The sequence below is a fragment of the Rutidosis leptorrhynchoides genome, chromosome 5 (genome assembly GCF_046630445.1).
Source record: "Rutidosis leptorrhynchoides isolate AG116_Rl617_1_P2 chromosome 5, CSIRO_AGI_Rlap_v1, whole genome shotgun sequence".
Taxonomy (NCBI): Eukaryota; Viridiplantae; Streptophyta; class Magnoliopsida; order Asterales; family Asteraceae; genus Rutidosis; species Rutidosis leptorrhynchoides.
The window spans coordinates 155,858,677-156,435,392 of record NC_092337.1 but is presented as its reverse complement, the minus strand read 5'-3'; the positions used below and the strand labels follow the sequence as shown (position 1 = coordinate 156,435,392).

The following is a 576,716-nucleotide window of genomic DNA, read 5'->3' as shown; positions in this document are numbered from 1 at the left end:
AAGAAAAAGCTTTTATAAATGAGTTCATATTATGCTACGAAATACTATTAACTACTCTTAATATTCTGTATGATTAACTTGTTCCATTTGACTATTTTGAAGGAAATGGCACCGACTACTCGACACACCGTGAATATGAATGAAGAGGAATTTAGTACTTTTCTAGCTTCAAACATAGCCGCAGTACAGGCTGCGCTACATACCAACAATAACCTTGGATCTAGCAGTACAGGAAATCGTGTAGGATGCACCTACAAAGAATTCACTGCCTGCAAACCTTTGGAATTTGATGGAACCGAAGGACCGATCGGATTGAAACGGTGGACCGAGAAGGTCGAATCGGTGTTTGCCATAAGTAAGTGTACTAAAGAGGACAAAGTGAAGTACGCTACGCATACCTTCACAGGTTCTGCGTTAACATGGTGGAATACCTATCTAGAGCAAGTGGGACAAGATGATGCGTATGCACTACCGTGGTCAGCATTCAAGCACTTGATGAATGAGAAGTACCGTCCCAGAACCGAGGTCAATAAGCTCAAGACAGAACTTAGAGGGTTACGAACCCAAGGATTTGATATTACCACGTACGAAAGATGATTCACAGAATTGTGCCTATTGTGTCCGGGAGCATTCGAAGATGAGGAAGAGAAGATCGACGCGTTTGTGAAAGGATTACCGGAGAGAATCCAAGAATATATAAGTTCACACGAGCCCACCTCCATACAACAGGCATGTAGAATGGCTCACAAACTAGTGAACCAGATTGAAGAAAGAATTAAAGAACAGACTGCTGAAGAGGCCAATGTGAAGCAAGTCAAAAGAAAGTGGGAGGAAAACGGTGATAAGAATCACCAATACAACAACAACAGCAATTACAATAATAATCGCAACAATTATCCCAACAATCACAACATCAATTGCAACTACAACAAACGGCCCAACAACAACAACAACAACAACAACAACAACAGCAACTACAACAATTATCCCAACAACAATAACAACCGCAACAACAACAACAATCAGAAGCAGCTATGCCAAAGGTGTGAAAAGTATCACTCGGGGTTCTGCACCAAATTTTGCAACAAGTGTAAAAAAAATGGTCATAGCGCGGCGAAGTGTGAGGTCTACGGACCAGGGGTTAACAGAACGAAAGGAACAAATGGTGTCGGAACGAATAATGGCGGAGCAAGTAGTGTCGGAGCAAGTTATACCAATGTAGTTTGTTATAAATGTGGAAAACCGGGCCACATTATTAGAAATTGCCCGAACCAGGAGAACACGAATGGACAAGGCCGCGGAAGAGTTTTCAATATTAATGCGGCAGAGGTACAGGAAGACCCGGAGCTTGTTACGAGTACGTTTCTTATTGACAATAAATCTGCTTACGTTTTATTTGATTCGGGTGCGGATAGAAGCTATATGAGTAGAGATTTTTGGGCTAAATTAAGTTGTCCATTGACGCCGTTGGATAGTAAATTTTTACTCGAATTAGCAAACGGTAAATTAATTTCAGCAGATAATATATGCCGGAATCGAGAAATTAAACTGGGTAGTGAAATATTTAAGATTGATTTGATACCAGTAGAGTTAGGGAGTTTTGATGTAATAGTTGGCATGGACTGGCTGAAGAAGGTGAAAGCAGAGATCGTATGTTATAAAAATGCAATTCGCATTGTGCGAGAAGAAGGAGAACCCTTAATGGTGTACGGAGAAAAGGGCAACATGAAGCTACATCTTATTAGTAATTTGAAGGCACAAAAACTAATAAGGAAAGGTTGCTATGCTATTCTAGCACACGTCGAGAAAGTACAAACTGAAGAAAAGAGCATCAATGATGTTTCCGTCGCAAAAGAATTTCCCGATGTATTTTCGAAAGAATTACCGGGACTACCTCCACATCGATCTGTTGAATTTCAAATAGATCTTGTACCAGGAGCTGCACCAATAGCTCGTGCTCCTTATAGACTCGCACCCAGCGAGATGAAAGAACTGCAAAGCCAACTGCAAGAACTATTAGAACGTGGTTTCATTCGACCAAGCACATCACCATGGGGAGCTCCTGTTTTGTTTGTCAAGAAGAAGGATGGTACATTTAGGTTGTGTATTGACTACAGAGAGTTGAACAAACTTACCATCAAAAACCGTTATCCACTGCCGAGAATTGACGACTTATTTGATCAACTACAAGGCTCGTCGGTTTATTCGAAGATCAATATACATTCTGGATATCATCAAATGCGAGTAAAGGAGGATGATATTCCAAAAACTGCTTTTAGGACGCGTTATGGTCATTACGAGTTTATGGTTATGCCGTTTGGATTGACTAATGCACCAGCTGTGTTCATGGACCTTATGAACCGAGTGTGTGGGCCATATCTTGACAAGTTTGTCATTGTTTTCATCGATGACATACTTATTTACTCAAAGAATGATCAAGAGCACGAAGAACATTTGAGAAAAGTGCTAGAAGTATTGAGGAAAGAAAAACTGTACGCTAAGTTTTCAAAGTGTGCATTTTAGTTGGAAGAAGTTCAATTCCTCGGTCACATAGTGAACAAAGAAGGTATCCAGGTGGACCCAGCAAAGATCGAAACCGTTGAAAAGTGGGAAACCCCAAAAACTCCGAAGCATATACGTCAATTTTTAGGATTGGCTGGTTACTACAGAAGATTCATCCAAGATTTCTCCAAAATGGCAAAACCCTTGACTGCATTAACGCATAAAGGGAAGAAATTTGAATGGAAGGATGAACAAGAGAAGGCGTTTCAATTATTGAAGAAAAAGCTAACTACGGCACCTATATTGTCATTGCCTTAAGGGAATGATGATTTTGTGATTTATTGTGACGCATCAAAGCAAGGTCTCGGTTGTGTATTAATGCAACGGACGAAGGTGATTGCTTATGCGTCTAGACAATTGAAGATTCACGAGCAAAATTATACGACGTATGATTTAGAATTAGGCGCGGTTGTTTTTGCATTAAAGACTTGGAGGCACTACTTATATGGGGTCAAAAGTTTTATATATACCGACCACAAAAGTCTTCAACACATATTTAATCGGAAACAACTGAATATGAGGCAGCGTAGGTGGATTGAATTTTTGAATGATTACGACTTTGAGATTCGTTACCACCCGGGGAAGGCAAATGTGGTAGCCGACGCCTTGAGCAGAAAGGACAGAGAACCCATTCGAGTAAAATCTATGAATATAATGATTCACACTAACCTTACTACTCAAATAAAGGAGGCGCAACAAGGAGTTTTAAAAGAGGGAAATTTAAAGGATGAAATACCCAAAGGATCGGAGAAGCATCTTAATATTCGGGAAGATGGAACCCGGTATAGGGCTGAAAGAATTTGGGTACCAAAATTTGGAGATATGAGAGAAATGGTACTTAGAGAAGCTCATAAAACCAGATACTCAATACATCCTGGAACGGGGAAGATGTACAAGGAGCTTAAGAAATATTTTTGGTGGCCAGGTATGAAAGACAATATTGCTAAATATGCAGGAGAATATTTGACGTGTTCTAAGGTCAAAGCTGAACATCAGAAACCATCAGGTCTACTACAACAACCTGAAATCCCGGAATGGAAATGGGAAAACATTACCATGGATTTCATTACTAAATTGCCAAGGACTGCAAGTGGTTATGATACTATTTGGGTAATAGTTGATCGTCTCACCAAGTCAGCGCACTTCCTGCCAATAAGAGAAGATGACAAGATGGAGAAGTTAGCACGACTGTATTTGAAGGAAGTCGTCTCCAGACATGGAATACCAATCTCTATTATCTCTGATAGGGATGGCAGATTTATTTCAAGATTCTGGCAGACATTACAGCAAGCATTGGGAACTTGTCTAGACATGAGTACTGCCTATCATCCACAAACTGATGGGCAGAGCGAAAGGACGATACAAACGCTTGAAGACATGCTATGAGCTTGTGTTATTGATTTCGGAAACAGTTGGGATCGACATCTACCGTTAGCAGAATTTTCCTACAACAACAGCTACCATTCAAGCATTGAGATGGCGCCGTTTGAAGCACTTTATGGTAGAAAGTGCAGGTCTCCGATTTGTTGGAGTGAAGTGGGGGATAGACAGATTATGGGTCCGGAGATAATACAAGAAACTACCGAGAAAATCATCCAAATTCAACAAAGATTGAAAAACGCCCAGAGTCGACAAAAGAGCTACGCGGACAGTAAAAGAAAAGATATAGAGTTTGAAATTGGAGAAATGGTCATGCTTAAGGTTTCACCTTGGAAAGGCGTTGTTCAATTTGGTAAACGGGGGAAACTAAATCCAAGGTACATTGGACCATTCAAGATTATAGATCGTGTCGGACCAGTAGCTTACCAACTGGAGCTACCTCAACAACTCGCGGCTGTACATAACACTTTCCACGTCTCAAATTTGAAGAAATGTTTTGCTAAAAAAGATCTCACTATTCCATTGGACGAAATCCAAATCAATGAAAAACTTCAATTCATTGAAGAACCCGTCGAAATAATGGATCGTGAGGTTAAGAGACTTAAACAAAACAAGATACCGATTGTTAAGGTTTGATGGAATGCTCGTAGAGGACCCGAGTTTACCTGGGAGCATGAAGATTAGATGAAGAAGAAATACCCGCATTTATTTCCAGAAGATACGTCAACACCTCCAACTGCTTAAAATTTCGGGACGAAATTTATTTAACGGGTAGGTACTGTAGTGACCCGAACTTTTCCATGTTTATATATATATTAAATGAAATTGTTATTTACATGATTAAGTGTTTCTAACATGTTAAGCAATCAAACTTGTTAAGACTTGATTAATTGAAATAGGTTTCATATAGACAATTGACCACCCAAGTTGACCGGTGATTCACGAACGTTAAAACTTGTAAAAACTATACGATGACATATATATGGTTATATATATAGTTAATATGATTTTATTATAAGTATGTATCTCATTAGGTATTTTAACAATGAGTTATATACATAAAAATGAGACTATTAATTTAAGAAACTCGAAAACGATATATATAACGATTATCGTTATAACAACGTCTTACTAGGTACATATGAATCATATTAAGATATTGATACACTTGGTTAATTATGTTAAATGATAAGTAAATATATTATTAAGTGTATTAACAATGAAATATATATGTAAAAATAAGACTACTAACTTAATGATTTCGAAACGAGACATATATGTAACGATTATCGTTGTAACGACATTTAACTGTATATATATCATACTAAGATATATTATATATCATAATATCTTGACAATATAACAATTTAACATCTCATTTGTTATAATAAATAATGGGTTAACAACATTCAACAAGATCGTTAACCTAAAGGTTTCAAAACAACATTTACATGTAACGACTAACGATGACTTAACGACTCAGTTAAAATGTATATACATGTAGTGTTTTATTATGTATTCATACACTTTTGAAAGACTTCAAGACACTTATCAAAATACTTCTACTTAACAAAAATGCTTACAATTACATCCTCGTTCAGTTTCATCAACAATTCTACTCGTATGCACCCGTATTCGTACTCGTACAATACACAACTTTTAGATGTATGTACTATTGGTATATACACCCCAATAATCAGCTCTTAGCAGCCCATGTGAATCACCTAACACATGTGGGAACCATCATTTGACAACTAGCATAAAATATCTCATAAAATTACAAAAATATGAGTAATCATTCATGACTTATTTACATGAAAACAAAATTACATATCCTATATATCTAATCCATACACCAACGACTAAAAATACCTACAAACACTTTCATTCTTCAATTTTCTTCATCTAATTGATCTCTCTCAAGTTCTATCTTCAAGTTCTAAGTGTTCTTCATAAATTCCAAAAGTTCTAGTTTCATAAAATCAAGAATACTTCCAAGATTGCAAGTTTACTTCCAAGTTTTCTAAATCCATTCCAAGTAATCATCCAAGATCAAGAAACCTTTGTTACTTACAGTAGGTTATCTTTCTAATACAAGGTAATAATCATATTCAAAATTTAATTCAATTTCTATAACTATAACAATCTTATTTCGAGTGGAAATCTTACTTGAAATTGTTTTCGTGTCATGATTCTGCTTCAAGAACTTTCAAGCCATCCAAGGATCCTTTGAAGCTAGATCTATTTTTCTCATTTCCAGTAGGTTTATCCAAGGAACTTGATGTAGTAATGATGTTCATAACATCATTCTATTCATACATATAAAGCTATCTTATTCGAAGGTTTAAACTTGTAATCACTAGAACATAGTTTAGTTAATTCTAAACTTGTTCGCAAATAAAAGTTAATCCTTATAACTTGACTTTTAAAATCAACTAAACACATGTTCTATATCTATATTATATGCTAACTTAATGATTTAAAACCTGGAAACACGAAAAACATCGTAAAACCGGATTTACGCCGTCGTAGTAACACCGCGGGCTGTTTTGGGTTAGTTAATTAAAAACTATGATAAACTTTCATTTAAAAGTTGTTATTCTGGGAAAATGATTTTTATTATGAACATGAAACTATATCCAAAAATTATGGTTAAACTCAAAGTGAAAGTATGTTTTCTAAAATGGTCATCTAGACGTCGTTCTTTCGACTGAAATGACTACCTTTACAAAAATGACTTGTAACTTATTTTTCCGACTATAAACCTATACTTTTTATATTTAGATTCATAAAATAGATTTCAATATAAAACCATAGCAATTTGATTCACTCAAAACGGATTTAAAATGAAGAAGTTATGGGTAAAACAAGATTGGATAATTTTTCTCATTTTAGCTACGTGAAAATTGGTAACAAATCTATTCCAACCATAACTTAATCAACTTGTATTGTATATTATGTAATCTTGAGATACCATAGACACGTATACAATGTTTCGACCTATCATGTCGACACATCTATATATATTTCGGAACAACCATAGACACTCTATATGTGAATGTTGGAGTTAGCTATACAGGGTTGAGGTTGATTCCAAAATATATATAGTTTGAGTTGTGATCAATACTGAGATACGTATACACTGGGTCGTGGATTGATTCAAGATAATATTTATCGATTTATTTCTGTACATCTAACTGTGGACAACTAGTTGTAGGTTACTAACGAGGACAGCTGACTTAATAAACTTAAAACATCAAAATATATTAAAAGTATTGTAAATATATTTTGAACATACTTTGATATATATGTATATATTGTTATAGGTTCGTGAATCAAACAGTGGCCAAGTCTTACTTCTCGACGAAGTAAAAATCTGTGAAAGTGAGTTATAGTCCCACTTTTAAAATCTAATATTTTTGGGATGAGAATACATGCAGGTTTTATAAATGATTTACAAAATAGACACAAGTACGTGAAACTACATTCTATGGTTGAATTATCGAAATCGAATATGCTCCTTTTTATTAAGTCTGGTAATCTAAGAATTAGGGAACAGACACCCTAATTGACGCGAATCCTAAAGATAGATCTATTGGGCCTAACAAACCCCATCCAAAGTACCGGATGCTTTAGTACTTCGAAATTTATATCATATCCGAAGGGTGTCCCGGAATGATGGGGATATTCTTATATATGCATCTTGTTAATGTCGGTTACCAAGTGTTCACCATATGAATGATTTTTATCTCTATGTATGGGATGGGTATTGAAATATGAAATCGTGTGGTCTATTGTTACGATTTGATATATATAGGTTAAACCTATAACTCACCAACATTTTTGTTGACGTTTAAAGCATGTTTATTCTCAGGTGAATACTAAGAGCTTCCGCTGTTGCATACTAAAATAAGGACAAGATTTGGAGTCCATGTTTGTATGATATTGTGTAAAAACTGCATTCAAGAAACTGATTTCGATGTAACATATTTGTATTGTAAACCATTATGTAATGGTCGTGTGTAAACAGGATATTTTTGATTATCATTATTTGATAATCTACGTAAAGCTTTTTAAACCTTTATTTATGAAATAAAGGTTATGGTTTGTTTTAAAAATGAATGCAGTCTTTGAAAAACGTCTCATATAGAGGTCAAAACCTCGCAACGAAATCAATTAATATGGAACATTTTTAATCAATAAGAACAGGACATTTCACAATCCATTCCATATGAGCTATTTAAAAATGTTGACAGTAACAAATCAGCAAAGGCTATTTGGGATGAGATTAGGGAACAGCCGGAAGGGTATGATATGTCCAATATCTCAAAGATGAACAAAGTCCTAGCCTTGTATGAGGACTTCAAACAGGAAAATGGATGAGTTAATGAATGACACCTATAAAAGATACATAAGTGTATCAATGAACTCAAGAAATGTGGCCTCAACAAGAGTAGTGCGGAGGTCAACATAAAGTTCCTGAAGAAACTCAACTCTGATTGGTCTTCTCATACTACAACAATTCATTCAACAAAGAAGATTGACAAGTTGAACATACATGAGCTTGTGGGCATTCTAATGTACTATCAATCTGAAGTTTCCAAAGTTGCTAGTGAAAGGAAGGAAGATTTGCCTACTGATACACTTACATTGATTGCAAAGAAAAAGAAGGGATATTCCAATAATTAGAAGTAGAAGTACAAGGGTAAATCATCAAGCAACAAGAATCGGAATGTGTCAACTTCTTCCTACTACAAAAAGACTGTTGAAGGGTCTAAGTCAAAGCTGGTAGCTGCTGAAACAAAGAAAGAGTAATCTCTTTGCTTCGATTATGGGAAAGCTGGTCACTCCGCTAAGGAATGCATGTTTCCAAAGAAGATGGACTCCGAGTACTACAAATAAAAGATGCTACTTGCTAAGTTTATGGAGAATGGAGGGGAGTTGAAAACATCTTAAGATACTTGGTTTGCTTAGATGGATAATGAAGATTCTGAGGAAGAACATGCAAATGTTTGTAGAGTTACCAAGCTGATCAAAGCTAAGGAGGATGCAAAGTGCTCCGACTCACCTTCATCATCATGAAGAGGTATCTACTAACTCTAACTCTCATGAACCTTCTGTTGAATACATTAAGATGCAAAATAAACTAATGAAGAATTTAGTCTTAATGTCCAAAGAAGTAAAAGGTTTAAAAAATGAAAACAGTGTTTTAAAAGAAAAACTGAAAGTTAAAAAGACTAAACCTTTATCACATTCTGAATCTTATCAACTCAAAATTCTACTAGGTAACAAAAAAACTGAGTTAGAAGAGTTGAAAAAAGCAATGTTGCCATTACGTATTGAAAGAATAGATTTCAAGATGACATCAGAGGTTCTTAGGGAAAAAGTAGAAAACCTGGAAAAAGAACTTTAAACGGTTAAAGTTGAACATGAACCCACCATCACCCAACTTAATAGACAAATAGGTTTATTGGAGAAGCAACATACTTCCAAACGAAAGGAGGTTGCTTTATTCAACAAAGATGTGATTGAAATTAAAACTCAATTTTCTAAGTATGAAGAAAAGTTGTATAGAACAAAAAATCAGTCAAAGCTATAATTAAGTTCAATATTTCAAAACAAACCATCTTCGTGAATAGACCTAAAAATATTAATTCAGAAAAGTGGGGGGTTGGGTATTAGGATCCCGAGACTCTGAAATCAATGAAATCTGCTTCTTGTTTATATGATGGTAGATATATCCAAGTTGGCTTTCTAAAATGATTTTTATTTCCATCTGAAGCTAAAATAGATGAAATGGTTGCAAAACGTACTTCTCATAAGTTTGCACAAATTGATTTATTTACGAGAAAATTAACGAACTAATTGAAATGGAAGCCAACATACAAAATGATAACTACGTACCACAACGTAGATTGCTTTACTTGCCTACGCTTATGCTTGAAAAGTAAATTGTGATCCTAGAACATGAGTTATTTGATAAACCTTCTTCTAGTATTCGCATTCATTAAGTGTATGAACAACTTGCTATGAATGCTAAATCTTCCAACTTGCTTTAATTAATATCCCAACTCAAAAAGGGTCACATAGGTGAAGATCTAGCACATGAACTTAATGACCTTAGTTCTAAGTTTTTAGGTAAGTGATATTGCTCAAATCATATACATTTATCATCACAATATAGGTCTCGTTTTTAGTGGTTTTGTGCTAGTTTGAAGACTTTTTGATGGTTAATTATGCGATGAGTACATTCGTTTCAAGAAGTGCTTCGTGAAGAATTTTGAACGTTTCAAGTGATTTTATGTGCCTAATCATCATTATGGTCATTTCACAAACATTGTGTTGTAGCTCACGTGGTAGTGGCATGCCTCTCTTAGCGAGAGGTTAGAAGTTCGACTACCGTGGGGTGTAACATTGCACACAATGTTGCCCCTTTACCCTTGAATTCCACCCAAAGGTGCCTTTCACACATCATGTTGCGGGGGCAGTGGGGGAGGGATGGGGGAAGGGGGTTTACCGCCTATAGCCTCGGATTAGGCTAGGTTTCCTTCTGAGCAGCAGTTGGGGGTGGTTATGTGTGACGACCCAAAAATTTCCGACCAAATTTAAATTTTATCTTTATATTATTCCGACACGATAAGCAAAGTTTGTTAACTTGAATCTCAAGGATTTTAAACTGTGTTCATACATTCATTTAACCTCGACCAAATTTCGAAGATTCACGAAACATTATATAAATGAATATGATTATATATATGTATATATGCTATAACTTGAGAATATTAACAAAGTATTAAACGTATAATACTTTACATGAACATATTTGCTTTAATATACGGAATTAGAAGATAATGTCAAATGATTATGTTATCTGTTACATTATGATATTATTATAAGTCTGTGTGGTGAGGTCCACGTTGATTTGAGAAGTATTTTCCTTTTAACAGTATTCGGAATATTTTGTAAAAATGATTTATAAGTAAGAACAAAAGTGTCATTAACGAAAGTTAGTCAAGAGTTAGTGAAGATTCCCGTTTGATTTTCAAAAACGTGCTTTACATTGATTGCCTCGTGTTCCTTAATAAATTAATTAATTAGTTTTCATATTTGATATAATAAATTCTATTATTTAAACGAGTTAAAATATATAAAACGGACGTTGAAATATAATTAGTTTTGAAAAACTAAATATTATATTATCAAATAAATATTTTAAAAGATATATATATATATTTTACAAAGTGATTAAATATAATATTTTGATAATATTATTAAATATATTTTAATAAATAACGAGACGTTGATTTATAGAAGCAAATGATCATAACACTCTAATGTTCAAGTTACACTTCAAGTGATTTAGTTTAATGATGATTAAGTTTAATTATTGATAAAGGTACACGTCGCGTAACGTAAAATGAAAATTATTTAAGCGTATGATGTAACGTTCTAAAAATCAGAACCAGGACGTAAGTCGAGTGACAACGTACGAGTCATCAGAACTAATGTTACAAGTCGACTAAGCTCGTAAATATAATATAATATATATATATATAATTATATATATTAAATATATTATATATAAAATTAAATAAACTGTTGGCAAAATAAGTTAAAACGTTTGAGTGTTGGACAGGGTGTCCATGTAATCGCATGGGATTTACCCTTCACATCCATGCGATCGCATGGCAAGGGAATGATGGTCAGGTTTTATAAAAGGCTCGACCGAATTCAGTTATGCACACACAAACACATCCTCTCATATCTAATCTATATATATATATATTCATATTATTATTATTATTATTATTATTATTATTATTATTATTATTATTATTATTATTATTATTATTATTATTATTATTATTATTATTATTATTATTATTATTATTATTATTATCAAGATTAATATTATTATAGTTAGGAGTATTATTATTATTAGTATTATACATAAAATACTACGACGAGGTTATGTCCAAATAATTCCAAAACGATTTTATGAGCGGGATAGAGCTAAGGAAATTATGGGTTATAGCTATAGAGGTTATGGGTATGGTTCAGGGGTATAGCTCGTGAGGTCAATCTAGTGTTTATCATCTCCGTTGCGTCTACGTACTTTCCTGCAATATTGAATCTCAATATTGATACGTGAGCACTCAAATCTTATCTTTTATATATCGATAGTGTATCCCTGATTAGTGCTCGAGTATATATGATTATGCATGCTTTTATGCTTATTATTGTCGTTAAATACTTTATGATAGATCATGAATTAAATACATATGCTATTGAGATAAGGTATATGATATGCATGTCATTGGAAAGCTGGGGAAAAATTAATAACTTTTCATTTAGAAAGTTATAGTCAATTGAATTATCTATAATTTTAAAGTATTATTGGTAAAATGCTTATCGTTATCGTTATCGTTATCGTATCGTTATCGTTATCATCGTTATTATCGTTATTATTATTATTATTATCTAATAATCAATATTATTATTATTATTATTATTATTATTATTATTATTATTATTATTATTATTATTATTATTATTATTAAAATAATTAATATTTTTATCAAAACTATCATTTTATTATTTTTATCGTCATTATTATTATTATTAAAAGTATCATTAATATTAAAACCATCATTTTTATTAAAATTATCATTTTTAATTAGAAATATCACTGTTATTATAAAATATCATTAACATTTTAGTATTATTATTATTATTATTATTTAAAATTATCATAATGAATAGAATTATTATTTTTATATAAAATATTATTATTACAATTAATATTAAAAAGTATTGTTATTATTAAGATTATCATGATTAGAATTATCATTTTATTATAATCATTAGTAAAAATAAATATTATTATTTTTATTAGTAGAATAATAATAATAATTATTATTATTACAAAATAAATACAACTTTTACTTATTATTGTTATTATCAATAATATTTTATCAAATAAATATGTGATACAAAGATATTTTACCACATATAATATAATTACATTAATAATAATACATACCACTATATTTTTATGATAATAAGTGAACTTTCTAAATTTATTTACCTAAAATATATAAAAGTATATTTTTATTATATATAGATTTTAATATAAATTTTTATTTATTAATAAATGATTTATATTATTTACTCTAATAGAATCTGTTAAATATATTTAAATATATAAAACGACTATGTTTTAAACATGTATAGATTATGTAAGTTATTTTGGGTCAAGATGATTTCTGTGACTTTTGCATATCGATCTCGAGCATTAGGATTGTGATACACTACGACTTGACCTAAATTGTTAAATAAATATTGTTCAAACATATATATATATATATATATATATATATATATATATATATATATATATATATATATATATATATATATATATATATATATATATATACACTTAATATAGGTTCGTGAATCCGAGGCCAATCTTGCAATTGTTTAATGCCATCATATGCATAATTACTATGAAATACAGTATTGTGAGTTCATTTGATTCCCTTTTACTCTTTACATTTTTGAGACTGAGAATACATGCGCTGTTTTTATAACTGTTGTATTAAATGCTTTTGAGATATATTTTTGAACTGAGAATACATGAACTGCTTTTATAAATGTTTGACGAAATAGACACAAGTATTCAAAATTACATTCTATGATAGAATTATTTGGATTCAGAGGTTCGATTACTATAAAGATTGTATTATCGACCTTCGGTGAGAAATTTTTGCATTGCACGATGCATTAACTACCGAAATGGTTCGATTTAGTAGCTACTATCGGTGAGAAATTTTTGCATTGCACGATGCATTAGCTACCATTTTAGCTACCCTCGGTGAGAAATTTTTGCATTGCACGATGCATTAGCTACCGTTGATGAAATTATGTAGCATTAGCTGTAGTGACCCGAACTTTTCCATGTTTATATATATTAATTGAGATTGATATTTACATGATTAAATGTTTCCAACATGTTAAGCAATCAAACTTGTTAAGACTTGATTAATTGAAATATGTTTCATATAGACAATTGACCACCCAAGTAGACCGGTGATTCACGAACATTAAAACTTGTAAAAACTATATGATGACATATATATGGATATATATATAGTTAACATGATACTATGATAAGTAAACATATCATTAAGTATATTAACAATGAACTACATATGTAAAAACAAGACTACTAACTTAATGATTTTTAAACGAGACATATATGTAACGATTATCGTTGTAAAGACATTTAATGTATATATATCATATTAAGAGATATTCATACATGATAATATCATGATAATATAATAATTTAAAATCTCATTTGATATTATAAACATTGGGTTAACAACATTTAACAAGATCGTTAACCTAAAGGTTTCAAAACAACACTTACATGTAACGACTAACGATGACTTAACTACTCAGTTAAAATGTATATACATGTAGTGTTTTAATATGTATTTATACACTTTTGAAAGAATTCAATACACTTATCAAAATACTTCTACTTAACAAAAATGCTTACAATTACATCCTCGTTCAGTTTCATCAACAATTCTACTCGTATGCACCCGTATTAGTACTCGTACAATACACAGCTTTTAGATGTATGTACTATTGGTATATTGTAATGACCCGCATTTTTTTTATCGTTCTATACTTATAAGATTAATATTTACATAAATTAAACCTTACCAACATGATAAGCAATCCAAATTGTTGAGATTTATGTTTTTGAAAAGAGTTTTACACAACGTTTGACCGTCTAGTTTGACCGATGATATCACGAACTATATAACATATGATAATTATACGTTTGTGTATATATATGTATATATACATATTTAACATGATCTAAGAATGTTTTAATACCTCATTTTGTATTAATAACAATAAGTTACAAGTATATTTTGAAACTACTAACCTAAGTTTTCAAAACGATAACCATACGTAACGTTATTTGACATAAATACTTATGACCTATAATGTTTATACATATATCGTATAAGTAATGTATTTAATAACTTTTAAGGACTTAAATACATAAAACAATATAAGTATATTCACAAAAGATAGCTATATTTGAATTCTCATTCCATTTTTCACAAGATTTCTATACGTATATCTAGAGTACATGTACTCGTATCAAACCTAACCTCTATACGTATTTACTATTGGTATATACACATCAAATCACCACCAACCAGCCCTTGTTCAATGCCTTATGTATAAGGTAACTACTTTTGTTATCTAGTATGACAATTTCACATGATTAAAAGATTTTTTCACAAAATTACAAACTTATACACCTTTTACACCACCATTTATACTCCATTCCATTTTCATTTTACTACACATTTCTTTAACCAAAAACACACTCTTAAGAAACTCCATAACCATTCAGCTAGTATCCATGAAGATCTAGCCATAAAAACATCACTTAAACACCATAAGAAAAACCTTACAAAAACACTTCAAGAATCCTTTCAAGAACACAAGTTTACTTCCAATCTTTCATCCAATTCCATCACTCTTTTGGTTCTAGGTTTTTACTCCTCTTTTACAGCAATCTTGTCCAAGTAACTTGAGGTAGTAACTTTTTTCATAACCTTATTCGATTCATATATATATAGCTATCTTATTTTATGGTATACAATTTTAACAACAAGAACATAGTTTGAATGATTTCAAACTTGTTTGCAAACTAAATAGATCCTTCTAACTTAACTTTTAAAATACTTCAATACCTGTAATATATCATAAATATATTCTAATTTAACAAGGTATAACTTGGTTTTTCAAAGAACACCTTAAAAAACTGTTTTTACGACATCGGAGTGCAACCGGGGGCTGTTTTGGGTTGGATAATTAAAAACTATTTTGAACTTTGAATTGGAGGCTTATTTTCTGGAAAATTGATATTTACTATGAATATGTTAACACATAAAAATTTCATGATTTAACTCAAAGTATAAGTATTTTTAGAAAAATAATCATTTAAGGTTGTTTACATGATGGAAAATGATCAACTTCATAAGTTTCACTAAAGTTTGACCTATGACCTGTGATTTCGAATACAAACTAAGGTATTTACAGTTCATAGTCTTAAAGAGGAACTCGATCCAAGGAAGTGGCAAGTTGAATCAACGAAAACGGAGTTGTAACGAAGAAACTATGACCAAAACGAGATCGGATATCTAAGACTAGTTTAGCTACGAAAATAATTGGAGAAAATTAAATAAATCACATCTTTTTAAAATAACATGATATTTTATATATATGTACTCATAATTTAATTTTATATGGTTCAGGATCACCCGTAAACAATACGAGAAGATTAATCATAAGATCCCATGATTGTACGCAACACGTCATTTGACAACACCGGTACTTTATGTACGCAACACGTCATTTGACAACACCGGTACCGTGGGTCAAGATTAATCTCGACCAATACATATACGATGGGGGTTTTTATTTATTTCATTGGGGGTTTATTAAACACCTAAAAATGAACCATTAAAATTGAATTACTAACATCGGACTGCTAACTACGGACTAAGGAATTATTAAAAGTATTAAAAGTATTATAAGTATATATATGTGACGTTTGTTTAAAAAGAAAAGGTATTGATATATTATATATGGATAGGTTCGTGATATCAATCGGAGACCAAGTCAAAATTACATATCTTCAAGACGAAAGTGAGTATATAGTACCACTTTTAAACTCTAAATATTTCGGGATGAGAATACATGTATTTTATGTTTTACGTTATGGACACAAGTAACTGAAAAATATATTCTACGTTGAGTTGTACCACTGGCATACTTCCCTGTAGCTTGGTAACTGTTATTTACAGCGGTATTGTAAACGCGAATCCTGTTGATAGATCTATCGGGCCTGACAACCCCAACCGGACTGGACGACCAGTATTCAACGGTTGCACAGTACTTCGTTTCGTGACTACACTTGGTACGGTGTAGTAAGATTTCATAATAAAGGGAATATGCGACATGATTAAATGTTAAGTATGGTTACCAAGTGCTCAATCACTTAGAATATTTTTATTAAAATATTTACATATGAAATCTTGTGGTCTATATTTATACCGCTGCCGGCATTAAACCTATATCTCACCAACTTTATGTTGACGTTTTAAACATGTCTATTCTCAGGTGATAACTAAAAGCTTCCGCTGCAACATGTTGAATTTAAGCAAGATCTTGAGTATGCATATTTGTGTCAAAAATAAAACTGCATATCCGAGGAATTGTAATGTAAAATATGCTAGAAATCGTATTGTTATCATCACATGTAAAGTTTGTAAGTCTAAGATTATTGCTAAACGATAATCATCTTTATATTGTCTAAAGCTTGTATTAACATAAGAGTTATGGTTTGTAATGTAAAATAAATGCAGTTGTTCTTTTTTAAAATGTCGCATATAGAGGTCAATACCTCGCAATGAAATCATACGTTATCTAACTCGTTCTTATGGTTAAGGACGGGTTATGTCATGTGGTATCAGAGCGGTGGTCTTAGCGAACCAGGTTTGCATTAGTGTGTCTAACTAATAAGTCGTTAGGATACATTAGTAAGTCTGGACTTTGACCGGGTCTGATTTAAAAACCATTGCTTATCATTGTTGGTTAAAATTTATATGTAAATATTATGTAGTACTAATGGGTTAGTTGTTGTGTGATAGATGTCGGGCTCAAAACTTGTTATCACATTCAGCGACTCCGAACCAGAATCTTCAGATGGTGTTCCAGTCATTAACCTATCCGATGACGAAAATAATATCTTTGGGGAAGACTCACAAATTCCGGATGAACCGACTATAGAGAACCCGGAAAGTGAACCTGAGGAGGAAAGTGAACCCGAGGAGGAAAGTGAACCCGAGGAAGAAATACAGGAAATTACAAAAGACAAGTTCGAACTAGGAAAGAAACGAAAGGCTAATGAATTAGAAAATTCAAATCCCGAGTTTAGTAAGGATGATGTGGCACCAACTCCACTAGACACTACCACCCCTATTCCCGCTATTCCTATTCGTTCTATCCCGGCATCCAGTTCTTCAGTCCCACAGCCAAAATATAGGCAGACAGCTAGGATAAGCGTTAGGCGATTCATTGAACCTAAACGTCTTAGAAAATAGACCAAACGATGCGCTGCCGTATTAAACCATGGGATCATATAATGTTTGGTATAATATTATTAGTGTGGTTTGCTTAATGTTCGATGTAAGATAAGCATATGTAAAATAGTGAAGTTTGAAATGCAATAATTTTCCATGGTTAAGTATTATTTAGATGGTAGTAATTGATTCTGTACTAAGCTATTAAGTATGGACATTAACGGGTAGGTACTACCCTAGATATAATTATAAAACGCTAATAAGAAGAAAAGGCTTTTATAATAATACCTGGTTCATATTATTAATAAGCTATAATGTACTGTAAATATACACTACATCTATAATATTCCATGTGAATAATTATTTTCTTTTCATTCTTATAGAAGAATATGGCGCGATTGAACCGAATGACGGAACAAGAAATCCAGGAACTCATCAATCAGCGAGTGAACGACAGAATGTTATGGGTCGAGGCTGCAAGAGGTGCTGCAGTTAACCCAAATCCTCGTGTGGGGTGCACTTACAAAACTTTTCAAGCTTGCAAGCCCTCATCATTCAGTGGAACAGAAGGACCGATCGGTTTAACCCGGTGGATAGAAAAGATGGAGACTATGTTTAAAATAAGTGGTTGTGTTGAAAAGGACATGACCAAGTATGCATCGTGCACTTTACAAGATAGTGCACTCACGTGGTGGAAAAATTATGTGAAGGCTGTAGGAGGAGATGTAGCTTATGATACTCCTTGGGAAGAATTCAAAACAATGTTAATCAACGAGTATTGTCCAAGGAACGAGGTTAGGAAGTTGGAAGATAAATTACGAAGCCTGAAGGTTGTTGGTACTGAAATCACCACCTACAATCAGTGATTCATGGAATTAGTTTTGCTATGTCCTGAATTGGTTCCAACCGAAGAACGGAAGATTGAAATGTACAAAGATGGTTTGCCCAAAAAGGTCAAGGCAAATGTTACAGCATCGAAACCTAAGACAATTCATGAAGCTATAACCATGGCAAACGAGCTAATGGATCAGGTCATCATGGATAAGAAAGTATCCAATACTGATGTGAAGGTATCAGGTAACAAAAGAAAGTGGAATGGAAATTATGATCGAGGTAATCAACAACAATCTTTTAAGAAACAAGAAATCACGCAAGGTGCGGGTAGTGGTTTAAGCTTTGGTTATAAAGGACAAAATCCTTTATGCAACCGATGCCACAAACATCACTCTGGTTACTGTAATGTGGTATGCAACAAATGTAATCGAAAGGGTCATCTTGCTGAAGATTGTAGGGCTCTCGTTACAAATACAAATGGTACCAAGACTCCTGCCACTAATGCAAATAGAACTGCTTTGGCTACTATTACTTGTTATGGATGTGGGAAACAGGGTCATTATAAGAGCCAGTGCCCGAATCCAGAGAAGAATATCGGACCTGCACGAGGGAGAGCATTTGTTATTAATACTAGAGAGGCGTGTGAAGACCCGGAGCTTGTTACGGGTACGTTTACCATTAATAACTTATCCGCATCTATTATATTTGATACTGGTGCTGATAGAAGTTACGTGTGTAGAGACTTTCACGCTAAATTGAATTGTTCATCATTACCTCTAGATGCTAAGTACATGATTGAGTTAGCTAATGGTAAACTAATTAAAGCCGATAAAATTTGCCGTGATTGTAAAATAAATTTAGCCGGAGAAACATTTAAGATTGATTTGATACCCGTAGAATTAGGAAGTTTTGATGTAATAGTCGGCATGGACTGGATGTCCAAAATAGGAGCTGAAGTTGTGTGCGCCAAGAAGGCAATTCGCATTCCTCGTAAGAATAAAACGCCAGTAATGATTTATGGAGAGAAGGGTAACTCAAAGCTAAAACTCATTAGTTATTTGAAAGCTCAAAAGTGCTTGAAGAAAGGGTGCTATGCTATCTTAGCACATGTTAATAAAGTCGAAAAGAAAGAAAAAGAGAAGTGCATCAATGACGTGCCTGTGGCAAGAGATTTTCCTGAAGTATTTCCGGAAGAGTTGCCGGGATTACCTCCATTTAGATCTGTAGAATTTCAAATAGATTTAGTACCAGGAGCTGCACCAGTGGCTCGTGCTCCATATAGACTTGCACCGTCCGAATTAAAAGAACTTCAAAGTCAGTTAAAAGAATTACTAGACCGTGGATTCATACGACCAAGTACTTCACCATGGGGAGCTCCGATTCTATTTGTTAAAAAGAAAGATGGATCTTTTAGGATGTGTATAGATTATCGTGAATTAAATAAGTTAACTATCAAAAATCGGTATCCACTACCGAGAATTGACGACTTATTTGATCAACTCCAAGGATCATGTGTGTACTCAAAAATTGACCTAAGGTCGGGCTATCATCAATTACGTGTCAAAGAAGAGGACATTCCGAAAACTGCTTTTCGGACACGTTATGGTCATTACGAATTTTTGGTCATGCCGTTTGGATTGACGAATGCGCCAGCTGTATTCATGGACCTCATGAATCGAGTTTGTAGTCCATATTTAGATAAGTTTGTTATCGTTTTCATTGATGATATTCTTATCTATTCCAAGAGTGAGCAAGAGCATGAGCAGCATTTAAGGTTGATATTAGAGTTGTTGAGAAAAGAACAGCTATATGCTAAATTTTCTAAATGTGCTTTCTGGTTGAAAGAAGTGCAATTTCTTGGCCACGTTGTTAGTAGCAAAGGAATTCAGGTTGATCCAGCAAAAATTGAAGCCATTGAAAAATGGGAGACTCCTAAGACACCAACACAGATACGCCAATTTTTGGGTTTAGCCGGTTATTATAGAAGGTTTATTCAAGATTTTTCCCGAATAGCTAAGCCGTTGACAGCGTTAACGTAAAAAGGGAAGAAATATGAATGGACTTCTGAGCAGGAGAGTGCATTTCAATTACTGAAAAAGAAGTTGACTACGGCGCCTATTTTATCGTTACCAGAAGGGAACGATGATTTTGAAATATATTGTGACGCTTCGCGACAAGGTTTTGGTTGCATTCTTATGCAACGGAAGAAAGTTATTGCATACGCATCCCGACAATTAAAGATTCACGAGCGGAATTATACGACGCATGATCTAGAACTAGGAGCAGTCGTGTTTGCATTGAAGATATGGAGACACTACTTATATGGGGTTAAATGCACTGTGTTTACTGATCATAAAAGCCTTCAACACATTTTTGATCAGAAACAATTGAACATGAGGCAACGTAGGTGGGTTGAACTGATAAACGACTATGATTGTGAAATTCGCTATCATCCCAGAAAAGCGAACGTGGTGGCCGATGCTCTAAGAAGAAAAGAACGAGAACCAATTCGAGTACGAGCGATGAACATAAAAATTCGCATGAATCTCAACTCACAAATCAAAGAAGTTCAACGAGAAGCACTTACTAAAGAAAATATAGGAAATGAAATAATGAAGAAGTATGAGAAGCAACTCGTTATGCGGGAAGATGGAATTCGATATTTTGAAAATCGTATTTGGGTACCGAAGTTGGGTGGATTAAGGAAGTTGATATTGAACGAGGCACATAAGACAAGATATTCGATACATCCTGGAGTTGGAAAGATGTACCAAGATCTTAAGACACATTATTGGTGGCCTAATTTAAAGACAGACGTTGCAACATATGTTGGGGAGTGTTTAACTTGTTCCAAAGTCAAAGCAGAACACCAGAAGCCGTCAGGGTTACTTCAACAACCAGAAATTCCAGAATGGAAATGGGACGGTATTACCATGGATTTCATCACGAAGTTACCAAAGACTGCCTGGGGATACGACACCATTTGGGTAATTGTTGATCGTCTTACCAAATCTGCACATTTCTTGCCTATAAAGGAAACAGATAGAATGGAGAAATTATTACGATTATATATAAAGGAAATAGTTTCAAGGCATGGAATACCTATTTCCATTATATCTGATCGTGATAGTAGATTTACCTCAAAGTTCTGGCAATCACTACAAGAGGCCCTAGGAACTCGTTTGGATATGAGCACCGCATATCATCCGCAAATCGACGGGCAGAGTGAAAGAACAATTCAGACTCTTGAAGACATGCTCAGGGCATGTGTGATCGATTTTGGAAACGGATGGGATAAGTATTTACCGTTAGCAGAATTCTCGTATAATAATAGTTATCATGCGAGCATTAAAGCTGCACCATTCGAAGCATTGTATGGAAGGAAGTGTAGATCTCCTATCTGTTGGAATGAAGTAGGAGATCGACAATTAACTGGTCCCGAGATCATACACGAAACGACTGAGAAGATAGTACAAATCAAGGAGAGATTGAAAACAGCACGTAGTCGCCAAAAGAGCTACGCCGATGTTCGAAGGAAACCATTAGAGTTTCAAATCGGTGACATGGTTATGTTAAAGGTGTCACCATGGAAAGGTGTAATACGTTTTGGAAAAAGGGGTAAACTAAACCCAAGATATGTAGGCCCGTTCAAGATTATCGAACGCATTGGACCGGTAGCTTATCGACTCGAGTTACCGCAACAACTCGCCGGAGTACATAATACCTTTCACGTCTCAAACCTTAAAAAGTGTCTTGCAAAGGAAGACCTCACCATTCCTCTTGAAGAAATCCATGTCGATGAGAAACTACAATTCATCGAAGAACCAATCAAAATCATGGACCGTGAAGTTAAACAGCTCAAGCAGAGCAACATACCGATCGTTAAGGTTCGTTGGAATGCTCGAAGAGGTCCTGAGTTTACTTGGGAACGAGAGGATCAGATGAAACAAAAGTATCCACACTTGTTTCTCGATGACGCAAAATAGGTACAATTTTAAAATTTCGGGACGAAATTTATTTAACGGGTAGGTACTGTAATGACCCGCATTTTTTTTTATCGTTCTATACTTATAAGATTAATATTTACATAAATTAAACCTTACCAACATGATAAGCAATCCAAATTGTTGAGATTTATGTTTTTGAAAAGAGTTTTACACAACGTTTGACCGTCTAGTTTGACCGATGATATCACGAACTATATAACATATGATAATTATACGTTTGTGTATATATATGTATATATACATATTTAACATGATCTAAGAATGTTTTAATACCTCATTTTGTATTAATAACAATAAGTTACAAGTATATTTTGAAACTACTAACCTAAGTTTTCAAAACGATAACCATACGTAACGTTATTTGACATAAATACTTATGACCTATAATGTTTATACATATATCGTATAAGTAATGTATTTAATCAATTTTAAGGACTTAAATACATAAAACAATATAAGTATATTCACAAAAGATAGCTATATTTGAATTCTCATTCCATTTTTCACAAGATTTCTATACGTATATCTAGAGTACATGTACTCGTATCATACCTAACCTCTATACGTATTTACTATTGGTATATACACATCAAATCACCACCAACCAGCCCTTGTTCAATGCCTTATGTATAAGGTAACTACTTTTGTTATCTAGTATGACAATTTCACATGATTAAAAGATTTTTTCACAAAATTACAAACTTATACACCTTTTACACCACCATTTATACTCCATTCCATTTTCATTTTACTACACATTTCTTTAACCAAAAACACACTCTTAAGAAACTCCATAACCATTCAGCTAGTATCCATGAAGATCTAGCCATAAAAACATCACTTAAACACCATAAGAAAAACCTTACAAAAACACTTCAAGAATCCTTTCAAGAACACAAGTTTACTTCCAATCTTTCATCCAATTCCATCACTCTTTTGGTTCTAGGTTTTTACTCCTCTTTTACAGCAATCTTGTCCAAGTAACTTGAGGTAGTAACTTTGTTCATAACCTTATTCGATTCATATACATATAGCTATCTTATTTTATGGTATACAATTTTAACAACAAGAACATAGTTTGAATGATTTCAAACTTGCTTGCAAACTAAATAGATCCTTCTAACTTAACTTTTAAAATACTTCAAGACCTGTAATATATCATAAATATATTCTAATTTAACAAGGTATAACTTGGTTTTTCAAAGAACACCTTAAAAACTGTTTTTACGACATCGGAGTGCAACCGGGGGCTGTTTTGGGTTGGATAATTAAAAACTATTTTGAACTTTGAATTGGAGGCTTATTTTCTGGAAAATTGATATCTACTATGAATATGTTAACACATAAAAATTTCATGATTTAACTCAAAGTATAAGTATTTTTAGAAAAATAATCATTTAAGGTTGTTTACATGATGGAAAATGATCAACTTCATAAGTTTTACTAAAGTTTGACCTATGACCTGTGATTTCGAATACAAACTAAGGTATTTACAGTTCATAGTCTTAAATAGGAACTCGATCCAAGGAAGTGGCAAGTTGAATCAACGAAAACGGAGTTGTAACGAAGAAACTATGACCAAAACGAGATCGGATATCTAAGACTAGTTTAGCTACGAAAATAATTGGAGAAAATTATATAAATCACATCTTTTTAAAATAACATGATATTTTATATATATGTACTCATAATTTAATTTTATATGGTTCAGGATCACCCGTAAACAATACGAGAAGATTAATCATAAGATCCCATGATTGTACGTAACACGTCATTTGACAACACCGGTACTTTATGTACGCAACACGTCATTTGACAACACCGGTACCGTGGGTCAAGATTAATCTCGACCAATACATATACGATGGGGGTTTTTATTTATTTCATTGGGGGTTTATTAAACACCTAAAAATGAACCATTAAAATTGAATTACTAACATCGGACTGCTAACTACGGACTAAGGAATTATTAAAAGTATTATAAGTATATATATGTGACGTTTGTTTAAAAAGAAAAGGTATTGATATATTATATATGGATAGGTTCGTGATATCAATCGGAGATCAAGTCAAAATTACATATCTTCAAGACGAAAGTGAGTATATAGTCCCACTTTTAAACTCTAAATATTTCGGGATGAGAATACATGTATTTTATGTTTTACGTTATGGACACAAGTAACTGAAAAATATATTCTATGTTGAGTTGTACCACTGGCATACTTCCCTGTAGCTTGGTAACTATTATTTACAGCGGTATTGTAAATGCGAATCCTGTTGATAGATCTATCGGGCCTGACAACCCTAACCGGACTGGACGACCAGTATTCAACGGTTGCACAGTACTTCGTTTCGTGACTACACTTGGTACGGTGTAGTAAGATTTCATAATAAAGGGAATATGCGACGTGATTAAATGTTAAGTATGGTTACCAAGTGCTCAACCACTTAGAATATTTTTATTAAAATATTTACATATGAAATCTTGTGGTCTATATTTATACCGCTGCCGGCATTAAACCTATATCTCACCAACTTTATGTTGACGTTTTAAACATGTCTATTCTCAGGTGATAACTAAAAGCTTCCGCTGCAACATGTTGAATTTAAGCAAGATCTTGAGTATGCATATTTGTGTCAAAAATAAAACTGCATATCCGAGGAATTGTAATGTAAAATATGCTAGAAATCGTATTGTTATCATCACATGTAAAGTTTGTAAGTCTAAGATTATTGCTAAACGATAATCATCTTTATATTGTCTAAAGCTTGTATTAACATAAGAGTTATGGTTTGTAATGTAAAATAAATGCAGTTGTTCTTTTTTAAAATGTCGCATATAGAGGTCAATACCTCGCAATGAAATCATACGTTATCTAACTCGTTCTTATGGTTAAGGACGGGTTATGACATATATACACTCCAATGATCAGCTCTTAGCAGCCCATGTGAGTCACCTAACACATGTGGGAACCATCATTTGGCAACTAGCATGAAATATCTCATAAAATTACAAAAATATGAGTAACCATTCATGACTTATTTACATGAAAACAAAATTACATATCCTTTATATCTAATCCATACACCAACGACCAAAAACACCTACAAACACTTTCATTCTTCAATTTTCTTCATCTAATTGATCTCTCTCAAGTTCTATCTTCAAGTTCTAAGTGTTCTTCATAAATTCTACAAGTTCTAGTTACATAAAATCAAGAATACTTTCAAGTTTGCTAGCTCACTTTCAATCTTGTAAGGTGATCATCCAACCTCAAGAAATCTTTGTTTCTTATAGTAGGTTATCATTCTAATACAATGTAATAATCATATACAAACTTTGGTTCAATTTTTATAACTATAACAATCTTATTTCAAGTGATGATCTTACTTGAACTTGTTTTCGTGTCATGATCCTGCTTCAAGAACTTCGAGCCATCCAAGGATCTGTTGAAGCTAGATCCATTTTTCCTTTTTCCAGTAGGTTTATCCAAGGAACTTAAGGTAGTAATGATGTTCATAACATCATTCGATTCATACATATAAAGCTATCTTATTCGAAGGTTTAAACTTGTAATCACTAGAACATAGTTTAGTTAATTCTAAACTTGTTCGCAAAAAAAAGTTAATCCTTTTAACTTGACTTTTAAAATCAACTAAACACATGTTCTATATCTATATGATATGCTAACTTAATGATTTAAAACCTGGAAACACGAAAAACACCGTAAAATCGGATTTACGCCGTCGTAGTAACACCGCGGGCTGTTTTGGGTTAGTTAATTAAAAACTATGATAAAATTTGATTTAAAAGTTGTTATTCTGAGAAAATTATTTTTATTATGAACATGAAACTATATCCAAAAATTATGGTTAAACTCAAAGTGGAAGTATGTTTTCTAAAATGGTCATCTAGACGTCGTTCTTTCGACTGAAATGACTACCTTTACAAAAATGACTTGTAACTTATTTTTCCGACTATAAACCTATACTTTTTCTATTTAGATTCATAAAATAGAGTTCAATATGAAACCATAGCAATTTGATTCACTCAAAACGGATTTAAAATGAAGAAGTTATGGGTAAAACAAGATTGGATAATTTTTCTCATTTTAGCTACGTGAAAATTGGTAACAAATCTATTCCAACCATAACTTAATCAACTTGTATTGTATATTATGTAATCTTGAGATACCATAGACACGTATACAATGTTTTGACCTATCATGTCGACACATCTATATATATTTCGGAACAACCATAGACACTCTATATGTGAATGTTGGAGTTAGCTATACAGGGTTGAGGTTGATTCCAAAATATATATAGTTTGAGTTGTGATCAATACTGAGATACGTATACACTGGGTCGTGGATTGATTCAAGATAATATTTATCGATTTATTTCTGTACATTTAACTGTGGACAACTAGTTGTAGGTTACTAACGAGGACAGCTAACTTAATAAACTTAAAACATCAAAATATATTAAAAGTGTTGTAAATATATTTTGAACATACTTTGATATATATGTATATATTGTTATAGGTTCGTGAATCAACCAGTAGCCAAGTCTTACTTCCCGACGAAGTAAAAATCTGTGAAAGTGAGTCATAGTCCCACTTTTAAAATCTAATATTTTTGGGATGAGAATACATGCAGGTTTTATAAATGATTTACAAAATAGACACAAGTACGTGAAACTACATTCTATGGTTGAATTATCGAAATCGAATATGCCCCTTTTTATTAAGTCTGGTAATCTAAGAATTAGGGAACAGACACCCTAATTGACGCGAATCCTAAAGATAGATCTATTGGGCCTAACAAACCCCATCCAAAGTACCGGATGCTTTAGTACTTCGAAATTTATATCATATCCGAAGGGTGTCCCGGAATGATGGGATATTCTTATATATGCATCTTGTTAATGTCGGTTACCAGGTGTTCACCATATGAATGATTTTTATCTCTATGTATGGGATGTGTATTGAAATATGAAATCTTGTGGTCTATTATTATGATTTGATATATATAGGTTAAACCTATAACTCACCAACATTTTTGTTGATGTTTTAAGCATGTTTATTCTCAGGTGATTCTTAAGAGCTTCTGCTGTCGCATACTTAAATAAGGACGAGATTTTGAGTCCATGCTTGTATGATATTGTGTAAAAACTGCATTCAAGAAACTTATTTTGTTGTAACATATTTGTATTGTAAACCATTATGTAATGGTCGTGTGTAAACAGGATATTTTAGATTATCATTATTTGATAATCTACGTAAAGCTTTTTAAACCTTTATTGATGAAATAAAGGTTATGGCTGTTTTAAAATGAATGCAGTCTTTGAAAAACGTCTCATATAGAGGTCAAAACCTCGTAACGAAATCAATTAATATGGAACGTTTTTAATCAATTAATATAGAATTGTAGTAGTTGAATTGTATATTAGCTACTAAGTATGAACTTAACGGGTAGGTACTACCCGAATTTAAACTTATAAAACGCTAATATGAAGAAAAAGCTTTTATAAATGAGTTCATATTATGCTACGAAATACTATTAACTACTCTTAATATTCTGTATGATTAACTTGTTCCATTTGATTATTTTGAAGGAAATGGCACCGACTACTCGACACACCGTGAATATGAATGAAGAGGAATTCCGTACTTTTCTAGCTTCAAACATAGCCGCAGTACAGGCTGCGCTACATACCAACAATAACCTTGGATCTAGCAATACATGAAATCGTGTAGGATGCACCTACAAAGAATTCACTGCCTGCAAACCTTTGGAATTTGATGGAACCGAAGGACCGATCGGATTGAAACGGTGGACCGAGAAGGTCGAATCGGTGTTTGCCATAAGTAAGTGTACTGAAGAGGACAAAGTGAAGTACGCTACGCATACTTTCACAGGTTCTGCGTTAACATGGTGGAATACCTATCTAGAGCAAGTGGGACAAGATGATGCGTACGCACTACCGTGGTTAGCATTCAAGCACTTGATGAACGAGAAGTACCGTCCTAGAACCGAGGTCAATAAGCTCAAGACAGAACTTAGAGGGTTACGAACCCAAGGATTTGATATTACCACGTACGAAAGACAATTCACAGAATTGTGCCTATTGTGTCCGGGAGCATTCGAAGATGAGGAAGAGAAGATCGACGCGTTTGTGAAAGGATTACCGGAAAGAATCCAAGAAGATATAAGTTCACACGAGCCCGCCTCCATACAACAGGCATGTAGAATGGCTCACAAACTAGTGAACCAGATTGAAGAAAGAATTAAAGAACAGACTGCTGAAGAGGCCAATGTGAAGCTAGTCAAAAGAAAGTGGGAGGAAAATGGTGATAAGAATCACCAATACAACAACAACAGCAATTACAATAATAATCGCAACAATTATCCCAACAATCGCAACATCAATCGCAACTACAACAAACGGCCCAACAACAACAACAACAACAGCAACTACAACAATCATCCCAACAACAATAATAACCGCAACAACAACAACAATCAGAAGCAGTTATGCCAAAGGTGTGAAAAGTATCACTCGGGGTTCTGCACCAAATTTTGCAACAAGTGTAAAAGAAATGGTCATAGCGCGGCGAAGTGTGAGGTCTATGGACCAGGGGTTAATAGAACGAAAGGAACAAATGGTGTCGGAACGAGTAATGGCGGAGCAAGTAGTGTCGGAGCAAGTTATGCCAATGTAGTTTGTTATAAATGTGGAAAACCGGGCCACATTATTAGAAATTGCCCGAACCAGGAGAACACGAATGGACAAGGCCGCGGAAGAGTTTTCAATATTAATGCGGCAGAGGCACAGGAAGACCCGGAGCTTGTTACGGGTACCTTTCTTATTGACAATAAATCTGCTTACGTTTTATTTGATTTGGGTGCGGATAGAAGCTATATGAGTAGAGATTTATGTGCTAAATTAAGTTGTCCATTGACGCCTTTGGATAGTAAATTTTTACTCGAATTAGCAAATGGTAAATTAATTTCAGCAGATAATATATGTCAGAATCGAGAAATTAAACTGGTTAGCGAAACATTTAAGATTGATTTGATACCAGTAGAGTTAGGGAGTTTTGATGTGATAATCGGTATGGACTGGTTGAAAGAAGTGAAAGCAGAGATCGTTTGTTACAAAAATGCAATTCACATTATACGAGAAAAAGAAAAACCCTTAATGGTGTACGGAGAAAAGGGCAACACGAAGCTACATCTTATTAGTAATTTGAAGGCACAAAAACTAATAAGAAAAGGTTGCTATGCTGTTCTAGCACACGTCGAGAAAGTACAAACTGAAGAAAAGAGCATCAATGATGTTCCCATTGCAAAAGAATTTCCCGATGTATTTTCGAAACCGGGATTACCCCCACATCGATCCGTTGAATTTCAAATAGATCTTGTACCAGGAGCTGCACCAATAGCTCGTGCTCCTTACAGAATCGCACCCAGCGAGATGAAAGAACTGCAAAGCCAATTACAAGAACTTTTAGAGCGTGGTTTCATTCGACCAAGCACATCACCGTGGGGAGCTCCTGTTTTGTTTGTCAAGAAGAAAGATGGTACATTCAGGTTGTGTATCGACTACCGAGAGTTGAACAAACTTACCATCAAGAACCGCTACCCACTACCGAGAATCGACGACTTATTTGATCAACTACAAGGCTCGTCTGTTTATTCAAAGATTGACTTACGTTCCGGGTATCATCAAATGCGGGTGAAAGAAGATGATATTCCAAAGACTGCTTTCAGAACACGTTACGGTCATTACGAGTTTATGGTCATGCCGTTTGGTTTAAATAATGCACCAGCTGTGTTCATGGACCTTATGAACCGAGTGTGTGGACCATACCTTGATAAGTTTGTCATTGTTTTCATTGATGACATACTTATTTACTCAAAGAATGACCAAGAACACGGTGAATATTTGAGAAAGGTGTTAGAAGTATTGAGGAAGGAAGAATTGTACGCTAAATTTTCAAAGTGTGCATTTTGGTTGGAAGAAGTTCAATTCCTCGGTCACATAGTGAACAAAAAAGGTATTAAGGTAGATCCGGCAAAGATAGAAACTGTTGAAAAGTGGGAAACCCCGAAAACTCCGAAACACATACGCCAGTTTTTAGGACTAGCTGGTTACTACAGAAGGTTCATCCAAGATTTCTCCAAAATAGCAAAACCCTTGACTGCATTAACGCATAAAGGGAAGAAATTTGAATGGAAGGATGAACACGAGAAGGCGTTTCAATTATTGAAGAAAAAGCTAACTACGGCACCTATATTGTCATTGCCTGAAGGGAATGATGATTTTGCGATTTATTGTGACGCATCAAAGCAAGGTCTCGGTTGTGTATTAATGCAACGGACGAAGGTGATTGCTTATGCATCTAGACAATTGAAGATTCACGAACAAAATTATACGACACATGATTTGGAATTAGGCGCGGTTGTTTTTGCATTAAAGACTTGGAGGCACTACTTATATGGGGTCAAAAGTATTATAAATACCGACCACAAAAGTCTTCAACACATATTTAATCAGAAACAACTGAATATGAGGCAGCGTAGGTGGATTGAATTATTGAATGATTACGACTTTGAGATTCGTTACCACCCGGGGAAGGCAAATGTGGTAGCCGATGCCTTGAGCAGGAAGGACAGAGAACCCATTCGAGTAAAATCTATGAATATAATGATTCATAATAACCTTACTACTCAAATAAAGGAGGCGCAACAAGGAGTTTAAAAAAAGGGAAATTTAAAGGATGAAATACCCAAAGGATCGGAGAAGCATCTTAATATTCGGGAAGACGGAACCCGGTATAGGGCTGAAAGGATTTGGGTACCAAAATTTGGAGATATGAGAGAAATGGTACTTAGAGAAGCTCATAAAACCAGATACTCAATACATCCTGGAACGGGGAAGATGTACAAGGATCTCAAGAAACATTTTTGGTGGCTGGGTATGAAAGCCGATGTTGCTAAATACGTAGGAGAATGTTTGACGTGTTCTAAGGTCAAAGCTGAGCATCAGAAACCATAAGGTCTACTTCAACAACCCGAAATCCCGGAATGGAAATGGGAAAACATTACCATGGATTTCATCACTAAATTGCCAAGGACTGCAAGTGGTTTTGATACTATTTGGGTAGTAGTTGATCGTCTCACCAAATCAGCACACTTCCTGCCAATAAGAGAAGATGACAAGATGGAGAAGTTAGCACGACTGTATTTGAAGGAATTCGTCTCCAGACATGGAATACCAATCTCTATTATCTCTGATAGGGATGGCAGATTTATTTCAAGATTCTGGCAGACATTACAGCAAGCATTAGGAACTCGTATAGACATGAGTACTGCCTATCATCCACAAACTGATGGGCAGAGCGAAAGGACGATACAAACGCTTGAAGACATGCTACGAGCATGTGTTATTGATTTCGAAAACAGTTGGGATCGACATCTACCGTTAGCAGAATTTTCCTACAACAACAGCTACCATTCAAGCATTGAGATGGCGCCGTTTAAAGCACTTTATGGTAGAAAGTGTAGGTCTCCGATTTGTTGGAGTGAAGTGGGGGATAGAGAGATTACGGGTCCGAAGATTATACAAGAAACTACCGAGAAGATCATCCAAATTCAACAACGGTTGAAAACCGCCCAAAGTCGACAAAAGAGCTACGCTGACATTAAAAGAAAAGATATAGAATTTGAAATTGGAGAGATGGTCATGCTTAAAGTTGCACCTTGGAAAGGCGTTGTTCGATTTGGTAAACGAGGGAAATTAAATCCAAGGTATATTGGACCATTCAAGATTATTGATCGTGTCGGACTAGTAGCTTACCGACTTGAGTTACCTCAACAACTCGCGGCTGTATATAACACTTTCCACGTCTCGAATTTGAAGAAATTTTTTGCTAAAGAAGATCTCACTATTCCGTTTGATGAAATCCAAATCAACGAAAAACTCCAATTCATCGAAGAACCCGTCGAAATAATGGATCGTGAGGTTAAAAGACTTAAGCAAAACAAGATACCAATTGTTAAGGTTCGATGGAATGCTCGTAGAGGACCCGAGTTCACCTGGGAGCGTGAAGATCAGATGAAGAAGAAATACCCGCATCTATTTCCAGAAGATTCGTCAACACCTTCAACAGCTTAAAATTTCGGGACAAAATTTATTTAACGGGTAGGTACTGTAGTGACCCGAACTTTTCCATGTTTATATATATTAATTGAGATTGATATTTACATGATTAAATGTTTCCAACATGTTAAGCAATCAAACTTGTTAAGACTTGATTAATTGAAATATGTTTCATATAGACAATTGACCACCCAAGTTGACCGGTGATTCACGAACGTTAAAACTTGTAAAAACTATATGATGACATATATATGGATACATATATAGTTAACATGATACTATGATAAGTAAACATATCATTAAGTATATTAACAATGAACTACATATGTAAAAACAAGACTACTAACTTAATGATTTTTAAACGAGACATATATGTAACGATTATCGTTGTAAAGACATTTAATATATATATATCATATTAAGAGATATTAATACATGATAATATCATGATAATATAATAATTTAAAATCTCATTTGATATTATAAACATTGGGTTAACAACATTTAACAAGATCGTTAACCTAAAGGTTTCAAAACAACACTTACATGTAACGACTAACGATGACTTAACTACTCAGTTAAAATGTATATACATGTAGTGTTTTAATATGTATTTATACACTTTTTAAAGACTTCAATACACTTATCAAAATACTTCTACTTAATAAAAATGCTTACAATTACATCCTCGTTCAGTTTCATCAACAATTCTACTCGTATGCACCCGTATTCGTACTCGTACAATACACAGCTTTTAGATGTATGTACTATTGGTATATACACTCCAATGATCAGCTCTTAGCAGCCCATGTGAGTAACCTAACACATGTGGGAACCATTATTTGGCAACTAGCATGAAATATCTCATAAAATTACAAAAATATGAGTAATCATTCATGACTTATTTACATGAAAACAAAATTACATATCCTTTATATCTAATCCATACACCAACGAACAAAAACAACTACAAACACTTTCATTCTTCAATTTTCTTCATCTAATTAATCTCTCTCAAGTTCTATCTTCAAGTTCTAAGTGTTCTTCATAAATTCTACAAGTTCTAGTTACATAAAATCAAGAATACTTTCAAGTTTGCTAGCTCACTTTCAATCTTATAAGGTGATCATCCAACCTCAAGAAATCTTTGTTTCTTACAGTAGGCTATCATTCTAATACAAGGTAATAATCATATTCAAACTTTGGTTCAATTTCTATAACTATAACAATCTTATTTCAAGTGATGATCTTACTTGAACTTGTTTTCGTGTCATGATTCTGCTTCAAGAACTTTGAGCCATCCAAGGATCCGTTGAAGCTAGATCCATTTTTCACTTTTCCAGTAGGTTTATCCAAGGAACTTAAGGTAGTAATGATGTTCATAACATCATTCGATTCATACATATAAAGCTATCTTATTCGAAGGTTTAAACTTGTAATCACTAGAACATAGTTTAGTTAATTCTAAACTTGTTCGCAAACAAAAGTTAATCCTTCTAACTTGACTTTTAAAATCAACTAAACACATGTTCTATATCTATATGATATGCTAACTTAATGATTTAAAACCTGGAAACACGAAAAACACCGTAAAACCGGATTTACGCCGTCGTAGTAACACGCGGGCTGTTTTGGGTTAGTTAATTAAAAATTATGATAAACTTTGATTTAAAAGTTTTTATTCTGAGAAAATTATTTTTATTATGAACATGAAACTATATCCAAAAATTATGGTTAAACTCAAAGTGGAAGTATGTTTTCTAAAGTGGTCATCTAGACGTCGTTCTTTCGACTGAAATGACTACCTTTACAAAAACGACTTGTAACTTATTTTTCCGACTATAAACCTATACTTTTTCTGTTTATATTCATAAAATAGAGTTCAATATGAAACCATAGCAATTTGATTCACTCAAAACGGATTTAAAATGAAGAAGTTATGGGTAAAACAAGATTGGATAATTTTTCTCATTTTAGCTTCGTGAAAATTGGTAACAAATCTATTCCAACCATAACTTAATCAACTTGTATTATATATTATGTAATCTTGAGATACCATAGACACGTATACAATGTTTCAACCTATCATGTCGACACATCTATATATATATTTCGGAACAACCATAGACACTCTATATGTGAATGTTGGAGTTAGCTATACAGGGTTGAGGTTGATTCCAAAATATATATAGTTTGAGTTGTGATCAATACTGAGATACGTATACACTGGGTCGTGGATTGATTCAAGATAATATTTATCGATTTATTTCTGTACATTTAACTGTGGACAACTAGTTGTAGTTTACTAACGAGGACAGCTGACTTAATAAACTTAAAACATCAAAATATATTAAAAGTGTTGTAAATATATTTTGAACATACTTTGATATATATGTATATATTGTTATAGGTTCGTGAATCAACCAGTGGCCAAGTCTTACTTCCCGACGAAGTAAAAATCTGTGAAAGTGAGTTATAGTCCCACTTTTAAAATCTAATATTTTTGGGATGAGAATACATGCAGGTTTTATAAATGATTTACAAAATAGACACAAGTACGTGAAACTACATTCTATGGTTGAATTATCGAAATCGAATATGCCCCTTTTTATTAAGTCTGGTAATCTAAGAATTAGGGAACAGACACCCTAATTGACGCGAATCCTAAAGATAGATCTATTAGGCCTAACAAACCCCATCCAAAGTACCGGATGCTTTAGTACTTCGAAATTTATATCATATCCGAAGGGTGTCCCGGAATGATGGGGATATTCTTATATATGCATCTTGTTAATGTCGGTTACCAGGTGTTCACCATATGAATGATTTTTATCTCTATGTATGGGATGTGTATTGAAATATGAAATCTTGTGGTCTATTATTATGATTTGATATATAAGGTTAAACCTATAACTCACCAACATTTTTGTTGACGTTTTAAGCATGTTTATTCTCAGGTGATTATTAAGAGCTTTCGCTGTCGCATACTTAAATAAGGACGAGATTTGGAGTCCATGCTTGTATGATATTGTGTAAAAACTGCATTCAAGAAACTTATTTTGTTGTAACATATTTGTATTGTAAACCATTATGTAATGGTCGTGTGTAAACAGGATATTTTAGATTATCATTATTTGATAATCTACGTAAAGTTTTTTAAACCTTTATTGATGAAATAAAGGTTATGGTTGTTTTAAAATGAATGCAGTCTTTGAAAAACGTCTCATATAGAGGTCAAAACCTCGCAACGAAATCAATTAATATGGAACATTTTTAATCAATAAGAACGGGACATTTCATTAGCTACCCTCGGTGATAGATTTTTGCATTGCACGATGCATTAGCTACCGTTGATGAAATTATGTAGCATTAGCTACCCTAGGTGAGAAATTTTTGCATTGTACGATGCATTAGCTACCGTTGATGAGATTGTTTAGTATTAGCTACCTTCGGTGAGAAATTTTTGCATTGCACGATGCATTAGCTACCGATTGTTTAGCATTAGTTACCCTCGGTAAGAAATTTTTGCATTGTACGATGCATTAGCTACCGTTGGTGAGATTCCGGTGTTCTTCATATGAATGATTTTTACAGCAGTGAGCAGACATGCACAGATTGTTTTTGAAATATGAGTATCTTGTGGTCTATTAAAACTATGGAAATGATTGTTGATGATAAACTAATGAACTCACCAACCTTTTGGTTGACACTTTAAAACATGTTTATTCTCAGGTATTAAGGAAATCTTCCTCTGTGCATTTTAAAGATTTTACTTGGAGTCATTCATGGTATATTTCAAAAAACATTGCATTCGAGTCGTTGAGTTCATCAAGATTGATAATAAGTCATTCATAGTTGGATATATTATGAGATAGTATGCATGCCTGTCAACTTTCGTTGTAATGAAAGCTTGTCTTTTTAAAACGAATGCAATGTTTGTAAAATGTATCATTTAGAGGTCAAATACGTCGCAATGTAATCATATGTTATTATATTCATCCTTATAGATTAGGACGGGTTGTCTCATGTGGTATCAGAGCAGTGGTCTTAGCGAACCAGGTCTTGCATTAGTGTGTCTATCTGATAGTTGTTAGGATGCATTAGTGAGTCTAGACTTCGACCGTTTCTGCATGTCAAAAAGTTTTGCTTATCATTCTTGTCGGAAATTACAAGCTTATCATTCTTAGTCTAGACACATCTTACTGCATTGATTGCATGAATAGTGTATAGACAAAATTCATATCTTAGCGTATCTGATAATTCATATCTTAGCGTATCTGTTACTATAAACTTTGCCTGACATATTCCGTAAATTCCTCCGTAATCTACGAAATCTTTTGCTCTATATATATATATATATATATATATATATATATATATATATATATATATATATATATATATAGATATAGATATTCTATGTAATTAGAATACCATCCGATAACCAGAAATCATTTCATATTGAAAAATCCTTTGTTCAATCGTACGAAATGGAATTCGCCACTAGTTCAAGTCCCTTGGATTCTGACATGGAGTTTCACTCGAGCTCCGAAAGCAGTGTGACCGGAATGGATCAACCAATTAGTCATCATTTATTCTTGATGAATTGGGGATGGGTTCGTAGTCTACTTAATGACTGGAGACAAGAAGAAGGCTATCCTTTCTATTCACCACATTGCCCTCTTGGTGAAGAATCTGAAGCACTTACCGGCGTACCTGTTCGAGACACCGTTTTCTCTCTCATTTCCAGAGTATCTCGGCATGATTATATACTATCTCACATTCTAGATCTTATTCACCCACTCGTTCGAACCACCAATCATTCCGGAGTAATAGAAGAAGTCGGCGAACTTCGCGCTCGGGTAGTGGCGTTGGAGAATACGGTGCAAAGGTTACAAGCACCAGCAGCACCACCGGCATCAACAGTATCACCATCATCAACGCCAACAGTACTATTACCACCACCAACCACAACCACGTTGTAAACCCCAACTTTACAATCTGTCTCATGAACACCAATGTCATACACTCCGTAGATACCAAGGAATACCAACAACAACAAACGATGAAGTATTGATTCATAACTTCATTGAAGAAATATTTTGCGCCGATTATGTAATCTCCAAAATCTTAGAGATTATTCTAATTCTGATTACAAATCAGATGAGTGAATAGAGACAGTAGAGTAGAAACCCTGACCGGAATGATGCACGATTTACAAGCTAGACTCGTTCTACCAGAAGCATCTACAACATCACAAGCTCCGTCAACTCTATAATCACTACAGATATCATCACAAATCAACAACAAGTATGTCATATCAACGAGTTATAAAGTAGTAACTCATTCCCACTGAAGGATTTATATGTGTGTGTATATATATATATATATATATATATATATATATATATATATATATATATATATATATATATATATATATATATATATATATAAGTTTTAAAACCACAATAAATCATTTCGTACTAAGCTATTACGCGTGAATTTTAATGAGTAAATACTCGGATAATTCATGTTACCAATATGCTATGATATACATCCTTCGTTAATAAGTTAACCATCATTAACTACAATCTCTGTTTCAATTCAATGAATTCCATTTCATAATAAATCAAGTGTATTATTCAAATATATGTTTGATTTTACAATTTCATCATCGATGTACTCGAAACTTTTCAGACAACATCATTAGTATCTTGCGAAGTTCACAAGAATTCCACGAAACACCAACATCATGCATCAACAAATAACGAAGTATTGATTCATAATTTCAATTACATTGAAGAAATACTCCGTAAAAGTTATGTAATTTCTAAAGTTTTAGGGATTATTCAACTCTAGTTCCAACCGTAAATCAAATGAGTTTAATTTAATATTAACTCATTAAATCTATGTTACATCTGAAGAAAATATACATTTATTTTCATAAAGACTGTAATAAAATTCTTGTGTACAAAATATTAACTTGTGAAACTTTTAACGGGTAGGTAATGAAATGTCCCGTTCTTATTGATTAAAAACGTTCCATATTAATTGATTTCGTTGCGAGGTTTTGACCTCTATATGAGACGTTTTTCAAAGACTGCATTCATTTTAAAACAAACCATAACCTTTATTTCATCAATAAAGGTTTAAAAAGCTTTACGTAGATTATCAAATAATGATAATCTAAAATATCCTGTTTACACACGACCATTACATAATGGTTTACAATACAAATATGTTACACAAAATAAGTTTCTTGAATGCAGTTTTTACACAATATCATATAAGCATGGACTCCAAATCTCGTCCTTATTTAAGTATGCGACAGCGGAAGCTCTTAATAATCACCTGAGAATAAACATGCTTAAAACGTCAACAAAAATGTTGGTGAGTTATAGGTTTAACCTATATATATCAAATCATAATAATAGACCACAAGATTTCATATTTCAATACACATCCCATACACAGAGATAAAAATCATTCATATGGTGAACACCTGGTAACCGACATTAACAAGATGCATATATAAGAATATCCCCATCATTCCGGGACACCCTTCGGATATGATATAAATTTCGAAGTACTAAAGCATCCGGTACTTTGGATGGGGCTTGTTGAGCCCGATAGATCTATCTTTAGGATTCGCGTCAATTAGGGTGTCTGTTCCCTAATTCTTAGATTACCGGACTTAATAAAAAGGGGCATATTCGATTTCGATAATTCAACCATAGAATGTAGTTTCACGTACTTGTGTCTATTTTGAAAATTATTTATAAAACCTGCATGTATTCTCATCCCAAAAATATTAGATTTTAAAAGTGGGACTATAACTCACTTTCACAGATTTTTACTTCGTCGGGAAGTAAGACTTGGCCACTGTTTGATTCACGAACCTATAACAATATATACATATATATCAAAGTATGTTCAAAATATATTTACAACACTTTTAATATATTTTGATGTTTTAAGTTTATTAAGTCAGCTGTCCACGTTAGTAACCTACAACTAGTTGTCCACAGTTAGATGTACAGAAATAAATTGATAAATATTATCTTGAATCAATCCACGACCCAGTGTATACGTATCTCAGTATTGATCACAACTCAAACTATATATATTTTGGAATCAACCTCAACCCTGTATAGCTAACTCCAACATTCACATATAGAGTGTCTATGATTGTTCCGAAATATATATAGATGTGTCGACATGATAGGTCGAAACATTGTATACGTGTCTATGGTATCACAAGATTACATAATATACAATACAAGTTGATTAAGTTATGGTTGGAATAGATTTGTTACCAATTTTCACGTAGCTAAAATGAGAAAAATTATCCAATCTTGTTTTACCCATAACTTCTTCATTTTAAATCCGTTTTGAGTAAATAAAATTGCTATGGTTTCATATTGAACTCTATTTTATGAATCTAAACAGAAAAAGTATAGGTTTATAGTCGGAAAAATAAGTTACAAGTCATTTTTGTAAAGGTAGTCATTTCAGTCGAAAGAACGACGTCTAGATGACCATTTTAGAAAACATACTTCCACTTTGATTTTAACCATAATTTTTGGATATAGTTTCATGTTCATAATAAAAATAATTTTCTCAGAATAACAACTTTTAAATCAAAGTTTATCATAGTTTTTAATTAACTAACCCAAAACAGCCCGCGGTGTTACTACGACGGCGTAAATCAGGTTTTACGGTGTTTTTCGTGTTTCCAGGTTTTAAATCATTAAGTTAGCATATCATATAGATATATAACATGTGTTTAGTTGATTTTAAAAGTCAAGTTAGAAGGATTAACTTTTGTTTGCGAACAAGTTTAGAATTAACTAAACTATGTTCTAGTGATTACAAGTTTAAACCTTCGAATAAGATAGCTTTATATGTATGAATCGAATGATGTTATGAACATCATTACTACCTTAAGTTCCTTGGATAAACCTACTGGAAAAGAGAAAAATGGATCTAGCTTCAATGGATCCTTGGATGGCTTGAAGTTCTTGAAGCAGAATCATGACACGAAAACAAGTTCTAGTTTGAATATGATTATTACCTTGTATTAGAATGATAACCTACTGTAAGAAACAAAGATTTCTTGAGGTTGGATGATCACCTTACAATATTGGAAGTGAGCTAGCAAACTTGAAAGTATTCTTGATTTTATGAAACAAGAACTTTTGGAATTTATGAAGAACACTTAGAACTTGAAGATAGAACTTGAGAGAGATCAATTAGATGAAGAAAATTGAAGAATGAAAGTGTTTGTAGGTGTTTTTGGTCGTTGGTGTATGGATTAGATATAAAGGATATGTAATTTTGTTTTCATGTAAATAAGTCATGAATGATTACTCATATTTTTGTAATTTTATGAGATATTTCATGCTAGTTGCCAAATGATGGTTCCCACATGTGTTAGGTGACTCACATGGGCTGCTAAGAGCTGATCATTGGAGTGTATATTCCAATAGTACATACATCTAAAAGCTGTGTATTGTACGAGTATGAATACGGGTGCATACGAGTAGAATTGTTGATGAAACTGAACGAGGATGTAATTGTAAGCATTTTTGTTAAGTATAAGTATTTTGATAAGTGTCTTGAAGTCTTTCAAAAGTGTATGAATACATATTAAAACACTACATGTATATACATTTTAACTGAGTTGTTAAGTCATCGTTAGTCGTTACATGTAAATGTTGTTTTGAAACCTTTAGGTTAACGATCTTGTTAAATGTTGTTAACCCAATGTTTATAATATCAAAAGAGATTTTAAATTATTATATTATCATGATATTATGATGTACGAATATCTCTTAATATGATATATATACATTAAATGTCGTTACAACGATAATCGTTACATATATGTCTCGTTTCAAAATCATTAAGTTAGTAGTCTTGTTTTTACATATGTAGTTCATTGTTAATATACTTAATGATATGTTTACTTATCATAATATCATGTTAACTATATATATAACCATATATATGTCATCATATAGTTTTTACAAGTTTTAACGTTCGTGAATCACCGGTCAACTTGGGTAGTCAATTGTCTATATGAAACCTATTTCAATTAATCAAGTCTTAACAAGTTTGATTGCTTAACATGTTGGAAACATTTAATCATGTAAATATCAATCTCAATTAATATATATAAACATGGAAAAGTTCGGGTCACTACAGTACCTACCCGTTAAATAAATTTCGTCCCGAAATTTTAAGCTGTTGAAGGTGTTGACGAATCTTCTGGAAATAGATGCGGGTATTTCTTCTTCATCTGATCTTCACGCTCCCAGGTGAACTCGGGTCCTCTACGAGCATTCCATTGAACCTTAACAATTGGTATCTTGTTTTGCTTAAGTCTTTTAACCTCACGATCCATTATTTCGACGGGTTCTTCGATGAATTGAAGTTTTTCGTTGATTTGGATTTCATCTAACGGAATAGTGAGATCTTCGTTAGCAAAACATTTCTTCAAATTCGAGACGTGGAAAGTGTTATGTACAGCCGCGAGTTGTTGAGGTAACTCAAGTCGGTAAGCTACTGGTCCGACACGATCAATAATCTTGAATGGTCCAATATACCTTGGATTTAATTTCCCTCGTTTACCAAATCGAACAACGCCTTTCCAAGGTGAAACTTTAAGCATGACCATCTCTCCAATTTCAAATTCTATCTCTTTTCTTTTAATGTCAGCGTAGCTCTTTTGTCGACTTTGGGCGGTTTTCAACCGTTGTTGAATTTGGATGATCTTCTCGGTAGTTTCTTGTATAATCTCCTGACCCGTAATCTGTCTATCCCCCACTTCACTCCAACAAATCGGAGACCTGCACTTTCTACCATAAAGTGCTTCAAACGGCGCCATCTCAATGCTTGAATGGTAGCTGTTGTTGTAGGAAAATTCTGCTAAAGGTAGATATCGATCCCAACTGTTTCCGAAATCAATAACACATGCTCGTAGCATGTCTTCAAGCGTTTGTATCGTCCTTTCGCTCTGCCCATCAGTTTGTGGATGATAGGTAGTACTCATGTCTAGACGAGTTCCTAATGCTTGCTGTAATGTCTGCCAGAATCTTGAAATGAATCTGCCATCCCTATCAGAGATAATAGAGATTGGTATTCCATGTCTGGAGACGACTTCCTTCAAATACAGTCGTGCTAACTTCTCCATCTTGTCATCTTCTCTTATTGGCAGGAAGTGTGCTGATTTGGTGAGACGATCAACTATTACCCAAATAGTATCAAAACCACTTGCAGTCCTTGGCAATTTAGTGATGAAATCCATGGTAATGTTTTCCCATTTCCATTCCGGGATTTCGGGTTGTTGAAGTAGACCTGATGGTTTCTGATTCTCAGCTTTGACCTTAGAACACGTCAAACATTCTCCTACGTATTTAGCAACATCGGCTTTCATACCCGGCCACCAAAAATGTTTCTTGAGATCCTTGTACATCTTCCCCGTTCCAGGATGTATTGAGTAGGGTTTTATGAGCTTCTCTAAGTACCATTTCTCTCATATCTCCAAATTTTGGTTCCCAAATCCTTTCAGCCCTATACTGGGTTCCGTCTTCCCGAATATTAAGATGCTTCTCCGATCATTTGGGTATTTCATCCTTTAAATTTCCCTCTTTTAAAACTCCTTGTTGCGCCTCCTTTATTTGAGTAGTAAGGTTATTATGAATCATTATATTCATAGATTTTACTCGAATAGGTTCTCTGTCCTTCCTGCTCAAGGCATCGGCTACCACATTTGCCTTCTCCGGGTGGTAACGAATCTCAAAGTCGTAATCATTCAAAAATTCAATCCACCTACGCTGCCTCATATTCAGTTGTTTCTGATTAAATATGTGTTGAAGACTTTTGTGGTCGGTATATATAATACTTTTGACCCCATATAAGTAGTGCCTCCAAGCCTTTAATGCAAAAACAACCGCGCCTAATTCCAAATCATGCGTCGTATAATTTTGTTTGTGAATCTCCAATTGTCTAGACGCATAAGCAATCACCTTCGTTCGTTGCATTAATACACAACCGAGACCTTGCTTTGATGCGTCACAATAAATCACAAAATCATCATTCCCTTCAGGCAATGACAATATAGGTGCCGTAGTTAGCTTTTTCTTCAATAACTGAAACGCTTTCTCTTGTTCATCATTCCATTCAAATTTCTTCCCTTTATGCGTTAATGCAGTCAAGGGTTTTGCTATTCTGGAAAAGTCTTGGATGAACCTTCTGTAGTAACCAGCTAGTCCTAAAAACTGGCGTATGTGTTTCGGAGTTTTTAGGGTTTCCCACTTTTCAACAGTTTCTATCTTTGCCGGATCCACCTTAATACCTTCTTTGTTCACTATGTGACCGAGGAATTGAACTTCTTCTAACCAAAATGCACACTTTGAAAACTTAGCGTACAATTCTTCCTTCCTCAATACTTCTAACACCTTTCTCAAATGTTCACCGTGTTCTTGGTCATTCTTTGAGTAAATAAGTATGTCATCAATGAAAACAATGACAAACTTGTCAAGGTATGGTCCACACACTCGGTTCATAAGGTCCATGAACACAACTGGTGCATTAGTTAAACCAAACGGCATGACCATAAACTCGTAATGACCGTAACATGTTCTGAAAGCAGTCTTTGGAATATCATCTTCTTTCACTCGCATTTGATGATACCCGGAACGTAAGTCAATCTTTGAATAAACAGACGAGCCTTGTAGTTGATCAAATAAGTCGTCGATTCTCGGTAGTGGATAGCGGTTCTTGATGGTAAGTTTGTTCAACTCTCGGTAGTCGATACACAACCTGAATGTACCATCTTTATTCTTGACAAACAAAACAGGAGCTCCCCACGGTGATGTGCTTGGTCGAATGAAACCACGCTCTAAAAGTTCTTGTAATTGGCTTTGCAGTTCTTTCATCTCGCTGGGTGCGAGTCTGTAAGGAGCACGAGCTATTGGTGCAGCTCCTGGTACAAGATCTATTTGAAATTCAACGGATCGATGTGGGGGTAATCCCGGTAATTCTTTCGGAAATACATCGGAAAATTCTTTTGCAATGGGAACATCATTGATGCTCTTTTCTTCAGTTTGTACTTTCTCGACGTGTGCTAGAACAGCATAGCAACCTTTTCTTATTAGTTTTTGTGCCTTCAAATTACTAATAAGATGTAGCTTCGTGTTGCCCTTTTCTCCGTACACCATTAAGGGTTTTCCTTTTTCTCGTATAATGCGAATTGCATTTTTGTAACAAACGATCTCTGCTTTCACTTCTTTCAACCAGTCCATACCGATTATCACATCAAAACTCCCTAACTCTACTGGTATCAAATCAATCTTAAATGTTTCGCTAACCAGTTTAATTTCTCGATTCCGACATATATTATCTGCTAAATTAATTTACCATTTGCTAATTCGAGTAAAAATTTACTATCCAAAGGCGTCAATGGACAACTTAATTTAGCACAAAAATCTCTACTCATATAGCTTCTATTCGCACCCGAATCAAATAAAACGTAAGCAGATTTATTGTCAATAAGAAACGTACCCGTAACAAGCTCCGGGTCTTCCTGTGCCTCTGCCGCATTAATATTGAAAACTCTTCCGCGGCCTTGTCCATTCGTGTTCTCCTGGTTCGGGCAATTTCTAATAATGTGGCACGGTTTTCCACATTTATAATAAACTACATTGGCATAACTTGCTCCGACACTACTTGCTCCGCCATTACTCGTTCCGACACCATTTGTTCCTTTCGTTCTATTAACCCCTGGTCCGTAAACCTCACACTTCGCCGCACTATGACCATTTCTTTTACACTTGTTTCAAAATTTGGTGCAGAACCCCGAGTGATACTTTTCACACCTTTGGCATAGCTGCTTCTGATTGTTGTTGTTGTTGCGGTTATTATTGTTGTTAGGATGATTGTTGTAGTTGTTGTTGTTGTTGTTGTTGTTGTTGTTGTTGGGCCATTTGTTGTAGTTGCGATTGATGTTGCGATTGTTGGGATAATTGTTGTAATTGCTGTTGTTGTTGTATTGGTGATTCTTATCACCGTTTTCCTCCCACTTTCTTTTGACTTGCTTCACATTGGCCTCTTCAGTAGTCTGTTCTTTAATTCTTTCTTCAATCTGGTTCACTAGTTTGTGAGCCATTCTACATGCTTGTTGTATGGAGACGGGCTCGTTTGAACTTATATCTTCTTGGATTCTTTCCGGTAATCCTTTCACAAACGCGTCGATCTTCTCTTCCTCATCTTCGAACGCTCCCGGACACAATAGGCATAATTCTGTGAATCGTCTTTCATACGTGGTAATATCAAATCCTTGGGTTCGTAACCCTCTAAGTTCTGTCTTGAGCTTATTGACCTCAGTTCTGGGACGGTACTTCTCGTTCATTAAGTGCTTGAATGCTGACCACGGTAGTGCGTAAGCATCATCTTGTCCCACTTGCTCTAGATAGGTATTCCACCATGTTAACGCAGAACCTGTGAAGGTATGCGTAGCGTACTTCACTTTGTCCTCTTCAGTACACTTACTTATGGCAAACACCAATTCGACCTTCTCGGTCCACCGTTTCAATCCGATCGGTCCTTCGGTTCCATCAAATTCCAAAGGTTTGCAGGTAGTGAATTCTTTGTAGGTGCATCCTACACGATTTCCTGTACTGCTAGATCCAAGGTTATTGTTGGTGTGTAGCGCAGCCTGTACTGTGGCTATGTTTGAAGCTAGAAAAGTACGGAATTCCTCTTCATTCATATTCACGGTATGTCGAGTAGTCGGTGCCATTTCCTTCAAAATAGTCAAATGGAACAAGTTAATCATACAGAATATTAAGAGTAGTTAATAGTATTTCGTAGCATAATATGAACTCATTTATAAAAGCTTTTTCTTCATATTAGCGTTTTATAAGTTTAAATTCGGGTAGTACCTACCCGTTAAGTTCATACTTAGTAGCTAATATACAATTCAACTACTACAATTCTATATGAAAAATTGATTATAATAATATTTCGCGTTCAAACTTTTACACAATATTTTACAAACTTACAATACCGCTTATTTTACATATAGCATGAAATATAGCACACAATAAATTTGATACAAGATGGTTGTGAAGATAATTCTAGCTAGTACACAAGTCATTCAGCAAAGGCAATAAAGACACGTAATTCATACGTCCAGAAACAAGTCATGCATTCTGGTTTTACTAGGATTACTTCCCATCCTTGGTCTTGTGGAACATAACCGTTATGGCCGTTGATAAGACAGCGTGTTGTAACGTCGTCAAAGGGACGAGGGTTACGTAATGTCCAACAGTCCCGTAACAATCTAAAAACCTCATTTCTTACCCCAATTACCGACTCCGTCACTTGTGGGAACGTTTTATTTAATAGTTGTAGCCCGATGTTCTTGTTCTCACTTTGGTGAGAAGCGAACATTACTAATCCGTAAGCATAACATGCTTCTTTATGTTGCATGTTAGCCGCTTTTTCTAAATCACGAAGTCCAATATTCGGATATATTGAGTCAAAATAATTTCTTAACCCATTGCGTAAAATAGCATTTGGGTTCCCCGCAATATATGCGTCAAAGTAAACACATCGTAACTTATGGATTTCCCAATGTGATATCCCCCATCTTTCGAACGAAAGCCTTTTATAAACCAAGGCATTCTTGGAACGTTCTTCGAATGTCTTACAAACTGATCTCGCCTTAAATAGTTGTGCCGAAGAATTCTGACCGACTCTAGACAAGATTTCATCAATCATGTCTCCGGGTAGGTCTCTTAAAATATTGGGTTGTCTACCCATTTTGTGTTTTTATACTGTAAAATAGACAAGAGTTAGATTCATAAAAAAAATACTTATTAATACAAGCAATTTTTACATATATCATAAAGCATAAGCACACTATATTACATATATTACACCATACGAATACAACTATCTTATTCCGACTCGCTCGTTTCTTTTTCTTCGGTTTTGGTTCGTTTTGCCAAGTTTCTAGGGATATATGATGTTCCCCTAATATGAGCCGTCGTTTTCCACATTGGTTTAGAAAAACCTGGTGGTTTAGAGGTTCCTGTGTCATTGTTACAACTTAAGGACTTCGGGGGTTGACGATACATATAAAGTTCATCGGGGTTGGAATTAGATTTCTCTATTTTTATGCCCTTTCCCTTATTATTTTCTTTTGCCTTTTTAAATTCAGTTGGGGTAATTTCTATAACATCATCGGAATTCTCGTCGGAATCCGATTCATCGGAGAATTGGTAATCCTCCCAATATTTTGCTTCCTTGGCGGAAACACCATTGACCATAATTAACCTTGGTCGGTTGGTTGAGGATTTTCTTTTACTTAACCGTTTTATTATTTCCCCCACCGGTTCTATTTCCTCATCCGGTTCCGATTCTTCTTCCGGTTCCGATTCTTCTTCCGGTTCCGATTCTTCTTCCGGTTCCTCTTCGGGAACTTGTGAATCAATCCATGAATCATTCCAATTTACATTTGTCTCTTCATTATTATTAGGTGAGTCAATGGGACTTGTTCTAGAGGTAGACATCTATCACATAATATCAAACGCGTTAAGAGATTAATATATCACATAATATTCACATGTTAAAAATATATAGTTTCCAACAAAATTTGTTAAGCAATCATTTTTCAAGTAAACACGGTCGAAGTCCAGACTCACTAATGCATCCTAACAAACTCGATAAGACACATTAATGTAAAATTCTGGTTCTCTAAGACCAACGCTCGGATACCAACTGAAATGTCCCGTTCTTATTGATTAAAAACGTTCCATATTAATTGATTTCGTTGCGAGGTTTTGACCTCTATATGAGACGTTTTTCAAAGACTGCATTCATTTTAAAACAAACCAAAACCTTTATTTCATCAATAAAGGTTTAAAAAGCTTTACGTAGATTATCAAATAATGATAATCTAAAATATCCTGTTTACACACGACCATTACATAATGGTTTACAATACAAATATGTTACACAAAATAAGTTTCTTGAATGTAGTTTTTACACAATATCATACAAGCATGGACTCCAAATCTCGTCCTTATTTAAGTATGCGACAGCGGAAGCTCTTAGTAATCACCTGAGAATAAACATGCTTAAAACGTCAACAAAAATGTTGGTGAGTTATAGGTTTAACCTATATATATCAAATCATAATAATAGACCACAAGATTTCATATTTCAATACACATCCCATACATAGAGATAAAAATCATTCATATGGTGAACACCTGGTAACCGACATTAACAAGATGCATATATAAGAATATCCCCATCATTCCGGGACACCCTTCGGATATGATATAAATTTTGAAGTACTAAAGCATCCGGTACTTTGGATGGGGCTTGTTAGGCCCGATAGATCTATCTTTAGGATTTGCGTCAATTAGGGTGTCTGTTCCCTAATTCTTAGATTACCAGACTTAATAAAAAGGGGCATATTCGATTTCGATAATTCAACCATAGAATGTAGTTTCACGTACTTGTGTCTATTTTGTAAATCATTTATAAAACCTGCATGTATTCTCATCCCAAAAATATTAGATTTTAAAAGTGGGACTATGACTCACTTTCACAGATTTTTACTTCGTCGGGAAGTAAGACTTGGCCACTGGTTGATTCACGAACCTATAACAATATATACATATATATCAAAGTATGTTCAAAATATATTTACAACACTTTTAATATATTTTGATGTTTTAAGTTTATTAAGTCAGCTGTCCTCGTTAGTAACCTACAACTAGTTGTCCACAGTTAGATATACAGAAATAAATTGATAAATATTATCTTGAATCAATCCACGACCCAGTGTATACGTATCTCAGTATTGATCACAACTCAAACTATATATATTTTGGAATCAACCTCAACCCTGTATAGCTAACTCCAACATTCACATATAGAGTGTCTATGGTTGTTCCGAAATATATATAGATGTGTCGACATGATAGGTCGAAACATTGTATACGTGTCTATGGTATCTCAAGATTACATAATATACAATACAAGTTGATTAAGTTATGGTTGGAATAGATTTGTTACCAATTTTCACGTAGCTAAAATGAGAAAAATTATCCAATCTTGTTTTACCCATAACTTCTTCATTTTAAATCCGTTTTGAGTAAATCAAATTGCTATGATTTCATATTGAACTCTATTTTATGAATCTAAACAGAAAAAGTATAGGTTTATAGTCAGAAAAATAAGTTACAAGTCGTTTTTGTAAAGGTAGTCATTTCAGTCGAAAGAACGACGTCTAGATGACCATTTTAGAAAACATACTTCCACTTTGAGTTTAACCATAATTTTTGGATATAGTTTCATGTTCATAATAAAAAGCATTTTCTCAGAATAACAACTTTTAAATCAAAGTTTATCATAGTTTTTAATTAACTAACCCAAAACAGCCCGCGGTGTTACTACGACGGCGTAAATCAGGTTTTACGGTGTTTTTCGTGTTTCCAGGTTTTAAATCATTAAGTTAGCATATCATATAGATATAGAACATGTGTTTAGTTGATTTTAAAAGTCAAGTTAGAAGGATTAACTTTTGTTTGCGAACAAGTTTAGAATTAACTAAACTATGTTCTAGTGATTACAAGTTTAAACCTTCGAATAAGATAGCTTTATATGTATGAATCGAATGATGTTATGAACATCATTACTACCTTAAGTTCCTTGGATAAACCTACTGGAAAAGAGAAAAATGGATCTATCTTCAATGGATCCTTGGATGGCTCGAAGTTCTTGAAGCAGAATCATGACACGAAAACAAGTTCAAGTAAGATCATCACTTGAAATAAGATTGTTATAGTTATAGAAATTGAACCAAAGTTTGAATATGATTATTACCTTGTATTAGAATGATAACCTACTGTAAGAAACAAAGATTTCTTGAGGTTGGATGATCACCTTACAATATTGGAAGTGAGCTAGGAAACTTGAAAGTATTCTTGATTTTATGAAACTAGAACTTTTGGAATTTATGAAGAACACTTAGAACTTGAAGATAGAACTTGAGAGCGATCAATTAGATGAAGAAAATTGAAGAATGAAAGTGTTTGTAGGTGTTTTTGGTCGTTGGTGTATGGATTAGATATAAAGGATATGTAATTTTGTTTTCATGTAAATAAGTCATGAATGATTACTCATATTTTTGTAATTTTATGAGATATTTCATGCTAGTTGCCAAATGATGGTTCCCACATGTGTTAGGTGACTCACATGGGCTGCTAAGAGCTGATCATTGGAGTGTATATTCCAATAGTACATACATCTAAAAGCTGTGTATTGTACGAGTACGAATACGGGTGCATACGAGTAGAATTATTATATTATCATGATATTATGATGTACGAATATCTCTTAATATGATATATATACATTAAATGTCGTTACAACGATAATCGTTACATATATGTCTCGTTTCAAAATCATTAAGTTAGTAGTCTTGTTTTTACATATGTAGTTCATTGTTAATATACTTAATGATATGTTTACTTATCATAATATCATGTTAACTATATATATAACCATATATATGTCATCATATAGTTTTTACAAGTTTTAACGTTCGTGAATCACCGGTCAACTTGGGTAGTCAATTGTCTATATGAAACCTATTTCAATTAATCAAGTCTTAACAAGTTTGATTGCTTAACATGTTGGAAACATTTAATCATGTAAATATCAATCTCAATTAATATATATAAACATGGAAAAGTTCGGGTCACTACAGGTAATACCCGAGAGATATATAAATTCACAATGTTACATTCTTAGATTCTGATTCAGCAAATCATCCACTATACTCCCTACTTTCACAACAATATACATTCTTTTATAGGAACCAAAACAACCGTTCTCATCCAAATTCGATTACATATTCTGATTTTGACAGATCAGAATCCAAGTCGAGATATAACCGATATTATCACTTTTAGATTCCTACATCTTTCAAATCACTTTAACTTCAAAATTGTGCCAGGACATTACTACTATTCAATAAACATATAAAACAATTTTTGTAATTCATTACAATCTAACATTCAAACCCTTCATGATTCTTGAAAACACCTCAATTAAGAAACAATCGAGATGATGATCCAACCACATGTTATCCACAATAATGCATCTGGAAAACTTCCGGAACCTAAGTAGAAGTTTAACACAAATTCGCGAGCCCTTAGCGTTGTTATTACCAAAAATAACTTTGCAATTCCTTTTCAAAGTAGCAAATTCTGTCACAGCTCCAGCAAGACAACTCCGATTTTTCATCCTGAGTAGCCTTATTATAATCTTGATATATACGATTACCCTTTTGTTACCAGAGAACCTTTTTATCAGCAGATGTACCAGCAACTTCGTTACCCTTTGGCGCAAGTCTCTCCGAAAAATCATTATGTATACTCATTGAAACCCCATCATCTACTCATCTGCATCCTGTAACAATAATTGCTATACCAACTATCGGAAATTATCAATCATCAATCTCGAATCTTGCAGCGTTTTCACTTCAACAGTTATATATATACACATATAACGTCTATCTCCTAAACTTACATTCTTCGAATGTGAAGTTTCTGAAAAACACCCTAAACTGCTATCTAGTTCTCCGAATTTTGGAAAAATACTAATGAAGCAGCAGAAACTGTAGACAACCGTAACAATCAAAAGTTTGATGATAAAGAATAGTGTGTTGGCAAAGCTCAGAAAAAGAGAAGGTTTGGAACTGGAAAACGGATTGAGCAAAATATGAAGGAGGCTGTGGATAAATTACAATGACTAGATCTGCCTTCAAAGAATCCAACTGATTCAGTGTCTGCTGAAGTCTTTAGCGAATATCTTACTTCTTACTTTAAAACTCTTGCGAACAATATTCTTCATCATCCTCCGATCTTAGATATTCTAAGATATCATCATATATTTCATTATAAATATCTTCAATATTTCTGAAGATATTTTCATAATTATTCTTATCTGAAATCATTTATCTTCTCGCGTTATCTGTATCACATCATAAAGAAAACTGTTTTAGTTTCTAAATTTTGAAACCTTTGAGTTTAAAATATGAAAGTTTTTGAAGTAGTATTGGGAACTGAAGCATGAATTAGTATAATATAATCACACTTGATCAATGTGATTATATTACAGTAAGTCATGCTGAGTTTCTAATGGAACGTGATGATTCACAGACCATAACGTCATCATGTGCTATGATACATAACTCTTTCATTCTATTTATCCTATAAAATATCAAGGAAATATTTTCTTGATGAGTCGGTCTTTTTCGAATATTCTGATAATTTGAAAAATCAAATCGTGCTACTACCTTTCCTTTATACCTTGTATATTATGATAATTCGAAACTCCATACCTACGAATTCTGGACCATTACTTGCGAAAAGAAAACAAAAGCATGAAGCTTCAAAATAGAAAGGAGGTATAAATCGCACCAAACAGAAAAGATCATTAACCGTAGATGTGAATGATTATGGAAAAACAAGAGCAGAGACTCCGAAAAATAAGGAAAGATATAAGGCCTGACGACAACACATAAATTACAAACCGTATATATCAATACTATGACGACCCGGAAATTTCCGACCAAATTTAAACTTAATCTTTATATTATATCGACACGATGAGCAAAGTCTGTAATGTTGAGTTTCAAAAGTTTAGAACTGTTTACATAGATTCAATTACCCTTTAACTGTTTCCGACGATTCACGAACATTTGTGTGTAAATAAAAAAAATGTAGAATAATAATAATTAAGTATTAGTAAAATGAATATATATATATATATATATAAGATATGAAACTATATAAGATTCTTATTAATAAATATTTATAAATAATAAATAAATATTAAATATTCAATAAATGTTAAATATTACACAATTGATAAATTGTAATATTAATATATTAAATGTAATTACAAGTTAGAATTAAATGTTATAGTAATATTATTATTATTTCCAATATTAATATAAAATTTGTTTTTTTATCAGTATAACATACAAATATGAAAATTGATATATATAATTTGTTAAAGTATTATTAATACTAATATTATTGATATCACTATTATATTATTATAATAAGTGGTAAAATTATGACTAAGATTATTATTATCATTATTATTATTTTTGTTATTACCATTATCATCATTAATATTGTAAATACTATATTAAAGATATTACAAATTATTATTTATATCATTAATAATATTATATTTAAGAGTATTATTAATATCTAATTGTATTACCAGTGTTTTTAGGATTATTATTAAATGTTATTATTATTATTATATAATTATAATTATTAATAGTATTATTAATATAAATATAAATATAATTATATATACTATTTATTAATAATAATATTATATAGAAAATCAAGGAAAAAAAAAAGAGCTTGATTCAGTTGAACGTACACATCAAACTGTATTGATTTTTGTATCCTGTCTCTAAGCTGATTCCCATTCGAATATAACCAATCAAATACAACCAAAATCAGTTAGGGGTTGTAATCTGCTTTATATATATATATATATATATATATATATATATATATATATATATATATATATATATATATATATATATATATATATATATATATATATATATATATATATATTTTCATCCATTGACATATTCTTCCTGCCAGTTTCTTGCTATAAAAATCAGTTAATACATGTTATAAGACGTAAACCATTCAAATGTTTCATCATCACTATCAATTATCTTTTGAGATTACTCCAATTCACTGAATTAATTTAAATTTTTTTTTTTTTTTTTTACAGCTCGTGTACCTCTGTTTCATATTCTTTTTATTAAAAACTCGAAATCGAATGAATTGTTAAAATCTAGAATTGTAGAGTTGTTATGAATCCCTTTTGAAAACTGTCTGTAAAATTTGAAAGCCCAATTCATCATGTCGAATTTCAATTTTTGAGTCAAAAGTTTTATTTTAAAAAGTCAAATAATCTGTTCTTGGTTAAATCAATTTGATGTTTTGGGTTAAATTGAAGATCCAGATAGTTTATGGGAACGAATTCAAACTTATTTCATTTAGAAATTATGACCAAAAACATTCAAGAACTGATTTGGATGTTTGAGTTTACTTACGGGGTGTTCATGCTATTGCAGCGTTTGTTTTCTATTTTTTTTTTCTGTTAGTTTAAAACACCACAAGCAGATGATTCCTTGTTCGTTTGAAAACTCTACGACTAAACCAATAATTCGTTGTTGTGATTGGAGTGAACACTGGTCGAATTGTAATTGAAGATGATGAATAAATTAGGAAACAGAAAGATATGTTATAAATAAATGATACGGGTATAAATCAGCAAAATTGAAACAGACGAGTGGTCTTGGGTGTTGCGGGTGAGCGAGAGGTCACGGGTTCAAGCCCGGCTCGGGGCATTTCTTTTTATGAAAGGATTTTGAGAGGTAGTTTTCTAACTATTATTATTATTATTATTATTATTATTATTATTATTATTATTATTATTATTATTATTATTATTATTATTATTATTATTATTATTATTATTATTATTATTATTATTATTATTATTATTATTCATTTATTATAATTATTACAAGTATTATAACTATTAGTATTATTATTATCAAGTATTATGAAGATCAATTATTATTAGAAATATCTATTAGTATTATAATTATCATTATTATTAATATTTAACACTTATTATTATTTTTATGATTATGTAAGTATAAGTATTGTTAATATTATTATTAATATTATCATAAGTATTATAAATATTACTAAAAATATAAACTGTACCAGTTTAGTATTATTATCCTTATTAGAAAAATTATCATTTTTATCAAAATTATTATTTTTACTATCATTATTATTATTTTTACTATCATTATTATTATTTTGACATTAATGTTATTATTTTAATATTATCAATATTATTATCATAATAACTATTATTATTATTATTGTAAAATAAAATAAATTTTTATTTATTATTAGTATCAATATTATTTTATCAAATAATTATTAGCTATATCAAATCATATTTATTACATATAACATAACTATATTAATACTTTTAAAATAAATATTAGTAAATATAATTAATTAGGTTATTAATGAAACACCTAATTAAAATAACAATTTAATCACTAACAATATATATATTTGTTCGACTACCATTATATGTGTTAATATATATATAAATGATATAGGTTCGTGAATCCGAGGCCAACCCTACACTTGTTAAATGATGTCATATGTATTTTACTACAAAATACAGTAGGTGAGTTTCATTTGCTCCCTTTTTAATTGCTTTTGCAATATATATTTTTGGGCTGAGAATACATGCGCTGCTTTTATAAATGTTTACAAAATAGACACAAGTACTTAAAAATACATTCTACGTTGAGTTGTACCACTGGCATATTTCCCTGTAGCTTGGTAACTACTATTTACATGGGTATTGTAAACGCGAATCCTGTTGATAGATCTATCGGGCCTGACAACCCCAACCGGACTGGACGACCAGTATTCAACGGTTGCACAGTACTTCGTTTTGTAGGCTACACTTGGTACAGGTGTAGTAAGATTTCATAATAAAGGGAATATGCGACGTTGATTAATAGTTAAGTATGGTTACCAAGTGCTCAACCACTTAGAATGCTTTACATACACGCGAGTGTATTATGTTTATAATTATGAAATCTTGTGGTCTATTAATATATTGAAATGATTGTTATGATAAACTTATGAACTCACCAACCCTTTTGGTTGACACTTTAAAGCATGTTTATTCTCAGGTACGAATTAAGTCTTCCGCTGTGCATTTGCTCAATTTAAGGACATTACTTGGAGTCGATCATCGCAATGGGACCAAATGTAGATGACTTCGTCCAGGTGGATAAGGTCGGGTCATCACAGGTGGTATCAGAGCGGTGGTCTTAGCGAACCAGGTCTTGCATTAGTGTGTCTAACTGATAGTTGTTAGGATGTGTTAGCGAGTCTGGACTTCGACCTTAGCTGCATATTATAAGTATTGTTTATCATTTTTAGTGGAAAATTACCTGCCTATCATTCCTAGGTCTAGACACGACTTCCTGCACTTATTTGATAGATAGTCTATAGATAAATTCATATCTTAGCGTATCTGTTACTGTAGACTTTATCTGACACGTTTCCTTAATTCTTTCCGCAATCTACGAGATCTTCCGTACTATACATAGATATTCTATGTAATTAGAATATCATCCGATATTCGAAATTCATTTCATACCAAAAACTCTTTATCTAACCGAGAAAAATGGAACTCACCACTAGTCCAAGCCTCTCGGATTCCGATATGGAGTCCCACTCCAGCTCCGAAAGCAGTGTTACCAGAATGAATCAACCAATCATCCATCCCCAATTCATCTGATGGGTTCGTAGTCGACTTAACCAATGGAGACGTGAAGAAGGTGATCCCTTCCATCCACTACATTTTCCTCTTGGCGACGAACCTGATGCACTTACCCGCGAACCTATTTGAAACACCATTTTCACCCTCATTTCTCGAATATCTCGCCATGATTATATACTATCTCAAATTCAGAACCTTATTCACTCGCTCGTCCCTACCGACAATCATCTTGGAATAATAGAAGAAGATAACGAACTTTGCGATCGAGAAATTAATTTGGAGAATATGGTGCAAAACATAACCGTTTCAGCAATATCACCGACACCAACAGTACCACCAGCATCGGCACCGGTACCACCAATAACACAAGCCTCAATATCACCATCTGTACTTCGAATATGATCTTCGTTCTACATATCGTTCTACATCGATTATCTTCGCTTTACGTATCGTTCTACCTCATTAATCTTCGTTCGACATGACGATTATGTAATTTTTAAAGTTTTAGAGATTATGTACTCTGATTCTAGCCGTAAAGCAAATGAGATTAATATCATATTAACTCATTAGATTCATGATTACATCTGAAGAAAATATATATGTAAGTATATTTTCATAAAGATTGTAATTAAAAATTCTTTTGTACATACTGTTAATGGTGAAAATATTTTAACGGGTAGATAATACCCGAGGAATATTTAAATTTCACATTAATAAGTTACACTGTATATTCTATCAAATCTGATTCAACAGTCATTTACTATCCAATTTACATCCACCGATGCACGTATCCGTTCACCACAGAATAACCATTTTCATTCAATTTCATATTTGGATTTTGACTTCTCAGAATCCAACAAGTGGCATAATGAAGAAAACATTTGACAAAATAAAATTTGTTAGAAACAAACAAATTAACTATGAGAAAACTTTGTTAAGAATTCACGCTAACTGTTCCAACTAACTGTTCCTAGCTAACAGATTACATTTTATTTATCGCAATTTATTTATCGCAATTTACATTCTCGCAATTTTATTTATCGTCATTTAATTTCTGTTATTTACTTTTACGCACTTTAAATAACGGGACACGTATACAAGGTTTCGACCTATCATATCGACCCATCTATATATATATTTCGGAACAATCATAGACACTCTATATGTGAATGTTGGAGTTGGCTATACAGGGTTGAGGTTGATTTCAAAATATATATATAGTTTGAGTTGTGATCAATATTGAGACCGGTACACGGGTCACGATACGTATTAATTAATTCGAATATTATATATTAAAGTATATATGAATATATTGGACTATTGGACAATTGGACTATTGAACTGCTAACTTTGGACAATTAAAATGAATTAAAATATTGATTATAATATATGAAACTAAACAATTCTTCAAGTTTGTCACTTGATTTCATCTTAAACCTCATTTATACCTCGACAATTACAATCCGCGTTCAAATCTTTCATGATTCTTGAAAACACCTCAATCGAGAAGAGGAACCAACTGCACTTCATCTACGGAAAAGAAGATCTATGAATATAGTTATGCACCTGAAAAACTCTTGGAACCTGAGTAAAGGTTTAACACGTATCTGCGCTAGCTCCTTTGGCGATGTTACTACCGAAAATCGCTTTGCAATCCCTTTCCAAAGTAGCCAATTTTGTCACAGCTCCAGCAAGTCAACTTCGACTTTCCGTTCAAAACAACCATATTATAATATATACGTGCTTATTTATTGTTACCAGAGAACATTTTATATTCCACCATACTACCATCAGCGTTTAATCATCTCAAAACGCAATTCTCCTGAAAACACTCCGATTTGATAACCAATGATCCAGATCCGTTAACTTTGAAAATGCTAACGAAGCAGCATGTAGTAAATGGTCTTAATGGCCAAAAGTGATGATAAAAGAATAGAGTGTTGGAAACGCTCGATAGAAAATTTGGTACTGAAAAACGGATTGAGCTAACCGTGAAGGAAACAAAGAACAAATACAAGGACCAAACCCTATATTCAAAGAATCCAGATAATTCTGGACCCGATGAAAACTTTAGAGAATATCTTGCTCTGAGGTCATGTTAAAATCTTACGAAAAATTTTTCTTCATCAACCTTCGAACTTAGAAAATTCTAAAAAAAAAAATCATCATAAATATCTTCGATATTTCTGAAGATATTTTCATAAATACTCTCGTCCGAAATTATCTACCTCTTCGTGTTTTCTGTATTTCATTATATTGGAAACTTCTGAAAAATCTAAGTATGAATCATGAATGAATTGTGGAGTAGTGTTGGGAATTGAAGCATGAGTTAGTATAATATAATGCGCTTGGCCAACGTGATTTTATTACAGTAAGTCGTGCTAAATTTATAATGTAACGTGATGATGATTCACAAACCTTATCCTCATCATGTGCCATGTTACACGACTCTTTCATTCTACCTAATTTCTAAGCATATCACAGAAATATTTTCTTGATATTTCTGTTCTTCCGTAATTCCAACAAATTGCTAATGAATCGTGCTATTTCATTTTCTTTCTGATTAGAAGATTTTCTTTAAATTCCTTGAATTCTGAAAATCAACCTTGACTATGTTAGAAGTTAAGACGAACCTCTAATCACTTCATTTCACACTTTTGTGATAGCTTCACTCGTACGCTTCACATATTCGAATCGTTTTATCTATATTACTCAATAATGATAAAACTCTATTTATCAACTCACATTCGTCATGAAAACATTTTTGTTGTTAGCCATGACTACCACACTCAAATTTCGGGACGAAATTTCTTTAACGGGTAGGTACTGTGACGACCCGGAAATTTCCGACCAAATTTAAACTTAATCTTTATATTATTTCGACACGATGAGCAAAGTCTGTAATGTTGAGTTTCAAAAGTTTAGAACTGTTTACATAGATTCAATTACCCTTTAACTGTTTCCGACGATTCACGAACATTTGTGTGTAAATAAAAAAAATGTAGAATAATAATAATTAAGTATTAGTAAAATGAATATATATATATATATATATATACATATATATATATATATATATATATATATATATATATATATATATATATATATATAAGATATGAAACTATATAAGATTCTTATTAATAAATATTTATAAATAATAAATAAATATTAAATATTCAATAAATGTTAAATATTACACAATTGATAAATTGTAATATTAATATATTAAATGTAATTACAAGTTAGAATTAAATGTTATAGTAATATTATTATTATTTCCAATATTAATATAAAATTTGTTTTTTTATCAGTATAACATACAAATATGAAAATTGATATATATAATTTGTTAAAGTATTATTAATACTAATATTATTGATATCACTATTATATTATTATAATAAGTGGTAAAATTATGACTAAGATTATTATTATCATTATTATTATTTTTGTTATTACCATTATCATCATTAATATTATAAATACTATATTAAAGATATTACAAATTATTATTTATATCATTAATAATATTATATTTAAGAGTATTATTAATATCTAATTGTATTACCAGTGTTTTTAGGATTATTATTAAATGTTATTATTATTATTATATAATTATAATTATTAATAGTATTATTAATATAAATATAAATATAATTATATATACTATTTATTAATAATAATATTATATAGAAAATCAAGGGAAAAAAAAAGAGCTTGATTCAGTTGAACGTACACATCAAACTGTATTGATTTTTGTATCCTGTCTCTAAGCTGATTCCCATTCGAATATAACCAATCAAATACAACCAAAATCAGTTAGGGGTTGTAATCTGCTTTATATATATATATATATATATATATATATATATATATATATATATATATATATATATATATATATATATATATATATATATATATATATATATATATATATATATATATATATATATATATATATATTTTCATCCATTGACATATTCTTCCTGCCAGTTTCTTGCTATAAAAATCAGTTAATACATGTTATAAGACGTAAACCATTTAAATGTTTCATCATCACTATCAATTATCTTTTGAGATTACTCCAATTCACTGAATTAATTTAAATTGTTTTTTTTTTACAGCTCGTGTACCTCTGTTTCATATTCTTTTTATTAAAAACTCGAAATCGAATGAATTGTTAAAATCTAGAATTGTAGAGTTGTTATGAATCCCTTTTGAAAACTGTCTGTAAAATTTGAAAGCCCGATTCATCATGTCGAATTTCAATTTTTGAGTCAAAAGTTTTATTTTAAAAAGTCAAATAATCTGTTCTTGGTTAAATTTGAAATCAATTTGATGTTTTGGGTTAAATTGAAGATCCAGATAGTTTATGGGAACGAATTCAAACTTATTTCATTTAGAAATTATGACCAAAAACGTTCAAGAACTGATTTGGATGTTTGAGTTTACTTACGGGGTGTTCATGCTATTGCAGCGTTTGTTTTCTATTTTTTTTTCTGTTAGTTTAAAACACCATAAGCAGATGATTCCTTGTTCGTTTGAAAACTCTACGACTAAACCAATAATTCGTTGTTGTGATTGGAGTGAACACTGGTCGAATTGTAATTGAAGATGATGAATAAATTAGGAAACAGAAAGATATGTTATAAATAAATGATACGGGTATAAATCAGCAAAATTGAAACAGACGAGTGGTCTTGGGTGTTGCGGGTGAGCGAGAGGTCACGGGTTCAAGCCCGGCTCGGGGCATTTCTTTTTATGAAAGGATTTTGAGAGGTAGTTTTCTAACTATTATTATTATTATTATTATTATTATTATTATTATTATTATTATTATTATTATTATTATTATTATTATTATTATTATTATTATTATTATTATTATTATTATTATTATTATTATTATTCATTTGTTATAATTATTACAAGTATTATAACTATTAGTATTATTATTATCAAGTATTATGAAGATAAATTATTATTAGAAATATCTATTAGTATTATAATTATCATTATTATTAATATTTAACGCTTATTATTATTTTTATGATTATGTAAGTATAAGTATTGTTAATATTATTATTAATATTATCATAAGTATTATAAATATTACTAAAAATATAAACTGTACCAGTTTAGTATTATTATCCTTATTAGAAAAATTATCATTTTTATCAAAATTATTATTTTTACTATCATTATTATTATTTTTACTATCATTATTATTATTTTGACATTAATGTTATTATTTTAATATTATCAATATTATTATCATAATAACTATTATTATTATTATTGTAAAATAAAATAAATTTTTATTTATTATTAGTATCAATATTATTTTATCAAATAATTATTAGCTATATCAAATCATATTTATTACATATAACATAACTATATTAATACTTTTAAAATAAATATTAGTAAATATAATTAATTAGGTTATTAATGAAACACCTAATTAAAATAACAATTTAATCACTAACAATATATATATTTGTTCGACTACCATTATATGTGTTAATATATATATAAATGATATAGGTTCGTGAATCCGAGGCCAACCCTACACTTGTTAAATGATGTCATATGTATTTTACTACAAAATACAGTAGGTGAGTTTCATTTGCTCCCTTTTTAATTGCTTTTGCAATATATATTTTTGGGCTGAGAATACATGCGCTGCTTTTATAAATGTTTACAAAATAGACACAAGTACTTAAAAATACATTCTACGTTGAGTTGTACCACTGGCATATTTCCCTGTAGCTTGGTAACTACTATTTACATGGGTATTGTAAACGCGAATCCTGTTGATAGATCTATCGGGCCTGACAACCCCAACCGGACTGGACGACCAGTATTCAACGGTTGCACAGTACTTCGTTTTGTAGGCTACACTTGGTACAGGTGTAGTAAGATTTCATAATAAAGGGAATATGCGACGTTGATTAATAGTTAAGTATGGTTACCAAGTGCTCAACCACTTAGAATGCTTTACATACACGCGAGTGTATTATGTTTATAATTATGAAATCTTGTGGTCTATTAATATATTGAAATGATTGTTATGATAAACTTATGAACTCACCAACCCTTTTGGTTGACACTTTAAAGCATGTTTATTCTCAGGTACGAATTAAGTCTTCCGCTGTGCATTTGCTCAATTTAAGGACATTACTTGGAGTCGATCATCGCAATGGGACCAAATGTAGATGACTTCGTCCAGGTGGATAAGGTCGGGTCATCACAAATACGTATTGCAACGTAAAGACACGGGAGAATTAAAAACACTATAACTCCAAGGTAATAGTAAAAGTAAATAAAATCCTCCGGTGGAAGATGAAAAAGAAGAATGACAGATATGAAAGTTAGGAGTATATCAAGAATCAGAACTGGATGAAGCATTTCCATAATCTTTTAGAACTATGAATTTAGAAAGAATAAAAGGTATGAAGCTATGAAAATAAGGAAATGAAGGAAGTGAATTTATAGTAAAGTGTCCGACAAAACAATCAAGACAGATCATTGCATTTAACCAAAGAGGATTCTAATTTCCTTAATTCCCGAAGAACTAAATCTTATTACAAAGATTTCCTCAAAAATCCCTTAAATTTCGGAAATCAACCGTGACTACGTCATCGGTTAAGACGAACCTCATTTATTCATTTCACTCTTTTGTGATAGCTTCACTCGTACTCTTCATATAAATGGATTGTTTTATCCATATTACTCTCTAGTGATAAAACTCAAATTTCTAGCTCGTATACTTATTATTATTATTATTATTATTATTATTTTTATTATTATTATTATTATTATTATTATTATTATTATTATTATTATTATTATTATTATTATTAAAATAATTAATATTTTTATCAAAACTATCATTTTATTATTTTTATCGTCATTATTATTATTAAAAGTATCATTAATATTAAAACCATCATTTTTATTAAAATTATCATTTTTAAATAGAAATATCACTGTTATTATAAAATATCATTATCATTTTAGTATTATTATTATTTAAAATTATCATATTGAATAGAATTATTATTTTTATATAAAATATTATTATTACAATTAATATTAAAAAGTATTGTTATTATTAAGATTATCATGATTAGAATATCATTTTATTATAATCATTAGTAAAAATAAATATTGTTATTTTTATTAGTGGAATAATAATAATTATTATTACAAAATAAATACAACTTTTACTTATTATTGTTATTATCAATAATATTTTATCAAATAAATATGTGATACAAAGATATTTTACCACATGTAATATAATTATATTAATAATACATACCACTATATTTTTATGATAATAAGTGAACTTTCTAAATTTATTTACCTAAAATATATAAAAGTATATTTTTATTATATATAGATTTTAATATAAATTTTTATTTATTAATAAATGATTTATATTATTTACTCTAATAAAATCTGTTAAATATATTTAAATATATAAAACGACTATGTTTTAAACATGTATAGATTTTGTAAGTTATTTTGGGTTAAGATGATTTCTGTGACTTTTGCATATCGATCTCGAGCATTAGGATTGTGATACACTACGACTTGACCTAAATTGTTAAACATATATTGATCAAACATATAAATATATATATATATACTTAATATAGGTTCGTGAATCCGAGGCCAACCTTGCAATTGTTCAATGCCATCATATGCATAATTACTATGAAATACAGTATTGTGAGTTCATTTGATTCCCTTTTACTCTTTACATTTTTGGACTGAGAATACATGCGCTGTTTTTATAACTGTTTTATTAAATGCTTTTGAGATATATTTTTGAACTGAGAATACATGAACTGCTTTTATAAATGTTTGACGAAATAGACACAAGTATTCAAAATTACATTCTATGATAGAATTATTTGGATTCAGAGGTTCGATTACTATAAAGATTGTATTATCGACCTTCGGTGAGAAATTTTTGCATTGCACGATGCATTAGCTACCGAAATGGTTCGATTTAGTAGCTACTATCGGTGAGAAATTTTTGCATTGTACGATGCATTAGCTACCGTTTTAGCGACCCTCGGTGAGAAATTTTTGCATTGCATGATGCGTTATCTACCGTTGATGAAATTATGTAGCATTAGCTACCCTCGGTGAGAAATTTTTGCATTGCACGATGCATTAGCTACCGTTGATGAAATTATGTAGCATTAGCTACCCTCGATGAGAAATTTTTGTATTGCGCGATGCATTAACTACCATTGATGAGATTGTTTAGTATTAGCTACCTTCGGTGAGAAATTTTTGCATTGCACGATGCATTAGCTACCGATTGTTTAGCATTAGTTACCCCCGGTGAGAAATTTTTGTATTGCACGATGCATTAGCTACCGTTGGTGAGATTCCGGTGTTCTTCATATGAATGATTTTTACAGCAGTGAGCAGACCTGCACAGATTTTTTTCGAAATATGAGTATCTTGTGGTCTATTAAAACTATGAAAATGATTGTTGATGATAAACTAATGAACTCACCAACCTTTTGGTTGACACTTTAAAGCATGTTTATTCTCTGGTATTAAGGAAATCTTCCGCTGTGCATTTTAAAGATTTTACTTGGAGTCATTCATGGCATATTTCAAAAGACGTTGCATTCGAGTCGTTGAGTTCATCAAGATTGATAATAAGTCATTCATAGTTGGATATATTATGAGATAGTGTGCATGCCTGTCAACTTTCGTTGTAATGAAAGCTTGTCTTTTTAAAACGAATGCAATGTTTGTAAAATGTATCATTTAGAGGTCAAATACCTTGCAATGTAATCATATGTTATTGTATTCGTCCTTATGGATTAGGACGGGTCGTCTAATTATGCAACTGCAGGGAGATGAACGCGTGTGTGGTTAAGTCCTCCTGAGTGATCCCGTACTGCTGTTCAAAAAAAGTTTATGGTCATTTCACATAAAGATGAAAAAGTGAGGTGGAGAGTTGGTGATTTATTCAATGTACGCGCCTCCACAGCTTTGAACATATCTCATTCATACGAATTTGAAATTAAGTGATTCAAAAGCTAGACAACCGAAATTCATAGGAATATAACTTTCGTTTGGATGGTTACTGAGTTTTTGAAAGAGTTGTTGCATAACTGAGCAAAAAGTTGACGAATTGTGGGGGAGAATTAAATTGGTGAGCTTTTATAGATTTACGATTAAAAAGCTAGTAATGTGATTTTGATTAAAAAGAAAAATAATAGTGGGCACTAGATAGCAAGGTTGTGGATTGGATCGCGAATGGGCTGCACTTATTGGTTCACGAAAATAAATTGGGTCAGAAGCTGAATTATGTTGTGACGTCAAGGAGTTATGAAAGTAAAATTTGGATAATTTTATACTACACATTGGCCCACTAATTAAAAAGAGGTTATATATCTTGATTGCCAAGATTTTGGAAGGGGGTGGCCGTGAGGTGTGATACGTCTAGAAGAGCTGACCCCATCTTGGAGATTTTTTTAAGTCTAAGGCCAGTTCTTATCGTAACTAACACTATTTATCCTTTTAACTGTCACATTAGCGTCACATCAACGCTCAAACCTTATAACTAACTCATAAAATCCTATAACTAAACACTGTCTATCATGGCTAAAACATATTCCTCTTAACTGCCATGTCATTATTTAATTTATTTTAATATTTATTTTAAATAACATAAAATTAATATGTTTATAAATATTAACTTGTACAACATGCATATTAACTTGTAAATCTAATGAAAGGGGAGTTTTAATTCAAAAAGTGATTTAGGGGGCTCATATATCTTATAATTCATTCGTTATATTCATGGTGAATGTGGATAATGAACATGCATAATGAATGTGTACCTATGGCAACCAACACATAATGAAGGATAATGAAGCCACGTAGTCCCGGTAACGAATTAAGATAGTACCATAGGGAGAGGTCTAATAGCCACAAAAACAAGACAATAGAATTAGTCACTATAGTTTAACTGTTGATGTTTTGCTCACGAGAAAGAAGTCAAGGGATAGTTTGTGTTTGTTTGTCCTTGGTCCACGTGTGACAAATAAGAAGAAGAAATTGACGTGTGTTTTTGTTAGGGTGCTCTCAATGGTGAAGTTCCTTTCATCCAAGGACTAGCTATCATATCAGTGTCACATCAGCGCTACATCAGTAGCACCACATCAGCACATCTTTCTCAGAACTAACTCACGACTAAACACTATCAACAATGACATACTTCCTCAAATAAATTGGAATCCACTATATTAATTAATTAATTAAATGTACAATTAAAGAAGCAAATGGTACCACACAATATAACATAGTCCTCCGTCCACGAATACGATTGAAATAGACATGGATAAGGACTAAAGGGTGGACTAAAGGCTGGAGTAGAGGCTGCTAATGGTGTCCTCGAGGAATAAGAGGAGGACGGCATGGAAGGCATAACCGTTGAGGCCACTCTTAGTCCACCTGTTGGTCACGAAAAGAAGTCAAAGGAAGGCAAACTATTTGATTTTAGGGTAATTGACTAAAATACACTTTTTTAAAAACTTTTGTCACAAATTACAATTTTTTTTAAAAAAATTGCCAATATATGTGACAACCCGGAAATTTTCAACCAAATTTAAACTTTATCTTTATATTATTCCGACACGATAAGCAAAGTTTGTTAAGTTAAATCTCAAGAATTTTAAATTGTGTTCATACATTCATTATAACCTCGACCAAATTTCGACGATTCACGAACCGTTATATATAAATAAATATGTATATATATGTATATATATATTATAACTTGTGAATATTAATAAATTATTAAACGTATACTACTTTACATGAACGTATTTGTTTCAATATGTTTATCGATGGAATTAAAAGATAATATCAAATGATTGATTTATCAGATACATTATGATATGATTACGGGTCTATGTTATGAGGTCCACTGTGATTTAAGAAGTCTATTTTTTTGACAACATTCGGAAAATGGTAAAGTGATTTATAAGTAAGAACGTGAAGTGTAAATAACTTAGATGTTGGATATCGACAAGTTAAGTAACTCGACATTTTTCATTAAGATGATTTCATACATTTATTTAACCTTTGAACTTTATCCCATGCTTCACCAACAAACTGTAATTTAAAAACTTGAAACCTATTATGAATATATATGATTCTACTTTTCTAAAACATTTTATGATATAACGATTTTCATTATTTTAACCTTTAAACAAAATGATTCTTAAAAATATATTTGGTTTTGGAAAACAAAATTATTATATTTATTTGATTTAGTTTCAAACGTACAAAAACGTTTTCAGTTTAAAAAGAACTTTATTATTAAAACGTATATAACTTTTATAAATATCTAGAACCACTTTTGACAACTCATTACTTAACCAGTATGATAAAGATAACGATATTTATATTTTATTTTATTAAATATATATAAAGATTTAAATTAATATTATATATATTTATACGCGTATTATACGTACATAGTTTTATACTTTTACTATACTTAAACTTTACCTTTACTTTATTTTTACTTTACTTTAACTTTAATAATTCACTTTAATAATTCATACTTTAATAATTCACTTTAATAATTCATACTTTAATAATTTACTTTAATAATTCATACTTTAATAATTCACTTTAATAATTCATACTTTAATAATTCACTTTAATAATTCATACTTTAATAATTCACTTTAATAATTCAAAAATCTATTATAAATAGAATTCAATAGGTTTCATTATTTCATAGAAACTTGAAAATATTTTTCTCTAAACTCTCTCAATCGATTTACATATATATATTTACTCCGTATTATTTCAAGATATTATTAGTATACATAAAATATTACGTCAGAGTGCTGTCCGAGTGATTTCGAAATTGTTTTTCGAGTGGGATTGGATTAAGGAAATTATGGGTTATAGCTATGGAGGTGATTGGGTATAGTTCATGGGTATGCTCGTGAGGTCAATATAGTGTTTATCATCTCCGTTGTGTCTACGTACCTTTCCTGCAATATTGAATCTCAATATTGATACGTGAGTACTCATAATTTAACTTTTACATACTAATAGTGTATCCCTGACTAGTGCTCGAGTATATAGGATTATGCATGTTTATACTTTTGATATTGCCTTTAGTTAGGTTATGTTGAATCCTGAATTAGTTATATATGCGACTGAGATAAGGTATAAGATATGCATGTCGTTGGAAAGCTAGCAAAAAAATTAAGAACTTTTCATTTAGATATCGAATGATTTCGATGAACGGATTTGAAGTTATAGTCCATCGAATTTTTGTATTATTATTAAAAATGATTATTATTATCATCGTTATTATCGTCGTTCTAGTTTTATCTTATTATTATTATTATTATTATCTTTATCAATAAAAGGATTTATCATTAAAAATTGTTATTTTTTTTTTATTATTACTATCGTTATTATCGTTAAATTTATAATTAGTTTTATTATTATTATCCAATTATTATTATTATTATTATTATTGGTATTATTATTATTATTATTATTATTATTATTATCATTATTAATATATATATCATTATTTAAAAATGGTTATCGTTATTGTTAATATTATTATTACTATATTATCATTAAGATAATTATTAGTATTATCGTTAATAATGTTATAGTAACTATCATTATTAATATTAGTGTAATTAAAACAAATATTTGTAACACCTAATTATTTTGATTACTATTATTATCATTATTACGAACACGATATAAAAGACGATTAAAAGCAATTAAACAAAACGATTAGGAAATAATGGGTAAGAGTATCATGATGAAATTAAAATATTATAAGATATTGATTTAGATAAAATTATCGTTCTTATTATTTTTATCATTACTATTATTATTAAAATTATCGTTAGTATTAAAACTATCATTTTAACAAAAATTATCATTTTAATAGAAATGTCATTGTTACTATAAAATATCATTATTATTATTATTATTTTAAATAGAATTATTATTTTAAAGATAATATTAAAAATTATCGTAAATATTAAAGTTATCATAATTAGAATTATCGTTTTATCATAATGTCATCTTAGTAATTATAAATATTGATATTTTTATAATAATAATTATTATTACAAAATAATACAACTTTTACTTACTATCATTATAGATATTATTTTATCAAATAAATATTTGATACAAACATATTTTACTACGTGTAATAACTTACTTTAATAATACCTATCATATTATCTTTATAATATTAAATGAACCCTATAAATTTTATTACTTAATATATATAAAAGTATATTTTATTATATAAATATAATATAAAATTTTATTTATTAATAAATAAATTATATTATTTACTCTAATAAATCTTTTAAAAATATTTAAAAATATAAAATGACGATATTTAAACTATATATTAATCATGTATATATTTTTGGAAATTATTTTGAGTCAAATTTACTTTTTTTGACTTTTGCATATTAGTCTCGAGCATTAGGATTGTGGTACACTATGACTTGACCTAATTTGTTAGACAAATATTGACCAACACATAAATATATATAATTAATTTAGGTTCGTGAATCCGAGGCCAACCTTGCACTTGTTCAATGAAGTTATATGTATTTTTACTACGAAATACAGTATGGTGAGTTTCATTTGCCTTTTTTACCCTTTATATTTTTGGGCTGAGAATACATGGGCAACTTTTATAAATGTTTTACGAAATTGACACAAGTAATTGAAACTACATTATATGGTTGAATTATCGAAATCGAATATGCCCCTTTTTATTAAGTCTGGTAATCTAAGAATTAGGGAACAGACACCCTAATTGACGAGAATCCTAAAGATAGATCTATTGGGCCTAACAAACCCCATCCAAAGTACCGGATGCTTTAGTACTTCGAAATTATATCATGTCCGAAGTAGGATCCCGGAATGATAGGGGATATTCTTATATGTATCTAGTTAATGTCGGTTACCAGGTGTTCACCATATGAATGATTATTTTTTGTCTTTATGCATGGGACGTATATTTATGAGAACTGGAAATGAAATTCTTGTGGTCTATTAAAATGATGGAAATAAATGATTATGATAAACTAATGAACTCACCAACCTTTTGGTTGACACTTTAAAGCATGTTTATTCTCAGGTGTTAAAGAAATCTTCCGCTGTGCATTTGCTCATTTTAAAGATATTACTTGGAGTCTTTCATAGCATATTTCGAAGAACGTTGCATTCGAGTCATTGAGTTCATCAAAGATTATTATTAAATCAATTTATAGTTGGATAGTGGATATTATGAAATGGTATGCATGCCTGTCAATTTTTGATGTAAAGAAAGATTGTCTTTTAAAAACGAATGCAATGTTTGTAAAATGTATCATATAGAGGTCAAATACCTCGCAATGTAATCAACTATTGTGAATCGTTTATAATGTATATGAACGGGTCCTTTCAGTTGGTATCAGAGCGGTGGTCTTAGCGAACCAGGTCTGCATTAGTGTGTCTAACTGATAAGTCGTTAGGATGCATTAGTGAGTCTGGACTTCGACCGTGTCTGCATGTCAAAAGTTTTGCTTATCATTTCTAGTCGGAAATCATCTGCTTATCATCCATAGGAAATTACCTGCTTATCATTATTAGTCTAGACACGTCTTGCTACATTAATTGCATGAGTAGTGTATAGACAAAATTCATATCTTAGCGTATCTGCTAAATCATATCTTATCGTATCTGTTACTTTAAACTTTCCCTGACATATCCCGCAAATTCCTTCGTAATCTATGAAATCTTTTGATCTCTATATATAGATATCCTATGTAAATAGAATACCACCCGATAGCCGAAAAATCATTTTATATCGAAAATCCTTTATCCAATCGTACGAAATGGAATTTGTCATCAGTTCAAGTCACTCGGATTCCGAAATGGAATCTCACTCAAGCTCCGAAAGCAGTGTGACCGGAATGGATCAACCAATCAGTCATCACCTATTCTGGATGAATTGGGGATGGGTTCGTAGCCTCCTCAATCATTGGAAACAAGAAGGCGATCCTTTCCATCCACCACATTGCCCTCTTGGCGAAGAACCTGAAGCACTTACCGGCGAACCTGTTCGAGACACCATTTTCTCTCTCATTTCCAGGGTATCTCGTCACGATTATATACTACATCAAATTCTAGATTTTATTTATCCGCTCGTTCCGACCGACAATCATCCTGGAATAATAGAAGAAGTCAACGAACTTCGCGCTCGGGTAGTGGCTTTGGAGAATATGGTGCAGAGATTACAAACACCAGCAGCAGCACCAGCAGCATAACCAGTACCACCATCATCAACAGCAACAGTACCATTACCACCTCCAACCACAACCGCGTTTGTAAACCTCAACTTCACAATCTGTCCCACTAGCATCAACGTCATACACACCATAGATACCAAGGAGTACCAACAACAATAACTGACGAAGTATTAATTCATAACTTCATTGGAGAAACATTCTGCAGCGATTATATAATCTCTAAAGTCTTAGAGATTATCTAATCTAGCCCTAACCATAAATCAGTTAAGCGAACCAAAATGATAGAAGGAAGAGTAGAAACCCTGACAAAAATGGTGTGTGATTAAAAAGTTAAACTTGTTTTACCAACAGCATCAACAGTACCGTCAACGTCACCAGCATCGTCAGTACAGTCAACATCAGAATCAACAACACCTATAATATCACAAACTCCGTCAGTTCAAGAATCACTGTGGACATCATTACGAATCAATAACGTGTATATTGTATCAACAAGTTATGAAGAATTAACTCATTCCCTCTGAAGAAATTATATATATATTTTATATATATATATATATTTTGAAATAAAAAATAAATCTTTCCGTGCTAAGCTATTGTGTGTGAATCTTAACTACTCGGTTAATTCATATTACAAATATGCAATAATGTACGTCCCTCGCCCGTGACTTAACCATCGTTAACTATAATCTCTGTCTCAATTCAACAAATTCCAATTCCTAATAAATCAAGTATATATTTGATTTTACACTTCATCATTGATGTAACCGAAACTTTTCAGATAACATCATTCCTACTTTGCGAAGTTCACGAGAATTTAACGAAAACCAACATCACATCTCAACAAATAACGAAGTATTGATTCATAATTTCAATATTATTGAAGAAATACTTATGTAACCTCTAAAGCCTTCAAGGAATTATCCAATTCTAGTTCCAACCGTAAATCGAATGAGTTTAATTTAGTATTAACTCATTAAAATCTATGTTACATCTGAGGAGAATATATACATATATATTTTCATAAAGACTGTAATAAAATTCTTATGTACACAGTATTAATTGTGAAAAAAATTTTAACGGGTAGGTAATACCCGAGAGATATATATAAATTCACAATTAATATGTTACATTCTTCGAATCAGATTAAGCAAATTATCAATTATACTTCCTACTTTCACAATAATATACATTCTTTCATAGAAATCAAAACAACCATACTCATTCAAACCCAATTACATATTCTGATTTTAAAATCTCAGAATTCAATTCGAGATATAACTGGTACCATCACTTTTAGATTCCTACATCTTTCAAAGCTATACTTTGACTTCTAAAGTGTGTTAGAACATCAAATGTATACAAACAATTACAATCTGTGTTCAAACCCTTCGAAAATCTCTGAAGACACTTCTAATAATGAACAATCGAGATGATGATCCAACCACATATTACCCACAGTTATGTACTTAAAAAGCTCTCGAAACTAAAGTCATAATTCAACACATATCTATGTCAGATCTTTTGGTATTTATTAGCAAAAATAACCTTGCAATTTCTTTGCAAAGTAGCAAATTATATCACAGCTCCAGCAAGACAACTTCGATTTTTTCATTCGAAATAGCCTTACCATAATTTTGATATATGTGATTACCCTTTTGTTACTGGAGAACCTTTCATATTCCACCACATTAGCAATAAACTTACCAACAACTTCACTAATCTTGGGCATTCCGAAGAATCTTTATATTTATTGAAACCTCATCATTTACTCATCTGCCTCTTGTAACGAGAATTGCCATACGAATCATTGGGAATTAGCAATCAGTATTTCGAAATCTCACAGCATGTTGACGCCAACAGTTATACATAACGTCTATTTCCAAGGCTTACATACTTCGAATGTGAAGTTTCTGAAAAACACTCTGAACCGCGAACTAGTTCTCGAAATGATGATGAAGCAACAAAAACTGTAAACGACCTTAGCAGTAAAAAGTTTGATGATAAAGATTAGTGTATTAACAAAGCTCAGAAATAGAGAAGTTTTGGAACTGGAAAATGGATTGAGCAAAGTATGAAGGAGGCTGTGGACAAATCACAAAGATTGAACCTGCCTTCAAAGAATCCAAATGATTCAGTGTCTGCTGAAGTCATTAACGAATACCTTGCTCCTCACACTAAACCCTTACAGACAATATTCTTCATCATCCTCTGATATTAGAAATTCTAAGATATCATCGTATCTTTCATTATAAATATCCTCCATATTTCTGAAGATATTTCCATAACTATTCTTATCTGGAATCATTTATCTCTTTGCGCTATCTGTATAACATCAAAAAGGAAACTGTTTAGTTCCTATACTCTGTAAACCTTTGAGTTTAAAATATGAATGTTTTTGAAGTAGTGTTGGAAACTGAAGCATGAATTAGTATAATATAATGACACTTGATCAACGTGATTATATTACAGTAATTCATGCTGAGTTTCTAAATGGAACGTGATGATTCACAGATCATAACATCATCATGTGCCATGTTATACGACTCTTGTATTCTATTTAACTTCTAAAATACCAAGAAAATATTTCTTGATGATTCGGCCTTTTCCAAGGTATTCTAGTAATTTGACAAGTCAAGATCGTGCCATCACAATTTCCTTCCTAGAACATTAACAATGTTCATTCCGAAATTCATATCTGTGAATTCTGGACCATTACAAGCGGTGCTTAATCGCAAGAAGAAGAAACGAAAGGATAAAACTCCGAAATAGAAATTGGGATATAAATTGCAGCAAATAAAAGAGAGCATTAACTGTGGATGACAATGATTATAGAAGATAGAAACAGAGACTTTGAAATATAAGGGAAGATATAAAGCCCAATGACAAACCAAAAATTATAAACCATATATATCGATGCATATAGCAATATAAAGACACGGAAGAACTAGAAACACTATAAACCCAAGAGTATAGTAGAAGTAAATAGATTCTTCCGGCGGTAGATGAAAAAGAAGAATGACCGATATGAAAGTTATAAGTATATCGAGAATCAGAACTGGATGGAGCATATTGATGAACACTTTAAAATATGAGTTGAGGGGAAAGAATAGAAGGTGATGAAACATGACTAGGAACTTAGAAATCAACAGATTTAACTCACACAATGACGGAATAAGTGAATCAAACCCTCTAGTAAATAGGTTAAGCTTTTTGGGATTAATTTAGTCATACCATAACTAAATCAAGTGTGATTAGATCAACACCTAGAGCTATTATTCACCACCTGGGTGATTTGGGTTGAGAGAGAATCGGAGGAGCTCACCAGATCTGAGTGTGTGTAACAAATGAGAGGCTTAACCTAAAATGAAGAACATAAGACTTTATATACCCCTGCTGTTGACTCACCCGTACGATTCATCCATCACACATACGAGTTGGCTTCATCAGCCGTACGGGTGATCACTCACTCGTGTCTTCTCATTTAGATTGTAATTGTGACTTTGCTCAGTATCAACATTGCGTATGAGCCTATCAGATGTACGAGTGAGGCTTCACTTGGACATAGTCAAACATCCAAATCTCGTTCCTGCAGTTGCTGTAACCATATACAAACACGGATAGAATAATAACGAACGATCATGGTGGCCTGTAAACTGTTGTACCTGCAATGGATGTGGGTAGATGTCTAGGGACTTGCATAAAATGCATCAACAGAAGGTGAGAGTTGTAAGAAAACGAAGGAGGTGAATTTATAAGAAAATCTCCGACAGAACAATTAAAATGGACGATCGCATTTAAAGCGGATCCTAATTCATTTTGTTACCGGAGAATCAAATCTTATTACAAAGATTTTCTTCAAATCCCTTGAAATCTGGAAATCAATCATATCTACGTCAAATGATAAGATGAATCTACACTTACTCATTTCACTCTTCTATGGTAGTTCATTCGTACTCTTCATATAAACGGATTGTTTATCCAAATTATTCGCTGATGATAAAACTCTAATTTTCAGCCTGTATGCATCATGAAAACATACTTATTATCATTCATGACCTTTCCACTCAAATTTCGGGACGAAATTTCTTTAACGGGTAGGTACTGTGACAACCCGAAAATTTCCAACCAAATTTAAACTTTATATTTATATTATTCCGACACGATAAGCAAAGTTTGTTAAGTTAAATCTCAAGAATTTTAAATTGTGTTCATACATTCATTATAACCTCGACCAAATTTTGACGATTCACGAACCGTTATATATAAATAAATATGTATATATATGTATATATATTATAACTTGTGAATATTAATAAATTATTAAACGTATACTACTTTACATGAACGTATTTGTTTCAATATGTTTATTGATGGAATTAAAAGATAATATCAAATGATTGATTTATCAGATACATTATGATATGATTACGGGTCTATGTTATGAGGTCCACTGTGATTTAAGAAGTCTATTTTTTTTGACAACATTCGGAAAATGGTAAAGTGATTTATAAGTAAGAACGTGAAGTGTAAATAACTTAGATGTTGGATATCGACAAGTTAAGTAACTCGACATTTTTCATTAAGATGATTTCATACATTTATTTAACCTTTGAACTTTATCCCATGCTTCACCAACAAACTGTAATTTAAAAACTAGAAACCTATTATGAATATATATGATTCTACTTTTCTAAAACATTTTATGATATAACGATTTTCATTATTTTAACCTTTAAACAAAATGATTCTTAAAAATATATTTGGTTTTGGAAAACAAAATTATTATATTTATTTGATTTAGTTTCAAACGTACAAAAACGTTTTCAGTTTAAAAAGAACTTTATTATTAAAACGTATATAACTTTTATAAATATCTAGAACCACTTTTGACAACTCATTACTTAACCAGTATGATAAAGATAACGATATTTATATTTTATTTTATTAAATATATATAAAGATTTAAATTAATATTATATATATTTATACGCGTATTATACGTACATAGTTTTATACTTTTACTATACTTAAACTTTACCTTTACTTTATTTTTACTTTACTTTAACTTTAATAATTCACTTTAATAATTTATACTTTAATAATTCACTTTAATAATTCATACTTTAATAATTCACTTTAATAATTCATACTTTAATAATTCACTTTAATAATTCATACTTTAATAATTCATACTTTAATAATTCACTTTAATAATTCAAAAATCTATTATAAATAGAATTCAATAGGTTTCATTATTTCATAGAAACTTGAAAATATTTTTCTCTAAACTCTCTCAATCGATTTACATATATATATTTACTCCGTATTATTTCAAGATATTATTAGTATACATAAAATATTACGTCAGAGTGCTGTCCGAGTGATTTCGAAATTGTTTTTCGAGTGGGATTGGATTAAGGAAATTATGGGTTATAGCTATGGAGGTGATTGGGTATGGTTCATGGGTATGCTCGTGAGGTCAATATAGTGTTTATCATCTCCGTTGTGTCTACGTACCTTTCCTGCAATATTGAATCTCAATATTGATACGTGAGTACTCATAATTTAACTTTTACATACTAATAGTGTATCCCTGACTAGTGCTCGAGTATATAGGATTATGCATGTTTATACTTTTGATATTGCCTTTAGTTAGGTTATGTTGAATCCTGAATTAGTTATATATGCGACTGAGATAAGGTATAAGATATGCATGTCGTTGGAAAGCTAGCAAAAAAATTAAGAACTTTTCATTTAGATATCGAATGATTTCGATGAACGGATTTGAAGTTATAGTCCATCGAATTTTTGTATTATTATTAAAAATGATTATTATTATCATCGTTATTATCATCGTTCTAGTTTTATCTTATTATTATTATTATCTTTATCAATAAAAGGATTTATCATTAAAAATTGTTATTTTTTTTTATTATTACTATCGTTATTATCGTTAAATTTATAATTAGTTTTATTATTATTATCCAATTATTATTATTATTATTATTATTGGTATTATTATTATTATTATTATCATTATCATTATTAATATATATATCATTATTTAAAAATGGTTATTGTTATTGTTAATATTATTATTACTATATTATCATTAAGATAATTATTAGTATTATCGTTAATAATGTTATAGTAACTATCATTATTAATATTAGTGTAATTAAAACAAATATTTGTAACACCTAATTATTTTGATTACTATTATTATCATTATTACGAACACGATATAAAAGACGATTAAAAGCAATTAAACAAAACGATTAGGAAATAATGGGTAAGAGTATCATGATGAAATTAAAATATTATAAGATATTGATTTAGATAAAATTATTGTTCTTATTATTTTTATCATTTCTATTATTATTAAAATTATCGTTAGTATTAAAACTATCATTTTAACAAAAATTATCATTTTAATAGAAATGTCATTGTTACTATAAAATATCATTATTATTATTATTATTTTAAATAGAATTATTATTTTAAAGATAATATTAAAAATTATCGTAAATATTAAAGTTATCATAATTAGAATTATCGTTTTATCATAATGTCATCTTAGTAATTATAAATATTGATATTTTTATAATAATAATTATTATTACAAAATAATACAACTTTTACTTACTATCATTATAGATATTATTTTATCAAATAAATATTTGATACAAATATATTTTACTACGTGTAATAACTTACTTTAATAATACCTATCATATTATCTTTATAATATTAAATGAACCCTATAAATTTTATTACTTAATATATATAAAAGTATATTTTATTATATAAATATAATATAAAATTTTATTTATTAATAAATAAATTATATTATTTACTCTAATAAATCTTTTAAAAATATTTAAAAATATAAAACGACGATATTTAAACTATATATTAATCATGTATATATTTTTGGAAATTATTTTGAGTCAAATTTACTTTTTTTGACTTTTGCATATTAGTCTCGAGCATTAGGATTGTGGTACACTATGACTTGACCTAATTTGTTAGACAAATATTGACCAACACATAAATATATATAATTAATTTAGGTTCGTGAATTCGAGGCCAACCTTGCACTTGTTCAATGAAGTTATATGTATTTTTACTACGAAATACAGTATGGTGAGTTTCATTTGCTTTTTTTACCCTTTATATTTTTGGGCTGAGAATACATGCGCAACTTTTATAAATGTTTTACGAAATTGACACAAGTAATTGAAACTACATTATATGGTTGAATTATCGAAATCGAATATGCCCCTTTTTATTAAGTCTGGTAATCTAAGAATTAGGGAACAGACACCCTAATTGACGCGAATCCTAAAGATAGATCTATTGGGCCTAACAAACCCCATCCAAAGTACCGGATGTTTTAGTACTTCGAAATTATATCATGTCCGAAGGAGGATCCCGGAATGATAGGGGATATTCTTATATGTATCTAGTTAATGTCGGTTACCAGGTGTTCACCATATGAATGATTATTTTTTGTCTCTATGCATGGGACGTATATTTATGAGAACTGGAAATGAAATTCTTGTGGTCTATTAAAATGATGGAAATAAATGATTATGATAAACTAATGAACTCACCAACCTTTTGGTTGACACTTTAAAGCATGTTTATTCTTAGGTGTTAAAGAAATCTTCCGCTGTGCATTTGCTCATTTTAAAGATATTACTTGGAGTCTTTCATAGCATATTTCGAAGAACGTTGCATTCGAGTCATTGAGTTCATCAAAGATTATTATTAAATCAATTTATAGTTGGATAGTGGATATTATGAAATGGTATGCATGCCTGTCAATTTTTGATGTAAAGAAAGATTGTCTTTTAAAAACGAATGCAATGTTTGTAAAATGTATCATATAGAGGTCAAATACCTCGCAATGCAATCAACTATTGTGAATCGTTTATAATGTATATGAACGGGTCCTTTCAATATACACCATTGAGTCGACCAACGTTTTGGTCGACCACTATATACCTTAGTCGACCACCTCATTTTTCGAGGTGGTCGACCAAGATTCATCGAGTTTCCGGTTGACCACCGTGTAAACATGGTCGACTACCTCTCATTTTTTCATGGTCGACTACCCCAACAAGAAAAAATGTGGGCGACCCAATACATGGTCGACTACCAAAAATTAGTCATAAAGATTTGTGGTGTTTTCAATCCTTATCATTTACGGAGTAATTCAATTTCAATTGGATGAAAATAATAATTGGGACACTATGTTTATGAAAGAATGTATCTGTAAAAAGTGTCACTAAAAACTGTTAATAGACTTGCACGGATTTTGCAGATTTCGGGATGCGTGAAACCTGAATCCAGGGAAGTGACCAACTCATTGGTCGCCCGCGTTTTTTTTTTTTTGCTTTGTGGTCGACCATGTGTAATTGAGGTGGTAGTCGACCATGTTTACATGGTAGTCGACCATGCTCTGAATGAAGTTTGGTTGACCACCTTCAAAAATGAGGTGGTCGACCAATTTAAAAGGGTAGTCGACCACAAAAATATTGTCTGCGTGTTTGCTTGATTATTCGAAAAGTACAAAAATATTGTTTTTACTTTATATCCATCTTGATTTGGTTAATCGTTAAATAACCACAAAAATACACCTTTTTATTTCCTTTCTTCTATTTGTTAGTAGTTTAATTACTTTTAGTTAAATAATTTTGAATCGCGTTAAACTGTCCTTGAAACGATCTTGGATTTTACCATAATCTATACTCTTACACGATCGGGTACACTACCCGTGATTGTGTATAATTCTAAACGTTAATTCTTGTTAATAAATATTAGGTACGATTTTACACATCAGTAAGTTAGACAATGTCGGACAAAAGTTAAAGACTTCTAGGTCAAAATCACTGGATTAAAAGGCTATTGAAATAAAGGCAGACCATAAGGTAGTGCCTAAGGTAGAACCTAGTGAAGAGCCTAAATCAAACTTCTCTCATGACAATGAAAGCTTAACTCAATTGGTTAACAGACTTGAGAGAAAACATAGACCTACAGGTTAAGTGCAAAACCCTTAAAAAATTGTTAGAAACCGTTGAAAAGATGCCCGAGCCGCTTAAAGTAGAATCTACTTATGCTTTTAAGGATGGTAAAATCTTAGTTGCTTGCAAAGATTTGTGCTTAAAATTAAGGATTTACAAAAGTATATAGATCTACTTGAGAAAGAGAATGTTAAAATGCATGATGATCTTAATGAATATAAAAATAAGGACTTAGGAAACACATGATATTGCGCCAATTATTCATATTTCTACACGCAATATTGGGTCCTAAAGTCTTAATTTTGAGTCAATTTTGAAGATAAAATGTTCGTTTTCAAGCAAGATTAGTGAAAATGGTTAAAGAGGTGAAAAGTGAAGTAATTTGATGGTTCTGACAAAGATTCCAGCCGAAAAGATCATTCAAGAGAAGAGTTCAAACATGTGAAGAAGACAAAATCTGAAATATGTTGTACCTGACACACTTCGCGGTCGCGATCTCTAACATCACGGTCACGAGTTTATTTGGTGCTCGCGAAATGTAATATGGTGACCGGGAGATTTAAACAGAAGTTTGTAAAAGTAAATTGCAATCTCGCGGCCAAGAGAAAAAGAAATTACAGTCGCGACTTTTTAAAGGACTCGCGGTCGCGATGTCCTACCTCGAGGTCATGAGGTCTTGTCGGTTGGGGAATTTTGTCTTCATCTACAAATAATTGTTTTTTATCCCCAAATTACGGTATCACTCATATTTTACGAATTTTAGCCTACATCTACATCTGTAGTTCTTACGAATTTCTCAACTTTTCTACCTTATTTTGAGAGGGTTTATGCTAAAACATCAAGTTTGGTTAGTTTTTCTTTTGAAATCACTTTAATTTCTTTGATTTTTATTCAATACAATGTTTATGTTTGTTTATTCTACATGTTTATTTGATTCTTGCATAACTATGAGTAACTATATTCATAGTGTCCACTTAGATGATTGAACTGAGGTGAATGATGACTATATTTATGTTTTATACAATTAATCTTACTGCCTAGATTTTGTTTAACTGACGAACGACCGTTATCTAGGTTAATTAACTAGTTAAAATTGCGGATATTATTAATTTTTTAACGAAAGTTAAATTAAGCGGTGATATTTACTAGGTTATTGAACGTGAATAACTTAGGACTTCAACTAATTGTATGCGGGAAACTAGTATAACTAGACGATTAGCGGTTAAACTGTGATCTACTGTGATAATTGTGGAATTGTGAAGGGAAACTAATGCAATTTAAGTTAAATTATTATCTTAGGTGATTATTTGATGACTTGAGTAGAAAACCAGGTTAACGATAGTTGAACTATGGAATGTAGTCAGTAAACTATGAAAGTCGACAGATAATTGTAGTGCCATCTTAATTATAATTGTTTAAACGGGTTTAATAACAAAACCTGATTCGAAGGAATTGACTCTAAGTGGATACATTTATCTCTATTGATTTAAGTTCAAATTTACTTTACGCATTTTATTATTTTAAATAAACCAAAAATCCCATATTCATAGGATAATTACTAGTTTAAAGTATCTGAATAACATGCTTTGTTTGAAACGAATTGGTCTAATACTTATTAAATTACTATACGAACTAGTTTTAGTTGCCTGAATTGTGTGATAATTGTTAGGTATTTTGCTAATTGTTTTATCGTATGAAAGTACATATCAACATAATTTCTAAATCTGAAACTGCATAGATAAGTCTGTTCTTGCTTCTTCGTGTACATATGCCAGTGACAAAGTTTGTGATTCCACCTTAACAATTGGTTCTCTTAAAATTAATGTAGGAAAATTACCTGTTAGTGTACCTTCACTTGTTAAGAAAATAATCACAAATCTGAAAAATCCATCTAGGTTATAGAAAACTAGTAAAGTTAATGTGTCAAAACCTAGGGAGTCTTTCATTAAAGGTGTGAATGGTGCTAAGAAAGTGTTTAAGATGCGTAAGAATGATAAACAAAGTAAATTGACTATAAAACGTACATACGATTATTGAAAGTCAAACTTGCATTATGAGGCTATCTTAGCTGAAATGTCACCTGATGAACAAAGGATTAAACGAGAAATTCATGAAAACATGTCAAAGAAGCAATCAACTTCTAGGAAATGGTCTAACAAAATGACAAAAACTTGGATTCCTAAGAAGAAGAGAACTTCAAAACCCAAACAACCAAAGTCTTCATCAAATACTAACGAGAGTGTTTTTCAATCTACTGGTCGTAAACATAATTTGAAAATGAAACACGTATGGGCACCTAAGTCGTGCTTAGTCCAAGCATCTGAGAGTCTTGCTAGCCGCACTAGAGAACCAAAATCTGTTAAAGTTTTTCATTTAAGTACCATGAATGTGAACTCTGTTTGGAATAAGTTGATTGCAACATGTAAGACAATAAATGGTTATGTACAAACTCGGTTTGCTTATGTTGACAATTCATGCAATGTAATGAATGTTGATTTGAATTTAAAACTGCATGCTACTTGGAAAGCTAATGTTCTCAATAATTTAGATTTTCGAGGTCAACTAACACTAAAGGACCCAAGATAATCTGGGTACCTAAGTGTTAGGAACTAATCCATTTGGAGGGTTTTGACATTTGTGTATGGTATATATTGACTCTGGAAGTTCATGACACATGACGGGTGATAAATCACTTCTTATCAATTATGTGGAACAGTTTCTTGATACTGTCACTTGTGGAAATGATGAGGTTGCATCGACTGTTGGCTACAGTGACTACGTGAAAAACGGAATTACAATAAAGTGTGTATCTTACGTGGAAGGACTGGGTTGCTGCTTGTTTAGTGTGAGTCAATTTTGTGATGGAGATCTCAAAGTCCTCTTTGAGCGTATTCAATGTGTTGTTCAATCAAAAGAGGGTGTTGATATTCTTTTTAGTAAAAATACTTCTACACTTTACACTCTTGATTTAGATGATGTAGTTACTACTGAATCGTCATCCTTAGTTTCTAAAGCTACTGTGATGGCCCGTCAAGTACCCTTAACGGCTCCGTCACTTGGTCCCACAGCTTGATCGAAACTCTATATGAATTTAATATACAACATTGCATTCTTTATTCAAAAATGATTTCCCATAAAGGAAACCTACCGAAATATGTAGTTTAGAAAAACCCAACATATATAAGTAAACAATGTTGACCCAAAACATGTCAACCAAAACCACCCACAATGTATCAAAACCAAAATAGAATGCAAAGTTTAATGTTTAACAAAAATCTGTCAAAATGCATTGATGTGTGTAGCGGAGGGGTACGTGATAGTACTATATTTTTAATACGGAATGCTACAAAATTTAACAAGTTTTAATTAAATATTTACAAAATGGATATACCTAAACCTTGCTACAACACTATAGGCAGTGTACCTAATCGTAGAGTAGTGTAGTTTTTAGTAAGTCCGGTTCGTTCCACAGGGAGCTGGTGATACTTACTATATTTTTAACTATATTTATATAAAATATATATAATTATATAAGTAGTAATATTATTATAAAAGGGGGGTTTTTACCGTTTAATGACCGGTTTGTCGATTTTAAGACTTTAGTCGCAGTTAAAACCTAATGTAAAATATAAAATAAATACAAGACTTAAATTAAAGCGTAAAGTAAATAACGATAATGAAATTGCGAATAATAAATGTGCGATAAAATAAAATTGCGATAATTAAAAAGTACGATAATTAAAAGTGCGATTAAATAACAATAAATAAAAGTGCGATAATTAGAAGTGCAATTAAATATAAAATAAAGGAAATTAAATATTAAATAAAAGAATTATGCTTATTTAAACTTCCGTAATCATGATGTTTGACGTGTTGATTTTAGTTTTATGCCCATGGGTTAATTGTCCTTTGTCCTGGATTATTTAATCTGTCCGTCTGGTTTTTGTCCATAACAGTCCATCAGTCATAAATATAAAGTGCGAGTGTCCTCGTCAAATTATTATTATACCCGAAGTTAAATATTCCAACTAATTGGGGATTCGAATTGTAACAAGGTTTTAATACTTTGTTTAATGAATACACCAGGTTATCGACTGCGTGTAAACCAAGGTTTTACTACTTTGTTAACAATTACACCAATTACCCTTGAATGTAATTTCACCCCTGTTTTAATTATTCTAGTGGCTATTAATCCATTCCCGTTTCCGGTTAAATGAACGATTATTCGTACATATAAATACCCCGCCCATCGTGTCCGATTGAGTGTATATGGTAATTTATAGGGACGCCCAATTGTAAATCTTTATATTAACATTAACAAACTTTCATTTAGTTAAACAAATATAAAGCCCATTAATAGCCCATAGTCTAATTTCCACAAGTGTCGTTCTTTTGTCCAAACCCCAATTAAGGTACAAAGCCCAATAACCCCGTCTTTAATATTTAGTCCAACATCATGATTACTTTGGCTCAAATAAGCATAATAATAACTTAAGTACGAGATATTAATTTAAAAAGAAGAACATAGCTTACATTGATTATTTATCGCGTAGTGTTACACGGACAGAGCTCCGACTTTAAAACCCGTAAAATAACCTTTACATAATCCGAACTAATCTAATATAAAACTACACTATACTATATATATTATATATATATATTTATTTATTACAGAGTATTATTATTATTATTATGTGTGTGGTGTCTTAAAAAAGAGTAGAAAACTGGCCTTTTATAGAACCTGAGCTGAATCTGATCCTCATGCGACTCGCATGGGAAATAGGCATAAATCCATGCGAGTCGCATGGCTATGCTGGACAGCTCACATACGTTTGTCACATAGCTTTGCCGACATAATATAAAATAAATATAAATATATAAATAATTAATATAATTATTTATATATTATATTTTATTCTTGTGCATAGTAGACTAGATATTTTTGGTCCGTTGCGTCGGGCGTTTCTTCTTGGCTCGGGTCCCGGTTCCGGATTTTCGGACGTCTTCGCGTATTATTTTATATCGTGTACTTTGCGTTCCGCAACTTGTACTCTTGTCATTTTTAGACGTCCTTCATAAATATTTTGAACCTTTTTGATTGAATCTTGTACATTTGAGCATTTTGGACCTTTTTGTCTTCAAATCTTCGTTTACGCCTTTTGTCTTCGCACTTATTAAATATAAACGAATATTACTTGAATATGGAACAATTACAACTAAAATCTTGTCTTTCTTGGGGGATAATGTTATGAAATATATGTTCCTTTTTAACCTTATCAATATCCCCACACTTGAGCGTTGCTTGTCCTCAAGCAATACAGTCTTGAAATAGGATAATACAAATCACTTCTTTATTCTTCACACTTTATACATCAGTGATTTTGATAGAGCGGTATAAACAATGATAGTAATGATAGAACCATGGTTAAAGGTGGGTGTGTCATCCACAGTTGCCTTGGGTTTAGGTCAACGACACTTACAATCAAATAGCCGATTTACTTTCGGTTTCCAAAGCAAAGTGCACATTTGAAAGGCGGTTTACAGTCCCACATGACTATAAAAATGTAGATCCTTTAGGAAATTGGATCTTTATGAAAACATTTGATCTTTTAAAAATTCAAGCTAGATTTTACCCTAGACAAGTTTTCTGATTTGACCCACCATCGGTGTTGCAAAATATATTTGTGGATCAATATTTTAGCTAAAAACATTTAGGTTCGTGTAATCCACTGCTATCCCGGTATCGGAAAGCACACATCCAGTTTACTTGTTCCGTATATTACCTTTCGGTAAACTACCGTCCGGTTGTAAAGGAAAGCGATGAACAAGAAACTGTTAAGGCAATGTCTAATGACATGCATTTGTTCATGGTCTAATTAACGTGTCGGATGCTAGAACTATCCTTGGTAGGAGCAATAGTAAAGATCATCCTTTGATTTTTTGGTCTGGCACAAGTTCCTGTCTTCGACCATGCTATGCAACCACCGTTCTTACGGTTGACACCCGATTTGGTTCAGGTGACCTAATGAATTCCAGGTGAATTCCTAGGATTTTACGTTCAATGGTAATGAACGCATTGAAAATGGGTTTTCAGAAAACAAATCGGTTTGTAATTTTTATCAAAATATTTTCTCGTTCAAGCTCGAGTTTAGATATCATCGAATTCCATGAGTTTGAATTCTCAATCTTTAAGGTCAATCTCAAGGATTGAGTAATATCAGGCTTAAAAGCTGATTTTTGATCTTTAAAGGAGATTATCCTTTCTGGGGATCTGATTCATTAGTCTTATCAAGCTAATTTTCACGGTGCCCCCCCATTGTACGAGATAAATCCTTCTCATGGTTAGGATAAATCTGACCACTTGGCGACCCTGTTTGATGCTGAGGTCCGTGGATTTCCAGCTGATTTTAGAGATGACTTTTCTAGATTTTTCGTCAACCTACAGCTGGTCTGGACGACAACTTCATGACCTAAATCAAGAAGCGCGTGTCTTTTTCGGAAGACTTTACTTCCTTTTAATGATGGAATTGATTCATCGTGTAGATCCATCTATTCTTTTTTTTTCATCGGGTAAAACAGTTAATTTAGTCCAAAACAAAAACACCTGCAATAACTTTACAGAAACATGTGATAGATAGTTTTTAATTGAATAACTTGGTACATTCTCCCCACACTTAGTTTCTTTCTTTGCCTTTTTATTCTCATTTATTCCATTTTAAATGAATTCAAGCGTTTTTGGTTGTTTCTCAATTTATGTCCTTTTCGAGGTAACGATAATTTCGGTATTATCACCTAGTTTTCATCGTTCATAAATATGTATAAACATGATTTTGACTTCATTTAGTTGAATTTTTTTTTTTTTTTTCAAATTTTCCCAAAATTTGGCAAATAAACCAAGTATAAACCCGAGAGAATTTATAACCCTTCCCCACACTTAAGATCATGCAATGCCCTCATTTGCATGAAATCAGACTATAATTATAAATTCATGAGGGTGATTAGTGTAGAAAAGTGATTAAGATTACCTATTTTGTACTTACAAAGCTCATCGAATGATAGATGGCGCGCCTCACCGTTCATTCCTTCTTGTTTTATCACACATGTTTTTCTTCAAAAATGGTTGCTTTTCTGAACTGTTTGCTAATTTTTGAAAATGCGTATTTTACCCTAAGTTATCATGCATGTTTATTAACGAGTTATGCACTAACCCGAACCCCTAATTTAACGTTAAGTGGGGTTAGACTTCCCTACACTTTAGCTGACGATATGTGAAGTCGGTGGAATAAGTTCCACGAATTAAAATAGTGAGCCAGTTATTTATATCTCGGGTGGTGTATAATATATCAATGGGTTTAAAGTTTAGACTCACCCGAACGTCACTACTTAATTCTTTTTTAAGTGTAGCTTTTAGTAAATGGATATGTCTCTTTTCTGTTTCTTGGTCAAATGGATCGATATACACCGACATACATTCTATAGGACGGACAATTCCTAATATTTTCTTCCTTTTATTCTCGGGATCAAAGTTTTCACCTCTATTACCCAATTGGGTGAAATCCGAAGTGTCATTATCTATTACAGCTCGTAGTTCATCTTGGGTAGATAACTCGTCTATTGAGAATATTGGGTTGGAAGGTTGTGGAATGGTGAATTTCGGTTTGGCCTCGGGGGTAAAATTTTCAACGTTATCGTTTTCCCAAGAGTACCAATTTGTCACCCTTACTTTATCTTTATTGGTTGATGGATTGATGCTTTCGTCAGTAGAGGCTAATGTGTCGATATATTGTGAAATTGGTAAGACTGAATAAAAAGTATCATCGGGATAGTTGGTGATTTCGGAGCTCTCGAATTCATCAAAATTCGATGATATGAGATTTTCTTGCACAATACTCCTCAGATCAACAGGTGTGTAGTCTGATAGAGTTTCAGCTTGCCGGTTTACAAACTCGCTCATTTGTTCATTTTGAGCATCGAGTTCTTCGAGTTTGATTTTCATATGATCTAAAGAATTTTCGGACACGTAATTTTCCTCGTCTTCTGGTTGTTGAGTTTCGATAAATTCTTGGGAATAATCCCAGTTTGAATTGCGTTCTTCGTAATCGCTCCATTCAGGTTCTGTGGGTACGTAATTTTCCATAGGAACATAATAGTAACATTCCCATGTTGAGTGATAATCTCCACAGATTTCACAACCAGTTATTGTTTCGTCGTTCGCGATCCAAGATTGACTGACCGAATTGTCATCAACACTCATTTGAGAGTATTGATTTAATTGATTTCGGAGTTCAAAAAGAGTTTCCAAGGCTTTGTTTTCAAATTTTTCCATTTTATTGCGATGGCCAAATTTTAGCTACAATGTGGTGCATTCACGAATTATCCTATTAGTTATAAAAAATAGAAAAACTTATCTAAGTTGTCCAATTAATAGACTTTTCTGATTTTTTGCCCACGTTTCGAATAGCCAAAAGATGCAGCAGGTAGCCAGGACCCTTTAAATCGGAAGCCCACAACTAGCCACTAACAAATCCAACTATTACTACGAACCAGAAAAATGTCAACGTCCATTAATTTAATCACTTAAATAATTTTTCTTTCCGTTTGAGAATTAGATAAGAAGTAGAGAAAATTTCTAAGTCCTAGAAAACTAAAGCGTCGAGAAATAAGAAAGAAATAGATTGCGCGTCGAAAAGTGTCGAAAAAAATAAAAAGGTAGAAAAATAGGCGTCGAAAAATAAAAATAAGAAAATAAAACGTCGTAACTTAAAAGTCTAAAAACTAAATCTAAAAAGTTGTGCCTAAAGGTATTAAGGCTTAGAAGCAATTCTATAGGAAATCCGCAATTACTTAAAGGCACTAAAATCTATTTAAAACTAAAGCGAAAAACGGCGTCGCAAAATTCTAAAGCACCTAAATCTTAGTCTAAGGAATAAGCACTTAACGGATTTTACGGCAATGCCTAAAAATTCTAGAAATATAAAAATAAACTACGGCAAAATCTATATTTAAAACTAAGTACGAATGACAAAATACAAATATTACGCTAAACGACTAAAAGATACAAAATATAAAAATATATAAAAAGTTGAGAAAAAGAATAATTTTTATAAAAAAAAAAAAATATTATTTTTATATTATTATTTATTAAACATATTAATTTATATATTAATAAAACTAATTAAAAGTAAAATACAAATTAATTAAGAATTAAAACTAATTAATATTAAATTAATAAACTAATTAGGGTTTATATTAATAATAATAAATAAAATACCGTATTTAATGCGAAAGTAGGGTTGTATGTGGCCCTGTCAGACCCCTCATGCGACTCGCATGGGGTTCAGGCTAAGGGTCATGCGAGTCGCATGACCTCCAGAGCCGGTTCAAATGAGGGGGGTCAAATGACAGGCTCAACCGTATTATTTATATTATATTTTCTGTTTTAAATATTAAATAAAATATATATATAATTTAAATAAAAACTTAATATTTTTATAAAACTAAAAATAGAAATATTTGATAATTTTATAAATAAAAATCTTAAAATTATATAAAAATATATTTTTTTTTCTTTTCGGTTTTAATTTTTTAAATTTTTATATTTTTAAATTTTTTAATTTTTAGGATTTTATATTGTTTTTCTAAAAATAATAAATATATATATACAAAAATGAAAAATAGATAGTTTCGCCGACTCCCCGGCAGCGGCGCCAAAAACTTGATGTGTGTAGCGGAGGGGTACGTGATAGTACTATATTTTTAATACGGAATGCTACAAAATTTAACAAGTTTTAATTAAATATTTACAAAATGGATATACCTAAACCTTGCTACAACACTATAGGCAGTGTACCTAATCGTAGAGTAGTGTAGTTTTTAGTAAGTCCGGTTCGTTCCACAGGGAGCTGGTGATACTTACTATATTTTTAACTATATTTATATAAAATATATATAATTATATAAGTAGTAATATTATTATAAAAGGGGGGTTTTTACCGTTTAATGACCGGTTTGTCGATTTTAAGACTTTAGTCGCAGTTAAAACCTAATGTAAAATATAAAATAAATACAAGACTTAAATTAAAGCGTAAAGTAAATAACGATAATGAAATTGCGAATAATAAATGTGCGATAAAATAAAATTGCGATAATTAAAAAGTACGATAATTAAAAGTGCGATTAAATAACAATAAATAAAAGTGCGATAATTAGAAGTGCAATTAAATATAAAATAAAGGAAATTAAATATTAAATAAAAGAATTATGCTTATTTAAACTTCCGTAATCATGATGTTTGACGTGTTGATTTTAGTTTTATGCCCATGGGTTAATTGTCCTTTGTCCTGGATTATTTAATCTGTCCGTCTGGTTTTTGTCCATAACAGTCCATCAGTCATAAATATAAAGTGCGAGTGTCCTCGTCAAATTATTATTATACCCGAAGTTAAATATTCCAACTAATTGGGGATTCGAATTGTAACAAGGTTTTAATACTTTGTTTAATGAATACACCAGGTTATCGACTGCGTGTAAACCAAGGTTTTACTACTTTGTTAACAATTACATCAATTACCCTTGAATGTAATTTCACCCCTGTTTTAATTATTCTAGTGGCTATTAATCCATTCCCGTGTCCGGTTAAATGAACGATTATTCGTACATATAAATACCCAGCCCATCGTGTCCGATTGAGTGTATATGGTAATTTATAGGGACGCCCAATTGTAAATCTTTATATTAACATTAACAAACTTTCATTTAGTTAAACAAATATAAAGCCCATTAATAGCCCATAGTCTAATTTCCACAAGTGTCATTCTTTTGTCCAAACCCCAATTAAGGTACAAAGCCCAATAACCCCGTCTTTAATATTTAGTCCAACATCATGATTACTTTGGCTCAAATAAGCATAATAATAACTTAAGTACGAGATATTAATTTAAAAAGAAGAACATAGCTTACATTGATTATTTATCGCGTAGTGTTACACGGACAGAGCTCCGACTTTAAAACCCGTAAAATAACCTTTACATAATCCGAACTAATCTAATATAAAACTACACTATACTATATATATTATATATATATTTATTTATTACAGAGTATTATTATTATTATGTGTGTGGTGTCTTAAAAAAGAGTAGAAAACTGGCCTTTTATAGAACCTGAGCTGAATCTGATCCTCATGCGACTCGCATGGGAAATAGGCATAAATCCATGCGAGTCGCATGGCTATGCTGGACAGCTCACATACGTTTGTCACATAGCTTTGCCGACATAATATAAAATAAATATAAATATATAAATAATTAATATAATTATTTATATATTATATTTTATTCTTGTGCATAGTAGACTAGATATTTTTGGTCCGTTGCGTCGGGCGTTTCTTCTTGGCTCGGGTCCCGGTTCCGGATTTTCGGACGTCTTCGCGTATTATTTTATATCGTGTACTTTGCGTTCCGCAACTTGTACTCTTGTCATTTTTAGACGTCCTTCATAAATATTTTGAACCTTTTTGATTGAATCTTGTACATTTGAGCATTTTGGACCTTTTTGTCTTCAAATCTTCGTTTACGCCTTTTGTCTTCGCACTTATTAAATATAAACGAATATTACTTGAATATGGAACAATTACAACTAAAATCTTGTCTTTCTTGGGGGATAATGTTATGAAATATATGTTCCTTTTTAACCTTATCATGCATGCAGACCCTCTGTCACAGCGGAAGCTAATTAATCAAGTACCTGAGAAAACATGCGAGTAAACTGTCAACAATAATGTTGAGTGAATTATAGGTTTTAAAATAATGAATAAACTTTAGACCACAAGATTTCAAATGTTAGAAAATATAAAACTATTATTCCATTAATCCATGAGTCATCTGGTAATCACTTAACCATTTCCATACCCTTACCAAACATAATATACACTGAACAGGTGTATCTTTAAAAAAATAACGAAGTACTAATACATTTCGATTATAAATTGCTAGCGCGACTAGCTTGAAATGGGGCTGTCAAGCCCGATAGATCTATCCATAGGATTTGCGTTCACCAGTAGAAACCAGTGATTACAGTTACCAGACTAGGAAATATTTTTGTTCAACTCATAATGAATAATTTAAATTTATTTCCACTTGTGTCTAAACGCAAAACAAAAATGCAGGTAATCTCATCCCAAAAATACTTTAAATAGTATGAAAAATGGGACTATAACTCACCTTAACGTAAACGAAGCAACAATCACAGAAAAGCGAATAGCAAATGGTAAAGTGATCAAGCATGACCACAACGCCGACCTATAAATAAGGCAGGTCGATATAAATAACTAACTTAGGTCAAGTCTTAGTATGATAGCTACAGTACTTGTTGCAAATAAGTATAGAACAACACTCAGTATGTTTCGGTATGATCATGACAACGTATAACACGTACTTTTTATTTTTAGAAAGTTTCTATTTTTAGCAGGTTTCCTTTTTTGTAAAGTTTCAATTTTTGGAAAGTTTCAATTTTTGGAAAGTTTCTATTTTTAGAAAGTTTCTATATTTAGAAAGTTTCTATTTTTGGAAAGTTTTTAACTTAGAAAAGTTTCCTTAATTAGAAAAGTCAACAAAAGTCAACTGAAAGTCAAAGTCAACCGAAAGTCAACTCAAAAGTCAACCTCGATCAAACTTAGTCAACATTAGATTTTAAAGTGTATATTATATTAATAATATAAGTTATAATGCTATTCAAAGTAATATATGTATAATCATGTCATATCATAAGTTTAATTAAATTAAATTGTATTATAAAGTTAACATAAGTTTAAATGATATAATTAATATAACATAAGTAATTAATTAATTAACTAAATATTAATCATAACATAAGTATTATTAATTAATAATAAATTTTTAATCATATCGTAAGTGTTATTAATTATAATGAATTATTAATCATATCATAAGTATTTAATTATAATTATTAAACCATAAGTATTTAATAATCAAATTATAATAAAATAATCACTAAGCCTTATAATAATTAAATAGATAAATAATCTTTATTATAAGTTTTAATATAATAATCTAATATCATAAGTTTAATACTTATCATAAGTATTTTACATTAATAATAAAAGTATTATTAATCATAATTTTAATTAAAAGTATAATTAAATCATAATGTAATTAATAAATGATATAATTAATATATATCATAAGTCTTAATTAAAAATAATTACTTTTATATCATAAGTAATTTAATAATAATGAAAATCATTATTTATAACATAAGTTTAAATTTTATAACCATAAGTTTAATTAAAAGTTCGCCGGGTCATAACTTAAGCCTCGGGTGTCGATTTTTGACGAATTTTATATATATCTTCGTCTAATCAATTAACCCTACACATTAGTGCACTCAAGAACACCCTAAGGTCAGTTCATGAGTCGTGAAAAATAGCCATGAACCAACTTAGAACATTAATCCGCTTTAAATCTTGTTTTAGCCATTCCGGGTGATCCGTGGCTCGGATTTCGATGACCCGAACATGAATGTTTATCCAATCATGAATCTTAACCCACTATTACACCCTAGAGACTCCAAAAATGGACACAAAGGCGGACCAAAACTGAACACACACGTTTTTACATTTTAATTCCATCAAAACCCTAAATCGGGCATAAACTTTTGATCCGAAACTCAAAACAACATGAATCCAAAGCCTAAAATTATTGTCTTGATCAGAGGAACTCATATATACACTTTATATGATCAAAAACACATGTTAAGTTTACTAATTTTAACCAACAAGCTGCTGTCCAAAATTAATCAAACAGAAAACATACATAAACGAGTATTTCTACGCATCCAATCATCAATACAACAATACACAAGTACTATGAAATGTCTCGTTCATATTGATTATAAACATTCCATATTAATTGATTTCGTCGTGAGGTTTTGACCTCTATATGAGACGTTTTTCAAAGTCCGCATTCATTTTTAAAACAACCATAACCTTTATTTTATCTATAAAGGTTTAAAAAGCATTACGTAGATTATCAAATAATGAAAATCTAAAATATACCATTTACACATGACCATTACATAATGGTTTACAATAAGAATATATTACATCAAAAATAAGTTTCTTGAATGCAGTTTTTACATAATATCATACAAGCATGGACTCCAAATCTTGTCCTTATTTTAGTATGCAACTGCGGAAGCTCTTAATAATCACCTGAGAATAAACATGCTTAAAACGTCAACAAAAATGTTGGTGAGTTATAGGTTTAACCTATATATTATCAAATCATAATAATAGACTACAAGATTTCATATTTCAATATACATCCCATACATAGAGATAAAAATCATTCATATGGTGAACACCTGGTAACCGACATTAACAAGATGCATATAAGAATATCCCCTATCATTCCGGGAAATCCTTCGGACATGATAAAAACGAATTCGAAGTACTAAAGCATCCGGTACTTTGGATGGGGTTCGTTAGGCCCATTAGATCTATCTTTAGGATTCGCATCAATTAGTAGATCGGTTTACTAATTCTTAGGTTACCAAGCAAAAGGGGCATATTCGGCTTCGATCATTCACCCATATAATGTAGTTTCATTTACTTGTGTCTATTTCATAAAACATTTATAAAACTGCATGTATTCTCATCCCAAAATAATAGATTTTAAAAGTGGGACTATAATTCACTTTCACAGATTTTTACTTCGTCGGGAGTAAGACTTGGCCACTGGTCGATCCACGAACCTATAACAAATATATACATATATATATCAAAGTATGTTCAAAATATATTTACAACATGTTTAATACATTTTGATGTTTTAAGTTTATTAAGTCAGCTGTCCTCGTTAGTAACCTACAACTAGTTGTCCATAGTTAGATGTACAGAAATAAATTGATATATATTATCTTGAATCAATCCACGACCCAGTGTATACACGTCTCAGGCTAGATCACAACTCAAAGTATATATATATTTTTGGAATCAACCTCAACCCTGTATAGCTAACTCAAACATTACTGCATATAGAATGTCTATGGTTGTTCCAAATAATATATATACATGGGTCGATATGATATGTCAAAACATTTGCATACGTGTCTATGGTATCCCAAGATTACATAATATATTAGAATACATTTATAATACAATATAAGTTAGCTAGGATATGATTTGTATAGAATTGTTACAATATTTCCCGTAGCTACAACAATCAAAAAAATATCCAATCTTGTTTTACCCATAACTGCTTCGTTTTAAATCCGTTTTGAGTGAATCAAATTGCTATGATTTCATATTGAACTCTATTTTATGAATCTAAATAGAAAAAGTATAGGTTTATATCTAGAAATATAAGTTACAAGTTATTTTTGTAAGAGGTAGTCATTTCAGTCGAAAGAACGACGTCTTGATGACCGTTTTGAAAAACATAATTCCACTTTGAGTTTAACCATGATTTTTGGATATAATTTCATGTTCATAAGAAAAATAATTTTCCCAGAAGAACAACTTTTAAATCAAAGTTTATCATAGTTTTTAATTATTAAACCCAAAACAGCCCGCGGTGTTACTACGACGGCGTATGTCCGGTTTTACGGTATTTTTCGTGTTTCCAGGTTTTAAATCATTAAGTTAGCATATCATATAGATATAGAACATGTGTTTAGTTGATTTTAAAAGTCAAGTTAGAAGGATTAACTTTTGTTTGCGAACAAGTTTAGAATTAACTAAACTATGTTCTAGTGATTTCAAGTTTAAACCTTCGAATAAGGTAGTTTTATATATATGAATCGAATGATGTTATGAACATCATTACTACCTCAGGTTTTGTGAATAAACCTACTGGAAATGATAAAAATAGATCTAGCTTCAAAGGATCATTGGATGGCTTGAAAGTTCTTGAAGCAGAATCATGACACGAAAACACGTTCAAGTAAGATTTCCACTCGAATTAAGATTGTTATAGTTATAGAAATTGAATCAAAGTTTGAATATGAGTATTACCTTGTATTAGAAAGATATCTTACTATAAATAAGAAAGATTTCTTGAGGTTGGATGATCACTTTACAAGATTGGAAGTAAGCTAGCAAACTTGGAAGTATTCTTGATTTTATGAAACTAGAACTTATAGAATTTATGAAGAACACTTAGAACTTGAAGATAGAACTTGAGAGAGATCAATTAGATGAATAAAATTGAAGAATGAAAGTGTTTGTAGGTGTTTTTGGTCGTTGGTATATGGATTAGATATAAAGGATGTGTAATTTTGTTTACATGTAAATAAGTCATGAATGATTACTAATATTTTTGTAATTTTATGAGATATTTCATGCCAGTGTTGTAAATCTCCCGAGATCTCCCCCAGATCTCCTCCGAGATCTTGTTTTTAGAAGGCAACCGAGAGGAGATGTTCATCTCCCGAGATTTCTCGGTCAACGGATTCAAACTTAGTCAAAGCCACGATTTCTCGGATTTTTTTGCTAATTTGTAAGATCTTCTTGCAAAATTCGTAATTTCTAAGATTTTATCGCTCATTTCTCGGATATTTTTGTAAAATCTCGTAAAAATGTATATAAATATACATATATTTATGTTTTTATGTATATTTTTATTAAAAAAACTATAAAGTCAACGTAAGTCTGTAGTGACCCGAACTTTTCCATGTTTATATATATTAATTGAGATTAATGTTTACATGATTAAATGTTTCCAACATGTTAAGAAATCAAACTTGTTAAGACTTGATTAATTGAAATAGGTTTCATATAGACAATTGACCACCCAAGTTGACCGGTGATTCACGAACGTTAAAACTTGTAAAAAAAACTATATGATGACATATATATGGTTATATATATAGTTAACATGATATTATGATAAGTAAACATATCATTAATTATATTAACAATGAACTACATATGTAAAAACAAGACTACTAACTTAATGATTTTGAAACGAGACATATATGTAACGTTTATCGTTGTAACGACATTTAATGTATATATATCATATTAAGAGATATTCGTACATCATAATATCATGATAATATAATAATTTAAAATCTCTTTTGATATTATAAACATTGGGTTAACAACATTTAACAAGATCGTTAACCTAAAGGTTTCAAAACAACACTTACATGTAACGACTAACGATGACTTAACGACTCAGTTAAAATGTATATACATGTAGTGTTTTAATATGTATTTATACACTTTTGAAAGACTTCAATACACTTATCAAAATACTTCTACTTAACAAAAATGCTTACAATTACATTCTCATTCAGTTTCATCAACAATTCTACTCGTATGCACCCGTATTCGTACTCGTACAATACACAGCTTTTAGATGTATGTACTATTGGTATATACACTCCAATGATCAGCTCTTAGCAGCCCATGTGAGTCACCTAACACATGTGGGAACCATCATTTGGCAACTAGCATGAAATATCTCATAAGATTACAAAAATATGAGTAATCATTCATGACTTATTTACATGAAAACAAAATTACATATCCTTTATATCTAATCCATACACCAACGACCAAAAACACCTACAAACACTTTCATTCATCAATTTTCTTCATCTAATTGAACTCTCTCAAGTTCTATCTTCAAGTTCTAAGTGTTCTTCATAAATTCCAAAAGTTCTAGTTTCATAAAATCAAGAATACTTTCAAGTTTGCTAGCTCACTTCCAATCTTGTAAGGTGATCATCCAACCTCAAGAAATCTTTGTTTCTTACAGTAGGTTATCATTCTAATACAAGGTAATAATCATATTCAAACTTTGGTTCAATTTCTATAACTATAACAATCTTATTTCAAGTGATGATCTTACTTGAACTTGTTTTCGTGTCATGATTTTGCTTCAAGAACTTTGAGCCATCCAAGGATCCATTGAAGCTAGATCCATTTTTCTCTTTTCCAGTAGGTTCATCCAAGGAACTTAAGGTAGTAATGATGTTCATAACATCATTCGATTCATACATATAAAGCTATCTTATTCGAAGGTTTAAACTTGTAATCACTAGAACATAGTTTAGTTAATTCTAAACTTGTTCGCAAACAAAAGTTAATCCTTCTAACTTGACTTTTAAAATCAACTAAACACATGTTCTATATCTATATGATATGCTAACTTAATGATTTAAAACCTGGAAACACGAAAAACACCGTAAAACCGGATTTACGCCGTCGTAGTAACACCGCGGGCTGTTTTGGGTTAGTTAATTAAAAACTATGATAAACTTTGATTTAAAAGTTGTTATTCTGAGAAAATGATTTTTATTATGAACATGAAACTATATCCAAAAATTATGGTTAAACTTAAAGTGGAAGTATGTTTTCTAAAATGGTCATCTAGACGTCGTTCTTTCGACTGAAATGACTACCTTTACAAAAACGACTTGTAACTTATTTTTCCGACTAGAAACCTATACTTTTTTTGTTTAGATTCATAAAATAGAGTTCAATATGAAACCATAGCAATTTGATTCACTCAAAACGGATTTAAAATGAAGAAGTTATGGGTAAAACAAGATTGGATAATTTTTCTCATTTTAGCTACGTGAAAATTGGTAACAAATCTATTCCAACCATAACTTAATCAACTTGTATTATATATTATGTAATCTTGAGATACCATAGACACGTATACAATGTTTCGACCTATCATGTCGACACATCTATATATATTTCGGAACAACCATAGACACTCTATATGTGAATGTTGGAGTTAGCTATACAGGGTTGAGGTTGATTCCAAAATATATATAGTTTGAGTTGTGATCAATACTGAGATACGTATACACTGGGTCGTGGATTGATTCAAGATAATATTTATCGATTTATTTCTGTACATCTAACTGTGGACAACTAGTTGTAGGTTACTAACGAGGACAGCTGACTTAATAAACTTAAAACATCAAAATATATTAAAAGTGTTGTAAATATATTTTGAACATACTTTGATATATATGTATATATTGTTATAGGTTCGTGAATCAACCAGTGGCCAAGTCTTACTTCCCGACGAAGTAAAAAAATCTGTGAAAGTGAGTTATAGTCCCACTTTTAAAATCTAATATTTTTGGGATGAGAATACATGCAGGTTTTATAAATGATTTACAAAATAGACACAAGTACGTGAAACTACATTCTATGGTTGAATTATCGAAATCGAATATGCCCCTTTTTATTAAGTCTGGTAATCTAAGAATTAGGGAACAGACACCCTAATTGACGCGAATCCTAAAGATAGATCTATTGGGCCTAACAAACCCCATCCAAAGTACCGGATGCTTTAGTACTTCGAAATTTATATCATATCCGAAGGGTGTCCCGGAATGATGGGGATATTCTTATATATGCATCTTGTTATTGTCGGTTACCAGGTGTTCACCATATGAATGATTTTTATCTCTATGTATGGGATGTGTATTGAAATATGAAATCTTGTGGTCTATTGTTACGATTTGATATATATAGGTTAAACCTATAACTCACCAACATTTTTGTTGACGTTTTAAGCATGTTTATTCTCAGGTGATTATTAAGAACTTCCGCTGTCGCATACTTAAATAAGGACAAGATTTGGAGTCCATGCTTGTATGATATTGTGTAAAAACTGCATTCAAGAAACTTATTTTGTTGTAACATATTTGTATTGTAAACCATTATGTAATGGTCGTGTGTAAACAGGATATTTTAGATTATCATTATTTGATAATCTACGTAAAGCTTTTTAAACCTTTATTGATGAAATAAAGGTTATGGTTTGTTTAAAAATGAATGCAGTCTTTGAAAAACGTCTCATATAGAGGTCAAAACCTCGCAACGAAATCAATTAATATGGAACGTTTTTAATCAATAAGAACGGGACATTTCAGTTGGTATCCGAGCGTTGGTCTTAGAGAACCAGAAAATTTGCATTAGTGTGTCTTATCGAGTTTGTTAGGATGCATTAGTGAGTCTGGACTTCGACCGTGTTTTCTTTAAAAATGATTGCTTAACATTTTTGTTGGAAACTATATATTTTTAACATATGAATATTATGTGATATATTAATCTCTTAACGTGTTTGATATTATGTGATAGATGTCTACCTCTAGAACAAGTCCCATTGACTCACCTAATAATAATGAAGAGTCAAATGTAAATTGGAATGATTTGTGGACTGATTCACAAGTTCCCGAAGAGGAACCGGAAGAAGAGTCGGAACCGGAAGAAGAATCGGAACCGGAAGAAGAATCGGAACCGGATGAAGAAATAGAACCGGTGGGGGAAATAATAAAACGGTTAAGTAAAAGAAAATCCTCAACCAACCGACCAAAGTTAATTATGGTCAATGGTGTTTCCGCCAAGGAAGCAAAATATTGGGAGGATTACCAATTCTCCGATGAATCGGATTCCGACGAGAATTCCGATGATGTTATAGAAATTACCCCAACTGAATTTAAAAAGGCAAAAGAAAATAATAAGGGAAAGGGCATAAAAATAGAGAAATCTAATTCCAACCCCGATGAACTTTATATGTATCGTCAACCCCCGAAGTCCTTAAGTTGTAACAATGACCCGGGAACCTCTAAACCACCAGGTTTTTCTAAACCAATGTGGACAACGACTGCTCGTATTAGGGGAACATCATATATCCCTAGAAACTTGGCAAAACGAACCAAAACCGAAGAAGAAGAAACGAGCGAGTCGGAATAAGATAGTTGTATTCGTGTGGTGTAATATATGGAATATAGTGTTCTTATGCTTTATGATATATGTAAAAATTGCTTGTATTAATAAGTATTTTTTTATGAATCTAACTCTTGTCTATTTTACAGTTTAAAAACACAAAATGGATAGACAACCCAATATTTTAAGAGACCTACCCGGAGACATGATTGATGAAATCTTGTCTAGAGTCGGCCAGAATTCTTCTGCACAACTATTTAAGGCGAGATCAGTTTGTAAGACATTCGAAGAACGTTCCAAGAATGTCTTGGTTTATAAGAGACTTTCGTTTGAAAGATGGGGGATATCACATTGGGAAACCCATAAGTTACGATGTGTTTACTTTGACGCATATATTGCGGGGAACCCAAATGCTATTTTACGCAACGGGTTAAGAAATTATTTTGACTCAATATATCCGAATATTGGACTTCGTGATTTAGAAAAAGCGGCTAACATGCAACATAAAGAAGCATGTTATGCTTACGGATTAGTAATGTTCGCTTCTCACCAAAGTGAGAACAAGAACATCGGGCTACAACTATTAAACAAAACGTTTCCACAAGTGACGGAGTCGGTAATTGGGGTAAGAAATGAGGTTTTTAGATTATTACGGGACTGTTGGACATTACGTAACCCTCGTCCCTTTGATGACGTTACAACACGCTGTCTTATCAACGGCCATAACGGTTATGTTGCACAAGACCAAGGATGGGAAGTAGTCCTAGTAAAACCAGAATGCATGACTTGTTTCTGGACGTATGAATTACGTGTCTTTATTGCCTTTGCTGAACGACTTGTGTACTAGCTAGAATTGTCTTCACAACTATTTTGTATCAAAGTTATTGTGTGCTATATTTCATGCTTTATGTAAAATAAGCGGTATTGTAAGTTTGTAAAATATTGTATAAAAGTTTGAACGCGAAATATTATTATAATCAGTTTTTCATATAGAATTGTAGTAGTTGAATTGTATATTAGCTACTAAGTATGAACTTAACGGGTAGGTACTACCCGAATTACAACTTATAAAACGCTAATATGAAGAAAAAGCTTTTATAAATGAGTTCATATTATGCTACGAAATACTATTAACTACTCTTAATATTCTGTATGATTAACTTGTTCCATTTAACTATTTTGAAGGAAATGGCACCGACTACTCGACACACCGTGAATATGAATGAAGAGGAATTCCGTACTTTTCTAGCTTCAAACATAGCCGCAGTACAGGCTGCGCTACATACCAACAATAACCTTGGATCTAGCAGTACAGGAAATCGTGTAGGATGCACGTACAAAGAATTCACTGCCTGCAAACCTTTGGAATTTGATGGAACCGAAGGACCGATCGGATTGAAACGGTGGACCGAGAAGGTTGAATCGGTGTTTGCCATAAGTAAGTGTACTGAAGAGGACAAAGTGAAGTACGCTACGCATACCTTCACAGGTTCTGCGTTAACATGGTGGAATACCTATCTAGAGCAAGTGGGACAAGATGATGCGTACGCACTACCGTGGTCAGCATTCAAGCACTTGATGAACGAGAAATACCGTCCCAGAACCGAGGTCAATAAGCTCAAGACAGAACTTAGAGGGTTACGAACCCAAGGATTTGATATTACCACGTACGAAAGACGATTCACAGAATTGTGCCTATTGTGTCCGGGAGCATTCGAAGATGAGGAAGAGAAGATCGACGCGTTTGTGAAAGGATTACCGGAAAGAATCCAAGAAGATATAAGTTCACACGAGCCCGCCTCCATACAACAGGCATGTAGAATGGCTCACAAACTAGTGAACCAGATTGAAGAAAGAATTAAAGAACAGACTGCTGAAGAGGCCAATGTGAAGCAAGTCAAAAGAAAGTGGGAGGAAAACGGTGATAAGAATCACCAATACAACAACAACAGCAATTACAACAATAATCGCAACAATTATCCCAACAATCGCAACATCAATCGCAACTACAACAAACGGCCCAACAACAACAACAACAACAACAACAACAGCAACTACAACAATCATCCCAACAACAATAATAACCGCAACAACAACAACAATCAGAAGCAACTATGCCAAAGGTGTGAAAAGAATCACTCAGGGTTCTGCACCAAATTTTGCAACAAGTGTAAAAGAAATGGTCATAGCGCGGCGAGGTGTGAGGTCTACGGACCAGGGGTTAATAGAACGAAAGGAACAAATGGTGTCGGAACGAGTAATGGCGGAGCAAGTAGTGTCGGAGCAAGTTATGCCAATGTAGTTTGTTATAAATGTGGAAAACCAGGCCACATTATTAGAAATTGCCCGAACCAGGAGAACACGAATGGACAAGGCCGTGGAAGAGTTTTCAATATTAATGCGGTAGAGGCACAGGAAGACCCGGAGCTTGTTACGGGTACGTTTCTTATTGACAATAAATCTGCTTACGTTTTATTTGATTCGGGTGTGGATAGAAGCTATATGAGTAGAGATTTTTGTGCTAAATTAAGTTGTCCATTGACGCCTTTGGATAGTAAATTTTTACTCGAATTAGCAAATGGTAAATTAATTTCAGCAGATAATATATGTCGGAATCGAGAAATTAAACTGGTTAGCGAAACATTTAAGATTGATTTGATACCAGTAGAGTTAGGGAGTTTTGATGTGATAATCGGTATGGACTGGTTGAAAGAAGTGAAAGCGGAGATCGTTTGTTACAAAAATGCAATTCGCATTATACGAGAAAAAGGAAAACCCTTAATGGTGTACGGAGAAAAGGGCAACACGAAGCTACATCTTATTAGTAATTTGAAGGCACAAAAACTAATAAGAAAAGGTTGCTATGCTGTTCTAGCACACGTCGAGAAAGTACAAACTGAAGAAAAGAGCATCAATGATGTTCCCATTGCAAAAGAATTTCCCTATGTATTTCCGAAAGAATTACCGGGATTACCCCCACATCGATCCGTTGAATTTCAAATAGATCTTGTACCAGGAGCTGCACCAATAGCTCGTGCTCCTTACAGACTCGCACCCAGCGAGATGAAAGAACTGCAAAGCCAATTACAAGAACTTTTAGAGCGTGGTTTCATTCGACCAAGCACATCACCGTGGGGAGCTCCTGTTTTGTTTGTCAAGAAGAAAGATGGTACATTCAGGTTGTGTATCGACTACCGAGAGTTGAACAAACTTACCATCAAGAACCGCTACCCACTACCGAGAATCGACGACTTATTTGATCAACTACAAGGCTCGTCTGTTTATTCAAAGATTGACTTACGTTCGGGGTATCATCAAATGCGGGTGAAAGAAGATGATATTCCAAAGACTGCTTTCAGAACACGTTACGGTCATTACGAGTTTATGGTCATGCCGTTTGGTTTAACTAATGCACCAGCTGTGTTCATGGACCTTATGAACCGAGTGTGTGGACCATACCTTGACAAGTTTGTCATTGTTTTCATTGATGACATACTTATTTACTCAAAGAATGACCAAGAACACGGTGAACATTTGAGAAAGGTGTTAGAAGTATTGAGGAAGGAAGAATTGTACGCTAAGTTTTCAAAGTGTGCATTTTGGTTGGAAGAAGTTCAATTCCTCGGTCACATAGTGAACAAAGAAGGTATTAAGGTGGATCCGGCAAAGATAGAAACTGTTGAAAAGTGGGAAACCCCGAAAACTCCGAAACACATACGCCAGTTTTTAGGACTAGCTGGTTACTACAGAAGGTTCATCCAAGACTTTTCCAGAATAGCAAAACCCTTGACTGCATTAACGCATAAAGGGAAGAAATTTGAATGGAATGATGAACAAGAGAAAGCGTTTCAGTTATTGAAGAAAAAGCTAACTACGGCACCTATATTGTCATTGCCTGAAGGGAATGATGATTTTGTGATTTATTGTGACGCATCAAAGCAAGGTCTCGGTTGTGTATTAATGCAACGAACGAAGGTGATTGCTTATGCGTCTAGACAATTGAAGATTCACGAACAAAATTATACGACGCATGATTTGGAATTAGGCGCGGTTGTTTTTGCATTAAAGACTTGGAGGCACTACTTATATGGGGTCAAAAGTATTATATATACCGACCACAAAAGTCTTCAACACATATTTAATCAGAAACAACTGAATATGAGGCAGCGTAGGTGGATTGAATTATTGAATGATTATGATTTTGAGATTCGTTACCACCCGGGGAAGGCAAATGTGGTAGCCGATGCCTTGAGCAGGAAGGATAGAGAACCCATTCGAGTAAAATCTATGAATATAATGATTCATAATAACATTACTACTCAAATAAAGGAGGCGCAACAAGGAGTTTTAAAAGAGGGAAATTTAAAGGATGAAATACCCAAAGGATCGGAGAAGCATCTTAATATTCGGGAAGACGGAACCCGGTATAGGGCTGAAAGGATTTGGGTACCAAAATTTGGAGATATGAGAGAAATGGTACTTAGAGAAGCTCATAAAACCAGGTACTCAATACATCCTGGAACGGGGAAGATGTACAAGGATCTCAAGAAACATTTTTGGTGGCCGGGTATGAAAGCCGATGTTGCTAAATACGTAGGAGAATGTTTGACGTGTTCTAAGGTCAAAGCTGAGCATCAGAAACCATCAGGTCTACTTCAACAACCCGAAATCCCGGAATGGAAATGGGAAAACATTACCATGGATTTCATCACTAAATTGCCAAGGACTGCAAGTGGTTTTGATACTATTTGGGTAATAGTTGATCGTCTCACCAAATCAGCACACTTCCTACCAATAAGAGAAGATGACAAGATGGAGAAGTTAGCACGACTGTATTTGAAGGAAGTCGTCTCCAGACATGGAATACCAATCTATATTATCTCTGATAGGGATGGCAGATTTATTTCAAGATTCTGGCAGACATTACAGCAAGCATTAGGAACTCGTCTAGACATGAGTACTGCCTATCATCCACAAACTGATGGGCAGAGCGAAAGTGTGATGACCCGGAAATTTCCGATCAAATTTAAACTTTAATCTTTATATGTATCTGACATGATAAGCAAATTCTGTAATGCTGAGTCTAGAAAGTTTTGAAACTGTATTCATTTAATCAAATACCCTTTGACCATGTCTAACGATTCACGAACAATCATGTGTAAATAAATATATATACATATACATGTGTGATTATTAAATTGAAATATATTAATGAAACATTGAACGGATTAGTTAATATGAATATAAGCTATGAGATCTATTTAATGAGGTTGGAAATGTTATCAAGGTATTGAATGAATAATACTTTATACGAACGTATTTGTTCGATGTAAATTTATCAACAGATTAAAAGATAATATCAAATGATTGAATTATCGGATACATTGAACTATGATTATGAGTCTCTGTTATGAGGTCCACTTTGAATTAGGAAACCCTTACTTTTTAACGGTATTCGGAATAAATGGTAAAGTGATTTACAAGTAAGAACAAAGTATCACTTATTGGGAGTTAGACAAAAGTTAGTGGAGAATCGAATTTCATAATACTCGATTTATCATATAGAAGGAATAATTGGGATAAGATTCGTTGAGTAGATAAACCCATTTGATATGTTATATTAAGATACATTATTTAGAAAGTTAAGGAAATTAAACTAAACTTTTACGCATAAAAGAATGAAATCAAATTAAGTTTTAAAGCATAAACGTTATAGAATTTTCGATTTTGTAAAGGATCTTAAATTATATAATTAGTTTTGAAAGGATAACTAGTATGTTATTAGATAAATATTTCAAAAATATGTATAAGATTATAAATTTTAATTTAAATTAGTCATAAAACGTTTTGATATTAAACTAATATTAATAAATAGGCTTTGATAAATAACAAGATTATGAATTATAAAAGTAAATGACCAAAACACTCAAAAGATTAAGTTACACTTTGAGTGAGTTAGTTTTTAATTAATTTAAGTCTAGTTCATAATAAAGGTACATGTCACAAAACGTTTAATTTAAAATAAAATATTTTGTTAAACAACGAGTCACTGATTTATAAAAGTAAATGACCACAACACTCAATTTTATAAATTACATTTTTTATAAGGTAATTTATTGTTGAGTAAGTCTAATTTTTGTAAAAGGTACACGTCACGTAACGTAAAAGGCTAGTTTTCTAAACGTACGAAAGTGCGCCCAAAAAAACTGAAAGTGGTACATGGGTCGCGAGACCACGACCGTGTCATTTTTGTAAAAATTATATTTTTACCATGAGCGTAAATATAATATAATATTTAATTAATTCTAAAGATTAAATATAATATATATTAATATTAATATATATATATATAAAACGTGTTATGTGTAAAGATAGAATGTCGGCAACGTTTTTTTTTTTCAATTTTTTTTTTTTTTTTTTTTTTTTTGCTAGTGCATATGAGCAAGTTGGGGGAGGCCACAATTTCTTTAAAAAGGCGAACGTACTCCATTCATGATTCAATTTTTTTTTTCTTTCTTCTCTGCATCTATCTACTTCTATATCTTACTCCGTATTATATATTTAATTTATATTATTTTCATTATTATTATTAAGATTAATATTAGTAGTAGCATTATTATTATTATGTATTATACATAAAGTACTACGACAAGGGATACGTGCGAGCTATTGTAACATGGGTTTTATGAGTGGGATAGGACTAAAGAAATTATGGGTTATAGCTATGGAGGTGATGGGTAATGTTCATGGGTATGCCCTTGAGGTCAAATTGGTAGTTATCATCTCCGTCGCGTCTACGTACCTTTCCTACAGCATTGAATCTCAATATTGATACGTGAGCACTCATAACTTAACTTTTATTTACTAATAGTGTATCCCTGACTAGTGCTCGAGAAAATAGAATTATGCATATTTGTATTTTTGATATTGCCCTTAGATAGGTTATGTTGAATCCTGAATTAGTTACACCTACGGTTGAGATAAGGTATAAGATATGCATGTCCTTGGAAAGCTAGCGAAAAATTAAAAACTTTTCATTTAGATATCGAATGGATTCGATGAACGGTTAGAAAGTTATGAATTAAACAATTAATTTCGTAATTAAAAATGCTGATAATAATTAGTGAACTAATTTTCTGGGTAATAAAAAGTGGTTATTTGGATTCTACTCGTCGAGTAGATGAATTTTCATATAAAGCACGTCTCGTTTCGTTGAACGGTTGTCAAGTTATGGATAAAAGAAGTTTTGTAAATTTTGATGAAACGTCGTTACGGAAACTGAAATTCTCGTTGATCTGCGTTGTTTCAGATTAAAACAAAATTATCACTGAATTCTTTGCTGTAAGATGTAACAAACGACTCTGGTCGTTTGTCAATTCGAGTCTCGACGATTTTTCTAAAAATCGTCAAAGTTGACTGTTTGGTCACATTTTAAAATTCTAAAAAGAGCTGAAACTTTTTTATTAAAAATGTCAGTTTTGTATCACGTGTCATGGTCGGCCTGATGTGTGTTTACTTTTGCCAAAAATCATGTTATATCTTTGTGGTAACGAGAATTTGAAGGCTTTGACCGTTTGTCAATCCGAGTTTCGAGGAATTTTCTAAAAATCTCCAAAGTAGGCTACTCGGTCACTTTTGTAAATTTATTAAAGCTGAAAAATTAACTTTGAAACGCCGAAACCGCGTTGGCAACTACGAATTGTCTAGGTTTAGTTTACTTCTGTAAAATGTATGCTTAATCTTTTTGGTAATGTATAACTTTTATCTTTGGCTGTTTATCAATCGGAGTTCCGATAATTTTTCTAAAAATCGCTGAAGCTGCCGTTTAGTCATGTTTGACCGAAAAATCATTTTGTTGTATAAGTTATTGTATTTTTGCATGCGACCTCGTTTTTACTTTAACCTTTGACTTTTGACCTTGAACTTTGACTTTTCCCGTTAACTTTTCAGTTAATTTTTTTGTGTTGACTTTCTCTAAATACTAAAATACTATTTTATGATTATGAAACCATTTGTGTTACGTTGTTTCACACGTCACCTTTTACTAGAATTTTAACTGAGCATGGGTAATATAACATGTTACTATACTGTTGAGTCAGACTCGAGCATTAGGATTGTGGTACACTATGATTTGGCCTAAATTGTTAGACAAATATTGACCGTCATATAAATATATATAATTAATATAGGTTCGTGAATCCGAGGCCAACCCTACACTTGTTCAATGATGTTATATGTATTTTTACTACAAAATACAGTATGGTGAGTTTCATTTGCCTTTTTACCCTTTATATTTTTGGGCTGAGAATACATGCGCAACTTTTATAAATGCTTTACGAAATAGACACAAGTGATCGAAACTACATTCTATGGTTGGATTATTAAACCGAATATGCCCCTTTTTATTAAGTCTGGTAATCTAAGAATTAGGGAACAGACACCCTAATTGACGCGAATCCTAAAGATAGATCTATCGGGCCCAACAAGCCCCATCCAAAGTACCGGATGTTTTAGTACTTCGAAATTTATATCATGTCCGAAGGAGGATCCCGGAATGATGGGGATATTCTTATATATGCATATTGTTAATGTCGGTTACCAGGTGTTCAATCCATATGAATGATATTTTTTGTCTCTATGCATGGGACGTATGTTTATGAGAAATGGAAATCTGAAATCTTGTGGTCTATTAAAATGATGGAAACGATTGTTTAAGTTAAACTAATGAACTCACCAACCTTTTGGTTGACACTTGAAAGCATGTTTATTCTCAGGTTTGAAAGAGATCTTCCGCTGTGCATTAGCTCATTTTAAAGATATTACTTGGAGTCATTCATGACATATTTCAAAAGACGTTGCATTCGAGTCGTTGAAGTTCATTAAAGATTATTATTAAGTAAATGACAGATTAGGTCATTTATAGTTTGGATATTATGAAATGGTATGCATACATGTCAACTTTCGATGTAATGAAAGATTGTCTTTTAAAAATGAATGCAATGTTTGTAAAATGTATCATTTAGAGGTCAAGTACCTCGCGATGTAATCATATGTTATTGTATTCGTCCCTATGGATTGGGTCGGGTCGTCTCATGTGGTATCAGAGCGGTGGTCTTAGCGAACCAGGTCTGCATTAGTGTGTCTAACTGATAAGTCGTTAGGATACATTAGTGAGTCTGGACTTCGACCGTGTCTGTATGTCAAAAGTTTTGCTTATCATTTTTAGTCGGAAATCATTTACTTAGCATCCTTAGGAAATTACCTACTTATCATCCTTAAGTCTAGACGCGTTTTCCTGCATTTATTACATAATAGTGTATAGACGAATTCGTGTCTTAGCATATCTATCACTGTGAACTTTGACTAACATCTTTCAAAGATTATCCGAAATCTATGGGATTTTGGTATTATATATACATATGTAAATTATGTATTGAGAAATACCAAATCTAAATTCTACAATCTATTTCATACCAAAATTCTTTCTCTGATCATACGAGATGGATCCCTCAACTAGTTCGAACTCCTCAGATTCCGACAGTTATGCCGATATGGAATTCAACTCAAGCTCCGAAAACAGTGTTACCGGAATGGATCAACCAATCAGCCATCATCTATTCTGGATGAAATGGGGATGGGTTCGTAGCCTCCTCAATTATTGGAGACAAGAAGAAGGTGATCCTTTCCATCCACCAAATTGCCCTATTGGCGATGAACCTGAAGCACTTACTGGCGAACCTGTTCGTGAAACCATTTTCTCTCTCATTTCCAGAGTATCTCGTCACGATTATATCCTACATCAAATCCTAGATTTTATTTATCCGCTCGTCCCAACCGACAATCATCCCGGTGTACTAGCAGAAGTTAACGAACTTCGCACACGCGTGACGGCTTTGGAGCTTATGGTGCAAGGATTACAAACACCATCAGTAGCACCAGCAGCATAATCAGTACCGCCAGTAACATCAACATCGCAAACCTCAATACTCTAGACATCAGCAGCATCACCGGCATCAACAATATCATCATCATTAACACCAACAGTACCATTACCACCATCAACAATCACATTCGCATCACACGCCTCAACATCATAATCTATACCTCGGATATCAACATCACAAGCATCATAGATACCAAGGAGTACCAACAACAACAAACGATGAAGTATTGATTCATAACTTCATCAGAGGAATATTCTACGGCGATTATGTAATCTCTAAAGTCTTAGAGATTATCTATTTCCACCCTAACCCTAAATCAGATGAGTGAACCAAAATGAGTCAAGGAAGAATCGAAACCCTAACAAGGATGGTGCGCGATTTACTTGTTATACAAGCATCACTAGCAATTACCGGAAGTATCATCAGCAGCAACAGTACCGTTAGCATCACCAATATAGTCAGTAACGTCAGCATCGTCAGAATCAGCAACACCTATGACATCACAAATCCCAGCGGTTCAAGAATCACTGTGGAAATCGTTACCAATCAACAACGAATATGTTGTATCAACGAGTTATATAGTATTAACTCATTCCTTCTGAAGAATTGTTATATATTTTATATATATGAATTCTGGAATTATAATAAATCTTTTTGTACTAAGCTATTAAGTATGAATTGAAAAAGAGTAGATACTACTCGTTTAAATTCATATTACTAATATCTTATGATGTACATCCTTCATTAACAACTTAATCATCGTTAACCACAATCTCTGTTTCAATCTAATGAACTCCGGTTCATAATAAATCAAGTGTATCATTCAATAACATGTTTGATTATACACTTTCATCTACGATATACCCGAAATTTACGGGAAAACAATATTCGTATCTTGCGAAATTAGCAAGAGTTCTATGAGCATCAGCATGATTCACTCAGAAAATACATATAAACATTGAAGCATTGATTACATTAGTGAAATACTTCGCAAAGATTATGTAATCTCTAATGTTTTAGAGAAAATTCATTTCTAATTCAATCCGAAAATCAAATGTGCTTAGTATTATATTAACTCACTGAATCTGTACTACATCTGAAGAAAATATACCCACATATATTTTCATAAAGATTGTAATGAGAATTCTTGTTCAAAATATTATTTGTGAAATTTTTTAACGGGTAGGTAATACCCGAGAGATATATAAAATCACAATTAATATGTTACATTCTTCAATTCTGATTCAATAATCATCAACTAAACCAATTTACATTCTTCTATAGAAATCAAAACAACCATACTCATTCGAATCTAATTACATATTCTGATTTTGGGAATTTCAGAATTCAACTCGAGATACAACCAAAATCATCACTCTTAGATCTTTACATTTTTCAAAGCTATACTTTGACTTCAAAACTATGATAGAACATCACTTTTAATCATAACACACAAGATGTATATGAAAAAATCATTTGGGATTTAGGACGATTTCATCATTTGGATATTGACTATGACAATCTGCAATTAAAACCCTTCGAAATTCTAGAAGACACTTCAAATAATAAACAATTGAGATAATGATCCAACCACACGTTACCCGAAGTTTTGTACCTGAAAAACTCTCGAAACCAAAATCATAATCTAACATGTACCTGCGTCAAATTCTTTATCATTTATTAGAAACAACATTTCGATTCCTTTTCAAAGTAGCCAATTTTGTCACAGCTCCAGCAAGTCAACTTCGATTTTTCAGTCGGACCAGTCTTATTATAACCCTGATAGATACGTTGCCCTTTCGTCATTATTACTGGAGAATCTTTCATATTCCACCCTATTACCACCAGCGTTTAATCATCTAAAACATGATTCTTCTGAACCCACCTCGGATTGCTAACCAAAGATTCGGATATTAGCATTAAATGCAGTGGAAACATAAAAATGGTAGATGGTTTAAACGGCCAAAAGTTTGATGAGAAAAGATAGTGAGTTGGTAAAGCTCAGAAAAAGAAAGGATTTGGTACTGAAAAACGGATTGAGCAAAGTATGAAGGAAGCTATGGACAAATCACAGAGACTGAATCTGCCTTCAAAGGATCCAAATAATTCAGTGCCTGCTGAACTCGTTAGCAAACACCTTACTTCTTATTCTAAACCTTCACAGACAGATATTCTTCACCATCATCATATCTTAAATATTATAAGATATCTTCGTATCTCCCATTATACATATTCTCCATATTTCTGGAGATATCTTCACCACTATCCTTATCTGAGATCATTTATCTCTCCGTAATATCTGCAACATAAAAGAAACTGTGTTAGTTTCTAAATTCTGAAAAATTCGAATACGAATGTTTTTGAAGTGGTGTGGGGAACTGATGCATGGGTTAGTATAATATAATGACACTTGATCAACGTCATTATATTAAAGTAATTCATGCTGAGTTTCTAATGGATGTGATGATTCACAGGACATACCGTCATCATGTACCATTTACACGACTCTTACATTCTATCTAATCTTTAAATATATCAAGAAAATATTTCTTGATGATTCGGTCTTTTTCAGGGTATTCTGGTAATTTAACAAATCAGGACTTACCATTACCCTTTCCTTCTTAGAACAATTACTATATTCCTTCTTAAATCCATACATATGAATTTCTGGACCATTACAAGAGCTATTTAATCGCAAGAAGAAGAAACGAAAGGACAAAGCTTTGAAATGGAAATGTGGGGTATAAACCGCAGCAAATAGAAGAGAGCATTAACTATGGATGATGATGATTATAGAAGACAGAAGCAGGGACATCGAAATATCAAGGAAGATATAAAAAAAAAAAAAAAAATCTAGCAACAACCCGAAAAATTACAAACCGTATATATCGATGCATATAGCAACGTAAAGACACGGGAGAACTAAAAACACTATAAACCCTAGGGTATAGTAAAAGTAAATAGATTCTTCTGGTGGCAGATTAAAAAGAAGAATGACGGATATGAACGTTAAGAGGATATCAATGATCAGGATGGGATGGAGCATATTAACGAATGTTTTAAATTATGAATTGGGGAAGAAAGAATAGAGGGTGTGAGTCGTAAGGAAATGGAGAAGGCGGATTTATAGGAAAATATCCGACAGAACAATCGAAGTAGATTATCGCGTTCAACCAAAGAAGATCTAAATCTCCTTAATTACCGAAGAATCAAATCTTATTATGAAGATTTCTTCTAAATTCCTTAAATTCCGGAAAGCAATCTTGAACACGCCGCCGGTTAAGTCAAACCTGCATTTATTCATTTTTCACTCTTTTGCGATAGCTTCACTTATACTCTTCGCATAATCAAATTGGGTTATCTATATTACTCAATGATGATAAAACTCTATGTATCAGTTTACATTCGCCATAATAACATTCTTACTGTTAGCCATGACGACCTCTATCAAATTTCGGGACGAAATTTCTTTTAACGGGTAGGTACTGTGATGACCCGGAAATTTCCGATCAAATTTAAACTTTAATCTTTATATGTATCTGACATGATAAGCAAATTCTGTAATGCTGAGTCTAGAAAGTTTTGAAACTGTATTCATTTAATCAAATACCCTTTGACCATGTCTAACGATTCACGAACAATCATGTGTAAATAAATATATATACATATACATGTGTGATTATTAAATTGAAATATATTAATGAAACATTGAACGGATTAGTTAATATGAATATAAGCTATGAGATCTATTTAATGAGGTTGGAAATGTTATCAAGGTATTGAATGAATAATACTTTATACGAACGTATTTGTTCGATGTAAATTTATCAACAGATTAAAAGATAATATCAAATGATTGAATTATCGGATACATTGAACTATGATTATGAGTCTCTGTTATGAGGTCCACTTTGAATTAGGAAACCCTTACTTTTTAACGGTATTCGGAATAAATGGTAAAGTGATTTACAAGTAAGAACAAAGTATCACTTATTGGGAGTTAGACAAAAGTTAGTGGAGAATCGAATTTCATAATACTCGATTTATCATATAGAAGGAATAATTGGGATAAGATTCGTTGAGTAGATAAACCCATTTGATATGTTATATTAAGATACATTATTTAGAAAGTTAAGGAAATTAAACTAAACTTTTACGCATAAAAGAATGAAATCAAATTAAGTTTTAAAGCATAAACGTTATAGAATTTTCGATTTTGTAAAGGATCTTAAATTATATAATTAGTTTTGAAAGGATAACTAGTATGTTATTAGATAAATATTTCAAAAATATGTATAAGATTATAAATTTTAATTTAAATTAGTCATAAAACGTTTTGATATTAAACTAATATTAATAAATAGGCTTTGATAAATAACAAGATTATGAATTATAAAAGTAAATGACCAAAACACTCAAAAGATTAAGTTACACTTTGAGTGAGTTAGTTTTTAATTAATTTAAGTCTAGTTCATAATAAAGGTACATGTCACAAAACGTTTAATTTAAAATAAAATATTTTGTTAAACAACGAGTCACTGATTTATAAAAGTAAATGACCACAACACTCAATTTTATAAATTACATTTTTTATAAGGTAATTTATTGTTGAGTAAGTCTAATTTTTGTAAAAGGTACACGTCACGTAACGTAAAAGGCTAGTTTTCTAAACGTACGAAAGTGCGCCCAAAAAAACTGAAAGTGGTACATGGGTCGCGAGACCACGACCGTGTCATTTTTGTAAAAATTATATTTTTACCATGAGCGTAAATATAATATAATATTTAATTAATTCTAAAGATTAAATATAATATATATTAATATTAATATATATATATATAAAACGTGTTATGTGTAAAGATAGAATGTCGGCAACGTTTTTCTTTTTCAATTTTTTTTTTTTTTTTTTTTTTTTTGCTAGTGCATATGAGCAAGTTGGGGGAGGCCACAATTTCTTTAAAAAGGCGAACGTACTCCATTCATGATTCAATTTTTTTTTTTCTTTCTTCTCTGCATCTATCTACTTCTATATCTTACTCCGTATTATATATTTAATTTATATTATTTTCATTATTATTATTAAGATTAATATTAGTAGTAGCATTATTATTATTATGTATTATACATAAAGTACTACGACAAGGGATACGTGCGAGCTATTGTAACATGGGTTTTATGAGTGGGATAGGACTAAAGAAATTATGGGTTATAGCTATGGAGGTGATGGGTAATGTTCATGGGTATGCCCTTGAGGTCAAATTGGTAGTTATCATCTCCGTCGCGTCTACGTACCTTTCCTACAGCATTGAATCTCAATATTGATACGTGAGCACTCATAACTTAACTTTTATTTACTAATAGTGTATCCCTGACTAGTGCTCGAGAAAATAGAATTATGCATATTTGTATTTTTGATATTGCCCTTAGATAGGTTATGTTGAATCCTGAATTAGTTACACCTACGGTTGAGATAAGGTATAAGATATGCATGTCCTTGGAAAGCTAGCGAAAAATTAAAAACTTTTCATTTAGATATCGAATGGATTCGATGAACGGTTAGAAAGTTATGAATTAAACAATTAATTTCGTAATTAAAAATGCTGATAATAATTAGTGAACTAATTTTCTGGGTAATAAAAAGTGGTTATTTGGATTCTACTCGTCGAGTAGATGAATTTTCATATAAAGCACGTCTCGTTTCGTTGAACGGTTGTCAAGTTATGGATAAAAGAAGTTTTGTAAATTTTGATGAAACGTCGTTACGGAAACTGAAATTCTCGTTGATCTGCGTTGTTTCAGATTAAAACAAAATTATCACTGAATTCTTTGCTGTAAGATGTAACAAACGACTCTGGTCGTTTGTCAATTCGAGTCTCGACGATTTTTCTAAAAATCGTCAAAGTTGACTGTTTGGTCACATTTTAAAATTCTAAAAAGAGCTGAAACTTTTTTATTAAAAATGTCAGTTTTGTATCACGTGTCATGGTCGGCCTGATGTGTGTTTACTTTTGCCAAAAATCATGTTATATCTTTGTGGTAACGAGAATTTGAAGGCTTTGACCGTTTGTCAATCCGAGTTTCGAGGAATTTTCTAAAAATCTCCAAAGTAGGCTACTCGGTCACTTTTGTAAATTTATTAAAGCTGAAAAATTAACTTTGAAACGCCGAAACCGCGTTGGCAACTACGAATTGTCTAGGTTTAGTTTACTTCTGTAAAATGTATGCTTAATCTTTTTGGTAATGTATAACTTTTATCTTTGGCTGTTTATCAATCGGAGTTCCGATAATTTTTCTAAAAATCGCTGAAGCTGCCGTTTAGTCATGTTTGACCGAAAAATCATTTTGTTGTATAAGTTATTGTATTTTTGCATGCGACCTCGTTTTTACTTTAACCTTTGACTTTTGACCTTGAACTTTGACTTTTCCCGTTAACTTTTCAGTTAATTTTTTTGTGTTGACTTTCTCTAAATACTAAAATACTATTTTATGATTATGAAACCATTTGTGTTACGTTGTTTCACACGTCACCTTTTACTAGAATTTTAACTGAGCATGGGTAATATAACATGTTACTATACTGTTGAGTCAGACTCGAGCATTAGGATTGTGGTACACTATGATTTGGCCTAAATTGTTAGACAAATATTGACCGTCATATAAATATATATAATTAATATAGGTTCGTGAATCCGAGGCCAACCCTACACTTGTTCAATGATGTTATATGTATTTTTACTACAAAATACAGTATGGTGAGTTTCATTTGCCTTTTTACCCTTTATATTTTTGGGCTGAGAATACATGCGCAACTTTTATAAATGCTTTACGAAATAGACACAAGTGATCGAAACTACATTCTATGGTTGGATTATTAAACCGAATATGCCCCTTTTTATTAAGTCTGGTAATCTAAGAATTAGGGAACAGACACCCTAATTGACGCGAATCCTAAAGATAGATCTATCGGGCCCAACAAGCCCCATCCAAAGTACCGGATGTTTTAGTACTTCGAAATTTATATCATGTCCGAAGGAGGATCCCGGAATGATGGGGATATTCTTATATATGCATATTGTTAATGTCGGTTACCAGGTGTTCAATCCATATGAATGATATTTTTTGTCTCTATGCATGGGACGTATGTTTATGAGAAATGGAAATCTGAAATCTTGTGGTCTATTAAAATGATGGAAACGATTGTTTAAGTTAAACTAATGAACTCACCAACCTTTTGGTTGACACTTGAAAGCATGTTTATTCTCAGGTTTGAAAGAGATCTTCCGCTGTGCATTAGCTCATTTTAAAGATATTACTTGGAGTCATTCATGACATATTTCAAAAGACGTTGCATTCGAGTCGTTGAAGTTCATTAAAGATTATTATTAAGTAAATGACAGATTAGGTCATTTATAGTTTGGATATTATGAAATGGTATGCATACATGTCAACTTTCGATGTAATGAAAGATTGTCTTTTAAAAATGAATGCAATGTTTGTAAAATGTATCATTTAGAGGTCAAGTACCTCGCGATGTAATCATATGTTATTGTATTCGTCCCTATGGATTGGGTCGGGTCGTCTCAGAAAGGACGATACAAACGCTTGAAGACATGCTACGAGCATGTGTTATTGATTTCGGAAACAGTTGGGATCGACATCTACCGTTAGCAGAATTTTCCTACAACAACAGCTACCATTCAAGCATTGAGATGGCGCCGTTTGAAGCACTTTATGGTAGAAAGTGCAGGTCTCCGATTTGTTGGAGTGAGGTGGGGGATAGACAGATTACGGGTCCGGAGATTATACAAGAAACTACCGAGAAGATCATCCAAATTCAACAACGGTTGAAAACCGCCCAAAGTCGACAAAAGAGCTACGCTGACATTAAAAGAAAAGATATAGAATTTGAAATTGGAGAGATGGTCATGCTTAAAGTTTCACCTTGGAAAGGCGTTGTTCGATTTGGTAAACGAGGGAAATTAAATCCAAGGTATATTGGACCATTCAAGATTATTGATCGTGTCGGACCAGTAGCTTACCGACTTGAGTTACCTCAACAACTCGCGGCTGTACATAACACTTTCCACGTCTCGAATTTGAAGAAATGTTTTGCTAAAGAAGATCTCACTATTCCGTTAGATGAAATCCAAATCAACGAAAAACTCCAATTCATCGAAGAACCCGTCGAAATAATGGATCGTGAGGTTAAAAGACTTAAGCAAAACAAGATACCAATTGTTAAGGTTCGATGGAATGCTCGTAGAGGACCCGAGTTCACCTGGAAGCGTGAAGATCAGATGAAGAAGAAATACCCGCATCTATTTCCAGAAGATTCGTCAACACCTTCAACAGCTTAAAATTTCGGGACGAAATTTATTTAACGGGTAGGTACTGTAGTGACCCGAACTTTTCCATGTTTATATATATTAATTGAGATTAATGTTTACATGATTAAATGTTTCCAACATGTTAAGCAATCAAACTTGTTAAGACTTGATTAATTGAAATAGGTTTCATATAGACAATTGACCACCCAAGTTGACCGGTGATTCACGAACGTTAAAACTTGTAAAAAAAAACTATATGATGACATATATATGGTTATATATATAGTTAACATGATATTATGATAAGTAAACATATCATTAATTATATTAACAATGAACTACATATGTAAAAACAAGACTACTAACTTAATGATTTTGAAACGAGACATATATGTAACGTTTATCGTTGTAACGACATTTAATGTATATATATCATATTAAGAGATATTCGTACATCATAATATCATGATAATATAATAATTTAAAATCTCTTTTGATATTATAAACATTGGGTTAACAACATTTAACAAGATCGTTAACCTAAAGGTTTCAAAACAACACTTACATGTAACGACTAACGATGACTTAACGACTCAGTTAAAATGTATATACATGTAGTGTTTTAATATGTATTTATACACTTTTGAAAGACTTCAATACACTTATCAAAATACTTCTACTTAACAAAAATGCTTACAATTACATTCTCGTTCAGTTTCATCAACAATTCTACTCGTATGCACCCGTATTCGTACTCGTACAATACACAGCTTTTAGATGTATGTACTATTGGTATATACACTCCAATGATCAGCTCTTAGCAGCCCATGTGAGTCACCTAACACATGTGGGAACCATCATTTGGCAACTAGCATGAAATATCTCATAAGATTACAAAAATATGAGTAATCATTCATGACTTATTTACATGAAAACAAAATTACATATCCTTTATATCTAATCCATACACCAACGACCAAAAACACCTACAAACACTTTCATTCATCAATTTTCTTCATCTAATTGAACTCTCTCAAGTTCTATCTTCAAGTTCTAAGTGTTCTTCATAAATTCCAAAAGTTCTAGTTTCATAAAATCAAGAATACTTTCAAGTTTGCTAGCTCACTTCCAATCTTGTAAGGTGATCATCCAACCTCAAGAAATCTTTGTTTCTTACAGTAGGTTATCATTCTAATACAAGGTAATAATCATATTCAAACTTTGGTTCAATTTCTATAACTATAACAATCTTATTTCAAGTGATGATCTTACTTGAACTTGTTTTCGTGTCATGATTTTGCTTCAAGAACTTTGAGCCATCCAAGGATCCATTGAAGCTAGATCCATTTTTCTCTTTTCCAGTAGGTTCATCCAAGGAACTTAAGGTAGTAATGATGTTCATAACATCATTCGATTCATACATATAAAGCTATCTTATTCGAAGGTTTAAACTTGTAATCACTAGAACATAGTTTAGTTAATTCTAAACTTGTTCGCAAACAAAAGTTAATCCTTCTAACTTGACTTTTAAAATCAACTAAACACATGTTCTATATCTATATGATATGCTAACTTAATGATTTAAAACCTGGAAACACGAAAAACACCGTAAAACCGGATTTACGCCGTCGTAGTAACACCGCGGGCTGTTTTGGGTTAGTTAATTAAAAACTATGATAAACTTTGATTTAAAAGTTGTTATTCTGAGAAAATGATTTTTATTATGAACATGAAACTATATCCAAAAATTATGGTTAAACTTAAAGTGGAAGTATGTTTTCTAAAATGGTCATCTAGACGTCGTTCTTTCGACTGAAATGACTACCTTTACAAAAACGACTTGTAACTTATTTTTCTGACTAGAAACCTATACTTTTTTTGTTTAGATTCATAAAATAGAGTTCAATATGAAACCATAGCAATTTGATTCACTCAAAACGGATTTAAAATGAAGAAGTTATGGGTAAAACAAGATTGGATAATTTTTCTCATTTTAGCTACGTGAAAATTGGTAACAAATCTATTCCAACCATAACTTAATCAACTTGTATTATATATTATGTAATCTTGAGATACCATAGACACGTATACAATGTTTCGACCTATCATGTCGACACATCTATATATATTTCGGAACAACCATAGACACTCTATATGTGAATGTTGGAGTTAGCTATACAGGGTTGAGGTTGATTCCAAAATATATATAGTTTGAGTTGTGATCAATACTGAGATACGTATACACTGGGTCGTGGATTGATTCAAGATAATATTTATCGATTTATTTCTGTACATCTAACTGTGGACAACTAGTTGTAGGTTACTAACGAGGACAGCTGACTTAATAAACTTAAAACATCAAAATATATTAAAAGTGTTGTAAATATATTTTGAACATACTTTGATATATATGTATATATTGTTATAGGTTCGTGAATCAACCAGTGGCCAAGTCTTACTTCCCGACGAAGTAAAAAAATCTGTGAAAGTGAGTTATAGTCCCACTTTTAAAATCTAATATTTTTGGGATGAGAATACATGCAGGTTTTATAAATGATTTACAAAATAGACACAAGTACGTGAAACTACATTCTATGGTTGAATTATCGAAATCGAATATGCCCCTTTTTATTAAGTCTGGTAATCTAAGAATTAGGGAACAGACACCCTAATTGACGCGAATCCTAAAGATAGATCTATTGGGCCTAACAAACCCCATCCAAAGTACCGGATGCTTTAGTACTTCGAAATTTATATCATATCCGAAGGGTGTCCCGGAATGATGGGGATATTCTTATATATGCATCTTGTTATTGTCGGTTACCAGGTGTTCACCATATGAATGATTTTTATCTCTATGTATGGGATGTGTATTGAAATATGAAATCTTGTGGTCTATTGTTACGATTTGATATATATAGGTTAAACCTATAACTCACCAACATTTTTGTTGACGTTTTAAGCATGTTTATTCTCAGGTGATTATTAAGAACTTCCGCTGTCGCATACTTAAATAAGGACAAGATTTGGAGTCCATGCTTGTATGATATTGTGTAAAAACTGCATTCAAGAAACTTATTTTGTTGTAACATATTTGTATTGTAAACCATTATGTAATGGTCATGTGTAAACAGGATATTTTAGATTATCATTATTTGATAATCTACGTAAAGCTTTTTAAACCTTTATTGATGAAATAAAGGTTATGGTTTGTTTAAAAATGAATGCAGTCTTTGAAAAACGTCTCATATAGAGGTCAAAACCTCGCAACGAAATCAATTAATATGGAACGTTTTTAATCAATAAGAACGGGACATTTCAAAGTCAACGTCCGAGATCTCCCCGAGATTATTCCGAGATGCCGAGATCTCCTTAAAAAGTTCAAACGAGATGTCTCCGAGATCTGAGTTCTCCAACCTTGTTTCATGCTAGTTGCCAAATGATGGTTCCCACATGTGTTAGGTGACTCACCTGGGCTGCTAAGAGCTGATCATTGGAGTGTATATACCAATAGTACATACATCTAAAAGCTGTGTATTGTACGAGTACGAATACGGGTGCATACGAGTAGAATTGTTGATGAAACTGAACGAGGATATAATTGTAAGCATTTTTGTTAAGTAGAAATATTTTGATAAGTGTCTTGAAGTCTTTCAAAAGTGTATGAATACATATTAAAACACTACATGTATATACATTTTAACTGAGTCGTTAAGTCATCGTTAGTCGTTACATGTAAATGTTGTTTTGAAACCTTTAGGTTAACGATCTTATTAAATATTGTTAACCCATTATTTATTATATCTAAAGAGATGTTAAATTATTACATTATCATGATATTATGATATATTAATATATATTAGTATGATATATATACAGTTAAATATTGTTACAACGATAATCGTTACATATATGTCTCGTTTCGAAATCATTAAGTTAGTAGTCTTGTTTTTACATATGTAGTTCATTGTTAATACACTTAATGACATGTTTACTTATCATTTATCATGATTAAACATAGTGTATCAATATCTTAATATGATTCATATGTATTTAGTAAGACATTGTTATAACGATAATCGTTATATATATCGTTTCGAGTTTCTTAATTCAATAAACTCAATTTTATGTATATATGTGATGACCCAGAAATTTCTGACCAAATTTAAACTTTATCTTTAAATGATTTAATGTTTTCGACACGATAAGCAAAGTCTATGAAGTTGAATCTTAAAATTTTAGAACTGTTTCATGTATTAAATTACATTTGACTGCTCTCGACGATTCATGAACAATTATATGTATGTATATATATATATATATATATATATATGTACAAGTAAAAATGACTTTCCTACCGTAAAACACTATTTGCTACAGTAAAATACTATTTGCTACAGTGAAATCGTATTTTGCTACAGTGCTACAGTGATTTGCTACAGTAACACTATTTGCTACATCAAAACACTATTTGCTACAGTAAAACCCTATTTGCTACAGTGAACACTATTTGATGTCGACGAACTAGCAAACAAAAACAGGATAAGACGGCCATGCGATCGTATGGCAAAAACACTGAATACTCATGCGATCGCATGAGGTACTGTAGCAGGCCACATACTATAAAAGCTCGATTCATTCCTCTGTATTATTTTTTTTATATTATTATTATTATTATTATTATTATTATTAAGATTAATATTATTATTATTAATCTTATTATAATATTATTATTAGTAGTATATATACCTAAAATACTACGACGAGGTTATGAGCGTGTCACCTTCAAAATGGGTTTTTGAGCGGGATAGAGCTAAGGAAATTATGGGTTATTGTCAAGGAGGTTATGGGTAATGTTCGAGGGTATATTTGTGAATCAAATCTAGTGTTTATCATCTCTGTTGCGTCTACGTACTTTTCTACAATATTGAATCTCAATATTGATACGTAAGCACTCATATTTTATCTTTTATACATTAATTGTGTATCCATGTCTAGTGCTCGAGTATATATATTTATGCATGCTTGTATGCTAAATTTTGTCATTAAACAGTTATGATGAATCACGAAGTAAATACATATATTACTGGTAAAAGGTATATGATATACATGTTTTTGGAAAGCTGGCGAAAAATCAATAACTTTTCATTTAGATATCGAATAATTTTGATGAACGAATTAAAAGATATGATCAACTGAATTATGATTAACGTTAATTGAAATTGCTTTTGAATCTACAATTAAGATTTAAATAACTTGTTTACGAGATTGATAAATTGGATTTTTGAATATTACCAACCGAGTAAATGAATCCTTATATAAGGTATGTCTCGTTTTGTTGAACTATTGTCAAAATTGACTTTTTGAAAAGACTTTGGATAACTTTTGTATGTCGATCTCGAGCATTAGGATTGTTATACACTGTGACCTGACCTAGCTTGATAGACATTTATTAACCAACATATGTTCTCTAGGTTGAGATCTACGGTTACTTGATATTCCGAGTTTCGGTCACGTTTTGGTGAACAACTTTATGTGCTGCTAAGGTGAGTTTCATTGATCCCTTTTTAATTGCTTTTGCAATATATATTTTTGGGCTGAGAATACATGCCCTTTATTTTAAATGCAATGGATACAAGTACATACTAAATTCTACACTGAGTTTGAACCGAAAATCCCTTAGCTTTGGTAACTGTTAACTGCCAGTTATAAGAACTGGCGGGCGCGAGTAGTAGTATATGGATCCATAGGGCTTGATATCCCCGTCCGAGCTAGAGCACTAGCCTTTTAACGGACGTATGCTATTTGAGAAGCGTACATGTTGGTTTGCGTGTACTATTAAGATGATTATACAAAGGGTACAAATTATATATACGTTAAGTTTAGTTACCAGGGTGCTCAATCTTGTAGAATATTTTGATAAACGTTTCTGGATGAAACAACTGAAATCTTGTGATCCACCTTTATACACAGATTATGCGAAACATTAAAACTATGAACTCACCAACCTTTGTGTTGACACTTGTTAGCATGTTTATTCTCAGGTTTTCTAGAAGTCTTCCGCTGTTGCTTATATGTTAGACAAGCTATGTGCATGGAGTCTTACATGACATACTTTTCAAGGAAACGTTGCATTCACCAAATTATCACCATGTATCTTATTTTGACTGCATTGTCAACGGAAGCACTATTGTAAACTATTATTTACGGTGATTGTCTATATGTAGAAATCATCAGATGTCGAAAACCTTTGATTTAAATATTCATTTATGGTGTGCCTTTTCAAAAGAATGCAATGTTTACAAAACGTATCATATAGAGGTCAAATACCTCGCAATGAAATCAATGAATGACGTATTGTCCATATGGATTTGGAGCGATCGTCACAGTTGGTATCAGAGCGTTGGTCCTAGTGAACCAGGTCTTGCATGAGTGTGTCTAACTGGTTATTGTTAGGATGCATTAGTGAGTCTGGACTATGACCGTATATGTTTTTACCAAGTTTTGCTTACCATTTATCGTCGAAAATTACTTGCTTATCATTCCTAAGTCTAGACACATCTTACTGCATTTACTGCATAGATAGTGTACTGACAAAATTCATATCTTAGCATATCTGTTACTGTAAACTTTTCCTGACATCTTCCGAAAATTTCTCCGTAATTTACGGGATTTTGGTATTATATATACATATGTAAATTATGTATTGAGGAGTACCAATCTAAATTCTATAATCTATCTTATATCAAAAATCAATTCCCTGATTATACAAGATGGATCACGTATCTAGTTCAAATTCCTTAAATTCCGACAGCTATTCCGATATGGATATTCACATGAACTACGAAGACAGTGTAACTGGAATGGATCAACCAATTAGCCATCATCTATTCTGGATGAATTGGGGATGGGTTCATAGCTTACTTAGTCATTGGAGACAAGAAGAAGGCGATCCCTTCCATCCACCACATTGCCCTCTTGGCGAAGAACCTGAAGCACTTACCGGTGAACCTGTTCGTAATACCATTTTCTCTCTCATTTCCAGAGTATCTAGTCATGATTATATACTATCTCACATTCTAAATCTTATTCGTCCGCTCGTCCGAACTACCGATCATCCCGGTATAATAGAAGAAGTCAACGAGCTTCGCGCTCGGGTAGTGGATTTGGAGAATATGGTTCGAAGGTTACAAACACCAGCAGCAGCACCAGCAGCATAACCAGTACCGCCATCATCAACAACAACAGTACCATTGCCACCACCAACGACCACATCCACATCCCACACCTCAATATCACATCTAAAAACTGTACTTCAGATATCAACATCATACGCACCGTAGATACCAAGGAGTGCCAACAATAATAAATGATGAAGTACTGATTCATTACTTCATCGAAGAAATATTCTACGGTGATTATGTAATCTCTAAAATCTTAGAGATTATTTATCCCAGTTCTAACCGTAAATCAGATAAATAGAAGGAAGAATAGAAACCCTGACAAGAATGATGCGTAAGGTACAAGCTAGACTTGTTTTACCAACATCATCAATAGTACCCTTAGTCTCACCAGCACAGTTAGTGCTGTCAACATCATTAGAATCATCAGCACCTCTAACATCACAAGTTCCGCCAGTTCAAGAAAGTACCGTGGATATTATTACAAGTCAACAACGCGTATATTTGTATCAACGAGTTATGAAATATTAACTCATTCCCTCTGAAGAATTTATATGTATATCTTATATATATATTTTAAAACCATCATAAATCTTTTCGTACTAAGCTATTAAGTATGAATTGAAAAAGGGTAAATACTACTCTGTTAAATTCATATTACTAATATGCTATGATGTACATCCTTCGTTAACAACTTAACCTTCGTTAACTACAATCTCTGTTTCAATCCAAAGAATTCCGTTTCATAATAAACCAAGTGTATTATTCAATAATATGGTTGATTTTACACTTTCATCTTCGATGCACTCGAAACTTTCTAGAAAACATCATTTGCACCTTGCGAAGTTTGCAAGAATTCCACGAATATCAACACCCTTCACCAAGGAATATCAATAAGAATAAATAATGAAGTATTGATTTCATTAGCGAAATACTCCGCAAAGATTATGTAATCTTTAATATTTTAGAGATTATTCATTTCTAATTCAAGCCGAAAATCAAATGAGCTTAATATGATATTAACTCATTAAATCTGTATTACATCTGAGGAAAATATACATACATATATTTTCATAAAAACGATAATAAAAATTCTTTTGTACAAAGTATTAATTGTGAAATCTTTAACGGGTAGGTAACACTCGGGAAATATATAAGTTCACAATTAATATGTTATATTGTACATTCTTCAACTTTGATTCAAAAATTATTAACTATGCTCACAGCGATATACAATCGTTTTCATACAAATTCAATTACATATTCTGATATTGACGGATCAGAATCCAAGTCATAACTCTGAACAGGTGAAATCATTCTTAGATCTCTACATCTTTCAAAGCTATACTTTGACTTCAAAACTGTGAAAGATCCTTTGGTATTGTTTTTACCAAAAATAACCTTGCAATTCCTTTTCAAAGTATCCAGTATTATCAACCATTCAACCAGTCAACGGCGACCTTTCAGACTTGTAATTTTGGCATATACGTTTTCATTACCGGGGAACCTTTCACGATCTACCACATTAGCAGTAAATTTACCAACAACTTCATTGATCTTTGACCTTCCGAAAAATCTTTATACTCATTGAAACTGTATCATGTACTCATCCACATCTTGTAACGGCAATTGCCATACCAACTATCGGGAATTAGCAATCAGTATCTTGAAATCTTGTAGCACGTCTACGCCAACAGTTATATGTGTACATATAACGTCTACCTCCTGGACTTACATACTTCGAATGTGAAGTTTCTAAAAAATACCCCAAACTACGAAACTAGTTCTCCGAATTTTGGAAAAATGTTGATGAAGCAGCAAAAACTGTAAACAACCTTAACAGTCAAAAGTTTGATGATAAAGAATAGTATGGTGGTAAAGCATAGAAAAAGAGAAGGTTTGGAATTGAAAAACGGATTGAGCAGACCATGAAGGAGGCTGTAGATAAATCACAAAGACTAAATCTACCTTCAAAGAATCCAAATGATTCAGAGTCTACTGAAATCATTAGCGAATACCTTGCTCCTTACTCTAAAACCTTTGCGGACAATATTCTTCATCATCATCTTATCTTAAATATTCTAAGATATCATCGTATCTCCCATTATAAATATCCTCCATATTTCTGAAGATATTTTTCGAAACCATTCTTATCTGAAATCATTACCTCTTCGCGCTATCTGTGTTACATCATAAAAGAAACTATTTTAGTTTCTAAAATCTGAAAATTAAAAAAAAAATGGATATTTTGAAGTAATGTCGGGAACTGAAGCATGAGTTAGTATAATATAATGACACTTGATCAACGTGATTATATTACAGTAAGTCATGTTGAGTTTCTAATGGAATGTGATAAAGGTTCACACCCTCATCATAAACCATGTTACATAACTCTTTCATTCTATATAATCTCTAAATATATCAAGAAAATATAGTTCTTGATGATTCGGTCTTTTCCGGATATTCTGGTAATTTGACAAGTCGGATTGTGCCATTACCGTTTCTTTCTTAGAACATTAATTATGTTTATTTTGAAATTCATACCTACGAATTCTGGACCATTATTCGCTTGACTTAAGGTCGGGAAGAGAAAACGAAAGCATGAAGCTCCGAAATATAATAGAGAACATAAAGCCCGATAATGTAGTGACCCGAACTTTTCCATGTTTATATATATATTAAATGAAATTGTTATTTACATGATTAAGTGTTTCCAACATGTTAAGCAATCAAACTTGTTAAGACTTAATTAATTGAAATAGGTTTCATATAGACAATTGACCACCCAAGTTGATCGGTGATTCACGAACGTTAAAACTTGTAAAAACTATACGATGACATATATATGGTTATATATATAGTTAACATGATTTTATTATAAGTATGTATCTCATTAGGTATTTTAACAATGAGTTATCTACATAAAAATGAGACTATTAATTTAAGAAACTCGAAAACAATATATATAACGATTATCGTTATAACAACGTCTTACTAGGTACATATGAATCATATTAAGATATTGATACACTTGGTTAATTATGTTAAATTATAAGTAAATATATTATTAAGTGTATTAACAATGAAATACATATGTAAAAATAAGACTACTAACTTAATGATTTCGAAACGAGACATATATGTAACGATTATCGTTGTAACGACATTTAACTGTATATATATCATACTAAGATATATTATATATCATAATATCATGACAATATAACAATTTAACATCTCATTTGTTATAATAAACAATGGGTTAACAACATTCAACAAGATCGTTAACCTAAAGGTTTCAAAACAACGTTTACATGTAACGACTAACGATGACTTAACGACTCAGTTAAAATGTATATACATGTAGTGTTTTAATATGTATTCATACACTTTTTAAAGACTTCAAGACACTTATCAAAATACTTCTACTTAACAAAAATACTTACAATTAAATCCTCGTTCAGTTTCATCAACAATTCTACTCGTATGCACCCGTATTCGTACTCGTACAATACACAGCTTTTAGATGTATGTACTCTTGGTATATACACTCCAATGATCAGCTCTTAACAGCCCATGTGAGTCACCTAACACATGTGGGAGCCATCATTTGGCAACTAGCATGAAATATCTCATAAAATTACAAAAATATGAGTAATCATTCATGACTTATTTACATGAAAACAAAATTACATATCCTTTATATCTAATCCATACACCAACGACCAAAAACACCTACAAACACTTTCATTCTTCAATTTTATTCATCTAATTGATCTCTCTCAAGTTCTATCTTCAAGTTCCAAGTGTTCTTCATAAATTCCAAAAGTTCTAGTTTCATAAAATCAAGAATACTTCCAAGATTACAAGTTTACTTCCAAGTTTTCTAAATCCATTCCAAATAATCATCCAAGATCAAGAAACCTTTGTTACTTACAGTAGGTTATCTTTCTAATACAATGTAATAATCATATTCAAACTTTAATTCAATTTCTATAACTATAAACAATCTTATTTCGAGTGGAAATCTTACTTGAAATTGTTTTCGTGTCATGATTCTGCTTCAAGAACTTTCAAGCCATCCAAGGATCCTTTGAAGCTAGATCTATTTTTCTCATTTCCAGTAGGTTTATCCAAGGAACTTGAGGTAGTAATGATGTTCATAACATCATTCGATTCATACATATAAAGCTATCTTATTCGAAGGTTTAAACTTGTAATCACTAGAACATAGTTTAGTTAATTCTAAACTTGTTCGCAAATAAAAGTTAATCCTTCTAACTTGACTTTTAAAATCAACTAAACACATGTTCTATATCTATATGATATGCTAACTTAATGATTTAAAACCTGGAAACACGAAAAACACCGTAAAACCGGATTTACGCCGTCGTAGTAACACCGCGGGCTGTTTTGGGTTAGTTAATTAAAAACTATGATAAACTTTGATTTAAAAGTTTTTATTTTGGGAAAATGATTTTTATTATGAACATGAAACTATATCCAAAAGTTATGGTTAAACTCAAAGTGGAAGTATGTTTTCTAAAATGGTCATCTAGACGTCGTTCTTTCGGCTGAAATGACTACCTTTACAAAAAAGACTTGTAACTTATTTTTCCGACTATAAACCTATACTTTTTCTGTTTAGATTCATAAAATAGAGTTCAATATGAAACCATAGCAATTTGATTCACTCAAAACGGATTTAAAATGAAGAAGTTATGGGTAAAACAAGATTGGATAATTTTTCTCATTTTAGCTACGTGAAAATTGGTAACAAATCTATTCCAACCATAACTTAATCAACTTGTATTGTATATTATGTAATCTTGAGATACCATAGACACGTATACAATGTTTCGACCTATCGTGTCGACACATCTATATATATTTCGAAACAACCATAGACACTCTATATGTGAATGTTGGAGTTAGCTATACAGGGTTGAGGTTGATTCCAAAATATATATAGTTTGAGTTGTGATCAATACTAAGATACGTATACACTGGGTCGTGGATTGATTCAAGATAATATTTATCGATTTATTTCTGTACATCTAACTGTGGACAACTAGTTGTAGGTTACTAACGAGGACAGCTGACTTAATAAACTTAAAACATCAAAATATATTAAAAGTGTTGTAAATATATTTTGAACATACTTTGATATATATGTATATATTGTTATAGGTTCGTGAATCAACTAGTGGCTAAGTCTTACTTCCCGACAAAGTAAAAATATGTGAAAGTGAGTTATAGTCCCACTTTTAAAATCTAATATTTTTGGGATGAGAATACATGCAGGTTTTATAAATGATTTACAAAATAGACACAAGTACGTGAAACTACATTCTATGGTTGAATTATCAAAATCGAATATGCCCCTTTTTATTAAGTCTGGTAATCTAAGAATTAGGGAACAGACACCCTAATTGACGCGAATCCTAAAGATAGATCTATTGGGCCTAACAAACCCCATCCAAAGTACCGGATGCTTTAGTACTTCGAAATTTATATCATATCCGAAGGGTGTCCCGGAATGATGGGGATATTCTTATATATACATCTTGTTAATGTCGGTTACCAGGTGTTCACCATATGAATGATTTTTATCTCTATGTATGGGATGTGTATTGAAATATGAAATCTTGTGGTCTATTGTTACGATTTGATATATATAGGTTAAACCTATAACTCACCAACATTTTTATTGACGTTTAAAGCATGTTTATTCTCAGGTGAATACTAAGAGCTTCCGCTGTTGCATACTAAAATAAGGACAAGATTTGGAGTCCATGTTTGTATGATATTGTGTAAAAACTGCATTCAAGAAACTGATTTCGATGTAACATATTTGTATTGTAAACCATTATGTAATGGTCGGGTGTAAACAGGATATTTTAGATTATCATTATTTGATAATCTACGTAAAGCTTTTTAAACCTTTATTTATGAAATAAAGGTTATGGTTTGTTTTAAAAATGAATGCAGTCTTTGAAAAACATCTCATATAGAGGTCAAAACCTCGCAACGAAATCAATTAATATGGAACGTTTTTAATCAATATGAACGGGATTTTTCAGTTGGTATCAGAGCGTTGGTCTTAGAGAACCAGAAAATTTGCATTAGTGTGTCTTATCGAGTTTGTTAGGATGCATTAGCGAGTCTGGACTTCGACCGTGTTTTCTTTAAAAATGATTGCTTAACATTTTTGTTGGAAACTATATATTATTAACATGTATATATTATGTGATATATTAATCTCTTAACATGTTTGATATTGTGTGATAGATGTCTACCTCTAGCACAAATCCCATTGACTCACCTAATAATAACGAAGAGTCGAATATATATTGGACTGATTCACAAGTTCCCGAAGAAGAACCGGAAGAAGAATCAGAACCGGAAGAAGAATCAGAACCGGAAGAGGAGGAACCGGAGGAGGAAATAGAACCGGTGGGGGAAATAATAAAACGGTTAAGTAAAAGAAAATCCTCAACTAACCGACCAAGGTTAATTATGGTCAATGGTGTTTCCGCCAAGGAAGCAAAATATTGGGAGGATTACCAATTCTCCGATGAATCGGATTCCGACGAGAATTCCGATGATGTTATAGAAATTACCCCAACTGAATTTAAAAAGGCAAAAGAAAATAATAAGGGAAAGGTCATAAAAATAGAGAAATCTAATTCCAACCCCGATGAACTTTATATGTATCGTCAACCCCCGAAGCCCTTAAGTTGTAACAATGACCCGGGAACCTCTAAACCACCAGGTTTTTCTAAACCGTTGTGGAAAACGACAGCTCGTATTAAGGGAACATCATATATCCCTAGAAACTTGGCAAAACGAACCAAAACCGAAGAAGAAGAAACGAGTGAGTCGGAATAAGATAGTTGTATTCGTGTGGTGTAATATATGTAATATAGTGTGCTTATGCTTTATGATATATGTAAAAATTGATTGTATTAATAAGTATTTTTTTTATGAATCTAACTCTTGTCTATTTTATAGTATAAAAACACAAAATGGATAGACAACCCAATATTTTAAGAGACCTACCCGGAGACATGATTGATGAAATCTTGTCTAGAGTCGGTCAGAATTCTTCGGCACAACTATTTATGGCGAAATCAGTTTGTAAGACATTCGAAGAACGTTCCAAAAATGTCTTGGTTTATAAGAGACTTTCATTTGAAAGATGGGGGATATCACATTGGTAAACCCATAAGTTACGATGTGTTTACTTTGACGCATAAATTGCGGGGAACCCAAATGCTATTTTACGCAACGGGTTAAGAAATTATTTTGACTCAATGTATCCGAATATAGGACTTCATGATTTAGAAAAAGCTGCTAACATGCAACATAAAGAAGCATGCTATGCTTACGGGTTAGTAATGTTCGCTTCTCACCAAAGTGAGAAAAAGAACATCGGGCTACAACTATTAAACAAAACGTTCCCACAAGTGACGGAGTCGGTAATTGGGGTAAGAAATGAGGTTTTTAGGTTATTACGAGACTGTTGGTCATTACGTAACCCTCGTCCCTTTGACGACGTTACAACACGCTGTCTTATCAACAGCCATAACGGTTATGTTCCACAAGACCAAGGATGGGAAGTAGTCCTAGTAAAACCAGAATGCATGACTTGTTTCTGGACGTATGAATTACGTGTCTTTATTGCCTTTGCTGAACGACTTGTGTACTAGCTAGAATTATCTTCACAACTATCTTGTATCAAAGTTATTGTGTGCTATATTTCATGCTTTATCTAAAATAAGCGGTATTGTAAGTTTGTAAAATATTGTATAAAAGTTTGAACGCGAAATATTATTATAGTCAGTTTTTCATATAGAATTGTAGTAGTTGAATTGTATATTAGCTACTAAGTATGAACTTAACGGGTAGGTACTACCCGAATTTAAACTTATAAAACGCTAATATGAAGAAAAAGCTTTTATAAATGAGTTCATATTATGCTACGAAATACTATTAACTACTCTTAATATTCTGTATGATTAACTTATTCCATTTGACTATTTTGAAGGAAATGGCACCGACTACTAGACACACCGTGAATATGAATGAAGAGGAATTCCGTACTTTTCTAGCTTCAAACATAGCCGCAGTACAGGCTGCGCTACATACCAACAATAACCTTGGATATAGCAGTACAGGAAATCGTGTAGGATGCACCTACAAAGAATTCACTGCCTGTAAACCTTTGGAATTTGATGGAACCGAAGGACCGATCGGATTGAAACGGTGGACCGAGAAGGTCGAATTGGTGTTTGCCATAAGTAAGTGTACTGAAGAGGACAAAGTGAAGTACGCTACGCATACCTTCACAGGTTCTGCGTTAACATGGTGGAATACCTATCTAGAGCAAGTGGGACAAGATGATGCGTACGCACTACCGTGGTCAGCATTCAAGCACTTGATGAACGAGAAGTACCGTCCCAGAACCGAGGTCAATAAGCTCAAGACAGAACTTAGAGGGTTACGAACCCAAGGATTTGATATTACCACGTACGAAAGACGATTCACAGAATTGTGCCTATTGTGTCCGGGAGCGTTCGAAGATGAAGAGGAGAAGATCGACGCGTTTGTGAAAGGATTACCGGAAAGAATCCAAGAAGATATAAGTTCACACGAGCCTACCTCCATACAACAGGCATGTAGAATGGCTCACAAACTAGTAAACCAGATTGAGGAAAGAATTAAAGAACAGACGGCTGAAGAGGCCAATGTGAAGCAAGTCAAAAGAAAGTGGGAGGAAAACGGTGATAAGAATCACCAATACAACAACAACATAAATTACAATAATAATCGCAACAATTATCCCAACAATCGCAACATCAATCGCAACTACAACAAACGACCCAACAACAACAACAACAACAACAACAACAGCAACTACAACAATCATCCCAACAACAATAACAACCGCAACAACAACAACAATCAGAAGCAGCTATGCCAAAGGTGTGAAAAGTATCACTCTGGGTTCTACACCAAATTTTGCAACAAGTGTAAAAGAAATGGTCATAGCGCGGAGAAGTGTGAGGTCTACGGACCAGGGGTTAACAGAACGAAAGGAACAAATGGTGTCGGAACGAGTAATGGCGGAGCAAGTAGTGTCGGAGCAAGTTATGCCAATGTAGTTTGTTATAAATGTGGAAAACTGGGCTACATTATTAGAAATTGCCCGAACCAGGAGAACACGAATGGACAAGGCCGCGGAAGAGTTTTGAATATTAATGCGGCAAAGGCACAGGAAGACCCGGAGCTTATTACGGGTACGTTTCTTATTGACAATAAATCTGCTTACGTTTTATTGGATTCGGGTACGGATAGAAGCTATATGAGTAGAGATTTTTGTGCTAAATTAAGTTGTCCATTGACGCCGTTAGATAGTAAATTTTTACTCGAATTAGTAAACGGTAAATTAATTTTAGCAGATAATATATGCCGGAATCGAGAAATTAAACTGGGTAGCGAAATATTTAAGATTGATTTGATACCAGTAGAGTTAGGGAGTTTTGATGTAATAGTTGGCATGGACTGGCTGAAGAAGGTGAAAGCAGAGATCGTATGTTATAAAAATGCAATTCGCATTGTACGAGAAGAAGGAGAACCCTTAATGGTGTACGGAGAAAAGGGCAACATGAAGCTACATCTTATTAGTAATTTGAAGGCACAAAAACTAATAAGAAAAGGTTGCTATGCTGTTCTAGCACACGTCGAGAAAGTACAAACTGAAGAAAAGAGCATCAATGATGTTCCCGTCGTAAAAGAATTTCCCGATGTATTTTCGAAAGAATTACCGGGACTACCTCCACATCGATCTGTTGAATTTCAAATAGATCTTGTACCAGGAGCTGCACCAATAGCTCGTGCTCCTTATAGACTCGCACCCAGTGAGATGAAAGAACTGCAAAGCCAACTGCAAGAACTATTAGAACGTGGTTTCATTCGACCAAGCACATCACCATGGGGAGCTCCTGTTTTGTTTGTCAAGAAGAAAGATGGTACATTCAGATTGTGTATCGAGTACCGAGAGTTGAACAAACTTACCATCAAGAACTGCTACCCACTATCGAGAATCGACGACTTATTTGATCAACTACAAGGCTCGTCTGTTTATTCGAAGATCGATTTACGTTCTGGATATCATCAAATGCTAGTAAAGGAGGATGATATTCCAAAAACTGCTTTTAGGACGCGTTATGGTCATTACGAGTTTATGGTTATGCCGTTTGGATTGACTAACGCACCAGCTGTGTTCATAGACCTTATGAACCGAGTGTGTGGGCCATATCTTGACAATTTTGTCATTGTTTTCATCGATGACATACTTATTTACTAAAAGAATGATCAAGAGCACGAAGAACATTTGAGAAAAGTGCTAGAAGTATTGAGGAAAGAAAAACTGTACGCTAAGTTTTCAAAGTGTGCATTTTGGTTGGAAGAAGTTCAATTCCTCGGTCACATAGTGAACAAAGAAGGTATCCAGGTAGACCCGGCAAAGATCGAAACCGTTGAAAAGTGGGAAACCCCAAAAACTCCGAAGCATATACGTCAATTTTTAGGATTGGCTGGTTACTACAGAAGATTCATCCAAGATTTCTCCAAAATAGCAAAATCCTTGACTGCATTAACGCATAAAGGGAAGAAATTTGAATGGAAGGATGAACAAGAGAAGGCGTTTCAATTATTAAAGAAAAAGCTAACTACGGCACCTATATTGTCATTGCCTGAAGGGAATGATGATTTTGTGATATATTGTGACGCATCAAAGCAAGGTCTCGGTTGTGTATTAATGCAACGAACGAAGGTGATTGCTTATGCGTCTAGACAATTGACGATTCACGAGCAAAATTATACGACGCATGATTTGGAATTAGGCGCGGTTGTTTTTGCATTAAAGACTTGGAGGCACTACTTATATGGGGTCAAAATGTAACAAACTCGTCCCACATCGGTGGGAGAGGAAAACAAAGCACTCCTTATAAGGGTGTCGATACCTCTTCTGGTATGACGTGTTTTGAGGGTGTTTACCCGAGAAACAAATCCGTGAGGTAGAAGTGCGATCCGGGGTTGTACTCGTGCGCGGGTAGCTCGTCGGTGATCGGCTTGTGTCCAAAGCAGAAAATATCATACTACGGGCTGATGGTGATGTTACTTATGGTATCAGAGCTGGGGCCCGCATCGATGTGCACTGCGGGGACGCAGTGTCCCGAAGGGGGGAGAGTTGTAACAGACTCGTCCCACATCGGTGGGAGAGGAAAACAAAGCACTCCTTATAAGGGTGTGGATACCTCTTCTGGTATGACGCGTTTTGAGGGTGTTTACCCAAGAAGCAAATCCGTGAGGTAGAAGTGCGATCCGGGGTTGTACTCGTGCGCGGGTAGCTCGTCGGTGATCGGCTTGTGTCCAAAGCGGACAATATCATACTACGGGCTGATGGTGATGTTACTCAAAAGTATTATATATACCGACCACAAAAGTCTTCAACACATATTTAATCAGAAACAACTGAATATGAGGCAGCGTAGGTGGATTGAATTGTTAAATGATTACGACTTTGAGATTCATTACCACCCGGGGAAGGCAAATGTGGTAGCCGACGCCTTGAGCAGAAAGGACAGAGAACCCATTCGAGTAAAATCTATGAATATAATGATTCACACTAACCTTACTACTCAAATAAAGGAGGCGCAACAAGGAGTTTTAAAAGAGGGAAATTTAAAGGATGAAATACCCAAAGGATCGGAGAAGCATCTTAATATTCGGGAAGACGGAACCCGGTATAGGGCTGAAAGAATTTGGGTACCAAAATTTGGAGATATGAGAGAAATGGTACTTAGAGAAGCTCATAAAACCAGATACTCAATACATCCTGGAACGGGGAAGATGTACAAGGATCTTAAGAAACATTTTTGGTGGCCAGGTATGAAAGCCGATATTGCTAAATATGTAGGAGAATGTTTGACGTGTTCTAAGGTCAAAGCTGAACATCAGAAACCATCAGGTCTACTACAACAACCTAAAATCCCGGAATGGAAATGGGAAAACATTATCATGGATTTCATTACTAAATTGCCAAGGACTGCAAGTGGTTATGATACTATTTTGGTAATAATTGATCGTCTCACCAAGTCAGCACACTTCCTGCCAATAAGAGAAGATGACAAGATGGAGAAGTTAGCATGACTGTATTTGAAGGAAGTCGTCTCCAGACATGGAATACCAATCTCTATTATCTCTGATAGGGATGGCAGATTTATTTCAAGATTCTGGCAGACATTACATCAAGCATTGGGAACTCGTCTAGACATGAGTACTGCCTATCATCCACAAACTGATGGGCAGAGCGAAAGGACGATACAAACGCTTGAAGACATGCTACGAGCTTGTGTTATTGATTTCGGAAATAGTTGAGATCGACATCTACCGTTAGCAGAATTTTCCTACAACAACAGCTACCATTCAAGCATTGAGATGGCGCCATTTGAAGCACTTTATAGTAGAAAGTGCAGGTCTCCGATTTGTTGGAGTGAAGTGGGGGATAGACAGATTACGGGTCCAGAGATAATACAAGAAACTACCGAGAAAATCATCCAAATTCAACAAAGATTGAAAACCGCCCAGAGTCGACAAAAGAGCTACGCGGACAGTAAAAGAAAAGATATAGAGTTTGAAATTGGAGAAATGGTCATGCTTAAGGTTTCACCTTGGAAAGGCGTTATTCGATTTGGTAAACGGGGGAAACTAAATCCAAGGTACATTGGACCATTCAAGATTATAGATCGTGTCGGACCAGTAGCTTACTGAAATGTCCCGTTCTTATTGATTAAAAACGTTCCATATTAATTGATTTCGTTGCGAGGTTTTGACCTCTATATGAGACGTTTTTCAAAGACTGCATTCATTTTAAAACAAACCATAACCTTTATTTCATCAATAAAGGTTTAAAAAGCTTTACGTAGATTATCAAATAATGATAATCTAAAATATCCTGTTTACACACGACCATTACATAATGGTTTACAATACAAATATGTTACAACAAAATAAGTTTCTTGAATGCAGTTTTTACACAATATCATACAAGCATGGACTCCAAATCTCGTCCTTATTTAAGTATGCGACAGCGGAAGCTCTTAATAATCACCTGAGAATAAACATGCTTAAAACGTCAACAAAATGTTGGTGAGTTATAGGTTTAACCTATATATATCAAATCATAATAATAGACCACAAGATTTCATATTTCAATACACATCCCATACATAGAGATAAAAATCATTCATATGGTGAACACCTGGTAACCGACATTAACAAGATGCATATATAAGAATATCCCCATCATTCCGGGACACCCTTCGGATATGATATAAATTTCGAAGTACTAAAGCATCCGGTACTTTGGATGGGGTTTGTTAGGCCCAATAGATCTATCTTTAGGATTCGCGTCAATTAGGGTGTCTGTTCCCTAATTCTTAGATTACCAGACTTAATAAAAAGGGGCATATTCGATTTCGATAATTCAACCATAGAATGTAGTTTCACGTACTTGTGTCTATTTTGTAAATCATTTATAAAACCTGCATGTATTCTCATCCCAAAAATATTAGATTTTAAAAGTGGGACTATAACTCACTTTCACAGATTTTTACTTCGTCGGGAAGTAAGACTTGGCCACTGGTTGATTCACGAACCTATAACAATATATACATGTATATCAAAGTATGTTCAAAATATATTTACAACACTTTTAATATATTTTGATGTTTTAAGTTTATTAAGTCAGCTGTCCTCGTTAGTAACCTACAACTAGTTGTCCACAGTTAGATGTACAGAAATAAATCGATAAATATTATCTTGAATCAATCAACGACCCAGTGTATACGTATCTCAGTATTGATCACAACTCAAACTATATATATTTTGGAATCAACCTCAACCCTGTATAGCTAACTCCAACATTCACATATAGAGTGTCTATGGTTGTTCCGAAATATATATAGATGTGTCGACATGATAGGTCGAAACATTGTATACGTGTCTATGGTATCTCAAGATTACATAATATACAATACAAGTTGATTAAGTTATGGTTGGAATAGATTTGTTACCAATTTTCACGTAGCTAAAATGAGAAAAATTATCCAATCTTGTTTTACCCATAACTTCTTCATTTTAAATCCGTTTTGAGTGAATCAAATTGCTATGGTTTCATATTGAACTCTATTTTATGAATCTAAACAGAAAAAGTATAGGTTTATAGTCGGAAAAATAAGTTACAAGTCGTTTTTGTAAAGGTAGTCATTTCAGTCGAAAGAACGACGTCTAGATGACCATTTTAGAAAACATACTTCCACTTTGAGTTTAACCATAATTTTTGGATATAGTTTCATGTTCATAATAAAAATCATTTTCTCAGAATAAAAACTTTTAAATCAAAGTTTATCATAGTTTTTAATTAACTAACCCAAAACAGCCCGCGGTGTTACTACGACGGCGTAAATCCGGTTTTACGGTGTTTTTCGTGTTTCCAGGTTTTAAATCATTAAGTTAGCATATCATATAGATATAGAACACGTGTTTAGTTGATTTTAAAAGTCAAGTTAGAAGGATTAACTTTTGTTTGCGAACAAGTTTAGAATTAACTAAACTATGTTCTAGTAATTACAAGTTTAAACCTTCGAATAAGATAGCTTTATATGTATGAATAGAATGATGTTATGAACATCATTACTACCTTAAGTTCCTTGGATAAACCTACTGGAAAAGAGAAAAATGGATCTAGCTTCAACGGATCCTTGGATGGCTCGAAGTTTTTGAAGCAGAATCATGACACGAAAACAAGTTCAAGTAAGATCATCACTTGAAATAAGATTGTTATAGTTATAGAAATTGAACTAAAGTTTGAATATGATTATTACCTTGTATTAGAATGATAACCTACTGTAAGAAACAAAGATTTCTTGAGGTTGGATGATCACCTTACAAGATTGGAAGTGAGCTAGCAAACTTGAAAGTATTCTTGATTTTATGTAACTAGAACTTGTAGAATATATGAAGAACACTTAGAACTTGAAGATAGAACTTGAGAGAGATCAATTAGATGAATAAAATTGAAGAATGAAAGTGTTTGTAGGTGTTTTTGGTCGTTGGTGTATGGATTAGATATAAAGGATATGTAATTTTGTTTTCATGTAAATAAGTCATGAATGATTACTCATATTTTTGTAATTTTATGAGATATTTCATGCTAATTGCCAAATGATGGTTCCCACATGTGTTAGGTGACTCACATGGGCTGCTAAGAGCTGATCATTAGAGTGTATATACCAATAGTACATACATCTAAAAGCTGTGTATTGTACGAGTACGAATACGGGTGCATACGAGTAGAATTGTTGATGAAACTGAACGAGGATGTAATTGTAAGCATTTTTGTTAAGTAGAAGTATTTTGATAAGTGTATTGAAGTCTTTCAAAAGTGTATAAATACATATTAAAACACTACATGTATATACATTTTAACTGAGTCGTTAAGTCATCGTTAGTCGTTACATGTAAGTGTTGTTTTGAAACCTTTAGGTTAACGATCTTGTTAAATGTTGTTAACCCAATGTTTATAATATCAAATGAGATTTTAAATTATTATATTATCATGATATTATCATGTATGAATATCTCTTAATATGATATATATACATTAAATGTCTTTACAACGATAATCGTTACATATATGTCTCGTTTAAAAATCATTAAGTTAGTAGTCTTGTTTTTACATATGTAGTTCATTGTTAATATACTTAATGATATGTTTACTTATCATAGTATCATGTTAACTATATATATATCCATATATATGTCATCATATAGTTTTTACAAGTTTTAACGTTCGTGAATCACCGGTCAACTTGGGTGGTCAATTGTCTATATGAAACATATTTCAATTAATCAAGTCTTAACAAGTTTGATTGCTTAACATGTTGGAAACATTTAATCATGTAAATATCAATCTCAATTAATATATAAACATGGAAAAGTTCGGGTCACTACAGTACCTACCCGTTAAATAAATTTCGTCCCGAAATTTTAAGCTGTTGAAGGTGTTGACGAATCTTTTGGAAATAGATGCGGGTATTTCTTCTTCATCTGATCTTCACGCTCCCAGGTGAACTCGGGTCCTCTACGAGCATTCCATCGAACCTTAACAATTGGTATCTTGTTTTGCTTAAGTCTTTTAACCTCACAATCCATTATTTCGACGGGTTCTTCGATGAATTGAAGTTTTTCGTTGATTTGGATTTCATCTAACGGAATAGTGAGATCTTCTTTAGCAAAACATTTCTTCAAATTCGAGACGTGGAAAGTGTTATGTACATCCGCGAGTTGTTGAGGTAACTCAAGTCGGTAAGCTACTGGTCCGACACGATCAATAATCTTGAATGGTCCAATATACCTTGGATTTAATTTCCCTCGTTTACCAAATCGAACAACGCCTTTCCAAGGTGCAACTTTAAGCATGACCATCTCTCCAATTTCAAATTCTATATCTTTTCTTTTAATGTCAGCGTAGCTCTTTTGTCGACTTTGGGCAGTTTTCAACCGTTGTTGAATTTGGATGATCTTCTCGGTAGTTTCTTGTATAATCTCCGGACCCGTAATCTGTCTATCCCCCACTTCACTCCAACAAATCGGAGACCTGCACTTTCTACCGTAAAGTGCTTCAAACGGTGCCATCTCAATGCTTGAATGGTAGCTGTTGTTGTAGGAAAATTCTGCTAACGGTAGATGTCGATCCCAACTGTTTCTGAAATCAATAACACATGCTCCTAGCATGTCTTCAAGCGTTTGTATCGTCCTTTTGCTCTGCCCATCAGTTTGTGGATGATAGGCAGTACTCATGTCTAGACGAGTTCCTAATGCTTGCTGTAATGTCTGCCAGAATCTTGAAATAAATCTGCCATCCCTATCAGAGATAATAGAGATTGGTATTCCATGTCTGGAGACGACTTCCTTCAAATACAGTCGTGCTAACTTCTCCATCTTGTCATCTTTTCTTATTGGCAGGAAGTATGCTGATTTGGTGAGACGATCAACTATTACCCAAATAGTATCAAAACCACTTGCAGTCCTTGGCAATTTAGTGATGAAATCCATGGTAATGTTTTCCCATTTCCATTCTGGGATTTCGGGTTGTTGAAGTAGACCTGATGGTTTCTGATGCTCAGCTTTGACCTTAGAACACGTCAAACATTCTCCTACGTATTTAGCAACATCGGCTTTCATACCCGGCCACCAAAAATGTTTCTTGAGATCCTTGTACATCTTCCCCGTTCCAGGATGTATTGAGTATCTGGTTTTATGAGCTTCTCTAAGTACCATTTCTCTCATATCTCCAAATTTTGGTACCCAAATCCTTTCAGCCCTATACCGGGTTCCGTCTTCCCGAATATTAAGATGCTTCTCCGATCCTTTGGGTATTTCATCCTTTAAATTTCCCTCTTTTAAAACTCCTTGTTGCGCCTCCTTTATTTGAGTAGTAAGGTTATTATGAATCATTATATTCATAGATTTTACTCGAATGGGTTCTCTGTCCTTCCTGCTCAAGGCATCGGCTACCACATTTGCCTTCCCCGGGTGGTAACGAATCTCAAAGTCGTAATCATTCAATAATTCAATCCACCTACGCTGCCTCATATTCAGTTGTTTCTGATTAAATATGTGTTGAAGACTTTTGTGGTCGGTATATATAATCCTTTTGACCCCATATAAGTAGTGCCTCCAAGTCTTTAATGCAAAAACAACCGCGCCTAATTCCAAATCATGCGTTGTATAATTTTGTTCGTGAATCTTCAATTGTCTAGACGCATAAGCAATCACCTTCGTTCGTTGCATTAATACACAACCGAGACATTGCTTTGATGCGTCACAATAAATCACAAAATCATCATTCCCTTCAGGCAATGACAATATAGGTGCCGTAGTTAGCTTTTTCTTCAATAACTGAAACGCTTTCTCTTGTTCATCATTCCATTCAAATTTCTTCCCTTTATGCGTTAATGCAGTCAAGGGTTTTGCTATTCTGGAAAAGTCTTGGATGAACCTTCTGTAGTAACCAGCTAGTCCTAAAAATTGGCGTATGTGTTTCGGAGTTTTCGGGGTTTCCCACTTTTCAACAGTTTCTATCTTTGCCGGATCCACCTTAATACCTTCTTTGTTTACTATGTGACCGAGGAATTGAACTTCTTCCAACCAAAATGCACACTTTGAAAACTTAGCGTACAATTCTTCCTTCCTCAATACTTCTAACACCTTTCTCAAATGTTCACCGTGTTCTTGGTCATTCTTTGAGTAAATAAGTATGTCATCAATGAAAACAACGACAAACTTGTCAAGGTATGGTCCACACACTCGGTTCATAAGGTCCATGAACACAGCTGGTGCATTAGTTAAACCAAACGGCATGACCATAAACTCGTAATGACCGTAACGTGTTCTGAAAGCAGTCTTTGGAATATCATCTTCTTTCACCCGCATTTGATGATACCCGGAACGTAAGTCAATCTTTGAATAAACAGACGAGCCTTGTAGTTGATCAAATAAGTCGTCGATTCTCGGTAGTGGGTAGCGGTTCTTGATGGTAAGTTTGTTCAACTCTCGGTAGTCGATACACAACCTGAATGTACCATCTTTCTTCTTGACAAACAAAACAGGAGCTCCCCACGGTGATGTGCTTGGTCGAATGAAACCACGCTCTAAAAGTTCTTGTAATTGGCTTTACAGTTCTTTCATCTCGCTGTGTGCGAGTCTGTAAGGAGCACGAGCTATTGGTGCAGCTCCTGGTACAAGATCTATTTGAAATTCAACGGATCGATGTGGGGGTAATCCCGGTAATTCTTTCGGAAATACATCGGGAAATTCTTTTGCAATGGGAACATCATTGATGCTCTTTTCTTCAGTTCGTACTTTCTCGACGTGTGCTAGAACAGCATAGCAACCTTTTCTTATTAGTTTTTGTGCCTTCAAATTACTAATAAGATGTAGCTTCGTGTTGCCCTTTTCTCCGTACACCATTAAGGGTTTTCCTTTTTCTTGTATAATGCGAATTGCATTTTTGTAACAAACGATCTCTGCTTTCACTTCTTTCAACCAGTCCATACCGATTATCACATCAAAACTCCCTAACTCTACTGGTATCAAATCAATCTTAAATGTTTCGCTAACCAGTTTAATTTCTCGATTCCGACATATATTATCTGCTGAAATTAATTTACCATTTGCTAATTCGAGTAAAAATTTACTATCCAAAGGCGTCAATGGACAACTTAATTTAGCACAAAAATCTCTACTCATATAGCTTCTATCCGCACCCGAATCAAATAAAACGTAAGCAGATTTATTGTCAATAAGAAACGTACCCGTAACAAGCTCTGGGTCTTCCTGTGCCTCTGCCGCATTAATATTGAAAACTCTTCCGCGGCCTTGTCCATTCGTGTTCTCCTGGTTCGGGCAATTTCTAATAATGTGGCCCGGTTTTCCACATTTATAACAAACTACATTGGCATAACTTGCTCCGACACTACTTGCTCCGCCATTACTCGTTCCGACACCATTTGTTCCTTTCGTTCTGTTAACCCCTGGTCCGTAGACATCACACTTCGCCGCGCTATGACCATTTCTTTTACACTTGTTGCAAAATTTGGTGCAGAACCCCGAGTGATACTTTTCACACCTTTGGCATAGCTGCTTCTGATTGTTGTTGTTATTGCGGTTATTATTGTTGTTAAGATGATTGTTGTGGTTGCTGTTGTTGTTGTTGTTGTTGTTGTTGTTGTTGTTGTTGTTGTTGTTGTTGTTGTTGTTGTTGTTGTTGTTGTTTTTGGGCCATTTGTTGTAGTTGCGATTAATGTTGCGATTGTTAGGATAGTTGTTGCGATTATTGTTATAATTGCTGTTGTTGTTGTATTGGTGATTCTTATCACCGTTTTCCTCCCACTTTCTTTTGACTTGCTTCACATTGGCCTCTTCAGCAGTCTGTTCTTTAATTCTTTCTTCAATCTGGTTCACTAGTTTGTGAGCCATTCTACATGCCTGTTGTATGGAGGCGGGCTCGTGTGAACTTATATCTTCTTGGATTCTTTCCGGTAATCCTTTCACAAACGCGTCGATCTTCTCTTCCTCATCTTCGAATGCTCCCGGACATAATAGGCACAATTCTGTGAATCGTCTTTCGTACGTGGTAATATCAAATCCTTGGGTTCGTAACCCTCTAAGTTCTATCTTGAGCTTATTGACCTCGGTTCTGGGACGGTACTTCTCGTTCATCAAGTGCTTGAATGCTGACCACGGTAGTGCGTACGCATCGTCTTGTCCCACTTGCTCTAGATAGGTATTCCACCATGTTAACGCAGAACCTGTGATGGTATGCGTAGCGTACTTCACTTTGTCCTCTTCAGTACACTTACTTATGGAAAACACCGATTCGACCTTCTCGGTCCACCGTTTCAATCCGATCGGTCCTTCGGTTCCATCAAATTCCAAAGGTTTGCAGGCAGTGAATGCTTTGTAGGTGCATCCTACACGATTTCCTGTACTGCTAGATCCAAGGTTATTGTTGGTATGTAGCGCAGCCTGTACTGCGGCTATGTTTGAAGCTAGAAAAGTACGGAATTCCTCTTCATTCATATTCACGGTGTGTCGAGTAGTCGGTGCCATTTCCTTCAAAATAGTCAAATGGAACAAGTTAATCATACAGAATATTAAGAGTAGTTAATAGTATTTCATAGCATAATATGAACTCATTTATAAAAGCTTTTTCTTCATATTAGCGTTTTATAAGTTTAAATTCGGGTAGTACCTACCCGTTAAGTTCATACTTAGTAGCTAATATACAATTCAACTACTACAATTCTATATGAAAAACTGATTATAATAATATTTCGCGTTCAAACTTTTACACAATATTTTACAAACTTACAATACCGCTTATTTTACATATAGCATGAAATATAGCACACAATAAATTTGATACAAGATGGTTGTGAAGATAATTCTAGCTAGTACACAAGTCGTTCAGCAAAAGCAATAAAGACACTTAATTCATACGTCCAGAAACAAGTCATGCATTCTGGTTTTACTAGGATTACTTCCCATCCTTGGTCTTGTGGAACATAACCGTTATGGCCGTTGATAAGACAGCGTGTTGTAACGTCGTCAAAGGGACGAGGGTTACGTAATGTCCAACAGTCCCGTAACAATCTAAAAACCTCATTTCTTACCCCAATTACCGACTCCGTCACTTGTGGGAACGTTTTGTTTAATAGTTGTAGCCCGATGTTCTTGTTCTCACTTTGGTGAGAAGCGAACATTACTAATCCGTAAGCATAACATGCTTCTTTATGTTGCATGTTAGTCGCTTTTTCTAAATCACGAAGTCCAATATTCGGATATATTGAGTCAAAATAATTTCTTAACCCATTGCGTAAAATAGCATTTGGGTTCCCCGCAATATATGCGTCAAAGTAAACACATCGTAACTTATGGATTTCCCAATGTGATATCCCCCATCTTTCGAACGAAAGCCTTTTATAAACCAAGGCATTCTTGGAACGTTCTTCGAATGTCTTACAAACTGATCTCGCCTTAAATAGTTGTGCCGAAGAATTCTGACCGACTCTAGACAAGATTTCATCAATCATGTCTCCGGGTAGGTCTCTTAAAATATTGGGTTGTCTATCCATTTTGTGTTTTTATACTGTAAAATAGACAAGAGTTAGATTCATAAAAAAAATACTTATTAATACAAGCAATTTTTACATATATCATAAAGCATAAGCACACTATATTACATATATTACACCACACGAATACAACTATCTTATTCCGACTCGCTTGTTTCTTCTTCTTCGGTTTTGGTTCGTTTTGCCAAGTTTCTAGGGATATATGATGTTCCCCTAATACGAGCCGTAATTTTCCACATTGGTTTAGAAAAACCTGGTGGTTTAGAGGTTCCCGGGTCATTGTTACAACTTAAGGACTTCGAGGGTTGACGATACATATAAAGTTCATCGGGGTTGGAATTAGATTTCTCTATTTTTATGCCCTTTCCCTTATTATTTTCTTTTGCCTTTTTAAATTCAGTTGGGGTAATTTCTATAACATCATCGGAATTCTCGTCGGAATCCGATTCATCGGAGAATTGGTAATCCTCCCAATATTTTGCTTCCTTGGCGGAAACACCATTGACCATAATTAACCTTGGTCGGTTGGTTGAGGATTTTATTTTACTTAACCGTTTTATTATTTCCCCCACCGGTTCTATTTCTTCACCCGGTTCTGATTCTTCTTCCGGTTCCGATTCTTCTTCCGGTTCCGACTCTTCTTCCGGTTCCTCTTCGGGAACTTGTGAATCAGTCCACGAATCATTCTAATTTACATTTAACTCTTCATTATTATTAGGTGAGTCAATGAGACTTGTTCTAGAGGTAGACATCTATCACATAATATCAAACGCGTTAAGAGATTAATATATCACATAATATTCACATGTTAAAAATATATAGTTTCCAACAAAATTTGTTAAGCAATCATTTTTCAAGTAAACACGGTCGAAGTCCAGACTCACTAATACATCCTAACAAACTCGATAAGACACACTAATGCAAAATTCTGGTTCTCTAAGACCAACGCTCGGATACCAACTGAAATGTCCCGTTCTTATTGATTAAAAACGTTCCATATTAATTGATTTCGTTGCTAGGTTTTGACCTCTATATGAGACGTTTTTCAAAGACTGCATTCATTTTAAAACAAACCATAACCTTTATTTCATCAATAAAGGTTTAAAAAGCTTTACGTAGATTATCAAATAATGATAATCTAAAATATCCTGTTTACACACGACCATTACATAATGGTTTACAATACAAATATGTTACAACAAAATAAGTTTCTTGAATGCAGTTTTTACACAATATCATACAAGCATGGACTCCAAATCTCGTCCTTATTTAAGTATGCGACAGCGGAAGCTCTTAATAATCACCTGAGAATAAACATGCTTAAAACGTCAACAAAATGTTGGTGAGTTATAGGTTTAACCTATATATATCAAATCATAATAATAGACCACAAGATTTCATATTTCAATACACATCCCATACATAGAGATAAAAATCATTCATATGGTGAACACCTGGTAACCGACATTAACAAGATGCATATATAAGAATATCCCCATCATTCCGGGACACCCTTCGGATATGATATAAATTTCGAAGTACTAAAGCATCCGGTACTTTGGATGGGGTTTGTTAGGCCCAATAGATCTATCTTTAGGATTCGCGTCAATTAGGGCGTCTGTTCCCTAATTCTTAGATTACCAGACTTAATAAAAAGGGGCATATTCGATTTTGATAATTCAACCATAGACTGTAGTTTCACGTACTTGTGTCTATTTTGTAAATCATTTATAAAACCTGCATGTATTCTCATCCCAAAAATATTAGATTTTAAAAGTGGGACTATAACTCACTTTCACAGATTTTTACTTCGTCGGGAAGTAAGACTTGGCCACTGGTTGATTCACGAACCTATAACAATATATACATGTATATCAAAGTATGTTCAAAATATATTTACAACACTTTTAATATATTTTGATGTTTTAAGTTTATTAAGTCAGCTGTCCTCGTTAGTAACCTACAACTAGTTGTCCACAGTTAGATGTACAGAAATAAATCGATAAATATTATCTTGAATCAATCCATGACCCAGTGTATACGTATCTCAGTATTGATCACAACTCAAACTATATATATTTTGGAATCAACCTCAACCCTGTATAGCTAACTCCAACATTCACATATAGAGTGTCTATGGTTGTTCCGAAATATATATAGATGTGTCGACATGATAGGTCGAAACATTGTATACGTGTCTATGGTATCTCAAGATTACATAATATACAATACAAGTTGATTAAGTTATGGTTGGAATAGATTTGTTACCAATTTTCACGTAGCTAAAATGAGAAAAATTATCCAATCTTGTTTTACCCATAACTTCTTCATTTTAAATCCGTTTTGAGTGAATCAAATTGCTATGGTTTCATATTGAACTCTATTTTATGAATCTAAACATAAAAGTATAGGTTTATAGTCGGAAAAATAAGTTACAAGTCGTTTTTGTAAAGGTAGTCATTTCAGTCGAAAGAACGACGTCTAGATGACCATTTTAGAAAACATACTTCCACTTTGAGTTTAACCATAATTTTTGGATATAGTTTCATGTTCATAATAAAAATCATTTTCTCAGAATAAAAACTTTTAAATCAAAGTTTATCATAGTTTTTAATTAACTAACCCAAAACAGCCCGCGGTGTTACTACGACGGCGTAAATCCGGTTTTACGGTGTTTTTCGTGTTTCCAGGTTTTAAATCATTAAGTTAGCATATCATATAGATATAGAACATGTGTTTAGTTGATTTTAAAAGTCAAGTTAGAAGGATTAACTTTTGTTTGCGAACAAGTTTAGAATTAACTAAACTATGTTCTAGTGATTACAAGTTTAAACCTTCGAATAAGATAGCTTTATATGTATGAATAGAATGATGTTATGAACATCATTACTACCTTAATTTCCTTGGATAAACCTACTGGAAAAGAGAAAAATGGATCTAGCTTCAACGGATCCTTGGATGGCTCGAAGTTCTTGAAGCAGAATCATGACACGAAAACTAGTTCAAGTAAGATCATCACTTGAAATAAGATTGTTATAGTTATAGAAATTTAACTAAAGTTTGAATATGATTATTACCTTGTATTAGAATGATAACCTACTGTAATAAACAAAGATTTCTTGAGGTTGGATGATCACCTTACAAGATTGGAAGTGAGCTAGCAAACTTGAAAGTATTCTTGATTTTATGTAACTAGAACTTGTAGAATATATGAAGAACACTTAGAACTTGAAGATAGAACTTGAGAGAGATCAATTAGATGAATAAAATTGAAGAATGAAAGTGTTTGTAGGTGTTTTTGGTCGTTGGTGTATGGATTAGATATAAAGGATATGTAATTTTGTTTTCATGTAAATAAGTCATGAATGATTACTCATATTTTTGTAATTTTATGAGATATTTCATGCTAGTTGCCAAATGATGGTTCCCACATGTGTTAGGTGACTCACATGGGCTGCTAAGAGCTGATCATTGGAGTGTATATACCAATAGTACATACATCTAAAAGCTGTGTATTGTACGAGTACGAATACGCGTGCATACGAGTAGAATTGTTGATGAAACTGAACGAGGATGTAATTGTAAGCATTTTTGTTAAGTAGAAGTATTTTGATAAGTGTATTGAAGTCTTTCAAAAGTGTATAAATACATATTAAAACACTACATGTATATACATTTTAACTGAGTCGTTAAGTAATCGTTAGTCGTTACATGTAAGTGTTGTTTTGAAACCTTTAGGTTAACGATCTTGTTAAATGTTGTTAACCCAATGTTTATAATATCAAATGAGATTTTAAATTATTATATTATCATGATATTATCATGTATGAATATCTCTTAATATGATATATATACATTAAATGTCTTTACAACGATAATCGTTACATATATGTCTCGTTTAAAAATCATTAAGTTAGTAGTCTTGTTTTTACATATGTAGTTCATTGTTAATATACTTAATGATATGTTTACTTATCATAGTATCATGTTAACTATATATATATCCATATATATGTCATCATATAGTTTTTACAAGTTTTAACGTTCGTGAATCACCGGTCAACTTGGGTGGTCAATTGTCTATATGAAACATATTTCAATTAATCAAGTCTTAACAAGTTTGATTGCTTAACATGTTGGAAACATTTAATCATGTAAATATCAATCTCAATTAATATATATAAACATGGAAAAGTTCGGGTCACTACACTTACCAACTGGAGATACCTCAACAACTCGCGGCTGTACATAACACTTTCCACGTCTTCAAATTTGAAGAAATGTTTTGCTAAAGAAGATCTCACTATTCCGTTGGACGAAATCCAAATCAATGAAAAACTTCAATTCATTGAAGAACCCGTCGAAATAATGGATCGTGAGGTTAAGAGACTTAAACAAAACAAGATACCGATTGTTAAGGTTCGATGGAATGTTCGTAGAGGACCCGAGTTCACCTGGGAGCGTGAAGATCAGATGAAGAAGAAATACCCGCATTTATTTCCAGAAGATACGTCAACACCTCCAACTGCTTAAAATTTCGGGACGAAATTTATTTAACGGGTAGGTACTGTAGTGACCCGAGCTTTTCCATGTTTATATATATATTAAATGAAATTATTATTTACATGATTAAGTGTTTCCAACATGTTAAGCAATCAAACTTGTTAAGACTTAATTAATTGAAATAGGTTTCATATAGACAATTGACCACCCAAGTTGATCGGTGATTCACGAACGTTAAAACTTGTAAAAACTATACGATGACATATATATGGTTATATATATAGTTAACATGACTTTGTTATAAGTATGTATCTCATTAGGTATTTTAACAATGAGTTATATACATAAAAATTAGACTATTAATTTAAGAAACTCGAAAACGATATATATAACGATTATCGTTATAACAACGTCTTACTAGGTACATATGAATCATATTAAGATATTGATACACTTGGTTAATTATGTTAAATGATAAGTAAATATATTATTAAGTGTATTAACAATGAAATACATATGTAAAAATAAGACTACTAACTTAATGATTTCGAAACGAGACATATATGTAACGATTATCGTTGTAACGACATTTAACTGTATATATATCATACTAAGATATATTATATATCATAATATCATGAAAATATAACAATTTAACATCTCATTTGTTATAATAAACAATGGGTTAACAACATTCAACAAGATCGTTAACCTAAAGGTTTCAAAACAACGTTTACATGAAACGACTAACGATGACTTAACGACTCAGTTAAAATGTATATACATGTAGTGTTTTAATATGTATTCATACACTTTTGAAAGACTTCAAGACACTTATCAAAATACTTCTACTTAACAAAAATGCTTACAATTACATCCTCGTTCAGTTTCATCAACAATTCTACTCGTATGCACCCGTATTCGTACTCGTACAATACACAGCTTTTAGATGTATGTACTATTGGTATATACACTCCAATTATTAGCTCTTAGCAGCCCATGTGAGTCACCTAACACATGTGGGAGCCATCATTTGGCAACTAGCATGAAATATCTCATAAAATTACAAAAATATGAGTAATCATTCATGACTTATTTACATGAAAACAAAATTACATATCCTTTATATCTAATCCATACACCAACGACCAAAAACACCTACAAATACTTTAATTCTTCAATTTTATTCATCTAATTGATCTCTCTTAAGTTCTATCTTCAAGTTCCAAGTGTTCTTCATAAATTCCAAAAGTTCTAGTTTCATAAAATCAAGAATACTTCCAAGATTGCAAGTTTACTTCCAAGTTTTCTAAATCCATTCCAAATAATCATCCAAGATCAAGAAACCTTTGTTACTTACAGTAGGTTATCTTTCTAATACAATGTAATAATCATATTCAAACTTTAATTCAATTTCTATAACTATAAACAATCTTATTTCGAGTGGAAATCTTACTTGAAATTGTTTTCGTGTCATGATTCTGCTTCAAGAACTTTCAAGCCATCCAAGGATCCTTTGAAGCTAGATCTATTTTTCTCATTTCCAGTAGGTTTATCCAAGGAACTTGAGGTAGTAATGATGTTCATAACATCATTTGATTCATACATATAAAGCTATCTTATTCGAAGGTTTAAACTTGTAATCACTAGAACATAGTTTAGTTAATTCTAAACTTGTTCGCAAATAAAAGTTAATCCTTATAACTTGACTTTTAAAATCAAATAAACACATGTTCTATATCTATATGATATGCTAAATTAATGATTTAAAACCTGGAAACACGAAAAACACCGTAAAACCGGATTTACGCCGTCGTAGTAACACCGCGGGCTGTTTTGGGTTAGTTAATTAAAAACTATGATAAACTTTGATTTAAAAGTTGTTATTTTGGGAAAATGATTTTTATTATGAACATGAAACTATATCCAAAAATTATGGTTAAACTCAAAGTGGAAGTATGTTTTCTAAAATGGTCATCTAGACGTCGTTCTTTCGACTGAAATGACTACCTTTACAAAAATGACTTGTAACTTATTTTTACGACTATAAACCTATACTTTTTCTGCTTAGATTCATAAAATAGAGTTCAATATGAAACCATAGCAATTTGATTCACTCAAAACGGATTTAAAATGAAGAAGTTATGGGTAAAACAAGATTGGATAATTTTTCTCATTTTAGCTACGTGAAAATTGGTAACAAATCTATTCCAACCATAACTTAATCAACTTATATTGTATATTATGTAACCTTGAGATACCATAGACACGTATACAATGTTTCAACCTATCGTGTCGACACATCTATATATATTTCGGAACAACCATAGACACTCTATATGTGAATGTTGGAGTTCGCTATACATGGTTGAGGTTGATTCCAAAATATTTATAGTTTGAGTTGTGATCAATACTGAGATACGTATACACTGGGTCGTGGATTGATTCAAGATAATATTTATCAATTTATTTCTGTACATCTAACTGTGGACAACTAGTTGTAGGTTACTAACGAGGACAGCTGACTTAATAAACTTAAAACATAAAAATATATTAAAAGTGTTGTAAATATATTTTGAACATACTTTGATATATATGTATATATTGTTATAGGTTCGTGAATCAATCAGTGGCTAAGTCTTACTTCCCGACGAAGTAAAAATCTGTGAAAGTGAGTTATAGTCCCACTTTTAAAATCTAATATTTTTGGGATGAGAATACATGCAGGTTTTATAAATGATTTACAAAATAGACACAAGTACGTGAAACTACATTCTATGGTTGAATTATCGAAATCGAATATGCCCCTTTTTATTAAGTCTGGTAATCTAAGAATTAGGGAACAGACACCCTAATTGACACGAATCCTAAAGATAGATCTATTGGGCCTAACAAACCTCATCCAAAGTACCGGATGCTTTAGTACTTCGAAATTTATATCATATCCGAAGGGGGTCCCGGAATGATGGGGATATTCTTATATATACATCTTGTTAATGTCGGTTACCAGGTGTTCACCATATGAATGATTTTTATCTCTATGTATGGGATGTGTATTGAAATATGAAATCTTGTGGTCTATTGTTACGATTTGATATATATAGGTTAAACCTATAACTCACCAACATTTTTGTTGACGTTTAAAGCATGTTTATTCTCAGGTGAATACTAAGAGCTTCCGCTGTTGCATACTAAAATAAGGACAAGATTTGGAGTCCATGTTTGTATGATATTGTGTAAAAACTGCATTCAAGAAACTGATTTTGATGTAACATATTTGTATTGTAAACCATTATGTAATGGTCGTGTGTAAACAGGATATTTTAGATTATCATTATTTGATAATCTACGTAAAGCTTTTTAAACCTTTATTTATGAAATAAAGGTTATGGTTTGTTTTAAAAATGAATGCAGTCTTTGAAAAATGTCTCATATAGAGGTTAAAACCTCGCAACGAAATCAATTAATATGTAACGTTTTTAATCAATAAGAACGGGACATTTCAGATAACAACCCCGAAATTACAAACCGTGTATATCAATGCGTATAGCAATATAAAGACATGAGAGAATGAAAAACACTATAACCCCAAGGTAATAGTAGAAGAAAATAACTTCCTCTGGTGGCAGATGAAAAAGAAGAATGAAGGATACGATAGCAAGGAAAATATCAAGAATCAGAACTGGATTAAGCATTTTCACAATCTATTGGGATGTATGAAATAAGAAAGAAGATTATAGGAGTGGTGAAAATAAATGAAACGGAAGAGGTCAATTTATAGCAATCGAGACAGATTACGCATTTAATCAAAGAAAATCCTAATTTCCGCAAATTCCGAAGAATCAAATCTTATTTAGATTATGAAGATTTTCTATTCCTTAAATTCCGGAAATCAATCGTAACTACGTCAAAAGCTAAGACGAATCTCTATTCTTTCATTTCACTCTTTTACGATAACTTCTCTCATACGCTTCGAGAAATCGGATTGTTTTATCCATATAATTCAACAGTGATAAAATTCTATTTATCAACTCATATTCGTCATGAAAACATTTCTATTGTTAGCCATGACGACCTCACTTAAATTTCGGGACGAAATTTCTTTAACGGGTAGGTACTGTGATGACCCGGAAATTTCTGACCAAATTTAAACTTTATCTTTAAATGATTTAATGTTTCCGACACGATAAGCAAAGTCTATGAAGTTGAATCTTAAAATTTTAGAACTGTTTCATGTATTAAATTACATTTGACTGCTCTCGACGATTCATGAATAATTATATGTATGTATATATATATATATATGTACAAGTAAAAATGACTTTCCTACCGTAAAACACTATTTGCTACAGTAAAACACTATTTACTACAGTGAAACCGTATTTTGCTACAGTGCTACAGTGAAACGACTTTGCTACAGTGATTTGCTACAGTAACACTATTTGCTACAGTAAAACACTATTTGCTACAGTAAAAGCTCGATTCATTCCTCTGTATTATTTTTTTTATATTATTATTATTATTATTATTATTATTAAGATTAATATTATTATTATTAATCTTATTATAATATTATTATTAGTAGTATATATACCTAAAATACTACAACGAGGTTATGAGCGTGTCACCTTCAAAATGGGTTTTTGAGCGGGATAGAGCTAAGGAAATTATGGGTTATTGTCAAGGAGATTATGGGTAATGTTCGAGGGTATATTTGTGAATTAAATCTAGTGTTTATCATCTCTGTTGCGTCTACGTACTTTTCTACAATATTGAATCTCAATATTGATACGTAAGCACTCATATTTTATCTTTTATACATTAATTGTGTATCCATGTCTAGTGCTCGAGTATATATATTTATGCATGCTTGTATGCTAAATTTTGTCGTTAAACAGTTATGATGAATCACGAAGTAAATACATATATTACTGGTAAAAGGTATATGATATACATGTTTTTGGAAAGCTGGCGAAAAATCAATAACTTTTCATTTAGATATCGAATAATTTCGATGAACGAATTAAAAGATATGATCAACTGAATTATGATTAACGTTAATTGAAATTGCTTTTGAATCTACAATTAAGATTTAAACAACTTGTTTATGAGATTGATAAATTGGATTTTTGAATATTACCAACCGAGTAAATGAATCCTTATATAAGGTATGTCTCGTTTTGTTGAACTATTGTCAAAATTGACTTTTTGAAACGACTTTGGATAACTTTTGTATGTCGATCTCGAGCATTAGGATTGTTATACACTGTGACCTGACCTAGCTTGATAGACATTTATTGACCAACATATGTTCTCTAGGTTGAGATCTACGGTTATTTGATATTCCGAGTTTCTATCACGTTTTGGTGAACAACTTTATGTGCTGCTAAGGTGAGTTTCATTGATCCCTTTTTAATTGCTTTTGCAATATATTTTTTTGGGCTGAGAATACATGCACTTTATTTTAAACGCAATGGATACAAGTACATACTAAATTCTACACTGAGTTTGAACCGAAAATCCCTTAGCTTTGGTAACTGTTAACTGCCAGTTATAAGAACTGGTGGGCGCGAGTAGTAGTATATGGATCCATAGGGCTTGATATCCCCGTCCGAGCTAGAGCACTAGCCTTTTAACAGACGTATGCTATTTGAGAAGCGTACACGTTGGTTTGAGTGTACTATTAAGATGATTATACAAAGGGTACAAATTATATATACGTTAAGTTTAGTTACCAGGGTGCTCAATCTTGTAGAATATTTTGATAAACGTTTCTGGATGAAACAACTGAAATCTTGTGATCCACCTTTATACACAGATTATGCGAAACATTAAAACTATGAACTCACCAACCTTTGTGTTGACACTTGTTAGCATGTTTATTCTCAGATTTTCTAGAAGTCTTCCGCTGTTGCTTATATGTTAGACAAGCTATGTGCATGGAGTCTTACATGACATACTTTTCAAGGAAACGTTGCATTCACCAAATTATCACCATGTATCTTATTTTGACTGCATTGTCAACGGAAGTACTATTGTAAACTATTATTTACGGTGATTGTCTATATGTAGAAATCATCAGATGTCGAAAACCTTTGATTTAAATATTCATTTATGGTGTGCCTTTTCAAAAGAATGCAATGTTTACAAAACGTATCATATAGAGGTCAAATACCTAGCAATGAAATCAATGAATGACGTATTGTCCATATGGATTTGGAGCGATCGTCACAATATAACTCATTGTTAAAATACCTAATGAGATACTTATCATAATATCATGTTAACTATATATATAATCATAAATATGTCATCATATAGTTTTTACAAGTTTTAACATTCGTGAATCACCGGTCAACTTGGGTGGTCAATTGTCTATATGAAACCTATTTCAATTAATCAAGTCTTAACAAGTTTGATTGCTTAATATGTTGGAAACACTTAATCATGTAAATAACAATTTCATTTAATATATATAAACATGGAAAAGTTCAGGTCACGACATACTAGACTATCATAATAACATCAAAAACAGTAAAAATGAATAAAAATGAAAAATCTAGGATTAGGGTTTATACCCTAATCAAGAAAAGAAAGATATAATCGTGTAGAGGATGAAGAGAGCAATCCGAATATGTGAACAATTGAATGATCCAAACACTTGATGATGAATAATTGAAGATTATGATGATGGTTGTGTGGTGCGGTCGAATGAGAGGAGAAAGGGAGAGGAGAGAAAAAACAAATTGTAGGTTAAAATGAATTAAGATGTGATTTTGTTCCACTAGTCACAAATTTTTCAAAAATGACACAAATCCCCCATCCTAGCGGATTTTGGACGATCCAAATGAAAGGGTGGGTCCCTCATGTCCCACTTTGACCCAATGAATAAAAGCTTGTGGCCCGAAAGCCCGAACGAAACCCGAAACGCGAAAACGTCGTTACGAGATTAAATCTTCGGAGGAATAACGCATACGCAAAAAATAAAATATAAAAACACTATATATAATCAAGTGATATAAAAATTTCATAATTAAAATAATTTGGATTTAAAAATCTCAAAAGTCTAACCGTTGGTTTGAAAACCGAAAAGATTCGCCGGATAGAAATCCACGACACGCAGAAATGTACAACTTTAAATACGAATACAAATATGCATATAACACATAATAAATAATATATGATTACTAAAATAATAATATAAGTCATAGAAATGACATGGCACAAATAACAATTAACTGACGTTAAATAATAAAAGGTAAAAGATAACGGAAAAAGTAGGGTCGTGACAGTACCTTCCCGTTACGGAAATTTCGTCTCGAAATTTAAGCAGGTGCATGGGTTGACTCATCATCTGGGAACAAATGCGGGTACTTCTACCTCATCTGATCTTCACGTTCCCAAGTGAACTCGGGTCCGCGTCTGGCATAACATCTAACTCGGACGATAGGAATCCTACTCTGCTTAAGTGTTTTAACCTCTGGATCCATAATCTTGACAGGTTCCTCAATAAAATGGAGTTGTTTATCAACGTGAAGTTCATCAAGAGGAATGGTTTCATCGGCCTCAGCCAAACACTTCTTCAAATTTGACACATGAAAGACGTAATGAACAGCGCTAAGTTCTTGTGGCAATTTCAAACGATAAGCCACGGGTCCAACTCTCTCAGTAATTTCAAACGGTCCAACAAACCGAGGATTCAACTTTCCTCTCTTACCAAATCGTACAACACCCTTCCAAGGCGATACCTTCAACATGACACGGTCATCGACCTGAAATTCTAAATCTTTTCTTTTAACGTCGGCGTAACTCTTTTGCCGACTCCTGGCGGTTTTCAATCTTTCCTTAATCTGTACAATCTTCTCGGTAGTCTCATGAATAATTTCTGGGCCTGTGAGTTGAGCATCACCAACCTCATTCCAAGATATAGGAGACCTACACTTTCTACCATACAGAGCCTCGAACGGTGCGGCTTTAATACTTGCATGATAACTGTTATTATAAGAAAATTCACCCAGTGGCAAGTACCTATCCCAACCATTACCAAAATCAATCACGCATGCCCGCAACATGTCTTCTAACGTTTGGATGGTCCTTTCACTCTGACCATCCGACTGTGGATGATAAACAGTGCTCATATCCAAGTTAGTTCCCAAAGCTTCCTGTAAGTACTGCCAAAACCTCGATGTGAATCGACTGTCTCGGTCTGAAATAATAGATACGGGAAAACCATGTCTCGATACAATCTCCTTCAAATACAAACGAGTAAGTTTTTTCATCGAATCTGTTTATTTAATCGGCAAGAAATGAGCTGACTTTGTCAGTCGATCAACAATCACCCAAATGGTATCATAACCACCTATAACTCTCGTCAACTTCGTAATAAAATCCATTGTAATACCTTCCCACTTCCATTCGGGAATCTCAGGTTGCACCAAAAGTCCGGACGGTTTTGGATGTTGAACATTAACCTTAGCACAGGTCAAACACTTAGCCACATAAGTAGCCACATCAGCTTTCAAGTTAGGCCACCAATAGAGCACCTTAAGATCATGATACATCTTTCCTGAACCAAGATGAATAGAGTACCTAGACTTATGAGCTTCATCGCAAATCACCAAATTTTGGAACCCAAAGACGTACCGCAAAATACCGAGTACCATCTGCTCATACCTTAAATTTCTTACACATGCCTCTGACCTTCTCGTTCACAAAATTCTTCTCCTACAAGGCTTCTTGTTGAGCCACAAGAATATGCCTTGCGAGGTTTGTTTGAATGGTCATATTCAAAACTCTAAACCTGCGAGGTTTAACTCTCTCTTTTCGGCTTAAAGCATCGGCCACAACATTGGCGTTTTCGGGATGATAAAGGAGTTCACAATCATAATCGTTCAACGTCTCAACCCATCTTCGCTATCTCATATTCAACTGTTTCTGATCAAGAATATGTTGAAGACTTTTGTTATCAGTGTACAGTGTACTTTTGACCCCATATCGATAGTGTCTCCAAATCTTAAGCGCAAACACAACAACTCCCAATTTTAAATCATGGGTTCTATAATTTTATTCATGGATTTTCAACTGACGTGACGCGTAAGTAATGACTTTCTTTCATTGCATCAAAATGCAACCAAAGCCTTGACGCGAAGCATCACAATAGACAACAAAATCGTCATTACCCTCAGGTAGGGATAATATCGGAGCAGAAGTTAACTTCTTCTTCTTCAGAGTTTGAAAAGCAACCTCTTGTTCATCCTTCCACTCATACTTCTTCCCCTTGTGTGTTAAAGCAGTCAGAGGTTTCGCTACTCGAGAGAAATCTTAGATGAATCTTCTACAATAGCCTGCCAAACCTAGAAACTGGCGAACCTGAGTAGGAGTCTTCAGAATTTCCCACTTCTCAATCACCTCGATCTTAGCAGGATCAACCTGAATTCCCTTTTTACTAACAATGTGTCTAAGGAATTGAACTTCTTTCAACCAAAATGCACACTTTGAAAACTTAGCATACAGTTATTCTTTTCTTAACAAATCGAGCACTAACTTCAAATGCTCTTCGTGCTCTTGATCACTCTTGGAATAGATAAGGATATTGTCGATGAAAATGATAACGAACTTGTCCAGATAAGGTCTACACACACGGTTCATGAGGTCCATGAATACAGCAGGTGCGTTAGTCAATCCGAACGGCATAATAAGAAATTCGTAGTGACCATAACGGGTACGGAAAGCGGTTTTCGGAACACCAGTTTCTTTAACCCGCAGTTGGTGATAACCGGAATGAAGATCGATCTTAGAATAAATGGACGAACCATGAAGCTGATCGGATAGATCATCGATTCTCGGAAGGGGGTAACGGTTCTTATCTGTAAGCTTGTTCAATTTGCGATAATCAATACACAACCGAAACGAACCATCTTTCTTTTTAACAAACAGAAAATGAGCTACCCAAGGGGACGAGCTGGGGTAAATGAAACTGTAAGTAACTAAGGGGGGGTGTGAATAGTTACTTAGTCGATTTTTAATAATTTTCTTTGGCGTTTTGTTGAACTTGAACTTGATATAGTGTGATTTAAAATGTTTGTTCTATAACAATGCTAGCAATACAAATATATATTAAATTGTAAATAAAAGATAAGGGAAGAGAGAACAAACACAACGATTTATAGTGGTTCGGGAAGATGTTAACTAATCTTCCTTAATCCACTCCTCAATTCTACGAATTGAGATTTTTCTTCACTATGATACTCCAAACTCGGTGGAGTGTCCGGATACAACACTAGTACTTCAATAAGCCGCACCTTATGAACTCTTACGTCCCTTTGAAGACTTCACAAACACCTATAGCTCATACCACAAGATCGTAATGAACTTATCCTAGTGAAAACACAACTATCCTCTAGATCCCATTAAGAAGATAGTTTACAAGTAAACTTACAACTTTAAGCTTACAAGTACTCTTGCTAGAATCACTCTAAAAGATTACAAATTAAGTAAAAGAATGATATCAGTAAGTATGAGAAAATATGAGTGCAAGAGGTGAGTCTTCAAATGCTTCAATGCTCGGCTTTTATAGGAAAGAGAAATCTGCCTGGAAGTCATATGGCTCACTGCACGGTCGATCGTGGTTCGACCGTATACCCCTGACATCTGATTCTTAAGGCTGTTTTTGTCCTTTGAAATTTGTCAATTTCCCTTGTTGAATAGCTGCAACTAGTGGCCAATTACTTCTGAAATTATCCTCATTACCCTTTATGTTTTAGACATAAGCTTGGAGGTTGACATGTCCTCTAAAGAAGAAGGTCTTCAATCTTTGACCATTTGTCATTGATTACCAAAAGAGGTAATTGCAAATTTTTGTCTCTTGACAAACCATTAACTTCCAAAATCTTCATCTACCTTTCTTAATCACTTGTCATTTAGCTTATGGGAGTTTCTTGCGCATTAGAACATTGTTACAACTTAAATGAACTAGTTTGAATCTAGTTTGTATATGATGATTCTTGTTACATCTTGAGCTAATTACATTTTCATACAAATAATGATACATAGAACTAATGGGAGAGCAACTCTTTAGTTGGGACTTTAATGACCATTATTAGTATGTTTAGATGATATTATGTATTGGGGTAAAGAGATATGACACTTGAGTGTTTTAGCCTAAATCAAGCTTAAAGTGTCATTAAGATGTCATTAGGTGTGATTAGTGAAAATTAACATCTTTTGGTTCAAAACTCTTTTTAGATCAAAGAGGGCAACTATTATAAGCATGTTAAAAAAGGTTTTGTAAATTATAGATGCCGGGAACTAGTCAAACTTTATTTGGTCAAGATTGGTAACAGAGAAAACTGCGGTCGGGCTGCGGTCGTTCGTGAGGTCAGTCGTGGGTTTGCAGTTTTAGAAAAGCTTGAACTCGTTGGTGCAGGACACACACGGTTGATGTCACGGTCGACCGTGGTGCAGCCGTGTAGCATTTTTCCCAAGATGATTTCTTAAGTATTGGTCTTTTGTTAGAGATAGTTTAGGCTCATGAACTAATGTCGTCCTAAATATGATTTAACTACTTAGTTCTTGTGTGTCATCATCAAAACAAAGTGATTAACTTTTGAATATTATGCTTTGAATCTTAACCAACATTCTCCCCCTTTTTGATGATGACAAATATATGAGTAAGTGTTAACTATGTAGGTCGACATAAGTGTTAACATCACTTACCATACACTTTCTCCCCCTTTTGTCCAAGCAAAAAGGTTAGTCTCACTTGGAACTAAGCGCGCCCTAGAGTAATGCTCCCCCTTAAATTGTACACACTTATCAATTGTTCTTGTTAATAAAATGGCTCCCCCTTGAACCAATAGTAGACATAAAAAGTAACAAACATGATAAGCATAGCAAGTGCATTACAATAATTAATTCATAACAAGTGTTAATCCTAGGACAAGTTTTGTTTCTACCCGCCCTTATAATTGTTCTTAACCATCATTAAGTTCTTTTAAGGATAAATTCCATTGGTGCTAAACGCATCTGAGATTGTCGAGCTTTCATTGTCGGATGAGAGAATGATCACTTGATGAGCCTCCCAATAAGTAATAGAAATTGTTGACACGGGTTGAGGGACATGAGAAGCGTTGATGGCATTAACGAATCGGAAAAGCCGATTAAGATGATTTGAATACGAAAGTGGACGAGTGACTAGTTCTCGAAGGTAACCCATTCTTTGAGTAGTGAGATAAGCAAGATTTATGGGTTCTTGAGTGAGAAGTGACCACATGACAACTACTTCGGTTCCGGAGATGTGAGTGGCGGTAGGTTCCCGACAATAGACATTGTTCCGAATGACATTAAGAATAAGTTGAAGATCATGGCGGATGTCGTCATCTTGAATACGAAGCCGTTGGTTGAGGTTTCGTTGTACTCCCGAAGTGGTGATGAGATCTAAGATGGTTTGCAACGGAAACGTAGGATTGAGTGATCTTAGATCGGTTGAAGGAGTATAGAAGGAACGCCCATTCGAAGGAATTGCCATAACGGTTCCGAATTGTTTAAGGGACTAAGTGTAAGGTGTATTAAAAAGTCAAAATGCCACTTGATCGGGGTTGGAAACATCAAGATTATCATAGAATCCCCTAATGAGAGTTGGATAAATGGTTTCATCAAGCTCAAGAAAAGAGAAACAATTGTTATGGATAAAAAGTTGAGTTAGCTCGGGAAACTCGGTATGATGAACAACACGCTCCTCATGAAGTGTTCTAGTCTCCATGTGCTGCCTATTGTTCTTGATACGTTGATTTCTCGTGTTGGTCATTTCCTAGAAAAACCACAAATTTAGCAAACTAATCAAGTTGTTAAGTTTGAAAATCTATATGCTAAACATGTATAGATTAGTCCTTGTCTAGACTCATTTTGAAAACTATGAATTTGAAATTAAATTGTACTATTTTTCTTTTGAAAATTTAGACAAGTTTCATCTTGAATTTTGCTCTATGTTTGTCAAAAGTAGATACTAGTCATGAGATTGACAAGTATCATAATGATTTGTTCAAACATATGTGTGTGTTCAAATATATGAGTTTTTTTATGCAAGAAATCACTATTATGACTCATTTGATAAAAAAACTTTTTACAACAATTTTACTCATATATTTAAGTAATTCATGCAAGAAATAAGTGTTCCTATGATTTTGGAAAGAATATAATCAATTTAGTAAAATTTGAAGTAAGTTTTAGGTGTTTACCTTGAATAGATTTGAAAGAGTATGAACCACTTTTTGAAGAATACTTGAAGGTAGGACAAAAGTAAAACCAGAAATTCAGTGGTTAGGGTTTAAGGAAGAGATGTGGTTGGTGGAAAAGTTGTTTGGATATTAAAGGAGTTGCATAAAAGACAAAGAAATTTGTCAGACATCAGGCGGCACTCATCACGGTCTACCGTGGTTCGACCGTGCGTGATCAGGATCAAATTTTACGGAGTATGTTCCATCATTCCCAACCCATTCCTAAGCAAGTTAAAGGTTTCATTTTTAAGGGGTTTAGTGAATATGTCAGCTATGTTTTTAGCAGATTCTACCTTATCTATCACAATATTACCGTTTTGGACATGGTCACGAAGGAAATGGTGCCTAATGTCTTTGTGTTTAGTCCTAGAGTGTAATATTTGATTTTTCGATTGGTCTATAGCACTTTATTATCACAACATATGGGTATTTCAGATGAGATGATACCGTAATTAAGGAAGGTTTGCTTCATCCATAACATTTGTGCGCACGCTCTTCCCATCGCTACATATTCGGCTTCGGTGGTAGACAATGCGACAGATGTTTGCTTCTTTGAGAACCATGACGTTAAGCAAAGCCCCACGAACGCGCAAACTCCACTTGTGCCTTTTCTATCAATCATTGATCCACCATGATCGGAATCTGCAAAGCACATAATATCAATCTCGGTAAACTTTGGATAACATAACCTAAGATGAATTGTTCCTTTTAAGTATCTAAAGATCCTTTTAACGGTCTCTACGTTCGACGTCTTTGGATTCTCTTGAAATGTTACACATAAGCACACGCTAAACACGATGTCGGGCTGACTTGCTGTTAAATAAAGAAGGGATCCAATCATTCCCCTATAATTAGTACTATCAAATGGTTCTCCTTCTCCTTCTAAAGTAAGTTTCACATTTGTTGCCATCGGAGTCGCCATTGGTTTCGAGTTCTCCATTCCGGATTTCTTGAGTATTTCATGAACGTATTTTTGTTGATTGATGAATGTTCCGTCTTCTACTTGCTTGATTTGTAGTCCAAGAAAGAACTTGAGTTCACCCATCATGCTCATTTCAAACTCATCATGCATTAACTTAGAAAACTCATTGCTAAGAGACTCGTTAGTAGATCCAAATACAATATCATCAACATATATTTGAATTATGACTAAATGCTTTTCATGCCTTTTGATAAAGAGTGTATTATCAATTTTTCCCATTTCAAACCCATTATTTATTAAGAATGTTCTAAGTCTTTCATACCATGCTCTAGGGGCTTGTTTAAGTCCATAGAGAGCCTTTTTAAGTTTATAAACATGATAAGGTTTTTCGAAATCTTCAAACCCCGGAGGTTGTGATGCACAAACTTCTTCATTTATTACACCATTTAAAAAGGCACTTTTAACATCCATTTGATAGAGTTTGAAATTATGAGCACATGCATATGCAAGAAGTATTCTTATTGACTCTAGCCTAGCGACGGGAGCAAATGTTTTATTGTAATCAATTCCCTCTTGTTGGATATATCCTTGTGCAACTAGTCTAGCTTTCTTTCTAACTACTTTGCCATCCTCATCTAGTTTATTTCTATATACCCATTTTATACCTATGATGTTGCTTTCACTTGGTAAAGGAACCAAATCCCATACATCACTTCTTTGAAATTGATTTAATTCCTCTTGCATAGCTTCTATCCAACTTTCATCTAATAGGGCTTCCTTAATATTTTTGGGTTCTATTTGTGAAATAAAAGCATAGTTGGCAATTAGGTTAAATACTTGTGAACTAGTGGTTCTAGTGTTGATGTCTCCTATGACTTGGACTATAGGATGATCTTTTATATGTTTAATATCTATTGAGGACGCTAAGTTATCCTTACTTGGTTTCAAATGAGATCCATTCTCATTTATGTCATTGAACTAGACTTGAGTTGGCATCATTTCTATAGCATCTTGTTCGATCACCTCATCATCCTCTAAAGGTTTAGTCTTAGGTGGTGGAGGAGTTTCATCAAAGGTGACATCTAGGGATTCTTCTATGACATTTGTATATTTATTTTGAACCCTATTTGCCTTACTTTCTAACGAATATCCTAAGAATACTCCTTCGTAAGCTTTAGGCTCAAACTTTGTAAGATATTCCTTTATGTTTAGGATAAAGCATTTGCACCAGAATACTCTAAGATGACTTACGGTTGGTTTTCTACCATTTAAAATTTCATAAGGTGTTTTATCCATTGATGGCATAGTTAAGACTCTATTTTGAATGTAGGTGGAGGTGGCAACGGCTTCACTCCAAAACTTTTGAGGTATTGATTGTTCATTTAACATAGTTCGACTCATTTCTTGAAGAGTTCGGTTTTTCCTTTCAACAACCCCATTGGATTGAGGTGTGCGAGGAGCCGAGAAGTTATGAGTAATACCATTTAAATTACAAAAGACTCCAAATCGATCATCATTATCAAATTCTCTACCATGATTCGTTCTTATTGTTACTATAGTACAACCAAGCAAGTTTTGTATCTTAGTAGCAAAAATTATAAATCTTTCGCATGCTTCATTTTTATTTTTTAGAAATAATGTCCATGTATATCTTGAAAAATCATCTACTATTACTGAAGTATAAAAATTTCCTCCATAACTTTGAACGGCCGATGGCTCAAATAAGTCCATGTGCAAAAGTTCTAAACTTCTTTTAGTAGAAATGAAATTCTTAGGTTTATGACTTGTATGAACTTGTTTTTCTACTTTGCATGCATCACAAAAATGGCTTTCATATTTTAATTTAGGCAAGTCTCTAACTATGTCTTTTGAGGATATGTTATGAATTAGTTTCATGTTAGCATGCCCTAATCTCCTATGCCACAATGTAGTAGTATTATGTATAGATGTGAGACAAATATCTACATGCTTAAAGTCGTCTAATTTGCATGTATAAAGACCTTTCTTCCTAATTCCATTTATGACACTTTAACCATCTTTTATTATGTGTGATGAATTTTTAGTAAATGTCATGTTATATCCTTTGTCACATATTCTTCCTACACTTAGCAAGTTAGAATTTAAGTTTTTAATGTGCAACACATTATCAAGTGTAATCTTTCGATTAGTAATGTTACCTTTACCGACGATTTTTCCTTTCACATCGCCACCAAAGATTACATCACCTCCATTATGCTCCGAATACTTTGTGAAGAATTCTTTGTTACCCGTCATGTGTGTTGTACATCCGCTATGAATTATCCATTCCTCATTTTGTACAACACCATTGAGACAAACCTATATTTGATTAATCAATAACTTTGATACCCAATGTTTGTTGGGTTCGGGATGATTAGCATTAAAGATTCCTACTCTAACCCATTTCTTAACAATTTTAATTTTCTTGTTCCTTTTAGTTTTGACTCTATTCTTAGAGTTTTGATTAATCATTTTTCTTGAAGAACTTTTTTCAAATGATTTGATTTCTCTTTCTCTTGTCTTAACTTGATTGGTTGTGAAGGCCTTTGGTTTTGTTGTTTCTACTACTTGAGGTCTAACAAACACTATGGGCTTATGTTTGGATGACTTTGTTTCAAGAGTATTTTCCTTGTATACTAGCCCTTGTTTGTCATTTGTTGATTTTTGAAACTTAAGATGTTTTCTAACACTTTACTACTTCCGTCATATTTTGAAAACTTAATTTTATTTTTAAGTAGTTTGTTAGTTTTGTTCAAGGCATAGTTTTCATGTTTTAAGTCATCACATGTAAGACATTCTTGTGAGTTAGATATTCTTTTTTTAAGTTGTAATATTTCTAACTTAAGCAAGTTATTTTATTCCTTTAGACTTATGTTTTTGTCACTTACTTACTACTCAAGGTACACAATTTAGCAAAGTTGTCAATACTAAACTCAAAGGAATTTTGAAGTACCTCATTGTCAGTTTGTCCGACTTGTGATCCTTTGTCATCATCACTTGGTGTGTCAATGGCTATGAGATTGAGACATGTTTCCTTTCCTTCTTCTTGAATGTCATTTTCTTCATCATCCCACGCACTTCCAAGAAAAGCCTTTTCATTCTTTCTTTTAGGACATTCACTTATTAAGTGATTTGGATCACCACACCCAAAACATTTTCGTAGAAACTTTTTCTTGGGATCGAATGGCGTCTTTCTTTGTTCCATCGGAGGGCGAACTTGGTTTCCCGGTCTTCGATAGAATTTCTTGAATGAGCGAACAATAAATGCGAGTTTCTCATCATCATTGAGAATATCATCATCGTCATCATCATTGTCATATTCATCATGAATCTTAGCCTTTAGAGCGATTGACTTGTTCTTTTCTCTCTTGTCCTTTTCTAACTCATCATCTTTATCTAGGATAACCTCATGTACTTTGAAATTTTCAATGAGTTCATCTAGAGTTAGCTTTTCCGTATTCTTTGATTCGTCAATTACCGTCACCTTTGGTCTCCATCTTGATGGTAGAGCCCTTAAGAACTTACGAACATATTGCTTATCCGTGTAAGTTGTACCTAGAGCTTTCAAACTTGAACAAATATTGTTAAATCTAGTGTAGGCACTATCTATTTTTTCATAATCTTCAATAGCAAATTGTTCATATTTAGTTATAAGCAATTCTACTTTATTTTCTATGACTTGTGGGTTTCCAAGATGAGTAACCATGATACTATCCCAAATTTTCTTAGCACTACCCATCATAAACACCCTCTTATATTCTTTCCTAGGCAATGCATTAAAAATGGTCATTTTAGCCTCATAGTTTTTGCCTACTTCTATTTTATGTTCCTTGGTCCATTCTTCTTCGGGTATATATATTTTAGTTTTCTTATCATCACTAAGCTTAAATGGAGCATGATCACCTTTAGTAATAATGTTCCAATAGTTTATATCTTTGGAACGGACATACGTTTCAAATCGATGCTTCCAATAGCAAAATCCTTCACTTTCAAGAAGTAGAGGTCTTTGCATGGAACATCCTTCACTATAGTTCAAGTTCTCAAATTTTTGTTCTATGATCTTAAACTCTAAGATTTGCAAAAATTAGTTTTAATTTCGAATTCTTAATTTTTGACAAAACGTTTAGAGCAACCGCTCTGATACCAATTGTAAGTAACTAGAGGGGGGGGGGTGAATAGTTACTTAGTCAATTTTTAAAAATTTTCTTTGGCGTTTTGTTGAACTTGATATAGTGTGATTTGAAATGTTTGTTCTCTAACAATGCTAGCATACAAATACATGTTAAATTGTAAATAAAAGATAAGGGAAGAGAGAACAAAACAACGATTTATAGTGGTTCGGGAAGATGTTAACTAATCCTCCTTAATCCACTCCTCAATTCTACGAATTGAGATTTTTCTTCACTATGATACTCCAAACTCGGTGGATTGTCCAGATACAACACTAATACTTCGATAAACCGCACCTTGTGAACTCTTACGTCCCTTTGAAGACTTCACAAACACCTATAGCTCTTACCACAAGATCCTAATGAACTTATCCTAGTGAAAACACAACTATCCTCTAGATCCCTTTAAGAAGATAGTTTACAAGTAAACTTACAACTTTAAGCTTACAAGTACTCTTGCTAGAATCACTCTAAAAGATTACAAATTAAGTATAAGAATGATATCAGTAAGTATGAGAAAATATGAGTGCAAGAGGTGAGTCTTTAAATGCTTCAAGGCTCGTGATAATGCTAAAAACGAACATATATTTTATAGCATTATCCCTCAAGAAAGACAAGCTTTTAGTTGCAATTGTTCTATTTACAAGTGATATTCGTTTAAATAATAAAAGGTGAAGACAAAAGACAGATTCGACGAATTGAAGACGCAAACGACCAAAAAGCTCAAAAGTACAAAATACAATCAAAGAGGTTCCAATTATTGATAAGAAACGTCTCAAAATTACAAGAGTACAAGATTCAAAACGCAAAGTACAAGATATTAAATTGTACGCAAGGACGTTCGAAAATCCGGAACCGGGACCAGAGTCAACTCTCAACGCTCGACGCAACGGACTAAAAATTACAAGTTAACTATGTATATAAATATAATATAATATATAATTAATTATATAAATTATATATATATTATATTTATATTAAAACCGTCGGCAGACTAGGATCCAAACTTGTGTGAGCTGGTTTTACGAACTCCGCGAGTTGCGGAGTTTGTAGTGCAAAAGTGTCGCGAGTTACGGAGCAGCCAAATTCGAAAATGCCTATAAAAGGCAACGCATTCTGAATGTTTTATATATCCATATATCAATCTCTCTATCTATATGTAAACGTATATATATATATATATATATATATATATATATATATATATATATATATATATATATATATATATATATATATATATATTATATTTTAATTTTAATTTTTAATTCTAATAATAAGGGTATGTTAGCGAATATTGTAAGGGTGTAAGTCGAAATTTTGTCCGTGTAACGCTACGCTATTTTTAATCATTGTAAGTTATGTTCAACCTTTTTACATTAATGTCTCGTAGCTAAATTATTATTATGCTTATTTAATACCGAAGTAATCATGATGTTGGGCTAAAAATATTAAAATTGGGTAATCGGGCTTTGTACCATAATTGGGGTTTGGATAAAAGAACGACACTTGTGAAAATTAGACTATGGGCTATTAATGGGTTTTATATTAACTAAACAATACCTTGTTAATTTAATATACAAACTTATAATTTGACATATTTATATATAACCACATACACTTGACTGGGTATGGTGGGCGGGATATCTATAAATACCAATAATTATTCATTTTACCGGACACGGACACGGAACTGGATTAATAGTTAATAGACTTGTTGAAACAGGGGTGAATTACATTCAAGGGTAATTAGTGTAATTGTTAATAAAGTAGTAAAACCTTGGTTTACACGCAGTCGATAACCTGGTGTATTCATTAAACAAAGTATTAAAACCTTGTTACAATTCGAATCCCTAATTAGTTGGAATATTTGACATAGGGAATAAGAATAATTTGACGAAGGCTTTCGCTCTTTATATTTATGACTGATGGACTATTATGGACAAATCCGTATGGACATATTAAATAATCCAGGACAAAGAACAATTAACCCATGGGAATAAACTAAAATCAACACGTCAAACATCATGATTACGGAAGTTTAAATAAGCATAATTCCTTTATTTTCATATTTAATTGCACTTCTAATTATCGCACTTTTATTTATTGTCTTTGTATTTAATTGCACTTTTAATTTTCGTACTCTTTAATTATCGTAATTTTATTTTATCGCACTTTTATTTATCGCAATTTCATTATCGTTATTTACTTTACGCTTTCAATTAAGTCTTTTATTTATTTAATATTTTACATTAGGTTTTAACTGCGACTAAAGTTTTAAAATCGACAAAACGGTCAATAAATGGTAAAAACCCCCCTTTTATAATAATAATATTACTTATATATATTTGTATTTTTATAAATTAAAACTAATATAGCGTTAAGCTTTGTTTAAAGATTTTTCTCTGTGGAACGAACCGGACTTACTAAAAACTACACTACTGTACGATTAGGTACACTGCCTATAAGTGTTGTAGCAAGGTTTAAGTATATCCATTCTATAAATAAATAAATATCTTGTGTAAAATTGTATCGTATTTAATAGTTTTTCCTAGTAAAATATAAGCTATTTCATATACACCTCGCATAACCTCAAGTATTTTTGGCACCGCTGCCGGGGAGTTTTAATCTAGCTTAAAAGCCGGAAGCGCAACGCTATATAAAAAAAAAGATTTTTATTTTTAGTTTACTTTTATAAAAATACGCTTTTGTAAAAATACGTTTTAAATATTCGAAAATATAAAAAGAAAAAAAAATTTATATATTTTTAAGAGTTTGTTAAATATTTAAGTTTTATAAAGTTTCTTTATTTTTATTTTATAAAAATATAAGTTTTATTTAAATATTTTGTTTTTATTTAAAACATAAAAAAATTAAAAACCAAACGAAAAAATATATATATATATAAATCTATTTTTAAGATTTTTATAAAATTATAAAGTATCTTATTTTTTTAAAAAATATAAGTTTTATTTAGTTTTTATAAATATTTTATATAAATATTTAAACAGAAAATAAAAAAAATATATTAAAAACGGAACCTGTCGAAGTAAAGCCTGGTACACGTTTGAATTTACAAACCCCGCGACTTGCGGAGTTTTCCAGCTAAGTTTCACGCGACTCGCGGAGGTCTCTCTGACAGGTCACACAGAACCCTAATCAGCATTAATTACGGAGTTTAATTATTTTATTTTTACTTTAACCCTAATTAGGTTATATATATTATATTATTTAGTTTAGTTTATTTATTATTTGTATTATTTAGTTTAATTAGTTTAATTAGTTTAATTAGTTTATAAAATTAATAGTTTTATAAAGTAAATAATATAAAAATAATATTTTTATAAAAATTGTAATTTTTCCAACTTTTAGTATATTTTTATATTTTGTCCCTTTTTAATTGTTTTAGCGTAATTTTTTGTATTTTTCGCTCGTATTTAGTTTTAAATATAGTTTTTTGCCATAGTTATTTTTACTTCTAGATTTTTAAGCTTTGCCGTAAAATCCCTTAAGTGCTTTCTCTTTAGACTAAGATTTAGGTGCTTTAGAATTTTGCGACGCCTTTTTAAGTTTTAGTACCTTTTTAAGATATTGCCATTTGGGATATAGTTTTACTTGTAAGCCTTAATATTTTTAGACGCAACTTTTAGTTTTTAGTTCCTTTTTAAGTTTCAACGCACTACTTTCTTATTTTTATTTTTCGACGCCTTTTACCTATGTATCAATTATCACTCCAATTAGTAATCTCAATTTGCAATTTTAATTTTAAGTTAGTGATAGTAATAAGGTTGGGTTAGTCGAGTGTTTTAAAGTTTAATAAGTCACTCTTTTTCTTTATTATTTTTCGACGCCTTTTATTTTTCAACCCTTTTCTTTTTCGACCTTTTTCGACGCGCTCTTTTTCTTTCTTATTTCTCGCCATTCTAGTTTTTAGGACATAGATTTTTTTTAAATTTCTTAAAATTACGAAAATTTATTTTAAGTGGTTAAATTGATAGACATCAAAATTTTCTGGTTCGTAGTAATAGTTGGATTTGTACGTGGACCGGGTTATTGAAGCCAAACAGTACTCAATTATATTGAGACCAAACGAATCCTGCCCCTCTGCTGCATCTTTTGGCTATTCGAAACGTGGACAAAATCAGAAAAGTCTATTAATTGGATAACTTATATAATTTTTCTTTCCTTTTAAAAACTAATAGGATATTCAGTGAATGCACCGAGCAAAACGTTCACCACCTTTTGTACGTTCACCACCTGTAACTCGATCAAGACATCTAGCAAATATTGCCGCCGTTAATTTTTCTTTAGAATCGTCATCCAGTCGACCAAGTACTCCAATTCAAATTTCCGATAATCCATTTTTTGAACCCGACCTCACAATTGAGAATCCGGAGAATATTCAGGGACGATTCATAGATCCTGAACCATTAATTTTTCCTCTAGAACCACCAATTATTCAAACAGAGATTGTTGAGGAACGAACCATTAAATCAGAATCCTCTAGTGATTCAAATTCAACAAATTCAATTATGGAGAATCTGGAACCTTTAAGTATGGAAGACCGAATGAGAGCTAAACGCACTGGCCAAGGTCATGCAATTACTCATCCAGACATTAATGCGCCAGATTATGAAATCAAAGGACAAATTCTACACATGGTGACTAATCAATGTGAATTTAGTGGTGCGCCGAAGGAAGATCTAAATGAACATCTTCGTACCTTTAATAGGATCTGCACACTATTTAAAATAAGAGAAGTGGAGGATGAACAGATATATCTCATGTTATTTCTCTGGACTTTAAAGGGAGAAGCCAAAGATTGGTTGGAATCGTTACCTGAAGGGGCGATCGATACATGGGACGTTTTAGTTGAAAAATTTCTTAAACAATTCTTTCCGGCATCTAAAGCCGTAAGACTTCAAGGAAAAATTGTTACGTTCACACAGAAGCCAAATGAAACTCTATATGAGGCGTGGACAAGATTTGGAAAGTTATTAAGAGGATGTCCGCAACATGGTTTAGACACCTGTCAAATAGTACAAATATTCTACCAAGGATGCGACATCACTACAAGGAAAGACATAGATATAGCAGCTGGTGGTTCTATTATGAAGAAAACAGAAACTGATGCTTACAAAATTATTGATAACACTGCTTCCCATTCACATGAGTGACACCAAGAAAAAGATATCGTTAGATCATCTAAAGCCGCTAGAGCCGATTCTAGCCATGACTTAGATTCCATTTCCGCAAAGATAGATGCCGTCGAGAGACGAATGGAAAAGATGACTAAGGATATACACTCAATACGAATTAGTTGTGAACAGTGTGGAGGACCACATTTGATAAAAGATTATCTCAGTATTGAACTAACAATGAAACAAAGAGAGAATATTTCATACATAAACCAAAGGCCTGGAAATAATTATAAGAATAATTATCAACCGCCAAGACCAATTTACAATCAAAACCAGAATTATAACCGAAATATTCCATACAACAACCAACAAGGTCCTAGTAATCAACAAGTATCCAACAATACTTACAATCAGCAAAGACCTAATTTTCAAAACAAACCACCACAAACCGATGATAAAAAGCCAAATTTAGAAGATATGATGACGAAGCTAGTTGAAACTCAAACGCAGTTTTTCACATCTCAGAAACAAACCAATGAACAAAATGCTCAAGCATTTAGAAATCAACAAGCTTCTATTCAAAATTTGAAACAAGAAGTAAGTAACCTAGCAAGGTTAATAGGTGAAAGAAAACTGGGAAGTTTACCTAGTGATACAAATGCTAACCCCCGGAATGAAATAGCTAAAGCCATTACCACAAGAAGTGGTACAACACTTAAACCACCTGAAATACCTGTAATTTCTGATGAAGCTATTCCTACTCCACAAGAACCACAACCTGCGCAAGATAAGGAAAAAGAACCGGTAGTTGAAAAGGTTAATGAAGATAACACAGTTAAGGCTAAACCTTATGTTAAACCATACCAACCACCACTTCCTTACCCGAGTAAAATGAAAAAAGAGAAACTTGAAGCCGAGCAATCCAAATTCTTGGATATGTTTAAACAGATAAATGTAAATCTTCCTTTCATTGATGTAATTTCAGGAATGCCTAAATATGCTAAATTTCTGAAAGATTTAATCATAAATAGAAAAAAAATGGAAGAACTCTCGGCCGTTACTATGAATGCTAATTGTTCAGCAGTGCTGTTGAATAAGATACCAGAAAAATTATCTGATCCAGGAAGTTTCACAATTCCATGTTTTCTGGGTAGTCTTAGTTCAATAGAAGCATTGGCAGACTTAGGTGCTAGTATAAATTTAATGCCGTATTCACTATACACTAAACTAGACCTTGGAGAATTGAAACCAACAAGAATAAGCATACAACTAGCCGGTGGATCAATAAAATATCCTAGAGGGATAATGGAGAACATGCTAGTTAAAGTTGGTACTTTAGTATTTCCAGTAGATTTTGTTGTTCTGGACATGGAAGAAGATTCTCAAGTTCCTCTCATATTAGGAAGACCATTCTTAAACACGGCTAAAGCAATGATAGACGTGTTCGGTAAGAAACTGACCCTAAGTATAGAGGACGAGAGTGTTACCTTTTCAGTTGATAGAGCTATGCAACAACCACAATCTGCAGATGATACATGTTATTATATTCAAACTATAGATTCACATGCAGAATTGTTAGAAGAATTTCCAGAATTACAAGGAACAGGAGAATGTTATTTAGGAGAAGGAACTGAACCAATTGATGAAACTGAAATGTTAGCTACACTAATAGCTAATGGATATGAACTAACAACAGAAGAAATTCAAATGCTAAAAGAAGAAGACATACATCGATACAAATCATCGATAGAAGAACCACCGATATTAGAGTTAAAGCCACTTCCAAACCATTTGGAATACGCTTATTTACATGGTGAATCTGAATTACCTGTAATAATATCGTCTTCTCTTACTGAAAATGAGAAATCACAACTCATTTCTGTGTTGAAAGCTTATAAACCAGCCATTGCATGGAAGATTCATGATATTAAAGGAATAAGTCCTTCGTATTGCACACATAAAATCCTTATGGAAGAAGGTCATAAAACGTATGTGCAACGCCAACGAAGACTAAATCCTAATATGCAAGATGTTGTTAAGAAAGAAATTATTAAACTGCTAGATGCAGGTTTAATTTATCCAATCTCTGATAGTCCATGAGTAAGCCCAGTTCAATGCGTGCCTAAGAAGGGTGGCATGACTGTTATTACAAATGAAAAAAATGAACTTATTTCTACTAGGACTGTAACAAGATGGCGTGTGTGTATTGATTATAGAAAATTAAATGACGCAACCAGAAAAGATTGTGACAACCCGAAAATTTCCAACTAAATTTAAACTTTAATCTTTATATGTTTCCGACACGATAAGCAATATTTGTTAAGTTAAATTGCAAGAATTTTAAACTATGTTCATACATTCATTCAACCTCGACCATGTTCCAACAATTCACGAACCATTAAACGAATATGATTATATATGTATATGTGTATATATATTATAACTTGAAACGTAAACAAAATATTAGATTAAATACTTTATATGATTGTATCTGTTTCAAAATATTTATCAATGGAATTAGAAGATAAGATCAAATGATTGAATTATCAGATATATTGAATTATGATTACAAGTCTCTGTTGAAAGGCCCACGTTGATTTGAGAAATCTTTTCGTTTTAACAATATTCGGAAAATGGTAAAGTGATTTATAAATAAGAACAAATTGTCAATCATTGAGAACTAGACAAAGGATAGTGGAAGATTGAATCTCATAAAGACTCGATTGATCTATTTAGTTTCAAACGTACAAAAACGTTTTCAGTTTAAAAAGAACTTTATTATTAAAACGTATATAACTTTTATAAATATCTAGAACCACTTTTGACAACTCATTACTTAACTAGTATGATAAACATAACGATATTTATATTTTATTTTATTAAATATATATAACGATTTAAATTAATATTATATATATTTATACGCGTATTATACGTACATAGTTTTATACTTTTACTATACTTAAACTTTACCTTTACTTTATTTTTACTTTACTTTAACTTTAATAATTCACTTTAATAATTCATACTTTAATAATTCACTTTAATAATTCATACTTTAATAATTCACTTTAATAATTCATACTTTAATAATTCACTTTAATAATTCATACTTTAATAATTCACTTTAATAATTCATACTTTAATAATTTACTTTAATAATTCAAAAATATATTATAAATAGAATTCAATAGGTTTCATTATTTCATAGAAACTTGAAAATATTTTTCTCTAAACTCTCTCAATCGATTTATATATATATATATATATATATATATATATATATATATATATATATATATATATATATATATATATATATATATATATATTTACTCCGTATTATTTCAAGATATTATTAGTATACATAAAATATTACGACGGAGTGCTGTCCGAGTGATTTCGAAATTGTTTTTCGAGTAGGATAGGATTAAGGAAATTATGGTTTATAGCTATGGAGGTGATTGAGTATGGTTCATGGGTATGCTCGTGAGGTCAATATAGTATTTATCATTTCCGTTAAGTCTACGTACCTTTCCTGCAATATTGAATCTCAATATTGATACGTGAGTACTCATAATTTAACTTTTACATACTAATAGTGTATCCCTGACTAGTGCTCGAGTATTTAGGATTATGCATGCTTGTACTTTTGATATTGCCCTTAGACAGGTTAGGTTGAATATTGAATTAGTTACACTTACAGTTGAGATAAGGTATAAGATATGCATGTCCTTGGAAAGCTAGCGAAAAATTAAGGACTTTTCCTTTAGATATCGAATGGTTTCGATGAATGGATTAGAAGTTATAATCAATTGAATTTTCGATATTTTTATTAAAAATGATTATTATTATCGTCGTTTTTATCGTCGTTCTAGTTTTATCTTATTATTATCATTATTATTATCTTTATCAATAAAAGGGATTTATCATTAAAAATTGTTATTTTTTTATTTTATTATTACTATCGTTATTATCGTTAAAGTTATAATTAGTATTATTATTTTTATTATCCAATTATTATTAGTATTATTATTATTATCATTATTAATATATATATCATTATTTAAAAATAGATATTGTCATTGTTATTATTATTATTACTATATTATCATTAAGATAATTATTAGTATTATCGTTAAAAATGTTATATTAACTATCATTATTAATATTAGTGTAATTAAAATAAATATTTGTAACACCTAATTATTTTGATTACTATTATTATCATTATTATGAACACGATATAAAAGACGATTAAAAGCTATTAAACGAAACGATTAGGAAATAATGAGTAAGAGTATCATGATGAAATTAAAATATTATAAGATATTGATTTAGATAAAATTATCGTTCTTATTATTTTTATCATTACTATTATTATTAAAAATATCGTTAGTATTAAAACTATCATTTTAACAAAAATTATCATTTTAATAGAAATGTCATTGTTACTATAAAATATCATTATTATTATTATTTTAAATAGAATTATTATTTTAAAGATAATATTAAAAATTATCGTAAATACTAAAGTTATCATAATTAGAATTATCGTTTTATCATAATGTCATCTTAGTAATTATAAATATTGATATTTTTATAATAATAATTATTATTACGAAATAATACAACTTTTACTTACTATCATTATAGATATTATTTTATCAAATAAATATGTGATACAAACATATTTTACTACGTGTAATAACGTACTTTAATAATACCTATCATATTATCTTTATGATATTAAATGAACCCTATAAATTTTATTACTTAATATATATAAAAGTATATTATATTATATAAATTTAATATAAAATTTTATTTATTAATAAATAAATTATATTATTTACTCTAATAAATCTTTTAAAAATATTTAAAAATATAAAACGACGATATTTAAACTATATATTAATCATGTATAGATTTTTGGAAATTATTTTGAGTCAAATTTACTTTTGTTGACTTTTGCATATTAGTCTCGAGCATTAGGATTGTGGTACACTATGACTTGGCCTAATTTGTTAGACAAATATTGACCAACACATAATTATATATAATTAATTTAGGTTCGTGAATCCGAGGCCAACCTTGCACTTGTTCAATGACGTTATATGTATTTTTACTACGAAATACAGTATGGTGAGTTTCATTTGCCTTTTTACCCTTTATATTTTTGGGACTGAGAATACATGCGCTTTTATAAATGTTTGATGAAATAGACACAAGTAATTGAAACTACATTCTATGGTTGAATTATCGAAATCGAATATGCCCCTTTTTATTAAAGTCTGGTAATCTAAGAATTAGGGAACATACACCCTAATTGACGCGAATCCTAAAGATAGATCTATTGGGCCTAACAAACCCCATCCAAAGTACCGGATGCTTTAGTACTTCGAAATTTATATCATGTCCGAAGGAGGATCCCGGAATGATAGGGGATATTCTTTTATGCATATTGTTAATGTCGGTTACCGGGTGTTCACCATATGAATGATTATTTTTGTCTCTATGCATGGGACGTATATTTATGAGAACTGGAAATGAAATTCTTGTGGTCTATTAAAATGATGGAAATAAATGATTATGATAAACTAATGAACTCACCAACCTTTTGGTTGACACTTTAAAGCATGTTTATTCTCAGGTGTTAAAGAAATCTTCCGCTGTGCATTTGCTCATTTTAAAGATATTACTTGGAGTCTTTCATAGCATATTTCGAAGAACGTTGCATTCGAGTCATTGAGTTCATCAAAGATTATTATTAAATCAATTTATAGTTGGATAGTGGATATTATGAAATGGTATGCATGCCTGTCAATTTTCGATGTAAAGAAAGATTGTCTTTTAAAAACGAATGCAATGTTTGTAAAATATATAATATAGAGGTCAAATACCTCGCAATGTAATCAACTATTGTGAATCGTTTATAATGTATATGAACGGGTCCTTTCAGTTGGTATCAGAGCGGTGGTCTTAGCGAACCAGGTCTGCATTAGTGTGTCTAACAGATAAGTCGATAGGATGCATTAGTGAGTCTGGACTTCGACCGTGTCTGCATGTCAATAGTTTTGCTTATCATTTTGTGTCAAAAATTAACTACTTATCATCCTCAGGAAATTACCTGCTTATCATTTTTAGTCTAAGACACGTCTTGCTGCATTGATTGCATGAATAGTGTATAGACAAAAATTCATATCTTAGCGTATCTGCTAAATCATATCTTATCGTATCTATTACTGTAAACGTTGCCTGATATATCCCGTAAATTCCTCCGTAATTTATGAAATCTTTTGTTCTATATATATGGATATTCTATGTAATTAGAATACCATCCGATAACCGAAAATCATTTCATATCAAAAAAAAAATCCTTATTCAATCGTACGAAATGGAATTCATCATTAATTCAAGTTCCTCGGATTTTGAAATGGAATCCCACTCCAGCTCCGAAAGCAGTGTGACCGGAATAGATCAACCAATCAGTCATCACCTATTCTGGATGAATTGGGGATGGGTTCGTAGCCTCCTCAATCATTGGAGACAAGAAGAAGGTGATCCCTTCCATCCACCAAATTGCCCTCTTGACGAAGAACCTGAAGCACTTACCGGCGAACCTGTCCAAAACACCATTTTCTCGCTCATTTCCAGAGTATCTCGTCACGATTATATATTACATCAAATTTTAGATTTTATTTATCCACTCGTCTGAACCGACAATCGCCCCGGTGTAATAGAAGAAGTCAACGAGCTTCGCGCTCGGGTAGTGGCTTTGGAGAATATGGTGAAGAGATTACAAACACCAGCAGCAGCATCAGCAACATAACCATTAACACCATCATCAACGCCAATAGTACCATTACCACCCCAACCACAACCACGTCGTAAACCTCAACTTTATACTCTGTCCCACGAGCACCAATGTCATACGCCCTGTAGATACCAAGGAATACCAACAACAATAACCGACGAAGTATTAATTGATAACTTCATTGGAGAAACATTCCGCGCAGATTATGTAATCTCTAAAGTCTTAGAGATTATATAATCTAGCCCTAACCATAAATCAGTTAAGCGAACCAAAATGATAGAAGGAAGAGTAGAAACCCTGACAAAAATGGTTTGTGATTAACAAGCTAAACTTGTTTTACCAACAGCATCAACAGTACCGTCAGCGTCAACAGCATCATCAGTACAGTCAACATCAGAATCAACAACACCTATAACATCACAAACTCCGTCAGCTCAAGAATCACTATGGACATCATTACGAATCAATAACCCGTATATTGTATCAACGAGTTATGAAGAATTAACTCATTCCCTTTGAAGAAATTATAGGTATATTTTATATATTTTGAAATAAAAATAAATCTTTCCGTGCTAAGCTATTGTGTGTGAATCTTAACTACTCGGTTAATTCATATTACAAATATGCAATAATGTACGTCCTTCAGCCGCAACTTAACCAGCGTTAACTACAATCTTTGTCGCAATTCAACAAATTCCAATTCATAATAAATCAAGTATATATTTGATTTTACACTTTCATCATCGATGTACCCGAAACTTTTCAGATAACATCATTCGTACTTTGCGAAATTCACAAGAATTCCACGAACCGAACATCATACATCAACAAATAACAAAGTATTGATTCATAATTTCAATGTCATTAAAGAAATACTGCGTAAAAGTTATGTACTTTTTAAAGCCTTTAGGGATTATTCAATTCTAGTTTCAACCGTAAATCAAATGAGTTTAATTTAACATTAACTCATTAAATCTATGTTACATCTGAAGAAAATATATATATATATATATATATTTTCATAAAGACTGTAATAAAATTCTTTTGTACAAAATATTAATTGTGAATTTTTTTTAACGGGTAGGTAATACCCGAGAGATATATAAATTCACAATTAATATGTTACATTCTTCGAATCTGATTCAGCAAATCATCCACTATACTCCCAACTTTCACAACAATATACATTCTTTTATAGAAATCAAAACAACCATACTCATTCAAAATTTAATTACATATTCTGATTTTGAAATCTCAAAATTCAACTTGAGATATGACTAAAATCATCACTCTTAGATCCTTACATCTTTCACAAGCTATATTTTGAATTCAAAACTGTGTTAGAACATCAAATGTATGTTAATGATTACAATCTGTGTTCAAACTCTTCGAAAATTTCTGAAGACACTTCGAATGATGAGCAATCGAGATGATGATCCAACCACATGTTACCCACAGTTATGTACCCGAAAAACTCTTGAAACCAAAGTAAAAGTTTAAACAACGTATCCGCGTCAGATTCTTTAGCATTTATTAGCAAAAATAACTTTGCGACTCCTATTCAAAGTAGCCAGTTTTGTCACAGCTCCAGCAAGTCAACTTCGACTTTTCAGTCAGACTAACCTTATTATAACCTTGAGATATACACCTTCGTTACCAGGGAACCTTTTACGTTCCACCACATTATTAGCAGATGTACCAACAACTTCATTACCCTTTGACTTTAGCCTCTCCAAAAAGTCATTATAATTATTCATTGAAACCCCATCATTTACTCATTCGCATCTTGTAATGAGAATTGCCATACGAATCATTGGGAATTAGCAATCAGTATTTTGAAATCTCGCAGGATGTCTACGCCGACAGTTATATGTGTATATATAACGTCTATCTTCTGGACTTAATTTGAATGTGAAGTTTCTGAAAAACACTCCGAACTACGAATTGGTTCTCCAAAAATGGAAAAAAAAAATGCTGATGAAGCAGCAAAAACTATAAACAACTTTAAACGGTAAAAGCTGGATGATAATGATGAAGTGTGTTGGCAAAGCGCAGAAAAAGAGAAGTTTTGGAACTGGAAAATGGATTGAGCAAAGTAGGAAGGAGGCTGTGGACAAATTACAAAGACTGAACCTGACTTCAAAGGATCCAAATGATTCAATACCTGCTGAAGTCATTAACGAATACCTTGCTCCTGACTCTAAACCCCTGCGGACAATATTCTTCATCATCCTATGATATTAGAAATTCTAAAATATCATCATATCTTTCATTATAAATATCCTCCATATTTCTGAAGATATTTTCTTAATTTTTCTTATTTGAAATCATTTACCTCTTCTCGCTATTTGTATTACATTATAAAAGAAACTATTTTAGTTTCAAAATTCTGAAACATTCAAGTTTAAAATAGGAATATTTTGAAGTAATGTTGGGAACTGAAGCATGAATTAGTATAATATAATGACACTTGATCAATGTGATTATATTACAGTAAGTCATGCTGAGTTTCTAAATGGAACGTGATGATTCACAGATCATAACATCATCATGTGCCATGTTATACGACTCTTGTATTCTATTTAACCTCTAAAATATCAAGAAAATATTTCTTGATGATTCGGCCTTTTCCAAGGTATTCTAGTAATTTGACAAGTCAAGATTGTGCCATCACAATTTCCTTCCTAGAACATATTCCGAAATTCATATCTGTGAATTCTGGACCATTACAAGCGGTGCTTAATCGCAAGAAGAAGAAACGAAAGGACAAAACTCCGAAATAGAAATTGGGGTATAAATTGTAGCAAATAAAAGAGAGCATTGACTGTGAATGATAATGATTATAGAAGACAGAAGCAGATACTTTGAAATATAAGGGAACATATAAATCCCAACGACAAACCAGAAATTATAAACCATATATATCGATGCATATAGCAATATAAAGACACGGGAGAACTAGAAACACTATAAACCCAAGAGTATAGTAGAAGTAAATAGATTCTTCCGGCGGTAGATGAAAAAGAAGAATGACCGATATGAAAGTTAGAAGTATATCGAGAATCAGAACTGGATGGAGCATATTGATGAATACTTTAAAATATGAGTTGAGGGGGAAAGAATAGAAGGTGATGAAACATGACTAGGAACTTAGAAATCAACAGATTTAACTCACACAATAGTGGAATAAGTGAATCAAACCCTCTAGTGAATAGGTTAAGTTTTTTTTGATTAATTTAGTCAAACCACAACTAAATCAAGTGTGATTAGATCAACACCTAGAGCTATTATTTACCACCTGGGTGATTTGGACTGAGAGAGAATCGGAGGAGCTCACTAGATCTGAGTGTGTATAACAAATGAGAGGCTTAACCTAAAATGAAGAACATAAGACTTTATATACCCCTGCTGTTGACTCACCTATACGATTCATTCATCACACGTACGAGTTGGCTTCATCAGTCGTACGGGTGATCACTCACTTGTGTCTTCTCATTTAGGTTGTAATTGTGACTTAGCTCAGCATCAACCGTGCGTATGAGCCTGTCAGCTGTACTAGTGAGGCTTCACTCGTACGTCTGACTAAGTCTAACATAGTTAAACATCTAAATCTCATTCCTGCAGTTCCTGTAACCACATACAAACACGGATAGGATAATAACGAGCAATCATGGTGGTCTGTAAACTGTTGTACCTACAATGGACGCGGGTAGATGTCTAGGAACTTGCATAAAATGCATCAACAGAAGGTGTGAGTTGTAAGGAAACGAAGGAGGTGAATTTATAAGAAAATCTCCGACAGAACAATTAAAATGGACGATCGCATTTAAAGCGGATCCTAATTCCCTTGATTACCGGAGAGTCAAATCTTATTAAGAAGATTTTCTTCAAATTCCTTGAAATCTGAGAATCAATCATATCTACGTCAAATGATAAGATGAATCTACACTTACTCATTTCACTCTTCTATGTTAGCTTCATTCGTACTCTTCATATAAATGGATTGTTTATCCAAATTATTCGCTGATGATAAAACTCTAATTTTCAGCCCGTATGCATCATGAAAACATACTTATTATCATTCACGACCTTTCCACTCAAATTTCGGGACGAAATTTCTTTAACGGGTAGGTACTGTGACAACCCGGAAATTTCCAACTAAATTTAAACTTTAATCTTTATATGTTTCCGACACGATAAGCAATATTTGTTAAGTTAAATTGCAAGAATTTTAAAATATGTTCATACATTCATTCAACCTCGACCATGTTCCAACAATTCACGAACCATTAAACGAATATGATTATATATGTATATGTGTATATATATTATAACTTGAAACGTAAACAAAATATTAGATTAAATACTTTATATGATTGTATCTGTTTCAAAATATTTATCAATAGAATTAGAAGATAAGATCAAATGATTGAATTATCAGATATATTGAATTATGATTACAAGTCTCTGTTGAAAGGCCCACGTTGATTTGAGAAATCTTTTCGTTTTAACAATATTCAGAAAATGGTAAAGTGATTTATAAATAAGAACAAATTGTCAATCATTGAGAACTAGACAAAGGATAGTGGAAGATTGAATCTCATAAAGACTCGATTGATCTATTTAGTTTCAAACGTACAAAAACGTTTTCAGTTTAAAAAGAACTTTATTATTAAAACGTATATAACTTTTATAAATATCTAGAACCACTTTTGACAACTCATTACTTAACTAGTATGATAAAGATAACGATATTTATATTTTATTTTATTAAATATATATAACGATTTAAATTAATATTATATATATTTATACGCGTATTATACGTACATAGTTTTATACTTTTACTATACTTAAACTTTACCTTTACTTTATTTTTACTTTACTTTAACTTTAATAATTCACTTTAATAATTCATACTTTAATAATTCACTTTAATAATTCATACTTTAATAATTCATACTTTAATAATTCATACTTTAATAATTCACTTTAATAATTCATACTTTAATAATTCACTTTAATAATTCAAAAATATATTATAAATAGAATTCAATAGGTTTTATTATTTAATAGAAACTTGAAAATATTTTTCTCTAAACTCTCTCAATCGATTTACATATATATATATATATATATATATATATATATATATATATATATATATATATATATATATATATATATATATATATATATATATATATATATATATATATATATATATTTACTCCGTATTATTTCAAGATATTATTAGTATACATAAAATATTACGACGGAGTGCTGTCCGAGTGATTTCGAAATTGTTTTTCGAGTAGGATATGATTAAGGAAATTATGGGTTATAGCTATGGAGGTGATTGAGTATGGTTCATGGGTATGCTCGTGAGGTCAATATAGTGTTTATCATTTCCGTTGCGTCTACGTACCTTTCCTGCAATATTGAATCTCAATATTGATACGTGAGTACTCATAATTTAACTTTTACATACTAATAGTGTATCCCTGACTAGTGCTCGAGTATTTAGGATTATGCATGCTTGTACTTTTGATATTGCCCTTAGACAGGTTAGGTTGAATATTGAATTAGTTACACTTACGGTTGAGATAAGTTATAAGATATGCATGTCCTTGGAAAGCTAGCGAAAAATTAAGGACTTTTCCTTTAGATATCGAATGGTTTCGATGAATGGATTAGAAGTTATAATCAATTGAATTTTCGATATTTTTATTAAAAATGATTATTATTATCGTCGTTTTTATCGTCGTTCTAGTTTTATCTTATTATTATCATTATTATTATCTTTATCAATAAAAGGGATTTATCATTAAAAATTGTTATTTTTTTATTTTATTATTACTATCGTTATTATCGTTAAAGTTATAATTAGTATTATTATTATTATTATTATCCAATTATTATTATTATTATTAGTTTTATTATTATTATTACTATTATCATTATTAATATATATATCATTATTTAAAAATAGATATTGTCATTGTTATTATTATTATTACTATATTATCATTAAGATAATTATTAGTATTATCATTAAAAATGTTATAGTAACTATCATTATTAATATTAGTGTAATTAAAACAAATATTTGTAACACCTAATTATTTTGATTACTATTATTATCATTATTATGAACACGATATAAAAGACGATTAAAAGCTATTAAACGAAACGATTAGGAAATAATGAGTAAGAGTATCATGATGAAATTAAAATATTATAAGATATTGATTTAGATAAAATTATCGTTCTTATTATTTTTATCATTACTATTATTATTAAAAATATCGTTAGTATTAAAACTATCATTTTAACAAAAATTATCATTTTAATAGAAATGTCATTGTTACTATAAAATATCATTATTATTATTATTTTAAATAGAATTATTATTTTAAAGATAATATTAAAAATTATCGTAAATACTAAAGTTATCATAATTAGAATTATCGTTTTATCATAATGTCATCTTAGTAATTATAAATATTGATATTTTTATAATAATAATTATTATTACAAAATAATACAACTTTTACTTACTATCATTATAGATATTATTTTATCAAATAAATATGTGATACAAACATATTTTACTATGTGTAATAACGTACTTTAATAATACCTATCATATTATCTTTATGATATTAAATGAACCTATAAATTTTATTACTTAATATATATAAAAGTATATTATATTATATAAATTTAATATAAAATTTTATTTATTAATAAATAAATTATATTATTTACTCTAATAAATCTTTTAAAAATATTTAAAAATATAAAATGACGATATTTAAACTATATATTAATCATGTATAGATTTTTGGAAATTATTTTGAGTCAAATTTACTTTTGTTGACTTTTGCATATTAGTCTCGAGCATTAGGATTGTGGTACACTATGACTTGGCCTAATTTGTTAGACAAATATTGACCAACACATAATTATATATAATTAATTTAGGTTCGTGAATCCGAGGCCAACCTTGCACTTGTTCAATGACGTTATATGTATTTTTACTATGAAATACAGTATGGTGAGTTTCATTTGCCTTTTTACCCTTTATATTTTTGGGACTGAGAATACATGCGCTTTTATAAATGTTTGACGAAATAGACACAAGTAATTGAAACTACATTCTATGGTTGAATTATCGAAATCGAATATGCCCCTTTTTATTAAAGTCTGGTAATCTAAGGATTAGGGAACAGACACCCTAATTGACGCGAATCCTAAAGATAGATCTATTGGGCCTAACAAGCCCCATCCAAAGTACCGGATGCTTTAGTACTTCGAAATTTATATCATGTCCGAAGGAGGATCCCGGAATGATAGGGGATATTCTTATATGCATATTGTTAATGTCGGTTACCGGGTGTTCACCATATGAATGATTATTTTTGTCTCTATGCATGGGACGTATATTTATGAGAACTGGAAATGAAATTCTTGTGGTCTATTAAAATGATGGAAATAAATGATTATGATAAACTAATGAACTCACCAACCTTTTGGTTGACACTTTAAAGCATGTTTATTCTCAGGTGTTAAAGAAATCTTCCGCTGTGCATTTGCTCATTTTAAAGATATTACTTGGAGTCTTTCATAGCATATTTCGAAGAACGTTGCATTCGAGTCATTGAGTTCATCAAAGATTATTATTAAATCAATTTATAGTTGGATAGTGGATATTATGAAATGGTATGCATGCCTGTCAATTTTCGATGTAAAGAAAGATTGTCTTTTAAAAACGAATGCAATGTTTGTAAAATATATAATATAGAGGTCAAATACCTCGCAATGTAATCAACTATTGTGAATCGTTTATAATGTATATGAATGGGTCCTTTCAAAGATCACTTTCCCTTACCTTTCATTGATCAAATGTTGGAAAGATTAGCCGAAAATAGTTACTATTGTTTTCTTGATGGATTTTCCGGATATTTTCAAATTCCAATAGCACCTGAGGACCAAGAGAAAAACACATTCACGTGCCCTTATGGTACTTTTGCTTACAAACGCATGCCATTTGGACTTTGTAATGCCCCTGAAACCTTTCAAAGGTGCATGATGGCAATTTTTCACGACATGATAGAAGAATGCATGGAAGTTTTCATGGATGACTTTTCAGTCTTCGGTGATACATTTGAATCATGTTTGGTTAATCTTGAACGAATGCTTATTAGATGCGAACAATCAAATCTAGTTCTTAATTGGGAGAAATGCCATTTCATGGTTAAAGAAGGCATCGTTCTTGGTCATAAAATTTCAAAGGAAGGAATTGAAGTGGATAGAGCTAAAGTAGATGTAATTCCTAAACTTCCACATCCCACCAATGTTAGAGGAGTTAGGAGTTTTCTAGGGCATGCCGGTTTTTACCGACGTTTCATTAAAGATTTTTCTAAAATTGCCACTCCTATGAATAAACTCCTAGAAAAGGATGCTCCATTCATCTTTTCAGAGGAATGTATCAAATCTTTTAATATTGTTAAAGAGAAACTCACTAATGCGCCGATCATGATAACACCAAATTGGAATTTACCGTTTGAACTAATGTGCGATGCAAGTGATTTTGCAATGGGAGCCGTTTTAGGACAAAGGATTGAAAAATGATTTCAACCTATTTATTACGCTAGTAAGACGTTACAAGGAGCACAAACAAACTACACACCTACTGAAAAAGAACTCCTTGCTATTGTCTTTGCTTTTGACAAATTTCGTTCATATCTCGTTCTAGCTAAAACGGTAGTCTATACCGACCATTCTGCTCTTAGATACCTATTTTTGAAACAAGATGCTAAACCAAGATTAATCCATTGGATCTTACTCTTACAAGAGTTTGATATTGAAATCCGAGATAAAAGAGGAGCAGAAAATCTCGCCGCTGATCATCTTTCTCGTCTTGAAAATCCCGAATTAGAAGTTCTAAATGAATCGGCCATACAAGACAACTTTTCTGATGAATATCTATTGAAGATAGATTATAATGAAATTCCATGGTTTGCAGACTATGCAAACCACTTAGTTTGTGGATTCCTTGAAAAAGGATTGCCATACCAAAAACGAAAGAAATTCTTTAGTGATATAAAACACTATTTCTGGGAAGATCCACATCTGTTTAAAAGTTGTCCAGATGGAATAATATGCCGATGTGTATTCGGAGATGAAGCCAATCAAATCTTAAACCATTGTCACACAGGACCAACAGGAGGGCATTATGGGCCTCAACTCACAGCAAGAAAAGTTTATGATGCTGGATTCTATTGGCCTACAATTTACAAAGACACACACCTTCTTTGCAAATCCTGTGAAGCTTGTCAAAGGGCCGGAAAAATAAGTCAACGTGATGAAATGCCACAAAATATCATTCAAGTATGTGAAGTATTTGACATTTGAGGTATTGACTTTATGGGTCCATTTTCAAAATCTCATAATAATCTCTACATTCTCGTTGTCATTGATTATGTATCTAAATGGGCGGAAGCACAAGCTCTCCCAACTAACGATGCACGAGTTGTAGTCAATTTTTTAAAACGTCTTTTTGCAAGGTTTGGAACACCGAAAGCTTTAATAAGTGATCGGGGTACTCATTTCTGTAATAATCAACTTGAGAAAGTTCTCAAAAGATATGGAGTAACTCATAAAATCTCCACCGCATATCATCCACAAACAAGTGGACAAGTTGAAAATACCAACCGAGCATTAAAACGTATTCTAGAGAAAATCGTAGGATCAAATCCGAAGGAATGGTCCATAAAATTGGAGGATGCACTCTGGGCTTTTAGAACAGCCTACAAAACTCCAATTGGAACCACACCTTTTAAACTCGTTTACGGAAAAGCATGTCATCTTCCAGTAGAAATTGAACACAAAGCATTTTGGGCTTTGAAGACATGTAATCTTGATTTACATGAAGCCGGACGTCTACGGTTAAGTCAATTAAATGAATTAGAAGAATTAAGACATGAAGCATATGAAAATTCCTTAATCTATAAGGAAAGAACGAAGAAATGGCATGATAAAAGAATCAAAAGTTCAAAAGAATTCAAAGAAGGAGACAGAGTTCTTCTTTTCAATTCACGATTCAAGCTATTTCCTGGAAAATTGAAATCAAGATGGTCTGGACCATTCATAGTCAAAAGTGTTTTCCCATACGGAATAGTAGAATTAATAAATTCAAATGGGATTGAATTTAAAGTTAATGGTCACAGAGTTAAACATTACATACATGGTCCGATGGAATTTGACAATGAAGTTAATCATAATTTCACCACCCAAGAAAACCTTCAAAATGAAAACATAAATATGTTATCAACAACATATGAAAAATCAAAATTGGAATATAGGGAGGAGTCAAATTTGAGTGATGAAGAAGAATTCTTATACAAACCTCCCATTCCAAGAAACGAAGAAAAATGTGAACAAGAAGTTCAAATAGAAGTGAAAGAACCAAGAAAAGAACACCCGAAAAAGGTTTACAAACCAACTCGACTTACTAAAGCAGGAGACCCAGGTGAATTTATCATTTATTGCTTGCTTAATGATGGTGCTGTATATAATGGACTCGCAGATTTAGGAGCAAGTGCAAATATTATGCCTCTTTCCTTATACAAAAGATTAGGCATGGGTAAATTAAAACCAACCAAAATAGGTGTTCAATCATTTGACCAAACCATTAAACACCCGGTTGGAATAGCAAATAATTTACTCGTTAACGTGGGAAGTTTGACCTTTGTTGCAAACTTCATAGTGATTAATATGGAGGAAAACCTTGATATTCCTCTAATTCTAGGTCGCCCATTTTTAGCAACCACCGAGGCATTCATTGATGTAAGTGAAGGTAGAATGACACTTAGGGATGGTGATACATCGATCATCTTTGTGAACCAAAAGTTTAGATCTCCACCAACCAAAACTGTTAGACCAATAAAAACGCATAAGTGTAGGGAAGATGAAGAAACACTTAATGATGATCCAATCACAAAGAATGCCGTTGATGATACGAAATTAGATGAACCCATTTTTAACAGTTCAACGAAGAAACTTTATAAACGGATTCACGATGCTAAGATTAAAGGAAACTTTAAGTTATGTAACCGATTAGTATCCAATTTATCGCCAAAAGAAAAGGCGATGTTAGTTGAATTTGTGAAAGTTACGGAGGAAATCAACAAATGGATTGAAGTAAAAGTCAAAGATATACAAATTGTTGATGATTCAATTGAAAATAATGTTAATCACAATTTCAACTAAGTGTAGGGAGGTTTATGTATTTCTGTTAGAGTTAGATTTTCTGTTTTCGTGTAGTTCTCGAAATTGGAACCTGAATGGTCTTTCCCTAGCAGACCCTAAAGAACTAGTCTTCTTCCCCCATTCTGAAATTTTTTTTTTTTAGGTTTTTACGAAATGAAGACTTCCTGTGAATTAAAGCATGGTCTAATGCTACACGCTTTGATCACTAAACGTAATAATGACACACTTCCAAGTGAAATAGTATCATTAATCAGAGGTAAATTGGACGGAGCAAGAAAAGAATCCAGATGCGAAGATAATAAGTTACAATTTGGTAAAGGAAAATCAAAATTCGCAGCGAAAAGAAGAGCACGACACCTTGAAAAATGTCACAAATGCAGAAAATGGTCACACGAAGGTAAATGTTCAAATAATCAAACCTATTCAAATACCGAATTTGTTACTTTATGCAGAGACGGACCGTTCATATGTTTAGAAGAAAAAACGTTAAATGCTCGAGGTTACGCCTATGTAGCCATGGAGAACCAATTAGTCCGACTATCTTATGAGTGGGCTAGAGCATATCACTAAGAAATATATATCACAGGTAAGTTTGTACAGTTTTTATTTTTATTTTTAACCTTTTGATAATAAACGCTAATTTGTTCGCTATAAAGTATTAAATTGGTATTCAATAAAATTAGGTCTTGCGACCGAAATTATTGATATCATTCAAAAATTTATTACATCACTGCGAAATTTACCGTTTATTCTTAAGGTATAAATAACTTTAATCAATCAACCCAAAATATTTCAAAAATTCGTCATGAGTTAAATTAGGTCATGGAACCGAAATTACTTTACCGAAAAGAGGGGCGCATATTTTTGATAATATTTGATTGATTAAAGTGGGATAAAAGACCAAAAAGATTTTTAATTTTATTTTTACCATGTTTTTAAAATTAATATTTAAAAATTAAATGAATATTGTGAACTTTGTAAAATCAATATATTTAAGTTTGTAAATATTTGAAAAAATTTAATATTTTTAATATAAGTTTGTATGTATAAAAACAAAAATATAATATAAGTTTGGAGAGATTTTTTTTTTTTTAAATTTTAAAATATGAATTTTTAATTTTATGCATTTTAAATTTAAGTTTGGTGTGAATTTAAAAACAAAAATTTACTTTATTTCGTAAGTTAAAAATATGATATTTAAAATTCGTCTTGAGTTGAAGACTAGGTCATTGAACCGAAATTGCTTTATCCGAGGGAGGGACGAGAACTTTTATTATCATTATTTTTAATCTTATTGAATTAAAGTATGCCAAAAACATTAAAAAACCCAAAAATCTTTGCTTTTAAAACCGCGCTTTAAATTGACAAATTTTAAAATTTTGTCGAGGGACGGACTAGGACATCGTTCCGAAATGACCTCGTCCTAAATAACAAGGGAAACAAAATTTTAAAATTAATTAATTAATTGTTTTATAAGTTAAGTTTTTTTTTATAAAAAAATAAAATAAAATAAACTCCGCGACTCGCGGAGTTTGAAAAGGAAAGTACCACGACTCGCGGAGTTTGTAAATTCCAGAAAAAATAAAACGTAAAAACAGATCAGTCCTCAACGCAACCACACCACAAAACTGCAAAAATACAGCGAAAAACACACACAAAAATCGAATTTTTTCACCATTTTTCATCAAATCTTTCACAAAATCATGTTGAGAAGGATGCTATCAAGGAATTACTCACGGAAAACGGTAAATTTCTACACCAAAACCCCCTTTAATCCGAAAATTTAGTGTTCTTGAGCAATTTTATACCCAATTCGATTTTGATGCTTTTTAGTGTAATTATACTTAAATTGTTTATGTATTATGCTTGTATAACCTAGATTGATGCTATTTAACATGATTAGAAGCCTTAAACTTCAAATTTTGAGTAATCTAGGGTTTGTGTTCTTGAGCAATTTGGGGCTTTTTGATATAAACAGGTTATGGCCGATTTTTGTCATGAATTATTGCTAAATTAAGTAGTGTAACATGTTTAGGTAGTTAAATGATCCAAACTTTGAGCCTAAACATGATTTTTAAGAATTAAAGTGGACTTTTTCAAGTCTAAAATTCATGAACTTGATTTTTGAGAGATAATGTCATTTGAAACTTGTTTAATTGCTAATAATGATTATTTTGACATGATATTTGAGTTGAATGCTTATGAACTTGGCAAACATTTTCGTATATGCTTATTTGAAAAAGTGTAGATTTGATAAAAATATGAAAATGAGCATAAGTTTGATATAAATTGAACATGTCATTGTAATTATTTTGATTAATGATTTTGCTCACACTAATGCATATTTGGATGCACAAAAATTGTGTTTGATGTGTTTTGAAGACTGAAAGGGGTGAATCTTCATCCCAAGCTTGCATTGCTCCTCCTGAGAATGCGGAACAACAGGATGTTGATAGCTATTACAAACAAGATATACCTCATCCAGTTATGACATTTTCAGATATGCACGTGGAAGATTTGCACCCGAACTTGAGATTAGACAGACGTTGGATAGATTATCCAAAATACCAAAGGAGCTTGCACACTCTTCATTCTAAAGATGTTGAAGTACCTAGGGTAATATAATGGGAACCGTTAGAAGCCGTAGGATTGGCCGAACGGATTAGAGAATTACTTACACAGAGGTATGGTAATTCTACTTTTAACGATTGGGTACGATTATTCAACATGCATAGACCTGTATATAAAGTATGGTGTGAAGAATTATTGTGTAGTATAGAAATAAATGATCGGGTAGCTAGTTTAACCGATCGAACTTTTATTAGATTTTTGTTAGGAGGTTCAATGCGCCACATGTCTCTACTAGACATGGCTCAGGTCTTACGTATATATACGCCTGAGGAGCTAGCATCTGCCAATTGTCGAGGGTTGGTATTAAATGGTAGGAAGATTGATGAAAATTTTGATACGCATGGTGTATGGAGTCAAATGACTAGCCATCACCGATTTAAAGGGGGAAATTACTCTTATTTGGATATAGATAGAGCTGAGTTAAGAGTAATTCATAGGTTTCTAGCGAACTCGATTACACAGCGAGGTAAAAATAAGGAAAAGGTAAATGAGCAAGATTTATTTTACCACATGTGTATTCGAGACCCACAAAGCGCTGTAAGTATACCTTATTGTGTGGGTTATTATTTATCGTCTATGATCAGGGGGATGAGACCGCACAGTATAATAGGAGGTAGTATATTTATTACATTAATTGCTGAGTATCTCGATGTGGATATAAGTTGTAACGACCCGGATTTTTCCGATCGTTTTATACTTATGAGATTAATATTTACATAAAATAAACCTTACCAACATGATAAGCAATCCAAACGGTTGAGACTTATGTTTTTGAAAAGAGTTTCACACAACGTTTGACCGTCCAATTTGACCGATGATATCACGAACTATATAACACACGATAATTATACGATTATGTATATGTACATATCTATACATATTTAACATGATTTAAGGATGGTTTAACATTTCATTGTGAACTAACAACAATGAGTTATAAGTATACTTTGAGACCACTAACTTAAGTTTTCAAAACGATAACTATATGTAACATTCTTTGACATATATACTTACAATATATAATGTGTTGGTGATTTATTTTGGCCCGGTTTGACCCAAAAATAAAAGCCCAGTTTTGAGCCTCTTTTACAGTTATAAACCCGTCCATATTTGAATTCTCGTTCCGATTCCTCAAAATTTCTACAAGTATATCTAGGGTATATGTAACCGTATCGTACCCAGCTTCTATACGTATTTACTATTGGTATATACCAACAATAAACTTCAATGATCAGCCACTAGACATGATATTACATGTGGGAACCAGCCATTTAACCTCATGTGTGACTTTTGTGCAAGAAAACAAACTAAATCTCCTATATATCCATCTCATAATCATGCTATTTTGCACACACACATACAATTTCATTTCCAATTTTCTTTCAAGTTAATTCACTCCCCAATCTCTCTTCATTTACCTACTCAAGAACGTATCAATATAGTCATCCGATTTCAAGGAGATTACTTCCAATCTTTCAATCCCACTCCACCACTCTTTTGATTCCAAGATTTTTCTTGCCTTTTCCAGTAGCTTTGTCCAAGTAACTTGAGGTAGTAACCTTATTCATAACCTTATTCGATTCATATTTATATAGCTATCTTATTTTGTGTTATAAAATTTTAACAACAAGAACATAGTTTGAGTGATTTCAAACTTGTTCGCAAACTAAATAGATCCTTCTAATTTGATTTTTAAAAACACTTCAAGAACTGTAATATATCATATTTTGACAAAATCGGATTAATCATATCTTGCCTAATTAACATAATATTTAATATATATTTACTTATGATTTGATTTTATATATTTCAGGACCACCCGTAAACAATACGGGAAGATTAATCATAAGACCTCATGATTGTACGCAACACGTCATTTGACAACACGGTACTTTATGTACGCAACACGTCATTTGACAACATGGTACCATGGGTCAAGATTAATTCTGATCAATACGAATACGATGGGGTCTTTATTTATTTTATTTAAGTAACTAATTGTGGACCACTAACATCGGACTGCTAACTACGGACTAAGAAAATATTAAAAGTATTAAAAGTATATATATATATATATATATATATATATATATATATATATATATATATATATATATATATATATGTAACGATTACTTGAAAAGAAAATATGTTGATATATTATATATATGGTTAGGTTCGTGATATCTATCGGAGACCAAGTCGAGTTAAATACCTTCAAGACAAAAGTGAGTATATAGTCCCACTTTTAAACTCTAAATATTTCGGGATGAGAATACATGCATTTTATGATTTACGTTATGGACACAAGTGATTAAAAATATATATTCTACGTTGAGTTGTACCACTGGCATACTTTCCTGTAACTTGGTAACTACTATTTACATGAGGTATTGTAAACACGAATCCTGTTGATAGATCTATCGGGCCTGACAACCCCAACCGGACTGGACGACCAGTATTCAACGGTTGCACAGTAATTCGTTTCGGTGACTACACTTGGTACGGTGTAGTAAGATTTCATAATAAAGGGAATATGCGACGTTGATTAAATGTTAAGTATGGTTATCAAGTGCTCAACAACTTAGAATATTTTTATTAAAACGTTTATATATGAAATCTTGTGGTCTATATTCATAACGCTGCCGGCATTAAACCTATATCTCACCAACTTTATGTTGACGTTTTAAGCATGTTTATTCTCAGGTGATAACTAAAAGCTTCCGCTGCAACATGTTGAATTTAAGCAAGATCTTGAGTATGCATATTTGTGTCAAAAATAAAACTGCATATCGGAGGATTTGTAATGTAAAATATGTTAGAGGTCGTATTGTTATTATCACATGTAAAGTTTGTAAGTCTAAGATTATCGCTAAACGATAATCATTATTAAGTTGTTTAAACCTTGTATTTGTAATAAAAGCTATGGTTTGTATTGTAAAAATGAATGCAGTTTTTGAAAAATGTCGCATATAGAGGTCAATACCTCGCGATGAAATCATATGTTATTGTATTCGTCCTTATGGTTAAGGTCGGGTTATGACATGTGGTATCAGAGCATTGGTCTTAGAGAACCATAGAATTTGCGTTAGTGTGTCTTATCGAGTTTGTTGCATTAGTGAGTCTGGACTTTGACCGTGTTTGATTTCGAAAACTATTGCTTATCCTTGTTGGTTAAAAATTAATATGTATATATTATGTGGTATTAACGTGCTAGTTGTTATGTGATAGATGTCTGGCTTAGAACTTATTATCACATTCAGCGACTCCGAACCAGACTCTTCAGATGGTGTTCCAGTCATTAATCTATCTGATGATGAAAACGACACCTTTGGGGAAGACTCACAAGTTCCGGATGAATCAATTGAAGAGGAACAGGAAAGTGATCCCGAGGAGGAAGAAATACAGGAAATTACGAAAGACAAGTTCGAAATAGGAAAGAAACGAAAGGCTACTGAAATGGAAAATCTAAATCCCGAGTCTAAAGAGGATGTTGTGGCACCAACTCCACCAGATACTTCCACACCTATTCCCGCTATTCCTATTAGTTCTATCCCGACATCCAGTTCTTCGGTTCCTCAGCCAAAACGCAGGGAGACAACCAGGATAACCTTTAAGCGATTTCTTTGAACACAAACGCTTTGGGTTAAATGATGCGCTGTTGTTTTAAACCATGGGATCATATAATGTTTTGTATAATATTACTAGTGTGGTTTGCTTAATGTTTGATGTAAGATAAGCATATGTAAAATAGTGAAGTGTGAAATGCAATAATTTTCCATGGTTAAGTATTATTTGGGTGGTAGTAATTGATTTTCGTACTAAGCTATTAAGTATGAACTTTAACGGGTAGGTACTACCCTAGATATAATTATAAAACGCTAATAAGAAGAAAAGGCTTTTATAATAATAACTGGTTCATATTATTAATAAGCTACGATGTACTGTAAATACATACTACATCTATAATATTCCATGTGAATAATTATTTTTTTTTCATTCTTGTTGAAGATTATGGCGCGATTGAACCGAATGACGGAACAAGAAATCCAGGAACTCATCAATCAGCGAGTGAACGACAGAATGTTATGGGTCGAGGCTGCAAGAGGTGCTGCAGTTAACCCAAATCCTCGTGTGGGGTGCACTTACAAAACTTTTCAAGGTTGCAAGCCCTCATCATTCAGTGGAACAGAAGGACCGGTTGGTTTAACCCGGTGGATCGAAAAGATTGAGTCTGTGTTTAAAATCAGTGGTTGTATTGAGAAGGACATGACCAAGTATGCATCGTGCACCCTACAAGATAGTGCACTCACGTGGTGGAAAAATTATGTGAAGGCCGTAGGAGGAGATGTAGCTAATGATACTCCTTGAGAAGAATTCAAAACAATGCTAATCAATGAATATTGTCCAAGGAACGAGGTTAGGAAGTTGGAAGCTGAATTACGAAGCTTGAAAGCTGTTGGTACTGAACTCACCACCTACAATCAGCGATTCATGGAATTAGCTTTGCTATGTCCCGAATTGGTACCAATCGAAGAACGGAAGATTGAACTGTACAAAGACGGTTTGCCTAAAAAGGTCAAGGCAAATGTTACAGCATCCAAACCCAAGACTATTCATGAAGCTATCACCATGGCGAACGAGTTGATGGACCAGATTATTATGGATAAGAACACCGATGTCAAGACATCGCGAAATAAAAGAAAGTGGGAAGGTAATCATCAACAATCCAACAAGAAACAAGAAACCACGCAAGGTACGGGTAGCGGTTCGAACTCAGGTTACAAGGGATGAAATCCTTTATGTAACAGATGCCACAAACATCACTCTGGTTATTGTAATGTGGTGTGCAACAATTGTAATCGAAAAGGTCATCTTGCTGAAGATTGTAGGGTTCCCACTACAAATACAAACGGTACCAAGACTCCTGCCACCAATGCAAATAGAACTGCCTTGGCCACTGTTACTTGTTATGGGTGTGGGAAACAGGGTCATTATAAGAGTCAGTGCCCGAATCCAGAGAAGAATAACGGATCTGCACGTGGAAGAACATTTGTTATTAATGCTAGAGAGGCGTATGAAGACCCGGAGCTTGTTACGGGTACGTTTACCATTAATAACTTATCCGCATCTATTATATGTGATACTGGTGCCGATAGAAGTTACGTGTGTAGAGACTTTCACGCTAAATTGAATTGTTCATCATTACCTCTAGATGCTAAGTACATGATTGAGTTAGCTAATGGTAAACTAATTAAAGCCGATAAAATTTGCCGTGATTGTAAAATAAATTTAGCCGGAGAAACATTTAAGATTGATTTGATACCCGTAGAATTAGGAAGTTTTGATGTAATAGTCGGCATGGACTGGATGTCCAAAATAGGAGCTGAAGTTGTGTGCGCCAAGAAGGCAATTCGCATTCCTCGTAAGGATAGAACGCCATTAATGATTTATGGAGAGAAGGGTAACTCAAAGCTAAAACTCATTAGTTGTTTGAAAGCTCAAAAGTGCTTGAAGAAAGGGTGCTATGCTATCCTAGCACATGTTAATAAAGTCGAAATGAAGGAAAAAGTGAAGAGCATCAACGACGTGCCTGTGGCAAGAGATTTTCCTGAAGTATTTTCGGAAGAGTTGCCGGGATTACCTCCATTTAGATCTGTAGAATTTCAAATAGATCTAGTACCAGGAGCTGCACCAGTGGCTCGTGCTCCATATAGACTTGCACCATCTGAGATGAAAGAGTTACAAAGCCAGTTACAAGAATTACTGGACCGTGGTTTCATTCGACCGAGCACTTCACCGTGGGGAGCTCCGATTTTATTCGTCAAGAAGAAAGATGGATCTTTCCGAATGTGTATAGATTATCATGAATTAAATAAGTTAACTATCAAGAATCGGTATCCACTACCGAGAATTGATGACTTATTTGATCAATTGCAAGGATCATGTGTGTACTCAAAAATCGACTTAAGATCGGGTTATCATCAATTACGTGTCAAAGAAGAAGATATTCCGAAAACTGCCTTTCGGACACGCTACGGTCATTATGAATTTTTGGTCATGCCGTTTGGGTTGACTAATGCGCCAGCTGTATTCATGGACCTCATGAATCGAGTTTGTAGTCCGTATTTAGATAAGTTTGTTATCGTTTTCATTGACGATATTCTTATCTATTCCAAGAGTGAGCAAGAGCATGAGCAGCATTTAAGGTTGGTATTAGAATTGTTAAGAAAAGAACAGTTATACGCCAAATTTTCTAAGTGTGCATTTTGGTTGAAAGAAGTGCAATTTCTTGGCCACGTTGTTAGTAGCAAAGGAATTCAGGTTGATCCAGCTAAAATTGAGGCCATTGAAAAATGGGAGACTCCTAAGACACCAATGTAGATACGCCAATTTTTGGGTTTAGCCGGTTATTATAGAAGGTTTATTCAAGATTTTTCCCGAATAGCTAAACCATTGACAGCGTTAACACAAAAAGGGAAGAAGTACGAATGGACCGTTGAGCAGGAGAGTGCATTTCAATTACTCAAGAAGAAGTTGACCACGGCACCTATTTTATCGTTACCTGAAGGGAACGATGATTTTGAGATATATTGTGACGCTTCGCGACAAGGTTTTGGTTGCGTCCTTATGCAACGAAAGAAAGTTATTGCATACGCATCTCTACAATTGAAGATTCACGAGCGGAATTATACGACGCATGATCTAGAATTGGGGGCAGTAGTGTTTGCATTGAAGATATGGAGACACTATTTATATGGAGTTAAATGCACTGTGTTTATTGATCATAAAAGCCTTCAACATATTTTCGATCAGAAACAGCTGAACATGAGGCAACGTAGGTGGGTCGAGCTGATAAACGACTATGATTGTGAGATTCGCTATCATCCCGGGAAAGCGAATGTAGTAGCCGACGCTCTAAGCAGAAAGGAACGGGAACCAATTCGAGTACGAGCAATGAACATAAAAATTCGCATGAATCTCAACTCACAAATCAAAGAGGCTCAACGAGAAGCTCTTACTAAAGAAAACATAGGAAATGAGATAATGAAGAAGTATGAGAAGCAACTCGTTATGTGGGAAGACAGAATTCGATATTTTGCAAACCGTATTTGGGTACCAAATTTGGGTGGATTAAGGAAGTTGATATTGAATGAGGCACATAAGGCAAGATACTCGATACATCCTGGAGTTGGAAAGATGTATCAAGATCTTAAGACGCATTATTGGTGGCCTAATTTAAAGACAGATGTTGCAACATATGTTGGGGAATGTTTAACTTGTTCCAAAGTCAAAGCAGAACATCAAATGCCGTCAGGGTTACTTCAACAACCAGAAATCCCAGAATGGAAATGGGATGGTATTACCATGGATTTCATCACAAAGTTACCTAAGACTGCCTGGGGTTATGACACCATTTGGGTAATAGTTGATCGTCTCACCAAATCTGCACATTTCTTGCCTATAAAGGAAACGGATAGAATGGAGAAACTATTACGATTATACATAAAGGAAATTGTTTCAATGCATGGAATACCTATTTCCATTATATCCAATCGTGATAGTAGATTTACATCAGAATTTTGGCAATCACTACAGGAGGCCCTGGGAACCCGTTTGGATATGAGCACCGCATACCATCCGCAAACTGACGGGCAGAGTGAAAGAACAATTCAGACTCTTGAAGACATGCTCAGGGCATGTGTGATCGATTTTGGAAATGGATGGGATAAATATCTACCATTAGCAGAATTCTCGTATAATAATAGTTATCATGCGAGCATTAAAGCTGCACCATTCGAAGCACTGTATGGAAGGAAGTGTAGATCCCCTATCTGTTGGAATGAAGTAGGAGATCGACAATTAACTGGTCCCGAGATCATCCATGAAACTACTGAGAAGATAGTGCAAATCAAGGAGAGATTGAAAACAGCCCGTAGTCGCCAAAAGAGCTACGCCGATGTCTGAAGGAAACCATTAGAGTTTCAGATCGGTGACATGGTTATGCTAAAGGTGTCACCTTGGAAAGGTGTAATACGTTTTGGAAAAAGGGGTAAACTGAACCCAAGGTATGTAGGCCCGTTCAAGATCATCGAACGCATCGGACCGTTAGCTTATCGACTCGAGTTACCACAACAACTCACCGGGGTACATAATTCATTTCACTTCTCAAACCTCAAGAAATGTCTTGCAAAGGAAGATCTCACCATTCCTCTTGAAGAAATCCAAGTCGATGAGAAACTACAATTCATAGAAGAACCAGTCGAAATCATGGACCGTGAAGTTAAACGGCTCAAGCAGAGCAACATACTAATCGTTAAGGTTCGTTGGAATGCTCGAAGGGGTCCCGAGTTTACTTGGGAATGAGAGGATCAGATGAAACAAAAGTATCCACATTTGTTTCCGGACAACGCAAAATAGGTACAACTTTAAAATTTCGGGACGAAATTTATTTAACGGGTAGGTACTGTAACGACCCGGATTTTTCCGATCGTTTTATACTTATGAGATTAATATTTACATAAAATAAACCTTACCAACATGATAAGCAATCCAAACTGTTGAGACTTATGTTTTTGAAAAGAGTTTCACACAACGTTTGACCGTCCAATTTGACCGATGATATCACGAACTATATAACACACGATAATTATACGATTATGTATATGTACATATCTATACATATTTAACATGATTTAAGGATGGTTTAACATTTCATTGTGAACTAACAACAATGAGTTATAAGTATACTTTGAGACCACTAACTTAAGTTTTCAAAACGATAACTATATGTAACATTCTTTGACATATATACTTACAATATATAATGTGTTGGTGATCTATGTCACCAATATGATTTAAGTGTAATGGGATTAATTTGTAACCAAAATAATCTTGATAAATATCGAACAAGTTTGGGGAAGTGTGGAGTGCATACTTGTTTGAACTTATCTTGATTATGACGGGGGTTCGGGGGCAGCGCCCCCGATAAGCGGGGTCCAAGGGGTGGCAACCCCTGGCGGGGTCTAAGGGGCAGAGCCCCTGGCTGGGGTCGAGCTGACCTGGTTTAACATTGCTTGGAAATTTTTTTTTGGGCTAACATTGCTTTATTAAAAATGTCTTAAAATTTTATTTTGGCCCGGTTTGACCCAAAAATAAAAGCCCAGTTTTGAGCCTCTTTTACAGTTATAAACCCGTCCATATTTGAATTCTAGTTCCGATTCCTCAAAATTTCTACAAGTATATCTAGGGTATATGTAACCGTATCGTACCCAGCTTCTATACGTATTTACTATTGGTATATACCAACAATAAACTTCAATGATCAGCCACTAGACATGATGTTACATGTGGGAACCAGCCATTTAACCTCATGTGTGACTTTTGTGCAAGAAAACAAACTAAATCTCCTATATATCCATCTCATAATCATGCTATTTTGCACACACACATACAATTTCATTTCCAATTTTCTTTCAAGTTAATTCACTCCCCAATCTCTCTTCATTTACCTACTCAAGAACGTATCAATATAGTCATCCGATTTCAAGGAGATTACTTCCAATCTTTCAATCCCACTCCACCACTCTTTTGATTCCAAGATTTTTCTTGCCTTTTCCAGTAGCTTTGTCCAAGTAACTTGAGGTAGTAACCTTATTCATAACCTTATTCGATTCATATTTATATAGCTATCTTATTTTGTGTTATAAAATTTTAACAACAAGAACATAGTTTGAGTGATTTCAAACTTGTTCGCAAACTAAATAGATCCTTCTAATTTGATTTTTAAAAACACTTCAAGACCTGTAATATATCATATTTTGACAAAATCGGATTAATCATATCTTGGCTAATTAACATAATATTTAATATATATTTACTTATGATTTGATTTTATATATTTCAGGACCACCCGTAAACAACACGGGAAGATTAATCATAAGACCTCATGATTGTACGCAACACGTCATTTGACAACACGGTACTTTATGTACGCAACACGTCATTTGACAACATGGTACCATGGGTCAAGATTAATTCTGATCAATACGAATACGATGGGGTCTTTATTTATTTTATTTAAGCAACTAATTGTGGACCACTAACATCGGACTGCTAACTACGGACTAAGAAAATATTAAAAGTATATATATATATATATATGTATATATATATATATATATGTATATATATATATATGTATATATATATATATATATATATATATATATATATATATATATATATATATATATATATATATATATATATATATATATGTAACGATTACTTGAAAAGAAAATATGTTGATATATTATATATATGGTTAGGTTCGTGATATCTATCGGAGACCAAGTCGAGTTAAATAATTTCAAGACAAAAGTGAGTATATAGTCCCACTTTTAAACTCTAAATATTCCGGGATGAGAATACATGCATTTTATGATTTACGTTATGGACACAAGTGATTAAAAATATATATTCTACGTTGAGTTGTACCACTGGCATACTTTCCTGTAACTTGGTAACTACTATTTACATGAGGTATTGTAAACGCGAATCCTGTTGATAGATCTATCGGGCCTGACAACCCCAACTGGACTGGACGACTAGTATTCAACGGTTGCACAGTACTTCATTTCGGTGACCACACTTGGTACGGTGTAGTAAGATTTCATAATAAAGGGAATATGCGACGTTGATTAAATGTTAAGTATGGTTATCAAGTGCTCAACAACTTAGAATATTTTTATTAAAACGTTTATATATGAAATCTTGTGGTCTATATTCATAACGCTGCCGGCATTAAACCTATATCTCACCAACTTTATGTTGACGTTTTAAGCATGTTTATTCTCAGGTGATAACTAAAAGTTTCCGCTGCAACATGTTGAATTTAAGCAAGATCTTGAGTATGCATATTTGTGTCAAAAATAAAACTGCATATCGGAGGATTTGTAATGTAAAATATGTTAGAGGTCGTATTGTTATTATCACATGTAAAGTTTGTAAGTCTAAGATTATCGCTAAACGATAATCATTATTAAGTTGTTTAAACCTTGTATTTGTAATAAAAGCTATGGTTTGTATTGTAAAAATGAATGCAGTTTTTGAAAAATGTCGCATATAGAGGCCAATACCTCGCGATGAAATCATATGTTATTGTATTCGTCCTTATGGTTAAGGTCGGGATATGATATAAATCAGGGGGGATTATTAATCGAAGAACCAGAACCCTGCGATACAATTGGTTTAAATGTATATCATGGTGTGAAGGTTTTGAAGAGGCGAAATAATGCCGCAATACAATATAATGGAAGACATCCACAGGTTGAGAGAAATTAACAGCCAGGTAATGTGGGAGGGGGAAATGAAATGATAGAAATGCAAAGGTTTATAGCTTCACAAGAGTATGAAAATGCTAGACATCGAGCATTTGAAGATTGGCAAGTTCATCAAAACCACATCATAGCTCATTGCCAACATATAGGTAGAAACTATATTCCTACTCCAAAGCCCGTATTTCCTCCCTGGTCTATAGAGATCCAACCACCGTATCCTACTTATAACCCAGCTGAAGCATTTTATAACACATACGGTTATGCATGGAACCCCTACTGGTATCAGTATCAACCCTAGTTTATTTAGTTTTATTTATTTTATTTTTGTAATGTTACTACATTTAACACTTATGTTGATATTGTAATAGTTTTTATAATTTTCTAACTTTTATTATTAGATTTTAATAATTTTTGAATGTGAGGTAATATACCAAACTTCAAAAATATGTATATATGTTTGCAGTTTATCTTATGTACACAACAGGGTAAAACAACGCATTTTCAAAGACTGGCATTAAGTTCAGCAAAAGTAACAAATGATGTGCACCATTTATCATTCAACACAAACAACAATATGTTTGGAAACTTTGGTAAAATTTAATCATTTTTCTACGCTAATCACCCTCAATAATTTAAATTGTTACTGATTTCTTACAAATGAGGGCATTGCAAGATCTTAAGTGTGGAAAGGGGTTAAATTCTTTCGGATTTTAAAATTTTTACTTTATACACTTGGTTACCATTAGAAATACTAGTAACGCAGTAGTTGTATTAGAATCTAGTGCTCTCTGATAACAAAGAACATCCCTAGTCTTATATACTGACTACCCAATTCTAGTAAAATTTTTCAAAATTTTCAATTAAATGAACTCAAAATCATGTTTATACATATTTATGAACGATAAAACTAGGTGTTAACACCGAAATTATTGTTACCTTGGAAAGGACATAAATTGAGAAACAAACCAAAATGTTAGAATTCATTTAAAATGGAATAGAGGACAATAAAAAGGAAAATAAAAGCCAAGTGTGGGAAAATTTACCAAGTTATTTTAAACATATGTCACATATTTCTGTAACAAATAATTAAAGATACTTTTGCTTTGGACTAAACTAAACAGTTTTACCCGATTTACTGTAAGAAAGATGGATCTACATGATGAATCAATTCCATCATTAAAAGGAAGTAAAGTCTTCCAAAAAAGAAACGCGCTTCTTGATTTAGGTCATGAGGTTGTCGTTCAGACCAGCTGTAGGTTGACAAAAAATCTAGAAAAGTCATCACTAAAATCAGCAGGAAATCCACGGACCTCAGCATCAAACAGGGTCACCAAGTGGTCAGACTTATCCTAACCATGAAAGGATCTGTCTCGTAAAATGGGGAGGACGCCGTGCAAATTAGCTTGATAAGACTAACGAATCAGATCTTCAGAAAGGATAATCTCCTTAAAGATCAAAAATCACCTTTTAAGACTGATATTACTCAATCCTAGAGATTGACCTTAAAGATTGAGAATTCAAACTCATGGAATTCGATGATATCTAAACTCGAGCTTGAACGAGAAAATATTTTGATGAAAAAAAAAAATTAAAACCGATTTGTTTTCTGAAAACCCATTTTCAATGCGTTCATTACCATTGAACATAAAATCCTAGGAATTCACCTGGAATTCATTAGGTCACCTGAACCAAATCGGGTGTCAACCGTAAGAACGGTGGTTGCATAGCATGGTCGAAGACAGGACCTTGTGCCAGACCAGAAAATTATAAGGGTGAGCTTTACTATTGCTCCTACCAAGGATAGTAATTGCGTCCGACACGTTATAGACCATAATTAAAAGCATGTCAGGGGACATTGCCTTAACAGTTGCTTGTTCAACGCTTTCCTTTACAACAGGACGGTAGTTTATCGAAAGGTAATATAAGAAGCAAGTATACTGGACGTGTTGCTTTCCCAATACAAGGTTAGCAAATGGGTGACACAAAACCACAAGTTTTGAGCTAAAAATTTCAAATCTGAAACCCACTAAACCCACAAAAACAATTTGCAAACACTGGTGAAGGGTTATTCCGGAAAACTTATCTAGGGTAAAAGCTAGATTTAATTTTCAAAAAGATCAAATGTTTTCATAAAGATCCAATTTCCTTAATGGATATAAATTTTTATAGTCATGTGGGACGGTAAACCACATCGTTACTACCATTGTTTATACCGTCGTATAGAAATCACTGATGTACAAAGTGTGAAGAATAAAGAAGTGATTCTAGTATTTCAAGACTATATTGCTTGAGGACAAGCAACGCTCAAGTGTGGGAATATTTGATAATGCTAAAAACGAACATATATTTCATAGCATTATCCCTCAAGAAAGACAAGCTTTTAGTTGCAATTGTTCTATTTACAAGTGATATTCGTTTAAATAATAAAAGGTGAAGACAAAAGACATATTCGACGAATTGAAGTCGCAAACGACCAAAAAGCTCAAAAGTACAAAATACAATCAAAGAGGTTCCAATTATTGATAAGAAACGTCTCAAAATTACAAGAGTACAAGATTCAAAATGCAAAGTACAAGATATTAAATTGTACGCAAGGACGTTCGAAAATCCGGAACCGGGACCAGAGTCAACTCTCAACGCTCGACGCAACGGACTAAAAATTACAAGTTAACTATGTATATAAATATAATATAATATATAATTAATTGTATAAATTATATATATATATATATTATATTTATATTAAAACCGTCGGCAGACTAGGATCCAAACTTGTGTGAGCTGGTTTTACGAACTCCGCGAGTTACGGAGTTTGTAGTGCAAAAGTGCCGCGAGTTGCGGAGCAGCCAAATTCAAAAATGCCTATAAAAGGCAACGCATTCTGAACGTTTTATATATCCATATATCAATCTCTCTATCTATATGTAAATTTATATATATATATATATATATATATATATATATATATATATATATATATATATATTTTGATTTTAATTTTAATTTTTAATTCTAATAATAAGGGTATGTTAGCGAATATTGTAAGGGTGTAAGTCGAAATTCTGTCCGTGTAACGCTACGCTATTTTTAATCATTGTAAGTTATGTTCAACCTTTTTACATTAATGTCTCGTAGATAAATTATTATTATGATTATTTAATACAGAAGTAATCATGATGTTGGGCTAAAAATATTAAAATTGGGTAATTGAGCTTTGTACCATAATTGGGGTTTGGATAAAAGAACGACACTTGTGGAAATTAGACTATGGGCTATTAATGGGTTTTATATTAACTAAACAATACCTTGTTAATTTAATATACAAACTTATAATTTGACGTATTTATATATAACCACATACGCTTGACTGGGTACGGTGGGCGGGATATCTATAAATACCAATAATTATTCATTTTACCGGACACGGAACTGGATTAATAGTTAATAGACTTGTTGAAATAGGGGTGAATTACATTCAAGGGTAATTGGTGTAATTGTTAACAAAGTAGTAAAACCTTGGTTTACACGCAGTCGATAACCTGGTGTATTCATTAAACAAAGTATTAAAACCTTGTTACAATTCGAATCCCTAATTAGTTGGAATATTTGACTTAGGGAATAAGAATAATTTGACGAAGGCTTTCGCTCTTTATATTTATGACTGATGGACTATTATGGACAAATCCGTATGGACATATTAAATAATCCAGGACAAAGAACAATTAACCCATGGGAATAAACTAAAATCAACACGTCAAACATCATGATTACGGAAGTTTAAATAAGCATAATTCCTTTATTTTCATATTTAATTGCACTTCTAATTATCGCACTTTTATTTATTGTCTTTGTATTTAATTGCACTTTTAATTTTCGTACTCTTTAATTATCGTAATTTTATTTTATCGCACTTTTATTTATCGCAATTTCATTATCGTTATTTACTTTACGCTTTAAATTAAGTTATTTATTTATTTAATATTTTACATTAGGTTTTAACTGCGACTAAAGTTTTAAAATCGACAAACCGGTCAATAAACGGTAAAAACCCCCCTTTTATAATAATAATATTACTTATATATATTTGTATTTTTATAAATTAAAACTAATATAGCGTTAAGCTTTGTTTAAAGATTTTTTCCTGTGGAACGAACCGGACTTACTAAAAACTACACTACTGTACGATTAGGTACACTGCCTATAAGTGTTGTAGCAAGGTTTAAGTATATCCATTCTATAAATAAATAAATATCTTGTGTAAAATTGTATCGTATTTAATAGTTTTTCCTAGTAAAATATAAGCTATTTCATATACACCTTGCATAACATCAGCTCGGCTTTTATAGGAAAGAGAAATCTGCCTGGAAGTCATACAGCTCACTGCACAATCGACCGTTAAAAGGATCCGTTCATATACATTATAAACGATTCACAATAGTTGATTACATCACGAGGTGTTTGACCTCTATATGATACATTTTACAAACATTGCATTCATTTTTAAAAGACAAACTTTCTTTACAACGAAAGTTGACGGCATGCACACCATTTCATAATACATCCAACTATAATTGGCTTAATAATAATCTTGATGAACTCAATGACTCGAATGCAACGTCTTTCAAAATATGCCATGAATGACTCCAAGTAATATCCTTAAAATGAGCTAATGCACAGCGGAAGATTTCTTTAATACCTGAGAATAAACATGCTTTAAAGTGTCAACCAAAAGGTTGGTGAGTTCATAGGTTTATCATAACAATCATTTCAATATATTAATAGACCACAAGATTTCCGTTTATAAATATATGTACACTCGCAAGTGTATAAAAGTATTCTATAAGTTGTAGGCACCCGGTAACAAGCCTTAACGTTCATGTTTTACCCTCTGAAGTACACCAGATCAGGTGTGTTTAAAATAACCTTGAAGTACTAAAGCATCCCATAGTCAGGATGGGGTTTGTCAGGCCTAATAGATATATCTTTAGGATTCGCGCCTACCGTACATAGACAAGTAGTTTAATGTTACCAAGCTAAGGGTATATTTCTGGTTTAAACCCACGTAGAATTAGTTTTAGTACTTGTGCATATTTCGTAAAACATTTATAAAAACAGCGCATGTATTCTCAGTCCCAAAAATATATATAAAAGGGAGCAAATGAAACTCACAATACTGTATTTCGTAGCAATTATGTATATGATGGCATTGAACAAGTACAGGGTTTGTCTCAGATTCACGAACGTATCAATATTGTGATTCAATATTGCAGGAAAGTACGTAGACGCAACGAAAATGATAAACGTTAGGTTGACCTCACGAGCAATACCCTCGATCAATACCCATAACCTCCATAGCTATAACCCATAATTTTCTTAGCTCTATCCCGTTTGAAAACTTATTTTGAAATCGTCTGAGTATAACTCCGTCGTAGTATTTTATGTATACTAATAATATCTTGAAATAATACAAAGAAAATATATATATGTAATTCGATTGAGAGAGTTTAGGGAAATATATTTTCAAGTTTCTATGAAATAATGAAACCTATTGAATTCTATTTATAATAGATTTTTGAATTATTAAAGTGAATTATTAAAGTATGAATTATTAAAGTGAATTATTAAAGTATGAATTATTAAAGTTAAAGTAAAATAAAAATAAAGTAAAGGTAAAGTTAAAGTATAGTAAAAGTATAAAAACTATGTATGTATAATACGCGTATAAATATATATAATATTAATTTAAATGGTTATATATATTTAATGAAATAAAATATAAATATCGTTATATTTATTATACTGGTTAAGTAATGAGTTGTCAAAAGTGATTCTAGATATTTATAAAAGTTATATACGTTTTATTAATAAAGTTCTTTTTAAACTGAAAACGTCTTTGTACGTTTGAAAATAGATTAATAGAATATTATGGAAACCAATTCTCCACTAACTTTTGTCTAACTTTCGTAAATGACACTTTTTGTTTTTATTTATAAATAGCTTTACAAATTATTCTGAATATCGTTAAGAGAAATAGATTTTCTCAAATCATAGTGGACCTCTCAACAGAGACTTGTAATCATAATTCAATGTTTCTGATAATTCAATCATTTAATATATATATTTTTTTAATTTCGTCGAAAATCATATTGAAACAAATACGTTTGTGTAAAGTATTATACGTTTAATACTTTATTAATATTCTCAAGTTATAATATATATATATATATATATATATATATATATATATATATACATATACATATCTATTTATATATAACGGTTCGTGAATCGTCGGAATTTGGTCGAGGTTATAATGAATGTATGAACACAGTTTAAAATTCTTGAGATTTAACTTAACAAACTTTGCTTATCGTGTTGGAATAATATAAAGATTAAAATTTAAATTTGGTCAAAAATTTCCGGGTCGTCACAGTACCTACCCGTTAAAGAAATTTCGTCCCCGAAATTTGATAGAGGTCGTCATGACTAACAATGAGAATGTTATTATAATGATTATAGAGTTTTATCATGTTCAAGAAGAATGGATAAAATAATTCAATTACTCGAAGCGTGTTAGTGAAGTTATAGTAAATGAATGAAATAAGATAATAGTGATTCGTCGTATCTTTTGACGTCATCACGATTGATCTCCGAAAAGAAAATCTTTGTAATCTATATTGGATTTGATTATTCGGCGATTAAGGAAATTATGATCCTCTTCGAATTAATGCGATAATCCATTTTGATTTCTCTGTCGGATATTTCACTATAAATCCACCTCATTTGTTTTCATACAACTCACACCTTCTCAACTCATATTTTAAAGTATTTGTCAATATGCTTCATCCAGTGCTGATTCTTAATATACTCCTCACTTTCATATCTGTCGCTCTTCTTTTTCATCTGCCTCCGGAAGAATCTATTACTTCTACTATACTCTTGGTTTTATAGTGTTTTTAGTTCTCCCTTGTCTTTATATTGCTATATGCATTGATATATACGGTTTGTGATTTCTGGGTTGTTGTTTTTATATCTTCCCTTATATTTCAAAGTCCTTGCTTCTTCTATAATCATTGTCATCCATAGTTAATGCTCTCTTCTATTTGCTATGATTTATACTCCCATTTCTAGTTCGGAGCTTTGTCCTTTCGTTTCTTCTTCTTTTGATTAAGCACCGCTTGTAATGATCCAGAATTGGCAGATATAAATTTCAGAATGAACATTGTTAATGTTCTAGGAAGAAAATTGTAATGGCACGATCTTGACTTGTCAAATTACCAGAATACCTCGGAAAAGGCCGAATCATCAAGAAATATTTTCTTGATATTTAGAGATCAAAGAGAATACAAGAGTCGTGTAACATAGCACATGATGACGTTATGATCTGTGAATCATCATGTTCCATTTAAAAACTCAGCATGAATTACTGTAATATAATCACGTTGATCAAGTGTCATTATATTATACTAACTCATGCTTCAGCTCCCAACACTTCTTCAAGAATATTCCTATTTTAAACTTGAATGTTTCAGAATTTAGAAACTAAAATAGTTTCTTTTATGATATAATATAGATAGCGCGAAGAGGTAAATGATTTCAGATAAGAATAATTATAAAAATATCTTCAGAAGTATGGATGATATTTATAATGAAAGATACGATGATATCTTAGAATGTCTAATATCAGAGGATGATGAAGGATATTGTCGGCAGGGGTTTAGAGTCAGGAGCAAGGTATTCGTTAATGACTTCAGCAAGTACTGAATCATTTGGATTCTTTGAAGGCAGGTTCAGCCTTTGTGATTTGTCCACAGCCTCCTTCATACTTTGCTCAATCCGTTTTCCAGTTCCAAAGCTTCTCTTTTTCTGAGCTTTGCCAATATACTATCCTTTATCATCCAACTTTTTACTGTTAAGGTCGTTTACAGTTTTTGCTGCTTCATCAGCATTTTTCAAAATTTCGAGAACTAGTTCGTAGTTTAGGGTGTTTTTCAGAAATTTCTCATTCAAAGAATGTAAGTCATGGAGGTAGACATTGTGTGTATATGTAATTGTTGATGTAGACATGCTGCGAGGTTTCAAAATACTGATTGCTGATTCTCAATAATTGGTATGGCAATTCTTGTTATAAGGTACGAATGAGTATATGATAGGGTTTCGATAATTATAATATTTTTTTTTTGGAAAGTCAAATATCAGTGAAGTTGTTGGTAAGTTTATTGCTAATGTGGTGAATATAAACGATTCCCCCGGTAACATTGGCGAAAGGGCAACGTATCTATGGAGGTTATAATAAGACTGTTTTGATTGAGAAGTCGAAGTTGACTTGCTGGAGCTGTGACAAAACTGTCTATTTTGAAACGGAATTGAAAAGTTATTTTAGCTAGTAAATGCCAAAGGGTCTAACACGGATACGTTTCGAACTATGACTTGGGTTTTGAGAGTTTTTCAGGTGTATAACTGTGGGTAACATGTGGTTGGATCATCATCTAGATTGTTCCTTAGTTGAAGTGTCTTCAGGAATTTCGTAGGGTTTGAGCACATATTGTAATCGTTAATACATATGATGTTCTAACACAGTTTTGAAGTCAAAGTATAGCTTTGAAAGATATAGGAATCTAAGAGTGATGATACTGGTTATATTTCGAATTGAATTATGCGATTTCAAAATTAGAATATGTAATTGAATTTGAATGAGTATGATTGTTTTGATTTATATGAAAGAATGGATATTGTTGTGAAAGTAGGGAGTATAGTTGATGATTGCTGAATCAGTTTCGAAAAATGTAATATATTAATTGTGAATTTATATATCTCTCGGATATTACCTACCCGTTAAAAAATTTTCACAATTAATATTTTGTACAAAAGAAGTTTATTACAGTCTTTGTGAAAATATATGTGTATATTTTCTTTAGATGTAATATAGATTTAATGAGTTAATATTAAATTAAACTCATTTGTTTTATGGTTGGAACTAGAATTGAGTAATCCCTAAAACTTTATAAATTGCATAAGTATTTCTTCAATAATATTGAAATTATGAATCATTACTTTGTTATTTGTTGGTTTTCGTGAAATTCTTGTGAACTTCGCAAGGTACGAATGATGTTATTTGAAAAGTTTCGAGTACATCGATGATGAAAGTGTAAAATCAAACATATATTCGAATAATACACTTGATTTATTATGAATTGGATTTTTATTGAATTGAGACAGAGATTGTAATTAACGATGGTTAAGTTGCGGACGAAGGACGTACATCATTGCATATTTGTAATATGAATTAACTGAGTAGTTAAGATTCACACATAATAGCTTAGTACGGGAAGATTTATTATGGTTTAAAAATTTATACATATAAAATATACATATAAATCTTTCGATTGGAAATGAGTTAATACTTCATAACTCGTTGATACAATATATTTGTTGTTGATTCGTAATGATGTCCACAATAAATCTTGAACTGACAGAGTTTGTGATGTTACAGGTGCTGTTGATTCTGACGATACTGACGGCACTGACTGTGTTGATGATGCTACGGTCCTGTTGATGCTGTTGGTAAAACAATTCTAGCTTGTAAATAGTACACCATTTTCAATCAAAGTTTCTACTCTACCATCTCCGTTCACTCATCCGATTTACGGTCAGAATTAAATAATCTCTAAGATTTTGGAGATTACATAACTGCCGTAGAGATATCTCTTCAATGAAGTTTATGAATTAATACTTCATCGTTTGTTGTTGTTGATATTCCTGGATATTTACAGGGCGTATGACGTTGATGTTTGAGATACAGATTTGATGTTGTGGTGTGAGATGTGGATGTTGTTGTTGGTGGTGGTGATGGTACTATTGGTGTTGCTGATGGTGGTACTGTTTATGCTGCTGGTACTGCTGCTGGTGTTTGTAACCTTTGCACCATATTCTCCAAAGCCACTACCCGAGCACGAAGCTCGTTGACTTCTTCTATTACACCGGGGTGATTGTCGGTTTGGACGAGTGGATAAATAAAATCTAGAATTTGGTGTAGTATGTAATCGTGACGAGATACTCTAGAAATAAGAGAGAAAATGGTGTTTCGGATAGGTTCGCCGGTAAGTGCTTCAGGTTCTTCGCCAAGAGGGCAATGTGGTGGATGGAAGGGATCACCTTCTTCTTGTCTCCAATGATTAAGGAGGCTACGAACCCATCCCCAATTCATCCAGAATAGATGATGACTAATTGGTTGATCCATTCCGGTCACACTGCTTTCGGAACTTGAGTGGGATTCCATTTCGGAATCCGAGGGACTTGAACTAATGACGAATACCATTTCGTACGATTGAATAAAGAATTTTTTGATATGAAATGATTTTCCGGCTATCGGGTGGTATTCTAATTATATAGAGCAAAAGGTTTCGTAGATTACGGAGGAATTTACGGAATATGTCAGGCAAAGTTTACAGTAACAGATACGCTAAGATATGAATTAGCAGATACGCTAAGATATGAATTTTGTCTATACACTATTCATGCAATCAATGCAATAAGATGTGTCTAGACTAAGAATGATAAGCAGGTAATTTTCGACAAAAATGATGAGCAAAACTTTTGACATGCAGACACGGTCGAAGTCCAGACTCACTAATGCATCCTAACGACTATCAGTTAGACTCACTAATGCAGACCTGGTTCGCTAAGACCACCGCTCTGATACCAACTGAAAGGATCCGTTCATATACATTATAAACGATTCACAATAGTTGATTACATCGCGAGGTATTTGACCTCTATATGATACATTTTACAAACATTGCATTCGTTTTTAAAAGACAAACTTTCTTTACAACGAAAGTTGACTGCATGCACACCATTTCATAATACATCCAACTATAATTGGCTTAATAATAATCTTGATGAACTCAATGACTCGAATGCAACGTCTTTCAAAATATGCCATGAATGACTCCAAGCAATATCCTTAAAATGAGCTAATGCACAGCGAAAGATTTCTTTAATACCTGAGAATAAACATGCTTTAAAGTGTCAACCAAAAGGTTGGTGAGTTCATAGGTTTATCATAACAATCATTTCAATATATTAATAGACCACAAGATTTCCGTTTATAAATATATGTACACTCGCAAGTGTATAAAAGTATTCTATAAGTTGTAGGTACCCGGTAACAAGCCTTAACGTTCATGTTTTACCCTCTGAAGTACACCAGATCAGGTGTGTTTAAAATAACCTCGAAGTACTAAAGCATCCCATAGTCAGGATGGGGTTTGTCAGGCCCAATAGATCTATCTTTAGGATTCACGCCTACCGTACATAGACAAGTAGTTTAATGTTACCAAGCTAAGGGTATATTTCTGGTTTAAACCCACGTAGAATTTGTTTTAGTACTTGTGCATATTTCGTAAAACATTTATAAAAACAGCGCATGTATTCTCAGTCCCAAAAATATATATAAAAGGGAGCAAATGAAACTCACAATACTGTATTTCGTAGCAATTGTGTATATGACGGCATTGAACAAGTGCAGGGTTTGTCTCAGATTCACGAACGTATCAATATTGTGATTCAATATTGCAGGAAAGTACGTAGACGCAACGAAAATGATAAACGTTAGGTTGACCTCACTAGCAATACCCTCGATCAATACCCATAACCTCCATGGCAATAACCCATAATTTACTTAGCTCTATCCCGTTTGAAAACTTATTTTGAAATCGTCTGAGTATAACTTCGTCGTAGTATTTTATGTATACTAATAATATCTTGAAATAATACAAAGAAAATATATATGTAATTCGATTGAGAGAGTTTAGAGAAATATATTTTCAAGTTTCTATGAAATAATGAAACCTATTGAATTCTATTTATAATAGATTTTTGAATTATTAAAGTGAATTATTAAAGTATGAATTATTAAAGTGAATTATTAAAGTATGAATTATTAAAGTTAAAGTAAAATAAAAGTAAAGTAAAGGTAAAGTTAAAGTATAGATATAAAAACTATGTATGTATAATACGCGTATAAATATATATAATATTAATTTAAATCGTTATATATATTTAATGAAATAAAATATAAATATCGTTATATTTATTATACTGGTTAAGTAATGAGTTGTCAAAAGTGATTCTAGATATTTATAAAAGTTATATACGTTTTAATAATAAAGTTCTTTTTAAACTGAAAACGTCTTTGTACGTTTGAAAATAGATTAATAGAATATTATGGAAACCAATTCTCCACTAACTTTTGTCTAACTTTCGTAAATGACACTTTTTGTTTTTATTTATAAATAGCTTTACAAATTATTCTGAATATCTTTAAGAGGAATAGATTTTCTCAAATCATAGTGGACCTCTCAACAGAGACTTGTAATCATAATTCAATGTTTCTGATAATTCAATAATTTAATATATTTTTTTTTTAATTTCGTCGAAAATCATATTGAAACAAATACGTTCGTGTAAAGTATTATACGTTTAATACTTTATTAATATTCTCAAGTTATAATATATATATATATATACATATACATATCTATTTATATATAACGGTTCGTGAATCGTCGGAATTTGGTCGAGGTTATAATGAATGTATGAACACAGTTTAAAATTCTTGAGATTTAACTTAACAAACTTTGCTTATCGTGTTGGAATAATATAAAGATTAAAGTTTAAATTTGGTCAAAAATTTCCGGGTCGTCACAACCGTGGTTCGACCGTGTACCCCTGACATCTGATTCTTAAGGCCGTTTTTGTCCTTTGAAATTTGTCAATTTCTCTTGTTGAATACCTGCAACTAGTGGCCAATTACTTCTGAAATTATTCTCATTACCCTTTATATTTTGGACATAAGCTTGGAGGTTGACATGTCCTCTAAAGAAGAAGGTCTTCAATCTTTGACCATTTGTCATTGATTACCAAAAGAGGTAATTGCAAATTTTTGTCTCTTGACAAACCATTTACTTCCAAAATCTTCATCTACCTTTCTTAATCACTCGTCATTTAGCTTATGAGAGTTTCTTGCCCTTTAGAACATTGTTACAACTTAAATGAACTAGTTTGAATCTAGTTTGTATATGATGATTCTTGTTACATCTTGAGCTAATTACATTTTCATACAAATAATGATACATAGAACTAATGGGAGAGCAACTCTTTATTTGGGACGTTAATGACCATTATTAGTATGTTTAGATGATACTATGTATTGGGGTAAAGAGATATGACACTTGAGTGTTTTAGCCTAAATCAAGCTTAAAGTGTCATTAAGATGTCATTAGGTGTGATTAGTGAAAATTAACATCTTTTGGTTCAAAACTCTTTTTAGATAAGGAGGGCAACTATTATAAGCATATTAAAAAAGGTTTTGTAAATTATAGATGCCGGGAACTAGTCAAACTTTATTTGGTCAAGATTGGTAACAGAGAAAACTTCGGTCGGGCTGCGGTCATCCGTAAGGTCAGCCGTGGGTTTGCAGTTTTAGAAAAGCTTGAACTCGTTGGTGCAGGACACACACGGTTGATGTCACGGTCGACCGTGGTGCAACCGTGTAGCATTTTTCCCAAGATGATTTCTTAAGTATTGGTCTTTTACTAGAGATAGTTTAGGCTCATGAACTCATGTCGTCCTACATATGATTTAACTACTTAGTTCTTGTGTGTCATCATCAAAACAAAGTGATTAACTTTTGAATATTATGCTTTGAATCTTAACCAACAGAAACCTTTGTCTAGTAACTCACGGAGTTGACTCGACATTCTTGAAGTTCAGAAGGAGCAAGTCTATAAGGAGCACGTTCTACAGTAGCAGCACCGGGTACTAGATCGATTTGAAATTCTACCACGCATTGCGGCAGAAGGCCAGGTAAATCTTCGAAAAACACCTCAGGAAAATCTCTAACAATATGAACATCACCAATGCCCTTCTCTTCTTTATTAGAATCTACAACATGGGCTAGAATAGCATGGCAGCCTCTGCGAAGATATTTATGAACTTTCAGACAGCTAATAAGATTTAACTGTCTGTATTTCATATCCCAAAAACCATCAGCGGCTCTCCAACCACACGAGTAATACGCACGGCTTTCTCATAGCACACGATTTCAGCACAATTCTCAGATAACCAATCTATACTAATAACAATGTCAAAACTTCCTAGTTCAATCGGTACCAAATCTACCTCAAAGTCTCTGCCAGCCTGTTTAATGTTACACTTATGGTACACGGTCTTAGTAGTAAGCACCTTACCATTAGCTATCTCTACAACATAAGTACTGTCTAAAGGAGTTAACGGAGTTTTGATTTTTGGACTAAATTTACTCGACACAAAACTTAAATCAGCCCCTGAATCAAATAGTACATAAACCAATAAATCATTGACCGAGAATGTACCAGTAACGAGTTTTGGATCTTTCTCGGCATCCCTGGCATTAATATTGAACGCCCTTTGATAGTGCTCCAAACGAACATATATTTAGTCGCAATATCATCCCAATATGTAAAGTTTTTAGTTGTAATTGTTCTATTTTTAAGTTGTAATCGTTTAAATAAATAAATGTGAAGACAAAGCACGAAGATTAAAGAATTGAAACTAAAACTGGAAAAGGGTCCCTAAAGCCATAGTGCACTCAAAAGCGTCCTAAAAAGTGAGTTAACAGACTTGCGCGGATTTTGAGAGTTAAGAAAAATAATTTTTTATGCAAATTACAATATGCACAAGAATATAATATAATATATATAAAATTATATAAAATTATATATATATTATATTAAATAAATATGTCGACAAGCTAGGAGCCAAAAGCATATGAGTTGGATCAGGAGGCCATGCGATCGCATGGCCTGGAGGCACAATTTCCATGCGATTGCATGGCAGCAATTTGCTGGTCAGGTGCTATAAAAAGGCAACGAATTGGACGAAATATACACATCTTTTTCCTTTCTTTCCTCTGATCAAATTATATATATTTATATTTATAAATTTAAGTTTAATTTAAGATTAATAATAATTGGGTTATTGTAAGAAATGTTTTAAGGTTTTGTAAGTCGAAATTCTGTCCGTGCAACGCTATGCAATTAATCACCACTGTAAGCTATGTTCTTCCTTTTTAAATTAATGTCTCGTAACTAAGTTAATATTATGCTTATTTGAGCCGAAGTAATCGTGATGTTGGACTAAATATTAAAATGGGGTTATTAGATTTTGTACCATAATTTGGGTTTGGACAAAAGACCGACACTTGTGAACATTAGACTATGGACTATTAATAGATGGGGGTATTGTCTAATTGAATGACAACTCATTGGAATCGGTCGAACCTATCTTCAATTTAGTTAATCTAATAATTATTAAATGATCATGCATGTCCTATTTAGTGACGTTTATACGACATCTTTTACAAATCATTTAATTTAATCAATTGGATTGGGTAATTTATTATTCATTATAGCCAAGTGAATAAATTAATGTACCATGGACTAATTATAACAGGGGTGGATTACATACAAGGGTCATTGGTGTAATTGTTAACAAAGTATTAAATCCTTGGATTATACGTAGTCGATAACCCGGTGTAATCATTAAACAAAGTATTAAAACCTTGTTACAGTTCGAATCCCTAATTAGTTGGAATATTTGACTTCGGGAATAAGGTTAATTTGACGAGCATTTTATAATTATGACTGATGAACTATTATGGACAAAAACCAGATAGGTTTCAAATAATCCAGGACAAAGGACAATTAACCCAGAGTAATAAATTAAAATCAAAACGTTAAACATCATGGTTACGGAAGTTTAAATAAGCATAATTGTTTTATTTTATATCTCATCGTACTTTTATTTACTGTCATTTTATTTACTGTCATTTTAATATTGTTATTTATTTTACGCATTTTAATTATTGTCATTTATCTTTATGCTTAAAATATAAAATCGACAAACCGGACATTAAACGGTAAACCCCCCTTTTATAATAATAATACTTATATATATATAGTTATATTTTGTACAATATAGTTGTTAAAAATATAGTACGTATTCACCAGCTCCATGTGGAACGAACCGAACTTACTAAAAACTACACTACTCTACGATTAGGTACACTGCCTATAAGTGTTGTAGCAAGGTTTAAGTATATCCCATCTATATAAATAAATAAAACTTGTGTAAATTGTATCGTATTTCATAGTAAAAATAATAGTATTTTGTACACCTCCGCTTGCACATCAAGTTTTTGGCGCCGCTGTCGGCGAGCCGAAAGCGAAACGCTATATAAAAAAAAAATTTAGTTTTTAAGATAATTTTGTAAAAATATCATATTTCTTATTTTGTAAAAATATTTTGTTAAAAATACAAAAATATAAAAACATAAAAAAAGTAAGTATATATATATATATATATATATATATATATATATATATATATATATATATATATATATATATATATATATATATTAAGTGTGTAAAAAGAAAATATATTTTAAAGTATAAAAGTATTTTTTCTTTAATTTTTATTATAAATATTACTTATATAAATTTAGTAAAGATTATAAAATAAAAAAAAATATACGATTGAACCTATCGATTTTTGGCCTGCACCCAATCTGAGCCTGCAGCCCATGCGATAGCATGGCCCAGACACATAACTCTCATGCGATCGCATGAGCCTATCTGACAGGAAACATAGTACATCAATTAATATGATTAGGGTTTTTAATTTATATTTATTAATTAAGATTAGGGTTAATTAATTTATTATATTAATTAGGGTTTAATTTAATATAATTAGTTTTTAGTTTTATTTATTTTGTATTTTTAAGTTTTAATTAGTTTTATTAATATATAAAATTAATACTTTTATAAAATAATAATATAAAAATAATATTTTGATAAAAATAATTAATTTTATTATTTTTTGTCTCTTTTTATAAATTGAATATTTTTATTAATTTAGTACGTAATTGTATATTTATCATTCGTAACTAGTTTTAAACTTAGTTTTTGCTGTAGTTTATTTTTATTTCTAGAATTCTAAGATTTGCCGTAAAATCCCTTAAGTTCTTTTTCTTTAGACTAAGATTTAGGTGCTTTAAAATTTTACGACGTCACTTATTGCTTTAATAATTTATAAATTTTAGTGCCTTTTAAGTAATTGCTGTTTTGGATATAGAATTCCTTTAAGTTTTAATTCTTTTAGACGCAACTTTTAATATTTAGTTTTTAGACTTTTAAGTTTCGACGCTGCATTTTATTATTTTTCGACGCTTATTTTTCGACCTTTTATTTTTCGACGGTTTTCGACGCACTCTTTTTCTTTCTTATTTCTCGACGCTTTAGTTTTTAGGACATAGAATTTTCTTTATTTTCTTTAAAACTTCAACGAAAAATTATTTTAAGCGGTTAAATTGATAGACATTCAAAATTTTCTGGTTCGTAGTAATAGTTGGATTTGTTAGTGGCGAGTTGTGGGCTTTCAATTTAAAGGGTCCTGGCTACCTGCTGCATCTATTGGCTATTCGAAACGTGGGCAAAATCAGAAAAGTCTATTATTTTGATAGCTTATATAATTTTTATCTTTATAACTAATAGGATATTCAGTGAATACACCGAGCAAAACGTTCACCACCTGTAACTCGATCAAGACATCTAGCCAACATTGTCGTCGTTGATTTTTCTTTAGAATCGTCATCTAGTCGACCAAGCACTCCAATTCAAATTTCTGATAATCCATTTTTTGAACTCGACCTCACAATTGAGAATCCGGAAGATATTCAGGGACAATTCAGAGATCCTGAACCACAAATCATTCCTCCTAAACCACAAATCACTCATCCAGAGATTGTCGAGGAAGAAACCGTTAAATCAGAATCTTCTAGTGATTCGGATTTTCAACAAATTCAAATATGGAAGTAACGGAACCTCTAAGTATTGAAGACCGAATGAGAGCCACACGCACTGGCCAAGGTCACGCCATTATTAAACAAGACATTAATGCGCCAGATTATGAAATCAAAGGACAAATCCTACACATGGTAACTAATCAATGCCAATATAGTGGTACGCCAAAAGAAGATCTAAACGAACATCTTCGAACCTTTAATAGGATCTGTACTCTATTCAAAATTAGAGAAGTGGAGGATGAACAGATATATCTCATGTTATTTCCCTAGACTTTAAAGGGAGAAGCCAAAGATTGGTTAGAATCGTTACCTGAAGGGGCGATTGATACATGAGATGTTTTAGTTGAAAAATTTCTTAAACAATTCTTTCCGGCATCTAAAGCTGTGAGACTTCAAGGAGAAATTGTTAGATTCACGCAAAAGCCAAATGAAACTCTATATGAGGCGTGGACAAGATTCGAAAAATTGTTGAGAGGATGTCGTCAACACGGTTTAGATATTTATCAAATAGTACAAATATTCTACCAAGGATGCGACTTTGCTACACGAAAAGACATCGACATAACAGCTGGTGGTTCCATTATGAAGAAAACCACAACTGAAGCTTACAAAATCATTGATAACACAGCCTCCCACTCGCATGAGTGGCACCAGGAAAAAGATATTTTTCATTCATCTAAAGTGGCTAGAGCCGATTCTAGCCATGACTTTGATTCCGTTTCCTCAAAAATAGATGCTTTCGAAAGACGAATGGAAAAGATGAATAAAGATATTCACGCAATATGAATCAGTTGTGAGCAATACGGTGGACCACACTTAACGAAAGATTGTAATGTTGAACAAACTATGGAACAACGTGAGAATATTTCCTACATGAACCAAAGGTCGGGAAATAAATATCAAAATAATTATCAACTGCAAAGGCCAAACTTCAATCGAAATCGAAACATTCTTTACAATCCAAATGGACCTAACAATAAGTCGTACAACCAACAAGGTCTGAATAACCAACCAATTCAAAACAACACTTTCAATCAACAAAGACCTGACTTATATAAACCACCACAACAAACTGAAGAGAAAAAGTCAAATCTAGAAGAAATGATGGCAAAGCTAATGGAATCTCAAACACAATTTATTACGTCTCAAACCCAAACAAATGAGAGGTTTGATCAGTCATTAAGAACTTAACAAGCTTCCATTTTGAATCTAGAAAAACACGTACGTACTCTTAATAGCTTGATGAGTAAGAGGGAACAAGGAAAGCTACCGAGTGATAATGAAGTAAATCCTCGGAATGAGAATGTTAATATGGTATCAACGAATTCTGAAAAACTAGCATCAGAAGATGGGAAGGTTTTCGATGTGAATAACAATGAAGAAGTTACGCCACCACCGCTACCCGAGTATGTAAAGCCAGTGGTGGCACCATACAGACCACCCATCCCGTTTCCAAGAAAAGGAGTTGAGTATGAGCAAGTAATAGGTAATAAAGTTTGTGATACCTCTGGAAAGAAGAAGAAGAAGAATAAGAAAGTGCAAGAAACAAAAACCATAGAAGTAAACCTGGTGAAGACAGTTCCACAAAAACCTCCACCCAGGGTGGGTGATCCGGGTGAATTTATTGTTCCTTGTCTACTTAGTGATTGTGTCATGTATGATGCACTAGCAGATTTAGGTGCGAGTGTGAGTGTTATGCCTCTTTCATTATATAAGAGATTAGGAGTAGGCGAGTTAAGTCCAACAGAGATGAGTGTCCGACTCTTTGATCAAACCATTAGGCACCCAGTTAGAATTGCTGACAACCTACCCGTTCAAGTGGGAAATTTAACCTTTCTAGTCGAATTCATTGTCATTGACATAGAAGAGGACTCAAACATTCCTCTAATTTTAGGTCGACCATTCTTAGCGTCCACCGGGGCATTATTTGATGTAAGAGAGGGTAGAATGACACTTAGTGATGGTGACAAATCGGTCACCTTTGTGAGTCGAAATTCTAAATCTCCACCAACCAAAACCGTTGAACCAACAAAAACGATTGGTAAGAATCACATATGTTTGTACAAGATTATTATAGGTACTTTTGTTTTGGACGATTTTAATCAGTTTTACCTAATTTACTGTAATATATTTGAAAGAAAGATGGATCTGCACGATGAATCAATGCCATCATTAAAAGGAAGTAAAGTCTTCTGAAAAAGACGCACGCTTCTTGATTTAGGTCAGGAAGTTGTCGTCCAGACCAGCTGTAGGTTGACGAAAAATCTAAAAAAGTCATCTCTAAAATCAGCAGGAAATCCACGGACCTCAGCATCAAACTGGGTCGCTAAGTGGTCAGACTTATCCTAACTATGAGAGGATCTGTCTCATAAAATGGGGAGGGCGCCGTGCAAATTAGCTTGATAAGACTAATGAATCAGACCCCCCAGAAAGGATAATCTCCTTAAAGATTAAAAATCAGCTTTTAAGACTGATATTACTCAATCCTTGAGATTGACTTTAAAGATTGAGAATTACAAACTCATGGAATTCGATGATATCTAAACTCGAGCTTGAACGAGAAAATATTTTGATCAAATTAAAACCATTTGTTTTCTGAAAACCTATTTTCAATGCGTTCATTACCATTGAACGTAAAATCCTAGGAATTCACCTTGAATTCATTAGGTCACCTGAACCAAATCGGGTATCAACCGTAAGAACGGTGGTTGCATAGCATGGTCGAAGACAGTACCTTGTGCCCTATCGAAAAATTATAGGGTGATCTTTACTATTGCTCCTACAAAGGATAGTAATTGCATCCGACACGTTTTAGACCATGAACATATGCATGTCATTAGATATTACCTTAACAGTTGCTTGTTCAACGCTTTCCTTTACAACCGGACGGTAGTTTACCGAAAGGTAATATACGAAGCAAGTATACTGGACGTGTTGCTTTCCTAATACAAGGTTAGCAAGTGGGTGACACAAAACCACAAGTTTTTGAGCTAAAATTTTAAATCTGAAACCCACAAAACCCACAAAAATATTTTGCAAACACCGGTGAAGGGTTATTCCGGAAAACTTATCTAGGGTAAAAGCTAGATTGAATTTTCAAAAGATCAAATGTTTTCATAAAGATCCAATTTCCTTAAAGGATCTAAATTTTCATAGTCATGTGGGACTGTAAACCACATCGTTACTATCATTGTTTATATCGCCGTATCAAAATCACTGATGTATAAAGTGTGAGAATAAAAAAGTGATTCGAGTGAAGTGTGATTTAATTTCAAGTTCTGTATTGCTTGAGGACAAGCAACGTTCAAGTGTGGGGATATTTGATAGTGCTCCAAACGAACATATATTTAGTCGCAATATTATCCCAATATGTAAAGTTTTTAGTTGTAATTGTTCTATTTTTAAGTTGTAATCGTTTAAATAAATAAATGTGAAGACAAAGCACGAAGATTAAAGAATTGAAGAAAAAGTGCCACTAAAACTGGAAAAGGGTCCCTAAAGCCATAGTGCACTCAAAAGCGTCCTAAAAAGTGAGTTAAAAGACTTGCGCGGATTTTGAGAGTTAAGGAAAATAATTTTTTATGCAAATTACAATTTGCAAAACATAAAGTACAAGATATTAAAGCGTACGAAAGGACGTTCAAAATCCGGAACCGAAACATGAACCGAGCATCAACGCGCGAGTCAACGGAGCTAAAATTACAAGTCGACTATGCACAAGAATATAATATAATATATATATATATATATAATTATATAAAATTATATATATATATTATATTAAATAAATATGTCGACAAGCTAGGAGCCAAAAGCATATGCGCTGGATCAGGAGGCCATGCGATCGCATGGCCTGGAGGCACAATTTCCAAGCGATCGCATGGCAGCAATTTACTGGTCAGGTGCTATAAAAAGGCAACGAATTGGACGAAATATACACATCTTTTTCCTTTCTTTCCTCTGATCAAATTATATATATTTATATTTATAAATTTAAGTTTAATTTAAGATTAATAATAATTGGGTTATTGTAAGAAATGTTTTAAGGTTTTGTAAGTCAAAATTCTGTCCGTGCAACGCTACACAATTAATCACCACTGTAAGCTATGTTCTTCCTTTTTAAATTAATGTCTCGTAACTAAGTTATTTTTATGCTTATTTGAGCTGAAGTAATCGTGATGTTGGACTAAATATTAAAATGGGGTTATTAGATTTTGTACCATAATTTGGGTTTGGACAAAAGACCGACACTTGTGAACATTAGACTATGGACTATTAATTGATGGGGGGTATTGTCTAATTGAATGACAACTCACTGGAATCTGTCGAACCTATCTTCAAATTAGTTAATCTAATAATTATTAAATGATTATGCATGTCCTATTTAGTGACGTTTATACGACATCTTTTACAAATCATTTAATTTAATCAATTGGATTGGGTAATTTATTATTCATTATGGCCAAGTGAATAAATTAATGTATCATGGACTAATTATAACAGGGGTGGATTACATACAAGGGTAATTGGTGTAATTGTTAACAAAGTATTAAAACCTTGGATTATACGCAGTCGATAACCTGGTGTAATCATTAAACAAAGTATTAAAACCTTGTTACAGTTCGAATCACTAATTAGTTGGAATATTTGACTTCGGGAATAAGGTTAATTTGACGAGCATTTTATAATTATGACTGATGAACTATTATGGACAAAAACCAGATAGGTTTCAAATAATCCAGGACAAAGGACAATTAACCCAGAGTAATAAATTAAAATCAAAACGTCAAACATCATGGTTACGGAAGTTTAAATAAGCATAATTGTTTTATTTTATATCTCATCGTACTTTTATTTACTGTCATTTTATTTACTGTCATTTTAATATTTTTATTTATTTTACGCATTTTAATTATTGTCATTTATCTTTACGCTTAAAATATAAAATCGATAAACCGGTCATTAAACGGTAAACCCCCTTTTATAATATATATATATATATATATATATATATATATATATATATATATATATATATATATATATATATATATATATATATATATATATATATATATATTTTGTACAATATAGTTGTTAAAAATATAGTACGTATTCATCAGCTCCCTGTGGAACGAACCGGACTTACTAAAAACTACACTACTCTACGATTAGGTACACTGCCTATAAGTATTGTAGCAAGGTTTATGTATATCCCATCTATATAAATAAATAAAACTTGTGTAAATTGTATCGTATTTCGTAGTAAAAATAATAGTATTTTGTACACCACCGCTCGCACATCACCCTTCCACGCGCATTCTCAGTAGTCTTCTTATTAGGGCACGTATCACGGAAATGCCCAGGCTTGCCACTCTCATAACAAACCTTCTGAGTACCGCCATTTTTCGACTTCCCATTACCATTACCACCATTATTACCACCACTTGCAGCAGGAGGAGCAGTATTCGGCATAACCACCTTGCAATCCTTAGCAATGTGTCCTTGTTTCGAACACCTATTACATGTAACCGAGCAATAACCATCATGAGCTTTATAACATCTTGGACAAACACGCTGATTACAATTATTCGAACCCAAGTATTTTGTTTCTTCTGTTTATTTTGATTCTGGTTGCGAGAGTTATCCCACTTCCTTTTTCCATCATCAACCTTTTTAACTACTTCATCACTAGCATCATACACAGTTTTCTTACCCCTTCTCAGTATCTTGTCATTCGGCTTATGCACCATTGAGATGGCAGCTTCAATAGTCTGGGGCTCACTAGACTCAACCCCAGTCTCAATCTGGTCGGACAATCCATCAATATACGCTTCAATCTTGAGGTCTTCCTCAGGATAAGCATTTGGGCACAACAACGTCAATTCAAAGAACCTTTGGTCATAGGCATCGATATCGGTGCCCTTCATCTTTAACTTCTTAAGTTCAGTCTCCAACTTTTTTGAGTTCATCTCTGGGACGATAACGGGTGATCATCCTCTCTTTGAAGGCGTTCCAAGTCAAACTATAAGTAGCATCATTACCCAAGCTGTTCACCAAATTATTCCACCAAGTTAATGCACTGTCCTTGAGAGTGCAGCTGGCGAAACGAACTTTGTCCTCATCACAGACTCTACTAACCTGAAAGATAGACTCTAATTTCTCCAACCAGCGGGTAAGTCCGATAGTCCCTTCTGTGCCACTAAATTCCTGTGGGTGACTAGCCATAAAAGTCTTGTGGGAGCATCCCACCTGATTGTTGACATTAGCATTAACGTTAGCAGCTATAGCAGCTGCTATCCCTTCAGAAATTAAACATTGCATGCGAGTTTCGTTGGACTCACGGGGCGGCATGATCTTCAAAACAGAATAACAATAATACCAGTGTTATAAAGGAATAGATCGGACACGAAAAGATTAACCATTACAATAATAGTGAAGGAACACTATGAGTAATACCATGATAGTTATGATAGTTATAGAAGTAGCCACCACATGCGTACATACTTATGATAAAATCATACATCATACATAGCATCTAACATACATGAACTATATTACACATATAATATAACATGCCAAGAGTCGCAACACCAAAATATAACCATGATAATGATAAATAAACAGATGATATATAAAGGAAATAACCATCAATAGCATAAATGAAAATATCCCATAACAAAATCCTCGGTAAAACTCCGTACATCACCAAAATGAATGTATAAAAGGACAATAAGTCTATGAAATAAGGAAATCACTCATGAAATATCACCTCACATCTGCTTGGAGCGGGTGTGATAAGCTGGTCCGGTATGAGAACCTCGAGAGTCTCATACTTTCTCAACTTACCCTTAACCGTCTCCAACTCCGTCTTGAGGCCACATATCTCACCCACTAAGGCCTCGAACCTAGCGTCCACCTCTCAGTTACGCTTCTGGATCCCAAACTCAATCTCATTCTTGAAGCTAATAAACCCATCCATAGAACCCTTAATCTCATCAAGCATCTCCACATGCGGTAAAATACGCATACAGTCACTTAGGGCATCAATACGTGTCTCCGACTGGAAGGCCCGAGTCATATTGGTAATAGTGGACATGTAGTAGTTAACTGGATTGTTCATGCGAGGCTGCTGACCACGACGACGAGCGGCAGACAGGGAAACAGGAGTAGGAACAGAATTATTACTTGAAGCCGACATCTGCAAATAGAAAACCACATACCACATACAATAGAGAAATAACATAAGCAACAACTTATAAATATTCCTCATCTGAATAGAAGTGCATAATAATGCGATATCAAGGAAGGTCGGGCTGTAGACTAGACTCTAATGCACCCTAAAGACCAAGGGTTGACCACATTATGACTGCCTAGTTCCCTAAAACCAAAGCTCTGATACCAACTGTGATGCCCATCAAGTACCCTTAACGGCTCTGTCACTTGGTCCCACAGCTTGATCGAAACTATATATGAATTTAATAAACAACATTGCTTTCTTTATTCAAAAATGATTTCCTATAAAGGAAACTGATGTTAAAGCTAAGGGGTATAAAATACTATTAAATTTTACAAGATAATACTATTAAAATACGATATAATTTTACACAAGATATTTATTTATTTACAAAATGGATATACCTAAACCTTGCGACAACACTATAGGCAGTGTACCTAATCGTAGAGTAGTATAGTTTTTAGTAAGTCCGGTTCGTTCCACTGGGAGACGGTTACACTATATTTTTATATAATTACATTTGTACAAAAATATATAAATATATATATATAATAATATATAAAAGAGGGTTTACCGTTTAATGACCGGTTTGTCGATTTTATATTTTAAGCGAAGCGTAAAGTAAATTTAATTAACAAAATAAAATAAATAACAAAAAATATAAATGACGAATAATTAAAGGTGCGATGAAATATAAAATAAAATAATTATGCTTATTTAAACTTCCGTAATCATGATGTTTGATGTGTTGATTTTAGTTTTATGCCCATGGGTTAATTGTCCTTTGTCCTGGATTATTTAATATGTCCGTCTGGTTTTTGTCCATAACAGTCCATCAGTCATAAATATAAAGTGCGAGTGTCCTCGTCAAATTATCCTTATACCCGAAGTCAAATATTCCAACTAATTAGGGACTTAAACTGTAACAAGGTTTTAATACTTTGTTTAATAATTACACCAGGTTATCGACTGCGTGTAACCCAAGGTTTTAATACTTTGTTATCAATTATGCCAAGTGTCTTTGTACATAATTTCACCCCTGTTTTAATAATTCTAGTGACTATTAATCCATTCCCGTGTCCGGTTAAATGAACTATTATTCGTACATATAAATTCTCCGCCCATCGTGTCCGATTGAGTGTATATGGTTATTTATAGGGACGTCCAATTGTAAATATTTATATTAAAATTAACAAACTATCATTTAGTTAAACAAATATAAAGTCCATTAATAGCCCATAGTCTAATTTCCACAAGTGTCGTTCTTTTGTCCAAACCCCAATTATGGTACAAAGCCCAATTACCCCGTCTTTAATATTTAGTCCAACATCATGATTACTTTGGCTCAAATAAGCATAATAATAACTTAAGTACGAGACATTAATTTAAAAAGGAGAACATAACTTACATTGAGTATTTATCGCGTAGTGTTACACGAACAGAATTTCGACTTCAAAAACCCGTAAAATAACCTTTACATAACCCGAACTAATCTAATATAAAACTACCCTATACTATATATATATATTATATATATATATATTTATTATATCTTACAGAGTATTATTATTATTGTGTATAAATATCGACAGAATGCTCGAGCTTTTATAGGCCATTTCTGAATTTTGTAGCTCCGCGAGTCGCGGCATTTTAAGCCTTCAAACTCCGTGAGTCGCGGAGTTTGATTTTCCAGCTCACATCATTTTGTATCTTTGCTTATCGACGTTATTAAATAATAATATAATATATATATAATTTTTAAGAATTATTTATATATTATATTTTATTTATGTGCATAGTTGACTTGTAATTTTTGCACCGTTGCGTCGCGCGTTGAGAGTTGACTCTTGTCCTGGTTCCGAATTTTCAAACGTCCTTGCATACTATTTTATATCGTGTACTTTGCGTTTTGTAACTTGTACTCTTGTAATTTTTAGACGTTTCTCATCATTAAATTGAACCACTTGGATTGTATCTTGTACATTTGAGCTTTTTGGACGTTTTTGTCTTCAAATCTTCGTTTTTGCCTGTTGTCTTCGCACTTATTTATTTAAACAAATATTACTTGAAAATAGAACAATTGCAACTGAAAACTTTACATATCGGAAGGATATTGCTACTAAATATATGTTCATTTGGAGCACTATCAAATATCCCCACACTTGAACGTTGTTTGTCCTCAAGCAATACATAACTTGAAATAATATAATACATCACACGAATCACTTCTTTATTCTTCACACTTTGTACATCAGTGATTTTGATATGGCGGTATGAACAATGGTAGTAACGATGTGGTTTACAGTCCCACATGACTATGAAAATTTAGATCCTTAAGGAAATTGGATTTTTATGAAAACATTTGATCTTTTGAAAATTTATTCTAGCTTTTACCCTAGATAAGTTTTTCGGAATAACCCTTCACCGGTGTTTGCAAAATGTTTTTGTGGGTTATGTGGGTTTCAGATTTGAAAATTTTGGCTCAAAACTTATGGTTTTGTGTCACCCACTTGCTAACCTTGTATTAGGAAAGCAACACGTCCAGTATACTTGCTCCGTATATTACCTTTCGGTAAACTACTGTCCGGTTGTAAAGGAAAGCGTCGAACAAGCAACTGTTAAGGCAATATCCCCTGACATGCTTTTAATTATGGTCTATAACGTGTCGGACGCAATTACTATCCTTTGTAGGAGCAATAGTAAAGCTCACCCATATAATTTTTCGGTCTGGCACAAGGTCCTGTCTTCGACCATGCTATGCAACCACCGTTCTTACGGTTGACACCCGATTTGGTTCAGGTGACCTAATGAATTCCAGGTGAATTCCTAGGATTTTACGTTCAATGGTAATGAACGTATTGAAAATAGGTTTTCAGAAAACAAATCGGTTTGTAATTTTGATCAAAATATTTTCTCGTTCAAGCTCGAATTTAGATATCATCGAATTCCATGAGTTTGTAATTCTCAATCTTTAAGGTCAATCTCAAGGATTGAGTAATATCAGGCTTAAAAGCTGATTTTTAATCTTTAAGGAGATTATCCTTTCTGGGGGTCTGATTCATTAGTCTTATCAAGCTAATTTGCATGGCGCCCTCCCCATTTTACGAGACAGATCCTCTCATGGTTAGGATAAGTCTGACCACTTGGCGTCCCTGTTTGATGCTGAGGTCCGTGGATTTCCTGCTGATTTCAGTGATGACTTTTCTAGATTTTTCGTCAACCTACAGCTTGTCTGGACGACAACTTCTTGACCTAAATCACGAAGCGCGTGTCTTTTTCGGAAGACTTTACTTCCTTTTAATGATAGAATTGATTCATCGTGTAGATCCATCTTTTCTTTCAAATATATTACAGTAAATCGGGTAAAACTGATTAAAATCATCCAAAACAAAAGTACCTGCAATAACTTTACAGAAACATGTGATAGATAGTTTTTAATTGAATAACTTGGTACATTCTCCCCACACTTAGTTTCTTTCTTTGCCTTTTTATTCTCCTTTATTCCATTTTAAATGAATTCAATCGTTTTCGGGTGTTTCTCAATTTATGTCCTTTCCGAGGTAACGATAATTCCAGTATTAACACCTAATTTTCATCGTTCATAAATATGTATAAACATGATTTTGAATTCATTTATTTAAAAATTTTTAAAATTTTCACAAAATTTGTGAATTCATTTATTTGAAATTTTTTAAAATTTTCACAAAATTTGGCAAATAAACTAAGTGCAAACCCGAGAGAATTTATAACCTTTCTCCACACTTGAGATCATGCAATGCCCTCATTTGCATGAAATCAGACTATAATTATAAATTCACGAGGGTGATAAGTGTAGAAAAGTGATTAAAAATACCCAGTTTGTAATTACAAAGCTCGTCGAATGATAGATGGCGCGCCTCATCGTTCATTCCTTCTTGTTTTATCACACATGTTTTTCTTCAAAAACAGTTGCTTTTCTGGACTGTTTGCTAATTTTTGAAAATGCGTCTTTTACCCCAATAGTGCATTTTTATTAACTAGTTATGCACTAACCCGAACCCCTAATTTAACGTTAAGTGGGGTTAGACTTCCCCACACTTAGCTGACGACATGTGAAGTCGGTAGAATAACTTTCATGAATTAGAATAGTGAGCCAGTTATTTACATCTCGGGTGGTGTATAATATATCAATGGGTTTAAAGTTTAGACTCTCCCGATCGTCACTACTTAATTCTTTTTTAAGTGTAGCTTTTAGTAAATGGATATGTCTCTTTTCTGGTTCTTGGTCAAATGGATCGATATACATCGACATACATATTATAGGGCGGACAATTCCTAACATTTCCTTCCGTTCATTCTCGGGATCAAAGGTTTCACCTCTATTACCCAATTGGGTGAAATTCGAGGTGTCATTATTTATTACAGCTCGTAGTTCATTTCCGGTGGATGACTCGTCTATTGAGAATATTGGGTTGGAAGGTTGTGGAATGGTGAATTTCGGGATCAAAGAAAATTCTTCTTCATTAATGGTACTTATTAATCTCACCGTTTTGGTCTCGGGGGTAAAATTTTCAACGTTATCGTTTTCCTAAGAGTACCAATTTGTCACCCTTACTTCTTCTTCATTCATTGATGGATCGATGATTTTGTCGGTAGAGGCTAATGTGTCGATATGTTGTGAAATTGGTAAAACTGAATAAAAAGTATCATCGGGATAGTTGGTGATTTCGGAGCTCTCGAATTCATCAAAATTCGATGATATAAATTTTCTTACACAATACTCCTCAGATCAACAGGTGTGTAATCTGATAGGGTTTCAGCTTGCCGATTTACAAACTCTCTCATTTATTCGTTTTGATCATCAAGTTCTTCGAGTTTGATTTTCATATAATCTAAAGAATTTTCAGGCACATAATTTTCCTCGTCTTCTGGTTGTTGAGTTTGGATATATTCTTGTGAATAATCCCAATTAGAATTGTATTCCTCATAATCGTTCCATTCAGGTTCCATGGGTGCATAATTTTCCATAGGAACGTAATAATAACATTCCCATGTTGAGTGATAATCTCCACATATTTCACAACCAGTTATTGTTTCGTCATTCGTGATCCAAGATTGACCGAATGAATTGTCATCAACACCTGTTTGAGAGTATTGATGAAATTGATTTCGGATGTCATAAAGAGTTTCTAAGATATTTTCGAGATTTTCCATAATGCGTTTATCACCAAATTTTAGCTACAATGTGGTGCATTTACTAATTATCCTATTAGTTATAAAAAAAATTATATAAGTTATCAAATTAATAGACTTTTCTGCTTTTGCCCACGTTTCGAATAGCCAATAGATGCAGCAGGGAGCCAGAACCCTTTAAATCGGAAGCTCACAACTCAGCCACTAACAAATCCAACTATTACTACGAAGCAGAAAATTTGGATGTCTATCAATTTAACCGCTTAAAATAATTTTACGTTGAAATTTTAAAGAAATTATAGAGAAGAAATAGAGAAAATTCTAAGTCCTAAAAACTAGATCGTCGAGAAATAAGAAAGAAAAAGAATACGGGTCGAAAAACGTCAAAAAATAAAAATAAGAAAGAAAAACGTCGAAACTTAAAAGTCTAAAAATTATATCTAAAAAGTTGCGCCTAAAGGTCTAAAGGTAAATGCAATTTTATTCAGAAAACGGTAATTATTTAAAGGCACTAAAATCTATTTAAAACTAAAGCGAAAAACGGCGTCGCAAAATTTCAAAGCGCCTAAATCTTAATCTAAAGGAAAAGTACTTAAGAAATTTTACGACAAAGCCTAAGAATCTATACATATAAAATAACTACGGAAAAACTAATTTTAAAACTAATTGCGAAAGAATAATATACAAAATATTACGATTACACTAAATAAAAGGATACAAATTATAAAAAGTGATAAAATTACTTATTTTTATAAAAAATATTATTTTTATATTTTTATTTTTATATTTTATAAAAGTATTAATTTTTTATATATTAAAACTAAATATAATTAATTATAACTAATTAATTTAAAAACTTAAACTAAATAATACTAATAATAAAGTAATTAGGGTTAAATAATAATAATAATTAATAATACCCCGTAATTAATGCTTTTTAGGGTTTCTTTGTGGCGTTACAGGGCGGCTCCGCGAGTCGCGATGTCCCGTTCCAGAAAATATCCGCGAGTCGCGGAGGTTGAAAAATGTTTTTTTTTAAATTTTATATTGTTTTTCTAAAAATATATATAAATATATTTATACAAAAATAAATTAAAAATATAGCGTTTCGCCGATTTCCCCGGCAGCGGCGCCAAAAATACTTGATGTTAAAGCTAAGGGGTATAAAATACTATTAAATTTTACAAGAAAATACTATTAAAATACGATACAATTTTACACAAGATATTTATTTATTTACAAAATGGATATACCTAAACCTTGCTACAACACTATAGGCAGTGTACCTAATCGTAGAGTAGTATAGTTTTTAGTAAGTCCGGTTCGTTCCACAGGGAGACGGTTACACTATATTTTTATATAATTACATTTGTACAAAAATATATAAATATAAATATATATATATATATATATATATATATATATATATATATATATATATATATATATATATATATATATATATATATATATATATATATATATATATATATATATATATATATATATATATAAAAGGGGGGTTTACCGTTTAATAACCGGTTTGTCGATTTTATATTTTAAGCGAAGCGTAAAGTAAATTTAATTAACAAAATAAAATAAATAACAAAAAATATAAATGACGAATAATTAAAGGTGCGATGAAATATAAAATAAAATAATTATGCTTATTTAAACTTCCGTAATCATGATGTTTGATGTGTTGATTTTAGTTTTATGCCCATGGGTTAATTGTCCTTTGTCCTGGATTATTTAATATGTCCGTCTGGTTTTGTCCATAACAGTCCATCAGTCATAAATATAAAGTGCGAGTGTCCTCGTCAAATTATCCTTATACCCGAAGTCAAATATTCCAACTAATTGGGGACTTAAACTGTAACAAGGTTTTAATACTTTATTTAATAATTACACCAGGTTATCGACTGCGTGTAACCCAAGGTTTTAATACTTTGTTATCAATTATGCCAAGTATCCTTGTACATAATTTCACCCCTGTTTTAATAATTCTAGTGACTATTAATCCATTCCCGTGTCCGGTTAAATGTACTATTATTCGTACATATAAATTCCCCGCCCATCGTGTCCGATCGAGTGTATATGGTTATTTATAGGGACGTCCAATTGTAAATCTTTATATTAAAATTAACAAACTATCATTTAGTTAAACAAATATAAAGCCCATTAATAGCCCATAGTCTAATTTCCACAAGTGTCGTTCTTTTGTCCAAACCCCAATTATGGTACAAAGCCCAATTTCCCCGCCTTTAATATTTAGTCCAACATCATGATTACTTTGGCTCAAATAAGCATAATAATAACTTAAGTACAAGACATTAATTTAAAAAGGAGAACATAACTTACATTGAGTATTTATCGCGTAGTGTTACACGGATAGAATTTCGACTTCAAAAACCCGTAAAATAACCTTTACATAACCCGAACTAATCTAATATAAAACTACCCTATACTATATATATATATATATATATATATATATATATATATATATATATATATATATATATATATATATATATATATATATATATATATATATATATATATATATATATATATATATATATATATATTTATTATATCTTACAGAGTATTATTATTATGTATAAATATCGACAGAATGCTCGAGCTTTTATAGGCCATTTCTGAATTTTACAGCTCCGCGAGTCGCGACATTTTAAGCCTTCAAACTCCGCGAGTCGCGGAGTTTGATTTTCCAGCTCACATCATTTTGGATCTTTGCTTGTCGACGTTATTAAATAATAATATAATATATATAATTTTTAAGAATTATTTATATATTATATTTTATTTATGTGCATAGTTGACTTGTAATTTTTGTAACGTTGCGTCGCGCGCTGAGAGTTGACTCATGTACTGGTTCCGAATTTTCGAACGTCCTTGCGTACTATTTTATATCGTGTACTTTGCGTTTTGTAACTTGTACTCTTGTAATTTTTAGACGTTTCTCATCATTAAACTGAACCACTTGGATTGTATCTTGTACATTTGAGCTTTTTGGACGTTTTTGTCTTCAAATCTTCGTTTTCGCCTTTTGTCTTCGCACTTATTTATTTAAATGAATATTACTTGAAAATAGAATAATTGCAACTGAAAACTTTACATATCGGAAGGATATTGCTACTAAATATATGTTCATTTGGAGCACTATCAGAAACCTACCAAAATATGTAGTTTAGAAAAACCCAACATATATAAGTAAACAATGTTGACCCAAAACATGTCAACCAAAACCACCCACAATGTATCAAAACCAAATTAGAATGCAAAGTTTAATGTTTAACAAAAATCTTCTAAAATGCATATAGACCCTCTGTCACAGCGGAAGCCAATTAATTAAGTAACTGAGAAAACATGCGAGTAAACTGTCAACAATAATGTTGAGTGAATTATAGGTTTTAAAATAACGAATAAACTTTAGACCACAAGATTTCAAATGTTAGAAAACATAAAACTATTATTCTATTAATCCATGAGTCATCTGGTAACCACTTAACCATTTCCATACCCTTACCAAACACAATATACACTGAACAGGTGTATCTTCAAAAAAATAACGAAGTACTAATACATTTCAATTATAAATTACTAGCGCGACTAGCTCGAAATGGGGCTATCAAGCCCGATAGATCTATCCATAGGATTCGCGTTCACCAGTAGAAACCAGTGATTACAGTTGCCAGACTAGGGAATATTTTTGTTCAACTCATAATGAATAATTTAAATTTATTTCCACTTGTGTTTAAATGTAAAACAAAAATGCATGTAATCTCATCTCAAAAATACTTTAAATAGTATGAAGAACGGGACTATAACTCACCTTAACATAAACGAAGCAACAATCACAGAAAAGCGAACAACAAATGGTAAAGTGATCAAGAATGACCACATCGCCGACCTATAAATAAAGCAGGTCGATATAAATAACTAACTTAGGTCAAGTCTTAGTATGATAGCAATAGTACTTGTTGCAAATAAGCATAGAACAATACTCAGTATGTTTCGGTATGATCCGGACATCGTATAACACGTACTTTCTATCTTTAGAAAGTTTCTATTTTTAGCAGGTTTCCATTTTTAGAAAGTTTCTATTTTTGAAAAGTTTCTATTTTTGAAAAGGTTCTATATTTAGAAAGTTTTTATTTTTGGAAAGTTTTTAACTTAGGGAAGTTTCCTTAATTAGAAAAGTCAACGAAAGTCAACTGAAAGTCAAAGTCAACTGAAAGTCAACTCAAAAGTCAACCTCGATCAAACTTAGTCAACATTAGATTTTAAAGTGTATATTATATTAATAATATAAGTTATAATGCTATTCAAAGTCATATATGCATAATCATGTCATATCATAAGTTTAATTAAATTAAATTGAATTATAAAGTTAACATAAATTTAAATGATATAATTAATATAACATAAGTATTTAATTAATTGAATAAATATTAATTATAATATAAGTATTATTAATTAATAATAAATTTTTAATCATATCACAAGTATTATTAATTAATAATGAAATATTAATCATATCATAAGTATTTAATTATAATTATTAAACCATAAGTATTTAATAATTAAATTATAATTAAATAATAACTAAGCCTTATAATAATTAAATAATTAATTAATCTTTATTATAAGTCTTAATATAATAATCTCATATCATAAGTTTAATACTTATCATAAGTATTTTTCATTTAAATAAAAGTAGTATTAATCATAAGTTTAATTAAAAGTATAATTAAATTATAATGTAATTAATAAATGATATAATTAATATATATCATAAGTCTTAATTAAAAATAATTACTTTTATATCATAAGTAATTTAATAATAATGAAAATCATAGTCGTCAATTCCAAATAATAGTCGTCAATTCCATTTGATAATCGTCAAATCCAAATTTAGGGTTAAGGTGGGTGTGCCAAAGGTAAGGGACTGGGTACCCCACCTTTATGCACCCCGGGCTCGGGATGACCGGCACTCATCAAGCTTTCTATTACAACTCTATGGTTTCTCTCATATTAGGGCGAAAGCATTGACGAAGGTTCTTAAAATTAGGGCCCCACATGGCTAAATAAGAGAGTCCGCCAATTCCAAATTTTAAGCACTAGGAAGACTTTAACTTCCTTAGAAAGGATCGAGCATGACTTGGAAGACTTTACTCCCAAGCTTGGAATATAACATAACTTGGAAGACTTTACTTCCCAGTTTGGAAGACATGACTTCCAAAATGAGAGATTGGGAGGACTTGACTTTCCCGGGAGTGTCAAATCTTGAAGCTTTTATTCACTCATCTACTTCCCACATAATAAGCTTTTATGCTTATGTTGAGAAAAGGTAGGAAGTAGCTACTACCTTTTCGTTAATTGAATGCACAAGTGTGCCATAGCTTTTAGCTATGGCGTGTGTTGTCTAGCAACACTAGAACGAAGCCATTGCTCCTAAAAAGGATAGCACTTTGTGAAGCTCGGTGGCTCCTCTTCCCATGGTACTTTACATCTTAAAATGATGCAAGTATGAAATGGTGTAGATTAGGAAGTCTCCTACACCAAGTAATGCGAAATTCGGGAGACTTGACTCCCTACAATGGATGGACTCGATTCATCCGGAAGTGTTAAAGCACGAAGCTTTAAACACTTGGTTTTGGTGCACATGCATGAAAGACTTTAACTTTCAAGCACAAGTTTGATTTTTTCTCAAGATTTTATCATTTTCGCACAAAATCATATGAAAAGTGAAAGACTTTACTTTCACTTTGTGAATTGCAAGTATGAAAAAAAAGGAAGACTTTACTTCCTTAAGTTTTGAAAAACAAGGAAAAGACTTTATTTTTCCCAAAAATTTTGAAAATTTTACAAGTTTTAACTATTTTAGTGAGTATGATATGAATTAATGTAATGGTTAAAAACTTGTTCCAAAAATTGTTTAACATTGCAAGCTTCAAACATTGTAGTGTATGTGATACGTTTAACTGCAAAAGTTTAAAATGGCCCGATATTTTAACTCTCCCCCTACATTTAGTTTGATGCAATGCCATCATTGCGTTAAAATGATAGAATAAGTGAAAATGAGGGGCATTTTGAAATAGAAAATATGAGAGAAAATAAAGTAAAAGCCGGTTAAGATTAAACGACCTTTGTTGTCACCATTCGAGAAACTTAATCACCAAAGAATGCAAGTCGATGAGCTTAATGCCTGAACTTAATGTTAGGATTGGATCAATCATCAAAAAGTGTGTCCTGCCACTAAGAACCACAACAAGCAAGAGAAATACAAACAACCACAAGAATTTCCACGCACGCCCATTGTCAACTTATTACAAACATAGAGATGATCATGTGTGAGAGTAGCAATATAAGTATACTACCTCACACCGAATCGATAATTCTAATTTTCACACACACAATTACCAAATTAAGTTAAGTTACATGCCAAATCAAAAGATAAATTGTTCACAAACCATAATGAAGATTGATTACCAAATACCCATTGAATGTCGGCTTGACATCTAGAAACGCCTCCAAATGCACTCATGATAACCCAAGCAATCCATGGGCATCTCCTTCGACTCATTGAAATTGACTTTTAAGAACTTCGCGATTCGAGTCACGTAATGACCATCAACACTTGGGAGCTCAGATTTTTCGCCGCTTGCATCAAATAGATTACTCGCGATAAGGTTGGGAAGATGAATGTGCTTTTTCTTGTGAATACTATGAATCAAACAAATATTTAACATCATCATTTTATCAACATCCTTCGTTCGATGGATGATCGATTGGGCGAAGAACCTTTGGATGCACCAAAGTAAGGGGCTTTTGAGCACAATAGGAACTTGATTATCAGGGGTTAGCTAGACATGGCTAATTTCACTCCACGCTTGCTTCAGATCAAACTTGTTTGGGTTGAAGGTTTCACATTTTGCTAAGTACATGAAGGTGGTATCAGGATGAGAATCTGTGTAGAGACCTAGACATGCCATGAATTGGCTCATGTTCATTTGCCTTTCCTCACCCCCTAGCCTGAATGTGAGGTAGTTGTAGAGCCATGGGGAGCCAACCTTGAAATTTACCCTCACAGTTGCTAAGAACTCACGGCTTAGCAACGGATAGACACTTTCTTTCATGTAAAGGAGGAACTCCCATGGGCGCATAACCTTATTACCCTCTTCAACCATGAACGTCTCCCTAATCTGATGACCTAACCCTACTAATTCAAATTCAGTCCAGTTGATGTACTTGGCCGGGTACTGAAATGTCCCGTTCTTATTGATTAAAAACGTTCCATATTAATTGATTTCGTTGCGAGGTTTTGACCTCTATATGAGACATTTTTCAAAGACTGCATTCATTTTTAAAACAAACCATAACCTTTATTTCATAGATAAAGGTTTTAAAAAAGCTTTACGTAGATTATCAAATAATGATAATCTAAAATATCCTGTTTACACACGACCATTACATAATGGTTTACAATACAAATATGTTACAACAAAATAAGTTTCTTGAATGCAGTTTTTACACAATATCATACAAGCATGGACTCCAAATCTCGTCCTTATTTAAGTATGCGACAGCGGAAGCTCTTAATAATCACCTGAGAATAAACATGCTTAAAACGTCAACAAAAATGTTGGTGAGTTATAGGTTTAACCTATATATATCAAATCATAATAATAGACCACAAGATTTTATATTTCAATACACATCCCATACATAGAGATAAAAATCATTCATATGGTGAACACCTGGTAACCGACATTAACAAGATGCATATATAAGAATATCCCCATCATTCCGGGACACCCTTCGGATATGATATAAATTTCGAAGTACTAAAGCATCCGGTACTTTGGATGGGGTTTGTTAGGCCCAATAGATCTATCTTTAGGATTCGCGTCAATTAGGGTGTCTGTTCCCTAATTCTTAGATTACCAGACTTAATAAAAAGGGGCATATTCGATTTCGATAATTCAACCATAGAATGTAGTTTCACGTACTTGTGTCTATTTTGTAAATCATTTATAAAACCTGCATGTATTCTCATCCCAAAAATATTAGATTTTAAAAGTGGGACTATAACTCACTTTCACAGATTTTTACTTCGTCGGGAAGTAAGACTTGGCCACTGGTTGATTCACGAACCTATAACAATATATACATATATATCAAAGTATGTTCAAAATATATTTACAACACTTTTAATATATTTTGATGTTTTAAGTTTATTAAGTCAGCTGTCCTCGTTAGTAACCTACAACTAGTTGTCCACAGTTAGATGTACAGAAATAAATCAATAAATATTATCTTGAATCAATCCACGACCCAGTGTATACGTATCTCAGTATTGATCACAACTCAAACTATATATATTTTGGAATCAACCTCAACCCTGTATAGCTAACTCCAACATTCACATATAGAGTGTCTATGGTTGTTCCGAAATATATATAGATGTGTCGACATGATAGGTCGAAACATTGTATACGTGTCTATGGTATCTCAAGATTACATAATATACAATACAAGTTGATTAAGTTTTGGTTGTAATAGATTTGTTACCAATTTTCACGTAGCTAAAATGAGAAAAATTATCCAATCTTGTTTTACCCATAACTTCTTCATTTTAAATCCGTTTTGAGTGAATCAAATTGATATGGTTTCATATTGAACTCTATTTTATGAATCTAAACAGAAAAAGTATAGGTTTATAGTCAGAAAAATAAGTTACAAGTCTTTTTTGTAAAGGTAGTCATTTCAGTCGAAAGAACGACGTCTAGATGCCATTTTAGAAAACATACTTCCACTTTGAGTTTAACCATAATTTTTGGATATAGTTTCATGTTCATAATAAAAATCATTTTCTCAGAATAACAACTTTTAAATCAAAGTTTATCATAGTTTTTAATTAACTAACCCAAAACAGCCCGCGGTGTTACTATGACGGCGTAAATCCGGTTTTATGGTGTTTTTCGTGTTTCCAGGTTTTAAATCATTAAGTTAGCATATCATATAGATATAGAACATGTGTTTAGTTGATTTTAAAAGTCAAGTTAGAAGGATTAACTTTTGTTTGCGAACAAGTTTAGAATTAACTAAACTATGTTCTAGTGATTACAAGTTTAAACCTTCGAATAAGATAGCTTTATATGTATGTATCGAATGATGTTATGAACATCATTACTACCTTAAGTTCCTTGGATAAACCTACTGGAAAAGAGAAAAATGGATCTAGCTTCAACGGATCCTTGGATGGCTCGAAGTTCTTGAAGCAGAATCATGACACGAAAACAAGTTCAAGTAAGATCATCACTTGAAATAAGATTGTTATAGTTATAGAAATTGAATCAAAGTTTGAATATGATTATTACCTTGTATTAGAATGATAACCTACTGTAAGAAACAAAGATTTCTTGAGGTTGGATGATCACCTTACAAGATTGGAAGTGAGCTAGCAAACTTGAAAGTATTCTTGATTTTATGAAACTAGAACTTTTGAAATTTATGAAGAACACTTAGAACTTGAAGATAGAACTTGAGAGAGATCAATTAGATGAAGAAAATTGAAGAATGAAAGTGTTTGTAGGTGTTTTTGGTCGTTGGTGTATGGATTAGATATAAAGGATATGTAATTTTGTTTTCATGTAAATAAGTCATGAATGATTACTCATATTTTTGTAATTTTATGAGATATTTCATGCTAGTTGCCAAATGATGGTTCCCACATGTGTTAGGTGACTCACATGGGCTGCTAAGAGCTGATCATTGGAGTGTATATACCAATAGTACATACATCTAAAAGCTATGTATTGTACGAGTACGAATACGGGTGCATACGAGTAGAATTGTTGATGAAACTGAACGAGGATGTAATTGTAAGCATTTTTGTTAAGTAGAAGTATTTTGATAAGTGTCTTGAAGTCTTTCAAAAGTGTATGAATACATATTAAAACACTACATGTATATACATTTTAACTGAGTCGTTAAGTCATCGTTAGTCGTTACATGTAAATGTTGTTTTGAAACCTTTAGGGTTAACGATCTTGTTGAATGTTGTTAACCCATTGTTTATTATAACAAATGAGATGTTAAATTATTATATTATCATGATATTATGATATATAATATATCTTAGTATGATGTATATACAGTTAAATGTCGTTACAACGATAATCGTTACATATATGTCTCGTTTCGAAATCATTAAGTTAGTAGCCTTATTTTTACATATGTATTTCATTGTTAATACACTTAATAATATATTTACTTATCATTTAACATAATTAACCAAGTGTATCAATATCTTAATATGATTCATATGTACCTAGTAAGACGTTGTTATAACGATAATCGTTATATATATCATTTTCGAGTTTCTTAAATTAATAGTCTCATTTTTATGTATATAACTCATTGTTAAAATACCTAATGAGATACATACTTATAATAAAAACATTTTAACTATATATATAACCATATATATGTCATCGTATAGTTTTTATAAGTTTTAACGTTCGTGAATCACCGGTCAACTTGGGTGGTCAATTGTCTATATGAAACATATTTCAATTAATCAAGTCTTAACAAGTTTGATTGCTTAACATGTTGGAAACATTTAATCATGTAAATATCAATCTCATTTAATATATAATAATGAAAAAGTTCGGGTCACTACAGTACCTACCCGTTAAATAAATTTCGTCCCGAAATTTTAAGCTGTTGAAGGTGTTGACGAATCTTCTGGAAATAGATGCGGGTATTTCTTCTTCATCTGATCTTCACGCTCCCAGGTGAACTCGGGTCCTCTACGAGCATTCCATCGAACCTTAACAATTGGTATCTTGTTTTGCTTAAGTCTTTTAACCTCACGATCCATTATTTCGACGGGTTCTTCGATGAATTGAAGTTTTTCGTTGATTTGGATTTCATCTAACGGAATAGTGAGATCTTCTTTAGCAAAACATTTCTTCAAATTCGAGACGTGGAAAGTGTTATGTACAGCCACGAGTTGTTGAGGTAACTCAAGTCGGTAAGCTACTGGTCCGACACGATCAATAATCTTGAATGGTCCAATATACCTTGGATTTAATTTCCCTCGTTTACCAAATCGAACAACGCCTTTCCAAGGTGCAACTTTAAGCATGACCATCTCTCCAATTTCAAATTCTATATCTTTTCTTTTAATGTCAGCGTAGCTCTTTTGTCGACTTTGGGCGGTTTTCAACCGTTGTTGAATTTGGATGATCTTTTCGGTAGTTTCTTGTATAATCTCCGGACCCGTAATCTGTCTATCCCCCACTTCACTCCAACAAATCGGAGACCTGCACTTTCTACCATAAAGTGCTTCAAACGGCGCCATCTCAATGCTTGAATGGTAGCTGTTGTTGTAGGAAAATTCTGCTAACGGTAGATGTCGATCCCAACTGTTTCCGAAATCAATAACACATGCTCGTAGCATGTCTTCAAGCGTTTGTATCGTCCTTTCGCTCTGCCCATCAGTTTGTGGATGATAGGCAGTACTCATGTCTAGACGAGTTCCTAATGCTTGCTGTAATGTCTGCCAGAATCTTGAAATAAATCTGCCATCCCTATCAGAGATAATAGAGATTGGTATTCCATGTCTGGAGATGACTTCCTTCAAATACAGTCGTGCTAACTTCTCCATCTTGTCATCTTCTCTTATTGGTAGGAAGTGTGCTGATTTGGTGAGACGATCAACTATTACCCAAATAGTATCAAAACCACTTGCAGTCCTTGGCAATTTAGTGATGAAATCCATTGTAATGTTTTCCCATTTCCATTCCGGGATTTCGGGTTGTTGAAGTAGACCTGATGGTTTCTGATGCTCAGCTTTGACCTTAGAACACGTCAAACATTCTCCTACGTACTTAGCAACATCGGCTTTCATACCCGGCCACCAAAAATGTTTCTTGAGATCCTTGTACATCTTCCCCGTTCCAGGATGTATTGAGTATCTGGTTTTATGAGCTTCTCTAAGTACCATTTCTCTCATATCTCTAAATTTTGGTACCCAAATCCTTTCAGCCCTATACCGGGTTCCGTCTTCCCGAATATTAAGATGCTTCTCCGATCCTTCGGGTATTTCATCCTTTAAATTTCCCTCTTTTAAAACTCCTTGTTGCGCCTCCTTTATTTGAGTAGTAAGGTTATTTTGAATCATTATATTCATAGATTTTACTCGAATGGGTTCTCTGTCCTTCCTGCTCAAGGCATCGGCTACCACATTTGCCTTCCCCGGGTGGTAACGAATCTCAAAGTCGTAATCATTCAACAATTCAATCCACCTACGCTGCCTCATATTCAGTTGTTTCTGATTAAATATGTGTTGAAGACTTTTGTGGTCAGTATATATAATACTTTTGACCCCATCTAAGTAGTGCCTCCAAGTCTTTAATGCAAAAACAACCGCGCCTAATTCCAAATCATGCGTCGTATAATTTTGCTCGTGAATCTTCAATTGTCTAGATGCATAAGCAATCACCTTCGTTCGTTGCATTAATACACAACCGAGACCTTGCTTTGATGCGTCACAATAAATCACAAAATCATCATTCCCTTCAGGCAATGACAATATAGGTGCCGTAGTTAGCTTTTTCTTCAATAACTGAAACGCTTTCTCTTGTTCATCCTTCCATTCAAATTTCTTCCCTTTATGCGTTAATGCAGTCAAGGGTTTTGCTATTCTGGAAAAGTCTTGGATGAACCTTCTATAGTAACCAGCTAGTCCTAAAAACTGGCGTATGTGTTTTGGAGTTTTCGGGGTTTCCCACTTTTCAACAGTTTCTATCTTTGCCGGATCCACCTTAATACCTTCTTTGTTCACTATGTGACCGAGGAATTGAACTTCTTCCAACCAAAATGCACACTTTGAAAACTTAGCGTACAATTCTTCCTTCCTCAATACTTCTAACACCTTTCTCAAATGTTCACTGTGTTCTTGGTCATTCTTTGAGTAAATAAGTATGTCATCAATGAAAACAATGACAAACCTGTCAAGGTATGGTCCACACACTCGGTTCATAAGGTCCATGAACACAGCTGGTGCATTAGTTAAACAAAACGGCATGACCATAAACTCGTAATGACCGTAACGTGTTCTGAAAGCAGTCTTTGGAATATCATCTTCTTTCACCCGCATTTGATGATACCCGGAACGTAAGTCAATCTTTGAATAAACAGACCAGCCTTGTAGTTGATCAAATAAGTCATCGATTCTCGGTAGTGGGTAGCGGTTCTTGATGGTAAGTTTGTTCAACTCTCGGTAGTCGATACACAACCTGAATGTACCATCTTTCTTCTTGACAAACAAAACAGGAGCTCCCCACGGTGATGTGCTTGGTCGAATGAAACCACGCTCTAAAAGTTCTTGTAATTGGCTTTGTAGTTCTTTCATCTCGCTGGGTGCGAGTCTGTAAGGAGCACGAGCTATTGGTGCAGCTCCTGGTACAAGATCTATTTGAAATTCAACGGATCGATGTGGGGGTAATCCCGGTAATTCTTTCAGAAATACATCGGGAAATTCTTTTGCAATGGGAACATCATTGATGCTCTTTTCTTCAGTTTGTACTTTCTCGACGTGTGCTAGAACAGCATAGCAACCTTTTCTTATTAGTTTCTGTGCCTTCAAATTACTAATAAGATGTAGCTTCGTGTTGCCCTTTTCTCCGTACACCATTAAGGGTTTTCCTTTTTCTCGTATAATGCGAATTGCATTTTTGTAACAAACGATCTCTGCTTTCACTTCTTTCAACCAGTCCATACCGATTATCACATCAAAAATACCTAACTCTACTGGTATCAAATCAATCTTAAATGTTTCGCTAACTAGTTTAATTTCTCGATTCCGACATATATTATCTGCTGAAATTAATTTACCATTTGCTAATTCGAGTAAAAATTTACTATCCAAAGGCGTCAATGGACAACTTAATTTAGCACAAAAATCTCTACTCATATAGCTTCTATCCGCACCCGAATCAAATAAAACGTAAGCAGATTTATTGTCAATAAGAAACGTACCCGTAACAAGCTCCGGGTCTTCCTGTGCCTCTGCCGCATTAATATTGAAAACTCTTCCGCGGCCTTGTCCATTCGTGTTCTCCTGGTTCGGGCAATTTCTAATAATGTGGCCCGGTTTTCCACATTTATAACAAACTACATTGGCATAACTTGCTCCGACACTACTTGCTCCGCCATTACTCGTTCCGACACCATTTGTTCCTTTCGTTCTGTTAACCCCTGGTCCGTAGACATCACACTTCGCCGCGCTATGACCATTTCTTTTACACTTGTTGCAAAATTTGGTGCAGAACCCCGAGTGATACTTTTCACACCTTTGGCATAGCTGCTTCTGATTGTTGTTGTTGTTGCGGTTATTATTGTTGTTGGGATGATTGTTGTAGCTGTTGTTGTTGTTGTTGTTGTTGGGCCGTTTGTTGTAGTTGCGATTGATGTTGCGATTGTTGGGATAATTGTTGCGATTATTGTTGTAATTACTGTTGTTGTTGTATTGGTGATTCTTATCACCGTTTTCCTCCCACTTTCTTTTGACTTGCTTCACATTGGCCTCTTCAGCAGTCTGTTCTTTAATTCTTTCTTCAATCTGGTTCACTAGTTTGTGAGCCATTCTACATGCCTGTTGTATGGAGGCGGGCTCGTGTGAACTTATATCTTCTTGGATTCTTTCCGGTAATCCTTTCACAAACGCGTCGATCTTCTCTTCCTCATCTTCGAATGCTCCCGAACACAATAGGCACAATTCTGTGAATCGTCTTTCGTACGTGGTAATATCAAATCCTTGGGTTCGTAACCCTCTAAGTTCTGTCTTGAGCTTATTGACCTCGGTTCTGGGACGGTACTTCTCGTTCATCAAGTGCTTGAATGCTGACCACGGTAGTGCGTACGCATCGTCTTGTCCCACTTGCTCTAGATAGGTATTCCACCATGTTAACACAGAACCTGTGAAGGTATGCGTAGCATACTTCACTTTGTCCTCTTCAGTACACTTACTTATGGCAAACACCGATTCAACCTTCTCGGTCCACTGTTTCAATCCGATCGGTCCTTCGGTACCATCAAATTCCAAAGGTTTGCAGGCAGTGAATTCTTTGTAGGTGCATCCTACACGATTTCCTGTACTGCTAGATCCAAGGTTATTGTTGGTATGTAGCGCAGCCTGTACTGCGGCTATGTTTGAAGCTAGAAAAGTACGGAATTCCTCTTCATTCATATTCACGGTGTGTCGAGTAGTCAGTGCCATTTCCTTCAAAATAGTTAAATGGAACAAGTTAATCATACAGAATATTAAGAGTAGTTAATAGTATTTCGTAGCATAATATGAACTCATTTATAAAAGCTTTTTCTTCATATTAGCGTTTTATAAGTTTAAAGAAGTACCTACCCTTTAAGTTCATACTTAGTAGCTAATATACAATTCAACTACTACAATTCTATATGAAAAACTGATTATAATAATATTTCGCGTTCAAACTTTTATACAATATTTTACAAACTTACAATACCGCTTATTTTACATAAAGCATGAAATATAGCACACAATAACTTTGATACAAGATAGTTGTGAAGATAATTCTAGCTAGTACACAAGTCGTTCAGCAAAGGCAATAAAGACACGTAATTCATACGTCCAGAAACAAGTCATGCATTCTGGTTTTACTAGGACTACTTCCCATCCTTGGTCTTGTGGAACATAACCGTTATGGCCGTTGATAAGACAACGTGTTGTAACGTCGTCAAAGGGACGAGGGTTACGTAATGTCCAACAGTCCCGTAACAATCTAAAAACCTCATTTCTTACCCCAATTACCGACTCCGTCACTTGTGGAAACGTTTTGTTTAATAGTTGTAGCCCGATGTTCTTGTTCTCACTTTGGTGAGAAGCGAACATTACTAATCCGTAAGCATAACATGCTTCTTTATGTTGCATGTTAGCCGCTTTTTCTAAATCACGAAGTCCAATATTCGGATATATTGAGTCAAAATAATTTCTTAACCCGTTGCGTAAAATAGCATTTGGGTTCCCCGCAATATATGCGTCAAAGTAAACACATCGTAACTTATGGGTTTCCCAATGTGATATCCCCCATCTTTCAAATGAAAGTCTCTTATAAACCAAGACATTCTTGGAACGTTCTTCGAATGTCTTACAAACTGATCTCGCCTTAAATAGTTGTGCCGAAGAATTCTGACCGACTTTAGACAAGATTTCATCAATCATGTCTCCGGGTAGGTCTCTTAAAATATTGGGTTGTCTATCCATTTTGTGTTTTTATACTGTAAAATAGACAAGAGTTAGATTCATAAAAAAAAATACTTATTAATACAAGCAATTTTTACATATATCATAAAGCATAAGCACACTATATTACATATATTACACCACACGAATACAACCATCTTATTCCGACTCGCTTGTTTCTTCTTCTTCGGTTTTGGTTCGTTTTGCCAAGTTTCTAGGGATATATGATGTTCCCCTAATACGAGCCGTCGTTATCCACATTGGTTTAGAAAAACCTGGTGGTTTAGAGGTTCCCGGGTCATTGTTACAACTTAAGGACTTCGGGGGTTGACGATACATATAAAGTTCATCGGGGTTGGAATTAGATTTCTCTATTTTTATGCCCTTTCCCTTATTATTTTCTTTTGCCTTTTTAAATTCAGTTGGGGTAATTTCTATAACATCATCGGAATTCTCGTCAGAATCCGATTCATCGGAGAATTGGTAATCCTCCCAATATTTTGCTTCCTTAGCGGAAACACCATTGACCATAATTAACCTTGGTCGGTTGGTTGAGGATTTTCTTTTACTTAACCGTTTTATTATTTCCCCCACCGGTTCTACTTCTTCATCAGGTTCTGATTCTTCTTCCGGTTCCGATTCTTCTTCCGGTTCCGACTCTTCTTCCGGTTCCTCTTCGGGAACTTGTGAATCAGTCCACGAATCATTCCAATTTACATTTGACTCTTCATTATTATTAGATGAGTCAATGGGACTTGTTCTAGAGGTAGACATCTATCACATAATATCAAACGCGTTAAGAGATTAATATATCACATAATATTCACATGTTAAAAATATATAGTTTCCAACAAAATTTGTTAAGCAATCATTTTTCAAGTAAATACGGTCGAAGTCCAGACTTACTAATGCATCCTAACAAACTCGATAAGACACACTAATGCAAAATTCTGGTTCTCTAAGACCAACGCTCGGATACCAACTGAAATGTCCCGTTCTTATTGATTAAAAACGTTCCATATTAATTGATTTCGTTGCGAGGTTTTGACCTCTATATGAGACATTTTTCAAAGACTGCATTCATTTTTAAAACAAACCATAACCTTTATTTCATAGATAAAGGTTTTAAAAAAGCTTTACGTAGATTATCAAATAATGATAATCTAAAATATCCTGTTTACACACGACCATTACATAATGGTTTACAATACAAATATGTTACAACAAAATAAGTTTCTTGAATGCAGTTTTTACACAATATCATACAAGCATGGACTCCAAATCTCGTCCTTATTTAAGTATGCGACAGCGGAAGCTCTTAATAATCACCTGAGAATAAACATGCTTAAAACGTCAACAAAAATGTTGGTGAGTTATAGGTTTAACCTATATATATCAAATCATAATAATAGACCACAAGATTTCATATTTCAATACACATCCCATACATAGAGATAAAAATCATTCATATGGTGAACACCTGGTAACCGACATTAACAAGATGCATATATAAGAATATCCCCATCATTCCGGGACACCCTTCGGATATGATATAAATTTTGAAGTACTAAAGCATCCGGTACTTTGGATGGGGTTTGTTAGGCCCAATAGATCTATCTTTAGGATTCGCGTCAATTAGGGTGTCTGTTCCCTAATTCTTAGATTACCAGACTTAATAAAAAGGGGCATATTCGATTTCGATAATTCAACCATAGAATGTAGTTTCACGTACTTGTGTCTATTTTGTAAATCATTTATAAAACCTGCATGTATTCTCATCCCAAAAATATTAGATTTTAAAAGTGGGACTATAACTCACTTTCACAGATTTTTACTTCGTCGGGAAGTAAGACTTGGCCACTGGTTGATTCACGAACCTATAACAATATATACATATATATCAAAGTATGTTCAAAATATATTTACAACACTTTTAATATATTTTGATGTTTTAAGTTTATTAAGTCAGCTGTCCTCGTTAGTAACCTACAACTAGTTGTCCACAGTTAGATGTACTGAAATAAATCGATAAATATTATCTTGAATCAATCCACGACCCAGTGTATACGTATCTCAGTATTGATCACAACTCAAACTATATATATTTTGGAATCAACCTCAACCCTGTATAGCTAACTCCAACATTCACATATAGAGTGTCTATGGTTGTTCCGAAATATATATAGATGTGTCGACATGATAGGTCGAAACATTGTATACGTGTCTATGGTATCTCAAGATTACATAATATACAATACAAGTTGATTAAGTTTTGGTTGTAATAGATTTGTTACCAATTTTCACGTAGCTAAAATGAGAAAAATTATCCAATCTTGTTTTACCCATAACTTCTTCATTTTAAATCCGTTTTGAGTGAATCAAATTGCTATGGTTTCATATTGAACTCTATTTAATGATTCTAAACAGAAAAAGTATAGGTTTATAGTCAGAAAAATAAGTTACAAGTCGTTTTTGTAAAGGTAGTCATTTCAGTCGAAAGAACGACGTCTAGATGACCATTTTAGAAAACATACTTCCACTTTGAGTTTAACCATAATTTTTGGATATAGTTTCATGTTCATAATAAAAATCATTTTCTCAGAATAACAACTTTTAAATCAAAGTTTATCATAGTTTTTAATTAACTAACCCAAAACAGCCCGCGGTGTTACTACGACGGCGTAAATCCGGTTTTACGGTGTTTTTCGTGTTTCCAGGTTTTAAATCATTAAGTTAGCATATCATATAGATATAGAACATGTTTTTAGTTGATTTTAAAAGTCAAGTTAGAAGGATTAACTTTTGTTTGCGAACAAGTTTAGAATTAACTAAACTATGTTCTAGTGATTACAAGTTTAAACCTTCGAATAAGATAGCTTTATATGTATGAATCGAATGATGTTATGAACATTATTACTACCTTAAGTTCCTTGGATAAACCTACTGGAAAAGAGAAAAATGGATCTAGCTTCAACGGATCCTTGGATGGCTCGAAGTTCTTGAAGCAGAATCATGACACGAAAACAAGTTCAAGTAAGATCATCACTTGAAATAAGATTGTTATAGTTATAGAAATTGAATCAAAGTTTGAATATGATTATTACCTTGTATTAGAATGATAACCTACTGTAAGAAACAAAGATTTCTTGAGGTTGGATGATCACCTTACAAGATTGGAAGTGAGCTAGCAAACTTGAAAGTATTCTTGATTTTATGAAACTAGAACTTTTGAAATTTATGAAGAACACTTAGAACTTGAAGATAGAACTTGAGAGAGATCAATTAGATGAATAAAATTGAAGAATGAAAGTGTTTGTAGGTGTTTTTGGTCGTTGGTGTATGGATTAGATATAAAGGATATGTAATTTTGTTTTCATGTAAATAAGTCATGAATGATTACTCATATTTTTGTAATTTTATGAGATATTTCATGCTAGTTGCCAAATGATGGTTCCCACATGTGTTAGGTGACTCACATGGGCTGCTAAGAGCTGATCATTGGAGTGTATATACCAATAGTACATACATCTAAAAGCTGTGTATTGTACGAGTACGAATACGGGTGCATACGAGTAGAATTGTTGATGAAACTGAACGAGGATGTAATTGTAAGCATTTTTGTTAAGTAGAAGTATTTTGATAAGTGTCTTGAAGTCTTTCAAAAGTGTATGAATACATATTAAAACACTACATGTATATACATTTTAACTGAGTCGTTAAGTCATCGTTAGTCGTTACATGTAAATGTTGTTTTGAAACCTTTAGGTTAACGATCTTGTTGAATGTTGTTAACCCATTGTTTATTATAACAAATGACATGTTAAATTATTATATTATCATGATATTATGATATATAATATATCTTAGTATGATGTATATACAGTTAAATGTCGTTACAACGATAATCGTTACATATATGTCTCGTTTCGAAATCATTAAGTTAGTAGCCTTATTTTTACATATGTATTTCATTGTTAATACACTTAATAATATATTTACTTATCATTTAACATAATTAACCAAGTGTATCAATATCTTAATATGATTCATATGTACCTAGTAAGACGTTGTTATAACGATAATCGTTATATATATCGTTTTCGAGTTTCTTAAATTAATAGTCTCATTTTTATGTATATAACTCATTGTTAAAATACCTAATGAGATACATACTTATAATAAAAACATGTTAACTATATATATAACCATATATATGTCATCGTATAGTTTTTATAAGTTTTAACGTTCGTGAATCACCGGTCAACTTGGGTGGTCAATTGTCTATATGAAACATATTTCAATTAATCAAGTCTTAACAAGTTTGATTGCTTAACATGTTGGAAACATTTAATCATGTAAATATCAATCTTAATTAATTTATATAAACATGGAAAAGTTCGGGTCACTACAGGTACACCGGTATATGAAGCCTATTAACCACTTGATCTTGAATTGTTTCATCGTTTAATAACACTTGCAACCATTCATGAGCATCGGTGGATCGTTCATATCCCATCCCTTTATCGCTTTCCTGAAACTGATTCATCAAACAATACACGCAAAAACGATTCGATGACATTAGCATCAATTAAATATATCACATTTAACCATTGATGGAATAATACATGCCCCCTACATTTAATTTCAGGACAAGGGCTTCACAACATGCAATCATGAACGATGTGACTAAATTGTAAAAAGTCAACTCTAGTCAAAATCAAAAGTCAAATTAAGCTTAAAACTAAGAGCATGCATTCTAGTATAACAATTAGTCATATCATCTCAAGTATAATCAATAACAAGTAAGGTTCAATTGCAATTACACCTCAATTGGTCAAACTTAGTAAAAGGTCAAAGGATCAAGAACCCTAAATTCAATTTAACCACAAACAAGCATGAAAGTTGGTTCCTTTTTGATCTAGACATAACATATAAGCATGGATTGACCAATTGTATCATTACATTCTCAATTAAACATCATCTTTGAAAACCCCCAAATTGGGAAGAACCCTAAAAATTCAAAGTGCACATTTTCAAAATCAAACATGTAAATCATGTTAGGAATCATGATAATAACAATGTTTCATCACCAATTTAGCATAATAATCATCAATTATTTAGAGATATAGAAATAAGAAGGAACAAGAATATATCAAGAATCATGTAATTAATTGAAGATAAGTGTTAATGAAGCATGAATCTTATTTTACTCAGGTTAGATGATGATAAGAATGCAAGAAATCTTCACAAAAGATGTTAATGTAGTGCTAGGGGTCAAAGTTGATGGGACTTAGCCGTAATTTGGAAGAATGAATGAAGTGGGTGGAGAAAATGAAGTGTTTCAGTCGTATTTAAATCTTGACTGCCCAGGTCCAGGAGCGCCGCTCTTGAAATAGGAGCGCCGTTCCTGAAGAGGTAAAAGCGCCACTCTTCAAATAAAAGCATCGCTCTTGAGAAAATAAAATCGTCGCTCTTCAATGAGAAAGCGTCGTTGTTACCCACTGTCCAATTTTGATCCAAAATCATAGGTTAAAGTGCCGCTCTTGTGGCAGGAGCGCCACTCTTGGAATCCAAAAGCGCCGCTTCTAGGTCAAAAGCGCTACTTTTATACCTGATGCAGTTTTTTGCAGTTTCAAAATCCATTTCAACTCATTCAAAAACTATTTTTGCAGTTTTTCCAATTTACACAAATGCATGAAATGCAACTACATGCAAATGCAACCTATTTAAACATAATATCATATAAATCTGTATGAAATGCAATCCTAAATGCACGAATATACACAAGTGTGATTGTTTTGATCACGGGTCTATCACTTGACCCGTTTTAGCACAAAGGTATCATTTTGGGTAGAGCTTGATGTCATCAAGCTCAATAGTATTGATGTCATCCCTATAAACCTTCAATCTATGACCGTTTACCTTAAAAGTGTTCCCGTTCCCATATAACTCCATGTAACCAGTAGGATAAGCCCTCTTAACAATGTATGGAGCCGTCCATCTAGACTTCAACTTACCGGGTGAGAACTTAAAGCGGGAGTTGAAAACTAAGACTTGCTTTTACATCTGATGGTTTTGATAAGTCTTTTATCACACTAATTTTAGCTTTGTCTATCTCGATTCCAGCTTTAGAAATTTTATGTCCCAAAACTACCCCTTCGCTAACCATGAAGTGGCATTTTTCTCAATTAAGAACCAAATTTGCACTTTCACAACGAGTTTTTATCTAGATTTTTAAGACAATGGTCGAATAAATCTTTGAATACCGAAAATTTATCCATGAATACCTCTATAGTATCCTCAACCATATCTGAGAAAATAGCAAGCATGCATCATTGAAATGTTCCCGGGCATTGCATAACCCAAAAGCATCCTTCATTACACAAATGCACCATAGGGGCATGTAAAGGTCGTCTTTTCTGGATCCTCGGGGTCTATTGCGATTTGAAAGTATCCCGAAAACCTATCAGGAAAGCAATAAAACTCTCTCCCGCTTAAACGTTCGATCATTTGATCGATGTAAGGGAGTGGGAAATGATCTTTTTGTGTGGCATCATTTAAACATCTATAGTCAATGCATACACGCCATCCCGTGATGGTTAGGGTCGGGACAAGCTCATTTTGGTCGTTCAAGATCACCGTGGTTACACCCTTTTTGGGTACCACTTGGACGGGACTCACCCATGGTGAGTCGAATATTGAATAAATAAGCCCCGTGTCCAATAGTTCGATCACTTCCTTTTTGACAACCTCCTTCATGTTTAGGTTAAGTCTTCGTTGTCGTTGGAAAACTGGCATATAGCTCTCTTCCATGAGAATTTTGTGTGTGCAATATGATGGATTGTTCCCCGGGATGTCTGTGGTCTTCCATGCTATGGCCTTATGGTGAGACTTAAGTAGTGAGACAAGTCGGGTCTTTTGGTCTTGGGTGAGTTTCGAAGAAATAATCATCAGAAGTTATGTTGGACGGTAGTCAACATAGGTGACTCACATTATGTTGAATATGGAATGCATGAAATACATGTGTGTTAGAATGGTATTTGGTTTCACATGGAGCTTTTACATGTGCAAGTATTAAAAGTCAAAAATGGATGGTAGCCATTTATATGTTTCTAGTTTACATGTACCTAACACACATGTATGCAAGGTTATAAATAGGTGTCCATGGAGAGATTTATAAGTATCCAGAGAAAGGGATCAAGTGATCCAAGGGAGGATCAAAGTATCACAAATGTAGTAAACATAGTTGATCGATAATATCAACGGAGTGTGTTTCTTTGTGAGTTCGAGAGTTTTATTCCTGTAAGGAGTGTAAAAGAGTGTACGGGAAACTTAGATTTTATACTAAAATCTAAGGGGCTTGGGTTTGGGTTTAACTCATAGTGTACTTTTTCTTGTACTGGGTTCTTTTATATTATAAGAATAATGGAGGCTCTTGGGGTGGACGTAGGCAGGGTTTGCCGAACCATGTTAAATCGTCGTATTATCAGTTACTTTATTTGCTTTCTATTATTTCTCGTAAGTTTGTCTCAAACAAATTATATCCTCGCTTCCGCTGGTGTGGGTGCATTAGACAAGTTGTTATAACAAGTTGGCTTTCTTCCTTAAGATAAGCATATTCAAGATATTCGGGGAGTTCTTTAAGCTCAAGAGTGGGAGGTTCCTCCCATGAAGACTTGATTCAAAATCTATCTTCATGGGGGATAGACTCAAATAACTCTTCCCGAATGGTCTCATTTTCACTTTCAATTTCATTAACATTAACATTCATTAATTAATTAAGATCGGCATCTAAATCTACAATTGCATTATCACAAGTTTGGTCTAACCCGTGGTATCAACCTTTAAAAGCTTTTCAAGTTCGTTATGCACATAAAGGTCAATGTGGTCAAAGGCATAGCACTCATCATCATCGGTGTTACTCGGTTGCTTCATAGCTTCCCGAATATTGATGGTCACATGCTCCTCACCAACTCCAATGTTGAGTTGATTGCGTTGCACTAAGATGATGGTGTCGGCGGTCACCAAAAATGGTCTTCCTAAAATGAGGGGGACTTGAAGGTCCTCCTCCATCTCCATGATAACAAAATCAACCGGGAACACCAAGGTGTCAATACTAACCAAGATGTCCTCGGCGATGCCAATAGCGGTATCAAATGAATGATTAGCCAATCTTCTCCTAATCCGTGTTGGTTAAAGAGGTCCAAGACCGAGTCTCTCGTAAAGTGAATGGGGCATTAGGTTAATGCTTGCACCCAAATCGGCAAGTGCATTTAACATTTCCGATTCACCGAACTTACAAGGAAAAATGAATTTTCCCGGATCTCCTAACTTCTTAGGAATCCTTGGCCTTGATGCAAGAATCTTGTTGCATTCCTCTTCAATAAAGAAAGAAGTTTCGGTATGATATTTACCCCTTTGAGATATTAGCTCCTTGATGAACCGACCGTAGTTTGGCATTCCTTTGAGCAGATCGGTTATCGTCAAGTTAACCGAGATGTTTTTCATCATTTCTTAAAACTTTTTGTATTGAGTCGCCAACTTGTCCTTTTCTAAAGCTTTTGGGTATGGCACCGGTCTCGTCGCCCTTGAAGTCTTATCACCCTTTTTCTTATCTAATTCATCATTACCCGTACCCTCCATTGAGTTGACCTTTTCTTTACCCTTCTCCTTACGAACCCTAGTTTCCTCTTCAATAAAACTTGGTAGTGGTTCATGGGTAATAAAGGGTTGTGGATGGGGATCTTCAATCCCTTTTGTGGTTAAACCGCTTCGAGTGGTTATGGCGTTGACATTTTTATTTCAGTTTGGGTAGTTAGGGTTTTGGTTGGTGCCTTCGATAGGAATCACTCTTGTGTGGTTGTTTTGTTGGTTTTGGTTGTGTTGTCGGCTATTGTTGTAATTGTTGATCGGGTTAACTTGAGTGTTTGAAGGTAAAGTTCCTTGTGGTCTTTCAGCAACTTGATTTGAATGTCTTCCAACGGCACTTTTAAGGTTTTGAAATGAGGCTTGTTGGTTTCGTATTTGTTGCTTCAAGAGCTTGTTCTCTTTCATTAGGAAAGCTTCGGTTGGTTCTACATTCTTGTTATAGTTTTGCATGATTTCTTCTAAACTCTTCGAAGGTTGGGATTGTTGAGTGTTTTACTGAGGTTGTTGATTGTAACCTTGGTTATTTTGTGGTTGACTATAACCTTGTGTTGGTCCTGATTAACAACAGGAGTATTGTAGGGGGGTGAATACAATTCCTTTTAAGTAACTAACCAATTAAACACAGTTTAGTATTCAAGCATGTAATTTAAATAGAGTCAAAGGTAATTTTTAAACTGTTATTCTTTATTGATTAAATCACAAAGAATTAAAACTATCCTTAGTAGAATGATAGTTGGTTGATACAGATTAACCTAAGTATAGCTATGAGGATAAACTTAAAGCTATTACACGTTTTGGACTCTAAATAACAAAACCCACACCACCCGTTGTTACAATAGTGGATGCGACAATTTATAGTAGTCCTATTGACCGTGTAATGATTCTATTGTCCACTGGTACATAGGATATCTGTACTTGTGGGGACAACTGCATCAGAGAGCGTGCTCTCTTCTTTCCTCTTTGGTAGCTATTTTTAGGAACACCCCAATTCGGTTTGGCACCACTATTTGTTTAAACAAATAGAATGTTGTGTTCCCTAGCATTGACAAAGTATAGCACATGTCTGCACATGCGTTAAACTTTTGCATTCCCTGCATGGTCTTGTAAGGTCACTTGTCAGCCGCCGAAAAGTGTCCTTTCCTGTTCAACTTTGTTTTTGACTTCTGTTGAATAGTACAATTGATGTAGACCACTCAGGAAACCACCATGCTTGTAATGGAGCATGGATGCCTTGTGTTGTATGCTGCTTACCAGGTTTACTGGTTCTTCTTATGCTGAGTCACTTGATATTCTTGAATTGCTGAGTACTCATCCTGTGCTGATTCGAAGAATATACTCTACCTTGTGCTGGTAGACTAGGCAGCATACTGAACACTTGACATAGCAATATTTGCTGTCTATACATAAACAAACTTGTGCTGGCTGTACATAACATTTTAGTGCAAATAAATTACGGTTTTGTCATAATTAAATCCTTAATTATTTTGGGGACTCAACAATCTTCCCCTATTTGATGATGACAAAACTTATGACATTTAGAGAAAACACTAAAGCCTGTACTTAGGGACCTAATGAAAAATAGGCAGTAAATTTGTCCCTTTTAAGTTTATTTTTGGGATATTTTGCTGAGTTATCTATATCTTATAACTTGATATGATTTTGAAGATAAACTCATTTCATTTTCATTACAATAGAGTATATATAGTAATTACAGAGCATCATAATGAACAATGAATTAACAAAAGATACAATTTGAGCACTAGAAGGCTATCTGTCTCTATCTTTATCTTTTTCTAGTTCATCACCAGATAGCTCTTCTTCTTTCATTTTTAAGGCAGCCCAGGCTTCAGGGAATAGGTAAGGCAGCTCAGCAGGGTTATAAACTGGAACATGAGGAGGTAGAATGATGGGATCTCTTCTGTGTGGGCCTTCACCAGTAGATTTCTTTCTTTTAGGCTTTTGAGATAGAACTTCTTCTACGTTTACTACTGGTGCATTCCCAAATTTTGTTGCTTTATTGAAGAGCTCTTGGAGTTCTGGCTTCAAAGTCTTTTTAATACCACTTTCAGCCTTACCAATGAAGTACTCCAATATCTCCATCCATTCACTAAATCCGAAGGTTCTCAATTCGGTGTAGTCTACACTTTCTTAAATGTTATCTTCCTTGCTGATAGTGAAAGCTCTTTTTGTGCCTCTGTGCACTTTGATGATCTTGCTGGGATTTAATCTCCTGGTCCGTACATTACCATACTTGCTCCTATATTAGTGATCAGATAGCTCTATTGTTCGTTCAGTTTCTACAGGAGCAGTAGCAGGTGCCTTTTCAGCAGCTTCCAGTTCATCAAGAGCTTTATCTTTTTCCTTAACAATAGCTTTGGCTAGCTTGAGGGACTCAGCCTCTTGCTTTCTATCAGCAGCCAATTTAGCTTCTACTTCCTGAAGCCTTACCCTTTCAGCATATTCAGCATTAGCATCCTCCCTTCTTTGCCTTTCAACTTCTAAGCCCAAAATATAATCATCGACAGTAATATTTAGGGACTTTGCTGTTTCACTCATTTTCCTTCCCTCATCAGTTCTAAGGGCATCACGATACTGCCTTAGATCCATACCCAGTTGTCGAGCCTCTTGAAATTGAGCTTTCTCTTTATCAGTATGAAGCCTTTGCCCACTGTTATTTAGATACACGCCAATTTAATGCCATAAGTGATATAGAATGGCTGATCAAGAGGATGATGCAGCAATCTAACTTGACGTATCCTTTCAGAAATAGTTGCTTGTCTTTGCTCAATCAATTTTGATACAATGATCTCCAGCCTGTAAGCCTCTCTTTCATCTAGATTCATCCTTCCTAGATCGGGCTCACCACGGGCAACTGAATCATCTTCCCAAGTTGTGTGTTTATCATGAGGTTTTGGGGAAGATGGAGGATACATGATTGATTCTGATATGCCTGAAGAACTCACTGAAAACTGATTAATACGATCATCCTGTGTTCTGTTAAAATAAGCAAGAGTCCGGGGAGACATAGGTGATTGAACAAATAAGTGATCTCCTCTACCCCAGACTGTGAAGTCAGCAGGATCAACAGTATCATCATCTTGTTTAGCACTGCCACAGTATCTTCATCAGCTGCCTCAAATAAGGGTCCTTTCCTTAGGGGCTGGTTGTCCCTAGGAGCAGATTTCACCCTTTGTTTGTCGATTGGCTTAGTTCAGCTGATGGTTCTTATGTTGATACTGGTTCTTGTGGAGGCAGATAGGGAACAATAGCAAGATGTTCCCCCTTAACATCATCATCATCATCAAGGTCTATTATTTCTGGTGGCTGTTGTTGTGTAGCTGGCTGAGCAGAAGATGCTGGTCGCGAAGAAGAGCTAGTTTCTAACATTGCATCTAGCCATTTCATGAACACGTCAGCTCTAACTCCTCCTGACCCAGTAGATTGCAGATAATCTTTCATTTCTTTAGGAGTCATTCGTTTAATCCTTTCTGCTCGCTCAGCATACAGCTTTGCCCTTTTCTTGTCATACTTAACCATGAACTTAGCATTTCTTTTACGAGCATCTCTTTTGTACTTTTTAATGCTGAGTAGTTCATCATTAATATCCAACTTTTTTGGGACCAGGCTTCTTCTATGTTCAATTCTGTGTTGTTTATGAGCAACATAAGCCTCCCATTTAGCATTAAAGGCATCATTTAAATCTTGTTGTCTCTTCTGATGTCTCTCCAGTTTTCTTTTCATTTTTCTTTCAATCGTCTGAGAGACAACAAAAGATTCAACAATAGCCAGCTCAGAAACATCACTGGGCTTACTGCCAGAACCAATATCATCCACTGATGTGGCAGACACACTGGGTTGAGATTCACCAACTGCCTGTACACCAGCTTTAGTATGAGCGTTGCTGGGCTTAGTGCCAGCACCTTGACCAGTACCAGTACCATCATTATCACCATCTCTCCTTTGCTGTTTAGGAGCCTTTTTATACTCATGCTCCCCCTCAGATTGTTTTCTCTTTTTGGACTTCTTTTTAGACTTCTTCTCCCCCTTTTTATCATCAGCAGGGGCAGAAGGGTGATCAGGGGAAACCTGTGCATCAAGGTCAATATCTGACTCAGGAACTGAATATGCAAAGTTGTTCCAGTCAGCATCAGTAGGAGAAAGATGGGCTCCAGGATCTACACCATTGAAATGTCCCGTTCATATCAATTATAAACATTTCATATTAATTGGTTTCGTTGCGAGATTTTGACCTCTATATGAGACGTTTTTCAAAGACTGCATTCATTTTTAAAACAAACCATGACCTTTATTTTATTGATAAAGGTTTAAAACATTACGAAGATTATCAAATAATGATAATCTAAAATATATAGCGTTTTCACTCGACCATTACATAATAGTTTACAATAATATTACACAATAACTTAAGTCTTCGAATGCAGTTTTTAAACAATATTATACAAACATGCTGACTCCAATTCTTGTCCTTAATTTAGCATGCAACAGCGGAAGCTCTTAATAATTACCTAAGAATAAACATGCTTAAAACGTCAACAAAATGCTGGTGAATTATAGGTTTAATCTCTCTCTCTATATATATGTATATATATATATGTATATATATATATATATATATATATATATATATATATATATATATATATATATATATATATATATATATGTATATATATATATATATATATATATATCAAATTGTAATAATAATAGACCACAAGATTTCATTTTATAAACAAAATCCTCAAGCAGAATCCTCTCGTCTACATTAAGGTAAAATCATTCATATGATGAACACCTGGTAACCGACATTAACAAGATGCATATAGAATATCCCCAAAACAGAATCTTCTCATCTGTATAACAGAATCCTCTCGTTTGTATAAAAATCGAACTACTAAAGCATCCAAACCTCGGATGGGGTTTGTTAGGCCCATAGATCTATCTTTAGGATTCACGTCAATTAGGGGTACTGTTCCCTAATTCTTAGGTTACCAAGCTAAAAGGGGCATATTCGATTTAGATAATTCAACCATAGAATGTAGTTTCGATTACTTGTGTCTATTTCATAAAACATTTATAAAACTGCATGTATTCTCATCCCAGAAATATCAGATTTTAAAAATGGGACTATAACTCACTTTCACAGATTTTTCCTTCGTTGGAAATAAGACTTGGCCACTGGTCGATTCACGAACCTATAACAAATGTGTACATATATATCAAAGTATGATTGAAATATATTCACAACATTTTTTTATTACGTTTTTATGATTTAAGTTTGCTAAGTTAGCAGTCCTCGTTTGTAACCTACAACTAGTTGTCCATAGTTAGATGTACAGAAATAAATCAATATATATTATCTTGAATCAATCCACGACCCAGTGTATACACGTCTCAGGATAGATCACAACTCAAAGTATATATATTTTTAGAATCAACCTCAACCCTGTATAGCGAACTCAAACATTACAGCATATAGAGTGTCTATGGTTGTTCCAAATAATATATATAGATGGGTCGATATGATATGTCAAAACATTGTATTCATGTCTATGGTATCCCAAGATTACATAATGTATGTTAGAATACATGTATAATACAATATAAGTTAGCTAGGATATGATTAGTGTAGATTTGTTGTAAACTTTTCGTAGCTACAACAAGTAAAATTTTCCAATTTTGTTTTACCCATAATTTCTTCGTTTTAAATCCGTTTTGAGTGATTCAAGTTTCTAAGGTTTCATAATGAAATGTAATTTATGAAACTAAATAGAAAAAGTATAAGTTTATATTCAAAAATACAGGTTACAAGTCCTTTACTAAAGAGGTAGTCATTTCCGTCGAAAGAACGACATCTTGATGACTATTTTGAAAAACATACTTCCACTTTGAGTTTAACCATGATTTTTGGATATAGTATCATGTTCATATGAAATATCATTTTTCCAGAAAACAAACTTCCAATTCAAAGATTAAGATAGTTTTTATTTTTCTAACCCAAAACAGCCCCCGGTTTCACTACGACGGCGTATGTCCGGTTTTACGGTGTTCATCGTGTTTTCAGGTTTTAAATCATTAAGTTAGCATATCATATAGATATAGAACATGTGTTTAGTTGATTTTAAAATTCAAGTTAGAGGGATTAACTTTATATGTTAACAAGTTTAGAATTAACTAAACTATGTTCTTGTGATTACAAGTTTAAATCTTCGAATAAGATAGTTTTATACGTATGAATCGAATGATTTTATGAACATAATTACTACCTTAATTTTTGTAGGTAAACCTACTGGAAATGAGAAATATAGATCTAGCTTCAAAGGATCCTTGGATGGCTTGAAAGTTCTTGAAGCAGAATCATGACACGAAAACAAGTTCAAGTAAGATTTCCACTCGAAATAAGATTGTTATAGTTATAGAAATTGAATCAAAGTTTGAATATGAGTATTACCTTAAATTAGAAAGATATCTTACTGTAAATAAGAAAGATTTCTTGAGATTAGATGATCACTTGAAATGGATTTGCAAGATTGGAAGTAAGCTAGTAAACTTGAAAGTGTTTTTGGTGTGTTCTTGAGTAGTTGTTTTGTAAGTTGATCTAGGTTAGCTAGATTGAGCTAGATTTTAATGAAGGTGATGAAGAACACTTAGAACATCAAGAGAGAACAAGAGAGAGATAAGTTTGATGCATGAAAGTTGAAAAATGAAAGTGTTATGGTTGGTGAAGAAAAACGTGATCCTACCCTTGAATATAAGGTTCCATTAGTTTGTATTTTTGTTAAATATTTCATGCTAGTTGCCAAATGATAGTTCCCACATGTTTAGGTGACTCATTAAGGCTGCTAAGAGCTGATCATTGAAGTGTATATACCAATAGTATATACGTCTAGAGGCTGGATATTGTACGAGTACGAATACGGATTGAATACTAGTAAATTGTGTTTACTGTAGCAAATAGTTTTTACTGTAGCAATAGTTTTGCTGCAGCAAATAGTTTTACTGTAGCAAATAGTATTTTACTGCAGCAAAGCGAAAATTACTGTAGCAAATAGTGTTTTACTGTAGCAAATAGTGTTTTACTATAGCAAATGGTGTTTTACTATAACAAATAATGTTTTAATTGTACATCTTTGATTTAATTATATTTCTTCTTATATATATATATATGTATATATATATATATATATATATATATATATATATATATACATAAAATAAAAACTTACATCATAAAAAAATAAAACGATTATATAATTATCACAAGTTATGACGTTCGTGAATCATCAGGCAAACTGGGTGGTCAATTGTCTACATGAAACTCATTTCAAATAATTAAGTCTTAACAAGTTTGATTGCTTAACATGTTGGAAACATTTAATCATGTAAATATCAATTTCATTTAATATATAATAATGAAAAAGTTCGGGTCACTACAGTACCTACCCGTTAAATAAATTTCGTCCCGAAATTTTAAGTTGTTGAAGGTGTTGACGCATCTTCTGGAAATAGGTGCGGGTATTTCAGCTTCATTTGATCTTCACGCTCCCAGGTGAACTCAGGTCCTCTATGAGTATTCCATCGAACCTTAACGATTGGTATTTTATTTTGCTTAAGTCTTTTAACCTCACGATCCATTATTTCGACGGGTTCTTCAATGAATTGTAGTTTTTCATTAATTGTAATCTCGTCTAGTAGAATGGTGAGATCTTCTTTAGCAAAGCATTTCTTCAAATTCAAGACGTGGAAGGTGTTATGTACACCCGCGAGTTGTTGAGGTAACTCAAGTTGGTAAGCTACTGGTCCGACACGATCAATAATCTTGAATGGTCCAATGTACCTCGGATTTAATTTCCCCCGTTTACCAAATCGAACAACGCCTTTACAAGGTGAAACCTTAAGCATGACCATGTCACCAATTTCAAATTCTATATCCTTTCTTTTACTGTCCGCGTAGCTCTTTTGTCGACTTTGAGCGGTTTTCAACCGTTGTTGAATTTGAATGATTTTCTCGGTAGTTTCTTGGATAATTTCTGGACCCGTAATTTATCTATCCCCCACTTCACTCCAACAAATTAGAGACCTGCACTTTCTGCTATAATGTGCCTCAAACGGTGCCATCTCAATACTCGAGTGGTAACTGTTGTTGTAGGAAAATTCTGCTAACGGTAGATGTCGATCCTAACTATTTCCAAAATCAATAACATATGCTCGTAGCATGTCTTTAAGAGTCTGTATCGTCCTTTCACTTTGCCCATCAGTTTGTGGATGATAGGCAGTACTCATGTCTAGACAAGTCCCCAATGCTTATTGTAACGTTTGCCAAAACCTTGAGACAAATCTGCCATCCCTATCAGAGATAATAGAGATTGGTATTCCATGTCTGGAGACAACTTCCTTCAAGTATAGTCGTGCTAACTTCTCCATTTTATCATCTTCTCTCATTGGCAGAAAGTGTGCTGACTTGGTGAGATGATCGATTATTACCCAAATAGTATCATAACCACTTGCAGTCCTTGACAATTTAGTAATGAAATCCATGGTAATGTTTTACCATTTCCATTCCGGGATTTCAGGTTGTTGAAGTAGACCTGATGGTTTCTGATGTTCAGCTTTGACCTTAGAACATGTTAAACATTCTCCTACGTATTTAGCAATATCGGCTTTCATACCCGGCCACCAAAAGTGTTTCTTGAGATCTTTGTACATCTTCCCCGCTCCAGGATGTATCGAATATCTGGTTTTATGTGCTTCCTTAAGTACCATTTCTCTCACATCTCCAAATTTTGGTACCCAAATTCTTTCAGCCCTATACCGGGTTCCGTCTTCCCGAATATTAAGATGTTTTTCCGATCCTTTGGGTATTTCATTCTTCAAATTTCCCTCTTTTAAAACTCCCTGTTGCGCCTCCTTTATTTGAGTAGTAAGGTTAGTACGAATAATTATATTCATAGCTTTTACCCGCATAGGTTCTCTGCCTTTTCTACTCAAAGCGTCGGCTACCACATTCGCCTTTCCCGGGTGGTAACGAATCTCAAAATCATAATCATTTAACAATTCAATCCACCTACGCTGCCTCATGTTTAGTTGTTTCTAATTAAATACATGTTGGAGACTTTTGTGATCGGTATATATAATACTTTTGACCCCATATAAGTAGTGCCTCCAAGTTTTTAATGCAAAAACAACCGCGCCTAATTCTAAATTATGCGTCGTATAATTCTATTCGTGAATCTTCAATTGTCTAGACGCATAAGCAATTACATTTTTTCATTGCATTAATACACAACCGAGGTCTTGCTTTGAAGCGTCACAATATATCACAAAATCATCATTCCCTTCAGGCAATGACAATATAGGTGCCGTAGTTAACTTTTTCTTCAACAATTGAAACGCTTTCTCCTGCTCATCCTTCCATTCAAATTTCTTCCCTTTATGTATTAATGCAGTCAAGGGTTTTGCTATTTTGGAAAAATCTTGGATGAATCTTCTGTAGTAACCAGCCAATCCTAAAAATTGATGTATATGCTTCGGAGTTTTCGGGGTTTTCCATTTTTCAATGGTTTCAATCTTTGCCGGATCCATCTGAATACCTTCTTTGTTCACTATGGAACCGAGGAATTGAACTTCTTCCAACCAAAATGCACACTTTGAAAACTTAGCGTACAGTTTTTCTTTCCTCAGCATCTCTAGCACTTTTCTCAAATGTTCTTCGTGCTCTTGATCATTCTTTGAGTAAATGAGTATGTCATCGATGAAAAAAATGACAAACTTGTCAAGGTATGGTCCACACACTCGGTTCATAAGGTCCATGAACACGGCTGGTGCGTTAGTTAAACCAAACGGCATTACCATAAACTCATAATGACCATAACGTGTTCTAAATGCAGTCTTTGGAATATCATCCTCCTTCACTCGCATTTGATGATACCCAGAACGTAAATCGATCTTCGAATAAACCGACGAACCTTGTAGTTGATCGAATAAATCGTCGATTCTTGATAGTGGATAACGGTTCTTGATGGTAACTTTGTTCAACTCTCAGTAGTCGATACACAATCTAAATGTACCATCTTTCTTCTTGACAAATAAAACAGGAGCTCTCCATGGTGATGTGCTTGGTCGAATGAAACCACGTACCAAAAGTTCTTGTAATTGGCTTTGTAATTCCTTCATTTCACTGGGTGCGAGTCTGTATGGAGCACGAGCTATTGGTGCAGCTCCGGGTACAAGATCTATTTGAAATTCAACGGATCGATGTGGAGGTAGTCCCGGTAATTCTTTCGGAAATACATCGGGAAATTCTTTTGCGACGGGAACATCACTGATGTTCTTTTCTTCGGTTTTGACTTCCTCGATGTGTGCTAAAATGACATAGCAACCTTTTCTTATTAGTTTTTGCGCCTTCAAGCTACTAATAAGATTTAAGTTCGCGTTGCTCTTTTTTCCGTACACCATTATGGGTTTTCCTTTTTCGCGTACAATGCGAATCGCGTTTTTGTAACATACAACCTCTGCTCTCTCCTTTTTCAACCAATCCATGCCAATTATCACCTCGAAACTCCCTAACTGTAACATCCCTTTTTTCCCGTACGTATTGAAAGGTACATACTTAATCATTTGTACGTTTATAACTCGTTAGCTTACGCGTAAATGTAAGAATATATGTATATATATATATATATATATATATATATATATATGTATGTATGTATGTATGTATGTATGTGCATACTTGATAATGTGTGCATAAGCAAGTAAATATGTGGGTTTTGATAGCGTTAAGTCTTGCGAGACTATAGTTGAAGGTTAGGTGAGAATAGGAAGCGGGTTTGAAATGTACAAAATTAATTAATGTTGAAATTTGTTTAAGATGGTCGAGCTACTCAGTTACAGCCTTAGGCCGCGCCGCGACAAAATGGTCCGCGCCGCGGCATAACAAGCAAACCAGGAACAGAATGAGGGTTAAGAAGGGTCGATTTTCATGTTGAATGTCGCGCCGCGACGAATTGGGCCGCGCCGCGGCAGTCCTGCTGGACAGAATCCGGACTTAGCTCATTTTAAGGGAATTTAAGCGGCAAATTGGTAATTTGACAAGTAAGTCTGATGGGAGCATTAAATCTCATCCACTTGTTCATTTAATTGAATTTCTTTTCCCTTTTCTTTCTATTTTCTCTCCCAAAACTTAAAACCTAATTGATTTAAACTTGAGATTTAAGAGTGAAGGATTGAGGGTTTATCTTTGGAGCAAGAATTAAAGTTGTTCCTCTTGTCTCTAGCTACCCGTTGATAGTCTCGGTAAGTTCTAACTCTAAGTTTTGAGTTTTAATTGGTTAATGGCTAGGGTTTTGGTTACTAGAGACTTGTATGACCCATTTGGGGTTAAAATGGGTGAACTTGGGTTATGTGGGTGAAAGGAAATCTTAAATAGCTATAACCTAGGGTTTGGCCTTATGATTTAAGATTTGTAAGTATTAATGGTGTTGTTAAGCTTTAAAACACTTGTTTAATGTTGAAAGAGTGTTAAAATGGGTCAAAAGGGGTAACGTTGACCTAGTTTGGGTGAAATGGGTATGAATTACCCTAAGTTGCGATTAATTAATGTTAGTAGACTTAAATCACTAGCTTTAGTGATTTAATATGAGTCTTGGCCATTTATGGGCGGTTTTGAGGTAGGTGAGCTATTTAATGCAAATGGGTCATTAAATGCTCAAGTGATATGTAGTGTGGTAAGTTCCACTAGTTATGTAATTAAATGTGTACTTATGTATTAGGTACGTTGCCTTGAAGTTTCGGAAGTGCATAATCATCACCGAAGTGTTAAGGTGAGTGGAATAATGATATGCGTGCATATATGATGTATTTATTTGTGTAGTTGAGTTTTGAAGTGTCGACGTGTTAAGACACCACTCCTCACGTGGCGAGTGAAGTGTCGATGTGTTAAGACACCACTCGGGAGTGAAGTATCAATGTGTTAAGATGCCACTCCGAGAGATGTAACGAGTGAAGTGTCGATGTGCTAAGACACCACTTGGGGTGAAGTGTCGAAGTGTTAAGGCACCACCCGGGGTGAAGTATCGACGTGTTAAGATGCCACCCGTGGGGTTAGTGTACAAAGTGTTAAGTGCACTAATGGTTGTTATGAACTCCGACGGTCTTTAAACACCATTCCCTCGTTCGTTTGGTTAACCATGGTTGTGTGTGTGTGGATTGTAGCATATTATATTGTTTAAACTATATGCTATTGTTATGCTAGCTCGTATGGTGGAAGGTTTAGTGTTATACTTGTGATGATATGATTACTTATAATGCTAGCATGTATGCGGTAAATGCGTAAGTGATTGCAAGTAAGTAGGTTGTATATGTAAACGTATAATTGTTGCACTCACTAAGCATTAGCTTACCCCTCTCGTTGTTTATCTTTTTAGATGCAGGTGTGGACAAGGGCAAGGGGGTTGTTGGGCACTAGGTGTCCCTTGATGATGTTATGTTGGAGCTTTTGGAAGTTGGCCTAGCGTTTTGGGTAGTGTAGTCCCAAACCATGCTCGATGTGTTGTTTGGTTTAAAACTATCATTTTTGTATTGGTCAAACTTGTATCACATTCGTTAATGGCCTTTGTGCCTTTTGTAAACACTAAACTTGTTGTATGTTTTAACGAAACGTGTGGAATGGTTTACATATTTAATTGGGGCGTAAATGTGTATTACTTAAAAAAAATTTATCGTATGGAATACGGGTTGGGTTGTTTCAAGTGGTATCAGAGCATGTCTAAGGGATTTTGGTGACTTGAGATAGGTGCCTAGACTTAGACTTTATTATGCATGCGCTTTTATGCGGGACTTGTAGGACTTTGGGTCTAATCGGGAATTGTTAGTGCTTTGGTTATGTGAAATAACCTCGTGCTAATTGATTTGTGTTGCGTTTAGCAATCATCAAGCGAGATGGACGTCGTACTAGCAAGTTAATGCGACGTGCTCGCATAACAATGATTAGCTACCATTGTTACGGGTGCAAATCGTGTCAAACAAGTAATGTACGACGATTGTTGAGTAAGATGGAGAAGTGTGGGGTATACGTATATGCATACGTGTTATGTCCTTTTGTTTCGTTCGTTGTTTAATCTTTTCCGTTTTATAAAATGAAGATGAGAAACGAACACGACACCGAAAATGGGGGCACTAGTGAGGACGCCGAGTTGACGGTCAAGATTGAGGCCATTCTTAAAAGTCAAAAGGCAGAGTACCTTGTGGATATTAAGAAGATGTTCCTAGACTCAATTGACGAACAATTGGTCAATGTAGTCAAAGAACAAGTTAAATCCGTCCTACATGAAGATAATGTGGGAAGACGTAACTTTCTCTGTAAGAACATTAAGGATGCTCAACCACCTACTTTTGAGGGCGAAAGAGACCCGTTAAAGAGTGCCCGGTGGATCTTCGATATGGAGGGGACCTTTCGAACTTGTGAATGCCCGATTGATAAAAATACAAGGTATGGTTGTAGCATGCTAAGAGGTGATGCGAAGCTATGGTGGGATGCAAAAATCCAAGTTTATGGTGAAGAACAATGCATGGATTTTACTTGGGATGAGTTCAAAACGGAGTTCTTTGAAGAGTACCGAACTTCGACTGATCTTACTAGGCTTAAGGATGAGTTACGTTCCTTAAGGCAAGGGTCGATGGATTTGAATACTCTTAAATACGTTTACTTGTCGAAAACTCAATTTTGCCTGGAGTATGTCGGGAATGATAAAATGTTGAAGGAAGACTTTTACCGAATCTTGAATGATAATTATCAAGAGAAGATAAGCGTGAATGTGGTGAAGTGTTTTGATGAGTTGTTTGATATGTCCAAAGGTTTCGAGTCGCTCATCTTGAGAAAGAGTGGCTTTACCTTCGGCAAAAAGAAGTTTGAAGCTACTAGTCATTCGAACCTTTCTAACAAGAAGCACAAGAAGGGCTCCGAGAGTGTTGGTAGTGTTAAGAAGGGTACTTCTGGTGATTTTACTTATGCTTGCTACAATTGTGGTCAAAAGGGGGTACATGGCTCGTGAATGCCCGAAACAATCAACCACAACCAAGCTCACTTGTTTTAATTGCGGTAAAGAAGGGCCTAAGAGGCCGGAGTGTCCCGACTTGCGGAGTGATCATGTTAAGAGGTTAGAGAAGGCGGCGGGCACGACTAAGGGGTGGAATTATTTGATGACCAATGATGAGGCCAGACATTCTAATGAAGTTGTCTCAGGTACTTTCATGGTTAACTCTAATCCGGCAAAGATATTATTTGATAGTGGTGCTAATTTGTCTTTTGTATCGCCTCGATTTGTGTCAAAGCTTAACAAACCGCTAGCTAAGTTAAGTCATCCGGTAGAAGTTGAAATAAAGGATGGTAAGACGGTGCTAGGGGTTGATGTGTGTAAAGATTGTAATGTTGTGTTTGGTACCGAAACGTTTAAAATCGATCTCATTCCGATGACTTTGGGTGAGTTTGATATTGTTGTTGGCATGGATTGGCTCGATCGTTATAGAGCCGATATTGCATGCCATGGTAAGTTCATTCATGTGAGAACCCCAAGTGGGGGAAAGTTGATTATTCATGGTGATAAACGAAGAAGACTCGTACCATTATGCACTAATGAACGGGCACGACGTTTTCTCAAGAGTGGTGGTGTATGTTATCTCTCTCATGTAGTTGATACTCGTAATGAGCCACCACCCATTCGTAAAATTCTGGTGGTTAATGAGTTTGAAGACGTTTTTCCGGATGAGTTACCGGGTGTTCCGGTGGAAAGACAAGTAGAATTTCGCATTGAGTTGGTTCCGGGAGCTACTCCCATTGCTAAAACTCCTTATCATTTAGCACCAACGGAAATGCAAGAGTTGTTAAATCAAACCCAAGAGTTGCTTGAGAAGGGTTTCATTCGACCGAGCTCCTCGCCATGGGGTGCTCCGGTTTTGTTTGTGAAAAAGAAAGATGGAAGTATGCGGATGTGCATCGATTATAGGGAGTTGAATAAAGTGACGATCAAGAATCGTTATCCATTGCCTCAGATTGACGATTTGTTTGACCAACTCCAAGGTGCAACGTATTTTTCTAAGATTGACTTACGGTCCGGTTATCATCAAGTACGGGTCCGTGAGGAAGACATAGAGAAAACGGCTTTTCGAACGCGTTATGGGCATTATGAGTTTGTAGTTATGCCTTTTGGTCTTACGAATGCACCGACGACATTCATGGATCTTATGAACCGAGTGCGCCAACCTATGTTGGACAAGTCGGTAATTGTGTTCATCGACGACGTACTTGTTTATTCTAAGAGTATGAAGGAACATGAGCACCATTTGCGTGAAGTGTTGAAGACATTGCGGAAGGAGAAGTTGTATGCAAAATTCTCCAAATGTGAATTTTGGCTAAGGGAAGTTCAATTCCTTGGCCATATTATGAATTGAGAAGGAATTCAAGTAGACCCAGGGAAGATAGAAACGGTGAAGAGTTGGGGACAACCGACTACGCCTACAGAAATCCGAAGCTTTCTTGGATTGGCCGGTTATTATCGTCGGTTCATCCAAGACTTTTCTAAGATTTCTTCTCCTTTGACTAAATTGACGAGGAAGAACGTAAGGTTCAATTGGGAGAACGAGCAAGAAATCGCTTTTCAATTGTTAAAAGAGAAATTGTGTCAAGCTCCGGTGTTAGTGTTGCCAGAAGGGGTAGAAGACATGACGGTTTATTGTGATGCTTCTTTAAATGGGCTTGGGTGTGTTTTGATGCAAAGAGGTAAAGTCATCGCTTACGCCTCTCGACAATTAAAGGAACACGAAAAGAGATACCCGACTCACGATCTTGAATTGGCGGCGGTGGTTCATGCGTTGAAAATTTGGCGCCACTACTTGTATGGTGTCAAGTGTACGATTTATTCGGACCATAAGAGTTTGAAACATCTCTTTACTCAACGAGATTTGAATTATCGTCAACGTAGATGTGGTAAAGGATTATGATTGTGAAATACTTTATCATCCGAGCAAGGCGAACGTGGTCGCGGATGCGTTGAGTCGAAAGAGTCAACATCCGGTGATACGAGTAGGATCGTTACGCATGATTATTACTAACGATTTCCTTGTAAAGCTTGGTGAGATTCAAATAGAAGCGTATATTCACAACAAGCATGAAGAGCGGATTGTGGGGCAAACGGAGTTCATTACTATGGGCTCGCGTGGTTTGTTGTCGTTTCAAGGAAGAGTGTGGGTACCTAAGATGGGTGGTAACCGATAAGTGCTACTAGATGAAGCACATAAGTCAAAGTATTCCATTCATCCGGGTGCAACAAAGATGTACTATGACTTGAAGAAAGATTATTGGTGGCCCGGTATGAAACGTGATGTGGTTAAGTATGATGAACAATGCGTCACGTGTTTGCAAGTTAAAGCCGAACACCAAAAGCCGTACGGTAAGTTACAACCCTTGGAAGTCCCGAAATGGAAATGGGATCACATTACCATGGACTTCATTACTAAGTTACCGAAGACGGCGAGAACCCAATATGATACGATTTGGGTGATAGTTGACCGATTGACGAAAAGTGCTTTTTTTCTTCCCATTCGGGAAACGATATCATCGGAGACTTTATCCAAGTTGTTTATCAAGGAGGTGATATCGAGACATGGGGTTCCTATATCTATTGTTTCGGATCGAGATACTCGTTTTACGTCCCGGTTTTGGAACAAGTTTCATGAAGATATGGGTACTCAATTGAAATTGAGCACGTCGTATCATCCTCAAACAGACGGTCAAACCGAGCGTACGAACCAAATGTTGGAGGATATGTTAAGGGTGTGTATGATTGATTTTGGTGGAAGTTGGGATGAGCACTTGCCATTGGTGGAATTCTCGTACAATAATAGTTACCACACTAGTATTGGAATGCCACCGTATGAGATGCTTTATGGGCGTAGGTGTCGAACTCCCATTTGTTGAGGAGAAGTGTGTGACGACCCGGGAATTTCCGACCAAATTTAAACTTAATCTCTATATGAATTCGACACGATAAGCAAAGTCTATTTAATTGAATCTCAAAATCTTTGAACTGTGTACATGGTTACATTTGACCTTTGACTAATCCCGACGATTCACGAACAATTGTGTATAACAAATATGTAAATATATATATAAATATAAATATGAGTATATATATAATATTTTGAATGAGTAGAATACCTTTTAATAAATTTAAATTTTACAAATGTAAGATAATGAACAGAATAATTAGGTTACCATTAACATAAATATATAAAATAAATATAATATTATTATGAACCTATATAAGATAAATATATATAAATGATTGTATTAACAATTATTATGTCGTAACATATATAAAACATATAAATGTTAAACATTCAATTGATGTATTCATATAATATAAGATATAATTATTAGATATTACAAAATTCATAAATTGTAATATTAAATGTAATTACAAGTATAATTATAGTTATTATGATATTGTTACATACATTATTAATATTAATATCAGTATTATTAATAATATTAAAATTATAATATTAAAATTTGATACATTCAATTTGTTATATTAATATTATTGTTATCATTGTTAATATCGTTATTATTATCTAGTATTATTATAATTATTAATATATTATTATTATTAATATTATTAGTAATATTAATATAATTAGTATTAATATCTATTAAAAATCATTATTTTAAGTATTGATATTTATATGAAGATACAACTTATTATTATTATCATTAATGTTATTATTATTACTAATAAATATTGTTAATTATATTATTATTAATATTATTACTATTATTATTTATATGTAACATTATTATTAATATATTAATATAATAATTATTAATATTAATTGTATATATTTATAAAATAAAGAAAATGGTACGATCTTGTGATCCATCTACTGTAAGCAATTTTTTTTTCTGTCTCCATTCAGTTACCAGTCGATCTCAATCTGTGTATACAAACAAAATCCAGTACACATCAGTGTCAAATGTTATTTTTTCCTTTAATTGTTTTTATCTGATTTAAAATAAAGAGGTCGACCTAAATTGCTATAGAACAACCAATTACACCATGATATTTTAGGCGAGTCATTCAATCTTTCTTTATCATTGTCAATTAAAATCATTACAGCTCCTATCTGCTTGAACTTAAACGAATTTTTTTTAATAGTCGAATACCCTGTTCATGGTTCAATTTTTGAAAAGCTCGATTTCAAAATCAAACACAAAATGTGATAATACAATTTTGTTAGAAATCCTTTGAGTGAACTATCTGCAAATTTCCAAATTCCAATTCTTCTTATTAAGTTCTAATTTCGTAGTCAAAGTTTTTAAATTAAAAAGTCAAACTTTGTTCATCAATCGAATTCGTGTTATCCGTTTTGATTCAAGTGAAATTAATGATTTGGAATATTTCTATGAATGTTTTCTGACCTATTTCGTGTTACAACTTTTATCTATAATGTTACCAGTTGCGAAATCAAATTTTTTTTTAAAAGGAAGCAGCGACGGGCAGAACTGTTCGTGGTTCTTTTTAAATTTTTTTTTTCAATCCAATTTAACTCAAATAAAAGTTTCTATGTTGGATATTAAATGCTAAAACTAATTAGTAAACTGATTTCTAGTTGGGATTAATCCTTGATTGAATTTTTACAAGTCTGAGGAAGAAGAAGATGATGATAAAATTAAATACGGGATATATTTATCTAAGGGGGTTCAATCTCAAAAAATCAAAATGGACTGGATGGTTAAAGGGCTGTGTCGGGTGCCCAGAGGTCTGGGGTTCGAACCATGCAAGAGCTGTTCATGTTGTGGAATTTATTTTTAATGTAGTCTTTATTTATTTACTTATTATTGTTAATCTTATTACTCATTAATATTAATTATTATTACTATTATTATTATTATTATTAATAGGATATGATTATTATTGTTATGATTATTATTGTCATTATTATTAATATTAGTATTATAATTATTATTGTTATTGATATTAATAACATAAGTAATAATTATCACTTATTAGTATTATGATTATTATTATTATCTTTTTGCTATTATGTAACATTGATAAATATTATTATTGTTATTTTAAGTATTATAATAGTTATTATTAGTATCATAATAAGTGTTATAACAATTATCCTTATTATTACTAAAAGTATTATTATTAATATTATTATTATTAATTTATCATTTTAGTACTACTATTATTATTACGATTATAATTAGGATCATTGTTATTGTTATTAAAATAATAATAATAATAATAATACAAGTTATTACTATTTTCACTAATAGTAGTGAAATATTTTTTTTTTTTTTGAAATTATTAGTATTATTAATATTACTATTAACATAAGTACCATTTTAACAATATCATTATTATTATCAAAACTATCTTATTAAACAAATAAATATTATGTGCATAAAATATACTTATTACATATATAATAATTATATTAATATTTTACAGAAATATATATATATATATATATATATACAAAACCTATTAATGTTATTTATGTAAATACTTATATATAACAAACTATTGAGTTTTAAATATAACACTAAACAATTATATATAAATATGGATACATTAATATAACTATATAAATATTAATCATTATGAATATATATATACAAATTAAACATACATAATATATAAATTAAAGATATAATAAACTTATACATATATTGTTCGATTATAACTATGTATATTAATAAATATACAAATGATATAGGTTCGTGAATCCGAGGCCAACCCTGCATTGTTCAGTTGGTCAATATAGTCATACGTATTTTTACTACAAAATACATTAGGTGAGTTTCATTTGCCTTTTTACCCTTTTTATTTTTGGGCTGAGAATACATGCGCAATTTTTATAACTGTTTTACGAAATAGACACAAGTAAATGAAACTACATTCTATAGCTAGATTATTAAACCCAATATGCCCCTTTTTAGTCTGGTAATCTAAGAATTAGGGAACAGACACCCTAATTGACGCGAATCCTAAAGATAGATCTATCGGGCCCAACAAGCCCCATCCAAAGTACCGGATGCTTTAGTACTTTGAAATTAATATCATGTCCGAAGGAGGATCCCGGAATGATGGGGATATTCTTATATGCATATTGTGAATGTCGGTTACCAGGTGTTCAGTCCATATGAATGATTATTTTTGTCTCTATGCATGGGACGTATGTTTATGAGAAATGGAAATATGAAATCTTGTGGTCTATTAAAATTATGAAATAATTATTTATGATAAACTAATGAACTATCCAACCTTTTGGTTGACACTTTAAAGCATGTCTATTCTCAGGTACGAAAGAAATCTTCCGCTGTGCATTTGCTCATTTTAGGGATATTATTTGGAGTCATTCATGACATATTTCAAAAGACGTTTCATTCGAGTCGTTGAGTTCACCAAGATTAATATTAAGTCAATTATAGTTAGATATATTATGAAATGGTATGCATGCCGTCAACTTTCGATGTAATGAAATATTGTCTTTTCAAAAACGAATGCAATGTTTGTAAAATGTATCATATAGAGGTCAAGTACCTCGCGATGTAATCAACTATTGTGAATCATTTATAATCGATACGGACTTTGTCCGGATGGATTAGGACGGGTCACTTCAGTTGGTATCAGAACGGTGGTCTTAGCGAATCAGGTCCGCATTAGTGTGTCTAACTGATAAGTCATTAGGATGCATTAGTGAGTCTGGACTTCGACCGTGTCTGTATGTCAAAAGTTTTGCTTATCATTTCGTGTCCAAAATTACCTGCTTATCATTCTTAGGGAATCACTTGTTTATCATTCTTAATCTAGACATATCTTACTGTCTGGATTGCATGAATAGTGTATAGACAAAATTCATATCTTAACGTATCTGCTACTTCATATCTTAGCGTATCTGCTACGGTAACTTTGCCTGACATTTTCTGTAGATTCCTCCGTAATTTATGGGATTTTAGTATTATATATGCATATGTAAATTATGTATTGCAGGGTACTAATCTACATCCTATAATCTATTTCTTATCGAAAATCCTTCATCGGATCATACGAGATGAATCCCTCAACCAGTTCGAGTCCCTCAGATTTCGATAGCTATTCCGATAGTTATTCCGACAGCTATTCTGACATGGATATTCACCTAAGCTCTGAAAGCGGTGTCATCAGAATGAATCCATTAATTAGCCATCTCCAATTCATCTGATGGGTTCATAGCCTCCTCAATCATTGGAGACAAGAAGAAGGTGATCCTTTCCATCCGACACATTGCCCTATTGGTGAAGAACCTGAAGCACTTACCGGTGAACTTGTTCTAAACACCATCTTTCTCTCATTTTCAGAGTATCTCGCCACGATTATATACTATACCAAATTCTAGATTATATTTATCCGCTAGTCCGAACCGAAAATCACCCCGGTGTAATAGAAGAAGTCAACGAGCTTCGCACTCGGGTAGTGGCTTTAGAGAATATGGTACGAAGGTTACAAACACCAGCAGCATAACTAGTACCACCACCAACGCCAACAGTACCATTACCACCACCAAAAATAACCGCATCGCAAACCTCAACTTCACAATCTGTCACGCGAACATCAACGTCATACGCACCATGGATACCAAGGAGTACCAACAAAAATGAACGATGAAGTATTAATTCATAACTTCATTGAAGAAATATTTCTAAAAGTTTTAGAGATTATTTATCTTAGCTCAAACCGAAAATTTAATAAGTTTAATATCATATTGACTCATTAAATCCATAATTACATCTGAAGAAAATATATATGTATGTATATTTTCATAAAGATTGTGATCAAAAATTCTTTCGTACAAATTATTAATGATGAAAATATTTTAACGGGTAGGTAATACCCGAGGAATATTTAGAATTCACATTAATAAGTTATACTGTACATTCTTCGAATCTGATTCAACAATCATTCACTATCTTACTTACAACCACCGATATACGTATCCATTCACCGCAGAATAACTATTTTTATTCAATTTCACATTCGAATTTTGACCTATCAGAATCCAACAAGTGGCATAATGAAGAAAACATATGACAAAATAAAATTTGTTAGAAACAGACTAATTAACTATGAGAAATTGTGTTAAGAATCCACGCTAACTGTTCCTAGCTAACTGATTACATTTTATTTATCACAGTTTATTTATCGCAATTTAATTATCGCAATTTAATTTATCGTCATTTAATTTCTGTTATTTATTTTACGCACTTTAAATATCGGGACACGTATACAAGGTTTGATATATCATATCGACGCATCTATATATATTATTTGGAATCACCATAGACACTCTATATGCAGTAATGATCGAGTTCTCTATACAGGGTTGAGGTTGATTCTCAAATAATATATATACTTTGAGTTGTGATCGAGTCTGAGACATATACACGGGTCACGATATTTATTAATTAATTCGAATATTATATATTAAACTATATATAAATTATTAGACTGTCAACTGTGGACTATCAAATGTGGACTGCTGACTTTGGACAATTAAAATGAATTAAAATATTGATTATAACATATGAAACTAAATAATTCTTCAAGTTGCCACTTGATTTCATCTTAAACCTCATTTGTATCTTGACAATTCCAGTCTGTGTTCAAACCTTTCATGATTCTTGAAAACACCTCAATCGAGAGGATGAACCAACCGTACTTCATCTACGAAAGAAAAGGTTAATGCATAAAGTTATGCACCTGAAAACACTCGGAACCTGAGTAAACGTTAAACACATATCTGTGTTAAATTTTTTGGCATTGTTATTACCAAAAATAACTTTGCAATTTCTTTCCAAAATTAGCCAATTTTGTCACAGCTCCAGCAAGTCAACTTCGACTTTTCGTTCGAAACAACCTTATTATAACCTTGATATATATGTGTGCTCTTTTATCGTTATCGGGGAACCTTTTATATTCCACCACATCACCAGCAGATGTACCAATAACCTCGTTGCTCCTTGGTTTAAATCTCTCCGACAAATCACTATATTTATCTATTGAAGTCTCATCATGTATTCATCTACATCTTGTAACGAGAACTAACATACCAATTACCGGGAATTAGCAATCAGTACTTTAAAAACTCACAGCATATCTACATCAACAGTTATATGTATAACATTCATCTCTTAGAATTATGATCTTTCATCTGAAATTCTGAAAAGCACTCAATCTACAAATCAATACTCTGAATGTTGAAAAAGCTGAATGAAGCAGCAGAAACTATAGGCAACCGTAAACGACTTTAGTCATCGGAAGTTTGATGATAAAGAATAATATGTTAGAAAAGCTCAGAAACGTTGGAACTGGAAAACGGATAGAGTTAACCATGAAGGAGACCAAGGACAAATACAAGGACCATACCCTATATTCAAAGAATCCAGATAATTCTGGATCCATTGAAATCTTTAGAGAATATCTTGCTCCGAAGTCATGTTAAAATCTTGCGGAAAATCTTTCTCCATCAACCATCGAACTTAGAAATTCCAAAATATCATCATCAATATCTTCGATATTTCTGAGGATATTTTCATAAATATTCTCGTCCGAATTTATATTCCTCTTCGTGCTTCCTGTGTATCATTATATTGGAAACATTCAAGAAAAAATTTAGTACCGAAAAGCAGATTATGCGAAACTATGAAGAAAGCCGTGGACAAATCACAAAGAATAAGTTTGACTTCAAAGAATCCAAATGATTCAATGTCTGCTAAAGTCTTTAGTGAATATCTTACTCCTTACTCTAAACCCTTGCGGACAATAGTTTCTATCATCCTCTGATCTTAGATATTCCAAGATATTATCGTATCTTTCATTATAAATATCCTCGATATTTCTGAATATATTTTCATGACTAATCTTATCTGAAATCATTAATCTCTTCGTGCTATCAGTATTACATCATATAGAAACTGTTAGTTTCTATATTCTGTAAACTTTCGAGCTTAAAATATGAATGTTATTGAAGTAATGTTGGAAACTGATGCATGAGTTAGTATAATATAATGACACTTGATCAACGTGATTATATTACAGTAAGTCATGCTGAGTTTCTAATGGGACGTGATGATTCACAGATCCTAACGTCATCACGTGCCATGTTACATAACTCTTTCATTATGCTTAACTTCTGAACATATCAAGAAAGTATTTTCTTGATAGTTCTATTCTCAGTGATTCTGGTAATTTGATAAATCAAATCGTGCTAATACATTAGTTCTTATTTAGAACACGATGTTTATTCGAAATTCCATACTTACGAATTCTGGACCGTTACTCACTTTACTAGAAGTTGGGAGGATAATAAAAAGACAAAGAGCTCCAAAATATAAGAGAAAATATAAAGCCCAACAACAACACCGAAATTACAAACCGTGGATATTAGTGTGTATAGCAATATAAAGACACGGGAGGATTATAAATACAATAATCCCTAAAGCATAGTAGAAATAAACGGATTCCTCCAGTGGAAGTTTGAAAAGGAGAATGATGGTTGCGATAATTAGGATAAGGACAAGGATCAGAACTGGATTAAGCAATTTCACGATCTTTTGAATTTGGGAATTTAGTATTGAAGTGGTGAAAATTAATGGAACGGAAAAGGTAAAATTTATAGTAAAAATATCAGACAGAGTAATCGAGGCAGATCACCATATTTAATTATAGAGATCTTAATTTTCCTTATTTGTCGAAGAAGCAAATCTTTTAGATTTCGAAGATTTTCTTTAATCCCTTGAATTCTGGAATTCAACCCTGACTCTGCCAAAAGTTAAGATGAATCTTTACTTCTCCTATTTCAATCTTTTGTGATAGCTTCACTCATACGCTTCAAATAATCGAGTCGTTTTGTCTATATTAATCAATAATGATAAAACTTTATTTATCAACTCCTATTCGTCATGAAAACATTTTTATTGTTAGCCATGACCACCTCACTCAAATTTCGGGACGAAATTTCTTTAACGGGTAGGTACTGTGACGACCCGGGAATTCTCGACCAAATTTAAACTTAATCTCTATATGAATTCGACACGATAAGCAAAGTCTGTTTAATTGAATCTCAAAATCTTTGAACTGTGTACATGGTTACATTTGACCTTTGACTAATCCCGACGATTCACGAATAATTGTGTATAACAAATATGTAAATATATATATAAATATAAATATGAGTATATATATATAATATTTTGAATTAGTAGAATACCTTTTAATAAATTTAAAATTTACAAATGTAAGATAATGAACAGAATAATTAAGTTACCATTAAAATAAATATATATAATATATATAATATTATTATGAACCTATATAAGATAAATATATATAAATGATTGTATTAATAATTATTATGTCGAAACATGTATAAAACATATAAATGTTAAACATTCAATTGATGTATTCATATAATATAAGATATAATTATTAGATATTACAAAATTCATAAATTGTAATATTAAATGTAATTACAAGTATAATTATAGTTATTATGATATTGTTACATACATTATTAATATTAATATCAGTATTATTAATAATATTAAAATAATAATATTAAAATTGGATACATTCAATTTGTTATATTAATAGTATTGTTATCATTGTTAATATCGTTATTATTATCTAGTATTATTATAATTATTAATATATTATTATTATTAATATTATTAGTAATATTAATATAGTTAGTATTAATATCTATTAAAAATCATTATTTTAAGTATTGATATTTATATGAAGATACAACTTATTATTATTATCATTAATGTAATTATTATTACTAATAAATATTGTTAATTATATTATTATTAATATTATTACTATTATTATTTATATGTAAAATTATTATTAATATATTAATATAATAATTATTAATATTAATTGTATATATTTATAAAATAAAGAAAATGGTACGATCTTGTGATCCATCTACTGTAAGCAATTTTTGTTTCTGTCTCCATTCAGTTACCAGTCGATCTCAATCTGTGTATACAAACAAAATCCAGTACAAATCAGTGTCAATTGTTATTTTTTCCATTAATTGTTTTTATCTAATTTAAAATAAAGAGGTCGACCTAAATTGCAATAGAACAACCAATTACACCATGATATTTTAGGAGAGTCATTCAATCTTTCTTTATCATTGTCAATTCAAATCATTACAGCTCCTATCTGCTTGAACTTAAAAGAATTTTTTTTATTAGTCGAATACCCTGTTCATGGTTCAATTTTTGAAAAGCTCGATTTCAAAATCAAACACAAAATGTGATAATACAATTTTGTTAGAAATCCTTTGAGTGAACTATCTGCAAATTTCCAATTTCCAATTCTTCTTATTAAGTTCTAATTTCGTAGTCAAAGTTTTCAAATTAAAAAGTCAAACTTTGTTCATCAATCGAATTCGTGTTATCTGTTTTGATTCAAGTGAAATTAATGATTTGGAATGTTTCTATGAATGTTTTCTGACCTATTTCGTGTTACAACTTTTATCTATAATGTTACCAGTTGCGAAATCAATTTTTTTTTTAAAAGGAAGCAGCGACGGGCAGAAGCTGTATGTGGTTCTTTTAATTTTTTTTTTTTCAATCCAATTTAACTCAAATAAAAGTTTCTATGTTGGATATTAAATGCTAAAACTAATTAGTAAACTGATTTCTAGTTGGGATTAATCCTTGATTGAATTTTTACAAGTCTGAGGAAGAAGAATATGATGATAAAATTAAATACGGGATATATTTATTTAAGGGGGTTCAATCTCAGAAAAATCAAAATGGACTGGATGGTTAAAGGACTGTGTCGGGTACCCAGAGGTCTGGGGTTCGAACCATGTAAGAGCTGTTCTTGTTGTGGAATTTATTTTTAAGGTAGTCTTTATTTATTTACTTATTATTGTTAATCTTATTACTCATTAATATTAATTATTATTACTATTATTATTATTATTATTATTATTATTAATAGGATATGATTATTATTGTTATGATTATTATTGTCATTATTATTAATATTAGTATTATAATTATTATTGTTATTGATATTAATAACATAAGTAATAATTATCACTTATTAGTATTATGATTATTATTATTATTATCTTTTTGCTATTATGTAACATTGATAATTATTATTATTGTTATTTTAAGTATTATAATAGTTATTATTAGTATCATAATAAGTGTTATAACAATTATCCTTATTATTACTAAAAGTATTATTAATATTATTATTATTAATTTATCATTTTAGTACTACTATTATTATTACGATTATGATTAGGATCATTGTTATTGTTATTAAAAATAATAATAATAATAATATAAGTTATTACTATTTTCACTAATAGTAGTGAAATATATATATATTTTTTGAAATTATTAGTATTATTAATAATACTGTTAACATAAGTACCATTTTAACAATATCATTATTATTATCAAAACTATCTTATTAAACAAATAAATATTATGTGCATAAAATATACTTATTACATATATAATAATTATATTAATATTTTACAGAAATATATATATATACAAAACCTATTAATGTTATTTATGTAAATACTTATATATAACAAACTATTGAGTTTTAAATATAACACTAAATAATTATATATAAATATGGATACATTAATATAACTATATAAATATTAATCATTATGAATATATATATACAAATTAAACATACATAATATATAAATTAAAGATATAATAAACTTATACATATATTGTTCGATTATAACTATGTATATTAATAAATATACAAATGATATAGGTTCGTGAATCTGAGGCCAACCATGCATTGTTCAGTTGTTCAATATAGTCATATGTATTTTTACTACAAAATACATTTGGTGAGTTTCATTTGCCTTTTTACCCTTTTTATTTTTGGGCTGAGAATACATGCGCAATTTTTATAACTGTTTTACGAAATAGACACAAGTAAATGAAACTACATTCTATGGCTGGATTATTAAATCGAATATGCCCCTTTTTAGTCTGGTAATCTAAGAATTAGGGAACAGACACCCTAATTGACGCGAATCCTAAAGATAGATCTATCAGGCCCAACAAGCCCCATCCAAAGTACCTGATGCTTTAGTACTTCGAAATTAATATCATGTCCGAAGGGGGATCCCGGAATGATGGGGATATTCTTATATGCATATTGTGAATGTCGGTTACCAGGTGTTCAATCAATATGAATGATTATTTTTGTCTCTATGCATGGGACGTATGTTTATGAGAAATGAAAATATGAAATCTTGTGATCTATTAAAATTATGAAATAATTATTTATGATAAACTAATGAACTCACCAACCTTTTGGTTGACACTTTAAAGCATGTCTATTCTCAGGTACGAAAGAAATCTTGCGCTGTGCATTTGCTCATTTTAGGGATATTATTTAGAGTCATTCATGACATATTTCAAAAGACGTTGCATTCGAGTCGTTGAGTTCATCAAGATTAATATTAAGTCAATTATAGTTAGATATATTATGAAATGATATGCATGCCGTCAACTTTCGATGTAATGAAATATTGTCTTTTCAAAAACGAATGCAATGTTTGTAAAATGTATCATATAGAGGTCAAGTACCTCGCGATGTAATCAACTATTGTGAATCGTTTATAATCGATACAGACTTTGTCCAGATGGATTAGGATGGATCACTTCAAAGTGGGTCAAAGAGAGATCGGGAGCTCCGATTTGGTTTTGGAGACGAATTGTAAGATTGAGATGATTCGGGCTCGACTTAAAGCGGCACAAGATCGAAAAAAGTCTTATGCCGATAAAGGTAGGAGAACAATTGAGTTTCAAGAAGGTGACATGGTGATGCTTAAGGTTTCTCCCTGGAAGGGTGTTATCCGGTTTCGGAAACGAGGAAAGTTAGCTCCTCGGTTTATTGGTCCTTTCAAGGTTTCGACACATGTTGGTGAGGTTGCTTATCGACTAGAGTTACCCGAAGAACTTGCGGGAATCCATAACACGTTTCATGTTTCCCATCTTCGTAAGTGTCTTGCGGATGACTCGACTAGGGTGCCTTTCAATGAGATTACGTTGAATAACAAGCTAGAGTATGCGGAAGAACCGGTTGCAATCCTTGATGAGAAGGTTAAGATGTTGCGAAACAAGGAAATTAGAACTTTCAAGGTGCAATGGCGACATCGAAAGGGTTCTGAGTTTACATGGGAATCTGAAGAGTTTGTCTTGGTCTATCTTCCGGCTTGTCATGCGGCTTGGATCGCGAGGACGCGCTCCGATTCAAGTGGGGGAGAGGTGTAACATCCCGTTTTTCCCGTACGTATTGAAAGGTACATACTTAATCATTTGTACATTTATAACTCGTTAGCTTACGCGTAAATGTATGAATATATGTATATATATATATATATATATATATATATATATATATATATATATATATATATATATATATATATATGTATGTATGTATGTATGTGTATACTTGATAATGTGTGCATAAGCAAGTCTATATGTGGGTTTTGATAGCGTTAAGTCTTGCGAGACTATAGTTGAAGGTTAGGTGAGAATAGGAAGCGGGTTTGAAATGTACAAAATTAATTAATGTTGAAATTTTTTTAAGATGGTCGAGCTGTTCAGTTACAGCCTTAGGCCGCGCCGCGACAAAATGGTCCGCGCCGCGGCATAACAAGCAAACCAGGAACAGAATGAGGGTTAAGAAGGGTCAATTTTCATGTTGAATGTCGCGCCGCGACGAATTGGGCCGCGCCGCGGCAGTCTTGCTGGACAGAATCCGTACTTAGGTCATTTTAAGGGAATTTAAGGGGCAAATTGGTAATTTAACGTGTAAGTCTGATGGGAGCATTAAATCTCATTCACTTGTTCATTTAATTGAATTTCTTTTCCCTTTTCTTTCTATTTTCTCTCCCAAAACTTAAAACCCAATTGAATTAAAGGTGAGATTTGAGAGTGAAGGATTGAGGGTTTATCTTTGGAGCAAGAATTAAAGTTGTTCCTCTTGTCTCTAGCTACCCGTTGATAGTCTCGGTAAGTTCTAACTCTAAGTTTTGAGTTTTAATTGGTTAATGGCTAGGGTTTTGGTTACTAGAGAGTTGTATAGCCCATTTGGGATTAAAATGGGTGAACTTGGGTTATGTGGGTGAAAGGAAATCTTAAATAGCTATAACCTAGGGTTTGGCCTTATGATTTAAGATTTGTAAGTATTAATTGTGTTGTTAAGCTTTAAAACACTTATTTAATGTTGAAAGAGTGTTAAAATGGGTCAAAAGGGGTAATGTTGACCTAGTTTGGGTGAAATGGGTATGAATTACCCTAAGTTGCGATTAATTAATGTTAGTAGACTTAAATCACTAGCTTTAGTGATTTAATATGAGTCTTGGCCATTTATGGGCGGTTTTGAGGTAGGTGAGCTATTTAATGCAAATGGGTCATTAAATGCTCAAGTGATATGTAGTGTGGTAAGTTCCACTAGTTGTGTAATTAAATGTGTACTTATGTATTATGTACGTTGCCTTGAAGTTTCGGAAGTGCATAATCATCACCGAAGTGTTAAGGTGAGTGGAATAATTATATGCGTGCATATATGATGTATTTATTTGTGTGGTTGAGTTGTGAAGTGTTGACGTGTTAAGACACCACTCCTCACGTGGCGAGTGAAGTGTCGATGTGTTAAGACACCACTCGGGAGTGAAGTATCGATGTGTTAAGATGCCACTCCGAGAGATGTAACGAGTGAAGTGTCGATGTGCTAAGAAACCACTCGGGGTGAAGTGTCGAAGTGTTAAGGCACCAACCGGGGTGAAGTATCGACGTGTTAAGATGCCACCCGTGGGGTTAGTGTACGAAGTGTTAAGTGCACTAATGGTTGTTATGAACTCCGACGGTCTTTAAACACCATTCCCTCGTTCGTTTAGTTAACCATGGTTGTGTGTGTGTGTGTGGATTGTAGCATATTATATTGTTTAAACTATATGCTATTGTTATGCTAGCTCGTATGGTGAAAGGTTTAGTGTTATACTTGTGATGGTATGATTACTTATAATGCTAGCATGTATGCGGTAAATGCGTAAGTGATTGCAAGTAAGTAGGTTGTATATGTAAACGTATAATTGTTGCACTCACTAAGCATTAGCTTACCCTCTCATTGTTTATCTTTTTAGATGAAGGTGTGGACAAGGGAAAGGGGGTTGTTGGGCACTAGGTGTCCCTTGATGATGTTATGTTGGAGCTTTTGGAAGTTGGCCTAGCGTTTTGGGTAGTTTAGTCCCAAACCATGCTCGATGTGTTGTTTGGTTTAAAACTATCATTTTTGTATTGGTCAAACTTGTATCACATTCGTTAATGGCCTTTGTGCCTTTTGTAAACACTAAACTTGTTGTATGTTTTAACGAAACGTGTGGAATGGTTTACATATTTAATTGGCGCGTAAATGTGTATTACTTAAAAAAAAATTTATCGTATGGAATACGGGTTGGGTTGTTTCACTAACTCTACTGGTATCAAATTAATCTTAAACATTTCGCCAACTAATTTAATTTCTCGGTTCTGACATATTTTATCCGCTATAATAAATTTACCGTTTGCTAATTCGAGTAAAAACTTATTATCCAAAGGCGTTAATGGACAATTCAGTTTAGCACAAAAATCTCTACTCATATAGCTTCTATCCGCACCCGAATCAAATAAAACATAAGCAAATTTTTCATCAATAAAAAACGTACCCGTAACAAGCTCCGAATCTTCCTGTGCTTCTGTCGCATTAATATTGAAGACTCTTCCGTGACCTTGCCCATTAGTATTCCCTTGGTTCGGGCAGTTAGTCCTGAAGTGGCCCGGTTTCCCACATCCATAACAAATAAAGGCGGCATTATTTGTTCCGACATTATTTGTTCCGACATTATTTGTTCCGACATTATTTGTTCTTTTAATTCTGTTGGTCATTGGTCCGTAGACTTCACACTTCATCGCACGATGACCATTTCTCTTACACTTGGTGCAAAATGTCGTGCAGAACCCATTCGGATGGTATCCTTCACACCTCTGGCATGGTTTCTGCCCCTTGTTGTTATTGCTGGGATTGTTGTTATTGTGGTTGTTATTGTTGTTGGAACAGTTGTTGTAATTGTTGTTGTTGAGATGGTTGTTGTTGCGTTTGTTTTTGCGAAAAATGGTGCGATTGTAGTTGTGATTGTTGGGCTGACTGTTGAAGCGATAGTTACTGTTGTTGTGTTGGTGACCCTTGTCACCGTTTTCTTCCCACTTCCTCTTGATTTGTTTCATTTCGGCCTCCTCGGCCGCCTGCTCGTTAATCCTCCCCTCGATCTGATTTATAAGTTTGTGAGCCATTCGACTTGCCTTTTGCATTGAGGTAGGCGAGCTCGCACTCACATCCTCCTGAATTCTCTCTGGTAACCCTTTTACAAACGCATCAATCTGATCTTCTTAATCTTCGAACACTCTTGGACACAATAAACACAATTCTGTGAATCATCGTTCGTATGTGATAATATCGAATCCTTATGCTCGTAATTCTCTAAGCTCTATCTTGAGCTTATTGACTTCGTTTCTGGGACGATACTTCTCATTCATCAAATGTTTGAATGCTGGCCACAGTAGTGCATAAGAAGAATCTTGTCCCACCTGTTCGAGATAGGTGTTCCACCATGTTAACGCAGTACCTGTGAAAGTATGCGTGGCGTACTTAACCCTGTCTTCTTCGGCACATTTGCTTATAGCAAACACAGATTTAACCTTCTCGGTCTATCGTTTCAGTCCGACTGGTCCTTCAGTTCCATCAAATTCTAGAGCTTTACAGGCAGTGAAAGCCTTGTAGGAGCATCCTACACGGTTTCTTGTGGAGTTAACTCCACTGCTAGACCTAGAGTTATTGTTGTTGTTTTGCATCGCAGCCTGAACTGCGGCTATGTTTGGGGCAAGGAATGCACGGAAATCTTTCTCGCTCATATTCAAATTCTGAAGAGTAGTCGGTGCCATTTCCTTCAAAAATAGCCAAAAGAATTGAGTTAATCATATAGAATTTTAAGTGTAGTCAATAGTATTTCATAGCATAATATGAACTTATTTATAAAAGCTTTTTCTTCATATTAGCGTTTTATAATTTTTAATTCGGGTAGTACCTACTCGTTAAGTTCATACTTAGTAGCTAACATACAATTCAACTACTACAATTCTATATGAAAAACTGATTATAATAATATTTCGCGTTCAAACTTTTATACAATATTTTACAAACTTACAATACCGCTATTATACATATTACATGAAATATAGCACACAATAACTTTGATACAAAATAGTTGTGACAACAATCCTAGTTAATACGCAAGTCGTTCAGCAAAGGCAATAAAAACAAGTAATTCATAAGTCCAGAAACAAGTCATGCATTCTGGTTTTACTAAGACTACTTCCCATCCTTGGTCTTGTGGAACATAACCGTTGTGGCCGTTGACAAGACAACATGTTGTAACGTTGTCAAAGGGACGAGGGTTTCGTAATGTCTAACAGCCCCATAATAATCTAAAAACCTTGTTTCTCACCCCAACTACTGAATCCGTCACTTGTGGGAAGGTTTTATTTAAAAGTTGTAATCCGATGTTCTTTTTCTCACTTTGGTGAGAAGCGAACATCACTAACCCGTAAGCATAACATGCTTCTTTATGTTGCATGTAAGAAGCTCTTTTTAACTCACGAAGTCCTACGTTGGGATATGTTGAGTCAAAATAGGTTCTTAACCCATAGCGTAAAATTGCATTTGGGTTCCCCGCATTTAACACTTTAAAGAAAACATGGCGTAACTTACGGTGTCCCCAATGTGATATACCCCATCTTTCAAATGAAAGCCTTTTATAAACTAAGGCATGCCTGAAACGTTCTTCAAATGTTCTACAAACTAATTTTGCCTTAATTAATTGTGCCGACGAATTCTGACCGACTTTAGACAAGATTTCATCAATCATGTCCCCGGGTAGGTCTTCTAAAATATTCGGTTGTCTATCCTTAATGTCCATTGTGTGTTTTTATACTGTAAAATAGACGAGGATTATATTCATAAAAGATAATTAACAAACAATACAAGTAATTTTTACATATAACATGAAAATACAAGCACACTACAATACATATATTACACAACATGATTACAACTCTCTATTCTGACTCATTCGTTTCTTCCTCTTCGGACTTGGTTCGTTTCGCTAATTTCCTAGGGATATATGATGTTCCTCTAATACGAGTCGTTGTTTTCACAAATGGTTTAGAAAAACCTGGTGGCTTAGAGGTTCTCGGGTTATTGTTACAACTTAAGAAATACGGGTGTTGACGATACATATAAAATTCATCGGGGTTGAAATCAGGTTTCTCTATTTTGATGCCCTTTCCCTTATTATTTTCTTTTACTTTTTCAAATTAGGTCGAGGTAATTTCCATAACATCATCGGAATCCTTATCAGAATCCGATTCATCAGAAAATTGGTAATTTTCCCAATATTTTGCTTCCTTGGCGGAAACACCATTGACCATTATTAACTTTGGTCTATTGATTGAGGATTTTCTTTTATTTATCTGTTTTTCTGTGGTTCCTAATATTTCCCCCTCCGGAATCTCTTCTTCCGGTTCCTCTTCTTCCGGTTCCTCCTCTTCCTGTTCCTCTTTGGAAATTTGTGAATCTTCCCAATATATATTCGACTCTTCATTATTATTAGGTGAGTCGATGGGATTTGTACTAGAGGTAGACATCTATCACACAATATTAAACACGTTAAGAGATTAATATATCACATAATATTTACATGTTAACAATATATAATTCCCAACAAAAAAAATGTTAAGCAATCGTTTTTCAAGTAACACGGTCGAAGTCCAGACTCACTAATGCATCCTAACGAACTCGATAAGACACACTAATGCAAATTTCTGGTTCTCTAAGACCAACGCTCGGATACCAACTGAAATGTCACGTTCATATCAATTATAAACGTTTCATATTAATTGGTTTCGTTGCGAGATTTTGACCTCTATATGAGACATTTTTCAAAGACTGCATTCGTTTTTAAAATAAACCATAACCTTTATTTTATCGATAAAGGTTTAAAACATTACGAAGATTATCAAATAATGATAATCTAAAATATATAGTGTTTTCACTCGACCATTACATAATGGTTTACAATAATATTACACAATAACTTAAGTCTTCGAATGCAGTTTTTAAACAATATTATACAAGCATGCTGACTCCAATTCTTGTCCTTAATTTAGCATACAACAGCGGAAGCTCTTAATAATCACCTGAGAATAAACATGCTTAAAACGTCAATAAAATGTTGGTGAGTTATAGGTTTAATCTCTCTCTCTCTCTCTCTCTCTCTCTCTCTATATATATATATATATATATATATATATATATATATCAAATTGTAATAATAATAGACCACAAGATTTCATTTTATAAACAAAATCCTCAAGCAGAATCCTCTCGTCAGCATTAAGGTAAAATCATCCATATGATGAACACCTGGTAACCGACATTAACAAGATGCATATAGAATATCCCCAAAACAGAATCCTCTCGTCTGTATAACAGAATCCTCTCGTCTGTATAAAAATCGAAGTACTAAAGCATCCGAACCTCGGATGGGGTTTGTTAGGCCCATAGATCTATCTTTAGGATTCGCGTCAATTAGGGGTACTGTTCCCTAATTCTTAGGTTACCAAGCTAAAAGGGGCATATTCGATTTAGATAATCCAACCATAGAATGTAGTTTCGATTACTTGTGTCTATTTCGTAAAACATTTATAAAACTGCATGTATTCTCATCCCAGAAATTTCAGATTTTAAAAATGGGACTATAACTCACTTTCACATATTTTTCCTTCGTTGGAAATAAGACTTGGCCACTGGTCAATTCACGAACCTATAACAATTGTGTACATATATATCAAAGTATGATTAAAATATATTCACAACATTTTTTATTACGTTTTTATGACTTAAGTTTGTTAAGTTAGCAGTCCTCGTTAGTAACCTACAACTAGTTGTCCACTGTTAGATGTACAGAAATAAATCAATATATATTATCTTGAATCAATCCACGACCCATTGTATACACGTCTCAGGCTAGATCATAACTCAAAGTATATATATTTTTGGAATCAACCTCAACCCTGTATAGCGAACTCGAACATTACAGCATATAGAGTGTCTATGGTTGTTCCAAATAATATTTATAGATGGGTTGATATGATATGTCAAAACATTGTATATGTGTCTATGGTATCCCAAGATTACTTAATATATGTTAGAATACATGTATAATATAATATAAGTTAGCTAGGATATGATTAGTGTAGATTTGTTGTAAAATTTTCGTAGCTACAACAAGTAAAATTTTCCAATTTTGTTTTACCCATAATTTCTTCGTATAAGTTTATAGTTAGAAATACAGGTTACAAGTCATTTACTAAAGAGGTAGTCATTTTCGTCGAAAGAACGACATCTTGATGACCATTTTGAAAAACATACTTCCACTTTGAGTTTAACCATGATTTTTGTATATAGTATCATGTTCATATGAAATATCATTTTTAGCGAAAACAAACTTCCAATTCAAAGATTAAGATAGTTTTTATTTTTCTAACCCAAAACAGCCCCGGTTTCACTACGACGGCGTATGTCCGGTTTTACGGTGTTCATCGTGTTTCCAGGTTTTAAATCATTAAGTTAGCATATCATATAGATATAGAACATGTGTTTAGTTGATTTTAAAAGTCAAGTTAGAGGGATTAACTTTATTTGCGAACAAGTTTAGAATTAACTAAACTATGTTCTAGTGATTACAAGTTTAAATCTTCGAATAAGATGGTTTTATATGTATGAATCGAATGATGTTATGAATATCATTACTACCTTAATTTTAGTAGGTAAACCTACTGGAAATGAGAAATATAGATCTAGCTTCAAAGGATCCTTGGATGGCTTGAAAGTTCTTGAAGCAGAATCATGACACGAAAACAAGTTCAAGTAAGATTTCCACTCGAAATAAGATTGTTATAATTATAGAAATTGAATCAAAGTTTGAACATGAGTATTACCTTGAATTAGAAAGATATCTTACTGTAAATAAGAAATATTTCTTGAGATTAGATGATCACTTGAAATGGATTTGCAAGATTGGAAGTAAGCTAGTAAACTTGAAAGTGTTTTTGGTGTGTTCTTGAGTAGTTGTTTTGTAAGTTGATCTAGGTTAGGATTTATGAGCTAGATTGAGCTAGATTTTAATGAAGGTGATGAAGAACACTTAGAACATCAAGAGAGAATAAGAGAGAGATAAGTTTGATGCATGAAATTTGAAAAATGAAAGTGTTATGGTTGGTGAAGAAAAACGTGATCCTACCCTTGAATATAAGGTTCCATTAGTTTGTATTTTTGTTAGATATTTCATGCTAGTTGCCAAATAATGGTTCCCACATGTTTAGGTGACTCATTAAGGCTGCTAAGAGTTGATCATTGAAGTGTATATATCAATAGTATATACGTCTAGAGGTTGGGTATTGTACGAGTACGAATACGGATTGAATACGAGTAAATTGTGTCTACTGTAGCAAATAGTATTTTACTGTAGTAAATAGTTTTTTACTGTAGCAAATAGTGATTTACTGTAGCAAATAGTGTTTTACTGTAGAAAATAGTGTTTTACTGTAGCAAATAGTATTTTACTGTAACAAATAATGTTTTACTTGTAAATCTTTGATTTAATTGTATTTCTTCGTATATATATATATATATATATATATATATATATATATATATATATATATATATATATATATATAAAATAAAAACTTACATCATAAAAAAATAAAATGATTATATAATTATCACAAGTTATGACGTTCGTGAATCATCAGGCAAACTGGGTGGTCAATTGTCTACATGAAACTCATTTCAAATAATCAAGTCTTAACAAGTTTGATTGCTTAACATGTTGGAAACATTTAATCATGTAAATATCAATTTCATTTAATATATAATCATGGAAAAGTTTGGGTCACTACAGTACCTACCCGTTAAATAAATTTCATCCCGAAATTTTAAGTTGTTGAAGGTGTTGACGCATCTTCTGGAAATAGGTGCGGGTATTTCAGCTTCATTTGATCTGCATGCTCCCAGGTGAACTCAGGTCCTCTACGAGTATTCCATCGAACCTTAACGATTGTTATTTTATTTTTCTTAAGTCTTTTAACCTCACGATCCATTATTTCAACGGGTTCTTCAATGAATTGTAGTTTTTCGTTAATTGTAATCTCGTCTAATGGAATGGTGAGATCTTCAAACGGTGCCATCTCAATACTCGAGTGGTAACTGTTGTTGTAGGAAAATTCTGCTAACGATAGATGTCGATCCCAACTGTTTCCAAATCAATAACACATGCTCGTAGCATGTCTTCAAGAGTCTGTATTATCCTTTCACTTTGCCCATCAGTTTGTGGATGATAGGCATTACTCATGTCTAGACAAGTCCCCAATGCTTGTTGTAACGTTTGCCAAAACCTTGAGACAAATCTGCCATCCCTATCAGAGATAATAGAGATTGGTATTCCATGTCTGGAGACAACTTCCTTCAAGTATAGTCGTGCTAACTTCTCTATTTTATCATCTTCTCTCATTGGCAGAAAGTGTGCTGACTTGGTGAGACGATCGACTATTACCCAAATAGTATCATAACCACTTGCAGTCCTTGGCAATTTAGTAATGAAATCCATGGTAATGTTTTCCCATTTCCATTCCGGGATTTCAGGTTGTTGAAGTAGACCTGATGGTTTCTGATGTTTAGCTTTGACCTTAGAACACGTCAAACATTCTCCTATGTATTTAACAATATCGGCTTTCATACCCGGCCACCAAAAGTGTTTCTTGAGATCTTTGTACATCTTCCCCGCTCCGGGATGTATCGAATATCTGGTTTTATGTGCTTCCTTAAGTACCATTTCTCTCACATCTCCAAATTTTGGTACCCAAATTCTTTCAGCCCTACTATTTTACGCAAAATAGTATTTTACTGTAGCAAAGCGAAAATTTACTATGCCTCAAACGGTGCCATCTCAATACTCTAGTGGTAACTGTTGTTGTAAGAAAATTCTGCTAACGGTAGATGTTGATCCCAACTGTTTCCAAAAACAATAACACATGCTCGTAGCATGTCTTCAAGAGTCTGTATTATCCTTTCACTTTGCCCATCAGTTTGTGGATGATAGGCAGTACTCATGTGTAGACAAGTCCCCAATGCTTGTTGTAACGTTTGCCAAAACCTTGAGAAAAATCTGTCATCCCTATCAGAGATAATAGAGATTGGTATTCCATGTCTGGAAAAGCGAAAATAGTATTTTACTGTGGCAAAGCAAAAATTTACTGTAGCAAATAGTGTTTTACTGTAGCAAATAGTATTTTACTGTAGCAAATAGTGTTTTACTTATACATCTTTGATTTAATTGTATTTCTTCTTTTATATATATATATATATATATATATATATATATATATATATATATATATATATATATATATATATATATATATATATATATATATATATATATATAAAATAAAAACTTACATCATAAAAAATTAAAATGATTATATAATTATCACAAGTTATGACGTTCGTGAATCATCAAGCAAACTGGGTGGTCAATTGTCTACATGAAACTCATTTCAAATAATCAAGTCTTAACAAGTTTGATTGCTTAACATGTTGGAAAAATTTAATCATGTAAATATCAATTTCATTTAATATATAATCATGGAGGTGGAAGGTCAGAATCTAACTCGTCACCATGATCACCATCATTTTTACCTTCACCCGAAGGTTTAGAACCAGTGGTATCCTTTTCAGAATCATTATCAGCATCATCAGTTAGATCCACTGGTTTGTCTTTGGAACCAGTCACATTATCATGAGTGACTGGTCTGTCCTTACCAGTACCTTTATCAGCATCACCATTAGATGAAGAAGATGATGAGGAAGAAGCTGATGAATCAAAAGGTACTGGCGAATCAGGGATATTCTGAATAACACATTTACCAGTAGCAGGATCTATGATGAACTTGAGAGGCCTCCATGTAACATGCCATGGAGAAGCAGCTGGAGTCATACCAAAGTAGTGATAGTATGGCTGCTCATTAACTTTTTGTAGCGTGGCCAACCTCTCATATACCTCTTCTCTTGCTGGTCGATCCAGCTGAGATAATAGCTCAGTCAGCTCCTCTTCTGGTAATTTGATGGCTGAGGCTATAGAACTTTGGGGATCAATAGTCAGCTGATCCACCAGCAAGGCAACTCTGGGAGTGATGGATGCTCCCCTATATATGAAGTTAGGTACAACTTCATCAGGATCTGGTACCTGGCACACATATGGTTTCTTCTCAGCAGAAGCAGTAGCCTGAGAAGAATCAGTGGTGGCAGTAGCAGAGGTACCAGCATCCATAGTGGGTTCCATAGAACCAGTGACATGTGTAGAATAGGCAGCATTTGCTGCGATAAGCTCATCAGTAAGCACCATGTCATCTTAGTCACCACCTGTGATAATATCCGCAATAGAAGCAGTTGAAGAAGTAACAGTGGTAGTGCCAGAAATATCAACATCAAGAACCTCCTTAACAATATTACCAATGACCTTTTCAAGTACAGGAGGAGGTTCCATTATCATCTCCTCAACCACTCTCTGTTTCAGTGGTTGAAGCAGCAATACCAGAGACAGTAGGAGGAGTAGCAGAAATATCAGCAGTGGCTAACTCCTCATTATCAGTAAAAAATAGTAGAACCAGCAACCACATTGTCTCCAGTAGAGCCAGCAGTAGTAAAAGCAACAGTACAAGAATCAGTACCACCAGTAGACACATTAGTAGCACCAACACCAGTAGCAGAAACGGAGAGCTCATCAGTAGAGATAATAACATCCTTTTCTTGCTCCCCCTCTACCTGTTCATCTACCCTGCTAAGAGCTGAAATAAAAGAACATTTTATGTTAACAACTGTAGAACCCAATAAATTTGACTCAACAATTTCCTCTGTTGTTGGTCTCTGGGGACAGACTGGTGATTTAGTCAGCCTTTCGATTGAGACAGAGTTAGGTGTCTGTAAGTACAGCTGTGACTCTGCTAACTCATTGGCAACACATATTGACCCAGATAGTGTAAGAGTTCTGGCTGGTAATGATGTAGGAGTGAGACTCTTAACATGATCCAAGTAACATTTAGGTTGTGTAGTGGCCTGAGCTGATTCAACACGATGAGGAATCAGCTCAAGACTGCTTTGGGGGTCAGTTATGTACTCTGCTGGTTGTACTGTCAGCAGAGGATATTGCATGATGCTCATTTTAGAAAAATGTGGAAGTGCCTGGTTAGAAGAGTATGGGTTGCTACTCTTCTTAACACTAGTTTTAAAACCTGTCAGCTTGGGAGCCAAGGTTATACCTTCAACTCCATTTCCATTTTTCAAGTCAGCAGTGAAAAGATTTTTAGATAAGTTTGAAATTTCTGCTATTTGGTCTAGAGACGCACTAAGTTCCATAGCAGCTTTCTTTTAAGAAGCAATATTTGAGACTGGGGCAATCCCTCCCGTGGTGTGCTTGGAGCCAGCTTTAGCTCATTTGGATTTGCCTGTTAAGAAGAAATAGTTAAGCAATGGATTCCAATACTAGAAGTGGGTAGTCAGTATATAAGACTAGGGCTGTTCTTTGTGATCAGAGAACACTAGATTCTAATACAACTACTGCTTTACCAGTATGTGAGACGGTGGCTGTACTAGTTGAGGTAGCTGGCTTCTTTCTTTTTACAGCTGGCTTTCACTGAGGTCTCTCCCCCTCAGCTGGTGCAACACCAGAGGCAGTCGTTTGGTTTACTCCACCAGGAGCAGCAAGATACTCGAGCATGCCTAGTGTTAAACCAGTATATGGAGCAGCAGGAGCATCTTTTGGCATTCCCCTTTGTTTTGGAGGCATGTCAAATGATTCATCAGTAATCTACTGGTAAGCTTCACCTATCTCATTTTCAAAAACAAGGTTGAAAAACCTTGGAAAGGGGATTAGATGTGTTCGTTTGGGTGCAAGCACCATTTCCCTTAGCCTCAAATAGATTTCACCAGCGTAATCAATATTACGGTTAAATAGCATGCCGTGACCAATCTTCAGCTCAAAATCTGAGCACTGATCAAAACTTCCAGACTTCTGGCTGATACACTGAGTCAGCACCCAAAGAAATAATACCATAGAAGTGACATATGCTTCCTTAATGGCTTATGAGCTACTGGTTGAGTGAACCGAATAATCTCCAGTACCTCCCTTTGAAACTCATCACTGGTAGGTGAAGGAATAAATGGTCCACCGGCAGGTGAAGGGCTCGCCGGATGGCATCAACGGTGATGGAGCGGGTTAGGGTTTCTGTAACCATGCCACGAATACATGAAATGTTCTGTGAAGTGGTGGAAGTGGTAGCAATATACCAAAATCTCGCCAAGCAGGCTGGATATAAATGTGAAGGTACACCTGTAATAGCTTTAGCCAGAGGTGATTGTCGTATATAATTGATCAACATTTCATATCCCATGTTGGCTTTGGATTTGGGAATGGACAGGGCATGACCAGCATTGCCTCTCGATAGGCGAATTAGTGCATGATCTGGTGCATTAGCAGCCCTGATCAGGTTGGGGTGAAGATTGAACAGTTGACCCTGTACAGCTTGTTCCTCGATGACCGGTGGAGGGTGTTGTTCTGGTTGTTGTGATTCCACCGGTTGTTGTTGCTGTTGTTGTTCCTCTGGCTGATTCTCAGCAGGTGATGATTGGTGTTGTTGTTCTGCCATTGATGAAATGTTGAAGATGAATGTATGAAATATTTGAAGATTTGGGATTTTTAGAGAGAAGAGTGTGTATTTGAAAGGTAAATCAAAGAGTTAATAACCGAAGGTTATAATGTGGAATTGATCGCCTTATTTAACCTTTCGGATTGGTGGAAAAAGTGTAGGAGAGAGAAAATGGCAACTGTCATCTGCAGGCGCGTGGGCAGATGTGATAGACTGGCACGTTTTTGAGGGGACACAGACTGTTGACATGACGTTTAATCGTCTTGAACACTCATACCTCCCATTAAGCATTAAATGAAGCAGTTTTCAATTCAATTTGAAGTTAAAAACCATAAGATAAATTTTGTATTAAATACAAAAATTCTTTGTGATATTTTATATGTAATGAACATAATTTTAAATCATTGGGAGTAAATGAGTTTCAGATTTAAGGCATCATTTAAGTGTTGTGAGCTATTTATTATCTCATTTTGAACAATGAATAACCATGATATAAAAGACCTTGTTGTGCTGACTGTTTGACATGTAGGCAGTAAGTGAAAATTGTAACTTACTGGTTTGTCCTACATATTGTAGAACCGGCACACCAACAAAGTTGTCTTTTATTTTAGAGTTCAAGCATACCCAGCTCAGAGATGAGATAGTTAAAACATTTCTCATCTAAGGGCTTTGTGAAGAGATCTACTAACTGCTGGTCTGTTGAAATAAAATGTAGCTCCACATCTCCTTTTTGAACATGATCCCTTATGAAATGATATCGAACGTCAATGTGCTTAGTTCTTGAATGCATCACAGGATTGTTGGTAATAGCAATAGCACTTGTGTTGTCACAGTAGATTGGAGTTTTTGTAACATGAACACCATAGTCCTTCAGCTGGCTTTGCATCCATAGTACTTGAGCAGTACAACTACCAGCAGAAATGTATTCTGCCTCAGCAGTAGATGTAGACACAGTATTTTGCTTTTTGCTCGTCCAGCTGACTAGCCTACCACCAGTAACTGGCAACCACCAGTAGTACTTTTCCTGTCTATTTTACACCATGTAAAGTCAGCATCTGAATACCCAATTAGCTCAAAATCCTAGTCTTTGGGAAACCAAAGACCACGTTTAGCAGTACCTTTCAGATACCTAAATATCCTATTTACTGCTAGCAAGTGTGACTCTTTAGGATCAGCTTGATATCTGGTACAGAGACATGTAGCAAACATAATATCTGGTCTGCTGGCTGTAAGATAAAGTAGGGATCCATTCATACCTCTATATTCAGTGATATTGACTGGTTCACCATTGAGATCAGCATCTATTTTAATAGATGCTGCCATTGGGGTCCCTATATCTTTTAAACAGGTCAGACCAAATTTCTTTAACATATCTTTGATATATTTATCTTGACTTATAAAAATTCCATCATCAAGTTGTTTAATTTGCAATCCTAAAAAGTATTGCAAATCTCTTTGTAAGCTCATTTCATATGTCTTTGACATAAGTTTTGAAAAATCTTGAAAATGTTTCTCATTTTTAGATCCATACATAATATCATCCACATATATCTGTACCAGCAAGAGATCACCATCTATCTCTTTTGAGAACAGAGTGGTATCAATTGTTCCAACTTTAAAACCCATACCAGTGAGATACACATGAAGTGTCTCATACCATGCTCTTGGTGCCTGTTTTAGGCCATATAGAGCTTTGTCTAACTTGTAGACATGGTCTGGATATTTACTGCTTACAAAACCAGGAGGCTGTTTGACATAGACTTCTTCTTGGAGCTTCCCATTTAGAAATGCAGACTTAACATCCATCTGGAATACCCTAAAGTTCATCTTAGCAGCATATGCCAAGAACAATCTAATAGCTTCCATCCTAGCCACTGGTGTATATGCCTCTCCATAATCCAATCCTTCTTCTTGTTTGAAACCCTGAGCTACCAATCTAGCTTTATTTCTGATCACAATACCATCTTCATCCATCTTGTTTTTGAAAACCCACTTGGTACCAATGATCTTTTTAGTTTCATCATCAAGTTTAGGTACCAATGTCCAAACCTTATTCCTATGAAACTGAGAGATCTCTTCTTGCATAGCTCCTGCCCAGCTTGGATTTTTGATTGCTTCATCATGACATGTAGGTTCAATGGTAGACACAAAGTTTACATGCATACAAACGTTGCTGGTTGCATGTCTTCTTATTTTAACACCACTTTCCAGATTACCAATAACTTGTTCAATTGGATGCTCCTTTGTCCATCTAGTGTTATGAACAGGTGAGCTTGTTGTGGAACACACAACATCTTGATCATCAGCTGGCTCAGAGGAATGAGCAGCAGTGGGAGACAGCTGTTCATTATGAGTGTAACCAGTACCAGCTTGAGTTCCTTCAGAAACAGTAGACCTATGCTTCAGTTGTAAAACTTCAGTAGAGCCAGTAGATCCACATGGTTTAGACATAGATGGACTAGAGTGTTCCATCTCATCATCAGAGAACCTAGCAACTTGGATTGGAGAGGGAAATACTGCTGGTTCTTCTTCATCATCAAGAGCTTGCTGAGTAGGCTCTTCAAACAATAACTCTTCATTTTCTTGACTAGTAGATGAAATAGGGGCAGTTTCATCAAATGTAACATTAATGGACTCTTCAAAACAACCCCTTATTTTATTGAAAACCTTATATGCCTTTGACATGTTGGAATATCCCAAGAATATACCTTCATCAGCCTTAGCATCAAACTTGCCTAGCTGATCCCTATTGTTTAGAATGAAAGAGGGAGTGCCAAATACATGAAGAAATGAAATTGAGGGTCTTCTGCCTTTGAGAACTTCATAAGCAGTTTTCTGATGTCTTTTCACAATTAAAGATCTATTCTGGGTAAAACAAGCAGTGTTCACAGCTTCTGCCCAATATGAATTTTTCAACCCAGACTCAGCCAACATAGATCTTGCTGCTTCAATGAGAGTTATGTTTCTTCTTTCTGCAACACCATTCTGTTGAGGTGTTCTCACAGCAGAAAAGTTCTGTGAAATACCTATGTCAGCACAAAATTCTTCTAATGTTACATTTCTGAATTCTGTACCATGATCACTTCTAAGCTGCTTCTCCAGTTGCCCATTCAGTAGTTCCATTCTTTTGATAAAATTGCTAATTTTATCATCAGCTTCACTCTTTTGCTTCAAAAAGAACACCCAAGTGTATCTGAAATATTCATCAACAATCACCAGTATATACTTCTTCCCACTACAGCTGGCTATATTAACAGGACTAAAAAGATCCATATGAAGAAGGTGAAATGGTTTCTCAACAGATGAAATCTGCTTTGATTTGAATGAGGCATGGTGATGCTTCCCTTTTTCACATCCAGGACATAATCTGTCCTTCACATAAGACATTGTGGGTAGCCCAGACACCAAACTTTTACTAGATAACTTATGAATATCTTTGAAGTTGAGATGTGAGAGTCTCTTGTACCATAACCACTTGAGGTTGTCTGCTTCCTTTGAATAAAAATAAGTATCAGTTGTTGTGACTGCCGTGTTCATGTCGATTTGATACATGTTCTCATGTCTTTTTGCTGTCAGCAGTGGCTTCCCTATCTTATAAAAAATAGTGCCGACTTTCCTTCTGAATTGGACTATCTTACTTTTGCTTGTCAGTTGGCTTATGATGAGTAAATTATGTTTAAGCCCAATGACATATGCTAAATTTAAAAATGTAACATTCCCATTTGTTAAAGTACCAAAACCCTTTGTGTAACCCAACGAATTATCTCCATATGATACAACTGGACCATCCTTTTCTTGATAGTCCATCAGCAGGGACTTACATCCGGTCGTATGTCTCGAACAACCACTATCGAGATACCAGATTTGCTTGTTTTGAATGCCCTGCACAGTAGCTAAGAGATTAGTTCTTTTTGGGAACCCATCCAAGGATGGGTTCTAGAAGGGTCATCTTTGATGGTCTCTTCCTGTCTGCTGGTTTGCTTGAAGAGGCAGCAGCAGATGGGGTTAGGGTTAGAGTACACCGGTTGGCTAAGTGAAACTAGCTGCCACACTTGTAGCATTTTCTCACATTTGGTATCGGTGACTGGTCATACACTGAGTAAATGGGTGCAGTAAGATCGGGTCTACTTTCAGATATGGTAGCTATGAGCTGGTCAAGCTTGACAGTCATTATCTCAGTGATAGATGACTCAGCACATGATTCCACAATTTAGTTCACTTTAGCTTTTCCCTTAAGGACAACTTTCTTTTTGGAACCAGTACCATAATCATGGTATACTGCTTTGCCTTTGTTGTTTGACGAGCTAGTGTGGGACGCTACTGACCCGTCAGCTGATGTCGGTCGATTCGTGTGAATCTTGATTGCTGCCTTTGACTTGCCAGTATTGCGTTTTGTTGGCTTGTCAGCAGCTACTGGTTGACCAGTACAATTTTCATCAGCTGACTCAGCATTGGTAAAATTTGAACATGAAGGAGAATCAATTGTTTTAGACTTTCTTTGGTTGTTTTCAGTGATTTTCCTTTAAATGTAGTAAATGCTTGAGGGATCAGTAGTTTCATCAATTGAAGTACTGGTTTCCTTGGCTTTTACTTCATCCTCCAAGATTTCTTTCATGGACAGTGGTGGGGTCTCTGTAGGTCTGACAAACTTATTTGTTAAGACCTTTTTACCCTTAACTATCTTGGCAAAAGTATTTGGCAAGACAGCTTCAGGATCAGTTTCGAGAATGGGGTCCATGTAAGTAACTTCTGCAATAGCAGCAGCAGCAACATAGTCACCAGCAAAGAATGCTTCAACTTGGGCAGGCACCTGCTCATTCACACATTTTGCTGGGCGTTGAGCAGATGTACACCAGGAAGCAACAATCTTTTTGAGATCATTTAGTTGGTTCTTGACTTCTGCTACCTCAACGTGAAGAGACTTTAAAGCAAAATTTTGTTTTTCAAGTTTTGAAATTTCATCATTCAAGATCTTAATTTCATCAGTTTTGCTTTTAAGTTTATCATTTAAAGATTTGTTATCAGTTTTCAAAACTTCTTCACGTTTACTGCCTCTACATAAATCAACTCTTAGGTAGCCAAACATTTCAGCTTTTTCATCATTAGTATAAGTTCAAAAATTATCAACCTTATACAGCATTTTTAGATTTCCATTGAGGTGAATCATTTTTCCGATCAGCTTCCCTCATATCAGCCACAAACGTACTACCATTATCATCCTCATTAGACTCCTCGACCTCCTTGGCCATCAAACACAGCTTTTTACTAGAAGCATAACCAGCATCATCATTATCAGTATCACTGTTAGAAGATGAAGAAGAGCTGGTTTCATCTCAATCATGATGCTCAGCAACTAGAACCTTTTATGGCTTCTTTCCCTTCTTATCAGCCTTTGCACTTTCCTTCATCTGAGCCTTCATAGCTTTGTACTTGTTCTTGTACTTATCAGATTTTGAGAAGGAGTTAGCATGTGATGTTGAAGGTTTCCTGGACATGCATTCAGCAGCAAAATGTTCAACCTTCCCACAATTGTAACACTCAGATTTAGGACCCTTGACTGATTTGATGATATACCTAGCACTTGGTTTCTTACTCCCTTTGTATGGCTTGCTGGTTCTATTACGATTGAACATTTTGAACTGCCTAGCCAGCAAAGCCATACCTTCAGCAAACCCTTCCACATCATCTTCATCATCACTGCTTTCTTTAGACCCAGTACCACTATCCACCTCATCTTCAGCTGACTCATCTTCTGCCATCAACTTGTGAACCAGTAAATCTTTTTGAGCTTTCTTTTTAGCAGCAACAATAAGAGCAGTATCATCAGTTTTTGAGGATTTTGAGGTGGTGGGGGCAGACTTAAAGTTTTCTTTTAAATTTAGTTCAAGTTTAGCTTCTGCCTTCTCATGGTTCCGAAGTGTACCATAAAGAGAGGACATGTTAAAGTTCTTTAAGATCTGGGTGGTTCTTAAGGGGTCAGTAACAGGTTTCCATTTAGTAGGCAGTGAGTCAATGAATTTGTTTACTTGTTCAAAATCAGTATATGTGATTTTCAAAGTAAGCAGCTCAGCAACTAAGGAGTTAAACCTAATGAAGGTTTGCTTAAGGGTATCATTCTTATAGGCAAAGAACATTTCATACTCTCTTTTCAAAGCAATAATCTTGTTGTGTCTAACCTCATCCATGCCTTCATAAGTAACATCTAGATAGTCTAACATAAGCTTAGCATTCAGTTTTCCCTTAATCAGTTTGAACAGGTGATTAGGTAAAGTTATAGCTAACAGAGTTCTGATTTTAGGGTCAAGTCCAACACGATTTTTGTCCTCAGCATCCCATTTGGCTGGAGTGAGAACAACCTCTCTGCCAGGAATGGCAGGAGTGTCAGCAATGGCTGGAATGCTATCAATAGTTTCAGTTGGGACAAATGGACCATTTATGGCAATACCAGGCATAAGTGGGTCAATAGACTCCAGCTGAAGCATGAACCTTGCCTTCCAAGTTTCATACTCATCTTCATCAAATTTAGGGCTGTCTATTGGATGAGCCATTTTCAAGCTAAGCTGTATTTGAGTATGCAGCCATGAGAGAATTCAGATCCAAGATATTAAATTATCAAGACTGAAGCTCTGATACCAGTTATTGGTCCCTTGATTAACAACAGGACTACTGTAGGGGGGGTGAATACAATTCCTTTTAAATAACTAACCAATTAAACACAGTTTAGTATTCCAGCATGTAATTTAAATAGAGTCAAAGGTAATTTTCCAACTGTTATTCTTTATTGATTAAATCACAAAGAATTATAACTATCTTTGGCAGAATGATAGTTGGTTGATACAGATTTACCTAAGTATAGCTATGAGGATAAACTTAAAGCTATTACATGGTTTGGACTCTAAATAACAAAACCCACACACCCATTATTACAATAGTGGATGCAATAATTTATAGTAGTCCTATTGATCGTGTAATGATTCTATTGTCTACTGGTACATAGGATGTCTATACTTGTGGGGACAACTGTATCAGAGAGCGTGCTCTCTTCTTTCCTCTTTGGTAGCTATTTGCAGGAACACTCCAATTCGATTTGGCACCACTATTTGTTTAAACAAATAGAATGTTGTGTTCCCTAGGCATTGACAAAGTATAGCACATGTCTGCACATGCGTTAAACTTCTGCATTCCCTATGTGGTCTTGTAAGGTCACTTGTCAACCGCCGACGCGTGTGCTTTCATGTTCAACTTTGTCTTTGACTTCTATTGAATAGTAAAATTGATGTAGACCACTCAGGAAACCACCATGCTTGTAATGGAGCATGGCTGTCTTGTGTTGTATGCTGATTACCAGGTTTATTGGTTCTTCTTATGCTGAGTCACTTGATATTCTTGAATTGCTGAGTACTCATCCTGTGCTGATTCGAAGAATACACTCTACCTTGTGCTGGTAGACTAGGCAGCATACTGAACACTTGACATAGCAATATTTGCTGTCTATACATAAACAAACTTGTGCTGGCTGCCCATAACATTTTAGTGCAAATAAATTACAGTTTTTTCATAATTAAATCCTTAATTATTTTGGGGACTCAACACCTTAGTTGTTTTGATAATTCGAATTGGCTTGGTTGTTATAAGGTTGATTGTTGTAAGGTTGTTGGTTTTGGTATTGAAAGTTGTTGTTTCGGTTTTGGTTATAGTTGTTGTTGTAACCTTGGTTTCGATTTTGGTTTGTGAATCCGGGTGGTGTATTGGTTTGGTTGTTGAATGACACTTGTTTTTTATTAAGATTGTAGTAGCCTTGTTTTGATGTTCCTCCCCGTTGATAGTTTTGATTACTCACGTAGTTCACATGAGCATCCGAATTCATGCGAATGTCATCTAGATCAACACGATTGCATTGAGTAATTTGAGGACAATTCTATATAAGATGTGGACCCTCGCATCATTGACAACCTACTTTCATTGCGATTATCGTTTGTTGAAGCTTTTTCAACTCTTTCCCATACGTTTGAAATTGATTGTTCAAGCTTGCAAGCGTCACTTGCCCATTATCACTCTCGATGTGTGCTACACTTTTCCTTATCAAATCTCGTGGTGAAGGTGCCCATTCATATGTGTAACCCAGATGTCTTCCAATAAGATTTCGGCCGCATTTGGTGATTTTAAAATACCCCACCGGATGAAGAATCAAGATATTGCTTCGTCAAAGCATTAATACCCCGGTAGAATGTGTTGATGTACTCCTTCTTCGTCAAACTGTTTGGTGGGCAAGCTCTTAGCATTTTCTTGAATCGTACCCACGCATCATACAAAGACTCATCACCATGTTGGGTGAACCCATTAATCTCCATTCGGAGTTGTTCTACTTTTGATGGTGGAAAGAAGTGATTAATAAACTCATTGGTTAAATCTTGAAAAGTTCTTATGGAATCGGATGGTAAGCTCCTTAATCAAACTTTCGCTTCTCCTTGAAGTGTAAAGGGAAATGCCCTTAACTTAAAAGCGTCATCGGTGACATCCTTGTTTTTGTAGATATTGCAAAGATCATTAAAGTGTTGGATGTGTTCGAACGGATTCTCATCTACCAATCGATGAAAGTACGTATCTTTGATCAACGTGAAAAAGTTACCCTCAATCTTCCAATTATCCGCTTCAATTGGTGGTTTTGTAATAGCCGGTGCTATCATCGTTGGTGCAACTAATCTAGCGTTCCACATCGACGTGTCGTTCAGATCATTCAATGACTCTTGATTAACCGGATTAATCAAATTACCCTCTACATTGAGAATCGGTAAACCGTTAGGATCCATGTCTTGTAAACAAAATGGCAAAGCTTCAAAATTTTTCCTTAATACCCTTTTTTCTCTAAGATTATAAACCCCATGCACGTGTTTTTCCGGAACGGAGAATGGATGTGTGAACTCTTGATCCTTGTGAGACCTTGTTTTCATACACCAAAGGTACCTATCCTTCAATCACAACACAAACACAAGCGGTTTTCCAAACAAAATAATATATAGAACACGAAAAGTAACTTTCGTAAGAGTAAACCCGTACGAAAGGATCGAACAATCAAAAGTGTAAACTAAATATCCAACTAAACTAACCGCTCCCCGGCAGCGGCTTCAAGAAAGTATGACATGCATGTGCAATGATACATCTTTAACCCTCTAAATTTATATATGATTCAAACACTACAAATAAGCACACACAACTAACGAGCACTTAGAACCCGGTTATTATAGCACTTCAATGTAAGTATTCTTATCAAGTTCGTCCCAAGAGAGCGGTGTAAGTCGAATATTTGAAACTATCAATTGTCCTAGGGTTTGTTTGATTGGGGGGTTTTGATTGATTTTGATTAACAACTAAAACTAGCACGATTAAACAAACTTAAACTTAACAAGTAAACTAGTAGCAAGAAACAAGTACAAAGTATTAAGACTTAAATCAAATTAACTAAGAAGTGTTCACATATCTAATCCTCTCTATGCTCGATTTGTGTAGTGACCCGAACTTTTTCATGTTTATATATATATTAAATGAAATTGATATTTACATGATTAAGTGTTTCCAACATGTTAAGCAATCAAACTTGTTAAGACTTGATTAATTGAAATAGGTTTCTTATAGACAATTGACCACCCAAGTTGACCGGTGATTCACGAACGTTAAAACTTGTAAAAACTATATGATGACATATATATGGATATATATATAGTTAACATGATATTATGATAAGTAAGTATCTCATTAGGTATTTTAACAATAAGTTTCATACACAAAAATGAGACTATTGAATTAAGAAACTTGAAAACGATATATATAATGATTATCGTTATAACAACGTTTTACTAATTACATATGAATCATTTTAATATATTGTTACACTATATATAAACATGTTAAATGATAAGTAAACATATCACTAAGTATATTAACAATGAACTACATATGTAAAGACAAGACTACTAACTTAAGGATTTCGAAACGAGACATATATGTAACGATTATCGTTGTAACGACATTTAAATGTATATATATCATTGGTGTGTGCTAGGTGGTGTACAAAATAGTTATATTTTTACTACAAAATACGATACAATTTTACACAAGTGATTTATTTATTTATAGAGTGGATATACCTAAACCTTGCTATAACACTTATAGGCAGTGTACCTAATCGTACAGTAGTGTAGTTTTTAGTAAGTCCGGTTCATCCACAGGGAACTCTAGCCAAGTTTAACGCTATATTTTTTTTAACTTATAATTGTAAAAATACAAAAATATACATAAGTAGTATTATTATTATAAAAGGGGGTTTTTACCGTTTAATGACCGGTTTGTCGATTTTAAAACTTTAGTCGCTGTTAAAACCTAATGTAAAATATTAAAAATAAATACAACTTAATTTAAAGCGTAAAGTAAATAATGATAATGGAATTGCGATAAATAAAATGACAATAAATAAAGTGCGATAATTAGAAAGTACGATAATTAAAAGTGCAATTAAATACAATGACAGTAAATAAAAGTACGATAATTAAAAGTGCAATTAAATATGAAATAAAGGAAATTAAATATGAAATAAAAGAATTATGCTTATTTAAACTTCCGTAATCATGATGTTTGACGTGTTGTTTTCAGTTTAGTACCATGGGTTAATTGTCCTTTGTCCTGGATTATTCGATATGTCCATACGGATTTGTCTATAATAGTCCATCAGTCATAATCATAAAGTGCGAGAGTCTTCGTCAAATTATTCTTATTCCTGAAGTCAAATATTCCAACTAATTGGGGATTCGAATTGTAACAAGGTCTTAATACTTTGTTTAATGAATACACCAGGTTATCGACTGCGTGTAGTCCAAGGTTTTACAACTATGTTAACAATTATACTAATTACCCTTGAATGTAATCCACCCCTGTTTCAACAAGTCTATTAACTATTAATCCAGTTCCGTGACCGGTAAAATGAACAATTATTGGTATTTATAGATATCCCGCCCACCGTACCCAGTTAAACGTATGTGGTTATATATAAATACGTCAAATTATAAGTCTATATATTAAATTAACGAGGTATCGTTTAGTTAATATAAAGCCCATTAATAGCCCATAGTCTAATTTTCACAAGTGTCATTTTTTTATCCAAACCCCAATTATGGTACAAAGCCCAATTACTGAAAGGACCCGTCCTAATCCATTCGGATGAAGTCCATATCGATTAAAAACGATTCACAACAGTTGATTTCATCTCGAGGTACTTGACCTCTATATGTTACATTTTACAAACATTGCATTCGTTTTTGAAAAGACAATCTTTCATTACATCGAAAGTTGACGGCATGCATACCATTTCATAATACATCTAACTATAATTGGTTTAATAATAATATTGATGAACTCAATGACTCGAATGCAACGTCTTTTGAAATATGCCATGAATGACTCCAAGTAATGTCTCTAATATGAGCTAATGCACAGCGGAAGATTTCTTTCATACCTGAGAATAAACATGTTTTCAAGTGTCAGCCAAAAGGTTGGTGAGTTCATTAGTTTAACATAAATAATCATTTCATAATTTTAATAGACCACAAGATTTCATATTTCCATTTCTCATAAACATACGTCCCATACATAGAGACAAAAATATCATTCATATGGATTGAACACCTGGTAATTGACATTCACAATATATATTAAGAATATCCCCATCATTCCGGGATCCTCCTTCAGACATGATATAAATTTCGAAGTACTAAAGCATCCGGTACTTTGGATGGGGCTTGTTGGGCCCGATAGATCTATCTTTAGAGTTCGCATCAATTAAGGTGTCTGTTCCCTAATTCTTAGATTACCAGACTATATAGGGGCATATTCGATTCGATCATTCAACCATACAATGTAGTTTCGATTACTTGTGTCTATTTAAGTAAAACAGTTATAAAAACAGCGCATGCATTCTCAGTCCCAAAAATGTAAAGAGTAAAAGGGATTCAAATGAACTCACCAAATGTATTTTGTAGTAAAAATACATATGACTAAATTGAACACTGCAGGGTTGGCCTCGGATTCACGAACCTATATCATTTGTATATTTATTAATATTCATATCGTAATCGAATGAGTTTGTATATATATATATATATATATATATATATATATATATATATATATATATATATATATATATATAATCTACTAATTATATCATTTTTATATTAATAATATATATACGTCTCATATATTCATTTTGTATATAAAAATATTAATTTTGTTATGTTATAAGTATTAAATATATATATATATATATATATATATATATATATATATATATATATATATATATATATATATATATATATATATATATATATATATATATATATATATATATCATTTGTTTATTAAGATAATTATTATAGTAATACTCAATTAATATATGTAATGATGAATATGATAATCATTTTAATACTAATAATGATAATATTCGTAACAATACTTAATACTTAATAATAACATTAATATTAACATAAATAATAATAGTGTTAGTAATTGTAATCCTGATTATAATAATAATAATAATAATAAATAATACTTGTGTAAATAATAATAATACTAGGTATAATACTTAATACTAATAACAATAACAATAATAATAACAATAACAATAACAATAACAATAACAATAACAATAACAATAACAATAACAATAACAATAACAATAACAATAACAATAACAATAACAATAACAATAACAATAATAATAATAATAATAATAATAATAATAATAATAATAATAATAATAATAATAATAATAATAATAATAATAATAATAATAATAATAATAATAGTAATAATAATAATAATAATAATAGTAATAATAATAATAATAATAGTAATAAAGTTATACCTTTGTGACATTAAAAAAAATTAAACTGCTCGAGACGGGACTCGAACCCGCGACCTCCTGCATAACATCCCATGGCTCAACCATCTGCTCTAGACCGTATATTCTGATTTAGGTGCAACCCAAAATTATATAACCCGTTTCCTGTTTCGTTTTCTTCTTCCTCTTTCACAGATTTGATCAGCTAAAGCCCAAATAATCATAATAGATCACGGCCCAAGTAATTGAATCAATTAAAGAACCCGTTCAACTAATCAATTGTCACGGCCCATCAAGGAGGAATCGAATTTAAATGCAAGTTTTCTTGTTTAATCAAAATATCAAATCTAACAACTCTTCCACTAACATTGGTCGGCCATATAATTTGCAAATGGTTCGTCTAATAGAAAATGATGTAATAATATTTTAAGTATTCATGTTAACAACTTTTAGAAAGTGCATGTAAATCACTCATTTCACCTTGTTATAAATCCTGACCGAAATTACTAAGTTAACAGCCGTAGCAATGATTTTCTTGAGGGTGTCCACAGCTCAGTTTTGACAGCAGATAACAGGGAGCAATTAAAAGTAATATTACAGCAGGTTGGGTCAGACAACAGTGAGGGTTCGGTTGGGTGGTGTCCGTAGGAATAACACGATGGCATCAGAAAATTAAAGTGGATTTGGTGAATGTGTTTGGGTGGTAGTGATGGCTGTTTCACGCCGAAGAGTGGAATTTTGGTGGTGGTTGAGCTTGATTAAAACAGAAGAATATTCTCGGTAATAAGCTTCGATGGTGGTTATCGTGGATTTAATCAGGAGAGAGATGATTTTCGTGGTGGTGTAAGGTGGTGGCTATGTTTTTGATCAACAAGGGTGAAATTGGTGGTCATGGGTGTAGGTTTGTGATGATGGATTATTGCTCATGGTGACCGATGGTTGATCCAAGATGGTGTGGGTTTGGGTGCTCGACAACAACAAAAAAATGAAAGGGTGGTGGGTTTGTGTGATGCAAATGGGTTTGATCAAAGAGGAAGAAAGAAAGAGATAAAACGATGTGGTTTATGGGTGATCATGTTTGGTTCGTTCGTGGATTCAAAACAGAAACAAAACAATAGTGACGGTTTTGTATGGCTGTATTGGTGATGATCAAAAGTGAGTTTCGATTGGTCTGTAAAAAAAATATAACCGCCTCTCTTGCATAACCCTAGTAGCGATGGTGATTTGGTTCCCTTTTTGTTTTGTATTTGAAACAGACATGGATCGAGTTGCATTTGGTGATGGTTTAAATTTCCGAATGAAACAAGAAATAGGGAAATAAACTGTTGGATAAAAGTGGTATGAAAAGTTTTAGAGTCGAAGGTGTAGATATAATGATTAATCCAGAAGCAAGGAATTGAAGAAAGAAAGATGAGTGATTCGCTTGGAGTGGGTGAGAACTTGGAGTTGCCCGTAATATCATGATGGGGTGACCGAGGGTAGTGGTTGTATGGTGATAGATGATGATGGTTTTGTGATAGTTCGATTTCGAGTTTTATAGCAATAATAGCAAGTAAACAAAAAGGTAGTCATAGTAGCAAAAGAATAACGGAATTGGTGATAAGTTTTTCTTGGTGAAGGTGAAAAAGAAAGATAGTAACCAAATGAATTTGATGGTTGTTTTATTATGTGAAGGATGGTGGTTTTAATGGAAGGTCATTGATGTTGGGTGTTCACAAAATTATTGGTCCAGTACACAAGAGAAATAATAAATTAATAAAAGGAGAAAAGGATTCCTAACAGATTTTGTAGTATTGAGAAAATGATGTATCAAGTTGCAGACAGGAAACAAGAATCTGTACTATGTGACAGAGATATAACCTACTCCCATTATATAACTGATTTTTATAATTTATATAACATAATTAGTATAAATAAATAAATAAATGTATTAATAATAATAATTCTAATAATATTAATGATTTTAATATATTACTTATTATAATACTTAGTTATAATAATATTATTATTAGTGATAATAATAAGACTTCATATATATATATATATATATATATATATTATATATATATATATATATATATATATATATATATATATATATATATATATATATAATTTCTTATCTGTAGATAATAATATTAATAATAATAATATCGAAATACAAATAATCATAATACAAATGATTTTGTTAGTAGTAACATTGATGATAATTGTTGTAATAATAATGTCTGCTAATAATATAATTAATAATTAAATTATAACAAGTTACATATATCCATTTTTAGAAAAAAATATTAATAATACAAATATTGATAATGATATTATAACAATTATATTTTTAAATTATAATTACGTATTATATGATAACATATGTTTGAATATTTAATATTTATTCAATTATATATCTTACCATACATTAATATTATTAGTAAAAATCATATATATATAGTTTCATCTACATATTCATTTTAAGAATACACAATTATTATTATTATTTTACATTTTTATTTCTAATTGATTAAAGCGTATTTTATTTATTTCAAATATACTATATACATTTATATTTAACCATATATATATATATATTTATATTTACATGATTATTTATACACAAATGTTCGTGAATCGTCGAGAGCAGTCGTAAGGGTAATTGATTACATGAATAAAATTCCAAAACTTTTTAAGACTCAACACTACAGACTTCACTTATCATGTCGGAATATAGAAAAATTAAGTTTAAATTTGGTCGGAAATTCCCGGGTCATCACAATTACCCCTTCTTAATATTTTAGCCCAACATCATGATTACTTCGATTTAAATAAGCTTAATAATAACTTAGCTACGAGACATTAATTTAAAAAGGTTGAACATAACTTACAATGATTAATAATAGCGTAGCGTTACACGGACAGGATTTCGACTTACACCCTTACAACATTCGCTAACATACCCTTATTATTAGAATTTAAAATTAAAATTAAAATTAATTATAATATATATATATATATATATATATATATATATATATATATATATATATATATATATATATATATATATATATATATATATATATATATATATATATATATATATATATATATATATATATATATATATATATTATACGTGTGAGAGATGAAAGGAAAAAGATATTGTTTAATGTTGCTCAAAAATGCGAAATTTATAGGCATGTGGCCTGGTACCTACTGCCATGCGATCGCATGGATTTCTCTCATCCAGGCCATGCGATCACATGGCCTGCTTTTCCAGGTCACATGTCTTTGTTTGCATTCTGCCGACGGTTTATATATATATATATATATATATATATATATATATATATATATATATATATATATATATATATATATATATATATATATATATATATATATATATATATATAAATAATTTTAAGAATTATTTAAATATTATATTATATTTATGTGCATAGTTGACTTGTAATTTTTAGTCGTTTGCGTCGAGCGTTGAGAGTTGACTTTGGTCCCGATTCCGGATTTTCGAACGTCCTTGCGTACAATTTAATATCGTGTATTTTGCGTTTTGCGACTTGTACTTTTGTAATTTTGAGACGTTTCTCACCAATAATTTGAACCACTTTGATTGTACTTTGTACTTTTGAGCTTTTTGGTCGTTTACGTCTTCAATTCGTCGAATCTGTCTTTTGTCTTCACCTTTTATTATTTAAACGAATATCACTTGTAAATAGAACAATTGCAACTAAAAACTTGTCTTTCTTGAGGGATAATGCTATGAAATATATGTTCGTTTTTAGCATTATCAAATATTCCCACACTTGAGCATTGCTTGTCCTCAAGTAATATAGTATTGCAATAAAAATACTAGAATCACTTCTTTATTCTTCACACTTTGTACATCAGTGATTTCTATACGGCGGTATGAACAATGATAGTAACGATGTGGTTTACAGTCCCACATGACTATAAAAATTTAGATCCTTAAGGAAATTAGATCTTTATGAAAACATTTGATCTTTTGAAAATCTAGTTTTTACCCTAGATAAGTTTTCCGGAATAACCCTTCACCGGTGTTTTGTAAATTGTTTTTGTGGGTTTAGTGGGTTTCATATTTGAAAATTTTAGCTCAAAACTTGCGGTTTTGTGTCATCCACTTGCTAACCTTGTATTGGGAAAGCAACACGTCCAGTATACTTGCTCCGTATATTACCTTTCGATAAACTACCGTCCTGTTGTAAAGGAAAGCGTTGAACAAGTAACTGTTAAGGCAATGTCCCATGACATGCTTTTATTTATGGTCTATAACGTATCGGATGCAATTACTATCCTTTGTAGGAGCAATAGTAAAGCTCACCCTATAGTTTTTCGGTCTGGCACAAGGTCCTGTCTTTGACCATGCTATGCAACCACCATTCTTACGGTTGACACCCGATTTGGTTCAGGTGACCTAATGAATTCCAGGTGAATTCCTAGGATTTTACATTCAATGGTAATGAACGCATTGAAAATGGGTTTTCAGAAAATAAATCGGTTTGTAATTTGATCAAAATATTTTCTCGTTCAAGCTCGAGTTTAGATATCATCGAATTCCATGAGTTTGTAATTCTCAATCTTTAAAGTCAATCTCAAGGATTGAGTAATATCAGTCTTAAAAGCTGATTTTTGATCTTTTAAGGAGATTATCCTTTCTGGGGGTCTGATTCATTAGTCTTATCAAGCTAATTTGCACGGCGCCCTCCCCATTTCACGAGACAGATCCTCTCATGGTTAGGATAAGTCTGACCACTTGGCGACCCTGTTTGATGCTGAGGTCCGTGGATTTCCAGCTGATTTTCGAGAAAACTTTTCAAGGTTTTTCGTAGACTCTACAACTGGTCTGGACGACAACTTCCTGACCTAAATCAAGAAGCGCGTTTCTTTTTCGGAAGACTTTACTTCCTTTTAATGATGGAATTGATTCATCGTGTAGATCCATCTTTTCTTTCAAATATATTATAATAAATCAGGTAAAACTGTTTAGTTTAGTCTAAAGCAAAAGTATCTTTAATTATTTGTTACAGAAATATGTGATATATTTTTTAAATAACTTGGTAAATTTTTTCCACACTTGGCTTTTATTTTCCTTTCTTTTGCTTTTTATTGTCCTCTATTCCATTTTAAATAAATTCTAACATTTTGGTTTGTTTCTCAATTTATGTCCTTTCCGAGGTAACAATAATTTCGGTGTTAACACCTAGTTTTATCGTTCATAAATATGTATAAACATGATTTTGAATTCATTTAATTGAAAATTTTGAAAATTTTTACTAGAATTGCGTAGTCAGTATATAGGACTAGGGCTATTCTTTATTATCAGAGAGCACTAGATTTTAATACAACTACTGCTTCACTAGTATTTTTTGTAGTGACCCGAACTTTTCCATGTTTATATATATTAATTGAGATTGATATTTACATGATTAAATGTTTCCAACATGTTAAGCAATCAAACTTGTTAAGACTTGATTAATTGAAATATGTTTCATATAGACAATTGACCACCCAAGTTGACCGGTGATTCACGAACGTTAAAACTTGTAAAAACTATATGATGACATATATATGGATATATATATAGTTAACATGATACTATGATAAGTAAACATATCATTAAGTATATTAACAATGAACTACATATGTAAAAACAAGACTACTAACTTAATGATTTTTAAACGAGACATATATGTAACGATTATCGTTGTAAAGACATTTAATGTATATATATCATATTAAGAGATATTCATACATGATAATATCATGATAATATAATAATTTAAAATCTCATTTGATATTATAAACATTGGGTTAACAACATTTAACAAGATCGTTAACCTAAAGGTTTCAAAACAACACTTACATGTAACGACTAACGATGACTTAACGACTCAGTTAAAATGTATATACATGTAGTGTTTTAATATGTATTTATACACTTTTTAAAAACTTCAATACACTTATCAAAATAGTTCTACTTAACAAAAATGCTTACAATTACATCCTCGTTCAGTTTCATCCACAATTCTACTCGTATGCACCCGTATTCGTACTCGTACAATACACAGCTTTTAGATGTATGTACTATTGGTATATACACTCTAATGATCAGCTCTTAGCAGCCCATGTGAGTCACCTAATACATGTGGGAACCATCATTTGGCAACTAGCATGAAATATCTCATAAAATTACAAAAATATGAGTAATCATTCATGACTTATTTACATGAAAACAAAATTACATATCCTTTATATCTAATCCATATACCAACGACCAAAAACACCTACAAACACTTTCATTCTTCAATTTTCTTCATCTAATTGATCTCTCTCAAGTTCTATCTTCAAGTTCTAAGTGTTCTTCATATATTCTACAAGTTCTAGTTACATAAAATCAAGAATACTTTCAAGTTTGCTAGCTCACTTCCAATCTTGTAAGGTGATCATCCAACCTCAAGAAATCTTTGTTTCTTACAATAGGTTATCATTCTAATACAAGGTAATAATCATATTCAAACTTTGGTTCAATTTCTATAACTATAACAATCTTATTTCAAGTGATGATCTTACTTGAACTTGTTTTCGTGTCATGATTCTGCTTCAAGAACTTCGAGCCATCCAAGGATCCGTTGAAGCTAGATCCATTTTTCTCTTTTCCAGTAGGTTTATCCAAGGAACTTAAGGTAGTAATGATGTTCATAACATCATTCGATTCATACATATAAAGCTATCTTATTCGAAGGTTTAAACTTGTAATCACTAGAACATAGTTTAGTTAATTCTAAACTTGTTCGCAAACAAAAGTTAATCCTTCTAACTTGACTTTTAAAATCAACTAAAAACATGTTCTATATCTATATGATATGCTAACTTAATGATTTAAAACCTGGAAACACGAAAAACACCGTAAAACCGGATTTACGCCGTCGTAGTAACACCGCGGGCTGTTTTGGGTTAGTTAATTAAAAACTATGATAAACTTTGATTTAAAAGTTGTTATTTTGAGAAAATGATTTTTATTATGAACATGAAACTATATCCAAAAATTATGGTTAAACTCAAAGTGGAAGTATGTTTTCTAAAATGGTCATCTAGACGTCGTTCTTTCGACTGAAATGAATACCTTTACAAAAACGACTTGTAACTTATTTTTCCGACTATAAACCTATACTTTTTCTGTTTAGATTCATAAAATAGAGTTCAATATGAAACCATAGCAATTTGATTCACTCAAAACGGATTTAAAATGAAGCAGTTATGGGTAAAACAAGATTGGATAATTTTTCTCATTTTAGCTACGTGAAAATTGGTAAAAAATCTATTCCAACCATAACTTAATCAACTTGTATTGTATATTATGTAATCTTGAGATACCATAGACACATATACAATGTTTCGACCTATCATGTCGACACATCTATATATATTTCGGAACAACCATAGACACTCTATATGTGAATGTTGGAGTTAGCTATACAGAGTTGAGGTTGATTCCAAAATATATATAGTTTGAGTTGTGATCAATACTGAGATACGTATACACTGGGTCGTGGATTGATTCAAGATAATATTTATCGATTTATTTCTGTACATCTAACTGTGGACAACTAGTTGTAGGTTACTAACAAGGACAGCTGACTTAATAAACTTAAAACATCAAAATATATTAAAAGTGTTGTAAATATATTTTGAACATACTTTGATATATATGTATATATTGTTATAGGTTCGTGAATCAACCAGTGGCCAAGTCTTACTTCCCGACGAAGTAAAAATCTGTGAAAGTGAGTTATAGTCCCACTTTTAAAATCTAATATTTTTGGGATGAGAATACATGCAGGTTTTATAAATGATTTACAAAATAGACACAAGTACATGAAACTACATTCTATGGTTGAATTATCGAAATCGAATATGCCCCTTTTTATTAAGTCTGGTAATCTAAGAATTAGGGAACACACACCCTAATTGACGCGAATCCTAAAGATAGATCTATTGGGCCTAACAAACCCCATCCAAAGTACCGGATGCTTTAGTACTTCGAAATTTATATCATATCCGAAGGGTGTCCCGGAATGATGGGGATATTCTTATATATGCATCTTGTTAATGTCGGTTACCAGGTGTTCACCATATGAATGATTTTTATCTCTATGTATGGGATGTGTATTGAAATATGAAATCTTGTGGTCTATTATTATGATTTGATATATATAGGTTAAACCTATAACTCACCAACATTTTTGTTGACGTTTTAAGCATGTTTATTCTCAGGTGATTATTAAGAGCTTCCGCGTTCGCATACTTAAATAAGGACGAGATTTGGAGTCCATGCTTGTATGATATTGTGTAAAAACTGCATTCAAGAAACTTATTTTGTTGTAACATATTTGTATTGTAAACCATTATGTAATGGTCGTGTGTAAACAGGATATTTTAGATTATCATTATTTGATAATCTACGTAAAGCTTTTTAAACCTTTATTGATGAAATAAAGGTTATGGTTTGTTTTAAAATGAATGCAGTCTTTGAAAAACGTCTCATATAGAGGTCAAAACCTCGTAACGAAATCAATTAATATGGAACGTTTTTAATCAATAAGAACGGGACATTTCAGTTGGTATCCGAGCGTTGGTCTTAGAGAACTAGAATTTTGCATTAGTGTGTCTTATCGAGTTTGTTAGGATGCATTAGTGAGTCTGGACTTCGACCGTGTTTAATTGAAAAATGATTGCTTAACAAATTTTGTTGGAAACTATATATTTTTAACATGTGAATATTATGTGATATATTAATCTCTTAACGCGTTTGATATTATGTGATAGATGTCTACCTCTAGAACAAGTCCCATTGACTCACCTAATAATAATGAAGAGTCAAATGTAAATTGGAATGATTCGTGGACTGATTCACAAGTTCCCGAAGAGGAACCAGAAGAAGAGTCGGAACCGGAAGAAGAATCGAAACCGGAAGAAGAATCGGAACCGGATGAAGAAATAGAACCGGTGGGGGAAATAATAAAACGATTAAGTAAAATAAAATCCTCAACCAACCGACCAAGGTTAATTATGGTCAATGGTGTTTCCGCCAAGGAAGCAAAATATTGGGAGGATTACCAATTCTCCGATGAATCGGATTCCGACGAGAATTTCGATGATGTTATAGAAATTACCCCAACTGAATTTAAAAAGGCAAAAGAAAATAATAAGGGAAAGGGCATAAAAATAGAGAAATCTAATTCCAACCCCGATGAACTTTATATGTATCGTCAACCCCCGAAGTCCTTAAGTTGTAACAATGACCCGGGAACCTCTAAACCACCAGGTTTTTCTAAACCAATGTGGAAAACGACGGCTCGTATTAGGGGAACATCATATATCACTAGAAACTTGGCAAAACGAACCAAAACCGAAGAAGAAGAAGAAACAAGCGAGTCGGAATAAGATAGTTGTATTCGTGTGGTGTAATATATGTAATATAGTGTGCTTATGCTTTATGATATATGTAAAAATTGCTTGTATTAATAAGTATTTTTTTATGAATCTAACTCTTGTCTATTTTACAGTATAAAAACACAAAATGGATAGACAACCCAATATTTTAAGAGACCTACCCGGAGACATGATTGATGAAATCTTGTCTAGAGTTGGTCAGAATTCTTCGGCACAACTATTTAAGGCGAGATCAGTTTGTAAGACATTCGAAGAACGTTCCAAGAATGCCTTGGTTTATAAAAGGCTTTCGTTCGAAAGATGGGGGATATCACATTGGGAAATCCATAAGTTACGATGTGTTTACTTTGACGCATATATTGCGGGGAACCCAAATGCTATTTTACGTAATGGGTTAAGAAATTATTTTGACTCAATATATCCGAATATTGGACTTCGTGATTTAGAAAAAGCGGCTAACATGCAACATAAAGAAGCATGTTATGCTTACGGATTAGTAATGTTCGCTTCTCACCAAAGTGAGAACAAGAACATCGGGCTACAACTATTAAACAAAACGTTCCCACAGGTGACGGAGTCGGTAATTGGGGTAAGAAATGAGGTTTTTAGATTGTTACAGGACTGTTGGACATTACGTAACCCTCGTCCCTTTGACGACGTTACAACACGCTGTCTTATCAACGACCATAACGGTTATGTTCCACAAGACCAAGGATGGGAAGTAATCCTAGTAAAACCAGAATGCATAACTTGTTTCTGGACGTATGAATTACGTGTCTTTATTGCCTTTGCTGAACGACTTGTGTACTAGCTAGAATTATCTTCACAACCATCTTGTATCAAATTTATTGTGTGCTATATTTCATGCTATATGTAAAATAAGCGGTATTGTAAGTTTGTAAAATATTGTGTAAAAGTTTGAACGCGAAATATTATTATAATCAGTTTTTCATATAGAATTGTAGTAGTTGAATTGTATATTAGCTACTAAGTATGAACTTAACGGGTAGGTACTACCCGAATTTAAACTTATAAAACGCTAACATGAAGAAAAAGCTTTTATAAATGAGTTCATATTATGCTACAAAATACTATTAACTACTCTTAATATTCTGTATGATTAACTTGTTCCATTTGACTATTTTGAAGGAAATGGCACCGACTACTCGACACACCGTGAATATGAATGAAGAGGAATTCCATACTTTTGTAGCTTCAAACATAGCTGCAGTACAGGCTGCGCTACATACCAACAATAACCTTGGATCTAGCAGTACAGGAAATCGTGTAGGATGCACCTACAAAGAATTCACTGCCTGCAAACCTTTGGAATTTGATGGAACCGAAGGACCGATCGGATTGAAACGGTAGACCGAGAAGGTTGAATCGGTGTTTACCATAAGTAAGTGTACTGAAGAGGACATAGTGAAGTACGCTACGCATACCTTCACAGGTTCTGCGTTAAAATGGTGGAATACCTATCTATAGCAAGTGGGACAAGACGATGCGTACGCACTACCGTGGTCAGCATTCAAGCACTTGATGAACGAGAAGTACCGTCCCAGAACCGAGGTCAATAAGCTCAAGACAGAACTTAGAGGGTTACGAACCCAAGGATTTGATATTACCACGTACAAAAGACGATTCACAGAATTGTGCCTATTGTGTCCGGGAGCATTCGAAGACGAGGAAGAGAAAATCGACGCGTTTGTGAAAGGATTACCGGAAAGAATCCAAGAAGATATAAGTTCACACGAGCCCGCCTCCATACAACAGGCATGTAGAATGGCTCACAAACTAGTGAACCAGATTAAAGAAAGAATTAAAGAACAGACTGCTGAAGAGGCCAATGTGAAGCAAGTCAAAAGAAAGTGGGAGGAAAACGGTGATAAGAATCACCAATACAACAACAACAGCAATTACAACAATAATCGCAACAATTATCCCAACAATCGCAACATCAATCGCAACTACAAAAAATGGCCCAACAACAACAACAACAACAACAACAACAACAATAACAACAACAACAGCAACTACAACAATCATCTCAACAACAATAATAACCGCAACAACAACAACAATCAGAAGCAGCTATGCCAAAGGTGTGAAAAGTATCACTCGGGGTTCTGCACCAAATTTTGCAACAATCGTAAAAGAAATGGTCATAGCGCGGTGAAGTGTGAGGTCTACGGACCAGGGGTTAATAGAACGAAAGGAATAAATGGTGTCGGAACGAGTAATGGCGGAGCAAGTAGTGTCGGAGCGAGTTATGCCAATGTAGTTTGTTATAAATATGGAAAACCGGGCCACATTATTAGAAATTGCCCGAACCAGGAGAACACGAATGGACAAGGCCGCGGAAGAGTTTTCAATATTAATGCGGCAGAGGCACAGGAAGACCCGGAGCTTGTTACGGGTACGTTTCTTATTGACAATAAATCTGCTTACGTTTTATTTGATTCGGGTGCGGATAGAAGCTATATGAGTAGAGATTTTTGTGCTAAATTAAGTTGTCCATTGTCGCCTTTGGATAGTAAATTTTTACTCGAATTAGCAAATGGTAAATTAATTTCAGCAGATAATATATGTCGGAATCGAGAAATTAAACTGGTTAGCGAAACATTTAAGATTGATTTGATACCAGTAGAGTTAGGGAGTTTTGATGTGATAATCGGTATGGACTGGTTGAAAGAAGTGAAAGCAGAGATCGTTTGTTACAAAAATGCAATTCGCATTATACGAGAAAAAGGAAAACCCTTAATGGTGTACGGAGAAAAGGGCAACACGAAGCTACATCTTATTAGTAATTTGAAGGCACAAAAACTAATAAGAAAAGGTTGCTATGCTGTTCTAGCACACATCGAGAAAGTAAAAACTGAAGAAAAGAGCATCAATGATGTTCCCATTGCAAAAGAATTTCCCGATGTATTTCCGAAAGAATTACCGGGATTACCCCCACATCGATCCGTTGAATTTCAAATAGATCTTGTACCAGGAGCTGCACCAATAGCTCGTGCTCCTTACAGACTCGCACCCAGCGAGATGAAAGAACTGCAAAGCCAATTACAAGAACTTTTAGAGCGTGGTTTCATTCGACCAAGCACATCACCGTGGGGAGCTCCTGTTTTGTTTGTCAAGAAGAAAGATGGTACATTCAGGTTGTGTATCGACTACCGAGAGTTGAACAAACTTACCATCAAGAACCGCTACCCACTACCAAGAATCGACGACTTATTTGATCAACTATAAGGCTCGTCTGTTTATTCAAGATTGACTTACGTTCCGGGTATCATCAAATGCGGGTGAAAGAAGATGATATTCCAAAGACTGCTTTCAGAACACGTTACGGTCATTACGAGTTTATGGTCATGCCGTTTGGTTTAACTAATGCACCAGCTGTGTTCATGGACCTTATGAACCGAGTGTGTCGACCATACCTTGAAAAGTTTGTCATTGTTTTCATTGATGACATACTTATTTACTCAAAGAATGACCAAGAACATGGTGAACATTTGAGAAAGGTGTTAGAAGTATTGAGGAAGGAAGAATTGTACGCTAAGTTTTCAAAGTGTGCATTTTGGTTGGAAGAAGTTCAATTCCTCGGTCACATAGTGAACAAAGAAGGTATTAAGGTGGATCCGGCAAAGATAGAAACTGTTGAAAAGTGGGAAACCCCGAAAACTCCGAAACACATACGCCAGTTTTTAGGACTAGCTGGTTACTACAGAAGGTTCATCCAAGACTTTTCCAGAATAGCAAAACCCTTGACTGCATTAACGCATAAAGGGAAGAAATTTGAATGGAATGATGAACAAGAGAAAGCATTTCAGTTATTGAAGAAAAAGCTAACTACGGCACCTATATTGTTATTGCCTGAAGGGAATGATGATTTTGTGATTTATTGTGACGCATCAAAGCAAGGCCTCGGTTGTGTATTAATGCAACGAACGAAGGTGATTGCTTATGCGTCTAGACAATTGAAGATTCACAAACAAAATTATACGACGCATGATTTGGAATTAGGCGCGGTTGTTTTTGCATTAAAGACTTAGAGGCACTACTTATATGGGGTCAAAAGTATTATATATACCGACCACAAAAGTCTTCAACACATATTTAATCAGAAACAACTGAATATGAGGCAGCGTAGGTGGATTGAATTATTGAATGATTACGACTTTGAGATTCGTTACCATCCGGGGAAGGCAAATGTGGTAGCCGATGCCTTGAGCAGGAAGGACAGAGAACCCATTCAAGTAAAATCTATGAATATAATGATTCATAATAACCTTACTACTCAAATAAAGGAGGCGCAACAAGGAGTTTTAAAAGAGGGAAATTTAAAGGATGAAATACCCAAAGGATCGGAGAAGCATCTTAATATTCGGGAAGACGGAACCCGGTATAAGGCTGAAAGGATTTGGGTACCAAAATTTGGAGTTATGAGAGAAATGGTACTTAGAGAAGCTCATAAAACCAGATACTCAATACATCCTGGAACGGGGAAGATGTACAAGGATCTCAAGAAACATTTTTGGTGGACGGGTATGAAAGCCGATGTTGCTAAATACGTAGGAGAATGTTTGACGTGTTCTAAGGTCAAAGCTGAGCATCATAAACCATCAGGTCTACTTCAACAACCCGAAATCCCGGAATGGAAATGGGAAAACATTACCATGGATTTCATCACTAAATTGCCAAGGACTGCAAGTGGTTTTGATACTATTTGGGTAATAGTTGATCGTCTCACCAAATCAGCACACTTCCTGCCAATAAGAGAAGATGACAAGATGGAGAAGTTAGCACGACTGTATTTGAAGGAAGTCATCTCCAGACATAGAATACCAATCTCTATTATCTCTTATAGGGATGGCAGATTTATTTCAAGAATCTGGCAGACATTACAGCAAGCATTAGGAACTCATCTAGACATGAGTACTGCCTATCATCCACAAACTGATGGGCAGAGCGAAAGGACGATACAAACGCTTGAAGACATGCTACGAGCATGTGTTATTGATTTCAGAAACAGTTGGGATCGACATCTACCGTTATCAGAATTTTCCTACAACAACAGCTACCATTCAAGCATTGAGATGGCGCCGTTTGAAGCACTTTATGGTAGAAAGTGCAGGTCTCCGATTTGTTGGAGTGAAGTGGGGGATAGACAGATTACGGGTCCGGAGATTATACAAGAAACTACCGAGAAGATCATCCAAATTCAACAACGGTTGAAAATCGCCCAAAGTCGACAAAAGAGCTACGCTGACATTAAAAGAAAAGATATAGAATTTGAAATTGGAGAGATGGTCATGCTTAAAGTTGCACTTTGGAAAGGTGTTGTTCGATTTGGTAAACAAGGAAAATTAAATCCAAGGTATATTGGACCATTCAAGATTATTGATCGTGTCGGACCAGTAGCTTACCGACTTGAGTTACCTCAACAACTTGCGACTGTACATAACACTTTCCACGTCTCGAATTTGAAGAAATGTTTTGCTAAATAAGATCTCACTATTCTGTTAGATGAAATCCAAATCAACGAAAAACTTCAATTCATCGAAGAACCCGTCGAAATAATGGATCGTGAGGTTAAAAGACTTAAGCAAAACAAGATACCAATTGTTAAGGTTCGATGGAATGCTCGTAGAGGACCCGAGTTCACCTGGGAGCGTGAAGATCAGATGAAGAAGAAATACCCGCATCTATTTCCAGAAGATTCGTCAACACCTTCAACAGTTTAAAATTTCAGGAAGAAATTTATTTAACGGGTAGGTACTGTAGTGACCCGAACTTTTCCATGTTTATATATATTAATTGAGATTGATATTTACATGATTAAATGTTTCCAACATGTTAAGCAATCAAACTTGTTAAGACTTGATTAATTGAAATATGTTTCATATAGACAATTGACCACCCAAGTTGACCGGTGATTCATGAACGTTAAAACTTGTAAAAACTATATGATGACATATATATGGATATATATATATATATATCTATATATATATATATATATATATATATATATATATATATATATATATATATATATATATATATATATATATAGTTAACATGATACTATGATAAGTAAACATATCATTAAGTATATTAACAATGAACTACATATGTAAAAACAAGACTACTAACTTAATGATTTTTAAACGAGACATATATGTAACGATTATCGTTGTAAAGACATTTAATGTATATATATCATATTAAGAGATATTCATACATGATAATATCATGATAATATAATAATTTAAAATCTCATTTGATATTATAAACATTGGGTTAACAACATTTAACAAGATCGTTAGCCTAAAGGTTTCAAAACAACACTTACATGTAACGACTAACGATGACTTAACGACTCAGTTAAAATGTATATACATGTAGTGTTTTAATATGTATTTATACACTTTTTAAAGACTTCAATACACTTATCAAAATACTTCTACTTAACAAAAATGCTTACAATTACATCCTCGTTCAGTTTCATCAACAATTCTACTCGTATGCACCCGTATTCGTACTCGTACAATACACAGCTTTTAGATGTATGTACTATTGGTATATACACTCCAATGATCAGCTCTTAGCAGCCCATGTGAGTCACCTAACACATGTGGGAACCATCATTTGGCAACTAGCATGAAATATCTCATAAAATTACAAAAATATGAGTAATCATTCATGACTTATTTACATGAAAATGAAATTACATATCCTTTATATCTAATCCATACACCAACGACCAAAAACACCTACAAACACTTTCATTCTTCAATTTTCTTCATCTAATTGATCTCTCTCAAGTTCTATCTTCAAGTTCTAAGTGTTCTTCATATATTCTACAAGTTCTAGTTACATAAAATCAAGAATACTTTCAAGTTTGCTAGCTCACTTCCAATCTTGTAAGGTGATCATCCAACCTCAAGAAATCTTTATTTCTTACAGTAGGTTATCATTCTAATACAAGGTAATAATCATATTCAAACTTTGATTCAATTTCTATAACTATAACAATCTTATTTCAAGTGATGATCTTACTTGAACTTGTTTTCGTGTCATGATTCTGCTTCAAGAACTTCGAGCCATCCAAGGATCCGTTGAAGCTAGATCCATTTTTCTCTTTTCCAGTAGGTTTATCCAAGGAACTTAAGGTAGTAATGATGTTCATAACATCATTCGATTCATACATATAAAGCTATCTTATTCGAAAGTTTAAACTTGTAATCACTAGAACATAGTTTAGTTAATTCTAAACTTGTTCGCAAACAAAAGTTAATCCTTCTAACTTGAAATTTTAAAATCAACTAAACACATGTTCTATATCTATATGATATGCTAACTTAATGATTTAAAACCTGGAAACACGAAAAACACAGTAAAACCGGATTTACGCCGTCGTAGTAACACCGCGGGCTGTTTTGGGTTAGTTAATTAAAAACTATGATAAACTTTTATTTAAAAGTTGTTATTCTGATAAAATGATTTTTATTATGAACATGAAACTATATCCAAAAATTATGGTTAAACTCAAAGTGGAAGTATGTTTTCTAAAATGGTCATCTAGACGTCGTTCTTTCGACTGAAATGACTACCTTTACAAAAACGACTTGTAACTTATTTTTCCGACTATAAACCTATACTTTTTCTGTTTAGATTCATAAAATAGAGTTCAATATGAAACCATAGCAATTTGATTCACTCAAAACGGATTTAAAATGAAGAAGTTATGGGTAAAACAAGATTGGATAATTTTTCTCATTTTAGCTACGTGAAAATTGGTAACAAATCTATTCCAACCATAACTTAATCAACTTGTATTGTATATTATGTAATCTTGAGATACCATAGACACGTATACAATGTTTCGACCTATCATGTCGACACATCTATATATATTTCGGAACAACCATAGACACTCTATATGTGAATGTTGGAGTTAGCTATACAGGGTTGAGGTTGATTCCAAACTATATATAGTTTAAGTTGTGATCAATACTGAGATACGTATACACTGGGTCGTGGATTGATTCAAGATAATATTTATCGATTTATTTCTGTACATCTAACTGTGGACAACTAGTTGTAGGTTACTAACAAGGACAGCTGACTTAATAAACTTAAAACATCAAAATATATTAAAAGTGTTGTAAATATATTTTGAACATACTTTGATATATATGTATATATTGTTATAGGTTCGTGAATCAACCAGTGGCCAAGTCTTACTTCCCGACGAAGTAAAAATCTGTGAAAGTGAGTTATAGTCCCACTTTTAAAATCTAATATTTTTGGGATGAGAATACATGCAGGTTTTATAAATGATTTACAAAATAGACACAAGTACGTGAAACTACATTCTATGGTTGAATTATCGAAATCGAATATGCCCCTTTTTATTAAGTCTGGTAATCTAAGAATTAGGGAACAGACACCCTAATTGACGCGAATCCTAAAGATAGATCTATTGGGCCTAACAAACCTCACCCAAAGTACCAGATGCTTTAGTACTTCAAAATTTATATCATATCCGAAGGGTGTCCCAGAATGATGCGGATATTCTTATATATGCATCTTGTTAATGTCGGTTACCAGGTGTTCACCATATGAATGATTTTTATCTCTATGTATGGGATGTGTATTGAAATATGAAATCTTGTGGTCTATTATTATGATTTGATATATATAGGTTAAACCTATAACTCACCAACATTTTTGTTGACGTTTTAAGCATGTTTATTCTCAGGTGATTATTAAGAGCTTCCGCTGTCGCATACTTAAATAAGGACGAGATTTGGAGTCCATGCTTGTATGATATTGTGTAAAAACTGCATTCAAGAAACTTATTTTGTTGTAACATATTTGTATTGTAAACCATTATGTAATGGTCGTGTGTAAACAGGATATTTTAGATTATCATTATTTGATAATCTACGTAAAGCTTTTTAAACCTTTATTGATGAAATAAAGGTTATGGTTTGTTTTAAAATGAATGCAGTCTTTGAAAAACGTCTCATATAGAGGTCAAAACCTCGCAACGAAATCAATTAATATGGAACGTTTTTAATCAATAAGAACGGGACATTTCATTTTTAATGGTAACCAAGTGTTTAAATTTAAAATTTTAAAAATCCGAAAGAATTTAACCCCTTCCCACACTTAAGATCTTGCAATGCCCTCATTTGCAAGAAATCAGTAACAATTTAAATTATTGAGGGTGATTAGCGTAGAAACTTGATTAAATTTTACCAAAGTTTCCAAACATATTGGCGTTTGTTTGCTGAATGATAAATGGTGCACATCATTTGTTCATTCCGTCTTGTTGTTACATCACATTTGTTTTTCGTTTTGTCATCAAAAGTACTAGCTTTTGCTGAACTTAATGACAGTCTTTGAAAATGCGTTGTTTTACCCTGTTGTGTATAATTGACAATATACATACATACAATATAAATATAAACATGCAAGGTAATTTGAAATGGGACTTAAAATCCCACTTTTAAATATGAAATATTAGTACAACATAATAAAAATATTAAACTTACATAAAAGTATCAAAATATAATGTGTTTAAACATAAATAAACAGAAATAATAAAAAGATAAAAATCATAAAAATCACCAATAGGAACTATATCAATCTGGATAGGGGTTCCAGTTCATGTCATCGTCCGGGTTCCATGGTTGGTGATAGGTGTACTGGTAGGCCTGGTTAGGTTCGTAGAGAGTAAATGGTGGTCTCATCTCGGGCTGGTGTGGAGGATAGTAAGCGGGTCGGGTTAGGACGTAGTGATCCTGAGGTAACAGCCGGCTCATAATCTGACGCTGATGATAGTCCCATCTATCATACTGTCATTGCCTGGAATGCTCGTAATCATTCCGGGCTTACCACTGCTCCATCCGACTAAATCTCTCCCCGTTTGTCATATCTACCTCATCTACACGCTGGTAGACATCAGTCATAGCCTCCCTAATGTCATCCGCTTCCTCCATTTCCTCATCTGATCCTCTCTCTACCTGTGAATGACGACCTTCATAGGGTACTGCCTGGTTTTGTCTGCTCTTTAATACCTTAGCACCCTGATAGACCTTCAATCCTAAAGGCTCAACCTGTTCCCTACATATCATAAGTGGACCCCCTTGATCCCTATCTACACCCAAATACTCTTCAATGAGAGTACAAAAATACCTCCTCCTATTATTCCCCCTTCCTGTATTCCTTCTACCATTTTAGACAAATAAAAACCAACACAGTAATGGATATTAACAAAGCCTCTTGGGTCTCGAATACACTTTAGGTAAAATAAATCATGTAAGGTCATTTTCTCCTTATTGTGACCTCTCTGTGTAATCGAGTTAGCCAAAAATCTATGAATTATACGAAGCTCGGCTTTGTTAATATGTAAGTAGGAGTGTTTTCCTCCTAGTGTAAAAACATTATAATCTGACATACGCCTCCAGACGGCGTTCGCGTCAAAATTCCTATCTACCCTTTCACCACGATAAATCAAATTCATACAATCGGGTAGTAGTAATTCACTAGGAGTATATATCTGTAATGCCCTGGCCATGTCCAGCATGGACATCTTGTACATCCTACGGCCAAGTATAAACATAAGAAAACTTCTATCATCTAATCTATCTACATCCGCATTTAACGAAATAGCACTCATAAGCTCAATAGACCATTCCTTATATACAGGTCTACGAATGGTGAATAAACGTTCCCAACCGTGAAAAGAAGAGCTGCCATACCTTTGGATCAAATGCTGTCTAACTGAGTTAGCAATTTGGACCCTTTCCAAAGGCTCCCAATCGATTACCCTTGGCACTTCTACATTTTTCGGTATCAGTTTGAATTTGTTACTTTGATATGTCGGGTAATCTCTCCATCTTCTATCGAATCTCAGATTAGGATGCAACGTGTGTTCAGGAATCGTTGGGTATTCTACTGGTGGATGCATCGGAAATACTATGAAGGCATCAACAAATTGTAGCGGATCATAATAAAGTACGTGTTGATCAGGTTATTGTTGTGGTTCCTGTTGTTTTTCCGGTTCAGGTTCATATTGCATTTCTGGTTCAGGTTCCGGTTGTGGTTGTCTAGATGATGATGCACTTCCAGTTTCAGTATTAGTAAATCTCAGCAAAACACATTAAACACAAAATTTATGCATCCAAATATGCATTAGTGTTAGCAAAAATAACAAATTGAAACAATTACAATAAAATGTTAAATCAAAATTAAACTTATACACATTTTCACAATTTTTTACAATTATACACTTTTTCAAATAAGCATATATGAAAATGTTTACAAAGTTCATAAGCATTTAACTCAAATAACATGTTAAAACAACCATTACTAGTAATTAAACAAGTTTCAAATGGCATTTACATCAATTTAATCAAGTTTATGAATATTAGACTTAAAAATTCCACTTTAATTCTCAAAAATCATGTTTAGGATCAAAGTTTGGATCATTTAGCTACATAAACATGTTACACTACTTAATTTAGCAATAATTCATGAAAAAAATCGGCCATAACCTGTTTATATCAAAAAGCCCCAAATTGCTCAAGAACACAACCCCTAGATTTCTAAAAAATTTGAAGTTTTTGACTTCAAATCATGTTAAATAGCAATAATCTAGGTTATACATGCATAAAATATTAACAATTTAACTCTAGTTACACTAGAAATTAACAAAATCAAATTAGGTAAATTATAGCTCAAGAACACTAAAAATCAAATTTAAAGAGGTTTAGGGATGTAATTGTTACCCTTCTTGAAAAACTTCTTATCAAATTCATTTTTAGAGCGGATTATAACGAGAAATTTGGTTGATTTTGGGTGAAAAATGGTGATTTTTGGTGATAATATGTGTATGTGTTCGTGAATATGTGTGTTGGAGAAGTGAGACAGAGAGCAGCTCGCTGCCCTTTTTGTTTCTGGCCTGATTTCCAGCCTCATGCGATCGCATGAGGTTACAGGGTAAATCTCATGTGATCGCATGAGGTCCCCTCTTTTTTTTAATTTTTTTTTTTTTAATAAAAACCTCATACTTAATAAAACATATAATTAATAAAAAAAAATTAAAATTTTGTTTCTTTTTAGGATGAGGGCGTTTCGGAACGATGTCCTAGTCCGTCCCTCACCAAAATTTTAAAATTTTGTCATTTTTAAGCGTGGTTTTAAAAGCAAAGATTTTTGGGTTTTTTTAATGTTTTTGGCATACTTTAATTCAATAAGGTTAAAAATAATGATAATAAAAGTTCTCGTCCCTCCCTTGGGTAGAGCAATTTCGGTTCAATGACCTAGTTTTCAACTCACGACGAATTTTAAAAATCATATTTTTATCTTAGTGAAATAAAGTAAATTTTTGTTTTTAAATTCACACCAAACTTAAATTTAAATTGCATAAAATTAAAAATTCATATTATTACAATTTTAAAAATTCACACCAAATTTATATTATATTTTTGTTTTTATACATACAAACTTATTTTAAAAAACATAAAATTTTCAAATATTTACAAACTTAAATATATTGATTTTAAAAGTTTACAATAATAATTTAATATTAATATATTAATTTTAAAAACAAAGTAAAATTTAAAATTTAAAATCTTTTTGGTCTTTTATCCCACTTTAATCAATCAAATATTATCAAAAATATACGCCCCTCTTTTCTGTAAAGTAATTTCGGCTATATTACCTAGTTTTACTCCCGACGAATTTTTGAAATATTTTGGGTTGATTGATTAAAGATATTTATACCTTAAGAATAAACGGTAAATTTCGCAGTGATGTAATAAATTTTTGTATGATATCAATAATTTCGGTCACAAAACCTAATTTTATTGAGTGTCAATTTAATACTTTATAGCGAACGATTTAGCATTTATTATCAAAAGGTTAAAAGCAATAAAACAAAAATAAAAACTGTACAAACTTACCTGTGAGATATAATTCTCAGTGACCTGCTTTATCATATGATAACCTCGAGCATTCAATGATTTTTCTTCGAAACATATGAACGGTCCTTCTCTACATAAAGTAACGAACTCGGTATTGGAATATGTCTGATTCGTCGAGCATTTTCCTTCGTGTGACCATTTTTTGCATTTGTGACATCTTTCAAGGTGTCATGCTCTTCTTTTTGCTGCGAATTTTGATTTTCCTTTACCAAAATGTAACTAATTATTTTCGTTCCTGGATTCTTTTCTTACTCCGTCCAATTTACCTCTGATTAATGATACCAATTCACTTGGAAGGGTGTCATTATTACGTTTAGTGATCAAAGCGTGTAGCATTAGACCATGGTTTAGTTCACAGGAAGTCTTCATCTCGTAAATCCTAAAAAAATAAAAATTCAGAATGGGGGGAGAAGACTAGTTCTTTAGGGTCTGCTAGGGAAAGACCATTCGGATTTCATTCTCGAGAACTACACGAAAACAGAATATCTAACTCTAACAGAAATACATATTACCCTAAAAAGATTCGAATCTCCCCACACTTAGTTAGATGTGGTGTTGAAATTATGATTAACTTCATTGTCAATTGGATCATCAACAACTTGTATATCTCTGACTTTTGCTTCAATCCATTTGTTGATTTCCTCTGTAACTTTCACAAATTCAACTAACATTGCCTTTTCTTTTGGCGATAAATTGGATACTAATCGGTTACATAACTTAAAGTTTCCCTTAATCTTATCATCGTGAATTCGTTTATAAAGTTTCTTCGTTGAACTGTTAAAAACAGGTTCATCTAATATCGTATCATCAACGGCGTTCTTTGTGATCGGATCATCATTAAGTGTTTCTTCATCTTCCCCACACTTATGCATTTTTATTGGTTTAACAGTTTTGGTTGGTGGAAATCTAAACTTTCGATTCACAAAGGTGATTGTTTTATCATCATCCCTAAGTGTCATTCTACCTTCTCTTACATCAATGAACGCCTCGGTGGTTGGTAAAAATGGGCGACCTAAAATTAGAGGAATATCAAGGTTTTCCTCCATATTAATCACTATGAAGTTTGCAACAAAGGTCAAACTTCCCACGTTAACAAGTAAATTATTTGCTATTCTAACCGGGTGTTTAATGGTTAGGTCAAATGATTGAACACCTATTTTGGTTGGTTTTAATTTACCCATACCTAATCTTTTGTATAAGGAAAGAGGCATAATATTTGCACTTGCTCCTAAATCTGCGAGTCCATTATATACAGCACCATCATTAAGCAAGCAAGAAATGATAAATTCACCCGGGTCTCCTACTTTAGTAAGTCGAGTTGGTTTGTAAATCTTTTTCGGTTGTTCTTTTCTTGGTTCTTTCACTTCTCTTTGAACTTCTTTTTCTTCATTTCTTGGAATAGGAGGTTTGTATAGAAATTCTTCTTCATCACTCCAATTTGAATCCTCCTCATTTTTCAATTTTGATTTTTCATATGTTGTTGATAACATATTTATGTTTTCATTTTGAAGGTTTTCTTGGGTGGTGAAATTATGATTGACTTCATTGTCAACTTCCATCAGACCATGTATGTAATGTTTAACTCTGTGACCATTAACTTTAAATTCAATCCCATTTGAATTTATTAACTCTATTGTTCCATATGGGAAAACTCTTTTGACTATGAATGGTCCAGACCATCTTGATTTCAATTTTCCAGGAAATAGCTTGAATCGCGAATTGAAAAGAAGAACTCTATCTCCTTCTTTAAATTCTTTTGAACTTCTGATTCTTTTATCATGCCATTTCTTTGTTCTTTCCTTATAGATTAACGAATTTTCATATGCTTCATGTCTTAATTCTTCTAATTCATTTATTTGACTTAATTGTAGACATCCAGCTTCATGTAAATCAAGATTACATGTCTTCAAAGCCCAAAATGCTTTGTGTTCAATTTCTACTGGAAGATGACATGCTTTTCCGTAAACGAGTCTAAAAGGTGTGGTTCCAATTGGAGTTTTGTAGGCTGTTATAAAAGCCCAGAGTGCATCCTCCAATTTTATGGACCATTCCTTCGGATTTGATCCTACGGTTTTCTCTAGAATATGTTTTAAAGCTCGGTTGGTATTTTCAACTTGTCCACTTGTCTGTGGATGATAAGCAGTGGAGATTTTATGAGTTACTCCATATTTTTTGAGAACTTTCTCAAGTTGATTGTTACAAAAATGAGTACCCCGATCACTTATTAAAGCTTTCGGTGTTCCGAACCTTGCAAAAAGACGTTTTAAAAAGATGACTACAACTCGTGCATCGTTAGTTGGGAGAGCTTGTGCTTCCGCCCATTTAGATACATAATCAATGGCAACGAGAATGTAAAGATTATTATGAGATTTTGGAAATGGACCCATAAAGTCAATACCCTAAATGTCAAATACTTCACATACTTGAATGACATTTTGTGGTATTTCATCACGTTGACTTATTTTTCCGGCCCTTTGACAAGCATCACAGGATTTGCAAAGAAGGTGTGTGTCTTTGAAAATTGTAGGCCAATAGAATCCAGCATCGTAAACTTTTCTTGCTGTGAGTTGAGGCCCATAATGCCCTCCTGTTGGTCCTGTGTGACAATGGTTTAATATTTGACTAGCTTCATCTCCGAATACACATCAGCATATTATTCCATCGGGACAACTTTTAAACAAATGTGGATCTTCCCAGAAATAGTGTTTTATATCACTAAAGAATTTCTTTCGTTTTTGGTACGACAATCCTTTTTCAAGGAATCCACATACTAAGTAGTTTGCATAGTCTGCAAACCATGGAATTTCATTATAATCTATCTTCAATAGATATTCATCAGGAATGTTGTCTTGTATGGCCGATTCATTTAGAACTTCTAATTCAGGATTTTCAAGGCGAGAAAGATGATCAGCTGCGAGATTTTCTGCTCCCTTTTTATCTCGGAATTCAATATCGAACTCTTGTAAGAGTAAGATCCAACGGATTAATCTTGGTTTGGCATCTTGTTTCAAAAATAGGTATCTAAGAGCAAAATGGTCGGTATAGACCACCGTTTTAGCTAGAACGAGATATGAACGAAATTTGTCAAAAGCAAAGACAAAAGCAAGGAGTTCTTTTCCAGAAGTTGTGTTATTCGTTTGTGCTCCTTGTAACGTCTTACTAGCATAATAAATAGGTTAAAATCGTTTTTCAATCCTTTGTCCTAATACGGCTCCCATTGCAAAATCACTTGCACCGCACATTAGTTCAAACGGTAGATTCCAATTTGGAGTTATCATGATTGGTGCATTAGTGAATTTCTCTTTAAGAATATTAAAAGATTTGATGCATTCATCTGAAAAGATGAATGGAGCATTCTTTTCTAGGAGTTTATTCATATTCTTTTCTAGGAGTTTATTCATAGGAGTGGCAATTTTAAAAAAATCTTTTATGAAACGTCGGTAAAAACCGGCATGCCCTAGAATACTCCTAACTCCTCTAACATTGGTGGGATATGGAAGTTTAGCAATTACATCTACTTTAGCTCTATCCACTTCAATTCCTTCCTTTGAAATTTTATGACCAAGAACGATGCCTTCTTTAACCATGAAATGGCATTTCTCCCAATTAAGAACTAGATTTGATTATTCGCATCTAATAAGCATTCGTTCAAGATTAACTAGGCATGATTCAAAAGTATCACCGAAGACTGAAAAGTCATCCATGAAAACTTCCATGCATTCTTCTATCATGTCGTGAAAAATCGCCATCATGCTCCTTTGAAAGGTTGCAGGAGCGTTGCAAAGTCCAAATGGTATGCGTTTGTAAGCAAAAGTACCATAAGGGCACTTGAACATGGTTTTCTCTTGGTTCTCGGGTGATATTAGAATTTGAAAATATCCGAAAAAACCATCCAGAAAACAATAGTAACTATTTTCGGCTAATCTTTCCAACATTTGATCAATGAAAGGTAAGGGAAAGTGATCTTTTCTGGTGGCGTCATTTAATTTTCTATAATCAATACAAACATGGAATAAGCTCATTTTTTTCATTTGTGATGACAGTCATGCCACCCTTCATAGGTACGCATTGAACTGGGCTTACCCATGGACTATCAGAGATTGGATAAATTAAACCTGCATCTAGCAGTTTAATAATTTCTTTCTTAACAACATCTTGCATATTAGGTGATAGTTAGAGCTAAGGGTATAAAATACTATAAAATTTTAGCAGGAAATACTATTAAATACGATACAATTTTACACAAGATATTTATTTATTTATTGAATGGATATACTTAAACCTTGCTACAACACTTATAGGAAGTGTACCTAATCGTACAGTAGTGTAGTTTTTAGTAAGTCTGGTTCGTTCCACAGGGAAAATCTTTAAACAAAGCTTAACGCTATATTAGTTTACTTTTATAAAAATACAAATATATATATAAGTAATATTATTATTATAAAGGGGGTTTTTACCGTTTAATGACCGGTTTGTCGATTTTAAAACTTTAGTCGCAGTTAAAACCAAATGTAAAATATTAAATAAATAAAAGACTTAATTTAAAACGTAAAGTAAATAACGATAATGAAATTGCGAATAATAAAAGTGCGATAAAATAAACTTGCGATAATTAAAAAGTACGATAATTAAAAGTGCAATTAAATACAATAACAATAAATAAAAGTGCTATAATTAGAAGTGCAATTAAATATAAAATAAAAGAAATTAAATATGAAATAAAAGAATTATGCTTATTTAAACTTCCGTAATCATGATGTTTGACGTGTTGATTTTAGTTTTATGCCCATGGGTTAATTGTCCTTTGTCCTGGATTATTTAATATGTCCATACGGATTTGTCCATAATAGTCCATCAGTCATAAATATAAAGAGCGAAAGCCTTCGTCAAATTATTCTTATTCCCGAAGTCAAATATTCCAACTAATTGGGGATTCGAATTGTAACAAGGTTTTAATACTTTGTTTAATGAATACACCAGGTTATCGACTGCGTGTAAACCAAGGTTTTACTACTTTGTTAACAATTACACCAATTATCCTTGAATGTAATTCACCCCTGTTTCAACAAGTCTATTAACTATTAATCCAGTTCCGTGTCCGGTAAAATGAATAATTATTGGTATTTATAGATTTCCCGCCCACCGTATCCAGTCAAGCGTATGTGGTTATATATAAATACGTCGAATTATAAGTTTGTATATTAAATTAACAAGGTATTGTTTAGTTAATATAAAACCCATTAATAGCCCATAGTCTAATTTCCACAAGTGTCGTTCTTTTATCCAAACCCCAATTATGGTACAAAGCCCAATTACCCAATTTTAGTAATTAGCCCAACATCATGATTACTTCAGATTAAATAAGCATAATAATAATTTAGCTACGAGACATTAATGTAAAAAGGTTGAACATAACTTACAATGATTAAAAATAGCGTAGCGTTACACGGACAGAATTTCGACTTACACCCTTACAATATTCGCTAACATACCCTTATTATTAGAATTATAATTAAAATTAAAATTAAAATATAAATATAAATATATTTACGTATACATATATAGAGAGAGATTTAATTATGGATTTTTTTTACGATCAGAATGCGCGAGCTTTATAGGAAGTTTCAATATTTGAGGCTCCGCTACTCGCGCCCTTTTTGCTCTTCAAACTCTGCGAGTCGCGGAGTTTGTAATTACAGCTCACTCCATTTTGGCTCTTTGTTTACCGACGGTTTATTATATAAATATAATATATATATATAATTTATATAATTAATTATATATTATATTATATTTATATACATAGTTAACTTGTAATTTTTAGTCCGTTGCGTCGAGCGTTGAGAGTTGACTCTGGTCCCGGTTCCGGATTTTCGAACGTCCTTGCGTACAATTTAATATCTTGTACTTTGCGTTTTGAATCTTGTACTCTTGTAATTTCGAGACGTTTCTTATCAATAATTGGAACCTCTTTGATTGTATTTTGTACTTTTGAGCTTTTTGGTCGTTTGCGTCTTCAATTCGTCGAATCTGTCTTTTGTCTTCACCTTTTAATATTTAAACGAATATCACTTGTAAATAGAACAATTGCAACTAAAAGCTTGTCTTTCTTGGGGAATAATGCTATGAAATATATGTTCGTTTTTAGCATTATCAAATATTCCCACACTTGAGCGTTGCTTGTCCTCAAGCAATATCGTCTTGAAATACTAGAATCACTTCTTTATTCTTCACACTTTGTACATCAGTGACTTCTATACGGCGGTATAAACAATGGTAGTAATGATATGGTTTACAGTCCCACATGACTATAAAAATTTAGATCCATTAAGGAAATTGGATCTTTATGAAAACATTTGATCTTTTGAAAATTAAATCTAGTTTTTACCCTAGATAAGTTTTCCGGAATAACCCTTTACCGGTGTTTGCAAATTATTTTTGTGGGTTTGGTGGGTTTCAGATTTGAAAATTTTAGCTCAAAACTTGCGGTTTTGTGTCACCCACTTGCTAACCTTGTATTAGGAAAGTAACACGTCCAGTTTACTTGTCCCGTATATTACCTTTCGGTAAACTACCGTCCGGTTGTAAAGGAAAGCGTTGAACAAGCAACTGTTAAGGCAATGTCCCCTGACATGCTTTTAATTATGGTCTATAACGTGTCGGATGCAATTACTATCCTTGGTAGGAGCAATAGTAAAGCTCACCCTTATAATTTTCCGGTCTGGCACAAGGTCCTGTCTTTAACCATGCTATGCAACCACCGTTCTTACGGTTGACACCCGATTTGGTTCAGGTGACCTAATGAATTCCAGGTGAATTCTTAGGATTTTACGTTCAATGGTAATGAACGCATTGAAAATGGGTTTTTAGAAAACAAATCGGTTTGTAATTTTGATCAAAATATTTTCTCGTTCAGGCTCGAGTTTAGATATCATTGAATTCCATGAGTTTGTAATTCTCAATCTTTAAGGTCAATCTCAAGGATTGAGTAATATCAGGCTTAAAAGCTGATTTTTGATCTTTTAAGGAGATTATCCTTTCTGGGGATCTGATTCATTAGTCTTATCCAGCTAATTTGCATGGTGCCCCCCATTGTACGAGATAAATCCTTCTCATGGTTAGGATAAATCTGACCACTTGGCGACCCTGTTTAATGCTAAGCTCCGTGGATTTCCTGCTGATTTTAGTGATGACTTTTCAAGGTTTTTCGTCAACCTACAGCTGGTCTGGATGACAACTTCCTGACCTAAATCAAGAAGCGCGTTTCTTTTTCAGAAGACTTTACTTCCTTTTAATGATGGAATTGATTCATTGTGTAGATCCATCTTTCTTACAGTAAATCAGGTAAAACTTTTTAGTTTAGTCCAAAGCAAAAGTATTTTCAGTTATTTGTACAAAAATATGTGACATATGTTTAAAATATCTTGGTAAATTTTCCCACACTTGGCTTTTATTTTTCTTTTTATTGTCCTCTATTCCATTTTAAATGAATTCTAATATTTTGGTTTGTTTCTCAATTTATGTCCTTTCCAAGGTAACAATAATTTCGGTGTTAACACCTAGTTTTATCGTTCATAAATATGTATAAACATGATTTTGAGTTCATTTAATTGAAAATTTTGAAAAATTTTACTAGAATTGGGTAGTCAGTATATAAGACTAGGGCTGTTCTTTATTATCAGAGAGCACTAGATTCTAATATAACTACTACTTTACTAGTATTTCTAATGGTAACCAAGTGTATAAAGTAAAAATTTTAAAATCCGAAAGAATTTAACCCCTTCTCACACTTAAGATCTTGCAATGCCCTCATTTGCAAGAAATCGGTAACAATTTAAATTATTGAGGGTGATTTGTGTGAAAATGATTAAATTTTATCAAAGTTTCCAAACATATTGGCGTTTGTTTGCTGAATGATAAATGGTGCATATCATTTGTTCATTCCGTCTTGTTGTTATTTCACATATATTTTGCATCTTGTCGTCAAAATTAGTTGCTTTTGCTGAACTTAATGCCAGTTTTTGAAAATGCGTTGTTTTACCCTGTTGTGCATATAAGATAAACTGCAAACATATATACATATTTTTAAAGTTTGGTATATTACCCCACATTCAAAAATTATTAAAATAAAATTTAGAAAATTATAAAACTATTACAAATCCAACATAAGTATTAAATGTATCAACATTACAAATAATAAAATAATAAAAAAAAACTAAGTAGACTAGGGATGATACTGATACCAGTAGGGGTTCCATGCATAACCATAGGTGCTATAGAATGCTTCGGCAGGGTTATACGTAGGATACGGCGGTTGCATCTCTATAGACCAGGGAGGGAATATGGGCGATGGAGTAGGAATATAGTTTCTACCTATATGTTGGCAATAAGCTATGATTTGGTTTTGATGAACTTGCCAATCTTCAAATGCTCTATGTCTAGCATTTTCATACTCTTGTGAAGCTATAAACCTTTGCATTTCTGCCATTTCATTTCCCCCTCCTACATTACCTTGCTGTTGGTTTCTCTCAACCTGTGGATGTCTACCATTATATCGTGCTGCGGCGTTATTTCGCCTCTTCAAAACTTTCGCACCATGGTATAAATTTAAACCTATTGTATCGTGGGGTTCTGGTTCTTCGATTAGTAATCCCCCCCGACTTATATCCACATCGAGATATTCAGCAATCAAAGTAATAAATATACCACCTCCTATTATGCTATGCGGTCTCATCTCCCTAACCATAGCTGATAGATAATAACCCACACAATAAGGTATACTTACAGCGCTTTGTGGGTCTCGAATACACATATGGTAAAACAAATCCTGTTCATTTACCTTTTCCTTATTCTTACCTCTTTGTGTAATCGAATTAGCTAAAAACCTATGAATTACTCTTAACTCTGCTCTATCTATATCCAAATAAGAGTAATTTCCCCCTTTAAATCGGTGATGGCTAGTCATTTGACTCCATACACCATGCGTATCAAAATTTTCGTCTATCTTCCTACCGTTCAATATCAACCCTCTACAATTGGCAGATGCTAACTCCTTAGGTGTATATATACGTAAAGCCTGAGCCATGTCTAGTAAAGACATGTGGCGCATCAAACCTCCTAACAAAAATCTAATAAAAGATCGATCGGTTAAACTAGCTACCCGATCATTTAATTCTATACTACATAACAATTCTTCACACCATACTTTATATACAGGTCTACGCATGTTGAATAACCGTACCCAATCGTTAAAAGTAGAATTACCATACCTCTGTGCAAGTAATTCCCTAATTGGCCCAGCCAATTCTACAGCTTCTAATGGTCCCCATTCTATGACCCTAGGTACCTCAACAGCTTTAGAATGAAGAGTATGCAAACCCCTTTGGTATTTTGGATAATCTATCCAAAGTCTGTCAAATCTCAGGTTCGGGTGCAAATCTTTCAAGTGCATATCAGAAAATGTCATGACTGGATGAGGTATATCTTGTTTGTAGTAGTTATCCACCTCCTGTTGTTCCACATTTTCAGCAGGAGCATTGCGAGCTTGGGATGAAGATTCACCCCTTTCAGTCTGCAAAACACATCAAACACAATTTTTGTGCATCCAAATATGCATTAGTGTCAGCAAAATCATCAATCAAAATAATTACAATGACATGATCAATTTATATCAAACTTAAGCTCATTTTCATATTTTCATCAAATCTACACTTTTTCAAATAAGCATATACGAAAATGTTCGCCAAGTTCATAAGCATTCAACTCAAATAACATGTCAAAATAATCATTACTAGCAATTAAACAAGTTTCAAATGGCATTATCTCTCAAAAATCAAGTTCATGAATTTTAGACTTGAAAAAGTCAACTTTAATTCTCAAAATCATGTTTAGGCTCAAAGTTTGGATCATTTAACTACCTAAACATGTTACACTACTTAATTTAGCAACAATTCATGACAAAAATCGGTCATAACCTGTTTATATCAAAAAGCCCCAAATTTGCTCAAGAACACAAACCCTAGATTACTCAAAATTCGAAGTTTAAGGCTTCTAATCATGTTAAATAGCATCAATCTAGGTTATACAAGCATAATACATAAACAATTTAAGCATAATTATACTAAAAAGCATCAAAATCAAATTGGGTATAAAATTGCTCAAGAACACTAATTTTCGGATTAAATGGTGTTTAGGTGTAGAAATTTACCGTTTTTCTTGAGTAATTCCTTGATGGCATCCTTCTCAACATGATTTTAGTAAAAGATTTGATGATTAACGGTCAAAAATTGTGAATTTGGGGGGATTTTTCGGGTTTTTTCGGGTTTATTTTCGCAGAATTTGTGGGTGTTGGGTTGGGGACTGATCAGTTCGTCCCTTATATTTTTTTATGTATTTTTGGAACTCCGCGAGTCGCGGTATTTTACCCTTCTTGAAGGTATTTCATATGCCCGAGAGACATATTAAACTAATGTGGCTAACATGTTATGATCCAAGTCGGGTCATACCCAATAACAATCCGTCAACATCTTTAAGTATCTGTTTTAATGATTGGATCTTTAAAATAAATACTCGACACTTAGACTTTAGAATTTGGTATTCTAAAGATGAAATGCAAGAAATAATTATTTGGATAATTATAAATGCGAGTTTAATTATTTGATTAAACTCATATGTGTGTTACATTTTATAATTGGTTTATAAAGTATAATTTTATAAAAGGGTTTATAAAATTATAAAAGATGCAAGTATCATGGAAATAATTACAAGTTTATAAAAGTTTAGCAAAAAAAAAATATGGGGCTAAAGGGGGGGAGTCCCAAGACACCCCATGCTTTGCTTTAACTTGTAATTAACTCCACCTAATTGTCATTACACCTTTTGCATCTTTTCACACACATCTCTCTAGCATTTTGAATTAGCAAAAATACTCTTCCTCCTCCCTTCCATTTTGGCCGAATTTTTGGAGCAAGAATAAGGGTTCTTTGATTGATTTTTGCTAGTAAACTTGTGTCTTAAATCCTAACCAACAAGAAGGGTGTTGATTCAAGGTTTGTGGGTATCAAAGGCTTGAGGTTTCAAGTGAGAAACTAGCATCTTCATCATCTTCATCTTCTTGCTTCAACCTCCATTTTGGAGAAGGTATAAACACCCTAACTAGCTCTATTTACATTTTAGTATATTATACAAGACTAGATCTTTTAATGGAATACATTTTAAAAGGGTTAAAATACACATGCAACACTTAAAATTGCTTCCGCTTGCTATACATATATACACGAATACATATACATACATAAATATGTTTTGTGACTTGTTTACATGTGGTATTCCATCAATGGTATCAGAGCCAAAGTCTTGTTAATATGCTTCTTGTTTTTGGCTTGTAAACTCATTTATTTTACAATCTACCAACATGCATGAAAGTAGAATGTAAAAATCATGAGTTTTGGTGGGTTGTTTAGTTTGGCCGAATTTTTGGATCCCAAAAGTGGGTTTGGGACTTCAAGTTTGGCCAAGATTTGATGTTATGTTGTTGTTCACAATCGAGCCTAGACCATGTGGTTGAATGTTTGAATGATTTGGTTATTATTCATGGTTGTAATGTTCATTCATTTGGTTTGTATAAATTTGTAATAATTTTGTATTTTGGTGTGTAATAAGTTGTAATTATTCTTGTAATTTCTTCATGTAATTTATTCTATTTGTTTGTAAAAGAGAGTAGGTTGTTATTTCTTTTTCTAGAAAAATTGTATTAGGATATAATTTTGTAAAAGAAAATGAAGATTCAAGATGAAGATTACAAGATGGAGCTTTGAAGATTACAAGATTAAGTGGGAGATTTTGTTTAAAATCTCTTGCTTTCTTTTGTTAACCCTTACCGGTGACATTTGTTTTTTGGCTAAACAAATGTCCACCAAAATGGCTCTTGAATGTGAACATTTTATTTTGCATGCTTGTATGATTATGTTTGTATGTTTGGATTGCTACAACAATATCACATGTTAACAACTTGCAAAATACATTATAAATGGTTATAATAAAACATAACAAAACGACACTAATAATTGGTTATTAGACCTAAATAATAATATGGTTTATTTAAAAGGTAATAAATTGGTTTATAACTAGTAATTGGTTTACTAAAAGGACATGAAAATAGGTTTTTCATAATATACTACACACCAAATGCATGTTGGTGTATAGCACTTTGTTTTCTAAAACTAGAATGTAGAAAACTTAAAATCCCTTTAATTATAACAAGGTAAACAAGTTAAACACCATCCTTTTGTATGAACACTTAGACATATTAGGAAACTCTTGATGGGATAAAGGTCACCTAACCATCATGAGCGAACTAATATGAATAAGGTACACTTCGCATACATGTGGGATAAAGGTCACCTAACCACTTGTATATTAAGTATACATGTTTACACAAGTAGGACGACTTGATTTGGGAATCATGAACTTAGGGTCACCGAAGCATGAGGAACAAATAGGCGTTGATGGGATTAATATGCCATGCAAAAGGATTGCATGATCCCATAAATTAGAAGTTGCAAAAGGATTGCAATTGTCATTATGACTACCTAGCTAAATCAAATAACGGGATAAAGGTCACCTAACCGAAATTTGATTTACCGTTGGATTCTAATATTTAATAAAACAAATTAAAAGGGATTGTTTATTAAATCTAAAATCGATACTTAAAATGAACTTTGTTGAATTTTGTAGATGGCCGCTAATAACAACAACAACATGCAAAACGTACCACTTAACATGAACAACCTATCGTTACGGTCTCTCCTCGAGAAAGACAAACTCAACCATACCAACTTTATGGATTGGTTCCGCAATCTTCGGATTGTCCTCAAACAAGAGGATAAAACGTATGTGCTTGAGGACCCCATTCCCGATCAACCGGATGAGAATGATGTGGAGGTAATGGCCTCTTACGATAAGTATTGCCACGACTCCCTTCAAGTCTCATGCCTAATGCTTGGGACTATGATTCCCGAACTCCAAAAGGATTTCGAGCATCATAGTGCATACGACATGATAATGCAATTGAAGGAGATGTTCCTTCAACAAGCACGTGTCGAGCGTTTCGAGACCGTTCGGGCGCTACATGCTTGTCGTATGGACGATACCCAATCGGTTTCATCTTATGTACTTAAGATGAAAAGCCTTATTGATCGTGCTAACCGTCTTAACCTAAACATATCTAATGAGTTAGCCATCGATCTTATCCTTAACTCCCTATCAAAAAGGTTTGATCAATTTGTAATTAATTACAATATGAATAGAATGGATAAGAGCATAGGTGAGCTTCACGGTATGCTTAGAACGGCGGAAACTAGCATGGGTAAAAGGGCTTTACCCGTGTTAGCAATCGATCAAGGTGGGTCCAAAGGTAACACCTCTAAGCTAAAGGTGGCTAAGAGAAAAGGACCCGCCTATCAAGGCAAATGGAAGGGGAAGATGGTTACCCCAACCATCAACAAGGCTAAGAAGCAAAAGGTAGCCGAGAAGGCAAACCCCAAAGAAGACCCATGTTTCGGTTGCGGTGAGATGGGTCACTGGAAGCGAAATTGCCCGGTCTATCTTAAGGAGTTGAAGGACAAGAGGGATGCGGGGCAAACCTCAGGTAATATATATATGGTATATATTGATCTTAATATTACTTCTTCTAATACATGGGTATTAGACACGGGATGTGGAACTCATATTTGCAATTCTTTGCAGGGGTTCAAAAGAAGTGATCATAAGGCGGGAACATCAAGTCTCTATATGGGCAATGGTGCAAAGGTGCATGTTAAAGCTCAAGGTGATTTTGTTTTGAAGCTTCCAAGCGGATTGGAACTTATTTTAGAAAATGTTTTGTATGCTCCGGATTTGTGTAGAAACATTATTTCTATTTCTCGCTTAAAACAATGTGGTTACATTGTTAATTTTATTGATGATGATATTCATGTTTCTAAAGATAATGTATTCTATTTCAAGGCTTCGCCTTCAAATGGAATTTATGAATTGGTTCATGATGACGCATCATCGAGCTCTATATACCATACTAGCACCAAGAAACTCAAAAGGGATTTGAGTGATTCCTATTTATGGCATTGTCGCCTTGGCCATATAAACAAGAGTCGAATGCATACACTTCAAAAGAATGGACTTTTGAAGTCAAATGAGATAGACTCATTCGATGTGTGCGAGTCTTGTTTACAAGGCAAGATGACTAAAGCACCTTTCAAAGGGACTTATGAGAGGGCTAAAGATTTATTGGGATTAATACATTCGGATGTATGTGGACCCTTTAAAACCATGACTAGGAATGGTGAAAGATACTTTGTTACTTTCATTGATGACTTTAGTCGTTTCGGATATGTCTACTTATTGAGACATAAGGATGAAACGTTTGAAGCATTCAAAGAATATCAAAACGAAGTACAAAATCAACTCAATAAGACAATTAAGGTACTACGTACTGATAGAGGAGGTAAATACCTAAGCGATGCCTTCCAAGATCATCTTAAGAGTTGTGGGATTATCTCACAACTTACTCCACCCGGAACACCCTAACTTAATGGAGTTTCCGAAAGGAGGAACCGAACCCTAATGGATATGGTTCGATCTATGATGGCAAGAAGCTCGTTGCCTCTATCATTTTGGGGTTATTGTCTAAGCTCCGCGGTTCGTATTTTAAATATGGCCCCAACCAAGAAAGTGGAACGAACTCCTCATGAGATGTGGTTTGGAAAACCTCCTTCTCTTTCATACTTGAAAGTATGGGGATGTGAAGCTTATCCTAAGCGATATGTAGCTAATAAGCTACATGCTCGATCCACAAAGTGTATCTTCATAGGATATCCCAAAGATGACATGGGGTATTACTTCTATGATCCATCCGAGCAAACGGTATTTGTTGCTCGGAAAGCGGAATTTCTTGAAACCAAGTTCCTTATGGAAGGTGATGGTGAAAGGAAGATAGATCTTGTAGAGGTACAAGATCAAGCTGATGATGCACAATTGGTTGGCACTAGTACTCAACATGAGGATGTTGAAAATGATCAAGTGGATGATCAAGGTACACAAGACGTTCGAAGATCTAGTAGGATTAGTAATCCTCCTGAGAGATATGGTTTTCTCGTGGATGGATGCTATACGGTTGATTTGGATGAACCGACAAACTACGAAGATGCTTTATCAAGGATTGATAAAGACAAATGGCAGGAAGCCATGAACGCCGAGATGCAATCCATGTATGAAAACCAAGTTTGGGAACTTGTTGTGCAACCTCCTAGCTCCAAGCTAGTTGATTGCAAATGGCTTTTCAAGAAGAAAACTGACATACATGGAAACTTGGATACATACAAAGCTAGACTTGTAGCAAAAGGTTTCACTCAAACTCAAGGGGTTGATTATGATGAAACTTTCTCGCCAGTGGCAATGCTAAAGTCTATTAGGATATTATTTGCCATTGCTGCTCACTATGACTATGAAATATGGCAAATGGATGTCAAAACCGCTTTCCTAAATGGATATCTTGAGGAAGATGTCTATATGGTACAGCCCGAAGGTTTTGTTGATCCGAAAAATCCTAAGAAGGTATGCAAGTTAAAGAAGTCAATCTACGGATTGAAACAAGCATCTAGAATGTGGAATCATCGTTTTAATGAAGAGGCAAAGAAATTTGGCTTCATTAAAAATGGTGATGAAGCTTGTGTATACAAGAAGGCTAGTGGGAGCTCCATAATGTTTCTTGTGCTATATGTGGATGATATATTATTATTTGGGAATGATATTACCACAATGCAAGAAGTCAAAACTTGGCTAAAGAGTTGCTTCTCCATTAAGGATCTTGGAGAAGCACAATACATATTGGGGATAGGGATCTATAGGAATAGATCCAAGAGATTGATAGGTTTAAGTCAAAGTACATACATTGATAAAATCTTGAAAAGGTTCAAGATGGAAAACTCTAAGAAAGGTTTGGTACCTATTCAAAGAGGAGCCGTTCTCAGTTCATCTCAGTGTCCTACCACGAAAGATGAACAAGAGAGAATGAAGAAAGTCCCATACGCATCTGCTATTGGGTCTATCATGTATGCAATGATATGTACTAGACCGGATGTGTCATGCGCTCTAAGCTTGACAAGTAGATACCAGAATAACCCAGGAAACAGTCATTGGATTGCTGTTAAAAGTATATTGAAATACCTTAGGAGGACTAAGGATATGTTTCTAATATATGGGTCTGGTGAGGAGGAACTCGCAGGAAAAGGTTACGTGGATGCGAGTTTCCAAACTGATCGAGATGACTCACGATCACAATCCGGTTATGTCTTCATGTTAAATGGTGGTGCAGTCTCTTGGAAGAGTTTGAAACAGGATGTTGTTGCGTTATCCACTACAGAGTCGGAGTACATTGCCGCCTCACTGGCAGCTCAGGAAGCTGCATGGATGAAGAAATTCATCGACGACTTAGGAGTGGTCCCTTCCATTCAGGACCCTCTTGAGATCTTTTGTGACAACGAGGGTGCGATTGCTCAAATCAAGGAACCTCGTGCTCATCAAAAGACTCGTCACATTGAGCGGAGATTCAACTACATCAGGGATGAGGTTGAAAAGGGAAATATATGTATTCACAAGGTTAACACAGATCATAATGTTGCGGATCCACTCACGAAGCTTTTACATGGGCCAAAACATGAGGGACATGTTTGTGCATTAGGGCTTCGATATTCTAGTGATTGGAAATGATCTATTTTATGTATTGTAACGGAACGAATTAGTTCAAACTCATTAATATAATTGTGGTATTAATTTAATTATGAGTCATGTTCCAATTTTGCATATTTTATCCATGAATAAACTATTATTCTGAATTCCGTAGTTGATCACATTTGTGGGAACAAGTGTGAGGTCTAGACTATTATGAACTTGGATTGGTTAGCATTCAAATGGTGAATGTGGGGCAAGGTTGCAACCAAGGTTCATAGATATTTGTGGGACACAAATATTGGAAGACCCGCTCTCAAGATTTACTATATGGAGCCTTTGTGGTTGATCACATGTAATCTTGAGTAAAGGAGAATATCATTATATCCTCTGACCTGAGACACATATTGGGTTCAGATATTCACCGAATATTGTGCCTTGACTCTTTCCTTCGCTATTCTGAAATATGGTAGTACATAAGGGAGGCTTCAGGTATGGTACGAAGTGTAGTGTCTAGGACGTATGTAGTCAAGATGCAATTTATCCCTCTTATTCGTTGAGAGTCAGATGTCTAAGGCCTGATAAAGTTAGATCTATAAGAGAGTGATCATTCTATGTCTCTTGGATTTGACATGACATCTAGGACAAAAGGATATATTGAAAGATTCACCTAATCATATTCGAGATGGGAACTCGAAAGGGATGATGTTATTGAATGGCACTAAGTCATAACATATTAGGGGTGATGGACGGTCGTTAGGTGGTATCCATCACTTGCATTAATTTCTTATGTTTCTCGTGCAAGTGGGAGATTGAAGGTATTTCATATGCCTGAGAGACATATTAAACTAATGTGGCTAACATGTTATGATCCAAGTCGGGTCATACCCAACAACAAACCGTCAACATCTTTAAGTATCTGTTTTAATGATTGGATCTTTAAAATAAATACTCGACACTTAGACTTTAGAATTTGGTATTCTAAAGATGAAATGCAAGAAATAATTATTTGGATAATTATAAATGCGAGTTTAATTATTTGATTAAACTCATATGTGTGTTACATTTTATAATTGGTTTATAAAGTATAATTTTATAAAAGGGTTTATAAAATTATAAAAGATGCAAGTATCATGGAAATAATTACAAGTTTATAAAAGTTTAGCAAAAAAAAAAAAATATGGGGCTAAAGGGGACGGTTTTGGGGAGTCCCAAGACACCCCATGCTTTGCTTTAACTTGGAATTAACTCCACCTAATTGTCATTACACCTTTTGCATCTTTTCACACACATCTCTCTAGCATTTTGAATTAGCAAAAATACTCTTCCTCCTCCCTTCCATTTTGGCCGAATTTTTGGAGCAAGAATAAGGGTTCTTTGATTGATTTTTGCTAGTAAACTTGTGTCTTAAATCCTAACCAACAAGAAGGGTGTTGATTCAAGGTTTGTGGGTATCAAAGGCTTGAGGTTTCAAGTGAGAAACTAGCATCTTCATCATCTTCATCTTCTTGCTTCAACCTCCATTTTGGAGAAGGTATAAACACCCTAACTAGCTCTATTTACATTTTAGTATATTATACAAGACTAGATCTTTTAATGGAATACATTTTAAAAGGGTTAAAATACACATGCAACACTTAAAATTGCTTCCGCTTGCTATACATATATACACGAATACATATACATACATAAATATGTTTTGTGACTTGTTTACATGTGGTATTCCATCACTTCAAACTTCGCGAGTCGCGGAGTTTGTATTTATTTTTTTTATATATCTTAACTAATTAAAACAATTAAGTAATTAATTTTAAAATTTTGTTTCCCTTGTTATTTAGGATGAGGTCGTTTCGGATCGATGTCCTAGTCCGTCTTTCGACAAAATTTTAAAATTTGTCTTTTTGTAGCGATTGTTTTAAAAGCTAAGATTTTTGTTTTTTTAATGTTTTTTGGCATACTTTAATTCAATAAGATTAAAAATAATGATAATAAAAGTTCTCGTCCCTCCCTCGGGTAAAGCAATTTCTGTTCAAATGACCTAGTCTTCAACTTACGACGAATTTTAAAAATTATATTTTTAACTTAATGAGATAAAGTAAATTTTTGTTTTTAAATTCACACCAACTTAAATTAAAAATACATAAAATTCAAAATTAATATTAAAAATTCACACTAAACTTAAAATTTGAAATGCATAAAATTAAAAATTCATATTTTAAAAATTAAAAATTCACACCAAACTTAATTTAAAAATTCATATTATAAATTCACACCAAACTTATATTAATTTTTCAAATATTTTCAATTTTAAATATATTAATTTTACAAAGTTTACAATATTAATTTAAGATTTATATATTAATTTTAAAAACATGGTAAAAATAAAATTAAAAAATCTTTTTGGCTTTTTATCCCACTTTAATCAATCAAATATTATCAAAAATATGCGCCCCTCTTTTCGGTAAAGTAATTTCGGTTCCAAGACCTAATTTAACTCATGACGAATTTTTGAAATATTTTGGGTTGATTGATTAAAGATATTTATACCTTAAGAATAAACGTTAAATTTCGCAGTGATGTAATAAATTTTTGTATGATATCAATAATTTCGGTCGCCAAACCTAATTTTATTCAATACCAATTTAATACTTTATAGCGAACAAATTAGCGTTTATTATCAAAAGGTTAAAAATAAAAATAAAAATAAAAACTGTACAGACTTACCTGTGAGATAGTATTCTTAGTTATATGATCTATCCCATTCATAAGATAGTCGGTTTAATTGGTTTTCCATAGCTACATAAGCGTAGCCTCGAGCATTCAGTGTTTTTTCTTCTAAACATATGAACGGTCCGTCTCTGCTTAAAGTAACATATTCGGTGTTTGAATAGGTTTGATTATTTTAACATTTACCTCCACGTGACCATTTTCCGCATTTGTGACATCTTTCTAGGTGTCGTGCTCTTCTTTTCGCTGCGGATTTTGATTTTCCTTTACCAAATTGTAACTTATTATCTTCGCATCTGGATTCTTTTCTTACTCCGTCCAATCTTTCTCTGATTACTGATACTATTTCACTCGAAAGTGTGTCATTATTACGTTTAGTGATCAAAGCGTGTAGCATTAGACCATGGTTTAGTTCACAGGCAGTCTTCATATCGTAAAAACCTAAAAAAATAAAAATTCAGAATAGGGGGAGAAGACTAGTTCTTTAGGGTCTGCTAGGGAAAGACCATTCGGGTTCCATTTTCGAGAACTACACGAAAACAGACAATCTAACTCTAATAGAAATACATATTATCCTTTAAAGACTTGATTCTCCCCACACTTAGTTAGCTGTGGTATCGAAATTGTGATTAACTTCATTGTCAACTTCCATCGGACCATGTATGTAATGTTTAACTCTGTGACCATTAACTTTAAATTCAATTCCATTTAAATTTATTAATTCTATCGTTCCGTATGGGAAAACTCTTTTGACTATGAATGGTCCAGACCATCTTGATTTCAATTTTCCAGGAAATAGCTTGAATCGTGAATTGAAAAGAAGAACTCTGTCTCCTTCTTTAAATTCTTTTAAACTTCTGATTCTTTTATCATGCCATTTCTTCGTTCTTTCTTTATAGATTAACGAATTTTCGTAGGCTTCGTGTCTTAATTCTTCTAATTCGTTTAGTTGACTTAATCGTAGACGTCCAGCTTCATGTAAATCAAGATTACATGTCTTCAAAGCCCAAAATGCTTTGTGTTCAATTTCTACTGGAAGATGACATGCTTTTCCATAAACAAGTCTAAAAGGTGTGGTTCTAATTGGAGTTTTGTAGGCTGTTCTAAAAGCCCAGAGTTCATCCTCCAATTTCATGGACCATTCCTTCGGATTTGATCCTACGGTTTTCTCTAGAATACGTTTTAAAGCTCGGTTGGTATTTTCAACTTGTCCACTTGTTTGTGGATGATATGCGGTGGAGATTTTATGAGTTACTCCATATCTTTTAAGAACTTTCTCTTTGATTATTACAGAAATGAGTACCCCGATCACTTATTAAAGCTTTCGGTGTTCCAAACCTTGCAAAAAGACGTTTTAAAAAGTTGACTACAACTCGTGCATCGTTAGTTGGGAGAGCTTGTGCTTCCGCCCATTTAGATACATAATCAATGGCTACGAGAATATTGAGATTATTATGAGATTTTGAAAATGGACCCATAAAGTCAATACCCCAAATGTCAAATACTTCACATACTTGGATGACATTTTGTGGCATTTCATCACGTTGACTTATTTTTCCGGCCCTTTGACAAGCATCACAGGATTTGCAAAGAAGGTGTGCGTCTTTGTAAATTGTAGGCCAATAGAATCCAGCTTCATAAATTTTTCTTGCTGTTAGTTGAGGCCCATATTGCCCTCCTGTTGGTCCTGTGTGACAATGGTTTAAAATTTTACTAGCTTCATCTCCGAATACACATCGGCGTATTATTTCATCTGGACAACTTTTAAACAGATGTGGATCTTCCCAAAAATAGTGTTTTATATCACTGAAGAATTTCTTTCGTTTTTGGTACGATAATCTTTTTTCAAGGAATCCACAAACTAAGTAGTTTGCATAGTCTGCAAACCATGGAATTTCATTATAATCTATCTTCAATAGATATTCATCAGGAAAGTTGTCTTGTATGGCCGATTCATTTAGAACTTCTAATTCGGGATTTTCAAGACGAGAAAGATGATCAGCGGCGAGATTTTCTGCTCCTCTTTTATCTCGGATTTCAATATCGAATTCTTGTAAGAGTAAGATCCAGCGGATTAATCGTGGTTTAGCATCTTGTTTCGAAAATAGGTATCTAAGAGCAGAATGGTCGGTATAGACCACCGTTTTAGCTAGAACGAGATATGATCGAAATTTGTCAAAAGCAAAGACAATAGCAAGGAGTTCTTTTTTCAGTAGTTGTATAGTTCGTTTGTGCTCCTTGTAACGTCTTACTAGCATAATATATAGGTTGAAATCGTTTTTCAATCCTTTGTCCTAAAACGGCTCCCATTGCAAAATCACTTGCATCGCACATTAATTCAAACGGTAGATTCCAATTTGGTGTTATCATGATTGGCGCATTAGTGAGTTTCTCTTTAAGAATATTAAAAGATTTGATACATTCATCTGAAAATATGAATGGAGCATCCTTTTCTAGGAGTTTATTCATAGGAGTGGCAATTTTAGAAAAATCTTTTATGAAACGTCGGTAAAAACCGGCATGCCCTAGAAAACTCCTAACTCCTCTAACATTGGTGGGATGTGGAAGTTTAGCAATTACATCTACTTTAGCTCTATCCACTTCAATTCCTTCTTTTGAAATTTTATTACCAAGAACGATGCCTTCTTTAACCATGAAATGGCATTTCTCCCAATTAAGTACTAGATTTGATTGTTCGCATCTAATAAGCATTCGTTCAAGATTAACTAGACATGATTCAAATGTATCACCGAAGACTGAAAAGTCATCCATGAAAACTTCCATGCATTCTTCTATCATGTCGTGAAAAATCGCCATCATACACCTTTGAAAGGTTGCAGGGGCGTTGCAAAGTCCAAATGGCATGCGTTTGTAAGCAAAAGTACCATAAGGGCACGTGAATGTGGTTTTTCTCTTGATCTTTGGGTGCTATTGGAATTTGAAAATATCCGGAAAATCCATCTAGAAAACAATAGTAACTATTTCCGGCTAATCTTTCCAACATTTGATCAATGAAAGGTATGGGAAAGTGATCTTTTCTGGTGGCGTCATTTAATTTTCTATAATCAATACATAAACGCCATCCTGTTACAGTCCTAGTAGGAATAAGCTCATTTTTCTCATTTGTAATGACAGTCATGCCACCCTTCTTAGGCACGTATTGAACTGGGCTTACCCATGGACTATCAGAAATTGGATAAATTAAACCTGCATCTAGCAGTTTAATAATCTCCTTCTTAACAACATCTTGCATATTAGGATTTAGTTTTCGTTGGCGTTGCACATACGTTTTATGACCTTCTTCCATAAGGATTTTATGTGTGCAATACGAAGGACTTATTCCTTTAATATCATGAATCTTCCATGCAATGGCTGGTTTATGAGCTTTCAACACAGAAATGAGTTGTGATTTCTCATTTTCAGTAAGAGAAGACGATATTATTACAGGTAATTCAGATTCACCATGTAAATAAGCGTATTCCAAATGGTTTGGAAGTGGCTTTAACTCTAATTTCGGAGGTTATTCTATCGATGATTTATATCGATATCTGTCTTCTTCTTTTAGCATTTGAATTTCTTCTGTTGTTGGTTTATATCCATTAGCTATAAGTGTAGCTAACATTTCAGATTCATTAATTGGTTCAGTTCCTTCTCCTAAAGAACATTCTCCTGTTCCTTGTAATTCTGGAAATTCTTCTAATAATTCTGCATGTGCATCTATAGTTTGAATATAATAACATGTATCATCTGCAGATTGTGGTTGTTGCATTGCTCTATCAACTGAAAAGGTAACACTCTCGTCCTCTATACTTAGGGTCAATTTCTTACCGAACACGTCTATCATTGCTTTAGCCGTGTTTAAGAATGGTCTTCCTAATATGAGAGGAACTTGAGAATCTTCTTCCATGTCCAGAACAACAAAATCTACTGGAAATACTAAAGTACCAACTTTAACTAGCATGTTTTCCATTATCCCTCTAGGATATTTTATTGATCGATCGGCTAGTTATATACTTATTCTGGTTGGTTTCAATTCTCCAAGGTCTAGTTTAGCGTATAGTGAATACGGCGTTAAATTTATACTAGCACCTAAGTCTGCTAATGCTTCTATTGAACTAAGACTGCCCAGAAAACATGGAATTGTGAAACTTCCTGGATCAGATAGTTTTTCTGGTATCTTATTCAACAGCACTGCTGAACAATTAGCATTCATAGTAACAGCCGAGAGTTCTTCCATTTTCTTTCTATTTGAGATTAGATCTTTCAAGAATTTAGCATATCTAGGCATTCCTGAAATCACATCAATGAAAGGAAGATTTACATTTATCTGTTTAAACATATCCAAGAATTTGGATTGCTCGGCTTCAAGTTTCTCTTTCTTCATTTTACTCGGGTAAGGAAGTGGTGGTTGGTATGGTTTAACATAAGGTTTAGCTTTAACTGTGTTATCTTTATTAACCTTTTCAACTACCGGTTCTTTTTCCTTATCTTGATCAGGTTGTGGTTCTTGTGGAGTAGGAATAGCTTCATCAGAAGTTACAGGTATTTCAGGTGGTTTAAGTGTTGTACCACTTCTTGTGGTAATGGCTTTAGCTGTTTCATTCCGGGGGTTAGCATTTGTATCACTAGGTAGACTTCCCAGTTTTCTTTCACCTATTAACCTTGCTAGGTTACTTACTTCTTGTTCCAAGTTTTGAATAGAACCTTGTTGATTTCTAAATGCTTGAGCATTTTGTTCATTAGTTTGTTTTTGAGATGTGAAAAACTGCGTTTGAGTTTCAACTAGCTTTGTCATCATATCTTCTAAATTCGGCTTTTTATCATCGGGTTGTGGTGGTTTGTTTTGAAAATTAGGTCTTTACTGATTGTAATTATTGTTGGATACTTGTTGATTTCTATGACCTTGTTGGTTGTTGTATGGAATATTTCGGTTAAAATTCTAGTTTTGATTGTAAATCGGTCTTGGCGGTTGATAATTATTCTGATAATTATTTCCAGGCCTTTGGTTTTTGTATGAAATATTCTCTCTTTGTTCCATTGTTAATTCAATACTGACACAATCTTTTGTCAAATGTGGTCCTCCACACTACTCACAACTAATTCGTATTGAGTGAATATCTTTAGTCATCTTTTCCATTCGTCTCTCCACAGCATCTATCTTTGCGGAAATGGAATCTAAGTCATGGCTAGAATCGGCTCTAGCTGCTTTAGATGATCTAACGATATCTTTTTCTTGGTGCCACTCATGTGAGTGGGAAGCAGTGTTATCAATAATTTTGTAAGCATCAGTTTCGGTTTTCTTCATAATGGAACCACCAGCTGCTATATCTATGTCTTTCCTTGTAGTGATGTCGCATCCTTGGTAGAATATTTGTACTATTTGACAGGTGTCTAAACCATGTTGCGGACATCCTCTTAATAACTTTCCAAATCTTGTCCACGCCTCATATAGAATTTCATTTGGTTTCTGTGTGAACGTAACAATTTCTCCTTGAAGTCTTATGACTTTAGATGCCGGAAAGAATTGTTTAAGAAATTTTTCAACTAAAACGTCCCATGTATCAATCGCCCCTTCAGGTAACGATTCCAACCAATCTTTGGATTCTCCCTTTAAAGTCCAGGGAAATAACATGAGATATATCTGTTCATCCTCTACTTCTCGGATTTTAAATAGTGTGCAGATCCTATTAAAGGTACGTAGATGTTCATTTGGATCTTCCTTCGGCGCACCACTAAATTGGCATTGATTAGTCACCATGTGTAGAATTTGTCCTTTGATTTCATAATCTGGCGCATTAATGTCTGGATGAGTAATTGCGTGACCTTGGCCAGTGCGTTTAGCTCTCATTCGGTCTTCCATACTTAATGGTTCTGTTACTTCCATAATTGAATTTGTTGAATCGGAATCACTAGAGGATTCTGATTTAATGGTTCTTTCCTTAACAATCTCTGTTTGAATGATTGGTGGTTCCGGAGGAAAGTTTAGTGGTTCAGGATCTACGAATCGTCCCTGAATATTCTCCGGATTCTCAATTGTGAGGTCGGGTTCAAAAAAAGGATTATCAACGGTGACAATATTAGTTAGATGTCTTGATCTAGTTACAGGTGGTGAACGTACAAAAGGTGATGAACGTCTTGCTCGGTGCATTCACTGAATATCCTATTAGTTTTAAAAAGGAAAGAAAAATTATAATAAGTTATCCAATTAATAGACTTTTCTGATTTTGCCCACGTTTCGAATAGCCAAAAGATGCAGCAGAGGGGCAGGATTCGTTTGGTCTCAATATAATTGAGGACTGTTTGGCTGCAATAACCCGGTCCACGTACAAATCCAACTATTACTACGAACCAGAAAATTTTGATGTCTATCAATTTAACCACTTAAAATAAATTTTTGTAATTTTAAGAAATTTAGATAAGAAGTAGAAAAAAAAATCTATGTCCTAAAAACTAGAATAGCGAGAAATAAGAAAGAAAAAGAGTGCGTCGGAAAAAGATCGAAAAATAAAAATAAGAAAGAAAAAGAGTGACTTATAGAACTTAAAAACACTAGACTAACCCAACCTTATTACTATCACTAACTTAAAATTATAATCGCAAATTGAGATTACTAATTGGAATGATAATTGATACATAGGTAAAAGGTGTCTAAAAATATTAAAGCGTACAAGAAAAACTATATCCCAAATGGCAATAACTTAAAAAGAAACTAAAACTTAAAAAGGCGTCGCAAAATTCTAAAGCACCTAAATCTTAGTCTAAAGAAAAAACACTTAAGGAATTTTACGGCAAAGTCTAAAAATCTAGAAGTAAAAATAACTATGGCAAAAACTAAGTCTAAAACTAAATATGAGCTAAAAATACAAATATTACGCTAAAACGATTAAAAAGGGACAAAAATATAAAAATATACAAAAAGTTGTAAAAAGTACAAATTTTATAAAAATATTATTTTTATATTAATTATTTATTAAAACTATTAATTTTACAATTTAATTAAACTAATTTAACTAAAATATAAATTAAATAAAAAGTAAAACTAATTATAATAATAATAAGTAATTAGGGTTAATAATAATAATAATTAATAATTACTCCGTATTTAATGCGAATTAGGGTTTCAGTCACGGGTGTCAGGGCTGCTCCGCGAGTTGCGGTGCCCGAAGCAGCAAACTCCGCGAGTCACGGGGTTCCAAAATTCAAATCAGGTACAGTTTAAAATTCGACGCGTTTTTTTTTATTTTATTTTATATTTTTTTATGTTTTCTGTTTTAAAATCTAAAATATTTATATAATAAAAACTTATATTTAAAAACTAAAATAAAAATAGAACTACTTTATAATTTTAAAAATATCTTAAAAATAGATTTATATATATATTAATTTTTTTTAAATAAAAATATTTAAATAAAACTTATATTTTTATAAAATAAAAATAAAGAAACTTTATAAAACTTAAATATTTGACAAAATCTTAAAAAAAATATATAAATTTTTGTTTTCTTTTTATATTTTCGAATAATAAAAACGTATTTTTACAAAAGTGAATTTTAATAAAAGTAAACTAAAAATAAAAATATTTTTTTTTATAATTATTAGCGTTGCGCTTCCGGCTTTTAAGTTAGATTGTCCCCGGCAGCGGCGCCAAAAATACTTGATAGTTAGAGCTAAGGGGTATAAAATACTATAAAATTTTAGCAGGAAATACTATTAAATACGATACAATTTTACACAAGATATTTATTTATTTATTGAATGGATATCTTTAAACCTTGCTACAACACTTATAGGCAGTGTACCTAATCGTACAGTAGTGTAGTTTTTAGTAAGTCCGGTTCGTTCCACAGGAAAAATCTTTAAACAAAGCTTAACGCTATATTAGTTTACTTTTAAAAAAATACAAATATATATATAACTAATATTATTATTATAAAGGGGGTTTTTACCGTTTAATGACCGGTTTGTCGATTTTAAAACTTTAGTCGCAGTTAAAACCAAATGTAAAATATTAAATAAATAAAAGACTTAATTTAAAACGTAAAGTAAATAACGATAATGAAATTGCGAATAATAAAAGTGCGATAAAATAAACTTGCGATAATTAAAAAGTACGATAATTAAAAGTGCAATTAAATACAATAACAATAAATAAAAGTGCTATAATTAGAAGTGCAATTAAATATAAAATAAAGGAAATTAAATATGAAATAAAAGAATTATGCTTATTTAAACTTCCGTAATCATGATGTTTGACGTGTTGATTTTAGTTTTATGCCCATGGGTTAATTGTCCTTTGTCCTGGATTATTTAATATGTCCATACGGATTTGTCCATAATAGTCCATCAGTCATAAATATAAAGAGCGAAAGCCTTCGTCAAATTATTCTTATTCCCGAAGTCAAATATTCCAACTAATTGGGGATTCGAATTGTAACAAGGTTTTAATACTTTGTTTAATGAATACACCAGGTTATCGACTGCGTGTAAACCAAGGTTTTACTACTTTGTTAACAATTACACCAATTACCCTTGAATGTAATTCACCCCTGTTTCAACAAGTCTATTAACTATTAATCCAGTTCCGTGTCAGGTAAAATGAATAATTATTGGTATTTATAGATATCCCGCCCACCGTACCCAGTCAAGCGTATGTGGTTATATATAAATACGTCGAATTATAAGTTTGTATAATAAATTAACAAGGTATTGTTTAGTTAATATAAAACCCATTAATAGCCCATAGTCTAATTTCCACAAGTGTCGTTCTTTTATCCAAACCCCAATTATGGTACAAAGCCCAATTACCCAATTTTAGTAATTAGCCCAACATCATGATTACTTCGGATTAAATAAGCATAATAATAATTTAGCTACGAGACATTAATGTAAAAAGGTTGAACATAACTTACAATGATTAAAAATAGCGTAGCGTTACACGGACATAATTTCGACTTACACCCTTACAACATTCGCTAACATACCCTTATTATTAGAATTATAATTAAAATTAAAATTAAAATATAAATATAAATATATTTACGTATACATATATAGAGAGAGATTTAATTATGGATTTTTTTTACGATCAGAATGCGCGAGCTTTATAGGCAGTTTCAATATTTGGGGCTCCGCGACTCGCGCCCTTTTTGCTCTTCAAACTCCGTGAGTCGCGGAGTTTGTAATTACAGCTCACTCCATTTTGGCTCTTTGTTTACCGACGGTTTATTATATAAATATAATATATATATAATTTATATAATTAATTATATATTATATTATATTTATATACATAGTTAAGTTGTAATTTTTAGTCCGTTGCGTCGAGCGTTGAGAGTTGACTCTGGTCCCGGTTCCGGATTTTCGAACGTCCCTGCGTACAATTTAATATCTTGTACTTTGCTTTTTGAATCTTGTACTCTTGTAATTTCGAGACGTTTCTTATCAATAATTGGAACCTCTTTGATTGTATTTTGTACTTTTGAGTTTTTTGGTTGTTTGCGTCTTCAATTCGTCGAATCTGTCTTTTGTCTTCACCTTTTAATATTTAAACGAATATCACTTGTAAATAGAACAATTGCAACTAAAAACTTGTCTTTCTTGGGGAATAATGCTATGAAATATATGTTCGTTTTTAGCATTATCATTAGGATTTAGTCTTCGTTGGCGTTGCACATACGTTTTATGACCTTCTTCCATAAGGATTTTATGTGTGCAATACGAAGGACTTATTCCTTTAATATCATGAATCTTCCATGCAATAGCTAGTTTATGAGCTTTTAGCACATAAATAAGTTGAGATTTTTCATTTTCAGTAAGAGAAGACGATATTATTACAGGTAATTCAGATTCACCATGTAAATAAGCATATTCCAAATGGTTTGGAAGTGGCTTTAATTCTAATGTCGGTGGTTCTTCTATCGATGATTTATATTGATATCTGTCTTCTTCTTTTAGCATTTGAATTTCTTCTGTTGTTGTTTCATATCCATTAGCCATAAGTGTAGCTAACATTTCAGCTTCTTCAATTGGTTCAGTTCCTTCTCCTAAAGAACATTCTCCTGTTCCTTGTAATTATGGAAATTCTTCAAACAATTCTGCATATGAATCTATAGTTTGAATATAATAACATGTATCATCTGCAGATTGCGGTTGTTGCATTGCTCTGTCAACAGAAAAGGTAACACTCTCGTCCTCTATACTTAGGGTCACTTTCTTACCAAACACGTCTATTATTGCTTTAGGCGTGTTTAAGAATGGTCTTCCTAATATGAGAGGAACTCGAGAATCTTCTTCCATATCCAGAATAACAAAATCTACTAGAAATACTAAAGTACCAACTTTAACTAGCATGTTTTCCATTATCCCTCTAGGACATTTTACTGATCGATCTGCTAGTTGTATGCTTATTCGTGTTGGTTTCAATTCTCCAAGGTCTAGTTTAGCGTATAGTGAATACGGCATTAAATTTATACTAGCACCTAAGTCTGCCAATGCTTCTATTGAACTAAGACTACCCAGAAAATATGGAATCGTGAAACTTCCTGGATCAGATAATTTTTCTGGTATCTTATTCAACAGCACTGCAGAACAATTTGCATTCATAGTAACAGCTGAGAGTTCTTCCATTTTCTTTCTCTTTGTGATTAGATCTTTCAAGAATTTAGCATATCTAGGCATCCCTGAAATTACATCAATGAAAGGAAGATTAACATTTATTTGTTTAAACATATCCAAAAATTTGGATTGCTCGGCTTCAAGTCTCTCTTTTCTTATTTTACTAGGGTAAGGAAGTGGTGGTTGATATGGTTTAACATAAGGTTTAGCCTTAACTCTGTTATCTTCATTAACCTTCTCAACTACCGGTTCTTTTTCCTTATCTTGCTCAGGCTGTGGTTCTTGTGGAGTAGGAATAGCTTCATCAGAAATTACAGGTATTTCAGGTGGTTTAAGTGTAATACCACTTCTCGTGGTAATGGCTTTAGCTGTTTCATTCCAGGAGTTAGCATTTGTATAACTAGGTAGACTTCCCGGTTTTCTTTCACCTATTAACCTTGCTAGGTTGCTTACTTCTTGTTCCAAATTTTGAATAGAAGCTTGTTGATTACTAAATGCTTGAGCATTTTGTTCATTAGTTTGTTTCTGAGATGTGAAAAATTGTGTTTGAGATTCAACTAGCTTCGACATCATGTCTTCTAAATTTGGCCTTTTATCATCGGTTTGTGGTGGTTTATTTTGAAAAATAGGTTTTTGCTGATTGTAAGTATTATTGGATACTTGTTGATTGCTAGGACCTTGTTGGTTGTTGTATGGAACATTTCGGTTATAATTCTGATTTTGATTGTAGATTGGTCTTGGCGGTTCATAATTTTTCTGATAATTATTAGGCCTTTGGTTTATGTATGAAACATTCTCTCTTTGTTCCATTGTTAGTTCAATACTGAGACAATCTTTTGTCAAATGTGGTCCTCCACACTGCTCACAGCTAATTCGTATTGAGTGGATATCTTTAGTCATCTTTTCCATTCGTCTCTCAACATCATCTATCTTTGCAGAAATGGAATCTAAGTCATGGCTAGAATCGGCTCTAGCTGCTTTAGATGATCTAACGATATCTTTTTCTTGGTGCCACTCATGTGAGTGGGAAGCAGTGTTATCAATTATTTTGTAAGCGTCAGTTGCGGTTTTCTTCATAATGGAACCACCAGCTGCTATATCGATGTCTTTTCTTGTAGTGATATCGCATCCTTGGTAGAATATTTGTACTATTTGAAAAGTGTCTAAACCATGTTGCGGACATCCTCTCAATAACTTTCCAAATCTGGTCCACGCTTCATATAAAGTTTCATTTGGCTTTTGTGTGAACGTAACAATTTCTCCTTGAAGTCTTACGGCTTTAGATGCCGGAAAGAATTGTTTAAGAAATTTTTCAACTAAAACATCCCATGTATCAATCGCTCCTTCAGGTAACGATTCTAACCAATCTTTGGCTTCTCCCTTTAAAGTCCAGGGAAATAACATGAGATATATCTGTTCATCCTCCACTTCTCTTATTTTAAATAGAGTACATATCCTATTAAAGGTACGAAGATGCTCATTTGGATCTTTCTTCGGCGCACCACTAAATTGGCATTGATTAGTTACCATGTGTAGGATTTGTCCTTTAATTTCATAATCTGGCGCATTTATGTCAGGTTGAGTAATGGCGTGACCTTGGCCAGTGCGTTTAGCTCTCACTCGGTCTTCCATACTTAGAGGTTCCAGATTCTCCATGATTGAATTTGTTGAATCTGAATCACTAGAGGATTCTGTTTTAATGGTAGGTTCCTCAATAATCTCTGTTTGAATGATTTGTGGTTCTGGAGAAAAGATTAGTGGTTCAGGATCTCTGAATTGTCCCTGAATATCCTCCGGATTCTCAATTGTGAGGTCGGGTTCAAAAAATGGATTATCGAAAATTTGAATTGGAGTACTTGGTTGACTGGATGACGATTCTAAAGAAAAATCAACGGCGACAATATTTGCTAGATGTCTTGATCTGGTTACAGGTGGTGAACGTACAAAAGGTGGTGAACGTTTTGCTCGGTGCATTCACTGAATATCCTATTAGTTATAAAAGATAAAAATTATTAAAGTTATCAAATTAATAGACTTTTCTGCTTTTGCCCACGTTTCGAATAGCCAATAGATGCAGCAGGGAGCCAGAACCCTTTAAATCGGAAGCTCACAACTCAGCCACTAACAAATCCAACTATTACTACGAAGCAAAAAATTTAGGATGTCTATCAATTTAACCACTTAAAATAATTTTTCGTTGAAATTTTAGATAAGAAATAGAAAATTCTATGTCCTAAAAACTAGAGTGGCGAAAAATAAGAAAGAAAAAGAGCGCGTCGAAAAACGTTGAAAAATAAAAGGTTGAAAAATAATAGGCGTCGAAAAATAAAAATAAGAAAGTAGCGCGTCGAAACTTAAAAAGGAACTAAAAACTAAGAATTAAAAGTTGCGTCTAAAAATATTAAAGCTTAAAAGAAATACTATATCCTAAATGGCAATAACTTAAAAAGGTACTAAAATATAAAAACGGCGTCGCAAAAATCTAAAGCACCTAAATCTTAGTCTAAAGAAAAAACACTTAAGGGATTTTACGGCAAAGCCTAAAAATCTAGAAATAAAAATAACTATGGCAAAAACTATAACTTAAAGCTAATTACGAGCGAAAAATACAAATATTACGCTAAAACGAATACAAAGTTACAAAATATAAAAATATACTTAATGTTGTAAAAAGTACAATTTTTATAAAAATATTATTTTTATATTATTTATTTTATAAAACTATTAATTTTATAATTTATTAAAACTAATTAAACTAAATAATACAAACTAATAATAAAACTAAAATTAAATAATTAAACACACTAACCCTAATTAGGGTTTTAATTAAATAATAATAATAATTATTACTCCGTAATTATTGCAGTAGGAAGTCAAATCTGGCGTGTCAGGGTTGGTCATGCGATCGCATGGTCTTTACGTTATAATTCCATGCGGTCGCATGGAGTAGGGTTTCGGGCCAGAACTGGGTTGCTATAGTACCGGGCCTCGTACTTATATATATATATATATATATATATATATATATATATATATATATATATATATATATATATATATATATATATATATATATATATATATTTTTCTGTTTATATAAAATATAAATATGACTAAAATAAAAATTTAATTTTAAAAACTAAAATAAAAATACTTTTTAACTTTATATATTTTTAACAACTCTTAAAAACAAATATATAGATTTTTTTTTATATTTTCTTTTTATATTTTTGAATTTTTAATATTTAAAAAGCATATTTTTTATACAAAGAACTTAATAAAAAATCTTTTTTATATATATAGCGTTTCGCTTCCGGCGTTGTAGTTTCCCCGGCAGCGGCGCCAAAAATACTTGGTGTGTGCGAGGTGGTGTACAAAATAGTTATATTTTTACTACAAAATACTATTAAATACGATACAATTTTACACAAGTGATTTATTTATTTATAGAGTGGATATTGTGATGACCCGGGAATTTCCGACCAAATTTAAACTTAATCTTTATATGTTGTCGACACGATAAGCAAAGCCTGTAATATTGAGTCTCGAAAATTTTAGAACTTTGTTCATATATTCAAATACCCTTTGACTACTCCCGACGATTCACGCATCTATAGAAGTAGATAGAAATGTACATAAAAATTAATCATTCATATAAATAATTATATATTATAAAGTAAATCTATAGATATATATAAAGTTTCTATACATAAGTATTATTATAAATATATTGTATAACTATAACATGCTGGAAAATTTATAAGATCTATTATGAAATAACATATAGTACTTAAGTAAATAAAGCATTATACACACACACACAAAAACACACACACACACACACACACACACACACACACACATATATATATATATATATATATATATATATATATATATATATATATATATATATATATATATATATATATATATATATATAGAATGATATAAATAATATGCAACCTCATATTATATAAAATGTATGAATGTTCAGTATTCAATACATGTTATAAACAAATTATCAAATACTGTAATATTAAATAAGGTGTGATATCAACATATACAAGGTAATTACAGATTAAAAAGTATAGTTGTATATTGAGAATATATTATTACTTTCATTACCATTATCAATCAATATTATATTAATATTAGAATCATTATTATTACTAATATAATAGATATGATATTTGATATGAGGAATATTCATTTGAGTCCATAAATTAAGTTGAGATTCAAGGGACCAATGAGAGCGCGACACGTGTCGCGAAAATCATATGTGATTGAAAAAAAATTCAAAAATTTTTTTTTGAAAAAAAAATTTTTAAATTTTTTTCGAAATTTAAAAAAAAAAATTTTTTTAATTTTTTTATTTTTTTTACAATCACATGTGATTTAACTGCACAATCACATGTGATTGAATTGTAGAATCACATGTGATTGGATTTGTCATGCATAATCACATGTGATTGGGTTTACAATCACATGTGATTGGGTTTACAATCACATGTGATTGACATGCATAATCACATATGATTTTTGAAAAAAAAAATTCGAAAAAAAAATTTTCGGAAACAAAAATTTGAAAAAAAAATTTAAAAAAAAAAAAATTTTCGAATTTTTTTTTTTCAATCACATGTGATTTTCGCGCCACATGTCGCGTTCTCATTGGTCCCTTTGTTTTCAAGCAAATTTATGGATGCAAGTGATTACAACTCTATTTGATATATATATAAATTGTTATATTATTAATATTAGTTGTAACTAGTATTATTATAATTAGTATTAATAAAATTAGCACTATTATTATTAATAACAAATTAAAGGATATAAATTTTAAAGTTACTAATACCAATGTATTTCAATCATTCATATTATTACTACTATTAGTGTTAGTGTTATTATTATTATTTCTGTTATTATTATTAATATTGTACTATAGTTATTTTTATGTTATTAATATTATTATCAGAATTTATAATATTAAAAGTATTAATATTATTAATATATATTTAATAAATATTAAGATTAATATTTATAAAAAGCAGATACAGAAAATTACGCATAAGGTGTATCAATTATCAGATTCATGTTTTTTCTTTGTCTGCTATCCTTTTTCTCTCCTGTTCTTCTCTATACACCCGTGTATAGCCAACCCTACAACAACGATCGATCATCTTTTCTATATGAATAAAATCAGCCAACTTGTCAATTTTTTATTAACAATCGCTACTCATCACTGCAACACAAATTATAATAGATATATATATATATATATATATATATATATATATATATATATATATATATATATATATATATATATATATATATATATATATATATATATAATTTTTTTCTTCTTACGGGTGTTTTGAAACCCAAACTGTAAGATCACGATTTCGAAATAAATTTAAAAATGTATAAATGCAGTTAGGTTAGGAATTTGATATTCAATCTTTCTTTAAAATCTCATCTTTCAATTCTTAGAAACGAAGATGAATTGTTGAGTCACAGTTCAAAAATCTAAAAGTCAAACGGGTGTTCTTCAAATCAATTCGAGTTTTCTGTTATAAATCAAGATCAATTGATGATCACAGTAGTTTCTAGGAATGATTTCAAATATAATTCGTTCTATAATCTTTGTTCAAAACGTTCTCTAATTCAAAGTTAATTTTTTTTTTCTTCTGAAAGTAACAGCGACGACAGGTAGCTGTATGTATATTTTTTATTTTTTTATTTTTGTTTTCTAAATAATAAAACAATTGATGTTAGTCACTTGTAATTATTTGATGTATCAAAATTGTTGTTGGATGATTTAACTTGATTTGGGTCGATCGATTTAGAGGTTGAAAGAGAAAAGAAAACAGAAATTTAAAATGGTTTAAATCAATAAGATTGGTTCATAAAATAGAAAAAGAGCAGCAGCTCAACTGGTTTGGGTGTTTGTCGGGTTAGCAAGTGGTCATGGGTTCAATTCTCGTTCGGGACATTCTTTTTAGAAAAGATCTTAAAAGGGTATATACACTTTCATCTTAATTTTATTAAAATTATTATTATTGTTATTATCATTGTTATTATTAGAAATTGTTATTATGTGTAATATGATAGTTATTAATATTATTATTACCATAAAAGTATTAGTTATCATATAGTGTTAGTATTACAATCAGAAATTGTTATTATGTGTAATATGATAGTTATTAATATTATTATTACCAATAAAAGTATTAGTTATCATATAGTGTTAGTATTACAATCATACTCACAAAATTGATTAATAATGTCATTATTATGATTAATAATTTATTATTTTAGTTTATTATGATTATATTTAGGATTATTATTATTATTATTATTGTTGTTGTTATAAGAATAAAACAAGTTATTATTAGTGTTATTATAAATTTTAATGAACATAAGTATTATTACTAACATTATAATTTTTATTATAAGAATGATTATCATTATTAGTATTATCATCATTAATATTAATATTAATATTACCACTAATATGATTATAAGTATCATCATGAATATTACTATTAGGTAACTGCTAAAATCATTATCATAACTATCATTAATAGTAAAATTAATACTTTTATAGTTATTATCATTAATATCATTATTAGTATTATCACTAATAAAAATATTAACATTATTGCCTTTACAAGAAAACTTAAGTATTATAATTATTATAATTTTACCATATTTAATATTATTTTAGTATTATTACTACTTTTCAAACAAATGATATATATAAATATATATATATATATATTTAATATACAACATAATAAAATTTATATTTTTATATACAAAATGAAAATATGAAGATATATACATATTATTAATATAAATATGACATAACTAATAAATTCATATATATATATATATATATATATATATATATATATATATATATATATATATATATATATATATATACACACAATTGTTCGATTGCATATATATGTATTAATATATATAAAAGTGATATAGGTTCGTGAATCCGAGGCCAACCCTGCATTGTTCAATATAGTCATATGTATTTTTACTACAAAATACATTCGGTGAGTTTCATTACTCCCTTTTTATATATATTTTTAGGACTGAGAATACATGCGCTGCTTTTATAAATGTTTTACGATATAGACACAAGTAATCGAAACTACATTCTATGGTTGAATTATAGAAGTCGAATATGCCCCTTTTTATTAAGTCTGGTAATCTAAGAATTAGTGAACATATACCTAATTGACGCGAGTCCTAAAGATAGATCTATCGGGCCCAACAAGCCCCATCTAAAGTACCGATAGCTTTAGTACTTCTAAATTTATATCATGTCCGAAGGAGGATCCCGGAATGATGGGGATATTCTTATATGCATATTGTGAATGTCGGTTACCAGGTGTTCAATCCATATGAATGATATTTTTGTCTCTATGCATGGGACGTTTATTTATGAGAACTGAAAATGAAAATCTCGTGGTCTATTAAAATGATGGAAATGATTATTTATGTTAAACTAATGAACTCACCAACCTTTTGGTTGACACTTGAAAGCATGTTTATTCTCAGGTACGAAAGAAATCTTCCGCTGTGCATTTGCTCATTTTCGAAATATTACTTGGAGTCATTCATGGCATAATTCAAAAGACATTGCATTCGAGTCGTCGAGTTCATCAAGATTATTACTAAGTCAATTATAGTTAGATATATTATGAAATAACTTTCAATGTAATGAAAGATTATCTTTTCAAAAACGAATGCAATGTTTGTAAAATGTATCATATAGAGGTCAAGTACCTCGCGATGTAATCAATTGTTGTGAATCGTTTATAATCGATATGGACTTCGTCCAGATGGATTAGGATGGGTCGCTTCAGTTGGTATCAGAGTGGTGGTCTTAGCGAACCAGGTCTGCATTAGTGTGTATAACTGATAAGTCGTTAGGATGCATTAGTGAGTCTAGATTTCGACCGTGTCTGCATGTCAAAAATTTTGCTTATCATTTTTGTCGGAAATCATCAGTTTATCATCCTTAGGAAATTACCTTCTTATCATTCTTAGTCTAGACACATCTTACTGCAATGATTACATGAATAGTGTATAGACAAAATTCATATCTTAGCATATCTACTAATCCATATCTTAGTGTATCTGTCATTGTAGACTTTATCTGACACGTTTCCTTAATTTTCTCCGTAATTAATGGGATCTTTGGAAGTATGTATAGATATTCTATATATAATTAGAATATCATTCGATATTCAAAAATCATTTCATATCAAAACCCTTTAACTGATCGTGAGAGATGGATCCTACACCTAGCTTGGATTCCATTAGTTCCGAAAGCGATTTCGAGATGTATATTGAAGCAGACCCCGCAGTCAATGAACCAGAAGTGCCTCAACCATTTAGTTATTTTTCTTTCTGGAGAAGATGGGGGTGGGTCTGAGACTTACTCACTCGATGGAGAAATGAAGAAGGCAATCCCTACCGCGAACCAAACTTACCTCCTAACATCGAAGAAAACGATGTACTCACCGGTGAACCTATGCGCAACACTGTATTCACCCTTCTTGCTAAAGTTTTCCACCTCGAAGGTCGCATTACTACAATCTCAGAAAATATTCAACCTCTACTTCCGAATACTAATCGAAGGGGAATATTAGAAGAAGTTAGAGAACTTCGAATTGATAATCAAGATCTATCGAATCAGATGAGTGGATGGATAGAAATGATAGAGGGTAGGATAGAAACCCTGACAAGAATGGTGCGTGATCTACAAGCTATACTTACTACACCAACATCATCACCAACCTCAGCACCAACAACACTTGTAGCACCAACAGCAACAGTACCACCATCAGCAGCACCAGCAGCATAACCAGTACCAACAAGAACAACATCATCACACGTCTCAACCTCGCAATCTATATCTCAAGCATAATCATCGTTCTACGAATCGTTCTACATAAACTATCTTCGTCCTTCATGGCGATTATGTAATCTCTAATGTTTTAGAGATTATGTACTCTAGTTCTAGCCGTAAATCTGATGACTTTAATATCACATTGACTCATTAAATCCATGATTGCATATGAAGAAAATATATATGTATATATGTTTTCATAAAGATTGTAATTAAAAATTCTTTCGTACAAAGTGTTAATTGTAAAAATATTTTAACGGGTAGGTAATACCCGAGGAATATTCAGATTTCACATTAATAAGTTGCAATGTACATTCTTCGAAGCTGATTCAACAGTCGTTTACTATCCTACTTACATCCACCGATATACAAATCCGTTCACCACCGGTTTGTCGATTTTAAAACTTTAGTCGCAGTTAAAACCTAATGTAAAATATTAAAAATAAATACAACTTAATTTAAAGCATAAAGTAAATAATAATAATGGAAATGCGATAAATAAAAATGCGATAAATAAAAATGCGATAAATAAAAATGCGATAAATAAAAAGCGCAATTAAATATGAAATAAAGGAAATTAAATATGAAATAAAGGAATTATGCTTATTTAAACTTCCGTAATCATGATGTTTGACGTGTTGTTTTCAGTTTAGTACCATGGGTTAATTGTCCTTTGTCCTGGATTATTCGATATGTCCATACGGATTTGTCCATAATAGTCCATCAGTCATAATCATAAAGTGCGAGAGTCTTCGTCAAATTATTCTTATTCCCGATGTCAAATATTCCAACTAATTGGGGATTCGAATTTTAACAAGGTCTTAATACTTTGTTTAATGAATACACCAGGTTATCGACTGCGTGTAGTCCAAGGTTTTACTACTTTGTTAACAATTACACCAGTTACCCTTGAATGTAATCCACCCCTGTTTCAACAAGTCTATTAACTATTAATCCAGTTCCGTGTCCGGTAAAATGAACAATTATTGGTATTTATAGATATCCCGCCCACCGTACCCAGTCAAGCGTATGTGGTTATATATAAATACGTCAAATTATAAGTCTATATATTAAATTAACAAGGTATCGTTTAGTTAATATAAAGCCCATTAATAGTCCAAAGTCTAATTTCCACAAGTGTCGTTCTTTTATCCAAACCCCAATTATGGTACAAAGCCCAATTACCCTGTCTTAATATTTTAGCCCAACATCATGATTACTTCGATTTAAATAAGCATAATAATAACTTAGCTACGAGACATTAATTTAAAAAGTTTGAACATAAGTTACAATGATTAATAATAGCGTAGCGTTACACGGACAGGATTTCGACTTACACCCTTACAACATTCGCTAACATACCCTTATTATTAGAATTTAAAATTAAAATTAAAATTAAAATTAAAATTAAAATTATAATATATATATATATATATATATATATATATATATATATATATATATATATATATATATATATATATATATATGTATACATGTGAGAGATGAAAGGAAAAAGATATTGTTTAATGTTGCTCAAAACTGCGAAATTTATAGGCATGTGGCCTGGTACCTACTGCCATGCGATCGCATGGATTTCTCTCATCCAGGCCATGCGATCGCATGGCCTGCTTTTCCAGGTCACATGTCTTTGTTTGCATTCTGCCTACGGTTTATATATATATATATATATATATATATATATATATATATATATATATATATATATATATATATATATATATATATATATATATATATATATATATATATATATATATATAAATATATATATATATATATAATATAAAAAATTTTAAGAATTATTTAAATATTATATTATATTTATGTGCATAGTTGACTTGTAATTTTTAGTCCGTTGCGTCGAGCGTTGAGAGTTGACTTTGGTCCCGGTTCCGGATTTTTGAACGTCCTTGCGTAAAATTTAATATCTTGTATTTTGCGTTTTGCGACTTGTACTCTTGTAATTTTGAGACGTTTCTCATCAATAATTTGAACCACTTTGATTGTACTTTGTACTTTTGAGCTTTTTGGTCGTTTGCGTCTTCAATTCATCGAATCTGTCTTTTGTCTTCACCTTTTATTATTTAAACGAATATCACTTGTAAATAGAACAATTGTAACTAAAAGCTTGTCTTTCTTGAGGGATAATGCTATGAAATATATGTTCGTTTTTAGCATTATCAATCATATTAAGATATATTAATTCATCATATTATTATGATAATATAATAATTTAACATATCATTAGATATAATAAACAATGGGTTAACAACATTTAACAAGATCGTTAACTTAAAGGTTTCAAAACAACTTTTACATGTAACGACTAACGATGACTTAACGACTCCGTTAAAATGTATATACATGTAGTATATTTAAATGTATTTATACACTTTTGAAATACTTCAAGACACTTATCAAAGTACTTCTACTTAACAAAAATGCTTACAATTACATCCTCATTCATTTTCATCAATAATTCTACTCGTATGCACCCGTATTCGTACTCGTATAATGCCTAGCTTCTAAATATATTTACTATTGGTATATACACTTCAATGATCAGATCTTAGCAGCCCATGTGAGTCACCTAACACATGCGGAAACCATCATTTGGAAACTAGCATGAAATATCTAACAAAACAACAAACTAATGGAGCCTATATTGACACCATAGTTCACGTGAAAGAACACACACATAAACACTTTCATTTTGCAACTTACATGCATCAAACTACTCTCTCTCTCTGGTGTTCTTCAATTGTTCTAAGTGTTCTTCATCATCTTCATCAAAATCTAGCTCAATCTAGTTCATAAATCCATACATAAACCAAGTTATAAAACAACTACTCAAGAACACACACACAACACTTCCAAGTTTGCTAGCTTACTTCCAATCTTGCAAATCCACTTTGAGTGATCATCCAATCTCAAGAAATCTTTCTTATTTACAGTAAGATATCTTTCTAATGCAAGGTAATACTCATGTTCAAACTTTAATTCAATTTCTACAACTTTAACAATCTTATTTCGAGTGGAAATCTTACTTGAACTTGTTTTCGTGTCATGATTCTACTTCAAGAACTTTCAAGCCATCCAAGGATCCTTTAAAGCTAGATCTATTTTTCTCATTTCCAGTAGGTTTATCCACAAAACCTGAGGTAGTAATGATGTTCATAACATCATTCGATTCATATATATGAAACTATCTTATTCGAAGTTTTAAACTTGTAATCACTAGAACATAGTTTAGTTAATTCTAAACTTGTTCGCAAACAAAAGTTAATCCTTCTAACTTGACTTTTAAAATCAACTAAACACATGTTCTATATCTATATGATATGCTAACTTAATGATTTAAAACCTGAAAACACGAAACACACCGTAAAACCGGATATACGCCATCGTAGTAACACCGCGGGCTGTTTTGGGTTAGTTAATTAAAAACTATGATAAACTTTGATTTAAAAGTTGTTCTTCTGAGAAAATGATTTTTCTTATGAACATGAAACTATATCCAAAAATCATGGTTAAACTCAAAGTGGAAGTATGTTTTCCAAAATGGTCATCTAGACGTCGTTCTTTCGACTGAAATGACTACCTTTACAAAAACGAATTGTAATCTGTATTTCTGACTATAAACTTATACTTTTTCTGTTTATATTCATAAACTTAAGTTCAATATGAAACCATATCAACTTGAATCACTCAAAACGGATTTAAAACGAAGAAGTTATGGGTAAAACAAGATTGGATAATTTTTCTTGTTGTAGCTACGTGAAAATTGGTAACAAATCTATATTAATCATATCCTAGCTAACTCATATTGTATTATACATATATTCTAATATATTATGTAATCTTGGGATACTATAGACACGAATACAATGGTTTGACATATCATATCGACCCATCTATATATATATATATTTCAGAACAACCATAGACACTCTATATGCAGTAATGTTGGAGTTAGCTATACAGGATTGAGGTTGATTCCAAAATATTATATATACTTTGAGTTGTGATCTAGCCTGAGGCTTGTATACACGAGGTCGTGGATTGATTCGAGATAATATATATTGCTTTATTTTCTGTACACCTAACTGTGGACAACTAGTTGTAGGTTAATAACGAGGACAGCTGACTTAATAAACTTAAAACACCAAAACATATTAAAAATGTTCTAAATATATTTTGAACATACTTTGATATATATGTACATATTTTTTATAGGTTCGTGAATCGACCAGTGGCCAAGTCTTACTTCCCGATGAAGTAAAATATGTGAAAGTGAGTTATAGTCCCACTTTTAAAATCTAATATTTTGGGATGAGAATACATGCAGTTTTATAAATGTTTTACAAAATAGACACAAGTAAATGAAACTACATTTTATGGCTGGATTATTAAACCTAATATGCCCCTTTTTAGTCTGGTAATCTAAGAATTTGGGAACAGACACCCTAATTGACACGAATCCTAAAGATAGACCTATTGGGCCCAACGAGCCCCATCCAAAGTACCAGATGCTTTAGTACTTCGAATTCATCATGTCCGAAGGGAGTCCCGGAATGATAGGGGATATTCTATATGCATCTTGTTAAGGTCAGTTACCAGGTGTTCACCATATGAATGATTTTTATCTCTATGTATGGGATGTTTATTAAAATATGAAATCTTGTGGTCTATTATTACGATTTGATAAATATATAGGCTAAACCTATAACTCACCAACATTTTTGTTGACGTTTAAAGCATGTTTATTCTCAGGTGATTATTAAGAGCTTCCGCTGTTGCATGCTAAAATATGGACAAGATTTGGTGTCAGCATGCTTATATAATATTGTTTAAAACTGTATTCGAGATTTACTTTGTTGTAACATATTAATATTGTAAACCAATATGTATTGGTAGTGTGTAAGTGTGATATTTTAGATTATTATTTCTGGATAATCTAGGTGGTGACTTTTGAATCTTGTCTATAAAATAAAGGTTATGGTTTATTTTAAAAACGAATGCAGTCTTTGAAAAACGTCTCATATAGAGGTCAAAACCTCGCAACGAAATCAATTAATACGGAACGTTTATAATCAATATGAACGGGATATTTCAGTTGGTATCTGAGCGTTGGTCTTAGAGAACCAGAATTTTTACATTAGTGTGTCTTACCGAGTTTGTTAGGATGCATTAGTGAGTCTGGACTTCGACCGTGTTTTTCTTCAAAAATGATTGCTTAACATTTTTTGTTGGAAACTATATATTATTAACATGTAAATATTATGTGATATATTAATCTCTTAACGTGTTTCATATTGTGTGATAGATGTCTACCTCTAGTACAAATCCCATCGACTCACCTAATAATAATGAAGAGTTGAATATACTTTAGGAAGATTCACAAATTCCCGAAGAGGAACCGGAAGAGGAGGAATCGGAAGAAGAGGAACCGGAAGAGGAGGAACCGGAAGAAGAATAGGTTCCGGAGGAAGAAATATTGATACCTACAGTAAATCAATTAAATAAAAGAAAATCCCCAACCAACGGACCAAAGTCAAAAATGGTCAATGGTGTTTCCGCCAAGGAAGTAAAATATTGGGAAGATTACCAATTTTCTGATTAATCGGATCCCGATGAGGATTACGATGATGTTATAAAAATTACCTCGACCTAATTTAATAAAGCAAAAGAAAATAATAAGGGAAAAGGTATAAAAATAGAGAAAGCTGATTCCAACCCCGATGAACTTTATATGTATCGGCAACGTCCGTATTTCCTAAAATGTAACAATAACCCAGGAACCTCTAAACCACCAGGTTTTTCTAAACCATTGTGGAAAACGACGGCTCGTATTAGAGGAACACCATATATCCCTAGAAAATTAGGAAAACGAACCAAGTCCGAAGAAGAAGAAACCAGTGATTCAGATTAGAGGGTTGTAATCATGTTGTGTATTATATGTATTGTAGTGTGCTTGTACTTTATGTTCTATGTAAAAATTGCTTGTATTGTTTGTTAATTATCTTTTACGAATCTAATCCTTGTCTAATTTACAGTATAAAAATAAAATGGACGTTAAGGGTGGACAACCGAATATTTTAGAAGACCTACCAGAGGATATGATTGAGGAAATCTTGTCTAGAGTCGGTCAGAATTCATCAGCACATTTAGTTATGGCGAAATTAATTTGTCAAACATTTGAAAGACTTTCCAGAAATACCTTAGTTTATAAAAGGCTTTCCTTTGATAGGTGGGGTATATCACATTGGGGAGACCATAAGTTACACCGTGTTTTCTTTAAAGCGTTAAATGCGGGGAACCAAAATGCAATTTTACGCTACGGGTTAAGAACCTATTTTGACTCAACATATCCCAACATAGGATTTCGTGAGTTAGAAAGAGCTTCTAACATGCAACATAAAGAAGCATGTTATACTTACAGATTAGTGATGTTTGCTTCTTACCAAAGTGAGAAAAAGAACATCGGGTTACAACTTTTAAATAAAACCTTTCCACAAGTGACGGATTCAGTAGTTGGGGTGAGAAACAAGGTTTTTAGATTATTACGGGGCTGTTGGACATTACGAAACCCTCGTCCTTTTGACGACATTACAACATACTGCCAAGTCAATGGTCATAACGGTTACTTTCCACAAGACCAAGGATGGGAAGTCGTCTTAGTAAAACCAGAATGCATGACTTGTTTCTGGACTTATGAATTACGTGTCTTTATTTCTTTTGCTGAACAACTTGCGTATTAACTAGAATTGCCTTTATAGCTGCCGAGTAGCAAAGTTATTATGTGCAATATTTCATCCTATATGTATAATAGCGGTATTGTAAGTTTGTAAAATATTGTATAAAATTTGAACGCGAAATTTTATTATAATCAGTTTTTTCATATAGAATTGTAGTAGTTAAATTGTATATTAGCTACTAAGTATGAACTTAACGGGTAGGTACTACCCGAATTAAAACTATAAAAAGCTAATATGAAGAAAAAGTTTTTATAAATGAGTTCATACTATGCTACGAAATACTATTGACTACTCTTAAAATTCTATATGATTAACTTAATTCTTTTGGGCTATTTTTGAAGGAAATGGCACCGACGACTCGTCAGAATTTGAACATGAGCAAGGAAGACTTCCGTGTTTTCCTTGCAGCAAACATAGCCGCAGTACAGGCTGTGATGCAAAATAACAATAACTCTGGATCTAGTAGTGGAACTAATTCCACAAGAAATTGTGTAGGATGCTCCTACAAAGAATTCACTGCCTGCAAACCTTTGGAATTTGATGGAACCGAAGGACCAATTGGATTGAAACGGTGGACCGAGAAGGTCGAATCGGTGTTTGCCATAAGTAAGTGTACTGAAGAAGACAAAGTTAAGTACGCTACGCATACCTTCACAGGTACTGCATTAACGTGGTGGAACACCTATCTTGAACATGTAGGACAAAATGCTGCTTATGCACTACCGTGGTCCGCATTCAAGCAATTGATGAACGAGCAGTACCGTCCTAGAAACGAAGTCAATAAGCTCAAGGTAGAACTTAGAGAGTTACGAACACAAGGATTCGACATTACCACATATGAACGACGATTCACAGAGTTGTGCCTATTGTGTCCGGGAGGGTTCGAAGATGAAGAAGAGAAGATCGACACGTTTGTAAAAGGGTTACCAGTAAGGACTCAAGAAGATGTGAGTTCACACGAGCCCGCTTCCATACAGAAGGAAAGTCGAATGGCTCATAAACTCATAAATCAGATTGAGGGGAGAATTAAAGAGCAGGCGGCCGAAGAAGCCAACACGAAACAACTCAAGAGGAAGTGGGAGGAAAATGGTGAAAAGAGTCACCAGTACAACAACAATAACAATTACAACCACAACCGCAACAACAATCACAACAATAACCGAAATCCTAACAATAACTACAACAAACGTCCCAACAACAATAACTACAATAACCGTTTCAACATCAATAACAATCCCAACAACAACCTCAATAACAACAAACAACAGAAACAACCATGATTTAGGTTGCAGAGTACCATCCGAATGCGTTTTGCATAACAGTTTGCACCAAGTGTAAGAGAAATGGTCATGGCGCGGCAAAAATGTGAGGTTTACGGACCAAAGAACAACAAAAATAAAGAAACAAATAAGGTCGAAACAAATAATGCCGACGTAGTTTGTTATAAATGTGGAAAACCGGGCCACATTATTAGAAATTACCCAAACCAAGGGAATACTAACGGGCAAGGCCGCGGAAGAGTTTTCAATATTAATGCGGCAGGAGCGCGGGAAGACCCGGAGCTTGTTACGGGTACGTTTCTTATTGACAATATATCTGCTTATGTTTTATTTGATTCAGGTGCGGATAGAAGCTATATGAGTAGAGATTTTTGTGCTAAATTAAGTTGTCCACTGACGCCTTTGGATAATAAATTTTTACTTGAATTAGCAAACGGTAAATTAATTACAGTAGATAATATATGTCAGAATCGAGAAATTAAGCTGGTTAGTGAAACATTTAAGATTGATTTGATACAAGTAGAGTTAGGAAGTTTTGATTTGATAATTGGCATGGACTGGTTGAAAAAGTTGAGAGCAGAGATCGTATGTTACAAAAATGCAATTCGCATTGTACGGGAAAAAGGAAAACCCTTAATGGTGTACGGAGAAAAGAATAACGCGAAATTAAATCTTATTAGTAGTATGAAGGCGCAAAAACTAATAAGAAAAGGTTGTTACGTCATTCTAGCACACATCGAGGAAGTTAAACATGAAGAAAACAACATCAGTTATGTTTCCGTCGCAAAAGAATTTCCCGATGTATTTCTGAAAGAATTACCGGGATTACCCCCACATCGATCCATGGAATTTCAAATAGACCTTGTACCAGGAGCTGCACCAATAGCTCGTGCTCCATACAGACTCGAACCCAATGAAATGAAAGAATTACAAAGTCAGTTACAGGAACTCTTTAGAGCGTGGTTTTATTCAACCACGCAAAACGCCATGGGGAGCTCCTATTTTGTTTGTCAAGAATAAGGATGGTACATTTAGGTTGTGTATCGACTACCGAGATTTGAACAAACTTACCATCAAGAACCGCTACCCACTACTGAGAATCAACGACTTATTTGATCAACTACAAGGCTCATCGGTTTATTCGAAGATTGATTTACGTTATGGGTATCATCAAATGCGGGTGAAGGAGGATGATATTCCAAAGACTTCTTTTAGGACGCGTTACGGTCATTACGAGTTTATGGTTATGCCGTTTGGGTTGACTAACGCACCAGCTGTGTTCATGGACCTCATAAACCGAGTGTGTGGACCATACCTTAACAAGTTTGTCATTGTTTTCATCGATGACATACTTATTTACTCAAAGAATGAAAAGGAGCATGAAGAACATTTAAGAAAAGTGCTAGAGTTGTTAAGGAGAGAAAAACTGTACGCTAAGTTTTCAAAGTGTGCATTTTGGTTGGAAGAAGTTCAATTCCTCGGTCACATAGTGAACAAAAAGGTATTTAGGTGGATCCAGCAAAGATTGAAACCGTTGAAAAGTGAGAAACCCTAAAAACTCCGAAGCATATACGCCAATTTTTAGGATTAGCTGGTTACTACAGAAGGTTCATCCAAGATTTTTCCAAAATAGCAAAACGTTTGACTGCATTAACGCATAAAGTTAACTACGGAACCTATATTGTCATTGCCTGAAGGGAATGATGATTTTGTGATATATTGTGATGCCTCAAAGCAAGGCCTCGGTTGTGTATTAATGCAACGAACGAAGGTAATTGCTTATGCGTCCAGACAATTAAAGATTCACGAGCAAAATTATACGACTCACGATTTGGAATTGGGCGATGTTGTTTTTGCATTAAAGACTTGGAGGCACTACTTATATGGGGTCAAAAGTATTATATATACCGACCACAAAAGTCTTCAACACATATTTAATCAGAAACAACTGAACATGAGGCAGCGCAGGTGGATTGAATTGTTGAATGATTACAACTTTGAGATTCGTTACCACCCGGGGAAGGCAAATGTGGTAGCCAACGCCTTGAGCAGAAAAGACAGAGAACCCATTCGAGTAAAAGCTATGAATATAATGATTCACAATAACCTTACTACTCAAATAAAGGAGGCGCAACAAGGAGTTTTAAAAGAAGGAAATTTAAAGGATGAAATACCCAAAGGATCGGAGAAGCATCTTAATATTCGGGAAGACGGAACCCGGTATAGGGCTGAAAGAATTTGGGTACCAAAATTTGGAGATATGAGAGAAATGGTACTTAGAGATGGCAAGGAGATACTCAATACATCCTGGAACGGGGAAGATGTACAAGGATCTCAAGAAACATTTTTGGTGACCGGGTATGAAATCCGATGTTGCTAAATATGTAGGAGAATGTTTGACGTGTTCTAAGGTCAAAGCTGAGCATTAGAAACCATCAGGTCTACTTCAACAACCCGAAATCCTGGAATGGAAATGGGAAAACATTACCATGGATTTCATCCCTAAATTGCCAAGGACTGCAAGTGGTTTTGATACTATTTGGGTAATAGTTGATCGTCTCACCAAATTAGCACACTTCCTGCCAATAAGAGAAGATGACAAGATGGAGAAGTTAGCACGACTGTATTTGAAGGAAGTCGTCTCCAGACATGGAATACCAATCTCTTTTATCTCTGATAGGGATGGCAGATTTATTTCAAGATTCTGGCAGACATTACAGCAAGCATTAGGAACTCGTCTAGACATGAGTACTGCCTATCATCCACAAACTGATGGGCGTAGCGAAAGGACGATACAAACGCTTGAAGACATGCTACGAGCATGTGTTATTGATTTCGGAAACAGTTGGGATCGACATCTACCGTTAGCAGAATTTTCCTACAACAACAGCTACCATTCAAGCATTGAGATGGCACCGTTTGAAGCACTTTATGGTAGAAAGTGCAGGTCTCCGATTTTTTGGAGTAAAGTGGGGGATAGACAAATTACGGGTCCGGAGATAATACAAGAAACTACCGAGAAGATCATCCAAATTCAACAACGGTTGAAAACCGCCCAAAGTCGACAAAAGAGCTACGCTGACATTAAAAGAAAAGATATAGAATTTGAAATTAGAGAGATGGTCATGCTTAAAGTTGCACCTTGGAAAGGCTTTGTTCGATTTGGTAAACGAGGGAAATTAAATCCAAGGTATATTGGACCATTTAAGATTATTGATCGTGTCGGACCAGTAGCTTACCGACTTAAGTTACCTCAACAACTCGCGGCTGTACATAACACTTTCCACGTCTTGAATTTGAAGAAATGTTTTGCTAAAGAAGTTCTCACTATTTCGTTAGACGAAATCCAAATCAACGAAAAACTTTAATTCATCGAAGAACCCGTCGAAATAATGGATCGTGAGGTTAAAAGACTTAAGCAAAATAGGATACCAATTGTTAAGGTTCGATGGAATGCTCGTAGAGGACCCGAGTTCACCTGGGAATGAGAAGATCAGATGAAGAAGAAATACCCGCACTTATTTCCAGAAGATACGTCAACACCTCCAACTGCTTAAAATTTCGGGACGAAATTTATTTAACGGGTAGGTACTTTAGTGACCCGAACTTTTTTATGTTTATATGTATTAAATGAAATTGATATTTACACGGTTAAGTGTTTCCAACATGTTAAGCAATCAAACTTGTTAAGACTTGATTAATTGAAATAGGTTTCATATAGACAATTGACCACCCAAGTTGACCGGTGATTCACGAACGTTAAAACTTGTAAAAACTATATGATGACATATATATGATATATATAGTTAACATGATATTATGATAAGTAAGTATCTCATTAGGTATTTTAACAATGAGTTTTATACACAAAAATGAGACTATTGAATTAAGAAACTTGAAAACGATATATATAACGATTATCGTTATAACAACGTTTTACTAATTTCATATGAATCATTTTAAGATATTGTTACACTATATATAAACATGTTAAATGATAAGTAAACATATCATTAATTATATTAACAATGAACTACATATGTAAAGACAAGACTACTAACTTAAGGATTTCGAAACTAGACATATATGTAACGATTATCGTTGTAACGACATTTAAATGTATATATATCATATTAAGATATATTAATTCATCATATTATTATGATAATATAATAATTTAACATATCATTAGATATAATAAACAATGGGTTAACAACATTTAACAAGATCGTTAACTTAAAGGTTTCAAAACAACTTTTACATGTAACGACTAACGATGACTTAACGACTCCGTTAAAATGTATATACATGTAGTATATTTAAATGTATTTATACACTTTTGAAAGACTTCAAGACACTTATCAAAGTAATTCTACTTAACAAAAATGCTTACAATTACATCCTCATTCATTTTCATCAACAATTCTACTCGTATGCACCCGTATTCGTACTCGTACAATACCTAGCTTCTAAATGTATTTACTATTCGTATATACACTTCAATGATCAGATCTTAGTAGCCCATGTGAGTCACCTAACACATATGGGAACCATCATTTGGTAACTAGCATGAAATATCTAACAAAACAACAAACTAATGGAGCCTATATGGACACCATAGTTCACGTGAAAGAACACACACATAAACACTTTCATTTTGCAACTTACATGCATCAAACTACTCTCTCTCCAGTGTTCTTCAATTATTCTAAGTGTTCTTCATCATCTTCATCAAAATCTAGCTCAATCTAGTTCATAAATCCATACAAAAACCAAGTTATAAAACAACTACTCAAGAACACACCAACAACACTTCCAAGTTTTCTAGCTTACTTCCAATCTTGCAAATCCACTTTGAGTGATCATCCAATCTCAAGAAATCTTTCTTATTTATAGTAAGATATCTTTCTAATGCAAGGTAATACTCATATTCAAAATTTGATTCAATTTCTATAACTTTAACAATCTTATTTCGAGTGAAAATCTTACTTGAACTTGTTTTCGTGTCATGATTCTACTTCAAGAACTTTCAAGACATCCAAGGATCCTTTGAAGCTAGATCTATTTTTCTCATTTCCAGTAGGTTTATCCACAAAACCTTAGGTAGTAATGATGTTCATAACATCATTCGATTCATATATATGAAACTATCTTATTCGAAGGTTTAAACTTGTAATCACTAGAACATAGTTTAGTTAATTCTAAACTTGTTTGCAAATAAAAGTTAATCCTTCTAACTTGACTTTTAAAATCAACTAAACACATGTTCTATACCTATATGATATGCTAACTTAATGATTTAAAATCTGAAAACACGAAAAACACCGTAAAACCGGATATACGCCGTCGTAGTAACACCGCGGGCTTTTTTGGGTTAGTTAATTAAAAACTATGATAATTTTTTTTTTCAAAGTTGTTCTTCTGAGAAAATGATTTTTCTTATGAACATGAAACTATATCCAAAAATCATGGTTAAACTCAAAGTGGAAGTATGTTTTCCAAAATGGTCATCTAGACGTCGTTCTTTCGACTGAAATGACTACCTTTACAAAAATGACTTGTAATCTATATTTCCGACTATAAACTTATACTTTTTCTGTTTAGATTCAAAACTTAAGTTAAATATGAAACCATAGCAACTTGAATCACTCAAAACGGATTTAAAACGAAGAAGTTATGGGTAAAACAAGATTGGATAATTTTTCTTATTGTAGCTACGTGAAAATTGGTAACAAATCTATATTAATTATATCCTAGCTAACTCATATTGTATTATACATGTATTCTAATATATTATGTAATCTTGGGATATCATAGACACGAATATAATGTTTTGACATATCATAGCGACCCATCTATATATATATTTCGGAACAACCATAGACACTCTATATGCAGTAATGTTGGAGTTAGCTATACATGGTTGAGGTTGATTCCAAAATATTATATATACTTTGAGTTGTGATCTAGCCTGAGGCTTGTATACACGAGGTCGTGGATTAATTCGAGATAATATATATTGCTTTATTTTCTGTACATCTAACTGTGGACAACTAGTTGTAGGTTACTAACGAGGACATCTGACTTAATAAACTTACAACAGCAAAACGTATTAAAAATGTTGTAAATATATTTTGAACATACTTTGATATATATGTACATATTTGTTATAGGTTCGTGAATCGACAAGTGGCAAAGTCTTACTTCCCGACGAAGTAAAAATCTGTGAAAGTGAGTTATAGTCCCACTTTTAAAATCTAATATTTTGGGATGAGAATACATGCAGTTTTATAAATGTTTTACAAAATAGATACAAGTAAATGAAACTATATTCTATGGCTGGATTATTAAACCGAATATGCCCCTTTTTAGTCTGGTAATCTAAGAATTAGGGAATAGACACCCTAATTGACGTGAATCTTAAAGATAGATCTATTGGGCCCAACGAGCCCCATCCAAAGTACCTAATGCTTTAGTACTTCGAATTCATCATGTCCGAAGGGAGTCCTGGAATGATAGGGGATATTCTATATGCATCTTGTTAAGGTTGGTTACCAGGTGTTCACCATATGAATGATTTTTATCTCTATGTATGGGATGTTTTTTGAAATATGAAATCTTGTGGTCTATTATTACGATTTGATAAATATATAGGTTAAACCTAGAACTCACCAACATTTTTGTTGACGTTTAAAGCATGTTTATTCTCAGGTGATTATTAAGAGCTTCCGTTGTTGCATGCTAAAATATGGACAAGATTTGGTGTCAGCATGCTTGTATAATATTGTTTAAAACTACATTTGAGATTTACTTTGTTGTAACATATTAATATTGTAAACCAATATGTATTGGTAGTGTGTAAGTGTGATATTTTAGATTATCATTTCTGGATAATCTAGGTGGTGACTTTTTAATCTTGTCGATAAAATAAAGGTTATGGTTTGTTTTAAAAACGAATGCATTCTTTGAAAAACGTCTCATATAGAGGTCAAAACCTCGCAACGAAATCAATTAATATGGAACGTTTATAATCAATATGAACGGGACATTTCAGATTGCCTCGTTTTGCCTATTTTGCTATCACATTAGTTGTTGAACTATTAAATGTTTAGTATTACTACCAAACCTCAAATCAAATAACACTCCACGAATTCACATAAGCATTGTATTCTAAGATCGAGTTAAGCATGATTTGGTTATTGAGATTATGCTTAGGTTGAAATCACTTAAAACCCCCAACTATCAAAATCGCTTAAGATAATCGGAACTACTATGTTGACTAAAGGACAATTGAAAACCAACCTATATCAAGAACATAATCACTTGAAATTCCTAAACTAGTTGTCTAGATCACCCAAGGTGTTGAAGCACACATTGATTCACTTATCAAATCACTAAGAGAGCTACTCAACATATGTAATCAAAGTAAAGCCTAAAACACGCTCATATCAATGGATCTTTAGCTAACTCAATGACACATGATCATGTAATTCATTCAAACAATATTATTCAATTGATTTTGGGGCAAACACTAGCATTAGAGATTCATCGATAAGCAAACACAAGAGATTTAGCTAATCATGACTAAGATTAAACTAATAATAAGCATAGAAATATAAACAATCATCATCTTAAAGTTATTATAAGTAATTAATGCAAAGTAAATGAAGAAAAGTGGAGATTACAACCCAAAATGTAAATGATGAAGATCTAGAGTAAATCTAAGATAAATCTTGAGCTAGCTTCCTTGAATCCACCCTTAAACACCAATGGATAATGAAACTAGGGTTTTGTATATGAAATTTGGAGTTGTGGTAGCTGCTCTATAAAGATACATATGAAAAATAACCTAATCTTGTTCCTTTTATAGTAATGAAAATCTGGACTGAAACAGCGACAGGAGCGCCGCTTTTGAACCAGGAGCGGAGCTTTTGATCAGGAACGCCGCTTTTGGCAACATTCCGGGGTGGCGCTTTTGCTTTAGGAGCTCCGTTTTTAGCTGGATAGGAGCGGCGCTTTTAGCTGTAGGAACGGCGCTTCTGGTCACTGGTGGAAAATGGAGTCAAAACGTGCATAAGAACGTCGCTTTTGATGTAGGTGCGGCGATTTTGCTCTATAGGAGCGGTGCTCTTAGTTGAGAAGCGGCGCTTTTCATGCTGAATTCTACACTTGGCATTTCCTTAGCCACTTTTGATCAAGATTTGGTCAATTTTACACCAAATTAAGTCCTTAGCCCCCAAATAGCCATTTAGCTCAATATCACACAAAATAGGCTCCAAGATCATCAAAAACCGAACAAAGTGAGGGAGATATCTCTAGATAAAACATATATAAATGGAGCGATATCAGTGGCCATGATAGAAGTTTAGGTTAACGTAGTTATGTTAAATTAGTAAGATTACTATTGTTATACTGAATCTGTAACCCCGATAGATTTGTATGCTAGCATCTTCAGGATTGACCAACCTAGATTGTGATCGAGACTTATCCACCTATATGAACTTAGCTACTTCATAGGATTAAGACCCCTGGTTATACTGTATCTAAAGATTCTATGAACTCGGTTTGGCCGGAGTTCCTGAGAGGCATCTAATGCGCTTTTTAAGGACACGGAACTTAGAAATTGAGACATGAATGACCTAGTATGCCTATTATTTGTTCCAAGGAGACCTCTTAGGAGATATTAAGATCTAGTTAGTTCCTTAACTGTGTGACCCATGCATGTTCTTTTTTGATTGTTGCCCTAGGGTTAAGTCATATCAACTTTTCATGTATCTATTAGGTTTCTATCTGTTTTACTTTCAGTATATCAACTGTAATGTTGTATAATGTTTAGATTGGTATGATCTCATTAGTATGATGAAATGGTTGTTAGTTTACATTAATGTTTTGTCAACTTGACCCGACAGACTCCTTCCTTTTGCAATCAGTGTTCACTCAACACGGCACGTTGTTATTCAGTTACCTAAACTGATAACGAGGGTTAGGATAAACTCCGAGGTATAGTTACCTTTCAATTATACAACCAAGTGACATACTTTTCACTGCTTAGCGAGAACTCTGAAAGTCTAGAGAGAAGTAGGTCTGTGTAATTGGCTCATCCAACCAGATCTACACTATTCTAATCATAGCTTTAACATAAACATAATTACCTTTCCCTAGCCCAAACTAATATCTTGGTCAACATCTCCCAAATCTGCATACTCCGGATATCCCATCACCTTTACCTTTTTTGTAATTAGGATTATTAGCTTAAAACCAACTACTATCTTTCATCTAGGTATCGTTAAACCATTCAAAAACACGACCCTAGGTTAACTTACGCCTTCTACCTTAGAAAGTTAATAGTAAATTTAGGTCCCATAAAATATAAAACAATAAACCACTGTCTCTCTTCTGATAACTAATACTGACGTTTGCGACCTAACGACACCGCATACACAAAACCGTCAGTTTAGACCACTGTTGTAAAACACCCCATCTCGAGCCATCGCGAAGGTTTGGTGACTAGCCCATCCCATCTCAAAGAAAGCCGTCTAATATGACAGTCAACAGTTAAAATTAGAGTCGAAGTTGAAAAAAATAAGGTCAAAGACTCAAAGTCTCTCAAAATTCAGAAAAGCCGGAAAGTCGGTAAATTGGTCAAACTTGTCGTATTTTAGTTTGAATTCTCAGTATAATATTAATGGTAATAGCGATTTTGGGTACAAATTAGTCAATTAAAGTTTTTGTCTTTAAAATATGTACACATATATACATTTATATACTTATATATTTAATAGTCAACTTTCGTCAACGTCCGTCTCGAACCCCGTCTCGAACGTCTCGACCGTCTTAGGACCCGACCGTCTCGACCCCGTCTCATGTCTTTTGCAACCTTGGTTTAGACATATCATAGGAAGAGATATCAGCACCTCCCACATACAAAGAAAATTCGAACAGAAACTATAACACAGAGGTGCGCGTCGCGCACCCCTACTTGACGAGCCGTGCAATCGTATAAAAAAAATTTGCTTCTTTTTATCGAAAGGGGTTAGATTGTTTCACAGAGATATCATTTACAAATCTACTAAAACCTAACTATTGAATGTGTGAAATGTGGACTGTGTGTTGAAAATCAGAAACTAGTGGGCACTAAATAGGCAAGCCCGACATTCAGCACCTCGAGTGCAAAGCCCGTGTAAAATGGGAAACCTGTGTGTGGGTACTGGTTGACCTACCGTGTGATCAATCCAGGTGTAATCCTAGTACTGTATATGTGTGGGCTCACTGTGGGGGATACGCGGGTAGACTAGGCAAGTCGTGTGCTTGTGTTGGGCACGTGTTTTTGGCATGGTTTGAGCTTGTTTCGTGGATCTTGGCTTGGATTCCAAGAGCATAACTTGATTTCCGAAGTCGTAACTTGATTTTCACCATTTTTGCTCTAGATTCTTCGTTTTAGAAAACCCAAAATTAGGTAATATACCACTACTCCTTCACTTCAGGATTATCTTAAGTCATACTTATAGGTTCGATTCTGATGATATCTTAAAAATTTGACCCTAGGTCATACTTCCCTTACTCACCATAATAAGGAGTAGTACGATTTAGGCCCCGCTAAATATAAATTTAAAACTATTGCTCTCCCTCTCAATAGCTGATTTTGACACCTTGCGGTCTAACGACACCGCATAAATAAAACCGTCTGTTTCGGTCATATCAAGCATCAAGATAGTTTTTCTAACTCAACGAAGATTCCATAGAATGCTTTGATTGCCATTAAGAAGCAGCAAGAAATCCTAATGGCTCAACAAACCGTAGCTTGTGCCGATTACGCTTAACTTAACAACCATGGTTTTAAAAATAAAATTTAAAAAAAAAAATTATAAACCATATTTGTAAGACATTCTTAGACATTTGAATCTTACACTTTCTTAAGGATTAGGAAAATAAAACACACTTAAAATTTTTCTTCAAGTGTTGACAAAACAATCCAATGCTGACATAATGTCTTATTATTTGTCTTAAATTTAAGTAATTAATAAATGGTCATTTAAGTCCCAGTAGGAGTTGCTTTCTCCCATTCTAGGATAAAACACTAAACACATTTGTGAATGGTATATATTATGGATTGTTAATGCTCACGTATGCCTAGGTTACTTAAATCTACGCAGGTTCTGAAACATTGAATGTCTGAATTACTTTAACAAGTTGAATTTATGAAATGAACAAATCAAGAAAATGATGCTTACTTGTTTGGTTAAGGCCTGTCAACATCATTAAGTGTGGTTGATATCAGCTAAAAGACGTTTTCACCCAAGTTATTGAGATCTTAAATAGTTAATTTACCAGCTTTATCGAAGCTTTTAGCTTTAATTCATCTTATTTTGTAGATCAAATAATTAGAAGGGCGATGCAAAAAGAATGGAAGAAAATGGACTTATAAGATAAAATAAAGTAAATGCAATTAAATTTATAATTCATATAAGGTTAAAGCAAGTGCATACTATGATTTCGTTAGTTACTTTTCCGAGATTATGGAATGCTGGCTCATGAATAGGTAGTGACTTTGTATTCACTACACTGGTCCTAACGCCCATGTCATAAGACATGTCACTGGGTAATGCCTTAGGCATGAAGATTCTAAATGGAAAGCAACGTCCCTTACCCCAGACGCCCGTTCAATCTGACTACAGGCATACACATTCAAACGGCTCATCCAATTGAGCGACTCGATTTGGTGACGTATTAACATTCTACAAAGGTCTAAACTTTCTTAAGCGCAATGAAGTACAAGGTATGCCATATCCGAGAGACGTGATGTGTTTCAATGCATTCGATAATGATTGGGTTTAAAAAGATAGTTAGGCCCTTAAAAAGAGTTCAACCATAAAGAACACCATGGTAAGTCAGTTTGACTTCCATGAACACGTTCGATTATCCTAACGGTCCAATCATTTATGTGTTTAAACAAACAGTTCCTTAATTAACTACGAATCCCTCAAGCATGGTGCAATTCTTGAGACCGCGTTATGGTTAAGTGTACTAATCAGCACTGATCAGGTTCCATGGCCTTACTTAGCAGAGGTACAGCTTACCACAACCATTGTGCTTTAGCGTGCACGTACGAATTTTATATGCTTGGTGACTACACTAGCATGGTCTAAGACCGACAATGTACTATGGTCCTAGTTAGATATTTCACTACGAAAGAGTCCTCGGTCGGAATTCAAGGCTCGGTGGACTTACTACAACTGGTGTGCCTCAGTCAAACTTACATTGTATCTGATGGACTTATCTTACCAAGGGTGACACAGATAGCGTACTCTGAATCGGGGTTCACGACTTCCCAATAACAGAGCCGATAACTATGTTCTATTAGTTGGAAGAGCGATTGAGTTTAAAGCATAATCGGAAAGCATCTCGATAACATACACAAAATATAATATTATTTTAGCATTATAACTGACTACATCATAGCATACACTAACGATAACTACTCGCTAATCATGGTAACAATAACATAAAGCGTAATAGAGAAAGACATTATATAAAGACAACGGATAAAAGTACCAGTAGATTAAACGAGTTTCGAATACAAAAGTGATAACTTCAAACTCCAGACCGCTCCTAATACAATCTTCGTCGTTCTTCTACGGGTACAAGATTTTTCGCACGGAGTTGAAGACCTTGAATGTATGACTAATATGGTAGAAAGAGAGAGAGAGAGAGAGAGAGAGAGAGAGAGAGAGAGAGAAGTGAAATGAAATGTGTGTAAAAATGAATGACAGAGGCCCTTTAAATAAGCTTGATTTTTGCTGTCATACGTCTGGCAGGCCGTATGGCAAGCCGTATCGCCAGGCTGTATGACCAGGCAAGCCGTTTCTTGGCCCGTTTACATGGCAGGCTGTTTATGATATGGAAAGCCGGATGGAAGCTCGTAAGGCTACTCTGGTTTGATGTTTTTCTTGGATCGTTTTGCTTGTTCCTTGGATCGTAACTTGGTTTCCGGGGTCGTAACTTGTCTTTCACCGTTTTCGCTCTAGAATCTTCGTTTTAGCTCCGATTCTCTTGATTCTTTTTGTACTGGCTTCGTAATTACTTGACCTTCACTTTTAACCGACAAAGCGAGTATTTTGGCGATAAATCTTGGAACTTTATTGTTTTTGGGCCTCAATACCGGGTGAAAATCTGACATTTTAGCCGATATCAGATATCACACACTTAGACTTTGCTTGTCCTCAAGCAAACTTCTCATTTTTAATTTCAAGAAATCTTTTCGAGGTTTCCTTTCTATTAGCCTGAGCAGATTGCTTTTTTTTATAAGAGCGAAAAATAAGGTAAGTCATGTATGTTAGGGTTAAAACTATCTCTGCAAGAATGCGGGGAGGTTACATGACTTAGGCTAGCTTTCACGGGTCACTCAAATCACACAAGTGTTTAGAGTTCCCTATAGATCTAAGAAATAAATTCACTCATAGCCAGTCATGTTACACCCATCGTCATAGGATTGATAAAGACTCGAATCCTTCTTACTAATGTGAAAACGGAAATAACCATAGCTTCTAGGTCATTTGTCAGTTTGGAAGGATGAATAGGAATTTTGGAGTGATGGTGAAGTTGTTTTAAGGGGTGTGAAAGGGTAATATAGTCTTTTAATGACTTTTATTCTGAGTTTCGGAAATGAAAGATAGATAGGAGTGCTTGATATTTTCGAGAAGCACTTTTGAACTTTTTTCCTTTGGAGTGATAGGCGTTTTTCGATCGAGTTCTTCTTCGATGTCTCTCTTTATAAGTTCTGCTCCTTTTCTCAGAACTTTGAATTTTTTTTTTGGAGATTTTATCTCGAGAAACTTTCTACCGGTAAACTTTTTGCATGACCTTTGCCGTGATACTTGAGAAGTTTATAACATCGGGTTTTCAGAAAGAATCTCATTTTCTGGATTTTCTGGGTGATAGTAAAGATGATGTGAATGATTGTTTGATGTGGTACAAGTGGTGGAAGGTTTGAAGGGTTTATTTTGACAAATGGCTAGCTCTTCTGATTTTACACGAATCATGTTTCGTTACTTGGACGTGCAAATCTAGAGCAAGTTCTGATTATGAGTACAGACATCAGCACTCTCAAAGTAAAATAGTGAAGCATTGAAGATGAATGCTTATATGGTCTTATTTGTGATGACCCGGGAATTTCCGATCAAATTTAAACTTTAATCTTTATATAATTCCAACACGATAAGAAAAAATCTGTAATGTTGAGTCTCGAAAGTTTTAAAATCTATATTCATGTCATCAATTACCCTTTGACTATGCTCGACGATTCACGAACAATTGTTGTTAGTAAATATGTATATATTAATATTATATATATATATATATATATATATATATATATATATATATATATATATATATGTATATAAATATAAAAATGTATGTATATATAATGGTTACAAATAATAAAATATAATCTGAACAACAGATTTAGATATATAAAATATGATACAAAAATAATCAAGTTGTTATTAAAATGAATCTATATATATGATCTCTAATATATTGTAATCTTATTGTTAATAATACTAACTTAATTTACAGAATGATAATTTTTGACATATATTAATAAAAAAAATAATAATAAATAAATAAAAATTACGGTTAATATATAGATATATTTATAAAGCAGATTCTATCTCTATCTGATTTAGATTGTTTTTTTTTTGTTCCTCCTGGTACGAATTCAGTTCCACATCGTTTTCCCAACTGTAGATAATTGATTCATCTAGTACAAATCAGAAATTAATCGCAGGAACCATCCAAAAATTTGTTAGGGGTCGTTCTCCATCTTTTATTTTATTCTATTTAATTTTCTCTTTATTTGATTAAACTGTCGATACACTAGAAGTTAACTTGGTGTCAGATCCAGGAAAAGATATTAAATCCAAGTATTTCAGCTTTATTATATCCGTTACTCTAATTACATATATATACATATTCATATATATATGTATACATAAGAATATAAAATAGATATATACATGATTTTAGACTTACAGAGTGAGATAAAATGAAACACACACAAACTCAAACACATTACTTTTGCTTCTATTGTTAACCAAGAACCAAATGTATAATCATCGACCACCAAAAAAACTCATCACAATTACTTCTTCCTATCTTCCATGTGTTTCTGGCCGAGACCCAAACAAAACAACCTTCATGCTGCTCGAACAACTTGATGCACCATTTTTTCTGTTCGAGTTAGAATCTAAACCGTCACCTTGCCCATCTTGTCTCTGTTTCCATCATGAACAAAACACTACTACACCCTTCATCTCTTATTTCTTTTCGTGAAACCCATCGCCACCAATCTCCAACTTGAACCACCATCGAATCCACCATGTTACTATCTCTCCATCTGTTTCAGTTTGAAAGGAACAATCTCAATTCACCACCTTTCTTTACTATGAATATCTACAACACCACATGCTCAATTTCTACTACCATCTATCATGTTTCTATTTTGGATCATAGACCACATCAACACCATAAGTCTTATTCTTTTTTCTGTTTCAAATGAGAACTACAAACCGCTGTATTGATCTCAGTTCTTGTTCGAAAAACACCACCAAAACAACCACCGCTATACCTCTTCTATATATATATATATATATATATATATATATATATATATATATATATATATATATATATATATATATATATATATATATATATATATTTTCTCTTCTTTATATCCTCATTTTTCTGCTTTTAGGTAGAAATAATAGATGGTTAGTGGGATTAAAATATTGAGTGTCCTTCCTTTTAAGATGTGGCCGACATCCCATTATAACAAACTATCCCACTTGTTATTTTTTTTACTATATCAACGAATGAGGGGCTGTAAGGTGTTCGGATAAAGCATTTCAAATTAATAGGGTTTATTAATTAAGGAGTGCAATCGTCCATAAATCCAGAAAAGAAAAAAAAAACGAACAGGCTTATATTTGATCTTTTGGGCTGTTGTTGGGACAGTATCCCTCTATATCACGTGGACTAGTGGGGATGTTTAAGCATCTAATTTAGCTGCTAGGTTTCTGTTAAATGGATCGTGAGTTCAACACCATATTCATTCTATGAAACTGTAATGAGTACAAAGAATAAGTAATGATGATAGATGATGATGTGATCAAAATAATGACTCGATGATGATGATCCAATGAAGATAAAGATATGTGGATGATGAAACGATCGAGCTACTACAAATTCTTTATCTTCTTTCTGTCTTCTTTTCGATTAAAAACCAAAAACCTTCAATCCAATACTAATTGATACGTAATCCATGATGGCTGTTCTATATATATATATGGTGTTGGGCCATTTAAACTTGATTCATTTGGGCCAAGTTTATTGTGTAATTGGATTCAAAATTTCCTGGGACGATTATAGAAGGGTGTTTTAGTTGATGAAATTCTCGGGTTAAATATATATGGAATTCGACTTATAACAGAAAAACCGAATTGGATGGATGGTTAAGGGCGTTTGCGGGTAACGAGAGGTCGGAGGTTCGAGCCTCGTCTGGGGCATTTCTTTTTAGAAAAACATTTACAAGGGTATACACTTTTATTATTCTATCATTATTATTATTAGTTATTATTATGTTATTATTATTATAAGTATTACTAATGTTATTATTATTATTAATAGGATTATTAGTATTAGGATGAAAACAATAAAAGTACTATTATTTTTATTATTATTCGTATTAGTATCATTTTAGAATTTGTTTTTATTATTATTAAGTTTACCGTTAGTAATAAGATTTTTACAGCGTTAAGTATTAATATCAAAAAGTATTATGTCCATTATCATTATTATTAAATTATTTAATTTATTAAAAACTATTAATATTATCATTACCATGAGATTTACTATTAAAAGTATCATTATTATAAATCTATTATCTTTATTAAAATTAGTATTACAAAGTATCATTAGCAGAATTATTATTTAAACATTAATAATAGTACTATCTTATGATTACTGAAATTTCTATTAAAACTAGTATTATGATTAAAATTAACCTTATTATTAAAAGTAATATGTTTATTAAAACTATCATTTTTTTTTATCTTTTTATTTATATTAAAAAGTTTCATTTTTAAATTAATATTATTACTATCATTATTATTATCATTTTTATCATTATCAGGATTACTACAAATAGATATATTTTTTTTAAATATCACAATATTGTTATTACAAAAATGATATTAAATAAGTTATATGAATTAAGTATATTAAATTATCTACAGCTATATCTATATAACATACAAAGACAACAAGTATATTATTAATAATAAATATAAATTTGCTAGATTACGATTTTATGTTTTAATAAATATAAAATTGATATAGGTTCGTAAATCCGAGACCAACCCTATACCTGTTCAATGTCGTTCTATGTATTTTTACTACAAAATACATAAGGTGAGTTCATTTAATCCCTTTTTACTCATTACATTTTTGGGCTGAGAATACATGCAAATGCTTTATTAACTGTTTTACATTATTTATATGCGTGAGTTTCGTTTGCCTTTTTACCCTTTATATTTTTGGGCTGAGAATACATGTGCAATTTTTATAAATGATTTACAAAATAGACACAAGTACGTGAAACTATATTCTATGGTTGAATTATCGAAATCGAATATGCCCGTTTTTATTTAGTCTGGTAATCTAAGAATTAGGGAACAGACACCCTAATTCACGCGAATCCTAAAGATAGATCTATCGGGCCCAACAAGCCCCATCCAAAGTACCGAATGCTTTAGTACTTCGAAATTTATATCATGTCCGAAGGAGGATCCCGGAATGATGGGGATATTCTATATGCATATTGTTAATGTCGGTTACCAGGTGTTCATTCCATATGAATGATATTTTTGTCTCTATGCATGGGACGTATGTTTATGAGAAATGGAAATATGAAATCTTGTGGTCTATTTAAATTATGAAATGATTATTTATGTTAAACTAATGAACTCACCAACCTTTTGGTTGACACTTTAAAGCATGTTTATTCTCAGGCTTGAAAGGAATCTTCTGCTGTGCATTAGCTCATTTTAAAGATGTTACTTGGAGTCATTAATGACATATTTCAAAAGACGTTGCATTTCGAGTCGTTGAAGTTCATTAGAGATTATTATTAAGCAAATGACAGATTAGGTCATTTATAGTTTGGATATTATGAAATGGTATGCATACCTGTCAACTTTCGATGAAATGAAAGGTTGTCTTTTAAAAACGAATGCAACGTTTGTAAAAATGTATCATATAGAGGTCAATACCTCGCGATATAATCAAATGTAATGTTCTCGTCCATATGGATTTGGTCGGGGCATCACAGGTGGTATCAGAGTGGTGGTCTTAGCGAACCAGGTCTGCATTAGTGTGTCTAACTAGGAGTTGTTAGGATGCATTAGTGAAGTCTAGACTTTGACCTAGTAGTTGTTAGGTTATATTAATAAGTCTGGACTTGAACCTGGTCTGCATGTCAAAAGTTTTGCTTATCATTTCTTGTCGAAAATTATCTGTTTATCATTCTTAGTCTAGACACATCTTACTGCATTGACTGCATGAATAGTGTATAGACAAAAAAATTCATATCTTAGCGTATCTGCTAATCCAAAACTTAGCGTATCTGTTACCATAAACTTTGCCTGATATATTTCGTAAATTCCTCCGTAATCTACGAAATCTTTTGTTCTATATATATAGATATTCTATGTAATTCGAATACCATTCGATAGTCGAAAATCATTTCATATCGAAAAATCCTTTATTCAATCGTACGCAATGGAACTCACCACTAGTTCAACTCCCTCGGATTCCGATATGGATTCCCACTCCAGCTCCGAAAGCAGCGTAACCAGAATGAATCAATCAATCAGCCATCCCCGATTCATCTGATGGGTTGTAGTCGACTAAATCAATGGAGACGAGAAGAAGGCGTTCCTTTTCACCAACTAAATTTCCCTCTTGGCAATGAACCTGAAGCACTCACCGGCGAACCAATCCGAAACACCATTTTCACCCTCATTACCCGAATATCTCGCCATGATTATATACTATCTCAAATATAAAACCTTATTCACCCATTTGTTTCAATCGCCAATCATCCTGGAGTAATCGAAGAAGTCAACGAGCTTCGCGCCTGAGTAATGATTTTGAAAAGTATGGTGCAAAATGTACCAGCTTCAGCAACATTTCCGGCACCAACAACAACATCCACATCCTACACCTCAATTTCACAATCTGTCCCACGAACATCAACATCATACGCATCATAGATACCAAGGAGTACCAACAGCAATGAACGATGAAGTATTGATCCATAACTTCATTAATATTCTACGAAGAATATGTGGATCCTAATAATTAACGATGAAGTATTGATCCATAACTTCATCAATATTCTGCGAAGAATATGTGGATCCTAATAGTTTTAGAGATTACTTATTCTAGCTCAAATCGAAAATCAAATGAGTCTAATATTATATTGACTCATTAAATCCATAATTACATCTGAAGGAAATATATATGTATATATATTTTCATAAAGATTGTAATTTAGAAGTTATTTTGTACAAACTATTAATGGTGAAAATATTTTAACGGGTAGGTAATACCCGAGGAATATTTAAGATTTCACATTAATAAGTTACATTGTATATTCTTCAAATCTAATTCAACAGTCATTTCCTATCCTACTTACATCCACAGATAAATGAATCCGTTCACCACAGAATAACCATTCCCATTCAAATTTCATATTTGGATTTGGACCTATCAGAATCCAACAAGTGGTATAATGAAGAAAACATTTGACTGAATAAAATTGTTAGAAAAAACAAATTAACTGTGAGAAATTTTGTTAAGAATCCACGCTAACAAAATCCTAGCTAACTGTTCCTAGCTAACTGTGGACTAATCAACTGAGGACTACCAACAGTGAACAATTAAAATGAATTAAAATATTGATTATAACATATGAAACTAAACATTCTTCAAGTTTGCCACTTGAATTCATCTTAAACTTCATTTGTATCTCGACGATTACAATCTGCGTTCAAATCTTTCATGATTCTTGAAACCTCTCAATTAAGAAACAACTGAGACGATGAACCAACCGCACTTCATCTATGGAAGAAAAGATTAACGCATATAGTTATGCACCTGAAAACTCCTGAACCCTAAGTAAAAGTTTAACACGTGTCTGTGTTAGCTCCTTTGGCATTGTTATCACCGAAAATAACATTGCAACTCTTTTTCAAATTAGCCAATTTTATCACAGCTCCAACAAATCAACTTCAACTTCCATTCGAATTAGCCTTATTATAACCTCGATATATAAGTTTGTCTGTAATCATCGTTACCGGAGAACCGTTTATATTTCACCACATTAGCAGTAAAATTACCAGCAACTTCAATGAATTTGGACTTTCCGAAAAATCATTATATTCATTGAAACCCCATCTTGTATTCATCTATATCCTGTAACAATAATTGCCATACCAATTACCGGGAATCAGCAATCCGTATTTCGAATCTCGTAGCATTTCTACATCAATAGTTATATGTATATATATAACAATTATCTCCAAGAATTACGATCTTCAATTCTGAAATTTTGAAAAGGCACCCAGTTTACGAATCGATACTCTGAATGTTGGAAAAGCACAGAAATGTTGGTACTGGAAAACGGATAAAGTTAACCATGAAGGAGACCAAGGACAAATACAAGGACCATACCCTATATTCAAAGAATCCGGATAATTCTGGATCCGTTGAAATCTTTAGAGAATATCTTGCTCCGAAGTCATGTTAAAATCTTGCGGGGAAAAAAAAAATTTTTCTTTCTCCATCAACCATCGAACTTAGAAATTCCAAAAATATCATCATCAATATCTTCGATATTTCTGAGGATATTTTCATAAACATTCTCGTCCGAAATTATATACCTCTTCGTGCTTCTTGTGTATCATTATATTGGAAACATTCAATAGAAAATTTAGTACCGAAAAGAAGATTATGCGAAACTATGAAGAAAGCCGTGGACAAATCACAAAGAATAAGTTTGACTTCAAAGAATCCAAATGATTCAATGTCTGCTAAAGTCTTTAGTGAATATCTTGCTCCTTACTCTAAACCCTTGCAGACAATAGTTTCTATCATCCTCTGATCTTAGATATTCCAAGATATTATCGTATCTTTCATTATAAATATCCTCCAAATTTCTGGAGATATTTTTATAACTATTCTTATCTGAAATCATTAATCTCTTCGTGCTATCAGTAGTACATCATATAGAAACTGTTAGTTTCTATATTTTGTAAACTTTCGAGCTTAAAATATGAATGTTATTGAAGTAATGTTGGGAATTGATGCATGAGTTAGTATAATATAATGACACTTGATCAACGTGATTATATTACAGTAAGTAATGCTGAGTTTCTAATGGGACGTAATGATTCACAGATCATAACGTCATCATGTGCCATGTTACATAACTCTATCATTCTGCTTAACTTCTAAACATATCAAGAAAGTATATTCTTGATAGTTCTATTTTTAGTGAATCTGGTAATTTGACAAAATCAAATCTTGCTATTACGTTCCTTCTTATTTAGAACATTAATAATGTTCATTCTAAAACTTATATCTGCGAATTCTGGACCATTACAAGAGATGCCAAATCGCCAGAAGAAGAAACGAAGGGACAAAGCTCTGAAATAGAAATTGGAGTATAAATCGCAACGATTAGGAGGGAGTATTAACTGTGGATGACAATGATTATAGGAAACAGAAAGGGGGACATTGAAATATAAGGAGAGATATAAAACCCGATAACAACGCATAAATTACAAACTGTGTATATCAATGTTTATTGCAACATAAAGACACGGGAGAATTAAAAGCACTATAACCCCAAGAGCAAAGTAGAAGTAAGCAGATTCCTCGGGTGGAAGTTGGAAAAGGAGAATGATTGTTACGATAGTAAGGATAAGGACAAGGATTAGAACTGGATTAAGCATTTCCACAATCTTTTGGATGTATGAACTAAGGAAGAGAGTATGGGAATGGTGAGAATAATGGAACGGAAGAGCTTAATTTATAATGGAAATATCAGACAGAGTAATCGAGGCAGATCACCGTATTTAATTATAGAGATCTTAATTTCCTTACTCGCCGAAGAATCAAATCTTTTAGATTTCTAAGATTTTCTCTAAATCCCTTGAATTCCGGAATTCAACCAAGGCAACGTCAGAAGTTAAAACGAAACTTCATTTATTCATTTCACTCTTTTGTGATAGCTTCACTCGTACGCTTCGAGTAATCGAATCGTTTTATCTAAATTATTCAATAATGATAAAACTCTATTTATCAGCTCATATTCGTTAGGAAAACATATTTATTGTCAGCCATGACGACCTCACACAAATTTCGAGATGAAATTTCTTTAACGGGTAGGTACTGTGATCACCCGGGAATATCCGACCAAATTTAAACTTTAATCTTTATATAATTCCGACACGATAAGCAAAAATCTGTAATGTTGAGTCTCGAAAGTTTTAAAATCTATATTCATGTCATCAATTACCCTTTGACTATGCTCGACGATTCACGAACAATTGTTGTTAGTAAATATGTATATATTAATATTTATATATATATATATATATATATATATGTATATATATATATATATATATATATATATATATATATATATATGTATGTATATAAATATAAATGTATGTATATATAATGGTTACTAATAATAAAATATAATCTGAACAATAGATTTAGATATATAAAATATGATGCAAAAATAATCAAGTTGTTATTAAAATGAATCTATATATATGATCTCTAATATATTGTAATCTTATTGTTAATAATACTAACTTAATTTACAGAATGATAATTTTTGACATATATTAATAAAAAAATAATAATAAATAAATAAAAATTACGGTTAATATATAGATATATTTATAAAGCAGATTCTATCTCTATCTGATTTAGATTGTTTTTTTTTTGGTTCCTCCTGGTACGAATTCAGTTCCACATCGTTTTCCCAACTGTAGATAATTGATTCATCTAGTACAAATCAGAAATTAATCGCAGGAACCATCCAAAAATTTGTTAGGGGTCGTTCTCCATCTTTTATTTTATTCTATTTAATTTTCTCTTTATTTGATTAAACTGTCGATACACTAGAAGTTAACTTGGTGCCAGATCTAGGAGAAGATATTAAATCTAAGTATTTCAGCTTTATTATATCCGTTACTCTAATTACATATATATACATATTCATATAGATATGTATACGTAAGAATATAAAATAGATATATACATGATTTTAGAGTTATAGAGTAAGATAAAATGAAACACACACTAACTCAAACACATTACTTTTGCTTCTATTGTTAACCAAGAACCAAATGTATAATCATCGACCACCAAACAAACTCATCACAATTACTTCTTCCTATCTTCCATGTGTTTCTGGCCGAGACCCAAACAAAACAACCTTCATGCTGCTCGAACAACTTGATGCACCATTTTTTCTGTTCGAGTTAGAATCTAAACCGTCACCTTGCCCATCTTGTCTCTGTTTCCATCATGAACACAACACTACTACACCCTTCATCTCTTATTTCTTTTCGTGAAACCCATCGCCACAAATCTCCAACTTGAACCACCATCGAATCCACCATGGTACTACCTCTCCATCTGTTTCAGTTTGAAAGGAACAATCTCAATTCACCACCTTTCTTTACTATGAACATCTACAACACCACATGCCCAATTTCTACTACCATCTATCATGTTTCTATTTTGGATCATAGACCACATCAACACCATACGTCTTATTCTTTTTTCTGTTTCAAATGAGAACTAAAAACCGCTGTATTGATCTCAGTTCTTGTTCGAAAAACATCACCAAAACAACCACCGCTATACCTCTTCTATATATATATATATATATATATTTTTTTCTCCTCTTTATATCCTCGTTTTTCTGCTTTTAGGTAGAAATAATAGATGGTTAGTGGATTAAAATATTGAGTGTCCTTCCTTTTAAGATGTGGCCGACATCCCATTATAACAAACTATCCCACTTGTTATTTTTTTTGCTATATCAACGAATGAGGGGCTGCAAGGTGTTCGGAAAAAGCATTTCAAATTAATAGGGTTTATTAATTAAGGAGTGCAACCGTCTATAAATCCAGAAAATAAAAAAAAAAACGAACAGGCTTATATTTGATCTTTTGGGCTGTTGTTGGGCCGGTATCCCTCTATATCACATGGACTAGTGGGGATGTTTAAGCATCTAATTTAGCTGCTAGGTTTCTGTTAAATGGATCATGAGTTCAACACCTTATTCATTCTATGAAACTGCAATGAGTACAGATAATAAGTAATGATGATAGATGATGATGTGATCATAATAATGACTCGATGATGATGATCCAATGACGATAAAGATATGTGGATGATGAAACGATCGAGCTACTACAAATTCTTTATCTTCTTTCTGTCTTCTTTTCGATTAAAAACCAAAAACCTTCAATCCAATACTAATTGATACGTAATCCATGATGGCTGTTCTATATATATATATATATATATATATATATATATATATATATATATATATATATATATATATATATATATATATATATATATATATATATATATATATATATATATATGGTGTTGGGCCATTTAAACTTGATTCATTTGGGCCAAGTTTATTGTGTAATTGGATTCAAAATTTCCTGGGACGATTATAGAAGGGTGTTTTAGTTGATGAAATTCTCGGGTTAAATATATATGGAATTCGACTTATAACAGAAAAACCGAATTGGATGGATGCTTAAGGGCGTTTGCGGGTAATGAGAGGTCGGAGGTTCGAGCCTCGTCTGGGGCATTTCTTTTTAGAAAAACATTTACAAGGGTATACACTTTTATTATTCTACCATTATTATTATTAGTTAATTAGTTATTATTATGTTATTATTATTATAAGTATTATTAATGTTATTATTATTATTAATAGGATTATTAGTATTAGGATGAAAACAATAAAAGTACTATTATTTTTATTATTATTCCTTTTAGTATCATTTTAGAATTTGTTTTTATTATTATTATTAAGTTTACGATTAGTAATAAGATTTTTACAGTGTTAAGTATTAATATCAAAAAGTATTATGTCCATTATCATTATTATTAAATTATTTAATTTATTAAAAACTATTAATATTATCATTACCATGAGATTTACTATTAAAAGTATCATTATTATAAATCTATTATCTTTATTAAAATTAGTATTACAAAGTATCATTAGCAGAATTATCATTTAAACATTAATAATAGTACTATCTTATGATTACTAAAATTTCTATTAAAACTAGTATTATGATTAAAATTAACCTTATTATTAAAAGTAATATGTCTATTAAAACTATCATTTTTTTTATCTTTTTATTTATAGTAAAAAGTTTCATTTTTAAATTAATATTATTACTATCATTATTATTATCATTTTTATCATTATCAGGATTACTACAAATAGATATATTTTTTTTTAAATATCACAATATTGTTATTACTAAAATGATATTAAATAAGTTATATGAATTAAGTATATTAAATTATCTACAGCTATATCTATATAACATACAAAGACAACAAGTATATTATTAATAATAAATATAAATTTGCTAGATTACGATTTTATGTTTTAATAAATATAAAATTGATATAGGTTCGTAAATCCAAGGCCAACCCTATACCTGTTCAATGTCGTTCTATGTATTTTTACTACAAAATACATAAGGTGAGTTCATTTAATCCCTTTTTACTCATTACATTTTTGGGCTGAGAATACATACAAATGCTGTATTAACTGTTTTATAATATTTATATGCGTGAGTTTCGTTTGCCTTTTTACCCTTTATATTTTTGGGCTGAGAATACATGCGCAATTTTTATAAATGATTTATAAAATAGACACAAGTACGTGAAACTATATTCTATGGTTGAATTATCGAAATCGAATATGCCCCTTTTTATTTAGTCTGGTAATCTAAGAATTAGGGAACAGACACCCTAATTGACGCGAATCCTAAAGATAGATCCATCGGGCCCAACAAGCCCCATCCAAAGTACCGGATGCTTTAGTACTTCGAAATTTATATCATGTCCAAAGGAGGATCCCGGAATGATGGGGATATTCTATATGCATATTGTTAATGTCGGTTACCAGGTGTTCAATCCATATGAATGATATTTTTGTCTCTATGCATGGGACGTATGTTTATGAGAAATGGAAATATGAAATCTTGTGGTCTATTTAAATTATGAAATGATTATTTATGTTAAACTAATGAACTCACCAACCTTTTGGTTGACACTTTAAAGCATGTTTATTCTCAGGCTTGAAAGGAATCTTCTGCTGTGCATTAGCTCATTTTGAAGATGTTACTTGGAGTCATTAATGACATATTTCAAAAGACGTTGCATTTCGAGTCGTTGAAGTTCATTAGAGATTATTATTAAGCAAATGACAGATTAGGTCATTTATAGTTTGGATATTTTGAAATGGTATGCATACCTGTCAACTTTCGATGAAATGAAAGGTTGTCTTTTAAAAACGAATGCAACGTTTGTAAAAATGTATCATATAGAGGTCAATACCTCGCGATGTAATCAAATGTAATGTTCTCGTCCATATGGATTTGGTCGGGGCATCACATTATTTGGGTGCCTCACCATAATCAATTTAGGTCTATAATGCCTAGTCATGCAATGCTCTATTAGAGATTCGGTTCGTCCCAACAATATTTCTACCTTACTTAAGCCTTAATTTTTATTTACAAACGTTTTTGGTTTTCGAAAATACTTTTTCGGAAAGGCTTTCTTTTGTTAAAAATTTAAATTTTGGCTTAAGAACTAGATATCTTTGTAATGGGATTATTTTAATACAGCATAAAAAGGTTATACCAACATCCTACACTTAGACGAACATTGTCCCCAATGTTCCTAGTGTATCCCACACTTAGGAGTTTTAGTTAACGATTTTTGGGAATATTTGTCTAGTGTTTATTTGGGTTTGAATCTCACACTTAGAGATAAGCTGGGATGTGGCATAATTTAAATATGAGCTAGTAACGAGTAGAAAGGAATGAGTATTTCCCAGCAGATTGTCGTGGTTGCTTGTGAAGAAACTGGCTTATGAAGGAAGGTTGTTTCAGCAATCTTGGAAGTTACGTCTGTAGTGACCTGAACTTTTCCGAACCTTTCTATGATTATATGTTTAATGAAAACTATATTTACATGATTAAATGTTTCTAACATGTTAAGCAATCAAACTTGTTAAGACTTGGTTAATTGAAACGGAAATTTTGTAAACGTCTGATTACCCAGTTTGACCAATGATTCACGAACGCTATAAGTTGTATATGACATGATGATACATAAATGAATAAATATATATGTTTAACATGATATAATGATCATCAAGTATCTCATTAAAAATAGTAACAATAAGTTATATACTTAAAAAGGAGACTATTGACGTATGAAACTCGAAACGATACATATAACGATTATCGTTATAACCTCGTCTTACTAAATATATATGAAGCATATTAATACATTGTTATATTATATATAACATGATAATATGATAATTAAATATATCATTAAGTGTATTAATAATGAACTACATAAGTAAAAACAAGACTACTAACTTAAGGATTTCGAAACGAGATATATATGTAACGATTATCGTTGTAACGACATTTAAATGTATATATCATATTAAGATATATTAATATATCATAATATCATGATAATATAATAATTTAAAATCTCATTTGATATTATAAACTTTGGGTTAACAACATTTAACAAGATCGTTAACCTAAAGGTCTCAAAACAACACTTACATGTAACGACTAACGATGACTTAACGACTCAATTAAAATGTATATACATGTAGTGTTTTAATATGTATTCATACACTTTTGAAAGACTTCAAGACACTTATCAAAATACTTCTAATTAACAAAAATGCTTACAATTACATCCTCGTTCAGTTTCATCAACAATTCTACTCGTATGCACCCGTATTCGTACTCATACAATACACAGCTTTTAGATGTATGTACTATTGGTATATACACTCCAATGATCAGCTATTAGCAGCCCATGTGAGTCACCTAACACATATGGGAACCATCATTTGGTAACTTGCATGAAATATCTCATAAAATTACAAAAATATGAGTAATCATTCATGACTTATTTACATAAAAACAAAATTACATATCCTTTATATCTAATCCATACACCAACGACCAAAAACACCTATAAACACTTTCATTCTTCAATTTTATTCATCTAATTGATCTCTCTCAAGTTCTAACTTCAAGTTCTAAGTGTTCTTCATAAATTCTACAAGTTCTAGTTACATAAAATCAAGAATATTTTCAAGTTTGCTAGCTCACTTCCAATCTTGTAAGGTGATCATCCAACCTCAAGAAATCTTTGTTTCTTACAGTAGGTTATCATTCTAATACAAGGTAATAATCATATTCAAAATTTGGTTCAATTTCTATAACTATAACAATCTTATTTCAAGTGATGATCTTACTTGAACTTGTTTTCGTGTCATGATTCTGCTTCAAGAACTTCGAGCCATCCAAGGATCCGTTTGTGAAGACCCATCCTAATCCATCCGTACAAAGTCCATATCGATTATAAACGATTTACAACAGTTGATTACATCGCGAGGTACTTGACCTCTATATGATACATTTTATAAACATTGCATTCGTTTTTGAAAAAAAACAATCTTTCATTACATTGAACGTTGACGGCATGAATACCATTTCATAATATATCTAATTATAATTGACTTAATGATAATCTTGGTGAACTCAATGACTCGAATGCAACATCTTTTGAAATATGTCATGAACGACTCCAAGTAATATCTTTAATATGAGCAAATGCACAGCGGAAGATTTCTTTCGTACCTGAGAATAAACATGCTTTAAAGTGTCAACCAAAAGGTTGGTGAGTTCATTAGTTTAACATAAATAATCATTTCATAATTTTAATAGACCACAAGATTTCATATTTCCATTTTTCATAAGCATACGTCCCATACATAGAGACAAAATATCATTCATATGGATTGAACACTTGGTAACCGACATTCACAATATACATATAAGAATATCCCCATCATTCCGGGATCCTCCTTCGGACATGATATAAATTTCGAAATACTAAAGCATCCGGTACTTTGGATGGGGCTTGTTGGGCCCGATAGATTTATCTTTAGAGTTCGCGTCAATTAGGGTGTCTGTTCCCTAATTCTTAGATTACCAGACTAAATAAAAAGGGGCATATTCGATTTCGATCATTCAACCATAGAACGTAGTTTCGATTACTTGTGTCTATATCGTAAAACATTTATAAAAGCAGCGCATGTATTCTCAGTCCCAAAAATATATATAAAAAGGGAGTAATGAAAACTCACCTAATGTATTTTGTAGTAAAAATACATATGACGATAATGAACAATGCAGGGTTGGCCTCGGATTCACGAACCTATATCATTTGTATATAAATATTAAAACGAGTACTCGTAATCAAACAAGTGTATACATATTATTTTATGTTCTAAGATTATTTTTCTTATATATATAATTTTATTAATACCTACTCTACATTATGTTATTTAATTCGATATTTAATTAAGGTTATTGGTTAAATCGAAAATTTATGTAGTATTAGTATATATACGTATATATTTTGTTTTATAAAATTTATCAAATGTGGAAATACTAGTTTAAGAATAATAATTCTGATAATAGTAATTTTAATAAACATTGGTAATTTTACTAAAAATTGATAAAGTGAAAATAATAGTTTTAGCAAAAATAGTATCTTTAATAGTAATGGTAAGTTTAATAGTAACTATTGTTTTAATAGAAATTTTATTGTTTGTATAATTAATAATACTAAAATTAATGTCTAAAGGGTACTCCATGTATACTAATTGTAATGATAATGATACTTAATCTCCTTGGTAATAATAATAACTATACATGTGATAAGGATGTTAATATGGTTGGTGATAGTAATAATAATATAATTGTAATTATTAATTATTAATTATTATGATGATAATAATAATAATAATAATAATAATAATAATAATAATAATAATAATAATCTTAATAATAATAATAACTGATAACTAGTATCTATCTTAGTAACAATAATAAAAATTATAATTTTATATGATAATACTAATAATAGCAATATCAATAATAATCACAATGGTCATTATACATATCAATACTAATAATAGTAATAATAATAATACTAATAATTAATACTTACATAACAATAACAATGATAATAATATATAAAAAAATAATGACATTCATAATATTTATATCAATTAATAATAATAATAATAATAACAATTAAAATAACAAACCATAATAAATATCAAAGTAATATTAATGATAACAATAAGGATAATAATAATAATAATAATAATAATATTATCAATAATATTAATAATAATAATTATAATTATAATATTAAAGTGGAAATGATAAGAGATGATATACCCTTAAATAAAAAGAATTGCATCAAGCGGGACTCGAACCCAAGACCCCTCGAACTCCCGACACCCTCCCTAACCATCCTTCTAACTCAGTTTTCCTGTTATAACATACAACAAAAAAATATTTAACTTCCTTTGCTGTTCTATCTTTCTTCTTCTTCTTCTTCATTTCTCTGTTCGAACAGCAGTTGCCCAATAATCAAACCAGTGATTTATATACTTTAAAATACTAATAATTAATCAATATCAATTACTTAAATCAATTGATAACGAGAAGAAAAAAAAAATTACTGAACCAATCTGCTGTGTCGCGAAGAGTTTTTAAAAAAAAATTTTGATTTTGCAAACCATAACGTTTTAGAGTATAATTCCAACATGAAATATTTTGCTAATCGTATTTAAAAAGTATTGGAATCATCAATTGAATTCAAAACTCAAACACGAACACGGATTTCTCCAAGAACATTTCTGTTGACTTTATTTATAATAAACTTTGACTCGACAATTCCTGCCCGTTAGAACGAATTAGGAATCGAGGTTTTGAAGATCGTTTGAATGGAAGATTCATAAGATAACTACATTATTAGTTTTTGAAAAAAAAAACTGATTCGAAATTGAATAAAAAAAATGAGCAGCGAACCAATAAAAGAAGAAAACAGAAGTGGAAAAAAAAATAATAAAAATATCACGCTATGCTCTCTCAATTTTCAACTGGTTTCTGTTTTGACCTCTAGTGACAATAATTAAAAGGATCTATTAGCTGTAAACATTATTTGGTGGGATTGGTGGCCAATACAACACGGGTGCAGAATCAGAAGAAACAAAAACAGATTAAAACACAAAAAAAATACGACTGTTATACATCTATTTATATATATTTATTAATTTAGTTTTAATAATTAAATATTTTATTAATAATAATAACAGATAATAATAATAAATAATAATAATAATATATCAATGATCATGATTCTTTTTAATAATTGTACAAGCAATATCAAGTTATATATTTCAGTTATATATATATATTAACAATACAAATAATAATATTGATAACAATAATAAAAGTAGTACTAACTATATTAAAATAATCAATCAATTATGTCAAACTTCCTATCTACATATATATATATATATATATATATATATTAATATTAACATGAAATAATAATGAAAGTAATAATAATAATATTGATATAATACTATATTCAAACTTGTAATTACATATTATTAGTTGTGAAGAAAAGAAAAAAAAAATTTAATATTCATAATATATATTTTATCATGACTTTTATAGGATAGTTATTATTTATAAATTTCATATATTATGATATACTTAATAATGATGATACATGTACATTATATTATATATATATATATATATATATATATATATATATATATATATATATATATATATATATATATATATATATATATATATATATATATATTCATTTTTTTATTACATCTAACTATTTTGTATCTTATTTTATATATTATATTTTATCATTTCAAGTTAATATACATATACTTACATTTATATATACATATTTATTTTAACAACATAAATTTTAATTAATTAAAGTATACTTTATTAATTTAAAATATTATATATGTACATATATTTATTTTCTTTATATCTACATATGTATTTACATACTTATTTACAAATGATTGTTCGTGAATCGTCGGAAATAGTCAATGTCAAATGCATTCATGAAAATAGTTCAAACATTATGAGACTCAGTTTAATAGACCTTGCTTATTGTGTCGAAATCATATAAAGATTAAAGTTTAAATTTGATCGAAAATTTCCGGGTCATCACAGTACCTACCCGTTAAAGAAATTTCGTCCCGAAATTTGAGTGAAGTGGTCATGGCTAACAATAAAAATGTTTTCATGACGAATATGAGTTGATAAATTGAGTTTTATCATCATTGAATAATATGAATAAAAATAATCCTATTATTCGAAGAGTACGAATGAAGCTATCACCAAAGAGTGAAATAGGGAAGTAAAGATTCATCTTAACTTTTGACAGAGTCAGGGTTGAATTCTGGAATTCAAGGGATTTAAAGAAAATCTTCAAAATCTAAAAGATTTGATTCTTCGGCGAGTAAGGAAATTAAGATCTCTATAATTAAATACGGTGAATTGCCTCGATTGATTTGTCTTGTATTCCCACTATAAATGAACTTCTTCCGTTCCATCATTTTCATCATTCCTATACTTTCATTCTTAATTCTTACTTCTAAAAGATTGTGAAAATGCTTCATCCAGTTCTAATCCTTGATATTTTCCTAAATAACATTTCTGTCATCCTTCTTTTTAATCTTCCACCAGAAGAATCTGTTTACTTCTACTATTATCTTGGGATGATACTATTCTTAATTATATCATATATTTATATTGTTATTCGTATTAATATCCACAGTTTGTAACCCCCGTGTTGTTATTGGGCTTTATATTTTCTCTTATATTTTGGAGCCTTGTCCCTTCGTTTCTTCTTCTTGCGATTAAACACCGCTTGTAATGGTTCAGAATTTGCAGATATAAACTTTGGAATGAACATTGTTAATGTTCTAAGAAGGAATTCGTAATGGCACGATTTGATTTGTCAAATTACCAGAATCACTGAGAATAGAACTATCAAGAATATATTTTATTGATATGTTCGGAGGTGAAGTAGAATGAACGAGTCGTGTAACATAGCACCTGATGACGTTATGATCTGTGAATCATCACATTCCATTAGAAACTCAGCATGACTTACTGTAATATAATCACGTTGATCAAGTGTCATTATATTATACTAACTCATGCATCAGTTCCCAACATTACTTCAAAAACATTCATATTTTAAATTCGAAAGTTTACAGAATATAGAAACTAACAGTTTCTATATGATGTAACACTGATAGCACGAAGAGATTAATGATTTCAGATAAGAATAGTTATAAAAATATCTTCATAAATATGGAGGATATTTATAATGAAAGATACTATGATATCTTAAAATTTCTAATATCAGAGGATGGTGAAGATAATTTGTCCGCAAGAGTTTGGAGTAAGGAGCAAGACATTTGCTAAAGGCTTTAGCAGGCATTGAATCATTTGGATTCTTTGAAGTCAAACTTATTCTTTGTGATTTGTCCACGGTTTCCTTCATAGTTTTGCATAATCCGCTTTTTGGTACTAAATTTTCTATTGAATGTTTCCAATATAATGATACACAAAAAGCACTAAGAGGTATATAATTTCGGACGAGAATATTTATGAAAATATCCTCAGAAATATCGAAGATATTGATGATGATATTTTTGGAATTTCTAAGTTCGATGGTTGATGGAGAAAGATCTTCCGCAAGATTTTAACATGACTTCGGAGCAAGATATTCTCTAAAGATTTCATCAGAAACAGAATCATCTGGATTCTTTATGTACAAGTTTAGTCCTTGTAATTTGTTCAGAGTCTCCTTCATAGTTTGCTCAATTATGTATCATCAACTTTCGACTGTTAAGGTCGTTCATAGCTTTTGCTGCTTCATTCAGCTTTTTCAGAATTCAGAGTATTGATTCGTAGACTGGGTGCTTTTCAGAATTTTAGAATGGATGATCATAGTTCTAAAAGATAAATGTTATATGTATACATATAACTATTGATGTAGAAATGCTGCGAGATTCAAAATACTGATTGCTAACTCCTGATGATTGGTATGGCAGTTCTCGTTATAAGATATGGAGGAGTATATGGTAAAGTTTTAATGAACAACCATAATGGTTCTTCGGAGAGGCTTAAGTCAATGAGTAATGAAGTTGTTGATAAGTTTACTGCTAATGTGGTGGAATATAAACGGTTCCCCGGTAACGATGACAACTTATATATCAAGGTTATAATAAGGCTAATCCGACTGAAAACTTGAAGTTGATTTACTGAAGTGGTGACAAAATTGGCTAATTTGAAAAGAAATTGCATTGTTATTTTCGTAAATAACAATGCCCAAGGAACTAACACAGATACGTGTTAAACATTTATACAGGTTCTGAAAATTTTTCAGATGTATAACTATATGCGTAAATATTTTCTTCCGTAGCTAAAGTGCGGTTGATTCATCCTCCCGATTGAGGTGTTTTCAAAAATCATGAAAGGTTCGAAAGCAAATTGGAATCGTCAAGATACAAATGAGGTTTAAGATGAAAATCAAGTGGCAAACTTGAAGAATAATTAGTTTCATATGTTATAATTAATATTTTAATTCATTTTAATTGTCCACTGTTGGTAGTCCTCAATTGATTAGTCCACAGTTAGCTAGGAACAGTTAGCTAGGATTAGCGTGGATTCTTAACAAAATTTCTCATAGTTAATTTGTTTGTTTCTAACAAATTTTATTTTTGTCAAATATTTTCTTCATTATGCCACTTGTTGGATTCTGATAGGTCAAAATCCCAATATGAAATTGAATGAATAGGGTTATTCTGTGGTGAACGGATTTGTATATCGGTGGATGTAAGTAGAAAAGTAAACGACTGTTGAATCAGCTTCGAAAAATGTACATTGCGACTTAATAACGTGAAATCTGAATATTCCTCGAGTATTACCTACCCGTTAAAATATTTTCACCATTAACAGTTTGTACAAGAGAATTTTTAATTACAATCTTTATGAAAACATATATACATATATATTTTCTTCAGATGTATTCATGGATTTAATGAGTTAATATGATATTAAACTCATTTGCCTTTCGGTTGGAACTAGAATAAATAATCTCTAAAACTTTAGAGATTACATATTCGCCATGTCGAACGAAGATAAATGAGGTAGAACGATACGTAGAACGAAGATCATACTCAATGTACAGATGATGATATTGAAGCATGGATTGTTGATGGTACTGGTGCTGTTATTGATGGTATTGTTGGTGCCGGTGATGTTGCTGAAGCTGGTACATTTTGCACCATATTCTCCGAATTGATTATTCGAGCGCGAAGTTCGTTGACTTATTACTCCAGGATGATTGTCGGTCAGAATGAGCGGATGAATAAGGTTCAGAATTGTGGATAAAATATAGTCTTGTCGAGTTACCCTGTAAATGAGACTGAAAATGGTGTCTCGAACAGGTTCGCAAGTAAACGCTTCAGGTTCATTGTCAAGAGGTGAATTCGGTTGGTGGAAGGGATTACCTTCTGCGCGTTTCCATTAATTAAGTCGACATAAACCCATCAGAGGAATTGATAATGGCTGATTGGTTGATTCATACCGATGAAGCTGCTTCCGGAGCTTAGATGACTATCCATTCGGAATAACTGTCGAGATAACTATCAGAATAGATGTCGGAATCCGGGGGACTCGAACTGGTTGAGGGATTCGTCTCGTACGATCAGATGAAGGATTTTCGATAAGAATAGATTATAGGATGTAGATTAGTACCCTGCAATACATAGTTTACATATGCATATATAATACTAAAATCCCATAAGTTACGGAGGAATTTACGGAATCTGTCAGGCAAAGGTAACAATAACAGATACGCTAAGATATGAATTTATCTATACACTGTCTATGCAATAGAGGCAGTAAGACGTGTCTAGACTTTAAGGATGATAAGAAAATAATTTCTGACACTAATGATAAGCAAAACTTTTGACATGCAGACACGGTCGAAGTCCATACTTACTAATGCATCCTAACGACTTATCAGTTAGACTTACTAATGCAAGACCTGGTTCGCTAAGACCACCGCTCTGATACCAACTGTGAAGACCCGTCCTAATCCATCCGGACAAAGTCCATATCGATTATAAACGATTTACAACAGTTGATTACATCGCGAGGTACTTGACCTCTATATGATACATTTTATAAACATTGCATTCGTTTTTGAAAAAAAAAACAATCTTTCATTACATTGAACGTTGACGGCATGCATACCATTTCATAATATATCTAATTATAATTGACTTAATGATAATCTTGGTGAACTCAACGACTCGAATGCAACATCTTTTGAAATATGTCATGAACGACTCCAAGTAATATCTTTAATATGAGCAAATGCACAGCGGAAGATTTCTTTCGTACCTGAGAATAAACATGCTTTAAAGTGTCAACCAAAAGGTTGGTGAGTTCATTAGTTTAACATAAATAATCATTTCATAATTTTAATAAACCACAAGATTTCATATTTCCATTTTTCATAAGCATACGTCCCATACATAGAGACAAAATATCATTCATATGGATTGAACACCTGGTAACCGACATTCACAATATACATATAAGAATATCCCCATCATTCCGGGATCCTCCTTCGGACATGATATAAATTTCGAAATACTAAAGCATCCGGTACTTTGGATGGGGCTTGTTGGGCCCGATAGATCTATCTTTAGAGTTCACGTCAATTAGGGTGTCTGTTCCCTAATTCTTAGATTACCAGACTAAATAAAAAGGGGCATATTCGATTTCGATCATTCAACCATAGAACGTAGTTTCGATTACTTGTGTCTATATCGTAAAACATTTATAAAAGCAGCGCATGTATTCTCAGTCCCAAAAATATATATAAAAAGGGAGTAATGAAAACTCACCTAATGTATTTTGTAGTAAAAATACATATGACGATAATGAACAATGCAGGGTTGGCCTCGGATTCACGAACCTATATCATTTGTATATAAATATTAAAACAAGTACTCGTAATCAAACAAGTGTATACATATTATTTTATGTTCTAAGATTATTATTCTTATATATATAATTTTATTAATACCTACTCTACATTATGTTATTTAATTCGATATTTAATTAAGGTTATTGGTTAAATCTAAAATTTATGTAGTATTAGTATATATACATATATATTTTGTTTTATAAAATTTATCAAATGTGGAAATACTAGTTTAAGAATAATAATTCTGATAATAGTATTTTTAATAAACATTGGTAATTTTACTAAAAATTGATAAAATGAAAATAATAGTTTTAGCAAAAATAGTATCTTTAATAGTAATGGTAAGTTTAATAGTAACTATTGTTTTAATAGAAATTTTATTGTTTGTATAATTAATTAATGTCTAAAGGGTACTCCATGTATACTAATTGTAATGATAATGATACTTAATCTCCTTGGTAATAATAATAACTATACATGTGATAAGGATGTTAATATGGTTGGTGATAGTAATAATAATATAATTGTAATTATTAATTATTATGATGATAATAATAATAATAATAATAATAATAATAATATTAATAATAATAATAATCTTAATAATAATAATAACTGATAACTAGTATCTATCTTAGTAACAATAATAAAAATTATAATTTTATATGATAATACTAATAATAGCAATATCAATAATAATCACAATGGTCATTATACATATCAATACTAATAATAGTAATAATAATAATACTAATAATTAATACTTACATAACAATAACAATGATAATAATATATAAAAAAATAATGACATTCATAATATTTATATCAATTAATAATAATAATAATAATAACAATTAAAATAACAAACCATAATAAATATCAAAGTAATATTAATGATAACAATAAGGATAATAATAATAATAATAATAATAATATTATCAATAATATTAATAATAATAATTATAATTATAATATTAAAGTGGAAATGATAAGAGATGATATACCCTTAAATAAAAAGAATTGCATCAAGCGGGACTCGAACCCAAGACCCCTCGAACTCCCGACACCCTCCCTAACCATCCTTCTAACTCAGTTTTCCTGTTATAACATACAACAAAAAAATATTTAACTTCCTTTGCTGTTCTATCTTTCTTCTTCTTCTTCGTTTCTCTGTTCGAACAGCAGTTGCCCAATAATCAAACCAGTGATTTATATACTTTAAAATACTAATAATTAATCAATATCAATTACTTAAATCAATTGATAACGAGAAGGAAAAAAAAAATTTACTGAACCAATCTGCTATGTCGCGAAGAGTTTTTAAAAAAAAAATTTGATTTTGCAAACCATAACGTTTTAGAGTATAATTCCAACATGAAATATTTTGCTAATCGTATTTAAAAAGTATTGGAATCGTCAATTGAATTCAAAACTCAAACACGAACACGGATTTCTCCAAGAACATTTCTGTTGACTTTATTTATAATAAACTTTGACTCGACAATTCCTGCCCGTTAGAACGAATTAGGAATCGAGGTTTTGAAGATCGTTTGAATGGAAGATTCATAAGATAACTACATTATTAGTTTTTGAAAAAAAAAATTGATTCGAAATTGAATAAAAAAAAATGAGCAGCGAACCAATAAAAGAAGAAAACAGAAGAGGAAAAAAATAAATAAATAAATAAAAATATCTCGCTATGCTCTCTCAATTTTCAACTGGTTTCTGTTTTGACCTCTAGTGACAATAATTAAAAGGATCTATTAGCTGTAAACATTATTTGGTGGGATTGGTGGCCAATACAACACGGGAGCAGAATCAGAAGAAACAAAAACAGATTAAAACACACAAAAAATACGACTGTTATACATCTATTTATATATATTTATTAATTTAGTTTTAATAATTAAATATTTTATTAATAATAATAACAGATAATAATAATAAATAATAATAATAATATATCAATGATCATGATTCTTTTTAATAATTGTACAAGTAATATCAAGTTATATATTTCAGTTATATATATATATTAACAATACAAATAATAATATTGATAACAATAATAAAAGTAGTACTAACTATATTAAAATAATCAATCAATTATATCAAACTTCCTATCTATATATATATATATATATATATATATATATATATATATATATATATATATATATATATATATATATATATATATATATATATATATATATATTAATAATAACATGAAATAATAATGAAAGTAATAATAATAATATTGATATAATACTATATTCAAACTTGTAATTACATATTATTAGTTGTGAAGAAAAGAAAAAATTTTTTTTAATATTCATAATATATATTTTATCATGACTTTTATAGGATAGTTATTATTTATAAATTTCATATATTATGATATACTTAATAATGATGATACATGTACATTATATTATATTATATTATATATATATATATATATATATATATATATATATATATATATATATATATATAAATATATATATATATATATATATATATATATATTCATTTTTTTTTATTACATCTAACTATTTTGTATCTTATTTTATATATTATATTTTATCATTTCAAGTTAATATACATATACTTACATTTATATATACATATTTATTTTAACAACATAAATTTTAATTAATTAAAGTATACTTTATTAATTTAAAATATTATATATGTACATATATTTATTTTCTTTATATCTACATATGTATTTACATATTTATTTACAAATGATTGTTCGTGAATCGTCGGAAATAGTCAATGTCAAATGCATTCATGAAAATAGTTCAAACATTATGAGACTCAGTTTAATAGACCTTGCTTATTGTGTCGAAATCATATAAAGATTAAAGTTTAAATTTGATCGAAAATTTCCGGGTCATCACACCGTTGAAGCTAGATCTATTTTTCTCTTTTCCAGTAGGTTTATCCAAGGAACTTAAGGTAGTAATGATGTTATAACATCATTCGATTCATACAGAAAAAGCTATCATATTCGAAGTGGTAAACTAATAATCACTAGAACATAGTTTAGTTAATTCTAAACTTGTCCGCAAATAAAGTTAATCCTTCTAAATACACTTTTAAAATCAACTATACACATGATCTATATCTATATGATATGCTAACTTAATGATTTAAAACCCGGAAACACGATAAACACCATAAAACCGGATTTACGCCGTCGTTGTTACAACCGGGCGCTGTTTTGGTTTGGATAATTAAAAACTATGAAAAAATTTGATTTAAAAGCTATACTTCTGGGAAAATGATTTTTCTTATGAACATGAAACCATATCTAAAAATCATGGTTAAACTCAAAGTGAAAGTATGTTTTTCAAAACAGTCATCAAGATGTCGTTCTTTCGACGGAAATGACTACCTCTTTCAAAAACGATTTGTAACTTGTATTTCTGACTATAAACCTATACCTTTTCTGTTTAGTTTCATAAATTCAAGTTCAATATGAAACCGTGGCCACTTAAATCACTCAAAACGGATTAGAAACGAAGAAATGGCGAGCAAAACAAAATTGGTAAAAACTACTCATTTTAGCTACGTGAAAATTGGTAACAAATCTATTCCAACCATAACTTAATCAACTTGTATTGTATATTATGTAATCTTGAGATACCATAGACACATATACAATGTTTCGACCTATCATGTCGACACACCTATATATATTTCGGAACAACCATAGACACTCTATATGTGAATGTTGGAGTTAGCTATACAGGGTTGAGGTTGATTCCAAAATATATATAGTTTGAGTTGTGATCAATACTGAGATATGTATACACTGAGTCGTGGATTGATTCAAGATAATATATATCGATTTATTTCTGTACATCTAACTGTGGATAACTAGTTGTAGGTTACTAACGAGGACAGCTGACTTAATAAACTTAAAACATCAAAATGTATTAAAAGTGTTGTAAATATATTTTGAACATACTTTGATATATATGTACATATTTGTTATAGGTTCGTGAATCGACCAGTGGCCAAGTCTTACTTCCCGACGAAGTAAAAAATCTGTGAAAGTGAGTTATAGTCCCACTTTTAAAATGTAATATTTTTGGGATGAGAATACATGTAGGTTTTATAAATGATTTACAAAACAGACACAAGTACGTGAAACTACATTCTATGGTTGAATTATCGAAATCGAATATGCTCCTTTTTATTAAGTTTGGTAATCTAAGAATTAGGGAACAGATACCCTAATTGACGCGAATCCTAAAGATAGATCTATTAGGCCTAACAAACCCCATCCAAAGTACCGGATGCTTTAGTACTTCGAAATTTATATCATGTCCGAAGGAGGATCCCGGAATGATGGGGATATTCTTAAATATGCATCTTGTTAATGTCGGTTACCAGGTGTTCACCATATGAATGATTTTTATCTCTATGTATGGGATGTGTATTGAAATATGAAATCTTGTGGTCTATTATTATGATTTGATAATATATAGGTTAAACCTATAACTCACAAACATTTTTGTTGACGTTTTAAGCATGTTTTTTCTCAGGTGATTATTAAGAGCTTCCGCTGTCGCATACTTAAATAAGGACGAGATTTGGAGTCCATGCTTGTATGATATTATGTAAAAACTGCATTCAAGAAACTTATTTCGTTGTAACATATTTGTATTGTAAACCATTATGTAATAGTCGCGTGTAAACAGGATATTTTAGATCATCATTATTTGATAATCTACGTAAAGCTTTTTAAACCTTTATTGATGAAATAAAGGTTATGGTTTGTTTTAAAATGAATGCAGTCTTTGAAAAACGTCTGGTATAGAGGTCAAAACCTCTCAACGAAATCAATTAATATGGAACGTTTTTAATCAATAAGAACGGGACATTTCAGTTGGTATCCGAGCATTGGTCTTAGAGAACTAGAATTTTGCATTAGTGTGCCTTATCGAGTTTGTTAGGATGCATTAGTGAGTCTGGACTTCGACCGTGTTTACTTGAAAAATGATTGCTTAACAAATTTTGTTGGAAACTATATATTTTTAACATGTGAATATTATGTGATATATTAATCTCTTAACGTGTTTGATATTATGTGATAGATATCTACCTCTAGAACAAATCCCATTGACTCACCTAATAATAATGAAGAGTCAAATGTAAATTGGAATGATTCGTGGACTGATTCACAAGTTCCCGAAGAGGAACCAGAAGAAGAGTCGGAACCGGAAGAAGAATCGGAACCGGAAGAAGAATCGGAACCGGAAGAAGAAATAGAACCAGTGGGGGAAATAATTAAACGGTTAAGTAGAAGAAAATCCTCAACCAACCGACCAAAGTTAATTATGGTCAATGGTGTTTCCGCCAAGGAAGCAAAGTATTGGGAGGATTACCAATTCTCCGATGAATCGGATCCCGACAGGGATTCCGATGTTGTTATAGAAATTACCCTAACACAATATAATAAGGCAAAAGAGAACAATAAGAGAAAGGGCTTAAAAATAGAGAAATTTGATTCCAAACCCGATGAACTTTATATGTATCGTCAACACTCGTATTTCTTAAGTTGTGACAAAAACCTGGGAACCTCTAAACCACCAGGTTTTTCTAAACCAATGTGGAAAACGACGGCTCGTATTAGGGGAAAATCATATATCCCTAGAAACTTGGCAAAACGAACCAAAACCGGAGAAGAAGAAACGAGCGAGTCGGAATAAGATAGTTGTATTCGTGTGGTGTAATATATGTAATATAGTGTGCTTATACTTTATGATATATGTAAAAATTGCTTGTATTAATAAGTATTTTTTTTATTTATGAATCTAACTCTTGTCTATTTTACAGTATAAAAACACAAAATGGATAGACAACCCAATATTTTAAGAGACCTACCCGGAGACATGATTGATGAAATCTTGTCTAGAGTCGGTCAGAATTCCTCGGCACAACTATTTAAGGCGAGATCAGTTTGTAAGACATTCGAAGAACGTTCCAAGAATGCCTTGGTTTAAAAAAGGCTTTTGTTCGAAAGATGAGGGATATCACATTGGGAAATCCATAAGTTACGATGTGTTTACTTTGACGTATATATTGCGGGGAACCCAAATGCTATTTTACGCAACGGGTTAAGAAATTATTTTGACTCAATATATCCGAATATAGGACTTCGTGATTTAGAAAATGCGGCTAACATGCAACATAAAGAAGCATGTTATGCTTACGGGTTAGTAATGTTCGCTTCTCACCAAAGTGAGAACAAGAAAATCGGGCTACAACTATTAAACAAAACATTCCCACAAGTGACGGAGTCGGTAATTGGGGAAATGGCACCAACTACTCGACACACCTTGAATATGAGCGAAGAGGAATTTCGTGCCTTTCTTGCTTCAAACATAGCCGTAGTACAGGCTGCGCTACATACCAACAATAACCTTGGATCTAGCAGTACAGGAAATCGTGCAGGATGCACCTACAAAGAATTCACTGCCTGCAAACCTTTGGAATTTGATGGAACCGAAGGACCGATTGGATTGAAACGGTGGACCGAGAAGGTCGAATCAGTGTTTGCCATAAGTAAGTGTACTAGAAGAGGACAAAGTGAAGTACGCTACGCATACCTTCACAGGTACTGCATTAACATGGTGGAATACCTATCTAGAGCAAGTGGGACAAGATGATGCTTACGCATTACCGTGGTCAGCATTCAAGCACTTGATGAACGAGAAGTACCGTCCCAGAACCGAGGTCAATAAGCTCAAGACAGAACTTAGAGGGTTACGAACCCAAGGATTTGATATTACCACGTATGAAAGACGATTCACAGAATTATGCCTATTGTGTCCGGGAGCGTTCGAAGATGAGGAAGAGAAGATCGACGCGTTTGTGAAAGGATTACCGGAAAGAATCCAAGAAGATATAAGTTCACACAAGCCCCCCTCCATACAACAGGCATGTAGAATGGCTCACAAACTAGTGAACCAGATTGAGGAAAGAATTAAAGAACAGGCGGCTGAAGAGGCCAATGTGAAGCAAGTCAAAAGAAAGTGGGAGGAAAACGGTGATAAGAATCACCAATACAACAACAACGGCAATTACAACAATAATCGCAACAACTATCCCAACAATCGCAACATCAATTGCAACTACAACAAACGGCCCAACAACAACAACAACAACAACAAGAACAACAACAACAGCAACTACAATAATCATCCCAACAACAATAACAACCGCAACAACAACAATAATCAGAAGTAGCTATGCCAAAGGTGTGAAAAGTATCACTCGGGGTTCTGCACCAAATTTTGCAACAAGTGTAAAAGAAATGGTCATAGCGCGGCTAAGTGTGAAGTCTACGGACTAGGGGTTAACAGAACAAAAGGAACAAATGGTGTCGGAACGAGTAATGGTGGAGCAAGTAGTGTCGGAGCAAGCTATGCCAATGTAGTTTGTTATAAATGTGGAAAACTGGGCCACATTATTAGAAATTGCCCGAACCAGGAGAACACGAATGGACAAGGCCGCGGAAGAGTTTTCAATATTAATGCGGCAGAGGCACAGGAAGACCCGGAGCTTGTTACGGGTACGTTTCTTATTGACAATAAATCTGCTTACGTTTTATTTGATTCGGGTGCAGATAGAAGCTATATGAGTAGAGATTTTTGTGCTAAATTAAGTTGTCCATTGACGCCGTTGGATAGTAAATTTTTACTCGAATTAGCAAACGATAAATTAATTTCAGCATATTATATATGCCGAAATTGAGAAATTATACTGGGTAGCGAAATATTTAAGATTGATTTGATACCAGTAGAGTTAGGGAGTTTTGATGTAATAGTTGGCATGGACTGGCTAAAGAAGGTGAAAGCAGATATCGTATGTTATAAAAATGCAATTCGCATTGTACGAGAAGAAGGAGAACCCTTAATGGTGTACGGAGAAAAGGGCAACACGAAGCTACATCTTATTAGTAATTTGAAGGCACAAAAACTAATAAGAAAAGGTTGCTATGCTATTCTAGCACATGTCGAGAAAGTACAAACTGAAGAAAAGAGCATCAATGATGTTTTTATCGCAAAAGAATTTCCCGATGTATTTCCGAAAGAATTACCGGGACTACCTCCACATCGATCTGTTGAATTTCAAATAGATCTTGTACCAGGAGCTGCACCAATAGCTCGTGCTCCTTACAGACTCGCACCCAGCGAGATGAAAGAACTGCAAAGCCAATTGCAAGAACTATTAGAACGTGGTTTCATTCGACCAAGCACATCACCATGGGGAGCTCCTGTTTTGTTTGTCAAGAAGAAAGATGGTACATTTAGGTTGTGTATTGACTACAGAGTGTTGAACAAACTTACCATCAAAAACCGTTATCCACTGCCGAGAATTGATGACTTATTTGATCAAATACAAGGGTCGTCGATTTATTTAAAGATCGGTTTACGTTCTGGATATCATCAAATTCGAGTAAAGGAGGATGATATTCCAAAAATTGCTTTTAGGACACGTTATGGTCATTACGAGTTTATGGTTATGCCGTTTGGATTGACTAACGCACCAGCTGTGTTCATGGACCTTATGAACCGAGTGTGTGGGCCATATCTTGACAAGTTTGTCATTGTTTTCATCGATGACATACTTATTTACTCAAAGAATGATCAAGAGCACGAAGAACATTTGAGAAAAGTGCTAGAAGTATTGAGGAAAGAAAAACTGTACGCTAAGTATTCAAAGTGTGCATTTTGGTTGGAAGAAGTTCAATTCCTCGATCACATAATGAACAAAGAAGGTATCCAGGTGGACCCGGCAAAGATCGAAACCGTTGAAAAGTGGGAAACCCCAAAAACTCCGAAGCATATACGTCAATTTTTAGGATTGGCTGGTTACTATAGAAGATTCATCCAAGACTTTTCCAGAATAGTAAAACCCTTGACTGCATTAACGCATAAAGGGAAGAAATTTGAATGGAAGGATGAACAAGAGAAATCGTTTCAGTTATTGAAGAAAAAGCTAACTACGGCACCTATATTGTCATTGCCTGAAGGGAATGATGATTTTGTGATTTATTGTGACGCATCAAAGCAAGGTCTCGGTTGTGTATTAATGCAATGAAAGAAGGTGATTGCTTATGCGTCTAGACAATTGAAGATTTACGAACAAAATTATACGATGCATGATTTGGAATTAGGCGCGGTTGTTTTTGCATTAAAGACTTGGAGGCACTACTTATATGGGGTCAAAAGTATTATATATACCGACCACAAAAGTCTTCAACACATATTTAATCAGAAACAACTGAACATGAGGTAGCGTAGGTGGATTGAATTGTTGAATGATTACGACTTTGAGATTCGTTACCACCCGGGGAAGGCAAATGTGGTAGCCGACGCCTTGAGTAGAAAGGACAGAGAACCCATTCGAGTAAAATCTATGAATATAATGATTTACAATAACCTTACTACTCAAATAAAGGAGGCGCAACAAGGAGTTTGAAAAGAGGGAGATTTAAAGAATGAAATACCCAAAGGATTGAAGAAGCATCTTAATATTCGGGAAGATGGAACCCGGTATAGGGCTGAAAGGATTTGGGTACCAAAATTTGGAGATATGAGAGAAATGGTACTTAGAGAAGCTCATAAAACCAGATACTCAATACATCCTGGAACGGGGAAGATGTACAAGGATCTCAAGAAACATTTTTGGTGGCCAGGTATGATAGCCGATGTTGCTAAATACGTAGGGGAATGTTTGACGTGTTCTAAGGTCAAAGCGAAGCATCAGAAACCATCAGGTCTACTTCAACAACCCGAAATCCCGGAATGGAAATGGGAAAACATTACCATGGATTTCATCACTAAATTGCCAAGGACTGCTAGTGGTTTTGATACTATTTGGGTAATAGTTGATCGTCTCACCAAATCAGCACACTTCCTGCCAATAAGAGAAGATGACAAGATAGAGAAGTTAGCACGACTGTATTTGAAGGAAGTCGTCTCCAGACATGGAATACCAATCTCTGATAGGGATGGCAGATTTTTTTCAAGATTCTGGCAGACATTACAGCAAGCATTAGGAACTCGTCTAGACATGAGTACTGCCTATCATCCACAAACTGATAGGCAGAGTGAAAGGACGATACAAACACTTGAAGACATGCTATGAGCATGTGTTATTGATTTCGGAAACAGTTGGGATCGACATCTACCGTTAGCAGAATTTTCCTACAACAATAGCTACCAATCAAGCATTGAGATGGCTCCGTTTGAAGCACTTTATGGTAGAAAGTGCAGGTCTCTGATTTGTTGGAGTGAAGTGGGGGATAGACAAATTACGCTTCCGGAGATAATACAAGAAACTAATGAGAAGATCATCCAAATTCAACAACGGTTGAAAACCGCCCAAAGTCGACAAAAGAGCTACGCCGACATTAAAAGAAAAGATATAGAATTTGAAATTGGAGAGATGGTCATGCTTAAGGTTGCACCTTGGAAAGGTGTTGTTCGATTTGGTAAATGAGGGAAATTAAATCCAAGGTATATTGGACCATTCAAGATTATTGATCGTGTCGGACCAGTAGCTTACCGACTTGAGTTACCTCAACAACTCGCGGCTGTACATAACACTTTCCACGTCTCGAATTTGAAGAAATGTTTTGCTAAAGAAGATCTCACTATTCCGTTAGACGAATTCCAAATCAATGAAAAACTTCAATTCATTGAAGAACCCGTTGAAATAATGGATCGTGAGGTTAAGAGACTTAAACAAAACAAGATACCGATTGTTAAGGTTCAATGGAATGCTCGTAGAGGACCCGAGTTCACCTGGGAATGAGAAGATCAGATGAAGAAGAAGTACCCGCACTTATTTCCAGAAGATGAGCCAACACCTCCAATCGCTTAAAATTTCGAGACGAAATTTATTTAACGGGTAGGTACTGTAGTTACCCGAACTTTTCCGAACCTTTCTATGATTATATGTTTAATGAAAACTATATTTACATGATTAAATATTTCCAACATGTTAAGCAATCAAACTTGTTAAGACTTGGTTAATTGAAACGGAAATTTTGTAAACGTCTGATTACCCAGTTTGACCAATGATTCACGAACGCTATAAGTTGTATATGACATGATGGTACATAAATGAATAAATATATATGTTTAACATGATATAATGATCATCAAGTATCTCATTAAAAATATTAACAATAAGTTATATACTTAAAAAGGAGACTATTGATGTATGAAACTCGAAACAATACATATAACGATTATCGTTATAACCATGTCTTACTAAATATATATGAAGCATATTAATACATTGTTATATTATATATAACATAATAATATGATAATTAAATATATCATTAAGTGTATTAACAATGAACTACATAAGTAAAAACAAGACTACTAACTTAAGGATTTCGAAACGAGACATATATGTAACGATTATCGTTGTAACGACATTTAAATGTATATATCATATTAAGATATATTAATATATCATAATATCATGATAATATAATAATTTAAAATCTCATTTGATATTATAAACTTTGGGTTAACAACATTTAACAAGATCGTTAACCTAAAGGTCTCAAAACAACACTTACATGTAACGACTAACGATGACTTAACGACTCAATTAAAATGTATATACATGTAGTGTTTTAATATGTATTCATACACTTTTGAAAGACTTCAAGACACTTATCAAAATACTTCTACTTAACAAAAATGCTTACAATTACATCCTCGTTCAGTTTCATCAACAATTCTACGCGTATGCACTACTCGTACAATACACAGCTTTTAGATGTATGTACTATTAGTATATATACTCCAATGATCAGCTCTTAGCAGCCCATGTGAGTCACCTAACATATTTGGGAACCATCATTTGGCAACTAGCATGAAATATCTCATAAAATTACAAAAATATGAGTAATCATTCATGACTTATTTACATGAAAACAAAATTACATATCCTTTATATCTAATCCATACACCAACGACCAAAAACACCAACACTTTCATTCTTCAATTTTCTTCATCTAATTGATCTCTCTCAAGTTCTAAATTCAAGTTCTAAGTGTTCTTCATAAATTCTACAAGTTCTAGTTACATAAAATCAAGAATACTTTCAAGTTTGCTAGATCACTTCCAATCTTGTAAGGTGATCATCCAACCTCAAGAAATCTTTGTTTCTTACAGTAGGTTATCATTCTAATACAATGTAATAATCATATTTAAACTTTGGTTCAATTTCTATAACTATAACAATCTTATTTCAAGTGATGATCTTACTTGAACTTGTTTTCGTGTCATGATTCTGCTTCAAGAACTTCGAGCCATCCAAGGATCCGTTGAAGCTAGATCTATTTTTCTCTTTTCCAGTAGGTTTATCCAAGGAACTTAAGGTAGTAATGATGTTCATAACATCATTCGATTCATACATAAAAAGCTATCATATTCTAAGAGGTAAAATAGTAATCACTAGAACATAGTTTAGTTAATTCTAAACTTGTTCGCAAATAAAGTTAATCCTTCTAACTACACTTTTAAAATCAACTATACACATGATCTATATCTAAATGATATGCTAACTTAATGATTTAAAACCCGAAAACACGATAAACACCATAAAACCGGATTTACGCCGTCGTAGTTACAACCGGGGGCTGTTTTGGTTTGGATAATTAAAAACTATGAAAAACTTTGATTTAAAAGCTATACTTCTGGGAAAATGATTTTTCTTATGAACATGAAACCATATATAAAAATCATGGTTAAACTCAAAGTGAAAGTATGTTTTTCAAAACAGTCATCAAGATGTCGTTCTTTCGACGGAAATGACTACCTCTTTCAAAAACGACTTGTAACTTGTATTTCTAACTATAAACCTATACCTTTTCTGTTTAGTTTCATAAATTCAAGTTCAATACGAAACCGTGGCCACTTAAATCACTCAAAATGGATTAGAAACGAAGAAATGGCGAGCAAAACAAAATTGGTAAAAACTACTCATTTTAGCTACGTGAAAATTGGTAACAAATCTATTCCAGCCATAACTTAATCAACTTGTATTGTATATTATGTAATCTTGAGATACCATAGACACATATACAATGTTTCGACCTATCATTTCGACACATCTATATATATTTCGGAACAACCATAGACACTCTATATGTGAATGTTGGAGTTAGCTATACAGGGTTGAGGTTGATTCCAAAATATATATAGTTTGAGTTGTGATCAATACTGAGATATGTATACACTGGGTCGTGGATTGATTCAAGATAATATATATCAATTTATTTATGTACATCTAACTGTGGATAACTAGTTGTAGGTTACTAATGAGGACAGCTGACTTAATAAACTTAAAACATCAAAATGTATTAAAAGTGTTGTAAATATATTTTGAACATACTTTGATATATATGTACATATTTGTTATAGGTTCGTGAATCGACCAGTGGCCAAGTCTTACTTCCCGACGAAGTAAAAAATCTGTGAAAGTGAGTTATAGTCCCACTTTTAAAATGTAATATTTTTGGGATGAGAATACATGTAGGTTTTATAAATGATTTACAAAATAGACACAAGTACGTGAAACTACATTCTATGGTTGAATTATCGAAATCAAATATGCCCCTTTTTATTAATTTTGGTAATCTAAGAATTAGGGAACAGACACCCTAATTGACGTGAATCCTAAAGATAGATCTATTGGGCCTAACAAACCCCATCCAAAGTACCGGATGCTTTAGTACTTCGAAATTTATATCATGTCCGAAGGAGGATCCCGGAATGATGGGGATATTCTTAAATATGCATCTTGTTAATGTCGGTTACCAGGTGTTCACCATATGAATGATTTTTATCTCTATGTATGGGATGTGTATTGAAATATGAAATCTTGTGGTCTATTATTATGATTTGATAATATATAGGTTAAACCTATAACTCACCAACATTTTTGTTGACGTTTTAAGCATGTTTATTCTCAGGTGATTATTAAGAGCTTCCGCTGTCGCATACTTAAATAAGGACGAGATTTGGAGTCCATGCTTGTATGATATTGTGTAAAAATTGCATTCAAGAAACTTATTTCGTTGTAACAGGATATTTTAGATTATCATTATTTGATAATCTACGTAAAGCTTTTTAAACCTTTATTGATGAAATAAAGGTTATGGTTTATTTTAAAATGAATGCAGTCTTTGAAAAACGTCTCATATAGAGGTCAAAACCTCGCAACGAAATCAATTAATATGGAACGTTTTTAATCAATAAGAACGGGACATTTCAACGTCCTTTATTGATCGGCTAATGTGTCATCCTTTATTCTTCTACGTCACTTTATTACACGGGTTGCCTCCTGAGAGCGTTTTGCTTATGTCGTTGGCTCGACCATAATGATGCCTAAAAAGCAGACATTCCCCGCTGGTAGCTATAATCGTGGTCTTCTCGAGGGAGTATGAGTCTTGATGGATAGATTCGGTGAAAGTGTCGGACCAAGAGTGGTAGAAGATGTAAGACCCGTCCTAATCCATAAGAACGAATATAATAACATATGATTACATTGCGAGGTATTTGACCTCTATATGATACATTTTACAAATATTGCATTCGTTTTAAAAGACAAACTTTCATTACATCAAAAGTTAACAGGCATGCATACCATTTCATAATATCCAACTATAAATGATCTAATCTGTCATTTACTTAATCATAATCTTTACTGAAATCAATGACTTGAATGCAACGTCTTTTGAAATATGCCATGAATGACTCCAAGTAATATCTTTAAATTGAGCAAATGCACAGCGGAAGATTTCTTTCAATCCTGAGAATAAACAAGCTTTAAAGTGTCAACCAAAAGGTTGGCGAGTTCATTAGTTTATCATAATCGATCATTTCCATATTTTTAATAGACCACAAGATTTTCATATTTATAAGCAGAACCTCTCGTTTGCATAAAGATAAAATCATTCATATGAATTGAACACCTGGTAATCGACATTAACAAAATGCATCTAGAATATCCCCAAACATACAGAACCTCTCATCTGTATATACAGAACCTCTCGTCTGTATAAAAATCGAAGTACTAAAGCATTCATAACCTGGATGGGACTTGTCGAGGTCCATAAATCTATCTTTAGGATTCGCGTCAATTAGGAACAGAACCTCTCGCCTAGCTAATTCTTAGGTTACCAAGCTAAAAGGGGTGATATTCGGTATAATAATCCAACCATAGAATGTAGTTTTAAGTACTTGTGTCTATTTCGTAAAACAGTTATAAAAACAACGCATGTATTCTCAGTCCCAAAAATATATATTGCAAAAGCATTTAAAAAGGGAGCAATGAAACTCACAATATTGTATTTCGTAGTAATTATGCATATGATGGCATTGAACAAGTGCAAGGTTGGCCTCGGATTCACGAACCTATATTAAGTATATATATTTATATGTTGGTCAATATTTGTTTAACAATTTAGGTTAAACCGTAGTGTATCACAATCCTAATGCTCGAGACTAATATGCAAAAGTCAACAAAAGTCAATTTGACTCAAAATGATTTACAAAAATCTATACATGATTATTATATAACTTAAATATAGTCGTTTTATATAAATATTTTTAACAAATTTTATTAGAGTAAATAATATAATTCAAAACATTTTATATTAAAATTTATATAATAAAAATATACTTTTATATATCTTAAGTAATAAAATTTATAAAGTTCATTTAATATCATAAAAATATAATGATACGTATTATTAATGTAATTATATTACATGTAGTAAAATATCTTTGTATCACATATTTATTTAATAAAATTAATATCGATAATAACAATAATAAGTAAAAATTGTATTATTTTATAATAATAATTATTATTATTCTAATAAAAATAACAATATTTATATTTACTAAAATGATATTATGATAAAATGATAATTTTTTTATTAGTAATAATACTAAAGTGATAATAATAATGATATTTTATAAAATAATGATATTTCTATTAAAAATATTAATTTTTGTAAAAATGATAGTTTTAATGTTAATAATACTTTTAATAATAATAATAGTGATAAAAATAATGAAAATGAGATTTTTATCTAAATGAATAACTTACAATTTCTTTCTTTCATCATGATACTTATACTCATTATTTCTTAATTGATTCGTTTAATAGCTTTTAGTATTCTTTTATATCGCTTTCATAATAATGATAATAATAGCAACCATAATAATTAGATGATACTAATATTAGTTTTAATGATAATGATACTAATAAGTATTATAATAATATTAATGATAATACTAATAATTATAATAATAATGATAATATTAATAATAATAATAATTTTTAATGATTAGAACAATAATAATAGTAATGACAATAATAATTTTTACTAATAATACATATATTAATAATGATAATGTTAATGATAATAATAATAATAATAATAATAATAATAATAATTACTAGATAATAATAATTACTAGATAATAATAATAATAACGACGATAATAACGACGATAGAAATAATAATCATTTTAACAATCATACAAAAATTCAGTTGACTATAACTTCTAATCCGTTTATCGAAACCATTCGATATCTAAATAAAAAGTTATTGATTTTTCGCTAGCTTTCCAACGGCATGCATATCATATACCTTATCCTAGTAGCATATGTATTAAATTCAGGATTCATCATAAACTATCTAATGACAATATTAAACATACAAGCATGCATAATCATTTATACTCGAGCACTAGTCAGGGATACACTATTAATATATATAAAGTTAAGTTATGAGTGCTCACGTATCAATATTGAGATTCAATATTGCAGGAAAGTATTCAAACACAACGGAGATGATAAACTCTAGATTGACCTCTCGAGCATACCCCCGAACCATACCCATAACCTCTATAGCTATAACCCATAATTTCCTTAGCCCTATCCTACTCGAAAACCAGTTTTGAAAACCCGTTTTAGATCACTCGAGCAGTACTCCGTCGTAGTATTTTAGTGTAATACTAATAATATTAATACTCCTAACCATAAAATTAATAATAATATTAATCTTTAATAATAATAATAATAATTATAATAATATAAATAACAATAATTAATATATAAGTATGTGAGTTATACGAGTGGAATATGAAATGAATCACACAACACTCAATTCGCTTGATTTAAAGGATTTCACCCCACCTACCCCCTCATGCGATCGCATGAGGTTGTGAGGATGGGCTCATGCGATAGCATGAAGCCTTCATCCAGGTCATAAACACAATTTCATGTTGCCGATACTTTATTTATATAATAATTAATATATAATAAATTAATCTTTAGAATTAATTAAATATTATATTATATTCACGTGCATAGTTGATTTGTAATTTTAGCACCGATGAATTGTACATTAACGCTCGACTTACGTGCCAGTTTCGATTTTTCGAACGTCCTTTCGTACGCTTAGAAAACTAGCCCTTTACATTTCATGACTCGTACCCTTATAATATAGACTAAAATCGTTGGTAGTTATATTACTCAAAGTGTAACTTATACATTTGGTATTTTTGGTCATTTGCTTCTATAAACCGATGTCTCGTATTATATATGTAATAGTTTTATTTTAACTCAAACGTTTTATAACTATATTAATATTAAGTTTTATTACATTGTAAAAATATATATATATATATATATATTTTCATTTCAAAATATAAATTAGAAATATTTATTTAACAATAATATATAGTTTTTCAAAACTAATAATATTTTAAAGTCCGTTTTATATAACTTAAACTCGTTTAAATAATAGAAATTATTATATCAATTAATGTTTTTAATAATATGAAAATCAAATGATTAATTTATCAAGGGACATGAGACAATCAAAGTAAAACACGCTTTTAAAATTTAAACAAGAATCTTTACTAACTTTTGACTAAGTCTTGTAAATGACACTTTTGTAAATCAGTTTACCAAATTTTCTGAATACCGTTAAAAAGAAAAGGTTTCCTAAATCAAAGTGGACTTCTCAACAGAGACTCGTAATCATACAATGTATCTGATAAATCAATCATTTGATATTATTTTTTAATTCCGTCGATAAATATATTGAAACAAATACGTTCATGTAAAGTATTATTCATCTAATACTTAGTTAACATTTTCAAGTTATAATATATATACATATACATATATAATCATATTCATATATATAATGATTCGTGAATCGTCGATATTTGGTCGAGGTTAAATGAATGTATGAACACAGTTTAAATTTCTTGAGATTTAACATTACAGACTTTGCTTATCGTGTCGGAAACATATAAAGATCAAGCTTAAATTTGTTCGAAAATTTCCGGGTTATCACAGTACCTACCCGTTAAAGAAATTTCGTCCTGAAATTTGATTGGGATGGTCATGGCTGAAAATAAATATGTCTTCATGACGCGTACGAGCTGAAATATAGATTTTTACCATCATCGAGTAAAATAGACAAAACAAATTTGATTTTGTGAAGAGTACGAGGGAAGTTACCACCACAGAGTGACATGAGTAAATGCAGGTTTGACTTAACCGGTGACTTAGTCACGGTTGATTTCCGGATTTCAAGGGATTTAGAGAAAATCTTCGTAATAAGATTTGGTTCTTCGATAATTAAAGAAATTAGGATCTTCTTTGGTTAAATGCGATGATCAGTTTCAATTTCTCTGTCTGCTATTTCACTATAAATCTACTCCCTTCGGTTCCTTATTTCCACAACTCATACCTTCTATTCTTTCTCCCTCAACTCATATTTTAAAGTATTCGTCAATATGCTCCATCCAGTGTTGATTCTCGATATACTCCTCACTTTCATATCTGTCGTTCTTCTTTTTCATCTACCACCGGAGGATTTTATCTACTTTTACTATTACCTTAGAATTATAGTATTTTTAATTCTCCCGTGCCTTTACGTTGCAATACATATTGATATGCACGTTTTGTAATTTATGTGTTGTTGTTAAGCTTCATATTTTCTTTTATATTTAAGAGTTCCATACTTTTGTCTGATACCACATGTAAAGACCCGTCCTAATCCATAAGAACGAATACAATAACTGATTACATTGCGAGGTATTTGACCTTTATATAATACATTTTACAAACATTGCATTCATTTTAAAAGACAAACTTTCATTACATCGAAAGTTGACAGGCATGCATACCATTTCATAATATCCAACTATAAATGATCTAATCTGTCATTTATTTAATCATAATCTTTACTGAACTCAACGACTTGAATGTAACGTCTTTTGAAATATGCCATGAATGACTTCAAGTAATACCTCTAAATTGAGCAAATGCACTACGGAAGATTTCTTTCAATCCTGAGAATAAACATGCTTTAAAGTGTCAACCAAAAGGTTGGTGAGTTCATTAGTTTATCATAATCGATCATTTCCATAATTTTAATAGACCACGAGATTTTCATATTTATAAGCAGAACCTCTCATCTGCATAAAGATAAAATCATTCATATGAATTGAACACCTGGTAACCGACATTAACAAAATGCATCTAGAATATCCCCAAACATACAGAACCTCTAGTCTGTATCTACAGAACCTCTCGTCTGTATAAAAATCGAAGTACTAAAGCATCCATAACCTGGATGGGACTTGTCGAGGTCCATAGATCTATCTTTAGGATTCGCGTCAATTAGGAACAGAACCTCTCGCCTGCCTAATTCTTAGGTTACCAAGCTAAAAGGGGTGATATTCAGTATAATAATCCAACCATAGAATGTAGTTTTAAGTACTTATGTCTATTTCATAAAACAGTTATAAAAATAGCGCATGTATTCTCAGTCCCAAAAATATATATTGCAAAAGCATTTAAAAGGGAGCAATGAAACTCACAATATTGTATTTCGTAGTAATTATGCATATGATGGCATTGAACAAGTGCAAGGTTGGCCTCGGATTCACGAACCTATATTAAGTATATATATTTATATGTTGGTCAATATTTATTTAACAATTTAGGTTAAACCGTAGTGTATCACAATCCTAATGCTCGAGACTGATATGCAAAAGTCAACAAAAGTCAATTTGACTCAAAATGATTTAAAAAAATCTATACATGATTATTATATAACTTAAATATAGTCATTTTATATAAATATTTTTAACAGATTTTATTAGAGTAAATAATATAATTCATAACATTTTATATTAAAATTTATATAATAAAAATATACTTTTATATATCTTAAGTAATAAAATTTATAAAGTTCATTTAATATCATAAAAATATAATGATACGTATTATTAATGTAATTATATTACATATAGTAAAATATCTTTGTATCACATATTTATTTAATAAAATAATATCGATAATAACAATAATAAGTAAAAATTATATTATTTTGCAATAATAATTATTATTATTCTAATAAAAATAACAATATTTATATTTACTAAAATGATATTATGATAAAATGATAATTTTTTATTAGTAATAATACTAAAGTGATAATAATAATGATATTTTATAATAACAATGATATTTCTATTAAAAATAATAATTTTTGTAAAAATGATAGTTTTAATGTTAATAATACTTTTAATAATAATAATAGTGATAAAAATAATGAAATTGATATTTTTATCTAAATCAATAACTTACAATTTCTTTATTTCATCATGATACTTATACTCATTTTTTCCTAATCGATTCGTTTAATAGCTTTTAGTATTCTTTTATATCGCGTTCATAATAATGATAATAATAGCAAACATAATAATTAGATGATACTAATATTAGTTTTAATGATAATGATACTAATAAGTATTATAATAATATTAATGATAATACTAATAATTATAATAATAATGATAATATTAATAATAATAATAATTTTTAATGATTAGAACAATAATAATAGTAATGACAATAACTATTTTTTACTAATAATACTTATATTAATAATGATAATGTTAATGATAATAATAATAATAATAATAATAATAATAATAATAATAATAATAATAATAATAATAATAATAATAATAATAATAATAATAATAATAATAATAATAATAATTACTAGATAATAATAATAATAACGACGATAATAACGACGATAGAAATAATAATAATTTTAACAATAATACAAAAATTCAGTTGACTATAACTTCTAATCCGTTTATTGAAACCATTCGATATCTAAATGAAAAGTTATTGATTTTTTGCTAGCTTTCCAACGACATGCATATTATATACCTTATCCTAGTAGCATATGTATTAAATTCAGGATTCATCATAAACTATCTAATGACAATATTAAACATACAAGCATTCATAATCATTTATACTCGAGCACTAGTCAGGGATACACTATTAATATATATAAAGTTAAATTATGAGTGCTCACGTATCAATATTGAGATTCAATATTGCAGGAAAGTACTCAAATCCAACGGAGATGATAAACAATAGATTGACCTCACGAGCATACCCCCAAACCATACCCATAACCTCCATAGCTATAACCCATAATTTCCTTAGCCCTATCCTACTCAAAAACCAGTTTTGAAAACCCGTTTTAGATCACTCGAGCAGCACTCCGTCGTAGTATTTTATGTGTAATACTAATAATATTAATACTCCTAACCATAAAATTAATAATAATATTAATCTTTAATAATAATAATAATAATAAATATAATAATAATAATATAAATAAAAATAATTAATATATAAGTATGTGAGTTATACGAGTGGAATATGAAATGCATCACACAACACTGAATTCGCTCGATTTAAAGGATTTCACCCCACCTACCCCCTCATGCGATCGCATGAGGTTGTGAGGATGGACTCATGCGATCGTATGAAGCCTTCATCCAGCTCATAAACATAATTTCATGTTGCCGACACTTTGTTTATATAATAATTAATATATAATATATTTAATCTTTAGAATTAATTAAATATTATATTATATTCTCGTGCATAGTTGATTTGTAATTTTAGCACCGATGAATTGTACGCTGACGCTCGACTTACGTGCCAGTTCCGGTTTTTCGAACATCCTTTCGTACGCTTAGAAAACTAGCCCTTTACATTTCATGACTCGTACCCTTATCAAAATATAGACTAAAATCGTTGGTAGTTATATTACTCAAAGTGTAACTTATACATTTGGTTGTTTTGGTCATTTGCTTCTATAAACCGATGTCTCGTATTATATATATAATAGTTTTATTTTAGCTCAAACGTTTTATAACTATATTAATATTAAGTTTTATTACATTGTAAAAATATATATATTTTTTCATTTCAAAATATAAATTTGAAATATTTATTTAACAATAATATATAGTTTTTTAAAACTAATAATATTTCAAATTCCGTTTTATATAACTTAAACTCATTTAAATAATAGAAATTATTATATCAATTTATGTTTTTAATAATATGAAAACCAAATAATTAATTTATCAAGGGATACGAGGCAATCAAAGTAAAACACGCTTTTGAAATTTAAACATGAATCTTTACTAACTTTTGACTAACTCTTGTAAATGAAACTTTTGTAAATCACATTACCAAATATTCTGAATACCGTTAAAAAGAAAAGGTTTCATAAATTAAAGTGGACTTCTCAACAGAGACTCGTAATAATACAGTGTATCTGATAAATCAATCATTTGATATTATTTTCTAATTCCGTCGATAAATATATTGAAACAAATACTTTCATGTAAAGTATTATTCATCTAATACTTTGTTAACGTTTTCAAGTTATAATATATATACATTTATATATATAATCATATTCATATATATAATGGTTCGTGAATTGTCTAAATTTGGTCGAGGTTAAATGAATGTATGAACACAGTTTAAATTTCTTGAGATTTAACATTACAGACTTTGCTTATTGTGTTGGAAACATATAAAGATAAACTTTAAATTTGTTCGAAAATTTTCGGGTTGTCATAGAAGATCTGGTATTTCTCTCGAAGATCTTCTGAAAGAGAGATAATGTGCGGTTTCGGCTCGTGAAAAATCTTGAAGTCTGATGAGAACATGATCTACGGCTCTGCTAATTTATGCATGAATGCCAATCATCGAGGCCGTGCTTGTGGTGATTGTTTCTCTGACGGGATGTTCATTTTGGAGGTCTTCAAACAGTGTCAGAAATTGTATCTTCAGTATCTCAAAATCTTCTAAATTGTGGTCTCCATAGTAGGAGTCTATAGATTTGCACAAATTTGTTAAGAGGCGAAGCTGAAAAGAAGTGAAAAGCAGTCCTGACCCAAGCATTAATGTCACCATCTTTGAATGTATCTCCAAACATCCATCTTTGAATGTGAAACTAGGATCCGTGGATTTGTGGAAGATACATGCTAACTGCTTTGTAACAAAGGTGGCAATGTTGACTCGGTCTGGTTCCAGATGTGAGAACGGATTGTTGCGTGTTCCTTCTTCTGCTACTACGTCTCGTAATTCCATGATAATCAGATCAGCGTGGTGATCAATTGTTACGTAAATCACTAGTCTGTCTGGTGTGCTTTCGAAATTATCTTTCTTCAAGAGAACGAAGAGGCTGTAAATATCTTCGATCATTTGCGAGTCAGAGTGATATGTCAGGCATCCAGTGGAAAGATCCATATGCTTTCGGATGAGAGTCAGTAGTGCTCGTTGATTTGTTGAGAACGGAAGTGCAGATCGGGCTAAGGCTTTGTAAACCTTAGAGTAAATGATCTTCTGATCTCGACAAAATCTTATCTCGAGAATAGCACGAACCACTAAATTGTGCTCTCGTTGCCTTTCTTCATGGTAGATATGATCGTGAAGAGTATTGATAAAGTCTTGAATGCGCTCTTCTTAGATTTCAACATTATCACCTTCTCTTGGTAGATAATGGTTGTATTCATCTTCGGTAGCCTTGATCCGTTCCTTTAAACGAGGTGTTAAAACGATTGTTGATTTACGTATGGCTTCGCGAATATATTCAAATTCATCGGTATCATTGATGAAAGTTATCATGTCGGTGTGGTTAGATATGGCCGGTATCTCTGAGTGATCTAAAGAAGAGTCTGGCTCATTTTGATCTGGTGCGGGTGGAGAATATGAATCATCCAGAATGTCTTCATTTTGCTCTTCTTCCTTGCCATCATCAGTATAGCTTTTATCTGTAGATTCGTCTGATGAATGGGCTTCTTCAGTATTCTGATGTTTCACTTCGACACTGGCGGGGTCAATCTTTATATCTTTAACTTCGGCAGCCTTAGCAGTTTTCTTTTTAAATCGAATAATTAAACTGTGATCCTCCATCTCTAGCCTGATCTAAGCTTAGAGAGGGTACTATCGCAGTTTCTTTTACGTCTTCCATTTCTTCTTCATCCTCAGATTCTTCCTCTTCCTCTATTTCTAAGCTGAGATCCTCTTCTTCCATTTCTGGGTCGTCAATAGACTGTGATTCAACACCCATTTCGATATCATCGGCTGGTGGTGGGGACTCATCATTCGAAGTGATCCATCTGGTGGAAATGGCAAACATCTCTGCCTGTCCAGAAAGATTGGTAGGTCAGTCAACTTTGAAGGTAACGCTCTCCCCATGTGATTACAAGATCAAGGTTTGATTGTATACATCAATGACAGTAGCCGTATTCATGAAAGGTCTCCCTAATACTATCGGCGTATGTAGGTCTTCCTTAATATCCAACACTACGAAATCCGTAGGATACAAGAATTTGTCTACTTTCACCAAGACGTTCTCAACTATGCCCTTAGGATATCAATTTATGTGATCGAAAAGTTGGATTTGGTGACAAGTCTCCTAGCTCTAATCTCTTGTAGAGAGAATAGGGATTTTGGTTGATACTTGCTCCTAAATCTGCTAGCGCATGAATGGTTCCAGATTGGTAGATCGAATACGGGAAAATGAATCGGCCCGTATCTCCTAGTTTCTTTGGTAGAGAGTTTCTGAGCAATGCCGAGCATTCTTCACTCAGTGGAATTTTGTTGGAATCTGGTATCCTTTTTATGTATCTCTTCTGGATGGGAAATTTGGACATGGTGTCCAGGAATCTTTCGTCAAGTTTGTAGGTATCAAGCTTGGATGGTTCTTCTAGTAGCCTTCCAGGATAATGTACAACAACCAGAGTTTGAGTGGGAAGCTTCTGAGTATATGTCAATTTGTTCTTAGACCTTCGCCGTGGTTCTTCCTTTAGGATTATGGAGTCCATATGCTTAGCTTCCTCTATGTGTGGATTTTGGATAGTATTACTAGGTAATCTCCCATGTGGTCATGTTTCAAGGCGCTGTGATAATTTTCCGAGCTGCGAATCTAGACTTTTATACAGAGCCAATTGATTCGCATGAGTATCTCTGTCTTGTCTTTTCTAGACGTGGTTCTCTGATTTAGTTGTTGTTGTCCTTGAATGAACTGAGTCAACTGATCATCAGTCCTGAGAGCAGGGTTAGTTACATTCGTAATTTGGGTGGCTGGATAATTTTCCTCAGCTGGTGGTCCAGTGAGTAGAAGTGGTTGATCATAGGTCAATTGAGATTGTTGGGATGGATAAGGTGGGTAACGATAGCAAAAAGGGTGGTTGTTTCTTTAAAATTAGTTAACCTAGGTTGTTGATTGAATACAGGATTTGATTGACGAGCTGGGTATTGAACGTAACAGGCTGAACCGTCAGGATTCTCGTACTCAACTTGGTATTCTTCAATAGGTTGCGGGTTGGTACAATTAACACAGGACTGAGCCTGGTTAACCTGTTGCAGTTGTGTCTTCAATTATCCGAGTTGTTTGGCAAGAGACTCCATCTTATCCGTGAGGGATTTGATGGCCTCCGTTTGATTATTATGTGCGGAGAGTGGAGCAGATGATGAAGTTGTTTCACCACTGTTCCAGTCATGATGATGCATTGTCATGTTTTCGAGCAACTCTCATGCTTCATCTGCGGTTTGGTTCATCAGATTTCCTTGAGCTGCTACGTCGATCGTCGTCCTATGATTTACCGTAAGACCATTGTAGAAGGTCCAGATTTAGGTTGACCATTCTAGCTGGTGATTAAGGTATTTCTTTAGAGGGTTTTAAATCGCTCCCATGTGGTGTAAAGAGATTCATCATAGCTTTGTTTAAAGTTAATGATGTCATTCTTAAGATTAGTTTGTTTAGAAGGAGAGAAATATTTGATTAGGAATTTAGTAGCCATCTCCGTCCATGACGTGTAGAATCTTTTTCCAATCCTTCAAACCATGTTTGTACATGATGAGTAAGAGAACGAGGGAACAAGTATAGCCAGACTATATCTTTTCATATCCCTGGCTGTTTGTAGGAGTTCGAAAGAGATATGAATTTATCAAGGTGAGAGTTAGGATCGTCATTCGGTAGTCCATGAAATTGACAGCCATTTTGGATGAGCTGTATAACGTGATGCTTTAATTCGAACGAGTGTCCGTGAATCTCCGGGAATCTGATTGGTCCTCCACGACCTTCAATCGAGGGTTTGGTGTTTTCTGCTAGAGTAACACGTAACGCCATTCGATTTCTGATTCATTCTTCTTTGTGTGCTTTAGAGACTATTGCGTCTGGATCAGGTACGAATAACAACGGCCATGGTCTAGATCGGGTTTAGGTCATACACTGAGTATGCCCTTTTAAATTTTAAGTAGATATACTAAATTCCTAATTTAGTCTAAAAGTAAACTAAAGCAATCTTAATCTAAGGTAATCTAGGGTAATTTAAGGTAATCTAGTGTAATCTAAGGTAATTATCCTAAGTTTAATTATGTTTTTGGTTCTTGCTACCGATTCTCTGGTATTTTGATAACAGAGCTTCGCACGAACTATTCAACAAACTAAGTGGCCAGGCCGACTACGGAGAGGCAGAATCCTTTTGCTTCTAATATAATTGGAGACTGTTCAGAAAATCCAACAACTAAGTCGGTGTATAATTGTCTTTCTTAGACACCATTAAATGCTTGCAAATAGGTTTGATAGAAGCAGTATTTTCTGATACCAGTTCTCCGACAGCAGCTCCAAAAACTTAATCCTCCCTTGATATGATCGAAACGGAAGGTTTTATTTATGCGGTGTCGTTAGGCCACAAGGCGTCAGAATCAGCTATCGAGAGGGAGAGCAATAGTTTTAAATTTATATTTAGCGGGGCCTAAATCATACTACTCCATATTATGGTGAGTGATGAAATTATGACCTAGGGTTGAATTTTTAGGATATCAGTAGAATCGAACCTATAACTATGACTTAAGATAATCCTAAAGTGAAGGAGTATTGGTATATTACCTAAATTTGGGTTTCTAATTTATAAGATAAAATAAAGTAAATGCGATAAAATTTGTAATTCAGATAAGGTTAAAGCAAGTGCATACTATGATTTCGTTAGTTACTTTGCAGAGATTATGAAATGCTGGATCATGAATAGGTAGTGACCTTGTATTCACTACATTGGTCCTAATGCCCCTGTCATAAGACATGTCACTGGGTAATGCGTTAGGCATGAAGATTCTGAATAGACAGCAACGTCCCTTACCCCCGACGCCCGTGCAATCTGTGTGACGACCCGGAAATTTCTGACCAAATTTAAACATTATCTTTATAAGATTCTGACACGATAAGCAAAGTCTATTAAACCGAATCTCAAAATTTTCGAACTGTTTTCATGAAATCAATTGACCTTTGTCTGTTCCCGACGATTCACGAACAATTGTGTATAACAAATATGTAATTATAAATATATATATATATATATATATATATATATATATATATATATATATATATATATATATATATATATATATATAATGTTTTGAATTAATAAAATACTTTTAGTCAATTAGAATTTAAAATGTAAAATAATAAATAGAATAATTATGTTACGATTAAAAAAGAGTATATATATATATATATATATATATATATATATATATATATATAATTATTAATAGAAATCATATATATATATATATATATATATATATATATATATATATATATATATATATATATATATATATGATTTCTATTAATAATTATTATATTGTAATTAAATATTCAATAAATGATATCATGTAACATATGTTATAATTATTAAATTTTACATAATTAATAAATTGTAACATTAATATATTAAATGTAAATACAAGTTTAATTATAGTTATTATATTCATTATTATTGGTAATATTAATATTAATATTAACATTATTATAATACTGAAATTTGATACATTTGAATTATTGTTATTATTGTTAATATCATCATTATTACAACTAGTAGTAAAGTTATAATGTTAGTATTCTATTATTGTTGATATTTGTACTAGTATTTTATTAATAACATTATCAATGTTATTATTAATATTATTATGAATATTATCGTTAATAATTATTATTATCAGTAATACTATTATTCATTTGTTATTTTTATTAATAAAATCATTATTAATATTATTATTATTATTATTATTATTAATTATTAATTATTAGCATTATTGCTATTATTATCATTATTATTAATTGTATTATTATGTATATACCTATTATTAGTATTATTAATACACTTATATATTTACAGATATATATACATATACATATATGACATACAATTATACATGTATAAATACATATAAAGAGTATATATATATATACGTATATACTATTATATACATACATACAGACTCATTATATAATTATATTATTATTATTAACTTTAATTAAATAAAATACTGAATTACCATCACAGAATCAAATTTGGTTTCAAATCACTTTCAATATGTACATAATTTGTTTCCTATCTATTTACCAATCTAAATCGAATCTTAGATACAATCCAAAATCAGTTGAAGGTCGACATATAACTTTTATTTTTATTTTTGTCTGATTGAGGAATTCCATGTCCATATTGTCAAACTTTTTTACCAGTCGACATCAACAAGCATTACACATCAAAGTTGATCGAATATAAGTATTAACATTTATATAATTACTCAGAGAAACCCATTCCTCACAAAAAATAGAAAATCAAACAAAAAATAAAAAGTTTGTCTCTGTTCTTGACCAAATTATTCAATAGTACGAATTCGAATTCAATTTAAAATGTATAAATGTAGTTTTGTCAGAAATCCTTCACTTAAACTATCTGCAAAGTTTCAATTCTCAATTCATAGTATTGATTACGAATTTTGAGGTCAAAGTTTTGATTTAAAAATTCAAATCATCTATTCATCATGAAATTTGAATTAGTTTTAAGGTTTCTGGAATAGCTGATGATTCAAACACATTCTAGGAAGGTTTTACTACATAATTCATGTAGAAATTTTTAACTAAAAAAGTCCTAAATCCAAAAATCAAAATTTAGTTCATATGTTCATCGCGTCACTGTTTCTACAGCTTTAATTATTGTTTTTCTGTAGTCTGTTGATTTAATTCAACTAGAAGGTCGTTTTTGTTTAATTTATAAATCCTAAAACCAATTCAAAGCCTTGTTGTAACAATCGTTTTAAATCCCTGGTCGGCTGAATTGATTAAGAAGAAGAAAGAAAGAAACAGAAGGAATGGATTATATAGTTTGGTTTGTGAAGTAAAACAAAAAGACGTATTAGCTCAGATGGTTAAGTATGGGTTCGGGTATTCGAGAGGTCTTAGGTTCGATCCCTGCAGACGGCAATTTTTTTTAAAGCAATATTGAGGTAGCTTTTTTGTTTCCTTTTTTCAAAACCAAAATTATTATTATTATTATTATTATTTTATTGTTATTATTATTAGAATTAGAATTAGAATTATTATCATTATTGTTATTATGATTTTAATTATTATTATTATTATTAGTATTATAACTATATTATCATTATTACTAGTAGAAGTATTAACTATCAAATATTCATATTATTATAAATATAGTTACAATTATAATTATTATTATTATTGAAAGTAAGTATTAGTAAGTACTATCATTATTTTAGTATTATATTTATATATGATGAACATTAAGATTTTAATCATGATTATCATTATTATTATTATTAATTATTGTTATTATTACAAGTATTATAATTATTATCATAACTATAATTATTATTATCATCGTTAACATTAATATTAAGATTATTATTATTACCACTAATATGATTATAAGAATTATTATTATTATTATCATGAGTATTATTATTATGTAATTACTAAAATTATTATCACAACAATCATTAACAGAAAAATTAATATTATTATAATTATTATCATTTTTACCATTATTAATACTATATTAGTATTATTATAATTACTATGTTTTAACAAACAAACAATATATATATATATACATATATATATATATACATATACATATATACATATATATATATACATATATATATATATATATATATATATATATATATATATATATATATATATATAAATAAATATAATACATATAACATAACAAAATTAATATTTTCATATACAAAATGAATATATGAAACGTATATATATTTTAATATAAAAATGATATAACTAATAAATTTATATATATTGTTCGATTGCAATTATGTGAAATGTCCCGTTCATATTGATTATATAAACGTTCCATATTAATTGATTTCATTGCAAGGTTTTGACCTCTATATGAGATGTTTTTCAAAGACTACATTCATTTTTAAAACAACCATAACCTTTATTTTATCAATAAAGGTTTTAAAAATATTACGTAGATTATCAAATAATGATAATCTAAAATATACTGTTTACACACGACCATTACATAATGGTTTACAATAGAAATATATTACATCGACATATGTTTCTTGAATGCAGTTTTTACACAATATCATACAAACATGGACTCCAAATCTTGTCCTTATTTTAGTATGCAACAGCGGAAGCTCTTAGTATTCACCTGAGAATAAACATGCTTTAAACGTCAACAAAAATGTTGGTGATTTATAGGTTTAACCTATATATATCAAATCGTAAAAATAGACCACAAGATTTCATATTTCAATACACATCCCATACATAGAGATAAAAATCAATCATATGGTGAACACCTGGTAACCGACATTAACAAGATGCATATATAAGAATATCCTCATCATTCTGGGACACCCTTCGGATATGATATAAATTTCGAAGTACTAAAGCATCTGGTACTTTGGATGGGGTTTGTTAGGCCCAATAGATCTATCTTTAGGATTCGCGTCAATTAGGGTGTCTGTTCCCTAATTCTTAGATTACCAGACTTAATAAAAAGGGGCATATTCGATTTTGATAATTCAACCATAGAATGTAGTTTCACGTACTTGTGGCTATTTTGTAAATCATTTATAAAACCTGCATGTATTCTCATCCCAAAAATATTAGATTTTAAAAGTGGGACTATAACTCACTTTCACAGATATTTTCTTCCTCGAAAATAAGACTTGGCCACAGATCGATTCACAAATCTATACAAATATGTACATATATATCAAAGTATGATCAAAATATAATTACAACCATTTTTATTATGTTTTAAAGATTTGAGTGTATTAAGTCAGTTGTCCTCGTTAATAACCTACAACTAGTTGTCCACAGTTAGATGTACAGAAATAAATCGATATATATTATCTTGAATCAATCCACGACCCAGTGTATACACGTCTCAGGCTAGATCATAACTCAAAGTATATATATTTTTGGAATCAACCTCAACCCTGTATAGCTAACTCCAACATTACTGCATATAGAGTGTCTATGGTTGTTCCAAATAATATATATACATGGGTCGATATGATATGTCAAAACATTTGCATACGTGTCTATGGTATCCCAAAATTACATAATATATTAGAATACATGTATAATACAATATAAGTTAGCTAGGATATGATTTGTATAGATTTGTTAAACATTTCCCGTAGCTAAAAAGATCAAAAATATTCAATCTTGTTTTACCCATAACTTCTTCATTTTAAATCCGTTTTGAGTGAATCAAATTGCTATGGTTTTATATTGAACTCTAATTTAAGAATCCAAATAGAAAAAGTATAGGTTTATAGTCGGAAATTTAAGTTACATGTCAATTACTAAAGAGGTAGTCATTTCCGTCGAAAGAACGACATCTTGATGACCATTTTGAAAAACATACTTTCACTTTGAGTTTAACCAAGATTTTTGGATATAGTTTCATGTTCATATGAAAAATCATTTTCCCAGAAGAACAACTTTTAAAATCAAAGTTTATCATAGTTTTTAATTATCCAAACCAAAACAGCCCCCGGTTTCACTACGACGGCGTATATCCGATTTTATGGTGTTCATCGTGTTTCCAGGTTTTAAATCATTAAGTTAGCATATCATATAGATATAGAACATGTGTTTAGTTGATTTTAAAAGTCAAGTTAGAAGGATTAACTTTTGTTTACGAACAAGTTTAGAATTAACTAAACTATGTTCTAGTGATTACAAGTTTAAGCCTTCGAATAAGATAGCTTTATATGTATGAATCGAATGATGTTATGAACATCATTACTACCTCAAGTTTTCTGGATAAAACTACTGGAAATGAGAAAAATGGATCTAGCTTCAAAGGATCCTTGGATGGCTTGAAAGTTCTTGAAGCAGAATCATGACACGAAAACAGTTCAAGTAAGATTTTCACTTGAAATAAGATTGTTATAGTTGTAGAAATTGAATCAAAGTTTGAATATGAATATTACCTTGAATTAGAAAGATAACCTACTATACATAACAAAGGTTCCTTTATCTTAGATAATTACTTGGAATGGATTAGAAAGCTTGGAAGTAGACTTGCAAACTTGGAAGTATTCTTGATTTTTATGAAACTATACTTATGGAATTTATGAAGAACACTTAGAACTTGAAGATGGAACTTGAGAGAGATCAATTAGATGAAGAAAATTGAAGAATAAAAGTGTTTGTAGGTATTTTTGGTCGTTGGTATATGGATTAGATATAAAGGATGTGTAATTTTATTTTCATGTAAATAAGTCATGAATGATTACTCATATTTTTGTAATTTTATGAGATATTTCATGCTAGTTACCAAATGATGGTTCCCACATGTTTTAGGTGACTCATATGGGCTGCTAAGAGCTGATCATTGGAGTGTATATACCAATAGTACATACATCTAAAAGCTGTGTATTATACGAGTACGAATACGGGTGCATACGAGTAGAATTGTTGATGAAACTGAACGAGGATGTAATTGTAAGCATTTTTGTTAAGTAGAAGTACTTTGATATGTGTCTTGAAGTCTTTCAAAAGTGTATAAATACATATAAAAACACAACATGTATATACATTCTAATGGAGTCGTTAAGTCTTCGTTAGTCGTTACATGTAAGTGTTGTTTTGAAACCTTTAAGTTAACGATCTCAATTAATGTTGTTAACCCAATGTTTATTATATCAAATGAGATGTTAAATTATTATATTATCATGATATTATGATGTATAAATATCTGTTAATATGATATATACATTAAAATATCGTTACAATGATAATCGTTACATATAAGTCTCGTTTCGTAATTCTTGAGTTAGTGGTCTTGTTTTTACATATGTAGTTCATTGTTAACACACTTAATGATATATTTAAATATCATTTTATCATGTTAAATATAGTGTATCAATATCTTAATATGATACATATATATTTAGTAGACGTTATCATAACGATAATCGTTATATATATCATTTCGAGTTTCTTAACTTAGTAATGTCATTTCTTATGTATATCACACATTGTTAATATACTTAGTGAGATACTTACTCATCATAATCTCATGTCAACCATATATATATGTCTATATATACCACAACATGTAGTTTTTACAATTTTGAAACGTTCGTGAATCGCTGGTCAACTTGGGTGATCAATTGTCTATATGAAACTTATTTCATTTAATCAAGTCTTAACAAGTTTGATTGCTTAACACGTTGGAAACATTTAGTCATGTAAATATCAATCTCAATTAATATATATAAACATGGAAAAGTTCGGGTCACTACATTATGTGTATTAATAAATAAACAAATGATATAGGTTCGTGAATCCGAGGCCAACCCTACATTGTTCAGTTACGTCGAATGCATAATTTTGCTACAAAATATCGTATTGTGAGTTCATTTGATTCCCTTTTACTCTTTATATTTTTGGGACTGAGAATACATGCGCTGTTTTTATAACTGCTTTTGAAATATATTTTGAACTGAGAATACATGAAATGTTTTTATAAATGTTTGACGCGATATGACACAAGCAAAACATTCCTCGAATGAATTATTATATAGACAGAAGTTCTGTGGATTATTATTGAATTAGGTGGACATGATGATTGCCACCAATTGATGTGAATATTTTCCCCTGATTATTATTGCTTGGTAACCTAAGAATTAGAAACGGGTATGGCCCTAATTCACGTGAATCCTAAAGGTAGCTACCGGGTTTAACACCCCCACCCAGAATGTTCACTAGACGGAAAAGCTAGTGGGTATGGTGTTTAGTACTTCGAAGTTTATATATTATACAGACGAGATGTTCTGTTTTGGGGATATTATTGATGCGCATTATATGTTAAGGTCGGTTACCATGTTGAGCAATGAAATTGAAATGAATGTTATGTATCGAGAAAATGATTTTTATACACAGGTTATGTGTATTAGTTTTGTGCACGAGATATGTGCACGATTATTTAAAAATCGCGAGGCAACCTACAGGGGAGAAAAGTATACGAACCTACTCTGCTAAGCATTATGAAAAATGGTTTCGTACACGAGATAGGTGTACTGTATTTGAATCTTGTGGTCTATCAAAATGATGAATTTTATTGTTTTTGATAAACTTGTGAACTCACCAACCTTTTGGTTGACACTTTAAAGCATGTTTATTCTCAGGTATGAAAGAAATCTTCCGCTGTGCATTTGCTCATTTTAGAGACATTACTTGGAGTCATTCATGGCATATATTTCAAAAGACGTTGCATTCGAGTCGTTGAGTCCATCAAGAATATTATCAAGTCATTTATAGTTTAAATATATTGTGAAATGGTATGCATGCCGTCAACTTTCGATGTGATGAAAGTTTGTCTTTTAAAAACGAATGAAATGTTTGTAAATTGTATCATTTAGAGGTCAAGAACCTCGCGATGTAACCAAATGTAATGTATTCGTCCAGATGAATTAGGATGGGTCATTAAAGTTGGTATCAGAGCGGTGGTCTTAGCGAACCAGGTCTTGCATTAGTGTGTCTAACCAATAGTCATTAGGATGCATTAGTGAGTCTGGACTTCGACCGTGTCTGCATGTCAAAAGTTTTGCTTATCATTTCTTGTCAGAAATTACCTGTTTATCATTCTTAGTCTAGACATATCTTACTGCATTGACTGCATGAATAGTGTATAGACAAAGTTCATATCTTAACGTATCTTCTAATTCATATCTTAGCGTATCTGTTACTGTAAACTTTGCCTGACATATTCCGTAAATTCCTCCGTAATCTACGAAATCTTTTGTTCTATATATATAGATATTCTATGCAATTAGAATACCATCCAATATTCGAAAATCTTTCCATATCGAAAAATCCTTTATTCAATCGTATGAAATGGAACTCGCCACTAGTTCAAGTCCCTCGGGTTCCGATATGAATTTTCACCTAAGCTCCGAAAGCAGCGTCACCGGAATGAATTAACCAATTAGCCATCATCAATTCTGGATGAATTGGGGATGGGTTCGTAGTCGACTTAATGAATGGAGAAGAGAAGAAGGCGATCCTTTCCACCAACCGAATTCACCTCTTGGAGAAGAACCTGAAGCACTTACCGCCGAACCCGTCCGAAACACCATATTCACCCTCATTGCCAGGATACCTCACAATGATTATATGATATCCCAAATTCTGAACCTTATTCATCCGTTTGTTCCAACCACCAATTATCCCGGAATAATGGAAGAAGTCAACGAGTTTCAAGCTCGAGTAAACAATTTGGAGAATATGGTGCAAAACTTACCAGCTTCAGCAACACCACCAACACCAACAGTACCACCAACATCAACATCAGTACCACCAACAACCCAAGTTTCAATATCACACGCTTCAACATCACAATCTGTACCTCGAGCACAATCATCGTTCTACATGACGTTCTACATCATTTATCTTCGTTCGACATGACGATTATGTAATCTCTAATGTTTTAAAGATTATATATTCTTGTTCTAACGGTAAATCAAATGAGTTTAATATCATATTGACTCATTAAAACCATGATTACATCTGAAGGAAATATATATTTATATATGTTTCATGAAGATTGTAATTAAAAATTCTTTTGTACAAACTGTTAATGGTGAAAATATTTTAACGGGTAGATAATACCCGAGGAATATTTAGATTTCACATTAATAAGTTACACTGTATATTCTTCGAATCTGATTCAAACGTCATTTACTATCCTACTTACATCCACAGATATACGAATTCGTTCCCCATAGAATAACCATTTTCATTCAATTTCATATTTGGATTTTGACTTATCAGAATCCAACAAGTGGCATAATGAAGAAAATATTGGACAAAATAAAATTTGTTAGAAACAAACTAATTAACTATGAGAAATTTTGTTAAGAATTCACGCTAACAAAATCCTAGCTAACTGTTCCTAGCTAACTGTTAATTCCTTATTACATTTATTTATCGCAATTTATTTATCGCAATTTTAATTCTCGCAATTTTATTTGTCTTCATTTAATTTCTGTTATTTATTTTACGCACTTTAAATATCGTCGGGACACATATACAATGTTTTGACATATCATATCGACGCATATATATATATTATTTGGAATAACCATAGACACTCTATATGTGGTAATGATCGAGTTAGCTATACAGGGTTGCGGTTGATTCTAAAATAATATATGTACTTTGAGTTGTGATCGAGTTTGAGACATGTATACAATGGGTCATGATACGTATTAATTAATTCCAATATTATATATCAAATTATATATGAATTATTGAATTACTAACTGTGAACTACTAACTGTGGACTACCAACATTGGAAAATTAAAATGAATTAAAATATTAAGTATAGCATATGGAACTAAACAATTCTTCAAGTTTGCCACTTGATTTTATCTTAAACCTCGTTGTATTTTAACGATTACAATCTGTGTTCAAACCTTTCATGATTCTTGAAAACACCTCAATCAAGAGGATGATTCAATCACACGTTATCTACAAGAAGAAAGATTTATGCATATAGTTATGCACCTGAAAACACTCGGAACCTGAGTATACGTTTAACACGTATCTGTGCTAGCTACTTTGGCATTGTTATTACCAAAAATAACATTACAATTCTTTTTCAAATTAGCCAATTTTGTCATAGCTCCAGCAAATCAACTTCAATATTTCATTCGAATAAACCTTATTATAAAAATTACCCCTTCATCATCGTTACCGGAGAACCTTTTATATTCCATCACATTAGCAGTATACTTACCAGGAATTTCATTGATCTTTGACTCTCTGAAAAATTATTATTTTTATCGAAACCCTATCATATACTCATCCGCATCTTGTAACAAGAATTGTCATACCAATTACCGAGAGTTAACAATCAGTATTTTGAATCTCGCCGCGTTTCTACATCAACAGTTATATGTATACATATAACCTTTATCTCTTATAATTATGACCTTCCATTCTGATACTCTGAAAAGCACTAGTCTACGAATCAATACTCTAAATTTTGAAAAAGCTGAATGAAGCAGCAGAAACTGTAAACAACCGTAAACGACCTTAAAAGTCGGAAGTTTGATGATAAAGAATAGTGTGTTGGCAAAGCTCAGAAAAAGTTTGAAACTGAAAAACGAATTGTGCAGACCGTGAAGGAGACTGTGGCAAATCACAAATACTAAATCTGCCTTCAAAGAATCCAAATGATTCAGTATCTGCTGAAGTCATTAATGAATACTTTACTCCTAACTCTACACCTTTACGGACAAATATTCATCATCATCCGTCGATATTAGAATTTTTAAGATATTATCGTATCTTTCATTATAAATATCCTCGATATTTCTGAAGATATTTTCATAACTATTCTTATCTGAAATCATTTATCTCTTCGCGATATCAGTGTTACATCAGAAAGGAAACAATTTTAGTTTCAAAATCCTGAAAAATTCGAATTTAAAATGTGAATGTTTTTGAAGTAATGTTGGGAACTGAAGCATGAGTTAGTATAATATAATGACACTTGATCAACGTGATTATATTACAGTAAGTCATGCTGAGTTTCTAATGAAACATGATGATTCACAGACCCTAACATCATTATGTGCCATGTTACACGACTCTTACATTCTACCTAATCTTCAAACATATCAAGAACATAATTTCTTGATAGTTCTATCTTTTTTCTTGAATTCTGGTAATTTAACCAATCAAGATCGTGCTATTACAATTTCTATCTTATAACATTAGTCATGTTCATTCGAAACTTCATACCTACAAATTCTGGACCATTATTCGCTTGACTTAAAGTCGGAAAGAGAAAACAAAGAATGAAACTCCAAAATATAAAGGAAATGAAGGGAGTAGATTTATAGTGAAATATTCGACAGAGCAATCGAAACAGATTACCGCATGTAATCAAAGAGGATCTTAATTTTCTTAATTTCTAAAGAACCAAATCTTATTATGAAGATTTTTTTAAATCCCTTTAATTCTGGAAAATCAATCGTGACTATTTCATCGGTTAAGACAAACCTGCATTTATTCATTTCACTCTTATGTGATAGCTTCACTTATACGCCTCGTGTAACCGAATTATTTTATCCATATTTCTCAATTATGACAAGACCATATGTATCAACTCATATTTGCCATAATAACATTCTTATTGTTAGCCATGACGACCTTGATCAAATTTCGGGACGAAATTTCTTTAACGGGTAGGTACTGTGACGACCCGAAATTTTTCGACCAAATTTAAACTTTATCTTTATAAGATTCTGACATGATAAGCAAAGTCTATTAAACCGAATCTCAAAATTTTTGAACCGTTTTCATGAAATCAATTGACCTTTGTCTGTTCTCGACGATTCACGAACAATTGTGTATAACAAATATGTAATTATATATATATAAATATAAATATAAATATAAATATAAATATATATATATATATATATATATATATATATATATATATATATATATATATATATATATATATATATATATATATAATAAAATACTTTTAGTCAATTAGAATTTAAAATGTAAAATAATAAATAGAATAATTATGTTACTATTAAAAAAGAATATATATATATATATGTATATAAATATACATATGATATTATTATTATTAATATATATATATATATATATATATATATATATATATATATGTGTGTGTGTGTGTGTGTGTGTGTGTGTGTGATTTCTATTAATAATTATTATATTGTAATTAAATATTCAATAAATGATATCATGTAACATATGTTATAATTATTAAATATTACATAATTAATAAATTGTAACATTAATATAAAAGTAAATACAAGTTTAATTACAGTTATTATATTCATTATTATTGGTAATATTAATATTAATATTAACATTATTATAATACTAAAATTTAATACATTTGAATTATTGTTATTATTGTTAATATCATCATTATTGCAACTAATAATAAAGTTATAATGTTAGTATTCTATTATTGTAGATATTTGTACTAGTATTTTATTAATAACATTATCAATGTTATTATTAATATTATTATGAACATTATCGTTAATAATTATTATTATCAGTAATACTATTATTCATTTGTTATTTTTATTAATAAAATCATTATTAATATTATTAGTATTATTATCAAATTATTAATTATTAATTATTAGAATTATTGCTATTATTATCATTATTATTAATTGTATTATTATGTATATACCTATTATTAGTATTATTAATACACTTATATATTTACAGATATATATACATATACATATATGACATACAATTATACATATATAAATACATATAAAGAGTATATATATATATATATATATATATATATATATATATATATATATATATATATATATGTATGTATATACTATTATATACATACATACAGACTCATTATATAATATGTATTATTATTATTAACTTTAATTAAATAAAATACTGAATTACCATCACAGAATCAAATTTGGTTTCAAATCACTTTCAATCTGTACATAATTTGTTTCTATCTGGTTACCAGTCTAAATCGAATCTTAGATATAATCCAAAATCAGTTGAAGGTCGACATCTAACTTCTATTTTTATTTTTGTCTGATTGAGGAATTCCACGTCCATAATGTCAAACTTTGTTACCAGTCGACATCAACAAGCATTACACATCAAAGTTGATCGTATATAAGTATTAACATTTATATAATTACTCAGAGAAACCCATTCCTCACAAAAAATTAGAAAATCAAACAAAAAATAAAAAGTTTGTCTCTGTTCTTGACCTAATTATTCAATAGTACGAATTCGAATTCAATTTAAAATGTATAAATGTAGTTTTGTCAGAAATCCTTCACTCAAACTATCTGCAAAGTTTCAATTCTCAATTCATAGTATCGATTACGAATTTTGAGGTCAAAGTTTTGGTTTAAAAAGTCAAATCGTCTATTTATCGTGAAATTCGAATTAGTTTTAAGGTTTCTGGAATAGCTGATGATTCAAACACGTTCTAGGAAGGTTTTACTACATAATTCATATTGAAATTTTTAACTAAAAAAGTCCTAAATCCAAAAACCAAAATTTAGTTCATATGTTCATCGCGTCACTGTTTCTACAGCTTGAATTATTGTTTTTCTGTGGTCTGTTGATTTAATTCAACTAGAAGGTCATTTTTGTTTAATTTATAAATCCTAAAACCAATTCAAAGCCTTGTTGTAACAATCATTTTAAATCCCTGGTCGGCTGAATTGATTAAGAAGAAGAGAGAAAGAAACAGAAGGAATGAATTATATAGTTTGGTTTGTGAAGTAAAACAGAAAGACGTATTAGCTTAGATGGTTAAGTATGGGTTCGGGTATTCGAGAGTTCTTAGGTTCGATCCCTGCAGACGGCAATTTTTTTTTTAAAGCAATATTGAGGTAGTTTTTTTTTTTTCAAAACCAAAATTATTATTATTATTATTATTATTATTATTATTATTTTATTGTTATTATTATTAGAATTAGAATTATTATCATTATTGTTATTATGTTTTTAATTATTACTATTATTATTAGTATTATAACTATATTATCATTATTATTAGTAGAAGTATTAACTATCAAATATTCGTATTATTATAAATATAGTTACAATTATAATTATTATTATTATTATTATTGAAAGTAAGTATTAGTAAGTATTATCATTATTTTAGTATTATATTTATATATGATGAACATTAAGATTTTATTCATGATTATCATTATAATTATTAATTATTGTTATTATTACAAGTATTATAATTATTATCATAACTATAATTCTTATTATCATCGTTAACATTAATATTAAGATTATTATTATTACCACTAATATGATTTTAAGAATTATTATTATTATTATCATGAGTATTATTATTATGTAATTACTAAAATTATTATCACAACAATCATTAACAGAAAAATTAATATTATTATAATTATTATTATCATTTTTACAATTATTAATACTATATTAGTATTATTATAATTACTATGTTTTAACAAACAACGATATATATATATATATATATATATATATATATATATATATATATATATATATATATATATATATATATATATATTTAATACATATAACATAACAAAATTAATATTTTCATATAAAAAATGAATATATGAAACGTATATATATTTTTAATATAAAAATGATATAACTAATAAATTTATCTATATATTGTTCGATTACAATTATGTGTATTAATAAATAAACAAATGATATAGGTTCGTGAATCCGAGGCCAACCCTGCATTGTTCAGTTCCTTCGTATGCATATTTTTACTACAAAATTTCGTATTGTGAGTTAATTTTGATTCCCTTTTACTCTTTATATTTTTGGGACTGAGAATACATGCGCTGTTTTTATAACTGCTTTATTAAATACTTTTAAAATATTTTTTGAACTGAGAATACATGAAATGTTTTTATAAATGTTTGACGCGATATGACACAAGCAAAACATTCCTCGAATGAATTATTATACAGATAGAAGTTCTGTGGATTATTATTGAATTACGTGGACATGATGATTGCCACCAATTGATGTGAATATTTTCCTCTTATTATTATTGCTTGGTAACCTAAGAATTAGAAACGGGTATGGCCCTAACTCACGCGAATCCTAAAGGTAGCTACCTGGTTTAACACCTCCACCCAGAATGTTCACTAGACGGAAGAGCTAGTGGGCGTGGTGTTTAGTACTTCAAAGTTTATATATTATACAGACGAGATGTTCTGTTTTGGGGATATTATTGATGCGCATTATATGTTAAGGTCGGTTACCATGTTTAGCAATGAAATCAAAATGAATGTTATGTATCGAGAGAATGATTTTTATACACAAGTTATGTGTATCATTTTTGTGCACGAGATATGTGCACAATTATTTAAAAATCACGAGGCAACCTACGGGGGAGAAAAGGATACGAACTTACTCTGATAAGCATTATGAAAAATGGTTTCGTACACGAGATAGGTGTACTGTATTTGAATCTTATGGTCTATCAAAATGATGAATTTTATTGTTTACGATAAACTTATGAACTCACCAACCTTTTGGTTGACACTTTAAAGCATGTTTATATTCAGGTATGAAAGAAATCTTCCGCTGTGCATTTGCTCATTTTAGAGACATTACTTGGAGTCATTCATGGCATATATTTCAAAAGACATTGCATTCAAGTCGTTGAGTCCATCAAGAATATTACCAAGTCATTTATAGTTTGGATATATTGTGAAATGGTATGCATGCCGTCAACTTTCGATGTGATGAAAGTTTGTCTTTTAAAAACGAATGCAATGTTTGTAAAATGTATCATTTAGAGGTCAAGAACCTCACGATGTAACCAAATGTAATGTATTCGTCCAGATGAATTAGGACGGGTCATTAAAATCTGACTACAGGCATACACGTTCAAACGGCTCATCCAATTGAGCGACTCGGTTGGGTTACGTATTAACATTCCATAAAGGTCTAAACTTTCTTAAGCACAATGAAGTACAATGTATGCCATATTCGAGAGACGTGATGTGTTTCGATGCTTTCGTTAATGATTGGGTTTAAAAAGATAGTTAGGCCCTTAAATAGAGTTCAACCATAAAGAACACCATGGCCAAGTCGGTTTGACTTCCATGAACACGTTCAGATATCCTAACGGTCCAATCCTTTATGTGTTTAAACAAACAGTTCCTTAATTAACTAAGAATCCCTCAAGCGAGGTGCAATGCTTGAGACCGCGTTATGGTGAAGTGTACTAATCAGCACTGATTGGGTTCCATGGCCTTACTTAGAAGAGGTACAGCTTAAAACAACTGTTGTGCTTCAGCGTGCATGTATGAAGTTTATATGCTTGGTGACTACACTAGCATGGTCTAAGACCGACAATGTACTATGGGCCTAGTTAGATGTTTCACTACAAAAGAGTCCTCAGTCGAAATCTAAGGCTCGGTGGACTTACTACAATCGATGTTCCTCAGTCAAACTTACGTTGTATCCGATAGAGTTCTCTTACCAAGGGGTAATACAGATAGTGTACTCTGAATCGGGGTTCGCGACTTCCCAATAACAGAGCCGATAACTACGTTCTATTAGTTGTAAAAGCAACTGAGTTTAAAGCATAATCGAAAAGCATCTCGATAGCATACACAAACCATAATATTATTTTAGCATTATAACTGACTACATCATAGCATACACTAAAAAAAACTACTCGCTAATCATGGTTGAAATGCCCCGTACATATACATTATAAACGATTCACAATAGTTGATTTCATCGCGATTTATTTGACCTCTATATGATACATTTTTCAAACATTGCATTCGTTTTTAAAAGACAAACTTTCTTTACATTTAAAGGTGACGGCATGCATACCATTTCATAATACATCCAACTATATTTGACTTAATAATAATCTTGATGAACTCAACGACTCGAATGCAACGTCTTTCGAAATATACCATGAATGACTCCAAGTAATATCATTAAAATGAGCAAATACACAGCGGAAGATTTCTTTCATACCTGAGAATAAACATGTTTTAAAGTGTCAACCAAAAGGTTGGTGAGTTCATTAGTTTATCGTATTTCATCATTTCCATAATTTTAATAGACCACAAGATTTCATTTTTCATAAATTTCATTCTCATATCAGGCATTTCGCATACTACATAGAGATAAAAATCATTTATATGGATTGAACACCTGGTAATCGACCTTAACAAGATACATATAGAATATTCCCATCATTCCGAGACAAATTCGGACATGATAAATTCGCCATCATTCCGGGACAACTTCGGACATGATAAATTCGCCATCATTCCGGGACAACTTCGGACATGATAAATTCGCCATCATTCCGGGACAACTTCGGACATGATAAAAAGGGGCATATTCGATTCGATAATCCAACCATAGAATGTAGTTTCGATTACTTGTGTCTATTTCGTAAAACATTTATAAAAGCAGCACATGTATTCTCAGTCCCAAAAATATATATTGCAAAAGCATTTAAAAAGGGAGCAAATGAAACTCACCATACTGTATTTTGTAGTAAAAATACATATGACGACATTGAACAATGCAGGGTTGGCCTCGGATTCACGAACCTATATCATTTATTTTTATATTAACACACCTAATTGAAATCGAACAAATTTATATATATACATATATATAAATTTATTTAGTAGTTTCATTTTTATATTAATAACTTATATGTTTCATTATTTATATTTATAAAACTATTAATAGAGTTAAGTTATGTGTATTAAATACCTTTTTATATAAATATCATTTACTTGTTAAATTGATGATAATACCAAAATAATGATAATACTAATAACAAAAATGAACATAATAATTTTTAATGATACTTATACTGTTATTAATAATAATAATGATAATAATCGTAATATTACTAAAAAAATTGTGATTTTACTAATAATTGTATTAATGATAGTAATTTTACTAAAAGATAGTTTTAGCAAAAGTAAAATTTTTAACAATAATGATATTGTTAATAATAACACTTACTCTAATAATAATGAGAATTCTAAAATTTTTAATAATAATACTTTTAATGATATTGCTAAGGACGATAATAATAATATTAATGATAATATATCAATAATAACAATAATCTTAATCTTAATCATAATAATAATAGTAGTAATAATAATACTAATACTTTTACGATTAATAATAATAATAATAACAATATCAATAATCATAGTATTAACACTAATAACAATAATCATAATAATAATAATAATAATAATAATAATAATAATAATAATAATAATAATAATAATAATAATAATAATTATTATTATTATTATTATTATTATTATAATTATAATAATAATAATAATAAACATTTTAGTATTGCAAACTACCTCACTAGCTTTTTTTAAAAAGAATTGTCACGAGCAGGGATTGAACCCGCGACCTCTCGCTACCCCGGAACACACCCAAACCACTCGCCTGCCTTCTGTTTTTCTGATATCTTTCCCAACTAAATCTATATAACCCGATTATTCTGTTTCATATTCTTCTTTTACTTCCTCAATTAATTTGGCCCAGCAGGAAGCATAAGTTGAATCGTGGCCCAACAGTACTTTTGGATTATCTCGGCCCACACTGAATTTTATTATACAGCCCAACTGAATTTTATTAACTAAGCCCAAATAGTGGTCCGATCCAAAAAAAAATTAGTGTATACGCTGGTAACTGTAATTGACTAAACAGTAGGGTTTCGTTTCTTTCATTTCATCATCATATCATCACTATCATCATCGTCAATCAACATTAATACCAATATCACTATATCTTCATCACGTTCCATTATCATAATCATCATCACCTATCCCTTACTTCCTTCATTCACAAAAAAAGAAAAATATATAAAAACAATCGCTGCGAAACAGATGGTTATAGTTGATTCGAATATAAACAGAAAAACGATAGCTGTAGTAGCAGGTTAGCAAGGTGGCGTGTGGTTTTTATGGAAGCATAAAATGAACATTAAAATATTGATGGTGGTGTAGGTGATCGGTAGGAGGTTCAACGGAGAAGAAAGAAGAGGGACGATGGCATAGATATGGTAGGGTGGTCGATAGTCCGGTGGTTATGTGTTTTCCGGTCTTATGGTGTTTGAAGTGATCGGAATAGTAAACTGATCCGGTGGGTTTAGTATTGCGTTGAAGATAGAAAAACAACAAATAAACTTGAAGGGTTTCGGTTTTTGGCTTTGATCGAACTACATCCCCAATTATATATGAACGAATATTATGTTTGAGCAATTTATCTTGGGTTCTTGTTTGACTACAGTGGATTATAGTATTTGATAATGGTAACCGCCCAAGGTGTTTGGTTTATCATTTCCATAATCATAAAACAGAAAACAAAGGTGGTTTTGCAGGTGTATGTTTATCGAATATAGAAGTGGTTTAGGTGGTTGTTCAATTCGTTGTCACGAGAAAGGTGGTTCTTGAACGGTTTTCAAATGGTAGTGAAAGATGGTTCGGTTTAGTGATGACTATGGGTTTGATGATGTTGGTTCGAACAAGAAACAAAAAGAATCAAGCTTGTGGGTTTTTGGTTATGGTGAGGGTTGAAAGAGGAGATGATGTGGTTGGTTGTAGTCAAACAAGAAAAAAAAATAGAACCCAGCAATTACTGTGATCGATTAGATGAGATTGTGGTGTGTTGTAGAAAGAAAAGAAAAGAAACAAATTAGAAAGTGGTGGTGGTTATGTGTGATTATCCTCTACGTACCATATCTATATATATATATATATATATATATATATATATATATATATATATATATATATATATATATATATATTGTTCAATGATTAATAATAATAATATAATATATAATATTATTATATATTATTACCAATTGCACATGTGAGATGAAAAGAAGAAACAGTTATGCAGCTATCATTTTGAAATTATATGCCGACAGTTTTCACGGACTATTATTATCGTACTCCGTTGTAAAATCAGTGGCAGATAAAAGTCTTCAGAAAAAATCCATATTTTTAAATTAATTATATTTATTTATTTTAGTCATTATGGTATAAAATTCGATCTTTAATTTGTTAAATACAAATTACATCAATTGTCTCTCTCATTTCTGGGTAAAATATAAAAAGTGATAAAACTTAACAAATAGTTCCTAAATACATTTTTAATAAGCCTAAAATTTATAGAACTCATTTTGGTATCACCATTTATTTTAAAATTACATAAGTTTGAATTTAACTTTTAATATCAATCGAAACATCAAACGAGTATTACAATCATTTATTATTTATTTTTAATATACTTTATTTATACAGAGAGATATATTTTAAATAATAATTATTATAATATCCTATTTTTATTTTATTAATTTTTAATAATAACAACATATAATACTTCAAATTATATTTCGAATTATTATTTATATATACATACACACATATCTATTTACAATTAATTGTTCGTGAATCCTCGAGAGCAGTAGAAGGTCAATTGAATATATGAACATCGTTCCAAAATTTTCTAGACTTCACATTACATACTTTGCTTATCGTATCGAAATCATATAAAGATTAAGTTTAAATTTGGTCAGAAATTTCCGGGTCGTCACAGTACCTACCCGTTAAAGAAATTTCATCCCGAAATTTGATTGGGATGGTCATGGCTGACCATAAGTATGTTTTTATGACACATACGAGTTGAAACTTAGAGTTTTATCATCATTGAGTAATATGGACAAAACAATTCATTTAATTAAAGAGTACGAAATGAAGCTATCACAAAAGGACAAGATGAGAAAATAAAATCTTGTCATATCTTTGGATGTAGACATGATTGATTTCCGGAGTTCAAGGGATTTAGAGAAAATCTTCGTAATGAGATTTAGTTTTTCGGTAATTAAAGAAATTAGGATCTTTTTTTTGTTTGTAAAATGCGATAATCTGTCTCGATTGCTCTACTGGATATTTCACTATAGATCAACCTCTTTTGTTCCATTATTTCTACAACTCTCATCTGTTATACTTCAATTCATGTTTCCAAAATATTTGCTGAGTTATCAGAAGTCACTGGAAAAGATAGAATTATCAAGATAATATGTTCTTGATTTTGTTTAGAGATTTAGTAGAATGTAAGTGTCGTGTAACATGGCACATGATGACGTTATGATCTGTGAATCATCACGTCCCATTAGAAACTCAACATGACTTACTGTAATATAATTACGTTGATCAAGTGTCATTATATTATACTAACTCATGCATCAATTTTCAACACTACTTCAAAAACATTCATATTTTAAATTCGAATCTTTCAGAATTTAGAAACTGAAACAGTTTCCCTTATGATGTAACATTGATAGCGCGAAGAGATAAATAATTTCAGGTAAGAGTAGTTATGAAAATATCTTCAGAAATATGGAGGATATTATAATGAAAGATACGATGATATCTTGAAATATCTAAGATCAGAGAATGATGAAGAATATCGTCTACAAGGGTCTAGAGTAAGGAGCAAGGTATTCGATAAAGACTTCATCAGAACAGAATCATCAGGATTCTTTAAAATCAGGTTTAGTCTTTGTGATTTGTCCACAGCCTCTTTCATGGTTTTCTCAATCCAGTTTCCAGTGCAAATTTTCCATTGAGTGTTTCCAACACTTCATTCTTTATCATCAAACTTTTGGCTGTTAACGTCGTTTACAGTTTTTGTTGCTTCATCGGCACTTTCCAAAATTTAGAGAACTGATTCGTAAACTGGATGCTTTTCAAAATTTCAGAATGGAGGATCATAATTCTAAGAGATAAATGTTATATGTATACATATAACTGTTGTTGTAGAATTGTTGCGAGATTCAAAATACTGATTGCTGATTCCCTGTAATTGGTATGGCAATACTCGTTACAAGATGCGGATGAATATATGATAGGGTTTCAATAAATATAATGATTTTTCGGAAAATCAAAGATCAATAGAGTTGCTGGTACATCTGTTGATAATGTGGTGGAATATAAAAGGTTCCCCGGTAACAATAAAAGAGCACGCATATATATCAAGGTTATAATAAGGTTGTTTCGAACAAAAAGTCGAAGTTGACTTGCTGGAGCTGTGATAAATTTGGCTATCTCAAACAGGAGTTGTAAAGTTATTTTCGATAATAATAACACTAAAGGAATTAGCACAGCTACGTGTTAAACGTTTACTCAGTTTTTGAGAGTTTTTCAGGTGCATAACTATATGCATAAATTTTTTTTCTTCCATAGATGAAGTGCGGTTGGTTCATCCTCTCGATTGAGGTGTTTTCAAGAATCATGAAAGGTTTGAACGCAGATTGTAATCGTCAAGATACAAATGAAGTTTATGATGAAATCAAGTGGAAAACTTGAAGAAATGTTTAGTTTCATATGTTATAATCAATATTTTAATTCATTTTAATTGTCTAATGTTATTAGTCCACAGTTAGTAGTCCATAATTAGTAGTTCAACAATTCATATATAGTTTAATATATAATATTCGAATTAATTAATACGTGTCATGAACCGTTATATACATGTCTTAGAATCGATCACAACTCAAAGTATATATATTATTTGAGAATCAACCTCAACCCTGTATAGCTAACTCGAACATTACCGCATATAGAGTGTCTATGATTATTCCAAATAATATATATATATGACCTCAATATGATATGTCAAAACATTGTATACGTGTCCCGATATTTAAAGTGCGTAAAATAAATAACATAAATTAAATGACGATAATTAAAATTGCAAGAATTAAAATTTCGATAAATAAATTGTGATAATTAAATTGCGAGAAATAAATTGCGATAAATAAAATGTAATAAGGAATTAACAGTTAGCTAGGAACAGTTAGCTAGGATTTTGTTAGCGTAGATTCTTAACAAAATTTTTCATAGTTAATTTATTTGTTTCTAACAAATTTTATTTTGTCAAATATTTTCTTCATTATGCCACTTGTTGGATTCTGATAAGTCAAAATCCAAATATGAAATTGAATGAAAATGGTTATTCTGTGGTGAACGAATTCGTATATCTGTGGATGTAAATAGGCTAGTAAATGACTATTGAATTAGATTCGAGGAATGTACAGTGTAACTTATTAATGTGAAATCTAAATATTCCTCGGGTATTACCTACCCGTTAAAATATTTTCACCATTAACAGTTTGTACAAAAGAATTTTTAATTACAATCTTTATGAAATATATATACATATATATTTTCTTCAGATGTAACCATGGATTTAACGATTTAATATGATATTAAACTCATTTGATTTACCGTTAGAACGAGAGTAAATAATCTCTAAAATATTAGAGATTACATAATCGTCATGCAGATCGAAGAAAATGATGTAGAACGATACGTAGAACGGTGATTATGCTTGAAGTATAGATCGTGATATTGAGGCATGTGATGTTGGGGATTGTGTTGTTGGTAGTACTGGTGTTGCCGGTGCTGTTGCTGATGCTGGTAGGTTTTGCACCATATTATCCAAATTGACTACTCGAGAGCGAAGCCCGTTGACTTCTTTCATTACTCCAGAATGATTGTCGGTCGGAACGAGCGGATGAATAAGGTTCAGAATTTGAGATATGATATAATAGTTACGAGATATCCTGGAAATGAGGGTGAAAGTGGTGTTTCGGACCGATTCGCCGGTAAGTGCTTCAGGTTCATCGCCAAGAGTGCAGGTTGGAGGGTTGAAAGGATCGCCTTCTTCTCGTCTCCATCGGTTAAGTCGACTACGAACCCATCCCCAATTCATCCAGAATTGAAGATGACTAGTTGGTTGATCCATTTCATTTACACTGCTTTCGGAGCTTAGGTGTGTGACGACCCGGAAATTTCCGACCAAATTTAAACTTTAATCCTATATAATTTCGACACGATAAGTAAAGTGTGTTAAACCGAGTCTCAAAAATTTTTGAATTGTTTATATGAATTCAATTGACCTTCGACCATTCCCGACGATTCACGAACAACTATTTGTAAATAGATACATATATATATATATATATATATATATATATATATATATATATATACACATGTACATTAGGTATATATGTATATGGATGATTCCTACATGTTTATCTAATATGAATTAGTGAATGTATTATTCACTTTTCCGTATCATGAAAGATACATATAACAACATAACTTTATCTTGTCACTTTCTTTGTAAAATGAAATATCCGTGATCTGTGATTGATCAATTGTTTCCATTTCCCTTCACCTCCACTAATACACATATACTGTAGTATATATTTCTACGTTGGTTTTATATAGCGATCTCAATCCATGCTAACTCATCTCCAATTATAACGGTAAATATACATGTTTAGTTTTATGGAAACGGCTCCACATGTCTCTATTCTAGAGTTTCGTTTGCTACTCAACCACAACTTTTCATCTTTTAAACCCACTACTACCTATTATTAATATCTATATCTCTATTATATATATATATATATATATATATATATATATATATATATATATATATATATATATATATATATATATATATATATATATATATTTGATTGCGATTTAAAAATGTGACTAATTATAATATAAAGATTCGGTAGGTTCAATTATGAGAAGAGTCAAGATTTAATCTTGGTTAGGTATCAATAATAATGCAAAAGATATGTCCACTTGAGTGCCAATTAACTTTACATACAACCCGTGTGTTGTTCTTTTTTCCTCTTTATCTTGTTACATGTGTGTGTTTTTATATGTATTCTAATATGCGAACAATATTGATAGTTAAAGCTAAGGGGTATAAAATACTATTAAATTTTACAAGAAAATACTATTAAATACGATACAATTTTACACAAGATATTTATTTATTTAGAGAATGGATATACTTAAACCTTGCTACAAAACTTATAGGCAGTGTACCTAATCGTACAGTAGTGTAGTTTTTAGTAAGTCCGGTTCGTTCCACAGGAAAAATCTTTAAACAAAGCTTAACGCTATATTAGTTTACTTTTATAAAAATACAAATATATATATATAAGTAATATTATTATTATAAAGGGGGGTTTTTACCGTTTAATGACCGGTTTGTCGATTTTAAAACTTTAGTCGCAGTTAAAACCAAATGTAAAATAATAAATAAATACAAGACTAAATTTAAAGCGTAAAGTAAATAACGATAATGAAATTGCGAATAATAAAAGTGCGATAAAATAAACTTGTGATAATTAAAAAGTACGATAATTAAAAGTGCAATTAAATACAATAATAAAAATGCGATAATTAGAAGTGCAATTAAATATAAAATAAAGGAAATTAAATATGAAATAAAAGAATTATGCTTATTTAAACTTCCGTAATCATGATGTTTAACGTGTTGATTTTAGTTTTATGCACATGGGTTAATTGTCCTTTTTCCTGAATTATTTAATATGTCCGTCTGGTTTTTGTCCATAACAGTCCATCAGTCATAAATATAAAGTGCGAGTGTCCTCGTCAAATTATCCTTATACCCGAAGTTAAATATTCCAACTAATTGGGGACTTAAACTGTAACAAGATTTTAATACTTTGTTTAATAATTACACCAGGATGTCGACTGAGTGTAACCCAAGGTTTTAATATTTTGTTATCAATTATATCAAGTGTCCTTGTACATAATTTCATCCCTATTTTAATTATTCTAGTGGCTATTAATCCATTCCCGTGTCCGGTTAAATGAACGATTATTCGTACATATAAATACCCCGCCCATCGTGTCCGATCGAGTGTATATGGTAATTTATAGGGACGCCCAAATTGTAAATCTTTATATTAACATTAACAAACTATCATTTAGTTAAACAAATATAAAGCCCATTAATAGCCCATAGTCTAATTTCCACAAGTGTCATTCTTTTGTCAGAACCCCAATTATGGTACAAAGCCCAATTACCCAATTTTAATAATTAGCCCAACATCATGATTACTTCGGATTAAATAAGCATAATAATAACTTAGCTACGAGACATTAAATTAAAATGGTTGAACATAACTTACAATGATTAAAAATAGCGTAGCGTTACACGGACAGAATTTCGACTTACACCCTTACAACATTCGCTAACATACCCTTATTATTAGAATTATAATTAAAATTAAAAATAAAATATAAATTATAAATATAAATATTATGTATATAGATAGAGAGATTGATGGATATATGTTTTTACGTTCACCAAACTGCGAATTTATAGGAGATGTGGCCTGACTTTTCATGCCATGCGATCGCATGGACTTTCTTCTTCCTGGCCATACGATCGCATGGCCAGCTGGGAGAGCTCACATGTTGCTTGTTTCCTTGTGCCGACGTTTTATAAATATAATATAATATATATATTAATTTTAAGAATTAATTATATATTATATTATATTCATATGCATAGTTGACTTGTAATTTTTAGTCCGTTGCGTCGAGCGTTGAGAGTTGACTCTGGTCCCGGTTCCGGATTTTCGAACGTCCTTGCGTACAATTTAATATCTTGTACTTTGCGTTTTAAATCTTGTACTCTTGTGATTTCGAGACGTTTCTTATCAATAATTGGAACCTTTTTGATTGTATTTTGTACTTTTGAGCTTTTTGGACCTTTGCGTCTTCAATTCGTCGAATCTGTCTTTTGTCTTTTCCTTTTATTATTTAAACGAATATCACTTGTAAATAGAACAATTGCAACTAAAAGCTTGTCTTTCTTGAGGAATAATGCTATGAAATATATGTTCGTTTTTAGCATTATCAAATATTCCCACACTTGAGCGTTGCTTGTCCTCAAGCAATATAGTCTTGAAATATAAGAATCACTTCTTTATTCTTCACACTTTGTACATCAGTGATTTCTATACGGCGGTATAAATAATGGTAGTAACGATATGGTTTACAGTCCCACATGACTATAAAAATTTAGATCCATTAAGGAAATTGGATCTTTATGAAAATATTTGATCTTTTGAAAATTAAATCTAGTTTTTACCCTAGATAAGTTTTCCGGAATAACCCTTCACCGGTGTTTGCAAAATATTTTTGTGGGTTTGGTGGGTTTCAGATTTGAAAATTTTAGCTCAAAACTTATGGTTTTGTGTCACCCACTTGCTAACCTTGTATTTGGAAAGCAACACGTCCAGTTTACTTGTCCCGTATATTACCTTTTGGTAAACTACCGTCCGGTTGTAAAGGAAAGCGTTGAACAAGCAACTGTTAAGGCAATGTCCCCTGACATGCTTTTAATTATGGTATATAATGTTTCGGACGCAATTACTATCCTTGGTAGGAGCAATAGTAAAGCTCACCCTTATAATTTTCCAGTCTGGCACAAGGTCCTGTCTTTGACTATGCTATGCAACCACCGTTCTTACGGTTGACACCCGATTTGGTTCAGGTGACCTAATGAATTCCAGGTGAATTCCTAGGATTTTATGTTCAATGGTAATGAACGCATTGAAAATGAGTTTTCAGAAAACAAATCGGTTTGTAATTTTATCAAAATATTTTCTCGTTCAAGCTCGAGTTTAGATATCATCGAATTCCATGAGTTAGGTCAATCTCTAGGATTGAGTAATATCAGGCTTAAAAGCTGATTTTTGATCTTTTAAGGAGATTATCCTTTCTAGGGATCTGATTCATTAGTCTTATCTAGCTAATTTGCACGGTGCCTCCCATTGTACGAGATAAATCCTTCTCATGGTTAGGATAAATCTGACCACTTGGCGACCCTGTTTAATGCTGAGGTCCATGGATTTCCTGCTGATTTTAGTGATGACTTTTCTAGGTTTTTCGTCAACCTACAGTTGGTCTGGACGACAACTTCCTGACCTAAATCAAGAAGCGCGTTTCTTTTTCGGAAGACTTTACTTCCTTTTAATGATGGAATTGGTTCATCGTGTAGATCCATCTCTTCTTTTCTTTCATCGGGTAAAACAGTTTAGTTTGGTCCAAAGCAAAAGTATTTTCAGTTATTTGTACAAAAATATGTGACATATGTTTTGAATAACTTGGAGAATTTTCCCACACTTGGCTTTTATTTTCCTTTTTATTGTCCTCTATTCCATTTTAAATGAATTTTAACATTTTGGTTTGTTTATCAATTTATGTCCTTTCCGAGGTAACAATAATTTCGGTGTTAAAACCTAGTTTTATCGTTCATAAATATGTATAAACATGATTTTGAGTTCATTTAATTGAAAATTTTGAAAAATTTTACTAGATTTGGGTAGTCAGTATATAAGACTGGGGCTGTTCTTTATCATCAGAGAGCACTAGATTCTAATACAACTACTACGTTACTAGTATTTTTAATGGTAACCAAGTGTTTAAGATAAAAATTTTAAAAATCCGAACGAATTTAACCCCTTCCCACACTTAAGATCTTGCAATGCCCTCATTTGCAAGAAACCAGTAACAATTTAAATTATTGAGGGTGATTAGCGTAAAAATGATTAAATTTTACCAAAGTTTCCAAACATATTGGCGTTTGGTTGCTGAATGATAAATGGTGCATATCATTTGTTCATTTCATCTGTTGTTACATCACATTTATTTGTCATCTTGTCGTCAAAATTAGTAGCTTTTGCTGAACTTAATGCCAGTCTTTGAAAATGCGCTGTTTTACCCTGTTTTGTACAATCGACAATATACATACATACAAATATAATCATGCATGGCAATTTGAAATGGGACTTAATATCCCACTTTCAAATTCTAAATATGAAATATTAGTACACAATAATAATAAAAATAATAAAAATTACACAAATATATCCAATAACATAAGTTTAAACATGAAAAAGTCAAAAGATAAAAACATAAAAATCATAATAATAACCAAATGGAACTAAATCAGTCTGGATATGGGTTCCAGTTCATCTCGTCAGGTGGGTTCCATTATTGGTTATAGGTGTTTTGATAGGCTTGGTTATAGTCATACCGGTTAAAGGGTGGTCGGATATCGGGGCTATGTGGCGAAAAATGAGCAGGTCGAGTAGGTACATAGTTATTTGGTACCTGATATGATAGCTGGCTCATGATTTGGTGCTGATGAACTAACCAGCTATCGTGTTGGCGTCGCCTATAATCCTCGTATACTCGCTCGGAGTTCCACTGCTCATACATACTATGTCTGGCCGCGTTCGTCATTGCTTCCTCATCTATACGAACGTGGACGTCAAGAATAGCATCTCGAATGACATCCCTAATGTCTTCCGCCTCCTCCATTTCCTCGTCTGAGCCTCTCTCTACCTGAGGATGAGATCCCTCATAGGGTACTGCCTGGTTACGTCTACTTTTCAATACCTTAGCACCCACATAAACTTTCAATCCTAAGGGCTCAACCTGTTCTCTACAAAGCTGTAATGGACCCCCTTGGTTCCTATCAACACCTAAATACTCTCCAATGAGAGTCACAAAAATACCTCCTCCTATTATACTCCCGTCTTGCATTCCCTCTACCATTTTAGATAAATAAAAAGCAACACAGTAAGGGATATTGACAAAGCTTCTAGGATCCCGAATACACTTTAGGTAGAATAAATCATGTAAGGTAATTTTTTCTTTATTATAACCTCTCTGTGTAATCGAGTTAGCCAAAAATCTAGGAATAATACGAAGCTCGGCTCTGTCAATATGTGTATAGGAGTGTCCTCCTGCTCGTGTAAAAACATCAAAATGTGACATACGCCTCCAAATGGCGTCAGCGTCAAAGTTACTATCTACCCTTTCACCATAATGAATCAAATTTGTACAATCGGGTAATAGCAACTCACCAGGAGTATATATCTGTAAGGCCCTGGCCATGTCCAACATGGACATTCTGTACATCCTACCGCCAAGGATAAACCTAAAAATCTTCTATCATCTATTCTAACTATATTTGTATCAAGTGATACAGTACTCATCAACTCAACACACCATTCCTTATATACAGGTCTACGAATGGTGAAAAGACGTTCCCAATCTGTAAAAGAAGAACTGCCATACCTTTGAACTAAAAGCTATCTAACACGGTCAGCTAGATGGACCATTTCCAAAGGGGCCCAATCGATTACCCTTGGCACCTCTACATTTTTTGTTACCAATTTGAATTTGTTCCTTTGATATGTCTCGTAATCTCTCCATCTCCTGTCAAATCTCAGATTAGGATGCAGAGTGTGCTCAGAAATCGTTGGGAATTCTACTGGCGGCCTCATTGGGAATACTATGAATTCATCAACAAACTGTACCGGATCATAATAAGGTATGTGCTGATCAGGCTGTTGTTGTTCCTGTTGTGGTTCTTGTTCGTGCTGCATTTCTGGTTCTGGTTCTGGTGCGGGTGCTTGTCGTCTAGATGATGATGCTCCTGAACCTCCAGTATTGGCTTTCTGCAAAACACATTAAACACAAAATTTGTGCATCCAAATATGCATTAGTATTAGCAAAATAACAACTTAAAACAATCACTATAACATGTTAAATCAAAATTAAACTTATACACATTTTCACAATTTTTCACAATTCTACACTTTTCAAATAAGCACATATGAAAATGTATACAAAATTCATAAGCATTTAACTTAAATAACATGTCAAAATATTCATTACTAATAATTAAACAAGTCTCAAATGGCAAATATATCAAATTAATCAAGTTCATGAATTTTGGACTTAAAAAGTCCACTTTAATCTCCAAAAATTATGTTTAGGATCAATGTTTGGATCATTTAACTATCTAAACATGTTACACTACTCAATTTAGCAATAATTCATGACAAAAATCGGCCATAACCTGTTTATATCAAAAAGCCCCAAATTGCTCAAGAACATAAACCCTAGATTTCTAAAAATTTTGAAGTTTTTGGCTTCAAATCATGTTAAATAGCATCAATCTAGGTTATACATGCATAAAATACTAACAATTTAATACTAATTACACTAGAAATTAACAAAATTGCATTACGTAAAAAATTGGTAATTATCACAAAAACTAGGAATTTATAGAGTTTAGGGGTGTAATTTTTACCAATTTGCCGAAGACTGAGAATCTAGGCATGATTAGAGCAAGAAAAATGACGAATTACGGTGGAAAAATGGCGAAAATTGGTGAATTTTTGGGTGAGTTTCGTGAATGTGTGTGTTTTGTGGAGAAGAAACAGACCAGTCTGCTGTATGTATCAGGCCTATAATTGGCCTCCATGCAATCGCATGGATGGATAGGGTGATTCCCATGCGATCGCATGGGTACCCGGCTACAGTGTTTTTGGCTTTTTTTTTTTTTAAACTTTAACTTATAAAACGATTAAGTGATTAATTTTAAAATTTTGTTTCCCTTTGTCTTAGGACGAGGTCGTTTCGGATCGATGTCCTAGTCCGTCCTTCGATAAAATTTTAAAATTTGTCTTTTTCAAGCGATTGTTTTAAAAGCTTAGATTTTTGGGTTTTTTTTTTAAATTTTTTGGCATACCTTAATTCAATAAGATTAAAAATAATGATAATAAAAGTTCTCGTCCCTCCCTCGGGTAAAGCAATTTCGGTTCAATGACCTAGTCTTCAACTTACGACGAATTTTAAAAATCATATTTTTAACTTAATGAGATAAAGTAAATTTTTGTTTTTAAATTCACACCAAACTTATAATAAAAATACATAAAATTCAAAATTAATATTAAAAATTCACACCAAACTTAAAATTTGAAATGCATAAAATTAAAAATTCTTATTTTAAAAATTAAAAATTCACACCAAACTTAATTTAAAAATTCATATTATAAAATCACACCAAACTTATATTATATTTTTCAAATATTTACAATTTTAAATATATTGTTTTTACAAAGTTTACAATATTAATTTAAGATTTATATATTAATTTTAAAAATATGGTAAAAATAAAATTAAAAATCTTTTTGGCTTTTTATCCCACTTTAATCAATCAAATATTATCAAAAATATGCGCCCCTCTTTTCGGTAAAGTAATTTCGGTTCCATGACCTAATTTAACTCATGACGAATTTTTGAAATATTTTGGGTTGATTGATTAAAGATATTTATACCTTAAGAATAAACGTTAAATTTCGCAGTGATGTAATAAATTTTGTATGATATCAATAATTTCGGTCGCCAAACCTAATTTTATTTAATACCAATTTAATACTTTATAGCGAACAAATTAGCGTTTATTATCAAAAGGTTAAAAATAAAAAAAAATAAAAATAAAAACTGTACAGACTTACCTGTGAGATAGTATTCTTAGTTATATGATCTATCCCATTCATAAGATAGTCGGTTTAATTAGTTTTCCATAGCTACATAAGCGTAACCTCGAGCATTCAGTGTCTTTTCTTCTAAACATATGAACGGTCCGTCTCTGCATAAAGTAACAAATTCGGTATTTGAATAGGTTTGATTATTTGAACATTTACCTCCATGTGACCATTTTCCGCATTTGTGACATCGTTCTAGGTGTCGTGCTCTTCTTTTCGCTGCGGATTTTGATTTTCCTTTACCAAATTGTAACTTATTATCTTCGCATCTGAATTCTTTTCTTACTCCGTCCAATCTTTCTCTGATTACTGATACTATTTCACTCGGTAATGTGTCATTATTACGTTTAGTGATCAAAGCGTGTAGCATTAGACCATGGTTTAGTTCACAGGCAGTCTTCATTTTCTAAAAAAAATAAAAATTCAGAATGGGGGGAGAAGACTAGTTCTTTAGGGTCTGCTAGGGAAAGACCATTCGGGTTCCATTTTCGAGAACTACATGAAAACAGACAATCTAACTCTAACAGAAATACATATTATCCTTTAAAGACTTGATTCTCCCCACACTTAGTTAGCTGTGGTGTCGAAATTGTGATTAACTTCATTATCGAATTCCATTGGACTATCTATGTAGTGTTTAACTCTGTGACCATTAACTTTAAATTCAATCCCATTTGAATTTATTAATTTTATCGTTCCGTATGGGAAAACTCTTTTAACTATGAATGGTCCAGACCATCTTGATTTCAATTTTCCAGGAAATAGCTTGAATCGTGAATTGAAAAGAAGAACTCTGTCTCCTTCTTTAAATTCTTTTAAACTTCTGATTCTTTTATCATGCCATTTCTTCGTTCTTTCCTTATAGATTAACGAATTATCGTATGCTTCATGTCTTAATTCTTCTAATTCGTTTAGTTGACTTAACCGTAGACGTCCGGCTTCATGTAAATCAAGATTACATGTCTTCAAAGCCCAAAATGCTTTGTGTTCAATTTCTACTGGAAGATGACATGCTTTTCCATAAACAAGTCTAAAAGGTGTGGTTCCAATTGGAGTTTTGTAGGCTGTTCTAAAAGCCCAGAGTGCATCCTCCAATTTAATGGACCATTCCTTCGGATTTGATCCTACGGTTTTCTCTAGAATACGTTTTAAAGCTCGGTTGGTATTTTCAACTTGTCCACTTGTTTGTGGATGATATGCGGTGGAGATTTTATGAGTTACTCCATATCTTTTAAGAACTTTCTCAAGTTGATTATTACAGAAATGAGTATCCCGATCACTTATTAAAGCTTTCGGTGTTCCAAACCTTGCAAAAAGATGTTTTAAAAAGTTGACTACAACTCGTGCATCGTTAGTTGGGAGAGCTTGTGCTTCCGCCTATTTAGATACATAATCAATGGCTACGAGTATATATAGATTATTATGAGATTTTGGAAATGGACCCATAAAGTCAATACCCCAAATGTCAAATACTTCACATACTTGGATGACATTTTGTGGCATTTCATCACGTTGACTTATTTTTCTGGCCCTTTGACAAGCATCACAGGATTTGCAAAGAAGGTGTGCGTCTTTGTAAATTGTAGGCCAATAAAATCCAGCTTCATAAACTTTTCTTGCTGTTAATTGAGTCCCATAATGCCCTCCTGTTGGTCCTGTGTGACAATGGTTTAATATTTTACTGGCTTCATCTCCGAATACACATCGGCGTATTATTCCATCTGGACAACTTTTAAACAAATGTGGATCTTCCCAAAAATAGTGTTTTATATCACTGAAGAATTTCTTTCGTCTTTGGTACGATAATCCTTTTTCAAGGAATCCACAAACTAAGTAGTTTGCATAGTCTGCAAACCATGGAATTTCTTTATAATCTATCTTCAATAGATATTCATTAGGAAAGTTGTCTTGTATGGCCGATTCATTTAGAACTTCTAACTCAGGATTTTCAAGACGAGAAAGATGATCAGCGGCAAGATTTTCTGCTCCTCTTTTATCTCAGATTTCAATATCAAACTCTTGTAAGAGTAAGATCCAACGGATTAATCTTGGTTTAGCATCTTGTTTCGAAAATAGGTATCTAAGAGCAGAATGGTCAGTATAGACCACCGTTTTTGCTAGAACGAGATATGATCAAAATTTGTCAAAAGCAAAGACAATAGCAAGGAGTTCTTTTTCAGTAGTTGTATAGTTCGTTTGTGCTCCTTGTAACGTCTTACTAGCATAATATATAGGTTGAAATCGTTTTTCAATCGTTTGTCCTAAAACGGCTCCCATTGCAAAATCACTTTCATCGCACATTAGTTCAAATGGTAGATTCCAATTTGGTGTTATCATGATCGGCGCATTAGTTAGTTTCTCTTTAAGAATATTAAAAGATTTGATACACTCATCTGAAAATATGAATGGAGCATCCTTTTCTAGGAGTTTATTCATAGGAGTGGCAATTTTAGAAAAATCTTTTATGAAACGTCGGTAAAAATCGGCATGCCCTAGAAAACTCCTAACTCCTCTAACATTGGTGGGATGTGGAAGTTTAGCAATTACATCTACTTTAGCTCTATCCACTTCAATTCCTTCTTTTGAAATTTTATGTCCAAGAACGATGCCTTCTTTAACCATGAAATGGCATTTTTCCCAACTAAGTACTAGATTTGATTGTTCGCATCTAATAAGCATTCGTTCAAGATTAGCTAGACATGTTTCAAATGTATCAGCGAAGACTGAAAAGTCATCCATGAAAACTTCCATGCATTCTTCTATCATGTCATGAAAAATCGCCATCATACACCTTTGAAAGGTTGCAGGGGCGTTGCAAAGTCCAAATGGCATGCGTTTGTAAGCAAAAGTACCATAAGGGCACGTGAATGTGGTTTTCTCTTGATCTTCTGGTGCTATTGGAATTTGAAAATATCCGGAAAATCCATCTAGAAAACAATAGTAACTATTTCCGGCTAATCTTTCCAACATTTGATCTATGAAAGGTAAGGGAAAGTGATCTTTTCTGGTGACGTCATTTAATTTTCTATAATCAATACATACACGCCATCCTGTTACAGTTCTAGTAGGAATAAGCTCAATTTTCTCATTTGTAATGACAGTCATGCCACCCTTCTTAGGCACGCATTGAACTGGGCTTACCCATGGACTATCAGAAATTGGATAAATTAAACCTGCATCTAGCAGTTTAATAATCTCTTTCTTAACTACATCTTGCATATTAGGATTTAGTCTTCGTTGGCGTTGCACATACGTTTTATGACCTTCTTCCATAAGGATTTTATGTGTGCAATACGAAGGACTTATTCCTTTAATATCATGAATCTTCCATGCAATGGCTGGTTTATGAGCTTTCAACACAGAAATGAGTTGTGATTTCTCATTTTCAGTAAGATAAGACGATATTATTACAGGTAATTTAGATTCACCATGTATATAAGCTTATTCCAAATGGTTTGGAAGTGGCTTTAACTCTAATTTCGGTGGTTCTTCTATCGATGATTTATATCGATATCTGTCTTCTTCTTTTAGCATTTGAATTTCTTCTGTTGTTGATTCATATCCATTAGCTATAAGTGTAGCTAACATTTCAACTTCATCAATTGGTTCATTACCTTCTCCTAAAGAACATTCTCCTGTTCCTTGTAATTCTGGAAATTCTTCTAATAATTCTGCATGTGCATCTATAGTTTGAATATAATAACATGTATCATCTGCATATTGTGGTTGTTGCATTGCTTTATCAACTGAAAAGGTAACACTCTCATCCTCTATACTTAGGGTCAATTTCTTACCGAACACGTCTATCATTACTTTAGCCGTGTTTAAGAATGGTCTTCCTAATATGAGAGGAACTTGAGAATCTTCTTCCATGTCCAGAACAACAAAATCTACTGGAAATACTAAAGTACCAACTTTAACTAGCATGTTCTCCATTATCCCTCTAGGATATTTTATTGATATATCGGCTAGTTGTATGCCTATTCTTGTTGGTTTCAATTCTCCAAGGTCTAGTTTAGCGTATAGTGGATATGGCATTAGATTTATACTAGCACCTAAATCTGCTAATGCTTCTATTGAACTAAGACTACCCAGAAAATATGGAATTGTGAAACTTCCTGGATCAGATAGTTTTTCTGGTATCTTATTCAACAGCACTGCTGAACAATTAGCATTCATAGTAACAGCCGAGAGTTCTTCCATTTTCTTTCTATTTGAGATTAGATCTTTCAAGAATTTAGCATATCTAGGCATTCTTGAAATCACATCAATGAAAGGAAGATTTACATTTATCTGTTTAAACATATCCAAGAATTTGGATTGCTCGGCTTCAAGTTTCTCTTTCTTCATTTTACTCGGGTAAGGAAGTGGTGGTTGGTAAGGTTTAACATAAGGTTTATCCTTAATTGTGTTATCTTCATTAACCTTCTCAACTACCGGTTCTTTTTCCTTATCTTGATCAGGTTGTGGTTCTTGTGGAGTAGGAATAGCTTCATCAGAAGTTACAGGTATTTCAGGTGGTTTAAGTGTTGTACCACTTCTTGTGGTAATAGCTTTAGCTGTTTCATTTCGGGGGTTAGCATTTGTATCACTAGGTAGACTTCCCGGTTTTCTTTCACCTATTAACCTTGCTAGGTTACTTACTTCTTGTTCCAGATTTTGAATAGAAGCTTGTTGATTTCTAAATGCTTGAGCATTTTGTTCATTAGTTTGTTTCTGAGATGTGAAAAACTGCGTTTGAGTTTCAACTAGCTTCGTCATCATATCTTCTAAATTTGGCTTTTTATCATCGGTTTGTTGTGGTGGTTTGTTTTGAAAATTAGGTCTTTGCTGATTGTAATTATTATTGGATACTTGTTGATTGCTAGGACCTTGTTGGTTGTTGTATGGAATATTTCGGTTATAATTCTGGTTTTGATTGTAAATAGGTCTTGGCGGTTGATAATTATTCTGATAATTATTTCCAGGCCTTTGGTTTATGTATGAAATATTCTCTCTTTGTTCCATTGTTAATTCAATACTGAGACAATCTTTTGTCAAATGTGGTCCTCCACACTGCTCACAACTAATTCGTATTGAGTGAACATCCTTAGTCATCTTTTCCATTCGTCTCTCGACGGCATCTATCTTTGCGGAAATGGAATCTAAGTCATGGCTAGAATCGGCTCTAGCTGCTTTAGATGATCTAACGATATCTTTTTCTTGGTGCCACTCATGTGAGTGGGAAGCAGTGTTATCAATAATTTTGTAAGCATCAGTTTCGGTTTTCTTCATAATAGAACCACCAGCTGCTATATCTATGTCTTTCCTTGTAGTGATGTCGCATCCTTGGTAGAATATTTGTACTATTTGACAGGTATCTAAACCATGTTGCGGACATCCTCTTAATAACTTTCCAAATCTTGTCAACGTCTCATATAGAGTTTTATTTGGCTTCTGTGTGAATGTAACAATTTCTCCTTGAAGTCTTACGGCTTTAGATGCAGGAAAGAATTGTTTAAGAAATTTTTTAACTAAAACATCCCATGTATCGATCGTCCCTTCAGGTAACGATTCCAACCAATCTTTGGCTTCTCCCTTTAAAGTCCAGGGAAATAACATGAGATATATCTGTTCATCCTCTACTTCTCGGATTTTAAATAGTGTGCAGATCCTATTAAAGGTACGTAGATGTTCATTTGGATCTTCCTTCGGCGCACCACTAAATTGGCATTGATTAGTCACCATGTGTAGAATTTGTCCTTTGATTTCATAATCTGGCGCATTAATGTCTGGATGAGTAATTGCGTGACCTTGGCCAATGCGTTTAGCTCTCATTCGGTCTTCCATACTTAAAGGTTATGTTACTTTCATAATTGAATTTGTTGAATCGGAATCACTAGAGGATTCTGATTTAATGGTTCGTTCCTCAACAATCTCTGTTTGAATGATTGGTGGTTCTGGAGGAAAATTTAATGGTTCAGGATCTATGAATCATCCCTGAATATTCTCCGGATTCTCAATTGTGAGGTCGGGTTCAAAAAATGGATTATCAACGGCGACAATATTAGTTAGATGTCTTGATCTAGTTACAGGTGGTGAACGTACAAAAGGTGATGAACGTCTTGCTCGGTGCATTCACTGAATATCCTATTAGTTTTTAAAAGGAAAGAAAAATTATAATAAGTTATCCAATCAATAGACTTTTCTGATTTTGTCCACGTTTCGAATAGCCAAAAGATGCAGCAGAGGGGCAGGATTCGTTTGGTCTCAATATAATTGAGGACTGTTTGGCTCCAATAACCCGGTCCACGTACAAATCCAACTATTACTACGAACCAGAAAATTTTGATGTCTATTAATTTAACCACTTAAAATAAATTTTCGTAATTTTAAGAAATTTAGATAAGAAGTAGATTAAAAAACTATGTCCTAAAAACTAGAATGGCGAGAAATAAGAAAGAAAAAGAGCGCGTCGGAAAAAGGTCGAAAAAGAAAAATGGTTGAAAAATAAAAGGTGACGGAAAAATAAAAGAAACTTATAAAACTTAAAAACACTTGACTAACCTAACCTTATTACTACAACTAACTTAAAATTATAATCGCAAATTGAGATTACTAATTGGAATGATAATTGATACATAGGTAAAAGTCGTCTAAAAATATTAAAGCTTACAAGAAAAACTATATCCCAAATAGAAATAACTTAAAAAGAAACTAAAACTTAAAAAAAGGCGTCGCAAAATTCTAAAGTACCTAAATCTTAGTCTAAAGAAAAATCACTTAAGGAATTCTACGAAAAGGCCTAAAAATCTAGAAGTAAAAATAACTATGGCAAAAACTATGAGTTAAAAATAAATACGAGCGAAAAATACAAAAATTACGCTAAAACTATTAAAAAAGGACAAAATATAAAAATATACAAAAAGTTGTAAAAAGTACAATTTTTATAAAAATATTATTTTTATATTATTTATTTTATAAAACTATTAAATTTATAATTTATTTAAACTAATTTAACTAAATAATACAAATAATAAATAAACTAAACTAAATAATATAATATATAACCCTAATTAAGGTTTAAATATAATAATAATAATTATAATCCGTAATTAATGCAGTACGATGTCAAACTGTGACGTGTCAGACGGGCTCATGCGATCGCATGAGTCCTAAGTTACCCAGCCATGCGATCGCATGGGCTAGGGTTTCGGGCCAGTTACTGGGCTGCTACAGTACTGGACTTGAGTGTTTTTTTTTTTATATAGCGTTGCGCTTCCGGCTTTTAAGCTAGATTTTTCCCCGGCAGCGGCGCCAAAAATACTTGATAGTTAAAGCTAAGGGGTATAAAATACTATTAAATTTTACAAGAAAATACTATTAAATACGATACAATTTTACACAAGATATTTATTTATTTAGAGAATGGATATACTTAAACCTTGCTACAACACTTATAGGCAGTGTACCTAATCGTACAGTAGTGTAGTTTTTAGTAAGTCTGGTTCGTTCCATAGGAAAAATCTTTAAACAAAGCTTAACGCTATATTAGTTTACTTTTATAAAAATACAAATATATATATAAGTAATATTATTATTATAAAGGGGGGTTTTTACCGTTTAATGACCGGTTTGTCGATTTTAAAACTTTAGTCGCAGTTAAAACCAAATGTAAAATAATAAATAAATACAAGACTTAATTTAAAGCATAAAGTAAATAACGATAATGAAATTGCGAATAATAAAAGTGCGATAAAATAAAATTGCGATAATTAAAAAGTACGATAATTAAAAGTGCAATTAAATACAATAATAAAAATGCGATAATTAGAAATGCAATTAAATATAAAATAAAGGAAATTAAATATGAAATAAAAGAATTATGCTTATTTAAACTTCCGTAATCATGATGTTTGACGTGTTGATTTTAGTTTTATGCCCATGAGTTAATTGTCCTTTGTCCTGGATTATTTAATATGTCCGTCTGGTTTTTGTCCATAACAGTCCATCAGTCATAAATATAAAGTGCGAGTGTCCTCGTCAAATTATCCTTATACCCGAAGTTAAATATTCCAACTAATTGGGGACTTAAACTGTAACAAGATTTTAATACTTTGTTTAATAATTACACCAGGATGTCGACTGAGTGTAACCCAAGGTTTTAATATTTTGTTATCAATTATACCAAGTGTCCTTGTACATAATTTCATCCCTGTTTTAATTATTCTAGTGGCTATTAATCCATTCCCGTGTCCGGTTAAATGAACGATTATTCGTACATATAAATACCCCGCCCATCGTGTCCGATCGAGTGTATATGGTAATTTATAGGGACGCCCAAATTGTAAATCTTTATATTAACATTAACAAACTATTATTTAGTTAAACATATATAAAGCCCATTAATAGCCCATAGTCTAATTTCCACAAGTGTCGTTCTTTTGTCAAAACCCCAATTATGGTACAAAGCCCAATTACCCAATTTTAATAATTAGCCCAACATCATGATTACTTCGGATTAAATAAGCATAATAATAACTTAGCTACGAGACATTAAATTAAAAAGGTTGAACATAACTTACAATGATTAAAAATAGCGTAGCGTTACACGGACAGAATTTCGACTTACACCCTTACAACATTCGCTAACATACCCTTATTATTAGAATTATAATTAAAATTAAAATTAAAATATAAATTATAAATATAAATATTACGTATATAGATAGAGAGATTGATGGATATATGTTTTTGCGTTCACCAAACTGCGAATTTATAGGAGATGTGGCCTGACTTTTCATGCCATGCGATCGCATGGACTTTCTTCTTCCTGGCCATGCGATCGCATGGCCAGCTGGGAGAGCTCACATGTTGCTTGTTTCCTTGTGCCGACGTTTTATAAATATAATATAATATATATATATATATATATATATATATATATATATATATATATATATATATATATATATATATATATATATATATATTAATTTTAAGAATTAATTATATATTATATTATATTCATATGCATATTTGACTTGTAATTTTTAGTCCGTTGCGTCGAGCGTTGAGAGTTGACTCTGGTCCCGGTTCCGGATTTTCGAACGTCCTTGCGTACAATTTAATATCTTGTACTTTGCGTTTTGAATCTTGTACTCTTGTGATTTCGAGACGTTTCTTATCAATAATTGGAACCTTTTTGAGTGTATTTTGTACTTTTGAGCTTTTTGAACCTTTGCGTCTTCAATTCGTCGAATCTGTCTTTTGTCTTTATCTTTTATTATTTAAACGAATATCACTTGTAAATAGAACAATTGCAACTAAAAGCTTGTCTTTCTTGAGGAATAATGCTATGAAATATATGTTCGTTTTTAGCATTATCAAATATATTCCTGCAATCCTCAATCATCACGCTAGTCTCTCACCAAGACTCATAGAGATCACCAACCCTCTTCCACTCTAGACAACCGCCACCCACCACTCTACAACCACTATCACAGTCGTCGATCATCATCTCCATCACAAACCAAACCAACGAATCACCCTATTGAATCTGTGACTAAAACACCACATCAACCTTTGAGACCAACTTGAACCGTTGCTACATATTCTATGTTTCTGTTCATTAACCAACATAAACTATTAAACTACTATGTACTACTACACAAATTGCCTCATTCATGTTTTCTGTTATAAACCACCCAGGCACCATGAAAGGATACCTGCTGCAACATGTTTCGATAACCAAACCAAACAATCTTTTTACTACTACCATTTTTCTGTTTCAACTCGCCACTCCACAAACCTAAATCACCACTCGAACACCTTTATCTTTCTGCAGCAACCACCATTCGATCATCACATATTTTCTATTGCAATGTATATAATCTTATTTATCCGCACGTCCACTGAACCCATATTAACCCTGATGCTGTATATATATATATATATATATATATATATATATATATATATATATATATATATATATATATATATATATATATATATATATATATATATATATATATATATATTTTTTTTCTTTCGCCTGAGCTGGATTGGAATAAATGATATTGGTAATTATATAAGGATAATGATTAAGAGCATAAAGTGGTAAGGATAGTTATTATATTGATGAGTGCATGCTGTGTGTATTTTTGTCTACCATTCGAAAATTTTTATCACCAAAACCGAACTCCCCAAAAACTTTAACTTTCCAGCTGTAGGCTATCACATACAATCCACTTGCAATTTATATTAGTTTTGCAAAGTTCCTTTTATTTTTCAATTGACCGACAAAGTGGAATCAATAAAGATTAAACGGGTTAAGTATATTAAGGTGATCATGATTTCATAGAAGAACACATGGATCATTGGTAAAGGGTGTTAGAGGGTATCCAGGAGGTCGCGGGTTCGAGTCCCGGCTTGGGCGGTTTATCATTTTTTTGAGCTTTTAAAGGTTCGTGAATCCGAGGCCGACCCTACACTTGTTTAATGTCGTCATATGTATTTTTACTACAAAATACAGTATGGTGAGTTTCATTTTCTCCCCTTTTAAATGCTTTTGCAATATATATTTTTGGGACTGAGAATACATGCGCTATTTTTATAACTGTTTTATGAAATGAATACAAATACTAAAACTAATTTTGCGTGAATTTCATTTACTCCCTTTTACTCTTTACATTTTTGGGACTGAGAATACATGCGCTGTTTTTACAACTGCTTTATTAAATGCTTTTGAAATATATTTTGAACTGCGAATACATGAAATGCTTTTATAAATGTTTGATGAGATAGACACAAGCAAAACATTCCTCGAATGAATTATGTGGACATGATAATTGCCACCGTTGAATTATGTGGACATGATAATTACCACCATTGAATTATGTGGACATGATAATTGCCACCATTGAATTATGTGGACATGATAATTGCCACCAATTGATGAGAATGTTATCTATCGAGAGAATGATTTTATACACAGGTTATGTGTATGTTATTTTGTACACCAGATATATGTACGGTTACTAAGCATTTTGAAAAAATGATTTCGTACGTGTGTACTGTATTTAAAGATATCGCATGTACATTACAGGTGGGTATAGGATTCGGGCCCATTTGTACCATGCACATTTAAATCTTGTGGTCTATCAAAAATGACGAATTTTATTATTTTACGATAAACTTATGAACTCACCAACCTTTTGGTTGACACTTGAAAGCATGTTTATTCTCAGGTATGAAAGAAATCTTCCGCTGTGCATTTGCTCATATTAAAGATATTACTTGGAGTCATTCATGACATATTTCAAAAGACATTGCATTCGAGTCGTCGAGTTCATCAAGATTATTATTAAGCCAATTATAGTTGGAGGTATTATGAAATAGTATGCTTGCCGTCAACTTTCGATGTAAAGAAAGTTTGTCTTTTAAAAATGAATGCAATGTTTGTAAAATGTATCATATAGAGGTCAAGTACCTCGCGATGTAATCAACTATTGTGAATCGTTTATAATGTATATGAACGGGGCATTTCATGTAGTTCATTGTTAATATACTTAATGATATGTTTAATTATCATAATATCATGTTAACTATATATATATATTCATATATATGACATCATATAGTTTTTACAATTTTTAACGTTCGTGAATCACCGGTGAACTTGGGTGGTCAATTGTCTATATGAAACCTATTTCAATTAATCAAGTCTTAACAAGTTTGATTGCTTAACATGTTAAAAACACTTAATCATGTAAATATCAATTTCATTTAATATATATGAACATGGAAAAGTTCGGGTCACTACAGTACCTACCCGTTAAATAAATTTCGTCCCAAAATTTATGCAGTTGGAGGTGTTGACGTATCTTCTGGAAATAAGTGCGGGTACTTCTTCTTCATCTGATCTTCTCGTTCCCAGGTGAACTCAGGTCCTCTACGAGCATTTCATCGAACCTTAACAATTGGTATCTTGTTTTGCTTAAGTCTTTTAACCTCACGATCCATTATTTTGACGGGTTATTCGATGAATTAAAGTTTTTCGTTGATTTGGATTTCGTCTAACATAATAGTGAGATCTTCTTTAGCAAAACATTTCTTCAAATTCGAGACGTGGAAAGTGTTAGGTACAGCCGCGAGTTGTTGAAGTAATTCAAGTCGGTAAGCTACTGGTCTGACACGATCAATAATCTTGAATGGTCCAATATACCTTGGATTTAATTTCCCTCATTTACCAAATCAAACAACGCCTTTCCAAGGTGCAACTTTAAGCATGACCATCTCTCTAATTTCAAATTCTATATCTTTTCTTTTAATGTCAGCGTAGCTCTTTTGTCAACTTTGGGCAGTTTTCAACCGTTGTTGAATTTGAATGATCTTCTCGGTAGTTTCTTGTATTATCTTTGGGCCAGTAATCTATCTATCCCCCACTTCACTCCAACAAATCGGAGACCTGCACTTTCTACCATAAAGTGCTTCAAACGGCGCCATCTCAATGCTTGAATGGTAGCTGTTGTTGTAGGAAAATTCTGCTAACGGAAGGTGTCGATCCCAACTGTTTTTGAAATCAATAACACATGCTCATAGCATGTCTTCAAGCATTTGTATCGTCCTTTCGCTCTGCCCATCAATTTGTGGATGATAAGCAGTACTCAAGTCTAGACGAGTTCCTAATGCCTGCTGTAATGTCTGCCAGAATCTTGAAATAAATCTGGTATCCCTATCAGAGATAATAGAGATTGGTATTCCATGTCTGGAGATGACTTTCTTCAAATACAGTCGTGCTAACTTCTCCATCTTGTCATCTTCTCTTATTGGCAGAAAGTGTGCTGATTTGGTGAGACGATCAACTATTACCCAAATAGTATCAAAACCACTTGCAGTCCTTGGCAATTTAGTGATAAAATCCATGGTAATATTTTCCCATTTCCATTCCGGGATTTCGGGTTGTTGAAGTAGACCTGATGGTTTCTGATGCTCCGCTTTGACCTTAGAATACGTCAAACATTCCCCTACGTATTTAGCAACATCGGCTTTCATACCTGACCACCAAAAATGTTTCTTGAGATCTTTGTACATCTTTCCCGTTCCAGGATGTATTGAGTATCTGGTTTTATGAGCTTCTCAAAGTACCATTTCTCTCATATCCCCAAATTTTGATACCCAAATTCTTTCAGCCCTATACTGGGTTTCGTCTTCCCAAATATTAAGATGCTTCTCCGATCCTTTGAGTATTTCATCCTTTAAGTTTCCCTCTTTTAACACTCCTCGTTGCGCCTCCTTTATTTGAGTAGTAAGGTTAGTGTGAATCATTATATTCATAGCTTTTACTCGAATAGGTTCTCTGTCCTTTCTGCTTAAGGAGTCGGCTACCACATTTGCCTTCCCCGGGTGGTAACGAATCTCAAAGTCGTAATCATTCAACAATTCAATCCATCTGCTCTGCCTCATGTTCAGTTGTTTCTGATTAAATATATGTTGAAGACTTTTGTGGTCGGTATATATAATACTTTTGACCCCATATAAGTAGTGCCTCTAAGTCTTTAATTCAAAAATAACCGCGCCTAATTCCAAATCATGCGTCGTATAATTCTGCTAGTGAATCTTCAATTGTCTAGACGCATAAGCAATTACCTTCGTAGGTTGCATTAATACACAACCGAGATCTTGCTTTGAAGCATCACAATATATCACAAAATCATTATTCCCTTCAGGTAATGACAATATAGGTGTCGTAGTTAACTTTTTCTTTAACAATTGAAATGCTTTCTCTTGTTCATCCTTCCATTCAAATTTCCTCCCTTTATGCGTTAATGCAGTCAGGGGTTTTGCTATTCTGTAAAAATCTTGGATGAACCTTCTGTAGTAACCAGCTAGTCCTAAAAATTGGCGTATATGCTTCGGAGTTTTTGGGGTTTCCCACTTTTCAACGGTTTCAATCTTTGCTGGATCCACCTGAATACCTTCTTTGTTCACTATATGACCGAGGAATTGAACTTCTTCTAACCAAAATGCACACTTTGAAAACTTAGCGTACAGTTTTTCTTTCCTTAACAACTCTAGCACTTTTCTCAAATGGTCTTCGTGCTCTTGGTCATTCTTTGAGTAAATAAGTATGTCATCGATGAAAACAATGACAAACTTGTCAAGGTATGGTGCACACACTCGGTTCATGAGGTCCATGAACACAGCTGGTGCATTAGTCAACCCAAACGGCATAACCATAAACTCGTAATGACCGTAACGCGTCCTAAAAGCAGTCTTTGGAATATCATCCTCCTTCACCCGCATTTGATGATACCCAGAACGTAAATCAATCTTCGAATAAACCGAAGAGCCTTGTAGCTAATCAAATAAGTCGTCGATTCTTAGTAGTGGGTAACGATTCTTAATGGTAAGTTTGTTCAACTCTCGGTAGTCGATACATAACCTAAATGTACCATCCTTCTTCTTGACAAACAAAACACGAGCTCCCCACGGTGATGTGCTTGGTCGAATGAAACCACGCTCTAAAAGTTCCTGTAACTGACTTTGTAATTCTTTCATTTCGCTGGGTGCGAGTCTGTATGGAGCACGAGCTATTGGTGCAGCTCCTGGTACAAGGTCTATTTGAAATTCAACGGATCGATGTGGGGGTAATCCCGGTAATTCTTTCGGAAATACATCGGGAAATTCTTTTGCGACGGAAACATCACTGATGTTCTTTTCTCCAGGTTTAACTTCCTTGATGTGTGCTATAATAACGTAACAACCTTTTCTTATTAGTTTTTGTGCCTTCAAACTATTAATAAGATTTAATTCCGCGTTGTTCTTTTCTCCGTACACCATTAAAGGTTTTCCTTTTTCACGCATAATGTGAATCGTATTTTTGTAACAAACGACCTCTGCTCTCACCTTTTTTAACCAGTCCATGCCAATTATTACATCAAAACTCCCTAACTCGACTGGTATTAAATCAATTTTAAACGTTTCATCCCCCAGTTTAATTTCTCTATCCCGACATATATTATCTGCTGAAATTAATTTACCATTTGCTAATTTGAGTAAAAATTTAATATCCAAAGACGTCAATGGGCAACTTAATTTAGCACAAAAATCTCTACTCATATAGCTTATATCCGCACCCGAATCAAATAAAACATAAGCAGATTTATTGTCAATAAGAAACGTACCCGTAACAAGCTCCGGGTCTTCCTACGCTTCTGCCGTATTAATATTGAAAACTCTTCCGCGGCTCTGCCCATTAGTATTCCCCTGATTCGTGTAATTACTTCTAATGTGGCCCGGTTTTCCACATCCATAACAAACAAAGGTGGCATTACTTGTTTCGACACTATTTGTTCCTTTAGTTCTGTTAAACTTTGGTCCGTAGACCTCACACTTTTTCACACCATGGTCAGTTCTTTTACACTTGGTGCAAAATGTCATGCAGAACTCATTCTGGTGGTACTCTTCACACCTTTGGCATTTTTGGTTTTTGTGGCCATTGTTGTTGTTGAGACTGTTGTTGAGATTTTTATTGTTGTTGAAACGATTGTTGTAGTTGTTGTTGTTGTTGGGACGTTTGTTGTAGTTATTGTTAGGATTGCGGTTATTGTTGCAATTGTTGTTGTGGTTGTTATGATTGTTATTGTGATTATGGTTGTGATTGTTGTTGTTGTTGTATTGGAGACCCTTGTCACTGGTTTCTTCCCACTTTCTCTTGAGTTGTTTCGTTTTGGCTTCTTCGGCCGTCTGCTCTTTAATTCTTCCCTCAATCTGATTTATGAGTTTAAGAGCCATTCGACTTGAACTCACATCTTCTTGAATCCTTACTGGTAACCCTTTTACAAACGCGTCGATCTTCTCTTCTTCATCTTCGAACGCTCCCGGACACAATAGACACAACTCTGTGAATCGTCGTTCATATGTGGTAATGTCGAACCCTTGTGTTCGTAACTCTCTATGTTCTACCTTGAGCTTATTGACTTCGTTTCTAGGACGGTACTGCTCGTTCATCAATTGCTTGAATGCCGACCACGGTAGTGCGTAAGCAGCATTTTGTCCTACCTGTTCAAGATAGGTGTTCCACCACGTTAATGATGTACCTGTGAAGGTATGCGTAGCGTACTTAACTTTGTCCTCTTTAGTACACTTACTTATGGCAAACACCGATTCGACCTTCTCGGTCCACCGTTTCAATCCAATTGGTCCTTCGGTTCCATCAAATTCCAAGGGTTTGCAGGCAGTGAATTCTTTGTAGGATCATCCTACACGATTTCTTGTGGAATTAGTTCCACTGCTAGATCCAGAGTTATTGTTATTTTGCATCGCAGCCTGTACTATGGCTATGTTCGCAGCAAGGAAAACACGGAAATCTTCCTCACTCATGTTCAAGTTCTGACGAGTCATCGGTGCCATTTCTTTCAAAAAAATAGCCAAAAGAATTAAGTTAATCATATAGAATTTAAGAGTAGTCAATAGTATTTCGTAGCATTATATGAACTTATTTATAAAAGCTTTTTCTTCATATTAGCATTTTATAGTTTTAATTCGGGTAGTACCTACCCGTTAAGTTCATACTTACTAGCTACTATACAACTCAACTACTACGCTTCTATATGAAAAACTTATTACAATAAAATTTCGCGTTCCAACTTTATACAATATTTTACAAACTTACAATACCGCTATTATACATATAGGATGAAATATAGCACATAATAACTTTACTACTCGGCAGCTATAAAGGCAATTCTAGTTAATACGCAAGTTGTTCAGCAAAAGAAATAAAGACACGTAATTTATAAGTCCATAAACAAGTCATGCATTCTGGTTTTACTAAGACGACTTCCCATCCTTGGTCTTGTGGAAAGTAACAGTTATAACCATTGTCTATGCAGCATGTTGTAATGTCGTCAAAAGGACGAGGGTTTCGTAATGTCCAACAGCCCTGTAATAATCTAAAAACTTTGTTTCTCACCCCAACTACTGAATCCGTCACTTGTGGGAAGGTTTTATTTAAGAGTTGTAATCCGATGTTCTTTTTCTCACTTTGGTAAGAAGCGAACATCACTAACCCGTAAGTATAATATGCTTCTTTATGTTGCATGTTAGAAGCTATTTCTAACTCACGAAATCCTATGTTGGGATATGTTGAGTCAAAATAGGTTCTTAACCCGTAGCGTAAAATTGCATTTGGGTTCCCCGCATTTAACGCTTTAGAGAAAACACGGTGTAATTACGGTCTCCCAAATGTGATATACCCCATATATCAAAGGAAAGCCTTTTATAAACTAAGGCATTTCTGGAAAGTCTTTCAAATGTTTGACAAGTTAATTTTGCCATAACTAAATGTGCTGATAAATTCTGACCGACTCTAGACAAGATTTCCTCAATCATATCCTCTGGTAGGTCTTCTAAAATATTCGGTTGTCTACCCTTAACGTCCATTTTGTTTTTATACTGTAAAATAGACAAGGATTAGATTCGTAAAAGATTATTAACAAACAATACAAGCAATTTTTACATAGAACATAAAAGTACAAGCACACTATAATACATATAATACACAACATGATTACAACCCTCTAATCTGAATCACTGGTTTCTTCTTCTTCGGACTTGGTTCATTTTCCTAATTTTCTAGGGATATATGGTGTTCCTCTAATACGAGCAGTCATTTTTCACAATGGTTTAGAAAAACCTGGTGGTTTAGAGGTTCCCGGGTTATTGTTACAATTTAGGAAATGCAGATTTTGCCGATACATATAAAGTTCATCAGGGTTGGAAACAGGTTTCTCTATTTTTATACCTTTTCCCTTATTATTTTCTTTTGCTTTATTAAATTGGGTCGAGGTAATTTCTATAACAACATCGGAATCCTCATCGGGATCCGATTCATCGGAAAATTGGTAATCTTTCCAATATTTTGCTTCCTCGGCGGAAACACCATTGACCATTTTTAACTTTGGTCCGTTGGTTGAGGATTTTCTTTTATTTAATCGATTTACTGTAGGTATCAATATTTCTTCCTCCGGAACCGCTTCTTCTTCCGGTTCCTCCTCTTCCGGTTCCTCCTCTTCTGGTTCCTCTTCTTCCGGTTCCTCCTCTTCCGGTTCCTCTTCGGGAATTTGTGAATCTTCTCAAAGTATATAAGAATCTTCATTATTATTAGGTGAGTCGATGAGATTTGTACTAGTGGTAGACATCTATCACACAATATCAAACACATTAAGAGGTTAATATATCACATAATATTTACATGTTAATAATATATAGTTTCCAACAAAAGTGTTAAGCAATCGTTTTTAAAGAAAACACGGTCGAAGTCCAGACTCACTAATGTATCCTAACAAACTCGATAAGACACACTAATGCAAATTTCTGGTTCTCTAAGACCAACGCTCGGATACCAACTGAAATGTCCCGTTCATATTGATTATAAACGTTCCATATTAATTGATTTCGTTGCGAGGTTTTGACCTCTATATGAGACATTTTTCAAAGACTGCATTCGTTTTTAAAAAAAAAAACCATAACCTTTATTTTATCGACAAGATTAAAAGGACACCACCTATATTATCCAGAAATGATAATCTAAAAATATCACACTTACACACTACCAATACATATTGGTTTACAATATTAATATGTTACAACAAAATAAATCTCGAATGCAGTTTTAAACAATATTATACAAATATGCTGACACCAAATCTTGTCCATATTTTAGCATGTAACAACGGAAGCTCTTAATAATCACCTGAGAACAAACATGCTTTAAACGTCAACAAAAATGTTGGTGAGTTATAGGTTTAACCTATATATTTATCAAATTGTGGAATGTAACCGTTATAACCATTGGATATGCAGCATGTTGTAATGTCGTCAAAAGGACGAGGGTTTCGTAATGTCCAACAGCCCCGTAATAATCTAAAAACTTTGTTTCTCACCCCAACTACTGAATCCGTCACTTGTGGGAAGGTTTTATTTAAGAGTTGTAATCCGATGTTCTTTTTCTCACTTTGGTAAGAAGCGAACATCACTAACCCGTAAGTATAACATGCTTCTTTATGTTGCATGTTAGAAGCTATTTCTAACTCACGAAATCCTATGTTGGGATATGTTGAGTCAAAATAGATTCTTAACCCGTAGCGTAAAATTGAATTTGGGTTCCCCGCATTTAACGCTTTAAAGAAAACACGGCGTAACTTACGGTCTCCCAAATGTGATATACCACATCTATCAAAGAAAAGCCTTTTATAAACTAAGGCATTTCTGGAAAGTCTTTCAAATGTTTGACAAGTTAATTTTTCCATAACTAAACGTGCTGATAAATTCTGACCGACTCTAGACAAGATTTCCTCAATCATATCCTCTGGTAGGTCTTCTAAAATATTCGGTTGTCTACCCTTAACGTCCATTTTGTTTTTATACTGTAAAATAGACAAGGATTAGATTCGTAAAAGATAATTAACAAACAATACAAGCAATTTTTACATAGAACATAAAAGTACAAGCACACTACAATACATATAATACACAACATGATTACAACCCTCTAATCTGAATCATTAGTTTCTTCTTCTTCGGACTTGGTTCGTTTTCCTAATTTTCTAGGGATATATGGTGTTCCTCTAATACGAGCCATCGTTTTTCACAATGGTTTAGAAAAACCTGGTGGTTTAGAGGTTCCCGAGTTATTGTTACAATTTAGGAAATGCGGATTTTGCAGATACATATAAAGTTCATCGGGGTTGGAAACAGGTTTCTCTATTTTTATACCTTTTCCCTTATTATTTTCTTTTGCTTTATTAAATTGGGTTGAGGTAATTTCTATAACATCATCGGAATCCTCATCGGGATCCGATTCATCGGAAAATTGGTAATCTTCCCAATATTTTGCTTCCTCGGAGGAAACAACATTGACTATTTTTAACTTTGGTCCGTTGGTTGAGGATTTTCTTTTATTTAATCGATTTACTGTAGGTATCAATATTTCTTCCTCCGGAACCGCTTCTTCTTCCGGTTCCTCCTCTTCCGGTTCCTCCTCTTCTGGTTCCTCTTCTTCCGGTTCCTCCTCTTCCGGTTCCTCTTCGGGAATTTGTGAATCTTCCCAAAGTATATAAGAATCTTCATTATTATTAGGTGAGTCGATGAGATTTGTACTAGTGGTAGACATCTATCACACAATATCAAACACATTAAGAGGTTAATATATCACATAATATTTACATGTTAATAATATATAGTTTCCAACAAAAGTGTTAAGCAATCGTTTTTAAAGAAAACACGGTCGAAGTCCAGACTCACTAATGTATCCTAACAAACTCGATAAGACACACTAATGCAAATTTCTGGTTCTCTAAGACCAACGCTCGGATACCAACTGAAATGTCCCATTCATATTGATTATAAACGTTCCATATTAATTGATTTCGTTGCGAGGTTTAGACCTCTATATGAGACGTTTTTCAAAGACTGCATTCATTTTTAAAAAAAAAATCATAACCTTTATTTTATCGATAAGATTAAAAGGACACCACCTAGATTATCCAGAAATGATAATCTAAAAATATCACACTTACACACTACCAATACATATTGGTTTACAATATTAATATGTTACAACAAAATAAATCTCGAATGCAGTTTTAAACAATATTATACAAACATGCTGACACCAAATCTAGTCCATATTTTAGCATGCAACAATGGAAGCTTTTAATAATCACCTGAGAATAAACATGCTTTAAACGTCAACAAAAATGTTGGTGAGTTATAGGTTTAACCTATATATTTATCAAATTGTGGAAAGTAACCATTATAACCATTGGCTATGCAGCATGTTGTAATGTCGTCAAAAGGACGAGGGTTTCGTAATGTCCAACAGCCCCGTACTAATCTAAAAACTTTGTTTCTCACCCCAACTACTGAATCCGTCACTTGTGGGAAGGTTTTATTTAAGAGTTGTAATCCGATGTTCTTTTTCTCACTTTGGTATGAAGCGAACATCACTAACCCGTAAGTATAACATGCTTCTTTATGTTGCATTTTAGAAGCTATTTCTAACTCACAAAATCCTATGTTAGGATATGTTGAGTCAAAATAGGTTCTTAACCCGTAGCGTAAAATTGCATTTGGGTTCCCCGCATTTAACGCTTTAAAGAAAACACGGCGTAACTTACGGTCTCCCAAATGTGATATACCCCATCTATCAAAGGAAAGCCTTTTATAAACTAAGGCATTTCTGGAAAGTCTTTCAAATGTTTGACAAGTTAATTTTGACATAACTAAATGTGCTGATAAATTCTGACCGACTCTAGACAAGATTTCCTCAATCATATCCTCTGGTAGGTCTTCTAAAATATTCGGTTGTCTACCCTTAACGTCCATTTTGTTTTTATACTGTAAAATAGACAAGGATTAGATTCGTAAAAGATAATTAACAAATAATACAAGCAATTTTTACATAGAACATAAAAGTACAAGCACACTACAATACATATAATACACAACATGATTACAACCCTCTAATCTGAATCACTGGTTTCTTCTTCTTCGGACTTGGTTCGTTTTCCTAATTTTCTAGGGATAGATGGTGTTCCTCTAATACGAGCTGTCGTTTTTCACAATGGTTTAGAAAAACCTGGTAGTTTAGAGGTTCCCGGGTTATTGTTACAATTTAGGAAATGCGGATTTTGCCGATACATATAAAGTTCATCGGGGTTGGAAACAGGTTTCTCTATTTTTATACCTTTTCCCTTATTATTTTATTTTGCTTTATTAAATTTGGTCGAGGTAATTTCTATAACAACATCGGGATCCGATTCATCGGAAAATTGGTAATCTTCCCAATATTTTGCTTCCTCGGCGGAAACACCATTGACCATTTTTAACTTTGGTCCGTTGGTTGAGAATTTTCTTTTATTTAATCGATTTACTGTAGGTATCAATATTTCTTCCTCCGGAACCGCTTCTTCTTCCGGTTCCTCCTCTTCCGGTTCCTCCTCTTCCGGTTCCTCTTCGAGAATTTGTGAATCTTCCCAAAGTATATAAGACTCTTCATTATTATTTGGTGAGTCGATGAGATTTGTACTAGTGGTAGACATCTATCACACAATATCAAACACATTAAGAGGTTAATATATCACATAATATTTACATGTTAATAATATATAGTTTCCAACAAAAGTGTTAAGCAATCGTTTTTAAAGAAAACACGGTCGAAGTCCAGACTCACTAATGTATCCTAACAAACTCGATAAGACACACTAATGCAAATTTCTGGTTCTCTAAGACCAACGCTCGGATACCAACTGAAATGTCCCGTTCATATTGATTATAAATGTTCCATATTAATTGATTTCGTTGCGAGGTTTTGACCTCTATATGAGACGTTTTTCAAAGACTGCATTCGTTTTAAAAAAAAAATAAACCATAACCTTTATTTTATCGACAAGATTAAAAGGACACCACCTAGATTATCCAGAAATGATAATCTAAAAATATCACACTTACACACTACCAATACATATTGGTTTACAATATTAATATGTTACAACAAAATAAATCTCGAATGCAGTTTTAAACAATATTATACAAACATGCTGACACCAAATCTTGTCCATATTTTAGCATGCAACAACGGAAGCTCTTAATAATCACCTGAGAATAAACATGCTTTAAACGTCAACAAAAATGTTGGTGAGTTATAGGTTTAACCTATATATTTATCAAATCGTAATAATAGACCACAAGATTTCATATTTCAATATACATCCCATACATAGAGATAAAAATCATTCATATGGTGAACACCTGGTAATCGACATTAACAAGATGGATATAGAATATCCCCATCATTCCGGGACACCCACCGGACATGATAATTTCGAAGTACTAAAGCATTCCAAATTCCAGAATGGGACTTGTTGGGCCCGATAGATCTATCTTTAGGATTAGCGTCAATTTGGGGGGTCTGTTCCCAAATTCTTAGGCTACTAAGCTAAAAAAGGGCATATTCGGCTTCGATCATTTACCCATATAATATAGTTTCATTTACTTGTATCTATTTCGTAAAACATTTATAAAATTGCATGTATTCTCATCCCAAAATATTAGATTTTAAAAGTGGGACTATAACTCAATTTCACAGATTTTTTACTTCGTCGGGAAGTAAGACTTGGTCACTGGTTGATTCACGAACCTATAACAAATATGTACATATATATCAAAGTATGTTAAAAATATATTTACAACATTTTTAATACGTTTTGCTGTTTTAAGTTTATTAAGTCAGCTGTCCTCGTTAGTAACCTACAACTAGTTGTCCACAGTTAGATGTACAGAAATAAAGCAATATATATTATCTCGAATCAATCCACGACCTCGTGTATACAAGTCTCAAGCTAGATCACAACTCAAAGTATATATAATATTTTGGAATCAACCTCAACCCTGTATAGCTAACTCCAACATTACTGCATATAGAGTATCTATGGTTGTTCCGAAATATATATATATATATATATGGGGTCGATATGATATGTCAAAACATTGTATTCATGTCTATGGTATTCCATGATTACATAATATATTAGAATACATGTATAATACAATATGAGTTAGCTAGGATATGATTAATATAGACTTGTTACCAATTTTCACGTAGCTACAACAAGCAAAATTATCCAATCTTGTTTTACCCATAACTTCTTCGTTTTAAATCCGTTTTGAGTGATTCAAGTTGCTATGGTTTCATATTGAACTTAAGTTTATGAATCTAAATAGAAAAAGTATAAGTTTATAGTCTTAAATACAGGTTACAAGTCATTTTTGTAAAGGTAGTCATTTCAGTCGAAAGAACGACGTCTAGATGACCATTTTGGAAAACATACTTCCGCTTTGAATTTAACCATGATTTTTGGATATGGTTTCATGTTCATAAGAAAAATCATTTTCCCAGAATAACAACTTTTAAATCAAAGTTTATCATAGTTTTTAATTAACTAACCCAAAACAGCCTGCGGTGTTACTACGACGGCGTATATCCGGTTTTACGGTGTTTTTCGTGTTTTCGGGTTTTAAATTGTTAAGTTAGCATATCATATAGATATAGAACATGTGTTTAGTTTATTTTAAAAGTCAATTTAGAAGGATTAACTTTTGTTTGCGAACAAGTTTAGAATTTACTAAACTATGTTCTAGTGATTACAAGTTTAAACCTTCGAATAAGGTAGTTTTATATATATGAATCGAATGATGTTATGAACATCATTACTACCTCAAGTTTTGTGGAAAAACCTACTGGAAATGAAAAAAATAGATCTGGCTTCAAAGGATCCTTGGATGGCTTGAAAGTTCTTGAAGTAAAATCATGACACGAAAACAAGTTCAAGTAAGATTTCCACTCGAAATAAGATTGTTAAAGTTATAGAAATTGAATCAAAGTTTGAATATAAGTATTACCTTGTATTAGAAAGAATATCTTATTGTAAATAAGAAAGATTTTTTGAGGTTGGATGACCACTCAAAGTGGATTTGCAAGATTGGAAGTAAGCTAGCAAACTTGGAAGTGTTGTTGGTGTGTTCTTGAGTAGTTGTTTTATAACTTGGTTTATGTATGGATTTATGAACTAGATTGAGCTAGATTTTGATGAAGATGATGAAGAACACTTAGAACAATGGAAGAACACTTGAGAGAGAATAGTTTGATGCATGTAAGTTGCAAAATGAAAGTGTTTGTGTGTGTGTTCATTCACGTGAAGTATGGTGTCACCATATAGGCGCCATTAGTTTGTAATTTTGTGTAATCATTCATGCTAGTTGCCAAATAATGGTTCCCACATGGTTAGGTAACTCACATGGGCTACTAAGAGCTGATCATTGGAGTGTATATACCAATAGTACATACATATAGAAGCTGTGTATTGTACGAGTACGAATACGGGTGTATACGAGTAAAATTGTTGATGAAAATAAATGAGGATGTAATTTTAATCATTTTTGTTAAGTAGAAGTACTTTGATAAGTGTCTTGAAGTCTTTCAAAAGTGTAAGAATACATATTAAACACTACATGTATATACATTTTAACTGAGTCGTTAAGTCATCGTTAGTCGTTACATGTAAGTGTTGTTTTGAAACCTTTAGGTTAACGATCTTGTTAAATGTTGTTAACCCATTGTTTATTATATCTAAAGAGATGTTAAATTATTACATTATCATGATATTATGATGTATTAATATATCTTAATATGATATATATATATACATTTAAATGTCGTTACAACGATAATCGTTACATATATGCCTCGTTTCGAAATCCTTAAGTTAGTAGTCTTGTTTTTACGTATGTAGTTCATTGTTAATATACGTAATGATATGTTTACTTATCATAATATCATGTTAACTATATATATATATATATATATATATATATATCCATATATATGAAATCATATAGTTTTTACAAGTTTTAACGTTCGTGAATCACCGGTCAACTTGGGTGGTCAATTGTCTATATGAAACCTATTTCAATTAATCAAGTCTTAACAAGTTTGATTGCTTAACATGTTGGAAACACTTAATCATGTAAATATCAATTTCATTTAATATATATAAACATGGAAAAGTTCAGGTCACTACATTAGAAAGTGGTGGTGGTTATGTGTGATTATCCTCTACGTACCATATCTATATACATATTGTTCAATGATTAATAATAATAATATAATATATAATATTATAATATATTATTACCAATTGCACATGTGAGATGAAATTATATGCCGACAGTTTTCACGGACTATTATTTGGTACTCCGTTGTAAAATCAGTGGCGGATAAAAGTCTTTTAGAAAAATTCCATATTTTTAAATTAATTATATTTATTTATTTTGGTCATTATGGTATAAAATTCGATCCTAAATTTGTTAAATAAAAATTACATCAACTGTCCTTCTCATTTCTGAGTAAAATATAAAAAGTGTTAAAACTTAACAAATAGTTCCTAAATACATTTTTAATAAGCCTAAAATTTATAGAACTCATTTTCGTATCACCGTTTATTTTAAAATTACATAAGTTTGAATTTAACTTTTAATATCAATCGAAACATCAAACGAGTATTACAATCATTTAATATTTATTTTTAATATACTTTATTTATATATAGAGATATATTTTAAATAATAATTATTATAATATCCTATTTTTATTTTATTAATTTTTAATAATAACAACATTTAATACTTCAAATTATATTTCGAATTATTATTTATGAGTTGTAATCACTTACATCCATTAATTTGCTTGAAAACCAAGGGGCCAATGAGAGCGCGACATGTGGCGTGAAAATCACATGTGATTGAAAAAAATTAAAAATTTAAAAAAAAAAATTCGAAATTTTTTTTTTGGAGATTTTTTTTTTCAAATTTTTTTTTCGAAATTTTTTTTCGAATTTTTTTTACAATCACATGTGATTCTGCATGTCAATCACATGTGATTGTAAACCCAGTCACATGTGATTATGCATGTCAAATCCAATCACATGTGATTGTATAATTCAATCACATGTGATTGTGCAGGTAAATCACATGTGATTGTAAAGAAAAATTCGAAAAAAAAAATTCGTAAAAAAAAAAAATTTCGAAATTTAGTTAAAAAAAAAATTTCGGAAAAAAAAAATTTTGAATTTTTTTTCCAATCACATGTGATTTTCGTACCACATGTCACGCTCTCATTGATCCATTGAATCTCAACTTAATTTATGAATTCAAATGAATATTCCTCTATTATTTATATATACATACACACATATCTATTTACAATTAATTGTTCGTAAATCGTCGAGAGCAGTCGAAGGTCAATTGAATATATGAACATTGTTCCAAAATTTTCTAGACTCCACATTACATACTTTGCTTATCGTATCGAAATCATATAAAGATTAAGTTTAAATTTGGTCAGAAATTTCCGGGTCGTCACAATGGTAACAATATCACAAAGCATATTAATGAAAGACATTATATAAAGACAAAGGATATAAGTACCAGTAGATTAAACGAGTTTCGAATACAAAAGTGATAACTTCAAACTCCAGACCGCTCCTAATACAATCTTCGGCGTTCTTCTCCGGTGACTACGTTTCTCGCACGGAGTCGAAGACCATGAAAGTATGACTAATATTGTAGAAAGAGAGAGACAGAGAGAGAGAGAGAGAGAGAGAGAGAGAGAGAAGTGAATTGAAGTGTGTGTAAAAATGGATGAAAAATGCCCTTTAACTAAGCTTGATTTTTGTTGTCATACGTCTGGCAGGCCGTATGGCAAGCCGTATGGCCAGGCCGTATGACCAGGTAAGCCGTATTCTTGGCCCGTTTGCATGGCAGTCCGTTTATGATATGGCAAGCCGTATGGCTGCCCTGATTTGCTGTTTTGCTTGGATCGTTTTGCTTGTTCCTTGGATTGTAACTTGGTTTCCGGGGTCGTAACTTGTCTTTCACAGTTTTTGCTCTAGAATCTTCGTTTTAGCTCCGATTCTCTTGATTCTTTTTGCACCGGCTTCATAATTACTTGATCTTCACTTTTAACCGACAAAGCGAGTATTTTGCATAAAGCTTGGAGCTTTATTGTTTTTGGGCCTCAATACCGGGGTGAAAATGTAACTTTTTAGTCGATATCAATGCTTCTTCGTTGAGTCAGCAGAGCTTTTTGCTACCTCTTCTTTGGATCAACACAATTTAAGCAACGTCCCTTCTTTAGTCAGCACAGCTTTCTGTCGTGTCTTCTATTGAGACAATAGATCTTTTCTACTGACTCTTAGGTACAACAACCATATTGATTTGTTTAAGATTTGGCCGTAGAACACTTGTTTAACAATTGACTTTTATATTTTCACTTATTTCGACACGTTTAAAAGTGTTGTTCGCTTGCTAGAGAAAATGGAGGTTTATGAACTTGTGTTATTTACTATTGTTATACGTATATGGATTTACCGTTATCATCAATCCACATGGGCATTTAACATTTGAGTATTTGATGTGGATTATTAACCAACATGATTAAACAGTATTAACCAACAAGTGTCAGTCTGATGGTGCGGATGTTGGTTCTGGTACGTAGCCATTGGTACGGTCTCGATGTGGTGAAGGTCCGTTCTTGTACCATTTGCCAGGTCCGGGCGGTCCAAGTGGATATGGGTGGCACGTATACCATTCCAACCAAGAGGTTGCGGGAACCGGGTATAGAGTGCCAAACTAGGGCTTGTTTCTTCGATCGTTCACTGGTTTGTCTCTAGTTTCTTTGTTATAACTCATGTTTCTTTGATTCTGGCATCATTGTCTTTGGGTTTTCAAGATCTTCAAAATGAACCAACAAAAGCTTATATTAGGACAATTTATATTTTTCTTAGTTTAAATGAGAGATAACGGGAATAAAAACATGATTTTTACGCGTTATCACAATATAATATAATATAATATAATATAATATAAATATAATATAATATAATATAATATAATATATAATGTAATGTAATATAATGTAATACTTTGTAGTCAAAATGTATCTTATCATAAATGTTTCCTGATACATACAAAACCGATTATAGTACAATGTAAAAAATATGAATTACAATATAATAATAGAATATAATATAATAAAATTTAATTTAATACCATATGAAAATTTATAGTATCATAAATGCTTTTTAGGACGTACAATCTACTATATAAGTATCATGTTAAAAAGTAGTATTAAGAGTATATTTGTAAGTACTCAATGGGGAGAAGGTCGATATGTTTTCTTTTATTTATGATGTTATTGTTACTAAATTTGATGATTGGCACGGCCGAGATTAGAACGGAACTTTGCGACTCTTACAGTAAATAAATTCCCAACTATTTATTCTTAATTTTATATGTTTTTTTTTTTTTTGAACGATTACATGATATTATATTATTAAGAACCATTAATCTCATTCATTAACTTTTTATTTGCTGTTTCTGGTTGTCAAACAGATAATGGCTTTAAGACTTATGTTTTTAATTTCGCACCAGAAGCTTGTGAACGAGATTCTTGTACAATGACGTGTTTGGATCATAAGCCTGCAGGAGGTTATATAGCATATGGAGTATGTCACGGAACATTTTGTGTTTGTTGTATGAGAAAAAGATAATAACGATATAAAACTTTATGTCGGTATAGTATTAGTGTAATCTTATTGTTACATCAATGGTAACTGGATAGTAAAAATTATAAATCGTGCAAGTTTATTACTTTCACTAAAGTCTAAAATGTTAAATTTTGACAAATATTTTTCATCATAGCTACTTCTACAAAATTCAAATATTTTTGTTTCACTTATCTAAGAACGAAAAAATATAATTCAACTACTTGAATTATATTTTTGTGTAAGAATAGTGTTGATGATAAATAATTATATATACATATACATAATATATATATGAACAAGAAAGTACACACACATACACACACATACATACACACACACACATATATACAGGGACGAAGCATACTAGGGGCAGGGGAGGGCCCCAGCCACCCCAGCAAAATTTGGACTATGTAGCATTTTTCATATTTTTCTGAGTTTGATATATAAAAATTTGCAGTCTGACCATCCCAATAAGATAACAACTCTTGTATTTTAAAGGGTCTGAAGAGTTGAGATTTTTAATTCACTTTCTTGTCTTCATTTCCAACATAGCAACACTTGTATTTTTTAAATTATAAATTATAGCCTTTTTCTTTTTCGTAGTCTATCGCTAGATAACAAAGTCAAACCAAAGGTATCTTTATTTTTTTATTTTCTTTATTATATACTCGTATATCATATCATAAATCATTATAATTGTGTAATGTTTGTTCCAAAAGTTATGTCTTTATAACACTCGACTCTTTTATTAATTGATTTAGGTTTAATATAATATTTTTATAAATAAACTGAATATTAGTATCTTGTTAAAGTGAATGTTTAACAAACAACGTTTTTTGCTTTAAATTAAATGTATTGATTAATTTAATGATTAATTAAACTACTAGAATAATTATGTACTCTGTAATATTTTCTTTAGTAGCTGAAAAGTCATAACCGAAAAAAAATAACTTCGTTTTCTAAGAGATAATTCGGTGACATAATAGATGATGCAATTCAGGAAAATAAACGTTTTAAGTTTTCGAGGATGAACAGGAAACTCAACACCATAATCAACCAAATGAGCATTATGGTGAAACTCAAAGGCCAAATGATGTTGACACTACATGTTTTGCTTGATTTAACTCGGCCACCCTCGTATTTTACTTCAAGCTCCGTCCCTATATATATATATATATATATATATATATATATATGAAGAAGATCAAGCGCTAAGTGCATATAAGTAGGATAAGGGGATAAGTGATTTTGTGATTTTTATATCTTTATTTCTACAGCTCCGATTTTTAAAAAACAAAAAAAAAATTTGCGGGTATCTATTTTCATTGTGTAGATTCAGAAAAAAAAAAAAAAAAATTTTAACTGGAGCGTTAAGATGCATCTGATGCATGTTATCCGTTGTTTGATGCATGTTAACTGCTTTTCATGCATCAGATGCATCTTAATAAAACACAAAGAAAAAATGACTTTTGATTAAAAAAAACAGTGTTTAGGGTTTAGTAATTAGGGTTTAGAAATTAGGGTTTAGGGTTTAGAAATTAAGGTTTTAGAACGAGTTTTTAGTACGAACGGTTTAGAGTTTAGGGTTTAGGGGTTAGGGGTTAGGGTTTAGGGTTGAGGAGTAAACCCGAAAACCCTAAACCCTAACCCCTAACCCCTAATCTCTAAACCCTAAACTCTAAATCAGGCTAAATCCTAAAAAAAAGCTCAAAAAAACTCAAAACACGTTAACATACATCACATGCATTTTAAGCTCCTGTTAAAAAAAAAAAAAAAAAAAAAAAATTATGAATCTACACTATGTCAGTTAATCACGGAAATTTTTTTTTTTAAATTAGAACTCTAATGTAAAAGATATAAAAATTTCATTTTACTTATCCCCTTATCCCAAAAATACCACATATATATATATATATATATATATATATATATATATATATATATATATATATATATATATATATATATACCCGTGCGTTGCACACATGGCCGGTCACAAGTATTAAGGGCCTAGAGCGAGGCGGAAAATTGGGCTCTTTCCCCCCGACGAATAAAATAAACTATTTAAAAAACAACAACTAACATCATATGAATACACATTAAAGATAAAGCATTAGAATTACATAGTATAATTGTTAACAAATAATTCTTGAAGCTCTCCTCGCATCATAATCCTATTCACGAAATGAATAACCATATAACAATATTTGAGTCTATATTACATCTATCTTATCATAAATACTACAACAACATGCAAATCAATAACCATACAAAAATTAATTAATTGCAACTTTGCAACAATACTTATTAACAGGCGACGATAACATAAACAAATTGGAACAATACTTTATACTTAAACCAACATACAAAATTACAAAACAATAAGAGTATATGACAATAGCAATAAAAAACAAAAACAAAAAAAATTACATGAATAAAATTAAGAGACAATGAATACTTGAACACGAGTAAAATTTAACATACAGAATTAACAAAGGTAAAATTACATACAGATAGATGAGTAAAATCAACAAATTAATAATACGACAACATATTATATACAGATAAATGAAAAATATCAATTAAAAATATAAAGACGAGTAGGCGACATGCGTATTTGACCATTAAAAGAAAAGGAGATGTACGTATTAAAATTGAAGAGTCCCCAACAATAAAAAAAAAATTTAACTGGTAATCTAGTATCGTATATCGTATATCGTATATCGTATATAAGAAATAAAAGGAAATAAAAAATCAATGTATAAGCTTACAAAAATGGGTCCCGCTGGTACCACCCAATTTATATAGGGGTTGATCCGTACACCACTTCAAATTTGCCATACACTACCAAATTAATTATTTAGACATTTTTACCCTTTCTTTTACACTATCAAATTTGTCATACACCACCAAATGAAGGGTATAAATGTCCATATAATTTATTTGGTGGTGTATGACAAATTTGAGGTGGTGTACGAATCAATTCCCAATTTATATATTCCGTCACTTTTTTCCCCTAGGCTCCAACAGAACAGATCCCTAACTTTCTTAATTTTTGGGCCAGCAAATAAATGGCTCAATAAGATTTTTGGGCCCCTTAATATGATGGGATGAGCAGTTGAGCAGCCTGCTCCTGCTTTGGGCCGGGCCTGATTGCACAGAAGTTGTAAATTTATAATTTCGTAAATGTAAATATCAGACTATGAGCTCATGCGTTAAATGACTGTTAATGAGCGGACAAACTTCAACTATAGAATATTTTGTTAGTAATTGTAACGAACCAGGATTTTCCAACTTATATTAATAATATTTATTATTAATATTTGCGCTTTAATAAATGTATGCTTATACATTTTACTTGTCACCGTATTTGACTTTCCATGTCCCGACTTGTCTTTTCGACACGTGCTTTTCTCGAATAATATTTCGAATATTATTTACGTTCATAATTAATTATTATTAATTATTTCTAATTAACTAATGTATGTAGTTAATTACTTGGGCTTTTTATTTATTTGTTGCATACATGAACATGGGCTTATATTATTGGACTTGGAAGCCCACCCTACACCACTTAATGGACTACTAGTAAGCCCACTACTATGTTAATGATTCTTTAAGATTAAACATGGGTTAATTAAGTTAAGTTAGGAGACAAAGTTGTTGCAAGCATGCATGACCTCTTTCCCATGTTTTTGACTTATACCTCTTCCTAGCATACAACATCTTCCCACACATGAAAGCATCAACTTGACTTCCCCATTTGGAACCCCTTTGGTCGTCGGCCTTCTTGGCTTGGGAGGGTGTTCAAATTTTTTTTTTTTTGTTACTTATATACTAGCTTTACTTCATTCCACACACACACCTTTCTTACACTACTTCTTTCTCTCAACTTTTCTCTCAAAATTGTAAGTAATATGTTTTATTTTTCTTCTTCTTTTTTCCTTTGAAACCGAATTCTACATCATCATCATACTTGTTTTGTTGTTTGTTGTTGATTAAAGATCAAACTTTCTAGTTTGTATCTTCATGAATCTTGCTACTTCCATCCTTTGTTTGATGAGAAATCAAGAACAAGAATCTAAGCTTGTTAGTTTATGGTTCTACACTTGAAGTATTATAAAGATCTAGAGTTCTTTAGCTTTAAGATCTTACTTGTGTTCATGTTTTGTAAACTTAAGGTTTATTTTCTTAAGATCCAAGCTTTGACTTGAATCTTCTTAAGTATGAAATAAACATGAACTTGTTACTTGTAACTTTAGTTTAATTCTTCATTTTTATTTATTTATTTTCATGATATATAATTTTGGTCAAGTATTACTAGTTAAACTTGATCTCATTTTTCTTGAAACTAAAGTTGAAACTTTATAAGTTCAAGAACATGTGTAACGACCTTGGATTTTTCAACGTTTATTTATTAATAATTGTTATTATTAATACTTGTGATTTAAACGAATGTATGTTATTACATTTACATGATGCCATGATTGCCCGTACTTGACTTTAAATGCCCGAAATGTCTTTGTGACACACGAAACTTACACGAATAATATTTTCAAGTATTATTTACATTCATGATTAGTTTTATTAATCATTTTAATTAACTAAGACTATTAGTTAGTTACTTGGGCTTTAATTGGATTTATTTGTTAATTAATGGAACTTGGACTTGATTAATGTAAATGGACTCTTGAATATGGGCTTATAAGCCCACCCTACTTCTTAGTTGGACTAGTTAGTTCATGTCTTACACTTATAAGTATTATTTAGATGGAAACTAGCTAGTTTAAGACACTTGGAATCTAGTTAGACATCTTTCCCATGAACAACCATCTATTAACCACACTTTTAAGCTTTAACATGTAAGTAACCAAAGAACATTTCCCTCCCTCTCTTTTGACTCCCAACCGTCGGCCATCCTTAAGCTAGAGGGAGTTTTTGTTTTCATTTTTCATCACTTACTCACTCACTTTACTCTCATTCCAAAAACAATTCAACTTGCATTTCAATTTCTCTCTCAATTCTCTCCTTTTCTTTGTAAGTAACTTGATAAATTTCTTCCTCCTTTCTTAACCAAAACCGTAGCCCTTGGCTACACAATCATCATCATCTTTTGTTCTTTAATGTTGTTTAATTACTTGTGTATGTTAGTTGTTGTTTGTTACTTACTTACTAGCTTTCAAGAATCAAACTTGTTAGTTTAATTCTTCATTTTATCTTGTAATTTCAAGAACACACAAGAACTAAACTTACTAGTTTATGTTCTACATATGTTGTTTCAAAGATTTAAGGTTCATGTGTTGTAAATCATACTTGTAATTCATGTTAGTAAACTTTAAAGTTTACTTTCTTAAAGATCAAACTTTGGTTTGAATCTTTAAAGTATGAACAACCCATGAACTAATTACTAGTTACTTGCTTACTTAGCTTATTTACTTCATTTACTTGCACTTTAATTTCATGATTTATGTTCTTGTTGGTCAAGTGTTACTAGTTAACTTTGATCTCATTAATCTTGAACTAAATTTAACTTTAAATAGTTCAAGAACATGTAAGTAAGACTTCTTTAATTATAACTTTGTACACTTATGTTAGATCTAGAATTTTGAGTCTTGGATCTTCAAAATCAAACTAAGAACTATGTTCTACAACTCAAGATCTTGATTTCATAAGTTTACTTTCAAGTTTGTAACTTATTATTAGTTTTAAAGTTCATGTATGTGTTAGATCTAAGACTTTGATGTAACTTTGGTTCATCAAACTTCATACAACTCTTAAGTGAGTTGTGCTACATGTCTTAGACCTACACTTGTGTCATAATAGTCAAAACTTGGTTAATATTACTTTTACATTTCATGTATGTGTTGAATCTAAGACTTTGATGTAACTTTGGTTCATCAAAACACTTGCAACACTTAAGTGAGTTGTGCTTCATGTCTTAGACTTACACTTGGGTTATGATGGTCAAAACTTGGTGAAAATGATGCAAACACATCAACGGGTTGTACACTTGAAGCTATATGCATCAAGGATGAGAACCATGATAAGCATCGAGCACCAAGAACCACCGGAACCTACTGACCCTACTGTTATACTGTTTCTGTGTCTGACCCGTATGACCTGGGATACTGTAATTATGATTTTCAGATATCTCTGTTCGAGTAGATAACTTTTCATATAGGACTCATCTTAATCCGAGTTACGGTTTAGGATTTATGGCCCTCCGATCGTCACTATGTCCATTTAACGTTGTGCTGAAAATTCTGACCTACTCGCACTTAGACCGTCGCCACGGTCAAACGAACACGAGTTTGCTTCTGTAATTTTTACCACACTTAAAGGACTCATAGACGGAGCCATGACCACTGGTCTCACCTTATTTCAGTAGGTATAGAGGCCGTGGTGACTGACTGAAATCAGCCTTTGTTTTAAACTACTTTCATAAACGAAACTTACTTTACGCCTTTTGTTTGATGATGAATGATGATGACCCTTAAGACATTATTTACATACTTTTAAACCTATTCGGACGATTTACTGACTTAGTACTATTTGACTTAGGTTGAGGACCCATTTGGACAACCTTCATTACTTGCTTACTTTCCTAGTCATACTTTACCGCTACTTTATCATTGTGAGTTATAGCATTCCCTTTTTACTTTAACTTATTTTGGGAACTGAGAATACATGCGGATTTTATGTTTTACATACTAGGTACGAGTACTTAAACTTATATATGTGTGGGTTATACAATGGCATAAACATTCCCTTTAGCTCGGTAACGTTTAGTCATTGATTTTTGAACCGGTGGACGCGAATCTTAGATATGGATCCATAGGGTTTGACATCCCCACTCGGGCTAGTAGCGCTAGCATTTTACGAGTGTTTAATACTTTGTAGACATATGCACTTGCCAAGTGTACTTTCAGGGAGTATAAATGTTAAGTTAGTTACCAAGTGCCCATGGTTAACATATACTTTATCATACTGTTTTGAAACGCTCTTTGAAGCACTGAAATCTCGTGGCCTACCTTACATACTGTTATACTTAAACTATAGCTCACCAACCTTTGTGTTGACGTTTTTAAGCATGTTTTTCTCAGGTGCTTAAGGTTATTTGCTTCCGCTGTCGTGCTAGTTTTGCCGTAGATACCCGCTGCTCTAGTGTTATCACCGCATGAACTGTTTATCTTGCATTCAAACTTTAATACATTTGAAACTATGTTTTGTAACGACCTAAGGGTCACATACATTTATTCATGCTTGCTATTCGCAGAAGCATACTGTTGGTGTAAAACAATTGACGTCGGTTATGATGTCATCTTTTTATCGTGAATGCAACTTCTTTTATTACAGCATGTAGTACTTAACCTTGTAATGATCCTGTTGTTGATGATTCGAACACGATGGTTTTGTACGGGGCATCACATTTGGTATCAGAGCATTGGTTGTAGGGAATTAGGTTGCATTAGTGAGTCTAAGACCGACCCGAGTAGGATTCACTAATAGGACTAATCTACAACTTGCTAGTTTACTTGTTTCCGCTGAACTTACTGCATGCTGCTGCTTACTTTTACTGCTATATGCCATATGATATTACATGATTTCACTACTGTATGATATTACTTGCTTTCGATTGCATGCTACTTCTGTACGATTCGTTATTATTGCCATGCTACTTATTGTTATACATGATTTAAGCTGTTGGCCTAATACGTGCTTACTTTATGACTTACTGACATGAAAAATTTATTTTTCCTCGTTCAGATGTCGGATGTTCCACCTGCTATCGTTTTGGGCAGTTTAGACTCGTCAGCCACCACACCTGCTGCTGCTACCGACACACCGATCCCGCTACCCACGAGTGACCCCGGCGCTTCATCTTCCAGGACTAGCAGCCAGGCGCCTGCCCCAGTGGTTACTTCTAGAGGAGCCCAGGACCCTTCGGAGATTCCAGCTCCATCTGCCCCCGGACCCTCAGGATCACAGCCCCGCTCCGGTGAGATTGTTATTCCCGCGGAGTTCGGGGAAGGGCCATTCCGTAACCATATGCGCATGCCGTGCCGATGCGCTCCTAATGGACGTTTAGTGCCGATTCCTCCAGGAAGATACAGACAGATGATGGCCGCCCACGGACTGCCAGTTCAGCCACCAGTGCCACCACCACATGATTCAGATGACTCATCATCCGCCGATTCTTCATCAGATGACTCTTCCTTAGACGACTCCAGTGATGATGAGGACCCTGCTGATGTACCTATTCAGCCACCCTCCACCCAACCGAAGAAGCGGTATCGCTTCGACGGTACCATCATTCCGGGGATCAACGGAGGACGAGCCTTCACTGACGCATTTGGTCGGCATCGTAGGGTTACTGCTCGTAAGCGGTTTGTGTCGTACCCTGCCGACCCACAAGTTCGTAAGGCACCCCGTTACGTACTGACTATTTCTGGAGCTGGAACATCTGCACCCCGTTATGTAAGGTCTGCACCACCGGCACCACCCGCACCACCGGCACCCCCAGCACCACCTGCCCCACCATCTCCCACTGTCGAGGAATTGACAAGGGAGGTGGGAATCCTCCGAGCTCGGGTTACTGAGCTCGAGGAGCAGTTGGCTCAGGTTTTAGACATCCTACACCCCCTTCACCGTAGGACCTTTTGTATTAGATTTCATGATGTAATCTAGTTGTAGTTTCATATTTCACTTATGTATTGTACGAATCTATCATGATGTATGAAACTTATTATTAATGAATGGAAACTTTGTGATGTTACTTTTTGCACAAGTGTTCTATTTACGTTACTGTATGGTGTTTTGCGGTACTTGTATCAATTTGCGTTACTTAATTAACATGTGTTATGCTGTTTACATGTTGGTTGTTATATACTATATTATTATATATTGAATGCTGTATTTTGACTTGACTCAAAATGTTTGTATAGAACACAATGGCTAACGGTCGATCCACACCTACTGCTGCTCAAATTGAAGAGATGATCCAAGAACGTGTAGCCGCAGCCATTGCGGAAATGCAACCCCAAGCTCCACCGCCACCGCCACCACCACCGGTTATTCAACCCATTCGAAATGGGTGTACCTACAAGGAATTCCAGAGCTGTAAACCACATAAATTCAGTGGCACTGAGGGACCGGTTGGTCTCACCAGATGGTTTGAGAAACTTGAATCAGTATTCCGAGTTAGCAACTGTTCGGAGGACAGCAAAACCAAATTTACTTCTTGCACGCTATCTGACAGCGCGCTCACGTGGTGGAACATAATGGCACAGGCACAAGGCATTGATGAGGCGTATGCTACGCCATGGGAAGAATTTAAGTGTGCCATGATTGAGGAGTATTGTCCGAGAACCGAAATCCAAAAGATGGAAATGGAATTCATGCAGTTAAAGGCCGTTGGGAACGACCTTGATGGTTACAACAGGAGATTTTTGGAACTAGCCCTGATGTGTCCGACAATGGTCACCCCAGAATTCAAGCGAATGGAGAGATACTTCTGGGGACTCCCTAAGAGCATTAAGGGAAACGTCACCTCGTCCAAACCACCAAATGTCTCAGAAGCGATGCGCATGGCACATACTTTAATGAATCAAATAACCATCGATGAACCGGAGAAAACTAAGTCTGAAGCGGGTACTAGTAAGAAGCGCAAATGGGATAACCACAACAACAACAACAGGGGAAGGAACTATGAACAGAACCCGGTGAAACGACATGAGGGTTTTAGAGGAAACAACAACGGTGGAAACCCCAATCGCTTCCCGAAGGTAGTGACGATTTCGTTGTTTATTGCGATGCGTCGAAAAGTGGTTTTGGTTGTGTACTGATGCAACGATCAAAGGTTATTGCCTATGCTTCTCTTCAACTGAAGATTCACGAACGGAACTACACTACTCACGATCTCGAACTTGGAACCATTGTCTTCGCACTCAAATTGTGGAGACACTATCTTTATGGAACTAAGAGCACTATCTTCACCGATCACAAGAGTCTCTAACACATCTTCGATCAGAAGCAATTGAATATGAGACAGCGTCGATGGATCGAGACGCTCAACGACTACGATTGTGAACTCCGTTATCATCCTGGCAAGGCCAATGTTGTAGCTGACGCTTTAAGCCGAAAGGAGAGGACGGCACCTCTTCGTGTTAGGGCTCTGAACATCACCATCCATTCGAACCTCAACAGCCAGATCAGAGTAGCCCAAGATGAGGCTCTCAAGAAGGAGAATATAACTCATGAACATTTGAACATACTTATCTCTCGATTCGAGGTTAGGGAGTCTGGACTCCGATGTTATGCCGGAAGAATTTGGGTACCTCTTTATGGAGATCTACGAAACCTTATACTTGATGAAGCACACAAATCGAGATATTCGATTCACCCCGGTGCGGGTAAGATGTACCACGACCTTAAAGAACAGTATTGGTGGCCGAATCTTAAGAAGGACGTTGCAACCTATGTTGGTAAGTGTTTGACTTGCTCGAAGGTTAAAGCCGAGCATCAGAGACCTTCTGGTTTACTTTAGCAACCACAATGGAAGTGAGAAAGGATCACAATGGATTTCATTACTAAGCTACCGAAGACAGTGGGCGGATACGATACCATTTGGGTTATCGTTGACCGTCTTACCAAATCTGCTCAACTATACATCAAAGAGGTGGTATCTCGTCATGGTATACCTTTATCGATCATCTCAGATCGCGATCCCCGTTTTGCTTCTAGATTTTGGCGTTCCTTACAAGAAGCCATGGGAACCCGTCTCGACATGAGTACTGCTTATCATCCACAGACTGACGGGCAAAGTGAACGAACGATTCAGACCTTGGAAGAAATGTTGCGTGCATGTGTCATTGATTTCAGAAAGGCTGGGAAAGGCATTTGCCACTCGCCGAATTCTCGTACAACAACAGTTATCACTCGAGCATTAATGCTGCACCTTTTGAAGCATTGTATGGTCGCAAGTGCCGATCTCCTATTTGTAGGGCCGAAGTAGGCGAAAAGCAAATCACTGGACCCGAGGTAGTCCACGAAACAACGGAGAAGATTGCTCAGATTCAATCTAGACTTAAGACTGCCCGCGATCGTCAAAAGAGTTATGCCGATCTTAAACGTAAAGACTTTGAATTCAACGTTGGTGATCGTGTAATGTTGAAGGTTGCACCTTGGAAAGGTGTGATTCGTTTTGGAAAATGTGGAAAGTTGAACCAGCGATACATTGGTCCTTTTGAAATCTTGGAACGTGTTGGACCTGTTGCTTACCGTTTGGATCTACCAGCACAATTGAGCTCAGTTCATGCTACCTTCCATATGTCAAACTTGAAGAAGTGTCTTGCTGCACCCGAACTTATCATACCACTGGAAGAACTTACAATTGACGACAAACTCCACTTTGTGGAAGAACCTGTTGAAATTATGGATCGAGAGATCAAAACTTTGAAACGCAACAAGATTCTGATCGTCCGAGTGCGATGGAATGCCAAACGAGGACCTGAGTTTACTTGGGAACGAGAGGATCAAATGATGCAGAAGTATCCTCACCTTTTCCCGACTCCTCCATCTACATCAGCTTAAAATTTCGGGACGAAATTTTCTTTAACAGGTGGGTAATGTAACGACCTTGGATTTTTCAACGTTTATTTATTAATAATTGTTATTATTAATACTTGTGATTTAAACGAATGTATGTTATTACATTTACATGATGCCATGATTGCCCGTACTTGACTTTAAATGCCCGAAATGTCTTTGTGACACACGAAACTTACACGAATAATATTTTCAAGTATTATTTACATTCATGATTAGTTTTATTAATCATTTTAATTAACTAAGACTATTAGTTAGTTACTTGGGCTTTAATTGGATTTATTTGTTAATTAATGGAACTTGGACTTGATTAATGTAAATGGACTCTTGAATATGGGCTTATAAGCCCACCCTACTTCTTAGTTGGACTAGTTAGTTCATGTCTTACACTTGTAAGTATTATTTAGATGGAAACTAGCTAGTTTAAGACACTTGGAATCTAGTTAGACATCTTTCCCATGAACAACCATCTATTAACCACACTTTTAAGCTTTAACATGTAAGTAACCAAAGAACATTTCCCTCCCTCTCTTTTGACTCCCAACCGTCGGCCATCCTTAAGCTAGAGGGAGTTTTTGTTTTCATTTTTCATCACTTACTCACTCACTTTACTCTCATTCCAAAAACAATTCAACTTGCATTTCAATTTCTCTCTCAATTCTCTCCTTTTCTTTGTAAGTAACTTGATAAATTTCTTCCTCCTTTCTTAACCAAAACCGTAGCCCTTGGCTACACAATCATCATCATCTTTTGTTCTTTAATGTTGTTTAATTACTTGTGTATGTTAGTTGTTGTTTGTTACTTACTTACTAGCTTTCAAGAATCAAACTTGTTAGTTTAATTCTTCATTTTATCTTGTAATTTCAAGAACACACAAGAACTAAACTTAGTAGTTTATGTTCTACATATGTTGTTTCAAAGATTTAAGGTTCATGTGTTGTAAATCATACTTGTAATTCGTGTTAGTAAACTTTAAAGTTTACTTTCTTAAAGATCAAACTTTGGTTTGAATCTTTAAAGTATGAACAACCCATGAACTAGTTACTAGTTACTTGCTTACTTAGCTTATTTACTTCATTTACTTGAACTTTAATTTCATGATTTATGTTCTTGTTGGTCAAGTGTTACTAGTTAACTTTGATCTCATTAATCTTGAACTAAATTTAACTTTAAATAGTTCAAGAACATGTAAGTAAGACTTCTTTAATTATAACTTTGTACACTTATTTTAGATCTAGAATTTTGAGTCTTGGATCTTCAAAATCAAACTAAGAACTATGTTCTACAACTCAAGATCTTGATTTCATAAGTTTACTTTCAAGTTTGTAACTTATTATTAGTTTTAAAGTTCATGTATGTGTTAGATCTAAGACTTTGATGTAACTTTGGTTCATCAAACTTCATACAACTCTTAAGTGAGTTGTGCTACATGTCTTAGACCTACACTTGTGTCATAATAGTCAAAACTTGGTTAATATTACTTTTACATTTCATGTATGTGTTGAATCTAAGACTTTGATGTAACTTTGGTTCATCAAAACACTTGCAACACTTAAGTGAGTTGTGCTTCATGTCTTAGACTTACACTTGGGTTATGATGGTCAAAACTTGGTGAAAATGATGCAAACACATCAACGGGTTGTACACTTGAAGCTATATGCATCAAGGATGAGAACCATGATAAGCATCGAGCACCAAGAACCACCGGAACCTACTGACCCTACGGTTATACTGTTTCTGTGTCTGACCCGTATGACCTGGGCTACTGTAATTATGATTTTTAGATATCTCTGTTCGATTAGATAAATTTTCATATATGACTCATCTTAATCCGAGTTACGGTTTAGGATTTATGGCCCTCCGATCGTCACTATGTCCATTTAACGTTGTGCTGAAAATTCTGACCTACTCGCACTTAGACCGTCGCCACGGTCAAATGAACACGAGTTTGCTTCTGTAATTTTTACCACACTTAAAGGACTCATATACGGAGCCATGACCACTGGTCTCACCTTATTTCAATAGGTATAGAGGCCGTGGTGACTGACTGAAGTCAGCCTTTGTTTTAAACTACTTTCATAAACGAAACTTACTTTACGCCTTTTGTTTGATGATGAATGATGATGACCCTTAAGACCTTATTTACATACTTTTAAACCTATTCGGACGATTTACTGACTTAGTACTATTTCACTTAGGTTGAGGACTGTCATAACCCGTCCTTAACTCTAAGAACGAGTTAGATAACGTATGATTTCATTGCGAGGTATTGACCTCTATATGAGACATTTTTTAAAAGAAAACTGCATATATTTTACATTACAAACCACAAATCTTATTTTTGATACAAGCTTTAGACGATAGAAAGATGATTATCGTTTAGCGATAATCTTCGACTTACAAACTTTACAAATAATGATAACAACACGATTTCTAGTATATTTTACAACACAAATCCTCGGGTATGCAGTTTTATTTTTGACACAAATATGCGTACGCAAGATCCTGCTCAAATTCAACATAATGCAGCGGAAACTTCTAATTATCACCTGAGAATAAACATGTTTAAAACGTCAACATAAAGTTAGTGAGATATAGGTTTAGTGCCGGCAGCAATATATATATAGACCACAAGATTTCATATATAAACAGTTTAATAAAAATATTCTAAGTGGTTGAGCACTTGGTAACCATACTTAACATTTAATCACGTCGCATATTCCCTTTATTATGAAATCTTACTACACCGTACCAAGTGTAGTCACGAAACGAAGTACTGTGCAACCGTTGAATACTGGTCGTCCAGTCCGGTTGGGGTTGTCAGGCCCGATAGATCTATCAACAGGATTCGCGTTTACAATACCGCTGTAAATATTAGTTACCAAGCTACAGGGAAGTATGCCAGTGGTACAACTCAACGTAGAATATATTTTTCAGTTACTTGTGTCCATAACGTAAAACATAAAATACATGTATTCTCATCCCGAAATATTTAGAGTTTAAAAGTGGGACTATATACTCACTTTCGTCTTGAAGATATGTAATTTCGACTTGGTCTCCGATTGATATCACAAACCTATCCATATATAGTTTATCAATATATTTCTATTTTAAACAATCGTCACATATATATACTTTTTATACTTTTAATAGTTTTAATAATTTCTTAGTCCGTAGTTAGCAGTCCGATGTTAGTAATTCAATTTTAATGGTTCATTTTTAGGTGTTTAATAAACCCCCAATGAAATAAATAAAAACCCCCATCGTATATGTATTGGTCGAGATTAATCTTGACCCATGGTACCGGTGTTGTCAAATGACGTGTTGCGTACATAAAGTACCGGTGTTGTCAAATGACGTGTTGCGTACAATCATGGGATCTTATGATTAATCTTCTCGTATTGTTTACGGGTGATCCTGAACCATATAAAATTAAATTATGAGTACATATATATAAAATATCATGTTATTTTAAAAAGATGTGATTTATTTAATTTTCTCCAATTATTTTCGTAGCCAAACTAGTCTTAGATATCCGATCTCGTTTTGGTCATAGTTTCTTCGTTACAACTCCGTTTTCGTTGATTCAACTTGCCACTTCCTTGGATCGAGTCCCTCTTTAAGACTATGAACTGTATATACCTTAGTTTGTATTCGAAATCACAGGTCATAGGTCAAACTTTAGTGAAACTTATGAAGTTAATCATTTTCCATCATGTAAACAACCTTAAATGATTATTTTTCTAAAAATACTTATACTTTGAGTTAAATCATGAAATTTTTATGTGTTATCATATTCATAGTAAAAATCATTTTTCCAGAAAATAAACCTCCAATTCAAAGTTTAAGATGGTTTTTAATTATCCAACCCAAAACAGCCCCCGGTTGCACCCCGACGTCATAAAAACAGTTTTTAAGGTGTTCTTTGAAAAACCAAGTTATACCTTGTTAAATTAGCATATTTTTAAGTTATATTACAGGTCTTGAAGTATTTTAAAAGTTAAGTTAGAAGGATCTATTTAGTTTGCGAACAAGTTTGAAATCATTCAAACTATGTTCTAGTTTATAAACTCTTATATATATAGCTATAAATATATGAATTTAAAAAGAGTTGAAGTAGAGTTTTTACCTCAAGTTTAAAATGTAAAGTTGCTGGAAAGAAGTAGTAAAATAAAAGTTGAGAGAGTTCTTGCAAGTGTGTGTGAAAATTGGAAGTAAAATTTGGAAAATGAATGTGTAAAAATGAGTTAGAAATGGTGCTTATTTATAGGCTTGAAAATTTGGTTTTTAGTGAAAATATCTAAGATAAGTTAAAATTTATTATGTCATGAATGACATATTATTCCAATAATTGAAGATTTCTATTGGTATATACCAATAGTAAATACTTCTAGAAGCTGTGTATAGTACCCTAGATATACGTATAGGATTATTGAGGAAACGGAACGAGAATTCAAATATAACTATCTTTTGTAAATATACTTATATTGTTTTATGTATAAAAGCCCTTTAAAAATGATTAAATACATTACTTATACGATATATGTATAAACATTATAAATCATCAGTATTTATGTCAAATAACGTTACGTATGGTTATTGTTTTGAAAACTTAAGTTAGTAGTTTCAAAATATACTTATGACTTTTGTTATTAATACAAAATGAGATATTAAAACATCCTGAGATCATGTTAAATATGTATGTATAATTATCATATATTGTATAGTTCGTGATATCATCGGTCAAACTAGACGGTCAAACGTTGTGTAAAACTCTTTTCAAAAACATAAATCTTAACAATTTGGATTGCTTATCATGTTGGTAAGGTTTAATTTATATAAATATTAATCTTATAAGTATAGAACGATCGAAAAAGTGCGGGTCATTACAGTACCTACCCGTTAAATAAATTTCGTCCCGAAATTTTAAAATTGTACCTATTTTGCGTCATCGGAAAACAAGTGTGGATATTTTTGTTTCATTTGATCCTCTCGTTCCCAAGTAAACTCGGGACCCCTTCGAGCATTCCAACGAACCTTAACGATCGGTATGTTGCTCTGCTTGAGCCGTTTAACTTCACGATCCATGATTTCGATTGGTTCTTCGATGAATTGTAGTTTCTCGTCGACATGGATTTCTTCAAGAGGAATGGTGAGGTCTTCCTTTGCAAGACACTTCTTAAGGTTTGAGACGTGAAAGGTATTATGTACTCCGGCGAGTTGTTGCGGTAACTCGAGTCGATAAGCTACCGGTCCAATGCGTTCGATGATCTTGAACGGGCCTACATACCTTGGGTTTAGTTTACCCCTTTTTCCAAAACGTATTACACCTTTCCAAGGTGACACCTTTAACATAACCATGTCACCGATCTGAAACTCTAATGGTTTCCTTCGAACATCGGCGTAGCTCTTTTGGCGACTACGGGCTGTTTTCAATCTCTCCTTGATTTGTACTATCTTCTCAGTCGTTTCGTGTATGATCTCGGGACCAGTTAATTGTCGATCTCCTACTTCATTCCAACAAATAGGAGATCTACACTTCCTTCCGTACAATGCTTCGAATGGCGCAGCTTTAATGCTCGCATGATAACTATTATTATACGAGAATTCTGCTAATGGTAGATATTTATCCCATCCGTTTCCAAAATCGATCACACATGCCCTGAGCATGTCTTCAAGAGTCTGGATCGTTCTTTCACTCTGCCCGTCAGTTTGCGGATGATACGCGGTACTCATATCCAAACGAGTTCCTAGGGCCTCCTGTAGTGATTGCCAGAACTTTGATGTAAATCTACTATCACGATCGGATATAATGGAAATAGGTATTCCATGCCTTGAAACAACTTCCTTTATATACAATCGTAATAGTTTCTCCATTCTATCCGTTTCCTTTATAGGCAAGAAGTGTGCAGACTTGGTGAGACGATCAACAATCACCCAAATGGTGTCGTATCCCCAGGCAGTCTTTGGTAACTTCGTGATGAAATCCATGGTAATACCATCCCATTTCCATTCTGGGATTTCTGGTTGTTGAAGTAACCCTGACGGCTTCTGGTGTTCAGCTTTGACTTTGGAACAAGTTAAACATTCCCCAACATATGTTGCAACGTCTGTCTTTAAATCAGGCCACCAATAATGTGTCTTAAGATCTTGGTACATCTTTCCAACTCCAGGATGTATCGAGTATCTTGTCTTATGTGCCTCATTTAATATCAACTTCCTTAATCCACCCAACTTCGGTACCCAAATACGATTTGCAAAATATCGAATTCCATCTTCCCGCATAACGAGTTGCTTCTCATACTTCTTCATTATTTCATTTCCTATATTTTCTTTAGTAAGTGCTTCTCGTTGAACTTCTTTGATTTGTGAGTTGAGATTCATGCGAATTTTTATGTTCATCGCTCGTACTCGAATTGGTTCTCGTTCCTTTCTGCTTAAAGCATCGGCCACCACGTTCGCCTTCCCGGGATGATAACGAATTTCACAATCATAGTCGTTTATTAACTCGACCCACCTACGTTGTCTCATGTTCAGCTGTTTCTGATCAAAAATATGTTGAAGGCTTTTATGATCAGTAAACACAGTGCATTTAACCCCATACAAGTAGTGTCTCCATATCTTCAATGCAAACACGACTGCTCCCAGTTCTAGATCATGCGTCGTATAATTCCGCTCGTGAATCTTCAATTGTCGGGATGCGTATGCAATAACTTTCTTTCGTTGCATAAGAACGCAACCAAAACCTTGTCGCGAAGCGTCACAATATATTTCAAAATCATCGTTCCCTTCTGGTAACGATAAAATAGGCGCCGTAGTTAACTTCTTCTTTAGTAATTGAAATGCACTCTCCTGCTCAGAAGTCCATTCATATTTCTTCCCTTTTTGCGTTAACGCTGTCAACGGCTTAGCTATTCGGGAAAAATCTTGAATAAACCTTCTATAATAACCGGCTAAACCCAAAAATTGACGTATCTGCGTTGGTGTCTTAGGAGTCTCCCATTTTTCAATGGCTTCAGTTTTTGCTGGATCAACCTGGATTCCTTTGCTACTAACAACGTGGCCAAGAAATTGAACTTCTTTCAACCAAAAAGCACACTTAGAAAATTTAGCATATAGTTGTTCTTTTCTCAACAACTCTAATATCAACCTTAAATGCTCTTCATGCTCTTGCTCACTCTTGGAATAGATAAGAATATCATCAATGAAAACGATAACAAACTTATCTAAATACGGACTACAAACTCGATTCATGAGGTCCATGAATACAGCTGGCGCATTCGTCAATTCAAACGGCATAACCAAAAATTCGTAATGACCATAACGTGTCCGAAAAGCAGTTTTCGGTATATCTTCTTCTTTGACACGTAATTGATGATAGCCCGACCTTAAGTCAATTTTTGAGTACACACATGATCCTTGGAGTTGATCAAATAAGTCGTCAATTCTCGGTAGTGGATACCGATTCTTGATAGTTAACTTATTTAATTCACGATAATCTATACACATCCTAAAAGATCCATCTTTCTTTTTAACAAATAGAATCGGAGCTCCCCACGGTGAAGTACTTGGTCGTATGAATCCATGATCCAGTAATTCTTTTAACTGACTCTGAAGTTCTTTTAACTCGGACGGTGCAAGTCTATATGGAGCACGAGCCACTGGTGCAGCTCCTGGTACTAAATCTATTTGAAATTCTACAGATCTAAATGGAGGTAATCCCGGCAACTTTTCCGGAAAGACTTCAGGAAAATCTCTTGCCACAGGCACGTCATTGATGCTCTTCACTTTTTCCTTTGTTTCGACTTTATTAACATGTGCTAAGATAGCATAGCACCCTTTCTTCAAGCACTTTTGAGCTTTCAAATAACTAATGAGTTTTAGCTTTGAGTTACCCTTCTCTCCATAAATCATTACTGGCGTTTTATCCTTACGAGGAATGCGAATTGCCTTCTTGGCGCACACAACTTCAGCTCCTATTTTGGACATCCAGTCCATGCCGACTATTACATCAAAACTTCCTAATTCTACAGGTATCAAGTCAATTTTAAACGTTTCTCCGGCTAAATTTATTTTACAATCACGGCAAATTTTATCGGCTTTAATTAGTTTACCATTAGCTAACTCAATCATGTACTTAGCATCGAGAGGTAATGATGAACAATTCAATTTAGCGTGAAAGTCTCTACACACATAACTTCTATCAGCACCAGTATCAAATATAATAGATGCGGATAAGTTATTAATGGTAAACGTACCCGTAACAAGCTCCGGGTCTTCACATGCCTCTTTAGCATTAATAACAAATGCTCTTCCACGTGCAGGTCCGATATTCTTCTCTGGATTCGGGCACTGGCTCTTATAGTGGCCTTGTTTTCCACACCCAAAACAAGTAATGGTAGCCAAAGCAGTTCTATTTGCGTTGGTGGCAGGAGTCTTGGCACCATTTGTATTCGTAACGAGAGCCCTACAATCTTCAGCAAGATGACCCTGTCGATTACATTTGTTGCATACCACACTACAGTAACCAAAGTGATGTTTGTGACATCGGTTGCATAAAGGACTTTGTCCTTTGTAACCAAAACCTGAACCACTACCCGTACCTTTCGGGGTTTCTTGTTTCTTAAAAGTTTGTTGTTGATTACCTCGATCATAGCTTCCATTCCACTTTCTCTTGTTACCTGATACCTTCACATCAGTATTGAATGCTTTCTTATCCAAAATGACCTGATCCATTAGCTCGTTTGCCATGGTTATAGCTTCATGAATTGTCTTAGGTTTCGATGCTGTAACATTTGCCTTGACCTTTTTGGGCAAACCATCTTTGTACATTTCAATCTTCCGTTCTTCGGTTGGAACCAATTCAGGACATAGCAAAACTAATTCCATGAATCGCTGATTGTAGTTGGTGATTTCAGTACCAATAACCTTCAGACTTCGTAACTCATCTTCCAACTTCCTAACCTCGTTCCTTGGACAATATTCATTGATTAACATTGTTTTGAATTCTTCCCACGGAGTATCATAAGCTACATCTCCTCCTACAGCCTTCACATAATTTTTCCACCACGTGAGTGCACTATCTTGTAAAGTGCACGATGCGTATTTGGTCATGTCCTTTTCAACACAACCACTGATTTTGAACACAGTTTCCATCTTTTCTATCCACCGGGTTAAACCGATCGGTCCTTCTGTTCCACTGAATGATGAGGGCTTGCAAGCTTGAAAAGTTTTGTAAGTGCACCCCACACGAGGATTTGGGTTAACTGCAGCACCTCTTGCAGCCTCGACCCATAACATTCTGTCGTTCACTCGCTGATTGATGAGTTCCTGGATTTCTTGTTCCGTCATTCGGTTCAATCGCGCCATATTCTTCTATAAGAATGAAAAGAAAATAATTATTCACATGGAATATTATAGATGTAGTGTATATTTACAGTACATTATAGCTTATTAATAATATGAACCAGGTATTATTATAAAAGCCTTTTCTTCTTATTAGCGTTTTATAATTATATCTAGGGTAGTACCTACCCGTTAATGTTCATACTTAATAGCTTAGTACCGAACCAATTACTACAATCTAAATAATACTTAACCATGGAAAATTATTGCATTTCACACTTCACTATTTTACATATGCTTATCTTACATCGAACATTAAGCAAACCACACTAATAATATTATACAAAACATTATATGATCCCATGGTTTAATACGGCAGCGCATCGTTTGGTCTATTTTCTAGGACGTTTAGTTCCAATGAATGGCCTAACGCTTATCCTAGCTGTCTGCCTATATTTTGGCAGTGGGGCTGAAGAACTAGATGCCGGGACAGCACGAATAGGAATAGCGGGAATAGGGGTGGTAGTGTTTAGTGGAGTTGGTGCCACATCATCCTCCCTAAACTCGGGATTTGAATTTTCTAATTCATTAGCTTTTCGTTTCTTTCCTTGTTCGAACTTGTCTTTCGTAATTTCCTCGGGTTCACTTTCCTCCTCGGGTTCACTTTCCTCCTCGGGTTCACTTTCTAGATTTTCTATAGTTGGTTCATCCGGAATTTGTGAGTCTTCCCCAAAGATATTATTTTCGTCATCGAATAGGTTAATGACTGGAACACCATCTGAAGATTCTGATTCGGAGTCGCTGAATGTGATAATAAGTTTTGAGCCCGACATCTATCACACCACAACTAACTCATTAGTACTACATAATATTTACATATAAATTTTAACCAACAGTGATAAGCAATGGTTTTTGAAATCAGACCCGGTCAAAGTCCAGACTTACTAATGTATCCTAACGACTTATTAGTTAGACACACTAATGCAAACCTGGTTCGCTAAGACCACCGCTCTGATACCACATGTCATAACCCGTCCTTAACTCTAAGAACGAGTTAGATAACGTATGATTTCATTGCGAGGTATTGACCTCTATATGAGACGTTTTTTAAAAGAAAACTGCATATATTTTACATTACAAACCACAAATCTTATTTTTGATACAAGCTTTAGACGATAGAAAGATGATTATCGTTTAGCGATAATCTTCGACTTACAAACTTTACAAATAATGATAACAACACGATTTCTAGTATATTTTACAACACAAATCCTCGGGTATGCAGTTTTATTTTTGACACAAATATGCGTACGCAAGATCCTGCTCAAATTCAACATAATGCAGCGGAAACTTCTAATTATCACCTGAGAATAAACATGTTTAAAACGTCAACATAAAGTTAGTGAGATATAGGTTTAGTGCCGGCAGCAATATATATATAGACCACAAGATTTCATATATAAACAGTTTAATAAAAATATTCTAAGTGGTTGAGCACTTGGTAACCATACTTAACATTTAATCACGTCGCATATTCCCTTTATTATGAAATCTTACTACACCGTACCAAGTGTAGTCACGAAACGAAGTACTGTGCAACCGTTGAATACTGGTCGTCCAGTCCGGTTGGGGTTGTCAGGCCCGATAGATCTATCAACAGGATTCGCGTTTACAATACCGCTGTAAATATTAGTTACCAAGCTACAGGGAAGTATGCCAGTGGTACAACTCAGCGTAGAATATATTTTTCAGTTACTTGTGTCCATAACGTAAAACATAAAATACATGTATTCTCATCCCGAAATATTTAGAGTTTAAAAGTGGGACTATATACTCACTTTCGTCTTGAAGATATGTAATTTCGACTTGGTCTCCGATTGATATCACAAACCTATCCATATATAGTTTATCAATATATTTCTATTTTAAACAATCGTCACATATATATACTTTTTATACTTTTAATAGTTTTAATAATTTCTTAGTCCGTAGTTAGCAGTCCGATGTTAGTAATTCAATTTTAATGGTTCATTTTTAGGTGTTTAATAAACCCCCAATGAAATAAATAAAAACCCCCATCGTATATGTATTGGTCGAGATTAATCTTGACCCATGGTACCGGTGTTGTCAAATGACGTGTTGCGTACATAAAGTACCGGTGTTGTCAAATGACGTGTTGCGTACAATCATGGGATCTTATGATTAATCTTCTCGTATTGTTTACGGGTGATCCTGAACCATATAAAATTAAATTATGAGTACATATATATAAAATATCATGTTATTTTAAAAAGATGTGATTTATTTAATTTTCTCCAATTATTTTCGTAGCCAAACTAGTCTTAGATATCCGATCTCGTTTTGGTCATAGTTTCTTCGTTACAACTCCGTTTTCGTTGATTCAACTTGCCACTTCCTTGGATCGAGTCCCTCTTTAAGACTATGAACTGTAAATACCTTAGTTTGTATTCGAAATCACAGGTCATAGGTCAAACTTTAGTGAAACTTATGAAGTTAATCATTTTCCATCATGTAAACAACCTTAAATGATTATTTTTCTAAAAATACTTATACTTTGAGTTAAATCATGAAATTTTTATGTGTTATCATATTCATAGTAAAAATCATTTTTCCAGAAAATAAACCTCCAATTCAAAGTTTAAGATGGTTTTTAATTATCCAACCCAAAACAGCCCCCGGTTGCACCCCGACGTCATAAAAACAGTTTTTAAGGTGTTCTTTGAAAAACCAAGTTATACCTTGTTAAATTAGCATATTTTTAAGTTATATTACAGGTCTTGAAGTATTTTAAAAGTTAAGTTAGAAGGATCTATTTAGTTTGCGAACAAGTTTGAAATCATTCAAACTATGTTCTAGTTTATAAACTCTTATATATATAGCTATAAATATATGAATTTAAAAAGAGTTGAAGTAGAGTTTTTACCTCAAGTTTAAAATGTAAAGTTGCTGGAAAGAAGTAGTAAAATAAAAGTTGAGAGAGTTCTTGCAAGTGTGTGTGAAAATTGGAAGTAAAATTTGGAAAATGAATGTGTAAAAATGAGTTAGAAATGGTGCTTATTTATAGGCTTGAAAATTTGGTTTTTAGTGAAAATATCTAAGATAAGTTAAAATTTATTATGTCATGAATGACATATTATTCCAATAATTGAAGATTTCTATTGGTATATACCAATAGTAAATACTTCTAGAAGCTGTGTATAGTACCCTAGATATACGTATAGGATTATTGAGGAAACGGAACGAGAATTCAAATATAACTATCTTTTGTAAATATACTTATATTGTTTTATGTATAAAATCCCTTTAAAAATGATTAAATACATTACTTATACGATATATGTATAAACATTATAAATCATCAGTATTTATGTCAAATAACGTTACGTATGGTTATTGTTTTGAAAACTTAAGTTAGTAGTTTCAAAATATACTTATGACTTTTTGTTATTAATACAAAATGAGATATTAAAACATCCTGAGATCATGTTAAATATGTATGTATAATTATCATATATTGTATAGTTCGTGATATCATCGGTCAAACTAGACGGTCAAACGTTGTGTAAAACTCTTTTCAAAAACATAAATCTTAACAATTTGGATTGCTTATCATGTTGGTAAGGTTTAATTTATATAAATATTAATCTTATAAGTATAGAATGATCGAAAAAGTGCGGGTCATTACAAGGACCCGTTTGGACAACCTTCATTACTTGCTTACTTTCCGAGTCATACTTTACCGCTACTTTATCATTGTGAGTTATAGCATTCCCTTTTTACTTTAACTTATTTTGGGAACTGAGAATACATGCGGATTTTATGTTTTACATACTAGGTACGAGTACTTAAACTTATATATGTGTGGGTTATACAACGGCATAAACATTCCCTTTAGCTCGGTAACGTTTAGTCATTGATTTTTGAACCGGTGGACGCGAATCTTAGATATGGATCCATAGGGTTTGACATCCCCACTCGGGCTAGTAGCGCTAGCATTTAACGAGTGTTTAATACTTCATAGACATACGCACTTGCCAAGTGTACTTTCAGGGGGTATAAACGTTAAGTTAGTTACCAAGTGCCCACGGTTAACATATACTTTATCATACTGTTTTGAAACGCTCTTTGAAGCACTGAAATCTCTTGGCCTACCTTACATACTGTTATACTTAAACTATAGCTCACCAACCTTTGTGTTGACGTTTTTAAGCATGTTTTTCTCAGGTGCTTAAGGTTATTTGCTTCCGCTGTCGTGCTAGTTTTGCCGTAGACACCCGCTGCTCTAGTGTTATCACCGCATGAACTGTTTATCTTGCATTCAAACTTTAATACATTTAAAACTATGTTTTGTAACGAACTAAGGGTCACATACATTTATTCATGCTTGCTATTCGTAGAAGCATACTGTTGGTGTAAAACAATTGACATCGGTTATGATGTCATCTTTTTATCGTGAATGCAACTTCTTTTATTACAGCATGTAGTACTTAACCTTGTAATGATCCTGTTGTTGATGATTCGTACACGATAGTTTTGTACGGGGCATCACAACATGGAAGTTTAACTTTCTAGTTATAACTTCATACACTTATGTTGGATCTAAGTTTCTATAGCTTATGGTCTTTCAATTTTGTCTAAAACAAAAGCTTATGAGCTAAAATACATTCTACAAGATTAAAATCTAAGTTTCATAACTTATGGTTTTATTAAAGTGAAGATCCAAGTTCTATAACTTAGGATTTAACTTAAGAACACTAGATATAAACTTTCTAGTCTAGGATCTTCAAGATCTAACTAAGATCTAAGTTCTACAACTTAAGATCTTGTTTATTTAGTTCACTTTCAAGTTTATAGCTTAATATTACTACTAGAACTCATGTATGTGTCGGATCTAAGATCTTGATGTAACTTTGGTTCATCAAACTTCTTACAACCCTTAAATGAGTTGTGCTACATATCTTAGACATACACTAGTGTCATGATGGTCAAAACTTGGTAAAGATGATGAAAACACATCAACGAGTTGTACACTTAAAGCTACAAGCATCAAGGATGAGAACCGTGATGAACATCAAGTACCAAGAACCCACCGGAGCACTTTGCTTACTGTTTTTAGGATCTGATCAGTAACCTGAGCTATTGGAAAAGTTAATTTCCAGAATGTTCGGTTCGATTAGATAATTTTCCGTTTAGGCCTCGTCTTAATCCAATTTACGGTTTAGGATTTATAGCCTTCCGAAAGTCACTACACCTTTGTAACGTTATGCTGAAATTTCTGACCTACTCGCACTTAAACCGTCGCCACGGTCAAACAAAGATGAGTTTGGTTCTGAAATTTGGTCAGTGGTTGGAGGACTCATATACGGAGCCATAGCCACTGACTACGTGTCTTTTCGATTTGTATAGAGGTTGTAGCAGCTGAACGAAGTCAGCCATTATTTCGATCTCTATTCTTGATTGAAAACTTACTTTACTTTTTACTAATGTTGTTGATGATGATGATACTTAAGACTTAACTTACATACTTTTAAACCTTTGGGAACGATTTACTGACTTAGTAATTTTTTACTTAGGTTGAGGACCTTTCGGACCAACTACTTGCTTACTTATATCGTACCGACTTTACTACTTTTCACTGTGAGTTATAGCATCCCTTTTTACTTTAACTATTTTGAGAACTGAGAATACATGCGCTTTTTACGTTTTACATACTAGGCATGAGTACTTAAACTTTATATATGTGTGGGTTATACAACGGCATAAACTTTCCCCTTAGCTCGGTAACGTTTAGTCATTGGTCTTTGAACCGGTGAACGCGAATCTTAGATATGGATCCATAGGGTTTGACATCCCCACTCGGGCTAGTAGCGCTAGCATTTAATGGGTGTTTAATACTTCGTAAACTTACGCACTCGCCAAGTGTACCTTTAGGGGGTGATATTACGTTAAGTTTATTACCAAGTGCCCACGGTTGAACATATACTTTTCATACTGTTTTGATATACTGAAATCTCGTGGCCTACCTTACATTACTGTTATACTTAAACTATAGCTCACCAACATTCGTGTTGACGTTTTTAAGCATGTTTTCTCAGGTGCTTAGAGGTTTGATGCTTCCGCTGTAGTTGTCTTGCTGTGTAGACTCCCGCTGCTTTTGTTAGAGATGTCTCTGCATGAAACGTTTACCTTGCATTCAAACTATGTTACTTTTGAAACAATGAATTTGTAATGACCTACGGGTCTCGTACTTATGTTAATTGCTTCTATTCATAGAAGCATACTATCGTTTGTAAAACTTATGACGTTGGTTATGACGTCACATTTTCTTATGAATGCAAACTTATTTTAAAACTACATATAGTGTTTGACCTTGTAATGATCCTGTTGTTGATGATCCGTACACGTTATTTTTGTACGGGGCATCACAGTAATAACTAGAAATTGACTATTAATTGTTTGATCACAATTTTACAAACAAAAGTAACAAATAGGGCACGTATCATCAAGGATCTAATATAATGTTGTATTAAGAAACATTAATTTGATATTAATGTCAAGTCTACTACTGAAGTTTTAATAGCAGAGAAAGTTTTCATGAGTTAAGAAGAATATAATTTTTTAGTCGTTTATTTATGTTGTACTATGTATATTTTGTTATTTTGATTTTAAAAAATAAATCGTTAGATATAAAAGAAAATGACATGTTGAATTAAATATTATTGATTTTATTTAAGTTATAAATTTTGTTAGTTTAATTTTAGAAAATATATTGTTAAATTTAATTCAATAAAAGATGATAATTTAAATTAAATTTGACAGAGTGACATGTGATAGAAATCTTTCTGTTATATATATATATATATATATATATATATATATATATATATATATATATATATATATATATATATATATATATATATACTAGAAAATTAAATAAAAAGAGAAACACAAAATACGGAAGAAAAAAAATGGATCGTTTCATTTGTAAACCTAGATTATGGTTTTATCTCTATCATCTTTCATTCTCTCTGTCACCTTTCTGCTGCTTCCTGGTTAACAATTTTCAACGTTAACAATCTTCATCATTAATTCAAAAAGTCCACTAATCTGGGTAATTGTTGAACATCAAATCGACCAACATAAGAGGCGATGCGTGAGACAATCGACAAATCGTTGATCTCTTACATCTCAAATTGGTACATCAATTATTTCTTTACGTCAAATCACCAATTTTTTAAACCTCATACTGTTGTTGGATGTTGTCCAGAAAAAAGCCAGAGCATGGTATTTATGGGAGGTTTAACAAAACATGTACCAATTACTAAATATTCATTTTTATTAGATACATTTTCTCTTTGCGGTATCTCACCCCTTAGCTTGTTTTCGGTCCAAAGATGAAATCCGTAATGATAGTTGGTTGTATTCACCTATTTTTTCAATAATAGCTTTGTCTACGGCGGGATTAACCGCATTTTATATGCGTCGGATTTATTTACTTACTTTTGAGGGACATTTAAACGTTCATATTCAAAGATCAATAATCATCAAGCTTATACATATTTGTAGCGATTAGTCGAACAAGTCAATGAACAAATCAGCGCGAAGTATGTAAGGTAATTTTCACTCAATCTGACATATTCATTGTAAGGTAATTTTCAGTTGTGCATATCAAGTTTTTTTTAATCTTGATTAGTTTGTTACGAATCATAGACTTTTCGAGCACTAGATAAAAAAGGTAAAGTATCGCCTTTAATTTAGGAAACTGCTAAACACATATTTATTTTAAATTATACCCCGTAAAAATAAATGAGTTTGATGATTTATTATTTTTTTTTGCAAATCACGACATCTGGATCTTATGTTAATTCATCATTCTTTAGTTCGTCTTCCAAGATAGTTCATATCATTGAAAAGAGTATGCTGGGACTGCAATTGTGCTGATATAATTCATATCAGATTGTTTATTGTCTACAAGGTATGTATTCTCAAAGACGTTATATAAGCATAAGTGAGGTTTGAATGATTATTTTGTTGGAAAATCGTGTGTACTTTTATATTCAGATTAACGCAGCAGATAGTTAAAATAATAATCTTTTATTATTTTATAAACCATTTATAAAATTAAATATTCATATATTTAAATTTAATAAAACATGCACATGATTAACGATCTCAAAGATCCAGTTACACCACTAATAATTGTCAAAATATGTAATTCACAAAGTGAGTAAACGATATACATTTCTTGAAGAAACTGATTGAAGGAGAGAAACCTACAATCAAAAATATGACCGTCTCTTAGAATAGTCCACACTACACTTCAAACGACCGTCAATGGATACTAGTCTAAACCCAAGTAACTTATTAATCAACCTTTGATTAATTAAACAAATGGCTAATCGATAAACTCCTTATGTGTTTTTTTGTTATACAAAAGGAATCAAAGAAAGCATAAGATACTTCTTTTCTTTCGTAACTTTCTCCAAACAAAAATATGAGCATATTTATAATGGAGAGTAAAACATGTGAACCAACTTAAAATATTATTTGTGATACGCGTTTTAAAACAAACAAGATTCACAGGTCTTGTATATCATTAAAATAAACCATCAAATCAATTCACAAGTTCAATATGTTGATTGTTTGTAATTTGATTTGGTTTTAAAAAGTCGTATTTCTCAAATACTTTAGGGGTATGTTATGTAACTTATAATTAATAATTTCTATTATGTCACTTTCATGTGAATAGTAAATTAATTAATTTCGTTTCATTTACTATTCATATGAATAGTAAATAAATTAATTTCAATTTAGTATTTTGTTACTTGAGTAATATATATATCATATATATATTTTATTTGACGTCTCGGTGTATATGTGTGTGACCCCGAAGGCTCAAATGAAGTTGACCATATAGTTATATGTTGTACCTTGCACATTAATCCTACAGACTCCCACTTGTGCATTGCACAACACCAAATAACTATACAAACAATGGTAAGCGTCTAACAACACGTCATTGTCCCCAAATTCATGTGAGGGTAGTTTCTCGAAACTGTTTATGGTAAGTGTTAAATGTCATTCGTCCTTTTGTTTCAGATACTTTAGTTAAACTTGAGATATGGATCATCGGTCATTCTCATTTGTTTAACAATTTTGTTTCTCGATCTTAGAACTGAATTAGATCACCAAATTTAATTAAGTATCATTTTAATTACATCTGGGTGCGGCCACACAAATATCTTATTCATTCATCGAGGAGCTCAAAAAGTATCTAACTCCAAACATTTTAGAGGAACAAATCCTATATTGCATACACGTGTCTATCACGAGCTTTACATTATACCCAATAATGACCTTTATAACAGCCTTATTCAGGACAGCGTTTAATCATATCAAAATACAATGCTACACTCATCAAGACGGACGTGCATCTAAAGTCTAAGGACACAAAGACATAATCACTAAAAGATTTACAACTGACTATGATCGTAGTGACATCTCATGGTTGGGTCATTCCAATATTCATCATCAATGAATACATATGAATTTTGGTCTCAATAAGTTAATTATTCATCATCAATGAATATAACCAAAATTTCACATTAATCTTAATTCATGTTATTCCCATAACATGACCGATTATGGAGATTTTGAATAATCAACAATTATTCATAGATTAAACATGCTAATATAGAACACAGTGATATAAAAGAAAACGATCATACCAACTATATATCAATTCATTAATATAAAACTGCTTAACGTTTCAAAAATATCCAAATATTAATTTACAAATGAAAAAGATCAGCAGCATAACGAAGTCCAATACTACTAGCATGATCATCATGCTTGTTGTGCATCATGGGCTTCGTGAACGGGTCAGCTACATTATCATTTGTATGAATCTTTAAGAATACTAATATCATTCCTCTTAATGACTTAATGAATGTAGTCAAACTTTTGAAGAATGTGCCAGATACTTTTATGTACATGTGATTCTTTCAAAAGTATATTAACACTCGAACTATCACAGTACATATTATAGAAGATTAAATATTGTGTACTACTCTGAGTATAACAACAAACTTCCTTATCCAGATAGTTTTCTGAGCAGTTTCTCAGTCAACAATGTATTCTGCTTTTATTGTAGATTGTTCAATAGTGCTCTGCCTAGAGCTCTTCCAATCAACTGTCTTGCCCATCATGACAAAGAAACAACGTGACTGGATCGAGAATCATCTTGATCAGTTTGGAAACTAGAATCAGTATAAAACTTAATATTTAACTCTTCTTCCAAACCACCGTAAACCAAGAACATATCATTAGTACTATGCAAATACTAAAGAATATGCTTAACAACAATCCAATATACTTCACCTGGATTATGTTGACAATGACTCGTCAAACTCAAAACTAATGAAACATCGAGTATAGTACATATAATGGCATACATAATGGATCATACAGCCGAAGCATATGTGATACATTTCATTTATCTCATTTCATCTGCTGTGATAGGAGTTTTGAGACTTTCTCACGGTTATGCCTTTTTGCATTGGCAAAGCTCCATGCTTGGAGTTTTTCATGCTAAATCTTTGCAAGATAATGTATGTACTTTGATTCAAACCAATAAGCCAATTGGATCTATTGTATAGATCCTCATTCCAATAATATAAGTAGCTTCATCAAGATCCTTTATGAAAATACATTTTCCAAGCCAAGACTTGACATCTTGCAAATTGGAATGTTATTTCTAATAAGTAATATGTCATCAACATATAAGATCAAGAAGACTACTCTGCTCCCACTAGCTCTAACGTAAACTCAGGGCTTATCTTGGTTTTGAGAAAAATTAAACACTTTGATTTTCTCATTAAACTTAAGATTCTAGCTCCTGGATGCTTGCTTTTATCCATAAATGGATTTTAGAAGCTTGTATACTTTATTAGGATGCTTAGGATTCATAAACCCTTCCGGCTGAACCATAAATACGTCCTCGCTTAGGTCGCCATTTAGGAAAGCGGTTTTGACATCCATTAGCCATATTTTATTATCATGAAAAGTAACCATGACAATAAGTATCCTAATTGTTTTAAGGTTCGTGACTGGTGAAAAACTTTCATCATAACCTTTTGTAACCAATCGAGCTTTAAAAGTGCTTACATTACCGTCCATATCAGTCTTCCTTTGAATACCCATTTTTACCTCATCGTCTTACAATTGGGTAGAAGATCAATCAAGTCTCATACTTGATTATCCTTCATGGACTGCATATCTGTATTCATAGAATCTAGTCATTTTTAGATTCAAGATCTGATATGGCCTCACGTAGTTAGAGGGTTCATCATAATCCCTTAGTTGAGGTTTATCTGAATTAAGCAGATAATTAAACCTCATAAGCCGATGAGTTCTACTAGATCTATAAAGTGCAGATGTAACACGTTTTGGCTCACCAATAGTGCGCTCAGTTTCAACGTGTGGATTGCTAGTGCTTACTGAAGGTATGTTACTTTAAAGTACTTGAATTTCTTCCAGATCTACTTTACTCCCACTGACTTCTTGTAAGAGAAGATCTCTTTCCAAGAATTCAGCAGACTGAGCAGAAAACACGTTGTCTTCAGTTTGGTAGTAAAAGTAGTAACCCATTGTTTCCTTTATGTATCGTACAAAGTAACATTAGATAGTTCTGGGTTCTAATTTGTTTGAAGTGTCATGCTTCACGTACGCTTTACAACCCCAGACTTTCAAATAAGACAACTTGGGATTCTTCCCATGCCATAACTCATATGGTGTCTTTTCTACCTTCGTAGTTGGAATCACATTGAGTATGCCTGCAGTAGACTCTCATGCATATCCCTAAAAGACGGTAGTAGAGAAATCAGACTCATCATAAATCAAACTATATCAAGTAAAGTTTGATTCCTCTTACTCAGACACACCATCGTGTTGTGGTGTGTAAGGTAGAGTGAACTATGAGACAATCCCACAATTCTTTAGGTGGTCCAAAAAACTCTTGATTCATAAACTTACTTACTCCATCGGAGCGAAGTGCTTTAATGATCTTTCCAAGCTGATTATTTACTTCATTTTGGAATACTTTTGAATGTTAAAATAGCTTTATGTTTATGTTTCAGCAAGTGAACATAATCATAGCTACTGTACTCATCAGTAAATGTAATGAAGTAAAATTAACTAAATCTATACATTATTCTTAAAGGGCTACATACAACAGTATGTATTAGTCCTAAAAGATCTTTAGCTCTTTTACCTAAATTGAAGAAAGAAGCATTTGTCATCTTTTCACATAAACATGATTCGCATACATCAAATGACTCAAAGTCAATTGATTCCAAAAGTCCATTAGATTGGAGTTTTGAAATGCATTGTTTGTTTATATGACCAATATGACAATGTCATAGATAGGTCTTATTCAAGTCTTGCTTGAAGACTTTAGTGATGTAGGTATACACAGAATTCTCATTTGAAATTATACTATGCATATCAATTTCAAAAATACCATCACGTGGATAGGTATTAAGATAAATATATTATCCTTAGAAACTTAAATACCTAAGTGTGTAAATGCAAGTTCAATACTAACATCTTTCAAACTATGTCGCTCGCAGTATTGAGAGCATAGTGCTATTGTTCCAACAAAACAATAAGACCACTTAGAGAAGTAAGTTCAGAGGTACCAATAGCTTTAACAAAAGCTTGATCCCCCTTGCCTACTTGCAAATCCAGTGTGTCTTTCTTCAGTCTATTACTTCTTCTCATTCCCTTCATATTGTTACAAGTGTGAAGGCCACAACCAGTTAATAAATATCAAGGAATCACTAGAAGAAGTATATAACTATATATGGAATATACCTGATTTGCTAGTCTCACCAGTGTTGCCTTTTCTCAGCTCAGATTGGAAGATATGACAACTTCCTTCTCCAATTGCCAACCTTTCCACAATGGAAACATTCGGCGTCTTTTGTTGGGCTTTCCTTCTTGGAAGGTGGAATATTTTTCCTAGTAAATGATTTGTCATTTTCCTTCCACAAAGTATTCGGCTTATTCTTTTTCACCCTTCAATCCTATTTCATCCTGATCATTGAACAACATTCGATAATCATTTTGCTGAGCAGCAGCAACTGCCACAACAGGAAGAAAGTATATGGGTTCTAAACTTTATTCAACTTCCAATTATGCTTGAGAACAATTCTCGGGTTGCAGTTTATCCTTCTCCAACAAAGAAAGAAGTGTGTTTTGGTTTACGTTTTGATTATTTGACATCTACAACAGATATAAGATTCAATTTAGTATTTTCGATATTTAGCTTTAATAAATTAACTACCCAAGTTTTTATAATATTTTTTAAAAAACAATAAATTTACGAAAGTATAAGATCCACATAGAGGTTCCATAGCCACATATGTTGATCAGCTAGCAGTTATGGAGTCTATTGGTAGGTAGCGGGTACCAATTACATTACAAGTGCAACTCTTAGATCTTTATGAGACCTTGAGATATATGTAGTTCAACAAACCACTATTATCTATTGACATGTTTGTCTCATCCTTGCCTAGAACTCAGGTCTCACCATGAATACGATTAAGTCGTCCAATTTGAAAACAGTGGAAATTCACGCCAGTCTTACTAGATTAGAAATTCCACCTCGTGGTTATAATTCACGCTAGTCTTAATAGGTAAGAAAAATAACGAGGAGTGTTTGCAAGCTCATTGGATGGCATGACTTAAATTTGACGGGTATTTGAAAATGTTTGTGTCAACGAATAATGCATGCACACAAGATTCGCTACAGTATTTATTAAAAATCATTTTGACCAATTATATATGTCGATCGTGTTTATGTGTCTAGTTTGTTATTTAATTTCTAGCATAAAAATAACAAATACACAAACGTGTATCGTTTTAAAACAGTTTTAAAAGATGTCGTCCATATATATTATTTGAGTTTCAAAAAAAAACATTTAACATTAAACTCGTTAGAATTTAACTTATTTTAAAATCATCAATTTTAATCTTTGAAACTCGTTAGAGTTTTATTTAATGTTTCCATAAAAAAACATATATATAATTCGAGTCTCAAAATTATTTAACTTTAAACTCGTTTAGAGTTTAACTTTTTAAAATCATCAATTTTAATCTTTGAAACTCGTTACCGGTTTTATTTGATGTTTTCATCAAAAACATTATGCATATATATTAATCAACAATCATATATGAATACGAAAATAAAACACAACCATGCATCACACACACATAGCCTAGCCCAAAAATTTTATGCTTAATCCCATGAGCCGACATGGGATCAAGAGGTCAAACTAAGGGTAAGATCGTAGCTCCCACTTAATTCAAGAATCAAGTGAAAAATTGACAAACGTCATCGTTGTCAAATTAACCTGTTCGCCATCTTCTAAGTAAAATTCCACGTTGCATCTTTATCTTTAATCTTCATCTTATTACATTTATTTAAAATTGAAAAATATAACTAATCTAATATTTTTACAATTTAGAATAAACTTAAATACAATACTATGAAAATGAAAAATAAATATAATACAACTTTGGCTTCAAAATGGCTTTTTCTTATAAAAATAAATAATCAATATGACTTAATATTTCCGTAATCAACAATCACAATAATCATACATAGGTCGGGGCATTATGGGCTATGTGTGCAATCACAATTTTAATAACTACATTATTAAAAATTAAGTATGACTTGTCCATGATTACAATGCCTGTGTATAACCATGGAATAAAATAAACAACAATTATTCAAGCTATAGTAAATAAATTCGGAATTTAAAACTAGTGATGTTTCTTAGATCTTATTTGTGCATCGTGAGGTTAAAATCTAAATCAACTAAGTTGACTTTAAAAACTGTAAAGGTTTCAATTTTACCAATTCACCACAAAGCTAGATTTAAGAAAATCACATGACAATTAAAATGGTGTAAAAGCGGCTCTGATACCACTGTTGGAAAATCGTGTGTAATTTTATATTCAGATTAACGCAGCGGATAGTTAAAATAATAATCTTTTATTATTTTATAAACCATTTACAAAATTAAATATTCATATATTTAAATTTAATAAAACATGCACATGATTAACGATCCCAAAGATCCAGTTACACCACTAATAATTGCCAAAATATGTAATTCACAAAGTGAGTAAACGATATACCTTTCTTGAAGAAACTGATTGAAGGAGAGAAACCTACGATCAAAAATATGACCGTCTCTTAGGATAGTCCACACTACACTTCAAACGACCGTCAATGGATGCTAGTCCAAACCCAAGTAACTTATTAATCAACCTTTGATTAATTAAACAAATAGCTAATCGATAAACTCCTTATGTGTTTTTTTGTTATACAAAAGGGATCAAAGAAAATATAAGATACTTCTTTTCTTTCATAACTTTCTTCAAACAAAAATATGAGCATATTTATAATGGAGAGTAAAACATGTGAACCAACTTAAAATATTATTTGTGATACGCGTTTTAAAACAAACAAGATTTTCGGGTCTTGTATATCATTAAAATAAACCATCAAATCAATTCACAAGTTCAATATGTTGATTGTCTGTAATTTGATTTGGTTTTAAAAAGTCGTATTTCTCAAATACTTTAGGGGTATGTTATGTAACTTATAATTAATAATTTCTATCATGTCACTTTCATGTGAATAGTAATTTAATTAATTTCGTTTCATTTACTATTCATATGAATAGTAAATGAATTAATTTCGATTTACTATTTTGTTACTTGAGTAATATATATATATATATATCATATATATATATTTTATTTGACGTCTCGGTGTATATGTGTATGACCCCGAAGGCTCAAATGAAGTTGACCATATAGTTATATGTTGTACCTTGCACATTAATCCTACATATTTGATATATACATGTTACATAAAACCTATTGTTAAATCACAATAGATTGTGTATTGAACAAAAAAAAAAAATACTTATAGACCACTGTTAAATCACCATATATTGCTGAAAATTATGAAACAAAGTAAGCTATATTCTAATAAGATCAGAGGGTAGCGTAGTATTAGTTTGCTATATGGATTATATGTTTTTGTATGGACCATGATAAATTGCCTCGTTATCTGATGTATCCTTCAGTTTCACTATAATAGTATGAGCTACCTTTAAATAAAATACAAATAACATCATCATCGACATAATCTGCCATGTTTATAGTTACTCATTTTTCTTACATATTTGCTGCATTTGTATAGTGTAATTCATTAAAGATGGATTCTAAAACAAGGCGTTCAACAAGAGGACATGTTCAATGATCAAACCAAAATCGTTAGGTGAGAAGTAGATTTTAGATTTGAGTGCTAGATTAGTGGAAAAGAATGAATCGAATGTTTTATCTCCAATAACTATGCGAACCCCGAATTAAAATCTGGATTTTAAGGGCGTAAATCAATCGATGGGATTAATCTTTTTCAATTGGGATAGAATAAGTTAATATCTTAGGGTAATGGCTAACTCCGATAGCGACCGGAATCTTTATCGGAGTTGAATTATCAGCTGAACAAACGTTATCGTAATTGATTTGAGCAGAGTAACGTTAATGCATCTAGTGTTATTGAATGAATGATCTCTGTTGCATATTTATAGATGTTGTGAGGGAATGGTGACGTGGCACATGTCACTTTCATGGTTATAACAAACTTCGCTAATCCCGAGGGTTGACGTGACACCTGTCCCTTTCATGAGAATAATAAACATATCCTAACAAACTTTCCTAGATTCGTGGGCTGACGTGGCGTGCAGCTTGTTTGTGTCTTTGCTCCGGGATCATGTGCTTGTTCTGGGACGGTGAACTTGTTCTGGGACAGTGTGCTTATTTCGGGATGGTGTGCTTGTTTCGGGATGGTGTGCTTGTTTCGGGACAACATGCTTGTCCCGAGACTGGACACCTAAGCTGGAGAGACATGGCAGTTCCAAGAGTGTGGTAGATCCTTCTAGAGTGTGACGGATGAATGCCTTACCCTTTGTTCAGGCAAGAGGGTTTTACTGATGTTTATTTCAAGTGTTTCTTCACGGTAGTGTTATGATCGGCCAAGATTGTAGCCAGTTCATAAGTAACTTTGTAAAGGTTGTTGGGTGCCCGACGTTCATGGTTCATCGGGCCTTTTTATGTGATAATACGGTTCTTGGCTTGTTCTTTTTTAATCAGTTCTTAATAGTCTCCATTTGTATTACTTCGCGCTTTTGGTGCCCCCTTGTGTGCTTAATCTTCTTGAGAGTGCAAGACGTATATTCTTTTGGGGATGGGATTTTTTGGGTTCCAAAGTCTCTTGGGTTAACTTGGGTACCACTTGTTTACCTTTTGAGGAGAGGATTTAAACATTGGTTCTTTAAAAAATAAAACTTGTACTTTTGGGCAACTGGTTGTGGAGGTTCAAAACCAAAACAAACTGTTTGTGGTCCAAAATTATTCGTAGTATTTATGGACTTGATGATGGCTTGCGGTAGGGAGATGGTGTGACGACCCGGAAATTTCCGACCAAATTTAAACTTAATCTTTATATAATTTCGACTTGATAAGCAATGAATTTTAATAAATCTTGAACCTCCGAAAAGAGTTTTACACAAGCTTTTGGTCACCCTTTTATTCTGACGATTCACGAACGTCATAACTTAATTTAATTGTTTAATTGTTTAATTATTGTGTATATATATGGATTTATATATATTTAACTTGAAAATATGATAATTAAATATCTCATTAAGTATATTAACAAAGTATTATATATATTTTCATACTACTAATTTAAAGAGTTTTCAACCAATATATATATTACTATTTAAACGACGTAATTAAGTTATGTTAAAATGTATTTACATATAATGTATTACGAGTGTAAATACATCCTTACAAGTATTGAATACACTTTATAATATACCAATACATATAAAGGATAGCTATAATCATATTTTCGTTCAATTTCCTTAAAGAATTCTACTCGCATTCATACGATATTTTTACCCGTATTATACACAGCTTCTAGAAGTATTTACTATTGGTATATACCAATAGAAATCTGCAATTATTTGTGTAATATGTCATCCATGACCTAATAAATTTAATATGTCATGCATGACTTAATATGATTTAACTTATCTTAGATATTTTTACTAAAAGCCAAAATTATAAGCTTATAAATAAGGACCATTTTAACACATTTTTACTCCACATTTTCTTAAACTAAAAACACACACTTGAATGCTCTCATATCACACTTTAATCTCAGCAATTTTACTCTTAATAATCAAGGTAAAATACTTCTCAAAATCCTTGTTCAATTCCTTGTATAGTTGCTATCTTATTATACTTATAAAACTTGTAAAAACTAGAACTTCTTTTGGTGAACACCAAGCTTGTTTGAAAAACTAATCTAATCTTTCTAAATTAACTCTAATAACACTTATTTATATGTATTATGATGTTATATTAAGTTAATATAAGAACTTATAACTTGTACATATGAAGAACAACTTGAAACTTAACATATATCCTTTAATCTCCATTCGGTAAAAAGCGGGCTGTTTTGAGTTGGGAATTAAAAACCTATCATAGACTTTGAGTTCGAGGCTAAGACTTTGGAAATATGTTAATATATGTAAATAAGACTTCCAATATTTTCTTTTCATGATTTTAGACAAAGTGGAAGTATTTTATCAAAAATCATATATTGGGTGGATGCCGGGATTTTTCTAAATCTGTCCACCGACACAAAAAGAGGGTAAAACTCTAAAAATTACTACTTGGGATGAACTTTTCGAATTGGTTTTGTAAAATTTACTTCTTAATGAATTCATAGCAATTTGATTCACTTTAAACGGAGTTGTAATGAATATTTGACGAGCAAAACAAAAAATCTGCAAAATTAACGTTGTATGGACGAAATTTATATTATAAAAACTATATTAACCATATCTTTGTTAACTTTTCCTATATCCTATATATATTTGGACATGTTATCAGTAGTATAACAAAATATTATAATCTTGGTTAATTCTGTGATTGTATATATGTATAATAATATTCTTGGTAAGTCCTAACACAATAAGTATACAATACGTTTTGATAAATCCTAAGACAATACGTACACAATACGTCTTAGTTAATTCTAAGACAATACGTATACAATACGTCTCTGGGTTGATGCAAAGACAATACGTATACAATACGTCGTGGGGGTAATTCTAAGATTATATATATATATATATATATATATATATATATATATATATATATATATATATATATATATATATATATATATACCGATTATTGGACTGTTGGACTTTTCGGACTATTTTGGACTACTAACAAAGGACTACTGATAATGCTAAAAACGACCATATATTTCATAACATTATCCCTCAAGAAAGACAAGCTTTTAGTTGCAATTGTTCTATTTACAAGTGATATTCGTTTAAATAATAAAAGGTGAAGACAAAAGACAGATTCGACGAATTGAAGACGCAAATGACCAAAAAAGCTCAAAAGTACAAAGTACAATCAAAGTGGTTCAAATTAATGATGAGAAATGTAGTGACCCGAACTTTTCCATGTTTATATATATATTAAATGAAATTGTTATTTACATGATTAAGTGTTTCCAACATGTTAAGTAATCAAACTTGTTAAGACTTGATTAATTGAAATAGGTTTCATATAGACAATTGACCACCCAAGTTGACCGGTGATTCACGAACGTTAAAACTTGTAAAAACTATACGATGACATATATATGGTTATATATATAGTTAACATGATTTTATTATAAGTATGTATCTCATTAGGTATTTTAATAATGAGTTATATACATAAAAATGAGACTATTAATTTAAGAAACTCGAAAACGATATATATAACGATTATCGTTATAACAACGTCTTACTAGGTACATATGAATCATATTAAGATATTGATACACTTGGTTAATTATGTTAAATGATAAGTAAATATATTATTAAGTGTATTAACAATGAAATACATATGTAAAAATAAGACTACTAACTTAATGATTTCGAAACGAGACATATATGTAACGATTATCGTTGTAACGGCATTTAATTGTATATATATCATACTAAGATACATTATATATCATAATATCATGATAATATAACAATTTAACATCTCATTTGTTATAATAAACAATGGGTTAACAACATTCAACAAGATCGTTAACCTAAAGGTTTCAAAACAACATTTACATGTAACGACTAACGATGACTTAACGACTCAGTTAAAATGTATATACATGTAGTGTTTTAATATGTATTCATACACTTTTGAAAGACTTCAAGACACTTATCAAAATACTTCTACTTAACAAAAATGCTTACAATTACATCCTCGTTCAGTTTCATCAACAATTCTACTCGTATGCACCCGTATTCGTACTCGTACAATATACAGCTTTTAGATGTATGTACTATTGATATATACACTCCAATGATCAGCTCTTAGCAGCACATGTGAGTCACCTAACACATGTGGGAACCATCATTTGGCAACTAGCATGAAATATCTCATAAAATTACAAAAATATGAGTAATCATTCATGACTTATTTACATGAAAACAAAATTACATATCCTTTATATCTAATCCATACACCAACGACCAAAAACACCTACAAACACTTTCATTCTTCAATTTTCTTCATCTAATTGATCTCTCTCAAGTTCTATCTTCAAGTTCTAAGTGTTCTTCATAAATTTCAAAAGTTCTAGTTTCATAAAATCAAGAATACTTCCAAGATTGCAAGTTTACTTCCAAGTTTTCTAAATCCATTCCAAGTAATCATCCAAGATCAAGAAACCTTTGTTACTTACAGTAGGTTATCTTTCTAATACAAGGTAATAATCATATTCAAACTTTAATTCAATTTCTATAACTATAACAATCTTATTTCGAGTGGAAATCTTACTTGAAATTGTTTTCGTGTCATGATTCTACTTCAAGAACTTTCAAGCCATCCAAGGATCCTTTGAAGCTAGATCTATTTTTATAATTTCCAGTAGGTTTATCCAAGGAACTTGAGGTAGTAATGATGTTCATAACATCATTCGATTCATACATACAAAGCTATCTTATTCGAAGGTTTAAACTTGTAATCACTAGAACATAGTTTAGTTAATTCTAAACGTGTTCGCAAATAAAAGTTAATCCTTCTAACTTGAATTTTAAAATCAACTAAACACATGTTCTATATCTATATGATATGCTAACTTAATGATTTAAAACCTGGAAACACGAAAAACACCGTAAAATCGGATTTACGCCGTCGTAGTAACACCGCGGGCTGTTTTGGGTTAGTTAATTAAAAACTGTGATAAAATTTGATTTAAAAGTTTTTATTCTGGGAAAATGATTTTTATTATGAACATGAAACTATATCCAAAAATTATGGTTAAACTCAAAGTGGAAATATGTTTTCTAAAATGGTCATCTAGACGTCGTTCTTTCGACTGAAATGACTACCTTTACAAAAATGACTTGTAACTTATTTTTCTGACTATAAACCTATCCTTTTTCTGTTTAGATTCATAAAATAGAGTTCAATATGAAACCATAGCAATTTGATTCACTCAAAACGGATTTAAAATGAAGATGTTATGGGTAAAACAAGATTGGATAATTTTTCTCATTTTAGCTACGTGAAAATTGGTAACAAATCTATTCCAACCATAACTTAATCAACTTGTATTGTATATTATGTAATCTTGAGATACCATAGACACATATATAATGTTTCGACCAATCATGTCGACACATCTATATATATTTCGGAACAACCATAGACACTCTATATGTGAATGTTGGAGTTAGCTATACAGGGTTGAGGTTGATTCTAAAATATATATAGTTTGAGTTGTGATCAATACTGAGATACGTATACACTGGGTCGTGGATTGATTCAAGATAATATTTATCGATTTATTTCTGTACATCTAAGTGTGGACAACTAGTTGTAGGTTACTAACGAGGACAGCTGACTTAATAAACTTAAAACATCAAAATATATTAAAAGTGTTGTAAATATATTTTGAACATACTTTGATATATATGTATATATTGTTATAGGTTCGTAAATCAACCAGTGGCCAAGTCTTACTTCCCGACGAAGTAAAAATCTATGAAAGTGAGTTATAGTCCCACTTTTAAAATCTAATATTTTTGGGATGAGAATACATGCAGGTTTTATAAATGATTTACAAAATAGACACAAGTACGTGTAACTACATTCTATGGTTGAATTATCGAAATCGAATATGCCCCTTTTTATTAAGTCTGGTAACCTAAGAATTAGGGAACATACACCCTAATTGACGCGAATCCTAAAGATAGATCTATTGGGCCTAACAAACCCCATCTAAAGTACCGGATGATTTAGTACTTCGAAATTTATATCATATCCGAAGGGTGTCCCGGAATGATGGGGATATTCTTATATATATGCATCTTGTTAATGTCGGTTATCAGGTGTTCACCATATGAATGATTTTTATCTCTATGTATGGGATGTGTATTGAAATATGAAATCTTGTGGTATATTGTTACGATTTGATATATATAGGTTAAACCTATAACTCACCAACATTTTTGTTGACGTTTAAAGCATGTTTATTCTCAGGTGAATACTAAGAGCTTCCGCTGTTGCATACTAAAATAAGGACAAGATTTGGAGTCCATGTTTGTATGATATTGTGTAAAAACTACATTCAAGAAACTGATTTCGATGTAACATATTTGTATTGTAAACCATTATGTAATGGTCGTGTGTAAACAGGATATTTTAGATTATCATTATTTGATAATCTACGTAAAGCTTTTTAAACCTTTATTTATGAAATAAAGGTTATGGTTTGTTTTAAAAATGAATGCAATCTTTGAAAAACGTCTCATATAGAGGTCAAAACCTCGCAACGAAATCAATTAATATGGAACGTTTTTAATCAATAAGAACGGGACATTTCAGTTGGTATCCGAGCGTTGGTCTTAGAGAACCAGAATTTTTCATTAGTGTGTCTTATCAAGTTTGTTAGGATCTATTAGTGAGTCTGGACTTCGACCGTGTTTACTTGAAAAATGATTGCTTAACAAATTTTGTTGGAAACTATATATTTTTAACATGTGAATATTATGTGATATATTAATCTCTTAACGCGTTTGATATTATGTGATAGATGTCTACCTCTAGAACAAGTCCCATTGACTCACCTAATAATAATGAAGAGTCAAATGTAAATTGGAATGATTCGTGGACTGATTCACAAGTTCCCGAAGAGGAAGCGGAAGAAGAGGCGGAACCAGAAGAAGAATCAGAACCGGAAGAGGAGGAACCGGAGGAGGAAATAGAACCGGTGGGGGAAATAATAAAATGGTTAAGTAAAAGAAAATCCTCAACCAACCGACCAAGGTTAATTATGGTCAATGGTGTTTCCGCCAAGGAAGCAAAATATTGGGAGGATTACCAATTCTCTGATGAATCGGATTCCGACGAGAATTCCGATGATGTTATAGAAATTACCCAACTGAATTTAAAAAGGAAAAATAAAATAATAAGGGAAAGGGCATAAAAATAGAGAAATCTAATTCCAACCCCGATGAACTTTATATGTATCGTCAACCCCCGAAGTCCTTAGGTTGTAACAATGACCCGGGAACCTCTAAACCACCAAGTTTTTCTAAACCAATGTGGAAAACGACGGCTCGTATTAGAGGAACATCATATATCCCTAGAAACTTGGCAAAACGAACCAAAACCGAAGAAGAAGAAACAAGCAAGTCGGAATAAGATAGTTGTATTCGTGTGGTGTAATATATGTAATATAGTGTGCTTATGCTTTATGATATATGTAAAAATTGCTTTTATTAATAAGTATTTTTTTTAATCTAACTCTTGTCTATTTTACAGTTTAAAAACACAAAATGGATAGGCAACCCAATATTTTAAGAGACCTACCCGGAGACATGATTGATGAAATCTTGTCTAGAGTCGGTCAAAATTCCTCGGCACAACTATTTCAGGCGAAATCAGTTTGTAATACATTCGAAGAACATTCCAAGAATGTCTTGGTTTATAAGAGACTTTCATTTGAAAGATGGGGGATATCACATTGGGAAACCCATAAGTTACGATGTGTTTACTTTGACGTATATATTGCGGGGAACCCAAATGCTATTTTACGCAATGGGTTAAGAAATTATTTTGACTCAATGTATCCGAATATAGGACTTCATGATTTAGAAAAAGCGGCTAACATGCAACATAAAGAAGCATGCTATGCTTACAGGTTAGTAATGTTCGCTTCTCACCAAAGTGAGAACAAGAACATCGGGCTACAACTATTAAACAAAACGTTCCTACAAGTAACGGAGTCGGTAATTGGGGTAAGAAATGAGGTTTTTAGATTGTTACGGGACTGTTGGACATTACATAACCCTCGTCCCTTTGACGACGTTACAACACGCTGTCTTATCACTGGACATAACGGTTATGTTCCACAAGACCAAGGATGGGAAGTAGTCCTAGTAAAACCAGAATGCATGATTTGTTTCTGGACGTATGAATTACGTGTCTTTATTGCCTTTGCTGAACTACTTGTGTACTAGCTAGAATTATCTTCACAACCATCTTGTATCAAATTTATTGTGTGCTATATTTCATGCTATATTTAAAATAAGCGCTATTGTAAGTTTGTAAAATATTGTGTAAAAGTTTGAACGCGAAATATTATTATAATCAGTTTTTCATATAGAATTGTAGTAGTTGAATTGTATATTAGCTACTAAGTATGAACTTAACGGGTAGGTACTACCCGAATTTAAACTTATAAAACGCTAATATGAAGAAAAAGCTTTTATAAATGAGTTCATATTATGCTACAAAATACTATTAACTACTCTTAATATTCTGTATGATTAACTTGTTCCATTTGACTATTTTGAAGGAAATGGCACCGACTACTCGACACACCGTGAATATGAATGAAGAGGAATTCCGTACTTTTCTAGCTTCAAACATAGCCGCAGTACAGGCTGCGCTACATACCAACAATAACCTTGGATCTAGCAGTACAGGAAATCGTGTAGGATGCACCTACAAAGAATTCACTGCCTGCAAACCTTTGGAATTTGATGGAACCGAAGGACCGATCGGATTGAAACGGTGGACCGAGAAGGTCGAATCGGTGTTTGCCATAAGTAAGTGTACTGAAGAGGACAAAGTGAAGTACGCTACGCATACCTTCACAGGTTCTGCGTTAACATGGTGGAATACCTATCTAGAGCAAGTGGGACAAGAAGATGCGTACGCACTACCGTGGGCAGCATTCAAGCACTTGATGAACGAGAAGTACCGTCCCAGAACCGAGGTCAATACGCTCAAGACAGAACTTAGAGGGTTACGAACCCAAGGATTTGATATTACCACGTACGAAAGACGATTCACAGAATTGTGCCTATTGTGTCCGGGAGCGTTCGAAGATGAGGAAGAAAAGATCGACGCGTTTGTGAAAGGATTACCGGAAAGAATCCAAGAAGATATAAGTTCACACAAGCCCGCCTCCATACAACAGGCATGTAGAATGGCTCACAAACTATTGAACCAGATTGAAGAAAGAATTAAAGAACAGACTGCTGAAGAGGCCAATGTGAAGCAAGTCAAAAGAAAGTGGGAGGAAAACGGTGATAAGAATCACCAATACAACAACAACAGCAATTACAACAATAATCGCAACAATTATCCCAACAATCGCAACATCAATCGCAACTACAACAAATGGCCCAACAACAACAACAACAACAACAACAACAACAACAACAACAACAGCAACTACAACAATCATCCCAACAACAATAATAACCGCAACAACAACAACAATCAGAAGCAGCTATGCCAAAGGTGTGAAAAGTATCACTCGGGGTTCTGCATCAAATTTTGCTACAAGTGTAAAAGAAATGGTCATAGCGCGGCGAAGTGTGAGGTATACGGACCAGGGGTTAATAGAACGAAAGGAACAAATGGTGTCGGAAAGAGTAATGGCGGAGCAAGTAGTGTCGGAGCAAGTTATGCCAATGTAGTTTGTTATAAATGTGGAAAACCGGGCCACATTATTAGAAATTGCCCGAACCAGGAGAACACGAATGGACAAGGCCGCGGAAGAGTTTTCAATATTAATGCGGTAGAGGCACAGGAAGACCCAGAGCTTGTTACGGGTACGTTTCTTATTGACAATAAATCTGCTTACGTTTTATTTGATTCGGGTGCGGATAGAAGCTATATGAGTAGAGATTTTTGTGCTAAATTAAGTTGTCCATTGACGCCTTTGGATAGTAAATTTTTACTCGAATTAGCAAATGGTAAATTAATTTCAGCAGATAATATATGTCGGAATCGAGAAATTAAACTGGTTAGCGAAACATTTAAGATTGATTTGATACCAGTAGAGTTAGGGAGTTTTGATGTGATAATCGGTATGGACTGGTTGAAAGAAGTGAAAGCAGAGATCGTTTGTTATAAAAATACAATTCGCATTATACGAGAAGAAGGAAAACCTTTAATGGTGTACGGAGAAAAGGGCAACACGAAGCTACATCTTATTAGTAATTTGAAGGCACAAAAACTAATAAAAAAAGGTTGCTATGCTGTTCTAGCACACGTCGAGAAAGTACAAACTGAAGAAAAGAGCATCAATAATGTTCCTGTTGCAAAAGAATTTCCCGATGTATTTCCGAAAGAATTACCGGGATTACCCCCACATTGATCCGTTGAATTTCAAATAGATCTTGTACCAGGAGCTGCACCAATAGCTCGTGCTCCTTACAGACTCGCACCCAGCGAGATGAAAGAACTGCAAAGCCAATTACAAGAACTTTTAGAGCGTGGTTTCATTCGACCAAGCACATCACCGTGGGGAGCTCCTGTTTTGTTTGTTAAGAAGAAAGATGGTACATTCAGGTTGTGTATCGACTACCGAGAGTTGAACAAACTTACCATCAAGAACCGCTACCCACTACCGAGAATCGACGACTTATTTGATCAACTACAAGGCTCGTCTGTTTATTCAAAGATTGACTTACGTTCCGGGTATCATCAAATGCGGGTGAAAGAAGATGATATTCCAAAGACTGCTTTCAGAACACGTTACGGTCATTACAAGTTTATGGTCATGCCGTTTGGTTTAACTAATGCACCAGCTGTGTTCATGGACCTTATGAACCGAGTGTGTGGACCATACCTTGACAAGTTTGTCATTGTTTTCATTAATGACATACTTATTTACTCAAAGAATGACCAAGAACACGGTGAACGTTTGAGAAAGGTGTTAGAAGTATTGAGGAAGGAAGAATTGTACGCTAAGTTTTCAAAGTGTGCATTTTGGTTGGAAGAAGTTTAATTCCTCGGTCACATAGTGAACAAAGAAGGTATTAAGGTGGATCCGGCAAAGATAGAAACTGTTGAAAAGTGGGAAACCCCGAAAACTCCGAAACACATACGCCAGTTTTTAGGACTAGCTGGTTACTACAGAAGGTTCATCCAAGACTTTTCCAGAATAGCAAAACCCTTGACTGCATTAATGCTTAAAGGGAAGAAATTTGAATGGAATGATGAACAAGAGAAAGCGTTCCAGTTATTGAAGAAAAAGCTAACTACGGCACCTATATTGTCATTGCCTGAAGGGAATGATGATTTTGTGATTTATTGTGACGCATCAAAGTAAGGTCTCGGTTGTGTATTAATGCAACGAATGAAGGTGATTGCTTATGCGTCTAGACAATTGAAGATTCTCGAACAAAATTATACGATGCATGATTTGGAATTAGGCGCGGTTGTTTTTGCATTAAAGACTTGGAGGCACTACTTATATGGGGTCAAAAGTATTATATATACCAACCACAAAAGTCTTCAACACATATTTAATCAGAAATAACTGAATATGAGGCAGCGTAGGTGGATTGAATTGTTGAATGATTACGACTTTGAGATTCGTTACCACCCGGCTAAGGCAAATGTGGTAGCCGATGCCTTGAGCAGGAAGGATAGAGAACCCATTCGAGTAAAATCTATGAATATAATGATTCATAATAACCTTACTACTCAAATAAAGGAGGCGCAACAAGGAGTTTTAAAAGAGGGAAATTTAAAGGATGAAATACCCAAAGGATCGGAGAAGCATCTTAATATTCGGGAAGACGGAACCCGGTATAGGGCTGAAAGGATTTGGGTACCAAAATTTGGAGATATGAGAGAAATGGTACTTAGAGAAGCTCATAAAACCAGATACTCAATACATCCTGGAACGAGGAAGATGTACAAGGATCTCAAGAAACATTTTTGGTGGCCGGGTATGAAAGCTGATGTTGCTAAATACGTAGGAGAATGTTTGACGTGTTCTAAGGTCAAAGCTGAGCATCATAAACCATCAGGTCTACTTCAATAACCCGAAATCCCGGAATGGAAATGGGAAAATATTACCATGGATTTCATCACTAAATTGCCAAGGACTGCAAGTGGTTTTGATACTATTTAGGTAATAGTTGATCGTCTCACCAAATCAGCACACTTCCTGCCAATAAGAGAAGATGACAAGATGGAGAAGTTAGCATGACTATATTTGAAGGAAGTCATCTCCAGACATGGAATACCAATCTCTATTATCTCTGATAGGGATGGCAGATTTATTTCAAGATTCTGGCAGACATTACAGCAAGCATTAGGAACTCGTCTAGACATGAGTACTGCCTATCATCCACAAACTGATGGACAGAGCGAAAGGACGATACAAACGCTTGAAGACATGCTACGAGCATGTGTTATTGATTTCAGAAACAGTTGGGATCGACATCTACCGTTAGCAGAATTTTCCTACAATAACAGCTACCATTCAAGCATTAAGATGGCGCCGTTTGAAGCACTTTATGGTAGAAAGTGCAGGTCTCCGATTTGTTAGAGTGAAGTGGGGGATAGACAGATTACGGGTCCAGAGATAATACAAGAAACTACCGAGAAAATTAACCAAATTCAACAAAGATTGAAAACCGCCCAGAGTCGACAAAAGAGCTACGCGGACAGTAAAAGAAAAGATATAGAGTTTGAAATTGGAGAAATGGTCATGCTTAAGGTTTCACCTTGGAAAGTCGTTGTTCGATTTGGTAAACGGGGGAAACTAAATCCAAGGTACATTGGACCATTCAAGATTATAGATCGTGTCGGACCAGTAGCTTACCAACTGGAGCTACCTCAACAACTCGCGGCTGTACATAACACTTTCCACGTCTCAAATTTGAAGAAATGTTTTGCTAAAGAAGATCTCACTATTCCATTGGACGAAATCCAAATCAATGAAAAACTTCAATTCATTGAAGAACCCGTCGAAATAATGGATCGTGAGGTTAAGAGACTTAAACAAAACAAGATACCGATTGTTAAGGTTCGATGGAATGCTCGTAGAGGACCCGAGTTCACCTGGGAGCGTGAAGATCATATGAAGAAGAAATACCCGCATTTATTTCCAGAAGATACGTCAACACCTCCAACTGCTTAAAATTTCGGGACGAAATTTATTTAATGGGTAGGTACTGTAGTGACCCGAACTTTTCCATGTTTATATATATATTAAATGAAATTGTTATTTACATGATTAAGTGTTTCCAACATGTTAAGTAATCAAACTTGTTAAGACTTGATTAATTGAAATAGGTTTCATATAGACAATTGACCACCCAAGTTGACCGGTGATTCACGAACGTTAAAACTTGTAAAAACTATACGATGACATATATATGGTTATATATATAGTTAACATGATTTTATTATAAGTATGTATCTCATTAGGTATTTTAATAATGAGTTATATACATAAAAATGAGACTATTAATTTAAGAAACTCGAAAACGATATATATAACGATTATCGTTATAACAACGTCTTACTAGGTACATATGAATCATATTAAGATATTGATACACTTGGTTAATTATGTTAAATGATAAGTAAATATATTATTAAGTGTATTAACAATGAAATACATATGTAAAAATAAGACTACTAACTTAATGATTTCGAAACGAGACATATATGTAACGATTATCGTTGTAACGGCATTTAATTGTATATATATCATACTAAGATACATTATATATCATAATATCATGATAATATAACAATTTAACATCTCATTTGTTATAATAAACAATGGGTTAAAAACATTCAACAAGATCGTTAACCTAAAGGTTTCAAAACAACATTTACATGTAACGACTAACGATGACTTAACGACTCAGTTAAAATGTATATACATGTAGTGTTTTAATATGTATTCATACACTTTTGAAAGACTTCAAGACACTTATCAAAATACTTCTACTTAACAAAAATGCTTACAATTACATCCTCGTTCAGTTTCATCAACAATTCTACTCGTATGCACCCGTATTCGTACTCGTACAATACACAGCTTTTAGATGTATGTACTATTGGTATATACACTCCAATGATCAGCTCTTAGCAGCACATGTGAGTCACCTAACACATGTGGGAACCATCATTTGGCAACTAGCATGAAATATCTCATAAAATTACAAAAATATGAGTAATCATTCATGACTTATTTACATGAAAACAAAATTACATATCCTTTATATCTAATCCATACACCAACGACCAAAAACACCTACAAACACTTTCATTCTTCAATTTTCTTCATCTAATTGATCTCTCTCAAGTTCTATCTTCAAGTTCTAAGTGTTCTTCATAAATTCCAAAAGTTCTAGTTTCATAAAATCAAGAATACTTCCAAGATTGCAAGTTTACTTCCAAGTTTTCTAAATCCATTCCAAGTAATCATCCAAGATCAAGAAACCTTTGTTACTTACAGTAGGTTATATTTCTAATACAAGGTAATAATCATATTCAAACTTTAATTCAATTTCTATAACTATAACAATCTTATTTCGAGTGGAAATCTTACTTGAAATTGTTTTCGTGTCATGATTCTGCTTCAAGAACTTTCAAGCCATCCAAGGATCCTTTGAAGCTAGATCTATTTTTATCATTTCCAGTAGGTTTATCCAAGGAACTTGAGGTAGTAATGATGTTCATAACATCATTCGATTCATACATACAAAGCTATCTTATTCGAAGGTTTAAACTTGTAATCACTAGAACATAGTTTAGTTAATTCTAAACTTGTTCGCAAATAAAAGTTAATCCTTCTAACTTGAATTTTAAAATCAACTAAACACATGTTCTATATCTATATGATATGCTAACTTAATGATTTAAAACCTGGAAACACGAAAAACACCGTAAAACCGGATTTACGCCGTCGTAGTAACACCGCGGGCTGTTTTGGGTTAGTTAATTAAAAACTGTGATAAACTTTGATTTAAAAGTTTTTATTCTGGGAAAATTATTTTTATTATGAACATGAAACTATATCCAAAAATTATGGTTAAACTCAAAGTGGAAATATGTTTTCTAAAATGGTCATCTAGACGTCGTTCTTTCAACTGAAATGACTACCTTTACAAAAATGACTTGTAACTTATTTTTCTGACTATAAACCTATCCTTTTTCTGTTTAGATTCATAAAATAGAGTTCAATATGAAACCATAGCAATTTGATTCACTCAAAACGGATTTAAAATGAAGAAGTTATGGGTAAAACAAGATTGGATAATTTTTCTCATTTTAGCTACGTGAAAATTGGTAACAAATCTATTCCAACCATAACTTAATCAACTTGTATTGTATATTATGTAATCTTGAGATACCATAGACACGTATACAATGTTTCGATCTATCATGTCGACACATCTATATATATTTCGGAACAACCATAGACACTCTATATGTGAATGTTGGAGTTAGCTATACAGGGTTGAGGTTGATTCCAAAATATATATAGTTTGAGTTGTGATCAATACTGAGATACGTATACACTGGGTCGTGGATTGATTCAAGATAATATTTATCGATTTATTTCTATACATCTAAGTGTTGACAACTAGTTGTAGGTTACTAACGAGGACAGCTGACTTAATAAACTTAAAACATCAAAATATATAAAAATTGTTGTAAATATATTTTGAACATACTTTGATATATATGTATATATTGTTATAGGTTCGTGAATCAACCAGTGGCCAAGTCTTACTTCCCGACGAAGTAAAAATCTGTGAAAGTGAGTTATAGTCCCACTTTTAAAATCTAATATTTTTGGAATGAGAATACATGCAGGTTTTATAAATGATTTACAAAATAGACACAAGTACGTGAAACTACATTCTATGGTTGAATTATCGAAATCGAATATGCCCCTTTTTATTAAGTCTGGTAACCTAAGAATTAGGGAACAGACACCCTAATTGACGCGAATTCTAAAGATAGATCTATTGGGCCTAACAAACCCCATCCAAAGTACCGGATGCTTTAGTACTTCGAAATTTATATCATATCCGAAGGGTGTCCCGGAATGATGGAGATATTCTTATATATATGCATCTTGTTAATGTCGGTTACCAGGTGTTCACCATATGAATGATTTTTATCTCTATGTATGGGATGTGTATTGAAATATGAAATCTTGTGATCTATTGTTACGATTTGATATATATAGGTTAAACCTATAACTCACCAACATTTTTGTTGACGTTTAAAGCATGTTTATTCTCAGGTGAATACTAAGAGCTTCCGCTGTTGCATACTAAAATAAGGACAAGATTTGGAGTCCATGTTTGTATGATATTGTGTAAAAACTGCATTCAAGAAACTGATTTCGATGTAACATATTTGTATTGTAAACCATTATGTAATGGTCGTGTGTAAACAGGATATTTTAGATTATCATTATTTGATAATCTACGTAAAGCTTTTTAAACCTTTATTTATGAAATAAAGGTTATGGTTTGTTTTAAAAATGAATGCAGTCTTTGAAAACGTCTCATATAGAGGTCAAAACCTCGCAACGAAATCAATTAATATGGAACATTTTTAATCAATAAGAACGGGACATTTCAAGAAACGTCTCAAAATTACAAGAGTACAAGACACAAAACGAAAATACAAGATATTAAATTGTACACAAGGACGTTCGAAAATCCGGAATCGGGACTAGTGTCAACTCTCAACGCTCGACGCAACGGACTAACAATTACAAGTCAACTATGCATATAAATATAATATAATATATAAATAATTCTTATAAATTATTTATATATTATATTATTTATTAAAAGTGTCGGCAAGCTAGGAGCCAAACTCACCTGAGCTGGAAAAAGAGGCCATGCGATCGCATGGCCTGGAGGTAAAAAAACCCATGCGATCGCATGGTGAATAGTACCAGGCCACATCCTATAAAAAGCAACGAATTCGGTCGAATAACATATCTTTTTCTTCTTCATTCACTCGTATAATATATATATATATATATATATATATATATATATATATATATATATATATATATATATATATATATATATATATATATATATATATATATATATATATATTATAATTTTAATTTTAAATTCTACTAATAAGGGTATGTTAGCGAATGTTGTAAGGGTGTAAGTCGAAATTCTGTCCGTGTAACGCTACGCTATTTTTAATCGTTGTAAGTTATGTTCAACCTTTTTAATTTAATGTCTCGTAGCTAAGTTATTATTATGCTTATTTAATGCCGAAGTAATCATGATGTTAGACTAAATATTAAAATTGGGTAATTGGGCTTTGGACCATAATTGGAGTTTGGATAAAAGAACGACATTTGTAGAAATTAGACTATGGGCTATTAATAGGTTTTATATTAACTAAATGATACCTCGTTGATTTAATATATAGACTTATAATTTGATGTATTTATATATAGCCACATACGCTTGACTGGGTACTGTGTGCGGGATATCTATAAATATCAATAATTGTTCATTTTACCGGACACGGAACTGGATTAATAGTTAATAGACTTGTTGAAATAGGGGTGGATTACATTCAAGGGTAATTGGTGTAATTGTTAACAAAGTAGTAAAACCTTGGTTTACACGCATTCGATAACCTGGTGTATTCATTAAACAAAGTATTAAGACCTTGTTACAATTCGAATCCCCAATTAGTTGGAATATTTGACTTCGGAAATAAGAATAATTTGATGAAGACTTCCGCATTTTATGATTATGACTGATGGACTATTATGGACAAATCCGTATGGACATATTGAATAATTCAGGACAAAGAACAATTAACCCATGGTACTAAACTAAAAATAACACGTCAAACATCATGATTACGGAAGTTTAAATAAGCATAATTCCTTTATTTCATATTTAATTTCCTTTATTTCATATTTAATTGCACTTTTAATTATCGCACTTTTATTTATTGTCATTTTAATTATCGTACTTTTTAATTATCGCACTTTTATTTATCGCAATTTCATTATCTTTATTTACTTTACGCTTAAAATTAAGTTATATTTATTTTTAATATTTTACATTAGGTTTTAACTGCGACTAAAGTTTTAAAATCGACAAAACAGTCATTAAACGGTAAAAACCCCCTTTTATAATAATAATACTACTTATATATATTTTTGTATTTTTACAATTATAAGTTAAAAAAATATAGCGTTAAACTTGGCTAGAGTTCCCTGTGGACGAACCGGACTTACTAAAACTACACTACTGTACGATTAGGTACACTGCCTATAAGTGTTGTAGCAAGGTTTAGGTATATCCACTCTATAAATAAATAAATCACTTGTGTAAAATTGTATCGTATTTAATAGTATTTTGTAGTAAAAATATAACTATTTTGTACACCACCTCGCACACACCAAGTATTTTTGGCGCCGCTGCCGGGGAACAACATAAACACCGGAAGCGAAACGCTATAAAAAAAGATTTTTTATTAAGTTCTTTGTATAAAAAAATATACGTTTTAAATATTAAAAATTCAAAAATATAAAAAAATATAAAAAAAAATCTATATATTTGTTTTTAAGAGTTGTTAAAAATATATAAAGTTAAAAAGTATTTTTATTTTAGTTTTTAAAATTAAATTTTTATTTTAGTCATATTTATATTTTATATAAACAGAAAACAGAAAAAAAATATATATATATAAAAGTACGAGGCCCGGTACTGTAGCAGCCCAGTTCTGGCCCGAAACCCTACTCCATACGACCGCATGGAATTATAACGTAAAGACCATGCGATCGCATGACCAACCCTGACACGCCAGATTTGACTTCCTGCTGCAATAATTACGGAGTAATAATAATAATTATTATTATTTAATTAAAACCCTAATTAGGGTTAGTGTTTTTAATTATTTAATTTTAGTTTTATTATTAATTTGTATTATTTAGTTTAATTAGTTTTAATAAATTATAAAATTAATAGTTTTACAAAATAAATAATATAAAAATAATATTTTTATAAAAATTGTACTTTTTACAACTTTAAGTTTATTTTTATATTTTGTATCTTTTTATTCGTTTTAGCGTAATTTTTGTATTTTTCGCTCGTATTTAGTTTTAAGTTATAGTTTTTGCCATAGTTATTTTTATTTCTAGATTCTTAGGCTTTGCCGTAAAATCCCTTAAGTTCTTTTTCTTTAGACTAAGATCTAGATGCTTTAGAATTTTGCGACGCCGTTTTTATATTTTAGTACCTTTTTAAGTAATTGCCGTTTTGGATATAGAATTTCTTTTAAGCTTTAATACCTTTAGACGTAACTTTTAATTCTTAGTTTTTAGATTTTTAAGTTTCGACGCGCTACGTTCTTTTTATTATTTTTCGACCTTTTATTTTTCAACATTTTTCGACGCGCTCTTTTTCTTTCTTATTTCTCACCGCTCTAGTTTTTAAGACATAGAATTTTCTATTTCTTCTCTAAAATTTCTTTAAATTTCAACGAAAAATTATTTTAAGTGGTTAAATTGATAGACATCCTAAATTTTCTGTTTCGTAGTAATAGTTGGATTTGTTAGTGGCTGAGTTGTGAGCTTCTGATTTAAAGGGTTCTGGCTCCCTGCTACATCTATTGGCTATTCGAAATGTGGGCAAAAGCATAAAAGTCTATTAATTTGATAACTTATATAATTTTTATATTTTATAACTAATAGGATATTCAGTTAATGCACCGAGCAAAACGTTCACCACCTGTAACTCGATCAAGACATCTAGCAAATATTGTCGCCGTTGATTTTTCTTTAGAATCGTCATCCAGTCAACCAAGTACTCCAATTCAAATTTCCGATAATCCATTTTTTTAACCCGACCTCACAATTGAGAATCTGGAGGATATTCAGGGACAATTCAGAGATCCTGAACCACTAATCTTTCCTCCAGACCCACCAATCATTCAAACAGAAATTGTCGAGGAACAAACCGTTAAATCAGAATCCTATAGTGATTCAGACTCAACAAATTCAATCATGGAAAATCTGGAACCTCTAAGTATGGAAGACCGAATGCGAGCTAAACGCACTGGCTAAGGTCACGCAATTACTCAACCTGACATTAATGCGCCAGATTATGAAATCAAAGGACAAATCCTACACATGGTAACTAATCAATGCCAATTTAGTGGTGCGCCGAAGGAAGATCCAAATGAACATCTTCGTACAATTAATAGGATCTGCACTCTATTTAAAATAAGAGAAGTGGAGGATGAACAGATATATCTCATGTTATTTCCCTGGACTTTAAAGGGAGAAGCCAAAAATTGGTTAGAATCGTTACCTGAAGGGGCGATTGATACATGGGACATTTTAGATGAAAAATTTATAAAACAATTCTTTCCGGCATCTAAAGCCGTGAGACTTCAAGGAGAAATAGTTACGTTCACGCAAAAGCCAAATGAAACTCTATATGAGGCGTGGACAAGATTTGGAAAGTTATTAAGAGGCAACATGGTTTAGACACCTGTCAAATAGTACAAATATTCTACCAAGGATGCGACATCACTACAAGAAAAGACATCGATATAGCAGCTGGTGGTTCCATTATGAAGAAAACCGCAACTGACGCTTACAAAATTATTGATAACACTGCTTCCCACTCACATGAGTGGCACCAAGAAAAAGATATCGTTAGATCATCTAAAGCAGCTAGAGCCGATTCTAGCCATGACTTAGATTCCATTTCTGCAAAGATAGATGCTGTTGAGAGACGAATGGAAAAGATGACTAAAGATATCCACTCAATATGAATTAGCTGTGAGCAGTGTGGAGGACCACATTTGACAAAAGATTGTCTCAGTATTGAACTAACAATGGAACAAAGAGAGAATGTTTCATACATAAACCAAAGGCCTGGAAATAATTATCAGAATAATTATCAACCGCCAAGACCAATCTGCAATCAAAATCAGAATTATAACCGAAATGTTCCATATAACAACCAACAAGGTCCTAGTAATCCGCAAGTATCCAATAATACTTACAACCAGCAAAGACCTATTTTTCAAAATAAACCACCACAAACTGATGATAAAAAGCCAAATTTAGAAGATATGATGTCGAAGCTAGTTGAATCTCAAACGCAGTTTTTCACATCTCAGAAACAAACCAATGAACAAAATGCTCAAGCATTTAGAAATCAACAAGCTTCTATTCAAAATTTGGAACAAGAAATGAGCAACCTAGCAAGGTTGATTGGTGAAAGAAAACCGGGAAGTCTACCTAGTGATACAAATGCTAACCCCCGGAATGAAACAGCTAAAGCCATTACCACAAGAAGTGGTATTACACTTAAACCACCTGAAATACCTGTAATTTCTGATGAAGCTATTCCCACTCCACAAGAACCACAATCTGAACAAGATAAGGAAAAAGAACCGGTAGTTAAAAAGGTTAATGAAGATAACACAGTTAAAGCTAAACCTTATGTTAAACCATACCAACCACCACTTCCTTACCCGAGTAAAATGAGAAAAGAAAGACTTGAAGCCGATCAATCCAAATTTTTGGATATGTTTAAACAGATAAATGTAAATCTTCCTTTCATTGATGTGATTTCAGGAATGCCTAGATATGCTAAATTTCTGAAAGATCTAATCACAAATAGAAAGAAAATGGAAGAACTCTCAGCTGTTACAATGAATGCTAATTGTTCTGCAGTACTGTTGAATAAGATACCAGAAAAACTTTAAGATCTAGGAAGTTTCACAATTTCATGTTTTCTGGGTAGTCTTAGTTCAATAGAAGCATTGGCATACTTAGGTGCTAGTATAAATCTAATGCCGTATTCACTATACGCTAAACTAGACCTTGGAGAATTGAAACCAACACAAATAAGTATACAACTAGCCGATCGATCAGTAAAATATCCTCGAGGGATAATGGAGAACATGCTAATTAAAGTTGGTACTTTAGTAATTCCAGTAGATTTTGTTATTTTGGACATGGAAGAAGATTCTCGAGTTCCTCTCATATTAGGAAGACCATTCTTAAACACGGCTAAAGCAATAATAGACGTGTTCAGTAAGAAATTGACCCTAAGTATAGAGGACGAGAGTGTTACCTTTTCTGTTGATAGAGCAATGCAATAACCGCAATCTGCAGATGATACATGTTATTATATTCAAACTATAGATTCACAT

At 32.7% G+C, this 576,716-nt stretch overlaps 1 protein-coding gene and 1 non-coding gene across 2 annotated transcripts; one reads left to right on the top strand and one right to left on the bottom strand.

The window, feature by feature from the left end:
- Window positions 1-167,022: 167,022 nt before the first annotated feature.
- On the bottom strand, window positions 167,023-168,767 carry LOC139849124 (uncharacterized mitochondrial protein AtMg00810-like). Its single transcript, XM_071838793.1, has 2 exons — window positions 168,129-168,767; window positions 167,023-167,256 (listed from the first exon to the last, which is right to left on the bottom strand). Exons 1-2 carry the CDS (start codon window positions 168,765-168,767, stop codon window positions 167,023-167,025), a joined length of 873 nt encoding a protein of 290 aa, XP_071694894.1.
- A 147,821-nt stretch (window positions 168,768-316,588) lies between these two features.
- LOC139850865 (small nucleolar RNA R71) lies at window positions 316,589-316,695 on the top strand. The gene has a single exon (XR_011760242.1). It is a non-coding gene; the product is annotated as a small nucleolar RNA R71 (small nucleolar RNA).
- The last annotated feature ends 260,021 nt before the right edge of the window (window positions 316,696-576,716 follow it).

Excerpts from the sequence above, each read along its gene's own strand:
- LOC139849124 (XM_071838793.1), bottom strand. The coding sequence starts at position 168,767 with ATGGGTGAACTCAAGTTCTTTCTTGGACTACAAATCAAGCAAGTAGAA. Across the intron at positions 167,257-168,128 it reads CCATATGTTGTGATAATAAA|GAAATGACCAACACGAGAAA; the intron begins GTGCTATAGACC and ends TGGTTTTTCTAG.